This window comes from Triturus cristatus, chromosome 2_2 (assembly GCF_964204655.1).
Source record: "Triturus cristatus chromosome 2_2, aTriCri1.1, whole genome shotgun sequence".
Taxonomy (NCBI): domain Eukaryota; kingdom Metazoa; phylum Chordata; class Amphibia; order Caudata; family Salamandridae; genus Triturus; species Triturus cristatus.
In genome coordinates, this window is record NC_140582.1 from 1,228,896,288 (window position 1) to 1,229,458,077 (window position 561,790).

Below are 561,790 nucleotides of genomic sequence, written 5' to 3' on the forward strand. Positions count from 1 at the left end.
AGTCGTACCCCCACCCCAGTACGTGTCGTACCACCGTCAATGTACACCCCCCCACCCCTGTACGTGTCGTACCCCCGTGTACCCCCACCCCAGTATGTTCCAGTCGTACCCCCACCCCTGGACGTGTCGTACCCCCGTGTACCTACACCCAAGTACGTTCCAGTCGTACCCCCACCCCAGGACGTGTCGTACCACCGTCAATGTACACCCCCCCACCCCTGTACGTGTCGTACCACCGTCTATGTACACCCCAGTACATTCCAGTCGTACCCCCACCCCAGTACGTGTCATACCCCCCGTGTACCTACACCCCAGTACGTTCCAGTCGTACCCCCACCCCAGTACGTGTCGTACCACCGTCAATGTACACCCCCCACCCCTGTACGTGTCGTACCCCCCGTGTACCTACACCCCAGTACGTTCCAGTCGTACCCCCACCCCAGTACGTGTCGTACCACCGTCAATGTACACCCCCCCACCCCTGTACGTGTCGTACCCCCGTGTACCCCCACCCCAGTATGTTCCAGTCGTACCCCCACCCCTGGACGTGTCGTACCCCCGTGTACCTACACCCAAGTACGTTCCAGTCGTACCCCCACCCCAGGACGTGTCGTACCACCGTCAATGTACACCCCCCCACCCCTGTACGTGTCGTACCACCGTCTATGTACACCCCAGTACATTCCAGTCGTACCCCCACCCCAGTACGTGTCATACCCCCCGTGTACCTACACCCCAGTACGTTCCAGTCGTACCCCCACCCCAGTACGTGTCGTACCCCCCGTGTACCTACACCCCAGTACGTTCCAGTCGTACCCCCACCCCAGTACGTGTCGTACCACCGTCAATGTACACCCCCCCACCCCTGTACGTGTCGTACCACCGTCTATGTACACCCCAGTACATTCCAGTCGTACCCCCACCCCAGTACGTGTCATACCCCCCGTGTACCTACACCCCAGTACGTTCCAGTCGTACCCCCACCCCAGTACGTGTCATACCCCCCGTGTACCTACACCCCAGTACGTTCCAGTCGTACCCCCACCCCAGTACGTGTCGTACCCCCCGTGTACCTACACCCCAGTACGTTCCAGTCGTACCCCCACCCCAGTACGTGTCGTACCACCGTCAATGTACACCCCCCCACCCCTGTACGTGTCGTACCACCGTCTATGTACACCCCAGTACATTCCAGTCGTACCCCCACCCCAGTACGTGTCGTACCACCGTCAATGTACACCCCCCCACCCCTGTACGTGTCGTACCCCCGTGTACCCCCACCCCAGTATGTTCCAGTCGTACCCCCACCCCTGGACGTGTCGTACCCCCGTGTACCTACACCCAAGTACGTTCCAGTCGTACCCCCACCCCAGGACGTGTCGTACCACCGTCAATGTACACACCCCCACCCCTGTACGTGTCGTACCACCGTCTATGTACACCCCAGTACATTCCAGTCGTACCCCCACCCCAGTACGTGTCATACCCCCCGTGTACCTACACCCCAGTACGTTCCAGTCGTACCCCCACCCCAGTACGTGTCGTACCCCCCGTGTACCTACACCCCAGTACGTTCCAGTCGTACCCCCACCCCAGTACGTGTCGTACCACCGTCAATGTACACCCCCCCACCCCTGTACGTGTCGTACCACCGTCTATGTACACCCCAGTACATTCCAGTCGTACCCCCACCCCAGTACGTGTCGTACCACCGTCAATGTACACCCCCCCACCCCAGTACGTGTCGTACCCCCCGTGTACCTACACCCCAGTACGTTCCAGTCGTACCCCCACCCCAGTACGTGTCGTACCACCGTCAATGTACACCCCCCACCCCTGTACGTGTCGTACCCCCCGTGTACCTACACCCCAGTACGTTCCAGTCGTACCCCCACCCCAGTACGTTCCTGGTGCACCCCCAACACAACCTCCTAAGTACGGAGCGCACCCCATGCCCCAACATCACAACCGCATGTACGAGTCTTACAAAGCCACACACAAGGACAAAATCGTACAACCAAATGGCCCATGTACACACCGTACACACGCTCAAAACGCACGTACACAACCAGGACAAAATAAAACAACACAAGAATACACCAGTCGAAAGGCACACAGCCACTAAACATGGCCAACAACCACTTAAATAACACAACACTGACCTGCAACTGCCAAAAACAAACAGAGGCCCAATACACCACCACTCCTTATAACACACCCACCCAAAATTCAAAAACTGCCACACCCACCCATGGACCAATAAAAAGGGCCCACACACACAAACCATGAGCCTTTCCAACAGACTCACTGCTGCCAGACACCACAGAACCAGACTACAAGCTACACCACACCTTACACTTGCACACCTTCAAACGACCACCCTCACAAACACCCTCTCATCACATTCACACACACACACACAACCATCCACACCCCCCCCCAACATCCACACCCCCCCCCACACCCACACCATCCCCACCCACACCCCTCACCATGCCCACTACCAAGAATCCAAAGTTCAGTCACCGAGAGTTGGAGGTCCTTGTTGATCAAATCCTCAGAGTCGAGCCACAGATCTTTGGAACATTGGTCAGAAGCACCAGCCAGGCAGCCAAAACAGCCATGTGGCAGACCATCGTCGATGCTGTGAATGCTGTTGCGGACACCAGGAGGACCAAGCAGGATTGCCAGAACAGGTGGTACGATCTGCGGAGGAGGGTCAGAGCCAAGAGGCAGGAGGAACACGACCAGGCCAACGCCACCGGAGGAGGGCCCTCCCGCAGAGCCGTACAGTACCATCCCTGGGAGGAGAGGGTGATGGCCATACTGCCGGTGGAGGCAGTTGAAGGAGTAGAAGGACTCCGAGACCCGGGTGAGTACACAAACAACGCACCTCACATGGGGGGAACTGCAACCACAACCAAAATCAATAACAGGCACGCAACCACCACAAGCCATCGCATTACTCAACCACACTCCATGAGCAGGCACATGCCACTGCTGCCACCATGCCCCATGCACCCAGCTGGACAATGTCAAGTCACAGGCCACAGAAGACAACAACACATGACACGGTAACCCGGATGGCGGGAGGCTGGGCACCAAGAATCACATAGTGCGACTCCAAAGCAGACAACAATGCCCTCTGCCCATATGGCCTAGGTCACAGCCAGACAAACACTGTGTCCCAACACAGGAATGACTTGCCAGCAAATGGCGGACGCCTTGCATCAACACATGGGGGTGAAGGCACTGTTTTGCACATGCCAGCAGCTAATGAACAGCCAACAGTGTGAAAGAGTGGCAGCACACACCACCACAGCAGCAGCGCACAGACACACAGCAGACAAAATGGGTGCCTGGAGATCAGAAACAAACTCACATCAACAGGCCAAGGGCCACTCAAAGATCTGCTAACAGTGTGTGCCCAGGAAGCTGGGCCAAGGTGACAGAGGGTGACACACGGAGGGAGGGAGAGGGGGACACAGAGGGAGGGAGAGGGGGACAGAGAGGGAGGGAGAGGGGGACTGAGAGGGAGGGAGACGGACAGAGGGAGGAGGCTGACACACGGAGGGAGGGAGAGGGGGACACAGAGGGTGGGAGAGGGGGACAGGGAGGGAGGGAGAGGGGGACTGAGAGGGAGGTAGACGGACAGAGGGAGGAGGCTGACACACGGAGGGAGGGAGAGGGGGACACAGAGGGTGGGAGAGGGGGACAGAGAGGGAGGGAGAGGGGGACTGAGAGGGAGGGAGACGGACAGAGGGAGGGGGCTGACACACGGAGGGAGGGAGAGGGGGACACAGAGGGAGGGAGAGGGGGACAGAGAGGGAGGGAGAGGGGGACAGAGAGGGAGGGAGAGGGGGACAGAGAAGGAGGGAGACACAGGGAGAGCAAATCAGTCCTTTGGTGTGTGGGAATGTCTGCTCGTCAGCAGGTGGACTGCGTGCATGTAGACAAGGGTGCCCAGTGCCAGAACCCCCCCTCTTCATCATGGCAAAACGCAGGGCCATGTTACAACCTGTACACGAGCACAAGGACAGCCACATGCATCATATGAGTGTGTGGATCCACTCCATGTGCACATGTACAGTGCTACAAGGAAGGCGCAAACGCATAGCTCGGCACACATGCACACTCCACTGCTGACTGCAGTCACACTTGACGCAGCAAGTAAGACTGTGCCACACATAGTTAAAGGGGCCAAATTGGTGCCCAAGGGACACACACATGCACAAGTGCACTGTGAGTGGAATGCAAGACAGATCCTAATTCCAAGAGGAAATGTGCCAACTTTGTAACGGATGAAACATGGATGTTGCATGGATCAAAATTAACATTTTCTCTCTCACACACAGGTCAACGTCGTGCTGCACCCCCCAACACTGGGGGGGAACACTCACAGGACCCGGATCTGCAGGAGACCGATCCCACCGGCAGCGACCACTCTCACCACTCTGCGGACGACCCCGACCGACCTGGCCCCTCTGGTGTCCAACCACCTGCAGCACCTGCGTCAGGTACAACCGTGCCAACCACCACCCCCACTCCTGCCACATCCCAGGAGACACCCAGGATCCCTGCCCCAACACCACAATGCAGCCAGGCTCGCCAGGAGGGACACGGTGTCCCGGGCACCCAGGAGGAGGCAGGCGACAACGCCAATGCCACCCCTCAGGGGTCCCGGAGACCCCATGTGCCCACAAGTGCAGGCCAGACGCAAGTGGGCAGGGGTGGTGGGAGTGGAGAGCGGCGGAGGCGCGAGCCTGACCAGTTGGCTGGGGATCCGGTATTTTCCCATGTCCGTAACATCCTGGACTCATACCGGCAGGACACCACGGGCATGGCCCAGGTTGTGTCCGTCCTCGAGGGGATCAAGGTCCAGCAGGCCCAGCAACATGCGGAGCTAATAGCCTGTCTACAGCTACACCAACGGAGGATGGAGGACAGACAGGCTCAGCAAGTGACGGCGTCCCAGGGGATTCACGCTGAACTCCGTCGGATGGCCGACACCATGGCCGACCCTCCCTGTGCCAGAAGGCGGAGAACATCACCACCCACAGGGAGGGATCATGAGGAGGAGGAGGAAACATCCGACGGAGCATCCCAGACGTCGTCACGGCCTGCTGCTGAGGTTCCCCGCAGGAAGCCGGGTCGTCCACGGAAAGGACCGTGAGGGTGGCTGCTACATCACCATCTCCCAGGACACCTGGCCTGGCACCTGGCCCACTGGAGCAACAGCATCACAGCATCAAGAGACATTCTCTGCCACATGGCCCTGCTGGTCACTGGCTGACCAATGTTGACAAAGACTGTGGCATGGACTCTGAGGATTTCCAATGGCAAGGACACCAACTCCCCTACTGAACTTTGGATTCCCTAATCCCGGAAAGGCCCTCACTTGGCCCCCCCCCCCAATAATAAATCACACTATTAAGAGTAGATGCCTGCTGGTAGCATTATTACCTAACATGTGTCTTGTACAGTCTAAACATGCCTGAGTCATCTGTTCACTTCAACCATCCACACCCTGGGGCCTGAGTCTGGCACAGGACACATGGGTCACAGTTTTCTAGGCAAGACAGACATGGAGCACCATACACACCCGTGATGGTCAGAACCAGCTGAGGGGGTGGCCGAACAACCGTGCTGACAGACACATTGAGTACAGCAACAGTCATGCGCAGAGGTCAGGGATCCTGGCCCGTGTCCTGGGGGGCACCCAGGTACGTGTAGACAGGTGGCAGAACCATGTCCTGCAAGCTTGAGTCCGGTGGATGCAGAGAATGGGGTCATGGACAACGTTGGATGCATGGGGATGGCACATGTCACAATACCCACACAGTCATGGACATCATGCCCATTACACAGTCTCAGCACACACACACAGCTTGCATCTTGCCACTCGACACATTGACACATAGCCACAATCAGGGAATACCATGCCAGACATGCAGGATGCACCGTGCCAACACACCAGCATTGACTGAGAAGAGGCACCTTGGAGGCATAGGGACACCTTTAATAGTCATGTGTTTGGGATTGCAGAGGCAACTTGAAGTACACATGAACACATCATGTGGAGTAACATGTGGCTCCAACACTGGCACCCCCCTTCTGCAGCACAAATGCGTGATAGCCATGGAACTGGCACACAAGTGTCGGATAATAGCTAAATACCCACAGCTGCTCACGGAGAGCCTGCCATACACCATACATCCGCTGATGTGGAAGTCCCACGCCATGTCAAGACAATGTTAACCGTATGTGTCCGAGGGCAGTGTCACACACATTGATGCCTTCATCACAATCCACCATCCCATCACTGATGACTGACAACCAGGCAGCCCATCTATTCAGGTGTACCCAGCTGCATGTCGTGTCCCATGGGGATGCCACATGTCTGCAGAGGACCCAAACCCCGACCGGGGCAGTGTGCACACATCGTGAACAACTGCCACACCCAATACACCCCAGATGCATCCCTTACCCCATGGAGACTTCCAAACGTGTCCGTGCCTGTAACGCTGAGTCAGCCCACGATGCCATGTCCATGAGGAATAGCAGTGCCACAACAATGCAACCAGTAAACGGCATGCGCAGGTACCTGGGGAAGAGAGACACACAAGAAGTCAGCCACAAGAAGCACAGCCACTTGCATGTGCATTTACTCGACACATGTATGTATGACAACATGCTAGGTCACAATTATGCCTGGGGAAATACTACCATCACTGCCACCATCACTCCAGTGACACACCCACACACACCTCTGACCCACGTGCCATACATGCAGGTGGAGACACACATCACAACGCATGCCACACGGGGACCAATGCGTGCACACTCAGACCCTGGTACTCACCACTAAGCAAAGAAGTCGCGTATGAGCCGAGTCCGGATGTCCTCTTGCGGCTCCACATCCTCCACATCACTAGCCCCATTGCCAAGCCCTTCGTCCTCCACGGGTGGATGGTCCTCGTCATCTTGATCCAGGATGAGGGGCACAGCTCTTTCAACTGCCATGTTGTGCAGCATGCAGCAGACCATGAAGATCTTGCAGACCTTCGCCGGGGCATATGGGAGTGCGCCGCCGGTCTTGTGGAGGCACCGGAATCGGCTCTTCAGCATGCCAAACGTCCTCTCTATCACTCGCCTTGTCCGGCCATGGGCGGTGTTGTAGCGGAGCTGGGCCGGCGTGATGGGGTTGCGGAGAGGTGTCAGCAGCCAAGGCATGTTGGGATAGCCAGCGTCCCCTAAATGGAAAGCACATGGATATCGTTAGAACTGGCGAAGCGGTAGTGCTGCTCGGCCAAACAGAATACAGGACAGACAGACTGTACCCACCAACAACACATGCACGTTCGTTGCGCAGCTGCATCATCATATCAGGCATCCCGCTACGCCTCATGATGTAGGCATCGTGTGCTGATCCTGGAAAACGAGCACAGACATGTGAAATCACCATGTTGGACAGACACACCACAAGGGCATTGATGGAGTGGTAGTGCTTCCGATTGCGGTACGCCACCTCTCGTGCGTGTGGTGGTACCAAACCTACATGTGTCCCATCTATGGACCCAATGACATGGGGCATCCCTCCCAGGGCATAGAAACCACGTTTGACCTCAGTCATCTGTTCAGGGGTTGGGAACTTGATGAAGTCATCCAGGTGAATCAACATGGCCTCCAAGAAATCATGCAGCACACCGCTGAACATGCTCTGGGACATGCCACCAACATGAGCTATGGTATATTGGAAGGTACCCGTGGCAAGGAAATGTAGGGCAGCCATTACCTTCAGCTGGGGTGTCAGTGCCGTAGGATACCTGTGCTGCGGTTGCAGGTGTGGTGCCAGTCTCGCCGTCAGCTCCAGAATCAACGGTTGGGTGAAGCGGTAGAGCCGGATCCTGTCATTCTCCTGCATGGTGGCCAAGTCTGGAATTCTTCGGGCAACAGGAGGCGCTCTGCAGTAATTTGGAAGTGACAAGGAAGAGTGAGTGCACTACGAGAACAACTCATGTCTACTGAGCACATGTAAATCTGCCAATACACACATGCCACATAGGGAGTCAGGCATGTGCTACATGCCCAGGACACGTATGGATGCAAGGTGACACTCCTTCCAAGACCCAGCTACACACGGTGATTGAGAACCTCCCCATGCCACGCCATGGGAATAGCTGTGTCCCAGTGCAAGTGCACTGCCCGACGCAAGACAGGAGTGACATACACCCACACATCAGCAGAAGTGTGATGCTGATTGCAGAGACTGGCAGCGGAACACTTGAGCCACAGGTCACATGACATTACACTAGTCCAGCCCACACACCTTGCCATGAAGGTGCACATGTCATGACTCCCCACACATTCCTTGTGAGTTTGCTGACATGGCCTTGTCACGCTACTCCGTGTCCCTTGCATACATGTGCACCTCACATCCGGTAACACATGTGGCATGGTGTTGGGAACAGTGTGCAATGACAATCTACACACAGCCACATGTCGGTTGCTGCAACGGCTGCAGCTTTTGAGGGTGCAACAACATCAACCCGATGTAAATCCCGGACACATATATGGCATAGTCACATTGTGCACTGTGGGTAGTGATGAGTCATGTGTCATGACCCCTGTACCGGGCATCATGGGACACTTCCGTGTGTTGGTGTCCGTGCCATGCCAGTGACGCTCACCCCAAGTGCGCAGTCCCACATGCACACATGTCAAAGGAGTCAAGGGCATGCCTGGCACACATTGCACCCTCACACAGTACACATGTACACATCTCATCATACATCTGGTGCCTTCTCCACTCAGGAGGCATGTTCCACATCACAGCCTGTGACACCTGTGCCCAACACATGTGGTAATGCACAGACGATGCCTTGGTGTCCATTCCTGGACAAGTATGTCCATCCATGGACAAGTATGTCCGCCCTATTCCGACATGTGTGTCGCCTATCACCACAGTGATGTGTAAAATCCGCCGTACTGCTGCTGAGAGGGCCTGTGCATGTTCCCAAATCACTGTGGGAGTGCTGCCGTATGTGTACCCATCGTGATGGCGAGCGTAGATGCGAGTGTACGGTTCGTACCACTACGGGTACGCATACGCGTGCAGACCCATAGTGATAGTGAGCGTAGATGCGAGTGTACGGTCCGTACCACTACGGGTACGCATACGCGTGCAGACCCATAGTGATAGTGAGCGTAGATGCGAGTGTACGGTTCGTACCACTACGGGTACGCATACGCGTGCAGACCCATAGTGATAGTGAGCGTAGATGCGAGTGTACGGTCCGTACCACTACGGGTACGCATACGCGTGCAGACCCATAGTGATAGTGAGCGTAGATGCGAGTGTACGGTCCGTACCACTATGGGTCTGCACGCGTATGCGTACCCGTAGTGGTACGGACCGTACACTCGCATCTACGCTCACTATCACTATGGGTCTGCACGCGTATGCGTACCCGTAGTGGTACGAACCGTACACTCGCATCTACGCTCACTATCACTATGGGTCTGCACGCGTATGCGTACCCGTAGTGGTACGGACCGTACACTCGCATCTACGCTCACTATCACTATGGGTCTGCACGCGTATGCGTACCCGTAGTGGTACGGACCGTACACTCGCATCTACGCTCACTATCACTATGGGTCTGCACGCGTATGCGTACCCGTAGTGGTACGGACCGTACACTCGCATCTACGCTCACTATCACTATGGGTCTGCACGCGTATGCGTACCCGTAGTGGTACGAACCGTACACTCGCATCTACGCTCACTATCACTATGGGTCTGCACGCGTATGCGTACCCGTAGTGGTACGGACCGTACACTCGCATCTACGCTCACTATCACTATGGGTCTGCACGCGTATGCGTACCCGTAGTGGTACGGACCGTACACTCGCATCTACGCTCACTATCACTATGGGTCTGCACGCGTATGCGTACCCGTAGTGGTACGGACCGTACACTCGCATCTACGCTCACTATCACTATGGGTCTGCACGCGTATGCGTACCCGTAGTGATAGTGAGCGTAGATGCGAGTGTTCGGTTCGTACCACTACGAGTACGCATACGCGTGCAGACCAAAAGTGATGGAGAGCGTAGGCATGCATGTACGGGCCGTTGCCATGCATTTGGGGTGCCCTAGGGCCCCCACACGCACCGTACCTGTGTGTTATGCTCCAAATTACATGGGGGACAAGTATTAAGGCCTACATGCATGCTGGTTGTCATGGAGACCAAGTTCAAAATTGGAAATTGTTCTGGAAGGTGCACAGCAGAAGTCAGTTGGGATTTGTCTACTTTGTTGCAATGTGTTTGTGGGGCTGACATCATGCAGGAGAATGAAACCGATAGAGAACCCACAGACTGCTAGGTTTGAAGGGATTGGTGGAAACATAGGATGCAAATGTGAGTGACCAATCTCTCTGTACTCCTGTGCATGAGACTGGGCAGAAGGGCACATATAAGGCAGCCAGGTCCCATGAGGGAGCACTTGCCTGCACATCTTTGCATTCGTCGACCCAGCTGCTGCTACTGATTCCCTGGAACCATGTCAAGGGCTGTGGAGAGGACACAGCCATTCACCCTGGAGGAGAACATGGCTCTGCTGGATGTGATCCTCCCACAGTACCCCATGCTGTATGGGCGACCAGGGTATCAGGTGAGTGCATAGGCCACTGCCACAGACTGTCCCTATGTGGTGACTGTGACTTCTGCCATTGCGTCCAGGTGTAACACACATGCCATGTACTGTCGGGGGGGTCACAGGGGGGGGGGGTGCCTGATGTCTCCCAGCAGTGCCCTGAGACAGGAGGGGTGGGGGCCTATCACTCACAGCAGTGCCCTGAGACAGGAGGGGTGTGTGCAGAGTCCTCCCAGCAGTGCCCTGAGACAGGAGGGGTGGGTGCAGAGTCCTCCCAGCAGTGCCCTGAGACAGGAGGGGTGGGTGTGGAGTCCTCACAGCAGTGCCCTGAGACAGGAGGGGTGGGGGCCTATCACTCACAGCAGTGCCCTGAGACAGGAGGGGTGTGTGCAGAGTCCTCCCAGCAGTGCCCTGAGACAGGAGGGGTGGGTGCAGAGTCCTCCCAGCAGTGCCCTGAGACAGGAGGGGTGGGTGTGGAGTCCTCACAGCAGTGCCCTGAGACAGGAGGGGTGTGTGCAGAGTCCTCCCAGCAGTGCCCTGAGACAGGAGGGGTGTGTGCAGAGTCCTCCCAGCAGTGCCCTGAGACAGGAGGGGTGGGTGTGGAGTCCTCCCAGCAGTGCCCTGAGCCAGGAGGGGTGGGTGTGATGCACAGTGTGAGCCTAGATCATTGATTGTGACATTGCCATCATTCCACCTGTGTACCCACTGTGGCACGTACTGCTTTTTCCCTCACCAGGGGATGATGTCCCTATGACAAAGCTGCAATGCGTTGGCTGCATGACATGCCTTGTTGTTACCAGCTAATTTGTACCCATATGTCTCTCTGTGACATGTGGCTGGTGTATTGATGTGGTGTCACTTGTTCCTCCTCACAGGTAGGCGCCACTGCCAAGGAGCAGATCTGGCTGACCGCCGTCAGTGCCGTGAGGGGTGTGGATGGTCGGAGGCGGCGCCTGGCCCAGGTGAGGAAACGCTGGCAGGATATCCGGTGCTGGACGCGGAGGATTGCACAGCTCCTGCTGGGGGACTCACCTGAGAGCCACAAGAACCGCGGCCGCCGCCGTCTGAGCCACCTCCACAGGCGTGTGCTGCCGGTGGTCTTTCCAGACCTGGAGAGGCGCTTACAGGCGATGCAGCAGCCGGAAGGGGGTAGGTACATGTGTGTTTGTTGTGTGTCACCGGCATTTGTAAGGGCACAGTAGCATGAATCCACTGGCAGGGTTTAAAGGTGCTGTGCAGATCCTGTTTGGCCCAGTATAGCGCTGTGCCCCTGCCACCCTTCCCCTCCTTGCAATGTGTTCCCTGGTCTGTGTGTAGTCACTCCTTCCCAGGGTAATGTCGGCTGGCGCTTTGTCCACGGGAACAATGTCTGTAGCATCATGTGTGGGGGTGGTGTGTAACAGGTTGTGGGACCTTGCCTGTGCACTGTCAAGTTCACTGCATGTGGGTTCCATGTCAGTTGGCACTGATGCTGACTCCAGACATGGGAGTTGGTCTCTCATGTGTCATGCCTTACAGCGCGCATGTCCTATGTAGTGGCCTGTGACATGATGTGCATGACTGTGCGATACACATAGTGCAGGGATGGTGACGTGTGTTGCTGTCATTACCATTCAGTAGCATGTAGTTTCGTGCCCACTACTGTCCCCTGGGGCACCTTTTCCTCAGTGGTGTATGTGTCATCATGAACGTGGCCACTGTCAGTGTCTACAGCGTAAGTTGTGCTCTGTGCCATTGTCCCCTGTCACCATGTATATAGACGTGCTAATTTGTACAGGTGTCCACTGTGCAGCCTGACCTGATTGTCCTTCTTCATACTCACAGTTGCCAGTGCTTGTGTGTCTTGTTATACTCATCTGAGGATGGGCACTGGTACCTCATTATTTGTACAGGCGCACCTTGGCTGTTTGGCGTCAAATCTTGCTTTTTGCCTGCCCCTGTGTGTATCACCCAGACCATGAGATGTTGGTGCCACCTGTGTCTCCACAATTTGCCTCGTGTAGGGTCTTGTTGGGGCGGGCAATGCCTATGTGTTAAATCCTGATTACCACTTGCTGGGTCTGGGCAGTGTGTGATGTGCCTGGACACACACGCAATGTGCAGTGACCGAGTCATGTTGTGCATGTTTTCAGCATTACCTATGCAGCATGTGTCTCAAGTTCATGGATATGGTCCCTGGTCATCGGTATTTTCGCAAACGCTGTGTGGTGCAGATGCAGTGCTGGATTGTCCCCAGGACCTGGGTGCTATGTCAGACTCCTTTTCCTGTGTTTCGCTATTGTCTCATGCTCTCCATGGTATTTCAGTGGCATGGTGGCTCAACCAACTGTGTGTTGCATGCCCTACATCGGTACCCTGTTCAGTAGATGTTAGGGATCTTCCTTTTCAGGCCATGCAATGTTACCTATGTAGATTGGACTCATGTGACAGATGTGTACAGGTGTCTGAATAATTTCTGTCTCTCCACCCTGCCCACAGCATCGTCGGGGGACACAGAGGGAGACATGGACACAGACCAGGCGGAGGGACCGAGCACCAGTGCCAGCCGTGACATCGGGGCTGGCACATCGAGTGGGACAGAGGCGGAGGAGAGTGTGGCCGAGGACCTGTCGACTGGCACATCAGACTACGAAGCTGACAGGTCCGTGGACGATGTCTCCGAGTGGGCGGAGGCTGCACCAGCAGCTGACAGCGGAACAACACCTCGCACCGCCCCCTCAGTTTCCACCAGCCGCCTCCCACTTGCTCGTGTCCCTTCCCAGCGTGCCCGGTCACAGCATGTCTCCTTCCTGCCAGGCACCGCGCCCCCTGCCCCTGTCTCCACTGCTGCCGCCAATGCAGAGTCTGTGGACATCCAGCGGCAACTGCAGGTTGGTCAGGCTGCGATCCTTAATGTCCTCCATGCCCACGGCAAAACCCTCACCAACATCGAGGCTTTCTTGGAGGGCATTCATTCATCGCAGGCTGACCAACGCAACTTGCTGAGGTCCATCGACTCCACACTGACTGCAGCAGTGGGTCTCCTGCAGCGCGACCTCCCCCCACCTACCCCTGCCCCATCCACACTTCCCACTCCCATGCCTGTCACACGTACACCCAGACGTCGGCATGCACCCACATCAACGGACACGGGCACCACACCAGCAGGGAAGGTCCACCGCACTCCTCCTGACACGCACACACAGGGTGAGGTAGGCACACCCACTGGGTCGGGGGGCAAACGTGTGACACGCAGCCATAGTGGGAGTCCGCATTCCACCCAGTCCACTCCCTCCAAATCCCCTCCCCTCAGCTCTCCTGGCCACATCTCCCCCAAGGACTCCTTCATGGCCGCTCTGTCCCTGAGCCCCACAGTTACACCACCACGCAAGCGGTCACGGAGGTCCCCGGTCAGGGTGGTTGAGTCTCCCCCCCTGTCTCCACCCTCCCCCGGTGGCGCTGCGACCCATCCCTCTGACCCCCCCCCCTCCTTGGGGCCTGAGGTCCCTTCGGGTGCAGGGGACTCCCTGGATGACCTTGCAAAGGTGTGTAGTGCCATCCTGGCCTCCGCCTTTGGCACTGACCCACCCCCTGTGGTGGACTCCTCCATCCCTGCACCCACAACGCCGCCCCTTTGCCCTGATGTCCCTGCGGTGCCTGTTGCTCCCCCCCCCCCTGATGCCCTCACCAGTGTGGAAGACGATGCCATTTGACTGTGCAGGCAAGGTAGGGGACACGCATCCCACTGTGTCCCCCATCCAGCTGAGAATCATTGACTGCCCTATGGGCTTTGTGAAGATTGAACTGCCTGCGATCCACGGACATTGTGCTCCTGCAGAATAAAGCTTAATTTTGTTTTCATTATCACACTACTGCTATGCTGGTATTGGTGTTGGTGGGGCTGCTACATGGTTTTGGGTGGTGTGTAAGGGTTTGGGTGTGTGGGATATGTAGTAGTGTACTGCTCATTGGTGGGACCCTGTGATCTGTGTGCCATCACAAGGTGTTGGCTAACTTTCTTTGTTCATGTAGGCAGTTACTGCATGGTGCACTTGTCCAAGGGTGTATTCCTTCCTCTGTGTACCCAGCTTTCTTCCCTGCAGGGTGTTCCCAATGTTTAGCGCAGAGCTGTGTCTACATGAGCTGTGTGTGTGACGGAGCCCTTCTACTTTGGCCATGCATGCAGGGCCATGTCTCCACCTGCGACAATCGTGGCATCCTTGGTGATCACTGTACTTGTGTGTGGAGTCTGTTGACATGAGTTCATGGGGACATGTTCCCTTGTAGCCAGTATGCATGTGGATAATTCTGGCCTCACACACATGTGTTACACCCCTCCAGTCTCAGGGCACTGCTGGGAGGACTCTGCACCCACCCCTCCTGTCTCAGGGCACTGCTGGGAGGACTCTGCACCCACCCCTCCTGTCTCAGGGCACTGCTGGGAGGACTCCACACCCACCCCTCCTGTGTCTGGGCACTGCTGGGAGGACTCTGCACCCACCCCTCCTGTCTCAAGGCACTGCTGGGAGGACTCTGCACACACCCCTCCTGTCTCTGGGCACTGCTGGGAGTGATGGGCACCCACCCCTCCTGTCTCAGGGCACTGCTGGGAGGACTCTGCACCCACCCCTCCTGTCTCAGGGCACTGCTGGGAGGACTCTGCACACACACCTCCGATTTCTGGATATGTGCGCTTGGCACATACACGGTGGGGTTACGCACACTGCATTAGAGGTGAGGGTACGAGTCTACTGACACTGGTGTGGTGGGGGTACGCTCCGTACGTCCGCGGGTGTGGGTACGGGTCGTACTTACACTGTTGGGCAGGGGGGTACGCTCCTTGCATTCGTGGGTGGGGGTTCGAGTCGTACTTACACTGTTGGCATGGGGGGTACGCTCCATGCATACGCGGGTGGGGGTACGGGTCGTACTTACACTGTTGGGCAGGGGGGTACGCTCCTTGCATTCGCGGGTGGGGGTACGGGTCGTACTTACACTGTTGGGCTGGGGGTACGCTCCGTACGTCCGCGGGTGGGGGTACGGGTCGTACTTACACTGTTGGGCTGGGGGTACGCTCCGTACGTCCGCGGGTGGGGGTACGGGTCGTACTTACACTGTTGGGCTGGGGGTACGCTCCGTACGTCCGCGGGTGGGGGTACGGGTCGTACTTACACTGTTGGGCTGTGGGTACGCTCCGTACGTCCGCGGGTGGGGGTACGGGTCGTACTTACACTGTTGGGCTGGGGGTACGCTCCGTACGTCCGCGGGTGGGGGTACGGGTCGTACTTACTCTGTTGGGCTGGGGGTACGCTCCGTACGTCCGCGGGTGGGGGTACGGGTCGTACTTACACTGTTGGGCTGGGGGTACGCTCCGTACGTCCGCGGGTGGGGGTACGGGTCGTACTTACACTGTTGGGCTGGGGGTACGCTCCGTACGTCCGCGGGTGGGGGTACGGGTCGTACTTACACTGTTGGGCTGGGGGTACGCTCCGTACGTCCGCGGGTGGGGGTACGGGTTGTACTTACACTGTTGGGCTGGGGGTACGCTCCGTACGTCCGCGGGTGGGGGTACGGGTCGTACTTACACTGTTGGGCTGGGGGTACGCTCCGTACATCTGCGGGTGGGGGTACGGGTCGTACTTACACTGTTGGGCTGGGGGTACGCTCCGTACGTCCGCGGGTGGGGGTACGGGTCGTACTTACACTGTTGGGCTGGGGGTACGCTCCGTACGTCCGCGGGTGTGGGTACGGGTCGTACTTACACTGTTGGGCAGGGGGGTACGCTCCTTGCATTCGCGGGTGGGGGTACGGGTCGTACTTACACTGTTGGGCTGGGGGTACGCTCCGTACATCCGCGGGTGGGGGTACGGGTCGTACTTACACTGTTGGGCTGGGGGTACGCTCCGTGCGTCCGCGGGTGGGGGTACGGGTCGTACTTACACTGTTGGGCTGGGGGTACGCTCCGTACGTCCGCGGGTGGGGGTACGCTGGCTGAGGTTGTGAAGCTCTGTGGTATGACCATGGTGTCGTACGCAGATGACACCCAGCTAGCGGTCACGATCAGCGGGGACTCTGGGGTGGATGCACCAAGATTCAGAGAAGGACTCAGGGCGGTGGCTGGTTGGATGACGTCCAACTGTCTCCAACTAAACGCCAAAAAAACGGAGGTGATGATCTTTGGGAAGCGGACGGACCTATGGGGAGATACTTGGTGGCCCTCTGAGCTGGGGCCGACCCCCACTCCGGTTGCGGAGATCAAAAACCTTGGTGTTTGGCTGGACCCTTCCCTCAACTTCGTTGGCCACACCAACAGGACGGCGGCTTGCTGCTTCGGCATCTTGCGCAATTTGCGCCCTGCCCTTAAATACTTCGATGCCGCAACTCGTCAATTGGTGGTGCAAGCAACGGTTTTGGCACGGTTGGACTATGCCAGCTCCCTTTTTATAGGATTAAACCAGGCTGAGTTAACCCGACTTCAAAGAGTGCAGAACGCTGCGGCCAGAGCGATCATAGGTCTTCCTAGGTTTTGCTCGGCCGGTCAATCTTTGCGAGCCTTGCATTGGTTACCCGTTAGGCAGCGGATCCACTTTAAAGTTTTGTGCCTTTCCTTCAAAATTCTGAAGGGCCTATCACCTCCCTTACTGCACCAACTCTTGCGCCCTTACATCCCGGGCCGCACTCTGCGCTCGCTAGACCAAGAATTAGCGGTAGCCCCTCGGTTCAAACTCAGTCGGGTGGGGGGTCGCTCTTTTAAGGTGCGGGCAGCCGCACTCTGGAACGCTCTCCCTTTGAAACTCCGGACCTTTGGTGACCTGCTCTCCTTCCGCAAGGCCGCTAAAACTCATTTATTTTCTGAGCTTTGTTAAATCCTTCACCCCCCAATTTCTTAATAATTATTTCTGTTCCCCAGTTGTGTTGTGTTCGCCACCTTGTCGGTGCGCCGGGACGCTCCTTCGCTGGAGCAGCCGTGCGCAATACAAATAGCATTAACATAACATAACATAACTTACACTGTTGGGCAGGGGGGTACGCTCCTTGCATTCGCGGGTGGGGGTACGGGTCGTACTTACACTGTTGGGCAGGGGGGTACGCTCCTTGCATTCGTGGGTGGGGGTACGGGTCGTACTTACACTGTTGGGCAGGGGGGTACGCTCCTTGCATACGGGGTGGGGGTAGGGTCCGTACATATCCGTCCCCACGCTATGTGATGTTTGTGCGGCCCGTACCCAGGCCTTTGCCACGTGGGTGCGATCCGTCCCGCCATTGTTGGGGTGACGTGTGTGGGCGTGGTCCGACTCGTACCCACGCTCTTCAGGCGTGGGTACGGGACGTAGCTGTCTGGTTGTGTTGCCGGTTCGCGTGGTGACGGACTTCCGTTGTGGCGGTCGCTGGATTATCAGGACACGCCCCCACCCCCTCGTGGTGACCAGGGCATGGGAGTCAGGTATGTCCAGGCCATGTGTAGTGTGTCACTCATGTGGTTGTTATGTGGCCTGCCCTGGTCGTGCCACCCCCACCCCACCCCACTTTCCCCCCTCCCTTAGTTATTCTGACCTTCTGCGGCGTCTGCGTCGTAACCTGTAGAGGAGGTGTACTGCTATGAGGGCAGGGATGACTCGTAGGTTCGGGTCCATGTCTGTCCGTCGCGTACTGGTACTCCTTGCTCGCGTCGTCCTGTCGCGTACGGGTCCTCCGTGATCGCGTCGTCCTGTCGCGTACGGGTCCTCCTTGGTGGCGTCGTCCTGTGTGTCCGTCACGTACTGGTCCTCCTTGTTCGCGTCGTCGTCTGTCCGTCGCGTACTGGTGGTCCTTGTTCGCGTCGTCCTGATTTCCCGGCAGTTTTTGGCTGCCGCAAAATATTCACCGTGCGGGGTGACGTCGGTGCGAATCGTGATTCCTGGGTCGTGAATGGCTGGCTGCGTGCGTCCCGACGTCAGGTCGGCGCTTTCCCGGATCGCATTGGTAGGTGTTTTTTGTTCAGTCGGTCTTTTTTACGATTCGTACGGTAATGGTGTACCCGTGCGAATCGTAATTCCATGTTTGTATATTTTGACGACCGGGTACGCGTCGGACGGAGAATATGCTCCGTCCGACGGTTCGTACCCGGTTTTTACCGGATTGTGATCGGCACCTAACTGTATATAATTTACTATTCCCACTCCAGTTAACATTAAGTCAGGACAGGTACTGGACATTAACCCTATATAATTTACTATTCCCACTCCAATTAACATAAACTCAAGAAAGGTGCTGGACAGTAACCCTATATAATTTACTATTCCCACTCCAGTTAACATAAACTCAAGAAAGGTGCTGGACAGTAACCCTATATAATTTACTATTCCCACTCCAGTTAACATAAAGTCAGGAAAGGTGCTGGACACTAACCCTAAATAATTTAATATTCCCACTCCAGATATCATAAACTCAGGGAAGATGCTGGACACTAACTGTATATAATTTACTATTCCCACTCCAGTTAACATTAAGTCAGGACAGGTGCTGGACATTAACCCTATATAATTTACTATTCCCACTCCAGTTAACATAAACTCAAGAAAGGTGCTGGACAGTAACCCTATATAATTTACTATTCCCACTCCAGTTAACATAAACTCAAGAAAGGTGCTGGACAGTAACCCTATATAATTTACTATTCCCACTCCAGTTAACATTAAGTCAGGAAAGGTGCTGGACATTAACCCTATATGATTTACTATTCCCACTCCAGTTAACATAAACTCAAGAAAGGTGCTGGACAGTAACCCTATATAATTTACTATTCCCACTCCAGTTAACATAAACTCAAGGAAGATGCTGGACACTAACTGTATATAATTTACTATTCCCACTCCAGCTAACATTAAGTCAGGACAGGTGCTGGACATTAACCCTATATAATTTAATATTCCCACTCCAGAAAGATCAAACTGAGAGAAGGTGCTGGTTATAAGATCACTTAAAATATTAATGAGCTACATGTATTAACTATGAGATATAATTTATAAACTATTAAAAATTAAAAAACTATAGTTGCAATACCCACCCCTATCCCATAATCACCATAATTTAAAAAAAAATATGTACAATATCTTTTCCATCAACTATACAATTATTTTATTATATTTATATTTGTAAATTTTTGATTTCACAATATTTACAAATAATGTGATTTTTTGTATAATCTATATTTACACTATTATTTTTAAAAATTACTCCCCACCCTTCTCCCCTAATATACCCAAATCCCACCCATAAACACTACATAAATATTGAAATTAGATTTTCCTATTAAAATTACATAATTCAATTTCGACATAAGGGGCCTCATGTAGGTAGCCAAATACAGGTGGGTAACGGCGGATTTTAGGTAAATATGCGGTTACCGACGGATATTCAAACAAGTGAGATGTAGGAGTCCAAAAACCACTTTTAGGTAAATATGAGGGGGTAAATACCGATTCATATTCACAGAATTCCTAAATACGGATTAAGAGTTACCGAATACATAATTAACGAATAGGTAAATATGAAGTGGTAAATATGAAGTGGTAAAAATTAAAATGACATGTAGGAGCACTAGGTAATTAAGAAATCCAAGACAATGGGTAAATAAGAGTAGGTAATTAACACGGATTGAAAGCAGGTGGTAACAATCAACAGTGCAGATAAGCAATCCCAAAATGCAACAGCGTGGACAACATGTCCGCTATGTACGTCATTGCAAGGCGCCTACATGTACAGGCAGCAGGACTGAGGGTTTGGCGACGGGAGGAACGCATCTACAGACAGCGCATCACACTATTCCAGCTGACTGATGCAGAGATACATGAGAGGTCCAAGCTACACCCCGAAACCATCATTGACTTAATCAGGGACCTGCACCCACTCCTGGACCAGCCAATAAGAAGGGCGCACGCCAAACCCCCACATGTGCAGGTACTCTGCAGCCCACATGTGTTGGCATCCGGCGGTTATCAGGTGGTGACAGCTGCGGTGGGTGGTGTATCCCAGAGTTGGCTGTCCCGTTCCTTCTTGAATTTCCTGGATGCCATGATGCAGAGAATGCACCACTACATCTGCTTCCACAACACACAGGCTGCACTGCAGTAAACAAAAACAGACATTTCTCACATGGCACAGTTCCCCCATTTCATTGGCTGCATTTATGGTACACACATCCCAATCTGTCCACCAGCTGACACAGAGCACATCTACAGGATCAGGAAGTCCACCCACTCCATCAAGGTGCATACCGAATTGAGTGATTTTGTGAATGGTCCTTTGGGTGGCATAACCAAAAGGTGGGCGTATGCTATTTACAACGAAGTCTGCAAGTTGTCGCACAGTGAGGCGGCTTCCAGATTGAGAGCTATTGACCAAGCAAACATGGAGAAGGCCTTAGCCGTTATAGATAAAAGCTTTAGCACACTCTCTTCTATGATCCATACATCAGACAATAGGCACATGCAAGTACACGGCGCATGCTATGTACAAGCCCAGATTCTGGCGTGCGTCCTACGAGGTATCCCAGTGCCTGTGATTACACCTTCTTTCACTCTGCTTGCAAACGCTATTCATTTAATGTTGAATAATGAAGCTTGCTGCTGGATGTGAGTGGGAATCCAGTACATAACTGTCTCGCATTAAGTTGTCTGCTGCAATACTGTTCTTTTTCCACCCCCGCATGTGCGGCGGGATGTTTCCATCTGGCCTTCGATTCCAACCTTGAAAGCAGAGTTCAACAAGTTGAGCCGAATAGAGAGCCATTGTCCCACAAAGAGGTTCCTTTGACTTCCTCTACTAAAACATTTCTCCTTCACGTTGCTCATACGCGCAATGAGATACAGGCGCCTCTGAATACTGACCTCCCCCTGCATTTGGGCTCTTTGATCCAAACTATTATCAATGCCTTGTCCACCACCGGCCTGGCTCATTTTTTTAAACATGTGGGCTCGGGTCTCGTGACCTCTTCCCAAACTATTTTTGGTGTAATACCGGCATTTGTTCATTCACTGTTCTCGATCATCTTTGGAGGTGTCCCGCTGCTCCTGGCGCTAGTGGCAGGTGTGCTGCTTTTCCTTTCCATATTCCGGAATGGCTACTCCTTCTATGCCACACGAGCACCTGTCCCGTCTGCATCTTCTTCGTGATCGGATGCTTGACTTCTATGGTACTTTGCCATTGGCGACTTTGAGTCTGGCTTATGGATTATCCTTCAGGTATTCCAACTTCACCTGCGTACAACCTGTATTACACTGCCTGGATTGTCCCTTTGAATGGCCTCTGGATTTGTGCTTGACCAACATAGTGTCTCCGGTGCCGGATTTCGATCGACTAATGAGGCCCTTAGTGTCTCACGAGTTGGCCTGTTCTGGTGTCCGGATCATGGCGTGTGGGGCGGCGCATGGTATCCTGGGTAATTGGGACATCTCAGCGGCAGCCTCCGACTTCTTGTCCATGAGCTATTTGGAGGAACATTCCGGGTGCCCTCTGATTGTGCTAGAGGCTCCGTTGGTTGGAGAACACGTATGTTCCTTTTCTTTACTTAATTGGATGGCTGAGACTTTTAGTGGCCCTGCAAACGAATTTTTGTTGGAAGCCGTGGCCACATATGCTGCCTATACATTCATGGATTAACTGGATTGTCGTCCATTGCGCCTCTACTACTGGACAGCACCCTGGCGCAACATTTATTTCTTTTATTTCTCTTTTTTCTCTTCCTGATGGTCGGCTTGAGTTTTTTACTATACTTGCATTGTGTTTTTTTGAATTTTATGCTGCAATTAATTGGACTTTAGGACTTTGGCGCTGCATTGGTTACGCCTTGTTCTGCTCTGACGAAACTGAACTCTGCGTTCTCTCTTTTCTTGCCTATTACATATTGCTTCGCTCAAGGGGGCGTGTAGTGAGTTCTCCCTGAATACGTGCATACATTGTTCAGTTGGCATAACCACGTTGAATGTTATGTAGCCATATTTTTGTCTTTGCACACGACACTGGGTTTACATGTTCTGTCTTGAATAAACTGCTTACTCGAGACTTCCTTCAGACGAGTGCATTCTGTTGTTTCCATCCCAAGCTCTGCGCAGAGACCTTGGTCTGTACATGCTGTGACACACAGTCTGGAATTTTACACAATGCATGTGTTCCACTCTAGGTTGTTCGACCCACTCTTTAGCCATGACACACGCGCAGCTGCAAATACCTGAAAGTTGTTGCTTTTCATGTCACAGACATCAGGTTTATTATTCAGACTGAAGACGAGCCTTCCTGCGAGACGGCTCCTGATGCTCCTGAGATGTGATTTCACTGAGCTTATTTTTGAGGTATGGGGTCCCCTATTCAAGCCTAAGAGACCTTCTATTATAACATCATTATGATATTAGCTACTTAGTTAAGGGAAGGTGGTATTTTCCTTTGTATTTTAGGAATCGCTAAATACCACCTTGGTATTTTCCGAATAGCTAAATACCACCTCGGTATTTACCGATTGGGTAAATACCACCTGGGTATTTACCGATTGAGTAAATACCACCTGGGTATTTACGGATTAGGTGAATTCCGAATCGTGATTACCTAATGTTACCGAATAGGTAACTGTTACCGAATTGTTACCTACATATAACTTACAGATTCTAATGTACCGATTAGGTATGGCTGGGTATTTAAGAACAGGTTAAATTTATTTACCTACATTAGTCCCAAAATGTTCACATATTACAATTATTCCCAATTAAATATTTATTTATTACTCTATAATTTTGTAACAATCATTAAAATACAATCCACACCCTTACACCCTTAAAACCCAAATTCCCTACCATGAAACAAAAAAATAAGGTCGAAATTATTTTGAAAATATTTTTTAAACATTGTCAAAATGAAATTAAAATTTTAACATGTCTAATTCTTTAGTAATAATATTTATAACTTATTATCCAATTTTAGAGTAATCTTTTTAATACACTCCCCACCCTTATACACTAATAACCCTACATCCCACTCCTAAAACAAAATTAATATTTCATTAGAATTTGAAAATATTCAATTTCGTAATTTTATATAAATTTTTAAATTGCGAAATCTAAAAATTTACAAATTTTTACATTATTATCTGATTTTACTATAACATTTTTAAAACACTCCCCACCCTTATCCCCTAATAACCCCACATCCCGCTCCTAAAAAATATATATAATATAATTTTAAATTTCAAAATTATAAATATTTAATTTATAATTTTCTTTACAATTTCCTATTCATAATTATTTATTATGTAATATTTTAAATTTTTATCTGATTTTACACTAATCTTTGTAATACACTCCCCACCCTTATACACTAATAACCATACATCCCACTCATAAATTTAAAAAAATATTTCATTAGATTTTTACAAAATCTACTTTATAATTTTTATAGAAATGTTTAAATTTCGAAATCTTAAATATTACAAAATTTTACATTTTTATCTGTTTTTACTATAACATTTTTAAAACACTCCTCACCCTTATCCCCTAATAACCCAACATCCCGCTCCTAAAAAATATATATAATTTTTTTTTGAATTTCTAAATTATAAATATTTAATTTGGAATTTTCTTTACAATTTACTATTCATAATTATTTTTTATGTAATATTTATAAATTATTATCTGATTTTACACTAATCTTTTTAATACACACCCCACCCTTATACACTAATAACCATACATCCCACTCATAAAAAAAAAATTATATTTCATTTTAATTTTAAAATATTTTATTTCGAATTTATATAGAAATTGTTAAATTTCGAAATCTAAAATATTCCTAATTTTTACATTATTATCTGATTTTACTATAACATTTTTAAAACACTCCCCACCCTTATCCCCTAATAACCCAACATCCCGCTCCTAAAAAATTTATATAATTTCTTGATTTTTTCTAAATTACTAATATTTAATTTAGAAATTTCATTACAATTTACTATTCATAATTATTTATTATTTAATAATTTTAAATTATTATCTGATTTTACACTAAAATTTTTAAAACACTCCCCACCATTATCCCCTAATAACCATACATCCCACTCATAAAAAAAAATAATATTCCATTTTAATTTTAAAATATTTTATTTCGAATTTGTATAGAAATTGTTAAATTTCGAAATCTAAAATATTCCTAATTTTTACATTATTATCTGATTTTACTATAACATTTTTAAAACACTCCCCACCCTTATCCCCTAATAACCCAACATCCCGCTCCTAAAAAATTTATATAATTTCTTTATTTTTTCTAAATTACTAATATTTAATTTAGAAATTTCATTACAATTTACTATTCATAATTATTTATTATTTAATAATTTTAAATTATTATCTGATTTTACACTAATATTTTTAAAACACTCCCCACCCTTATCCCCTAATAACCCAACATCCCGCTCCTAAAACATATCATACAATAAATTACTTAACACTATTAATTATATTTTAAACAATAATAAAGTATTTATACAAATATGATTAAACAATTTACTTATTCAATATACATGAAATACACATTTTAAACAATATATATATTATATTTCGATATTTCTCACAAAACTATTCAATCGATATTATCTTCAAACGATATTACTACTTCGATATTTCATACTTCGATATTTTACTAAACACTTAAAACACGATATTACTTACCTCGATATTCTACACTTCGATATTAATGTTATCTCGATATTTTACCTTCGATATTCTTGTTGTTCGATATTATTTTTTCGATATTATGTCCATTTACCGACCTGAAGCAGGCCATGTGCAGTGCACCTATTCTGAAAAGTCCAGACTACTCCAAAGAGTTCATTGTCCAGACAGATGCTTCTGAGTTAGGTGTGGGAGCTGTTCTTTCACAACTGAATGTAGATGGTCAAGACCAGCCCATTGCTTTTATAAGTAGAAGGCTGACCCCTAGAGAGAAACGTTGGTCAGCTATTGAGAGGGAGGCCTTTGCTGTGGTTTGGGCCCTGAAGAAGCTGAGGCCATACTTGTTTGGCACTCACTTCAAGATTCAGACAGACCATAAGCCCCTCTTGTGGCTAAATCAGATGAAGGGTGAAAATCCCAAACTTCTTAGGTGGTCCATTTCCCTACAGGGGATGGACTTCACAGTGGAACATAGACCTGGGACTGACCATGCCAATGCAGATGGACTCTCCAGATATTTCCACTTAGAACATGAAGACTCAACTGGTCAAGGTTAGTTTAATGTCCCTAAGTTTGGGGGGGGGGGGGTTGTGTAGGAGAGTAGGGTCTGCTTTCTATGTTCACCCCCACTTTTTGCTTTTGCTTTACTGGTTTTCGACTTAGATGTGGCTGTGGGCCTGCTAATCAGACCCACAGCCCTGCTGTTCTCTCTCTAAATTAATACTATGTACTTTAGGTACATAACCCATTTGGATAGGATCACCTTATTGGCCCCTGTACAGTGTACCCTAGGTACCCAGGGCATAGGTGTACCCTAGGCCTACCAGGGACTGCAGCATGTATTATGCCACCCCTGGCCTGGCCTTCCATTTTGACACAACTGGCTGATCACTCAGCTGGGGCAAGGTCGTGTAATCACCCCTTGCTTAGGTGTAGTATTCCTATACCTAACTTACATATAGACACATGTGTACCTATCAGTCACTCCTATGGCAGGCCTTAACAATCCTGGAGGCAGAGTGCTTGGTAACATGTGAGATGGTGCTCTAGCATGAGCTGAGCCTGTCTGCAGCTTTCGGAACCAAGTCCTTATAGCTGTTCTATGATATAGCCTACCATATACTCTTAAAGTGCCTTATAATCTTAGACGGTTATGGTAACTATGGTTTGGCTTTATCGAAACATGTTGTGTAAGGTGTCTAACACTGTGGAATAATACCCCCATGCCATTTCTGGACATGAGGATATTATTCCCCCTTCTAGAGGGAAAGACATGTTAAAATCATACTTCACTGTTAGCCTCTGACCAAAGCCTCAGCATCACAAAATGGATGCTGCTGCCACGACACAAGTCTGACCTCCTGCAGCTGGGAGTGATCCCAGCCAGGGAGGCCTGGACAATAGGTTTCCTGCTTGGGGAGGTGCTAGCACCTCCCCAGACAGCCTTTAGTGTATTGGGGCAGGGTGGGCTGAAAGGAATGAGACATGCCTGGGGCACACAAGGTGTTCCTTGCATAGTCCAGTTCAAACCGGCGCTGGGGCACTCCAGCCCCAGCTCTGGCGCGAAACTGGACAAAGGGAAGTGGGTGTAACCACCCCCTCCCAGGTCCCACCCATAAGGCGTGACCTAGCAGGTATCCCAGCCCCCCAGATTAGTATAAGAGTGGGAGTTGGGCCTCAAGACTTTAGATTATCCTGAACCTGCAACTTGAACAGAAACTCTGGACCTTCGACATTCGACGAAAGAAGAAGACTGAAGAATCTCCCTTGTGGCCAAGGAGTGGCTACCCTGTGCAAACAGGCACCATCAAGAGACTACCCTTTGCTTTGCCCACGTTCTACGAGGAACCGACTGCAGAGCCCGACCAGAGCCTTGACTTCCAGACTTCTCCGACCCTGATCCACATCCACAGCAAAGCTGAGATCCGTGGAGGCGACGAGCGACCGGCTACCTGGGAAAAGTGGCTAGTAACTTCAAGCGCAGCTTCTGAGGCACCCTCGAAGTTGTGCACCGGGGATTGAGAAGCCCCAACCCCAAGCACCATCTGCACCGAAGATCAGCCCCCCACACTCCACGAGTCCTGCGTGGGGCCCTTCTGCATTTTCCTGCTTGCCGCGTCTGTCCGGTTGCTTGCCCGCTGGCTAGTGGCCTTTGTGACGACGCACCCTGAAATCTTCTGCGCTGGTTTGGCTCCTCCAGACTGGCTCCCGCTTCTCTGCAAAGAAGAAGCACCCCAGACCTTCCTGGTCTGCACCAGAAGCAAGTCCTCCGTTCTTCGTGGGTTCCACTTGCCAAGGCTTGGTGAGTCCTAGTCCAACTTCGACGCCGCCGACAGCAAGAGCCTTCGTGGGACAGCTCGCCTCCTGGTCCTGGTCGTCCTCGACGCTTCCTGGTCCTCCTGGCTGCAGCGACAAGCTTCACCTTCACCTGCAATCTTCACGACATCGCCTGGTTCCTTCCTGGTTCCACGTGGTCACTGGCTAGTGACCTTGACTCTGTCCCTTCTGCTTGCAGGTCTCCTCTCTTCTTGATCCCAGCCTTGGGATCCACCGGACACTCTTCACTGACTGCCTGTCAGCATCTTTCTTCAGGCATCCATAGGAGTCGACGACGAAAACCGACGCATCTTCACCCCTATGCACCCGCAGCCTGTGGGCTAGGTAACTTGGGTACTCCGGTGCTCATCAGGATAGTGACTATCCTAGTGTCTAGTTTTCCAGTTTCAACTTCCTAGCTACTCTGGAAGTGTCCTAAATCTATCGTTTTCTAAACTGTACTATTGCTAGTGACTTTTACGCATTACGCGTGAGTGTTTCCACTCTGCACACGAATCCCGTGGGCCTCCCACTTCCTAACTAACGCTAGTGTAGTGTAGCCCCAGCGATTCCCTAGGCCTAGGCCTATTCTATTTCCGTGACAGTGGTCCTTATACCACTTACTTAGTATATGGTTTGCGTGGCCCCTAGGGCCTAACTGTATTACTTACCTGTGTGACTTAATGTATGCTTAAATAAGACTGTGTTGTACTTACCTCTAATCTCATAAAGAGTGCTGAGGGTTTGACTAGAATAAATACACTTTATTTTATATATATATCTGTTGTGGTGTCCTTTCATTTGGTATTCAAGGGATTATATATGGTATCACAGCTGGCTTCACATGCCATTCAGAGTTTAGCCTAAGACTGCTCTTGTCCATGCTACCACTAGGATAGCTGGTCTATAAGGTTGACTTTACAACCAATCACCATAAGGGTATTTGGACTGATATAAGGTGTGCACTAGAACTAGTGACATCATACATCAGGCCAACTTCTCACATTGGTGGCAGCGGTGGGATCTGAGCTTGCTGTTGTAATACCATTGTAATCTTGAGATACTAAATTGAAAGATCACACAGATATTGTCTAGGTACATATAACATAGATTATAATACTTAAGTCCTACTGGACTTAGTAGTTGTAGGTTGAAGGGAGTAACACACCCTGACTACAACTACTAGAGAGGTTTAGTAGAAACAACTAGTGTAGGTAGGTGCACACACCACACCCTCACTAGATCATGTCTCTGAGAGGAGATCAAGTAGATGCTCTCTCAGGAGGGTCAGGTCTGCAGAAGACCCCCTCTAGATATGATACCTTAACATTCCAGGAGATGAGACAATTGTGTACCTCCAGAGGAATAAAACAGGGTGCAAACCCTACCCTCCTTCAGTTAAGACAACTCCTAGAGGAGTATGATACTCTTAGGGCCTCTCAGGCAGGTACCCTAGGTACAGAGGAGGGTCTACCCACCACAGAGGAGTCAGATGGGGCTTCAGATGGAGAGGTAGACAGCCAGGGCCAAGTAGGAAGACTTAGCCAGGCTAACCTAAGTTTACATGGGAGTTTGCATGGGGTCCCCCCATACAGACCCCCAAGTGGGCTTAACCAGAGAAACAGGAGGGACAGATCCCCTTCAAGGGAATCCATCCACCCCCATGTCTCTAGCATCTCTAGTGTTTCCTCTCACAGGGGAATGACTTCCCCTGAGAGAAAGGAACATGAAGCCAGAATGAGGGAAGCTAATCTGAGGATTCAGAGGGAAGAACTTGCCCTTGCCAAGGAGAAGCTTGCTCTGGCTAGAGAGCAAATGTTAAGTGGGTCAGAACCCACTGGTGGCAGCAATATCCCTAAGGATAGAGACAGGCACTATGATAATAGAAACCTGAGCAAGATTGTCCCTCCCTACAAGTGTGGGGATGACATCCACAAATGGATAACTGCTTTGGAGAGAGCTTGCAAAGTACAGCACGTACCCCAAAGTCAGTGGGCAGCTATCTTGTGGCTCTCCTTCTCTGAGAAAGGTAGAGACAAGCTCATCACAGTTAGTGATGAGGATGCAGATAATTACACTGTCCTGAAGAGTGCTCTGATTGATGGGTTTGGCCTAACCACTGAACAATACAGGTTGTTGTTCAGGGATACCCAGAAGACACAGACTCAGGACTGGGCTGACTTTGTAGATTGTGCCACTAAGGCTCTGGAAGGCTGGCTAATGGGAAGTAAGGTTAAGGACTATACAGGATTGTATAATTTGATCATGAGAGAACAAATACTTAACAACTGTCAAAACCAGCTATTGCATCAACACCTGATTGATTCTGATCTGACTTCTCCCCAAGAATTGGGAAAGAAGGCAGATAGATGGGTCAGGACTAGAGTTAAGCAGAAAAACCAGAACCAGGGCGGTGATCAGAAAAAGGCAGACCAGAAGGGTAATGATCAGAAACAAAAAGACCAGAAGTCTTCACCAGGCCCCCAAAAGGCTCAGGGGGAGGGTGGTCCCAAAAAGGATAAAAAGAAAGATGGCCAAAAGAAACCATGGTGCAACTATTGTAAGTCCAACTCACATTGGTTTAGTGAGTGCACCAAAAAGGATAAGCCCCCAGCCACCATTGCCCCTAAGGCAACTGTACCCCCTAGTTCAGCTGTAAGTGGTGGTTCCCAGCAAAAGGGTGTAGTAGGGTTAACCCTGGGAACTGAGGAGGATTCTGGCCTAGTCAGAGTACCTACTCAGGCTGTTCTGATCTGTGATGGGGACTTAGCTTTGTCCTCTACTGTAGGCCCCAGTAACCTGGGCAAGTACAGACAGACTCCTTTTATCAACCAAAGAATGGCTCAGGCCTACAGGGACACTGGGGCTAGTGTCACAATGGTGACACCTGCTTTTGTGGACCCTGGACAGATCATACTAGGTGAGAATTACCTAGTGACCAACGCTAGCAATGCCACTACCTCCCATAGTGTGGCTATTGTTAACTTCTCCTGGGGAGGGGTAACTGGCCTCAAGAAAGTTGTTGTTAGTTCAGACCTTCCTGTAGAGTGTTTACTGGGCAATGATCTTGAAACATCAGTTTGGTCTGAAGTGGAGTATAGGACCCATGCAGAAATGCTGGGGATAGATGCACATGTCCTTGCTGTGACCAGGTCACAGGCCAAAAAGTGCACCACTGAACAAGTGCTGGATCCTGGAACTATGGACCAGTCACAACCCAAGAGAAAGAGCAGTAGGGTAAAGGCTGTGCCTTCCCCCCTGCCTCAGGTGGTGGATCAGCCCTCCCAGGAGGATGATTCTGAGAGCCTTGAAGGAACTGTCCTAGAAGAACTTGAACCTGATCAGGTTGAGTTTCTTGGGACAGGGGGACCTTCAAGGGCAGATCTGAGGCAGGCTCAATTAGACTGCCCCTCTCTTGAACCCCTCAGACAGCTGGCTGCTGCTGAGGCTGCAGGGAATGCTCAAGGTACCCATAGAGTGTATTGGGATGAAGGGCTACTGTATTCAGAGGCTAGAGACCCCAAGCCTGGTGCATCCAGGAGGTTGGTCATACCACTGAAGTTCAGAGGCTTCCTTCTTACCTTGGCCCATGATATTCCCCTTGCAGGACATCTAGGCCAGAACAAGACTTGGGACAGGCTTGTCCCTCACTTTCACTGGCCCCATATGTCAGAAGATACTAAGGAGTTTTGTCGCTCCTGTGTCACCTGCCAAGCCAGTGGCAAATCAGGTGGCACCACAAAGGCCCCCCTCATACCACTACCTGTGGTGGGGGTCCCCTTTGAAAGAGTGGGCATAGATATTGTAGGACCAATGGACCCACAAACAGCATCTGGGCACAGATTCATACTGGTGATAGTGGACCATGCCACCAGGTACCCAGAAGCAATTCCCCTGAGGACCACAACAGCTCCTGTTGTGGCAAGGGCCCTGCTTGGAGTATTCTCCAGAGTGGGCTTTCCAAAGGAGGTCATTTCTGACAGAGGTGCCAACTTCATGTCAGGATACTTGACTGCAATGTGGAAGGAGTGTGGTGTTAACTACAAGTTCACCACACCCTATCACCCACAGTGCAATGGGCTTGTTGAGAGATTCAACAAGACCCTAAAGGGAATGATAAAAGGATTACCAGACAAGCTTAGGCGAAGATGGGACATCCTTTTACCCTGCCTTCTGTTTGCTTACAGAGAGGTCCCACAAAAGGGGGTTGGCTACAGCCCTTTTGAGCTTTTGTTTGGGCATCCTGTAAGAGGACCCCTGTGTTTGGTGAAGGAAGGATGGGAGAGACCTCTCAGACAACCCAAACTAGACATAGTGGATTATGTACTTGGTCTCCGCTCCAGGATGGCAGAGTATATGAAGAAGGCTTCTAAAAACCTTGAGGCAAGCCAAGAACTCCAAAAAGCTTGGCATGACCAAAAGGCTGTACTGACTGTTTACCAGCCAGGACAGAAAGTGTGGGTGTTGGAGCCAGTGGCCCCAGCAGCACTCCAAGACAAATGGTCTGGACCCCACACTATTGTTGAGAAAAAGGGAGAAGTCACCTACTTGGTGGACCTTGGGACTCCCAGAAGCCCCCACAGGGTGCTTCATGTCAACAGATTGAAGGCATATGTTGACAGGGCAGACATGGGGCTACTCATGGCTACAGATGAGGGGCAGGAGGAAGAGAGTGACCCTCTCCCAGACCTGTTGACTCAGAACCCTGATGATGGCTCAGTTGATGGTGTGGTCTTTTCTGACAGCCTCACTGACCATCAGCAACAGGACTGCAGACAAGTTCTGCAATCCTACAGACATATGTTCTCTCTGACCCCAAGTCAGACAAACTGGTGCACCCATGAGGTGGACACTGGTGACAGTCTGCCTGTGAAGAGTAAAATCTACAGGCAACCTGACCATGTCAGGGACTGCATAAAAGTTGAGGTATAAAAGATGTTGGAGCTGGGAGTCATTGAACCTTCAGAGAGCCCTTGGGCTAGTCCTGTAGTTCTTGTGCCAAAACCTCACACCCAAGATGGTAAGAGAGAGATGAGGTTTTGCGTGGATTACAGGGGTCTCAATGCTGTCACTAGGACAGATGCCCACCCAATACCTAGGGCAGATGAGCTCATTGACAGACTGGCAGCTGCTAAGTTTTTGAGCACATTTGACCTGACAGCAGGCTACTGGCAAATCAGACTAGCTGAGAGTGCAAAGGCCAAAACTGCTTTCTCGACCCCAGGAGGACATTATCAATTTGTGGTAATGCCCTTTGGTTTGAAGAATGCATCTGCCACTTTCCAAAGGTTGGTGAATCAAGTCCTTACTGGGTTGGATGATTATTGTGCAGCTTATCTTGATGATATTGCTGTCTTTAGCTCCACCTGGGAGGATCACCTGGTCCACCTGAGGAATGTTTTAGAGGCCCTGCAAAAGGCAGGCCTCACTATCAAGGCCACTAAGTGCCAGATAGGGCAGAGCAAGGTTGTATACCTGGGCCACCTAGTTGGTGGGGGTCAGGTTCAACCACTGGAGAGCAAGATCCAGACCATAAAGGACTGGACTAGGTACCCAGGGCATAGGTGTACCCTAGGCCTACCAGGGGCTGCAGCATGTATTATGCCACCCCTGGCCTGGCCTTCCATTTTGACACAACTGGCTGATCACTCAGCTGGGGCAAGGTCGTGTAATCACCCCTTGCTTAGGTGTAGTATTCCTATACCTAACTTACATATAGACACATGTGTACCTATCAGTCACTCCTATGGCAGGCCTTAACAATCCTGGAGGCAGAGTGCTTGGTAACATGTGAGATGGTGCTCTAGCATGAGCTGAGCCTGTCTGCAGCTTTCGGAACCAAGTCCTTATAGCTGTTCTATGATATTGCCTACCATATACTCTTAAAGTGCCTTATAATCTTAGACGGTTATGGTAACTATGGTTTGGCTTTATCGAAACATGTCGTGTAAGGTGTCTAACACTGTGGAATAATACCCCCATGCCATTTCTGGACATGAGGATATTATTCCCCCCTTCTAGAGGGAAAGACATGTTAAAATCATACTTCACTGTTAGCCTCTGACCAAAGCCTCAGCATCACAAAATGGATGCTGCTGCCACGACACAAGTCTGACCTCCTGCAGCTGGGAGTGATCCCAGCCAGGGAGGCCTGGACAATAGGTTTCCTGCTTGGGGAGGTGCTAGCACCTCCCCAGACAGCCTTTAGTGTATTGGGGCAGGGTGGGCTGAAAGGAATGAGACATGCCTGGGGCACACAAGGTGTTCCTTGCATAGTCCAGTTCAAACTGGCACTGGGGCACTCCAGCCCCAGCTCTGGCGCGAAACTGGACAAAGGGAAGTGGGTGTAACCACCCCCTCCCAGGTCCCACCCATAAGGCGTGACCTAGCAGGTATCCCAGCCCCCCAGATTAGTATAAGAGTGGGAGTTGGGCCTCAAGACTTTAGATTATCCTGAACCTGCAACTTGAACAGAAACTCTGGACCTTCGACATTCGACGAAAGAAGAAGACTGAAGAATCTCCCTTGTGGCCAAGGAGTGGCTACCCTGTGCAAACAGGCACCATCAAGAGACTACCCTTTGCTTTGCCCACGTTCTACGAGGAACCGACTGCAGAGCCCGACCAGAGCCTTGACTTCCAGACTTCTCCGACCCTGATCCACATCCACAGCAAAGCTGAGATCCGTGGAGGCGACGAGCGACGTGGGACCGGCTACCTGGGAAAAGTGGCTAGTAACTTCAAGCGCAGCTTCTGAGGCACCCTCGAAGTTGTGCACCGGGGATTGAGAAGCCCCACCCCCAAGCACCATCTGCACCGAAGATCAGCCCCCCACACTCCACGAGTCCTGCGTGGGGCCCTTCTGCATTTTCCTGCTTGCCGCGTCTGTCCGGTTGCTTGCCCGCTGGCTAGTGGCCTTTGTGACGACGCACCCTGAAATCTTCTGCGCTGGTTTGGCTCCTCCAGACTGGCTCCCGCTTCTCTGCAAAGAAGAAGCACCCCAGACCTTCCTGGTCTGCACCAGAAGCAAGTCCTCCGTTCTTCGTGGGTTCCGCTTGCCAAGGCTTGGTGAGTCCTAGTCCAACTTCGACGCCGCCGACAGCAAGAGCCTTCGTGGGACAGCTCGCCTCCTGGTCCTGGTCATCCTCGACGCTTCCTGGTCCTCCTGGCTGCAGCGACAAGCTTCACCTTCACCTGCAATCTTCACGACATCGCCTGGTTCCTTCCTGGTTCCACGTGGTCACTGGCTAGTGACCTTGACTCTGTCCCTTCTGCTTGCAGGTCTCCTCTCTTCTTGATCCCAGCCTTGGGATCCACCGGACACTCTTCACTGACTGCCTGTCAGCATCTTTCTTCAGGCATCCATAGGAGTCGACGACGAAAACCAACGCATCTTCACCCCTATGCACCCGCAGCCTGTGGGCTAGGTAACTTGGGTACTCCGGTGCTCATCAGGATAGTGACTATCCTAGTGTCTAGTTTTCCAGTTTCAACTTCCTAGCTACTCCGGAAGTGTCCTAAATCTATCGTTTTCTAAACTGTACTATTGCTAGTGACTTTTACGCATTACGCGTGAGTGTTACCACTCTGCACACGAATCCCGTGGGCCTCCCACTTCCTAACTAACGCTAGTGTAGTGTAGCCCCAGCGATTCCCTAGGCCTAGGCCTATTCTATTTCCGTGACAGTGGTCCTTATACCACTTACTTAGTATATGGTTTGCGTGGCCCCTAGGGCCTAACTGTATTACTTACCTGTGTGACTTAATGTATGCTTAAATAAGACTGTGTTGTACTTACCTCTAATCTCATAAAGAGTGCTGAGGGTTTTCTTAGAATAAATACACTTTATTTTATATATATATCTGTTGTGGTGTCCTTTCATTTGGTATTCAAGGGATTATATATGGTATCACAGCTGGCTTCACATGCCATTCAGAGTTTAGCCTAAGACTGCTCTTGTCCATGCTACCACTAGGATAGCTGGTCTATAAGGTTGACTTTACAACCAATCACCATAAGGGTATTTGGACTGATATAAGGTGTGCACTAGATGGGTGATTGAGTTGTCTTTTGTGCCTCCTCTCTTACTTGTAATTCCTCCCCTTACATCATTCTTTGTTGTTGTTCATTAAAGGGGAAGGTGTGTATTATACTGGTATTTAGTGTATTGCACCTTTCCTTCTTCTCTGCCTTGCTGCTCAGCTAGTGTGGATGTACTGGAATGTTGGATGTGTGGTGAGGTATTGGAATGCTGGAATGCCTGTGATGTGAAGAGTGACAGTTGGGAGTATGGGCTGAGCAGCAAGAAGGCTGCTCCAGGTGGGGCTCTTAGTATGTTCCTATTATGCTCTTATTCCTCCTTTCCATGTAACCTACTCTTCAATAAATCTTCATGGAAAATTACTTGGACTCAACATCTTTCAGTATACTACAAGGGGGTGTGTCTGCTGCCCTCTGCTCAATGGGCAGACGCCGTGGCAGACCAGGGAAGTGGAAACGAAGAGGCTGTCCTTCTCTACAGGATTTGGTGAGTGTGATTTGTAAAATGCGGTAATTTAAAAGATAAAAACACCGGGACAATGCGTGCGTTGAGACGTTAAGACGATCAAAATATTTAAAGAGCTAAAACTAGAGAGAAACAAAATTCAATACTGGTTTGCACAGTGGAGAATAGTGACTTTTTTTATAGCGCTAAAAGGCCCCAGCCTACAAATGGAAGCATTGGGAATGTGCAAGTCTTTATTTTAAAATTGCATTATAAAAAATGTGTAGAGATTTAGTGTTTATTATAAAATGTTTTAAAATCTATATTTTTTGTAATAGATTGTCAGACTGTAGTGCTAATGTTTACTATGTTCATTACAAGGACGCACTTCAGAACTCAGTTTGTAACACCTTTAAATTATCTAAAAAAATAATAATAATAAACTTTTGTCACCATTAAGCGTTGCATGAATCTAAAGACAAGCACAGCCTTTGGTGTGGCAGGAAGGCTTGACATGTTTCTCAGGTAAGCACACCTGTCACCTTTTCATGTTTTGCCATTTTGGAGGGGGTTGTAGGCTAGTGAGCTTCCTTTTCAGGAGTTTTTCAGCAGTTTCAGGTTTTTTTAGAGCTTCTCATTGTTCAAAATCATACAATTTCTGATGTTTTAATTTATCTTTTTCCATGCACGCCATTGCTTGATTTTACTCGGAAGAAAGCATCATCACTCTTACTGTCACACATTTGATCACTGAATGTCACGCATAGGTACACCGAGATCATGGAAAGGTCACACATAAGCATTCTGAAAACCAAAATTGGCAGCTGTACTCCTGAAGAAAGCCTCACCTGGTCTCTGAAATTGTGGTTGTCAGGAACGGGTTCCGCTCCTGGACTTTGTAAGGACTGGGCTGACTAAGGTAGCTAGAAAATCCTATTTACGTAAAAAATGACAACAACAAAAAAAAAGAAATTAAATGACAATATTTTGGAAAGCTCAAGGGGGACATTTTGAAATAGAACCATAATAATTCTAAGGGACTAACAGATATATTAAGAGGAAGAAATTAAAACAAACCAACAAATATGATTAATTATGCAAAAGTCAATAAATCACATCTAAATTGACATCTGGGATCCTCTATCATCTTTATGCGGACGACACCCAAATCTACCTTAAGGTGTCCTCCACACACGATCTCTCCATCCTAAACTCTACTCTCAACTCCATTCAAAACTGGATGTCAACTCATCAACTGATTCTGAATCCCTCCAAAACTGAATTCCTCCTCCTCTCCTCCTCACTCTCTCCTCCTCCGGTTCAATCATGGATGGATCAGATGAATCTACTTAATGATAAACCCATCTTTGTCGACAGCGCAAAATCCCTTGGTGTCATACTCAACAAAAAACTCAATCTACTCTCCCACATCGATTCCATTGCAAAGTCTGCTCGATACCAACTGCACCTTCTTTGACGGATCCGACGCTTCTTCCCGGAAAAAGACCAAAAAAACGTGGTCCAATCGCTGGTTCTCTCTAGATTGGACTACTGCAATTCTCTTCTTACTGGCCTCCCCAAATCTCACTTGTCCCCCCTTCAATCTGTTCTCCATTCTGCAGCTCATTTCATATATGGGGCCATAAGAAGCGACCACATCACACCCATTTTATCTTCCCTCCGTTGGCTTCCCATCGAGGCAAGATCTATCTACAAGACTGCCTGTATCACCTACAAAGCCTTGCAGTCCTCTTCTCCTTGCTACTTGGCGAATAAACTGAAACTCTCTGGAGGCTCTAGACCATCACGCAATGCGGAAAATGTATTGCTTGAACCTCCCACTTTCAAAAGGGAAAGATCGATGGCCCAATCCTTTTCAGGCAATGCAGTGAGAATCTGGAACTCACTTCCGCCTCAGCTCCGGACCACCACCTCCTCCCGGTCCTTCAAAACTGACCTCAAACTTCTCCTCCTTCAAAGACACTTCCAAACCTAATTCACGCCTTATCTATTCTCTCAAGGAAGTTCTCTCACTATAGGAAATTCTGTACTCCATGCCTATAGAAGTGCCTTCCCAGTGTGTTCTTGTGTTTTGAATGACTGCGACTTATTGCAGTATTATACCTCTATTTGTATCCAGTATGCTTATGTAACATGCACGCTTGTCACTCTTTCCTCTTGTAACGTATCGTTTGCTACCTCATCTTGTATCTTGTTTACTGTTGTTACTTGCACAATTGTCACTTTTTCCTCATGTAACGTAACGTTTGCTCTTGTACTATGCACACTTGTAATTTTCTCCTCATGTAACGTTACTGTTCCTATTGTGAAGCGCTCTGACACCTTCGGGTAAAGTCCGCGCTATATAAAAACGCATAAATAAATAAATAAATAAATAAATAAATAAATAAATAAACAAACAAACATCAGAATTGGCGTGTTGTCTTTGGGGCAGGAAAATATTACAGCTCGCCCATGGAGGGGCTGCTTTACGTTTAATAATGGAACTCAAAGCATCCCCCTCCAAGGATCTTGCATGTGACGTGTGCAGCAGCTGTCAGGTCTATGCCAGTTTCCTCACCTACGTTGGTAGCAGGTGTTCTAAACGGTGCCGCCTCCTGCCTGCAACCACACTGTTATGTGTGTTGCCATCTTTAAGTGATCATATAGTTACTAACTTCCACCAGAAAAGTAGAAAATTCAGATATTTTTAAATGAAAATAAAGTAAAATATTTTGAGAAATTACAAAACTGTATCTTGTAAGTAACAGTTAGACTGTTCCTGTGAAGGTATTGCTTGAGAAGTAACTACACTGATACCACGTTATTAATTAAAAGTAGCTGAAAAGAGCCCGTTTATCATAATTAAAATAAATATTGATCCGCCCTTTTACTGTCGCATGGTATGGATTATAGGAATATACCAGACCCTGTTACAATGCTTATCCACAGCAGACATTTAAAAATGGCGCCGCCCTGCGCGGTGCTCGCGTGTTGTCCGTGCTCGCCTATTGTCCGTTCTCGCTGTCCGCGGCAGCCTCTTTGACAGCGGTGCCTTCCCTGCCTCTGCTGCCGCGGCCGCTCCTCCCCTTTAAGGGACACTTTGTGTCGGCAGACTCGGCCTTGGGCTCCGGTGCTGCTGAGCTGGAGCCGCGAGAGGCGGAAGCGGGGACCGCGGAGCCGGTGCGGGTCCAGGGACCGTGGGATGAGGCCGGTAAGTGCGGGGCCGGGCTGACAACCCTGTGCGGGGGATGGTGACTGGAGGGGCAATAAAATGGGCAAGAGTCGGGGGGTAGGAGAGGCTATAACATGGGCAGGAGTAAGGGAGGGACTGGAGGGGCAATAACATTGGCAGGGGGTATGAGGAAGGGTGGAAGACAGCCACCCCAGAGCAGCTGGGAATGGGGCTGTCCCCTGAGGACTGGAGGGGCAATAACATGGGCATGAGGCAGGGGGTAAGAGGGAGGGAGGGAAGGAGGGTGGAAGACAGTCACCCCAGAGCAATGGGGTGTCCCCAGAGGGCAGCAGTGGCATTAGTGGACGCTGAGGAGGTTAATCAACTATTCCGAAAATATTTGGGGAAAGTACACCTTTCGTCTAAACTCCAGTCTGGAATATTTTGGTACAAGTTACAATTTCCCCAAGTAGTTTTACTAGGGTTTTAAGTAGGAACATAAAAGTAGGGGAGGGGGTCTGTAAAGGAGCGTCGGGTAAGGAAGCGTATCTAGGAATCATTTCCAAAAGTCAGGGCCTATGAAAACAAAGGTGTGGCTTGAAACATGTAAACTAAAACCCTGTGCTTCCTGTAGTGTGAGACCCGGACAGTATTTTGGTGCTTCTGTGTGAGCTTGCTATTATTTCATCCAGACATATAACACAATAAGAGACATGCACCTAAAACAAGTCAGATCCATTGGCTTTGGCACTTCCTATTAACAGCATGAAGTAGACGAGTAACATAATGATTTTATTTTGAGTAGTTAGGATTGAAAATGTTCCAATTCTGGAAAATGAGGCTGGGAGTTAAACTATACCGAGGTCTGTGGTACTTGTTTTTGGAGTGGCTCAGTCATTCCCATTCTTCTCTAAACACTATTTCCCTTGCAGTTCCTCACGCTCCCCCTGTAAATGCTGCTTTGTTTCTACTCTTACACTCGCAATATGTTGACAGCTGAATACCGGATTAGCGCACACTCACACAGAAATATAAATTGGCGCACATGACTGTGTCTCTGCAGAGAGGCCAATGATGGGATAAACAAGTATTGTTAACACTTACTTCACCCACTGACAGGCATTGTGAGAAACGTGCACTACCTTCAGCCTCACCTCCAGGGGTCTCAATCGTGCCCATTATCAACACTCCCCCCCCCACAACCTGAACGCACAGAGACCCCTAGAGGCGACTCAATTCAAACTAAACCTTATGCATGAAAAAAATACAGAAATGCAACAATTCTGGATAATAACGCAAACACTCGTAGGAAAACGAAGATTCAGAAAAATATGGCTGACATGGACTACCCTAGCAGGTTTTACAGTAGTTATAAAGTAATCGATCAGTGTGTAGCCTATAAAGACAGAGACATGAATATAGAGCGAATAGGGATCTGTCTCAAGGCCTGGGTTAAAAAATGGCAATACTGTGAGAAGGAGGCGCTAAAGAGACAGATGTGTTTGGACTGGAGAGGCAAAGAGAGGGTTAATAAGAAAGAGAGAGGCGGATCCCAGGGAAGTTTGTGTTAGGAAGGAAGAACCTAGAAGACCCAGGAGCCTGAGGCATAACAGGGTTACAGCACTGTCGTAAAGCAAACAGCGGCCTAGACCTGGTTATTAAAACAGCCTTAACCGGGGAGCTGGGGACTGCTAGGACCTTTTGACTGGTTAGGCTGCACACACTGAGTCAGCTTCCAAAGACAAGAAATAAGAAGGGGGGACGCAAGCGTTAGAAGAGAGAAGGAGAAGGGAGACGCAAGTGTGAGAAGAGAGAGCCATGCAAGAGAGGAATGAGAAGGGAGACGCAAGTGTGAGAAGAGAGAGCCATGGCAAGAGAGGAATGAGAAGGGAGACGCAAGTGTGAGAAGAGAGCCATGGCAAGAGAGGAAGGAGAAGGGAGGCGCTAGTGTGAGAAGAGAGAGCCATGCAAGAGAGGAATGAGAAGGGAGACGCAAGTGTGAGAAGAGAGCCATGGCAAGAGAGGAATGAGAAGGGAGACGCAAGTGTGAGAAGAGAGAGCCATGGCAAGAGAGGAAGGAGAAGGGAGGCGCTAGTGTGAGAAGAGAGAGCCATGGCAAGAGAGGAAGGAGAAGGGAGACGCAAGTGTGAGAAGAGAGCCATGGCAAGAGAGGAATGAGAAGGGAGACGCAAGTGTGAGAAGAGAGAGCCATGGCAAGAGAGGAAGGAGAAGGGAGACGTAAGCGTAAGAAAAGAGAGCCACGGTAAGCGAGGAAGGAGAAGGGAGACACAAGCGTACGAAGAGAGAGCCACGGCAAGAGAGGAAGGAGAAGGTAGGACGGAGGAATCAGTAGAGAGGAGAAGGCTCGGACCTTGCATGGCCAATGGCTGAAGAGAAAGGTAAACATGCAAACCGAGGGAGGAGGGTAACAAGCAAGTAATTCAAGAGGACGGGAGAGATGAGGCTAAAAGAAGGATTAATAAAGAGGATGGAGTAATCAGATTAGAGGGGCTCACTGGGAAAGTAGTGGGTGAAGACAGTAGTGGCCGCAGAATAAACTGAGAGAGTAAGAGCAGAGAGCAGGTTAGATGCAAAAGTGAGAAAAGGCAAAGTGGGATTAAGAGCAGCAGAGAATGCCCTCTTCAGGATACACGATCAAGGGAGAGGTCCGAAGTCCTGCCACTGAACCGGTTCAGCTCCCTTCTGAAAGTCACAGATGCCTGCACCGATGGGTCTAAAGGGTTTGGAGTATTTGAGCATCCTATTGAAAAGCTGGCATCAAATATGGCCTGGGACGATGTCCTTGTTTGCGCCCAGATCTCGGTGGATATTGTTACGTGGCACTATCATCGATTGCCTTCAGGAGATAGAGCTCAAATACTGAAATATCCCGCGCCCTATGGCCAGAACATGCTTCCCATATTATCACTTCCAATTGGGAAGTCCTTTATGGCAATGATACGAAGGGTGGGACATACATTGGGCTAATCTTGGGCTCATCCTGGTAACGCTTTGCGGTGGCTCTTGGCTGGGAGTGTAGAGCTTGCGCCTAACGAGCCTCTTACCAAATTCAACGAGGCGCTTTGTACGCGTTCATAGAAAAATGTTTCGGTAAGGGTGAAGGATGTAATTGACGCAGGTATAAGGATCGGGAAGGTGGCCCATCCTAATAGAACTTCAAACTGTGTCAGAAGAGAATGCAGCAGCTGATGAGAGCAGACATGTATGTCAATTCTCTCTAATCTTCTCTCTTGCATCACCAGAAACTTCAAATTGAAGAGAAATACCAAGTAGGGCTCCTTGGAACTTGTGTGAACTTAATGGATTCGTAGCATCTGTTGTGCCTTGAACTTTGTAAATTATGTGCAATTGATTCGAAACAAATTTGGCAAATAGAAGACGGAATGAGCAAGCTGCCCATTCGTGCACCTACAAAGGGCTATTTTTCTCCTTGTTTGAACCTCAAACATACTCTGTAAACCCATGATGGTGCAGTTGATGAGCAGATTATACAAATATTTGGGAATACCGTCTCACATAAACCATGTGGAAGGATGGCAGGCTCGCACAACATTATGAAAGTTAGAGTACACTTTTTGAAATTGTATCTACTGCATTTGTGGCACTGGTTTCTTGACAACTTTATTGAACGGAAAAAAGGGAGAAGCACACCTGACAGTGGAACCCTCTATACAACAGCACCTGACCTGCTATCCCTCATTTATTCTTACCCCTCTATACTTGCTGGGGTTTGTGTGCACACTGATTCACACCCACTGTCACAATGCAAGTTCCTCTGGGAACCTAACATATTTTAAACACAAGCACAGATGCACCACATGTCAAGAAGTAAAGAAGAACAATTATAAAATCTATTTCCGACATCAGTGTTCTTATGAAAACGATTTTTTATCTTATTTATTCCAAAAAAGTCATTTATTTTAAAAAACAAGATCATAAGCATCATTGTTTTCAACAGCACAGCCAACGCGTTTCGTCCTTGAAGCGGACTTCTTCAGGGCGCTTAATATGAAAACAGGATCAATCCTATTGGAAAAGAGCCAGTGGGTAATCAGATCCGTAGTTTTTAGATAGTTCCCCTTTTGCAACGGGGTTATACTATATCAGAATTGCACATCCACCTTCTCCAAATCATAATAAAAAGAAAGGGATTTATGTATATGTAGACTACGAGGGTATTTACATAAGCTCTCGTCACAAATGGTCCATATTCTGGTGTGAAGAACAATAGTCTCTGGAGTCACTGTAATATTAGCAACCACATCAGATCATATCCCCTCACACGTTTCTCTGAGTTAAATAATCATGTTCAATCTCTGCAGCCAATATGCGGCTGTCTTGACAACCCGAACGTGCTGTGTATCGCAGCCGAAGTCCGCTTCAAGGACGAAACGTGTCGGCTGTGCTGTTGAAAACAATGATGCTTATGATCTTGTTTTTTAAAATGAATGACTGTTTTTTGGAATAAATAAGATAAAAAATCGTTTTCATAAGAACACTTATGTCGGAAATAGATTTTATAATTGTTCTTCTTTACTTCTTGACATGTGGTGCATCTGTGCTTGTGTTTAAAACTTTATTGAACAGGTTGATCAGATGTAGCCAGCTGCTAGTGATGCCTAGAGCCACAAAGTGATCTGCTGTTCATCCTTTGGGCTACTCATTTCTCTAAAATGTATGAGGGCTGCAGTGAAAAAGTACCATGCATAGCTCCTCACCCAGTCGGGCGTGAATTTTGCTCATGAATAAACGTTTAGACAGCCCTAAGTTTTCCAAACTTATAAGATGATCATTTCTATCCTATTTTATGGTGATTAATATGCTGTAAACGGTGTCTCTGGAGACGGCCTACTAGCCCTGCCTCCCACACGTGAATGACAGAAATCTTCAGGTTGTCTTCTGCCTAGCGGTTCCTGCATGGACTTCCAAGGGTCATGAGGAGTTAACATTTGAGGAACTTCCTTGGCACGCTTCCAGGTAGTCCACATTAATGACCATTTGGAGATGCAACTGAACACGGTTTTCATGCTCCTTCACATCGGGATGGATGAATTAGACCAGACCCATCAAGTTTCCGCTGATGTTTTTGTAACTTTTCGCATCTGCGTGTCCTCTTCTTTCCTTTGCACGGGAGCATGGCTTTGTGTAGTCTGTTCAGAGGAGGGGGAATGTTGTAAGACTCTCCGGGATCCTGGTTTTGTGTCTGCCTTCTGGTAGTGACTCCCAGAAATGACCAACAGAGACCTTTCGGCTGCTTTTTCTCTGGCACATAGGGTTGTTAGTGGATGTGGGTCTCGGTGGACATTGTGGTCCAGCTCCTCCAATGATGTTAATTGTCTTCGTGTTTGCAGAGGCGCGGCAGGAAAAGCCACTGTTACTTATTAGGTCGAGCCTAGCGGCAGCGCACTTGCGCTGCTCGCTCTGCGAGGCATGCTGTGAAAGTATGCTGTGGAAGCCACGACCACTCTTCTCCCATATTTTTATATTGGCTGGTGTCATTGTCCTTGGTAAATGCTGGCTTCGGATTCATTATGAGGCTTGTTAGTCCCTCCTTGTTACCGCCTTGTCGCCATTTGTTACTGCCCATAAGGACTGGACCTTTTACTTGGCACGTTGCACTGACTGCTTTATCTAGTGAGTGAGCACTATTTTAGTTATTGACACTGATGGGTACAATGGCGGCTGCTTTATTGTATTTGCATGTTGAGCGCAGCGCCCACTTCAAGAAAACCGCACTCTGTTTTTTTTTTTTTTTCATTTCAAACTTTAAAACTGAGCATGGCGCCTGCTTTAGGGACACTGCACTCAGTTTATTTTATTATTTTTTTAAATTTAATACCGGGCATGGTGCCCGCTTCAGGGACACCGCGCTTAGTTTCAATATGTTTTTTATTAACGTATGTGACCACTGTGCTCTGCAGTGCAATAGGTGTTGCTTTTGGTATTGTAAATTACATTGTAAATGACAATGCCTTTTATAAAAAATTGAAAGGCAATGTCATTTACAATGTCAATAGCTCAAAAGTTGCGAGACCTTTTGCATTGTAAATGCTTGTTTTTATTTTCTGCATGAGTCTGTGTTCTTTAAGTAGAGGGATTGTATCAAGCGGGTGTGTAACTTCTGGGGTGTTGAGAGGTGCTATAACCACCCTCCACAAACAGAGTTGATTGACCACCTATGTGACTCGGGCCTCCCTGGGATCGGTGTATGTGTTATGTGCTGGCCACCTCTGTCTATGTGCACCTGATCTCAAATTCTAGAAATGGGGTGATGGTGTCCCCCAACAGAGACTTGTCTGGACACTGAGGATCCCATTACAGCCACGACAGAAATGACGGTCCTCGACAGCAGAAATCGAGAAACTTTGTTAGTGTAGGTACTGAGGTTGAAGCAAAGACCCTAGCCAATTGCATAGCTGACCACAGCAACAGAGCCACTACGTGTCTAGTGTAGTGGGAGGCCATGAAAACTGTGATCCGTGGACATTGCATGCAGTCAGAGGGTCGCGATGCACCCTTGGCAGGGAACTCAAACAAGTGAAGCATCACTGGGACGTCTTGAGAGGGCGGCGCTGCAAGGCCGCGCGGCGTGATCCGCTTTGACTGCTGCACGGGTGCGCCATGCGCAGCTGCTTGAGCCATTGCGCTGCGTGGACTGCAAGATGTACCAAACTAAAGTGCATGCAGAGGGAAATAAAGCAGGTGCCCATTAGGCTGGCTCTTGAAGCGGGCATCAGAAGTTGACCCAATTACTTGGATTTGCCTTTCCCCGATTCAGTTGTCACCCAGGCCGCAACACATGGCTTGTTCTGCGACCATTACCGGACCCTATACTGTTTCTTGCCTGACCAGAGGGGTTTGGCATTCATGACATCTTCCTTACGGTTGAATTGCCACCCATGCCCGTGGAGCATAGGGAAACCTTAGGCTGCCCAGTAACTGACCAAGTGATACAGGGCGCTATTGTGCTCCCCCCCCCCCCCCCCCCCCCCCCCTCTACCTGCAAGACTCTGGGCCCAGACAGCCTACCTATTTAATTTGATAAAACCTATGTAGCCTTCTTGGTCTCTCAGCTGGTAGAGCTGTATGCGGTGGCCCTGGTAGACAGACGCCTATCCCTGTCCTAGAGTTCAGCGAGGATGGTATCGCCCCCGAAACCCGGTCGTGACCTGGAGAGGGTTGCCTAATACGGACCTCTGTCCATGCTCGACAGCGATTATATAACATTGTTAGCAAAATACTGGCGATGCCCCAGTTGGAACTCATGCCCACATTGATACACCAGGACCAGAAGGGTTCATACCGGGCAGGTCCACGTCGCTCAGCATCCGGGGCACAAGGCCCCAGCCTGATGGCCCTGGAAATTGAGAAAGCATTAAATATCTGGACGGGGAGAACCTGTTGAAGTGCTGAGAAGGATGGGGCTACGAGGCCGGTTCCTACGAGTGATTCTGCTCCTATGCACGGAGCTGACGCCACGACTTGAGAGAGTAGGGACACGAGGCCGGTTCCTACGAGTGATTCTGCTCCTATGCACGGAGCTGACGCCACGACTTGAGAGAGTAGGGACACGAGGCCGGTTCCTACGAGTGATTCCGCTCCTATGCACGGAGCTGACGCCACGACTTGGGAGAGTAGGGACACGAGGCCGGTTCCTACGAGTGATTCTGCTCCTATGCACGGAGCTGACGCCACGACTTGAGAGAGTAGGGCTACGAGGCCGGTTCCTACGAGTGATTCTGCTCCTATGCACGGAGCTGACGCCACGACTTGAGAGAGTAGGGACACGAGGCCGGTTCCTACGAGTGATTCTGCTCCTATGCACGGAGCTGACGCCACGACTTGAGAGAGTAGGGACACGAGGCCGGTTCCTACGAGTGATTCCGCTCCTATGCACGGAGCTGACGCCACGACTTGGGAGAGTAGGGACACGAGGCCGGTTCCTACGAGTGATTCTGCTCCTATGCACGGAGCTGACGCCACGGCTTGGGAGAGTAGGGCTACGAGGCCGGTTCCTACGAGTGATTCTGCTCCTATGCACGGAGCTGACGCCACGGCTTGAGAGAGTAGGGCTACGAGGCCGGTTCCTACGAGTGATTCTGCTCCTATGCACGGAGCTGACGCCACGACTTGGGAGAGTAGGGACACGAGGCCGGTTCCTACGAGTGATTCTGCTCCTATGCACGGAGCTGACGCCACGACTTGGGAGAGTAGGGACACGAGGCCGGTTCCTACGAGTGATTCTGCTCCTATGCACGGAGCTGACGCCACGACTTGAGAGAGTAGGGACACGAGGCCGGTTCCTACGAGTGATTCTGCTCCTATGCACGGAGCTGACGCCACGACTTCAGAGAGCGGAGGATTGTGCAGCCTTACCCGATGAAGTAGAGGCACGTGCCAGGGTTGTCCCTTCTCACCCCTGCTGTTCGTCCTGGCAGTGGAACCCCTGGCACAGCGGCTGTGGCAGCCGGGGCACCCTGTCCGCTGATGTCCTAGTGCACATTAGGGACGTGTCCGCTGGTGTTGCAGATGTGATAGAGATTCTAGGCCACTTCAAAGTCCCCTCTGGATTAGGCTTTAGCTGGACGTTTTTTTTTTTGTTCGTCTTCTTCCCCCCCCCCCCCCCCCCCCCCCCCCCCCCCCCCCCCCGTCTGAACTTCCCTGCTCAGACTGTCGGGTTTGGGGGCCAGATGATCGGGTCCGATGGGAGCTGCAGACCTATAGGTAGGTAAGTATTGATCTTTAATTCGGCATGGAACCTGCTTGATGGCAACCTCACGGGGGGCCCCAGATTGCTTTATGGTGTTTGCTTCATCTCTCAGTTCATGGCCGAGGGGCGCGAGTCAAACTGGTGATGCTGCCCAGACTCCTTTACTACTTCACATCCCCGTGGCACTTTGAGTCCTGAACGCAATGCTGGGTGCTTTACTCTGGAACAAGGGGAGGCGTAGAGTGGCTCTCTTCATCTGCAGGTGCCGCCCAACCGTGCGGGTTGGGGGCTCCGGTGTTAGGACACTATTACTAGCAGGGTGGCTGGTCACAGCCTAGACGGCGTGGGGGCAGGGACAGTGGCTGACACGCAGACCCAGATACTAGAGCTATTTCTTCCTGCCTCCTGTGCACGAACTCGTGTTATATGTAACGAGTTGTACGTCACCCACAACTCTATGATGTCATGGCACCCTGGTGGTGAGCCCACTGTATGACGTGCGGTGTCGGAGTGCTGCACTTTCCCTGCAATGGAGGTTCAGCGGAAGTGACGTGTAGCAGGCACACTGCTGTAATCTGAGAGCTGGCTGTGGTGGGTGAGGGTGTGAGTACCAACAGACTCCCTGCCCACTTGTTGCTAGAAGTCAACAGATTCTGTCCGTCCTCCCGACTCTTTACGCATCGTCGGCTTGGACTCAAGCTGCAGTATGGGCAACTAACGCCAGTTAATGACCCCGAAGAAAGCAATAATGCTACACCTCCAGCACGACCACAAGTTTACATTTCCTGAGCACCAGAGAAAGTGCCAATGCCCAGCTATTCAGAGAGCTGGACACTGATGTGTGCCAAGCACCCCTGGGTAAAAAGAGGGGCGCAATGTCATGGTGCTGTTGGATGCATGCACCGCCCCAGGGGCTAGGTGCCTCTGGATGCATATACCGCCTCTGGATGCATGCACCGCCCCGGGGGCTAGGTGCCTCTGGATGCATGCACCGCCCCGGGGGCTAGGTGCCTCTGGATGCATATACCGCCCCTGGATGCATGCACCGCCCCGGGTGCTAGGTGCCTCTGGATGCATATACCGCCCCTGGATGCATGCACCGCCCCGGGGGCTAGGTGCCTCTGGATGCATGCACTGCCCCGGGGGGGGGTGCCTCTGGATGCATGCACCGCCCCGGGGGCTAGGTGCCTCTGGATGCATGCACCGCCCCGGGGGCTAGGTGCCTCTGGATGCATGCACCGCCCCGGGGGCTAGGCGCCTCTGCATGCATGCACCGCCCCGGGGGCTAGGCGCCTCTGCATGCATGCACCGCCCCGGGGGCTAGGCGCCTCTGCATGCATGCACCGCCCCGGGGGCTAGGCGCCTCTGCATGCATGCACCGCCCCGGGGGCTAGGCGCCTCTGCATGCATGCACCGCCCCGGGGGCTAGGCGCCTCTGCATGCATGCACCGCCCCGGGGGCTAGGCGCCTCTGCATGCATGCACCGCCCCGGCGGCTAGGCGCCTCTGGATGCATGCACCGCCCCGGGGGACGAGGCGCCTCTGGATGCATGCACTACCCCGGGGGACATGGTGCCTCTGGATGCATGCACCACCCTGGGGCTAGGCGCCTCTGCATGCATGCACCCCCGCCCCGGGGGCTTGGTGCCTCTTCATGCATGTACCCCCCCACCGGGGCGAGGCACCACTGCATGCATGCATCTCCCTCCCCCCACCCCCCGGGGCGAGGCGCTGCTGCATGCATCCCCCCCCCCCAGGATGAGGCACCGCTGCATGCATGCACCCCTAGGACCGAAGCGCCGCTGCATGCTTTGGGCACTGCAGCTCTGGTGACGTCTGGTGGCTGCTCTACACCTGGGCACCAGATGATGGCCTGGCCGGGTTTAAATAAGCTGCATAGAGGTGATAGCATAGGTGTGAGGCTGCAGGGCGCACTCTCTCTTTAGACGGGCCTACCACAGAGGACAGCCGTGAAGAACGCGGACCGGGCACAGGGAGACAACCGTGAGAAGGTGCCAAGGGAGAGGGAGGAGGAGGAGTCGGAGACCAGCCTGGGTGGAAAACCACGCAGCGAATCTCCTGGGCTCCAGGGACCGGGCGGCAGATGAACAACACATCAAACGTGCATGAAAAACACTGGTGCTGCGGGCACCGGTGCCAAGTGTGAGCTCATGCCTGGTGCTGGCCACAGATGCAGTGTGCCCACCCCTACCGCGGTAAGGCAATCGGGCCAGGCGTGGGAGTGTGGGGGCCCACCCCTACTGCTGCAAGGCACCAGGGTCCAGGCGTGGGAGTGTGGGGGCCCACCCCTACTGCTGCAAGGCACCAGGGTCCAGGCGTGGGAGTGTGGGGCCCCACCCCTACTGCTGCAAGGCACCAGGGTCCAGGCGTGGGAGTGTGGGGGCCCACCCCTACTGCTGCAAGGCACCAGGGTCCAGGCGTGGGAGTGTGGGGGCCCACCCCTACTGCTGCAAGGCACCAGGGTCCAGGCGTGGGAGTGTGGGGGCCCACCCCTACTGCTGCAAGGCACCAGGGTCCAGGCGTGGGAGTCCACCCCTACTGCTGCAAGGCACCAGGGTCCAGGCGTGGGAGTGTGGGGGCCCACCCCTACTGCTGCAAGGCACCAGGGTCCAGGCGTGGGAGTGTGGGGGCCCACCCCTACTGCTGCAAGGCACCAGGGTCCAGGCGTGGGAGTGTGGGGCCCCACCCCTACTGCTGCAAGGCACCAGGGTCCAGGCGTGGGAGTGTGGGGCCCCACCCCTACTGCTGCAAGGCACCAGGGTCCAGGCGTGGGAGTGTGGGGGCCCACCCCTACTGCTGCAAGGCACCAGGGTCCAGGCGTGGGAGTGTGGGGGCCCACCCCTACTGCTGCAAGGCACCAGGGTCCAGGCGTGGGAGTGTGGGGGCCCACCCCTACTGCTGCAAGGCACCAGGGTCCAGGCGTGGGAGTCCACCCCTACTGCTGCAAGGCACCAGGGTCCAGGCGTGGGAGTGTGGGGGCCCACCCCTACTGCTGCAAGGCACCATGGTCCAGGCGTGGGAGTGTGGGGGCCCACCCCTACTGCTGCAAGGCACCAGGGTCCAGGCGTGGGAGTGTGGGGGCCCACCCCTACTGCTGCAAGGCACCAGGGTCCAGGCGTGGGAGTGTGGGGGCCCCACCCCTACTGCTGCAAGGCACCAGGGTCCAGGCGTGGGAGTGTGGGGGCCCACCCCTACTGCTGCAAGGCACCAGGGTCCAGGCGTGGGAGTGTGGGGGCCCCACCCCTACTGCTGCAAGGCACCATGGTCCAGGCGTGGGAGTGTGGGGGCCCACCCCTACTGCTGCAAGGCACCAGGGTCCAGGCGTGGGAGTGTGGGGGCCCCACCCCTACTGCTGCAAGGCACCAGGGTCCAGGCGTGGGAGTGTGGGGGCCCACCCCTACTGCTGCAAGGCACCAGGGTCCAGGCGTGGGAGTGTGGGGGCCCACCCCTACTGCTGCAAGGCACCAGGGTCCAGGCGTGGGAGTGTGGGGGCCCACCCCTACTGCTGCAAGGCACCAGGGTCCAGGCGTGGGAGTCCACCCCTACTGCTGCAAGGCACCAGGGTCCAGGCGTGGGAGTGTGGGGGCCCACCCCTACTGCTGCAAGGCACCATGGTCCAGGCGTGGGAGTGTGGGGGCCCACCCCTACTGCTGCAAGGCACCAGGGTCCAGGCGTGGGAGTGTGGGGGCCCACCCCTACTGCTGCAAGGCACCAGGGTCCAGGCGTGGGAGTCCACCCCTACTGCTGCAAGGCACCAGGGTCCAGGCGTGGGAGTGTGGGGGCCCACCCCTACTACTGCAAGGCACCAGGGTCCAGGCGTGGGAGTGTGGGGGCCCACCCCTATTACTGCAAGGCACCAGGGTCCAGGCGTGGGAGTGTGGGGGCCCACCCCTACTGCTGCAAGGCACCAGGGTCCAGGAGGGGGGGGGAGTGCGTTCCCTTCAGTCTGAGGGTGGGTGTGGGGGCCCACCCTTACTTCAGTGAAACCATGGGGCCCAGGAGGGGGGGGGGGGGGCATTCCTACCACTGTAACGCACCGGGGCCCAGGAGGGTAGTGCGTTCAGTCTGAGGGTGGGGTTTGGGGGTCCACCCCTACTGCAGTTAAACTCCGGGTCCTAGGCGGGGTAGTGCGTGCCCTTCAGCCTGAGAGTGGGGGCCCACCCTTACCGCAGTGGGCCCCCACAGAGAGAGTGTGGTGTGGGTGGTGTCAGAGTGGGCTGTGCAGGCTCAGGGGGCCAAGTGCCCCAGAGCAGCAGAGACTCGCTACTACATTCATGCGGCCAAACTACACTGATTAAGCAAATTGGTTCCGCTAGGGAAGTAAACGGGCTTCTAGGCACTGTCGAAACACTGTGCACCTTTTCAATCTCCGAGGAGAGGGGCCCTCAGGGGCCCAAGTGAGGAAAGGGCAGCAGAGACTCCGAACACGACATGCAGGCGACTCCCCAGAATAAACGAGCAGCCCCTGTCCGGGATGAAAGGGGGCTTCTAGGCACTTCAAAACTGAGTTGGAGGAGCAGGGCTGTAGCTCTTCTGTCTCTGGGTAATTCTTAGCCTTTGACCTGGGACTATCGGTTCACCGGATCGGGCTTATTAGCTAATTAGCTCCAGTTGATTACTCTTTTTATCTTCAAAGCTGTTAAGTTTAATACATTTCTTAAATATTTATTGTACATAAGGCAATTAGATCTTTTTATGACATGCTTTTAAAATGTATTTTTTTATGAAATTGTGTTTTATGTGCTTCTGTGCTTTTATGACTTTTCATGTCGAAATAAAGCTTTGATTGATTGATTGGTATCGGGCTTAACTATATTGGTCTGTTTAATTGTGTTCCATCGTAAGATATGTTTTATTCTTCCGGTGCCTTGAAGCTGTAATATGCGCTTTACATCAATAAAACATTGTCTGGAACGTAGACGTTTATCACAAGTAGACTCCACGCCGACATCTCCCCGCAGCGCCCTCCTGCTTGTGAGACAGTATCTCAAGCAGACTCTACGCCGACATCTCCCTGCAGCGCCCTCTTGCTTGGAAGACAGTATCGCAAGCGGACTCCACGCCGACATCTCCCTGCAGCGCCCTCTTGCTTGGAAGACAGTATCGCAAGCGGACTCCACGCCGGCATCTCCCTGCAGCGCCCTCATGCTTGGGTGACAGCATCACAAGCAGACTCCACGCCGACATCTCCCTGCAGCGCCCTCTTGCTTGGGTGACAGTATCACACGCAGACTCCACCCCGACATCTCCCTGCAGCGCCCTCATGCTTGGGTGACAGTATCACAAGCAGACTCCACGCCGACAGCTCCCTGCAGCGCCCTCCTGTTTGTGTGACAGCATCACAAGCAGACTCCACGCCGACATCTCCCCGCAGCGCCCTCCTGCTTGGGTGACAGTATCGCAAGCAGACTCCACGCCGACATCTGCCTGCAGCGCCCTCATGCTTGGGTGACAGTATCACAAGCAGACTCCACGCCGACATCTCCCCGCAGCGCCCTCATGCTTGGGTGACAGTATCACAAGCAGACTCCACGCCGACATCTCCCTGCAGCACCTTCATGCTTGGATGACAGTATCTCAAGCAGACTCCACGCCGACATCTCCCTGCAGCACCTTCTTGCTTGGATGACAGTATCTCAAGCAGACTCCACGCTGACATCTCCCTGCAGCAGCCCTCCTGCTTGGGTGACAGTATCACAAGCAGACTCCACGCCGGCATCTCCCTGCAGCGCCCTCATGCTTGGGTGACAGTATCACAAGCAAACTCCATGCCGGCATCTCCCTGCAGCGCCCTCATGCTTGGGTGACAGTATCACAAGCAGACTCCACGCCGACATCTCCTTGCAGCGCCCTTATGCTTGGGTGACAGTATCACAAGCAGACTCCACGCCGGCATCTCCCTGCAGCGCCCTCATGCTTGGGTGACAGTATCACAAGCAGACTCCACCCCGACATCTCCCTGCAGCAGCTCTCATGCTTGGGTGACAGTATCACAAGCAGACTCCACGCCGGCATCTCCCTGCAGCAGCCTTCAGGCTTGGGTGACAGTATCACACGCAGACTCCACGCCGGCATCTCCCTGCAGCAGCCTTCATGCTTGGGTGACAGTATCACAAGCAGACTCCACGCCGGCATCTCCCTTCAGCGGCCTCATGCTTGGGTGACAGTATCACAAGCAGAGTCCACGCCGACATCTCTCTGCAGCCCCCTCATGCTTGGGTGACAGTATCACACGCAGACTCCACCCCGACATCTCCCTTCAGCGCCCTCATGCTTGGGTGACAGTATCGCAAGCAGACTCCACGCCGACATCTGCCTGCAGCGCCCTCATGCTTGGGTGACAGTATCACAAGCAGACTCCACGCCGACATCTCCCCGCAGCGCCCTCATGCTTGGGTGACAGTATCACAAGCAGACTCCACGCCGACATCTCCCTGCAGCACCTTCTTGCTTGGATGACAGTATCTCAAGCAGACTCCACGCTGACATCTCCCTGCAGCAGCCCTCCTGCTTGGGTGACAGTATCACAAGCAGACTCCACCCCGACATCTCCCTGCAGCTCTCATGCTTGGGTGACAGTATCACAAGCAGACTCCAGCCGGCATCTCCCTGCAGCACCCTCATGCTTGGGTGACAGTATCACAAGCAGACTCCACGCCGACATCTCCCTGCAGCACCTTCATGCTTGGATGACAGTATCTCAAGCAGACTCCACGCCGACATCTCCCTGCAGCACCTTCATGCTTGGATGACAGTATCTCAAGCAGACTCCACGCCGGCATCTCCCTTCAGCGCCCTCATGCTTGGGTGACAGTATCACACGCAGACTCCACCCCGACATCTCCCTGCAGCGCCCTCATGCTTGGGTGACAGTATCTCAAGCAGACTCCACGCCGACATCTCCCTGCAGCGCCCTCATGCTTGGGTGAGAGTATCACAAGCAGACTCCACGCCGGCATCTCCCTGCAGCGCCCTCATGCTTGGGTGACAGTATCACAAGCAGACTCCACGCCAACATCTCCCTGCAGAACCCTCATGCTTGGGTGACAGTATCACAAGCAGACTCCACGCCGACATCTCCCTTCAGCGCCCTCATGCTTGGGTGACAGTATCACACGCAGACTCCACCCCGACATCTCCCTGCAGCAGCCCTCCTGCTTGGGTGACCGTATCACAAGCAGACTCCACCCCGACATCTCCCTGCAGCTCTCATGCTTGGGTGACAGTATCACAAGCAGACTCAAGCCGGCATCTCCCTGCAGCACCCTCATACTTGGGTGACAGTATCACAAGCAGACTCCACGCCGACATCTCCCTGCAGCACCTTCATGCTTGGATGACAGTATCTCAAGCAGACTCCACGCCGACATCTCCCTGCAGCACCTTCATGCTTGGATGACAGTATCTCAAGCAGACTCCACGCCGGCATCTCCCTTCAGCGCCCTCATGCTTGGGTGACAGTATCACACGCAGACTCCACCCCGACATCTCCCTGCAGCGCCCTCATGCTTGGGTGACAGTATCACACGCAGACTCCACGCCGACATCTCCCTGCAGCGCCCTCATGCTTGGGTGACAGTATCACACGCAGACTCCACGCCGACATCTCCCTGCAGCGCCCTCATGCTTGGGTGACAGTATCTCGAGCAGACTCCACGCCGACATCTCCCTGCAGCGCCCTCATGCTTGGGTGAGAGTATCACAAGCAGACTCCACGCCGGCATCTCCCTGCAGCGCCCTCATGCTTGGGTGACAGTATCACAAGCAGACTCCACGCCAACATCTCCCTGCAGCGCCCTCATGCTTGGGAGACAGTATCACAAGCAGACTCCACCCGACATCTCCCTGCAGCGCCCTCATGCTTGGGTGTCAGTATCACAAGCAGACTCCACGCCGACATCTTCCTGCAGCGCCCTCATGCTTGGGAGACAGTATCACAATCAGACTCCACGCCGGCATCTCCCTTCAGCACCCTCATGCTTGGGTGACAGTATCACACGCAGACTCCACGCCGACATATCCCTGCAGGACCCTCATGTTTTGGTGACCGTATCACAAGCAGACTGCACGCCGACATCTCCCTGCAGCGCCCTCATGCTTGGGAGACAGTTTCACAAGCAGACTCCACGCCGACATCTCCCCGCAGTGCCCTCATGCTTGGGTGACAGTGTCACAAGCAGACTCCACGCCGACATCTCCCTTCAGCACCCTCATGCTTGGGTGACAGTATCACAAGCAGACTCCACGCCGACATCTCCATGCAGCGCCCTCATGCTTGGGTGACAGTATCACAAGCAGACTCCACGCCGACATCTCCCCGCAGTGCCCTCATGCTTGGGTGACAGTATCACAAGCAGACTCCACGCCGACATCTCCCTGCAGCGCCCTCATGCTTGGGAGACAGTTTCACAAGCAGACTCCACGCCGACATCTCCCCGCAGTGCCCTCATGCTTGGGTGACAGTGTCACAAGCAGACTCCACGCCGACATCTCCCTTCAGCACCCTCATGCTTGGGTGACAGTATCACAAGCAGACTCCACGCCGACATCTCCATGCAGCGCCCTCATGCTTGGGTGACAGTATCACAAGCAGAGTCCACGCCGACATCTCCCAGCAGCAGCCCTCCTGCTTGGGTGACAGTATCACAAGCAGACTCCACGCCGACATCTTCCTGCAGCGCCCTCATGCTTGGGAGACAGTATCACAATCAGACTCCACGCCGGCATCTCCCTTCAGCACCCTCATGCTTGGGTGACAGTATCACACGCAGACTCCACGCCGACATATCCCTGCAGGACCCTCATGTTTTGGTGACCGTATCACAAGCAGACTCCACGCCGACATCTCCCTGCAGCGCCCTCATGCTTGGGAGACAGTTTCACAAGCAGACTCCACGCCGACATCTCCCCGCAGTGCCCTCATGCTTGGGTGACAGTGTCACAAGCAGACTCCACGCCGACATCTCCCTTCAGCACCCTCATGCTTGGGTGACAGTATCACAAGCAGACTCCACGCCGACATCTCCATGCAGCGCCCTCATGCTTGGGTGACAGTATCACAAGCAGACTCCACGCCGACCTCTCCCAGCAGCGCCCTCATGCTTGGGTGACAGTATCACAAGCAGAGTCCACGCCGACATCTCCCAGCAGCGCCCTCATGCTTGGGTGACAGTATCACAAGCAGACTCCACGCCGACATCTCCATGCAGCGCCCTCGTGCTTGGGTGACAGTATCACAAGCATACTCCACGCTGACATCTCCCTGCAGCGCCCTCATGCTTGGGTGACCGTATCACAAGCAGACTCCACGCCGACATCTCCATGCAGCGCCCTCGTGCTTGGGTGACAGTATCACAAGCGGAGTCCACGCCGACATCTCCCAGCAGCAGCCCTCTTGCTTGGGTGACAGTATCACAAGCAGACTCCACGCCGACATCTCCATGCAGCGCCCTCATGCTTGGGTGACAGTATCGCAAGCAGACTCCACGCCGACATCTCCCTGCAGCAGCCCCCATGCTTGGGTGACAGTATCACAAGCAGACTCCACGCCGACATCTCCCAGCAGCGCCCTCATGCTTGGGTGACAGTATCACAAGCAGACTCCACGCCGACATCTCCATGCAGCGCCCTCGTGCTTGGGTGACAGTATCACAAGCATACTCCACGCTGACATCTCCCTGCAGCGCCCTCATGCTTGGGTGACAGTATCACAAGCCGACTCCACGCCGACATCTCCATGCAGCGCCCTCGTGCTTGGGTGACAGTATCACAAGCGGAGTCCACGCCGACATCTCCCAGCAGCAGCCCTCTTGCTTGGGTGACAGTATCGCAAGCAGACTCCACGCCGACATCTCCCTGCAGCAGCCCCCATGCTTGGGTGACAGTATCACAAGCAGACTCCACGCCGACCTCTCCCTGCAGCACCCTCATGCTTTGGTGACCGTATCACAAGCAGAGTCCACGCCGACATCTCCCAGCAGCGCCCTCATGCTTGGGTGACAGTATCACAAGCAGACTCCACGCCGACATCTCCCTGCAGCAGCCCCCATGCTTGGGTGACAGTATCACAAGCAGACTCCACTCGACATCTCCCTGCAGCGCCCTCATGCTTGGGTGACAGTATCGCAAGCAGAGTCCACGCCGACATCTCCCTGCAGCGCCCTCCTGCTTGGGTGACAGTATCGCAAGCAGACTCCACGCCGACATCTCCCTGCAGCAGCCCCCATGCTTGGGTGACAGTATCACAAGCAGACTCCACGCCGACATCTCCCAGCAGCGCCCTCATGCTTGGGTGACAGTATCACAAGCAGACTCCACCCCGACATCTCCCAGCAGCGCCCTCATGCTTGGGTGACAGTATCACAAGCAGACTCCACCCCGACATCTCCCTGCAGCGCCCTCATGCTTGGGTGACCGTATCGCAAGCAGACTCCACCCCGACATCTCCCTGCAGCGCCCTCATGCTTGGGTGACAGTATCGCAAGCAGACTCCACACCGGCATCTCCCTTCAGCGGCCTCATGCTTGGGTGACAGTATCACAAGCAGAGTCCACGCCGACATCTCCCTGCAGCGCCCTCATGCTTGGGTGACAGTATCACAAGCAGACTCCACGCCGGCATCTCCCTGCAGCTCTCATGCTTGGGTGACAGTATCACAAGCAGACTCCACGCCGACATCTCCCTGCAGCGCCCTCATGCTTGGGTGACAGTATCTCAAGCAGACTCCACGCCGACATCTCCCTGCAGCGCCCTCATGCTTGGGTGACAGTATCGCAAGCAGACTCCACACCGGCATCTCCCTTCAGCGGCCTCATCCTCATGCTTGGGTGACAGTATCACAAGCAGAGTCCACGCCGACATCTCCCTGCAGCGCCCTCATGCTTGGGGGCAGGTGTGTAAGTTCAGGGCACCAGCAGGGCACGTGGACCTATGGAGCCTGTAAAAATGACAGGCTGTTCACAGATTAAAAGCACGTGATCCGACCAGCGCTTGAAGGAGCCGGCGCAGACACCCCACCTTTTCAAGGAGGGACTTCACCTTTGTAATGAGAGCTTGGGCGCCTCACGAACGCCTCGCCCAAGCCTGGCACGGGCGTTTCTGGCCTTATGCACGTGCCACCTTGAAGGTGCGTCGTGTAATGCAGCGTGTGGTGTACAGTGCGTTAGTCCCAGGGGCAGCTGTAAGGAGTCGATCAGAATTATGTTTATTTAGACCAATGCCCTTCAAACAACAGACCATTAAGATATAGTACAGATACCTATATAGAAATAAAGCCTTCTTCTGAGGCGGCGGTCACGTCTGTAGGGTCGTGCTGTGTGTTCAGGGAGTTCATAGTAACGGGTGCAGAACGGAGAGTCCTCTCCTGGGGTGATCTTCTAGATACCTGGGTTTATTTATTTTTACGTTTTTATATTGATCTTCTAGAGTCGAAGTGATGGCTCTTTACAACAAGGTGTTCTAGATTGACCCCTCCTACAGCGCGTGCCAGCGCACTTCCATAAGAATCCCTCAGTGAGGCAGGTGAGAGCTGTGCACATCTGAGGTTGGTACCATGAGTCTCTAGGGCATGTAAAAGATGTGTACACTTGTAGTCGGCAGTGATTAAACATGCACCGAGAGCAGGAGTGCAGTGCTAAAGTACACCCGCTGAGTACACTTGTGGGACAGAGGACGCGTGCGGTTGTGGTCAGTACATGAGTAGGACACGGAGCTCGCTTTACCCTCTGTCTGGTGATGATAAATTGACGTGACGTGTCCACTAGTGATGCGCTGGCCGTTATTACTACCTTGGGGGTCAGCAGCAGGTGGTACAGCAGTGTTGCGACCATGGGACGGCCACGTCAGCGAGCGGTGTCACGGCAGGGGAATCGGTGACCCTTTGGTTTGGCTTTGAAGATTTGAAATGACGTAGCAATCCTCACGTGGGATCGAAGTGCATTCCAGATCAGCGGACTAATGCGTCCACTGTAGGGGCCTCTGTTAACTTCATGGTCACAGGTTCAAATCCCGGCGCGTCCACTCAGCCTTTCATCCTCCTGAGGTCGATCAAAGTGAGTACCATTGAGTTGGGTAACAATAAACCTCTTATTCAGTGGGAAGATAACCTCGGGTGAACGTGTGCTTGACAGATACTGCTGTATCTGTTCTGCTCGGTGCATTCCTTCAGTATGTGGAAGGCCTTTTGAAACACAGTTTTGCGACAGCCGTTTAAATTTGCTTCTCTGGCTGCTGACCAGATGTTTCCAGTGTGTGTGTAGTCTGCCTCTTTCTATGTGATCCAAGCTGTGTTCTAAGTAGATCGAAGTGCTATCCTGTTTCGGAAGCTTAGAATGCGAGCGGTTCTGTTGGGGTGCCCCCTGAGTGACCAGCCGCGCTGCAGGTTGGAGGATGGCTTTGCGAGGGTTTAGGTAGGAGTTAGATAGTATGCTTATTAAAGTTCTGTATGTTGGGAGGATTGTCGGCAGCAGCGTTGAAATAATGTTTGATGTTACGAAGCAGTTTGCTTTGTGATTTCTTTGATGTCGGGGAGGTAGCCATCCAGAGTGACTCCTAGGGTCATACTCCTTTCACCCTCCTGGCTCTTGGGGTCCGTACCCTAGAGCTGCAGTCACGTGGGAGCACCTGGGAGCTGTTAGATGGAGCAGGAGATATTCACAGCAGTAGGGTGTTGTGTTGGTGACTTCATGTTGGCCTGTGTGAGAGGTTGGGTAGTGCGCTTTAGGGGTGGTGATGTTCTGGGACTTTGCAGGACCTGAGGTTTATTTTTAGGGTGGTTCCGTGTTTGATTGGCTGAACTGCAGACTCATCTGCCAGGCCTGCAGTGTGTATCCAGGTTAAAGCGATGATGCGGTGCATTGATGTGTAGCGTTTGCTTTTCTCTGCTCGTGACTTCCGTTTATTCTTGACCTGTCGCCAAGACAACTTATTCCTGGCCTTAGGGTAATGTGTAGAGTCTGGAACGCTAAGAGTTTAACACCACCCAGAGGACGTGGACAGGTCCTGGAGGCAATGTAGTCAGACACCCACACACCCTCACCAACTGTCCGGGGACATGTCTAGGAGACAGTGTATACAACAGACAACACACTCCTGTGGATGGTACTGGAGACAGTGTAGTCGGCACACATCCACACACCCTCACCGCCTGTCCATTGACATGTACACGTCTTTGAGACTGTAGTCAACAGACATCCACACTCCCTTTGGATGGTACTGGAGACGGTGTATTCAACAGACATCCACACTCACTGTAGATGGTCATGGAGACGGTGTAGTCAACAGACATCCACACACCCTCATCGCCTGTCTATGGATAAGTACAGGTCTTAGGGACCGGCTATTCAGCAGACATCCACACACCCTAACTGCCTGTTCACGGACATATACAGGTCTTGGAGACTGTAGTCTACACACACCCTCACTGCCTGTTCGTGGACATGTCCAGGTCTTGGAGACGGTGTAGTCAGACATCCACACACCCTCCCCGTCTGGCCATGGGCATGCAATACTTCCGTGCCAGGTGTGCGGCGGGCACTGTTCGTGCTCGTCTCAGTGAGGTTTCTGGTGGGGTGAGTGCCTTGGACCTCTGCCCCAGTCAGGCCACTGATGTCATCACCCCCTTGTCTATGGCAGGACAGTGCCTACTCGATCCTGCAAGTTTTAAGACCACTACTTAAAAATAAAGAATTTTCTAAGACTGAAAAGATGTATAGGTTACCATATGTATTTCCAAACAAGAGGTATGCACTTTGCAATTGAGATATCATGAAAAATGTACCTTTTATCATCTCCAAAATTCATCACATTAAAGATTTCGCGAAGCAAATGAAAATGAAAGTCAACTTCTCAATGTTCTGATAACTTGCTTTCTAATATCCCCACGATTAGAACGATGTGATCTTGCCCTGATGCCCCCTGAGATTTTGGAATACAGGCAGTTGTACAAATTAACTTTTTTATAGGCTAGACGTCTTCTCCTACCATAGAAGCGACCCCGAATTGTAATATATGCCTAACCCCCCCCCACCCCCCCACGCTGCTTACCTATTCTCCACGCCAGTGGGCTGCGTGAGAGTTCGGGCTGGACCGGTCATTGGACATTGTCTGCGCTTTACAGCTGGGCGGAAATGTGTGTTTAAAGGGCCAGTCCTGCACTCCGCAGCCGGGTGAATATACCTTTAAAGGGGATGTGGACGTGCTTTGCTGCTGCTGGGTGAATGTCCCTTCAGTGGGACACAATCGTGTCTTTCTGCAGCTTTCAAGTGGTTGGCGAAGGCCCAATTGAAATGCAACGAAGACAAGTCAGAGGTTCTGCTGTTTGGTGATTTTCCGACTGGGTTTAGGGACTTGATCTGGCCAGCTGAGTTTCCACCTCCTCTGTCCAATAGCCAGATCGCTAAGAATCTGGGAGTTTGGTTTGATGGTAATCTTTCCTTCTCCAGTCAAGTGAAGCGACTGGCGGGCTGCTGTTTTGGCCTCCTCAGAGTCCTGAGAAAAAATGTTTCCGCTTCTTCCGCAGGCTGCGCGTGAATCTGTGGTGTGTGCGCTTATCCTGTCCTGTTTGGACTACGCTAATGCGCTCTATGTAGGGATTCCAGCCTACGCCCTCAATAGGCTTCAAGTGATCCAGAATGCGGCTGCCCGCCTCTTGGGTGGGATCTCGCCTATGGAGAGTGTACGGGGCTACCTTCGTTCCCTGCACTGGCTTCCGGTTAAGGCGCGAGTGGTGTTTAAATCTCTCACCATAGCCCATCGGGCACTTCACGGTCTAGGGCCGGGCTATCTGCAGAAATTATTTTCCTTTTATGTTCCGGGGAGGCCTCAGCGCTCCTCATCCCTTAGGCTGGCAAAGATCCCTGGTTTCCAGCAGCATCGTCTGGGGTCGCTTCCTTGGCCGTCCATGCGGCCCGTGCCTGGAATGCGCTTCCCTTGGCACTTTGCTGTGTGGAAGATATTGCTGCTTTTAAAAATATGTTAAAAACTCATCTTTTTATTTAAAGTCAGGTTATGCTATGTTTTCCCCTTGCTCGCGCCGGGACACTCCTTGGAGTAGCCGTGCGCGCTATAAATTTAAATAACATAACTGTCAGCACAATGCAGGTGGGTGGACAGACCTGCCATGGAAGCACTGGTCTTGTTCATTTGCAGTAGTACATATACCTTCCATGGGAAGATGTCCGCACTTAGCTGTTGGGTAGCTATGCCTTTTAATAGGACAGTCCCCGTGCGTTGCCGTTGGGCGCATATACCTTTAATGGGCTGGTATCAGGGCTTCAGCAGTAGGGCAGGTAAACCTCTAATGGGATGATGTCTGCGCTTCACGGCCTTGCGGCTGTAGCTTTATTGTATCTGAGCCTGCGCTTTGCGCCTGTACCTTTAAAGGTACAGCCGCGAAGCGCGGACACGGGTACATTAATGTGACTGTCGGTGCTTGTCGGCTGAGTGAATGTACCTTAACGTGACTGTCTGCACTTTGCAGCTGAGTGAATGTACCTTTACTGTGACTGTGTCTGCGCTTCACAGCTCTACCTTTACTGTGACTGTGTCTGCACTTCGCGGCTGAGTGAATGTACCTTTACCATGACTGCGCTCCGCGGCTGAGTGAATGTACCTTTACTGTGACTGTGTCTGCACTTCGCCGCTGAGTGAAAGTACCTTTAATGTGACTGTCTGCGCTTTGTGGCTGTACCTTTTAATGTACCTGTACTTCGCAGCTATACCTTTTATTAAGAGTGTCTGCGCTTCACAGCTCTACCTTTACTGTGACTGTGTCTGCACTGCGCGGCTGAGTGAATGTACCTTTACCATGACTGCGCTCCGCGGCTGAGTGAATGTACCTTTACTGTGACTGTGTCTGCACTTCGCCGCTGAGTGAAAGTACCTTTAATGTGACTGTCTGCGCTTTGTGGCTGTACCTTTTAATGTACCTGTACTTCGCAGCGATACCTTTTATTAAGAGTGTCTGCGCTTCACAGCTCTACCTTTACTGTGACTGTGTCTGCACTGCGCGGCTGAGTGAATGTACCTTTACCATGACTGCGCTCCGCGGCTGAGTGAATGTACCTTTACTGTGACTGTGTCTGCACTTCGCCGCTGAGTGAAAGTACCTTTAATGTGACTGTCTGCGCTCCGCGACTGTACCTTTTTAATAAGACTGTGCCTGCGCTTTGCGTCAGAGCGAATGTACCTTTTAATGAGACATTGTCAGCACTTTGCAGCTGGGTTAATCTACTTTCAATGGGATGCTGTCAGCACTTGCATGTGTGCGGATATACGTTTAATGGGACTGTCTTGTCCACATCAATATTTTTGGGGACACATTGTAAATCCATTTAGCCCCCCTCCAAAATATGTGGCCTTCTCATAGAAGAAGAGCATTGTCCGGTGTCTCTCACTCCTCCGCTACTGCTTTATGCGTGGTTAATGAAGGAGTGTTGGAAGTCAGACACATCTGTCAGACAGTCTCCTACCTGCAGGCAGTTGTAGAATGGAGCTACTCTTTCCCCCCCATCAGTCTCTAATATATATATATATATTCTGTAGCATTACTCATTCATGAGTGGTTTAACAAATTAAGACCAATGTTTGATGAATCCCAGTCATATTTCATCACACGTCCCTAACCTGTTAGCCTGTTCCTTACCCAAAGTGTCCAGAGCAGGGGCCTTAAACCGTGTCTATAGTAAGAGCTACTTGTTCAAGACACATCTTTCTGAGCTATAATTCTTATTGTTAGTCTTGTACTAGTGACCACATCTGACAAGATAACTTTGGTGGCAACACCGTTCAAGGGCGCAGCAGTGATCACCTCAGTGCTTCAAGGAGGCAACCAGCAGGAATGTTAAAGGCTTTATTCATCTGTCCGGCTTCTGCCTGGGTGATGCATACGAGCCATAGTGTGATGCCCCGACACCAATGCAAGAAGTTTCTCGAACGCCACACAAATTATCACTCAACTCTTAGCTTTAATTATAACACACACGGGTTTATGAAGCACATATGCATGCTGAAAGCTGTATTGGTGCAGAAATTATAGTTACTACTCCCCATCCCCCCGAACTCAGAGGTTGGTATGGTTGCATTGGAAATTCAACTGGAAATTCAATTGAAATTCACTTATTTTTCTCCAAATATCAGTTTACGAGTCTTCAAAACACACACATTTTCATCTCAAATACACGCTTTTCTATATTGCTATATAATTATTAAATCAACCAAGCAAAAGCTTCTAATTGTAAACTTGATTGCACTCAGAGCTACTTAGAGGAGGCTGGAGAGCTACCAGCAGCTCACGAGCTACTCGTTGGAGTCGCCTGCTCTGGAATACTATTTACCAATGTAGGTTAATGGATGTAGCGTTTCACTTTCGATCAATTTACGCAGCCCTGTATAGTTTCCCTGCAAAGGTTGTGTTGTCATCGGGACAGCAGTGGGATTTCGGTCTTTAAGCAGCTCATCTCAGCAGCTTGCCCTAGTTGATGAGGTTTATACAGATAACTTGTTTTGGAAACCGATGTCTGAGGAGTAGTTGTTGGATAAAAGCCTGGTAGTGTAGAACTACCTTCTGCAGCTCTGTATCTAGGTAACCCCTCCTAGAGACCGGTGTATGAAGACTAGTTGTTGGGTAAGGGCCTGGTATCGTATTGGATCTTTCTGCAGCTCTGTATCTAGGTAACCCCTCCTAGAGACCGGTGTATGAAGACTAGTTGTTGGGAAGGGCCTGGTATCATATTGCATCTTTCTGCAGCTCTGTATCTAGGTAACCCATCCTAGAGACCGGTGTATGAAGACTAGTTGTTGGGGAATGGCCTGGTATCATATTGCATCTTTCTGCAGCTCTGTATCTAGGTGACCCCTCCTAGAGACTAGTTGTTGGGGAAGGGCCTGGAATCGTATTGCGTCTTTCTGCAGCTCTGTATCTAGGTAACCCCTTCTAGAGACCGGTGTATGAAGACTAGTTGTTGGGTAAGGGCCTGGTATCGTATTGCATCTTTCTGCAGCTCTGTATCTAGGTAACCCATCCTAGAGACCGGTGTATGAAGACTAGTGGTTGGTGGAAGGGCCTGGTATCGTATTGCATCTTTCTGCAGCTATGTATCTAGGTAACCCATCCTAGAGACCGGTGTATGAAGACTAGTTGTTGGGGAAGGGTCTGGTATCGTATTGCATCTTTCTGCAGCTCCGTATCTAGGTAACCCCTCCTAGAGACCGGTGTATGAAGACTAGTTGTTGGGGAAAGGGCCTGGTATCGTATTGCGTCTTTCTGTAGCTCTGTATCTAGGTAACCCCTCCTAGAGACCGGTGTATGAAGACTAGTTGTTGGGGAAGGGCCTGGTATTGTATTGGATCTTTCTGCAGCTCTGTATCTAGGTGACCCCTCCTAGAGACTAGTTGTTGGGGAAGGGCCTGGTATCGTATTGCATCTTTCTGCAGCTCTGTATCTAGGTAACCCCTCCTAGAGACCGGTGTATGAAGACTAGTTGTTGGGGAAGGGCCTGGTATCATATTGCATCTTTCTGCAGCTCTGTATCTAGGTAACCCATCCTAGAGACCGGTGTATGAAGACTAGTTGTTGGGGAAGGGCCTGGTATCGTATTGCGTCTTTCTGCAGCTCAGTATCTAGGTAACCACTCCTAGAGACCGGTGTATGAAGACTGGTTGTTGGGGAAGGGCCTGGTATCGTATTGCGTCTTTCTGCAGCTCTGTATCTAGGTAACCTCTCCTAGAGACCGGTGTATGAAGACTAGTTGTTGGGGAAGGGCCTGGAATCGTATTGCATCTTTCTGCAGCTCTGTATCTAGGTAACCTCTCCTAGAGACCGGTGTATGAAGACTAGTTGTTGGGGAAGGGCCTGGAATCGTATTGCATCTTTCTGCAGCTCTGTATCTAGGTAACCTCTCCTAGAGACCGGTGTATGAAGACTAGTTGTTGGGGAAGGGCCTGGTATCGTATTGCATCTTTCTGCAGCTCTGTATCTAGGTGACTCCTCCTAGAGACTAGTTGTTGGGGAAGGGCCTGGAATCGTATTGCGTCTTTCTGCAGCTCTGTATCTAGGTAACCTTTCCTAAACACCGGTGTATGAAGACTAGTTGTTGGGGAAGGGCCTGGTATCGTATTGCGTCTTTCTGTAGCTCTGTATCTAGGTAACCCTCCTAGAGACCGGTGTATGAAGACTAGTTGTTGGGGAAGGGCCTGGTATCGTATTGCGTCTTTCTGTAGCTCTGTATCTAGGTAACCCCTCCTAGAGACCGGTGTAAGAAGACTAGTTGTTGGGGAAGGGCCTGGTATCGTATTGCGTCTTTCTGTAGCTCTGTATCTAGGTAACCCCTCCTAGAGACCGGTGTATGAAGACTAGTTGTTGGGGAAGGGCCTGGTATCGTATTGCGTCTTTCTGTAGCTCTGTATCTAGTTGACCCCTCCTAGAGACTAGTTGTTGGGGAAGGGCCTGGTATCGTATTGCATCTTTCTGCAGCTCTGTATCTAGGTAACCCATCCTAGAGACCGGTGTATGAAGACTAGTTGTTGGGGAAGGGCCTGGTATCGTATTGCATCTTTCTGCAGCTCTGTATCTAGGTAACCCATCCTAGAGACCGGTGTATGAAGACTAGTTGTTGGGGAAGGGCCTGGTATCGTATTGCGTCTTTCTGCAGCTCTGTATCTAGGTAACCCCTCCTAGAGACCGGTGTATGAAGACTAGTTGTTGGGGAAGGGCCTGGTATCGTATTGCGTCTTTCTGCAGCTCTGTATCTAGATAACCTCTCCTAGAGACCGGTGTATGAAGACTAGTTGTTGGGGAAGGGCCTGGTATCGCATTGCATCTTTCTGCAGCTCTGTATCTAGGTAACCCCTCCTAGAGACCGGTGTATGAAGACTAGTTGTTGGGGAAGGGCCTGGTATCGTATTGCATCTTTCTGCAGCTCTGTATCTAGGTGACCCCTCCTAGAGACTAGTTGTTGGGGAAGGGCCTGGTATCGTATTGCATCTTTCTGCAGCTCTGTATCTAGGTGACCCCTCCTAGAGACTAGTTGTTGGGGAAGGGCCTGGTATCGTATTGCATCTTTCTGCAGCTCTGTATCTAGGTGACCCCTCCTAGAGACTAGTTGTTGGGGGAAGGGCCTGGTATCGTATTGCATCTTTCTGCAGCTCTGTATCTAGGTGACCCCTCCTAGAGACTAGTTGTTGGGGAATGGCCTGGTATCGTATTGCGTCTTTCTGCAGCTCTGTATCTAGGTGACCCCTCCTAGAGACCGGTGTATGAAGACTAGTTGTTGGGGAAGGGCCTGGAATCGTATTGCGTGTTTCTGCAGCTCTGTATCTAGGTAACCCCTCCTAGAGACCGGTGTATGAAGACTAGTTGTTGGGTAAGGGCCTGGTATAGTATTGGATCTTTCTGCAGCTCTGTATCTAGGTGACCCCTCCTAGAGACTAGTTGTTGGGGAAGGGCCTGGTATCGTATTGCATCTTTCTGCAGCTCTGTATCTAGGTGACCCCTCCTAGAGACCGGTGTATGAAGACTAGTTGTTGGGGAAGGGCCTGGTATCGTATTGCATCTTTCTGCAGCTCTGTATCTAGGTGACCCCTCCTAGAGACTAGTTGTTGGGGAAGGGCCTGGTATCGTATTGCATCTTTCTGCAGCTCTGTATCTAGGTGACCCCTCCTAGAGACTAGTTGTTGGGGGAAGGGCCTGGTATCGTATTGCATCTTTCTGCAGCTCTGTATCTAGGTGACCCCTCCTAGAGACTAGTTGTTGGGGAAGGGCCTGATATCGTATTGCATCTTTCTGCAGCTCTGTATCTAGGTGACCCCTCCTAGAGACCGGTGTATGAAGACTAGTTGTTGGGGAAGGGCCTGGTATCGTATTGCATCTTTCTGCAGCTCTGTATCTAGGTGACCCCTCCTAGAGACTAGTTGTTGGGGAAGGGCCTGATATCGTATTGCATCTTTCTGCAGCTCTGTATCTAGGTAACCCCTCCTAGAGACCGGTGTATGAAGACTAGTTGTTGGGGAAGGGCCTGGTATCGTATTGCATCTTTCTGCAGCTCTGTATCTAGGTGACCCCTCCTAGAGACTAGTTGTTGGGGAAGGGCCTGGTATCGTATTGCATCTTTCTGCAGCTCTGTATCTAGGTGACCCCTCCTAGAGACTAGTTGTTGGGGAAGGGCCTGGTATCGTATTGCATCTTTCTGCAGCTCTGTATCTAGGTGACCCCTCCTAGAGACTAGTTGTTGGGGGAAGGGCCTGGTATCGTATTGCATCTTTCTGCAGCTCTGTATCTAGGTGACCCCTCCTAGAGACTAGTTGTTGGGGAATGGCCTGGTATCGTATTGCGTCTTTCTGCAGCTCTGTATCTAGGTGACCCCTCCTAGAGACCGGTGTATGAAGACTAGTTGTTGGGGAAGGGCCTGGAATCGTATTGCGTGTTTCTGCAGCTCTGTATCTAGGTAACCCCTCCTAGAGACCGGTGTATGAAGACTAGTTGTTGGGTAAGGGCCTGGTATAGTATTGGATCTTTCTGCAGCTCTGTATCTAGGTGACCCCTCCTAGAGACTAGTTGTTGGGGAAGGGCCTGGTATCGTATTGCATCTTTCTGCAGCTCTGTATCTAGGTGACCCCTCCTAGAGACCGGTGTATGAAGACTAGTTGTTGGGGAAGGGCCTGGTATCGTATTGCATCTTTCTGCAGCTCTGTATCTAGGTGACCCCTCCTAGAGACTAGTTGTTGGGGAAGGGCCTGGTATCGTATTGCATCTTTCTGCAGCTCTGTATCTAGGTGACCCCTCCTAGAGACTAGTTGTTGGGGGAAGGGCCTGGTATCGTATTGCATCTTTCTGCAGCTCTGTATCTAGGTGACCCCTCCTAGAGACTAGTTGTTGGGGAAGGGCCTGATATCGTATTGCATCTTTCTGCAGCTCTGTATCTAGGTGACCCCTCCTAGAGACTAGTTGTTGGGGAAGGGCCTGGTATCGTATTGCATCTTTCTGCAGCTCTGTATCTAGGTGACCCCTCCTAGAGACTAGTTGTTGGGGAAGGGCCTGGTATCGTATTGCATCTTTCTGCAGCTCTGTATCTAGGTGACCCCTCCTAGAGACTAGTTGTTGGGGAAGGGCCTGGTATCGTATTGCATCTTTCTGCAGCTCTGTATCTAGGTGACCCCTCCTAGAGACTAGTTGTTGGGGAAGGGCCTGGTATCATATTGCATCTTTCTGCAGCTCTGTATCTAGGTGACCCCTCCTAGAGACTAGTTGTTGGGGAAGGGCCTGGTATTGTATTGCATCTTTCTGCAGCTCTGTATCTAGGTGAACCCTCCTAGAGACTAGTTGTTGGGGAAGGGCCTGGTATCGTATTGCGTTTTTCTGCAGCTCTGTATCTAGGTGACCCCTCCTAGAGACCGGTGTATGAAGACTAGTTGTTGGGGAAGGGCCTGGAATCGTATTGCGTGTTTCTGCAGCTCTGTATCTACGTAACCCCTCCTAGAGACCGGTGTATGAAGACTAGTTGTTGGGGAAGGGCCTGGAATCGTATTGCGTGTTTCTGCAGAGCTGTGGCCTCATCGCCTGTTCTGAAGACTCGTAAAGTAGTCCTCTGTGGCAGGAACGGGTGCATGATGGAGCTCGGTGTGTCGGTTTCTGCCTGTTTTTGGCATCCCAGGAAAGGACCAACATGTCCCTGCTTGTTAAGCGCTCTGCCAGCCCTGTGCATCATGGCATTCCTGGGAGGAGGCATTCCTGGGAGGAGGCATTCCAGCTGAGCCCTGGGAGTTCCACCCCCAGCAGTAACATTCCTCGAGGGCTGCAAGGGGCCGGATATATCTGTTTGTTTCTTTTATATTTCTAGAATTCTAGTTCGACACAAACTCGCATCATCCAGTGTTTTCCAGAAAAACAGAAGCTGTCGGAGTCCTCGTGTGTTCTTTAACCTCTTTCTTGTGTGTAGAAATAAAGCAAATTGATGTCCAAAGTCTTCTCTACAAGCATGAAGAATGTCTTCATTTTAGCAGTGGACGCACTGGGTTCACTGCTCCGCTGTGCTCTGCCGCTCCACCGCCCCGCTGTGCTCTGCCGCTCCACCGCCCCGCTGTGCTCTGCCGCTCCACCGCCCCGCTGTCCTCCGCTTGTTCACCGCCTCACTATGTACCGCGTCACTGTGTTGCGCCTGTTGACTGCGCCACTGTGTTCTCTGCGCCACTGTGTTCCCTGCGCCACTGTGTTCCATTCCTCCAACCTGGCGATGGGGCAGCAAGCACTCTCTTCAGCCCTACGCAAGACCACCCCTTCCCCCCGCCTTCCTGATCAGTTTTGGACCCAAGTATCGATATCAATAAGGAGTCCCCCTGAATCTGCACGTGCGCTAATTGCACCCCCCATGCCAATCCATTTTTTGGATACCGAGGCGATAGCCTCACTACACCACATTTGTCCAGTGCCAAGTGTGGCCAGCCTGCGCTGCCTCCACGAGGCAGCATTATCCGATATGTATCCTTCTCGTCTTCGCCCCTTGGCAGCCGTGGAGTAAACCCTTGCTTTGTATCGGATGTCAGGTTACCGATGACCCAGAGAGAGGTTTGTCCAGTGTGTAGTGCCAAGTGTGACCAGCCTGCTTTGCGTCCTTCTCTCCTTCGCCTCTTGGGATCCATGGGATAAGCCCTTGCTTTGTACCGGTTGCCACACATGCCCGCCTGGCTGACAGCTGAGCTGGGCAGTCCTGTGCCAGAGCGAGCGGCTGCTTGCTGTCCAGCAAGTGTCGGGCAGCCTGCCAGGGCCCTCAGTGAAAGGATGGGGCAGTGCCGAGCAGCCTGCCAGGGCCCTCAGGGAAAGGATGGGGCAGTGTCGAACAGTACGGTTAGATTGGGATCAAAAATCGGCCTGGGCACACCAAAAACAAGCATTGAAAATGCAATAGGTCTCGCCTTTGAATAAGTTAAAGCTATTTGCTTTTGCTCCGGCCCATTTGGGTATCTCGCAATTATCTACTGGAACCCACTCTGGTCAGATGGAACTTTTTACTTGCCTAATAGCATGGAGGGAAAATCACTGTTATCACAATTACAGTCTGCAATTTTCCATAATCAAGGACTCGAGACTTAATCTCTTGGCTCTCTGGTTTTTGTTATCAGCATAAAGATTTGCAGATACAAAGTCCTCAATACGAGGCACAACATGTACATAGGCACTAACACAAAAGCTACTCTACGAAGAATCCGCATACGGCTAAAAATAACTAAAAGTACAATCTCTAAAAGCATGAGGTAGAACACCACCAAGCAAATGTCGATACTAGGGACACTGAACCATACCATCTCTGTCCCTACTCTGCACTAGATGACATCCCTACTTAGCAATCCCTTGAGACCCTCATCGAATAAAAGGTGTCAGAGTGAAACTTCATAAGGAGACTTCACTTAGAGAGCTTGGTCTAAGTTGCCCCCTCTATCCCTTCGCCTAGCCTTCCTCTGCTCTGGGCTGCTCTGATCTGCTCTGCCTCCACCCTCGGGGCGCTGTCCCTAATACAGTACCCCAAGTCTCCGAACACGCCCTTTGCGCCTCCTCTCCTTCCGGGGTCGTCTTTCAGTACTTTTCCACAGATCGCTGTCCAGTTCCATCGTCCATCGCTTGGCCTTGAGTCCCAGACGCCATCCGCACTAGGAGTTACGATTGGCACATTCCAATACACTCCCATGTCTGGCTTTCTCTACATAATTCAAATTACGAACAAAGAGCTTCTCTACTAACGAGCAACTGTCCTTGCACCTGGGGTGAGATCATGCAAAGCAGACATTCTTCACATCTTTTAAGTTGCAATTTACTACAGCCTAAAACCTCTACTGGAATAAATCCTTTTTGGCCTATTGCCCTTGGCTAACATAAGAAAATACCAGGCCTTTCGCCTCAACGATATATGCGAATTCTGGCCACTACTTCGGTTACACAAGCAGGTTTCAATCACAGTATTGACATTTACGTCTTTCTTTCATGTGTGGTCAACCTAAACAACCTACAGACACGAAGTCTGGGGTACACATTTCTAACACCACATTGCATTTCCCGTAGCTAAACACTATACATTTCTCTACTACGTTTACCATGTGCTTGTACATAGCTAGCACTTCTACTTAAAATCGATATAGGTTATACAGTTGTAATACATTGCACACGAAATCCCTGAGTACACATTTGGTTATATGCGGGTGCCGACTAACAGTGAATATAACGCACCCCTACGATTCTCAAACTTTTAAACGCTACATCACTTTGCTAATTGTATTGTATAGCAAAACAAATGGCTTTAACTTAATAAAAGGCGAGACTTATTGCATTTTTAATGCTTGTTCTTTTAAGTCTGCCCCATGTCCCGTGTAATCTGAGGAGTGTGTGAATAGTATGCAAGACGTCTGTAATGGGATCAGTGTATTCTTAGAATGTGCGCCGAACGCCTGGCGTGAATGTTTCGGGCTTTTAAACCGCGCATCGTTTTGAAATGGAGTGGATGAACCAGACATGAGCACAGTACATAGCGCCTGGACTCTCTCGTAGCTCCTTGCATGCAGAGCCTTAGATCCGCGCTGCCAGCCTGTCTGGCGATTGGAGATCTGTGGAGAGAGGGACTGAAATGCTCCCACTTACATGGAAACCTTTCCTGTCGGGCGCATCACAGAATCCGCGCATCTGTCCCCAGGACCCGTGCTCCTCGCGCTCACACACAAGCGCACCTTTGCTAGAGGACTTGTGTCCATTCTGGGGTCATTCACAAAAACGAGCTGATAAACCGGGATACTCTGTGTGTATTTTACAGAATTTCAATCGCTTTTACCAGATTCCAAGCGCATTTCTGATATTACAAAAAATGTGCAATGTCTATGTTACTCTTATGTACATCAATCAATCACTCTTTAAGAGTCGGCAGTTCACCTTTCCCATCCTTTGGTGGCATTAATAAGTAGGGGTTCTTTCAATTGTACCTTTCACCCATGGTAATATGCAAGTAATATACGCTCAGGGTGGCCAGGCAGTTAAGAGTGGAATATGTTAATTAAAAAAAAAAAAATGTGAATAGCGCCTTCTACAAAAGTATGAGTGTGCAGCGCTGTGAATATGAATGCCAGTGAAAGCAAGAAACATCCTGCTGTATGTTTGACAGAATGATTCTTTAGATCTTGACAGGTTAACTCTGAATTGTTCTGGTGTCCCCTTAGAAGAGACTAACATTTAGTTTTAAGAAGTAAAAAAAAGCGTGTTTAGTCTGAAGATATGCGCCTTCTTTTTTTCACGTCTGGCTTTAGCGCCTGTGCACACCAAACATCGATTTGGGTGCTAGTTAGTCGCTCCTCGTCTGCGCCGGTTACTAAACGGCAATATTATTAGGTTATTAACATATACAAAGTGCACGCACTGTCTTTTCTGTTTTGGATGTCACGCACAGCCGGCCTTTTAAAGGGCCGTTTTTCACCTGGAAAGTCATAATGGTTCTCATCAGCTTTTAATTTCCAATCTGGGGGAAGTTGAACTCCAAGCACTCGCTTTAAGGGGGGGCTAATCGGAAGGGCACCTTCGGATGAAACGTGTAGAAAAGGGGGAGGTGGTCGGTGCAAAACTTTCGAAGCAGAAACATCGTATTCTTGACTCTAGCATTTTTATTTTTCAACTATAGGTGCAGCAGGTGAAATGATATCCATTAAAAACCGTTACACAAAGTACTTTACCTGAGGTAAATAAATGCAAAGACAGCGGGTTAAAACATATATTTTATATACATATTTGCAAGTTAGGCGCACTTTTCAGAATACACTTGCAACGTTTATGCACGCGCATAGACAATGTTATGTTTACTTACATGTTAATAAGCACAGACAATAAAGATATTAATGTACGCCCAACGCCGGCTCATTGTCGACCCACAAGGCGACCATCGGTTAAGAACACTCCAACTTCACACCGCCTCCCCTGGGAGGCAGGGTCAGGTGGGGTTCATCGTGTGCAGCCCTCGTTATATTGCCTGGCTATCGCGTAAGCGATCGCTCAGCAAGACTTATATAGGGGCTTCAGAAAATGCTCCCAAAGGCTTCCCAGGCGGATCGGGTGGCGGTTACGCGCACAACCACGCGCATTCCATTTGCCACCAGCTACTTCCTGCGCGTGCGCCGTCTCACGCATCCAGAGAGATTTAGTAAGGGGCACAAGACCTTAGGAATGCGGTTTATGGCCAGTGCATGTGAGGCATTCAAGCGCGAAGCTGGCATCTGGCATCGGACTTGAAAGCAGCAGACTGCTTTCGCCAGCGCGCGCTCTGCCTCACTTCCTGCTTCCCCTCTTACAACAATTAACTTTCGTTATAACTCACACCCCATATTCTCGTTCCCTCCCACCCTTCCTTTGATGTCGCTTTTCTTGTTTACAAACCATGCCGCACACTGCCGCACACTGCTGCACACACTGCTGCACGCCGTACACTGCCGCACGCCGTACACTGCCGCACGCCGTACACTGCCGCACGCCTCGCACTGCCGCACGCCTCGCACTGCCGCACGCCTCGCACTGCCGCACGCCTCGCACTGCCGCATGCCGCGCACTGCCGCATGCCGCGCACTGCCGCACGCCGCACACTGCTGCACGCCGCACACTGCTGCACTCCACACACTGCTTTTATGCGAGTTTATGCTACTGACATTGTAAATGACAATGCCTTTTATTTGTTTTAAAACCAAAACATAAATAAAAGGCATTGTAATTTTACAATGCCAATAGCTCAAACTCATATAAATGCGAGACCTATTGCATTGCAAATGCTTGTTTCTCATATAGGATGCTATCTAACCGGACTGGATTACGACCGAAGCGTCACCTTGGAAGCTTTTGACGGATGATTTAATTAATCATACATTAGGGCGCAGTTTTTTTCTTTTGCAAGGAAGCCCCCCCCCCCCCCCCATGTGCTTGCCCGACTCCTCGGTTGCAACGCGGGGGTCCGCCTTCGCTTGTCTCAGTTTCAAAAACTAAAACTAGCAGAGACCACTCAGAAGAACATGTGCGTACTAAAACAGAGTTCATTGTACACTAGCATTCAGTCCTCCATTATTAATTCTTTAGGCCGTTCGTATTTGGTACCCCGAACAGGGCCAGGCAGTTTTCACTAAAGCGCAATTTATGACTATTATGATAATGCAGTTCCACTTTTGCACATCATTCCCATTTTAAAGGACGTTTTTTCAAACCTGCGTACCCGTCGGACAAAAAAACAAAAAATTACCCTTGGCTAAAAAGTCATCCCGCACTGCACTTCAAAGCGCTACGTGCACGCCAGCCTCAGGGATGTTGGTTGCTTCACCGGTGGCACTTTCTCACCCGGGCATCTACGCCCACTTCATTCTGTGTAGAAGTGCGCACAGAGGCATCTTGTGGCGGCGGCACAGGAACTATGACACCAGGATGTAACTTTCAGTTCCTCTAGGCTCCCGAGCTGTGTGGCTGTTGTAAGGCAGCCTCAACCTCCCATCAGAGAGGCTGGAGTGACGAGGAAAATGATTCCAGGGACTTGATGGTTGGGGAGGGGAGTGCATGAGAGGGAGGGGCGAGGGCGAGGCCGGGGGATGGTGGAGCAGAGAAAGCGACGAGGTGGGAGGGGTGAGGTGGAAATTTAATTTCTCCCACTAAAGCGTTCGCTGAGACTTCAAGGTATAATCTATCCCAGATCCTTTCCCAGGGAGGCGAAACTTGGTGTGATCACGTTTCCCACACGATGCTCACGTTTGATGCGCTCCAAACATCCCTCACCACATAAACGGCTGACTTGTGTGGCGGGGTCTCTCCTCCCTATGATAATACAGAGGAGAAAGAGAAAACCAGAGGAGAAACATCACTCTCGTGGAATTCAAACGCTAAAGTCCTGTAGCTCCCTCACCGAGGCACAAAGAGATGCACAGAAAGATGCTAGCCAGTCCAAACGCATGGCTACCCTCATGCTTGTCTTCATTAGAAAGGGAGTCTTTCCAATCCAAAAAAGCATTGGCAATGCAAAGCACCGCATTTGTGAAACAAACGCTCCTGTTTCAAGCAGACTGGACTGAAATAGGAGGAGAGAAATACTAAATAAAAGCGCCACGTTGTGAGAGGCCTCTGGCGCCTCCAGCTTTAAAGCTCCTTGTGATACAAGCGTGGTCCCGAAAGCGAAAGAGGATCGCGCCGGAGCATGGGGATCTCTTATCTTTATGGGGCCATGTGTTTAAACACATGGCCCCATAAAGCTAAAAGTGCTTCACGACAGCTGTGAAGCAGGCCACTGAGTCCAAATCGCAAGCCAAAGGGAGGCAAGCAAAACACCTCATTTGCAATAGCAGGCCCCCGTTTAACATAAACGGTGACGCCGGCTAATAGAAATGGCTTAAAGCCCTCTTCTGAAAATCCTCTCCTACAAAATCTCTAGCGGAGGCGGAGCAGGGCTCTGCCCTCCAACGCACGCGAGACCTAAAAAGTGGCCCACATTTACATATTGCCTTTCCGCAAAAGACTGCTTCGGCGAAGTTTTGTGAAAAGAAAGGGGGTGGGGGGACATGTTTTGTTAACTTTACTGAGATAAAAAAAAAATTGCACAGATTAGTTCACACTGCTGAGCCACACATGAATGCAAGTGAGACCACTTCTACTCAGGCCCCCTGCCCCAGCTCAATCAGCATACCGGCCGAGAGAGAGAAAGGGAGCGATACCTCCGCCCATCTGTCTCTAGAAAGGCCACTCTGGCACCCACTGGGCTGCTGGCGGCATCCTAACAGCACAGCCCTTGCCCCAGCTGCCCAACAAAGTGACCCACGGCTGAAACTCTGCTACCGGCCCTTCGACCATTTCCCGAGTTCCCGCGTTACCAATCCGACCCTGTCGGGCAGCCTACAAGGGCCCTCGGTGAAAAGATGCACTATCCTTCTGTGCAGAAGCTCTCGCCCAGGCATGGAGAGCCTTCTCAGATGTTCCTCAGAGGCCTTCATTGTCTTCTGGCGGTGAGGTTCTCCAGGTGTCCCTCATGAGTCTCTGACCTCAATCCAGATCCGCTTGCAGGGATCCTGAACAGCCTAGGCGGCGCTTTCTTAGTGGGAGCATCTAGCTGAGTCACTGAGGTCCAGAAACTGAGCACCTGTCTCCCGGGCCGGGGACCTGCTCCCGCTCCTGGTCTCCCGGGCCGGGGACCTGCTCCCGCTCCTGGTCTCCCGGGCCGGGGACCTGCTCCCGCTCCTGGTCTCCCGGGCCGGGGACCTGCTCCCGCTCCTGGTCTCCCGGGCCGGGGACCTGCTCCCGCTCCTGGTCTCCCGGGCCGGGGACCTGCTCCCGCTCCTGGTCTCCCGGGCCGGGGACCTGCTCCCGCTCCTGGTCTCCCGGGCCGGGGACCTGCTCCCGCTCCGGGTCTCCCGGGCCGGGGACCTGCTCCCGCTCCGGGTCTCCCGGGCCGGGGACCTGCTCCCGCTCCGGGTCTCCCGGGGACCTGCTCCCGCTCCGGGTCTCCCGGGCCGGGGACCTGCTCCCGCTCCGGGTCTCCCGGGGACCTGCTCCCGCTCCGGGTCTCCCGGGGACCTGCTCCCGCTCCGGGTCTCCCGGGGACCTGCTCCCGCTCCGGGTCAGGGTCTCCCGGGGACCTGCTCCCGCTCCGGGTCTCCCGGGGACCTGCTCCCGCTCCGGGTCTCCCGGGGACCTGCTCCCGCTCCGGGTCTCCCGGGGACCTGCTCCCGCTCCGGGTCTCCCGGGGACCTGCTCCCGCTCCGGGTCTCCCGGGGACCTGCTCCCGCTCCGGGTCTCCCGGGCCGGGGACCTGCTCCCGCTCCGGGTCTCCCGGGCCGGGGACCTGCTCCCGCTCCGGGTCTCCCGGGCCGGGGACCTGCTCCTGGTCCGGGTCTCCCGGGCCGGGGACCTGCTCCTGGTCCGGGTCTCCCGGGCCGGGGACCTGCTCCCGCTCCGGGTCTCCCGGGCCGGGGACCTGCTCCTGGTCTCCCGGGCCGGGCTCCCGCTCTGGTCTCCCGGGCCGGGCTCCCGCTCTGGTCTCCCGGGCCTGGCTCCCGCTCTGGTCTCCCGGGCCTGGGACTGGCTCCCGCTCTGGTCTCCCGGGCCTGGCTCCCGCTCTGGTCTCCCGGGCCTGGCTCCCGCTCTGGTCTCCCAGTTCATGGAGTAGCTGCGGCTGTGATTGTCGCAGACCGTGGATTAGCTGCGGCCGTGATTGTCGCAGACCGTGGAGTAGCTGCGGCCGTGATTGTCGCAGACCGTGGAGTAGCTGCGGCCGTGATTGTCGCAGACCGTGGAGTAGCTGCGGCCGTGATTGTCGCAGACCGTGGAGTAGCTGCGGCCGTGATTGTCGCAGACCGTGGAGTAGCTGCGGCCGTGATTGTCGCAGACCGTGGAGTAGCTGCGGCCTTGATTGTCGCAGACCGTGGAGTAGCTGCGGCTGTGATTGTCGCAGCCTGTGGAGTAACTGCAGCTGTGACTGTCGCAGCCTGTGGAGTAACTGCGGCCGTGACTGTCGCAGCCTGTGGAGTAGCTGCGGCCGTGACTGTCGCAGCCTGTGGAGTAGCTGCGGCCGTGACTGTCGCAGCCTGTGGAGTAGCTGCGGTTTTGACTGTCGCAGCCTGTGGAGTAGCTGCGGTTGTGACTGTCGCAGCCTGTGGAGTGGCTGTGACTGTCGCAGCCTGTGGAGTAGCTGCGGCTGTGATTGTCGCAGCCTGTGAAGTAGCTGCGGCTGTGATTGTCGCCGCTGTGATTGTTGCAGCCTGTGAAGTAGCTGCGGCTCTGACTGTCGCAGCCTGTGAAGTAGCTGCGGCTCTGACTGTCGCAGCCTGTGAAGTAGCTGCGGCTCTGACTGTCGCAGCCTGTGGAGTAGCTGCGGCAGTGACTGTCGCAGCCTGTGGAGTAGCTGCGGCTGTGACTGTCGCAGCCTGTGGAGTGGCTGTGACTGTCGCAGCCTGTGGAGTGGCTGTGACTGTCGCAGCCTGTGGAGTGGCTGTGACTGTCGCAGCCTGTGGAGTGGCTGTGACTGTCGCAGCCTGTGGAGTAGCTGCGGCTGTGACTGTCGCAGCCTGTGGAGTAGCAGCGGCTGTGACTGTCGCAGCCTGTGGAGTAGCAGCGGCTGTGACTGTCGCAGCCTGTGGAGTAGCTGCGGCTGTGACTGTCGCAGCCTGTGGAGTAGCTGCGGCTGTGAATGTCGCAGCCTGTGGAGTAGCTGCGGCTGTGAATGTCGCAGCCTGTGGAGTAGCTGCGGCTGTGAATGTCGCAGCCTGTGGAGTAGCTGCGGCTGTGATTGTCGCAGCCTGTGGAGTAGCTGCGGCTGTGACTGTCGCAGCCTGTGGAGTAGCTGCGGCTGTGATTGTCGCGGCTGTGATTGTCGCAGCCTGTGGAGTAGCGGCGGCTGTGATTGTCGCAGCCTGTGGAGTAGCTGCGGCTGTGATTGTCGCAGCCTGTGGAGTAGCTGCGGCTGTGATTGTCGCAGCCTGTGGAGTAGCTGCGGCTGTGATTGTCGCAGCCTGTGGAGTAGCTGCGGCTGTGATTGTCGCGGCTGTGATTGTCGCAGCCTGTGGAGTAGCGGCGGCTGTGATTGTCGCAGCCTGTGGAGTAGCTGCGGCTGTGATTGTCGCGGCTGTGGAGTAGCTGCGGCGGTGATTGTCGCAGCCTGTGGAGTAGCTGCGGCTGTGATTGTCGCGGCTGTGGAGTAGCAGCGGCTGTGACTGTCGCAGCCTGTGGAGTAGCTGCGGCTGTGACTGTCGCAGCCTGTGGAGTAGCTGCGGCTGTGAATGTCGCAGCCTGTGGAGTAGCTGCGGCTGTGAATGTCGCAGCCTGTGGAGTAGCTGCGGCTGTGATTGTCGCAGCCTGTGGAGTAGCTGCGGCTGTGATTGTCGCAGCCTGTGGAGTAGCTGCGGCTGTGATTGTCGCGGCTGTGATTGTCGCAGCCTGTGGAGTAGCGGCGGCTGTGATTGTCGCAGCCTGTGGAGTAGCTGCGGCTGTGATTGTCGCAGCCTGTGGAGTAGCTGCGGCTGTGATTGTCGCAGCCTGTGGAGTAGCTGCGGCTGTGATTGTCGCAGCCTGTGGAGTAGCTGCGGCTGTGATTGTCGCAGCCTGTGGAGTAGCTGCGGCTGTGATTGTCGCGGCTGTGATTGTCGCAGCCTGTGGAGTAGCGGCGGCTGTGATTGTCGCAGCCTGTGGAGTAGCTGCGGCTGTGATTGTCGCGGCTGTGGAGTAGCTGCGGCGGTGATTGTCGCAGCCTGTGCAGTAGCTGCGGCTGTGATTGTAGCAGCCTGTGGAGTAGCTGCGGCTGTGAATGTCGCAGCCTGTGGAGTAGCTGCGGCTGTGATTGTCGCAGCGTAGAGTAGCTGCGGCTGTGATTGTCGCAGCCTGTGGAGTAGCTGCGGCTGGGATTGTCGCAGCCTGTGGAGTAGCTGCGGCTGTGATTGTCGCAGCCTGTGGAGTAGCTGCGGCTGTGACTGTCGCAGCCTGTGGAGTAGCTGCGGCTGTGATTGTCGCGGCTGTGATTGTCGCAGCCTGTGGAGTAGCGGCGGCTGTGATTGTCGCAGCCTGTGGAGTAGCTGCGGCTGTGATTGTCGCAGCCTGTGGAGTAGCTGCGGCTGTGATTGTCGCAGCCTGTGGAGTAGCTGCGGCTGTGATTGTCGCAGCCTGTGGAGTAGCTGCGGCTGTGATTGTCGCGGCTGTGATTGTCGCAGCCTGTGGAGTAGCGGCGGCTGTGATTGTCGCAGCCTGTGGAGTAGCTGCGGCTGTGATTGTCGCGGCTGTGGAGTAGCTGCGGCGGTGATTGTCGCAGCCTGTGCAGTAGCTGCGGCTGTGATTGTAGCAGCCTGTGGAGTAGCTGCGGCTGTGAATGTCGCAGCCTGTGGAGTAGCTGCGGCTGTGATTGTCGCAGCGTAGAGTAGCTGCGGCTGTGATTGTCGCAGCCTGTGGAGTAGCTGCGGCTGGGATTGTCGCAGCCTGTGGAGTAGCTGCGGCTGGGATTGTCGCGGCTGTGATTGTCGCAGCCTGTGGAGTAGCGGCGGCTGTGATTGTCGCAGCCTGTGGAGTAGCTGCGGCTGTGATTGTCGCGGCTGTGGAGTAGCTGCGGCGGTGATTGTCGCAGCCTGTGCAGTAGCTGCGGCTGTGATTGTAGCAGCCTGTGGAGTAGCTGCGGCTGTGAATGTCGCAGCCTGTGGAGTAGCTGCGGCTGTGATTGTCGCAGCGTAGAGTAGCTGCGGCTGTGATTGTCGCAGCCTGTGGAGTAGCTGCGGCTGGGATTGTCGCAGCCTGTGGAGTAGCTGCGGCTGGGATTGTCAGAGCCTGTGGAGTAGCTGTGACTGTCGCAGCCTGTGGAGTAGCTGCGGCTGTGATTGTCGCAGCCTGTGGAGTAGCTGCGGCTGTGATTGTCACAGCCTGTGGAGTAGCTGCGTCTGTGACTGTCGCAGCCTGTGGAGTGGCTGTGAGTGTCGTAGCCTGTGGAGTAGCTGCGGCTGTGATTGTCGCAGCCTGTGGAGTAGCTGTGACTGTCGTAGCCTGTGGAGTAGCTGTGGCTGTGATTGTCGCAGCCTGTGGAGTAGCTGCGGCTGTGATTGTCGCAGCCTGTGGAGTAGCTGCGGCTGTGATTGTCGCAGCCTGTGGAGTAGCTGCGGCTGTGATTGTCGCACCCTGTGGAGTAGCTGCGGCCGTGATTGTCGCAGACCGTGGAGTAGCTGCGGCCGTGATTGTCGCAGACCGTGGAGTAGCTGCGGCCGTGATTGTCGCAGACCGTGGAGTAGCTGTGGCCGTGATTGTCGCAGACCGTGGAGTAGCTGCGGCCGTGATTGTCGCAGCCTGTGGAGTAGCTGCGGCTGTGACTGTCGCAGCCTGTGGAGTAGCTGCGGCTGTGACTGTCGCAGCCTGTGGAGTAGCTGCGGCTGTGACTGTCGCAGCCTGTGGAGTAGCTGCGGCTGTGACTGTCGCAGCCTGTGGAGTAGCTGCGGCTGTGACTGTCGCAGCCTGTGGAGTAGCTGCGGCTGTGATTGTCGCCGCTGTGATTGTTGCAGCCTGTGGAGTAGCTGCGGCTCTGACTGTCACAGCCTGTGGAGTAGCTGCGTCTGTGACTGTCGCAGCCTGTGGAGTGGCTGTGAGTGTCGTAGCCTGTGGAGTAGCTGCGGCTGTGATTGTCGCAGCCTGTGGAGTAGCTGTGACTGTCGTAGCCTGTGGAGTAGCTGTGGCTGTGATTGTCGCAGCCTGTGGAGTAGCTGCGGCTGTGATTGTCGCAGCCTGTGGAGTAGCTGCGGCTGTGATTGTCGCAGCCTGTGGAGTAGCTGCGGCTGTGATTGTCGCACCCTGTGGAGTAGCTGCGGCCGTGATTGTCGCAGACCGTGGAGTAGCTGCGGCCGTGATTGTCGCAGACCGTGGAGTAGCTGCGGCCGTGATTGTCGCAGACCGTGGAGTAGCTGTGGCCGTGATTGTCGCAGACCGTGGAGTAGCTGCGGCCGTGATTGTCGCAGCCTGTGGAGTAGCTGCGGCTGTGACTGTCGCAGCCTGTGGAGTAGCTGCGGCTGTGACTGTCGCAGCCTGTGGAGTAGCTGCGGCTGTGACTGTCGCAGCCTGTGGAGTAGCTGCGGCTGTGACTGTCGCAGCCTGTGGAGTAGCTGCGGCTGTGACTGTCGCAGCCTGTGGAGTAGCTGCGGCTGTGATTGTCGCCGCTGTGATTGTTGCAGCCTGTGGAGTAAATGCGGCTGTGAATGTCGCAGCCTGTGGAGTAAATGCGGCTGTGAATGTCGCAGCCTGTGGAGTAGCTGCGGCTGTGACTGTCGCAGCCTGTGGAGTAGCTGCGGCTGTGACTGTCGCAGCTTGTGGAGTAGCTGCGGCTGTGACTGTCGCAGCCTGTGGAGTAGCTGCGGCCGTGACGTGATTGTCGCAGCCTGTGGAGTAGCTGCGGCTGTGACTGTGGCAGCCTGTGGAGTAGCTGCGGCTGTGATTGTCGCAGCCTGTGGAGTAGCTGCGGCTGTGATTGTCGCAGCCTGTGGAGTAGCTGCGGCTGTGATTGTCGCGGCTGTGATTGTTGCAGCCTGTGGAGTAGCTGCGGCTGTGATTGTCGCAGCCTGTGGAGTAGCTGCGGCTGTGATTGTCGCAGCCTGTGGAGTAGCTGCGGCTGTGATTGTCGCGGCTGTGATTGTTGCAGCCTGTGGAGTAGCTGCGGCTGTGAATGTCGCAGCCTGTGGAGTAGCTGCAGCTGTGATTGTCGCAGCCTGTGGAGTAGCTGCGGATGTGATTGTCGCAGCCTGTGGAGTAGCTGTGACAGTTGCAGCCAGTGGAGTAACTGCGGCTGTGATTGTCGCAGCCTGTGGAGTAGCGCCGGCTGTGATTGTCGCAGCCTGTGGAGTAGCTGCGGCTGTGATTGTCGCGGCTGTGATTGTCGCAGCCTGTGGAGTAGCTGCGGCTGTGTTTGTCGCGGCTGTGATTGTCGCAGCCTGTGGAGTAGTAGCGGCTGTGACTGTCGCAGCTTGTGGAATAGCTGCGGCTGTGATTGTTGCGGCTGTGATTGTCGTAGCCTGTGGGGTAGCTGCGGCTGGGATTGTCGCAGCCTGTGGGGTAGCTGCGGCTGTGATTGTCGCAGTCTGTGGAGTAGCTGCGGCTGTGATTGTCGCAGCCTGTGGAGTAGCAGCGGCTGTGATTGTCGCGGCTGTGATTGTCGCAGCCTGTGGAGTAGCTGCGGCTGTGATTGTCGCAGCCTGTGGGGTAGCTGCGGCTGTGAGTGTCGCAGCCTGTGGGGTAGCTGCGGCTGTGATTGTCGCAGCCTGTGGGGTAGCTGCGGCTGTGATTGTCGCAGCCTGTGGGGTAGCTGTGGCTGTGATTGTCGCAGCCTGTGGAGTAGCTGCGGCTGTGATTGTCGCAGCCTGTGGAGTAGCTTCGGCTGTGATTGTCGCAGCCTGTGGAGTAGCTGCGGCTGTGATTGTCGCAGCCTGTGGAGTAGCTGCGGCTGTGATTGTCACAGCCTGTGGAGTAGCTGCGGCTGTGATTGTCACAGCCTGTGGAGTAGCTGCGGCTGTGATTGTCGCGGCTGTGATTGTCGCAGCCTGTGGAGTAGCTGCGGCTGTGACTGTCGCAGCCTGTGGAGTGGCTGTGACTGTCGTAGCCTGTGGAGTAGCTGCGGCTGTGATTGTTGCAGCCTGTGGAGTAGCTGCGGCTGTGATTGTTGCAGCCTGTGGAGCAGCTGTGGCTGTGATTGTCGCAGCCTGTGGAGTAACTGCGGCTGTGACTGTCGCAGCCTGTGGAGTAACTGCGGCTGTGACTGTCGCAGCCTGTGGAGTAGCTGCAGCTGTGACTGTCGCAGCCTGTGGAGTAGCTGCGGCTGTGACTGTCGCAGCCTGTGGAGTAGCTGCGGCTGTGACTGTCGCAGCCTGTGGAGTAGCTGCGGCTGTGACTGTCGCAGCCTGTGGAGTAGCTGCGGCTGTGATTGTCGCAGCCTGTGGAGTAGCTGCGGCTGTGATTGTCGCAGCCTGTGGAGTGGCTGTGACTGTCGTAGCCTGTGGAGTGGCTGTGACTGTCGTAGCCTGTGGAGTGGCTGTGACTGTCGCAGCCTGTGGAGTAGCTGCGGCTGTGACTGTCGCAGCCTGTGGAGTAGCTGCGGCTGTGACTGTCGCAGCCTGTGGAGTAGCTGCGGCTGTGACTGTCGCAGCCTGTGGAGTAGCTGCGGCTGTGACTGTCGCAGCCTGTGGAGTAGCTGCGGCTGTGACTGTCGCAGCCTGTGGAGTAGCTGCGGCTGTGATTGCCGCAACCTGTGGAGTAGCTGCGGCTGTGATTGCCGCGGCTGTGATTGTCGCAGCCTGTGGAGTAGCTGCGGCTGTGATTGTCGCGGCTGTGATTGTCGCAGCCTGTGGAGTAGCTGTGGCTGTGACTGTCGCAGCCTGTGGAGTAGCTGCGGCTGTGACTGTCGCAGCCTGTGGAGTAGCTGCGGCTGTGACTGTCGCAGCCTGTGGAGTAGCTGCGGCTGTGATTGTCGCAGCCTGTGGAGTAGCTGTGGCTGTGATTGTCGCGGCTGTGATTGTCGCAGCCTGTGGAGTAGCTGCGGCTGTGATTGTCGCGGCTGTGATTGTCGCAGACTGTGGAGTAGCTGTGGCTGTGATTGTCGCAGCCTGTGGAGTAGCTGTGGCTGTGACTGTCGCAGCCTGTGGAGTAGCTGCGGCTGTGATTGTCGCAGCCTGTGGAGTAGCTGCGGCTGTGATTGTCGCAGCCTGTGGAGTAGCTGCGGCTGTGATTGTCGCAGCCTGTGGAGTAGCTGCGGCTGTGATTGTCGCAGCCTGTGGAGTAGCTGCGGCTGTCATTTGTCGTGGCTGTGATTGTCGCAGCCTGTGGAGCAGCTGTGGCTGCGATTGTCGCAGCCTGTGGAGCAGCTGTGGCTGTGACTGTCGCAGCCTGTGGAGTAGCTGCGGCTGTGACTGTCGCAGCCTGTGGAGTAGCTGCGGCTGTGACTGTCACAGCCTGTGGAGTAGCTGCAGCCGTGACTGTCGCAGCCTGTGGAGTAGCTGCGGCTGTGACTGTCACAGCCTGTGGAGTGGCTGTGACTGTCGCAGCCTGTGGAGTAGCTGCGGCTGTGACTGTCGCAGCCTGTGGAGTAGCTGCGGCTGTGACTGTCGCAGCCTGTGGAGTAGCTGCGGCTGTGACTGTCGCAGCCTGTGGAGTAGCTGCGGCCGTGACTGTTGCAGCCTGTGGAGTAGCTGCGGCCGTGACTGTCGCAGCCTGTGGAGTAGCTGCGGCCGTGACTGTCGCAGCCTGTGGAGTAGCTGCGGCTGTGACTGTCGCAGCCTGTGGAGTAGCTGCGGCTGTGACTGTCGCAGCCTGTGGAGTAGCTGCGGCTGTGATTGTCGCAGCCTGTGGAGTGGCTGTGACTGTCGTAGCCTGTGGAGTGGCTGTGATTGTCGCAGCCTGTGGAGTAGCTGCGGCTGTGATTGTCGCAGCCTGTGGAGTAGCTGCGGCTGTGATTGTCGCAGCCTGTGGAGTAGCTGCGGCTGTGATTGTCGCAGCCTGTGGAGTAGCTGCGGCTGTGATTTGTCGTGGCTGTGATTGTCGCAGCCTGTGGAGTAGCTGTGGCTGTGATTGTCGCAGTCTGTGGAGTAGCTGTGGCTGTGATTGTCGCAGCCTGTGGAGTAGCTGCGGCTGTGACTGTCGCAGCCTGTGGAGTAGCTGTGGCTGTGACTGTCGCAGCCTGTGGAGTAGCTGCGGCTGCGACTGTCGCAGCCTGTGGAGTAGCTGCGGCTGTGACTGTCACAGCCTGTGGAGTAGCTGCGGCCGTGACTGTCGCAGCCTGTGGAGTAGCTGCGGCTGTGACTGTAGCTGCGGCTGTGACTGTCGCAGCCTGTGGAGTGGCTGTGACTGTCGTAGCCTGTGGAGTGGCTGTGACTGTCGCAGCCTGTGGAGTAGCTGCCGCTGTGACTGTCGCAGCCTGTGGAGTAGCTGCGGCTGTGACTGTCACAGCCTGTGGAGTAGCTGCGGCTGTGACTGTCGCAGCCTGTGGAGTAGCTGCGGCTGTGACTGTCGCAGCCTGTGGAGTAGCTGCGGCTGTGACTGTCGCAGCCTGTGGAGTAGCTGTGGCTGTGATTGCCGCGGCTGTGATTGTCGCAGCCTGTGGAGTAGTTGTGGCTGTGATTGTCGCAGCTGTGATTGTCGCAGCCTGTGGGGTAGCTGCGGCTGTGATTGTCGCGGCTGTGACTGTCGCAGCCTGTGGAGTAGCTGCGGCTGTGACTGTCGCAGCCTGTGGAGTGGCTGTGACTGTCGCAGCCTGTGGAGTAGCTGCCGCTGTGACTGTCGCAGCCTGTGGAGTAGCTGCGGCTGTGACTGTCGCAGCCTGTGGAGTAGCTGCGGCTGTGACTGTCGCAGCCTGTGGAGTAGCTGCGGCTGTGACTGTCGCAGCCTGTGGAGTAGCTGCGGCTGTGACTGTCGCAGCCTGTGGAGTAGCTGCGGCTGTGATTGCCGCGGCTGTGATTGTCGCAGCCTGTGGAGTAGCTGTGGCTGTGATTGTCGCAGCTGTGATTGTCGCAGCCTGTGGGGTAGCTGCGGCTGTGATTGTCGCGGCTGTGATTGTCGCAGCCTGTGGAGTAGCTGTGGCTGTGATTGTCGCAGCCTGTGGAGTAGCTGCGGCTGTGACTGTCGCAGCCTGTGGAGTAGCTGCGGCTGTGACTGTCGCAGCCTGTGGAGTAGCTGCGGCTGTGACTGTCGCAGCCTGTGGAGTAGCTGCGGCTGTGACTGTCGCAGCCTGTGGAGTAGCTGCGGCTGTGACTGTCGCAGCCTGTGGAGTAGCTGCGGCTGTGACTGTCGCAGCCTGTGGAGTAGCTGCGGCTGTGACTGTCGCAGCCTGTGGAGTAGCTGCCGCTGTGACTGTCGCAGCCTGTGGAGTAGCTGTGACTGTCGCAGCCTGTGGAGTAGCTGCGGCTGTGACTGTCGCAGCCTGTGGAGTAGCTGCGGCTGTGATTGCCGCAACCTGTGGAGTAGCTGCGGCTGTGATTGTCGCGGCTGTGATTGTCGCAGCCTGTGGAGTAGCTGCGGATGTGATTGTCGCGGCTGTGATTGTCGCAGCCTGTGGAGTAGCTGCGGCTGTGATTGTCGCAGCCTGTGGAGTAGCTGCGGCTGTGATTGTCGCAGCCTGTGGAGTAGCTGCGGCTGTGACTGTCGCAGCCTGTGGAGTAGCTGCGGCTGTGATTGTCGCAGCCTGTGGAGTAGCTGCGGCTGTGATTGTCGCAGCCTGTGGAGTAGCTGCGGCTGTGATTGTCGCAGCCTGTGGAGTAGCTGCAGCTGTGATTGTCGCAGCCTGTGGAGTAGCTGCGGCTGTGATTGTCGCAGCCTGTGGAGTGGCTGTGACTGTCGTAGCCTGTGGAGTAGCTGCAGCTGTGACTGTCGCAGCCTGTGGAGTATCTGCAGCTGTGACTGTCGCAGCCTGTGGAGTAGCTGCGGCTGTGACTGTCGCAGCCTGTGGAGTAGCTGCGGCTGTGATTGTCGCAGCCTGTGGAGTAGCTGCGGCTGTGACTGTCGCAGCCTGTGGAGTGGCTGTGACTGTCGTAGCCTGTGGAGTAGCTGCAGCTGTGACTGTCGCAGCCTGTGGAGTAGCTGCAGCTGTGACTGTCGTAGCCTGTGGAGTAGCTGCGGCTGTGACTGTCGCAGCCTGTGGAGTAGCTGCGGCTGTGACTGTCGCAGCCTGTGGAGTAGCTGCGGCTGTGATTGTCGCAGCCTGTGGGGTAGCTGCGGCTGTGAGTGTCGCAGCCTGTGGGGTAGCTGGGGCTGTGATTGTCGCAGCCTGTGGGGTAGCTGCGGCTGTGATTGTCGCAGCCTGTGGGGTAGCTGCGGCTGTGATTGTCGCAGCCTGTGGAGTAGCTGCGGCTGTGATTGTCGCAGCCTGTGGAGTAGCTTCGGCTGTGATTGTCGCAGCCTGTGGAGTAGCTGCGGCTGTGATTGTCGCAGCCTGTGGAGTAGCTGCGGCTGTGATTGTCGCAGCCTGTGGAGTAGCTGCGGCTGTGATTGTCACAGCCTGTGGAGTAGCTGCGGCTGTGATTGTCGCGGCTGTGATTGTCGCAGCCTGTGGAGTAGCTGCGGCTGTGACTGTCGCAGCCTGTGGAGTGGCTGTGACTGTCGTAGCCTGTGGAGTAGCTGCGGCTGTGATTGTTGCAGCCTGTGGAGCAGCTGTGGCTGTGATTGTCGCAGCCTGTGGAGTAACTGCGGCTGTGACTGTCGCAGCCTGTGGAGTAACTGCGGCTGTGACTGTCGCAGCCTGTGGAGTAGCTGCAGCTGTGACTGTCGCAGCCTGTGGAGTAGCTGCGGCTGTGACTGTCGCAGCCTGTGGAGTAGCTGCGGCTGTGACTGTCGCAGCCTGTGGAGTAGCTGCGGCTGTGACTGTCGCAGCCTGTGGAGTAGCTGCGGCTGTGATTGTCGCAGCCTGTGGAGTGGCTGTGACTGTCGTAGCCTGTGGAGTGGCTGTGACTGTCGTAGCCTGTGGAGTGGCTGTGACTGTCGCAGCCTGTGGAGTAGCTGCGGCTGTGACTGTCGCAGCCTGTGGAGTAGCTGCGGCTGTGACTGTCGCAGCCTGTGGAGTAGCTGCCGCTGTGACTGTCGCAGCCTGTGGAGTAGCTGCGGCTGTGACTGTCGCAGCCTGTGGAGTAGCTGCGGCTGTGATTGCCGCAACCTGTGGAGTAGCTGCGGCTGTGATTGCCGCGGCTGTGATTGTCGCAGCCTGTGGAGTAGCTGCGGCTGTGATTGTCGCGGCTGTGATTGTCGCAGCCTGTGGATTAGCTGTGGCTGTGACTGTCGCAGCCTGTGGAGTAGCTGCGGCTGTGACTGTCGCAGCCTGTGGAGTAGCTGCGGCTGTGACTGTCGCAGCCTGTGGAGTAGCTGCGGCTGTGACTGTCGCAGCCTGTGGAGTAGCTGCGGCTGTGATTGTCGCAGCCTGTGGAGTAGCTGTGGCTGTGATTGTCGCGGCTGTGATTGTCGCAGCCTGTGGAGTAGCTGCGGCTGTGATTGTCGCGGCTGTGATTGTCGCAGACTGTGGAGTAGCTGTGGCTGTGATTGTCGCAGCCTGTGGAGTAGCTGTGGCTGTGACTGTCGCAGCCTGTGGAGTAGCTGCGGCTGTGATTGTCGCAGCCTGTGGAGTAGCTGCGGCTGTGATTGTCGCAGCCTGTGGAGTAGCTGCGGCTGTGATTGTCGCAGCCTGTGGAGTAGCTGCGGCTGTGATTGTCGCAGCCTGTGGAGTAGCTGCGGCTGTGATTGTCGCAGCCTGTGGAGTAGCTGCGGCTGTCATTTGTCGTGGCTGTGATTGTCGCAGCCTGTGGAGCAGCTGTGGCTGCGATTGTCGCAGCCTGTGGAGCAGCTGTGGCTGTGACTGTCGCAGCCTGTGGAGTAGCTGCGGCTGTGACTGTCGCAGCCTGTGGAGTAGCTGCGGCTGTGACTGTCACAGCCTGTGGAGTAGCTGCAGCCGTGACTGTCGCAGCCTGTGGAGTAGCTGCGGCTGTGACTGTCACAGCCTGTGGAGTGGCTGTGACTGTCGCAGCCTGTGGAGTAGCTGCGGCTGTGACTGTCGCAGCCTGTGGAGTAGCTGCGGCTGTGACTGTCGCAGCCTGTGGAGTAGCTGCGGCTGTGACTGTCGCAGCCTGTGGAGTAGCTGCGGCTGTGACTGTCGCAGCCTGTGGAGTAGCTGCGGCCGTGACTGTTGCAGCCTGTGGAGTAGCTGCGGCCGTGACTGTCGCAGCCTGTGGAGTAGCTGCGGCCGTGACTGTCGCAGCCTGTGGAGTAGCTGCGGCTGTGACTGTCGCAGCCTGTGGAGTAGCTGCGGCTGTGACTGTCGCAGCCTGTGGAGTAGCTGCGGCTGTGATTGTCGCAGCCTGTGGAGTGGCTGTGACTGTCGTAGCCTGTGGAGTGGCTGTGATTGTCGCAGCCTGTGGAGTAGCTGCGGCTGTGATTGTCGCAGCCTGTGGAGTAGCTGCGGCTGTGATTGTCGCAGCCTGTGGAGTAGCTGCGGCTGTGATTGTCGCAGCCTGTGGAGTAGCTGCGGCTGTGATTTGTCGTGGCTGTGATTGTCGCAGCCTGTGGAGTAGCTGTGGCTGTGATTGTCGCAGTCTGTGGAGTAGCTGTGGCTGTGATTGTCGCAGCCTGTGGAGTAGCTGCGGCTGTGACTGTCGCAGCCTGTGGAGTAGCTGCGGCTGTGACTGTCGCAGCCTGTGGAGTAGCTGCGGCTGCGACTGTCGCAGCCTGTGGAGTAGCTGCGGCTGTGACTGTCACAGCCTGTGGAGTAGCTGCGGCCGTGACTGTCGCAGCCTGTGGAGTAGCTGCGGCTGTGACTGTCGCAGCCTGTGGAGTGGCTGTGACTGTCGTAGCCTGTGGAGTGGCTGTGACTGTCGCAGCCTGTGGAGTAGCTGCGGCTGTGACTGTCGCAGCCTGTGGAGTAGCTGCGGCTGTGACTGTCGCAGCCTGTGGAGTAGCTGCGGCTGTGACTGTCGCAGCCTGTGGAGTAGCTGCGGCTGTGACTGTCGCAGCCTGTGGAGTAGCTGCGGCTGTGACTGTCGCAGCCTGTGGAGTAGCTGCGGCTGTGATTGCCGCGGCTGTGATTGTCGCAGCCTGTGGAGTAGCTGTGGCTGTGATTGTCGCAGCTGTGATTGTCGCAGCCTGTGGGGTAGCTGCGGCTGTGATTGTCGCGGCTGTGATTGTCGCAGCCTGTGGAGTAGCTGTGGCTGTGATTGTCGCAGCCTGTGGAGTAGCTGCGGCTGTGACTGTCGCAGCCTGTGGAGTAGCTGCGGCTGTGACTGTCGCAGCCTGTGGAGTAGCTGCGGCTGTGACTGTCGCAGCCTGTGGAGTAGCTGCGGCTGTGACTGTCGCAGCCTGTGGAGTAGCTGCGGCTGTGACTGTCGCAGCCTGTGGAGTAGCTGCGGCTGTGACTGTCGCAGCCTGTGGAGTAGCTGCCGCTGTGACTGTCGCAGCCTGTGGAGTAGCTGTGACTGTCGCAGCCTGTGGAGTAGCTGCGGCTGTGACTGTCGCAGCCTGTGGAGTAGCTGCGGCTGTGATTGCCGCAACCTGTGGAGTAGCTGCGGCTGTGATTGTCGCGGCTGTGATTGTCGCAGCCTGTGGAGTAGCTGCGGATGTGATTGTCGCGGCTGTGATTGTCGCAGCCTGTGGAGTAGCTGCGGCTGTGATTGTCGCAGCCTGTGGAGTAGCTGCGGCTGTGATTGTCGCAGCCTGTGGAGTAGCTGTGGCTGTGACTGTCGCAGCCTGTGGAGTAGCTGCGGCTGTGATTGTCGCAGCCTGTGGAGTAGCTGCGGCTGTGATTGTCGCAGCCTGTGGAGTAGCTGTGGCTGTGATTGTCGCAGCCTGTGGAGTAGCTGCAGCTGTGATTGTCGCAGCCTGTGGAGTAGCTGCGGCTGTGATTGTCGCAGCCTGTGGAGTGGCTGTGACTGTCGTAGCCTGTGGAGTAGCTGCAGCTGTGACTGTCGCAGCCTGTGGAGTATCTGCAGCTGTGACTGTCGCAGCCTGTGGAGTAGCTGCGGCTGTGACTGTCGCAGCCTGTGGAGTAGCTGCGGCTGTGATTGTCGCAGCCTGTGGAGTAGCTGCGGCTGTGACTGTCGCAGCCTGTGGAGTGGCTGTGACTGTCGTAGCCTGTGGAGTAGCTGCAGCTGTGACTGTCGCAGCCTGTGGAGTAGCTGCAGCTGTGACTGTCGTAGCCTGTGGAGTAGCTGCGGCTGTGACTGTCGCAGCCTGTGGAGTAGCTGCGGCTGTGACTGTCGCAGCCTGTGGAGTAGCTGCGGCTGTGACTGTCGCAGCCTGTGGAGTAGCTGCGGCTGTGGCTGTCGCAGCCTGTGGAGTAGCTGCGGCTGTGACTGTCGCAGCCTGTGGAGTAGCTGTGACTGTCGCAGCCTGTGGAGTAGCTGCGGCTGTGATTGCCGCAACCTGTGGAGTAGCTGCGGCTGTGATTGTCGCGGCTGTGATTGTCGCAGCCTGTGGAGTAGCTGCGGCTGTGATTGTCGCGGCTGTGATTGTCGCAGCCTGTGGAGTAGCTGCGGCTGTGATTGTCGCAGCCTGTGGAGTAGCTGTGGCTGTGACTGTCGCAGCCTGTGGAGTAGCTGCGGCTGTGATTGTCGCAGCCTGTGGAGTAGCTGCGGCTGTGATTGTCGCAGCCTGTGGAGTAGCTGCAGCTGTGATTGTCGCAGCCTGTGGAGTAGCTGCGGCTGTGATTGTCGCAGCCTGTGGAGTGGCTGTGACTGTCGTAGCCTGTGGAGTAGCTGCAGCTGTGACTGTCGCAGCCTGTGGAGTATCTGCAGCTGTGACTGTCGCAGCCTGTGGAATAGCTGCGGCTGTGACTGTCGCAGCCTGTGGAGTAGCTGCGGCTGTGATTGTCGCAGCCTGTGGAGTAGCTGCGGCTGTGACTGTCGCAGCCTGTGGAGTGGCTGTGACTGTCGTAGCCTGTGGAGTAGCTGCAGCTGTGACTGTCGCAGCCTGTGGAGTAGCTGCAGCTGTGACTGTCGTAGCCTGTGGAGTAGCTGCGGCTGTGACTGTCGCAGCCTGTGGAGTAGCTGCGGCTGTGACTGTCGCAGCCTGTGGAGTAGCTGCGGCTGTGACTGTCGCAGCCTGTGGAGTAGCTGCGGCTGTGGCTGTCGCAGCCTGTGGAGTAGCTGCGGCTGTGACTGTCGCAGCCTGTGGAGTAGCTGCGGCTGTGACTGTCGCAACCTGTGGAGTAGCTGCGGCTCTGACTGTCGTAGCCTGTGGAGTAGCTGCGGCCGTGACTGTCGCAGCCTGTGGAGTAGCTGCGGCCGTGACTGTCGCAGCCTGTGGAGTAGCTGCGGCCGTGACTGTCGCAGCCTGTGGAGTAGCTGCGGCCGTGACTGTCGCAGCCTGTGGAGTAGCTGCGGCCGTGACTGTCGCAGCCTGTGGAGTAGCTGCGGCTGTGACTGTCGCAGCCTGTGGAGTAGCTGCGGCTGTGACTGTCGCAGCCTGTGGAGTAGCTGCGGCTGTGACTGTCGCAGCCTGTGGAGTAGCTGCGGCTGTGATTGTCGCAGCCTGTGGAGTAGCTGCGGCTGTGATTGTCGCAGCCTGTGGAGTGGCTGTGACTGTCGTAGCCTGTGGAGTGGCTGTGACTGTCGTAGCCTGTGGAGTGGCTGTGACTGTCGTAGCCTGTGGAGTGGCTGTGACTGTCGTAGCCTGTGGAGTAGCTGCGGCTGTGACTGTCGCTGCCTGTGGAGTAGCTGCGGCTGTGACTGTCGCTGCCTGTGGAGTAGCTGCGGCTGTGACTGTCGCTGCCTGTGGAGTAGCTGCGGCTGTGACTGTCGCAGCCTGTGGAGTAGCTGCGGCTGTGACTGTCGCAGCCTGTGGAGTAGCTGCGGCTGTGATTGTCGCAGCCTGTGGAGTAGCTGCGGCTGTGATTGTCGCAGCCTGTGGAGTAGCTGTGGCTGTGATTGTCGCAGCCTGTGGAGTAGCTGTGGCTGTGATTGTCGCAGCCTGTGGAGTAGCTGCGGCTGTGATTTGTCGCGGCTGTGATTGTCGCAGCCTGTGGAGTAGCTGCGGCTGTGATTTGTCGCGGCTGTGATTGTCGCAGCCTGTGGAGTAGCTGTGGCTGTGATTGTCGCAGCCTGTGGAGTAGCTGTGGCTGTGATTGTGGCAGCCTGTGGAGTAGCTGCGGCTGTGACTGTCGCAGCCTGTGGAGTAGCTGCGGCTGTGACTGTCGCAGCCTGTGGAGTAGCTGCGGCCGTGACTGTCGCAGCCTGTGGAGTAGCTGCGGCCGTGACTGTCGCAGCCTGTGGAGTAGCTGCGGCTGTGACTGTCGCAGCCTGTGGAGTGGCTGTGACTGTCGTAGCCTGTGGAGTGGCTGTGACTGTCGCAGCCTGTGGAGTAGCTGCAGCTGTGACTGTCGCAGCCTGTGGAGTAGCTGCGGCTGTGACTGTCGCAGCCTGTGGAGTAGCTGCGGCTGTGACTGTCGCAGCCTGTGGAGTAGCTGCGGCTGTGACTGTCGCAGCCTGTGGAGTAGCTGCGGCTGTGATTGTCGCAGCCTGTGGAGTAGCTGCGGCTGTGATTGTCGCAGCCTGTGGAGTGGCTGTGACTGTCGTAGCCTGTGGAGTAGCTGTGGCTGTGACTGTCGCAGCCTGTGGAGTAGCTGTGGCTGTGATTGTCGCAGCCTGTGCAGTAGGTGTCCCAGTGATTGTCGCAGCCTGTGGAGTAGCTGCAGCTGTGATTGTCGCAGCCTGTGGAGCAGCAGCGGCTGTGATTGTCGCAGCCTGTGGAGTAGCTGCGGCTGTGATTGTCGCAGCCTGTGGAGTAGCTGTGGCTGTGATTGTCGCAGCCTGTGGAGTAGCTGTGGCTGTGATTGTCGCAGCCTGTGGAGTAGCTGTGGCTGTGATTGTCGCAGCCTGTGGAGTAGCTGCAGCTGTGATTGTCGCAGCCTGTGGAGTAGCTGCGGCTGTGATTGTCGCAGCCTGTGGATGAGCTGCGGCTGTGATTGTCGCAGCCTGTGGAGTAGCTGTGGCTGTGATTGTCGCAGCCTGTGGAGTAGCTGCAGCTGTGATTGTCGCAGCCTGTGGAGTAGCTGCGGCTGTGATTGTCGCAGCCTGTGGATGAGCTGCGGCTGTGATTGTCGCAGCCTGTGGAGTAGCTGTGGCTGTGATTGTCGCAGCCTGTGGAGTAGCTGTGGCTGTGATTGTCGCAGCCTGTGCAGTAGCTGCGGCTGTGATTGTCGCAGCCTGTGCAGTAGATGTCCCAGTGATTGTAGCAGCCTGTGGAGTAGCTGCGGCTGTGATTGTCGCAGCCTGTGGATGAGCTGCGGCTGTGATTGTCGCAGCCTGTGGAGTAGCTGTGGCTGTGATTGTCGCAGCCTGTGCAGTAGGTGTACCATGTTTTTGTCTGGCCCTGGAATTGCTGCAGCCTTGATTTCCAAACTCATGTTGGAATAGCTAAAATTGAAATCTGGTATTTAAGCTGTACTTTAACAGTGACATTTGTACTCCTAGTTTTTAGCCGTGGCTTTAAATCTCGTCTGTGGGGGAGGGGCATGTTCTCTTGATACGAGGTGCGCGTGCCATGGTACTCTTTCCTGTTTACATCGATGGCCGATTCGGGTGTATTTATATGTGCACCGGTGCTGTTTCCGGGATACAGACCTCAGGACAGTTCTCTCCCCCTGCTTCTTGTTCCGGACAGAATGAGCCGCCCCCGCTGGCAGTTCTAGGTCGCATCACCCTGGGGGCGGCTCTGCAGAGAGTCTTGCTGAGTTAAACCTTTCTTGGCATCTATAGTTCCACCTGATGTGTGTTCACACCCCCCTTCGGCTGGTGTTCATCTGCCGGTGGCCACTAGTGCACAGTGAGTCCGTGTTGGGCACGTTGACCCTGGCACTGAGCCACAACAGGCCACAGACCAACCACCCCCTCAAGGCTGGCCGCTCCTGCCCGCCTTCTCAGCACTTTACCTTTGTTATTCTTTGTGGCTGGCACACTCGGTGCCATCGGGACCCGTCTTCTAAGACTGTTCATTGCTCTCCTAAGGAGGGCGCACAGAGCGGGGGTGCACTCTAAAACAAACCACAAATGTCTCACAGCAATAAATCATTTCCGTCATGAACATTGAGATGGAGCAATGAATAGAAGTCAATGCGACAAAGGCTGCCACATAATTTGTGTATCAATTATTTAAGAGGCAGACATCAAGTACCAAAAAAGAAATGTCAGCAAATTCAATGACGTGCAAGTCCGGCATAAATCCATAGTAAGATACAAAGGCAGTTCACGATACATGTACCAATACCAAACGTTACTAAAATATAAGAAAAGAAGAAAAAAGATGGAAAGGAATGAGAAGCCATAGATGGGGAGAAGAAAGGAAAAAAGACAGGAGGAAAAAGTAGGGAGGGAAGAGGAAACCAAACTACAAAGCAGGGTAGAATTAGAAAAAATATAGCTTTGCCCCTTGTCCCATGTGGTCAAGGGATCGCCCCTGTTCCTTATCCTTGGCAGTGTGGCAGGTACTCGCTGTCACATGGCCGGCTTCGGATGAAGGTAGGGTGGTCTTCGCCTGAGGAGACTCCGTTCTCAATTCTTTGACGTTAAACTGCTTCTTTTAACTGGAAAATATAACGCAAGTGATTTGTTTTTGAGGCTCTAAAGTCTGCCAGTGAGAGGTTTATCTCTTTATAAAGAAGTCTTCCTGCCAATAACTATCATAAGAACCAAGTCACCTGTTATGATCTGTTCAAGTGCTTGCAGGCCACACTGTGCCTCGTAGCGCTTGGCGTGATGTTCCAGACATTTCATTGCTTACAAGCTCTGCTAAGAGTGGGAGTGTCGACCACTATAACAGACCAGGCCTTTGGCCTCTTTTGGGCCATGAGGGGGTCCTGGACTTGTCCAGAAGCTTCTGCCCCAGAGATGGAGCCTACATGGAGGTTTCTATTCCCATTGTAATTTTTCTTTTTTCACTACTGGGAGATTTCCAGTATTGTGGCTTTGGACGCGTTGACCAACTCTGCACTACTTTTGTGGTGGGATCTAAACCCACGGCGTGGAGTTCTCTTGGAGAGCGGGCGGGTGAGATGTGCTGTGTGTGAGGGGTGTTTGTCATCACTGCAGGCAGATTTCATCAAAGGTTATGTGAGTGCCAGGTGTAGCCTATTTTTTTAACCTGCTGGCACAACCGTTGGGCTGTCCCCATCTCTGCCCTCATTGGGAAGACAGGAATGGATGAATCTCATTGGTTCTTTTAAGATGGAAAACCCTACTCTTGATTTTGTGACCCGTGTTGCTGTTTCTTGGAATAGGTACTTGGTACTTTCTCTGGATGCCCAGCAGTCGTGAATCGTACTCCCTTATATACCCATTCTGGATAAACATCTAACGTAGAATCCTGCAGCTAATCCTCCTCTTTTAACGGGTTTGCTGTGCAGCAAGCACTCATGCCCTATCCGCTAGTTTCCAGAAGGTCTGCTGCCTCTCAGTCGTTAAATGTACAAAGAGTCTATGTTCTACCTTGTGTTGTATAACAAAGCCCACCTGGTCCTCTGGTGAATTTACACAAGGACGCAGGCCAGTAACCCCCTCCATAAGATTTGGTCTTTTTTCTGCCCCTGTATTTGTGCATCTGTTTCCTGGGCATTGTACCTTTGTTTTAATTTAGGTTTACACTGGGATGAAACATATGGTTCAAATGCAGCTCAGTATTTTTGCCACGGATGCTTTTTGAAGACTTTGTGGAGCTAAATTGCTTGAAGGGCAACTGATGATCTTTGATCCTGATATGGTTGTCTACGTACGCTAGTGTTCCCTCGTCTGAGCTAGCCCCCAGTCGGCACATCTAGCGAGTGTCGACTCTTGCTGCGTTCATCGTTGTTGTTTATGCCATTGGGTGGACCACCGCCCAGTATGCAGTTTGTTCCTCGGGCGCTGTTTAGAATGAATGTGCAGACAGTGCTTGCTGGTCAGCAAGTGTCTGGGAGGCTTTCCATGGGCAGAGCTTGTGAAACTGTGAGAAAGCGTGTTTGTGGCTAAAAGATTTGTAGCGGTGTAGATGTACATGTTGCAGAATTTACCTGAATGTACGTTAACTGCAACTGTGAACGTCGGCTTCACAAGACTACTGGATTGAAGGGACAAGAGCTCTAGTCAGAGTTTAGTGTCTGATGCTCGTGCAAGCAGATCGTAAACAGCAGCTGCAAATTGTGCAGCAACTTTTTGTGGCCTGCCATTTTGCAGCATGACCTGCGCCCTTTGAGGTTACGTCACAAAATGTCCATTCAGCGAGGGCCACTAAGTGACTTGCCATGGGAATATTAATTCGACTGGTTGGAGTTTGCGACCTCTCAAAAGTGACTCATGGATGAGGGCCCATAGGTAAGAGCAGGCCACCTTCTTTATGTTTCCTTTCCCAAACTGGAGATCTGTTTTTTGAGTACCCCATGTATATTTAGGGGATAAGTGCTGCATTAAAGAAAGTTTCCATTTGAGAACCCATCGAGGAGAGCATTCACTGATGCTCTGGACACATTTCTGCTCCCGCAAAGGCTGACTAAGATGATTCCCAAAGCGAATCTTGCAAATCACTTACCCGCTCCTTCGAGGTGTCTATCTGATGACTGGTTTGTGACCACAGCTATAGCCGGAGAGCATTTGTGTATTCCACGGTGACTCCCAAATGACACCTTCCTGTTTGCGTGTGAAACTTTTTTTTGACTCCTGATGGCTTTGGTACATTGTAGAGAGTTTTGCAGCAGCGGCCGGTGTCCTTGCAAAGTGGCGGGAGGGGAGAACCGGGGACGATGGACAACCAAAAAACGAAAATTGAACTTTCTTGCCCCTCTGACGCTCCTCTCGGGCTCCATGCACTGCAGCACATGCTCCCAGAATCCCCTGCGGCCAATCTTGACGCTGCAGCATGCAGATTGGCTGGAGCACTCCGAATTAGACTGGGATCCTGTTCCTACTGTCTCCAACCCGGAGACCGCTTCAGTGTGCATGACGGCCCGGCCCCCAGACACAACACTACGGAGGAGAATTAAACCATGATAAACGCGTTTTATTTTGGGCTCCTGGCAGGGGGTGGGGTGAGGGGGAAATGCTCCTCCGCCATTGCAGAGCAGCCACCGTGGAGTTGTGCAGTCTCAAGCCCTGTGTTTGTGGACCAGCATACTTTGTGACCACAATGTTCCTCTGTGCATGGTGCTGTCTTCTGCTGATCTCTTGCTGTTTTATTACTATGGATGGGACTAACTTTGAAACCCTCGGTGTTTATTAATCCGAGTAAAGAAGCTTGTTGTTGCTAGTAATGCGCTTAAGTGGTGTGTGCAGCCTGTGATTTGCAAAATAACGCGGTGAACAAATCAATCATTGGCAAGCCAACAAGTCTGTCCTCCATGTGCTAATGCTGACTGCGGTGGCACATTTCAGCCGAGGCAGTCTGGTGAAGAGGCCAAGAGGGCTGTAGTTGTAAAGTAGTCCCTGGTGCAGTTCAGTGCAAGCACTTGAAGTGGAACGGAACACCCAGTGGGCACAAGTAGTCCGTGAGAGAGAGGACTGGTGCACTGGGCTGAAGTAAACCATGATTGACAGCCTCGGGTCCAGTGCATCACACACAGGACAATAAATGGCAAAGGAACATCAACCAACACTCCCAACCCAGGAGCTTGCGGTCCAAGCTGGCCCATGCAGACCAGAAGAAAACCCTTGGTGGCGCTACCTTCTCCGTTCAAGCGGCCAAAGTAAGGACTTTGTTCACTGCAGAGATCAGAGCAACAGAGAATCCCTAGGGGTTCAGAACCTCAGCTGGATCCCACAAAGAATCCGCCCGATTTCAATTTCGGGCGTCTCCACCTACAGACAGACGCCCCTCCAGGACAGTCCAAAATCCCGTAAGAAGCCAATCGACAGACTCCTTTCACAAACCACTGTTTACCTATTGAAGGGGGAGGCAGTCTCTCTCGAGCACCCCAGGCACATGTTTCAAACTAATACGCAACAGAATGATTCTGTGCAAACATAACATAACGTGTATTTGTAAAGCCCACGTTCATCCGTGGGCAACTTGGCGATGAATAACAGATGTTTATTGTTGCCCAACGTATTTGGTACTCATTTTATCGACCTCCTGAAGAATGAAAGGCTGAGTGGTCCTGCCGGGATATGAACATGTGACCATAAGGTCAAACACAGGTCCCTACAGTGGACGTCTTAGTTCACGAAGATCATCCTCTCCTGCACGTCTTACTGGACCAATATAAAGTACCAGCTATCCAGAGAACCCACGTGTAATCTACAGACTGACATACTGTGTGATCACCATCAATCGGCAAATAAAACAACCAGAGTGGCAACAACTTGTATCACCTGCCCACAGGTACGCACTCTATACCTTTGAATACTCCCTGTATACACTGTATTGTATTGTAATTGCATTTATATAGCACTTCCTACCCCTGACGACTCGAGGCGCCTAAGCACTTTCTCAGAGTAGCACGCTACTCCGGAACCCATAAAGGATTAGTGGTGAGTTAGTATCGTGAAATATGAAAGTAATTTGAGTTACATCCTGAAGTAGAATTGAATCTCTCAAAACTCTAACTTCCACCTTATCCCTAAAACCTGCATGAAAATGGACCTTGACTCACAGCTCGTAATGATGCTTTCTGTTCTCTTCCATTGAATGATCCTTTCCTTACGGCCCATCCTCTTCATGTCTTAATGCAGCCGCCCCTGAGGTGTAGCAGCGTGTTGCTCCTGGCACCATGAAGTGCAGCTCACCAGCTACCTACCTACCTACCTACCTACCAACCGACTCCTAGCACTTAGCCAGATCTGTAGGTGCCTGTGTTGGACCTTATGGTCACAGGTTCAATTCCCAGCAGGTCCACTCAGCCTTTCATCCTCGTGAGGTCGATAAAATAGGTACCATTGAGTTGGGTAACAATAAACATCTGTTATTCAGAGCCAAGCTACCCATTGGTTGAACGTGCGCTTTACAAAATGTATGATATGTTGTTACTTGTAACCTGGGTATTGTCTAGATTTAATAACCCACTCCTGAACCCCCTCCCAGTTAAAAAATGTTTTTTTCCCAAACACGTTTTGACCAATTTTCCTGGAAAAATATGCCTTGAGTATATCCGTTGCCTGAAAAAAGGTGGAATACTCCTGCACCTGATAATCTGTTTTCAATGAGAGCGACATTGGGTTCAATAAACAGCAGGTATTGCACGTTTTGGGGAATAACATGCAGCTTTTGGTGCTTACGGCTCCGAAATCCTTATCTTCTGGTAATTACTGGGGATTGTTCCCGCCCCCCCTCCCCCTTTAGTGCACCCGTTAGTTAATAGGGGCAATAACATTTGCATCACTTTTAATTCCAATTACTGTAAGAACGGGTGTGTGCAGGGGGACACTCGTAATGAGGCTGAAATGTCTGAAACGTTTGTAGGGGTGAAGTGCCCAAACCTACTTTATAAATTGGATTTAAAGCCATAATGTTTGGATCTGTTTGTGACCTAATAAACTACAGAATTAACTTTTTTGTCACTAATGCCCCAAAATGCGCCAGGGGAGAGCAGCACCCAGCTTTGCATTGTCGATTTTAAATCATTCCAGATTTTACTAGCTTTTTTGGTACAATTTTTTTTTTTTTACAATTTTCCATTTTTCTACCCATATTTCTTTCGAAGATCCCACGTCTATAGTAGTTTAGTATCTCGACCCTTTTCTTTTCCTTCAGTATTTCAACTATTTTCGGAATGCGTCTTTCCACCAGCCTGCTGCCTGTCTCATGCCCTCTCCTCCCTCTGGTAACACTGCACTCTGGAATCCAGTGACGCGCCTTTCCTTTCAGAATTGATTATTACTTGTTCTGTCATTAGCGTTCTTTCCTTTCAGTAAATCATGTTGATGTGTTGATAGATCACCCATGTATGCAATTCTGGCACTCGTGACGTTATCTCGTTTGTGCCTTTTACTTTCATTCTCATTGCTTATACTCTTATGTACTATCTGAAATGTCTGTTTATGGATGGACATTTATGCACATAACATAGGGCTCCGTAAGGAGCAGGGAAGTTTGCAGAGTAATAACATAGGGCTCCGTAAGGAGCAGGGAAGTTTGCAGAGTAGATTGGCAGTCGGAGAGAACTCTTGGGGATGGAGTAAAGTTGTAGCTGCCGTGTTTTGCAGAATTTGCACCGTCTGAGTAAACTCTTCTTGACCCCTAGATAGAGAATGTTCCCATAGTCTAATATGGACATAACTAGCACATGAATGACCGTTCTTTGGCAGAGCTGAAAAAATACAGCCCAAGATTTTTTAAAGCCATTTAAGGATGCCAAAACAGGTGGCCGCCACTTTCGCGATTTGGAGACTCCCAACATATGACCGTATTTGACTGAGGATCATTCTTGGTATAATGTTTGAAAATGTGATCAAGAATTGAGAGACAGAAAGCCTATAGAGAGAGTGAGAGTGAGTGAGTACGTACACGTACGCAATGCAAATGTGGGCAGGTATGAGGCCTCCACATACCTTCAGGGTATAAAAGAAGGCGTCGATGGTTGCGACGGAGATATGACCGAAGCAGGTAACCTCCGCTGCGTGACTGTAATCACGGCAGGGAGTAAATTCCACTGATCTGTAGTTCTAGCGGAAGCCCTGGCAACGCCCCTAGGGCTGGAGTATACCTGAAGGTCCCTCTTCCATGCTCATTCTGTGTTGTATCGTGCATGGTGGGTGAATGAGTGAATGCAGGAATATGAAAATGGGTGGATAAATGGGTGCTTCCATCCATGCAGTCAAACAGTCTCCATCCATTGGGCACTCATGCACCCGTTCATCCACCCATTCAGTCATTCTTGCACACATCCACTTTTACGTCCTCAGCGGCGCACCCCAAGTTGCTGATGAAGTCGCGTTCCTTTGCCAGCCAGCCCTATTGGCTTTGCTGTGGTCTGTGTATAATTAATAGGATGGAAAGCAGGGAGCGGCGAGCTGTGGGTTCGTGACTGGTGGCTGCTGGGCATAGGTCAGGCGTATCCAGGCACCTTGAATGCTTTATGGCTGTTCATTGACTGGCTTGTCACTGATATGGCCGATAGTAGCCCTCGGGGTCACCAGAGGACAGAGAGCTGACCCCAGAGAGCCCTCCCTGGTCCCAATCACTGTGCACACCTCCGGCCCTCGCACTGTTAGTGTGTAAAGTATAACATAATTTTATTGCATATTGTTAATTAAAACCATTGCAAGTTGTGTTAAAGCATTGATTTGTCAGAAGCAATGAGTAATTAATAAAATTGGGAAAAGCCCTTTTTGCAAGATTCTACTTTTATCGACGTTATTCAACAATACTCTGTGTATAAATTAGTTCTCTATTTTGTCCATCTTTTTACATATGTCTGAAGTCATGTGCTAAAATCATAGGCAGCATTGTGATTTCACGATACAATGTCGCTCATTTTTGGCAGTCATTCTTTTTCTTTGTAGAGACGGTGTGCGAAAAGTGCAAATGTGCGCGGATCTTCAATAGCGTTGCTAGTATCATGCATTTGGCAGTGGTTATATATTTGCGGTGCTAAGTGTGCCTAAGTCATCAAATACTTGACTGAAATCATGTGCAAAACGCAAATATAAACTTGATGTTACAACCTCCAGTTGTTGGTCATCTATTACAGGGTTTGAAGGTTTTGTGCAAATAGCTGGTGTGGTTAAAAGTCGTATACGAGTGACGTATATACTTGTCGTTATGCTACTACGATATACCTGTAAGCACTATGTTTGGTTTTAATAAAAGTTGGTTAACTTTCTGCAGAAATCTGGCTGCCCTACATGAGATCTGCAAAGAGTCTCTTTTTAGTAGTAGCATTGAGGCTGGTCGACAGGATCTAACTTGGGAGGAACGGAATGCGTGAAGTAGGTAATGCCTTCTCAAGTGGTTCACAGCTGGGCAGATGCACTCTAGGTGCATAAGGGATTCTTCTACCTGTCCACAAAGTCTGCAAAGCATGGTTGGCCACGATTGTTTCCCTGTTGGGACCTGGTCTTTTGATGTAAATGCTCCCAATCTGACCAAGAGTAGCTGGATTGATGGAGTTATATGCTGGATAAGATAGAGCTGGGGCAATCGAGTCTCATATGTCGATGGAACCATCCAGCAAAACACACAAGATGATGGACGGAATGTTGCACATTGGCAAAACATTCACCCTCAGTCACAGATCTGGGTTTGATCCATCGTTATTTTGCTCACCACGCCACCCATGTTCAGACATGGCCATATGCAAATCTGTCTTGACCCTGTGCCTCATGGGAACAGTCCAGCCCGAACTGCCAAGCCATGTCTTCCCTGGACCGGAATCATCCAGCCATGTTTTTTTCTTTGATAGAGCAGCTTTGTCCATTATACAAGCCTTTTGTTTTGCGGCGTTATTGACTACTTTTTTAAAAATGCGGCGAAGCTGTTGGCAGTGTCCCAGGCGTCATGCATGTCTAGCATTGTTCGTGCGTGTTCGAGGACGGTGTGCCAGACTTTTGTTCCTTTGGGTTGGTTCTTCATTTCTGCCCAACAATGCATCCTCTTCTGCAGCTTTTAATTTCCTGCACATTTTTACTATCGCTGCTTGTCTGTAAGGATGTTGATTTAATAACCCCAATTCTAAGCGAACCTGGGCTTGTGACATGAACTGCGGCATCCGGAAAATTCGTTTGAATAAACCCGACTGTTGGAGATTCAGGAAGTTGGCATCTTGACCTTTAAATAATTGAGCCGTAAGTAAGGGTCTGGAAAAACCTGTCTGTAATGAATTTTAATAGGTGGGAGTTTGAAGAACATTGTAGTTTCTGTTTTAACATGTTTAGTGAAAAACTGAGTTTATTTCCTTGGGCTTTTCTGAGGTTTAGATGTTTTTTGAGAGTGAATCTTTTGTCGACCACTACTCCCAGATATTTATAGGAGTCACATTGCTCTATTCTGTTTACTGATGTGTTCCACCGGAACTTTTTCCTATTTGGCGCTGTCATGGCCGAGAAACACATAACCTTAGTTTTGTTCAGGTTCAAGTTAAGCCAGGGTCTGCGATATATTCGACCAACTTTGTGATCAAGCGCTGTAGGCCTGCTGGTGTCTGACTGCATAAGATGATGTCGTCTGCGTATTGCAGGCTTCTTATTTTACAGTGAGCGATTTTCAGGGGATCACTTTGAACTTCTGAGAGCCTCTTGTCCAGGTCTGCTGTGAAGATGTTGAAAAGGTTTGGGAGCCAGCACGCATCCCTGCTTTAGGCCGATGTGTGTAGGGATCCTTGCTGTGGTACATTCTCCGTTACCCAGTTTTATCTGTACCCATGTGGATGTGTACAAATTGACTATGGCCCGTAGTAGTGGTGGCGGAACACCCCAATTTGCCATCTTTTGCCACAGCTGTTGTCTAGGTACAATGTCAAATGCTGCTTTTAGGTCAATAAAGCAGATGTACAGTTTGGCGGATTTTCGCTTAGCTTTTTCGACCAAAAGATTCAGTGCAAGCGGGTTACACATCGTGTTTGTGCCAGGTCTGAAGCCAGTTTGTGTGACTGGGATGTTCTTGTTAGAAGTGACCCAATGTTCTAAAGCTGTAAGAAGATTTAATGCATATAGTTTTGCTTCTACATCAATTAAAGCAATTAATCTGAAGTTCGCTGGGTCTGACCTTGCACCTGCTTTGAAAATTGGATGCAGAATGCTGCCTCGCTAAGATTCTGGCACGCTGTTAGTTTGGAAGGCATGATTGAACAGGGGTGTTAAATAATCTGCCCAAAATGATCTGTCTTGTTTAAATGGTCCATTCGGTAGGCCGTTTGGGCCTGGCACTCCGTTGGATCTTAATTCTTTTTATGGTCATTTCAATCTGGTTAGATCGAATCCAGTTTTCCTCAAACTGATTTTCTTTGTCTTCCTCTTTTGGTTGATATGCCGTGATGTTATCTGTAGTATAACTTTGGTAATTGGTGTTCTTGTCTGTGGTGTTTGGTTAGGTGGGCTATCCAGTCTGCCTCTAGGATATTCGTGTAATGTTGACGGAAGGATCCATTCGCAATGCTGTTCATCTCCGCCCAAAATTTCTTATTGTTATTTGATTTACTTGTTTCCGATAGTTTTAGCCAGATTTCGGTTTGTCGTGTTTTCTTTGCCATCCAGACCTCTTTTTTATACTTTTGTCTTAACTGGTATATTTGTTGCTTTTCCCCTTCACTGGTTGTTGGGGCATTTCTACGTAATTTTTGTATTTCTCGGTTTTATGTCCTTATTTTCACTACTAAGGAGCTTAAGGGCTATGGTTTTTTTGCACGTTGTTTTATGTTCTGCGATGGAAATTTGGAAATCAGCGTCTTGGTCATGTTCACCCAAATTGCCCATGACTGTGTCGAATTTTGTGCTTGAGTGATCGATGGTGAGTTTTTTTTAGATAATTCATTATTTCTTCTACGTTTTTGCCATTCCACGCAAGCCTTTTTAGGTTGTACGGGCTCGAAATTTCGGACAGATCATTGCTTTCTGCAGCTCTTCGTGTGTGGATTTGAAGGTCGATTGACTGTGGGCTATGATCGCTCTCGAGTCTGTGTATTATTTGATAGCTTGAGATCTTCGGTAGTAGCTCAATGTCCACTATTGTATAGTCTAGGACAGAGCGTGTCTGCTTGGATATTCTGGTTGGTTTTGCTGGTTGATCTTGAGGGAAGCGACCGTTTAAGATTTGAAACACATAATTGGCCGATGTGGTCTTTTTTACAATTTGTAATTACTGGTGGAATCATTTGCTGATTTAATTAGGTTTGTTTCGTTTGCACCGGTGTCTTTTGAAGTAAGAACATATTGAAGTCGCCGGACAGCATGATTCCTGCCTGCGCGAAGGTTGGTTGCAATGATTTGATCAACGCTTTGAGAGTCATGATTTTCTCTCGTTTTTCGTTTGGAGCTGGGTGAATGTAAATATTACAAATTATTAGGAGCCTTTCCTCTTTGTTATGCTGCTGGCGAATAAGCGGACCTTGCGAAAGTAAGATTTTTATGCACTGGATCCAAGATTGTCCTGGATCAATCTGTTCATAGGACCATGGTATTTTTGTGCTAAGGTAGATTGATCAACCGCCAGATGGTCTGCCTGATCTACCTTTCGTGGCGGTTTGCTGGAGTTCTTTGAAACCACTGATCGTTGTTGGTGCCGTGCTCCAGGTTTCCTGAAACAGCAGTATGTCAGATTTTTAAAGAAAAGTTTGTAAATCTGCCTCATCTGCCTTGCTGCCTAAACCGTTGATGTTCCAGCAGCACAGTTGTAATGTGTTCTCTCATGATTTGTTTACCTTGATCTCATGCCCCCAGTAGATAAGAGAAGGACTTTTCGTGCTTGACTAGTTGCTTCTGATGTTTCTTGATTTACTATACGTAGGTTTGACCAACTCTCCTGGGCTTTTGCTGTGGGTCCTACAGCCCTCCGAAGTAATCCGCTTTGCCTTGCTGATCTTAATTCGGCTGTTTGATTTAGGGGGTCTGGGTAGCGTTATTTTTCTGTTTTTATTTCTATTCCCCATTCGGCAAAGGAATCTCTATGGCTCCAGACTTCCATTGTAGTGATTGGATCGTTCCAGGTTACAATCGTCATTTCCCTCCCTTTCTCGTTTGGTAGTGATTTGAATTGAATGCTTGCTATGTGGTTTGTGTTTAGGTGTTTTAGAGTTTCGATTGAGTTTGCAAGCTTAAGTTTTGCGCTGCGATTGAGAATATCGTGGGTTCCTTTTGACTTGTAATGTGGAATCCGTTCCAAAGTTACTAGGCCATGGGGGCATGTTTGACCTTCATTGCTTTTCGGGAGATCAATTTTATGGCGGTGTAAACTTTCAGAGATTCCACCGAGTATGGCCTCTTCTGCACAAGATTCCCCTCAGTTGAAATTTGGGTGCGAGTTGTATTTATCAGAGTGGGATTGGTTCTGTCCGTGAGAAGTTGGCCTGGTATATGCTGTCCACGAGTCCAAACAACCCCTTATTGATGATAGGTTAAAGACCACCTTTATTGAAAGCTATCCTAGTGGTAGCTATGGAGAGCAGCCTTCTGGCGAAGTCTTGAAGGAATGTAAAGCAGCTTGTTTTACCAGTCTATAATCTCTTGAATGACCACATGAAAGGACACACCCCTCTAGTCTCTTTATGAGGCTAGAAGCAAAAGCACATAAGTTACTTCAAATATTAGAGTAAAATAGCACAAATACAAGTCAGGCCCTAGGGGCGAGCCAAACCATATACTAAAATAGTGGTATAAGAACCACAACTTAACTAGACACAAGGCCCAGAGCCTGTAGAATCGCCGGGACCCCAAGGAACCACCCAAGGTAGTGACACAGGGGACCCAAGGGGGCCGTTTGCAGTGTGAGAAGACAGCCGCGAGCTCCCGTTAGCTTCTATGGGGAAAGTCGCGGTTAGATTTTTAAAGATTAGGGACACTTAGAAATGGACTCGGACCAAACCCTCTTGGACTTGGGCAGTTCTAGTGTCAACTCCCTCGGGCGCACCGGAGTACTCTAGTTACCTCACCCAGGGAAGCCGGGTGCATAGGTGTCGGGTCGCGTCGTCGTTTTCAATGGAAGCTGGCGAAGAAGTGCTGCTGCCGGGAAGATGCGAAGTGTCCGAAGAGATCCAAGCCTGGATCGAAGATGTGAAGAACCTGAAAGCAGAGGGGACAGAGTCTGGGTCACTTGCCAGTGACCAGGGGCACGATAGACGAATGCCCACCGATATTGGGTGTTTCAGGTGAAGAAGGTGAAGCTTTGCTCTTCAGCCACGAGGACCAGGAGGCGTCGAGGATGACCAGGAGCTGGATTCGAGCTGTCCCACGAAGGATGTTGAGTGCTGCGGCGTCGGTGCCCGGATTGGACCTAACAAGCCTTGGCAACAGCAACCCACGCAGATTGGAGAAAGATGCTTCAGTGCAGACCAGCAAGGTCTGAGGGACTCACCACGCGGTGGGGAATCAGGGCATGTCTGGAGCAACCAGGGAAGCCCAAGGAAAATCAGAGTTGCCTTCACAGGGACCCACCCGTCGAAGGACCAGGGATAGCGAAGGAGCCTCGAGCGGAAATGCAAGAAGCGGGCTCACAGAACACTCGTGGAGTGTAGGCCCACAATCTTCGGTGCAAAAGGTGCTCGGGGCTTGGGCTACAAGTAACCCAAATCACAACTTCAAGCGACGTCGAGGTCAATGCACTTGCAAATGTGCACGGTGTCCAGGGGTTTCAGTTCCACGTCACTCACAAGGGCTGCGGGTCTCAGCCTTGCTGGGGACTCGGGTCGGCCTCTGAGAAGTCTGGAAATCCTCTTCATGGGGTGCAGATACTTCGGAGTCCGTCAGGAGCTTCGGAGATGCAGACCGGCAATTGCTTCCTTGGTGCCTGCCAAACAGGGGAGTCACTCCTTGACCCCAAGGGAGATTTCTTCAGTCCTCTAATCTTGAGTAGAGCGTCGAAGTTCCAGGATTCAGTTGCAGAGTTTCGTCCAGGGATATCTAAAGTCCTGTTAACAGGGGTCCCTTACTTATACCTAAAAAAGGGGTTGGACTAACTCGGGGGACCCACCTATGGGAGGGTTTGGAAAGAGGGGTGTCCAGTTTCACGCCAGAGCAGGGGCTGGTAGCCCCTGCAACCGGTTTGAACTGGACTATGCGCAGGGACACCAAATGTGCCCCCAATGCAGACATCAAAGGACTCTTGGAGTGCTCCCACCCAGCCCCAATACACTAAAGCCTGTCTGGGTGGTGGTTACACCTCCCTGTGACAGGAAACCTACTGCCGGAGATTAGGTCAGCAGTAGGAGGCCAGACTCTTGTCTGTGGCTTCAGCATCCATTTTGTGATGCCAGGGCTCTGTTAAACTGGTACCGGGTATACCGGTGCTGTCATGTCTCTCCCTCTAGAAGGGTGGTATCATACTCCCACACCAGTCACTGGTGTGGGTGAATGATTCCAAGGTGTTTGACACCAAACACGACATGTTTCCATGCAGCCAGTCCAAAGTTAGCATTTACCATTTAGTTTTAATGCACTTGAGTATATGGTCAGGCTGCACTACTGACAACCCCGGAGGATAGATTCCGAAGGCTGCAGAGGGGCTCAGCTCATGCCTGGGCACCCTCTCACATATAACCAAGCACCCTGCCTTCAGGATTGGTAAGGCCTGCCATAGGGGTTTCTATGTGCAGTGATAGGTGACATATAGTGAACCTATATCTCTGTAAGGAGCGCATGCACCCCCTTACCAAGGCTGAAGTAGCAGACCTGTGGTGTCATTTTGGAGGGCTTCCCAGGGGTGACACAATCCATGCTTCAGCACCTGGTAGGCCGCTGGGGTACCTATGCCCTGGGTACATAGTATACCATATACTAGGGACTTATAAGGGCACCCCAGAATCCAATCTGTGGTGTATGTAAGGTACATGGAATCAATTTAGAGAGGAAGCAGCTAGGCTGGGGTCCTCAATAGCAGGGCCCCAGCCAGACTAAGGTCGAAAAAAAGTGAAAAATCAGAAAAACGTGGGGGTAACCATAAGAGGCAGATCCTACTCTCCTACACTGTCAACTTTTGTATTTTGTAAATTGGCTTGTTCTTCTGATCCTGGAGACAAATAGGTCTGAATTTCCGAGCAGATCCTGAGTTTCGGTGGGTCCTGCTGTTCTACCGCTTTTTCGCTGGTTTGGGATTTTGCTTCTTTGGGGAAAGTAATGGGATATACTTTATTCTGTTCGTAGGGTTTGCTGTGGTTCTCAGTTTTTATTTTGATGCTTATTGGGGACGACCGGTTGCCAGGGGTCTTTTTGCTTCATTGTTTGCATTGTTGCCAGGTCTGATGGTCTAGTAATTAGTTTGCGATTGTTGGGTTGGTGTTCCGGTTCGCGCTGTTAGCGTGTAAGCTACTAGGCACTGTAATATCGAGTGGGGTCCTGTATCGCCCCCAAGATGCTGAGGCTTTCTGTTTTCAGTGATGTCAACAACTACTTAACTGTTATGCAGCCAGGCCTTCCTGCTTTCTTTGATTTCCTCCCCCCCCCCCCCAACACACCCTTTCAACCCCTAACACCCCCCGTGCATGATGAAACCCCCATTGACACTCTCAAGCCCTTTCCCCACGCGCTCTCTGGTGCAAGGTGACTGGTATCCTTGAATTGCAAGCCAACAAGCAGTGGCAACACCAAAATACAAGTGAGCCAGTGCTTGTTTGTAACTGCAGCCTGTCCGTTCATTCGTTTATATCTACTTGTGCTGCCCAAGTGCTGTGTTGGGGCTAAAATAAGCTTTATTATGGAGCCAGTATCCTCACTTACCCTCCCCCCAGCTCTCCACCGACTCTCCCCCCTCTTATCTCTCCACCCCGTACCCCCTATCTCTCCACCCCGTACCCCCTATCTCTCCACCCCGTACCCCCTATCTCTCCACCCCGTTCCCCCAATCTCTCCACCCCGTTCCCCCAATCTCTCCACCTTGTACCCGAATCTCTCCACCCCGGATCTCTCCACTCCGTACCCCTTATCACTGTCTTTCCACCCCGGATCTCTCCACTCCGTACCCCTTATCACTGTCTTTCCACCCCTTATCACTGTCTCTTCATCCCTTATCACTGTCTCTTCATCCCTTATCACTGTCTCTTCATCCCTTATCACTGTCCCTTCACCCCTTCTCACTGTCCCTTCACCCCTTCTCACTGTCCCTTCACCCCTTCTCACTGTCCCTTCACCCCTTCTCACTGTCCCTTCACCCCTTCTCACTGTCCCTTCACCCCTTATCATTGTCCCTTCACCCCTTATCATTGTCCCTTCACCCCTTATCATTGTCCCTTCACCCCTTATCATTGTCCCTTCACCCCTTATCACGTCCCTCTACCCCTTATCACGTCCCTCTACCCCTTATCACGTCCCTCTACCCCTTATCACGTCCCTCTACCCCTTATCACGTCCCTCTACCCCTTATCACGTCCCTCTACCCCTTATCACGTCCCTCTACCCCTTATCACGTCCCTCTACCCCTTATCACGTCCCTCTACCCCTTATCACGTCCCTCTACCCCTTATCACGTCCCTCTACCCCTTATCACGTCCCTCTACCCCTTATCACGTCCCTCTACCCCTTATCACCGTCCCTCTACCCCTTATCACCGTCCCTCTACCCCTTATCTCCGTCCCTCTACCCCTTATCTCCGTCCCTCTACACCTTATCCTCGTCACTCCACCCCTTATCCCTCCACCCCTATCCTCGTCTCTCCACCCCGTGCCCCCTTTGTCTCCACCCCGTGCCCCCTTTGTCTCCACCCCGTGCCCCCTTTGTCTCCACCCCGTGCCCCCTTTGTCTCCACCCCGTGCCCCCTTTGTCTCCACCCCGTGCCCCCTTTGTCTCTCCACCCCGTGCCCCCTTTGTCTCTCCACCCCGTGCCCCCTTTGTCTCTCCACCCCGTGCCCCCTTTGTCTCTCCACCCCGTGCCCCCTTTGTCTCTCCACCCCGTGCCCCCTTTGTCTCTCCACCCCGTGCCCCCTTTGTCTCTCCACCCCGTGCCCCCTTTGTCTCTCCATCCCGTGCCCCCTTTGTCTCTCCATCCCGTGCCCCCTTTGTCTCTCCACCCCGTGCCCCCTTTGTCTCTCCACCCCGTGCCCCCTTTGTCTCTCCACCCCGTGCCCCCTTTGTCTCTCCACCCCGTGCCCCTTATCCTCGCCCCTCCACCCCTTATCCTCGCCCCTCCACCCCTTATCCTCGCCCCTCCACCCCTTACATCCTCGCCCCTCCACCCCTTACATCCTCGCCCCTCCACCCCTTACATCCTCGCCCCTCCACCCCTTACATCCTCGCCCCTCCACCCCTTACATCCTCGCCCCTCCACCCCTTACATCCTCGCCCCTCCACCCCGTACCCCTGTCTTTCCACCCCGTACCCCTGTCTTTCCACCCCGTACCCCTGTCTTTCCACCCCGTACCCCTGTCTTTCCACCCCGTACCCCTGTCTTTCCACCCCGTACCCCTGTCTTTCCACCACTTATCCTCGTTCCTCATCCCCTTATCCTCTTTTTTTTTTTTTTCCATTCCGTACCCCAATCGCTCCACCCTGTACCCCCTATCTCTCCACCCTTTATCCCTGTTCCACCACCCCTTATCCCCTTCCCTCCTACCCTTATCCTCATCCCTCCACCCCCCCATCCCTCACCCCCTAGACTCTTGCCGTCTTTTCAAACTTGTCCGGTGGCAGGAGCGAGGAATTCGGTCGCACTAGAACCCCGGGGCCATTTCCTCTGCTGCCAGGGACGAGGTCCCGAATCCAGTCCCAAACTGATACTGGCACCCCCTCTAACATCTGTGTGTGCAGCACCCGATTGGTGCACTTCGCATTCCTTTTGTATGGGGGCAGGAGCTGGACTCTCGCATTTAAAGTTTGGAACCAAGCGATACACTACCGACCGGTTCTCCTGGCGGGGGCACTAACCAACTGAGCTGCATACAGAAAGATTTGCATCGAGCCTGTGGTGTCTGCACATTATTTCTGAGGGCAGGAGCTTGTGGGTGGTCCGGCTCGAGCATTGCGGGAGTGCGGTGGTGGTGGTCTGTGTGCCCCGCCAGCCGGAGAGGTTCAGGAGCTGTTAGCGGCTGCCCGTTGCCTTATGTTTTATTCCAAATAAATTGAAGCTGCCCGCCGCCCACGCAGGGGGCCCCATAGGAGGGCGGCCACCTTAGTGCCACATTATGCACAAACCTGACGGGTCTAGTGTCTGGACCTCTGGGGTCTGGCGCTTCCTGTCGTCATTTCGAGTGGGCGGGGGCCAGGTATATTTACCTCCCCCGCCCATCCGGCGATCCGTTCGCGCCAAGGTTCCACGCTGATCATCTGTGTCTTTATTTATCTTGCATGGTATCTGTCTGCGATAACTGAGTTGAACCGTGCTACGATGTTGGCATCTTGGTCGCAGAAAGATGGACCAGAGAAGCCAGATGGAGCATGGTCAGCAGTGGCGCCAAGTATGGGGAGAGCGCTAGGAGGAAGGCTGAAGGGCGGCATACATGCGTGAAAGGCTACCGGGTCACGCATTGTCTTTCGGTTGGAATTGGTAAGGCAACCAGAATTTTTGTGTTGGCCGAAAGGTATTTAGCAAGTCCCGCACTCAAAGATACATTTCTCGTACACATGACCCAAAAGCATGGGGGCCGCGCACAGCTATGGCTCCTGGCGGCCTTTTAAACTGGTGGTTGTTAGGCAGCTGTATTGGGCGTCCTTAGTACACGCAGTTACCGTCGCAGGGAAGCTGCATAGACATGGGGTTTCTCAGGGGAATGGGTTCTCCTGCGGTCAGGATCCGGAAGCAAGCGGGTAGACACTGTTCATAGGTCGACACAGAACCTACCATCGTTTAACTTGGCTAGCCGCCCCACCCCCTACAAATAGAGATTGGGCGCACAGTTCCCCATTTGTTGGCGATGCCTATGAAACATCTTATAGGGGACCCTTTCTAGGCTCCCGATCTGTAAGTTTCCATGTTTGGCCGTCAACTACATTATGTAACTAAAATATATTAATTTGGTGCAGCTACATTGACACTGCGCTTTCGGTCAGGCGCAAATTGACTCCATCAACCGAAGCCATTTAATGACTCCTAGATAGTCTGTAGATCTCCTGCGTATTCACCCCAAGGCTAGACGAAGGATTGTACAGTTGGTACAGGATTCCCATAAGGTAGCTGGCCACCAGCCGTGCCCTGGCAAACACTTGCAGTATGCTAGTAACCAGTAATTTAATAGATGGTATTCCTGTGTAAAGCTGTTCCTGGAACTTGTTAAGGGTACCACTAACTTGGAAAGTGTTCTGGAGGCTGTGTGAGAAGATATCGCCCCTGTATCTGGTAGATCTTCGGTAGAGTGTGGTATGCGGCAGGCAATATTTGGTACCAACCAGTACAAGGAAAGACCACAGGGGCTCCAAGGTATTCCGCAAATGCAGACGGCAGCAAACTTAGTGACCTTGTCATGTAAGTGGTCCCCCATAAACTTCCATTAGATAAATGTCTTATCAAGGGGCAGGCACATTAGGAGCGGTGTGGCACATTCACCTCATACCTGCTAGGTATGTTTTCAAGTGCGATATTAGCCCCACTCCGCTAATATCATTCTCGCCCAGCCCCGTATAATGGAATAAAACTGCTTTCATCTGGCCCGGGCAAATGACTGTAATGCTTTTAGTCGCAGCTGTAGCAGGCTGGTCACAGTGTGATTTCGGGGGTGGTGACCTCCAGGCAAAATGGTCCTAGTTCAGGACCGGGGAAGGAGAGTTTGGAGCTGGTCACCAGACCCCAAAAGGTGTGTCTGCGGGTATGATGGGTCTTTCTGGTTAATTTTGGCTGAGTAGAGCCGCTCTAATTTTGCGCTCGCCCCGTTTCGTGTGTTGCTCAGCTGACCCACCTCCGAGACGTCTAGAGGTTTTCTCTAGGTTAAAAGGGTGTGCTCGTTTATGTTTCATGAGCTAATCGAATTGTATAACTTTTCGGGAAAAATAAACATAAAATCATTACCGACTACGAGGCACATTAAGGGGGCGGCATAGAAATGCAAGTTGCGACCATCCGATTCCACCTTTATGTCAGTAATACTTTGTTAGTAGTTAAGCAGCCTGGGAAGATCGGGGGCAAAACACCACATATGTCCATGCATAATTCCTATACGAAAGGAGTGACACGTGGGAATTACATAAGGACACTCTTTGCTTCATGTCATATTTCCAAGCTCAGCTAAAGTTGAGCCGTCATGCATCCTACAGGGATAATCGCCGATGGAGACCAGGCTGATGGGTGGGCCTTGGCATGACCTGGACACAGACTTCATCCGAACTGGAGCCTCTATAGTGTATAAAATGCTGGAAACGAGGACTATTGCTCTGAACTGTTCACCACAGGTATTCCCGGCAGCCAATCAGGACCTATTTATCTCCTGGGTCTGGTGGCTCAGTGGGTTACAGCTTCCACTACGTGGCCTGGGTTCGACCTCTCGGTCATGGACCAAACCCCGTTGGGTGCTCTCAGGCTGTCATCCTTCTGAGGTTGTTAAAATGAGTCCCATTTGAGTGGGGGTATCCAACATCTGTTTCCGCGCCAACATGCCTGAGGATGTACCGATCGGGTTTTTGGCCTAATGCCACTGCTCAGGAAGGGTAGATGGTGATTCCAAAGGGCACAGGGCGGGGGATGTCTAGCTCGACTGTCGGTCTTATGCTGAGTAAAATGGTTTGTTTAATTCATTCCAGTGTTACTTGCCGCGGCCTTCAGTGACGCGTAGTCATTACAGTCCAGATCACACTATCTCTCCTTTTTTGCAGTCAAAAGTGGATAATGTAAGAAGTTATCTGGAAAGGGACTGGGCACGCGCAGCAGTCAAGGAAGCAATAGATTAAACATGTGTGTCATCCTGAGGTGACGGAAGCAGTCCTTTTAACACAGCTAAAGCAAATCCAGGTCTTTACTGGCCAAGGCGCACAAGACGAACATTCGCTGAAACCGGATTTGACACATTATTAATTTGTTCGCAACTGTTTTATCATTAGACTGTCTGTGCAAATGTTTTGGACTTTTCAACGGAATGTGTTGTGTTACAAGTGTGTTACAGGTTGCTTCAGTTTAGCTAGTTCCGTCCGCCTGATCGCCATTGCAGCTAGGCGGGTGGCATAAGCTAGTCGTCCTGAAAGTGCGCCGTGGTTCCAAAGTTCAGGGAAACAGTAGGCGGAGCACATAGGCTACAAGTTATTAGGAATCACGTGGCTTTCCCTTAATTTGAGAAAGGGCAGGTGATGTACATACTGTTCGCCTCTGGTTCTCGCCATAGGAAAGCATCTATCCTCTGGTCTGCTTTCTGGCATACTTGGCAGAAGTTGGCACGGGGCTGCTTACACTAGGGTGGGGATAACAGCCTGGTGACTGCATTTAAATATCAGTCAGACAGTGAGGGGTGCGTGCAACCTGGAAACGAAATGAAGCAGAATACTAGGGGTGCAGCCCCCACCCCCATTATCGCATGAGATGGTGGGCGTTGGGATCCGCAATGCTATAGGTGTTACATTCGGCAGGAACCTGTAAATAGTTTGGGTTCCAATAGGTTTTCCTTCTAGCCCATTCTATAGAAGATGTTCACTCTGTAAACCTGAGTATGGGTAACGGGATCCTGTATTTAAGTACAAACCAAACAAGCATTGGCATAGCCAATAGGTCTCGCCTTTGGGACCTTATAAGTGCTTAGCCATGCAACAATTGATGTAGCTGCACCAAGGATATTGTGCTGCATAACTAAATACTCATAAGGTCCCAAAAGCGAGACCTATTGGCTATGCCAATGCTTTATGCATGCCATGATGCATTTCACGATAAAATAGTGCCAAATGCCAGGTTTTCCTTTTGCATGATAAGGCATAATTTTTCTGAACTCTTGTGTAATTGCACAAATTAGGAAATTGTGCACACCCCTGTTCTTTATTATGGGATTGCTGAGTTGACGGGTTGGGTGAGTTGCCGATATTGGCACTTATCTCCTCACAAGAAGACTCCGCCTTGCTGTCCGCTTCATTACTCCATTCAATAGTTTCCTCTTGTCTTTCCATCATGTCGATGCAACAAGCATTCCTCGCAAGGCAGATGAAAAAAGATTTACTCTCCAAAGCAACTTGAAGCCGCTTTTAAACGATGGCATGTTGGCGTTTCACGAACCACCTAAATAAATCTGCCCAATAGCTAGCTGCTTCTATGCAAAGCCAAAAACCAGTAGCTCGTTGGCTGCCGTGCAGCAGCAGCCGCGAGTTGGAGTTGCCCTCCGGTATCTTTTGTTAATTCAGCTTCATATTCATCCATCTTCTCCTTTTAGCGCTCCTGACCACGCCCCCTGCACCGGATGTGCTAATCCAATATTCCTCTTTGATTTACAAGTTTGCGTTCTCTGGCTTCACCTATTGTCTCCTGTGCCCAAGAGTATGTTGTAGCCTCCAGGCTGTGTTTACATTTCTTTGTCCACGAGAGTGTAATATGTATAATTTAGAGGACAGTACGGAATGAAACCCTCAATCACTCCAGAACTCAGTTCCCAGCATGCCCACTTTCCATCTCCCCTTGCCCCCACCATGATGGCATCAGTGTCCATACTTGTACATCCCTTAGAAAATGTTTGAGTGCCCATGGTGTACAGCATCACTAAAAGCCGCTGGCAGAGCCGGGAGGTCCCAGAGGCAAGAGGCATCTCCTTGGCTTGTTAGGTCTCGCCTGACCCAGCGCATGCGCTGGTCTGGCGAGACTCATTGAGAGGGCTCCAAAAAGAGCTGCCAGGCCAGCCTAGAGCTACAGTGCATGTGCGCGGGCGCGCCCGGCACGCTTTACCGCAATTACTTTCACTTTCGCGGCCGCTTTGATGTTTGATTGCGATCACTTTCACTTTCGCGGCCCCACCGCCGCTTTGCATAGCCAATAGGTCTCGCTTTTGGGACCTTATAAGTATTTAGTTATGCAACTGTTGCATGGCTAAACACTTATAAGGTCCCAAAGGCGAGACCTATTGGCTATGCCAATGCTTGTTTTTATTTGGCTCTTGGCAGCCTGGGTGAGCGCGTCATCCCTATATGCCCATCACCACCTGCCCTCACATCTCGTGCCCCCACTTCCCTGTTGCTTGTTTATTTTTAAGCTTCGTGTGATGTCGTTCAGCTTGACTTATCGACTGGGCTGCTGGCTTCCTCGCTTGGCATCTCTGCCACCTTCTCCTCCCCTTCCTTTGTCCTTGGCCCCAGCGAGGGCCCAGCAGCGGCAGGGCACCTCTCCCAGGCGAGTCTCTATGCAGCATTGCACATACTCTTCGAAAATTCATTTATCATTCTTATGTAGCTGTCACCCATAGGCCGGGTCTGGAGGCTGAGTGGAGTAATGCGTCCTCAGTCACAGGTCAAAATTCAGCGGGTCCACTCAGCTTTTCATGCTTCTGGGGTCGATAAAATGAGTACCATTGAGTTGGGTAACAATGAACATGTGTTATTCAGCGCCAAGATACCCTTGTGGGTGAACGTATGCTTTGCAAATACACGTTATGTTAAGTCATCTTGGAACGGTAAATACAAGTTTTCAGAGAGTGCCAAGATGGCAGCCACAGGGGCACACGTCGACAGACATTTTGCAATGGGTTTGTTTTATTTGCCTAATTATTTTTAAGTGGCTACCCTTGTGAATGCCTGAGCTCTCGTGCATCGGTGTTCATTTTGGATTTTTATTTTTTTATTTTCCTCCATAATACCTATGCAAACAGTTCTTTGCAAAGCCAGTAGCTTGGCGTTTAAAGGGCTCTTTTGGTGTAGCTGATGAATGTTTTTCTTTATTGCAGCACTCTGAGATCGACGTGAGTTTTCGTACTCCCGCTGCTGTGTGCTGCTTCGCCTGAACATCCACCCCTACTCCCCGTGTAGATCTCCACATCTCGGGGCGGGTCCTTGGCTTATCCCACTCCTTCCCCCCCCCCCCCCCCCCCATCTCCTCACTGAGCCCCTGCATTGCTTCCCTGCTGATCACTGGTGTTTACTTGCTCTCACACGCCTTCCTTCACATTACCCCCCACTCCCCTCACTTTGGTTTGGAGGGTACAGCAGCTATTTGCTGCTTTCACACAGCATTGGCAACAGCATTGATAACATAAACCGAAAGACGAGACCGGTTGGCTTTGCCAAAGCTTGTTCTCTTTAGTGGTGTCCATCCTCTGTTTGAGGCCTACAGCTGATCATTGTGTTACAGATGGCTGTTACTTTTTGCTTTTTGAAATCCTTTCTGCTGAGTGCAAGTTAATGGGAAACTAATCCCTTGCTCTGGTGATCAGCTTTCTAAATCCGCGCGGTTCAGGGGATGGAGGAATTAACTGAGCCTGAGTGATCCTTAATCTCTCAGGAGCGGTGGGTCTGTGCAGACAGTCTCTCGGGAGCAGGGTGTAGGAGAGTAGGATCTGCTTCTTATAGTTACCCCCACTTTTTTCACTGTTTTTCGACTATAGTCTGGCTGGGACCCTGCTATCCACGTCACAGCCTAGCCGCTTCCTCTCTAAATTGATTGAATGTACTTTAGGTACACTCCATATTGGATTCTGGGGTACCCTTATGAGTCCCTAGTATATGGTATACTGTGTACCCAGGGCATAGGTACCCCAGAGGCCTACCAGGGGCTGCAGCATGTATTGTGCCACCCCTGGGAAGCCATTTAAAATGACACAATAGGTTTGCTACAGCAGCCTGTGTAAGGTGGTGTATTCACCCCATACTGAGATATAGATTCCCTATATCTCTCCATATCACTGCACATATAAACCTATCAGTCACCCCTATGGCAGGCCTTATCAATCCTGAAGGCAGGGTGCCGGGTTTTATGTGAGAGGGTGCCCATGCATGAGCAGAGCCCCTCTGCAGCCTTTGGAACCTATATTCCGGGGTTGTTTGTGATGCAGCCAGACCATATACTCTTAAGTGCATTATAACCTTGTGGTAAATGCTAACTTTGGGATGGCTGCACGGAAACATGTTGTGTTTGGTGTCAAACACCTTGGAATCATACCTCCATGATTCCACCATAGTAGAGGGAGAAACATGACCGCACCGATATACCCGGTACCAGTTTTACAAGCCCTGGCATCACAAAATGGATGCTGCCAGCCACACACACGAGTCTGCCCTCCTGCTGCTGACCGAAACTCCGGCAGGGGAGGTTTGGACAATAGGCTTCCTGTCACGGTGTGACCACCTCCCAGACAGGCTTTAGTGTATTGGGGCTGGGTGGGTGCACTCCAAGAGTGCTTTGAAGTCAGCACTGGGGACACATTTGGTGTCCCTGTGCATAGTCCAGCTCAAACCGGTTGCAGGGGCTACCAGCCCCTGCTCTGGCGCGAAACTGGAAAAGGATATGGGTGTAGCCACCCTTCTGTCCTGACCCTCCCATTGGTGGGTCCCTAGAGTTTGTCCCACCCCTTCTTTGGGTATAAAGTAGGAACCCCTGACTACAGGACTTTAGATTTATCTGGACCAAACTCTGCTACAGAATCCCAGAACTTCTATTATCTGCACGACGTTGGATGACCGAAGAATCTCCCTTGGAGTAAAGGAGTTACTCCCCTGCAAGGCAGGCACCAAAGACGCAACTGTCCGGTTGGCAACTACGCAGCTCCTGAAGAACTCCGAAGTTTTTGCAACACAGGAGGTGGGTTTCCAAGCTTCCCCAAGTCCGAACCGTGCTCTCAGCAAACCTGAGATCCAAAGCCCTCGTGGGGACCGTGCAACCAGAACCCCTGAACACCATGACCATTTGCAGCAGCATATGCTTTTTGGCGATCCCTGAGGCTGTGCTTTGGGCTACTTGTAGTCCAGACCCCGAACAGTGATTCCACCGAAGATTACTGGCCTACACTCCTCGAGTGACCCGTGGGCTAGTATTGAGTGATTCCTCTTGAGGTCCCTTTGCGATCCCTTGTCCATCGACTTGTGGATCCCTGAGAAGGGTACTTTAACTTTCAACGGAATTACCTGATTGCTCCAGACGTGACCTGACTCTCCATCACTTGGGGGGTCCCCAGGACCTTGCTGGTCCACACCGAAGCCTTTTTCTCTCACCGTGTGGGTTGCCGTTGCCAAGGCTTGTTGGTCTCCAATCCGGCCACCGAACCCCCAGCACTCGACATCCTTCGTGGGACAGCTCGCCTGCGGACTGTGATCGTTGTCGAGGCCTCCTTGTCCCCATGGCAGTGGAGTGGAGCTTCACCTCTTCGCACCTGAAACTCCCGACATCGGTGGGCATTCGTCTATCGTGCCCCTGGTCACTGGCAAGTGACCCAGACACTTTCCCCTCTGCTTTCAGGTTCTTCACATCTTTGATCCAGGCTTGGATCACATCAGACACTTCTCCTTTCCACAGCAGCAGCACTTTGCAGCACATCGCCATTGAAATAAACGACGATTCCCGACACCATTCGACACCTATGCACCCGTCTTTCCTGGGTGAGGTAACACGAGTACTACGGAGCTCCCGTGGGTGCTGGCCCTAGAACCCTCTAAGTCCGAAAGGGTTTGCTCAAAGTCCTCTCCTAAGTGTCCTTAAACTCTAAAATTCCAACCACGACTTTCCCATAGAATTGTACGGGGCTCGCGGCTGTGTTCTCACACTGCACACATCCCCCATGGGTCCCCTGTGTCACTGCCTTGGGTGGTTCCTTGGGGTCTTAGCAATTCTACGTGCTCTAGGCACTGTGTCTAGTCAAGTCGTGGATCTTATACCACTTTTATAATATATGGTTTGGTCTCCCCCTGGGGACCATTGTATATTGTGCTATTTACTGTCGTTCAAGAACTGTATTATTGTGTGCCTTGCTCTTTAATCTCATAAAGAGGTTAGTAGAGAGTGTTTAGAGGTATTTTAAATATATACCTTGTGTGGTTCTCCTTTCATTTGGTAAAGCAAGCTGCTTTACATTCCTTTGAGACTTAGCCTGAAGGCTGCTCTCCATAGCTACCACTAGGATAGCTTTCAATAAAGGTTGTCTTAAACCTATTCATCAATAAGGGTTGTTTGGACTGGTGCAAGGTGCCCACTAGAACTAGTGGACAGCATATACCAGGCCAACTTCTCACACAGGTGGCCCGTGCAGACCCTCCCTCGGGAGCAGAGGTCCCGTGCAGACCCTCCCTCGGGAGCAGAGGTCCCGTGCAGACCCTCCCTCGGGAGCAGGGGTCCCGTGCAGACCCTCCCTCGGGAGCAGGGGTCCCGTGCAGACCCTCCCTCGGGAGCAGGGGTCCCGTGCAGACCCTCCCTCGGGAGCAGGGGTCCCGTGCAGACCCTCCCTCGGGAGCAGGGGTCCCGTGCAGACCCTCCCTCGGGAGCAGGGGTCCCGCGCAGACCCTCCCTCGGGAGCAGGGGTCCCGCGCAGACCCTCCCTCGGGAGCAGGGGTCCCGCGCAGACCCTCCCTCGGGAGCAGGGGTCCCGCGCAGACCCTCTCTCGGGAGCAGGGGTCCCGTGCAGGCAGTCTCTCGGGAGCAGAGGGCCTGTGCGGAGAGTGCACGCTTCATCACAAATTCATAGCTCAGCTGGTTCTAGTGCTGTAGAAGTTTGACTTTACTACTCGCCAGGGATGAAGGATCACCAGTCTGTGGTGAGCAGTGATAAAGTGCACACAGTGGCGGCCCCTCCATTAGGGCGTTGGAGCGCCACCTCACTGCTTTCTCGCCAGTGCGAGAAGCAGAAAATAAAATGGTATTTTAAATGCCATTTTATTTTCTGCTTCTCGCAATCCAAGAAAGCAGAAGGAAGGGGTGTGCCTGGTTGGGGCGGGTGGGAGGGTATGCCTGGTTGGGGGCGAGAGGGTGGGATGGTCGGGGAGGAGTGGCTTGCACCACTCTGAGTGCCCTGACTGTTTGGTCGGCCAAAGCAGTCCTGCGCACTCTACATTTTCTCTATGTAGGCTGCACGCAGCCTACATAGGGAAAATGGCCTCCCTACAGGTGCCCGGCTGGGCGCTGCCCGCGACTCCGCACCAATCATTGCAGTGTTGTGATTGGCTTACCGGAGGGGAGGGAGCATGCCTAGGCTGTTCCTGTTCAGTAGGTGTGCTCGCCCTCACTGCCTCTGCCTGTAGGGCTGCTGGGGGAAAACCTAGACTTGCGGTGCAGGTTGCGTGACCCTATCCTCCTGCGCGGGGCCTGCACCTGTATTGCCAGTACTACTGCTTGAGGCATTCGTATGAGAGTGGTGGAAAACCTCGCCAGCGTCTGCCGACCCCTCCGGGACACCCCCTTTCCTGATATTACTGGCTCGAATTCAGCACCACCGTGAGGGGACCGGACGGAGCGGGTGGCAGTCCCTCTTCCCCGATTTTATTGATCCGTCTTTAAGGAAACAGCAGGCTGAGTTGCCAGACGCTGGCCTGGCTGGATCTGGCCCTTGGTGCGATTGCAAATGGCACTGTGTTCACCGATGTCCAAAACTGTAACCACGTCGGTGATCTACAGTCCAACGTCGCGGGTGAGCCACCGAGGATCGTGGAGGTGAATGCGGGGTCTAGCCTGCTATTTTAAAGCACTGATTCGGTCCTGGCTTCACCATGTGCATTGTCGGACCCCGCTCCCTCCCAGCTGTTAAGAATCAGCCTGCCGGACCATCATCTGAATGCCCATGCGTTCACCATCATTCATCGAACGGTGCCCTGGGATCAGTACCGCTCCGGGGCCTTGAATTTCACGGCCAATGACTAAGGGCATTGAAGAACTGTGTAGCTGTGGGCCTGGCAGGGACTCAACCAGAGGCGGCGCGGAGCCCGGCCCAGGAGCAGAGGCAGCGTGGGACGCCAAGACCCGGTCATGTACGTTTTTTCATTTAATTTTAATGGCCCCCACCCCTCCTTCCGTGAGTGTTGCGAGCCGTGAGTATGCACCTGTCCATCTGTGCACACAATGTGGCTTTAACAGTAAGGGTAGTGGTAGGTCTGCTTCGGTCACAGTGCACGTGTGAGAGCAACGTCCGCTGTCCTTGACTGCTTGTATGTCCTGGTGCTGTCTGCAGCCTTGTGCATGATTCCACCCCACGGCCATGGCTGCTGCTAAGGCAGCCTTCCTCCCGAAGAGCGTGAGAGGGTGGGCCAGAGCATCCTGGGAGGGTGAAGGTGAGCTCGGAATCTGCGTCCGTATTTTAGGTGTGCTGTGGGGCTTGTCCATGGATTGTTCCCAGTGTAAGGGCAGAAATCGCAGCCTTTCATCTCTCCTGACCGAGGCAGGGGGTGCTTACCGGGTGCTGCCCACCCCACAGGGGGTGTTTGCCATGTGGCTGTCAGTGTGTGGAGGAGGACGGCGCATTAGCGGTAGGCAAGAACTTCTGGCCTCCCCCTAACGTACCTCTCCTGTTTAATGCTTTAAGTTTCACTTCTGAGATGATTTAATGCGAATTCACTATGACTGCTAAACACACATGTAGTGAAAAGTAGGCCTTTTTTTGTTACATTGACGCAATATCGTGTATTTCTGGTAATTCACATTAGGCATGTCATGCAAAGTTCCCAGAATCATTCCATTCGCCATGTCACGCAACTTCTTAAATGATAAATAATTAAATAGTATTGCTTTATTAACCTTCCTGCTTCCTCAAATTTGCTTAAAAATGCATCATTTGTCCACTCATTTTTTTTTTTTTTTTTTTTTTTTTTTCACAATTTTCTTGAGGGGGGGTGGGGGTGGGAGGGGGGTAGGAGAACCCCGACGAATCCCCCATAGGTTGCTCATGCTCGCTCGCCGCAGTGCAGTACGGCAATAATTTTACGCCTCACCACTTTCAAATGTCACCAGCCACCACTGAGTGCACACCAGTGACTGCATTGGCTCCTGAAGTATTATTGTATGTGAGCTAGAGGGGAGGGCAGGTGATGTCAGGTGGTGTTATTTATTTATTTTTCTCCCCACACCACCTTTGTTTGGACCCAGCCATATGCAAATAAGTCTTGACCCTGCTTCTTATGGGAACATTCCATCCCAAACTGCCAGGCCAGATGCTCCCTGTGCCGTAAATGAGCATCCTGGTACCTATGGTGCCAGCTCCATCTGGAGAAGATGTGCCTTGGAATGTGTACATGGAGGCCAAAGTATGGACACACAAACAATATGCCGATGAATCTAGTGTGCTTCTGGAAAGACATACAAACGACAAACCAAGGTTATTTATAGAATAACGGCACTAGGAATGGTGATCTGCCATTGGGCCGTGACCCTTTTGGTTCTCATTCATGGATGTAGAAAAAATTGTTCTGATACCATGCTCAATGATATGTTCCTGTTTTTGCTTTTTCTCCCTATATTCTCTTTTCTTTTGTGTTTGTTCCGATAAATATGCTATTTTTATGTTTTCTAAATTTGTTGATTGAATATATCAAAAGTGAGGCACATGGTTATGTCAATAATATGCCGCCTTTGCCTTTAAATATCTTGTTGACACGTTTGTGCTTATATGTGTGAAAACAAATACCGTTGTATATAAGTGTTGTAGGTCATTTCTTGTTTTCAGTTTTTTTCGTCGTTGTCATTTGGTTAAAACTGTATATAATTTTAAATGTTAGTAATGTATTGTTAAATGTACGTTCTTTTTATGATTGTTGCAGCCCTGACCAAGTTCCCTGCTTGGCACTTTTGGGAACGAAACGCGTTGGCTGTGTGCCGTTTTTTAAGGACTGATTTAATAAAAGAAGTATTTCCAGAATTACTGCTCACGTGTTTATCTTGGCTATGAGTGCACCTTCCATCTTCTTTTGAAAAATTGCTTCTGGAAAGAGATACCTTTTCCAAATGTAAATGGTCTATAGATGAGACTGTGGAGGAACACATAGCTACATTGCGTGTGTGAGCGTCCAGGTGTGAGTTTGAGATTAATGTAGACCTCTACATAAGGGATCAGTTTGTCTTTAATTGCTACCTCAAGAAGGTGCAGGAAGGACTTTTGACGTGCAAGAATCTGCGTCTGAAAGAGACCAGTGATATAGCTAGAAGCATAGAAAGGTCTATCGTAACTTCTCAGGTTATGAATAGTCAGTCTTTAACTCAAAATAACTGTCCTTTCAATGTGTCTCGTGTTAATCTTGTTACTGATTGTTAGACCTGACCTCTTTGGCGATGTTTTCCCTGACCTTTTGCCTCTACCCTCTGTGTTTTTGATACTGTGCTGAATTTCGTTTTTGCTGGCTTCGATGCTTTGGACACTTTGCCGCTGCTGATCAGTGTCAAAGTGCAAGTGCTCCCTGTAGAAATTGTTACATTTGGTTCTCCCAGATTGGCACATTTTATTTACTGGTAAGCCCCGAGTAAAGTGCACTGAGTGTGCCAGGGACTGTAAATCAAATGCTACTAGTGGGCATGCAGCACTGATTGTGCCACCCACATGAGTAGCCCTGAAAAGGTAACTCAGACCTGCCACTGCAGTGTCTGTGCACAGTTAACTGCCCTGTCGACTTGGCAAGTGCACCCACTTGCCTTGCCTTAACCTTCTCTTTTCATACATGTAAGGCACCCCTATGGGAGGCCCATGGTACCCCCTGGCCAGGGTGCAGTGCATGTGAAAGGTAGGACATGTACTGGTGTGTGTGACATGTCCTGATGGTGAAATACTGCCGAATTAGTTTTTCATTATTGAAGGCTATCTTGCCCCATAGGATAGGAAATGCTTTGTAAACATCTTACAAGTATAACTTCCCACTGGGACAAGATGGAGAAATAAAGTTTAGGCTCTCTGAACTCAGAATTTAATAACATCTTTTAGTAAAGATGGTTTTTCTATATTGTGTGTTTGAAAATGCCGCTTTTCGAAAGTAGGAATTTTCTTGTTTACCCACTCTGTGTGCCTCTGCCTGTTTGTGTATTGACTGTCTGGTTTTGGAGTGACAGGGGCAGGGGATGTGCATTCACTGGAGACAGCCACTGGGGGGTTGAGGTGTGCCTGGCCCTACCTGGATGAGTCAGAGCTGGGCTGAATAGACCTTAACTGCATTTAGAGTAGTGGGAGGAGTTTTCCTAGCACCTGAATAGGGCCGGTCTCCCTTGCATAATGCTGTCTCCACCCCCTGTGGTTATGCTGCACCAGTGAGGAAAGAACTGGTTTGGACTGGGCTCAGACACCCTTGCACAAAGAGAACAAAGACATTTTGGGGTATAAATATTAGACCTAAAAAAATGAACTTTAGATCACTTCTGGACTCGAGGAACCTTTCCCAAGGAGAAGAGCTGACGAGCTGTGAGGAGGACTACTGCCCCTTTGCTGTGTGGGGTTGACCTGCAGTTTCCGTTTCTGCCAAGGAAAGGACAAAGACTGGAACTTTGCTTTGAACCTGCTTGAAGAAGAGCTCCCAAGGGCCTGTGTGTGCTGGTCTCATGTTCAGGGACACGAAGACTTCACCCCCAGTTCCCCTGACCTCTGCTACTGAGAGTTCTGATCTGTCAGGGGGTGTCTGTTCCAGTTCTGGGCCTCTGGAGGTTGTGCTTGCTGCTGGTATCTGAAAGAAACCTGAAGGACTGCGAAAATCGGTGCATCGGTCTTCTTGCAGCTGTTTTTCTGACGCAGCACCGCTTGGGGAGAAGAATCTTCACGCATTGCTGCGCCGCTGCCGAAACGAGCGCAGCGCCTGTTGCCGCTGCAAGAACTTACGCATTGAGGGATCGCGGCTGAAAAAAACAGACATCTCGACGCTGCCGCATTGATCACTGACGTGTCCCGGATTTCCCGACGAACACCTGCGGACCAGAACCATCTTGGAATCGATGCATCACTTCCCCCTTCAGACCGGATACAGCGCGTCACTTCTCCTGCGTGCAGCAGAACGGTCGCATCGCTTTCCCGAGGACTCCGGAACTGATGCATCTCTCGGTTTCTCAACGCTTCCCTTCTCTGCTGCTGTTTGGCCCTGTGAATTTTGATGCATCTACTGGTACTTTGTGTAGAACCACGCATCCATAGTTTTCTATGGACCCAGTTGTTTGAAACCTTTTAAAGTCGTATTCTTATTATATGTATGTTGGATTTTTGTCGTTTTAGTCTTGTTGAGTTTAGATGTACTTTATTTTTCTAAACTGGTGTGGTGTCCATTTGTGGTGCTATCACTGTACTACTGTGTGTTTTGAGTACAAATACTTTACACATTGCCTTTGGGATAAGTCTCTCTGCTCGTGCCAAGCTACCCAGGGGGTGAGCAGGGGTTTTCTGAAGTGTGTATCCCCCTTACCCTGACTAGAAGCAAGGGTCCTTATTTGGACAAAGGTACCTACCTCTGCCAAGGAGAGACCCCCATTTCTAACCCTGATGATTCGGTAATTGCTACAGTTAATAAGGGCAGTAGATTCAAGGAAGGAGTTTGTTACGAGTGTGGTTCAAGGAGTCACAGGGGTAATCCTCCTACTTGTCCTGCACTAGGCAAAAGATGCAGTCGTTGTGGTAAGGTGGGGCATTTCCAAGGGGTCTGCAGAGGTGCGTCCACTACTGATGATAAAGTCAGAATTAGTCCTGTGGATGTTCCAAACACTCCTGATGGTCTCAAAGATCGCACCGACAGTCTCCAGTCCAGGTCTCACTATTGGTGGTACTCCTGGGGGTGCAGCGAGGAATGTCCAGGGCCCCGTCTGTCCGGCCTCCGTAGATGGTAAGACCATTACCGTGATGGCAGACTCTGGTGCTCCCGTGACCACACATCTTTCAAGCATTGGCCTGCGGGGATGAATCTGAATTCCCCGGATATTCGTCCCAAAGCTTTTGACAAACAAGATGTTGAACTGACAGCTCACTTTGTGACAACTCTTGAGTGTTTAGGTAAACAAACCAACACCAAGGTGTATATGACACTCAGGGGGTGGGACATCATTGGATGGATGGACTTGGCAAAGCTGGGAATGTACCTGAATCCAGGGCACGATGTACATATTGTACTGGGGGGGGGGGGGTTCCTATTTTGGCTATGGATACTCAAGCGGGAGTGGCTCACTCAATGGTTAACAAGTTTTCCACGGTGTTCAGTGATGCGATAGACACTCTTAAGGGTTTTTAACTTGCTATTAAACTGGAGAGAAAATGTACCCCACTCCTGGAACCAAATGTGGTAGGTTTTGGTTCTGAAGTGCACCTCCGGAGGCATCCTGGCCGATGCCGAGTGAAGGATGGGATGATTGACAGGGACCAGGGTACCAGCTGGAAGGATGAGCCTCCGGTGCAGCATGGCCGATGCCGAATGAAGGATGGGATGATTGACAGGGACCCGGGTACCAGCTGGAAGGATGGGCCTTTGGTGCATCCTGGCCGATTCCGAGTGAAGGATGGGACGATTGACAGAGACCCCAGGTACCAGCTGGAAGGATGCTCCTCCGGTGCAGCATGGCCGATGTCGAGTGAAGGATGGGACGATTGACAGAGACCCCAGGTACCAGCTGGAAGGATGCTCCTCCGGTGCAGCATGGCCGATTCCGAGTGAAGGATGGGATGATTGACGGGGACCCGGGTACCAGCTGGAAGGATGCTCCTCCGGTGCAGCATGGCCGATGTCGAGTGAAGGATGGGATGATTGACAGGGACCCGGGTACCAGCTGGAAGGATGGGCTTTTGGTGCCTCCTGGCCGATGCCGAGTGAAGGATGGGATGATTGACAGGGACCCGGGTACCAGCTGGAAGGATGCTCCACCGGTGCAGCATGGCCGATGCTGAGTGAAGGATGGGATGATTGACAAGGACCCGGGTACCAGCTGGAAGGATGGGCTTTTGGCTCATCCTGGCCGATGCCGAGTGAAGGATGGGATGATTGACAGGGACCCGGGTACCAGCTGGAAGGATGCTCCACCGGTGCAGCATGTCCGATGCCGAGTGAAGGATGAGATGATTGACAGGGACCCGGGTACCAGCTGGAAGGATGAGCCTCCGGTGCAGCATGGCCGCTGCTGAATGAAGAATGTGATGATTGACAGGGACCCGGGTACCAGCTGGAAGGATGCTCCTCCGGTGCAGCATGGCCGATGCCGAGTGAAGGATGGGATAATTGACAGGGACCAGGGTACCAGCTGGAAGGATGGGCTTTTGGTGCATCCTGGCCGATGCCGAGTGAAGGATGGGATGATTGACAGGGACCCGGGTACCAGCTGGAAGGATGCTCCACCGGTGCAGCATGTCCGATGCCGAGTGAAGGATGAGATGATTGACAGGGACCCGGGTACCAGCTGGAAGGATGCTCCTCCGGTGCAGCATGGCCGATGCCGAGTGAAGGATGAGATGATTGACAGGGACCAGGGTACCAGCTGGAAGGATGCTCCTCCGGTGCAGCATGGCCGATGCCGAGTGAAGGATGGGATGATTGACAGGGACCCGGGTACCAGCTTGAAGGATGCTCCTCCGGTGCAGCTGTGCGGCTGAGCTTCAGATACTGGGCGGTGCTAGTGCGTTTAATCCCGCTCACTCCTCTTCAGCGCGCGCGGTTTGGCCCAGCTGTTCTCTCGTGGTGCGCAGATGAAAAGAAGGGCTCTGCCCCCTTTCTAGGTCTGAGGTCTGTGCAGCAGCCCCCCCCCCCTCCCCCCGCCCGCTCCCTTGTGTGTAGCCGCCTCACTGCAGCTCCTAGAGGGGACTGAGAAGCGAGGAGATGGGGAGGCACCCTCGCCAGGCTTCACGGTGCTCCGGCCTATTTTAGTATCACGCAATTATCTACTGGAACCCACTCTGGTCAGATGGAACTTTTTACTTGCCTAATAGCATGGAGGGAAAATCACTGTTATCACAATTACAGTCTGCAATTTTCCATAATCAAGGACTCGAGACTTAATCTCTTGGCTCTCTGGTTTTTATTATCAGCATAAAGATTTGCAGATACAAAGTCCTCAATACGAGGCACAACATGTACATAGGCACTAACACAAAAGCTACTCTACGAAGAATCCGCATACGGCTAAAAATAACTAAAAGTACAATCTCTAAAAGCATGAGGTAGAACACCACCAAGCAAATGTCGATACTAGGGACACTGAACCATACCATCTCTGTCCCTACTCTGCACTAGATGACATCCCTACTTAGCAATCCCTTGAGACCCTCATCGAATAAAGGTGTCAGAGCGAAACTTCCTAAGAAGTCCTCACTTAGAGAGCTTGGTCTAAGTTGCCCCCTCTACCCTTCGCCTAGCCTTCCTCTGCTCTGGGCTGCTCTGATCTGCTCTGCCTCCACCCTCGGGGCGCTGTCCCTAATACAGTACCCCAAGTCTCCGAACACGCCCTTTGCGCCTCCTCTCCTTCCGGGGTCGTCTTTCAGTACTTTTCCACAGATCGCTGTCCAGTTCCATCGTCCATCGCTTGGCCTTGAGTCCCAGACGCCATCCGCACTAGGAGTTACGATTGGCACATTCCAATACACTCCCATGTCTGGCTTTCTCTACATAATTCAAATTACGAACAAAGAGCTTCTCTACTAACGAGCAACTGTCCTTGCACCTGGGGTGAGATCATGCAAAGCAGACATTCTTCACATCTTTTAAGTTGCAATTTACTACAGCCTAAAACCTCTACTGGAATAAATCCCTTTTGGCCTATTGCCCTTGGCTAACATAAGAAAATACCAGGCCTTTCGCCTCAACGATATATGCGAATTCTGGCCACTACTTCGGTTACACAAGCAGGTTTCAATCACAGTATTGACATTTACGTCTTTCTTTCATGTGTGGTCAACCTAAACAACCTACAGACACGAAGTCTGGGGTACACATTTCTAACACCACATTGCATTTCCCGTAGCTAAACACTATACATTTCTCTACTACGTTTACCATGTGCTTGTACATAGCTAGCACTTCTACTTAAAATCGATATAGGTTATACAGTTGTAATACATTGCACACGAAATCCCTGAGTACACATTTGGTTATATGCGGGTGCCGACTAACAGTGAATATAACGCACCCCTACGATTCTCAAACTTTTAAACGCTACATCAGTTCCCCCCTTTGATGACATCCGTCATCACTATTACATTTCCTTCTTCAGAACTGATTTAAACCGTACTAGTCATAACATTTCCATGTCGGACTCCCTCCAGTTTCTTAAGACTCTCATATTGCTGCTCCTGGAGCTTTGCCAACCTCCTCTCGTTTGCCTTTAGAGCTCTTTCAACCTTGCCTCCTTGATACCACTTCCATGCCTTCACACATCCCCACAAACAGATCACACAAACCATGGCAATAATAATTGGTTTCAACACTGAACCTAGAAATCCCCTTCCCAGATTCGCAAACCAAGTTCCCACTCTTCCAAATCCTAATCCAATCTTCTCCCACACATTCACCTCCGTCAGATCCGTAATCTCCTTGTGAATAGTCGTTATGTTGTCTATGTACCTCCCTATCTCCTTCGAGTTGTCTGGAATATACGTGCAGCATTCCTGAACTTTCAATAATTTGCAGACTCCGCCTTCTTTTGCTAACAACACATCTAAAGCAAGGCGATTCTGCAAAACCATATTCCGGATCGACAACATCTCTCCAGCCACCAATATCAAAGATCTCGCCGTGTTCATAGACAACTCATCAACTACAGTCGCCAACCTTCGGATCTTCACATCATTCAACACCACACCCATACTAGGTATCATTGCCCCGTATATGTCCCCAATCACTGCACCGGCATTTGTAGCCCTACGTTTCCTGGGCGGTCGCTTCGTCTCTAACAACTCCAAGTCCCTTGTGTGATAAATCTTCGGGAATATGATAGCCAAATAGCATACTCCATACCAATTGTCGGGTAGTCTGACATAAGCATTCGTCCCACAAACATAATACACTGTCGGGATTACTTCTACTGGACCTTGCATAAAATTCTTAGCATGAGCTTCCATTGTAAAAGTCTGAGAACAAATGCTATGTCCTACTGCGACCTTCTCCGTCTTGGATTGAGGCCGTGCAATACACAAATTCCCTCTCTGTGCCTCATCCAATGCTATTGGTCCATAACTTCCCTTAGATCTGTGAGCTCTCTCCTCGTCCGTCCAATCTACTGGGCTATCTCCGGTGTGTCGTGTCTCGGTCAACTTTCTATACCTGTCCTCTACTTGGTCTATGAATTTCTTCTCTATCTCTGATAACGCACATGTCAGGTTATTCCTGTGAGCATGCGCCGTATCCAGTTTCACAGTCGGTCTAAAATATTTCAGGAGTCTGTCCTCTTTCTTATCCAGATCATATCTATTCAAATGCTTGATTGCTGGCACCTCGGGAAGTACCGTGTCAAAATTTGAGAAGAAGTACTCGAACTGTCTCCTGTCATAAAATAAACTGAGCCATATACTACAAGAAATCCCATAAGTCAATGGGAGATGATGATACTTGATACCCTCATCCACTGAAGCAGGCAACTGCATGCACACATAGCAATCCTTCACATCCATCGCATCAACATACTCATACAGCAATCTTGCATACGCGTTAAGCTTAAAATCTCCCTTTGACAAATCCATGTGAAGTCTGCGAACATCTCTCAACTCCGATAATTCCTGTTCGCTAATACTGACACCACTCTGCCCTGGGGTAATAGGTGTGGGTGCTCCCTGAACCCTCCCCTCTTGCCTGTGAGCCACCATGTAGGAACTGATCACTACCGCAAATATGGTGACTACTACAACTCCGATCAATGTGCCTATTATCAGTTTAGCCCTACGATGTGGGTTTACAGGATCTGCCATCTTCGGAATATGCTCAATGTCCAATGCAGTCTCTGAAAGGATAAGTCTCTTTCTCATTAATGTCTCTTTCGTGAACTTAGGCAAACCTCCCTAACTTGTCTTCGTTCTATAACGGAAAATCCCTTATTTTGTTCTTCTTCCGCTCGGCTCTAGGTAATCTTCTTGTTAGCTGGCAACCTTTCTCAAATCAATCTAACATAAGCGCCGGTCCCAACAGCTCCAAGACTCCCTGCAATATTTCGAGCTTAAGAATGATCAGTTCTTGTGGATCTGGCACAGTCGTGAACGTCGGGAACTCCAATTTGTCCAAGATCATACCTCGAATGACACTTAGGAATGGCGGACTCGGAATATGAATCGTCAAAATTCCTTCGATCTCCAATCCCGGAACTTTCAGCAACACTTCCACCCTCTGGAGCGGGACACTGTTGACCAATGTCATCGACCTCAATCTTCCCGTGCTCGGTAACCCTGGCATCAGTCACTTGGTATGCCCACTCCGGGGAAGCGTACTTCCGACTTGGCACTCGAGTTCTCTTGGACCTTCTCACACCACCTTGAGGATTTTCCTCGTCTCCCGATTCTTCTTCCGGTTCTTCCGAAACTGGTGCAAGGTCGGTGTCTGGGGCCAACCTCAGGTTTACCCGGTTCTGTCTTGCGGGCCAAACCCTTTCTGCTTCGGCGGCACCTCCGGTCTTCTCTTCAATACCCCGTGCACTGACTTCCTCTTCTTCGCCCGAACTCAATTCAGTACTACCCACTGCACCTCTTGCCCTTCCGCCGGTTTCTGGGTCAGTACTTCTTTCACGTTCTTCCTCAACTCGATTCAGTGCACCATCAGCCGCTTCAGCAACCCTTACAGCTTGACTGGCCCTCTCTGGCGATTCTGTCGGCTCACTGGGATCTTGGTTCTCGAGAGGGGCTGTATCTTCCAAGGGTGCTGGAACTCTACGGGTATGAGAAGCATGCACCCAGTTCGGTAAACCTCCACACTTGACAGCGGTGTTCGTGACAAGGATCACTTGGAAAGGGCCGCGCCACCTAGCATCCAAACAACTCTTCCTCACGTGCTTTCGGACTAGGACCCAATCGCCTGGGTCCAAGTCGTGGCACCTGTCACTCGCAGCTGGAACCGTTGCTGTCTGCACCTGCTGAGACACAGAACGGACCACGTCAGCAAGGCCTTTACAATAGTCCAGGATCATATCATCAGTGATATTTATCAGAGCAGTAGCAGGTATTGCAGGCAAACGCATCGCTCTTCCCATGAGGATTTCATGGGGTGACAACCCAGTTCTTCTATCTGGCACACTTCGAAGGCTCATAAGGACCAAAGGTAATGCGTCAGGCCATTTCAGAGACGTAGACGAACACACTTTCGCCATCCGAGCCTTTAGAGTTCCATTCACCTGCTCCACTATCCCTGAAGCTTCTGGTCTATAGCTACAGTGTAACTTCTGATCTATATTCAAAGCAGCACAAAGCAACTTCATAACTTCGCTGTGGAAATGAGTTCCTCTGTCCGATTCAAAGGACGTCGGGAACCCGTACCTTGGAATGAGTTCTCTCAATAATAGTTTCGCTACTGTGAGTGTGTCGCATCTGCGTGTAGGGTATGCCTCCACCCACCTGGAAAAGACACATACTATCACTAATATGTACCTCAACCCATTACACTTCGGCATTTCGACAAAATCCAACTGCATCCTATTGAAAGGTCCCCCTGACCTCCCTATGTGGCTCAATGTCACAGCAGTTCTTTTCCCTACATTCATCTGTTGACAAATGACACATCTCTGGCACACAGTTTCAGCCACTGCACGAAACTTCGGGTTGTACCAAGTCTGACGAAACACTCTCATCATGGCATCCCTACCAAGATGTACAGCACCATGTATCAACCTCGCCATGGGATTCAACAAACTTTCCGGCAACACTGCTCGTCCATCATTCGAAACCCATATATCCACATCTCCCTTCTCACATCCAGCTCGTATCCAACTGTCACGTTCCTGATCCGAGACCCCTTCCTGAAGCTGCTTCAGTTCCTCCCATGTGTCAGCCATTGCTAGCATCTGACCGTACACCACCTCTTCCCCAGTTTCCTCAATGTGGATCTCCGTAAAGTTGCATCCCTGCTCTGCACAAAATCGAGCTACTTCGTCTGCATAGTTATTTCCCAACGAGACAAAGTCGCTTCCCTTCGTGTGGGCTGCACATTTAACAACAGCAATTTCATCAGGACCTTGCAATGCTTTTAACAATTTCCGCACATGATCACCATTTCTTATGGGAGAACCTGAAGACGTCATAAACCCTCTCTGGGACCATAGCTGTCCGAAGTCATGAACCACACCAAACCCATACTGGCTATCCGTGTAAATAGTTACACGGATCTTGTCGGCTGCCAAACAGGCACGAGTCAAAGCAATGAGCTCAGCCACCTGCGCGGAGTGTACTCCTTCTAAACAAGCGGCTTCAACCACACCCGTGATGGTGCATACAGCAAACGCTGCTCTCAATCGACCGACACTGTCTCTTAAACATGAACCATCTACAAAGAAAATCTCATCTGACACTGGGAGCGGTTCATCGACAATGTCGGGTCTCGGTTTGGTGCATAGTTCAGTCACATCGAGACAATCATGGTCCTCACAATCTTCATTATCATCTATAATTGGAACAGGTAACAATGTAGCAGGATTTAAAACAGCACACCTCTTCAATGTCACATTATCGGCTGCAAGGATAACTTGCTCATAACGAGTCAGCCTATTATTCGTGAGGTGCTGTGTTTTAGTCCTAGTCATCAACAATTCAACAGAGTGTGGCACATGTACAGTAAGAGGATGACCCATCACAATGCTCTCACATCTCTCGATGCTGACACCTGTTGCCGCAACGGATCTGAGACATCCGGGCAACGCAGAAGCTACTGGATCTAGAGTAGCTGAGAAATAAGCAACTGGTCTACGGACACCTCCATGATTCTGGGTTAACACTGCTAATGCACAACCTTCTCTTTCGCAGCAGAACAATGCAAATGCCTTGTTGTAATCCGGCATTCCCAACGCAGGAGCGCTACATAAGGCTTCTCTCAGCCTCAGAAATGATTTCAAACAGTCGTCGTCCCATGGTACCGGATCACTTACATCCTTTCGCGTCAGCCGCTGTAAAGGCTTCGCTTCAAAGGAAAAGTTTGGGATCCACTGGCGGCAGTAGCCCACCATTCCCAAAAACATTCTAACTTCCCTCTGCGTCGAGGGAACTGGCATTCTCAAAATCGCATCAATGCGATCTGGAGACACCTTCCTTTTACCCTTCTCAATTCTGTGCCCCAAATACTGTACCTCAGGTAAACAGTATTGCAGCTTGTTTGGAGACACCTTGTGACCGTTCTTTCCCAGGAAATTCAACAACGCAATGGTATCGACCCTGCAAGCGTCTCCTGTCTCTGACGCAACAAGCAGGTCGTCAATGTATTGCACCAAAACAGAGTTTTTCGGCAACACAAGACCTTCAAGGTTCTTCTTTAAGAGCTGATTAAAAATCGATGGGCTCTCCGTATACCCCTGTGGGATACGGCACCACGTTAATATACGATTTTCTAGCCTAAAGGCAAAAAGAAATCTACTCTCTTCATGTAGGGGAATCGAAAAGAATGCCTGACACAAGTCGATCACTGTGAACCATCCAGCTTCGCATGGGATCTGGAACAGTATCACAGATGGATTCGGTACCACTGGACAACACGGAACAACTATGTCGTTTATTTTCCGCAGGTCTTGCACTATCCTAAACTTCCCACTCGGTTTCTGCAGTCCCATAATGGGTGAATTACATGGACTACCCATGATCTCCACCAGTATTCCCTGCCTAATCATAGACTCGATCACAGGTTTGATCCCTGCAATTGTTTCAGGCGACAGTTTATATTGGGGTGTTCTCGGGAATTCCGCGTTTGGCTTAACCTGTATCTTCACTGGTTCCACTCCCCTGACTAAGCCGATCTCCTCTCCGCTTAGATCCCACACATCGGTCGCAACTGACTCCCTCAAGTCCTGTGGAAGCTCCTCCACTGTCAAAGCCGGATACATTTCCACGCACACCCGCTGATTTGCAACCTTAAAGGTCGCATCATCATCTCTTGTCTGTACCTCTACTCCCCTCGGGGTACAGTAAATTGTGCAATTGAGCTTACACAATAAATCTCTTCCCAACAGACAAACAGGACTAGAATCGCACACCACGAACTGATGTCGATCCCTAAAGTTTCCTATCCTAACTGGAATCGGTTCCGTTAAGGGGCTCACTAGTCTCTTGTTCGCCACTCCAACCACTTGTATACTTTCCCCCGAGAGGGCTACCCCCGGAACTACTGCTGATCTTATGGTTGACCTGGTAGCCCCCGTATCTACCAAAAAGGTAGTAGGGCGTCCATCGAGTTCGGCTTCCACAAAGGGTCCCTTCTGATCTACTTCTAGTATGGCCCTGAGCAGGCAATCATCGTCCTGACCCAAACTTAACTGCGCCAGCAAATCTGCATCCTTCTCCTCTTCCACTTCGAACATGGGCATCTGCAAATAAGTCCGAGCTCCCTGCTGTATGTTCTGCATCCTGGGTGGCTGGGGAACCTGCACCTGCGAGACGCCTGTCCCCCCTTGCATCGTTCTCGGTACAGTCACCGTCTGTACCTGTTCCGCCCCAGGGACCTGACCCATTCCTCCCTCCATCTGCGGCTGATTATAGGGGTTCAAGGGACACTCGCGCCTCCAATGTCCCACCTGGTGACACTGGTGACAAGCTGTCGTCTTCTTCAAGATTGCTACATCTATGCCTGTCCTAGGGTCAACGGGCCTCGACCTTCCCTGGCCCTGCGCGTTCTGATTCCCTGTCTGATAGTTTCCCTGTCTCCGCCCCACCGGACCCCCATTCAGCGGTCCCTGAGCAGCTTGCATCTGAATGAGCAATAAGTTATCCTTCATCTTCTTGTGCTTGGACTCAATCTCATCCGTGCAGTACCTAGCATACCGCAAGATCTCATCTACGGGCTTATTCTGCCAACAGATCAAATGCTGCTGTATCATAAGACTGACCTCGGGCTTCAAACCCAGCACGAACTTAGACACAAACTGTCCCATGTCCTTTGTTTCCAGCTCATCTAACCCACTGTACTGCTTAAAAGCTTTCAAAAGTCTCTCATAGAATTCATGTACTGTCTCCTTGGGCTCCTGCACTGTCCTGTCTATCTTCACCCAATCGATATCTTGGGGTGAAACCTTCGATTTCAACCAGGTAATTACCTTATCGTACAGCCTCATTACCACGGGCGACGGACCATTAGTAACTATGTTCCTATCAGGCTCATAGTCCGGCCAATCAACAGCAATTTTACATGCGTTCCACAGGTCTCCCGGAACCACGATATCGAATAAGGTGTTCAGATCTATCCACAATACCTTCGAAATCTTAACGAAACGCTCAACTTGCTTGTACCACTCTGCAGGCTTCTCCCTGAGCCTGGGAAAATCATTTGTAAATGAGGCCAAATCCCCCCTGCTCCATGGTACATGCACGTATCCTCCATTCGCCACCTCTCTCAAGGGAAGAATCTTTACCTCCTGCAAATCTCCTTCAGAGCTCCCTCCTTTCGCTCCCCTAGAATTCCTTTTCCTAGCCCATTTCTCTTGCCATTTGTCGAGCATCAGCCATATTCTCATAGCTACAATCAGTTCCCTAGTATGTGACCTCAGACCAACCACTCTTTTCTCTTCCAATTCCCGCTCGGTACAATGCATCCTATGGTTCCCTTGCAATGCTCTAGTCTTGGATAGATCCACCCCATATTCTCTAGCCAAACCTGCCAGTTTCTCATGTGCCACTCGTGCTTTTCGAGTCACATCTTTTGCTACAAAAAGCAATTCATCCGAAGTATATGCCACTACTCTCTCAAGAGGTAGATTCCCATATATTATTTCATCCGCCTCTGCCTTAAGTCTTACTACATCTATCATTCCTGCCTTCAAGGCTCCTTTCAACACCTGACAACTTGCTCCACGTCCCTCATCATACTCGCATTCCGGCTCCTGCTCTCTCCTTTCCTCCGGTAGTTCTATAGGAGCAGAATGGCTCTTAAAGGCAACTGGGGTTGTCCCCGCTCGGCCCATATTCCAGCTCATTTGCTTCTTGGGTGATACCCATGACCCTAAATCTGGTCTCGACTCCATCGGAGTCCTTGACCTCACCGATCTCTCGTCCTCTTCGCCCCTAGATGTGTCTGACACCGCTGCTAATGGTGTACTCCATTGTACTGGGCTTGGAGGTCGGGCCGTTGCCCCTTCCAACTCACTTTCCCCACTTTCTCGCCTACTTCTCTCCGCCTCTCGTTCAGACCTCTCTCTCGCCTCTGATTCCGGGCTGTATATGGACACAATCGGTCCAATGGTGACCGGTACCCTCAATGCATCCGGTAACCTCATCTCTCCTTCAATCCTTCGGCTAGACTCAGACTGACCCTGTGAACTCGCAGTTTCAAACGAAACCAACCCTTCCACTCGGGTCTCAGGCTGGATTGTTACCCTCCTAGAGTCTCCCCTCTCACCCCACCTATCATCCGCTTCATCTGGATTATAAGGGGGTGGTCTCTCGTCTAGCAATCTTTGTAATACATCATCATCAGAATCACTATCCTCTTTCTGTGCTTTCCCATTCCTTATTCCTGTCTCCTCCATTATCGCGGGATACAGTTTCGCTTCCTCAATTGTCTGCACTCTCCATCTTCTCTCTGCTGCGTCCCACTTGGCATCCTGAAATGCCCTAATCGACTTCCTCATCCTCTCCTGACTTCTTCCCTTCTCTTTATCATGCGCTGCTCTAATCCACGCATGTAACGCTTCAAACTGTGCTGGTCTTGGCAAGGGTTTTAAGGACCCCATCACCGTCTTCAGTTGGTACAGCACCGCTAATCTAAATGAGCCGTACCTCGGGAAAGCTAATTCCCCCTCACCTTGCGTAACCTTGTGCCAATTCTCGATCCAAACAATAGTATGTAACCCCACATTCTGTGCCATGTAATGTGCCGGTGTATCCTCGGGAGGAGCTTCTTCTCCCCCGCGGACAACCACATGCCTATCACCTCTACACAACTCTCGCAAAGCCCTAAGACACTTCATGATGAGCAAATTCGATCTCGCGCTCTATTTACTTCTTGTTCTCGAATCCTCCAATAACAGCGCGACTCACACCAACCGGCCTATCACAGCGCGACACTCTCTGACGTCACCTTCCTTCGTTCGCAGCAGTTCCCTTCTCCAAACTCGTTTCACGCTTACTCACGTCCCATTCATACACTGAAATAACCAATTAAGTTATTTCTCTGGCTGTCCGTCCACAGCCTCTGACTGTCCGTCCACAGTCTCTCGACCTTGTTGACCTCGATTGGCGCCCGTCTGCCCCCGTCCGGCCAGACAAAAACGCCTCTGATAGGTTACTAACACTCCGATCTGCTCACCACAACCCACGACCAGCGTTAAGTTGCCATACACACACGCATTCGCTCCCCCTATCTCGGTCCAGGTGATCGATGGTACCTCACGATCTCCTTTGGATGGTCAACAAAATCTATCTCAGGTGTCTTCTACACCACAATTCCCGGGCTGCGCGCGCTCACAGCCTGATCTCACAATCACACGACATACACAACAACTCCGCAAGACATCACACAACAAATCAACACCGCAATCTACAACATCTCATTTTCATACTCACTCCTGGAACTGCTGCTTTCGGCCGTGCTGCTACTCGCCGTCGATGCTCATCTGCCGCCGTCTGCTGCTCGCCATCTGATGATTCAGCATCACTTATCGTCTCTCGGGCCTCAAGGGTCACTTATCCTTGTCTAATCTTCCCTCGCTATCAGTAAGAAACCATCCTCGTTTGCTACCAACTGCTCCGGCCTATTTTAGTATCACGCAATTATCTACTGGAACCCACTCTGGTCAGATGGAACTTTTTACTTGCCTAATAGCATGGAGGGAAAATCACTGTTATCACAATTACAGTCTGCAATTTTCCATAATCAAGGACTCGAGACTTAATCTCTTGGCTCTCTGGTTTTTATTATCAGCATAAAGATTTGCAGATACAAAGTCCTCAATACGAGGCACAACATGTACATAGGCACTAACACAAAAGCTACTCTACGAAGAATCCGCATACGGCTAAAAATAACTAAAAGTACAATCTCTAAAAGCATGAGGTAGAACACCACCAAGCAAATGTCGATACTAGGGACACTGAACCATACCATCTCTGTCCCTACTCTGCACTAGATGACATCCCTACTTAGCAATCCCTTGAGACCCTCATCGAATAAAGGTGTCAGAGCGAAACTTCCTAAGAAGTCCTCACTTAGAGAGCTTGGTCTAAGTTGCCCCCTCTACCCTTCGCCTAGCCTTCCTCTGCTCTGGGCTGCTCTGATCTGCTCTGCCTCCACCCTCGGGGCGCTGTCCCTAATACAGTACCCCAAGTCTCCGAACACGCCCTTTGCGCCTCCTCTCCTTCCGGGGTCGTCTTTCAGTACTTTTCCACAGATCGCTGTCCAGTTCCATCGTCCATCGCTTGGCCTTGAGTCCCAGACGCCATCCGCACTAGGAGTTACGATTGGCACATTCCAATACACTCCCATGTCTGGCTTTCTCTACATAATTCAAATTACGAACAAAGAGCTTCTCTACTAACGAGCAACTGTCCTTGCACCTGGGGTGAGATCATGCAAAGCAGACATTCTTCACATCTTTTAAGTTGCAATTTACTACAGCCTAAAACCTCTACTGGAATAAATCCCTTTTGGCCTATTGCCCTTGGCTAACATAAGAAAATACCAGGCCTTTCGCCTCAACGATATATGCGAATTCTGGCCACTACTTCGGTTACACAAGCAGGTTTCAATCACAGTATTGACATTTACGTCTTTCTTTCATGTGTGGTCAACCTAAACAACCTACAGACACGAAGTCTGGGGTACACATTTCTAACACCACATTGCATTTCCCGTAGCTAAACACTATACATTTCTCTACTACGTTTACCATGTGCTTGTACATAGCTAGCACTTCTACTTAAAATCGATATAGGTTATACAGTTGTAATACATTGCACACGAAATCCCTGAGTACACATTTGGTTATATGCGGGTGCCGACTAACAGTGAATATAACGCACCCCTACGATTCTCAAACTTTTAAACGCTACATCAACGGGGTCTTCCTGTGGGCTGTGCTCCCTAACCCTATAGCCTGCCCCCTGGAGGTGAGAGGTATTGTGTGTGTGCGCGTGTGTGTGTGTGTGTGTGTGCGTGCGTGCAGTCTAGACTGACCGTGACATGTGATGTAAGCGCACAGAGCAGCTTGTGATGTGGTACCGAAGCGACCTTTGACCCGCGCGATGGGGTTTTATGGCTTCTCCTGTCCACGGCTCCCACTGGAAGCGTGCAAACCTCCTCAGAGCCCTGTGGGTGACGGGTGAGGGCGCCTCCTGGGCCTGGGGGGGGGGGGGGGGAATTGTGTGTGGGGGGGGGGGGGGGGGGTCTTACCTCTCCATGGCTGTTCATCCGTCTCCTGCTCCCACGTCTCCTGCTCCCACTTGACGTGTGCCATCCTCCACACAGACAGCCTGTGCCCCATGATGAGTACGGTACTCGCTTCTATGCACGCTTGCCAGAGGTGTGCATTTAAAAGCCTCTGGCCCCACCAGTTCGAACCCCAGTGCAATCTTCCCCTCCAGCGGAGATATAAATATATATATTTATTCGCGATATGAGGACACATTCATTTTTGTTAGGCACGGGAAGATGACGTAATTTGCCCAGAATCACAGGATGTTGTGCTGTCGTTGCCGAGACTCGAACCCCGTTCCCTAGATTTGAAGTCCACCGCCCTAACCATTAGGCTACATCCTCTCTATATTGTCTTGGAAGTTGGTTGAATATTATGACTCCTTTGCTGCTGCTGCAGTTTTGAACCCTTGACGTGTGGCGGTCCTGTCAGTAAGACCGGTGGCGCTGTCTGTTTTGTACCTTTCCGAGGGTACAAGGCTGTGGGTGACGGTCTGCCCTCAGTACCATCCGCCAGTCTGGCTCCTGGTGGAGAGAGGAGTGTGGGAGGTGAGGAGTAATGCCATCCCCTCCGGTTATTAATTAATAGGGCCCAGGAGTGGAGTTTCAGGGCACAGGACAAGTCCCTCCACACTACATCAGTGTGTTAAAGAGACGGTGCCACCTGGCCGGCGAGCGTAGGGTGGCCAGGCGTCCCGGATTTGCCCGGACGGTCCCGGTGTTTTACCAGCTGGCCCAGCAGATTTCAGGAACTTTAGCTCCTGTCCTGGTTTTTACAGAGGGTCGACTGAAAACGGCGATAGGTGCTTTTTGATGTTTTACAAAGTAGGGAGAGTTCTCATTTGTTTCAAGAAAGCAATTTAACAGGCAAGCTACTGGGTTTAAAAGATTGCATTGTGTGTATATTCTAACTGCCTGTTCTGTAATGTTATGCTGAGCAGCTGTTATTCTGTCCGCTCGCTTGAAGTAAAATTGTAGTCCTTCTATTTTCGTTAAATGTCCTGGTTTTTCGCTTTAACATTCTGGTCACCCTAGGCTAGCGTCACTGCTCGGAAGCCGCAGGGGGCCCCTTCAGCACAGTTCTCTGGACTGGAGAGCTCCTGATTGAGTTCAGAGGGGGCCCCTCCACGTTCCTTGCAGGCGGGCCCCCTCAAGTTTCGTTACGCCAGTGTAGCGAAGGCTTCTCGGGAGGTAGTGTGGGGGCTGCTTCAAGCTCTGGACTCGACAACCACCAAGCAAGGAATGTCAAACCCAGTGCTTTCTTTGGTGAACGATAGCACTTCAATGCAGACAGAAAACTGAATGTTATGCACTGCAGTGTACACAGGGAAGAGGTGTGGCGTCGCGGCCAGGGCGACTGACTCCTGAATCTGGGGATCACTGTTCGATCCCTGCGTCGGCGGCAGATTAGCCCAGCACCATGTGACTCTGGGCAATAGCTTGCTTAATCTTCCCGACGGCCCCCAGCGCCTAGAGACCCTTACGGGTGATTGTTCGTGCTTTACAAATGTGGATTATTATTATTATTATTATTACACATAAGAACATGTGACTGGTGGCGCCACTGTACCCTGGGCATCAGTCATTTCCCCTCTTTACCCTGTTCCAGTGTCTGTCAGTCTGCAATCAGGTGTGGATGTCACCAGGCGCACAACGGCCATTGGGTTCAACAGGCTTCACCCCCCCCCCCCCCCCCCCCAGTTGTGTGTGGCAGCCCGGGCTGAGACAGCTTGCCGGGCACACAAACAGCCGCAACAGAGTACTTCACAGGTCTTTATAAGACCATTCACTTGTTAAAAAGGCATTGCTGTTTTTTCACCCCTTCTTAGAACCCCTGCATCTCCATTCTGCCTATGGCTGGAAGAATAAGCCCTCCCCGAAATTTTTATCAGCCCCTCCCCCCCCCCCCCCCCACCCCCCTGAAATTTGGCTCTAGTTATGCCTCTGGATGTCACACACAGGTGGAGGGAGTGCCCCCACCCTATCTGGAGTCTAGGCCTTCGCACATGCCCTGTCCGTGTGATGTTCAGGCAGAATGAACACCAGGATACCAGATACTCAGTCGGGCACTCAGGGTAGGAGAACACAAGTGTACACCATGTAGTGGACATTCCCATCCCGACAGGCCGTTAACAGTCAACATCTCTTATATCGCACCAGGAATCCCCTTAGTCCACATTCACTTCACAAAATCCTAGAGTGCTATGTAGGAGTGTGCAGATACGGAACATCATCTATGCTAGTGGTTAGCTAGATTACAGTAATCGTCAAAGAGGCCAGGTTACACCTTGCTGAAGGTGGCCAGGTCCGAAGAGGGAAGGTTCATGCCTTAGATTGCCTTTGAGGTGACCTCTTGCTGTTGAGTCTTGGTTCCAAGTTCTAGTTAGGATCGTGTTTCTGGCAGCGTTTGACGAATCTTCAAAATCATTTCCCAAAAAATGTTTCGTTAAGTGGGGGCTGAGAAAAAAGGATTTGGGAAAAGGAGCGCAGGGGGGGGCAAATCCCGTTTTCCCCATTCAGTTTTCTGTAGGAACGTTAGACACCGCTACAGCCCAAACAGCTAACTGAGTTTACCTCACATTTTGTAGAAAGCTTCCTCTTGGTCCAGAACGGAAGCTTTTGGTATTTTGGTGTAAATGAGTTTTGTAGTTTTTGAGCAATTAAAGTTTAAAAATCTTGTATATTTCACGCCTGTAGGCTCCGCAGAGATGACTGATCCCGAGACGAGATTTCATTGGCTGCTTCTACATCAACCAGCATTAGGGGGCAGCCATCGTAGGGTGTATTGAAGCTCGCAGTGCTGCAAACATTGTGTTAGTGTGAGCAGTGCTTGCACCACTGTACCCATGCTGGACCTACTCTGGGAGTATTGAAGCTTGCACCACTGCAAACCATGCTGGACCTGCTCTGGGTGAATGGAAGCTTGCAGCACTGTGACCCATGCTGGACCTACTCTGGGAGTATTGAAGCTTGCACCACTGCGAACCATGCTGGACCTGCTCTGGAAGTATTGACGCTTGCATCGCTGCGACACATGCTGGATCTCTGTGTGTTTTGTAGCTTGTATTCTTTGTGTGAGTGAAACTTGCATCCCTGCAAGCCATGCTGGACCTGCTCTGGGAGTATTGAAGCTTGCATCCCTGCAAGCCATGCTGGACCTGCTCTGGGTGAATTGAAGCTTGCATCACTGTGACCCATGCTTGACCGGCTCTGGGTGTTTTGAAGCTTGTATTACTTATGTGAGTGAAGCTTGCATCCCTGCAAGCCATGCTGGACCTGCTCTGGGAGTATTGAAGCTTGCATCCCTGCAAGCCATGCTGGACCTGCTCTGGGTGAATTGAAGCTTGCATCACTGTGACCCATGCTTGACCGGCTCTGGGTGTTTTGAAGCTTGTATTACTTATGTGAGTGAAGCTTGCATCCCTGCAAGCCATGCTGGACCTGCTCTGGGAGTATTGAAGCTTGCATCACTGCGACCCATGCTGGACCTGCTTTGGGTGAATTGAAGCTTGCATCACTGCGACCCATGCTGGACCTGCTTTGGGTGAATTGAAGCTTGCATCATTGCAATCCATGCTGGACCGGCTCTAGGTGAATTGAAGCTTGCAGCGCTGCATACATTTTGTTTGCACAAGTGGAACTTGTGCCACTGCTGACTATGCTTGACCTGCTCTGAGTTGAGTGTATTGAAGCCTGAAGCACTGTAAACATTGTGTTTGTGCCAGTGTAGCTTTCACCGCAGCCACCCATTTTGAACATCCTCTTGGTGTATTGAAGCTTGCAGCACTGCGACCCATGCTGGATCTGGTTTGGATGTTTTGAAGCTTGCATGGTTTGTGTGAGCGAAGCTTGCACCACTGCGACCTATGCTAGACCTGCTCTGTGTTTATTGAAGCTCTCCGCCCTGGGACCTATGCTGGATCTGCTCTAGGTGTTTTGGAGTTTGTATTTTGTTTGTGTGAATGAAGCTTGCAGCACTGTGACCCATGCTGGACCTGCCCTGTGTATTGAAGCTTGCATCACTGCCACCTGTGCTGGACTACTCTGGGTGTACTGAAGCTTGCAGCGCTGCATACATTGTGTGTGTGTGAGTGGACCTTGTGCCACTGCTGATCATGCTGTACTTGCTCTGAGTGTATTATAGCCTGCAGCACCGCAAACTTTGTGTTTGCACCAGTGTAGCTTGCATCGCTGCCACCCAGGCTGAACCTCCTCTCTGTGTATTGAAGCTTACAGCACTGTAAACGTGCTTGTGTGAGCGAAGCTTGCATCACTGAGGCTCATGCTAGACCTGCTCAGGGAGTATTTAAGCTTGCATCACTTGAACCCATGCTAGACCTGCTCTGGGAGTGCTGAAGGCTGCATCACTGAGACCCATGCTAGACCTTCTCTGGGAGTATTGAAGCTTGCATCACTGCGATCCATGCTGGATCTGCTCTGGGTGTTTTGAAGCTTGTATTTGTGTGAGTGAAGCTTGCATCCCTGCGACCCATGCTGGACCTGCTCTGGGTGAATTGAAGCTTGCAGCACTGTGACCCATGCTTGACCGGCTCTGGGTGTTTTGAAGCTTGTATTACTTATGTGAGTGAAGCTTGCATCCCTGCGACCCATGCTGGAACTGCTCTGGGAGTACTGAAGGTTGCATCACTGAGACCCATGCTAGACATGCTCTGGGAGTATTAAAGCTTACATCACTGCGATCCATGCTGGATCTGCTCTGGGTGTTTTGAAGCATGCATCACTGCGACCCATGCTGGACCTGCTCTAGGTGAACTGAAGCTTGCAGCGCTGCATACATTTTGTTTGCACAAGTGGAACTTGTGCCACTGCTGACCATGCTGGACCTGCTCTGAGTTCAGTGTATTGAAGCCTGAAGAACTGTAAACATTGAGTTTGTGCCAATGTAGCTTTCACCGCAGCCACCCATTTTGAACATCCTCTCGGTGTATTGAAGCTTGCAGCACTACGACCCATGCTGGATCTGCACTGTGTATTGAAGCTTGCATCACTGCAATCCATGCTGGATCTGCTCTGGGTATTTTGAAGCTTGTATTATTTGTGAGTGAAGCTTGCATCCCTGCGACCCATGCTAGACCTGCTCTGGGAGTATTGAAGCTTGCATTGCTGCAACCCATGCTGGATCTGCTCTGGGTGTTTTGAAGCTTGTATTATTTGTGTGAGTGAAGCTTGCAGCACTGCGACCCATGCTGGATCTTCACTGTGTATTGAAGCTTGTATTATTTGTGTGAGTGAAGCTTGCAGCACTGTGATCCATGCTGGATCTGCTCTGGGTATTTTGAAGCTTGTATTTGTGTGAGTGAAGCTTGCATCCCTGCGACCCATGCTAGACCTGCATTGGGAGTATTGAAGCTTGCATCCCTGCGTCCCCTGCTGGATCTGTTCTGGGTGCTTTTAAGCTTGTACTTGTATGAGTGAAGCTTGCATCCCTGTGACCCATGCTGGACCTGCTCTGGGAGTATTGAAGCTTGCACCTCTGCGACCCATGTGATGCGTGTCCTACGTACAATTGTAAATGTAGGATAACCTTTTACCAGCGCTAAAGCCCCCTACTGTTGCATGTGTTGACGTTTTTTTGCGAATCCAGTCTTTTAAGAAAAAACTGAAATGGTTCCTTGATTCTTTGTCTGATTCATAACTTCGGCAACTGTCACCCATTGACCTCTGACCCTGGCCTACCTCTTGGCATTTCTAGAGACGTGTAAATTCATGAAGGCTGCTGGCGAGGTTGTGCACCTAAAGGCGGGGCCTGCTACAAGCGCATGGGGTTGGAGACCGGCTTCAAAGCCGGAGTGGAGGAGGAGAGGGGGCCTGATGGAATCTCTGGGAGCGGCAAGGCGCAATGCATGATGGTTAGTGTAGACTGCTTCCAAAATTTCCGTCACTCCACTTGGTTTTTGGCTAACCTGCTGTTCTAGTTTTGTAGTGAAAGTTGCGGTCGACGTGCATAAAGGAAAGTGTGGGAACTGTGATCCCTAAGTACAAGGGGGCGGGGCCAGTGAATGGGGGCGGGGACAGAGCCATGGCAAAAAAGCAAACTATTTGTTGGCCCTTTTACCCACAAATAACTGTATATAAAATATAATTGACCCGAGAGTCACTGATGTAATCCTTAGTGGTGCAATGGGAAATAGAGAAGTGTATTTATAGCGCCATGAGGCCCCAGTCTGTGACAGAAATATGTAAGGCATAAGTAAAAAAAAAAATTAGACCTGCCGCTGCGTTTGGGCATGTAAGGATCAGATATGCTGCTGCGTTTGGGCATGTAAGGATCAGATATGCTGCTGCGTTTGGGTGTGTAAGGATCAGACCTGCTGCTGCCTTTGGGTGTGTAAGGATCCGACATGCTGCTGCCTTTGGGTGTGTAAGGATCCGAGATGCTGCTGCCTTTGGGTGTGTAAGGATCAGACATGCTGCTGCGTTTGCATGTGTAAGGATCAGACATGCTGCTGCCTTTGGGTGTGTAAGGATCAGAGATGCTGCTGCCTTTGGGTGTGTAAGGATCAGACCTGCTGCTGCCTTTGGGTGTGTAAGGATCAGACATGCTGCTGCCTTTGGGTGTGTAAGGATCAGACTTGCCGCTGCCTTTGGGTGTGTAAGGATCAGACATGCTGCTGCCTTTGGGAGTGTAAGTATCAGAGATGCCGCTGCCTTTGGGTGTGTAAGGATCAGAGATGCTGCTGCCTTTGGGTGTGTAAGGATCAGATATGCTGCTGCGTTTGGGCATGTAAGGATCAGATATGCTGCTGCGTTTGGGTGTGTAAGGATCAGACCTGCTGCTGCCTTTGGGTGTGTAAGGATCCGAGATGCTGCTGCCTTTGGGTGTGTAAGGATCCGAGATGCTGCAGCCTTTGGGTGTGTAAGGATCAGACATGCTGCTGCGTTTGCATGTGTAAGGATCAGACATGCTGCTGCCTTTGGGTGTGTAAGGATCAGACATGCTGCTGCGTTTGCATGTGTAAGGATCCGACATGCTGCTGCCTTTGGGTGTGTAAGGATCAGACATGCTGCTGCCTTTGGGAGTGTAAGGATCAGAGATGCCGCTGCCTTTGGGTGTGTAAGGATCAGAGATGCTGCTGCCTTTGGGTGTGTAAGGATCAGACTTGCCGCTGCCTTTGGGTGTGTAAGGATCAGAGATGCCGCTGCCTTTGGGTGTGTAAGGATCAGACATGCTGCTGCCTTTGGGTGTGCAAGGATCAGAGATGCCGCTGCCTTTGGGTGTGTAAGGATCAGAGATGCTGCTGCCTTTGGGTGTGTAAGGATCAGACCTGCTGCTGCCTTTGGGTTTGTAAGGATCAGACCTGCTGCTGCCTTTGGGTGTGTAAGGATCAGAGATGCTGCTGCCTTTGGGTGTGTAAGGATCAGAGATGCTGCTGCCTTTGGGTGTGTAAGGATCAGACATGCTGCTGCCTTTGGGTGTGTAAGGATCAGACATGCTGCTGCCTTTGGGTGTGTAAGGATCAGACATGCTGCTGCCTTTGGGTGTGTAAGGATCAGACTTGCCGCTGCCTTTGGGTGTGTAAGGATCAGAGATGCTGCTGCCTTTGGGAGTGTAAGGATCAGAGATGCCGCTGCCTTTGGGTGTGTAAGGATCAGAGATGCCGCTGCCTTTGGGTGTGTAAGGATCAGACTTGCCGCTGCCTTTGGGTGTGTAAGGATCAGACTTGCCGCTGCCTTTGGGTGTGTAAGGATCAGACTTGCCGCTGCCTTTGGGTGTGTAAGGATCAGACTTGCCGCTGCCTTTGGGTGTGTAAGGATCAGACATGCCGCTGCCTTTGGGTGTGTAAGGATCAGACATGCCGCTGCCTTTGGGTGTGTAAGGATCAGACATGCTGCCGCCTTTGGGTGTGTAAGGATCAGACATGCTGCCGCCTTTGGGTGTGTAAGGATCAGAGATGCTGCCGCCTTTGGGTGTGTAAGGATCAGAGATGCTGCCGCCTTTGGGTGTGTAAGGATCAAATATGCTATTGCCTTTGGGTGTGTAAGGATCAGAGATGCTGCTGCCTTTGGGTGTGTAAGGATCAGACATGCTGCCGCCTTTGGGTGTGTAAGGATCAGACATGCTGCCGCCTTTGGGTGTCTAAGGATCAGAGATGCTGCCGCCTTTGCTGCCGCCTTTGGGTGTGTAAGGATCAGAGATGCTGCCGCCTTTGGGTGTGTAAGGATCAGAGATGCCGCTGCCTTTGGGTGTGTAAGGATCAGACTTGCCGCTGCCTTTGGGTGTGTAAGGATCAGAGATGCTGCTGCCTTTGGGTGTGTAAGGATCAGAGATGCTGCTGCCTTTGGGTGTGTAAGGATCAGAGATGCTGTTGCATTTCGGTGTTCAAGGATCTAACGTACCGCTGCATTTGGGTGTTCAAGGATCAGAGGTGCCGCTGTGTTCTGAATGACCTGCAGCCTTCCTATCATGCATTCGGGGAGACCAAGGTACAAAACTTTCGACTTCGTGATGAGCGCATGGTTGCTTGGATTTGAATTTTCCTGTAAAATATGGAATCACAAGAGGCAAGTGGCAAAGCAGGAGTAAGTTGGTTTGATTAAACACAGAGGCTGGAAACTTATCGACAGAGTAGCATCCGAAGAAAGTCTCATTGTACAGGCAGAACGACCATTTATTCCATTCGTGAGGTACAATAAACGGATCAGGCATTCTTGACCTAGTCGGGAACAACAAGTATGACCATCTGATAAGTGGAACACGTGGTTCTCGACCTTGGGCCAGTGTGTGTCCAGAGGTCCGGCGTGGGGAGCAAGTGATCACTAAATTTTTTTTTTTTTTTTGCAGAGTTTCATATAGCGCGAACTTGACCCGAATCCAATCAGGTATCAGAGCGCTTTACATAGCACCAGTTACGTTACATTAGGACACACATTAATTCTTTATTAGGCATTTGGTGTTTATGCTGTGTTCTGATTGGCTGAGTGTTCCTAAATGTATGTGGCATCTATCTTTGTGGTATTTTGGGAACACACTCCTTTGGCCAAACGCTTTTTATTGTGGACAATTTCCTTGGATCTGTTTGTGGTGTAACTGCCTATCTGTAGGATCAATCAGTTTTCCCTGGATGAGCCTTTGTCTTTGGGCTAAGTGTAACCCCACCTGTGACCTGTCACTCAAAGGGCTCGGTTTTGAGTTGCAGGGCCTGTCTGACCGCGTATCTCTGACTCGGGGTTGATGGGGAGGCCATTTTGGGTGAATCTGACAGCAATGATATGAGTTTGTTAAAATGTGTACAGTTAACATGGTGGTCATTTATATCATTTTTACCGACATTCTCCGTATTGTGTGCACAGTTGTCATAGCGTACTCGATATTGTCTTTACTGATATTGACAGTTATGCATGCCTTGAGCATGGCATACAGTGACATTGTTGTGCATGCCTTGAGCATGGCGTACAGTGACATTGTTATGCATGGCATACAGTGACATTGTTGTGCATGCCTTGAGCATGGCATACAGTGACATTGTTATGCATGCCTTGAGCATGGCATACAGTGACATTGTTGTGCATGCCTTGAGCATGGCATACAGTGACATTGTTGTGCATGCCTTGAGCATGGCGTACAGTGACATTGTTGTGCATGCCTTGAGCATGGCATACAGTGACATTGTTGTGCATGCCTTGAGCATGGCGTACAGTGACATTGTTATGCATGGCATACAGTGACATTGTTGTGCATGCCTTGAGCATGGCGTACAGTGACATTGTTATGCATGTCTTGAGCATGGCGTACAGTGACATTGTTGTGCATGCCTTGAGCATGGCGTACAGTGACATTGTTATGCATGCCTTGAGCATGGCGTACAGTGACATTGTTATGCATGCCTTGAGCATGGCGTACAGTGACATTGTTATGCATGCCTTGAGCATGGCGTACAGTGACATTGTTATGCATGCCTTGAGCATGGCGTACAGTGACATTGTTATGCATGCCTTGAGCATGGCGTACAGTGACATTGTTGTGCGTGCCTTGAGCATGGCATACAGTGACGTTGTGCGTGCCTTGAGCATGGCATACAGTGACATTGTTGTGTGCCTTGAGCATGGCATACAGTGACATTGTTTCTACTGGTATCGACATTATGTGAGCACATTATATGGTGTGCCTCGACATTGCATTTATTGGTATTGCCGTGATTGGGCCAGCATATATCATGCTGTGTAATTACTTCGTATTCACGGATATTAACAGCATGAACTGCAGTCTTGTGTGAAGCAACCTCCAGTACCAACCACTGAAGACTCCTGGTATTAAAAGGAGAGCTGCAGTTAAACTTAACCCCCAAGTTCTTGATAACCATTGCCGAGGTGGGGGGAGGCGATGTTTCAGGCCAGCAGCTTTCCCACCAATTTTAATAGACGGGCCCAAACAGTAAGACCCCAGTCTTATCTGTGCTGCACTTCTGAAGACTGGAGTCAACTAGTCGAAGACCTCTTGAAGACAGGCCTTCAAGGGTGCTGCTGCAGGCTTTCTTCGAAGGAGAGAAGCAGCTACGTGTCGTCAGCGTAGTACAGCGTAGTACACCGCCTAAAACGATGCGAGTCAACCAAACGTGCCCAATGGGCCATATAATTAAACAAAATAAGGGCTCCGAGATGATCCTTTCAGCAACTTTTGTTTTTTTAATAAGTATGGGAACTATTTTGTTAATATTGAAAAAGCGTTTGAAGATCGTTCCCCTGCAACCCTCCCCCACTCAGTTTGACCTCTGAGCGGAAGTGGCCACCTGTACATCCATACATCTGTTTCTTTAATGTAAACCAGTTCCATTTGACTCCTCAATTGGCTGTGCCCCCTATTCTCTGCATCGTGCCCTTCACCCGACAAGCTCTGTCATGGTGGAGGACAGGCCAATGCCGGCAAGCACGTGTCCAGTGATACCAAGTTCTATACAGTGGTGGAGGACATGCCAATGCCGGCAAGCTTTATAAAGTCCCTAAGGATGGGCCCAGAGGTGACTTGATATATTGTGACTGAGGACATACCCACTGCTGACACCCTTCATACGGTGGCAGATGATATGCCCATTGCCCACAAACTCTATGTAATGTGACAAAGAACATGTCCAGTGCCCACGGTCTCAGTACTGCACTGGAGATGGTGTTGAGTGTCAACTAACTCTGTACTCCCTGGCAGAGGACCTGCCCAGTGCTGACAAGCTCTAGATTAGAACTAAGGTCTTGGTGAGTGCCAACAAACTGTATGCTGTGCTGGCAGATGTGCCCAGTGTCAACGGGCTTTGTTGAGTGCCGAGTAACGCTATATCCGTGGCTAAGTACATTCCTGGTGCCAGCAAGGCGGCCAAGCAACTTTGGCAGATACAGAATTTAGCTCTGTTGCATTTGAAGCTTTTTGACACAAAACCTAAGATTGTTGCGGTAGCCAGGACTCTGTCTATGTGACTTAGACACCCCCTCTGGCTGCAGCATCGCGCCATGCACTGATGGTGGAGTGTGACTTCAAGAGAAAAATCGAAGACCCAGAGTACATTTTGGACTGCTGCAACCCTCTAGATTTACCTGACACCCGCTTCATAATAGCAGTTTTGAATTATCACCCTAGTCCCAGACCCCCAGTCCCAGGCAACCCCCTAGATTTACCCAACACCTGCTTCATCATAGCCGTCTTGAAACCATACTCTGGTGCCAGCCAACCACAAACACTGGTGCAACCCCCTAGATTTACCCAATAGCCTGGTGCCAGCCAACCACGAACACTGGTGCAACCCCCTAGCTTTACCCAACACCTGCTTCATCATAGCTGTCATGCAATCACACCCTTGTCCCAGCCCCCACGACCACTGGTGCAACTCTCCTAGATTTACCAGACACCCGCTTCATCAGCACCGTCTTGAATTATAACCCTAGTCCCAGCCCCCATGACCACTGGTGCAACTCTCCTAGATTTACCAGACACCCGCTTCATCAGCACCGTCTTGAATTATAACCCTAGTCCAAGCCCCCCGCGAACACTGGTGCAACCCTCCTAGATTTACCAGACACCCGCTTCATCAGCACCGTCCTAAATTATAACCCTAGTCCCAGCCCCCATGACCACTGGTGCAACACTCTAGATTTACCAGACACCCGCTTCATTATAGCTGTCATGCGATCACACCCTGGTCCCAGCCAACCACGACCAATGGTGCAACCCTCTAGATTTACCAATACACCCGCTTCATCAGCACCGTCTTGAATTATCACCCTAGTCCAAGCCCCCCGCGAACACGGGTGCAACCCTCCTAGATTTACCAGACACCCGCTTCATCAGCACCGTCTTGAATAATCACCCTAGTCCCAGCCCCCACGACCACTGGTGCAACTCTCCTAGATTTACCAGACACCCGCTTCATCAGCACCGTCTTGAATTATAACCCTAGTCCCAGCCCCCATGACCACTGGTGCAACCCTCCTAGATTTACCAGACACCCGCTTCATCAGCACCGTCTTGAATTATAACCCTAGTCCCAGCCCCCATGACCACTGGTGCAACCCTCTAGATTTACCAGACACACGCTTCATCATAGCTGTCATGCAATCACACCCTAGTCCCAGCCCCCACGACCACTGGTGCAACCCTCCTAGATTTACCAGACACCCGCTTCATCAGCACCGTCTTGAATTATAACCCTAGTCCCAGCCCCCCCCGCGACCACTGGTGCAACCCTCCTAGATTTACCAGACACCCGCTTCATCATAGCTGTCATGCAATCACACCCTGGTCCCAGCCAACCACGACCACTGGTGCAACCCTCCTAGATTTACCAGACACCCGCTTCATCATTGCCGTCTTGAATTATCACCCTTGTCCCAGCCCCCACGACCACTGGTGCAACCCTCTAGATTTACCAGACACCCGCTTCATCAGCACCGTCTTGAATTATCACCCTTGTCCCAGCCCCCACGACCACTGGTGCAACCCTCCTAGATTTACCAGACACCTGCTTCATCAGCACCGTCTTGAATTATAACCCTAGTCCCAGCCCCCCCGCGACCACTGGTGCAACCCTCTAGATTTACCAGACACCCGCTTCATCATAGCTGTCATGCAATCACACCCTGGTCCCAGCCAACCACGACCACTGGTGCAACCCTCTAGATTTACCAGACACCCGCTTCATCAGCACCGTCTTGAATTATAACCCTAGTCCCAGCCCCCATGACCACTGGTGAAACCCTCTAGATTTACCAGACACCCGCTTCATCAGCACCGTCTTGAATTATCACCCTTGTCCCAGCCCCCACGACCACTGGTGCAACTCTCCTAGATTTACCAGACACCCGCTTCATCAGCACCGTCTTGAATTATAACCCTAGTCCCAGCCCCCACGACCACTGGTGCAACTCTCCTAGATTTACCAGACACCCGCTTCATCAGCACCGTCTTGAATTATAACCCTAGTCCAAGCCCCCCGCGAACACTGGTGCAACCCTCCTAGATTTACCAGACACCCGCTTCATCAGCACCGTCCTAAATTATAACCCTAGTCCCAGCCCCCATGACCACTGGTGCAACACTCTAGATTTACCAGACACCCGCTTCATTATAGCTGTCATGCGATCACACCCTGGTCCCAGCCAACCACGACCAATGGTGCAACCCTCTAGATTTACCAATACACCCGCTTCATCTGCACCGTCTTGAATTATCACCCTAGTCCAAGCCCCCCGCGAACACTGGTGCAACCCTCCTAGATTTACCAGACACCCGCTTCATCAGCACCGTCCTAAATTATAACCCTAGTCCCAGCCCCCATGACCACTGGTGCAACACTCTAGATTTACCAGACACCCGCTTCATCAGCACCGTCTTGAATTATAACCCTAGTCCCAGCCCCCATGACCACTGGTGCAACCCTCCTAGATTTACCAGACACCCGCTTCATCAGCACCGTCTTGAATTATAACCCTAGTCCCAGCCCCCATGACCACTGGTGCAACCCTCTAGATTTACCAGACACACGCTTCATCATAGCTGTCATGCAATCACACCCTAGTCCCAGCCCCCACGACCACTGGTGCAACCCTCCTAGATTTACCAGACACCCGCTTCATCAGCACCGTCTTGAATTATAACCCTAGTCCCAGCCCCCCCGCGACCACTGGTGCAACCCTCCTAGATTTACCAGACACCCGCTTCATCATAGCTGTCATGCAATCACACCCTTGTCCCAGCCCCCACGACCACTGGTGCAACCCTCTAGATTTACCAGACACCCGCTTCATCAGCACCGTCTTGAATTATCACCCTTGTCCCAGCCCCCACGACCACTGGTGCAACCCTCCTAGATTTACCAGACACCTGCTTCATCAGCACCGTCTTGAATTATAACCCTAGTCCCAGCCCCCCCGCGACCACTGGTGCAACCCTCTAGATTTACCAGACACCCGCTTCATCATAGCTGTCTTGCAATCACACCCTGGTCCCAGCCAACCACGACCAATGGTGCAACCCTCTAGATTTACCAGACACCCGCTTCATCATAGCTGTCATGCAATCACACCCTGGTCCCAGCCAACCACGACCAATGGTGCAACCCTCTAGATTTACCAGACACCCACTTCATCAGCACCGTCTTGAATTATAACCCTAGTCCGAGCCCCCAGGACCACTGGTGCAACCCTCCTAGATTTACCAGACACCCGCTTCATCAGCACCGTCTTGAATTATAACCCTAGTCCCAGCCCCCACGACCACTGGTGCAACCCTCCAGATTTACCAGTGCTAGTCTTCTTTGTTAAATTGTTTTGAGAATTATATTGTTTGATTTTCTAACTTGATTATTATTTTGTCGCTGCGTCTGGGGAAACGCCTGTAGCTTTAGACCATCACTGACAGGGGTGAAGCCGGGGATTTCTCACTGAACAGATGTTCTGAGCGACCAGGATGTTGAGGATGAACACATTTCGAAACATTTCCGAACTACTAATCAAAAACCCAATACGTATTGTGAGCAGTTGAATATGTCTCTTTCAGCTGTCCTTCAGAATGTACGTCCCCTGCGCTTAGAATCCGGACCTACTCTAGCCATGATCAAATCAATGTCTGGCCACAAATGTTTCCTGGTGACCCCTCGTTCCAGAGAAGGATAGCTCAGAAGGGCTGAAACGCTAGTTTTCCTTTACAGTCTAGGCAGCGGCCACAGCTCCGTGAGTTGCCTTGTATCCTGCTGAGTGGCCCTGGCAGCAGTTGGTGTGAGTTCTTAACACCCAGCAATCATTGCCACCCTAGCTGCACGCCCCCCTCACAGCGCCGTCTGAGATTGCAAGCTAAAATACACCACACCCATGTGCACAACACAGATCTGTAGCGAAGCAACCCGCACCTCGGGCCGGTAATGCCATGGCGGCGATCCAACAGCAGCGGCCTGTGGCCCACCCACAACACTTCAGCCAGTCTGATCTTCTCTGCACAGTCCACCCGCACCCTGGCCCTTGACAGCCCACCATTGGCACCAAATACATCAAACGAGCCTCCGTTTCCAATAGCATGACTCCATCACAACCGTTCAGACAGACCCAGGGCTGGCCGAGCTCCTACACGCGCAGTATAAACAGCTGTGCCCCACTGGCGAGGGATCGAAGGTTGGGTCCTGGCACTTTTCATAGTTCCGAAGCTTCGAATATTGATGGCCACCCTGCAGTGGTTTGGTCCCCTCCGACCCATGGTGGGCACCAGGATGAAGGCACTGGTCACAATCATAGACTCTGGCACTGGTGGGCACTGGAAGCCTTTCCAGTGATGGTACAAAAGGGGGTGGTGATGGACGGAGCATCAGAACCAATCAAACACTCACACCCAGTCAACAGATCTGGGTTTGATCCATCACCGTTCTTTAGCCCACTCTGCCACCCCAGTTCAGACATGGCCATATGCAAATCAGTCTGACCCTGTGCCTCATGGGAACAGTCCAGCCCGAACTGCCAAGCCATGCCTTCCCTGGACCGGAAACAAGCTTCCTAGGACCGGTTTCTGGCATTTCAGCCGTCTTCAGCCAGGCTTGCTTGAATCCAGTGGCAAAGTGAGCAAGGGACTCACGTCTGAGCATACCCTGCCAACTTATGGCGAACAAAGCGGTACAAAAGGGGGTGGTGATGGACGGAGCATCAGAACCAATCAAACACTCACACCCAGTCAACAGATCTGGGTTTGATCCATCACCGTTCTTTAGCCCACTCTGCCACCCCAGTTCAGACATGGCCATATGCAAATCAGTCTGACCCTGTGCCTCATGGGAACAGTCCAGCCCGAACTGCCAAGCCATGCCTTCCCTGGACCGGAAACAAGCTTCCTAGGACCGGTTTCTGGCATTTCAGCAGTCTTCAGCCAGGCTTGCTTGAATCCAGTGGCAAAGTGAGCAAGGGACTCACGTCTGAGCATACCCTGCCAACTTATGGCGAACAAAGCGGTACAAAAGGGGGTGGTGATGGACGGAGCATCAGAACCAATCAAACACTCACACCCAGTCAACAGATCTGGGTTTGATCCATCACCGTTCTTTAGCCACCATAGACTCTGGCACGGGTGGGCACTGGAAACCAATCCAGTGATGGGCATCATAGACTCTGGCACTGGTGGGCACTGGAAGCCTTTCCAGTGATGGGCATCATAGACTCGGGCACTGGAAGCTATTCCAGTGATGGGCATCATATACTCTGGCACTGGTGGGCACTGGAAACAATTCCAATGATGGCCACCATAGATTCAGGCACTCGTGGGCACTGGAAGCCATTCCACTGGTGGGCATCATAGACTCTGGCACAAGTGGGCATTGGAAGCCAGTTCACTGATGGGCACCATAGACTCTGGCACTGGAAGCCATTCCACTGATGGGCACTATAGACTCTGGCACTGGAAGCCATTCCAGTGATGGGCATCATAGACTCTGGCATGGGTGGGCCCTGGAAACCATTCCAGTGATGGGCATCATAGACTTTGGCACGGGTGGGTACTGGAAGCAATTCCACTGATGGGCATCATAGACTCTGGCACGGGTGGGCACTGGTAGCCATTCCAGTGATGGCCACCATAGACACTGGAACTGGTGGGCACTGAAAACCACTCCAGTGATGGGCATCATAGACTCAGGCACTGACAGGCACTGGGGGTCCACTCAAATGATTGGCACTGTAGACTCTGGCACTAGTGAGCACTGAGAGTCCTTCCAGTGATGGGCACCATAGACTGGCACTAGTGGGCACAGTCACTCCAGTGATGGGCACCATAGACTCTGGCACAGGCGGGCACTGGGACTCAACTCAAATGATGGACACAGACTCTGGGAGCCATTCCAGTAATGGGCAATATAGACTCTGGCAGGCCCTGACTCTCATTCCAATGATCGGCACCATGAGCTCTGCCACTGGTAGGCACTGACTCTCATTCCAGTGATGGGCACCATGGGCTCTGGCACTGGTGAGGACTAAGAGCCATTCCAATGATGGGCACCATAGGCTCTGGCACTGGTAGGCACCGACTCTCATTCCAGTGATGTGCACCATGGGCTCTGGTAGGCACTAGCTCATTCCAGTGATGGACACCATAAGCTCTGGCACTGGTAGCCACTGACTCGCATTCCAGTGATGGGCACCATGGGCACTGGTAGGCACTGACTCTCATTACAGTGATGGGCACCATGTGCACTGGTAGGCTCGGACTCTCATTCCAGTGATGGGCACCATGGGCTCTGGCGAGGACTAGGAGCCTTTCCAGTGATGGGCACCATAGACTCTGGCACTGGTAGGCACCGACTCTCATTACAGTGATTGGCACCATGGGCTCCAGCACTGGTAGGCACTGACTCTCATTCCAGTGATGGGCACCATGTGCACTGGTAGGCACTGACTCTCATTCCAGTGATGGGCACCATGTGTTCCGGCACTGGTGGGCACTGTCTCTCATTCCAGTGATGGGCACCATGGGCTCCGGCACTGGTAGGCACTGAATCTCATTCCAGTGATGAGCAACATGGGCTCTGGTAGGCACTGACTCTCATTCCATTGTTAGGCACCATTGGCTCTGGCACTGGTAGGCAGTGACTCATTCCAGTGATGGGCACCATAGGCTCTGGCACTGGTAGGCACTAACTCTCATTCCAGTGATAGGCACCATAAGCTCTGGCAGGCACTGACACTCCTTCCAGTGATGGGCACCATGGGCTCTGGCACTGGTAGGCACTGACTCTCATTCCAGTGATGGGCAACATGTGCTCTGGCAGGCACTGACTCATTCCAGTGATGGGCAACATGGGTTCTGGCAGGCACTGACTCTCATTCCAGTGATGGGTACCATGGGCACTGGTAGGCACTGACTCTCATTCCAGTGATGGGCACCATAAGCTCTGGCAGCCACTGACTCTCATTCCAGTGATGGGCACCGGCACTGGTAGGCACTGGCTCTCATTCCAGTGACGGGCACCGGTAGGCACTGACTCTCATTCCAGTGGAGGGCACCATGGGCTCCGGCACTGGTAGGCACTGACTCTCATTCCAGTGATGGGCACCATGGGCTCTGGCACTGGTAGGCACTGACTCATTCCAGTGATGGGCAACATGGGCTCTGGCAGGCACTGACTCTCATTCCAGTGATGGGCACCATAGGCTGCGGCGCTGGTAGGCTCTGACTCTCATTCCAGTGATAGGCACCATGGGCTCTGGCACTGGTGAGGACTAAGAGCCTTTCCAGTGATGGGCACCATAGACTCTGGCCCTGGTAGGCACTGACTCTCATTCCAGTGATGTCCACCATAGGCTCTGCCACTGGTAGACACTGACTCTCATTCCAGTGATGGGCACCATGGGCTCTGGCACTGGTAGGCACTGACTCCCATTCCAGTGATGGCAACATGGGCTCTGACAGGCACTGACTCTCATTCCAGTGATGGGCACCATAGGCTCTGGCAAGCACTGACTCTCATTGCAGTGATGGGCACCATGGGCTCCGGCACTGGTAGGCACTGTCTCTCATTCCAGTGATGGGCACCATGGGCTCCGGCACTGGTAGGCACTGACTCTCATTCCAGTGATTGGCACCATGGGCTCTGGCACTGGTGAGGACCAAGAGCTATTCCAATGATGGGCACCATAGGCTATGGCACTGGTAGGCACACTCTCATTCCAGTGATGGGCACCATGGGCTCTGGCACTGGTAGGCACTGACTCTCATTCCAGTGATAGGCACCATGGGCTCTGGCGAGGACTAAGAGCCTTTCCAGTGATGGGCACCATAGACTCTGGCACTGGTAGGCACTGACTCTCATTCCAGTGATGGGCACCATGGCCTCTGGCACTGGTAGGCACTGACTCTCATTCCAGGGATGGGCACCATGGGCTCTGGCAGGCACTGACTCTCATTCCAGTGATGGGCACCATGGGCTCCGGCACTGGTAGGCACTGTCTCTCATTCCAGTGATAGGCACCATGGGCTATGGCACTGGTAGGCACAGACTCTCATTCCAGTGATGGGCACCATGGGCTCTGGCAGGCACTGACTCTCATTCCAGTGATGGGCACCATGGGCTCTGGCAATGGTAGGCATGGACTCTCATTCCAGTGATGGGCACCATGGTGTGGAAATATGGATTTTTATGGTCAGTTATGTCCCCTATCTTGGACCCCAACGGTTCTATGTGCATGTTACAAGTACATGTATGTTCCCTCCAGTTCCAGTTATGAAGACGCAAATACATGTGCGTCCACCGTTAACATGTCCTCTTTCAGATCCGCCATGAATGGGCCGGATATTCCATTCCTAAGTACGAAAGGCCACCGCCTTTATATGGTTCACTTATGCCATTTTTACAGTCCAGGCAAGTAGGCCCTGATTCTGTCATCAAGCTTTTCTTACTTTCTGTCTCTGAAGCTCCAGTCCGAGCCTGCATCTGTGACCATGAACTTTGTCTCATTCCCTGCGCGGCTCACGATGCCTGACTTCAGCTTGCTGCCTGCCAAGAACTGTATTTCACCTTCGAAATTATCTGCTCCGATCCCTGCCCAATGCATTCCTGTCTAGTAGTTTCAGTAAACATTCTTCCAGCTACCGAGCAAAGGCCCGGCTTCTCTGTCTTCATGCAAGTAATTCATAGCCCTGTTACTATGGAAGATTCCTGCCCTCGCATCTAGTGTAGACACTTAGACGCTTGTACACGCACTAACAGTCAGTATAGTCAGTATAGAATAAGATTCTACTCTAAGAGACCTCTCTTTTGGGATAACATGGTTCTTTAAACATAGGATGATTAGATATGATTTGGGATTAGGTTGACTTGACCCTCCAGACTTCTGTCGCCACATGTAGAGCTAAATGTCAAGTCCCCTTCACCCCCTAGTTGCACGTCAATTACACGTCATACTGCTGCGCGCGCATCTCTGCCAAGTATTTCTGCTGACATTGCGAAATTATTTCATAGGTCCACCCATATGTGACATCATAACCAATGACGTTTTCCTTGTTACTCACAATTACGCCTTTTTCAGCTACGCATGTGAAATGTTATCTTTGCTATCAATTGTTACGCCTCTTGCATTCGCTTCACTGTAATGCCTATTGTATAAAAGTGAATAATTATCAATAATGTATGTACTTCACTTCCTGAACCTCCGTGGTGATGGAACTTGGAGGCCACGATTTCGAAATCGTCCATTAGAATAAAGCCCATTCCGAACCTCTAATACCACGGATTCTGCCTCTTATTTACTGAGCTATTTTTATTATGTTCTGTATCAAATTAAGTCCCGGTAATTAAATTATTTACCACAGGCAGGCACTGACTCTCATTCCAGTGATGGGCACCATGGGCTCTGGCAGGCACTGACTCTCATTCCAGTGATGGGCACCATGGGCTCTGGCAGGCACTGACTCTCATTCCCGTGATGGGCACCATGGGCTCTGGCAGGCACTGACTCTCATTCCCGTGATGGGCACCATGGGCTCTGGCAGGCACTGACTCTCATTCCGGTGATGGGCACCATGGGCTCTGGCACTGGTAGGCACTGACTCTCATTCCAGTGATGGGCACCATGGGCTCTGGCACTGGTGAGGACTAAGAGCCTTTCCAGTGATGGGCACCATGGACTCTGGCACTGTTGGGCACTGACTCTCATTCCAGTGATGGGCACCATAGGCTCTGGCACTGGTAGGCACTGACTCTCATTCGAGTGATGGGCACCATGGGCTTTGGCACTGGTAGGCACTGACTCTCATTCCAGTGATGGCCACCATGGACTCGGGCACTAACTCTCATTCCAGTGATGTGCACCATGGGCTTTGGCACTAGGGGGCACTGACTCTCATTCTAATGATGGGCACCATAGACTCTGCTGGGCACTGGGAGCCATTCGAATGATGGCCGCCATTTCAATGATGGCCTCCTGTAGACTCAGGCACTGGTGGGCACTGACTCCCATTCCAATGATGGGCACCATGGACTCTGGCACCAGTGGGCAGTAGGATGCAGCCTCTTGTTAGTACTTTTTCTGCGTCTGGTGACTGGGGCGGAGGTAGGTAGCAGCTCCTGGCCGGATAGAGCAGCTCTGATACTAGCTGTACCCCACTCGCCATGTGCAGATCAGCCTATCACTGTGTTGCACAGCAACCAGTGCCTAGCTCTGCATGGTTTCACTTGTTCTCATAGGCTGTCCAGCAGCCAATCAGACTTGTCTAAAATACCACTGATTAGTTGAAAGACAGCAAGACAGAATCCATTAAGCAACAATGATTGTTTTTATTGATCTGATTGGCTGCTCTTCAACCAACATGGAGGAGATGATTGTAGAAATGGTCCTTGCATTATGATGGATACTTCCTATTGCAGATTCCTCATCTTAACAATATCCCCAGTGTGCGGATTTTAAACAGCGATGCTTCTGCCCGCTGGCTGGTGGCGCCGAGTAGCCCCTCGTTGACTTACTTCTGCCTAGGAAGTGCCAGTGGAGACTCCTATAGGCACCACCCCTGCGCCTCGTCCGTTCCTTTCTTTCTATGCCTTCGTACGCAGGTCCGAATCTTGCTCTCAACTTTTTCCTTGTCGGTTGAAGAGATTTTTCTTACAATTTTTTTTTCCAAGTATACAAGGGACCTATGTTCCTTCCTAAACCTATAGGGTTTAAGCCTTGTGGAGTCTGTTGCAAGGAAGGTGTGCATGTGTTTGGGTTCGGCGCACGACTCCAAGTCTTGCAAGGAGGTCGCCCTTCTGAATCTGAAGGCAATCCAGGAAAGCTTAGCTATAGAACTCTTTGAAAGAAGTCTCAGGATCATGCTCCCGATGAAGAAGAGACTCCATCGGCTGGACCCCCAAAGTGCTTTAAGCTCTTACATCGATTGGACCGAAGACCATTAGGTGAATGATCGGCTCTATGTGGGGTTCTCTGGGGCAAAGAAAGGCGAGGCAGTGCAGTAAAGGAGTTTAGGGTCGATCGTCCTCTGCATCATGATTTGCTATGCACTGGCCCAAGCAGCAACCTCCAGAGGGGTTGAGGGCCCATTCCATCAGTGCCAAGGCTGCTACCACTGCGCCTGCCCATGGGCTGCGTGTCCTTGACATCTGTAAGGCCTGTAACTACAAATCATCTGGAATTTAGGAAGGCCCTTAAAACATGACTATTCACACCTTAACGCCTTTCACTTATCTGGTCTCGGACTAAGGATGGACTCCTCCTCTATAGCGCCAGGACACCTTCGGGTATTAGTCGCGCTTTATAAAAGCTCATAACATAACATAACATGACCTGGGCATCAGTGCACACGTTCACAAGCAGTACTGCTTTGAGAGCCAGGTCCAACAGGAAGGGCATTACTTTCGTTTGGCCCTTTAGGATTTTTTTGTTGCTATGAGCCTTTTCACAGACCCACTGCCTTGGGAGGAACTGTATTGGTATCTATTCTAAAGATGAGAAATCTGCAACTAGAAGTGTCCGTCAGAAGAACCAGTTACTTACCTCCTGTAATTCTCTTTCTGGTGGATACTCCATCTAACTGCAGATTCCTACCAGTCCTCCATCTTCCACGTTCTGTGAAATTGTCTCCTTTTCCATCCGAAAAGGTCCAAAATTGGAGATCTGCACACTGGTACCTCTGTTTATTATTGGGCTCCAAATCCTAGGCACGCACAGAATTAAGAAAGAAACTGATGTTGACTTGCGGAATTACTTTTATGCAACTCCATCCTCACTTCCAGGGCAGAACAAAGTCCGTGCGGAGCCGCACGGCACCGTCGACGAGCGCGTGGTAGCACCGCTGCTTAAAATCTCCTGGATCCAGACAGGTGCTGGATATTCTAAAGGTGAGGGATGTGCGTCTAGTCTCCACTAGAAAGAGCATTACCAACGGTAAATCACTTGTTCTCCAGAGCACTCTAATGAACTGTTGGGCAATCCAGCTAAAACCTGGAACCCATGAACTTTCCAGGACCGTTTTCATGAAATGTTTAGGGTCAATTAAATTTTTGTTCAACACAAAATGGGGCTGCTCCCAGAGTAGCGACCCAAGTAAAGCTTAAATTGTGAGTGGTGGCATCTCACAAAAAGTGACGGACTGGTCTCACACACCACATGCATCCCTGTCGTGCGGTGTATGCCCGCCCGCCACCAAACCAAGATTCTGGAGGGCGAGGACTGGTCAATTATGTAGCATGACACCGGGTGGTGTGTGAGACCAGTCCGTCACTTTTTGTGAGATGCCGGGGAGTATTGCTTGTTTGCTGAAGTCGTCTTTTCTCTTGCTAGTTTATCGTAGATGCCCAGTGGCCCAAGTCAGGTATGACACTACATTGTGAGACAGATAGTTTCTGGTATTTTCTTACCAATATTAGCCTACAAATTCCAGCAGGCAGTGGGGTGTTCTCCAGATCCTAGTACTTGCTGAAAATGTTACACGAGATGGGGAACAACATGGCAGCAAGAAAGTAGTCTGATGATATGTTAAACTTGTTTGTAAGCTGGTTGTTCGTTCCTGTGCCTGCTTTTCAAGTCTGTTTATATTGTCAGGCTCGCAGCACCTCCCTTCACCGCTGATCTGGAGGGGTCTGTCGCTGAGAGAGAAGGTTGGTTACATGACCTCGGGCCATGGAATGGAATGCATGCATGCATGCATGCATGCATGCATGCGTGCAATGCAGGGGAAATCTGCTTCCACTAAATAGCATTCTGTAAGAATGTCAAGATTCTGAAATTGACAAACTTCGAAGGTTTTTCTGGTTATATTTAACATAAAACCTGAGCTGCAGGAGGTAGTGGTCTGTGTGTGAAGGAGAGGTATGGGCAAGGCAGTGCTGCGTTAGCTGGATCACGCACGGCTCGTTGTGTTGTGATAGTTGTGAACACTTAGAGGCCTCTCAAGGTCTGCTTCAGGGCAAGTCGTGGGTTTAGTAGATGAACGTGTCAGTTGTGGTGACTCCTCTGTCCCCTGTAAGTTTCTCGGTTATAAGCGCCCTTTGGCCCCAGCGTCACCTGCCCCCGGTCCAGGCCTTTGGGTGCTTCTGTTTAGCAGACCCGCCTCATCCTCTACGCGGTTCACCACTGGCTCGCTGACGGATCCTGCATCCGGTTTGACCTGTTCCTGGCTGCGTGCCCGAGGAAGACCGCATCCAGAACTGTGACTAGGGCGTGGACGTCCAAATCTCTATTGTAGGTTGTCTAGCATGTGCTGCTCACTGGAGAGGAGTAGTGCTGTCCTAGGGTGACTGATGCAGACCAGGTGAGCTCAGGTCCTGGCCATGCCTGGTGGCATTCCTGAGACATTGATCACCCCACAAGGCTGGCCCAGGGAATCTCTAATGGTGTGAGTCACTTCCAAGTCGGTTTTAATATTGCTTTAATGGCTTTGCTTTATTATCCTCCTGTGTGGTCAGTTGTTGGTTATGGTGGACTGTTCCATGCCATGTCGGATGTGCTGTGGCTCGATCTTGGACTGACCCTCATGTCCATGTGTTTAGAAGTGGATCATTGCTATGGAGCGCTGCTTTAAGACCCTGCTGCCTCTAGAGTCGCCATGCTTGTATACCGTATGTAGAGCATACAGATACAAGGCACTCTGCTCCTTCCACTGCACATAGGAGTGAATGAAGTACCATCCCTGCCAAGGGGCAATCTGAGATGTTCTCTCTTGGCTCCAAACTTCCAGCACTCACCTGGACCGTCTCCAGTACAGAGCCCAGTGGTCAAAGGAGAAGTGTCAAAGGGAAAAGAAGGACTCAAGCTAGCGAGATCCTAGTTTTGAAAGGATAGAGCTATCTGGTCTCTTATCGAGCTGTGTACGTAGATGTCTTTATTGAAAGGCCCTCTGCACAGGTCAGATTGCTTTGCAAAAGAAATGAACTCCTAATTGTCATAACAAATCTGTGATCATAGCCCTTAGAGCCCCAGGCTTGGCTGGGTGTCTGAATTGGTTCTTCCCTTGAGTAGGGCCTTGGCAACAATCTGGGGAGGCGGAGGATGGACGTGAAGCGTGAGTTGTAGGGTTGTACCCTAAGACCCCTTCCTGGCTCCCCTCCTTCAGGTGTCTTCGCTATACATTGCTGAGTACCGAGCCTCTTCTCGCCCTTGCACCATATCTGCGCCTAGAAGTGTCAAGTGAGTGTGACGTTAGGTACTAATGCGCCGGCTTCTTCACTTTGCCCTTTTCTTAATTGCACATTTTTTGTGGTCGAGGAGGAGGGTAATCCAAAGAAGCATATCTGAGGAAGAAGCGAGGAGGCAAACTAGAGGGAGTAGTGCTTAGCAACATGTTTCTGGGAGTTTGAAGGACCTGGCTGGCAGAGCGTGGACTTCATACCTGGAGCCCGGGGCCCCTCTTTTGCCAGTTCCTTCCCTTCAGTATGCTTGCAGACAGGAACCGTCTCATTTTCATGGCACCCATGGAGGTAAAGCAAAGTTATCCTGACTCTGATAAGAGTGGACTTTTTACTCTCTACACATTGATACAGGGGTGGGGCTAGCATTAATGTGAGCGGGAGATGGTGTCCACAGAGGGGGCTCTTATCTGGAGAAGTGGCGTCACCCGTCTGGTGTCCTTGGGTTTTAGGGTGACCAGGAGGTTGGGTTTCGGCTGCTGTAGTGGTGAATGGAGTGGAGGAGCATACGGCTTATACTGCAGAGCACTAGCACTGCCTCAGTAAGCATTGGTACGTGAAGCAGAGTCTTGAATTGTGAAGCGCTTTGATGGGCAACCAGCACAGACTGTATGGCTGGAGGTGGATGCAGTCTAGTTTCCGGTGTCCTCATAGAGTCCAAGGTTCTTCTCATGTATGTCACATGGAACATGAAAGATAATGGATGTTTTCTGGTGACTGGAGTGGGTGTTGAGTGCACAACACCTACTAAATCTGCTTAAACTCAAGCTGCTTTTAATTGGCTTGGCTCTTCGAGACGAGAGTGATGTCCTGTCCTGAGATGCAAACCTTCATGTAAATTTATAGATAATCTGATTAACATTGCAAGAATATTCCTTGATCACGGTCTGGGCTCTTGGGTAACCATCAGCTTGGTGAAGAAGCAGGGTGTGAAGTTAACTTTGTACAATTCACCAGACTGCAAAGGCAGCGAAGAGGTGACTTGTGGGGCGAGGTGTTTTGTGTGTCCGTTCATAATCATGACTGTCTTAGATGCACCTTGAGTGCTCCTTAAATCTTGTGGATTATGAGTTTGCGAGGGGTTTGTAATCTGCTTGTGCCCAGACATTGTCTTTGATGGCCAGGATTGGGGATTTCCGTGACATGTCTTATGAAAACCTGATTGGCTTTGGTCCATTGTGTTGTGTTCCTCTAGAAAGTGTTGGATCTGAAATATACACACTTTTGTAGCAGGAAGTGGCCTGCTGATGGAACTGTAGGTTACAGCTGTGAAAGGGTCAGTTGATGGTTTCTTTAGGTGCTGAGAGAGAGTAGGACCCTTCAGTGGGTGCACTCGTTGGTCAGAGGACCTGGCTGTGGCTGGTTCTGCCAAGGCTACAGCGACCGCCCTGGGGCAGTGCATGAAGCATAGATGCTGGTTGAGTGCTGTGGACTCTCATGGAGTCTGCCCCAATGTTGAGGGCTCTTTCCTTTGTGTCAAAGTTTGATTGCGGTTTAAACCCCAGGGAGAGTATTTCGTCAAGGATTTATCCTGGGACTCCATGAGAGACCTGTTTTGGACTTTATTTAAAATTGGATATTTTAAATTTGTTACCATAAGAATATTGGAAATGTCCTGAATATCCATTTGATATTATGAAGCCTGAATAGAATGACTTGCCTTGAGAAAGCCCTGGCTCAACTTGCCACATAGGGCGAAACACGTGCCAGCTGTTCTCTTTGTCAAACAATTCAATTTGAACATTTCAAAAAAGAGTAAAATGGATTGACTCAAGTGGTGAATGAAAATAAAAAAACTATCGTCACTCAAACCAACCTGTATTACTGTGTTGTGTCACAATATGGAATTAGCCTATTGACCAGAACAGATCTTTTTGGAAAGAAGGAACATGTGCTCAAACCCTCACTCTTACCTGTTAATATGAGGCTGGAGAGGTCCAGAGCCTTGAGCGAAGTTCCTCCGGCACTTTAGGGATTGACACCCATAACCAGGATCTCTGGACCGTTCGTTTTATTCTCTGATCAACCCCAGGGAGAGACTGCACATGTGGAGCCCTCTGGAGTGTGTAAACTTTGATAAACGGAGGCCTTAAATGTTTCACCTGGAGATGCCCCGGGGAGAACTGATTGGTTATAATTAAAAACTCTACTCGGGCACCTTGAAACCAGGTGCAAAAGAAGGTTGTGCCTTTTTTTCCTTTCACTCTGACCCTGGAGCCACTGACAGTGTCCAAGAAAGTCATCAGATCTGTGTTGTCAGAGTGCTGAGTCTAGTCATGAAAACTCTGTGGTATGCTGGACATGAAAACTCTGTGGTATGCTAGACATGAAAACTCTATGGTATGCTAGACATAAACTCTATGGTATGCTAGACATAAACTCTATGGTATGCTAGACATGAAAACTCCATGGTATGCTGGTCATGAAAACTCTATGGAATGCTGGTGACCTGTTTCTAATGATCATTCAGGCATGCAAATCTGTTTCTCATTGCCTGTAGTTAGGGCTTTCGTAGGGCACAATACTAATTGCCACCAGTTGATTGGTTTACCTTGTATCAAAGGCCAGTGGTCACTTCGTCTTTTCAGCATAGACCCTTGGGTCTCTGCAGCCAGAAAACACTTTGACTAAGAACTATTCAGGGGCGCTGGGTTGGGAATACTCCATGCTGGAAAACAATAGCTTTGAAAGCAATCTGACGATAAAACGTTTTGGCACAAAAACATGAGAACTAGTGGTTTGTTTCATAATTGAAGTGGGGAATGAATAGAAAGGCTAACCTAAAAAAAGTGACCTGTCCAGCGCCTAGAAGTGGCACTATATATAAATACCATCCTCACTAGATGCCAAACACAAATAGCGGCTTTGTTTTTCCCCAGACAGCAGATTTTCCCATTAAGCGGTGGGGAAATCTGCAATAAATGTCCTGTATCGCATCCAGCATAGATACTAGAAGAACTTGAGCCACATTGTGCGTCTTATGAAAGATAAGTTTGGTTTGATTTACTCTTTTCTGCTTTCTTCTTATTCGTCAGATTGTGTGGGGTTTTCTTCCTTTACTTGTGTTTCTCTCCCCTGAGGCATGGACGCATTACTAGTGTCTTTCCTCGGATCATTTTTCAGACACTACTTTTTCCTTTTTGGCTTGGGCATTCCACGAGTGCATGTGTTTCCCGGCTGTCTCCCTTGTGTACTTCTCGCCTTTGTACTTCTCCCCCTCCCCTGCTCTCCATGTTGCTCTCTCCCCCTCCCTGTTAGTTTGCTTCCTTCCCCTCACCCTCCGTGTTGCTTCCGCTCTGCCCTCTTTGTTGTTACCCCTCACCCCCCTGTAGCTTCCCCTCACCCACCTATTGCTTCACTCACCCATATCCATCATGATGCGTCCGCCCTCTATATTGCTTACCCTTTAGGTGCCTCTGTGCGAGGTTTGCTGCTATTGCATGCAGACCTATCACACTACAACACGCATATGACGCAAACTAGCCAGACCTATTTGCTTTGTTAGTGTTTGTTAGCAGTTTGATACATATGTGATCATCATTCTGCATGCACTGGAGAGAGGCCAAGGATTGAATGAGCATGTAATCTGAACACAGTTGTGGCCCACTGACTCGCTCAGCCTTCAGCCTCCGCTCCATAGCTCCGAACCCTGCCCCATTTCGAACCGCCTCCCACGCCCAGAACTCACCCGGACACTAATGTAACTCGGCTAACGTAGCATACAAGCATTGGAAACCCCAGAAGCTCAGCCTTTTAGAGCCGAGACTTGTTTGCTTTGCCAGTACCTAGTAAAGTCAATTCCAATTACAAAACAAACGTGTACTAAAGCACAGCGTTTACAAATGTTCAGAAATACAACGTCTTTATTTGTGTAAAATATGCAATGTATATAACGTACATATTGCTAAAACCATTGGCAAAATCCAAGGTGCCAAAGACGATCCCTGTTGGCTTTTTATCTGGTTCAGAAGAAAGTCTTCTGCTTTCACGAAAATGTTTAATCCTGCTCACTTTATGGTGAATGTGGGTGTCCAGCTGTTGCACGTGCGTACGCTGTGTACTCTAGTAACTGTAAAGTAACAGGTTAGTAGCGTTATTTTTCTAGATGAGAATAATTCCCTTTCCATGTTGCCAGGTTAGACAGATCTCACCCGACCTCCTCCTTGAAAAGATTGGCCTCTTCTATCTGCCCGGAAGAGTGACCGAATGAAGAGGTAGTATTGGATAACCGGGGTCCCATCTTCACCGGTGGAGCTAGCAGAGGTAGGGAGTCCCTGATCCTTGATAGTGAATGGGGTAGAGACAGGGCGGGGTATGAAAAATCTTGGCAGAGAGTATAGCTGAGATGATGGGGAGTGGTGAAGGCATGGAGGGGCACGTACTGGTTTGGTGGCCAACGCCACAGTCCGGTGGAGGAGGCCTCAAGCCCACAGATTTACAGTTTCGGCACCAACGCTGATTTCATGGAACCAGAGTCCATTCCATGCCTGTTCCATGACTCTCCGCCTCAGTTGGTCCTGGAAGAGTGCTTGTGAGGTGCTGGTGAGAAGTCCTTCTTGGGCCGAAACGTGTCAGCTGCAAACCGTGCTTTCGCGGCTTCTTGGGCTGGTAGTGCCATGATGGATGAAGGTTTAGGTTGAATCATCTCCTCGTTCGCTGTGGAATTGGCCATCTTTACCCTTCCTGAGAGTTCTACTTGTTCCTTCCCTACCCTTGTGCAATCATGGTCCCGATAGTTTGTAAGGCTGAAGCAGTCACTAGACAACGAAGCGGAACCTCCCCTGTAGCCGTTCCCGCAAGCCTGAGCTGGTAGCTCTGTAGTGGTATCTTCCTGTGCCTCCCTAATGTCCTGTCTATCTCCAGAGCTGAATCTTGCTCCAGAGATCACCCTGGACCAGGAACCCCCGGGGAAATGTCTGCAGGAGGCTTGAGCTGGCCGCCGTTTACTTGTTTGTGCTCAGCATGTTTGAACAAAAAAAGGAAGCACAAATGCTAGAAACGGAAGGGAGGAAAAAGTATGGTGAGCCTAGGAATGCATCCCACAAGGTATGACATGCATTGGCAATGCCAGTAGGTCTCGCATTTGCAAGAGTTAGAGCTGTTGGTGTTGTAAATGGCAATGTCTTTCATCCGTGTGTTGTGGTTTGGAGTGGATGTATGTGTTGTGGAATGGAAATATGTGTGTTCAATGGGAATAGTCCGTTATGGAATTGTGTGGTGGAGTGGAATTATGAGGCATGGTGGATAGATGGGAGCGAGAGTTGCACAGAATTGAGAGCCCATATCAGGATGTTAGACTCCATATATACTGATAACGAGATATGTTTACACCAAGATACACCAACCTTAAGGTATGCTGATGTCCAGATAGGCCATCCACAAGATATGCCGACTTCATCATACAGCAAAATCGAAATATGCTGGCGTCAAAGCCTGAAAAGGTTATAGTGCTGGCTCCAAGATGCACGAAGCACAACTGGACGTTTGTACGTGTACGAGTGTGTTTAGTTACATGTTGATACGTGTATTTACATGTTTATTATCTAGCAAATCTAGTGCATGCATGTCACCTATCTTTAATACCCATTAGGTACATATGTATGTTTGCATAATATGCACCTGCATGGGGAATATATGGATGGATGGACGGAGGTGGGTGTTGGAAAGACAGTGGGTGGGTAAATGGATGGAGGGATGTAGATGGTTGTTGGAAGGACATGATAATATCCTTAACATCATCCTCGTCACCGTACACGGGCGCCCTCGCATGACATGCTAATATGTCCTGGTCTAATACTGTGGTCGTGTAGCATGAGGTTGTATGGTGTATAAGCTGTCCCTGCTCACATGCAAAACATAAGTTAAGATTGATTTATACATAAGCTTGCCTCATACAAGCCGCAACATTCTCCTTTTTAACCTGCTAGCTTAAATTGTTTGCTTGTTCGTTTATGTGAAATGGTTTAATGCTAAAGCAAGTCTTTTGCAACTTTTAGGGAAACGGATTACAGCGTGTAACAGGGTGGCTCTTTAAAGAGCCGAGAGCTTATCATGTGCTATTAAACGTTCCTTGTAAAGCAAATCGCCATATGTTACCCTACCGGCGCGACTAGAGCCGAACATAAAGAACAACTACTAAAAGGTGGAGGAACAAGGACAACATCTGCCGGGGGGCTGCATTGTTTCAAGGGCAGTAGTAGGAACCTCCAGGGTCTGTCGCATCCAAAAATTACGCACAATTCACAGCCGGTGAACATATTTTTCTCTACAGAGTTTTGTTTGTTGAAAGTTTAGCAACGCGTTATATCATTTTAAAGGCAAGAACTGTGGTTTGAAAGATGTCAAAAGGGAAAGTCTCTTCTGTGGGTGTAAACTGCGCAATGAATAGTTTCACAGCCATACATTTGGACTGGCATTAGTTGTGGGCAGCAGTCTAGACGATGCACACAGGAACTCTAGCAGAGGGGCTAGACCCACATACAGTAATATCTTAAATTAATGACCACAAAAAATATAATTATGAACATATTCCCCTGTCTTCAGTGCACCTTAAAAGCTGTTGGTAATACAATGGTTTGGGGGGCATACAGGAGTAAAATCAGTATTAAAGACAAGACCGCACATCTTAAGGAGGTCTGATGAACTGGTGATTCTAAATACCCAGATTCTGTTCAGCATTCCCACACAATTATTTTCATTTAAACCCACAGGACTGCTCCAGAGTGCCTGCTCTGGTACTGTTTGAAATGTCTTGCCGTTATAAAAGTGTTTCTGTGCCTTCCTGCTATGAACCGAGCAAGACCATGTTTGCATCCCTGTTAAATAAGAGTGTTTTGGACACCAGTTGGATTAACGAGGCAATAAACTCCTTTGTTAAAGAGTCCTTCCATAGAAAGAAGCACATGTGGCTGCACATGGATGCCAGCCAACATAATTAAAGTATTAAAAAAGACGAAATTACTTAACTTTGATTATTGGCCAACGAATGAAAACAACATTTAACGCACGTGACACAGCTATTCGCATATGCAACGGAGCAATGCAAATAAAACCCCATGATTTTGTAAAAAGCAACAACAAAAGGATTCTCTTGCCAATGTCACCCTCTGTGAATGGAGAACTAGGCTGAAGGCTATCGTAACCATTATACAGTGCATACATCTCATGCAGCATAAAAGTTGCCGAAAAGATTACCGAGGTAAAAATTTGCACGTATGTTACTTTTGACACCCAAGAAAAAGAAATTGACCTCCACCTCACACTGCAACTTCATATGGCCAGGTACTACCTACACCTCCTCCTTCCCTACCAAGGCCCAGAAAGTGACAGGAGAGAAGTATGGATGTGGGGAGCATAAAACCCCCCGGCCGTATTTATTAAACAAAGATTAATAAACATTTATCAAAATTTACAATATTCACATAATTTAGCAGAAAATATACCTTGCATTGATTACAATCGATAAGTACAGATGTCAGATGACTAACCTTAACATAACTCTAATACAAAGGTTTCCTATCCATACCTAACATATCTTTAATAATCATTACAGTATTTATTTTCTGCGTACCTAATCGGGCCTACGGCAAGGTCACTAACTGGTGTCAGATCCTTATCAATTTAACCACGCCCTCCAGCCGGAGTGCGCATGCACAGAGGGCCCGTTAACCGTGAGGGTACTTCCCCCCCTCCCTCCCCAGTTACCCCCGTATGCTCTGTACATTATCTCCATAAAGGGGCCCTTGCGGCTGTGTGCCATTTACTGGTGCCGTTGCGCACGTGCGGGGTGGCCAACCAGCCTAGAGAAAGCGTGACTCCCTCCTCCCCTGCACCCAACTGCCCCTGGAGTTCTAGGAGAGACCACTCCCACTTGGGCGACCCCATTCAAGAATGGCGCCGCCCTCTAATGACCCGGTGGGGCCCCCCCCTGCAGGCATGGGATGAGCAACAGGTGCCGGGACCCCTGGTTCAGTTGGAGCCATCGGGGTCACAGGGTGGGCTGGCACTGGAGCCGGGGTAGCAGGTGCCACTGAAGGAGCTAGTATTGGCACCAGGGCGGGCGGTGTCACAGGGGGAGCTGGTACTGGGACCGGGGCGGCCGGTGCCAATGGATGGGTAGGGGCTGGGGCATGGGGGACCTCACCCAGACGTACAAGTGGCACATGTGGAATGTCCCCCGTGTTAACAGGGGGTACGGGTGCAGCAGGTTCTTCCCCCCCCACCCGCTTCTTTGCCCTAACTCTTTTTGATATTGGGGAAATAGCTGCCTTGGGGGCACATTGCAGCACCTAGCCGTCTCCTCTGGCCCCTCTTGACTCTCCACCTTTTCCCGAAGATTAGCAAGGCCATTACCCAGCTCATCCACCTTCATCATTTCCTCCATCAGCCTCTCCATACGAGAACGCTGGTCACCCCTCTTCGCTTTCCCCGCCATTATTCACCACACTCACAAAAATACTGAGCTTTACTCAGATACTCCCCACCCCCCTGAACTGTATGTGCTGTTGGTATTACCAAATAAAACCAGTTCTCTATCACTGGCTTATAGCAGTTATACTTGTTCACCTCCACAGCACAATGTCCCCACACACCTGGCTAATCTGGATGAGGAGACTTAGGCAGAATGGTAAATTGAGCACACACCCTTGAGAGTAAGGGTCTCCGAGCTTAACTTGTAATATGACAATGCTACTGCACTGCCTATTGACACAAAAACCGGTGTATTAAATTGCAACAGCTCTTTTCCTTGTTCAATGAGAATTTCTACCACTGCTTCAGAGTAAGAGTCTAAGACCTTAACCGTTCGGCCAGAGTGACTCTTTAGAGTGAAAGCAAAAGAGCACCCACAGTGCCTGATCCCGTATTGAAATGAGCCAAGCGTTGCCCGCTCGCTATGGGGAATACTATTTCCCCCGCTACTTCGTGCTCCCTGCGCGCGCTAAGGCGCTTGATGGGCACTAACAAAATTGAAATGCAGGCACAACCGGAGCAAATGTGAGCTGGCGCTATGCACGCAAACAGCCTCACGCGCACTGCCAAAACTTAATTGCGGGCACAACCGGATGATGTGATACAAAATACCGGAGGGGTGTGCGCGCTCTCTCAAACGGCACCAGCGCCACCTCTACTGGGTACCTGCACCGGGCTTCGGCTTGCCGGTAATTGCTCCTGCGTGCTCCTGCTCCAACGCGACCCGGTGATCCCGTCCACCTAGACGTCGCTGTAGACCGCTCTCCCGACGCAATCCAGGACCCAACGTAGGTTTTGCCAGCCGGCACACACGACGTCGCTGGAAGCTCCCGCTGTCCGAAGTTTCACGACTGTTGCAATACCTGCAAAACAAATAAAATCAAGTTACAGCCTCCAAGCGAGGTTGGGGTGGCAGGCTGGGGAGCAAGGAGTGAAGAGACAGACTCCTGTGCTCCCCTGCCTTTTATCCTATTTCGATGGCCAGGCCAGTTCTAACTGGCCTGACGTTGCCCAGTCGTGTAACCCGGAAGTGATTCCAATCACTTCCGGGGCACGCCCCCGGGCCGGGACCACTGGGCGAGGAGGCGTGCCTGTTGCGTCACCAAAGTGCGCGACAGGCTTGCCTCCTGATCCGGAGGGGGCCGGCTCGACCGCCATACTTTTGGCGTGGCCGATGCTGGCCCCGCCGTTCTCTGATGACTCAAGACACACAGCTGTGCTGTCAGCTTAATTCTGCCGTTTGCTCAACTCCACAACTTTTGAGAAAGAGGCGGGCTCAATCAGAAAGTCAACACTAGTCTCTCCTGTCCCAGCATGCAGCGCGAGGTGGAGCTTTCAGTAGAAGCTGAGGCTGTAGGGTTTTAAAATACAAAAACCTAAGAATAGTAGAGCGTCACAGCGGGCAATCTATTCTGAACGTGTTTTTCGGCATAAGCAATGGTCACCCACCAAAGAAACGCAAGAGTGTCTATTTTGGTTTATAACTTACAAATAAAGTAACGTCACTCAACATTAGGATACAGCGGTTATTTGCAAAAATAAAAGGAAAGCTAACACTTTTATAAGTGTTATAACTGAGTGGGCAGCGCAACATAGTAGGGGCCAACCATGCCTTCAGGGCCTTCTCGGAAGTAGTTTTCAGGAGACTGCTCTAGCCGTGGGGTGGGAAAACAGTGAGCAGGACCTGTAACACGTATTGCAAGCTGGGCGAGCCGAAGAAAACCAAGGCGCTCTGCAGGAAACCCCATAAAGCAGACACCACGTCGGGGGGGGGGGGGGGGGGGGGGGGGAAACAAGCCACAGAAAGAGTTTGATTGGGGAGGGAGGGAAAACAATGGTGCATACAGGAAGCATTCGCACTGCAGTGGGGGTGGAGGGGGAAAGTAAATACATTTAAAAATAAAAAATTGTGCGCGAGCCGCAAATAGGAAAAGAAAGGGGGGTGTGGATACTATGCTAAAGAGTTACTTTAAAGAGGCAGTGCTGTGTCTGGCTGGATATAAAAGACAAACCTTTTACTGAAACTAGGACGGATCGAAGGACCGCGGGTTTTAAAATTAACAAAGAGCTAACATTGAACATGCTCAGATGTGAAGTCCAACCAAAGAATAAGACTTCCTGGAAGGAATATAGTCCCCGAAGATAAAATATTAGCAAAGGCTGGGAGACTAAATCGTTTTGAAACAAGAAACCTGAATATAGAGGATCAAATAATGGAACCCCAATGACTGGAAGAGGGGTCATCTCATAACTGTAAACATCGTCCCCACCAAGTAGTGCGCTACAAAATCTACTGGATGGTTTAAAAGACAACAAGGTCCTTTGATCATGGCATTCCATACTAGAGAGAGAGATATCGTGTAGCCACTGAAAAATTCACAAAGATCGGGAGGTTTTTATTATTTGAGTCTTGATAAAGAAGGTGGAATAAGATAAAGCCTTCGAAAAGCGTCGACGCTTCGTTTTTTGCCATAAACCCGACTATACGGACATTGCCCTAGAAGTTGATGGTCCACAAGAAATCACGGCTTGTTTATATGATTGCGAATCGGGGCTGTGGCTACCACTGACGAAGATAACTGTCTATTTTATCTCTCGTGTTTTTTATTTATAATTAGTTTTTTCATTTAGAATTTGTTTTTAAATTGTTGTTTATGTGACCAATTATGTAAATTATGAAATATGATGCCTGTGATTAGCTCTGAAAATAAATGTTTTTATTGAAATTATAATAAATTGTCCTAGGAAATCGTAAACACTATTGATTTTTAGTGGTTTTTTGTGGCAATATACTGTAGCCACCAGGTTAGCGGTGACCTTGTTGAATGGTTGTGGTGTGCACGCAGCAGGGTTGATATGATTGAGGTGTGTATAAAAGTGTTCTTGAAGAAATCCCAGAGGACGCTTTTTTTTTAATTTGGATATAAAAGAAGCCACCGAACAGCAAAACCAGTGACGCTGCAGTGCTGGATCATCTGCCTTAGGCCTTGGACCAGTAGCAGCGATTATTAAGCCCCAGCCATGGCAATACTGTACTCCCAAAAATAATCTGAACCCATTTCTTTCAATACTGCTTGAATGAGACTGTTTGAAACGGGTTGAACGCCCTTGCCCCCTCTTCTCACGGGTAGTTCTAGCAAGCCTGTCCTTTGGATACTCTTGGGGTACGTTCTAATTGCATTAAAATAAACCGCTATAAATCGGACTACAGAACAGACATTAGAGTACTCACAGGGGTAGCGTGAAGAAGATCAGGGTGCCCTTAGAGTAGGCCAAACAGCAAGGGCTGCACGTACACCGCATTGCGAAATGCGATAATGGCATCAAAACCGCCAATGGGCTTGATGTTGATGCGATGGACCACTCGTCCGCGTGCGCCCGCAGCAGCGCTCGCACGGAGGCTGAGTCCGGGAGGCACATGACCATGACCTGCTGGTCTCTGGGGGACAGCCTAGTTATTTTTGTTCTTCCCCAACACGCGCATCAGAATGTCCTGTTTAATTTGGACGGAAAGACTGAATAGTGCTTTATCAAATTGACACGGAGCGGGCAAAATTAACTTTTCACTTGTTGTGTTAGAAAATAAAACAAGCGCTAAAACACAATCGCGGCCGCAAAAGTTAACTATTAACTGAGAGGGGGAGCAGGAGGTGAGCCTGCGAGTGGTGCGTGCGCGTAACTGCACGCTCCAGGCCACACACAAAGCATGTGGTTGGATTTTTTAATGCCCACTTACTAAAAGTCTCGCCAGAGCAGCACATGCGCTGGCTCAGGCTAGACCTAAAAAAATACCAGTAGGCAATAAGAAAAGCGAGTTTCTCTTATTTAAGCCCCTAAGTAGAAAACGCCCCTAACTCGTCCAAAGAGTTATTTAAGCTAGTGAACAGCCTCATGAAACCAGCTAACGGTCAAACTGCCCCCTCCCCGTTTCAGAGTTGCGCTGTAATATGTTATCCAACTTCTTTCTTGGGAAAGTAAACCACATTCTTCTCTCTTTACCAAGAAACTCTATTCTCAATTTAACTCTTGTATCAGCAAGCCTGGGTAAGGACTACTTGCTAGCCTTCCCGGCTATTCGCTAAGAGGCCACTGAGAGGTCCTTAAATCAAATCAGGGTCACTTCTCGACCCAGTTCCTCCTCCCCCTGTCATACTCTGGAAATAGGGTTATATAATCCTGTCCACTTTGACGGACATTTTTAATCACTCCATGGAATGTGTGAGTGTCCCCTTTGCATGGAAACATGCAGTGACCAGAGCCCTACTGAGAAAAATCCCTATGCACATGCCTATGTGGGGAGAATTCTAGACCAATCTCCCTCCTTCCGAGGATTAGATAAGCTCTCGAGGTATGTCAACAAGCATATGTCCTGCCTGGAAGTAGCACCACAACTGTGCTACTAGCAGCCACAGAAGAATGGAGAGCAATTCTGGATCAGAGCGGCTCAGCAGTTATGATTCTGCTGGACCTGAGTGCAGCCTTTGATGCCGAATCCCACCCCATTGTAATACAAAGGCTGGAGCAGGCAGGAATTGTCGGAGCCGCCTTTCTTGAAAACAGGAGTTTGCAGATATATGAAGAATCTCTGTTCTCGACAACCCACGCCTTTAAAGTTTGGGATCCCGCAGGGCTCCTCTCGAAACCCTTCGATTTTCAATCTTTATGTGCTCCCACTGGCAGAGAGTGCAAGCTCATGGCCTTGCACTGGTCTCCCATGCAGACGACGCACAGATGGTCATCTCGCTCACCTCGGATATTAAGTTTCTAATCAACAAAATGCCTGCTTGAAACGGGTAACAGACGGGATGTCCGTCAGCTGCCTAAAATTAAACTGGTAGAAAACAGATATTCGTTGTAGGGAACCCCTCTTGCTTGCTGAAACTGAGCTGGCCTGACAGCCTTGGCCTGTAGCCTTCTCCTATCCCTGCAGTTAATAGCCTCAGGGATATTAGGGTCTAAGAAGCCCTCCTGCTACCTCCTGTAAGTCCTACACAGTGGAATTCCTGAGAGCTGGTCGGAGGCCCTTTCTCCACCACTCTGCAAACGTGATTACTAGTTAAACAATAGAAATTCACTGGAAAAAAACAAATGTTAAAGGGACGTTCTAGTTAGGAATTTGCTTTTAAAAAACTTTGGAAATTCACTGAAAAACACAAAGGTTACCAGTACGTTATAGTTGGGGTCAGATTTCTCGATCACAAAACCAGAGAAATTAAGCAGCTATACTTACCTGAGCTAACTATAACTTATGCCCCTTCAATGCACTGCTTATGACCTCACATATTACATCACTCATGAAATGGTCAGTGACATCACTGATGACCTCTCAAATGACATAATCCACAGAACCACTAACATACCTACTCACACCCTCAAAAAACCTCTTGTATGCCCACTCACATACCCGTACAACTACTGACATACCCCTTTACAGACCTATACCAGTACTTGCACACCCACTCAGTCATCCATAGAGCCACTCACAAACCAGCTCCCTCTCTCGTACACCCACTTACACAACCATTCACTCACCCATACAGCCATACATAAAACCAATTACTCACCCATACAGCCAGCCACATACCTCAGCCGTACAGCTACTTACACATCCACTCATTTACGTAGTCACACACCCACTCACTCACCTAATCAGCCGCTCACTCGCCCATCGAAGCCCAGATACACTCACACAACCACTTAGATACCCATTCACTCATCTGTACAAGCACTAACATATTCCTGTACTCCCCCCATACAGCCATTCACACACACTCTTTGTCCAATACAGTAACTCACACACGAAGTTGCATAATGAAACACCTATTCAAACAGCCACTCACTCACCCATACAGCCACTCACACAGCATCTCACTCATTCACACAGCTGCTTACACAACCACTTATACACCCATACAGCCACTCACATACTGATACGCACAAGGATACACAGTCACACAGCCTCTTGCATGTTCTATATTGAAAGTAGTATCACTCAGTAGTGCACCTAGTATACTACTTGTAGTAGATCTGTTTAGCAATCATAAACTCTTACAAAATATGTACACTCACTGGATGGTGTCATCAGTGATTGCATCAATGATGTCATTTGGGATGCCATCAGTGAGGTCACTGACCATATTATGAGTAATGTAATATGTGAGGTCATAAGCAGTGCATTGTGGGGGCGTAAGTTATTGTTAGCTGAGCTAACTAGAACTGCTCAATTTCTCTGGTTTTGTACAAGTGAAATCTGACCTGAACTAATGTCCCTGTAACCTTTGTTTTTTTTTCCAGTGAACATATATATATATATATATATATATATGTGTGCTTGCATGTGTTTGTATACACCTTGTATATCAAGGTAGATGTGTGTAAAACACACACCCCTTATAAAGATAAGTAAATGTGGAGTTAGGAGTCCCCTAGCTTGAAGATATGGTGGTAGTAGATATTCTGCAGTCCATAGTTTTGAAAGCAGTTCTGAAGGGCTCTTGAATATTGTGTAGTACAACCCTTGATGTGAAAGTGTTCAGGTTCACCCAATCTTGACTACATTCACCCGATCTTGACTGGATGCACCCAGAATGTTCTTGTTTCTTTACCAGGGGAGGCTCCCCATCTGCTGTCTGAAGTTAAGAGTGGCTGATTGAATAGATCTTTGTGGCTGTAAGTTTCAAGGCGCTGTAAGTAATCAATGTTTGTTACCAGGCTCTCAGTGGCACCCCTTTGATTGCCTTCTGGAGGATGGAATATTGAGGCAGGATAAGCACAGCTCTCAGCAGTAAGCGCTTAAGTCTGTAAGGGATGTCACCTGCCTGCGATTTTGCAAATATCTTCAATCTGGTTTTTTTTAGAAATGGGAAAGTAGTCCGTTTACCTGTTGCTGTGAGGCTTCCGGAGCCTGACTCTGTCCCCAGGGACCCCCCTGCAACCATTAGGAAAGTACGTGCCAACCTCTTGCTTGGGGTGTGTCTGTGCAAGAGTCCCTGGTGCATTCTCGCGCTCTGCTGACGTCATGCGCGTTTCCATGGATAGGGCCCTGTAGTATTGTAGGTAATGCTCGCGTGAGCCCCATGCAGCCAGCCAATGGTGGCGCGTGACGCTTTGTTCATTATTTATGTTGCGAGGGCATCTGTGCCTGCCTGGGGTATGGACGCTCTCATTGGACTGGGAATTGTGTGTCTGGTCGGCCTGAGAAGGGCCCGATTACCAAAGTGCTACCGGTGGGCTATCCGTGACAATTACATTTAATATAAAAATGAAAAAATCCTACTGGGATTGTAAGTGGTCTTGGCGAAAAGGTTGCAAGTTACTTTCTGAGCATCAAGAAGAAAGCTACGGTGTTGCCATGGCTTTATACATCTTGCGAAATACATCCATGAAACTCCATGTTTAGATCTGGCCTAGAGACCACTTTAGTTGTTTACCAACCCCATGTAATAATAATCATAATAATAAAAAAAAAACATGTATACATACCGGAGGGCCCATGAGTCATCCTCCTTTTCAATTGGTCTGTTCATTTGTCATTCACATGTTGCTCCCGCCCACCACAGCAAACAACATGGACGGCGGGGTCGGCCCACTCCAGCCATTGGCTTCCTCACTGTGAGTAACGGCATGTGAACCTGCTTTACTGCGTGTCCTGTGTGCAACTGCGCACCTGAAAGGAGTCCATTAGTAAGCGGGCTCCTGAGCAGGCCCGGCTCGAGGATTCTTGCTTGGGGAGGGCCATGGACAAGGATGGGTGGGCGACGCAGATGAATGGGCAGTGTGTAGTGAAGTATTGTGAAGTAAAGAGTAGGAGACTTGAATACTTCAAGTAATAGGTTTATTAGCCACAGCTGCTGCAGTCCCAGAGTAACACTGAAACATGGAATCTTTCCACTGCAGCCTCACACAGTACATTCTACATTCCAATGACATAGCACCATGTCATTGGAATGTATGCTAGATCACCACAATATCTCCCTTTTTTACAATAAATAAAACAGAAACATATTACATAGAATAACATAGCGTAAATACATCAATACATACATAAACATCTGATAATTAATACAAAAGAACATTAATCACGATATCTTAAAGGTTTGATAACATTCCGCCTGCTACTTCTACGCTCGAGTTCAGGATAAGATGAACCCTTGGATTCAGAAACAACAATGTCAGTAGAGGAAGATGAAGGAACATGAGAATGCAAAAACGGTTTGGGTGAAAGACGAGAATCATGTGAAAGAGCATCGTGACAATCCACCTTCACCACCCTTCCCCTATTCCACCATTCATTTTTGCTAGTTTGCACTGCATTCCTAGTCACAACCTCCATTCTGACAGCAGGTTTAAATTTAGACATTCCCTTTGGAACATGATTGGGGTCCTTGATGCGAACCCAGTCTCCTACACATAGTTTACTTTCAACAGGTCTAACTCTGTGGGTAGTGTCGTAAGGATTTTTCATTTTACTTTGAAAAACTTCAACTTTTGGTCTCACAATTTTGTCCATATTTAACAAATGATCACTTTTGTGTTGACATTCTCTCAACCAAGCAGGGCACAACTTTGAGGCAGGTGGACGTCCTCGTAACAATTCAAATGGTGTGATACCTGTGACAGCATTTGGACAACATCTGTGTGACCACAGCATTTCTTCAACAGAGTTGCAAACATCAAACTTGTTTTGAATTGCCCATTGTATACACTCAACTAATGTGCGATTAATTTTTTCTACCAGACCATTGGCTTGTGGGTGGTATAAAGCAACACATTTGTGTCTGATAGCATTGTTACTAAGCAAACTCTTCATTTCCTTAGAAACAAATTGGACACCGTTGTCCGATACAATTTCTTTAGGAAAACCTTCCCTTAAAAACAGACTTTTCAAGAACTTGACAACGCTAACAGTATTAGGTTCTTCTACAAATTTCACTTCCCACCACTTGCTGTAGTAATCTACAACTAAAATGGCAAATCTTAATTTCCGTGGGAGCGAACCAAAAGGACCTATAAAATCTATGGCGATCTTTGACCAAACTGTGTTAGGTAATTCAACAGGTCGTAATGGAACTACCTTTGTTATAAGACCTTTGTCACTAGAAGCACAGATAACACATCCCCGCAGTCTTGCTACAATGGCAGAGTCCATTCCGGGCCACCAATAGCTATCTCTAATTTTCCTTTTGGTTATAGTTTGTCCCAGATGACCCTCATGACCATAGGAAATAATCCTTTCCCTTAATGATACTGGTGGAATGAACTTATCCCCCCGTACAAGCATCCCCTTTTCTTCAATGGATAGTTAATCTGCCACTTTGAAATAAGGTTGTAAATTTTGAGGCAGATTTTTTTCTTTAGGCCACCCACTCATGACATACTCCCTGACACTATCCAGTTCCATATCTTTAGAAGATTCATCCAACCATTCACGTTCATTAAAAGTGGTGTCATAACAAATATCGATACATGCAATTAAACATTCTTCATCATTTTCCTCACAATTTTCAGGATAATCAGCGAAACTTAGGGGTGAGCGAGATAAAGTCTGCCCTTATGTTTTTACCGCCTGGAATGTATTCAATTGAAAAGTTATACTGTAGGAGTTTTGAGCTCAATCTTGCTATTCTAGGGGTGTGATCTTTGATAACTGTCCCACTTAGAATGCTAACCAAAGGTTTGTGGTCAGTTTTGAGTACAAATTTCCTCCCCCAAATAAAACATTTAAATCTTTCAACCGCCCAACAACAACTCCAAAGTTCTTTTTCAATAACAGAGAAAAAAATTTCATTAGACCTCAATGACCTTGATGCAAACCCAATTGTTACTTCAGTTTTCCCTTTCATCTGAGCAATGGTAGCACCAAGACCGTCATTGCTGGCATCCACAGTAATAATGCATTCTTGTGAAGGTTCAAATGGTGCAAGGACTCCGGCGGAAATGATTTCCTTTTTCAACCCTTCAAACTCAGCTTGACATTTCTCTTCCCAAGAGAATTTTATGTGTTTCTTTAACAATTCCCTCAACTTTACAGTTTTCGCTGAAAAATTCTGAATGAATTTTGAATAAAATTCACAAAGCCCTAAAAAGGAGGCCACATTCTCTTTAGACTTGGGTGTAGGCGCTTTGGTGATAGCATCTACTAAGCCAGGTCTAGGTTCTACCCCTTTCTCCGAAATTACATGACCTAGATAGTCTATTGTAGTCTTTGAAAATTCACATTTACCCCGATTGGCCACAACACCAAATTGTTTTAATCTCTATAATACATCACTCATACATTTGTCATGACTAATCTGATCTTTTCCCGCTATTAAAATGTCTTCCTGGAAGGTCACTACCCCATCAATACCTTCAAGTACATTCTCCAACACACGTTGAAAAACAGCCGCAGCCGACGCGAGACCGAAAGGCATTCTCTTAAATTGGTAGGAACCCATAGGAGAAAAAAAAGCTGTTAAATATCTAAATATGTATGCTAGATCACCACACAGGGGTACAAAGTATTGCAGAAATCTAATGTTTTAGGTACTGACATGGTCAACTTTTGCTATTTTAACACCATAAAAACCAACAAACGAGGTGTCTACTTCGCTTTCCCTGCTTCGCTTCTGGCTTTGTGGAAGGGGAGGAACGCTGCATATAGATTGGCTGCAGTCTGCTTTTGGTCATGTGCAGAAACATTCCTGCTGTCAGGGCTTTAAGTGGGATGAAAAAACTGGGGGGAGAGGGGGGGGAAGGCTTTCAAAGGGGCGTGGCCTACATAATTAAGTGTGTGGCTTACAAACAGTGTAAAAATCTGTGCTTAGCATAGTGTGCGACCCGACTTGTATTTTGCTGTTTGACATTGCATCCAGATATGATACAACAAGTAACATCATACCTACAAGCCAGGACTATTGGCTTTGTCAATGGTTGTTAGTTGCATAAGATAAATAAGCAGCAACTATGGCTTGTATATAATATTGAAAAAGCTTCCACTTAAAGCCCTGGTGACACCACGACAATGTTACTGCTCCTGAGTTTCAAAACGAGAAGGGAAATCCAGAGAGAAAATGACTCTTTACAGGATTTCCCTTCCCCTACAACGCTCACCTGGCATGACGTCATGCCGTAACTTCTCCACTAGTGAGAAGTGAGCAGTGTGAGCAGCGCACATCAATGTGCCTGCTGTCACTGCAGTCTGGAAAAAAAACGGCCCGCCTGTGCCAGGGCACAAAACTGAGCCCGATAGAGACCTGTTTTGAGGCCCCCTTGAAAAAACTGCCGGTGCTCAGCACTGGTGAGACCCGGCCCACTTAAAGCCCTGCCTGCTGCCACACATCTCTTCGCAGCTTTTCATGCTTTTTTAAAAACAAAATTGTCAACTTTGCAGTTTGCAAAGCACTGAAGTTTTAAAATGCAGTGCAGTAAGCCCTCTGGCAACTTTGCACACCCTTGCATAATAAAATAATGCAGACTTTACAGTTATTTATCCTCACTTTCTAAGCATAGGTTTATTAAAGAACACCGTTAAAAACAGAGTTATGGTTTTGACAAAAGTGCAAAACCAAGGAAACCCACCAGTTATGGTAACCAACACACACAATACAGGCCATGTCTCACATTGCCCGTCATGCTCAAAACCCATTCTCAGCCGGTTTTCTCCCACCTGTTTTGAGGCCATCCAAGCTTTTTCTGAGAGATTCTTTTTTGGCCATTCAAGCCCCTGGCAGTCTTCCCTGTAGCGACAATACTTCCAGCATTCACATCTCCCCCTTAATGGAAGAAGTAACATGCTTGCCCATCTAGTATTGAGCTGTCCGGTTGTTTTGTAGTGTGTATTAGGTTTGCAATGTGTAAATGGTAATTAACGTGTGCCAAGTAATACAAGAAGCTTTAGTCATGAAAATAATACTGCTGTTCCCTGTACTAAACAAACCTGCTCAAAATAGACAGCCCTACACTATGCTCAACAGTGTCTGCTTAGCCACTCCTGTAATAAAAAAATACTTCCACAGGAGTTCAGGGTACAACGGGTGTGAATTATAAACCTTAAAACACCTTTTTTGAATAGATCAGTGCTATGATGCAAAATGGCCGCAAATGGAGCCTTCAGTCTCATCTGTGGGAGCGAGTGAGCGGGTTCAGGATATCCGTGCGGTTCATCGATGCATGCAGCAGCGATCGTCCCTGCTGACATCACGCTGGTCCCAGGCCTGAGAGTAGCCTATGTCCTGGGTTTAAAGAGGGCCAAATAATGGCCCAGTCACCCAGAAGCAAGCGGCCCACCTTTGCAGATCGCAACTGTTAGAAATGGGATTTCTGGTTGGCTAGGGCTTGCGCCAAAGCCAGACAGAAACCACCACTCTAGTCAGGGCTGGGGAGTTACACGCCAAAGATAACCCCTGCTCACCCCCTTGGTAGCTTGGCACGAGCAGTCAGGCTTATCCCTGAGGCGATGTGTAAAGCGTTTGCGCGCGCACCCAGCAACAACACCCAAGGCCCACCACAAAGGAAACTCCACACAAGGTATTCTATAAAAATAACCTTTGTATTATACACAACACATTAGATAAAAACACACACTCTACAATGTGCCAACAGGCACGGGCAGAATTTACAAGGGATTATATGTACAGGGGACAGGGCCACATGGACCACTGTCCGGAATTAGCACTTTTTAGAACATAGGAATAATACTGCAGTATAAAATAACATATGTAGCACACAACCAGTAACTACTGGTATCAGGTAAGTACCCCCTACGCAACCCTAACCACCTTAGGAAAATATTGCGCAGGGAATCAGGACCTCACTAGCACCACCTGTACTAGGGAGAAAACAACCACCTAAGTATCACAATACCTGTAGGGGTCTAAGCACATAAACACATGATGCATAACATTCAGAGGTGTAAAGCAAAGCACATGACGCATAAACACATTCAGAGGTGCAGAAAAGGTACAATGGCGTCAAAACTCACATTAGCCACTACTGTGGCAGTCCCTGGGCCAACTGGCCTAGTAGGGGCAAGGACGCCCTGCGTCCAGAAAAGTCAGGGCGCGCCGGCGCAGGCTGCGCAAGCCAGAACACCGAGGCCACAACCTAAACGTTGCAGTTGCCCACTAAGTGCTGGGCAACTGGAGAGATGCGGTGGCACCACTGTGCCTTGTTAAACAAATCTGGCGGGGGGGTTGGAGCCTCTCCTGGGCTCTAACCACGCAAAATGCCCCCTAAAGCCTCGCAGGCTCCAAACAACTCTGTGGGGCAAGGTGGGAGTGGCCCGCTGCCATCTGGGGCCACTCAATCACAAGAGAAATGCCCCCGTCGTTGGAGCGCCCTGAGCGCTCTGAACATTCATGCCCCCTGAGCCTTCGTGGCTCAAAACACAGTGCCTTTCTTGTGGAGCCTTCAGGCTCTAGATCCAAGAGTGGGGGCCAATGTTGGAGCGGCCCGCTGCCTTCCGGGGCCGCTCTTCTCCGAAAAACAACTGCCCCCGTATGTTGGAGCGCCACTAGCGCTCTCAGCTATAAAGGCCTCTGCGGGGGCGGACGGCCGCTCTCGTGAGTGCAGCCCCCGTCGGAGCAGCCCGCAACTGCTGCGCCGCTGCGGGGGACGGGGGGACAGAGACCACTACCACAGGGAGTCCCGCTTACCTGGGACTCCCGCGTTGCCTCCGCTCTCCGCTGGCTCTTCAGGGACCGGCAGCACTCCGATCGGGCAGCCGCGACGCTGCTTGGACGTCTCCGGTGGTGGCGGCGTTTCTTTACTCGGCGCGGGGCTTCCCTCGATCCGGAAGTCCCGCCCACGGAGTCCTTGCCTTCCGGGTCGCGCTGGGCAGCGGCCCGGAGGGAATCCTATGCGCTGCTCGGGCCGCGGCGGTGATTCCCCGGCCGTGAGAGGGGTAGGCTCCCTCAGAATCACCACCACTAAGCGGGGTGGGCACCCGCCGGCTAATTACACAAATAAGCGGGGTGGGCACCCGCCAACGAGCACACCATGCGGGGTGGGCTCCCGCCTTACAACCGGCAAAAGCGGGGTTCCCTTGCAGCTTGTCGTAGAGCCGCGCTACGGGCCAAATTGACGGCGCTCTGCAGGGAAAGCGCCTCTCGGTGCTTGGGCCACAACCAGAGCACTTCTAGCGCTATAAGTGAAATAAAAGCGCTTCCAAGCGCCTAGGGACACAGATAGAGCACTCCCAGCGCTCCAGCCCAAAAAGCACCACAAAGTACAACAAAGTTCTTCCCTGCATGCAGCAGGGCAGGGGTGGGGGCAAGGCTGGACCCAGAGCCAGCTCACTGGGCCTCCAGGCAGGGAGGTAGTCCAGGTGGCGGTCCTCTGGTCCAGCAGCAGCAGCAGCCCCCCCTCAGGTAAGATCCTGGCAGAGAACAGTTTCTGTGGGGACACAGCCCCATTTTTATACAGGCAAACCCTTTGTTCTGGGTTCAGGGTGAGGGGGAAAACCAGTCGCAGCTGGTTGGGGAGCACCCTTGATGTGCTCAGCCCCTCACTCTATTCACTGGCAGGGCTAGGGTCGTCAGTCGCACCACAGGGGGCGGGGCCAGCATTGTGTGTGGAAAACCCTGTCCTATTCAGGACCCAGGTGTACTCCTCCCACCCATCTAGCTGCTGAGCTCCCCATTCACCACTGGGTGACTCATCCTGACTCTGGGGAATCCCTAGCCCGTCACCTGACATGACCAGCCAATCACGCGACAGACACACTGCACACAGAAGTGCCCACTTCTAGAAGTGGCACTTCCACACTAGGTACATGCACGCCGCACACATCATCGCGCAGCATTCACTCCCACGAGTCCGCACATACCAAACTCGGGCCTGCACACCCCACGCATCAGGAACTACTAGGGACACATACACTCCCCATGCATTCCTATGGGAGGGCAGGCCTATCTCACCACATGCACTCAGAGCACGCACGCACTTTACCCTGGGACACAGGGAAAGTGCGCAGAAACCAAAAAAATTACCACACCAAGTCACCAATAAAAAGCCAAAAAGTCCAGGGGTGAACCTGCCAGAAGGGCCAAGTCCAACAGCAACCTTTCGTGAAACATTGCTTGGATAGTGTCGGGGTGCAAATCGAGGGAGACATTTGTGATAAATTAAACTTTTCAAATGTTCTAGTCCCGTTGGCATTCTCCACTTGCTGGAAACACTATTGTATCTCTGCAGCGCACTCCGACTTCTTCCAACGAATCTGTCCCTGAAACAGTTGCTCACTCTTCGATCCTCTAAGCCCTTACTCGCCATATGATCTCTGAATCCTCTCTCTGCGGTCAGGTCCTAAAACTCCTAGTCATTCTTATAATTCCTTGCTTGGCCCTGACCAAAGTGTCCCAAGAAGCTCAGCTTATCCTCTGTTCTGTAGGCTTCTGTTCGCACTGATGAATCCCTCGGTGCTGCTCATCCTAAGGCCTTCAGACTCTTGTTCACCATCAGTTGATCTCTAAACTACCCACTTATTAAAGAGACCCGGAAACTCATTTCCACTCTCCGATCCTCTGAGACTCCTGCTCAGGCTCAGATTCTTAGGGTTCCAGCTCACTCTTGGGGGTCGTCTGGATTCCAGCTCACTCTCGGGTGCCTCTGGATTCCAGCTCACTCTTGGGGGCCTCTGGATTCCAGCTCACTCTTGGGGGCCTCTGGATTCCAGCTCACTCTCGGGTGCCTCTTGGATTCCAGCTCACTCTCGGGTGCCTCTGGATTCCAGCTCACTCTCGGGTGCCTCTGGATTCCAGCTCACTCTCGGGTGCCTCTGGATTCCAGCTCACTCTCTGGTGCCTCTGGATTCCAGCTCACTCTCTGGTGCCTCTGGATTCCAGCTCACTCTCGGGTGCCTCTGGATTCCAGCTCACTCTCGGGTGCCTCTGGATTCCAGCTCACTCTCGGGTGCCTCTGGATTCCAGCTCACTCTCGGGTGCCTCTGGATTCCAGCTCACTATCGGGTGCCTCTGGATTCCAGCTCACTCTTGGGGGCCTCTGGATTCCAGCTCACTCTTGGGGGCCTCTGGATTCCAGCTCACTCTTGGGGGCCTCTGGATTCCAGCTCACTCTCTGGTGCCTCTGGATTCCAGCTCACTCTCGGGTGCCTCTTGGATTCCAGCTCACTCTCGGGTGCCTCTTGGATTCCAGCTCACTCTCGGGTGCCTCTTGGATTCCAGCTCACTCTCGGGTGCCTCTTGGATTCCAGCTCACTCTCGGGTGCCTCTTGGATTCCAGCTCACTCTCGGGTGCCTTTTGGATTCCAGCTCACTCTCGGGTGCCTTTTGGATTCCAGCTAATCGTCTGGTCACCTGATTTCCCGGTTTACTGTCAGACCCTGTAGCTCTTGCTCTTTTACCTGGAAGCTCAAGGACATCCTCATTTCCCTGAGGATCATATATACCATGAGATTCCGTAAAACTTGTATATCTGTATAGCTTCCTTGATGTTTTGCTCACCCTAAGGGCATGAGGTGTATTGTCAACACCAGGCGGCTGAAGCTCCTGCTCACCCTCAATCCTCACAGTAGGTATTGGGAGTGAGCATATGCTCCAGAAGCATAGCTGAGTTTAGGTTTTTGTGCCTCAAGCTCACCCTCCGGGTCCTGAGATTTATGCTGACTCCAAGTTGCCTGAAACTCTGCTCACTCCAAGGCCTTCAAGGCTCCTACTGGTCCCAATGGCTCTGGCTCACCAGAGGTGCCAAGGTTCCTGCTCGGTGTCATTGATCTGTGCTGCCTGGCCTGCTCAAGGCCTTCAAGGCTCCTACTGGTCCCAATGGCTCTGGCTCACCAGAGGTGCCACGGTTCCTGCTCATTGTCATTGATCTGTGCTGCCTGGCCTGCTCAAGGCTCCAGAGGCTCCTACTGGTCCCAATGGCTCTGGCTCACCAGAGGTGCCAAGGTTCCTGCTCGGTGTCGTTGATCTGTGCTGCCTGGCCTGCTCAAGGCTCCAGAGGCTCTTACTGGTCCCAATAGCTCTGGCTCACCAGAGGTGCCAAGGTTCCTGCTCGGTGTCATTGATCTGTGCTGCCTGGCCTGCTCAAGGCCTTCAAGGCTCCTACTGGTCCCAATAGCTCTGGCTCACCAGAGGTGCCAAGGTTCCTGCTCGGTGTCGTTGATCTGTGCTGCCTGGCCTGCTCAAGGCTCCAGAGGCTCTTACTGGTCCCAATGGCTCTGGCTCACCAGAGGTGCCACGGTTCCTGCTCATTGTCATTGATCTGTGCTGCCTGGCCTGCTCAAGGCCCCAGAGGTTCCTACTGGTCCCAATGGCTCTGGCTCACCAGAGGTGCCAAGGTTCCTGCTCGGTGTCCTTGATCTGTGCTGCCTGGCCTGCTCAAGGCCTTCAAGGCTCCTACTGGTCCCAATGGCTCTGGCTCACCAGAGGTGCCAAGGTTCCTGCTCGGTGTCATTGATCTGTGCTGCCTGGCCTGCTCAAGGCCTTCAAGGCTCCTACTGGTCCCAATGGCTCTGGCTCACCAGAGGTGCCAAGGTTCCTGCTCGGTGTCGTTGATCTGTGCTGCCTGGCCTGCTCAAGGCCTTCAAGGCTCCTACTGGTCCCAATGGCTCTGGCTCACCAGAGGTGCCAAGGTTCCTGCTCGGTGTCGTTGATCTGTGCTGCCTGGCCTGCTCAAGGCCTTCAAGGCTCCTACTGGTCCCAATGGCTCTGGCTCACCAGAGGTGCCAAGGTTCCTGCTCGGTGTCATTGATCTGTGCTGCCTGGCCTGCTCAAGGCTCCAGATGCTCCTACTGGTCCCAATGGCTCTGGCTCACCAGAGGTGCCAAGGTTCCTGCTCGGTGTCGTTGATCTGTGCTGCCTGGCCTGCTCAAGGCCTTCAAGGCTCCTACTGGTCCCAATGGCTCTGGCTCACCAGAGGTGCCAAGGTTCCTGCTCGGTGTCGTTGATCTGTGCTGCCTGGCCTGCTCAAGGCCCCAGAGGTTCCTGCTCGGTGATATTAATTCCTGAAGATGCGTCCACCTTAGACCCCGGGGCACATGTCATGCTCAAGTTTCTGAAGCTTCTCAATTTCACCTACCAGAAGATCTTGTTTACTTTCAGATCACTAATTTTCCTGGCCACCCTGAGGTCTCCTGATATCTCTGCCCACACTTCATAAGTCCGAAAACTCACTACAAAACGTCAGGCTTCAGTGGCGGCACACACCCAAGTCTTTCATGGGCCCTTTTGGTTGCCAGCCAGCAGTCTCTCTCGCGGAGTGTGATGTCTTGGGGGTGTAACACAGCTTGGTACTTGGAGACATCTGTACTATGGGAAGAGACATAATCTGAATCTGCTTGACATGCTGGAGGAAATCACTTCATTTTTTTTTATATAGTACCTGTGTCCTTACTCTCTCTTTCGTTCCCCCACAAGTACGAACAGCTTATCACTGCTCCTGCTAGGGTTTATCCCTTTTTCCCCTTTCTTTGCTCTCTCGCTTCACCTGCACTCTAACGTTCTCACTGATCACATCTATTAGATGTTCTGTGTTTTTGTATAGCCAAACCTACTTTTCATTCTGTCTCCGTCCCTCTATCTTAGTCTCATTCTACAAACCCCTCTAACTATTTTAATACCCTTCTTTATCATTGTCCCTCTCAGTTTTCCGTCTCTCTTGTTGTTCATCTTTTTTCCTGTCTGTGTCTCTCTAGTTGCCCTGATTTTCCACATTTCCTATTTACTTCCCTCTCTTAGTCTATCATTTCTTCCTCTTTCTCACTCCTCTGTCACCCACATACACTATATAGCTTGTTCTTTTCTACCTCCCATGTCCTTATTCCCCACTCTCTCAATTCCTATTGCCTCTTTGAGTTTTACTTTAGGTCTTTTCTGGTCTTGAAACTTGTCATTTTCTTCAATTGAGTTTTCTCATGTCAGTCACCCTAATTTCCCTCTATCCCTTGAACTTGTTTGTGTCCTCCACCAAATGCTATATTTAGTTGTGTCCTCTTTACTGAGTCGCTGCTGTCAGTAGCTACCTGCTTTATCAAACCTTGACATTTGCAGAAGACCATTCTCTGTGAACATTAAATAGATTCCTGTCCGTGTAAGTGCTTTCAGTTCTGCATGCTTTCAAAGGTTATTCAGGAAAGTGGAGGGCGCTTGTTCTACCTTTAGTAGCGATAAGACCATAAGTATGTGTTGTTGTTGAGTGGTAAGGGAAAATACACCTATTTCTGGAGGAGTTGTTAGATACAGTGGAGAATCCACAGGTGGCATTTCCTTGACCATAGTATCTCTTTCTTGGAGGAATAGTGTCATATTAGCCTTTTCTTGGGTTCTACTCCTGGTTTGGCACTTCCTGTAGGTGTTTCCATCCTCTATATCAAGCTGTGGACTGCAGGAACGTCCGAACTAAGAAGTGTGTGAGGCCTTGACTCATCCTTTCCTTATTACTGACCAGGAAACTGCTAACACTCTTCTGCATCCATCCTTTGCTTTTTCATTTTCTATTCTTTTCCTCCCTTTGCCATCGCCCTTCTCGCCACTTTTTTGTTTCACACCCTACCTTTACCAATCTCTCGTTCTACCCTTCTCTTCACTTAGTCTGTCCTCATTTCATCTTTTCCTTGGCTGTTTCCATCTCTCGTTTCCCCTTTCTCACTCCCTCAATGTGCTTCTCTATAGTTATTTGCCTCCCCTCTAGCCTCTTTTCCTCTCTTCTCTAGTCAATGATCTCTCCCTCTTTCTTTACCCCCTCTCCGTTTGTCTCTACTCCCCACTCGAGCTCTCATTTACTTTTGTCTCAGTCTCTCTCTTTATCCCTCTTCTGCTCTTACCTCTCCTTTTGCCCTAACATAGAGGGTGAATTATTTTTTTAAGTGCAACATTGTAAAAATCAAATTTTCCTCTTACCTATATGTAGTTGTCATTTTTTAGGTCGAGCATGGGCACTGCATGTGCTGCTCTGCGAGGCATGCTGTATTCAGGTATGAACTAGAAGCTCGCCCCATTTTCCGTCCATCTTTGTAATAGGCTCACGTCACAGACCTTTGTAAATGGTGGCTTTTCATTGGTCAGTAGGCTTATTAGTCCCTCCTTAGTACCTCCCACTCCTGTTACCTCCCATAAGGACACCCCCTGGTATATGTGTAGTTGTTCGGTGCGTTTTATTTACAGTCTGAGCACTACTTTGTTAAATCACTTTCTCGTATTGCATGGCGACATGCTGACCTGCAACCACTTGCTTTTAACGCATGGCACCCAGGTGCGTCCACCTTCCTACGGATCTGTTATTCTCTTAGCCTCCCTGTAATAGGTCAACCTTCCTGCCTCCTTAGCTTGTCAATATCTGCCCCAGGCTTTCTCTCCATCCCCAGTTACGTTCTCAGTGGCAGTCCACGCTTAGAGCCTCATCTAGTTATGAATCGAATACCCCTCGATTGTCGCTGCCTCCGGACGTGTATTTTCTCCCACTCTCCACTTCATCTTTTCCGTCCCCTCACACTGCGATCTCACGTGTATATCTTTACCCCTCACCTGTCCGTAGCTTCCATGGTTCCCAAACTGAGGACCGCTCATTTGAAATCGAAAACATCTTCAGTCGAAGTAAAACCCTTCCCGCCTTCATAGCCAAAGAGGGCAGGCCCAGAATTGTGAAGAGGGTAACCTGCCCGCATGGGGCGCGTATAGTTCTTGGCGCATCTCCCCAGGCCCACCGGGTCCCTCTTGCAGCGGACCCTATCCGGTTAGGATAGCGACTGGGGCCTTGGGGACCTAGATGGGGCCATCTACAACACCAGGAGCTATAGCTCACTGGTAAGTCTTGGGCCTGTTGACATAAGGGATCCCACAGGGTTTGAGTCCCGCTAGCGCTGTCACTCTGTCTATGAGGTGGCAGAATTTCAAACTCTTCTTTCTGCTAGGATGGTTCCCTTCCAGCTAGTTGCAGGAAGTCCTAGATAGGAAAGGTTGCAGGTAAGACTATAGCGGGTTGGTGGGGGGCCCTGGCTGCGACGGTTAGCCGCCTCCAGGGCTGTGGCGGAGTTACAGGGCGATCTGGAAGCAGGCCGGTACAAAGGGTACCTCTGCGCGGCACCACGTGGTGCCTGAGCCAAAACGAGGAGCCTCCAGAGAGGTCCCGGAAGCCGGTCGGCGCCCCGCTAGTCCTGCGGGCGGTTGTGGGCCTGAACAACCGGGGGCTTGCTATGCGACGCTCCGCCCCGAGAGGGGGGGCGTGAGTAGACTTCAACGGCACGTGATCGTAAAAAGAATCACTTGGGGGGCAGCACTTGCGGGTCGTTCCCGCGCTTCCCGGCTCATCAGGCGGGCAGGTGAAGTAGATGGTCGCCTGCCCTTGGATCGCCCGTAAGATAACCCACCCATTACATATACTGGAATTATGTAATAAACCTGCAGCATTTGTTACCCACTTACAACTGTTTCTTGTGTTTCATTGGGTAACCTAATTTGGGGGAGGGGGGAAAGCGGGGTGCCCCTGGGGGTACTATGCCGCTGACCGCGGCCCCCGCAGGGGGCCACTCGGCGGTCGGCGCCTTAGTGGCCCCGGGGCCCCGGTCACCCCTCCCCACTCCCTCCCTTCGGGGGGGGGGGGGCAGGGACACAGACTGGTGCCCCCCTCCGTGTCAGGGCCGGAAGTGACGCGCATTGCGCGTCACTTCCGGGCCCAGGTGTGAGGGGGAGGCTATTTAGCCTTCCCCCACCCTCACTGGCGACCTCTTTTGTCGCCCACCTCGCCTTTTCCCTCCCTACCGCTTACCCGGCGTAGGCGTGGTTGGGGGGGGGGTTTCTGAGCGTTGTAATGTTTTCCTTTTCGTTGCAGGCGGAGTTACAGGGCGATCTGGAAGCAGGCCGGTACAAAGGGTACCTCTGTGCGGCACCACGTGGTGCCTGAGCCAAGATGAGGAGCCTCCAGAGAGGTCCCGGAAGCCGGTCGGCGCCCCGCTAGTCCTGCGGGCGGTTGTGGGCCTGAACAACCGGGGGCTTGCTATGCGACGCTCCGCCCCGAGAGGGGGGGCGTGAGTAGAATTTCAACGGCACGTGATCGTAAAAAGAATCACTTGGGGGGCAGCACTTGCGGGTCGTTCCCGCGCTGCCCGGCTCATCAGGCGGGCAGGTGAAGTAGATGGTCGCCTGCCCTTGGATCGCCCGTAAGATAACCCACCCATTACATATACTGGAATTATGTAATAAACCTGCAGCATTTGTTACCCACCTACAACTGTTTCTTGTGTTTCATTGGGTAACCTAATTTGGGGGAGGGGGGGAAAGCGGGGTGCCCCTGGGGGTACTATGTCCGTAGCTTCCATGGTTCCCAAACTGAGGACCGCTCATTTGAAATCGAAAACATCTTCAGTCGAGGTTATTCTTCCTGCAGGACCGATTCGCCACACCCACTCTTCTTGGCTGCGGTTCCACTCTAACCTATCGCCATGCACAGCAGTCTTTCTTCTGTGGAGGTGTTGGGACTACCATGTTCATGGCAGTAAGAAAATTGGTGACGTAACAGTGTTTTTTTTTTTCGTGCCAACACCGACCAGCCACTTTGGCTGTGCTTTGCGGCAGCGGCCATTCTGCGCGCCAGGCCTCTGCACCTCGAATGTATCATAGGACTAAGTCCCAGTCATTCTTTCACTTCCCCGTAGGAAGAGCCGCTTGTGATTTTCACCAGCGTCACTGTATTTCCAGGAGCATCGCTCACGCAGCCTAGCCAGTCATGGGAACCATTATCCACGACGATATTTGCGATGTCGCACTCAAAGGTGCTTTTCAGTATTCACGAGCTGCAGCCTGTTTCTGTGAAGGATCCAAGCGCCAAGAAGCGTGCGCATCGCTGCCTTGATTTGTTTTATTTTAACTACACTGCCCTTTAAACTGTATAAGTAATGCAGGGAGGGAGCAACGGTGGAAAGGGAGAGAATGACGGAAAAGGCGCGAGAGGGGAGACACAGAAGGGACAGTTTATAGAATAAACAACACTGCGGAAAGCATTAACAATGCCTTTTATTTATGTGTTAAGAAAACCTGCAGAGTCCAAAGCGCGTGTTTAGGCGCTGCTTGCAGGTTTTCAAAATGCATAGATAAAAGGCGGTGTCATTTACAATGTCAATAGCTCAAACTCGCGCAAATGTGAGACCCTTGCATTGCACAAGCTTGTCTATAAATGTAAAGTTATTTCTGTCCTTCGTGTTTTTGTTGTGAAGTTCCATCGATGCACAGCACCCTCCCCAATCTACACATGGGTGGAATTTCATTAGAATGAAACTTCCGATCTCAATCTGGGATGTCACTGCACAGTTGTTAAAGGAAGATTTCTGGCCCTAGGCCCCCCCCCACCCCCCGTACCTTTCCGAGCCCACCTTTGAGGCCTGGTGCCTGCGGGGGACTAAAGGCCACGGCCCCGCCTGTGACTTGTTAATTGCGCTGCTCAAAAGCATCCGCAGCTCCACAAGGAATCCGTCACCTCCTCAGGTCTGGGGTGGGCAGAGGGGCACCATGCCCTGCCTCCTCTGCCCATGCCAACGGAGCGGCTGACTCTCTGGATTGCGGAGTCTCACACTCGAGCTGTGGCAGCCCTTCGGGTTGTTCGCCAGCAGGAAGCTGGCCCAGATACGTATGTGCCCCTGGTGTTCTACTTCTGAATGGCCTTGGGTGGGCCAGGATCTTATTTGGGTGGGCCTGGCCCAGCCTCTAGAACCGGGCCTGCTCCTGAGGCTGTGAGTAGGTGTGCTACGGGGCAGGCGGTGGGGGGAGAGCAGAGACCCTCCTGTCATAGCGCTTGGAAACCTCAAAGGCCAGGGAGAGCTCTCCTAAGGGCCCCGATGTTGACACAAGGAACCGACCTGTGAGTGACATTGCCTTGCATGATTGTGCACGTGGGGGCATATTGTAGTATTAAAAACAGAAGTGTCTGTGCACTGCACTAACAGGGTGCTTTAATAACCTTTGAATCATCAAAACCTAGCGCCTGAGGTGACCGCTTTCTGCAGCACGATTCCAAGTTATCTTTCAGTATTCAAGGCACTACTTCATTAAAAAAAAAAAAAAATCTGTGGCTTTCACGTGGTAACTGCAGCATTCTCACCCTCACGGGGAGGTTTGTGACAATCAGCAGGACGTGTGACACCCTATGTAGCTGTAGGAAAAGGTCAGGGCTGATGACGTAGCCAGCAGGTAATATTCATGGTTTACAGAGCTCCACAGTGTGAGGGGGGGGGGGGGGGGGGGGGGGCTGCAGATGCAAGTCCCAGGTTTGTTTTTGTAAAATCGGGGAGATGCAGCTGTAGTCGAGCCGGTCCTGGTCTCCGTTTCCACCGACTGTAGCTGTGTCAACACCACCTCCCAGGCCCCTTAATCCCTCTTTTCAGTAAAGAGTGCACGTGGCACGTCCCCTGCACGCTCCCTTGATTCAGACACTTGTGGGCCGAGGAGGAAAGGAGCCGTCACTTGTCCTACTGCAGCTGCCATGAAAGACGCCTCGGTGTCTGTCTCAGGAGCCCCTGGACAGGAGCTGGTTGTTACCAGTGCTTGTCTTGTCATGAACTGCTCTTCTGTCTCTCTGTAAAGGCAGAGTCAGCCCCTTGAAGTAAAGCCTTTTCGTCATCGTAAACTGCTGCATTCACGGTAACCCACTGAGCTACCTTTGCTCTTTCACTTTTCTAGAGCGTTGGTGATGTTGCTGGGGTTTTATGCACAGCGGGCTTCTGAATGGCTTGAACTGCCCCTTAGTGCGAAGCCTTTCTCTCTGTGGGGTCCTATCTTCGGATAAATGTAAATGCGGGGCTCCGCGGCTCCGGGGCTCCTGGACTCCTCGCATTGGGTCCTTTGCTTATTGTACTTTCCATGGGATTGAAAAAGGTTGTGTTTCAAAACACTTTGTTCGGAATCATCAAAAGTCTAGTTTTCTATTACACTCTTTTGTGAGGGTATTTGTTTTACATGAGGTATGTCAGTTTTGTGATATAACTGGTCACACATGAACGGGAAATAGTTCTTTTTGGGTACCTTTTTATCTTGTTGAACCCAACCGATCCTTCCTTGAACACTTTATACACACATCCCATCAGTTAGGACAGCTGCCAGTGGTCACCCCAGACTATCTCCATGGACCCCCCTAAGTATCCTTGACAATGTCCCAAGCCTGCCACCTGGCACCCTCAAACCCAGACCAACACCAGACCCCGCTCCACAAACACTTCCTACAAAACCCCACAGCCTTGCAGATGTTGTTAGAAGTTATACAGCTCAGAGGATGGTAATGACCACAAGGATCAGGAATCGTTTGATAAAATAACACTCCCCGCCCAATGAACAGGATCGGCTCCCACTGGCAGGCGAAGTAACAAAGGATGAATTTGCCCAAGCAAGCTCCAATCTTCCATACAATAAAGCACTGGAAGAAGATGGTTTTCCTGGGAATTTACAGATGGGTAAAAGCAGAAGCAACAGACGCCCTTTATGAGACCTCTAAAGAAGCAGCGGAAACTGGTAGCCCCTCCTCCCTCTCAAACAAAGCTATCATAACGGTCCTTCCCAAACCGGAGAAAGGTCCATTAGACTGCAGTAACTATCGTCCAATTTCCCTTCTGAATACAGATTCAAAGATATTAGCCGCCAAAAGACTCAAACAAGTTATCGCTAAACTCATACATAATTCTCAAGTGGGATTCATGCCAGGCAGAAACTCTCAATATTCTAGATTCACAAGAGCGACCCTTATGTCCCTGTGAACCGGGTAAGTACAATGTACTGCAAAACAACGTTCACAAGGAAATAATTCGAAAAATTTATCTATTACATACAATCTCAATGATTGCTTTTGAATTAATCTCATACCAATAAGTCCAGAAAAAGGAATAAAAAATTTAAACAAAGACAAATCAATGATAGACACAGTAAGTCTACACAAGACCCTTTTAGATTACTGAAATCTACCAAGCCTCAGCCGAGGTCTTTATTTAATAATCACTTTTTTATATCACATATAAAAACACATTTTATATATACACAAAACCTCTCTTTCTTACATTCACAGTGAATGGTGAACCCCAGTGAAACAAACCATAACCTTATACAATGTGACAAGACAAAAAAGATTTGTGGAAGGTTATTGGAAAAATTATAAGGACAGTTTATATACAATGTACAGTGATTCAGTCAAGGCTGTCTCTTATTTTGTTGTCAACGGCGTTTCGACCCACTTTTAAATACCGGGTCTCATCAGGACTGTAATTCTGGGGACTGAGAGAGAAGAAAGAAGGGAAAATAACTATACTATGATTCATATACTAATATTTTAAAAGAAGGGTACCTAAGAGACTTACAAATTCTTGGCTTACCAGTATAACACATACAGTCGTCCGTATAGGATCCAGTATGTTTAGAGATGTGGCGGATGAAAATTACATCCAAACCTATAAGTAAGGGATATTCATTTAGTGAAAATTCAATCTTGATTACTCCATATCATCACCCGGGTGCCCAGTATTAGCGCACTTACTTGGGTTCTTTTTTATCCTCTAAGGGTAGGGGTCAATTATTACACCGGATATTTAAGGAGATTCAAATTGCTGTTTCAACACTTCTGTAACGTATTGAAAACTGTGATCAATGTTCATAGGACAAAAACAGGTGGTCCAGCATAGAAACCCACTTAGTTTACTTACATGTTCAATATCAGAAGAGAGGATGAAAACTCCTATGATCAGTAACGATTCTGCTGTATATTCAAAAAAGCGGCGCTCACCCACTGTAAAAAACGAGGGTGTCAATGAGCCTCATTATATCATAATAGTCTGTTTAAAAGTGTAATCCTTTTGTGCAAGGGCTACTTACTTCGTGGCACCTTGGTCGATACGTGTTCTTTCACGCAATGCCCGTAGCCGAATTAATCTTGCTAGCAGGCGAGCCCGGAACTTGCTCGTTTTTAACTGCCGATACTATGGAAAAAAGTACGCCCTAATGGCCGCCATCTTGTAACAGTGAAATTATGTCCAATAACCTTTCTATTCCTCAACGATACATGCCATTTATTTCATGAGCTTTATAAATGTAATCTACCCTTGGAGTTTTTAAGTGGGTGAGCGTAGAGAAGGCGGAATCGATCTCATTTGTCTTCAGCCATGACCCTCGCTATTTCAATATTTGCCGATGTTAAGACGGCACGGATGGCGGCCATCTTGTAGTAGTAGAAAGGCGTTCATCAACCTAGTTCACAGTGGAGAATCAAATTATTCTCTATGCGTGAAACTTTAAATTTGTTCAAAAAAAGGGGGGGGGATAGAACATGTATAGTGTATTATTTGAGCTTGAGAGTAATTTCTGGGCTTGGAGGTATTTTCTTTACCTAGGTGGTTAAGGGCGGGAGAACGGCGATAGTGGCCATCTTGAGTTGGGAATACCAGCACCCATAATATGGGTATTTATATAAATATATATTGTACTCCAATTATCGACCATTCAAATAATTATATGCAGTGGTTACAGATAGAAAGTAATATTTCAGAATATGTGTAAGTATGGTCGACATCTTAAAAGAATCACTACCCTTGGGGTAGGAAACCATATCGTTTTAGATACTGGTGGTTGTTCAAGAAAGTCAATTTCATTTACGGCTTTGCCATGGAACATTAATGAACAGTATCAGTGCCATAATATGACCCTTGATCACAATACATCAATACATAAACCATTATGTCCGTTTGTACAACAATCATACTATACACAAACTCGATTTTTCAGCACAAGATTGTTTCCTGAACAAGGGGGGTACACCCATACAATACTTAATAAATTGCACAAAATGTTTTAAAAAACAAAATATTTTAACATGTGATCCTGTCTAATCTTGATCCTTTCCAATAGTCTACTACATGACAGGGCCCTGTCAGATACATAAATAAGGAGAGATTATGTTAGGAGAGTCACACTAGTGTAAACTGATGAATTTTCGCCACTCCTCAAGGCTGTTTAATCCATTCTTGATAGACCCACACTTGTCTATCCATTTACATTCTAAGGATTGGAGAATAAGAGATGTCACCACCCCTACGTGGAAGCTTGGCTTTTTCAACCACTTGCCACGTCAAATCATTGAACGTGTGATCCTTTTCAATAAAATGATCGACCAGGGGGGCATTCATCACTTTGCACCGGATACGGCTCCTGTGTTGGCCGATCCGTGTCTTTACTGGTTGTGTGGTCTGTCCTATGTAAATTAAATTACAGGGACACCAGATACAGTAGATAACATTGGATGTTGAACAATTGGTGTGGTCATATAGTTTGGCCTTGATGTTACCATGTATGAAGAATTTTGTTTCTTTTGTCAGACTACAGGCCACACAGTTACCGTATTTATAATGTCCTGTTATAGCCGGTAATGACCAAAGCTCTTGTATGGTCCTTTCATTCTGGTACAAACTAGTGTCTGAATGGACCAGGTGATCTCTAATGTTTTTACCTTTTTTGAAGGAGAACAAAGGCATTTCTTTGCAGCAATCCATGGTGTTCAAAGTGGACCAATGTTTTTTAAATATCCGCTGTATCTGCGTGCTCCAGGGGCAAAAGGTAGTGACACAAACCGCTTTTTTCATTGGTTCTCTCACTGTTTTCTCTAATAGAACCTCTCGGGGGCTATACCAGGCTCTCTTCATTGAGGTTTTTACCAACCTTTTAGGGTATCCTCTTTCACGCAACCTAGAACTTAAAAGGTTTGCCTCTAAGAAGAAATCCTGTTACTCTGTACAGTTCCGTCTCAACCTCAAGAATTGGCCGTATGGTAGGCCATCTCTGAGGGACCTAGGGTGGAAACTATTATACTGCAATAATGTGTTCCTATCCGTAGGTTTTCGGTACAGTGTCACATTTAGATGATCATCTCGACATCTAATTTTAAGGTCTAAGAACGGTACCATTTCTTTGTTTTTGTAGTATGTGATGGTGAGAGCAGACTGACATGTGTGCAGATATGCTATAAATAAGTCCAGATTTTCCTCATCGCCGGCCCAAACAAAGAAAATATCATCTATATATCTCTTCCAACACTTGATATTCGTGTGGAAGGGATTGTTGGTATTGGTGATATATTTTTCTTCTAGGTCTCCGACATAAAGATTTGCCAAATTTGGGGCAAAAATTGCGCCCATAGAAGTGCCTGAGCATTGCTGGTAATAATCAGAGTTGAACTTAAAGTAATTTTTGGTCAGGGCTATATTCAGTAAATCGATGATAAATTCTGTAGGGACCTGTGCTGGTCTTTTCTCCAAAATCTGCTTAATAACCTCGATACTTTGTTGTTGGGGAATGTTTGTATATAATGAGTTGATATCCATTGTAACCAAAGTCTCTGTCTCTGGATTGTACTCCATGTTCTCAATCAGATTAATCATGTGGGTACTGTCTCTGACATAGGTGGGTAAGACCGGGACGAATTCTTTAATGAAGCTGTCGATGTAATGTCCCAATGGCTCCATTACTGATCCACAGCCAGAAAGAATTGGTCGCCCTGGAGGATTCTCCGAATCCTTATGCACTTTCGGTAAAGTATATAGGACCGGAGTCCTTGGGCAGCATTTATTTAAAAAGTCAAATTCGTGTTTCGTCACGAAACCATCCTCCAATCCCTTAACCGAAATTGATTTTATAGATTTTTGAATATCTTTTAGGGGATCTCGAGGCAGTCTATTATAATGTTCTTCATTACTTATTTGTCTCATTATTTCCGCCTCGTATTTGGATCTTTCCTGAATAACGATCCCACCCCCCTTATCTGCGGGTTTCAAAATGATATTATCATTGTTCTTTAAAGAAATCAAGGCATCACGTTCAGATTTAGAGATTGTATAAGGGGTGAATTTCTTCTGGTCTTTCAATTTTGAGATATCTTCCAAGACACCCTTTTCGAATGCCAAAATTTCAGGTGGCATCATATTATTAGTTGGAATAAAGGTAGATTTGGGGCGCATCTGAGATCTAGTGGGAGTAGGAATTTCTTCACGGTCACTGAAAAAGACTCTGAGATGTAAAGATCTGAAAAATGTATGTAATTCTGTCTGTAACTGGAAAAAATTGGTTGATTCAGTCAAGACAAAAGACAGGCCCTTACTCAGGAGTGATAATTCATGGGTATTCATAACATGTGTGGTCAAATTAAAAATTGGTATACATTCCTTTTCTTTCTGTGGATATACTGTTTCTACTAACATGGTGGTGTCACGATTAGTTGGTCCTACCATGACCTCATGACCCAGATGTTGATCAACATCTCCAGTATAGGTGTCCATCATGTGTTCAGAGCAAAGGTTCTGTGTTATTCCCCTGTCCAGAGTTATTAGCTGTTGGGGCCCCATGTGTAATATTGGCGGCGCGTTTGTCTTTCTCCGGCAAACTGGTGCCAGACCCTTCTCTGATTCCGATTGGACCCCCTTCCCCTCTGTGCCTGTCCTAAAAAAGGTTGCTGTTGTTGCCTTGCTTGTGCACTGGTGCCTTCCCCTGCGTCGTCTGAGGATTCTGACCCTGCTGATGATTCTGAGAAACCAACCAGGTTATTGTTCTTGAAACGTCCCCAAGTCATGTTCTTTTTGAACTGTTGTGGTTGGACGTAAAAGTCCTCTACTAAGTAAGGGAACGCTTTCTCTTTACTATAGGCGTTAATATCCTTCTGAACCTTGTCTGCTTTTTTCTTTAATTCAAAGGAGTTGAACTCCTGTATGGTTTTGTTCAATTTCTCTAGGGCTGCTTTCGACTCTTCGATGTTATCACAGCCGAATAGCTCCTTTTCTAAATTCTCGATTTCAATCCATTCTTGCTTGCTGTGTTCTAAAGCCGTCTCAATGCCCAAGACCATCCAGTGTCTTGAGCATGTAATTGATATATGAGAAAAACCTCCTTTGAATTTTTATCGTCTCTGAAAATGCCTGGAATGTTCCTCACTACTAAACCCTGTGGAATAATGTTAGCTCTTAAATACTCCTGTTTTTGTCCTATGAACATTGATCACAGTTTTCAATACGTTACAGAAGTGTTGAAACAGCAATTTGAATCTCCTTAAATATCCGGTGTAATAATTGACCCCTACCCTTGGAGGATAAAAAAAGAACCCAAGTAAGTGCGCTAATACTGGGCACCCGGGTGATGATATGGAGTAATCAAGATTGAATTTTCACTAAATGAATATCCCTTACTTATAGGTTTGGATGTAATTTTCATCCGCCACATCTCTAAACATACTGGATCCTATACGGACGACTGTATGTGTTATACTGGTAAGCCAAGAATTTGTAAGTCTCTTAGGTACCCTTCTTTTAAAATATTAGTATATGAATCATAGTATAGTTATTTTCCCTTCTTTCTTCTCTCTCAGTCCCCAGAATTACAGTCCTGATGAGACCCGGTATTTAAAAGTGGGTCGAAACGCCGTCGACAACAAAATAAGAGACGGCCTTGACTGAATCACTGTACATTGTATATAAACTGTCCTTATAATTTTTCCAATAACCTTCCACAAATCTTTTTTGTCTTGTCACATTGTATAAGGTTATGGTTTGTTTCACTGGGGTTCACCATTCACTGTGAATGTAAGAAAGAGAGGTTTTGTGTATATATAAAATGTGTTTTTATATGTGATATAAAAAAGTGATTATTAAATAAAGACCTCGGCTGAGGCTTGGTAGATTTCAGTAATCTAAAAGGGTCTTGTGTAGACTTACTGTGTCTATCATTGATTTGTCTTTGTTTAAATTTCTTATTCCTTTTTCTTGACTTATTGGTATGAGATTAATTCAAAAGCAATCATTGAGATTGTATGTAATAGATACATTTTTCGAATTAGTTCCTTGTGAACGTTGTTTTGCAGTACAAGGCAGAAACTCTCGTCACCATCTACTCTCTTTGGCTCACATACTCTGGCCTTCCAAGGATGCTGGAGAAGACAGAGTAGCCTTATCCTTGGATGCCGAGAAGGCCTTTGACCGTATTGAATGGATTTATATGTTCCATACATTACATAGGCTGGGGTTAGGCAATGAATACATCTCTAAGGTCAAATGGTTATGAGACACCATCTGCACAAGTGAATTGTGGGGGTTTCCTTTCAAAATCTTTTTTAGTGCAGAGAGTAACCCGCCAGGGTTGCCCTTTATCGCCCCTTTTATTCCTTCTTGCACTTGAGCCGCTGGCTGCGGCAATAAGACAGTGTTCACAAATAGCAGGCGTTTCTATACTGACCGGGATCTCAAAAATGCTTCTATATGCAGATGACACATTGCTCACACATATTGATCTGCCTACTTCACTCCCGACACTCATGTCTACCATTTCTCGCTTCCCGATCATTTCTGGCTACTAAGTCAATTGGAATAAGAGTGAAGCTCTCCCATTGTCCAGGGGTACAACGAAAGCAGCTATTTCGGGCTATAATTTTCAATGGAAAGTGACCCGCCTGAAGTATCTAGGTATTTATTTCAGCACAGGTTTAGAACGTATGATTCAGGGTAACTTAGATCCGCTTATTGCCAAAACGAAGTCAGAGTATGGAAAATGGTCCCTTCTTAACCTGTCCTTTTGGGGTAGAGTACAGGCAGTGAAAATGATTATAGTGCCCCGTTTGACTTATGTTTTAGGTATGTTGCCTTTGACAGTTAAAATATCAATATTGCGAGAGATTGACAAAGGTATTAAAACCTTTATTTAGGGATCTCTGAGACCTAGACTTAAAATTTCAAAATTGATTGCTCGCAGGCGATATGGGGGTCTTGGTTTATCGTGTATTGAGCATTACTATACAGCCCTCCATTTATCTCAATTGGTTTATCTTTGGCCCAGACAGGATGATCCCCCACTATGGGTTCTCATTGAAAGACAATCTGTACAGGCAACGTCAGGTTTGCACATGTTTGATGCTCCTAAATCACCTGCTTTACAAACTTCCAACCCTATTATTCAATCTATGCTTAAGATGTGGATACATGCCCGCAAACTCCTTAAGAGTGACCCAAGACTGCATGGAAAGGCCCCCATATGGCATAACACTGATATTCGAATAGGTAAACAGACTAAATCCTGGGATATATGGGAGACAGCTGGTATTCTAACGTTGCATCACTTACTCACTTTAGAAGGTGAGCTTAAAACCTTTGAAATGCTTCAGATAGAACTTCAACTCCCTACCTCCCAAGACGGGAAATACTTACAACTAAAACATGCCCTATTTCGTAGACTAGGACCATATCCATGGATGGTTGAGGATTCCCAGTGTTACAATACTTAAAAATTGGGGGGAAATTCAAAAACGCAGTCTCTGGATTTTATAATCTCATAGTGCATAAATTACACTCGTGCCCATTACTAGCACAACTTCACGTCAAACGGCAAGGGTTAATTACTGTAGCTTATTCCGATTAGGAATGGACGGATGTTGTTATAAACGTGGATAAGGGAATCGGAGAGGCCAAAATGAAATTTATTCTCTCCAAATTTCTTCATAACTGGTCACCACAAACTCAAGACAGCATGTTTACTACACCAATCTACCTGTTGGTGGTGCCCACAGAAGGATTGCGATATACTACACATTTTATACCGATGTCCAGTTTTGAAGAAAATTATGGTCTTCCATAACGGCCTCTCTACACATAGCTGTCTGTTCCTTTATTTATTTTTTTTAATTAAATTTTATTTGAGAGTGCGTACCGTCAAATACATATTACTAAATGGGTACATAAATACATAGAATAAAACATAAGATTATACGCTCATGCAATGCAAAAACAGACAGAGTGATAAACAGTGACATACAATACAAATTGGATTGGCATATTAAATATTGATACAGCCAATATATCATTCGTTTGTGGTCAATTTTGCTGCCCTCCATGTAGCCACTGGGGCCCAAAGTCGCTTGACCAAATCCCTTAACTTTGCTCCCTTTAAGTCATATAGTGCCTCCTCAATATTATGTATACCCAACATTCTACACAACCACATTTGAAAAGTTGGGGCTTCTGTATCCTTCCAGGCTGCGCTAATTAGAATCCTAAGAACTGCTGCAGAGATAAAGGCTAAAGCTTCAGCCTCGATACTTATGTTTAGTTTCGCGTCACAGCCGATTATTATCAGGGTCGGGGATAGATTAATTTTAACATCAAGTAGCCCCTCTAAAAACCGTGTTATTTCAATTTTGATTAATTTCAATTTTTCACAGCCATAGAACATGTGTATAAGATCTGCCGTACCTTTTCCACATCTGGGGCAGTTACTGTCTATCGCTTTCCCCCACGAAAATAGTTTTTCGGGCATATAATATAAATTAAATAGGGTTTTGTAATGTTGGGCTCTGAGATTCGTGGAGCGTAAGAATCTCTTGTCCATAGCTAGCGCCTTATCAATATCTATTTCTGGATCTCCTAATTTTTTAGCCCATGCAGCTTCGATTTTGTCGATATCATCTGTTATTGCATCATTAAATATTTTATATATATATCTCTAATTCTATGACCCCCTGATTTCAAATACTCAATTAATTCAAATTTCCCTAGCAAAGTGATACATGGCCTAATTGATTTAATTTTATTTACAATCTGCATGTATTTAAACTCTTGAAAGCCTCGTAGTGAATAATGTTGTGTAAGTTCTTCAAGTGTTCTACACTTATCGCCAATCATTATTTGCCCCAGCTCCACTATGCCATGACTCTCCCATTGACGCCACGTTCCATCCCTACTAAAATTTGGAAAAAGTGTTGAGTTCCAAAGTGGTGTGCGATAATGGAGGGTAGGTATATCTAGAGCTTTTTTAACAGTTTTCCAAATATACCATACATCCTCTAACGTCTTATATCCAGTTTCCTTGAAATAACTCCTCTGAGTTTGCCTTAATAAAAGCCCTACGGCTTCACCGCCTACCAATAGCTGAAAAATTGATGGTATTGCCGACTGTCTGAGGGTTGGGCCACCCAGATGGAGTAGAATAGCCATGTCTGTAAGGAGACATGCAAGATGGTAGCTCTTAATATCTGGCAGACCCAAACCACCTCTGTCTTGTGGTAATGACATATATCTATTTGACCGCCTTATTTTACCATATTGCCATAAAAATTTCAAAAAAATGGCCTCAATCCTCCTAATAATTTTATCATCAATTTTTAATGGGATTGATCTTAATTTGTAGAGCACCTTAGGAAACATTGTCATTTTTATAACGTTAGCCCTCCCTATCAGTGACAGCTGTAATGAGTCCATTCGTTTTAAGTCTGTTTCCATAGATTTCAAAAGAGGGGTGTAATTGTCGTTGATTATTTTACCTGGTTCTGCATTTATTGTTATACCCAGGTAAACTACTGATCCTACATATCTTCCATCCACCTTGGCTATTTTTTTTTAACATAATACCTGAGTTTTGTCAACATTTAGTCGATAGCCAGACACATCCCCAAACTGAGCGGTGATGTTAACTACCTCCCTCATAGCTAGCTCTGGATCTTTTGTGATGACTGCTAAATCATCCGCATAAGCGAGAATTTTAGTTTGAAACCCATTTGATGTTACTGGTTTGATAATCGCGCTGTTCATTAATTGGGTTATTAAGGGATCTATGTAAAGCGCGAACAAAATTGGAGAACATGGGCAGCCCTGTCTAGTACCCCTTGTTATATTGATCCTATCTGATCTTTCCCCCATTGATTGAATTCTAGCCGTGGGTGATGAATACATAGCACGAATAGCTTGACAAATTCTAGGGCCAAATCCCCTTGCTTCCATAACCTTCCATAGAAAACTCCATCTAACGCGATCAAATGCCTTCTCTGCATCGAGGACGATCATTGCGACCCTCTCCCCCCTAGCAGCACCAATATCGAACAATGTAATAGCTCTCCTAATATGGTTTGTAGTTCCTCTTCCTGGGATGAATCCATGCTGCCAGGGCGAGACCAGGGACGCAATAACCCTCCCGATACGAGCGGCCATAATTTTGGCATATAGCTTGTTATCGCTGTTAATCAGTGATATTGGCCTATAAGAGCCCGGGTTGGTCTTTGATTTCCCTTTTTTGTGAAAGATAGCTATATTGGTTTCTTGCCAAGACTCTGGTATTATTCCGGTATTCATAACACCATTGAATAGATTTATTTCCTCCCTTAAACTTTTATATACCTCCAACGGTATGGCGTCCGGGCCCGCCGCTTTTCCACTTGCGAGATCTTGCAGAGCTTCCGATATTTCCGTCAATGTAATATCTTGTTCCAATGAAGTGATCTGTCTAACCAGCTTATATTCGTGTGCCCTCCTACCGCTTCCTCCTGATATAGTTCTTGATAGAATTTCCTAAACCCCTCCAAAATTTCACCAGGTTTGTTGTATGTTTGGCCCTGATATTCAATTTGTGACACGGTGTTTTTACTTGCAACCTGCCTGATTCGCAGAGCAAGAGCTCTACCTGCTTGCTCACCGGTTTCATAAAGACGTGATCTCTGTGCCTGATAGTATGCTGCCGCCTTTCTTGCTAATTGTTTCTGGATCTCAGCTTTTATGGAATTTACTTTATGTAGGCTCTCAGCAGATTGATCACCTGTACTTATATCTTGTCTATGTTGTGTCTCTGCCTCGCTCAATTTTCCCATCCATGCTTCCCTTTCACTTTTAGCCTTTTTCCATACGTTGGTGGTATAGCTTATGGTCTCTCCTCTTATTCCTGCCTTAAAGCTATCCCACACCACTCCCCGTGAGGCGCTATACCTATTAGCGTCGAAAAAGGAATGAGTCCATTTTTTCAAACGAGTAATGTAGTCGACATCCGTTAACAGTTTTTTATCGAATGTCCAGGGTCTGGGGACCTTGACTGATCTGTTAATAATCATATTTAGAACTAGGGGGTTATGATCTGACATGATTTTGGGAAGCTTATTCATTTGAACACTCTTAAGTAAGGTATTCGATATCATAAAGTAATCTAATTTCGAGTATTTATTATAAGGATGTGAGTAATACGTGTACCCTGGATCTCCGGTCGATAAGTTTCCCCACACATCATATAAGCCATGTGACTGCATCATTGACATAATTGCTCTAAACACCCTTGGCTTCCTGCCAATGTATGCACTACCATCCATGAAATTCGCAGAAATGTTAAAATCTCCACATAGTACTATATTGGTATGCCAATCGATTAATTCATTTTCAATGTGGCTAAAAACTTGTGGCTCATTTGTGTTAGATCCATATACTGTGCAAATAGTGAAGCCTAAGTTCATTTCGCATATTGCCCATCTTCCTAGTGAATCCGCCTTGCACCTTTTGGCCCCTCCCAACCCCACTTTGCCAATTATGGCCACGCCTCTTATCATAGAAGTCTGGGATGTACATGTCAACAATTCATAGCCTTTAAAATTCAACCAGTGTTTTTTGCTCCACGGTAGGTGGGTCTCTTGTAAACATATTAAATCTAAGTATCATATTTAGATACTGCTCAAGCTTCCCCCTCTTTTTCCAATTATTTAATCCTCCTATGTTAAGAGATCCAATACTAAGTTTAGACATTGTCAATTTTTAAATACTTCCATAACAACAGCCTGTCCGGATACCTGAATTCATAATAAAAACCCAACATTTGTTTCAAATTTCCTCCTTCATGCGAAATCCCTTTAACAGTACGAGCTCTCTTCGATTTTTTATTTTCTCCCCCCAAATCCACCATCCAACCCCCTTTCCCCCCCCTCCCTTCCCCCCCCCCTCTTACCACCCCCCCTCTTACCACCCCCCCTCCTGCCACCCTTCGAGGCATCCTGGGTTTAGACTCACCCAGCTGTTGATGGCCGTGTGATCCACACGCCTGAGCCTACTACCTGGCCTGCTACTATGTAGTCATGCTTATTGTCAGCCTTACATCAAATAATAGTAGTTGATAGTTTGTCAGCACTAAAAGTCTTCTTCTGCTCAGTTGCCATTTTTTTGCTTCATACTTTCTTCAACCTCCTTGAGATAGACCTCCGCCTGTATCTCACTTGTGAAACTCCTTGTTGTGCCTTTATATGTTATTTTTAATCGTGCCGGATTTTGCAGGTAGACTGTTGCTCCAAGTTTTTCAAAGGGGGCAAACAGCTGTCTCATTCGCCATCGTCTTTCAACTGTTGCGTGTGCAAAATCTGGTCTTACAAAAAACTTAAAGCCCCTATATTCTCTTTGAGCAGTTGGCCTAGCCAGATCATATATAGTGTCACGTACCACAAAGTTTCCAAAGTTTACCAGGAAAGCTCTCGGGTATTTAAGTGATTTCTCTGACCGTTTTGGTGTTGTCAGTGGAAAGCGATGTGCTCGGCATACTTCTTTATCCATTTCCCAGGAGTTAAGTTCCGGGAAAGAGGATTTCAGTAAATTGATCATGAAGTTTCTTGGATCACTACCTTCCGAGCCCTCGGGAATCCCAAGAAATCGAAGATTGTTCCTTCTTGTTCTATTTTCTTGATCTTCAAGCTTTATCATTATGTCTTTGATTATACCCTCGTGCTCTTTGGCTTGCAGTTGTAGTCTGCCGACGTCTGATTCCAAGTTTTCTGCTCGATCTTCTACCGAACACATTCTATTGGAGATTTCCTGACATGTATTGCCAACTTTATTGATAGCGCCTTCCAGTTTTTGAATAGCGACATGGTTTCTTTGACTAGCTGTCTGTTCCTTTAACTGAAAAGTAGATCTATTACATGATGCTACTGATCTCCCAAATCTAACAAACCATGCAAGACGATTGATAGCTATTGCACTCACCAAAGGAAAATTTTGTATATTAAGACATTGGAGAACACCACAATGTCCTACACATGATGAATGGCTTATTGAAATGGCATCATATGAAAAACTCATTTATAGATTGCATGAATTTTCATCCAAATTTGGAACCCCTTTCTAGCTAATACATATTCTATTTCTGGTAATATTTCAGATTTTTCCTTCTAATTAGGAACTACAGTACGGGAAAAACTTAAAGGTTTCTATACTTGTTTCAAATATACTTGACTTTTATGAAGCTTCTTCATTATTCTACAAAAATTCTATGTAGTGTGTTTTTTTTAAATTTAAAATGTTTATTTCAAGCACATGGCAGAAAGGTTTAGGTGGCAACAATTTGATTTTTTCTTAATTTTTGTAGCATGAGCTTGCAATAAAAGAAATAACCACTGCTTCAGCCTGATGGCAGACATATTGGACTTGATTGCGCTCCCCCGCAGCGGCCGCCAATAAGTAGGGGACGGGGGGGAAGGACGAGAGGCGGGAGCGGGGAGAAGGACGAGAGGTGGGAGCGGGGACTGTCCAGGAGGGAGGGGCAGCAGCGGGGGAGCGGAGGCAGGCACGAAAATGGAACAGTGGTGGGAAATCAAATTAAAACCAATGAGACCAAAATTACATGCACAATAACCAGTGGTGGCGCAGCAATTTATACAAGTAAAGCGGAAGAAATAGTTACAGGGTGGCTGATGGCAGGCAGCAGGCGCTGGCAGCAGCCTCGAACCTCCCAGGAGGAGGTCGGGGTCTGGGAGTAGGAAACAGAGCAGGAGACGGCAAAGCGGATCTGCGGGGAGAGAGTGGACCTAGACCGGGGTCAGAGGTCTTATCTTTCCCATCATCAAATGATGTTCTATTAGTTTCTTTATTTGAGTTTTATATATATATATATATATATATATATATATCAGAAATACCACTTCCAACAGCCTTGAGGATCCTTCAACTGCTACAGGAAAGAGTACACGAGCCTGGAATCTGTGCTGGTTACTTTATTTGCCCAGAGCGACGGCCATAACGTTTCGGCTCCGTGGAGCCTTGATCACATGACAGCAAATAGTTCGTGAGGTAACAAATTTAAAGTGAAAGGGTAGGTCACATGGGGGGAATCACTTTACGATTGCAGTCATAGACATAGACAAGAGTAAAATATCTTTGGTAAAAACAGTAGAGGTATCCAATCGCTAATTTACCAGTGAAAATAGCTCAACAAGTAAAATAATACATAGCTCAACACGAAAGTAATAATTTAAAATGTCGGCTTGAATGCTAAAAGATTCGGAAAGGATAGGAGCAATTGTCTGTTGTGAGACCTGGAAATAAAAAATAACCAGTTGCTCTTGATTGCCAAAATACCAAACAGAAAAATTACAAACACGCTAGTCAGACCGTAATGCCATAAAACTGTAAAATACAAGTAAATAAATATATAAATATATTTAAAAAACATTTTAGGCATAAAAAAATATATTTCCTGATTGTGGTTAATTAAAGTTGTCCCATGAACCCCTCTTATTAAAAAAGTGAATATTGTGAGGAAGAAAATACTATAAAAGTGATTAAATTGATGAAGTAAAAAAACATGTGGATAAACATGTTTGTCAAAAGTGCCTGGACTCTAGGTATAAGGGATATTACATACCCAAGGTAATTGGAAAAATTTATTATATATGCAGATCCCATCCAGAGGTTGCACAGGGATAGGGGTAATTAGAAAGGTGAATACCACTTAGGTGGAATCGGTGGCATTAAAGGTAAATACATGGATACAGTAGATTCCCAGTTGGGAAAGCTGGACTAGTACATATAGAGATCATAATATACGATGGGACCGGAGAAGGTTTCATAATAGTACCTGTGTGATTGACCTATCATGGTCAAACGGACAGCATATGAGCAATAGTGGGTGCAGTATTGGATCACAGGTTGAGCAACATTACATTATATAATGGTAACCGGATGTGCCGATCTCATAAATTTTACATGGGATAAAGTGCATTGTGTCAACAATAAATAGTAAAATACTAAATAAATTACCTAAAAAACATATTAAATAGGATTGTGACAAATGACTAAAAATCCGTAAAAAATAACTAAGAACACATCAGATAAAACAGGTTTTCCATTAAAAACAGTAAAAGAAGTGTAAAATCAACCCAAGCATGTATGCATGTCCTCTGTCATGTTGAGACCTGTGGGGACCTTGGTGTTCAATTGTAGAATGTATCTTGTTTCCAATCTACGGAGGTTCAACTCACGATCCCCACCCCTTCTACTAGGTTCAATACAATCAATTACATAGTAGCTTAGGCCCCTATTGTCACTATTATGTGTTTCCCTGAAATGGCGCGCCACGGGGTAGGTGTTGTCTTGATTGGTAATAGCACGCAAGTGCTGTAAAATGTGTTTGTGTACCGCTAGCTTCGTGCTGCCTATATATTTCAGGTTGCATGGACAAGTGAGGACATATACAGCGAATTCTGTCTTGCAGGTCAACAATTTATTGATCCTGAGCTGCCTCATGCTGAAAGGATCAACATAGATTTTAGTGTTTATTCCATGAGAACAGGCTTTGCAGGTCTTACATTTATAAAAACCATTGCTGAGCTGTAGCCAGGACGTTTTGTCGACCGTTTCAGGATTAGTGTTGACCAGTGCTTGTCTCATAGTGGGGGCCCGGCTATGTGTAATAGACGCCTGTCGCGGTAGTAAAGAACCAAGTATAGGGTCACTACGTACTATGGGCCAGTTTTTGTTGATGATTTTACGCAAATCAGTCTGTTGTTTGCTATAGCCCATGATGATCCTAAAATTGTGACAGGAGTTCTTACTGGGTTCCTCAGGGTTAAAGGGCACCAATGCGTTGCTAGTTACTCCGCTGATGGGTCTTAGTAGATCTTCACGATTCAAAGCATTGGATCGGACTATGGCACTTTCAATGGTACTAGCCGAGTAACCCCTCGCCCTAAACCTGAGTTTGCTGTGCTCCTGGGCTATCTGGAGATCCTTATCATTGCTGCAGATTCTCCTCAGTCGCACCATCTCCCCATAGGGTATACTATTTATGAGGTGGGGTGGATGTGCACTCGTGGCATGGAGGGTTGTATTGCCTGCTGTGGGTTTGCGGTGTAGCCTAGTTTCTAGTTTGCCCGCATGGGTGTACACCTCGGTGTCTAGAAAAGTGACTTGTGTTTGGCTACATGTGGCAGTAAAATGTAGGTTAAGATTGTTTACATTTATACCTTCAATAAACCCAAGTGCCTCCTCCAGTGACCCTTTCCAAATAACAAATAGGTCATCAATGAATCTTAACCATAGGACGACATTGTCAGCGAGGCACTGTGCATAGTCCTGGCGAAGGGTAGTTTCCTCCCAGTACCCCATGTGGAGGCAGGCGTAGCTGGGGGAAAAACTGGCCCCCATTGCTACGCCCCTCAATTGCCGGTATAGTAAGCCATTAAACATAAAGTTGTTGTTGAGAAGGCAGAGCTCAAGCATCTCAGTTAACATTGCATTGTGGCTTTCAAATTGGGTGGGCTTACGTGAGAGAAAATACTTGGTGGCCTGTATGCCATCTTTATGGCTAATGCTGGTGTAAAGAGATGTTACGTCTAAAGCCAACATCCAGTAGCCATCCCTCCATTGGACTCCATTGATCTTTTGCAGGAAATCCCCAGTGTCCTGTATGTATGAATCCAATGATCTGACAAAGTCCTGTAAAAAGTAGTCAATGTATTGCGATGTTTTCTCATACATACCCCCACGTGCTGAGATTATAGGTCTGCCAGGTGGTTTGACAGGGTCCTTGTGTATCTTAGGGATAAAATACAGCGTTGGAATTACAGGGTTGTCTTTTTTCAGGAAGTTAAATTCCGCTTCCGTAATGAGCTTATGCCCCCTCCAGTTAGCCAATTTGTCCCGGAATTCATTGTTGGCAATCCGGATGGCCACCGCCGTGGTACGCGTGTAACAGTTCCTGTCATTGAGCTGGATGGAGGCTTCGTGGTCATAGAGTTCCTTGGTTAGTAGAACGATGTTGCCACCTTTGTCGCTCTGGCGGATGATAATCTTTCTGTTGGTTTTAAGTTTGCTGATGAGTTGACTGTATAGCCGAGATTGTCGGCTATAGCGTGGCTTCCTAGATTGAATTTTGGCATGCAGGGCTTTAATCTCCGTAGTTACATTATCATAAAAGATGTCGATAGCATCATGGGGCATGATAGGGGTGTATGTAGATTTCGGTCTAAAGGGCGTAGTGGGCCCCCTGGAGCTGGAGCTTAAAAGAAATAACCACTGCTTCAGCCTGATGGCAGACATATTGGACTTGATTGCGCTCCCCCGCAGCGGCCGCCAATAAGTAGGGGACGGGGGGGAAGGACGAGAGGCGGGAGCGGGGAGAAGGACGAGAGGTGGGAGCGGGGACTGTCCAGGAGGGAGGGGCAGCAGCGGGGGAGCGGAGGCAGGCACGAAAATGGAACAGTGGTGGGAAATCAAATTAAAACCAATGAGACCAAAATTACATGCACAATAACCAGTGGTGGCGCAGCAATTTATACAAGTAAAGCGGAAGAAATAGTTACAGGGTGGCTGATGGCAGGCAGCAGGCGCTGGCAGCAGCCTCGAACCTCCCAGGAGGAGGTCGGGGTCTGGGAGTAGGAAACAGAGCAGGAGACGGCAAAGCGGATCTGCGGGGAGAGAGTGGACCTAGACCGGGGTCAGAGGTCTTATCTTTCCCATCATCAAATGATGTTCTATTAGTTTCTTTATTTGAGTTTATATATATATATATATATATATATATATATATATATATATATATATATATATTCACTGAAAAAACCATAGGTTTCACACATGTTATAGTTAGCGGAAATTTTACTCATAAAAAACCAATGAAATTCCCCCGTTATAGTTAGTGCAGGCAACTATAACTCACGCGACCGCAATCCTCTGCTGATGCTAATACTGTATTTAGACACTTATTTGCCCATGTCTTCTTCCATACATTTTTAGCTATACATATATTACAAATATTTTTTTTTCATAAAGACACATATGTCATCAGCAGAAGATTGCGGTCGCGTGAGTTATAGTTGCCTGCACTAACTATAACGGGGGAATTTCATTGTTTTTTTATGAGTAAAATTTCCGCTAACTATAACATGTGTGAAACCTATGGTTTTTTCAGTGAATTTGCAAGGTTTTTTAAATGCTAATTCCTAACTATAACGTGTGTGAAACCTATGGTTTTTTCAGTGAATTTGTACGGTTTTTTAAATGCTAAGTTACTTTACGCCATTCGTGGCGTGCGCGCCCACTTAACGCAGTTCGTTCCGGTGCGATGACAAAGCAAGAAAGCACGTCAACAAATCTGTTTCTGCTTTCCTCCGTGACTATGGTATGGGTGCCATTTACCACAACAACTTGCGTTATGACATGCAAGACATTTATAGAGGAGATGGTGTGCACTTCAATGATGAAGGGAACAGAGTCTTCCTCTTGAACCTTAGACTCTGCATCGGTACTTACTTGTAGGTACCACTAAAAAATCATTTCATAAACACAACGGCTCTTTTTAGAGCCCCCTAATATCTAAACACTTAAATCTGATTTTCATTTTTTTTTTTTTTTTCTACCGTACGCTTACCGTAAGCTTACCGTACGCGTACCCCGTGATTTTTTTAAAAATCAATAAATGTTTTTTTTGTACTTTTCTGTCCTTCTTTGACCCCCTTACAAATGTTAGGGGGTCTGTAACTCTCCTCATTGCCCCCTTTCCTTGTTTTCACTCTTTTTTTTCAGAGTGAAATACACAAAATGGCGGCCGCCGCTTCCTGGTTTCGGCCGATTCGAATGTTTACTAAGATCTAAGAGCCAATCAGAATCGCGCTCGCGCACGCCACCGTACGCTTACCGTAAGCGTACGGTAAGCGTACCGTAAGCGGGCTCAGATATATATATTGATTTAAAGGCTATTTTCTCAGAATCTACTGAACAGATTTACACCAAACCTACAAAAGGCACTTCCTTGACCTAGGGACTACCTCTCTGCCAAATTTTGAGTAATTCTGTTCAGCCGTTCGGGCTGTAGCTCGTTCTAAAGGTCCTATGGAAAAATGCATGGGAAAAACGCGTTTTGGGACCCCCCTTTTATCTCAGCCCCCGCTTGACGGATCCCCCCGAGACTTTCAGGGTAGGAGCGGAGCGTAGCACCCCACCTATTTTGAGAAATTCGCGAGGATTCGTCGACCGGCGCCAAAGTTATTCAAAATAGAATGTTGAGGTTTTTCTATGGAAACGTGGTCCTAACTATAACTACCTACTGGCGACCGCCAGTAGGTAATATATGTATATATATGTCATGGATGACGTAATTAGTCATGCAATGTCCATTACATCATCAACAAATCATTATTCATTGAAATTCAGTTTTTAAGGAGGCAGCAAAGCCCACTAGCATTCATTCATTCATTCATTCATTCATCCACCTTTGTAAATACATCCAGGCATCCTGCCCGTCCCCGGCTACTAACCCAGTTATCTGTCTAGCCACCCTTATATCCATAATTATCCATCAACTCACTCATCCACAGGCTTCCGCCCACAGTTGTGCATCTGTCACTTACACATTGATCCATGCGCCTGTGTAACTACATCCACGCATCCTACCCATGCCCTTGCTATCCATCTACAGTAGTCTGTCCACCCACCCTTGTATCCATACTCATCCATCAATTCACTCGTCCACATGCACCCACCCACAGCTGTGCATACTTCTCTACAAACCAGAACGGCTGCCATTGGGCCATGGCGGTGGGGTGAGCTGTGCTTACCTGCCGCTGCCGCCTCTCCTCATTTCTTACTTCGACGAGGCAGGAACAGGAAGCAGCCAGGCTCCGCACAACGCTGCTGATAGCAAGGCCGCGATTGGGCTGAGCGCCGCGGCTGGGCATTCAGAGAGGGACTGGGAGCCTGGGCATGTTCTCCACCCGGGCTGTAATGCAGCCTGTGTGGGAAACCTGCAAAGTGCGCATGACGGTCTGGCCGGCTCATCTTGTGCACTCAAGTACACGTACCACTCCTACCCCTTCTAGCTGACAGCCAAGCTCCGCTCCTTAATCTAAACTGAGCCAGTACTGTAGAAATAAAATGATAATAACATTGTTATAAAATGATAACGTTATGTTATAAAATAACGTTATTTTATTTTTACTCCTTCTTAGGGGAGGAGCCGCCGCTGTATGATGCGCGCACACTGCCAACCATCTATTCATCCATGTATTCACCCTTGCATCCATCAGGACGTCCATGTGACGCAAGCTGTGTCTGCAGGATGTTATTCTTGTTTTGTCTCACTGCATCTCTGTAATCTTTGTCCGTGTGTATATACATGTTTCTGGGTGCGGTATGACTGTACATGGGGACACAGATGTATGTTTTTTATTTGTTCTTCTAAACAACAACCTAAAGGCATGACACCAAACACGTGCCTAAAGTAGGCCGGACCTATTGACTTTGCCACGGTTTGTTTAATGGTAGATGCTATATGGAGAACCCTATTGTGGTAGGATGACACACATACTCATTCACACACTCTCACTTTACAAAACATCTTCAAGGCAGGGGTGTCCACGCTGAGGAACGGTGCTATTGTGGGACCTGAACCAGAAATAATAATTATTGGGGGCTTGCTACTCCGCACAAGCCAGCCTTTAGATGCTTAGGGTGACCCCATGTGATCTAAGGAGTCAGAAACTCACAAGAGAAGCGGGGTGGAAACTAAAAATAACACGGTCATGGGGAGGATCAAAGCCCAGGTAACCTAAGGCTTATCAGCGCTCTGAGCTATTTGGACCGGTACAGAAAGTGTGCCTTCTATGAAACTAAAAGCTGTCTGAGGGGTGAGTGATTCCCGGTATTTAAATTAGGGATGGGTGAATAATTCTGCTCCACCAGCGGAGTTGGTAGAGTTTTGCCTTTTCCTTCCAGCAAAACTCCGCCTACCGCTGCTTGGCTGAGTTTTTTTTCCTCACACGCCGCGTTCTAGCGTTAGGTTAGCGAGTGCATGCACACGAGAATTTGTGTCCCCTAGTGTGATTTTTTTTTTTTTAGGTGCTAGAAGGCCTCCCGGTGAGAATTCTGTGAACAGTCTCCACTGGACACCAGGCTTGTGCACGCACATACACAACATTAATGTCCAACACGGAAATGCTTGGGAGCAGGCTGGGGAAGGGATGTGGAAGAGCTGTAGGGAGGGGCCAGGGAAGAGGCAGGGGCGTAGCATCTGTTGGTGCAGCAGGTGCAGTGGCACCAGAGGCCTAGAGGGGCCCAGTGAATAGGGTGACCAACCGTCGATAAATTTCACAAACCATCCGTAAATTGGATCTCATGTCCGTTTTCCGCGACCATCCCATTTACGGACGCCTTTTGTCCATAATTTTGGGCATTAGGGAACATCACTGTTCCCCTGCCAGAAGCCTCGGCTCCACCTCACACTCCCCTGACCACAAAAGCAGCCCCACCCCGCCCATTGTCATTCTGTCTCTGGCAGATTGCCACATGCAGAATGACAATGGGCCGGTCTGTGCTCTTACTGCATGTGGTGGCCTCCTCCTGCCTCGGTCCAGGGTAGGACATTGAATCAGGTGAAGAAATGAACAAAAACGCCCATGCTGCTAGGTGACAATCCAGTTCATGAAAAGGCGGTGAAACAAGTGTTAAATAAAGGGTTATGGGTCTTGCACCAATGTTATATTCAACAAATCCATGGTTGCTGCTTCTTTTTATTTTATGCAACTAGCAACCATTGACAAAGCCAATAGTTCTGGCTTGTAGGTGTAACACTACTTGTTGTGTTACATATCTGGATGCAATGACAGAGCAGCAAATTACCAGTCGGGCGGCACACTATGCTAAGCACAGATTTTTAGCTTAGGTGTTTTAAGCCATGCGTTAATTACATCGAACACCCCCCTTTGGCGAGACCCCTCCCCCCCCCCCCCCCAGTTTTTTCATCCCACTTAAAGCCCTGGAAATAACACCATGTCACAGTGGCACTGCCTCTTGCATGACTTCCACTTTTTCGGATTGCCTATGTACAGGGGCATAGTGAGCCCTCCCCCGCCCCACCCCTTGCTTTAGGGACTACAGAAGGGGTGAAGTCCTTGATGGGCCTCTTCTGTCTGCAACTCAGCAGACAAAGGCTCAGCTCATAATTAATGTGAAACAGTGTTTAAGTTAAGGGATGGCTGTATGGATTAGTGAGTGAGTGGGTGAATGAGAGAAAGGATGGATGGATGAGTGAGTGAAAGGCTGGATAAGAGAAAAGGTAAATAGATGGATCTATGGGTGGAAGGGTAGATGGACGGGTAAAAGGATGAATGGATGAGTGAAAGGATGGATGACAGGTGAGTGAATAGCTGGATGAATGAGAACTGATGGATTGATTGATGAATTGATAAGTGAAAGCGTGAATGGATGGATGAGTGAAAGGGTGGATGTAAGGCTGGATGAGTGAGTGAAAGGGAGGGTGGATGGACAGAAGGGTGGTGGATGGATGAGTGAAGGAGTGAAAGGGTGGATGGATGATTGAAAGGATTGATGAGTGATAAGGTCAATGGATGGACTCATGGACGAGTAGATGGATGAGTAGATGGATGGTGTGGATGGATGGCTAAATGAAAGGGGGATGGATCTGTGGAAGGATGAGTGACTGGGTGGATGAATGAGTGAGTGAAAGGATGGCTTGGGTGAAAGGGTAGATGGCTGGATGGATGGGTGGATGGATGAGTGGAAGAGTGGATGAATGAGTGTACGGATGGATAAGGTGAAAGGATGAATGGAGGGATAGATGAGTGAAAGGGTGGATGGAGGGATGGATGAGAGGAATGATGGATGGATAGGTTTTTAAATGCTTTAATATTGATATGGATGGGCACACAGATGGAAGGACAGAAAGATTGGTGAAAGACTGAATGATGGATGAAACAATGATTACACCTTGTTACCCCCATTCTCTTAAATACATTTCCTATAGATTGAGTTTCACATTTATGAGTCATTGTCTCTATATAATATGTGTGTGATGTAATGCACTCCGACACCCTGTCCTACTTACTTGGAATGAGTAGCACTATACAATAAATTAAATCCACATGAGAGAGGGTCTATGCGAAGAGGAGGGTCACCATTGGAGGGTGGTAGCAAGGCCGGACTGGCCGGTCCAGTCATCGGGCTTATCCCTGGGAGGCTGGAAAGGTGGGGAGGGGGCAGTTTTGTTACCACAAGAAGACCTGCACATTTGCTCAAAGCTGCGCGCATACTGTTCAACCCATGAAGTACACAATTGTCTCAACCTAATATAACATTCTTTTCTCTTGTACTTAAGTGGTTGTCTACTTACTTACATACTATTGTGCAACCTCTTCTGATGTGTCTGTAAAACTTAACTTTTGTCCTGAATTTTGACCTCCTGTCCTGAATTTTGGTCCTTAATTTTCAATCAGTCATTTGTAAAGCGCACTACATACCCGCGAGGGTCTCAAGGCGCTGGGGTGGGGGGGGGCTACTACTGATCGAACAGCCAGGTCTTGAGTGTTCTCCTGAAGGTCAGCAGGTCTTGGGTCTGTCGTAGGCTCAGTGGGAGGGTGTTCCATGTTTTGGCGGCGAGAAGGGAGAAGGATCCCCGCCGGTGGTAGTTCTTCGGATACGCGGGGCGGTGGCTAGTAAGAGGTCGGCGGAGCATAGCTGGCGGTTGGGGATGTAGAAGGAGAGACGTCTGTTGAGGTAGGCAGGGCCGGTCTTGTGGAGTGCCTTGTGTGCGTGGATGAGGAGCTTGAAGGCTATCCTCTTGTTGACGGGGAGCCAGTGCAGGTTTCTCAGGTGGGGGGTGATGTGGCTGTGGCATGGTACGTCAAGGATCAGTCGTGCCGAGGCGTTTTGGATGTGTTGCAGTCGTTTGAGCTTGGTCGGGGCTCCCGCGTAGAGCGCGTTTCCATAGTCGACTCTGCTGCTGACGAGGGCCTGGGTGACTGTCTTTCTTGTATCTGTTGGGATCCATTCGTAGATCATGCGGAGGGTGTTGAAGCAGGAGGAGGAGACGGCATTGACTTGAGAGCGTTGAGTTGAGCTGCTTCGATACTGGGCGCACAGTCTGTGGTCCAGAGCCTAACCTTAGATGAGGAAGATGCTGGCCACCGCCTAGGTCATGGGGATCTAACGGAGCACACCATGTCCCCCGGGCGTTACTCTACGTGGGACTGGCTCCACCCAGCTGTGATGCCAGAGACTCACCTCTTAAACCTCTTTACTCGTTATGCACTTGGCACCCTTCTTGTTGCAGCTTGGTGTATTAGTAAAGCGTGCCTGCCCACAGGGCACGATGACGCTGCTAGCCAGTGTATGTAACCACTCGCTGATACTTATCTATCCTAGCTGGCCTTACTTGGGTTGAGGAGATGCTGGATGCTACCCCAGGACTGAAGACTTAATGCTCCAACCCACTATGATCCCAGAACTTGGGGACAACCCCAGGGGTGACCCTGTCTTACCTGGTACATCTACCCCAGCACTCGGCTATCAATGTGATAGGGACTCCACCCAAGAGATGCCCCTTCTAATGTCTGATTCTAGCCCGCAGGACGCTAACCCGGGGGGGGGGGGGGGGGGGGCAGTCAAGTCTGCGGAACCAGGGGGTAGAGGTGAGTGCAATTACCTGCCCTATCCAGAATTTTGGAACACCAAAAGGTCGAAAATACCCTGTCGCCAAGTGGCACTAACGCAGAGTTTACCAAACCTATCCGCGCCACAGCACACTGGTTAGCTGACAACTATCACCACCCGCCTGCTGCCCTCGTGGACGCGCAGGCGGATAGCCTACTGGAGCTGCCAGATGCCGGCCCTGGGCTTGCGGGGGACTGCCCACCCCGTGTACAATGTACCTGGTTCTATATGGTACTCGCAGGTGGGCCCCATGGAGGCCCTCGTAGCCAATTGCACCATGCAGTCATCATTTTGTAAGTGCCTCTCTCCGCGTTGCAATTTCCTGAGTAAGTGAAAATTATAATTCCCCACCATTGAGCAGGAAACCGGAGGCAGGCAGACTGTTATTTAGTGGCTTCTGGCATTGCCGCTGTGTAACTACTACAAAACCACAATTCACCTACAACACACCAGTACCATTGGCTTTAACAATGCTTGTAAGTTACATGAGGTAACTGAAACCAAGATTCCGGCTTCGCTGCGTAGCATATGGATCATACCTCCATTCAGAGCTGGTGGGACTGTCACCTTATGTGTTGAACAAGCATGAATTGTCTCCCTACGATGAGCAGTGAGCTTACCCGCAATTGAGACCATTCCATTAATCGACTTCCGCAACAGCCAGACAGGTCACCAGGCCGTGAGCCAGGTACCGAAAGCAGGAACCCTATGTAAACGGAAAAACGGCGCACAATCCCAGGGTTGGAGACAAAATTGACCTTGTTGTACTGTGAAATAGGCACTTGCCGAGACAAATTAACCATCCTTTGCAAAACAGAGCCTGTCCGCAACTTTTGTCTGTATTGGGACAAGGATGAACCATGATAATATCACTCATCTAGTCTGAGATGTCATATCCGCCGCCTCTGGCATCTTTCTCATGATTCTCCTTATCTGACTGACACCAATCACTCCTCCTGTGCTTTGTGTGATCTTGGCCCACTTTGGTGTGAGCAGAGCCCTGTGAAGTATACTTGGCTTCTAGGCCGATCACGCACAAGTGTTAGGTGAGAAAGATGAAACCATACTTGCCGAGCCCCGGCCAAAACCGACCCATTTTACTATTTGTCATCAGTAGAACATACATCCATAAGACATTGATAAGGGCCACATGCATAACTCCTGGTGGCCAAAGGACCTTGTTGGCCAAGCAGCGAAATCTTCGCTCAATGCAATAATCGAAACAGACTTCTCACAGCGCACGCTACCCAGGCGCCAAACAGGACACCAAGGTTTACACTGAACATCCCAACTCCAAAGGAAAGGCACCACAGACCCAACCCCCTGCGCAAGTCACTCACCGAGGCAACGCAGAAGGATCCACCCCTGCACAGGGCCTTCCAGGAATAGCAAGCTCAAGCGCAAGTGGGACCCTTACACTAAGCAACCCCACCCATCAATGGAAATCAACCATACCCCCCTGCAAAACAGGTAAAGTGTGTATGAAACCCAGCCATAGCCAGACGAAACCTAGGAAGCCGTTTATCTGTGGCTTTGTAGAGACGTAACTGATAAGACAACCTGTCCCTTCTGTCTGATACTCGATAATCATTAACAGGATGCCAAGTGACTGAAAAGGGGCATAACAACTGTAACCGCTCCGAGGGTGCAAAGGCTCTTGCTATAAGGGGGGGGGGGAACCTCAACTATGGTGCTATCTTTACCTGTCTTCGCATAATCTGCAGTCATGTGACCTAGGCTTGGCTCGATATCATCGACAGAATGCCAAGTGACTTGGAGAAGAGGTCTCAAGCCTTCGTGCCATTAACTTACACTGTCAGTAACCTTCCCCACAGTGGGCATGTAAGAACTGCACTGTCTCACTTAAAGCTGCTCCAGGCAGGTGCATATTCATCATCCTAGTACAACAATGGGAGACATTTAAATGAATATGAAATTACCTTTATTGCTATCAAAATCAAACTCTGGTGGTGAGGGAGACATACCGATCCGTAATTACACCACACAATGCTCCCGCCAAGCCGCAAAACCAAGTAACATCACCCACTAACCCTGACACTTGGGCAAGAGTGGCGATTCAGCTTAATCCAGGGCCTCAAGGCTATAGGAATGGTTTGGGCAGCGCAACGGAATATAGGTATATTCAATAAATTGCTGCCTGCTGCTGTGGTCATCTCTAAATCGACAAACAGCGCTGACTGGTGGCAAGCTGTCACAAGCGCCGGTGTTGACAATTAAGTGAAAGTGCCACGCACCTGGGACCACCCTGTCCGGTCTAGCACAGGAGGACTGTCACTTAGTCAAGCGTGCAGGTCACTAGAATCCGCATATGCTTGCGCTACCTTACCGCAAGGCAGTGCAACGGACAACCTGTCACTAGTGCCACTATATACCTTGACTCCCGTCAGGCAGCCACTTCCTTTGCACCATACCTTGCTCCTGCCGTGCTGCCCTATTATCACCACCAGTACTAACCCTGACCCGTGCAAGCGTGACACAGCCGCCTATTCCAAGGCCCTCAAAGCTAAAAGAATGGCTTGGGCAGCAGGCAATAGTGATTGTAATGCAAATTGAATTAAACCATCCCTGTGGAGGTCATTTCTAAAATAGACCGACAGCGCCAACCTGTGGCAGGCTGTCACAAGCACCGGTGTGCCAGTTAAGTTAAGTGCACAGATGTAAATTTCTTCAATTCTTCAGTGAGAGCGCAAAACTAACCAACGGTCGCACTACCGACCCACAGCGCTCCGCTTACCGACCCCGTTATCATACCTGCAAAGCTTCACCCTGCGCCGCTAGAGCCGTGTGTTCCACACTTACAACATCACTAAAATGATTCTTTTAGATCGAGACAGAACCTCCTATTTGCTAAGTGGTGGAGTCACCTATTAGTTCCAGTGATGTTAGTGAGCTGTTGCTGTGTTGGTGTTAAAATACGTCACCATCCTCCAATATTGTATGCAAACACATTTAGAAATTGGAAGATTATGCCCATGCACTGACAGTAACTTTCCCCAAGATGGGCATGGAAGAGCTGAACAGTTCAAATTCAAAGCTGTTCCAAACGGGGAGCCCCGAATAAGTCTCTACCAACTACCGCATGCGCTGAGTGCACAAGAGTGCCCTCCTGACCTCAAGCCTTCAGAATTCCGAGTTAACGCCCAGAGCTGGGACCCTCAGCCTGTGTTTCTTCGAGGGAAACTACCCCTTCCCAACCTTCCAATCAGAGGTACCACCGTATCGCTGAGAGAACTGACCAGTATGGGCACTTGACAGCACCACGAGGCCCTGGAAGGTACGATACGGTGTTCATCGGAGGGCTTCCCGGCGCATCCGGAGCACAAGAGTTTGAAACCCCAGGGGGTAAAAGCACCCTCCGCCGCATGACATTGTACACAATGAAGTACCTGTGTTGGTATGATGTGTTCAAACACAGCGTACTGGGCACTGGATCTTTGCCTGCCTTCAGGGCTGGACTAAGAATAATAATTATTTTCGTTCTTAGTAAAGTTTTTTTTTTTTTTTTTTTTTTTTTTTTTTCACCCAGCGCAGCTGACCGAGACGTCGGGTAGGAAAGCGCTTTACCTGAGCACAAGTTCCGTCACAAGAGAACACATTCATTTGTAAGGCACTGGGAGATAATGGATTTGACCCGAATCACGATATGTTGAGTGCTGTTGCTGAGACTCAAACCCGGTTCCCCAGCTACGAGGTCAGCCGCTTTACCCGCAAGGCCATGGCCCTGTACATTATATGCTTTGACAAGCACACCCCTCCGTCCTTGCCCTTGGAAGGTCAACCCATGTCAACCCTTCATGGAGCATGTGTAATGTACCTCGGCCCAGAGGTCTTGGTGTGATCCGACGATGTACCCAATCCCTGTCTAGAGATGCAAGGTCCCATGTGAACAACCCACTGCCCGCGCCGTGTAGGGACCACAGGGTAATCTCGCTGAGAAGAGATGCTAGGGTCTTCCACATTCATGTACTGATCATCCTTGAACATCACAATTTAAATCCCAGTAAGGCCAAGCACGGTTAATGGCCTTGTGGGTAAGTGGTGCTTGAAGTGCCTCTAGGCGCAGCGGTCGACGCCAAATGCTTTACACGTGCGCGGCGACCGCCAGACCTGCGAAGGAGCACCCCCAGTGGTATGCGTGCATTATGGGATACATCAGCGTGTGTACTGTCTGGGTGCTGGTACTGCCACTGAAACTACCACACTGGGGCAAAGAGGAAAATTCTAGTACTCAAATCTGCCCCCAAGCCCGTAGACCACTCATTTGCGTTCACCCCTTACCAAGGAGCGTTACAGACCACTACCCCCAAAGACTCTCACGTGAGAGGAGGCTGGGCCAGCAAGACCCCCTCATTGTCCCCAGACGCTTGGCTGTGTGCTAGGCCCCGGCTCGTGTTTGCTACGCCATGGGACGACGCGGGGGAGCCGCGGAACCCGCTGCCTCAACAAACCTTCCCAGTGCGCTTGCGGGCTCCTCCGTTCTACAACCTCTGGTTACGAGCCGTAGGAGCGCCAGGGCAGCCTCCAGGCTCCCCTCATTGTGACATCTGACACATTTAACCAGGAGAGGACGCGACCCGTGTCAGCACGATTGGCTATGTGACGGTGAGGTGGCAGAGGCCTGCAGTTGGCCGGGGGGGGGGTGTGGGGGGGGACAGGAAGGGGCGGTGAGCCCTGCGCAATACCCAGCCTGTGCGCACGCTCAGCAGCGCCGGAGGAATGTGAGGCCGGGCGAGACCCTGCCTCCGGCCCGGCACGGCAGACCGGGCATGACCAGCTACCCCGTACTGTTTGGTTGGTTAGGGGGGGGAGCAGGCATGGGAGGAAAAATGGGACCGTTTCAAAGTACCTAATCCCTCATAAGCCTCTGAGAGGAAGCCTGTAGTAAATCTATCTACTTTCTGGAAAAGAAAGAGGGAGCACATTAGTTTTCACCTCAGATGGTACCCGAACCCACAATCCTTGGCTTAGTGGTCAGTGACTAATTCATTAAGCAACTGAGGCACACATACAACCTGTGCCATCCGGGCCCGTAACTGCCTGGTTGGGCCTCCGTTTAATGGACTGCAGACCAAAACACGACACAGTGCCCGAGGCAGATCCCGTAGCACGTTGCTCGAGCCCCGCCCCACAACCGCCATCGCCCCAGCAGCTCCTGCTCCGAGGCCGGCCGCCAGCGCCGGACCGCGACCCGCGCGGCTCAAAGACCACTGCCGGGCACCACGGTGCCCCGAGGAAAGCAGGAGACCGAGAGCGCGAGGGCAGAGCCGCAGCTCGCAGGCAGTGCCCCTCCATGCTCCCGGAAGCACCCAACGCCGCCCAGGAGCGACAGGCCGGGGAAGCTCGCCGGTAAGTCTCTGCACGCAGGCTCGGCCCGGACTCCCCACCTCGGTAAAGGCAGGCTAGACCCCCATGCCACAGCAGCACTAACAAGCAGCAGCTACGCGGCGTGAGGGGTGGGGAAGGCGGCACACGGGCAAAATACTTTTACCGCCCTTGTAGAGATGGCGGGCAGAGTTAGTTAGTCTAGCTTCGACTCGTGGCCGAGCCCTCCCCACGTGTCCACTACCCACAGGCTCAACAACGACCCCCGGGGCAGTCTGGGGCGCCGCGCACCCGGTCGGAGGAAGGCTGTGGATGGTACCGCATCCCCGCATGCGGGCTGGCCCGAAACTGGGCCGGCTGTGTGCCCTGACTGGAGCTGCACCCTGCTAGCTCCCCCTCCCTGGCAGCCTCCAGCTGAGGCTGGACCGCCCGCCAAATCACCCGAAAGGGGAGATACGGCTTGGGGAGGGGGGGCAAGGCCTGCACTCACCGCCACATGGGTCCGTTCCGGAGCGAGGGGTAGAGACGGTGTGTCCTCGCTCCTCGAGTCCCGGAAGTGATGCGCCCTGCGCGCCGCAGCCACTGGCTGCTAGGAGTGGGGGGACTCCTCCCCGAGGGGTCCCCTAGCAGAAGGGGGGTGGGCTGGTGCCTGGCTGGCACTAAGAGGCTCGCCCTTCTAGGGCGCCCTGCGGGCACCTGGGCAGCCGCAAGTACCCTCCCTGTTATTCGAAGACTCCTTATAGCCGCGTCTCATGGCCGATCTTTCAAGATGGCCGCTTCAGTTACCTATAACAATGCACCGTTTGTTCAGCTCTAGCTCCCGCCATCCAGATGACGTCTTCGGCTCCGATTTAAGTGGGGTTATACTGTTTTTCATTATTTAATGTTGGTCAACCTGTCTTCCTTCAACCAGAATGAGCCTATTTGCTACACAGGTGTGTATTGCATTGGTGGGTACAGTTTGGTGTCTCTTTACTATTTGTAATGCCTTTATCCTCAACAAGTGACTGAGTTGCATTATTTACATAAAATGCCATGTGACCTCTTCTTGGGTGCCTGAAGCGGTACCCCAAAGCTCAACATCCGTTCCTCAAGGCGCCTGATTGCCATCTCAAGGAGATTCTTGGCAACCCTAAGTGTAACACTGTCAGGAAGGCTTCATTCCCCTCTGCCGTGTGACTTTGGCATTGACACTTGTTTGTGCCACCCTAGGCATCATCGTGCTAGTTGTAACCCGGGCAAGGAGGTGTAATTACTCACTCAAGACCTGACTCCAGCAAACCTACCAACCTACATGTCTGTCTGGCGAGGACACTCCACTGCCCGTTACACAGGCACAACGAGCCAAATTTCAGGGGGCCTACTAAAAATTTCGGGGGGGGGGGGCTGACTCTTCCAGTGATAGTCAGAGTGGAGATGCAGGGGCTCTAAGAAGGGGTGAAAACACAACAAAGCCTCGTTAGCAAGTAATTGGTCTTTTAAAGACCTGTGAAGTACTCTGGTGCGGCTGTGTGTGTGCCTGGGAAGCTGTCTCCGCCCGGGCTGACACACACAACCGGGGGGGGGGGCTGAAGCCCTTGGATCCCAATGGGCGCTGCGCGCCTGGCCCGTTGTATGTCTCCAGTGTCCATTTGAGATTTCACTGCAGCAAGAGACGTCACCTGGCTCCCACCTGGAGTGTCACCCTAGCTATAGACCCCATTACCCACACTAGGTCTGATCCCGTCATGGTTCCGCTGCTGTCCTCCGTCGCTCTTGCGAGACACTCCATTGCCCATGTGAGGTGTCCCTTTAGCAAGCAAAGCTTCCCTGCCTAGGTGTTGTTCATACGAAGGATATTATAAGCAGAAACAGTGGTTGGAAATGGTAATATTGTTATGCACAATATTTGTGATAAATATAAATGCGCAGCGCCCAGCTGGGTCCCATGTGAGTAATTGTTTGTTTCACTCTTCACCTCCTGAGGTGCACACGTATCACGACGACCGGCTATCCATCCTTTCAGGTGCAGGCCACCTCTAGTCTTTCAATACAGCCATGCTGTTGCCCTTACGGCTCACCTTGGTTATACTCTTCTTTCTTATATTATAGATGTCCCTATATCGTTGGGTCCTGAAGAGGCCCCTCATTCCCACAGGGGTCGAAACGCCGTAGACTAAAACAAAGCGAACCATCCCTACTACAGATTTCTTTGGATGGTCGACTTTAATATTCGCCTGGAAACCATTTATATTTGTCACAAATTTGTCGTAGGTTCCATGTTCACTGTGGCAACAATGCACTGTTCATTTTTGTAATTGTTTTTTCATTTATATTTATATAAAAGCTACTATTGTCTACTCTTAACAGATTTGTGTACGGTTCTTCTCCTTTTAACGACGCTATAACCCATTTGTTCATTGCGATTTTGCATAACAATATTACCGTTCCCAATGCTCTATAATTTTCCACAGGAACCACTGTTTCTGTTTATAATATACGTACCCTGGTTCCGTTGTGAGTAGGGTTCCCTTGTACCTAATTTTCGATTCATACGAAGGAGACGCCTTTGCCCATTATAGGTGCCACCTTTATAAAAGGTGGCACCAGAGCGTATTGGTCGATATCTCCACTTGGTTGATGCAGCCTGCCCCTGTTGTGAGGTAGAGGGAGCTCACATCTTACACATGTTCTGCTCATGTCCCCCACTGTGCAGTTTCAGGTAGGAGGTTACGAATACGTTGCAGCTGTCATGAAAAAGGAGACCCCCACTCCTGTGGCCACTGTCTCCAGGAGTGGTTCCCACATACTTCTAAAACCAAGGTCACAGGTAAGTGTCAGGACTTGGCGTTCATTTTTACCAAGCGTGAAATCACGAGAAATTGGAAGTCGCCTGGAGGGCCCCAGTGAATACCTGGATGAGACAAACTGGCAGGATGTGAGGGGAGGTGCTCTTGAGAGAGGCCAGGATAGGTACATTAGACACAGCCGGTGCCTGGGAAACACTGGTAGATGGCTTCACTACTCCAGACCCCGACACGCCCATAGATTCACCAGTGAGATCACCAGGGCTAACCCCGCACTAGGACTTGTCACGCCACTGTGATCAGACCTCATGCTCCCCTCTCCTTGCAGCTTCTCCATAAAAGGGATCAGCATTAGCCTCCCGCTCGTTCATACCTTCCTACTACAGAAATAGACACACGGTCAATTAGTAATAAATCTATGACCACACAACAGCAATTTTGGGGTGAGAGGGGAGAAGAGATATGTTCAATTAAGTTCAGGGGGACACCTCACCAGTTGTGAGGATGCATCACTGTTGACTATAATCTATTGTATCTCTATGCAGAGGATGCTATTGTATATGTGCTGTTTGAGCTACACCCCCGAATAAAATTTGTTTATAAAAAATTTAAAAAAAGTGTTACCCTGGGTTTCACATTACCCAACCAGTCTCCATCATCCAACTGGAATTTGTGCTCATGGGTTTAGCATTCTCTTGTGACGTCTGTGTAACCAACCAGTCTCGTTTCAATTTCCGGGAAAAGATTTCATCCTCCTAAGGTCAATATATTCAATTTTATTAATTTTACCAATAACATGTTTTGTGAAAGCAAGATTGTGGTTGTAAGCTACTGTAACGAATTACCTATGATTAATGGGTATTGGCCCTCATGACCTTCTTGAAGTGAACGTCGAAGCTGTTGAATGTAAGGTCTGGTAAAGCCCACTGGAGGAGTAGAGGTGGGGTGTATCTCTAAGGAGTGCGACAAGCGACAGGGTTTGCTCATGCACGAAGGCTCCTCCACTAAAGGCTGCATCTTAAACGGGTGATGTTTGACCAGCATGTGGTGGTACCTCTGGTCTCATTGATGTTCTCCATCTCTTCTCGACAGATACCCCCTAACGGATGTGTAGTCCGGTATCTCTTCGAGGAGCTGGAGGTGTGATGGAAAGCAGGACGAAGGCTGAGGCGGAAGGTTCTGGCCTGGAAGCGGATTCAGTGTCCGTCTCCTCGCTGAGGTCCAATGGGTTGGACGCCATGCTGGACGAGGATGACGATGAGGACGGGGAGAACGTGGCTGGACTGGACAGTGGGGATGACTTGGAGGTGAATCCATACGATGGACTCCCCTTTTCCTCCCGTTACTATGAACTACTAAAACTCAGGAAAGAGCTGCCCGTCTGGGGTGTCAAGTACCTCTTCATGGAGACCCTGGAGAGCAGCAGCATTGTGCTGGTCATAGGTGACCCTGGGACTGGAAAGAGCACTCAGGTAAGATGAGACAAGAGAGGAAGGTCACATATTTATAATGCATTTAAAGATAAACCAATATCTGCTGGTTTAAGATGAGATTGGGGAGCCCTAGGCTCAGCCTAAGTCATTGCTCACTGGCATGATCTAGTCAGACTCTAAATGTGGTGCGATGAGAGACGACGACAGCCACAGTAGAGCGAGCATGTTTCATTAGCTAGGTTTGCACCAGAGCGCTGGAGACACTGGGGCTATTTCAACCACCACTAACCGACTGCTCAGCTTTGGGTACATGCATTCGGCCCACACATTCCATTGCACAATGCACACGAAAACCACACACCACACACACACCATTCAACGTTCTAAAATCAGTCTAGGTTTGTAGAGCACAGCTAATCACTCGTGAGGTGTCCAGGAGGTGGGGCCTGCTGCGATCAATCACCCATGTCCCACAGTAAACCAGTTACTACCTAAGCATAGTAATGTCACAGTTGCAAATACTGCTCACACATGGGACGCTGGATGACTCTACGTTGTGATGGGACAGAAAATTCTGTGCTGTATTTTTTATGCCCTCTCGTCTCCTCCTTGTAGGATATAAGACCGGGTGGAGAACCATAGTGGTGACTTGTCATTCCTTGCTTCTTATATTGATGTCCATGTATTGAGCTTAAGGTATACGTTGAATGGGCTAGGCTGGGCTGGTCTAAACCTGGGAGACCTTGTCTTGGGAGCTTCACCATCATACTTACATGCCCTTCAAGCCCCGTTGTGTGTGTGTAAGAGTGTGTCTATGAATGAGGTACCACCTTTAATGCATCGATGAACAATGTGTTAGGTTTGACAAAAGCAGAAAACCCATCTCTTGCCCAATGAGCCTGCCAGGTTTTATTTTTTGGGAGAGATTTATAACTACTAGTTGTAACTAAACTGCATTTATCTAGCGCTTCCTAGTTGCAGTGGGGACTCTAGGCTCTGTCCCTATACAGATGTGCTCCATCAGCAGTAAGGCTCTCATCTCGTCTACTAAGAGTTCAGGTTTAATTTCTCCCTTATGGTATCTTTGACAACTGACAGCCTCTATTATAGTTCCAATTTGTCTCGTGGAATCCTGAAAGTTACACACACAAAAAAAAATTCAAACTAAAAACAAATCCTAATAATGAATAAGCAACAGGATTCTTCTGTTTTCAGCTTGAAAGCCACCACGGGAACCGAATCAGCGTCCGTTCTATTTTCATTTCACCAGAGAGGATGTCTGAGACGCACACACTGGTCTCTGTTACAGGCCCTTTTTAGGTCTCGTCTGTGACAAAGCATGCGCTCTCGTTTGTGAGAGCTTTGTATACAACAAGCGGCTTGCAGCCCACCCACTGCTTAAGATTTGTTGGCCTCATTGTCACTCTTATTTGCTGCCTTCTCATTGGTAGAGCGTGCTGACTACACTTTCTCGTCTTTCAGCCTGAGTATGGACCAAGTACTGATTGCTTCAGCTTGATTGCAGTCCTTCCACTGAACGCACTCTGATTGAGGTGCTACTTTTTAGGTCGGGCCTAGGCAGCACTTGTGCTGTCTCTTCATGACATGTTGTATACACTTTGTGGAGTTACAGCCCGCCCATTGTCTTTTTATGCGTTGCTTCATTTGTCCTTTAAAAAGACTTGCTTGCTAGTGGTTAGTCTTTGCTCTTTGTCCCTCCTTGTTGTCATTTGTTTCGTCCCACGGAGCAGTACGGAACTACTGGTATTGTTCCACTTTGGTGCTTATCTGTTCGATTTAAGACACTTTTTTTTTAATTCGTTTCCTGCTCGTCTTTGGCGAAGCTTCCCTTTTTATTTGCTGCAAACAGGCCTGCCCACCATCTGTCTGCCGTCCGTCTTCTTTCCTCACCTGCGCTAGTGTTTTTACTTTGTGCTTTTGTGAACGCTGCTTGGCAGCGTGTTTCCTGTTATATATAATTAAGTTGTCACTTAAGCATGAAGAACTGAGAAAATTAATAACTTTGGCCTATGTTTAAAATATATTGCTCTTCACTTTCTCGGTCTCCTGTAACCTCTTTGCCTCTTCCCCCTCCCACCCGCCGCATTCCAATACAACCAGATGGTCCTCACATCCGAACACGCTGCTTTATATGCCAGGAAATCGATCTTGCAGCAATAAACAAGACCCGGTCGTCCGCCCCTTGTGGCTTCTGGTACAGGCTGAATGCTGCTCGCCCAGACAATCCACTTTGCCGTGTAATAGGCTGACATGTTCCGCGCCAGTCCTATAGCAATTGACAATAATCTGTCGGAAGATACATATTTTATGTGCATGGGCCATCTCGAGTTATACAGTCACTACTGGCATATCCTTTCTGCAGACTTGCAGTGTACACTGGCTTTAGGCGGTATTTGTACTTCCGGAGAGAAAGATTTCCAGAGACGATCACACGCTGTGCATAATGCGTTGATTGCTACATGCTGCGCTGGGGGGGCTGCCTTTGTGGTGATACCGTGTGTGCAGGGCTCAAACCTTGTCTTGTCTTGGCATTGGTTGGAAATCTTTTCTTGGTACTTGCATTGGAAGTAACCAGGCAAGACTCCATTTAGTTGGATACCCACCACCCATTCTGTTTATGCCATGATTTGGTCTGACATCCTGTGGCGACGGTTGGATGGCATCACAAAGACCAATGGTCATAAGCTGGGAATTGCATGTTTTTATGCTTTTTTTTCCATTCTTTTTCTAGCACTGTCTATTCGTGGGCGGGGGATGGGGGGGTGGTGATCCTGTTGCTGGGCACCAAATGCTGTGCTATCCTTCCTTCCCATACCCTATCGCTTGCAGGCTGTTATGACATGAGTATCTTTGGCACAGTGTCACGGTGCACTGCCAAAGAAGTTCAAAGGTACGCTTTCACCTGATGCAAGGGTGTGTACAGGTGTGCTGTAATTGTGTGCTTTGATGGTGTCTGGGAGTAGCGCAACGTGACCTCAGTATGTATTTTAGTCTCTGCCAAGCAACAGAAGTATCTCTTTACTGTGGCATCCGCTGCAAAGCCTCATGGCACCCCTTGGGCATGGTGCGCTGCATAAATTTCATTCAAGGCATTTCCGGCGAGGCCCCAGGTGTGCTGTGCACTCTCGCGCAGCGCTTGGCTGAGTTGGGCGGCAGCAGTTCTAGTTTTAGTGCACTGGGCTCCCTTCGAAGGGGCCCTCTGGGCAGCTTCGCCCCTCCACTTCTACGCTCGCTAGAAGAAACTCTCAGAAAGGGGACAGTACACAGATATCAAGTTTTTGCTTTCGAAAAAGTTTTGTAGAGTTCAGTGGTTTCATGATGAAACACACTGCATGTGGAATCGCTGATACATGTATGTGTTAATTCCTTCTTTTTGGATTACAGCACAGTTTCCCTCGCATTCAATGGGTTTCCAGTGAGCTTTGTGGTGTGGTGACCTGGAAACAGATGCCAGTGGAGCGTGGCAGAGTTGTGGCTTCTGGAGGCCTCCACGTGCGCCCCTAGTTTTTATTGACCCCCCTTTACTCCTTCTCTTGATCCACTGTTTCTCTCTCCGCCCACCTCTTTCGACCGTTCACCCTTCCCTGTCCCGGTCATTGCTATTTTTATGTTTGTGTATTTCTTCTTATACTCACTTGATTCCCACTCACCCTTTTGTCCTCTTGTTCTTTCTCTTACTCTCTCCCTCTTGACTCGTCACTCCTTTGTCCACTCACTCTCTGCAACTCCTTCTATTTTTAGGTCTTGCCTGAGGCAGAGCATGTGTTGTCTGTAGCTAGACGTGTTATCTTACAGTGGGCTTAGAGCCCGCCCATTGCTTACCACAGGTTTGCTTCATTGTCACTCTCAATGCTTAATTCTTATTTGTCAACTTTAGCGGCTTTCCATCCTCTTTTTGTGTTTGTCCCACACACCTGGAGCATGGACGCATTACCATTCTCTCAAGACTGCTCACTTTTTCAGGTTCTATTTTTCTTTTTGTTTAAGCATTCTGAGAGTGGATGTGTGTTCCAGCTGTCTTCTCTCCCTCTCGTTTTCTTTGCTCCATGTTGGTCTCTCTCCCCGTGTGTCTTCCTACTACCTCATGCCAGCTACACAGACTAGAGTTTGATTATGGAGCAGCCGGACAATTTTGACATTCTTGGACAGTAGAAGGACCTGTCTCTTGTGACTCTTGACTTTCTCAGCCCTACAAAGCAGGCTTCCCTGTAATTCTAGGTCATTGTCACAGTGCAGTGGAGACTGGAGTGTCTGTGCCTATCCCCAAATTGACCACATCCGTGATTTAAAAAAATCTTTGATCCAAAACCTGCTCCCCAGCCGAATGTCCCCCTTGTTTCCAGGCTTGCTGGACCTCGGCGTGGAAGCTCCCAGCGGCAGGGGATGAAGTGATGGCTCCACCAGAGGAACTATTGTATTATGAGAGATAATTTACCCTAGTAGCCACCTGACCGCAAGATGCTGAACTATCCAGGAAAGAAGCTTTGCTTTGGCATTGAACTCGACCAGTCCTGGTGCCTTGTTGAGCCTATGGGACTGGCTTGTCTGGTACAAGTTGAGTGTTCCTTCAATATCTACTGTGGAGTGAAAGGAAGAGTGAAATGGGGCGTCAAACCCAATAATGCAGATGTTGGCAGATTTAACAAACTTTGCTCCAGGGCTGCACCCCTGAAGTGTCTCTCTGTGCCTCTGACTTGCACATCGGACTGCGCTACGGAGGGGAGGGGAGAGGGAGAAGTCCTGGATTTATTGTCATTTAATGCTGTATTTGTATCTCGGATAGATGGCTGTCGAGAAGATGGCTTCTGAGCCAAAGTTGGTTGGTAAGAAGAAAGACACAGAAAGATTGCAGACCTCCGTACAGAAAGCCTTTTTCTGCTACGGGAGACTCTTCGCTGTCAGCAGCACCCCCCTACCACCACCACCAGTGGCCCTGGATCCTTCCAGAAGAGTTGTGCTGAGATAAGCAGCCACTGAGAAGGCTCCTGCCTGTAATGGCCTAGCATGCAGGGCCCATGTGCACGCTGCGGGCGAGAATAATGCGCGCGAGACAAAATGCTTAGTTCACCTGCGCGGTCCCGACTGCCGCCGCGGGGCCCCGCCTCTTTATTTATACATGCGCATTACGTCATGCGCAACGTCTAAACGTGCGCTCAGTGCGGAGGGGGACTGGACCGTCGCCCCGCACTGAGAAACATCACACTGCCCAGACCCAACGCGTTCATGGCTCCCTGCGTTTCAGCCACTCTTCGGCACTCTGGAGTGAAGGATTTCCCATTCCTCCCTGGCTTGGAGAGAAATGGCTCGGAGGTTTGGGTGCGGGACGGTGAAGACGCTGCAGTTGTCGGAGATGCCACCTTTAATGCTGTAGTAATGAAGCAGAATTGAGACTTATTCACGTTGAATAGTACAGAGGCAGCAACGATGTATTGCGTGTGAGAGTTCAATAAGGCATTTCTTCCACGAGATTGCAGATTCTGTAGGCAGATGTGCAGGATAAAGCACGAAGATGTTGGTTGATTGAAGAATTGTGAGCGAATGATGCACGCAGGGTTGTCCTTGTAACCCAGCTCGTCGCCAGTAAAATGTAGTAATGAAGCAGGAGGCTGAAATTGTCTTGAGTAGTTTCGTTTATTGGTTACAAGGATGAGGAGCCAGCCTGGAAGCAGCCAGCTCCAACAGACTCCAATCTCAAGAGGAAACCAACACATTCTACTGTAACTAAGCAACACGTTAGCTAGTTAAAGAAACCTACCCAACATGTGCGTTGATATTAACCTCATAACATTAAATAACCTAACCAAGTTACTACACATGCCTACTGCCAGGCAGAGTTCTGTTGCGCCTACTTCATTTACAGCTGGTGGTGCCCATCTCCTGTGGGATGGACGTGTGGAGACAGCCTCTCTGCCCTCAGGGGGCAGGTCCTTGTACAGAAACAGAGGACTGTTGTATCCACGTGTCCTCAGGCCTGGGGAGTGTGCCCTGCTTGCATTGTTGTTGGCTCCTGAGGGATGGACGTGTGAAGACAGCCCCTCTGCCCTCAGAGCACAGGGGGGCAGGTCGTTATCCATAAACAGAGGACTGTTGTATCCACGTGTCCTCAGGCCTGGGGAGTGTGCCCTGCTTGCAGTGTTGTCGGTAAGTACAGTGTTCTTTTCTCAGATTCCCGCGTGGTCTGAGGGAAGAGTCCGAGATGGCCCGGAGGCGGAGTTAGAAACTTGAATATATCTGGATTGTGAGTGTTTGGACCTTAGATATAACCTCTGACTACGAAAAACCCGTTCTTCCTTGTACCTGCGCATGCGGTTGTTAGCAGCGGCACAACAAACAGGGCTTGATGGTCAACCCGGTGTAATGCCGCGATCGGGCCAAGAGCCGCCATTAATGCCCGTGCGTGGGGCATCGTGAAGGGCGCCCGTGCCTCTGGACACTGCGGGTGAGTGAAGCGAGATAAGGCAGCCAGGCCCCAAGGCACAGATCTTGTGTTGTTGGCATGATGTGAACAGTCATTACACTCGCATGCCTCACGAAAGAAGAAAGGCGGAGCCCGCCCGCCCAGGCTCGAGCCGCCACTGCTTCGAACATGGGAGAATTTAGGGAGGATTCAGCTGCAGTTAGTACAAATAGAAAAGGATGTGACCTCTGCCCTTTTACTAATGAGGTGGACATTTCGAAACCAATTCACAGGCCTGTGTTTTGTTATCTTTAATTTATACAGCGCACAGCACTCGAAAACGTCCCGGCGCTGTGTGACTTAGCTGCGTTGCTGTTTTAATTCCACTTGTGTTGCGTTTTGCTGCCACTTAGTGGTCAGATCCAGAAATACTACTAAAGTTCGAACAACAAAACAAGCGATATAAACTGGAGCTCGTCTCTGAAGTCAGACCCTTGTGTTATCATTGGAAACACCCAGGGGCCGCTCTTCTGCGCCCTTCACATGTGTGAGCGCCTCTCAGAGGCTGAAGAATTGTTACAGGTGTGTAACTGTTCAACACCTTGCATCTATCTGTAGTGCATCGGCAGTTGGCATGCATCTCGGGTGTTGGGCATGTCAGGCAACAGCCCACCATAGGCTGGAGAGGGGAGCAGGGTATTAAGAGCTTCTCTGTATGTTCCTTAATCCGGCCATTGGTGACTGGACACCTACTTACTCTGGCCGTAAGTGACTGGACACTTCCTTACTCCGGCCATCGGTGACTGGACACTTCCTTACTCCGGCCATCGGTGACTGGACACTTCCTTACTCTGGCCATCGGTGACTGGACACCTCCTTACTCTGGCCATCGTTGATTGGACACTTCCTTACTCTGGCCATCGGTAACTTGACACCTCCTTACTCCGGCCATTGGTAACTTGACACCTCCTTACTCTGGCCATCGTTGACTGGACACTTCCTTACTCTGGCCATTGGTAACTTGACACCTCCTTACTCCGGCCATTGGTGACTGGACACCTCCTTACTCCGGCCATCGGTGACTGGACACCTCCTTACTCCGGCCATCGGTGACTGGACACCTCCTTACTCCGGCCATCGGTGACTGGACACCTCCTTACTCCGGCCATCGGTGACTGGACACCTCCTTACTCCGGCCATCGGTGACTGGACACCTCCTTACTCCGGCCATCGGTGACTGGACACCTCCTTACTCCGGCCATCGGTGACTGGACACCTCCTTACTCCGGCCATCGGTGACTGGACACCTCCTTACTCCGGCCATCGGTGACTGGACACCTCCTTACTCCGGCCATCGGTGACTGGACACCTCCTTACTCCGGCCATCGGTGACTGGACACCTCCTTACTCCGGCCATCGGTGACTGGACACCTCCTTACTCCGGCCATCGGTGACTGGACACCTCCTTACTCCGGCCATCGGTGACTGGACACCTCCTTACTCCGGCCATCGGTGACTGGACACCTCCTTACTCCGGCCATCGGTGACTGGACACCTCCTTACTCCGGCCATCGGTGACTGGACACCTCCTTACTCCGGCCATCGGTGACTGGACACCTCCTTACTCCGGCCATCGGTGACTGGACACCTCCTTACTCCGGCCATCGGTGACTGGACACCTCCTTACTCAGGCCATTGGTGACTGGACACTTCCTTACTCTGGCCATCGGTGACTGGACACTTCCTTACTCCGGCCATCGGTAACTTGACGCCTCCTTACTCTGGCCATCGGTGACTTGACGCCTCCTTACTCTGGCCATCGGTGACTTGACGCCTCCTTACTCTGGCCATCGGTGACTGGACGCCTCCTTACTCTGGCCATCGGTGACTGGACGCCTCCTTACTCTGGCCATCGGTGACTGGACACTTCCTTACTCTGGCCATCAGTGACTGGACACTTCCTTACTCTGGCCATCAGTGACTGGACACTTCCTTACTCTGGCCATCAGTGACTGGACACTTCCTTACTCTGGCCATCAGTGACTGGACACTTCCTTACTCTGGCCATCAGTGACTGGACACTTCCTTACTCTGGCCATCAGTGACTGGACACTTCCTTACTCTGGCCATCAGTGACTGGACACTTCCTTACTCTGGCCATCAGTGACTGGACACTTCCTTACTCTGGCCATCAGTGACTGGACACTTCCTTACTCTGGCCATCAGTGACTGGACACTTCCTTACTCTGGCCATCAGTGACTGGAAACTTCCTTACTCTGGCCATCAGTGACTGGAAACTTCCTTACTCTGGCCATCAGTGACTGGAAACTTCCTTACTCTGGCCATCAGTGACTGGACACTTCCTTACTCTGGCCATCAGTGACTGGACACTTCCTTACTCTGGCCATCAGTGACTGGACACTTCCTTACTCTGGCCATCAGTGACTGGACACTTCCTTACTCTGGCCATCAGTGACTGGAAACTTCCTTACTCTGGCCATCAGTGACTGGACACTTCCTTACTCCGGCCATCGGTGACCGAGGATATTTAGTTACTCCGTGGTGCAAGTAGAGGCTTCCAGCTGTCTTTCTTACTCCGGCCAGCGATCACAGATGACCTCTCCTTACCCCTGCCGTCAGTTACAGAAGACGTTTCAGACTCTTCTGACGTACTCCTGTGGGGCAGTAAGCCCCTCCACCCCTTTAACATCAATCAATCAATCGGGGGTTTATAAAGCGCACTACTCACCCGCGAGGGTCTCAAGGCACTAGGGGGCGGGGGGGTCAGCTCCGGATCAGTCTAGGAGCCAGGTCTTGAGGTCCTTCCTGAAGGTGTGCAGGGTCAGGAAGCGTCTGATGTTAACTGGGAGCTCGTTCCAGGTCTTGGCTGCGATGAAGGAGAACGCTCTCCCGCCTCTTCTGTTTCTGCGGATGCGGGGGACTTTGGCCAGGGCGAGGTCGGCGGAGTGGAGGTTCCTCTTGGGTAATCTCTCGTTGAGGTATTTAGGTACGATGTTGTTGAGGGATTTGTAGGCATGGGTGAGGAGTTTGAAGGTGACCCTCTTCTCGATGGAGAGCCAATGGATGTCTCGTAGGTGTTGGATCATGTGTTTGTGACGAGGCGTTCCGAGGACGAGTCTGGCAGCGGCGTTCTGGATGGTCTGAAGTCTGTGTAGTAGAGCTCTGTTGATTCCGGCGTAGAGGGCGTTGCCATAGTCAAGTCTGCTGGTAATGTGCGTGTGGGTGACTGTTTTTCTGCAGTCGGGGGGGGGATCCATTTGAAGGTACCGCGGAGGATGCGCGTGCAGTTGTAGCTGGTGGAGGCGACTGCATTGATATGCGGTTCATGGAGACGGAGGAGTCTAGGATGATGCCGAGGTTTCGTGCGTGGTCCGTAGGAGTGGGTGGATTCCCGAGGGTGGGGGGCCACCAGGTGTTGTCCCAGGCGGAGGTGCAGGGTCCGAGGATGAGGATCTCCGTCTTCTGAATTGAACTTCAAGCAGCTGTCTTTCATCCAGGCTGCCACGTTCCTTATTCCTTCCTGGAAGCAGAGTCTGGTGTCTTCGGGGTCCTTCGTGAGTGAGAGAATGAGCTGGGTGTCGTCTACGTAGGATACAGTGCTGAGCCCCTGCTGTCACACGATGGCAGCAAGGGGGGCCATGTAAAGGTTGAAGAGCGTTGAGCTGAGCGATGATCCTTGGGGTACTCCGCAGGTGATGTTGGTGGGTTCGGAGAGGAAGGGGGGAGGGAGTCTGATCCTCTGGGTTCTGCCAGAGAGAAAGGAGCAGATCCAGTCTAGGGCTGTTCCCTGTATCCCTGCGTCGTGCAGTCTGGCTGTGAGAGTGCTGCGAGAGACTGTCGAAGGCTGCCGAGAGGTCTAGAAGGATTAGGGCCGCGGTGTGTCCCTGGTCGAGTAGCATGCCGATGTTGTTGGCGTCGGCGAGGAGGGCTGTTTCGGTGCTGTAGTTGCTGCAGAATCCAGACTGGGGGCTTCTAGGATGGAGTTCTCTTCGATGAAGGTGGTCAGCTGGGCGTTCACAAGTCTCTCGGTGACTTTGGCGGCGAAAGGGAGGAGAGAGATGGGCCGGTAGTTCTTCAGGTCGGTTGGGCCGGCCGTGGGTTTCTTGAGGAAGGGTTTAACCTCCGCCCGCTTCCAGTTAGGGAAGATGCCGGACATGAAGGAGGCGTTGATGGTCCGCCAAGTACGGGTGTGATGGCGGCGGCTCTGTGGAATATGTGCGGTGAGCAGTGGTCTGTTGGGGCTCCCGAGTGGATTTTCTTCATGGTGGCGGTGATGTGTTCGACTGTGGCAGGATCCCAGGTCATGATGGTTGGTTTGTCGACGGCGTTGGGGGGGAGGGGGTGGGGGTTGTCCGGCGTCCGTTTGCTGAAACTGTCATAGAGGGTCTTGATTTTCAGATGGAAGTATGAGCTGAGTTTGTCGCAGAGTTCCTGGGAAGGTGTGACGTTGGTGGCCTTGATGGGGGGGGGTTTAGTGAACTGCTGTATGACTTTGAACAGTTCCTTGGCGTCGGTCTTTACCTTGTCCCTTATGAAGGTCCGTTTGGTGTCTCTTATGCGCTGGTGGTATTCCTTTAGTGCGTTCCTGTGGTTGTTCCGTGCTTTTCTGGTTTTGCCAGGTTTTCTCTAGGCGTCTGTAAATGTGGGTGCCGCGTAGCATGGTCCTGGGGCTGGTCTGGATCTGGAAGTGAAGGTGTTCTGTGTTTGAGTGGGGGTCACTGATGCTGTAAGTGGAGAGTCGAAGGGGGGTCTTGTGTGCGATGGCGAGTCCTCCTCTTGGGCGGTGGGGGCAGTCCTTTCTCTGGATCTTGTAGCGGTCAGGGATGGCCGTGGTGATGTCAGGCTGGAGGTGGCGTTGATCCTGGTTTCCGTGAAGAATGCAACATCGGGCGAGAGGGTGTTGATCAGGTCCCAGATCTCTGTGGCGTGTCGGTGCAGGGAGCGCACGTTGAGGAGGATGCATTACAGGGTGTTAGTGGTGTGTGCGGCAGGCGGGCCTTTGGCGGTAGTGAGGGTATTGTCTGTGGTGAAGGATCTGCGTGAGAATTGTCTGTGGGTGGTGATCGGCGAGGTTCTGACGCAGTCGGAGTGTCTTCCAGGATTGAGTGCGTGGAGGGTGGCAGAGTCGTAGCGGTGGGGCCTGAGAGAGCAAGGGTTCCTGGCGCGGGGCGCAGACGGGCTCGCCTTGGGCGCGCCAGCGGCTGCTATTAAGTAGGGGAGGTGGGAGCGGTGACTGTGTTGGGGGACGGGGCCGCAGCGGCGGGAAAGACAGCGAGCAAGAACGGGGGAATCGCCTGTAAAGGAAGGAACTAGCAACTGCACAATAGGAGGGAATACACCTGAAAAATGAAACGGACAGCAATATAGCCAGGGGAACGGTAAATGTTAGAAACCGGGAGAATTACAGTGAGACACCAGGCTGGAGCGCAATCGCCTGAGCAGCGACGAGCAGCTGGCGCGAACCCTGGCAAGATCCAGGCAAGACAGGAGGAGGCTCTGAGCAGAGATGAGCCTGTGCGGAGTGCGGAGCTGCTGGGGAGAATGCTGGCCTGGACATACAGCACGTCCTAGGAGCCGACACCCAATGCTTCAGCCTTGAAGACCACCAAAAGGTGGCATGGAAGCAAGGACAAGTGCTACTGAAGCTTGGCGCTGTATTTAACCATCTATCACTGAGAAGCCTTCTCACAGCGCTAGGTGCTCTGCGGCCTGATGGCAGCAGCCCCCAGCCCTCCCACGTGACTCCCAGCGCTTCCCATACAGGTCACAGTGTAAATATATTGCCTGCTAACCCTGCATTGGAAGCAGAGGGGCCTGTATCTAGAGCACCCCGGGCTGTGCTTGGAGGCGACACCAGTGCTACGAAGCGCTGTACACGGACAGTACTGAGCACGCTGTGAAGCCGTGCGTTCGTGCTCTGCGGTGTAAAACTGTGACGCGTCTTTGCATCCAGACTTCACAGCGCTTGAATAGCTCCTCTGCCCTGTTAAGCCTGCGCTGTAGCTCAGTGTGCAGGCGGCTGCTGCGCAGCGCTGTCTGCAGCTTTAGAACCAGTGCATGAGGCCTCTGTATGAACTGTAGTATTTAAAGCTCTTCGCGTCTCTCTGCACGTCCGTGAAAAGTCGGTTTATGGTCATTAGCATCGTTACTTAATTACCCGAATAGGTTAGTTTACGAAATCTCCTTTCTAGTTATCCCTGGTGTGTCACAGTAAGTTACCAGGTCCATCTTGTGAGCTGCGGTGCCAGTGGCCTGAACGACCCCGGAAGAGGGGGAAGGTGATTGGTTCTCTTAGTGTAAACCGTAAAGTCTCTTGTAAGAGTTTGTGGTGAGGCCGGGTCGCCAGAATGATGGAGGCTGTGGGTCCAATCATGTTAGGACACAAAGTGAGGCCGTTCCTGCCGCTCTGCCCTGATAACGAGGCACGTGGACCTCGGTGCGCTCGGACCCAGCGCCTGGATATCCTCGGGTGTGATTCGCCGCGCTTTACAAGTACTGATTGATCTGCAGACGATGCTTCCACAATGAACGAACTCGTGTTGTTATCACATGGAAGGTCGAGGAGCGGCGGTTCTGTGAGTTGGAGATTTGAACCTTGCTCCCGGGTCTATCGTGCGCCAGTTCAGTCGTAACTGGTGATGGGAGTGAGTGACTGTGCAGACCAGGCGGGCAACTAGAGCCAACTTTCGGGGGGGGTGGGGGTCGGGAGGCGGGCTGAAAAAGATTTCGGGTGGGGGCTAAGTCTTCCAGCCATAGGCAGAGTGGCAGTTAGAAGGGGTAAAAACACAACAAAAGCCTCATTAACGAGTAAATGTGCTTTTAAAGACCTTGAAGTACTCGGGTCCGGCTGCAAATAGACGGACGCCAGCCGGCGCGGTTGTCTCAGCCGGGCTGACACACATGAGGGGGGTGGGGGGGGGGGGGGGGGGGGGTTGGGCTGAAGCCCGGTGAGCCCAATGGGTGTTGCGCGCCTGGTGCAGACGCCAGTGAGGGGATAACTCCCAGCCTCGAATGAATGATTTCTGCATCTCAGTCCCATCTGCAGGAAGCAATACCTGCCAGTGTAGGTGTGATTCATTCATCTGCCCACACTCCCATGGGGGCAGCACAGCCTCCACCTGGTGGTGTCTTATTCAGCACTAATTGGACCATATCTTGTAGAACAAGCATTGGTAAATCCAGTCGGTCTAACCTGGGTCGGTTGACACGGTAGAACAGAGAGGCCGGGCGAAAGACCAGAGGCGAGAACTCGTCGTGCGCGCAGGAGCTGGGAAGCCACTCAGCCGTGAGCTAGAGACGAACCCTAGACCACCCTAAGCGTGTGTTGATGCATAGGTAGCGGGGTGTCTGCCGCCTATGCATACCTGGGCTGCCTGTAGCACTCCTGCTTCAAGTGCCTGACCTCTTCAACCGACGCAGAGTTCAGCCTTCACGCCACACTTCTCCTCCTCAGCTGCTACCTTTCAAGCTCGGCGTCCTTTTGTGACACAAAGGTTGAGAGCTGTAAACTTTTATGGTCAGAAGCTGCACCAACCCCACGCATGCTTCAAGCACAGGGCCGACTCCCCACCCAGAGTGACTGACCTTACACACACTGCTGCCCTCCCAGGGAGTCCAGGGTCCTCCACCGAGTGAGTGACCTTTGCACCCAGTGCTGCCCTCCCAGGGAGTCCAGGGTCCTCCACCGAGTGAGTGACCTTTGCACCCAGTGCTGCCCTCCCAGGGAGTCCAGGGTCCTCCACCGAGTGAGTGACCTTTGCACCCAGTGCTGCCTTCCCAGGGAGTCCAGGACAGGGTCCTCCACCGAGTGAGTGACCTTTGCACCTACTGCTGCCCTCTCAGGGAGTCCAGGGTCCTTCACCGAGTGAGTGACCTTTGCACCCAGTGCTGCCCTCCCAGGGAGTCCAGGGTCCTTCACCGAGTGAGTGACCTTTGCACCCAGTGCTGCCCTCCCAGGGAGTCCAGGATCCTCCACCGAGTGAGTGACCTTTGCACCCACTACGGCCCTTCCAGGGAGTCCAGGGTCCTCCACCGAGTGAGTGACCTTTGCACCCAGTGCTGCCCTCCCAGGGAGTCCAGGGTCATCCATAGAGTGAGTGATGACACATGGTTTGAATCTAACGATCCGCACTGTCCTGTGGCCATTCTGCGCCTGATGACGCGGCAGCGTGGGGGGTTATGAAGCGATGCTCATAAAACCGTTATCAGAGTGTGAGTGGATGGAAACTTAAGTGCGTATGGTTGGCTGTGATAAAGTGCTCACCTACATGACCTCAGGGTGGAGGTGTGTGCGTGACCTCAGGGTGGAGGTGTGTGCGTGACCTCAGGGTGGAGGTGTGTGCGTGACCTCAGGGTGGAGGTGTGTGCGTGACCTCAGGGTGGAGGTGTGTGCGTGACCTCAGGGTGGAGGTGTGTGCGTGACCTCAGGGTGGAGGTGTGTGCGTACGTGACCTCAGGGTGGAGGTGTGTGCGTACGTGACCTCAGGGTGGAGGTGTGTGCGTACGTGACCTCAGGGTGGAGGTGTGTGCGTACGTGACCTCAGGTTGGAGGGGTGTAGGTACGTGACCTCAGGTTGGAGGCGTGTAGGTACCTGACCTCAGGGTGGAGGGGTGTAGGTACCTGACCTCAGGGTGGAGGGGTGTAGGTACCTGACCTCCGGGTGGAGGGGTGTAGGTACCTGACCTCAGGGTGGAGGGGTGTAGGTACCTGACCTCAGGGTGGAGGGGTGTAGGTACCTGACCTCAGGGTGGAGGGGTGTAGGTACCTGACCTCAGGGTGGAGGGGTGTAGGTACGTGACCTCAGGGTGGAGGGGTGTAGGTACGTGACCTCAGGGTGGAGGGGTGTAGGTACGTGACCTCAGGGTGGAGGGGTGCGCGTGACCTCAGGGTGGAGGGGTGCGCGTGACCTCAGGGTGGAGGTGTGCGCGTGACCTCAGGGTGGAGGTGTGCGCGTGACCTCAGGGTGGAGGTGTGCGCGTGACCTCAGGGTGGAGGTGTGCGCGTGACCTCAGGGTGGAGGTGTGCGCGTGACCTCAGGGTGGAGGTGTGCGCGTGACCTCAGGGTGGAGGTGTGCGCGTGACCTCAGGGTGGAGGTGTGCGCGTGACCTCAGGGTGGAGGTGTGCGCGTGACCGCAGGGTGGAGGTGTGCGCGTGACCGCAGGGTGGAGGTGTGCGCGTGACCGCAGGGTGGAGGTGTGCGCGTGACCGCAGGGTGGAGGTGTGCGCGTGACCGCAGGGTGGAGGTGTGCGCGTGACCGCAGGGTGGAGGTGTGCGCGTGACCGCAGGGTGGAGGTGTGCGCGTGACCGCAGGGTGGAGGGGTGCGCGTGACCGCAGGGTGGAGGGGTGCGCGTGACCGCAGGGTGGAGGGGTGCGCGTGACCGCAGGGTGGAGGGGTGCGCGTGACCGCAGGGTGGAGGGGTGCGCGTGACCGCAGGGTGGAGGGGTGCGCGTGACCGCAGGGTGGAGGTGTGCGCGTGACCGCAGGGTGGAGGTGTGCGCGTGACCGCAGGGTGGAGGGGTGTAGGTACGTGACCGCAGGGTGGAGGGGTGTAGGTACGTGACCTCAGGGTGGAGGGGTGTAGGTACGTGACCTCAGGGTGGAGGGGTGTAGGTACGTGACCTCAGGGTGGAGGGGTGTAGGTACGTGACCTCAGGGTGGAGGGGTGTAGGTACGTGACCTCAGGGTGGAGGGGTGTAGGTACGTGACCTCAGGGTGGAGGTGTGTGCGCGCACGTGACCTCAGGGTGGAGGGGTGTGCGCGCGCGCGTGACCTCAGGGTGGAGGGGTGTGCGCGCGCGCGTGACCTCAGGGTGGAGGGGTGTGCGCGCGCGCGTGACCTCAGGGTGGAGGGGTGTGCGCGCGCGCGTGACCTCAGGGCGGAGGGGTGCGCGCGCGCGCGTGACCTCAGGGCGGAGGGGTGCGCGCGCGCGCGTGACCTCAGGGCGGAGGGGTGCGCGCGCGCGCGTGACCTCAGGGCGGAGGGGTGCGCGCGCGCGCGTGACCTCAGGGCAGAGGGGTGTGTGCGCGCGCGCGCGCGTGACCTCAGGGCGGAGGGGTGTGCGCGCGCGCGCGTGACCTCAGGGCGGAGGGGTGTGCGCGCGTGACCTCAGGGCGGAGGGGTGTGCGCGCGCGTGACCTCAGGGCGGAGGGGTGTGCGCGCGCGCGCGTGACCTCAGGGCGGAGGGGTGTGCGCGCGCGCGCGTGACCTCAGGGCGGAGGGGTGTGCGCGCGCGCGCGCGTGACCTCCGGGTGGAGGGGTGTGCGCGCGCGCGTGACCTCCGGGTAGAGGGGTGTGTGTGCGCGCGCGCGTGACCTCCGGGTAGAGGGGTGTGTGTGCGCGCGCGCGTGACCTCCGGGTGGAGGGGTGTGCGCGCGCGTGACCTCAGGGTGGAGGGGTGTGCGCGCGCGCGACCGCAGGGTGGAGGGGTGTGCGCGCGCGCGACCGCAGGGTGGAGGGGTGTGCGCGCGCGCGACCGCAGGGTTGAGGGGTGTGCGCGCGCGCGACCGCAGGGTTGAGGGGTGTGCGCGCGCGCGACCGCAGGGTTGAGGGGTGTGCGCGCGCGCGACCGCAGGGTTGAGGGGTGTGCGCGCGCGACCGCAGGGTTGAGGGGTGTGCGCGCGCGACCGCAGGGTTGAGGGGTGTGCGCGCGCGACCTCAGGGTGGAGGGGTGTGCGCGCGTGACCTCAGGGTGGAGGGGTGTGCGCGCGTGACCTCAGGGTGGAGGGGTGTGCGCGCGTGACCTCAGGGTGGAGGGGTGTGCGCGCGTGACCGCAGGGTGGAGGTGTGTGCGCGCGTGACCGCAGGGTGGAGGTGTGTGCGCGCGTGACCGCAGGGTGGAGGTGTGTGCGCGCGTGACCGCAGGGTGGAGGTGTGTGCGCGCGTGACCGCAGGGTGGAGGTGTGTGCGCGCGTGACCGCAGGGTGGAGGTGTGTGCGCGCGTGACCGCAGGGTGGAGGTGTGTGCGCGCGCGTGACCGCAGGGTGGAGGTGTGTGCGCGCGTGACCGCAGGGTGGAGGTGTGTGCGCGCGTGACCGCAGGGTGGAGGTGTGTGCGCGCGTGACCGCAGGGTGGAGGTGTGTGCGCGCGTGACCGCAGGGTGGAGGTGTGTGCGCGCGTGACCGCAGGGTGGAGGTGTGTGCGCGCGTGACCGCAGGGTGGAGGTGTGTGCGCGCGTGACCGCAGGGTGGAGGTGTGTGCGCGTGACCGCAGGGTGGAGGTGTGCGCGCGACACCGCAGGGTGGAGGTGTGCGCGCGACACCGCAGGGTGGAGGTGTGCGCGCGACACCGCAGGGTGGAGGTGTGCGCGCGACACCGCAGGGTGGAGGTGTGCGCGCGACACCGCAGGGTGGAGGTGTGCGCGCGACACCGCAGGGTGGAGGTGTGCGCGCGACACCGCAGGGTGGAGGTGTGCGCGCGACACCGCAGGGTGGAGGTGTGCGCGCGACACCGCAGGGTGGAGGTCGTGTACACGACCACAGGGTGGAGGAGTGTACACGACCACAGGGTGGAGGAGGTGTGTGAGTACTCCAAAAGAGGCTTTCCGCTTTGTTCATTTCTCTGACTACAGAAGACAAGCTGTTTCAGACCAAATTTTGGTATGAAAGGCAATTTCTAGGGGGGAAAACATTCATTCATTAGTAGCAAGCATGCAGTGGAATAACTGATGAAAGACCTGCACAACATAACTACAGGGAAAGAGTTCACATTCAGTCTAAGGGGCACTAAGGACTGCTTATACCTGGTTTGGCAAATATTGTTAAATTAAATCTAGATGTCTTGATTGTCTGGCTCGGCTCTTGTCCTTCCAACATGTGTAGCAGCAGCTGTTTAATTCCACAGGCTCGTGCCGAGTCTGTGACTTTTGTTAGCGGACTATGCCTGAAAGCACTTTGCTCGTGAAGGACCCTCCCTGCTTACTTTTTTATTGGCAGGTGTGGCTCCTGTCCTCCCAATGCCACGTACTCGGCAGCTGTTTAAATCCGCGAGCCGTCGCGGAGCATCAGTAGGCCCTTGGGTTGTGAACCATTGAAAGAGTAACACAACATGGTGGCTGCGCGAGTCGATGGCGGTTGCACCAAGAACCCTGCTTGTCTGATGCTCCCCCCCTCCCAGTATCACAGTTTTTGTTACTGTGTGGGTGTACTTTTGTGATCTAGCCATGTCCAATGTACACATCCCCGGACATAGGTGACACCATATAATAACACAGCTCGACCGGCTGAAAGATATCCCTCAAGTAGCTCAGTACAACCAAGTCCATAAAAAGCAGAATTGCCTTAACAATGAACCACTCTTGATATTTTTACCCCATTTATTATTGCCCCCTTGACCAGAATGGTTCCTCTGGGGTGACTTCACGTATTGAGGACACCCCTTCTGCCGAGGAGCCATTAACATCTGAAGATAGATCGGCAGCTTAAAAACATCTGTAAAAGCTGCTTCAGCCGGATCCCCAGGTTTATCTCCAAAGGATGCAGGTTTCCTGACTGTTGGACTTGGCCCTTTTTGCAGGGTCATCCCTAAACTTTTTGCCTTCCTCCTGCATTTTTTCTGACCTGTTGTTGGCTGTTTTATGACTCTGGGCACTTTACCACAGCTGTTCAGTGCTAAAGTGCATATGCTCTCCCAATTGAAAATGTATATGTTGGTTGGATTCCATGATTGGCTTATTTGGTTTACTATCAGACCCCAGTTAAGTGCACCAGGAGTGCCAGGGCGTGTAAATACAAATGCCGCCAGTGGGCTTGCAGCACTGGTTGTGCCACCCACAGAAGCGGCCTGGTAAAATGTGTCTAGGTCTGCCATTGCAGAACCTGCGTGCAGTCTGGTACTGACATGCTGACTGGCAAGTGCACCCACTTGCCAGTCCCTAAACCTTCCCTTAACTTCATGTTAGTCACCCCTATGGTAGGCCCAAGGGCAGGGTGCATTGTAGCATAAGGTAGGACAAGCCCTGATGTGTGTGGCATGTCCTAATAGTGAATTACAGCCATTTTCGTTTTTCACTATTGTAAGGCTACCCTGTTCTCATAGGCCAGAATGGGCTGTTAAGATTGTTACATCCTATGATCCTAACAGACCCAGGGAACATGGTACAAAATCGAGTTTAGTATGCCTGAAATCAGAATAATAAGGTACATCTTTTCGTAAGGTTTATTTTAATATTCTGCGTTTGCAAATGCCACTTTTAGAAAGTTGGCCTTTGCTTGCCTAACCATTTCAGCCCGCCTCTGCGTGATGTGTATCTGCTGTCTGGCTTGTGTGAGTGACAGGGCTGGGGAAACCCAGATGGGCAGGGCTAGGTAGCCTGGTGGTGAATATAAAGATTGACCTGTAGATGGGTGGGAGGAGTACACCTGGACTCTGAATAGGGCTGTGCTCTGCCACCACAATGCTGGTTCCGCCCCCTGTGGAGCGTCTGATGGCTCTGCCCTGCACCCTGAAAGAAGAAGCCTGCATCGCATCAACAAAGTACTCCAGAACCGGACTGAACTAGGCAAGGGCCCCCCTGGCCTGAGAGAACAAAGGATTTGTGGTATAAATGTAGGAGCCCCGCTCCTAAGAAACTAGATCCTGTCCTGCCAAGAAGAAACCTCTGTCCGACCTGAAGGAACTGGAAAAGCTGCATGGAGGAGTACTGTCCCTGACCTGGGGGATTGGCCTGCAGTGGTTGCCTTGCTGCTGAAGAAGAGGAAGAAAAGACTCAAGGAACTTTTATTTGACTTGTGCTGAGAGATCTCCAAGGGCTTTTGAGTGAGCTTGCCCCCTGAACGAAGTCCCAGGACCAGTGGACTTCACCGCCGTGGGATCGCCTTGGAAAACGAACCGTTTTCCCCGCATCTTCGACTCGAACTGCTGTGTACGTCTCGCTGATCGCAGCGTACCCCCTGAAAGCTGGTATCCCGCTGTCCGGCCCGAACAACGTGACTAAGGCCCCTCTACGAGCCGTAGCTCGCACCGCAAAGGAAGGTATCGTCTGGCCTGAGCAACGCGACTAACAGACCCCTATGAGCCGTAGCTCGCACCGTAACGGAAGGACTCGAACCGTACTTGCTACTATCCCCTATGAACCATACTGCCGGCGTACGCTCCTTTCCCCTGCTTTGGAAAGGCTGCGGTGCCTACGGTAGTTGCGTACGTCTCCCCTGTGCGGAGCGTACTGTTCGCTTGTATCCAGCGCTTCGAATCAAGATTGCCGATCTCATGGTACGGCACGAACGCCGCAACGAACTTTGAACGCACCGTACCTACGCACCGTCCCCTGAAGCCCTGCACGCCAAAGGTCTAACGTACCGTAGTATGCATCGCACCAGGAGGACAACGCACCGTACATCGTGCTTGATGCCAGCGCAGCATCTGGGACGAACTCACCAAGTAAAGGTACTGTGCCTGTTGGCCCCGTAGGGTGAACGCTTCATCCCGAAGCGCCTACAGTGTGTGTGAGACCCGTTCCCAAGCAGTTTTTACCGCGTATGGACAGGAACGAAGCGCACAGAACTTTGAAACTACGCTAAAACCAAGAACTCTTTGTGTAATAAGTATTGTGGGCCGTCTAAACGTTATCTGGTCTTGTGCTAAGCCTAAACTATATATATAAAGTATTATTTTTCTATATCCCAGTGTGGAGTCCATTTGTGGGGTTGTCACTGAGTACTGTGTGTGTGTTCACAAGTGCTTAACCTGAACGCTCTGAGATAGGCCTTGTCTGCTCGCGCCAAGCTACCTAGAGGGTGAGCAGGTGTTATTATTGGAGTGTACCCCCCTACCCTGACTAGAGGAAAGGTTCCCTGCTTGACACAAGTACCTACCTGTGCCAACCAGAGAACCCAGATTCTAACACTGACGCTTCTAGCGTCTACTCACCCATGAATGTTAATAAAACCGTACATAACCAAGACCTGCAGCCCCAGCACCGAGGGATTCTGCTGGTACTGATCCTGCCGCAGACCTCTGGACCTGGTCAGGACCAGTGGAAGATGGTCTGATGAATCCACTTTAAATGTTGCATTCTCTCCCACTGCAATCGACAGACACCGAGCATCTGATATTAAGATTCAACAACGAGAAGTATGTTTGGCTTCTCCAGTGCTCTACGTATTCTTGTAAAAAAGACTCGACTTTAAGGTCTATTTTTTTTTTTTTTTTTTTTTTAAAGGCAAATGTTCAGTTTGTGAAAGTTCAGAATGCCCAAACTCGTCCACGATTGAAACAAAGGTTAAAAAAGGATAAACTTAGTTGCAGAGTGGACCCTTCCTTCAGCTTTATTGTATAAAGTTAATTAAAACTGATACAAAATGAGAAATAAAAAGGCGTGCAAATAATGCTCATGAGTAGCTAAAATAAACTAATAAAACCAAATAAAAGCATTTGATGATTAAAATACTGTCATAAGAGTGAAGATTCCCTTCAACGCACAAGGCTTTGAGTGTTTATTCCATTTGTGCCTCGCGCTCCTTTGAACCCTTGGTTGGTGATCACCTTGTTGTGAGCATCCTTTTAATACCATTAATACAAAATCAGAAAATCTAATTGATTCACTCAAAGTAACTCCAGCAACCTCCAATTTAAAAACGCACCTCATGTTCTTCATGAGAGCTGATGTAAATGAGGCAAAGAGTTGTCCAACCTCACCGGAGCGGCCACTAGTTGATTTATTTTCTGTTAATATTTCTGATCCTCTTAGCTTAACATCTATAAACTATTCTCTTCTGTTGAAATCCTTTCGATTGTCTTTAAAGTTAAATTGTTTTCAAATGATATTTCATCTGAAAGGTTTCCTTAGGTACTAGATGGTACGTTGATGCATTTTGATCGTTGGTAACCTTTTCAGCTTTATCTGTTTGCATATTGATTTAGAATGTCGGTGATGACCACCGATGGATGTTATTGGACGTGGTTGATGTTCCTCAAGTTGAGCGATGGGGTCACCTTGTTGAACACTCATAAAGGGTGGGACTGATTGTAGGACCTGTACGCCCACCTCATTTTACCGCGTGTCTCTGTAAGGTCAAGCATGTGCTGCGAACATAACTGTACTCATAAAATGGAAGTAGACCTATATCCCAAGTCCTAGATAAATCTAAGCAATTCATATCATGAACCCAGGAGGTTCTGTATTTGACCACCGCACAGAGCTGCAGCCCCAGCATACTCAATGATCCATTGGTTGTATTAAGATGGACTATAGATGGTTTGAAATCGTTACATTCTGAGCGCATGTCTACTTTTCCAGCTGTATCAGTTTCCCACAAATGGGTCTGCGTGAAGATGATAATTTGGCTGATTTCATTCTATATTCCCTCCCTGCGGTACCCTCCTCGAAGGGTCACGCTAAACGTGTCTGGGTTATTTAGGATTAATACCAAATGGTCAATGACACCGTTACACCCAACATAAGAGTGGAGTGATATTTAAGTTACCACTTAATAGTAGTGATAAAGCAGCCCTTACCTTGAATTGTTTAACGTATATGCTCCCCCTGTACGAAAAACCAAGCTGAAGGGCCGAATGGATTCTGGTTTACAGATACAGAAATAATGTAGAATTTTGGTCCCAGTTTTTGACAAGTTTTTGATTACGGTTTGTCCGCCTCCCTTATTCCAGAGTCTATTCTTTACAACAAATACAAAACAAAAAAACTATTGCCTATTTGTCCTCTTCGATGCTTCGAGAAACTGTTTGGTGAAATTATACTTCCGAGTAATGGGGCTGTGTCCGAGTAACGGGGCTGAGGAAAGAAAGCTATTTGATCCCTTTGCAACAGAGGGGTTTTTGATCCTGATAAGTAAGGCTGACATGCGCATGATTTTGTGTATGAAAGTGGAAAAATCTGCGGACCAACGCAAACAAAAGCTATATATTTCTTCGATCGACCTCGCTAGTGCTCCGGATACTGTAGGTGGTACATTGCTTCTATCGACCTCGCTAGTGCTCCGGATACTGTAGGTGGTACATTGCTTCTATCGACCTCGCTAGTGCTCCGGATACTGCAGGTGGTATATGGCTTCCATCGACCTCGCTAGTGCTTTGGATACTGTAGGTGGTACATTGCTTCCATCGACCTCGCTAGTGCTCCGGATACTGTAGGTGGTACATTGCTTCCATCGACCTCGCTAGTGCTTTGGATACTGTAGGTGGTACATTGCTTCCATCGACCTCGCTAGTGCTTCGGATACTGTAGGTGGTACATTGCTTCCATCGACCTCGCTAGTGCTTCGGATACTGCAGGTGGTATATGGCTTCCATCGACCTCGCTAGTGCTTTGGATACTGTAGGTGGTACATTGCTTCCATCGACCTCGCTAGTGCTCCGGATACTGCAGGTGGTATATGGCTTCCATCGACCTCGCTAGTGCTTTGGATACTGTAGGTGGTACATTGCTTCCATCGACCTCGCTAGTGCTTCGGATACTGTAGGTGGTACATTGCTTCCATCGACCTCGCTAGTGCTTCGGATACTGCAGGTGGCATATGGCTTCCATCGACCTCGCTAGTGCTTTGGATACTGTAGGTGGTACATTGCTTCCATCGACCTCGCTAGTGCTCCGGATACTGCAGGTGGTACATTGCTTCTATCGACCTCGCTAGTGCTCCGGATACTGCAGGTGGTATATGGCTTCTATTGACCTCGCTAGTGCTTCGGATACTGTAGGTGGTACATTGCTTCCATCGACCTCGCTAGTGCTTCGGATACTGTAGGTGGTACATTGCTTCCATCGACCTCGCTAGTGCTCCGGATACTGCAGGTGGTATATGGCTTCTATCGACCTCGCTAGTGCCCCGGATACTGCAGGTGGTATATGGCTTTTATCGACCTCGCTAGTGCTCCGGATACTGCAGGTGGTATATGGCTTCCATCGACCTCACTAGTGCCCCGGATACTGTAGGTGTTATTTCCCTTTGGTAAAAGTCCAGAATACTCCTCCAGCTCTTAACTTACTCATCGCCCTACTCTCTAATAATTGAATTAATTCCGTGAATGGCATGAAGAAAGTATTTATTTCCAAAACCACTTTGAATAGTGGACTGAACCAGGGGTGCCTTTTAGGCCTTATGACATTTTCTTTTATATACTGCATATCTCCTAGAGTTTCTGATCTCTGCCTGATGTTTTCCTCCACCCTGAGCTTTGCCCTACTTGTTGATTGTTAGTCATGTAGACCAGTGGTTCTCAACCTGTGGGAAGGGGGGGGGAGGGGGAGGATGGGGGGGGGGGGGGCGAAGCCTATTCAGGGGGTCCGCGACTGCTTAGAGAATTATATGGTAAGAGAATAATAACGCGTTTATAAATAAAGAAGCCAAATGCAAAATTGAACATTTTAAAACATTCTGTAATTGGGAAAGAATATGAAATTAGAGGCTAAATATTGTCAGCATTCTCAGATTGATTTTTGGGAGCATTCCAAATGCATTTAACAGAATATAGTATGGCCAATGAGAGGTTGTTAAGAAGGACGATCCACAAATTAAGTTTAAGTAATTAATAATGCTGGAAGCACCAAAGAAGAATAGGAGACGGACAACTTGAGTCCTCTTGCTCCGCTGACTCCTCGGACAGTTTTTCCTCACTATGTAGAATCCCCAGGGGTCGCTAGGGAACAGCACGCGAAGGAGCATTCAAGAATAAACCATACACAACAGAGGCCTCCATTGAATTTTGAAAAGCTTCAACCTTTCTATTAAAATGAACATTTAGATCTTTTTTTTTTTGTTTTTTGTTTTTACATTTGTTAGTGAATTAAATAACATTAATCGATTTCGTTTTATCAATGCTTGTTTCTGTATTTTTTGCATACTGCTTCGCAGTTCACATCAAAGATGCCTAGGCCGAGGGCCTCTGGCTTCTAGTAATAACTCTGTAGTGGCCCCCGGATTACAATAATGATACAGTAGGGATCCCCAGATTCGAGGAGCAATTAAGTGGGGGTCCACAGAAGTCAAAATGATAAGAACGACAGATGTAGACAATCTAGTCCTCTTGGGTCTTACAGACATAGGCGTGCACTCCTGGTGTGTTCTCTCAATGAGCCATAAATGAGGACATACCGAAGTAGAAAGCATAAGTTTAGGCTGTAGGGGAACTGAGTGTGGAAACTGAGAAGATGGTGGAAACCATCAATTGACTTATTGAAGGTTTCTATTGCCACATCCAGCACTAACCCTTCATGGAGTAGAGTGCTTCTTAAACCCATGGGTTGTAAGGCCGGTGTTGGGATCTCTCTATGACCAGCCTCTTTAACCCTATGACCGTGCATTCGTTGGAGGCTCTTCGACTCGACTCACCTCCCCGCGACGTTCACACGCTCCGGTTCCCTCCATAGAGGTGGCGTTGACATGGACTCCTCGATAGGTCATGAGACGCAGAGGATCTAAAGTAACGATATGTCCTCTTCGTTTGGCGCCCCATTGTTATTCTGCTTGAAAAATAAATGAAACTTTATTATTGGTAAGAAATAGAGAAGATAATTTGAAGTTATTGCTGATGACCACAATAAAATATCAGCCGCTGATTTTGCGCATTGTAGGTGCTTGTTACAGGTTTTCACAAATTCCCTTACGTTTTTATTTCAGAGCCAAACTGGGCCCCAAGGGACGCCGATTTTAGTTTTCATATTGTTTACCAAATGGGTTAATAATTATTGGTTACTTAATAATGAAGGTTAAATTGATCTGTAATTTGCGTCATTGTAGGGTGCAGGATTTTTAAGTGTGTTTTTATTTGCTTACTCTCAAAGTGTACCCAAGCATTTTTCTAGAACCCATGTTTGTGAAATGAAATCCATGTACGAGACGTACAAATTTATTGTTGTATTCAGCGAATTTGACTACTCTTTAAAATCGACTTTTCATATATTTTCATTGTTTTTAAATGTCTGTTTTTTAAATGTTAATATTTGAATAGCTCTGGGGACCAATATCCAGATATATTAAATAACAAAATGAGGATGTATAGGCTACAACTACTTGCAGGTTTTACACCTCCATTTATCCTGAACTAGTTATGTATCAACATCATATTTACCCTACCACTTGGTAATATTCTTTTGTACAGTCCTGCTTGATCTAGACTTGTGCTGTGAAATGATAATAAGCTGTTGTGTGTCAAATAATTCGGCTCCCAGTGCAGGACTGAGCCTAGATTTTGTTATCCAGTGCTTGTTGCTGTTGATGGAGACGGGGGTATTTGCTGTTCTCTTGTGAAGGCTCCGTTAGTTTGCCCCAGTCTCAGGCGCGTTCTCCGTTGTTTTGTAGATTCCGCAGTGGTGCGCCGAGTACGCCTTGTCGATGCAGTACATTCACGGGTTGGTTGCCTGCACACAGCCGCACAGCCTCGCCGCGCTCAGCTTGGTGCTACGTGTAGCCGATGAGATGGACCTCAACTTGGGTCATGAGGTGGGCTTCTGTGTCCCCTTCGAAGACTGCTGCACCGGGGAGACGATTCTCAGGTGAGTGTGACTTGGCTGTAGCTTCCTTTTTTGTTCGATGCCAAATGTCTCCCCTTCCGAGTCCCTTCTTGAGTGAGTGAGTGTGTGCCAGCTGGCCTGACCGCTGCCTGCGAAGCTTGGCCGGAGTGACTTATACAGTTCTAGTTTGTAGATTTGTGTAGTGCAGCTAATCCCCAGTGACGGTATCCAGTCGCTGTCCCTGGGCATGGGGAGATTAATTGATTGGCCCAGAATTATGGGATGTTGAGCCAACGCCGAGATGCGAGCTTCAGCTCCTGAGTCTGCAGCTCTGTCCGCTGCGCCACTTCCTTGCCCTCTACCCTCATAAAGCTTATTTCTTGTTCCAAATTACTCCAAGCATGGCTCCCTGGCAACTCCCTGTAGCTCCTCCCTGCTCTCTGACCCTGCCCGCACCCTATCCTCCTGCTTACAGCTCAGCATCTTTGCTGCTAGGTTTATAGTATGTAATTCACTCTATTATTTAATCTAGTATTCGGCTCTGGTAACTGCAATCATCTAGAAATACTCACCAATGCATTTTCTATGTTGGATGAAGCCCACCTGTCTTCTGATGGAACCCTCGATCTGTTTCCTATCCCCAGGTTAGATCCACAAGCTCTGCAGTACTCCTCCCGCGTCAGCAGCTGGCGCTAGCTTCATCTTGAGAGGGGTCGTCACTCGGATGTGATGTCACTGGAGCCATGAAGCACCCCTCAGATACCCTCACATAAATGGCCTTTTTTCTGCGTCCTTCAGGGCAGATCCAGAGATTCACTCCATAAATATGGATATCTCCCCAGAAAAAGTCCGGCTTTAAGCCAGGTCATAGTGATGTCCAGGTCATGAGATGTGTAACGTCATGCACTCAAAGGCTGCTGAGAAGTGGGAGGCAAAACCCTTCATGGCGAGTGTAATGAGCAGTGTGCGTGGCATGGGTAGCCCATGAGGTCTCGATCCAAGTAAGACGTATCTTGGTATTCAAAGTAATCGCAGGCAATGAAGAGGAAACACAAGAGGAAAAAAAGACGGGACGATGACTGTCCCAGGCACCGTTTCCACTAAAGGGATAGGTCTCCATGACTCTCCCCGCCTCCACTGGATACCTCCTCTGAGCTGGAGGGCATCACTCTGGGTAAAGAACCTTTTCCATCCCAGGCTCCGGTCCCGTACATGGCTCCTTTCTCGGGTCGAAGCCAGTGTTTCCTATGACCTACCCAGAATTTGCAAAGCAATTCCTGTTCACCATGATGGTGCACAGGCCTCTGGCCTCTAACTGAGATGCTGCTGGTGGGTACTCGCCCCAGTGCCAGTTGACACCAGAATCCTGTCAGGGGGTGCTCCTCTAGTCCCCGCTACAGCCACACCGACATTCACATCCATGCTAGCTGTTTTTTCTCAGGTGCCCGATATAGATGCCGTCAATGCCTCCTGCGCCTCCTCCACGTCCTCCACCTCTGATGAAGGCTGCCCTGATGCATACAGGAAGGGAGGCACAAGGTTTAGTCGAGGCAGCCAGGCACAGGGAAGCCACTGAGCCTCGTCCTGTGCCATGGAGGCAGCATTGACAAACGATGGAGGACATCTTTGGGTCTAATCCTACAGATCATACGTACCCCACTACAACGATGACCGTGGTGATGCACCCTATTTTCTCCCTCCTTCTGACTTGCATGCAGATTCCGTGGCACTGCAGAATGCCCGTGGCAGGTGCACCTCTCTGGAAATTGAAATGGAATGCCCTATGGTGCTAACACCCCAGAAGGTTTCTTCTTTCACAGCACTTTTGAGGGAAGGCTGTGAACATCTAGAATTAAATCTCCCACTTTCGAAGGTGAATCCAGCATTCTCACGGACATTCGTAAGCCTTCCTCATCGGCTGTGAAACGGCTGCTTCCATTTAAGGCGGTCCCATTGGACCAATTAAAGCTGTTTGGACAAACCCACGTCCGCCCTGCTCTAAATAGACTGATGCGGGCCGTTGCCTGGGAATCATGACTTTCTGTCCAAATGCCCTCTCCAGGAAATCTGATTGTGCCAACATCCTCCTGCTCCAAGCAGAATCCTGGAGTTTTTTCAACAGCACGCCAGTTAGTAAGAAAAGTTGGAGGTTGTGTGCAGCAGAAATGTGCGCTCCGCAGATACTGGCTCTACGTTCCGTGAATGCCACTAGCCTGCTAGCCAGGTACGGCACTCTAGGAGGCAGCGGAGCGGTGGAGCTCAGTTTGCCATGCCACCTGTAAGAAAACTTAGAGATGTTCAGAATTGATCCAGGCAAATCCTGAGTGGTGAGGGCCATGGGAGCTTCTGTTGTCCTTTGTAGGCACGCCCGGGTATGGCCAATGGGCTTCTCAGGTGACGCACAAGCCAACCCGATGGACATGTGTTTGAGAACAGGAGAAGGGCGTTGCTTTCCCTTTGCTTGTCAGCGGGTATCTGACTCCAGATGCATTTCCACTGCTCACGCCATAACGCACATGGAATCACACAACATTTCACATTAAGTATTCCATAGCTTCAGGCCACAAAAGCTTAAAGATCACAAGAAATCTCCCTTCCTTATAGCACAAATAAAGCAAAACGCATGAGGGTTTACTTCACATACTCTTGAAGATACTTAGATACTCTGTGTTCTGTATACCCTTGCTTGCTTAATGACCGCACCACTTCACAACCCTGTGTGTCCTGGATCTTTCTGGCTACTTTCACCAGAACCCTGGTTATCTGAATGTGGGCGCAGCATCAGGAGAAAGTCTCTAACATGCTCCAGATCTCGGAGGGCACTGCAAAAGATCTGCAGTGGTGGTTAACGAACCGCAGTTAGGAGAGTTGCAGACCCCTCTCCCTTCCCCAATCAGATCTGGCAGTAGTGTCTGATGCGTCACTCCTGGGCTGGGGCGGCCGTCTGGGCGATGTAGAGATCAGAAGACTCTGATGTGGAGTTCGGATTCTGCCAGAGACCAGTCTGTTGGAGCTTCGAGCGATTCAGCTGGCATTTAAAGCCTTTCTACCCTCCATCAAGGGAAGGCTAGTGCAGGTGATCACGGAGAACAACACCGCCATGTGGTATTGCAACAAACAGGGTGGGGTGGGGTCGTGGACCCTTTTTGTCAAGAGGTCCTCCACCCAGGGGCGATTTCTCCATTAGGGCTCTGGGGCTGCGTCCTGCTGAAATTCTTACAGATTCCATGCACAAATATTAAATAGATTTATTTATTTAGAGATACAATTGTATCTCTTAATAAATCTATGTATTGAAGTCTGCGCTGTTGTCCCAGGCTGCCTGCTCCGCCTCGCTCTGAAGCAGGCGACGGAAGCCAGGCAGTAATTATCTTTTTGACCGCACGCGGGGCTTACTGTTCCACAGCCCTTCTCTGCTATTGAAGTCCATGATAGTGTATCCACTGAAGGCGGGTGACGCTTTTAGCTTCACAATATTGGGCGTTGGCGGCTCCTTCCTTGCGTGACGCCAGATGTCCATCACTCATAGGCCCACCCCTTTCAGTTGGTCATACGTAGGAGTGGATGTGGGGAAGGCAGCCTGTTTGCCTCCGCAAGCAGAAGGCAGGCACTTGGGGATTTCAATATATTTTTTCAACAGACCAAGGCGTGGCAATGCCTGTCAGTTTAATATTTCTGGGAATTATTAGCGCGGGGGGCATTCTGGCAAGTGTAACTTTGTTTTGATTTTGCTTTCCCTCCGCTTCCAAGATTCTTGAGGCAGTGGGCTGATGTATGTCCCTGTTGCAGGAGTTACATTAAATGTTACTGGGGTTCCTTGGTTTCCACCCCACAATCGTGACAGCAGAGCAGATAATGTGATTTGTGACCGCCAAACCGAAGAGCAGAAACAAACGTTCCAGCAAAGTCAAATATGACTGAAATAACTTTTCCAAGGCTTAGAGATGTCCTCAAAAAGCTCAATCCAGAATGCAAGGCATTTTCGTCTGCTAGCTTATGGTTGCGGAGTTTTGTGGAGTGATGTTAAATTAGTAACCATGAGGTGAAACCTTTGGACAGACGATACTATTGTGCTTTAAATGTCTAAAATAGTAAAATAATAATGCCAAAAGGGCTGCATTACGCTGCATAATTTGCCTTTTCACGCCACATAATTCAACCAATGCTGCCTCATAATTTGGTTCTCTTTTGCCATATAATCGGGGACCAAACAGTTGGTAACCCTTCCACAGCCAGCTCTCACATTAATGTTTGCAGTTGGTGGATGTGGGTCACTTCACATCAAGCCAGCACCTTCTGCAGTGTTTAACATGCTCAAACTGGGAGCATTTGGAATACTGCCGACATGAGCTTGAAGCATCTGCAGCTCGGATGCACCACATGCACATGCTGTTTTAAAAACAGGAAGTGCTCAAAATGTAATATTGAAATGCAAACGCACTACTACCCAGGCAATGGAAGCGAAAAGGAGGTGCAGTTACACCAGCAGCCAAGGCCTTGCTTGTCAGCAATAAGTCCTTACTCAAAATATTTGGACACAGCTTAACCCCTTCGCCGCGGCGGGAATTCCGCCGCGGCGCTGGGGGGTGCGGGGGGGCAGCGCGGTGGCGCTGTGCTCATGACGGAGCCGCTCCGTCATGAGCCACGGTTGAGCTGTGCTCATGACGGAACGGTTCCGTCATGACTCCGCCCAGTTGCGTTGTCCCCCCGCACAGGCGGGGAAACAGCGCCGCGTGGGCGGAGCGGCCGCCAACGGTCGTGGCATGACGGAACCGTTCCGTCATGAGCACACGGCAACCGTGGCTCATGACTGAGCGGTTCCGTCATGAGCGGGGAAGGGGTTAAAACAAAATTATGAGACAGATGTGTGCTTTCTTTAGTCCATTGTCTTACAGTAGAGTTGTGGAAATTGTAAGAGAAATGTTAAGCCACCTGAAACACCTCAATATTGGGAGATTCTTTCCTATATATGGAGACGCCATTTAGTAGTTCATGAAGGCGTTGTGTATTGTTTTCTGGTACTTATAGTTTTCTTTCTGTCAGCTCAAACATGTATCTACACATGCTATGGCTCGGATTACAAGTTGTTTGAAGTGAAAATCCTATGTTAATCTAGCTTTGTTTTTTCCCGTATTGTGAAATACCGCCAGAAGCAGGACTGAACATCAATCCCTTGAAGTTGATCCAAATATCTGAGTCTAGTGCAAAGAGAGACATATGTGCTTATAGTAAAGACAGTTATCTGCTGTATGGTCCTAACGTCATCCCCTTAACATTAATGCTAAAACCATGGATTGATTTACGAATAATGAATATTAAAAATGTTAAGTTAATGCTTGTCAGTGATGTAGTTCCTCTTCTATTTCACGTTTTGCTTAATCTTGCATTTCCAAGTGTTAGCTCTTTCATCATGTTGTGTTTCTGTATTGTTTCAGTACATCTTGGTACTCTTGCATAGTGCATACTTTCAGTCATGCCAGGTGTTTGTGAGGGGCTTTGACTCAGATCTCTGTTGCTTAAATCTGAAGGCAAAGCAAAGTGCCTGTCAGTTTAGTTGGCCTCTCTTCATAGCACACGGAACAACGGTCATGTATTCCAGTTGCATTGGAAAATTTGTAGAAATGTGTGGGAACAATAATATCAACATTTTTACAAGGCAAAAGTAAAGGGGTGGGTGCTTACCAAAGCCTGGTTACAGCGCTTTCTTCCAAATTTGATGCAGCGTGCTGCACGACAGTGGGCAAGCATACACTTTACTTGGCTGAAGTTGTTGTGCTGTACAATTTGCACATTGCAGTAATTGTTGAACATATTAATGCAGTAAGATATGGGGCAGTTATTAATGTGCGTAATATTTCAAGACTATACATTACCACTCCTTTATAAGCCTTGATTTTTCACAAATTCCTTTTCTTTAAAATGCACCATTTGCCATCTTTTAAACATTATTTACCATGAGGACCCATCCTGGACCCCATTTTGTCCATTAATCGTGCTCGCGTTGCACGTTGCATAAAAGTCAAACCCAAGTTTTGCGCCTCACCACTTTCAAATGTCACCAGCCGCCACTGCCTTTATCTCTGGATATGACTGGAATGCCAGGGCATTTCCCTGGTGGTTCAACACCTGGTGGGCTCTCAATTCCAGGGCGGACAAACTCAGTCAAAAATGCCTAGCAGCTTTTGAGTGACTTCTCCCTCTGGAGGTGGTCCAAGGTCTCTTTCAGCAGTTGGGAGAGCATTAGTTAGATCTGTTCACCACCGCAGAGAACACGCAATGTCAGCAGTTTTGCTCACTGGAGTTGCAAGTGTCTCTTGCTCTGAATCACTTTTCCTGGAGCTCAGGACGCCTGTTAACTTTTCTGCCCATACCACTCCTCCCCAGAGTGCTCAAGGAGATCAGCAACCACTGGGCCCAAGTAATCCTTGTGGTTCCGGACTGGGCTCCAAGCGCTTTGTATCCTGAGCTGTTGAGCATGGCTGTTGATCCTTCGATCAGGCTGCCCCTTTGTGAGGATCTTCTGTCGCAGCAACAGAGATGGGTTTTCCAGCCGAACCTTGTCAACTCTCCACCTTCATGCATGGAAATTATCTTGGCAGCTTGGCGTCCCTCCACCAAAACGGTATACCCCAACGGTTGGAATACGTTTGTGGCATGGTTTGGAGAGTAACTGGTTGACCCCTTATCTGGCCCCCTTTTCCAGATTCTTTATTTTATCCTAACCCTGACCCAGCAGGATCCGCATTGACCACTTTGAAGGGTTATTTATCTACCGTCTTCGCTTTTCTGTGGCTGCCAGATTAGCCGTCTCTCTTCAAGTCCCCTATTGTAAATAGGTTCCTTAAGGGTCTGCGTTACATACCTCCCCCAGCTCCCATTGTCATGCCACAATGGGACCTCAACTTCATTCTTACTTACTAGTTGTGAACTCCCTTTAAGACACTTCATTCTTGTCCTCTTAGGCTCCTCGCTATCAAGACCGCCTTTCTGGTGGCAATTACACCTGAGGGTCAGTTAGCTACCGACAAGGTCCTGCCAGCCTCCCTACATTCTGTTTTTCCCTGACAACTGATCCTTCGGAAACGAGCATCCTTCTTGCCATAAAGTAGTCACCAAGTACCACGTAGAGCCAGTCCATCGCATTGTCTACCTTTTACTCTTCCTTGATCCCTTTAAGGAAGGGGAGAGACTCCACCGGCTGGACCCAAGTAGAGCGTTGTCGTTCTACCTTAAACGCACAAAACTATTTCGTGTGGGCGATCAACTCTTTGTGGGGTATGTCGGGCCAAGAAAGGGAAGGCTGTGCAGAAACGGACCATCTCCCGATGGATCGTACTCTGCATTAAAATCTGCTATGCACTGGCCACGAAGCGACCTCCAGTGGGTTTGCATGCTCAGTCCACCAAAGCAAAGGCTGTGACCACCACATTACCACATGGAGCCGAGCTCCTGGACATATGCCAAGCAGCAAAGTGGGCTTCTCTGCACACATTCACTAAGCACTACTGTCTGGACAGTCGGGTCTGTTGTGATGGGCACTTTGACCTTTCGGTCCTGCAGTACTTTGTGGTGTAAAATTGTTTCGCAGACCCACCTCCAGGGAGGTGTATCGCTTGGGTATCTATTCTAAGGTAAGTATCTGCAGCTAGAAGTCTCTAACAAATGAATAAGTTACTTACTTTGGAGAATGCCTTATATGGTAGAGACTCTGTCTAGCCCCAGATTCCTTACCAACCCACTCGTCCTCCACGCTCTGCAAATGGATTTCTATGGGCAGAGCTTCCCCCCCCCCCCCCCCCCCTTTCAGGGCCCTAGTTTTGCACTCTAGTCGTCAGTGTTCTATGTGGCTTCACGCTCATGCTGTGGAAAATCACAAAAAGAAATTGACGTCCGCTTGCTGGGGTGGTGCCTATATAGGCACCTTGCATGTCATGGATGATGCTGGCCGCGCCACGGGGAGCCCAATGATAGCGCTTACTGGCACGCAGGGGTACTGGTCATGAAAACGTTTCAGATCCAGTCGGACGTCTGGGGAAAATTCTAAGGTAAGGAATCTGCGGTTAAATAGAGTCTGTACCTGATGAGGTGTTATCAAAGGTAAGTAACTTGTTCATCACTCGCCCTTCTTTTTAACTGGACAGTAAAGCCTCCTTATGCAGTATTGCCCAATGGGGAAGGTGAGGCAGTCTGCTTGGATATTCTTCCATACCTGAATGTATTCTGTGCTGCAGCTGTATTCTTGTTAGCATACTCCCATCCTGGCCAACCTTGCAAACTCCTAACCAACATCTCTTGAAAATACAATCTTCATTAGAGGTTTGAGATCCGTACAAAGTACAGTCTGGACACCATTCACATAGGTCCTAACATACTCTACTCTCCAAGCTGCTGACAAAGTGCCCCTCTTGATGACTGAAACTCACCCCTGGTAGCCAAAGTGCCGTTTAGTCAGTGGTCTCAGTAGAACAGGACCTAGGAGTAACTTGAAGCTGACCATGTTGGTATGCCGGTCGGATACAGTTAACCAGGTTTGTGCTGGTCAAAGAGTTTACCTTCTGACTATAGTCCTTTATGTCCCACTCCACCATAGGAGCCCCCATTCCTTATCTCCCCCCCCCCCCCCCCCCCCGACCCGAAGCTTAGGGAAACACGTAGAGGTTCATAAGGTGGCAGGCAGAGGTCAACATGAGAGTCCAGTCCAGTTGCTACTGGTCAGCTGGATAGTTGCAGGAAAAGGCCTCTTGTAGTTTGTGTTTGTGGCTTTAACAGGAGGTCAGCCTTATGACTCTTGAATACCTCTTGTTTGTCCTGGGTAGAAGAGAGAGCAGGTCCAGTCTTCCAGGGCTCAGGTTGCAGACAACAGGTTCAATCCTCTTCTGATCTTCCTCAGGTTCAGGAGTGTTCTAAAGTGATGGCCTAGAGGTGCCATACTTATCCCTGGCATGAGCTAGTGGGTGGGAATGACCCCCGGGGATTCCCTAACAATGGAAAAAAGGTTTCCTGGCACCATAACTAATGGGGTAAAGGATCCAGAGGTTAAACCTACCCACTTTGTGCATTTTCAAGGTGGCTGAAGTGTTCGGCCACACTAAACTGTGGCTCCAAGTGCTAGCTGTGTGGGGAGTGTACTATTGTAGCCATGATGTCCTTCCACATCTAACACAAAAATCCAGTTATATGCTGAACCCCTGTGCCTCCCAAAAACCTAGGGACAGAAGTCGGGGAAAATCAAAGCTGAGCTTTCAGCAACCAGACCGTGAATATGCACCAAGTGTTAGCATTGTGTTCCCATCTTTTGAAATATTCCCCAAATGTTCTATGTAAACCCAGCAGGCCTGTCGAACAAGCTGTGACACTGCAATGTCAGTGTCCCACTGTGATTGAGGCCTGACTGTATGGCTGTACTATAGAAGGGGCCTGCCTAAGTGTCAGCTAACATTAGCTGTGACAAGAGAGTTCTCTTTGAAGTGCACCACAAGTATCATATTAAAAACCTATCAAGCAGGATGTGACACTAAAGCATGGCTTGACAATTTTGTCAAAGAGCATCTTGCCAGCCTCCCCTGCATATTTAATCAAGGTCAGATGTGCTATCTCTGTCCATTCAGGTCAGCCCACTGTTTGTTCTTGGGAGCAGTTCACACCACACCAGAAGTGAGCCATTAGCTGCCAGGTTACAGTTGAAAGCCACTGGCCAGCTTCAGGCAGGCAAAAGGTAATGTTTCCAAAATACCTTTTCCAGGATATTTAGACAAAATGTGACTTTGCCATTAAATTAGATTTTGTTTAGCTATTAAAGAGTCTTGAAATATTACTCTAGCTGTTTCCTAGGCAGAGAGAACTTTTATTAAACTTGATAATGTATCCCAATGCTTTCCTATAGCACCGCAAACCCTGCGACAGTGTGAATATACTTTTGGGAATTTTCACTGTAAGAGCAGGTTTACCCTGAAACCTTTATATGTTCTACTTTGATATACCCTGTACCATGCATTAATGGGCAGTACGGCCTTCTTAGGGTTGGCGCAGGAACATTTGAACCTGTAAAAAGTAAGAAGTTATTCTGACGGGTTGAATTTGCAGTTTAAACCTGCACAGCCAGGCTACTGATGGCAGGCCTGCAGTCATGTGTGCATTGTCACTAAAAAAAAAAGGCACTGTGGCAAACCTGGTCTAGTGGTCACTAGATGGAAATATGAGTCAAGGGAAGCCCCTTTTGCTCACCCACAATAATGGCCATAGTACTTACGATGTCTCCAACCTAGGATGGGGTGCGCATCTGACATAACTGGAGATCCAAGTTCTCTGGTCTGCAGAAGAGCAAAATGTGCACATCAATTTCCCCGGGCTGAGTTCAATCCGCCTAAATAGATTCTTCTGTTCAGTAGTGATACTGAATCCAATCTGCCCAACTCTTGCACGACGCGAATTGATAGTCCGATTTTGAAGCTCCTCTGTATTCGCTAAGTCAAGCATATTGTTCAAGCCTCAGAGAGAAAATCACCTCAAAATTACACAAACCTTGTTTTCTGTACCCTCAAAATGGCTGTTACTTGATCTCTTGGGTTGTCATTAGAACACATTTCCAGTGTTTAAAAAGAGGCACCATAGGCTGCGTTGATGCAAACCCTAAAGTTTGACTCCTGCGTTGATGGAACTCCTGAAGGGCAAGCTAGCCAAGCAGCCACCATAACTAACCGATCCAAGTGGAACTTCTGGAGAAAATCAAAATTGGAAAGTTCCATTGGTTATATATGGTCTTAAAGCCGAGAAGTAAAGTTACAACAAGATTATTGAAAACACAACACGCAGCCTGTCCAAAAAAAGGCAAACCACCTGTCTTGCCTGTGCTGCCATCTTTAAGGGACCACTTACCATAGTCCAGTGACTGGCAGAGGTCTGATGATGCAACGCTGTAGGTTCTGACACACCTGCAGAATATCCTCTCCACCGTCATTGGGTAAGAACACAGAGCATGATCCAGCCTAGAATGAGTTCACAGTTAGGTTTTTAGTGATCCGTTACATGTTAGTAGTAGTAGGTTAGTAGTTTCTCACTAACGGCAAAGGTCTTAATGTCATAACAGACAGGGCTGCCGAAGTTTGTTGCCTCTTGCTAAATACTGGAGGATTGTACCAAGCAAGCGTTTCTGTAATCTATTTTAGGATGTTAACAGACACTCCCAGATGTCCTTTATAAGATCTAAACTTTGTATCTGTGCATTGTTTATGATTAAAGTCCCATAGTGTGCTATGCTAACATCTCCCTTCCAGGTACCTCTCAGATGATATGCTGCTGAATGAGATGATGTCGGACCCACTGTTACACCAATACGGGTTGATCGTGATCGACGAGGTGCAAGAGCGCACCGTGGCAACGGACGTGCTGCTTGGTCTGCTGAAGGACGTGCTACGACAGCGCCCAGATCTGAAAATTGTGATAATCTCTGCACCAGCGCTGGAGCCCCGGTTGCGTGCCTTCTGTGGTGAGGACGCCCCGGTGCTGCATGTGCCATGGACAGACGAGGGTCCACCTCCCGAAGTAGAGGTGGTTTACAAAGACCCTCAGGCCCGGGACCGTGTTTCTTCTGCATGTCAGATGGTCCTGGACATCCACAGAAAGCAGGAAGCGGGGGACATCATGGTGTTCCTGTCCAGCGAAAAGGTACGTCTGCAATCTTCAGTCTGTGGGATACTAGTCAAGAGCAGGTCACGTGGTCACATGGTCCTACTTACTTCTCTCACAATCCTGCACTCCAAGGGAAGATCCTGTCCAAGGGAAGGTACCCTTCTGACGTATTCCATCAACTCTCTGGTACAAAGGTGATAACTATGTCCTCCCACTCCACAAAGCTGGGCTTCCGCTGTAGTAGAGCTGCATGTTCTAGGCTACCTTTATCTTGGTTGTCGGATGCCATTGGGTACAAGAACTTGCTCGCTGCTTCATTGAAAAGCAGCAGTTGGTTACACCTCAGCAGAGGCAGAAAAATGTTTAAAATGACCAAAACGGAAGTGAAACCACTGTGGAAGAACAATACATGCATACTTACTAAAGGGGTCCCACGAAATGAAGCAAAAGGTAATGAATGAATTAATTAAATTTACATGTCTCATTGAATTGAATCAGAATTGCTATAAATGCTCTTTCTGACTCGCTTCAGTGATTGTAATTAAAGAAGTTTGTATCATTAGAACAGGAACACCCTAACCCAACTCGAAACCCACAGATCTAGGGTAAAACCCCTTCCCACACCCGCATTTCATAGCTCCTGTAACATGCAGTTGACAGATACTAATACCAAGAATAATAGTTGTTCTTGGACACCAGCTTCCTGAAGCTGCTGACCAGAGATGATGCTGCAAGAGTCCAATGTGTGCTGCGACAGCCACAAGGAGTCTTCCTTACCAGCGGGAGTTATGTGGCTGCTGCATATTGGGTATTGACATTGTCGGAGCAATCGTGAGAAAGTAGACATCTAGGCATCGTAAACTGTAAAACGGCTGATTTCTTGCCCATTGACATTGTCCATCCATGCACATGACTTCAGTGCACCCATACATGTCTGTCCTCTCCTTTCACCCTTCCTTTAAGCTACAGTGCTTGGACTGATGTATTCCCATCCCCGACTCTGCATTGTCGACCCTAGTTTATGACCACCTCCTGTCCTACTCAGCCAATCCCTCCAGTTTATGACCACCTCCTGTCCTGCTCAGCCAATCCCTCCAGTTTATGACCACCTCCTGTCCTTCTCAGCCAATCCCTCCAGTTTATGACCACCTCCTGTCCTGCTCAGCCAATCCCTCCAGTTTATGACCACCTCCTGTCCTGCTCAGCCAATCCCTCCAGTTTATGACCACCTCCTGTCCTTCTCAGCCAATCCCTCCAGTTTATGACCACCTCCTGTCCTTCTCAGCCAATCCCTCCAGTTTATGACCACCTCCTGTCCTGCTCAGTCAATCCCTCCATTGTTCTACATCTCAGAGCATCATCTGGTTGACTTGCTTCTCTCTAGCTCCTTGTGGGAGTTGGGCATGACATACAGGATTCTCCATCTTCACTGCTCCCAGTTAATGGAAGAAGTCAGTCAGATCACAGGATGAGGGGACAGCAGTGACATTGTTTAACTTGTCTTTATTTACTGTCCCATCTAACAGGAGGTTAGGGACTGCTGTGAAGCCATCAGGACCGAGGGGGTGGCCCTCAACCCTGTGCTTGGGGAGCTGCTTCCCATACCACTTCATCGGGGAGCCGGATGCTCTGCACAGAAGCTGTATGAGCCGCTGCCGGAGCGAGGAGAAGGTGGCTACCGACGGAAGGTGATCATCACTGACCCGCTGGCCGATGCCTCCTTTTCCGTGCAAAAGCTGCATTATGTCATCGACACTGGAGTAGAACAGAAAAATGTGAGTATGAGGGAGAGGCGTACGTTGACGAGGACAAGGGAGCTTTATCATCAGACCTGGGTCTTTTACCTATCTTCTTGACACACTGTTTTGGTTTTGTCTTTTATTATTTTCTCTTATAAATGTAGGAAGCCAAGATTTTTTACTAAACACTCATTGCCTGTGATTGCCACTTGGAATCATGGGGAGTAGCCAATACTCCACTTTCCTGATAGCCTCCTGCCACCCACAGCCCTTTTTAAACCATTTCATTGGCAGACTGATCTGTTGCAAACCTTGCAAGATCACCTTCGCGCCATCGCTGTGTAGTTCAGGCTGCCATCTTGGAGTAGTGCAACTATCAGTGTTCACTGCTATGGACAATGCACTCAGCAGGGGCTTGTAGCAGCCAAAGTAGTGAACTGTTTCCAATCATGCATTTTAAATTCACTTATTTATAAGCCCAGCATGTAATGGGAACTATTCAAGATTTATCAGTAAGTGGGAGTTCATGATCCTCTAAAATGTCTACGAGAATTGAATATAAAATGTGTCCTCAGTAGTTAGCCTGCTCTAAATGTATTTGCTAAATTTTAATTAACTTTGTGGGCCACCAGACCCTTGCTCACCCTCAGGGGTCAGATCTGGAGTTAGCTGCTGGTGCTCCTCCCAGCGCTCAGGCGCCATCTCAGTACTAACTGCGAGGAGGTCAGCACTGTTATTTTTGATTCTAGGCGCCATCTTGTAGTAGGGAGTGAGCACTCTGGTATTGTTGCCTGATCCTGGACACCTTCTAGATGAGGGTTTCTACATTTGATTTCTCTCTTGGCAATTGGACATACTTGGCTAGGAAATTGTGGCAGTCTTTGTCCAGGTCCCAGCTCACAGCTCCCACTTAACTGGACTGGTCCTCTCACCGGTCTAAGGCCCTTTGGGACCCGGCCTCGCAGCCTCGAGGCCCCACCTCGTTCTTGCACTCCTTCTCTCTCGCTTTCCGCTCCTGCCTCTCGCCCTTCTCTCCTTCCTTTTCTGTCTTTGTTCCCGTTTTCCACTCTCCACTTTCTTTTTGCGTCTGTTTTTCCTCTCTCTCCCTCTCCCTCTCCCTGCCCATTTTTCTTGTGCCAGCTTTTTCTTCAATCCCGTTACTCACGATCTTTCCCAGCTCCTTACCTGCATGCCTGTTGGGTGCTTTCTCCCTCCTCCCATGCCCAACCCGTCCCTAGCCCTGTCCTCCACCACTGCATTCCCTCCCAAGACCTACTTAATGGCGGCCAGTGCGCGACTGTGCAGTGGACACGCGAAAGGCAAGCCTGTCTGCAGTTGGACTGCTCCCGGACCTGGCCCAATGCCACATACCCTGGTCTGACTGAATGCCGCCGCCACGCAGCCTCCAGCCTGCATGCAGTCACCACGGGACGCTGCCACATCTGCTGCTTCCTCACCTCACCTCACTCCACGTTAGGACATTCCTCATGTACTCACTGCCATTTCACCTGCAGCAACATGCATTGCCCATTTGTCACACATGCTTCACCCTGTCTGGCATGCATGCTCCTCCACACGTGATCTCTCAGCAGACATGCCACAAAGATCTGGGACATCATCGAGACGCACTCCCCAGACATCTTGTTCCTGACCGAGACCTTGTTAAACCCTACAACGGCACCGGCCATCAACACAGCCATTCCACCAGGCTACAAGATGTCACACCAGGATAGACCAAACAAACCAGAAGGATTTGCCATCATACACAAGGACTCCATCACCTGCACCCCCTCCACCAACGACGACACCACCTTCATGAAACACATGCATTTACTACTTCAGACTGGCAGCCACACCTCCATCAAAGGCACCTTAGCCTACTGGCCCCCCGGACCACACGCCACCTTCAGCCATCTCCTCAGTCCGTTGCCATCCGCTCAAACAAATTCATCTCACTCTGCGACTTCAACTTCCATCTCAACGACCATAAACATCCCATCTCGATGGCCCTACTCAACATCCCCTGCAATGTACACATCACAGCCCACCTCAGAGAGCCACACTGGCTAAGAATCCAGAAGCGATGCCAATTCAAACTGCTCACCTACGCATACAAAGCCCTTCACATCGTCGGATCTGCCTACCTCAACCACCGCCTCAACTTCCACCAGGCAGCTGCGCCCTGCTTCGCTCCACCTCGCACAAAAAAAAGTGTGCTGCAGTTTCTGTACTCACAAATTTAGGTTTAGGGTTCCGTTTACGGACTTTTCGGGGAGGTACTACCTGCAAATTAGGTGAACACACAAACTTCACTTACCTCTTTTAGGTAGCACCCCATCCCGAAACCCACACCCCTTTACTATTGCCAAGCCACGGGTAAGGACAGTTCCAAGATGTGCATTAGTGGGATGACGCCCTCATATTGAATGGGGATATTTCTCCACTCCACAGAGAAAATATGTTCCCTAAAATTGTGTATTCTTTCGGACCGCAGTGCCCAATTCCTAACAAATGTAGAGGGAAGAAAGTTTTGCATTTGCTTCTGTCAGATGACATTTATGCTTAGATCACGTTTCTGACTCTATGGATTCTTAAAAACCTCCGGCAGTGCTCTGAACAAACGAGGATTTGTTTTAAGGAGCACTCGTATTCTTCAAATTTACAAACGTGAAATTTACACCGGGTGCAAATCAAAGGCACGCTATGCCGCCTGGGGAGAAGGGGGTAGGCTGTGGTGTTACAGCCAGACCTGCCCTCTCTGGAGCCAGGTTCGAGTCTCTGCGTCGGTTCATCGGCATCCTGTGATTCTGGGCAACGACGGTGTCCTTGTGTAATGTAACTGGTGCTCATGTAAAGCGCTCCAATACCTCGAGTCGAGTGTGCGCTACATCCAACATGCCTGGTACAGCAGTCTGGATCACACTGACCTCGGTGCAGATGTGAACTGATGCTCACACCGGTGCTGGGTGACTGACTGCGTTAGTGAATGTCGGAGCTGCTGTTTGAAGTCACGGCTCTCCCTTTCATTGGAAGCTGGCTTCCTGTCAAACGGAAGGCAGGGTTCCCCTGCACATGAGTACAGTGTGTAACTACACCCACCTGCAGGGCCCCTGGACTATGTGGGCACCCTCCCAAGGGACACCCTTGGGGCCCCACGGACTGAGTGCCTCCTTGTGTGTGGTGTGCACCATTCGCGTATCACCTGACTGCAAAGACCTTCCCTTATTTCCATGGGGCTGGCAGACATAGTGCCAATATCGGCAACAGTTGTCACAAAACACATAAGTACATAAATAAACCACACGACCCTGTATTGTACGTGGAGAAATATTGCTGCAGGTTTATTAGCATAACCAATATGCAAACATGGTGGGTTATCTTACGGGTGATCCCAGGGCAGGCCAGCCCCTATGCCGCCTGCCCGTCTGATAAGCCTAAAGTCACCATGGCAACGCCAAATGGTGTATACCAAATATTGGGAGGGGCCACCCCTCCCATCCGTGGACCCCCAGTCCACTTGCTTCACACGCCCCCCCTCCCCCCCCCCCCCCCCCCCCCAGAGCATACATGGCAGCCCACGGTTGCTCAGACCCACAACCGCCTGTCGTTCTTCCAGAGGACAACGCTAAAACATCCCTGGGTATCCTGGCTTAGCACCCCATGGTGCTGCTGCATGATGTACCCCTTGGTATGTGCAGACCCTGGATCGCCCTGTAACTCCCCCACAGCCTAGGGAGTGGCCACCGTCACTACCAGGGCCCCCCACCAAGGTAGGCCTTTTTACTTACAACCTGCTGATTGCCGGGCTTCTCAAGGTCCTGCCAAAATAGGTCTTAACCATTACAGGGCCGGAGGCCAGCATGCCCCATCAGGACAGGGGCCCCCATCCTTTCTAAACTCCCCATGGACTTATGACTGAATTGACCTGAAACCTAAAATTAGGCGATGGTCCAATGTTGCCTTTGCCTGGCTGAAGAAATTACCTATGACAGGCCACTCCTGCCAGGAAGTGCCAATACTGGTGGAGTTAAGAGTTGACAAGCCCGCTCTATTTCCTCTTTCCTCAGTCATCTGAGTCCCGTACTGGTCGGAGTGTGACCATCACCATCCGACAGTCACCACCCTAAGGCGAACGAGAGGGACAAGAGGGCGAGGAAGGGGCGGAGACCGTATAAATACCCCTGTCCCCTCCCCTGCCGGAAGTAGCCATCTGCTGGGGTCTCCCCTGGTGGACCCAGGGACTAGACCTCTCACCCCTGTGCCTTCCTGTGGCACTAAGGCGGCCGCCCCCCCCCCCCCGGGCAGCCTTACATTTCACGCCGGCGTGAGCCATACTCGAAGGGGCTGCACAGATGTGTGATATCTCTTCTGTAATGCCATGGTGTCCAGGAGGGCGCGCAGGCGAGCATTCCAAACAGCAGCACCATGTGTGATTCAGCGCACATTTGGAAGACTGGAAGAAGTGTGCATTTCTACCTCTAGGCCTGCTATGCCGCTGCTTGGGCCAGTGTGGCTTCTGGTGGGAGGGCAAACCTACCGTTAGTGATGGGACATGGGGCTCACAAAGCCTTTTCATGTCTGTAGATGGGACTTACTCTGACAGGTGCAGGAGTAAAGCATAGCGCAGGAGTAGGTCACGCGGACTGAAGGAGACCTTTCTGAATCCCTTCTTTCTTTGCAGAAGGTGCTGTGACATGTTTTGTGTTTGGGATTATTTCTGTGCCCCAGGGAGGGTTGTCGTTCACGAAAGAAGCATTGTTCCGGACGTTGCATCACTACTGACCCATGGTCCACACTGGGTCCTAGCGCATGGAGGAGCTCTGAATGAGGTAGCGCTATCGGTCCTTGAAGCTGTGGTACCATCCTCTCTACCTCTGTCCGACGGTCTGACCTGGGGCCACATTGGTACAAGAGATTGTCAGGTTATAAAGCTACCCATGGTCGTCCTAAAGTGCTTCTTCTAGGAGGGCGCACACACCAACTCCTCCTAACCATTGAAAGTTACTCGGTTGTGGTTTCATTGGGGAAAAAAAGTAGGGAAAAATTATTTTTGTGAATTGGAACTGATAAAAGTTAATTATCATAAAATGCCAGTTGAGTGGATTGCTGTTCAACGACAATAAAGCAGACATTTTATCCCAGCTCTGAAGCAGTGGCTCTGACCCTAATTCGAAAGCAGAGGGGAATGTCCCACTGGATGGGTGTCGGGTGGAGAAAGCTGTATAAAAGGTAGGAAGCGACTGGGCAGTGGCCGGATTTGCTCCAGGGAAGTTCCGGCTAGTGGGGGTTGAAAGGAAGATGAGGGTTCAGATGAACTCTATTTAAAAGGAAATTACAAGAGTGGGCAGAAACAACCCTAGAGAACCCTGGAAAGACACAGTAGGAAAATAATCTATATGGTCTACTGAAAACCATCGTCAGAGGAAACAATGATGTGAAGGGTTGGCCACACATTGCTTTGGAGCGGAATATTGGGACAAGACCACTGAATATCCCCTCTGTCCTGATATTTAACATTTTAGATAGCTTAGCCACGCACGCACTGCCCGTGACTCCTCGGGTGATAAGCTCTCAGTTTTAAATGGTTACTGTTAAACATTTCAGAAGGTTTGGAAGGGAGTGGGCATCTGAAAGGAGCTGTGGTCGAGAGAAAGGGGTGGTATGGATGGGCACATACTCTTGTAAAGGGTACTTGGCATAAAAAAAAGGTATGGAGACCACTGGTTATGGGCTGTTGACTGGGTGGTTGTGTCTGCCAAGGCTGGTACGGCTCTTCAGTAAAGGTGTGACCAAGAGCATGTTACAGAAGCTCTACAGAACTTCGAGTGGTCGTTTTATGCTCGTGAGATGAGAACCCTCTAAGATTCTGGACAGGTTCTAGGATCCTGGACCGTCCCACCTTGAAGAGTGATCCTTCTAGCTACGAGTACATGTCTTACTCACCCTTAGTTTTGTGCTGTTTGAGATCTGAGTGTTTGGCGTGGAGGGTGAATAATTTGTAAAAGCAGTTGAAGTGTGATGCTGATATAAATTGTGGGCGACGTGCAAAGGTTTGCAGAGAAATTTGTAGGTGAATTTGTGGTCTTTGAAATACGTGTTCAGGAAAACCTGGCAGTAAAACTAAATCATTCATTCTTTTCTAGCATGCAAAAAACAAAGGCTTGAGGATGTAAAATCAAATAATTGTACAACTTTGGGTTTCTAGCCATGATCTCCTGAATGTCACTGCTTTCTCATTAACATCTTTAGTGTAAAGAACCAGCAATCTCTGTTTGCTATTTACAGCAGTAACAACTTTTGTTTAAGGTTGTGTGAAATGAAGAAAACACATTGCAGTTCCTAACACATGAGCTGTGCTTGCGCTTTTGTGAATGTAGATTCTGTATTCTAGTTTCAGACGAATGCTTTTGCATTCCTCGCAGATGGTTAAGCGGTCCTCAGTTTTCTGCCTTGAACGCTGTGTGGCCTTGTTCAGGGTGGCAGACTACGCCACTTCTGATCTGACTCAAATGGTTCCATAAAGAGCAAAGTAGGAGGTGCCCAGACCCTTTTTGATTTCCACCAGTCGTATTGTTATCACAAAGATTTCCACCGGAGCAAATCTGGATGAGTTCAAGCAAATGGAATCCATAAAGATCTACCAAGGTGTACTTCAAAGATGCACCAAGCTCGTGAAATATGTTCCTGGAATCTCCAGAGGTGCTCCAGTGGAAGGCGCTCTGAAGACCCTTTAGAGTGGATTCATGATAAAAGGTCCTCTGGTCATCTCCTAAAGGTCTCCAGAGGATGTTTTTGTTACTCAATCCTGGTTGGTCTTCACTCCCTGAAGACCCTTTGGGGTAGATTCATGATAGGAGGTCCTCTGGTCATCTCCTAAAGGTCTCCAGAGGATGTCTTTGTTATTCAATCCTGGTTGGTCTTCACTCCCTGAAGACCCTTTGGGGTAGATTCATGATAGGAGGTCCTCTGGTCATCTCCTAAAGGTCTCCAGAGGATGTCTTTGTTACTCAATCCTGGTTGGTCTTCACTCCCTGAAGACCCTTTGGGGTAGGTTCATGATAGGAGGTCCTCTGGTCATCTCCTAAAGGTCTCCAGAGGATGTCTTTGTGATCAGTCCTGGGCCGTCTTCACTCTCTGAAGGGCTCTTTGCATTGGGATGGTTTTCTGTGTAGCACGGTCAGTGAAGATCCTGACGTAAGACTGGACGTGCAATCATGTTGCTTCTTGGTAAGAGCGGTGTGTTTATTCATTGATGGTGCAGAACATACCACAAGCATCTGTAGAAACTATTTATTTGTTTTAAACTGTAACTTTCACAGCACACTTAAAACACAATTTCTCAGGGCTACTGCATGCCACTATTTTGTCTCGATGAAAATATTTTTTCCCTGAATGCAGATTAACTGAAACATGCCAAAGGAAGACCCACTCCTTGAGACTGAATTGACCAATGGCGTTGGGGGTGATACGAGGGAAGTGGTAATATGTTGAGAGTTGAGTTTGAGGGCAGATATTGGCTGTAGTTTAGTTTGTCTTAAAAAAATTGCCCAAAATGCTATGTCATGTCAGTAGCATCACTTTACTTGTATGAACCGTTGATGGGTGACAGTAGAAATCGTACAGTAACGTGTCCGTCTCATGCTGCTTCTCTCCTCCCTGCCACTACACTTCTACCCATCTGTCTACTCTGCTTCTCACACCAGGTTTACAATCCCCGGATCCGAGCGGATTCTCAAGTTGTGAGACCCATCAGTAAGAGCCAGGCGGCGCTGCGCAGGATGCGGGTGCTTGGAGACTCGCCAGGTGAGAAGAAGCTCTGCTTTAATCCTTCTGATCACCAGGCTCTGTTTTTGTGCTAAGAATTGCAAACTCTGAACACCTACTTCCGAATGCAGTAATGCGCAGTGTACGGGATGCATCCAAGTGGCTGAAAGATGGGTTGTGCAGTTGAGCAGTGTCCCTGTGATAGGAACTATGTGGATCATTTTGATTTCCTATGACTGTAAAGTTTGCCTGAACCTTTTTCAGTGATGTTTGGAAAGAGCTCACATACAAGGATAGAAGAATTCATTGACAAAAAGCCGGTCATGTTGATGCAAATTTGGGGTTGATTTTCAAACTCAAAAATGAAATCCTAATTATGAATCACTTTGTGCCATTAACCTTCAGTTGTGAATTTACAGCCCATCATTGCCTCGATAGTGGATGGCAAGCTTCGTTACTTTCACCTTTATTCGTCTCACAGCAAATAGACATGACACTTTACATATGTTCTGACTTTCCTGTTCATAAAATTTAGCTTGCAGGTTGGTTAAGTGTACCTCCAGCTGCGACATGTAGACTTGAAGGACTATGGCTTATTGTGGCATTGAAAATAATCTGAATAGTTTCCATCCTCGTCGTGTGAGCGAACTCCAAGCTCTCTATGTGCAGCCACCTTGAACCACCAGGTAAAGTGGTGTTGAGGACCAGGGCAGCCTTTTTGCCAAAGGCTTTGATTTCTATTCAAGTTGGACAAACCATCACTCTTTCAAGATTGTTTGCTCCACCTCAAGGCTCAAAAGGAGAGAATTCATCAGCAGGATCCCAAGAAAGCATTCAGCTTTTACATCAGTCGCACCAAAGATGATCAGCTTTTTGTAGTATCCTCTGGGCAAAGAGACAATGCAGTACAGAAAAGGACTCTGACAGGGTGGTCAGTCCTGTGCATTCAAACCAACAAAGTATTGGCCAAGAAACACCCTCCAGAAGGACTGAAGGCCCATCCCACCAGGGCCAATGCTGCTACCAGATCATCGAATCCTGCTGCCGTCCAGATGTCTACAGATACCAAATGATGCCTTAATCAAACAGAGATGCTGCGTTTGACATTTAATGCTACGTGTTGCCGTGATTCTTCCTGACTCATACTGACCACCAGTTGGACATTGACTGTCATTTAACCTCTCAACTCAGCCACTCAGGCTCTGAGTGTTGTGATTCTTCTCGACATTCAGATTCCGGTCCTATTCCATCTTTGACGTCCAGATGGATGACCCCACTGGTGCCTTTCACCTTTAGGCTCCTTTGACTCGCCAATTTGGAGTCTGCCTACTTTCGAAGATTCGGCTGTCCTACACACCTCCAGTCCAGATGAAGACCCGCTTTTGACTTCCTCAACTTAGGCTATTTGCTAGGGTCAAAACGTCTTTCTTTTGTATTTCAGTCATCCTTTCTAAATATAAAAACCACAAAGAAATTGTTGTGTTCGAGGCATATGAGCTGCAGATTATACACTTTTGCATAGATCGCCATCTGGTGTTGGGCCCGGATGTTTGCAGTTTGTTTTTCTTCTTGGACAGTCTTTGGAAGTCACGAGTTTGGTGACTCCTCCTTCGGTCCGTACTGCGCATGGGCTTCGGCTCCATCCTCAGATTGTTTTTTTCCGCCATCGGGCTCGGATGTAATACTTCGTGCTCCGGTTTCGAACCTTTCCAGTTCGACCATCGACAAAAAATCCTCGTCCATCGAGATTCTTTAGACGAAATCGACTTCTTCATCTCTCTCTTCGGCACTTCCTTGATTCCAGACATCGGCGGCGGCCTTCGGGCCTATCTCGACTTTGGTCTCGGCCGATGGAAAGGACTCCTTTTTAAGAAGTGCCCGAAATGTGGGTCTAAATTTCCCCACACCGACCTCCATCACGTGTGCAACCTCTGCCTCTCTCCGAACACGAGGCCCGAGACTGCCCCGCCTGCAAGTCTTTTCGATCGAAAAAGACTATTCGGGATCGACGAGCTCGACGCACCATGGCGCACTCATCGACCTCGGCTCCACCTGACCTCTTCGGAGAAGACACCGGAGCTTCGGGACAGGAGCACACCGAGCAGTAGGAAGATATCATCAGCGCTTCCGAGGCTGACGACTCCGACGTGGAGGAGATCCCACCGGCGCAGAGGGTCGTGAGTACTCTACCCCCTCCACGACCTGCGCCCATACCGAAAGAGACTCCGGTTGCCCCTTCGCCTCCTGGCCTAGGGAAAGCCAAGCATACTGCTTCCATCACCCCACCTTCGGGCCCGGTGAAAAAGCATCACAAGTCTCCTGGCGGCTCGGGCTCGAGCCAGCCTCCTAGTGGCGCCGACAAACAGTTCGAGGCATGTGGGCTGCTGAATTCATATCTGTGCATAGATCGCCGCCTAGTGTTGGGTCCGGATGTTTGCACGTTGTTGTCCTGGAAGAGTCTTGGAAGTATCCTGAGATAGGTGACTCCTCCCCTGGACTACAGTGCGCATGGGCATCCTCTCCATCCTCAGATTGTTTTTTTCCGCCATTGGGTTCGGATGTGCTTATCTTGACTCAAGTTAGGAAAATCTAGTTTCAGGCCAAAAGGCCTTTAGTTTTCGACGGTACTGTTCCCGATCGGTATTGACAGTTTACAAGGCTAGTTTAGCGATTTTAACAACTTTTCGGATCCATTAAATCCGACCATCGACCGACCTTCGACGATGGAATCGAGGACCCCATTCAAGCGGTGTCCTGTTTGCCACGCCAAATACCCCCATATCGACGTCCACCCGGTGTGTAACAAATGCCTCTCACCGGATCATGACGAATCGAAATGCATGGCCTGTGCCCGATTCCGATCCAAGAAGACTCTACGGAATCGACGAGCCGCGCGACTGGAAGCGCAGCAAGCGGCCCCGGCCCCGACCAACATCTTCAGCACCGAGGACGAAGATGTCGAAAGCGTGGAAAATACACCCTCCAGCCCCACTTCCGAACACGGTTCCCGATCGGAAGATGTCGATGAAGAGCTTTTTCACAGGGAAGAAGCAGACGATGAGGTAGGAGACTACGACGAGGCCTTAGGGGCCGAAGAAGGTAGCTCCAGCGAGGAGCAAGGCCTACCCGTCCAAATGGAGGATATCCCAGTGAATCAGTCGACGGCTCCGGTCGAGGGATCGCCTTCGGGCCTTACCCAAGACCAATCCCGCAGTTCCTCGGCCCCGCCCTCTGGCCCGGCCACGGACGTTCAGCGAGAGCCATTGTTACCTAAAAAGACTGGTTTCCCTACCACGAAACCGAAACCAATCATCGCACCGGTTCAACAGAAACCGAAAGTGAAACGGACACTGGTCGGCTCGAGGACCACCACACCTTCGACGCCAGCCAAACCCGTCGGCTCCGACCGCACCAAAAGGGACTTCGGTGCCGAACTCGCTGCAGCCGATGTCGGCGCCGACCCAAAAAGAAAATCCATCGGTACCGTCAAAGCGCCAAGGCCCCCGGCACCGAAGCACTCTGCACCAGCCATCAAGGTGAAAATGGCCACTGCATAGCTATCCACCTCGAGGGCACCTACTAAGGTACATTCATCGACGCCGTCAACGGCTACTACCCCTCCTCGGCTCGATGACCCGGTGACTTCGAAGAGGTCCACACCTGCCTCGACGGAACCTCTCGGCGCCAAAGAACCGTCGGCGTTCCAGGTGCAACAAGTGGCAGCGTCCTTGCAACGCATCAGGGAAAAGGCAGCCCTCCAGACCTCGTCGGGCTCCGAACCGAAACGGGCACAGAAGGCACCTTCGGCACCGGCCAACATCACCTTTGGTTTGCCGCCATCCACGGCGCCGAAGATGTTCGAAATCAGAACCCGCGTTACCCAGACAAGGTCCCCATCTACCGAACACTCGACTACTGGGACATCGCCCTCCCACTTCATCGACGCCGACACCGGCAGGCTTATGCTCCGAAAGCGGAAGATGACTTCAGGGCACGCTTTGGACTCTTATAGGATCCCTCTAAAACAAAAAATGCCGGCGGAATCGGAACCAGTTCTTTATGAACGCATCCACACCTCTTACACAGATCCATCATTCTCTCCAACGCACTCCGACATGGATGCAGTGGGGACTACATGGGTGACGACGCCACATACCCCGAAGACATGGACCCTGAGGGCCAGCAACACCCTGATCAGGTCTAGGATGACCCCGTAGAGCCAGGTGCCGCCCTGGATACACAGGACACACAACTTTATGGCGCAAAAACGTCCCCCACAGAGGACACTGCTGCATTCAACGCCCTCATTGAACGGGCCGCAGCCAATCATGGAGTGCAACTCCACTCAGACACTATCGAGGATGATTTCTTGGTGGACACTTTCGCATCCTCCGAGAGGACTGTAAAAACTCTGCCCATGTTAAAAGGTGTCCTCAAGCCAGCAAAGGACATTTTCAAAGAGACCACCAGGGCACGGGTAATAAACCCCAGGATCGAGAAGAAATACAAACCCGCACCTGGGGACCCCACGTACATTAGGAGCCAATTGCCTCTGGACTCCATTGTGGTTGCCAATGCTCGCAAACGGGCACACTCGCAGACAACGGGTGATGCTCCTCCCCGGACAGAGTCCAAGGTTTTAGAGACCTCCGGCAAACGGATTGCAGCCCAGGCAGAAAACATATGGCGCATCGCCAATACACAGGCCCTCCTAGCTCGCTACGACCGCTCACACTATGACACGCTAGAGTCCCTACTCCAACACCTGCCAGACGAGTACAAAGAGGCAGCGGAGCTCCTCATCAGGGAGGGACAACTGCTCACAAACGCATCCATCAAGTGTGCACTAGATGCTGCAGACACTGCTGCAAGGGCAATAAACACCAGCGTCATGCTACGATGACACGCCTGGTTACGAATCTCCGGATTCAAACCTGAGGTCCAAAATAACATCCTCAATCAACCGGTCAACCCCGACTACTTATTTGGACCGGAGGTTGACGCCACCTTAGAAAAGATAAAAAAAAGACACGGACACTGCGAAGTCAATGGGGGCTCTGCAAATGCAGACATTTCGTAGTGGCTCCTTTCGTCGCCCCGGAAATAGAGGTGCAGGTAGAGGACAGGGGGCACAGCAAACCTATAATAAAGGGGGCACACAGAGTTCCTACAATAAAAACACCCGAGGTGGATATCGTGGCTCCAGCACCAAGGGCAGAGGACGCGGTTATGGCAATACCAGGTCCTCCCCTAAGAACAAACAGTGACGCCCTCTCCCTTCCCCCCCCGACCACATAACACCTGTCGGGGGGAGACTCCAGCGGTTCCTGTCCACGTGGAATTCCATCACCACAGACAGGTGGGTCAAAGATGTTATCCAACACGGTTACTGTCTCGAACTAACCTCCACTCCACCCACCATACCGCCAAGGCACCGTCCTATGTCCTCAGAGCACTTAGCGTTATTACAGCAGGAAGTGCTAAGTATGCTGCAAAAAGGCGCAATAGAGGTCGTGCCCGTACACCAGCAGGGAACAGGGGTGTACTCTCTGTACTTCTTAATACCAAAAAAGGACGGGTCACTCAGACCTATCCTAGACCTGAGACCCCTCAACCAATACATTCTCTCAGAGCATTTTCACATGCTCACCCTACAGCAGGTTCTCCCGCTCCTCAGACAGGGAGATTTCCTAGCCACGCTAGACCTCAAAGATGCGTATTTCCACATACCCATACACCCGTCACACAGAAAATATCTCCGGTTCACCATTCAGGGTCAGCACTATCAATTCAAAGTCCTCCCCTTCGGAGTGACAACAGCACCCAGAGTTTTCACAAAGTGCCTAGCTACTGTGGCCGCACATCTACGGAGGCAACACATTCACGTCTACCCTTACCTGGACGACTGGCTTGTTCAGGCAAAGTCAGCCCAGCAATGTGCCAGCCACATGTCCCGCACCATTCAGCTTCTTCACAGTCTGGGATTCTCACTAAATTACCCAAAATCACATCTCCAAACCGCACACGTACAACAGTACCTAGGTGCGACCATAGACACTCTGGCAGCCACAGGTCAGCCAAATTTAGTGAGGATCAACAGCATCCAAATGCTGATTTCCAAGTTCAAACCCCAACACTCCCTTCCTGCGCGAGTGTTCATGCAGTTGATAGGCATGATGGCCTCCTGCATTGTCATAGTCCCACACGCGAGACTACATATGCGCCCGCTTCAGGAGTGCTTAGCACGTCAATGGAATCAGGCTCACGGGCAATTAAAAGACCTAGTGTTGGTGAGCGGTCGGGCATACAACTCTCTGCATTGGTGGAATCCACAAAACCTTTGCAAGAGCCGACCGTTCCAAGAGCCTGTTCCACAAATAATACTGACAGCGGACGCGTCTCTCCAGGCATGGGGAGCTCATGTACTCAATTACACAGTGCAGGGACTATGGACAACACAACAAAAGAAGATGCACATCAACCTTCTGGAACTGTTGGCAATCTTCCTAGCCATGAAGGCATTCAAAGTACATCTGTGCAACAAGATCGTGTTGATCCGGACGGACAACATGACTGCCATGTACTACATACAGAAACAGGGAGGAACACACTCTCCACAGTTGTCTCATCTGGCTCAGAGCATGTGGAAGTGGGCCATTCAGAGGAACATATTCCTCATGGCGGAACACCTCCCCGGCAAGGACAACCAGATGGCGGATCTGCTCAGCAGACACAGCCACCAGATGCACGAGTGGGAGTTATACCCATCAGTACTCCAACTGTACTTCCAGCAGTGGGGTCATCCAGAGATAGACCTATTCGCGACAAGCCAAAACGCAAAATGCCAAAGCTTTGCCGCCAGGTTCCCACATTCACAGTCGCAGGGCAATGCGATATGGATGAACTGGTCCGGCAGATTTGCGTACGCTTTTCCCCCAGCGCCATTGATACCGCTGGTGGCACGCAAACTGCAACAGCACTCAATGACACTCATCCTGGTTGCTCCAACATGGGCACGCCAGTCATGGTACACAACCTTTCTGGAACTTTCCGTGGTGCCGCATCAAAGGCTGCGGATCAAACCTGCGCTTTTGACGCAGAACCATGGAGAAATTCAGCACCCAGATCCGCAACAGCTGAACCTGGCAATCTGGCTCCTGAAGTCCTAGAGTTTGGCTACCTAAACCTGCCACCTGACTGTATGGAGATCATTAAGGAGGCCAGGAGACCCACTACCAGAGCTTGCTATGCAGCTAAATGGAAGAGGTTTATCATTTATTGCAACAACAATGACATTAACCCGCTAGACGCATCCATTCAAAATATAATCTGTTACCTCTTACACCTATACCGATGCAATCTGGCATACACCTCAATACGTATCGATTTGACCGCAATAGCAGCCTATCTCCAGAACAGGCAGCACCTCTCTTTATTCAGAGTGCCTGCCATCAAAGCTTTCTTGGAGGGACTTAAACGAGTAATTCCCCCAAGACACCCACCAGCACCGGTGTGGAACCTCAACTTGGTCCTCACCCGACTGATGGGTCCACCCTTCGAACCTCTCCACTCATGTGAGATTCAATTCCTCACCTGGAAAGTAGCTTTCCTAGTGGCAATCACTTTGTTAAGAAGAGTTAGTGAACTCCAGGCACTAACCATTCAAGAGCCATTCATACAGGTTCACGCAAACAGGGTCGTACTACGTACCAACCCCAAATTCATGCCTAAAGTAATATCGCAGTTCCACATGAATCAAACTATTGAACTGCCTGTCTTCTTTCAAAATCCACAGAATGTAGCAGAGAGAATGCTCCATACACTAGATGTAAAGAGAGCCCTCATGTACTATATAGACAGAACTAAGGTCTTCAGGAAGACAAAACAACTTTTCGTTGCCTTTTCCCCACAGCACAAGGGCAACGCCATTTCCAAAGCAGGTATAGCCAGATGGATCGTTAAATGTATTCAAATTTGCTATCAAAAGGCTAAACTCACATTAACGATTCCCCCACGAGCCCTCTCAACACGTAAGTTAGGGGCGTCCATGGCTTTCCTGGGAAACATTCCTTTACAGGAAATATGTAGAGCAGCCACATGGTCCACTATACATACATTTACCAAACACTACTGTGTAGATGTACACTCAAAACAGCAGGCAGCTGTAGGACAGGCTGTTCTCAAAACTCTTTTTCAGACCGCTGCAGCTGGCACTGGTAGCCGCCGCTAATAGGAGGTACTGCTATGTATTCTATGCACAGATATGAATTCAGCAGCCCACATGCCTCGAACTGAATATGCTACTTACCAGTATGCATCTGTTCTTGGCATGTAGGGCTGCTGACATTCATATCGCCCACCCTCCTCCCCGGCGCCTGTAGCAGCTGCAGCTCTCAGAATTACTATTTAGCATGGTCATCACTTTCTGTATCTACTCCATCACTGCCACAATGGCGAAAAACAATCTGAGGATGGAGAGGATGCCCATGCGCACTGTAGTCCAGGGGAGGAGTCACCTATCTCAGGATACTTCGAAGACTCTTCCAGGACAACAACGTGCAAACATCCGGACCCAACACTAGGCGGCGATCTATGCACAGATATGAATGTCAGCAGCCCTACATGCCAAGAACAGATGCATACTGGTAAGTAGCATATTCATTCTTCGGTGCCGAAGAAAACAAGTTCTGTTCCGAAGCCATCGGTGTCGAAACCTAACCTCTCGGTGCTGACCAAACACAAACCCCTCGGCACCGACGCTTCCGTGTCGAAGCCTGCCTCGGCGCCGACCGAAAAATCGGACACCCCAAGAAAGCACGGCGCGGATAAACCGACAAAGCCTTCGGTTCCGAAAACGTCGGCACCGATGGACGAATCGGTGCCGGAGGAGCTTTTCGCACCGGATCCTCTTCAGAAGACTTTAACAAAGGATCCTAGGACTGGACACTTAATGTTGTCTGTCAAGAAAAGACTTTTGGACAAACCAACTCCTCCTCCACCACCAAAACGGAAGGACTCTGCCACATCCCCGTTCAGAGTACCCTCCCCGCCACCTCCACCTCCTCCTCCTCCACCTACTCCCCCACCTTCTCCACCCTTGCCTCACCGATCTCCAACCCGGTCTCCAGACCCTGATGCCCACGGAGATCCATTCTATGATCCCACAGATGCCCCGCAGGACCCCACTCCTCCGGGAACACCTGACCCATGGGAGGACTATCACAATCCCGATGTCCCAGATGTGCCTCAGGATGATCTCTATCCATCCAGACCGTCTCCACCAGAGGACTCCCTGGGGTTCCACCACCTCTTACAACGGGCGGCACATTACCATGGGGTGGAATTACACAGTGATCCAGTTGAGGAAGACTTCCTACTTGACACATTTGACATAGCAGATAAATCCACCGCTATATTACCCATACTTAAAGGGGTGACCAAGCATGCCACAGAGGTTTTCAAAGACCCCGTTAGGGCTAGGGTCTTAAACCCCAGAATAGAGAAAAAGTACAAGGCAGCCCCCACGGATCCTGTCTATATTAAGGGACCTGCGCCCCTAGACTCACTAGTGGTCTCCACAGCTAGGAAGCGCTCCAACTCTGTCATCTGGTGAGGCCCCACCACCTGGTAAGGAGTCCAAGCTTTTAGATGCGTCAGGCAAACGCACTGCCTCCCAAGCCGCCAATATGTGGCGCATCGCCAACACACAGGCGCTGCTGGCAAGGTACGATAGAGCGCACTATGATGAGCTGGAGGCTCTCATGCAGCATCTCCCGGACAAATATAAGAATAAGGCTCATGAGCTAATACAAGAGGGGAAGATTATTACCAACACCTCTATCAAATGCGCACTTGACGCAGCAGACACGGCGTCCAGGGCTATAAACGCCAGTGTCCTGCTTCGCCGTCACGCCTGGCTCAGAATTTCAGGCTTTAAACCAGAGGTCCAAGCATCTATTTTAAACCACCCCTTTGACCAACAACACTTGTTTGGCCCAAAAGTAGACGAAGCCCTGGAAAAAATGAAGAAGGATACGGCGAAGTCTATGGGAGCCCTGCAATCACAAACCCCTAGACGCTCCTTTCGCCGTTCCTCCTTTCGAGGCTCTGGCAGAGGTTACTCTTCCGATAACACCTCCACTTCCTACAAGTCCCCTCCTCAAAATACCTTCTCAAAGGGCTACCAAAGAGGTGGATATCGAGGGAACAATAATAAAGGCAGGGGCAAAACCAACACCGCCCGTTCTGCCACACCACCCACACAATGACTTTCCCCCGCTCCCCCCAGACCATTCCACTCCGGTCGGGGGCAGACTACAGGACTTCCATCACACCTGGGAAGCCATAACATCAGACAAATGGGTAACCCAAATTATTCGGTCAGGGTACTGTCTCGAACCAACTTCTACCCCCCCAAATATTCCACCCAGACACCGTGCGATGTCACAAGAACACACCACACTTCTGAAACAAGAGGTACTCTCCCTCCTGCAAAAACACGCGATAGAGCAGGTACCCGTCGATCAGCAAAATCTAGGGGTCTACTCTCTGTACTTTATCATACCGAAGAAAGACGAGACCCTACGGCCCATTCTAGACCTCCGGCCTCTAAATGCATACATCCATTCAGACCATTTTAATATGGTAACTCTTCAGCAAGTTCTCCCACTCCTCCGTCAGGGAGACTTTCTCACTCCACTGGACTTGAAAGACCCATACTTTCATATCCCAATCCACCCGGCTCACAGAAAGTACCTCCGATTTGTGGTGGACAACCAACATTATCAGTTCAAGGTTCTCCCCTTCGGGGTCACAACCGCACCACGGGTGTTTACCAAATGCCTGGCAGTAGTGGCAGCACACCTCCGAAGACAAAACATTCACGTCTTCCCCTACCTGGACGACTGGCTCATAAAAGCCGCGTCCTACCACCAGTGTGTACAAAATACAAACACTACCATACAACTACTCCACCAGCTAGGCTTTACGGTGAATCACCAAAAGTCCCACTTGATACCCTCTCACACAAAAGTCCCACTATAGACACCTCAAAAGCTATAGCCTATCCCAACTCAGCCAGGATCGCAAGCATGCAAGCCCTGCGCCAAAAGTTCCTTCTTCAGCACTCTCTCCCAGCAAGAGTGTTCATGAAACTAATAGGGATGATGGCGTCTTGCATTTTCATAGTGCCTCATGCAAGACTTCACATGCGTCCACTCCAAGAGTGCCTAGCACGCCAGTGGAACCAGGCCCAGGGACAGCTGAAGGATCTGGTGTTGGTGGACGGTCGCACCCATCGCTCTCTGCAGTGGTGGAACACCACAAACCTTTCCAAAGGGCGACCGTTCCTGGACCCGGTTCCTCAGGTGATTCTAACAACGGACGCATCGCTCTCCGGCTGGGGAGCGCACCTATTACACCTCACAGTGCAAGGTCTATGGACGCCACAACAGAGGCTACTCCACATCAATCATCTGGAGTTGTTGGCAATCTTTCTAGCCCTGAAATCGTTTCAGAAACAAATTTCAGCCAAGGCAGTCCTAATTCGCACAGACAATATGACTGCAATGTATTATATTCAAAAACAGGGGGGGACACACTCTCCCCAGCTCTCCCGCTTAGCACAGAGCATATGGAGATGGGCGATTCCACAAAAAATCTTTCTCCTGGCACAACACGTCCCAGGCATACAAAACACCATGGCAGATCTGCTCAGCAGACAAACGCAGCAAATGCACGAATGGGAACTGCATCCACAAGTTCTTCACCCATTCTTCCACAAGTGGGGGCATCCTCATATAGACCTCTTCGCCACCCACGAAAACAAAAAATGCCCAAGCTTCGCCGCCAGATACCCACACCCATTGTCCAAAGGCAATGCGATATGGATGAACTGGTCAGGCAAATTTGCATACGCCTTTCCACCTCTCCCACTAATGCCATTAGTGGTGCGAAAGCTACAACAGCATTCCCTCACACTGATCCTAGTAGCTCCAACATGGGCCAGACAACCGTGGTACACCACGCTGCTCGAACTCTCGGTAGTACCACACCTAAAGCTACACCTCTCACCATGCCTCCTAACCCAGAACCATGGAGAGATCAGGCACCCGGACCTAGCTCAGCTCAACCTTGCGATCTGGCTCCTGAAATCCTAGAATTCGGATACCTAAACCTTCCCCCTGACTGTATGAACGTCATCAGAGAAGCTAGACGCCCTACCACTAGAGCCTGCTACGCTGCCAAGTGGAAAAGATGTGTTGTTTATTGCCATAACAACACAATCAATCCTCTAGACGTGTCTATACAACACATCGTATGCTACTTACTCCACCTACAAAGGTGTAACCTAGCATATACCTCCATTTGGCTACACCTCGCAGCAATTGTCGCTTACCTACAAAACGGGCAGCACCTATCACTTTTCAGAGTACCTGCCATTAAAGCCTTCATGGAAGGCCTCAAAAGAGTAATTCCACCCAGAGTACCACTCTCACCTGTGTGGAACTTAAATATCGTTCTCACAAGGCTAATGGGACCGCCTTTCGAACCTTTGCATAAATGTGAACTGCAATTTCTCACATGGAAAACAGCTTTTCTTGTAGCCATCACTTCCCTTAGAAGGGTCAGTGAGATACAAGCACTTACCATACAAGAACCTTTTCTCCAAATGCACCAGAACAAGGTTGTTCTCCGTACCAACCCAAAATTCCTTCCTAAAGTCATTTCCCCTTTTCACCTCAACCAATCGGTAGAATTACCGGTATTTTTCTCACAACCTCAAACTGTTGCAGAAAGGGCTCTACACACGCTAGATGTCAAACGAGCCTTACTTTACTATATCCAAAGAACACAACCTTTCAGAAAGACCAAACAACTGTTTCTCTCTCTCTCTCCACCACACAAGGGCAACCCTATCTCAAAATCAGAGATAGCTAGGTGGATTGTAAAATGCATCCAGATTTGCTACCACAAAGCAAAACGAACGCTATCCGTTCCCCCCCCTAAAGCCCATTCTACACGAAAGATAGGGGCTTCTATGGCTTTTCTAGGGAACATCCCATTAGATGATATCTGCAAAGCAGCTACATGGTCAACACCACACACTTTCACTAAACATTACTGTGTAGATGTGCAAACCAAGCAACAAGCTAGTGGGGGCCGGGCTGTACTAAAAACACTATTTCAAACCACTGCAACAGATACCGGTGGTCGCCGCTAAGGTTGGGAAACTGCTATATAGTCTATGCAAAAGTGTGTAATCTGCAGCTCATATGCCTCGAACGGAATATGCTACTTACCAGTATGCATCTGTTCTTGGCATGTAGAGCTGCAGATCTACACATGCCCACCCGCCTCCCCGGCTACCTGTATCTGTTCCAGTCTATCTTATTCAGATACAACACACATGGGTTTCTTCACTGTTATTACTACGCTCCATCTTTCCCTGTTGGCGAAAAACAATCTGAGGATGGAGCCGAAGCCCATGCGCAATACGATCCAAAGGAGGAGTCCCCGACCTCGTGACTTCCAAAGACTTTCCAAGAGGAAAAACAAACTGCAAACATCCGGGCCCAACACCAGATGGCGATCTATGCAAAAGTGTGTAGATCTGCAGCTCTATATGCCAAGAACAGATGCATACTGGTAAGTAGCATATTCCTTCCTTTATAGCTCCAATGAGCACCTACTAGTTCACATAAGGATGCCACTGCCATGTTTATTCTTACTTGCTTGATGATTGCACTGACGTGGTCAAAAGTGATGTGATGCATGGAGATCATGTCGACCGCTCGACCACCCATTTCTTCACAGGTGCCATAGATCAGTAGCCCTTCTATTCATGCACCGCATTTCTTTTTAATCTTGCCCCACCCCTGACTCAATACATTTGAACCAGTGGCGAGGAGGCAATTCTAAGTTCACTCCACTCTCACCCTCCCCACTCCTGATCACCAACCCTGATTACTACTGCGAATAACCAGTTGGTCTCCCTCCCGGTGGAGGAAAGCACACCCAAGACTCAATGACGATGCTTTTCTCGTAAGAAATAAAAGCGGATAACCAAGATACACTGCTATTATGAGAAATACGTGAATCGGGGTTATTTTTAGATGGCATGAACCCTAGACCCTGGTAAAAACGGGACAAGTGATCAATTCTCTTGATTACTTGATGTGGGGTTTGCACCAGTATAAAGCCTTGAATGCGCCAGAGAGAACCTAATGTACGTGGGTGACCAAAGGATTTCTTATGTTTGTACGACCTAATTATTATAAAAAAAAATTTTTAAGTTTGCACATACTGGTGCGCAAACACCCTGGCATTGGAAGGGTTAACTACAGTTCTCCATGGATTGTATTTTTCATAGCTTTGCCAACAGCCCATCTTCCTCTCAGATGAAACATAAGTCTTCTTAGTCACTCGTGTACATGAGAATCTGAAGAATTCTCCCCCCCGCCCCCTCGCCCAAGGAAAGGGTAGGTTTATTAGTTTATTTTGTAACTGATTGGCCTGCGGTTGGCTTTAAAGATGCAGTGAATGGCTATCGAACTAGAAGAAATATTTACGTTACTGCTTTGTTCAATATGTTTTTATTCTCATTCGTTGCCAATTTAACAAGGAGTAGTTCATTGAATGTGAAGCTATAGAGCTGCCTCTCTGAGCACTGCAGTAACAGCTAAGTAACATTCTATTTCCTGTCTTCATCACGTGCATGTCCTGTGTTTTTCCCCCTCGGTGTGGACTCTGCTAAGTGTTGTCCCTTTTTTTCCCCAGGCACCTGCTTCCGGTTGTACACTGAGAAGTTCTATGACACGTGCATGCCGGACTTCCCTCCTCCACAGGTGATTGAAGCCAACCTCAGCCACCTGGTGCTGCTGCTGAAGAGACTGGACATCGCAGACATGGGGCAGTGCGACTTCCTGGACCGCCCGGGTATGTTTGGAGGGCTGGGGGTTGTCTCTTAGCCTGTTGGCTTCCTTGTCCCTCTGTGTTGAATCAAAACTTCTCTGAGCCCGTCAGAGCCAAGGACTCCACTGTGGTCAGGCTGGGCGGCCGACACTTTGGAAGTAGGTGTGATGACTGGAGGTACCTGGGGGTCGGAACTCCAAGAGGCATCAAGAGACGTTTGATGACTAACCTCATTACCTTGATACCCTTGACCGCCACAATCTTACTCGCCTGATCAGGTGGAAGTTGAATTAAACTCCTCCTGCTCGACTACCCTTTATCCAAACTTCAAACCGCTCTTTGGAGAGTTTTGAAATTTGGACAGGAAGCGTGAACCGTTTGTAACTCTTTTGGGCTTCTTGATTAAAACCAGATCACCAATGTTGAGGTGCCCATCCTTCACACGATATTTCTGGTCAACCTCGTCCTTGGTGTGATTTTGTTGCTTCACAACTTATGATACCAACTTTTGTTTAGTGACATTAAAAGTTTCTTCTATTATGTTCGTAATCCAATCAGGACATAAATAAGATTTAGGTAGTCTTTTGCGAAGAAGTATGAAAGACGAAAAGCCTGTAGTGCTATGTAGTGTAACAGGGTATGACCATAATGTATGTTTAAGAAAACCTTCTACATCAACCCCACTTGCAATTGCTGTTTGAGTACCTTCCTTAATAAATCTATTCATGCGTTCGACTAAGCCGTTGGAGGTAGGTGAATATAGTGCAACCTCAAAACTGAGGTGAAATGCTTGCCGTTATCTTTGACCATTTTCCTTGGTGGCCCGTCAATCTGAAACCTATTGTTCAAATGCTTGATAAAGGATTCAATGTTGGGAATGAGTGTGAAATCCAAATAAATCCATCAGGGAAAATAGTCAACCAGGGCAAATATATATTTTTTCGCTGCAAAGAAATTGAAAAGGACTAGCGAATGCAGAGCCACTTTTTGCCATGCTTGCTCAGGTGACTGGACCACGTCAAGAGGACTTTTATTTGTCCTCCAATGATGATCACAAACCAAACAAGTGGTGCATCCCTTGATGAAAGCTAACTAACACTCCCTTATTCTCCCTTCTCTTCTACCCCTCTTCACCACTTTCAGTATCATTACAGTGCTCTCTAAACTCCACCACGGGGTCAGTTGATCGGAGAAGCCGTAGGCACATTGAACATGCTAGCTAGGTTGGAAGATGGTCCGTCAGTACGCTTCCACAGATTGATCTACATTAGTAGTTGAGCAGACTTTCATTTTACTTAAAGGAGGAAACTGTGTTTGAAAGTTTCACTTGCCTTTGCAAGGTGAACTCTAGAATCCTTGGGTGTTAAACTGTGTGAGCACAACCGTTGCGAGGAGAGGGGTGGGACTCCAGTGGAATGGTGGGATCCCTTTCTCTGTATGAGCATCAGAAAGCTTTGGATACCGGGCAGCAGCCAGGCAAGCATTCTCTAGACTGGGGCCTATTGGGATTGTAACTGCATGTGTGTAGCACTTCTTCCCCTATTGCGAGACTGCAAAGCACGATATCTGAGGGGCACACTCTATGCCTTGGGAGGATGGCTTTGTTGAGAAAGTCATAGTTTGAAAGTAGTAGAGAAGCCACTGTATTCTTGCCACTGTTGATTTTGTGTAATCCAAATGGGTAACAAGACTGATTCTGTGCCTCCTCCTGGGCGAAACCCAAATGTTGATCCGAGTGTAGATTGTTTTGCTCAGCGAAGATCTGAGAGGCGAGTGCTCTTTAATCTTTTTCCTAGCCGTAGGCCGTTTATTATAAGTGTCTGTCAGAATTCCTGATGGCGAAGAGCAGCACAACTTCCTCTTCAACCTTCCCAGTTCCCAGTCTTCTGATGTTTTCCAATACACACACTTCCTGTTTTCACAATGGATAACATTGTGTCCTCCATTTCCTGTTCCACCCATTTCTTGCAGTCTGTCTCTGTTCAAAGCGAGGATTCTGTCTCTGTTACTCTCATCTTCCTCTGTTCCTTCAGCTGCTCTACCACCCTCTGTCATGCTCCCCATTGGGTTTCCTCCTACACTCTCTTGATTCCAGCATACTTCTTTTTCTCAGTCTAATTACCTGCTTCTTCTCATTGGTTTCTCTGTGTGATCTTTTCCTCTGTAGTTTTGCGCCACTCTCTGCTGCTTAAACTTGCTGAGTGGGAAGTTTTTAGGTCTTGCCGAGGCAGCGCGCATGCGCTGCACTATTCAAAAAGACCTCTTGCAATCGCTCCGGACTGACTTCCAACCTAAGGCTTGCTGTTCCTCACACCGGCTCGCGAGCGCGCGCACACCACTTGCGGGACACTGCAGCTGCATTTGCGGCCGCTCTTGTTTTTAGGTCTCGCCTGTCCCAGCGCATGCGCTGGTCTGGCGAGACTTATTGAGAGGGCTGCAAAAAGTGCTACCAGGCCAGCCTAGACCTACAGTGCATGTGCGCGGGCGCGCGCGCCACACTTTACCGCGATTACTTTCACTTTCGTGGCCGCACAGCCGCTTTGCATAGCCAAGAGGTCACGCTTTTGGGACCTTATAAGTATTTAGTTATGTAACTGTTGCATAGCTAAACACTTATAAGGTCCCAAAGGCGAGACCTATTGGCTATGCCAGTGCTTGTTTTCATTACTTGCAGCCTTCGTTGTGAGCCCCAGTGCTGACAGCTTAGTGGTAATTTAGAAAAGCAGAGAGAACAACTTTTAACAAACAACTGCACATTTGCTTGTCATGTGTATTTATGTTTACATTTTGTGGACAGCAAACTTTTGTCACTCTTGAGATCGAATCCTAGGAGAATTAATGAATGAGGCACTTGAAAGGCATCATTGTAACATATACCTTTTTGTTTTAAAGTTTGCAAATATTAAAAAATACTTTGTTAATGTTCTTTTTTACGTATTTCGTTTTTAGCTAGAGTTGTCACAATCTATTCATATGTTCAAGAATATTGCAATATAATTCACTATTGAGCCATATTTTCACAAAAAATGTCTTGCAGTACCACCTTTTCCACCTCCAAGCTCCACTCTTAAAGCTATTTGCTAATTTGCTACACACACTTGTTCAGTAACACCAGGATGTTTTATGTTTAAAACGTTTTTATTGAAACAAAACAAACCATGGGGAGGGGGATAGGAGGTTAGGGTACACTTAATACAATCAAAGAAAAAAGGTGCAGCTCAAGAGGGTTAGCGATGGATAGCTCGATGGGCCAGGGGAAAAGCACAGTAAATGAAAGGCTAGAAATGCAAACTGTGGAATCCCTGCGTGCATATCCAACACCCCAAATCTGAGCAATGAAAGCCAGCAGCAACTCGACAAAGCACACACCAGGATGTTTTAGAACCCCTATATTTTTAGTGAGCTGATCGTCCTGGTCATCACCTCCTATTCAGAAAAATTGTTTCAGCACAACTCTCTGGATCTGGCCATTGGATATTTCAAGAGTGGCACAGAAACAGTGTGACATAGGGAACAGGACAAGTCTGTTTTGTTGTTGTTGTTGATCTTCATGTTATGTGTATGATTTATGTTTGTATGGAAGTTCTTGTCCTTCAAATAGTAGAGCACTGACTGGATAATCTCTTACTAACAGGCCATAGAGGCTCTTATACAATTCAATAATACTTTATTTCGACCTGATTCGGCCATAAAAGCAGCATATAAAACACAGTACATTAAAATACACAGTAAAAAACATCAATACTAAAATTTAGGGCTGATAAACCCAAGTTTGTCTAGGCACTGTTGCGAATTATGAAGCTCCTTTTTATCCAAAATGCATGAAGATACTTAGAGAGTGCAAACACAATATAACCTGCTGTGTTCGATTTGAAAATTCTAAGTGCATCTGCATATTTGCGGAAGCCCAGGTTCCTACATACTGGTACAGTCCAGTACTTCCGGGCTCTGCTGTACATGGGACAGAAGAATAGGATGTGACAATCATTCTCTATGTCCGTGCCGCAGCCTGGGCATTTGGAAACCCCGGTGCTAGACCACTTGTTAGTAAGGCATGCAAGGGGGAGGCAGCCAAACCTCCATTGGATATATAGCTTTCTAGCCAGTAATGGGTAAATTACATTCAAATAATCCTCAAAAGAGTATACGGTTTTTATCTCTAAGAATGAATTTACCATGGAACCATTACATGAGTCATGCTCCCTGAGATCTCGATGCAGGCAATCGCTGGCTGGTGCCACATGTCTGCAAGACCCATTAACATTAGTTCATGTTTAACATAGGAGAGCCAGGGAATGTGCACAGCTTTGCTCAGATTTAGTACTTCCTGAAGTTCAGTTCTATATTGTATAAGTTCAGGGGTTAGCCATAGTCTCCTCCAGAATCTAAGGGGTTTTATAGATAGTTCCTCCTGAATTGGGAATAAACCCAGATCGAGCCTTAAAGGAATGAGGGGAGTACTTTGTGGGAGCAGTAGCAGCTGCCTCAAGAATCTGTTCTCCGCTTTGGTTAATTCGGGACTCACAACATGCCCCCATAGTTCCCCACCGTATGAGGCCGCTGCTCTTGCCCTGGATTTATAAATTTCGAGCCCTGGGCTTATGGGCTTGTATGTTGAGACATTATTCATTTTCAATATTCCACCCGCTATTTGGGTTAATTTGAGCTGTGATTTTAAGAGATGGGGAGCCCAGGAAAGGTTTTCGCTCCATGTGACACCTAGGTATTGAAAGGTCCGCACTCTCTCTAGCGAGACTGTGTCCAAGATAGGGGGGGGGCCTGGTGCGTGGTGAGGGATTAAAAATCATGAATTTGGTTTTGTCTACGTTGATCTGTAGACCGTGATCGATACAAAATTCATGAAACCCATCCAGTATGCGCTGTATCCCCATGGGTGACTTAGATAGTAAAAGAGTGTCGTCGGCAAACATTATGGCCGCGACTTTCTTACCTGCCAGCCTAGGTGCGTCGTTGTTTAGTACTGCATCCAGGCAGGAGATCAACCCATTCACATATAGGCAGAACAAGGTAGGGGCAAGGACACACCCTTGCCTTACTCCCTTGTTTACCGGAAACCTCGCAGACAAAGCTCCTCCCCTCGCACACCTGACCTGTGCAAAATTCTGTGTATGCAATCTCACTAGTATGTCCAGCAGAGCATTGGGTATTCCCAGGTCCCGGAGAACAGCCCACAATTTCCCCCTTGGCACGGTATCCAATGCTGAGCGGAGATCAACAAACACCATATAGAGGCTGCCACCCTCTATTGTGACAGTCTTCCAGTACAGCATGACTAGGCGGAATAACTGATCCGTAGTAGATGTTTTGCTCCTGAAACCAGCCTGGTAGGGGGACAGAATTTCGTTCTCATTGATCCACTCTTGCAAGCGATCTAAAATAAGTTGCGCAAATATTTTTTGGGGGACATCAATGAGGCTAATGGGTCTGTAATTTACTGGGAGCAAGGGTGATCCCTTTTTGAAAATAGGTATAATTTCAGCTCCCAACCATGAGCCTGGAACTTCTGCACCTCGCAGGATAGTATTAAATAGAGCACACAGGTACGGGGCCCAAATCATGGGTTGTTCCTTAAACATATCACCCGGAAGTTTATCTATTCCTGGTGCTTTGCCCCACATCAGTTTTCCCAGGGCAATGGTGATATCCTCAGGGGTGAATTCCAGGGTTTCATCCTCATCATCTCCAGGATTATGGGAATGTATGGGCAGGACGTCTAGGTCGGAGGTTACTGCATAAAGAGACTTAAAATGGGATTCCCAAACCCCAGGATCTAGGTTTATTTCTATTGCATTGCGGGGTTCAGCAGTCCCTGAATTCACAATTGCCCAAAATCTCCGCGATTCCTTGTTAGTGAGTGCAGAGGCAAGATTGTGTCAGCGCTCCCAATCCCAGGCAATTTTTGCCTGTTCCATTACTTCCTTATAGGAGCGTCTAAAAGCACGAAGGATTGAGCTATCAGTACCATCCTTAATTGCATTTACCAGTTTAGTTTTTGACTTCCTGCACGCAGCATTATACCAGGAGGAAGGGCGGGGCACCATAGGTTTGTTGTTTGTTACAGTTGGATTAAAAATATCGGCTAACGTGTCCACCAGATCCTGGTGAAGAGTAAGCAAGTTCACAGGAGGAACGGGATGCTCTCCTGCAATCAAGATGTCCCTTGCCATGGTAAGAAAAGGAAGGATAGTTGAATATAGGCTGGAGAGTGCATCTCTCTTCTCTCGCAGTTTCGCCCATTTAACTCGCCGCCTATTGTTGGATAGAACAAGGCCAGGGTCAATTGGCACTTCAGTTGGTCGCCTTGAAACAAGGGGGATACCATCTTTAACACCAGGGCGTTGTGATCGCTGTCCGTCCTAGGCAGTACCTCCAGATCCACGATCTTTGGCCAAAGCCTGGTCTCGACCATGACATAGTCTAGGTGGGATTCGTGGTCTTTTTTGTTATACGTACACCTAGAAGGGATGTCCGAAGGTTTTCTACCATTGACCGCCCTAACTGAGTTGTGGAGGGTAAGGGACATAATCTGTATGGCTAGTGGAGACCAAGCCTTTGCCGGAGCAGAGTTGCAGGGGGGGATTCCCCAGAACTCATCCTCTACCATCAGGGCCCCCTCGTTCACCCCTATTAAGGGCTCGTAGTGGCAGTTGAGATCGCCTGCAATTATATACTGAGTTTCCCGATTCAGAGAATCGAGAAAAACTGATAGTTCCCTGATGGTGTTGGATTCCCTTGCCAGTGCTGTAGGGCGGGAATAGACATTGATTAGTGCTAGTTTAAAAGAGGATGGCCATGTCATTAAGACACATAAAATGTCATCTGAGTTGGTCTGGATTGGTTCTGCTTTGCAGCCCAGGTGGATACCAACCCACGTAGTCAGGCCACCGGACGGCCTCCCGATGCCTCCCCAACGCGCCAGGGTGTTAAAGGCCACAAACCCCAGTCTATGGGCTCCCTCCCTGGCCCAAGTCTCTTGAAATAAGATCACATCGAAAGTATCTACAAAGGTGCCCCATTCAGGGCACTTGAGTTTGGTGCTTAATCCCGCCACATTCCAGGATGTTATGGTCATGTGCTGTACGTGGCTCATGGGTAGGGGTAGGAGATCAGGCGAATGGGATAGACTCTCCAGTGGGTTGGATTCAATGGGGTCCGCGGGAGCAATACTATCGTTGGCTGGTTTTTCTGTGAGATGTTGCTCACTGATACTACAGCCGCATCTCTCTGGGGAATAGCCAAGACAGATCCCTCCAGGAGGGGAAGGAACCTCCCTGTGACAGGGAAGCATGTTGCCTTCACGAGTTACCTCATTCTGGTTGGAATCCTGGGTTCCATCTATCGGCCTATCCAGTCAGTCCACCTGATCTAACTGGCTGAACCTGTTATAGAGGGGGATAGAGGGGCGAGGCAAGGTGTTAGCTTCTCGCCTCAATTTCCCGACACGCCCCCATCGGGAGTGGGGTGCAAGGATCCATTCAGTTTCTTGCCGGATCGCAGATTTACTAGGGTAAAAAGAGGTGAGTGGGCAAATTGCGATTTTGGTTTCAATGCGGGAGGATCCCCAACTGCAGATGTACTCCACTGTTCTGGGATCCTTGAAGTTGACTATGACGCAGTCACCTTGTATAGTTTTGGGGGTGTGACCTATCCAACCCACCCTTCTGACCATGATAATCTCACTACTAACGTGGGGGGGCAGGGGCCTGTGAATACACAACCATTGCATCGTCTTGTTCTTTAGGGAATTAAAATCCTCTGTGGTAGCGTCACTAATTTCAGGAACGCCTGTGAGTATGACCACAAGGGGGCATGATTCGGGAGGTAAATCAATTGTCGGAGTGTACCCAGGTACCTCTCCCGAAACTCCCCTCCTTGACGATCTTCCACTATCACTACCTTTTGCCGCAAGAACAGATACTGGGATATTGGGAACTGGTTGTTGGGTGTTAGAGAGCCTGTCTTCGAGTTGTAGTGGTGGTGGGTTGGCAATATGATCTGGAGCTACCTGAACTATTACAGAGTGATTGGACAGTGGCTGGGTGTTTGGGTGATTGAAAGGTGCAGCTTGTGTTATCCCATCCGTCCTACTATTGTGGGTGCATTGGCAGGAGCATTGCAAGTGTGTGGTATTATGGGCGTTACCAAATGCACCCTTGATATGGGTCTCAAGCTGTGCCAGGTGGGTTGTAATGCTATCTAGCCTTTTTGTAATGGGAGCAAGTAGGGTGTGCAGCAATGAATTAAGTTGCAAGATTGTTACAACCCCATCAGTTTGAAGCGAGGTGTTGTGAGAGGCTCTAACATCAACCGTAACAGTAGTGGGAGCTAGGTGCTGGGTACATGACTCGGAAACTTCACTTAGCATGGTGGGAGCTACAGTGGTTAGATTTCCTCGACGCTTTGAGGATTTAGTTCCCCCAAGATAGGTTCTTTTCCCGCTAAGAGCTTTGGGCTTGGTTTTAGGAGGCATTACCAAAGTTTTAACCTTCTTATTTCGCAGGGTAGGACCTAAGCACAGCGGTGGAGGGGATCTAGCTTTCGGTGATGTTAGCAATTCATCACAACTCGTAGTATCACTTTGTGGTGTGTCATCTATGAATTGGGTCAGTGGGAGTGTAGATGGTTTGGCGCCTGGGCAGTTGGGAGTACCCTCGATAGCTCGGGGGGTGCAGGCAGAGGCTAGAGGACCCAGAGAAGAACGTCTGGCCTGTGCAAGTTCTTGCGAAACTCTACGTTCCATGAGAACTATGCCCTGATCTATCACTGAGTTAGCTCTGATGATGAAATTGTCTAGTGTGCCCGTGAGGTTATCATTACGAACAAGATTCCTGCCCACTTTGGTAGCCATTGCGCTTAAATCAGAATATATAGGAGAAAAAGCGTTGGAGCACCCACAACTAAGTCATACAATGTCTGACACCCGCTATACCCGCCAAACCCTGACAACCAGCAAACAATGCAAACAATGTAAATATTGAGCCCAGTCAGAACCTACACACAAGTCCGTGGGTGAAAGGGTGGTGGCCCGGACCGGACTCTTGCGGGCTCAAACGGGCTACAACGGGCCCGCCCTTGGCCCGGGCTTCGCCCGCGCTGCGATCCGCGCTGCGGAAATACGTGGACGAAAATAAATAGGGAAAGGGGGCGGGGCATTAGGAAGAGGAACAGGTGAGCACAGTTAGCGGAGCGCAATGCTCCGTGGTCCTCGCAGTCCCGTGGGTTTGAAGAGCTGAGGCCCCCAAAAGCAGCGTAGCGTCCTGAACCACAGGGAACGATGAAGAAACCCCTTATACATTCTTCTGAGTTTCTAGCCTAAACCACCTCTTTGAGGAATCTTTTTGGACTGCAACCCCTCATCGAGTAAAGTTTCAAACATGAGTGCTTGGAATTCAGTTTGGCCCAGAATGCCAGTGGTAAACAACTCATGTTGTCACAGTCGAATCCCTGCTCTGAGACACTGTGAACTATGTTTCACATAACTTTTTTTGGTTTAAGTACAAACAGCTTGATTTCTTTCTATAACGAGCATTGACATAGCCAATAGGTCTCGCCTTTGGGACCTTATAAGTATTTAATTATGCAGCACAATATCCTTGGTGCAACATCAACTGTTGCATGGCTAAACACTTATAATGTCCCAGAGGCGAGACCTATTGGCTATGTCAATGCTTGCTGTCTTTGCTCTCCTTCTCTCGCTCTTTCCAATTTACCTTTCTTTATTATTTTCTGTCTTCCGTCGTCTTTCTAATTTCCTACTGCTACCAAACTCCTTTGCTTCAGTCTTGCTGTCCAATGTTTATCTGCTTCTTTGCATTGATCCATCAGTGTCCTCTTGTCTTCTTTATCTGTGTCCTTATATGCTCAGTTGTTTCTGTCGGCCATTGTCTTCTCTCCTATTACCTGCTGCTTGTTATTTTCCCTTAGACTGTAGTCTCACTGGCTTGCCACTGCACTCTTTTGCATCAGTCATGCAGAGTCTGAGCTACTTGCTTTTGTAATGCTTCTCCTGTCTGTTTACCTTCGCTCCTCATTATTTATCTCTGCGCTCAGCCTCTGTTATGTCTCGGCCTTGCTCCATTCTTTGTTGCTTCGGTTATACAAAGTTTGAAGTGCTTACTCCTGCCCCTCTGTTACTTCCATTATGCCAAGTTTGAACTCCTTGCTTTTGCTCCACTTGCCTCTCTACCTCTGTCCATTTACCTACGTCATCTTATTACTTTTTCTGTATCCTCTGACATGTCTCTGTCTTCTTATGCTCTCCTTGCAGTCATGCAGATTTGCTTGTTCTTTTTCTCGTCTCCTGTAGAGCCGGAGTCCCTAATGCAGGCCCTTGAGGACTTGGACTACCTAGCTGCTTTGGATGATGATGGGAACCTGTCAGAGGTTGGAATCATCATGTCGGAGTTCCCGCTGGACCCTCAGCTGGCCAAGGCCCTCATTGCATCCTGCGAGTTTGACTGCGTGAACGAGATGCTGACAATCGCTGCCATGCTTACAGGTATGATACGCTTTGAGCTCTTAGCATCACTGTCACCCTCCGCACAGTTTTTCCCGTCACTGGTAAAGGGATCTGTCTAGTGGACAGATGGCCTCTAATAGAGTGAGAAAAGGAACAATGCTTCGGAGCTGGGAACCTTTCCGTAGGAGGACTCGAAAAAGGGCTTCGGCAGGCAATGATGCAGCCACACTTCATCTGGTAGTAAAATGTTCCCACCACTCTTTTTTGGTCCAGACGTTGATCTAGTGCTGTTGGTGTTACTTTACTAAATATACTGACTGTCCCTCAATTGTAGCCAGAGAAAAAATAAAAAATCACAGGTGCTGCAGGGCCCTAAAGAGTGTATGGAGCAGTGCAGGGTTATAAGGCACCACTTGTCTCATCGTGCACAACGTGTGCTCACGTATGGTGATTTGGAAAGGGGCTTCATCCCCATCCGTCAACCATGAACCTGCTCTACTGGGAGAACCAGCGGAGAGAGTCGCCCCACTTCTCGTTGTGGTGTGTGTGTGTGTGTGTGTGTGTGTGTGTGTGTAAGGTATATGAAGTACTTGATAATCGGTCTCTAGCAAGTCTTCTCCCTCTGCAGGCATTGTGTGCCGGGGTTCTGTGATCTCCCTCAACTGATATGTCTGACCGCAATAAATAAGGCGGTTTAAAAGAAGTTGGAAGTAAACTTCCTTCTCAAGTTCCATGGAGATACTTCTACCCGCCTGACCTGCACCATCAGCGTGTAAAGAAGGGAGCGCTCCCTCGGTCTTGGTTTACTGAGGAGCAGCTATAGTTAAAGCCCTTAAGATGTCACTGTACTTAACAATTCAAGAGAGTCCAAGATGTCTCTGTGGGATATAAAGATGCCTTCCATAGCCTCTCCCGCCTCACCTCACTACTTATGTACTCCGTGTCTTTCCACTGAAAGCTGGGTGGTTCTACCACTGATGCTCTGGCCAGTCATACATTGTCCTTTTTAGGAGGTCGCTGGTTGGATGGCTGTGGTTGGAGGTGCTTCCTGTCTGTAGTGACAATGGTACTCTCTCTCGAGTCACCTATGTGAAGACTAGCATTCTCTCCAAAGGATAGAGTCCTGGCCAGTAGTAAGGAGCTTTCTCTGACCCGTGACATCCCGGCTGGGTTTTGAAGTGCCTCAGTTCAAGGCTGTCAAAGATGAACAGTCTCTCAACTGAAGGGTCCACAACAATGAAGAGTGGCAGACATGGACTCCCTCACCATGCCCTTTTGTGATCGAGAGTGCATGATCCCTTGTATTGAGCATGGCCAGCTGGAGGAAGGCGTGCTGTGATAGGGCTCCTAGGGCAGTTCTGCAGAAACTGCGAGCTGCAGTATGTCTGCCGGGTGCTCACCACCCTTGTTCAAACTTTCATGAGACGCTATGCCTAAAGAGCTACTTCGAGGAGGAACCGCCCCAAAACCGTGAACCATCCTGGGAGAATACAGACCTAGAGCAGGAACCCCCAGATGAGTTGCAGCGGCAACCACTGACACTCCCTCCCACAGAGAAGGTCTGGATACGAAGCATAGCTCCTACTTACAACACGTGTGCAGGAGGAGCTACGAGTGTACAACAGATTCTCGAGTTTGGCCCGGTGCCTTCCTTGCTTCCTTGCGTCCTGTGCTTCCTGGTGGCAGGATCCAGGTTAATCTTTGCAGTGATTAGCAGTAGTCGGTAGGTGGGTTCTGCATCATGGACAACGATCCCAAAGTTCATGTGGCTTCATCTTGACTTTGTCTTGTTTCTTTGTTTCTTTTTATTGTGTTTTTGTGTAACTTTATGGTAGAATCCTTTTGCTGTGAGCGATTAAAAGCTCTCTGGCTGTTGTCTCCGTTTTTATTACTCTACCTCTTAGTTAAAGTTGACAGGCACCTGTATATATGTTCTCGGCTTTTCCTTTAGGTTTTTTGAGTTTAATTTTTGACTTCCTTGTCTTGACTTTGGGACCAGCCCACTCACGAACAGAAGAAGTCTGCTTTTGTGCACAGCCTCCATTTGGACCATGCATCGACAACTGTGTGACTTGCTAGGGATCAAAGTAATTATGGTAACAGACTAGTTAGTTCATATTTCACATGTAGTATCTTTATTCAAGTCTCGTCTCTGAAGACCCCAGTCCACACATAATGAATCATGGTCATGCAGGCCAGAATCCGTGAAGACCCCAGGCCACGCGCAAGGCATGAATCATGGTCATGCAGACCAAAATCCATGAAGACCCCAGGCCACGCAATAGGCATGAATCGTGTGCATGCAGGCCAGAATCCGTGAAGACTCAGGCCCACACACAAGGCATGAATCAGGCATGCAGGTCAGAATCTGTGAAGACCCCAGCCCACACACAAGGCATGAATCAGGCATGCAGGTCAGAATCCGTGAAGACCCCAGCCCACACACAAGGCATGAATCGTGTGCATTCAGGCCAGAATCCATACCCACAAAGGATTTTACCAGAACCAGTGAAAATAAAATCAGCTGCTAAAATATTGTAGAGTGACTTTATACACGTAATAATGGCTTTAGTTCCTAATAGTCATAACAGTTGGCATCTCTGAACAGCTGCAGGGGAGGCCATCCTTGTGCAACTAGTTTAGAATGAAGGAATTGGTTATTTGACTAAATTTTCACTTCAAAACATATATAGATTTTCTTTTCGACATTTCTATTAATGCTTTGTTTACATGAATTGGACTGTACATCACACACTTTGTGCCTCCTCTTAATATTCCTTAAAAGGTTGTTTAGGTCCCAGTTCCCGTGTATTTGAAAATAATATGGTAACTCGGTAAGCATCGATACACACAAGTGCGGGAAACAACAGATTTCCGCAATTTATGGTCCTTGGTTCACCTGCCTCTGCACAGTGGAGGGCTGTAGCTGCCAGTCGCTGCATTGTGTTGCCTAGAATGTCTATAGAGCTGTTGTTCCTCTTAGGCTAGGTGGGCTCTGAGGTGGATTCTCCCTGGAACTCATGACTTTAAAGTGTACCATAAGGGTTATGGCCTGCACAGCACATTGTCAATATTTTCTCTTTAATATTCCTTAGAACTTCTAAAGTTGGACTAAAGGGAGGTGAAGCATTTGCTGTTTTTGCATCGCTTACTGAACTGTGCGTAACGGTCCTTGTTGCCCGCCAATTGGTTTTTCAGAAACCACTAAGTATTCAATTTTTGCCTGATATTGCTATAAAGCTAATTAAACTACCTTCTGCCCTACAGTCAAATGAGTAGCACAACGATCTTGAGACTGGTTGCAGCTTTCTGAGCTATCCTGAAGAAGGGCATCCTCTCAGATGTTCTGTAAAGGATTGGCACTGAGTGCTCACCTTTAGAATGGCCATAACCTGCCCAGTGTTGGGCTTCCACAAAGATCTCCTTATAGAAGATACAAATCCAGAGGACACATGTAGACACCAAGAAGGCATTTATTTACCAGAATCCCTACCTACAGTCTCTTGAACCAGATATGAACAGATCTGGCAGTCTCGTAGTTTGCCATTCTCTATGGGCGATGGTCTTTGTTCTATTTATGTTGAGGACGTTCAGCTCCTGGGCAGGTAACCATGTCATAGTCACCAGTGCGGCATCTATGACCTGGTTGTAGGTCTGTGAAATAACTCTTGCACTTCTGCTGCTTTTGAAGTTGTCGGGCTCCTTCCGAGTACGTCCTGCTTGTGTAATATTTGTCCATAGAGAGAATATTGCCCTGTTTAAAGGTTATTGCTCACTTCAAGACATTGGTACTTCTTACAGTGAGGATGAAAGTTCTGTCAGCCATGATGACTAGTTTCATGGGACCTTTTGCAAGGTTGTGGGTTTTGATTTTAGTTAAGACCTCAACAGCCGATGTACCCATGCATGTTGCGATTAGGACTATCGAGGTGTTGTGGTCAGAAGTGCTGGATGAGTTCTACTGTAGGTCACCTAGATGGGTGAATATGGATGCGTTCTGCTGTAGGTCGCCTAGATGAGTGAATATGGATGCGTTCTGCTGTAGGTCGCCTAGATGAGTGAATATGGATGCGTTCTGCTGTAGGTCACCTAGATGGGTGAATATGGATGCGCTCTGCTGTAGGTCACCTAGATGGGTGAATATGGATGCGTTCTGCTGTAAGACACATATATACAGTTGATTTATGAACGTATTCTAGAATAAGCTATAAATAAGGGTGAATAAGGATGTTTTCTGATGTAAGTCACTTATACGGTTGTGCATGGGTGCTTTGTTTGGTTCATAGACCCTGGTGGCCAGGGCATTGGTGATGACGTCACTGGAGAATGTTTAGGACATTTGCATTCAGTGCTCTTGATTTATCTGGCGCTTTGAGATGCGGTAAAACACAGGAGCTTTTCAGACATGTCTAGTAATAAAAACATAAAACCTTCTCTGGGGAAGACAGAGGATTCTTTTGAAATACATTATATTTGTTTAGAAATGTTCCAAACTGTTTGTCTTGTTACTAATATACGAATCCTTCTCTTCTTTCTTTTCTCCAATCCTCAGCCTCTCCGTGTTTTGTGACTCCGCCCCCGCGGTTAGAAGAAACTGCCTTAACACACCGTCGAGTGCTACTGCATCCTGATGGAGATCACTTTACGCTAATTAATGTTTTCCATGCCTTCAAGCAACGTAAGTCGATACATATTCTAGAAATGAATGTGCTTTCATTAACAGTTGAGTCCAGCTTTTCTCTTTTTAATCCTAATGAGCCATGGGTGTTGAATTTCACTATTATTTTATGCTGCCTGCATTGCACGGTAATGGGCAGACTATTTACTTGTGTATAGTAACTTTGTAGTCGACAGGATAGTCTGCAGACATTAAGAAGTCTGTTTGACTTCTTGAAATCCCAATCTAGTGAGGGAGGACGTCAAAAATATGTTAAAGGACATGATCCAGGAGGGCGTTAAGCCCACTGAGCAGCCGAATGGTTATAGCCGATTGAAGTTACAAAAAAACAGGGCAGTGGCCTGAGAACCTGCGCCAAACTGTGATGCTTTAATCAGAGCATTGTAATGGACCGCTTTCCGCACCCCAATATTCTGGAAATGGTTCTGACATTGAAGGGTGTTTAGTACTTCTCCAACTTGGACCTGAGGAGTGCTTACCACGAGACCATTCCAAGCCACTGACGGCATTCATCATCACGGAAGGCGTTCACCTATCTGCCCCTGGCCTGTGCTTGCAGCGTCTGCCAGAGGATGATGCTGAGGATTCCCTGAGAGAAATCTAGTTCTAGAATGATCTCTTGGTGTAAGGGAGTTCCATTGACCAGCACAAAGCCACCTTAAAACACGTCTTTGACAAACAGGAGCCAAGTGTAATGACCCTGCGCTTAGACTCTGAGAAGCCAACCTGGTGAGGCCCATTAGGGATCTGCCCAACTTTTCGATGCTAGTGCTAAAGGTGCTGGTGCTGTCCTTTTCCTGTATCCGTGTGTGTGCAAAGACCATTGCTTTTGTTTTCTGCTGTCTTTCGGATTGTGAGGGAAACTGCTCCCTCAATGAGCTGGAGCTGTTGACAGCTGGTAGGGAAGGTGAGCATTTTCGCACTCGCATCTGTGGTTTGAAAGCCGCATTTAGAACTGACCACAAGCTGTTAAAGTCCTACTCCGTGATGGGGTGGTAAATGAGTCTGCAAGATTTGGGAGGTTGGCTGCTTGGCTACAAGAGTGTGGTGGACTGATTGAAAAACAGCGTAGTGGATTCTCTTTCCAGGCTGCCTTTGGATCATCACACATTGAATTTGTCCTCAGAGTCTAGAAGTAGTTGCCAGTGTTCAGGATGTGTTTGTGTTGTGATGGACTCATTCAGAAGGGAGAATGGTTGGATGCCACAGAGACTTTTTTTTTTTTCCTCAGACAGGCTGTGCAGTCGTGGTGCAGTGCGGTTGACCAAGAAAGTTGGATTTAGGGAGCAAAGCATTCCCACTAGATGTAGACTGTATTTCAAAGTGTTGAATGAGTAATCTGTCAGCTCGGAGGTAGCCTTGATGCATGGTGACGGTTTTAGTCTTCCTGAGTCCTTCTAGAACATGTTGGTTATTCTGGCCCATGGAGGGCACTTGGGACAGGCCCTGACCAAGAGTAGGCTGAATGCCAAGTTTTGGTGGCCTCGTTTTGATGACCAGGTAACTAAGAAAGGTACAAGTGGAGGAAAGTTTGAAGGTGGGTGGAGGGTACACGGAGGATCCTGGTAAACCATCCAAGATCTGCTTGGACTTTATTGGGCCCTTTAATTCTTTTCCAGGAGACTTGCACTTTGCAGCCGTGATTTTGAGTGCCCGCAGCAAGTGGTTGGAAGTGGATGGGAAGGGCTATCCAGTTGCATTATTTACAATCGCACACAGTTGGTGTCTCAAGAACTGAAGGACTTCTTGTTGAGTTGCAGTATTAAACAGTGCCACTCAGCCAACCAATGTCCTAGTTGAAAGAGCTAGCCCGCAAGTGAAGTGGACCCTTGAAATGACATTGAAAGGCAACTTGCGTGTGCAGTGGGCTATATTAGAAATGTTATGGGTGCGCTGTACGACAGTCAGTGCTGTCACAGGACAAACCCATTTCTTCTCCATGAGGGGAGAAAAAGCAACTAACAGCTGATCCCGGTCTAGCTTAAGTAGACGGTGTCTGCTGAGAGACTCTGAATATCTTACCCACAAGTCGCTTATAAGTTGAAATCTGGGGCACAGTCGGAGTGGGGAGGGTTGATCTGAGATTCAAGATTTTAGGGTCCCTTTAAGGATAAGGCTGTTAGGAGATTGTATGTTGAACTGGTTAATGTCCAGAAATAGCACCAACACAGGCTAGTCGTGCATTAGGTGGCCTTTTCCCTCATGGTTGGGTCTTGAGAGGAGTGAAGGCCGCAGCAGCACCTGTTTCTATTTGATGACGAAATGACGGGCAAACTTGGCCGACTATCTGGCGAGTCCAGCGATCTCGGTCACTTCGGAAACCCTGTGTGAGAGGTGGAAATGCTGGCTCCCATTATTTGTTTGAAGTAGCCAATAAAATCTGTCATCTTTGCCTTCTAGGGTTGACAAAAAGGGGCCGGTCACACCAATGAGAGCCACTGTGTGATTATGTAACTGACGTTCTGACTATTTAATTGGATGAATACATTGTTTGTCCTTTGCTCTGGCTTATTCTTCTGTTGTCCAGTCTGTGCGGCCTGGTCTTTCCTTGCTTCTGTTCCCTTTCGGCTTTCTCCTATGATCGATCCAGCACCACTTCGCCTCGTCCTTGTTGCAGTACAACTTGATTTGCTACTCATTACCCCCGTTTTCAGTTATCGATCCTTTATCTGATTTAAGGGAAGTGTTTGTTGGTTTAGGTTCATCTTGTGGAACACCTACTGCAGTTCTTCTCTTCGGAATGTTGCTCTGCTCTGGGAGCTGTATTTCAGTTTGTCTAGGGGTGCCTGGCAGAGATGCACCATCGTAGTCTCTTGCTTCACTACATAAAGCGAAGCAAATGCACTCATAGGGAGATTAGTAAACAGCAATATGTCTTTGTGAAAGGCTAAAGCATCCAAACAGCAATTGCTTCCTAAACAGAAAAGCCATAATCAACAGACGTTTGTTGCATTAGCTGGGTAAATGCATCAAAGAACATACACTGGTTCTCAATCACAAGCTATATATTGTGTAACATCTGCAGTCTAACACAAGGACCTCTTGTTACTCTGTCACCAAACCCTAATGCGAATATAAATTGGGCAACGTAACCATTCACGAAAAACCATAACCTTGATGCAGTTCCCAACCAAGCAACGGCAAAACATGAACAAGAGCTGGAAGCCAGTGGTGGAAGGGGAAAAACCCACTGCCTTCCAGTAACGTTTCATTGTACTTTCTTGAAGAATTGGTGACATGAGTTCTTCCAGAAGCTGCGCCTGTCTGTAGCCGGTAGTCTTATCACCAGTTTCTGATACTCCCTCATCCAGTTTTGTTATGAATCTCTGGGATGTAGCTAATTGTTTTGGTGACCTTATTTGGAGATCTATAATACTATCAATATATGAACGCACCCCGAATCCAACTATATTCAGAACCAGTCCAGCTTCCACCCCAAAATATCAGACAAGAGATCGTTCTGCGTGATGATCCTTCTTGATCGATTTGCTGCCTTTGTCACCGTCACTTCAGACAGTGGCCCACACCACCGACCAAGAGCCCACTCCTCCTTCACATTAACTAAGCCTATAATGGCCCTCGTACACTCCCACCACCTCCTAGTGTTATCCTATTCCAACAATAATCCAATGTTCCCGAGAGTAACAGCGGCAGAAAACCCATTCAGGGAAGTCCCTAATCACTAGATGAGCCCAACAGCCTAAAGCTTAATGGCTTCAAGACTTAAACCACTTTCCAAAGATTGTCATCCTGCGTCCACCTTCTATCTACTTGAGTGAAACTTTGTACATTTAAAATAAGGTCTGGAATGCAAGCCCTTCCTGGGATCTTGACCTCAGCTTCAACTCTCAAATTGGAGCCTTATTCAGATCCACCTCATGAAACATTCCCCAAGAGCATACCATTGCATGCGCCCTCAAGTCCCCTCCCCGTCACACCTTTTGTAAACTCCTGCTTAGACTGCTGCAACCCTTTCTACCATGGCTTGCCCTCTTATCAAGTCATAAGCCTTTAAAAAGCTCAAAATCCTGTTGTAGCCTCATGTGTGGCTGAGTAAAATCCGTAACATTGCCATCACCACAGAAATCCCAGGTGGTTCCCGTGAGTGATAGGATCACTACTAGATCTCCTCAGGATCCCCAGAAGCAACAAAAAAATCCAGGGTGGACGAATGATTTAGTGGCCAGAACCTTCCTCTCGGACAGCATTCATCGACACCTACAGAACTCGAACAATATTCTTGCATTCAGAACGCAATTGAAACCTTTTCTGTCAAACAACCCACCCTCCCTCCCCCCACCGCCTCGGCCCACCTCACATTTTCTCTCTAGGCTGAATCAAAACAGGGGTGCCAGACAGTACAACATGGGTTTTGATAGCGTACACACGGGCTGATTAGAAATGTGTTTTTGTGAATCAAAGCACTTTCTGACTTTGTGTCAACCAGAAATCTTACGGTAGTCCCCATCGCAGCATGTAGTGGGCCAAAACCACGTTATCCTCTCCGATTGTAACTTTTCTAAGCAAACTCCAAAGCAGCTGACACAAGTTGCCGAGGAATAGCGATCGCCCTGCCTTTTACGTAACTCAGCGTATGCTTCCTCTGAACATATTATTGTTCCTTTAGGGCACACCTCATATTTGTATAGGATACGGGTGCCATAGATTAATTTTATCAGGGTTGACGTCACTTGATCCTATATTTGTGCACACTACGATATGTTGGCCCATATCAATAATTTAAATGCCCAAACTATGGATCTCAGAATCCAAAGTTCACTTGACTAAAAAGCAGGGACTGACTGAACATTTGTAGGAAGCTGGCTCTGTATATACTACACCAAAATGAGGAATAGTGTGCACAGGGTTCAGTGGAACCCCAGAGGTAGGCAGAGCAAAAGTAGATGGCACCTTACTCTCTATTTGTGGTAGTTTCGGTGAACAGTAAGTCTTTATCAGTAAATAGTGTCAAGCATTTGTTGTACACACTCAGGCAGCAAATGATGTCACACACTCAAAGACTGGCCTCAGGCCAATTTTTTTGTATAAAAAATATTATTTAGTTTTCATTATTTTCTAGAACCAAGCAAGCCTGGTACAGGTAAGGTCAGATGGTATGTTTCAAGGCAGGTTGAACAATGCAAGCAAGCTGAAAGAAAATGTATTTGTTACAGGCTGGTAAAGCTTTCCAATACAGTAGAAATTACTGTTAGATTACTTTATGGTTTACGTTTTTCTACTCTGTGTGATATGCCTAGATATCACACCGGAACACTTCCTAGAGAAAAGGTAAGTAAAGCAGTTTTTAGTTATTTGCAGTTTTTCAAGTTCTCATACAAAACCAACTCCACACAACAATTTTCTACGAAAAACAGTCAGTGTATTCCTATGGAGAGAACTGTGGTTATTCTTGGTTGTGGGAGTTGGTATTCTGGGGGTAAGAACCAGGGTTCCCCTAGGGTCAAGGGTGCACTCTCAAAGCCCCCTCAGTGGCACTAGGGCGGCCGGGTGCAGAGTGCTGGACCACGTCAGTGGGCATCCTTCTCCTCTTTTTAGTTCAGCACCGCTTCTGTCTTTCTTCTTCTAGTTGGTTCTTGTCTGGGAGGCAAGGTTCGGGGGTGCCCCTAAATACTAGATTTAGGGGTGTTACAGGGTAGTAAAGGTTGGGACTAATGGGTCCCTTCCCTGGGGTGGTTACACCCCTATTATACCACCCTCCAGTGGGAGGGGGGCGTATGCCTCACTCTGGTTGGCTGGGTCACCCCATCTGCAAGATGGCGGGGACTGAGAGTTGTGCTTCACCTTGCCTCCCCCACCTGAGAGGTGGGGTTGGCAAAAGTGGACACACCTCCCTTCCTCACTTCGCTTTCCCGCTGGTTCTCCCGCCCAAAGTGGGGGTCAGAACCACTGGGGGCCAGTTTTTGGAAGCAGCAAAAGGCCTGGGGAAGCTCACAAAGGCGGCAAGCCTTTGAAGCTTCTCCTTCGTGGACCCTGCCCATCCTGGGGGAGGAGGCTCGGCACCTCGTCCCAGGATGTGCATTGTTTGAGACCCCAGAGAGCAGCAGGCTGTCGACCCAGGGGTCCAGAAACATGGCTGGCGGTGGCAGCTGGTAAGCAGCCACTCAGCCTGGACACTAGTGTTAGGTCGTTTTCCAAGGCACATCTCTAAGAGGTCCTCTGAGTGCATTTTTCTTTAAATCCCACACTAGCATCAGTGTGGGTTTAAAATGCTGAGAAGTTTGATACCAAACTTCTCAGTTTTCTGTTCAGCCATCATGGTGCTGTGGCATTCGAAATGACTAACTCCCAGCACCATATTTTCTTAATGGCAGTACTGCACATACAATGTCTAAGAATGGACCTGGGCACTGTAGGGGTACAGGGCTCATGCACCTGTACCCTCACCACTGGTATAGTGCACCCAGCTAGAGGGGTGGCTGATCTATGCCAGCGCAGTGGGTTGTAGGCATGGCACACAGGCATGCGTGCCATGTCGACTCTTCACTTTGTTCTGCACCAAGACACGCAGCCTGAAGGGGGGGGGGGTGTATGTATGTATGTATGTGTGTGTGTGTGTGTGTGTGTGTGTGTGTATACGTGCAGGACCTCTAAGGGTGGCACAATAAGTGCTGCAGACACAGTGCCCTTGGCACCTGTGGTACCATTTACCAAGGGTTGGCCAGAGTGCCAATTGGGTTTTGTCTCAATGCAATTTTAGGGAACGAACATAGGCCCTGGGTACCTGTTTGGCAGGAACTCAGGGCACACTCAGTCAAAATACATCTGCAGTTTAGCAAAAAGTGGGGCAACCATGCAAAAAGAGGGCACTTTCTTACAACATGACCCTATCGTGCTTGTAGCAGCTGTAAAAAGTAGAATTCCAGTAATAAACAAATGGTACTAAATGTCTGCTGCCCCTCTCTACAGACAATGATGATGAGACTTGGTGTGCGAAGAACTTTCTGAGCTACTCCGCCTTGAAGCTTGCTGACGTTGTGCGGGCAGAGCTGCTGGAGGTCATGCAGAGGATTGAGCTGCCCATCTCCCCTCCAGCATTCGGCACAGCTGAGAACATCCAGAACGTCAAAAGGGCCTTGATTTCAGGCTATTTCCTCAAGGTATGAGAAGAGATTGTAATAAATGAGCTCATAGATGCCACACCACTCTTGCCCTTCCATGGATGTCAAGCTAAGCAATTTTCCTTTGCCCTCACCATTGCTGAGTGAGTTATTAATGGGCTTACATTACTTTTTATGTAGTGATTGGCAGTATTTTAAATGTAGGACCTCTATATGTGAATTATGCTAAGACATTTCACCATGGAGAAGATCATTCAGGAGTGACAGTGAGTAAAGTTGAGGTGTATTGTGTGTGTTTGAAACCAGATGGGAAGCTAATCTAGGAGGGGTGGGGGGGGAGTTAGGAGGCCCCACATGCATGACGACAGTGGGGCTGCAATAAGAGACTTTACAGCTCCCTCGTGGAGGCGATGCATTCTGGAGCTACATGTAGGATAAAAAAATAAAATGAAAAAGTTCCTGATTTGAGGTGCACAATCTAAAAATAGGTGGTGCTGTGCTTATTTTTTGTTTTGGTGTTTTCTGGTGCAGTAGAGTTTAGTTGCTAAGTGATCGGTTGGCTGATAATTGGTCATCTAGTAGCTATGCTGAGTAGACTAGGTTGGCCACTTTATAAGGAAGCTGGCTATCTTAAAGATAGACAAGGGCAAACATTAGAGGATCACAGGGATTTGGGGTCAGGTTGTCTGCTGCCTACTTGTCACGGGGCCTGGTCTTGTAGTAGCGCATTGAAGCAGTCAGTCGGTATGTTTGCAGGCCTGCGAGCAGTGGGGTCCCATACTCTAACCTGAAAAACACCAAAGCTTGCACCTCATTGCAGACCTATGGGGCTGCTTTATATTGTTCTATATTATACTTAGCCGGTGCAATACGTCTTTGGCTGATCCTGCATCAATCATTTCTATTGGTAACAAAATGCAAATAATCTAATCTCATTAACTGTGGTACTGACAGCTAAGGTTGGGCTGTCAGCTGGCATTAGATCAACTTTACAAGGAACTTACCTTCACTGTTGTCCCACTGGGAGAATGTTCAGTCTCGGTAAATGAGCTCTTATCTGCCCACTTTGCCAGTAGACGCTTCTTTGGCTTCTGAATTGTGACTGCCTGCAGCGTGGTCATCGGTGCTGTCGCAGGAGAATGTTTCGCATGACACTAAGCCTTCGATAGAGTGGGTTGTACCTGCCCTCGGTCCTTTCCCTACTCAACAACTCAATGATCTAGATGGAGTCAAGTAAGTAGCCTGGTGGAAATTGACACCTGTAGAAATCCAGACCCATGGTTTCTTATGCAAAGTGTAGTTATCAAGCAACATGCCGTTGGGCTCTTCAACCTACACCCTGTATTTAAGGACCCCTTGTTCTTCGAGCGTTAACTGCAGGTTCATGAGCACGTTCCAGTGACGTGCATGGATGATTGCATTCCCCAGACCTCGATTAGTGGTTCCTGCACAACATTGAAACAGTAAACTTGATAGTACAGCCGCAGACGGTCCACTTACCTAATAGGTAGTATCTGCCGACCCATGCAGCTGAATAGATGTACCATCGGCAGTGCACATCACTGCTTTGAGTGCCTGTGAAGCTGGTATCTTTTCGCTGTGGCATCGCAGTAATAGAGCGGGTGTGCAGTGGCCTAGGCCTCTCCCTGGTAATACCAGGTCCAGGAGCAGTCATGTGATCTGGAGAGGTGCTGTCCTTGCCATGAGTATCTCAAATAAAATGGTGGCCGTGGCACACCTTGTTTTGTAACTTTATATTGTGACCAGAACCTTTACTGTGTCAATGAAAATGTGGTCTTCCAACCCCTCTCGAGTAAAGGTTCCTCTGTTGTGAGACCCAGAACCTTCTGCTGACCTTCATTGTGCGTGTACGTGTAGTGGGTGTGTAGTAGGGCTCTGTGTATGAGCCGAAGTACTGAAGCCAGTGGGTTCTAATGTGGATGCCCCTGGTTAGAGAGACACAAGATAGGGGGTGAGGCTTGTTCCCCCCCGACAGTGGAAGTTACCTGCCTGCTTTCTTGTCTCTGGAGGGTGGAGACCCAGACACTGAGCGAGGCGGCTGGAGGCAGGGCTACTCTTAGAATTTGCATGAGGGTCGTGTGAGCAAGAGTTTGCTGATTAGTTCTACTGTAGCACATCTGCTCGATGGGGGATGAAGGGTGGAACGGCAACATCTCTTGTTCAAATGCTTCTCGGCAAGGCCTGTCCTGTTTGTCTTAGAATACCGCTTCGGGAATGGTAATAAGCCAGGTGCACTAGTGTTTGGAGCCAGTCTCATTGCCACCTGCTTTGAAAGTCATCACTTTGCTTGGAAATCTGCTCTTTCTGCTTGAGGTGCTGATGGTGTGCCTGCTACCTGCTCAGGGAAGGACTGTGCCTGGCACAGCAAGAATACAGACTATGGAGGTGGCGAAGCCCCCGCATATTCCTGGTGTGAGGAACGCCCGAGGCTATTCTAGAGACCATAACCAGGAGTGATTGCTGTCATGAGGCGGTTCCCAGTCTCTCTAAGTAGTTCCCCTGGTGAACTGCACTGCGACTTTACTTGCACAAGTACCACTGTTTCTGATGGAGACTTCTAACTGCAGAGTCCTCACCTCTAGCCTTTCCCAGGTGCCAGGCTGGATCTAGAAGATGTCAAAGAGCGTTGCTCCTGATGATCGGTAGGTGGCGTCGTGTGGCTCCACGGCAACTTTGTTCCTCCCCAGAGGAAGCAGCTTATTGGTTGCCAGTTAAGGCTAGCGTCAAGTTTAAAGCCTTTACGGTTACACTCAGAGTATTACATAAGAATGGCCCTAGGTATAGTCAAATATTCAAAACAAGCTAAAAAGATATTTTCCTTCCAGGGCACTGCACTTGGCCAATCAAAATCTGCTGTATGTCCCTAATGTGTGAAAAACTAGATCTGGTGGAAGAGCTTTTTCTTTCTAGCTCCCACTGTGTGGATTGCTCGACCATCATACGTTCGGTCCATTCCGAACAAAAGTCTGTTTTAAGGCCCAGCTGAAGACTTTTCCGTTCCATGAAGTGTAACTTTGTTTCTACTTTCACTACCGGTGTAGAGCCAGGACGCTTCTAATGAAGCAGCAGACTTGACAAATTAATTCATTCATTCACTCAAGTGATGAACAGAGCTGCAAATAAGCACCACCTCTGCATGCTGATGCTGGCACTTTCTTTTCAACTGTTTTCTTGTCAATTGACAAGTTTTTTTTGTATACATTTTCTCAAAAATCCAGTGTGCAAGGGAACATGTCCTCTCCTAAGACCTGCAGGGTTTAAGCCTTGTCTGTACTCTCTCACCAAGCAAATGTCTCTGGCAGACCTGCACAATGTAGGTATCTGGTGTTTGGGCTCAGGGCACGACTCAAAGTTGTGCTAAGAGTGCGGACAAATGAATCCAAAGGCAATCTGGGAACGTAAAGCAAAGCTATATGTTGCCAAAATAGCTCAAGAGTAGCTCAAGAAATCACACAAGGCTCACTCCTGCTTGAAGTTGAGTGATTTGACCCAGTACCACCTACGTTGCTGAACAAGTCTCTTGGTAAGTGGAAGTGACAGCACAAGAAGAGTATTTGGGATTTGTCCCCAGTCCACCACTCTGCCTGAGAGTTGCACGGATGTGAAGTACCTCTCACTCTCGAGCCCGTACACCTGCCAAGAACTTGATTCAACAGCTGATCCACATGCACCCCGAGTTACTCAGGTCATCGGCGTTGTCGCAACAGATTGATGCCTTTAAATAGATGATGTTGCTTATCTTTGGCACCTTCCTGGCTCCTTCAAATGTCAAGAATCCGTCCTCGGTAGAGTCTGTGCCTCCTTACCACATCACTGGTTCCGCACTGGCTACAATACTGATAACCACTCCAGCACCAAAATTCACACCTGTCTCTTTAACATCAGTGTCAGTCCCCACGCCTTTCCATTCATTGTGTCCGACTCCGAGTAGAATTAATCTCAGCCCTGACCAAGCAACACACATCCTGAAACTTGCCGGATGCACCCGGTCCCATTCAATCCAATTCTGAGAGGACACTGTCTCTTCTGCAGAGCCGTCAGTCTATGCATGTAGTCTGTTAGGGCGATGCTCACATACTCTCTGGGACATGGTCAACACGATCTTGTAGTCACTGAAGAATTTAGGGCCTTTGTGGCTCTAAGCATGTAGGATTGTCATGATGCAACCAAATACATACTATGTTCTGGACTAGACACCACTGAGCGGGCAGAGACATTGGAACCAGCATGGTGATGCAGCTTCACGCGTGAATGAGATCCAAAGGCTTTTCCTCGAGACCTGGAGGCATCACTCATGACAATTGCTCTCTACGGGTCACTCCTGTTTGGCGAGTAGGCTTATTTGGCCCTGGAGCACTTTAAAGAGAGCCGGGTGACATTGCAATCCTAGGGCCTTTCTACTCCTGCTTGCTTGACCACAGTTGGAACGGCAGCAGGCTCATCTCTCTTCCCCACCCAGAGCTGATCATTGTGGCTGATGTGTCGCTGCTGAGCTGGATTGGTCCTTTGAGAAAGGAAGAGATCAGAGGACTCTGATGTCCGGCGGAAACACAGCTCCAAGGTAACCTGATAGAGGTGCAGGCCATGTGCCTGGTGCTGAAATCTTACATAAAAAGGAGGCTGGTGCAGGTTCTCAAGGATACCACCGCCATGTGGTACTGCAACAAACTGGGCGGGGTGGGATGGGGTTTTGAGCCCCGTCCCAGGAGGCTTTTGGTCTCTGAAGGTGGCTGGAATGTCAAGCCATTTCCTTGATTGTGAATCAGCTGGCAGGATCTTTGAATGCCAGGATGGACTAACTCAGCTGGTTGTGTCTCACAGATCATGAATGACTGCATCCTGAGGTGGCACAGCAAATCCTCCATCAATGGGGAGAACCCTGACTAGATCTTTTGGTCACAATCGAGAAAGCACAATGTTAACTTCTGTGTGTTGCAGAGTCCCTCCATGAAGCGTGCCGGCTAGAGTGAAGCACGGGGCTCCTTTACACATTTCCACTTCTGCCTCTTCTGCTCCCGGTTCTGAAGAAGTTCAGGAATGACGAGGTATACTTCCTCTTAGTGACTGCTGATTGGGCCAGGAGAGTGTGGTACCCAGAAATACTGGGCTTGAGCATCTGTCATCTGATCAAGCTACCGCTTCGGTTGAAGCTCCTGTCGTATCAGCAGGAGGGGTCTGTACTCGAGCGTGCACAGTGCAGACCTCCGTGTGCGGAGATTGAGCAGCAGCAGCTGACTGCATTCAGTTTCCCTCCCAAGGTTGCGGATGCCACCCTTGCTGCCAGGCTTCCCTCGGCAAAGTAGATCTACACTGGGTGTTTAGACAAATTTGTGGATTGTTGTGAAGTGTGCCTTCATGAATCCAAAGGCTATGTGGGAACGTAAAGCGAAGCTATATGTTGCCAAACATCTCAAGAAATCCCAGAAGTCTCACTTCTGTGTGAAGTGGAGGGCCTTGACCCAGTGCCAACACGGACCAGTTACAAGCCAAGCTCTTGGATATCTTGTTGATTTGTTTTATCCGTGGCCCAGTACAGACCTGCAATGGACGCGATCAAAGATTATTAGTTGGCTCTTGCAGCCCTCTTGCGTCTGTGGGACTAGCTGTCCTGGTTTGAATCACCTGTTGTGATGTGGTAATAAAGGGGTTGACACAGGTTTCCACCCCAATCCTTTGTGATGCCGCAGTGGGATCTTAAATTAGTCCTCACTGTCCTCGTGCTGTCACTTTGAGCCGATGCACAGGGGCCCTCTACCTCTCCTTGCTTGCTATCGCTACATTTGGCAAGTCAAGTGTGCAAAGGAAGTCACTTAATTATTTAATTGAAATTAAATGGAATATTAGGCCGGATAACCTACTTCTGCTTAGTGTCTTTTATCTGTAAACATCACAAGAGCTTAGAAACCGGTTCTCTTAAGGTTGATAGAGCTAAACAGAAATCCTTGCAAAAGACCCCCCTACAAGATGTGCCATTAACGGAGGTTGGCAGACACAAGCCCCACCCCCCCCTGCGAGACCTGCAATGAACTGAGGTTGGCAGACACAAGCCCTACCCCCCCCCCCCCCCCGGCGAGACCTGCAATGAACTGAGGTTGGCAGACACAAGCCCCCACCCCCCCTTGCGAGACCTGCAATGAACTGAGGTTGGCAGACACAAGCCCCCTACCGCCCCTGCGAGACCTGCAATGAACTGAGGTTGGCAGACACAAGCCCCCTACCGCCCCTGCGAGACCTGCAATGAACTGAGGTTGGCAGACACAAGCCCCCACCCCCCCTGCGAGACCTGCAATGAACTGAGGTTGGCAGACACAAGCCCCCTACCGCCCCTGCGAGACCTGCAATGAACTGAGGTTGGCAGACACAAGCCCCCACCCCCCTGCGAGACCTGCAATGAACTGAGGTTGGCAGACACAAGCCCCCTACCGCCCCTGCGAGACCTGCAATGAACTGAGGTTGGCAGACACAAGCCCCCAGCCCCCCCCCCCCCTTGCGAGACCTGCAATGAACTGAGGTTGGCAGACACAAGCCCCCTGCCGCCCCTGCGAGACCTGCAATGAACTGAGGTTGGCAGACACAAGCCCCCTACCGCCCCTGCGAGACCTGCAATGAACTGCGGTTGGCAGACACAAACCCCCTGCCGCCCCTGCGAGACCTGCAATGAACTGAGGTTGGCAGACACAAGCCCCCTACCGCCCCTGCGAGACCTGCAATGAACTGAGGTTGGCAGACACAAGCCCCCACCCCCCCTGCTAGACCTGCAATGAACTGAGGTTGGCAGACACAAGCCCCCACCCCCCCTTGCGAGACCTGCAATGAACTGAGGTTGGCAGACACAAGCCCCCACCCCCCCTTGCGAGACCTGCAATGAACTGAGGTTGGCAGACACAAGCCCCCACCCCCCCCCCCCCTGCGAGACCTGCAATGAACTGAGGTTGGCAGACACAAGCCCCCACCCCCCCTGCGAGACCTGCAATGAACTGAGGTTGGCAGACACAAGCCCCCACCCCCCCTTGCGAGACCTGCAATGAACTGAGGTTGGCAGACACAAGCCCCCACCCCCCCTTGCGAGACCTGCAATGAACTGAGGTTGGCAGACACAAGCCCCCACCCCCCTTGCGAGACCTGCAATGAACTGAGGTTGGCAGACACAAGCCCCCTACCGCCCCTGCGAGACCTGCAAAGAACTGAGGTTGGCAGACACAAACCCCCTGCCGCCCCTGCGAGACCTGCAATGAACTGAGGTTGGCAGACACAAGCCCCCTACCGCCCCTGCGAGACCTGAAATGAACTGAGGTTGGCAGACACAAGCCCCCTACCGCCCCTGCGAGACCTGCAATGAACTGAGTTTGGCAGACACAAGCCCCCACCCCCCCTGCGAGACCTGCAATGATCTGAGGTTGGCAGACACAAACCCCCTACCGCCCCTGCTAGACATGCAATGAACTGAGGTTGGCAGACATAAGCCCCCTACCGCCCCTGCGAGACCTGCAATGAACTGAGGTTGGCAGACACAAACCCCCTGCCGCCCCTGAGAGACCTGCAATGAATTGAGGTTGGCAGACACAAACCCCCTACCGCCCCTGCTAGACCTGCAATGAACTGAGGTTGGCAGACACAAACCCCCTACCGCCCCTGCTAGACATGCAATGAACTGAGGTTGGCAGACACAAACCCCACCCCCCCTGCGAGACCTGCAATGAACTGAGGTTGGCAGACACAAGCCCCCTACCGCCCCTGCGAGACCTGCAATGAACTGAGGTTGGCAGACACAAGCCCCCTACCCCCCCTTGCGAGACCTGCAATGAACTGAGGTTGGCAGACACAAGCCCCCACCCCCCCTGCGAGACCTGCAATGAACTGAGGTTGGCAGACACAAACCCCCTACCGCCCCTGCTAGACATGCAATGAACTGAGGTTGGCAGACACAAACCCCCTACCGCCCCTGCTAGACCTGCAATGAACTGAGGTTGGCAGACACAAACCCCCTACCCCCCCTTGCGAGACCTGCAATGAACTGAGGTTGGCAGACACAAGCCCCCACCCCCCCTGCGAGACCTGCAATGAACTGAGGTTGGCAGACACAAACCCCCTGCGAGACCTGCAATGAACTGAGGTTGGCAGACACAAACCTCCTACCCCCCCTTGCGAGACCTGCAATGAACTGAGGTTGGCAGACGCACACCCCCTACCGCCCCTGCGAGACCTGCAATGAACTGAGGTTGGCAGACACAAACCCCCTACCGCCCCTGCTAGACATGCAATGAACTGAGGTTGGCAGACACAAGCCCCACCCCCCCTTGCGAGACCTGCAATGAACTGAGGTTGGCAGACACAAGCCCCACCCCCCCTTGCGAGACCTGCAATGAACTGAGGTTGGCAGACACAAACCCCCTACCGCCCCTGCTAGACCTGCAATGAACTGAGGTTGGCAGACACAAGCCCCCACCCCCCCTGCGAGACCTGCAATGAACTGAGGTTGGCAGACACAAGCCCTTACCCCCCCTGCGAGTCCTGCAATGAACTGAGGTTGGCAGACACAAACCCCCTACCGCCCCTACTAGACATGGCACCGTAGGAATGTTGTAGCCATGGATCTAGGAGACCTTGCGTTTAAGCTTAGCTTTACTACTTTGCCTAAGATGCTGGTTGTGAACTCAGGGTGTGGTTGGTTTGTCATGAGCAAGATGGGAGCCCTGTAACACAAAGGCATTTTTGTTTTATTAATCTCGTCCTCCCCTTGTGAAAAATTGTGCATTCTTGTGTAATCACTTTCTGAACATATTTATGTGGTCCTTTTATTTAACAGGGAAAGGAAAAACTTAAATCCTACTAAAAACTGGTAGTAAGTTTGTGATTCGAAAACCAGATCATTACCCAACAATCATGTGATTTTACCCATTGGGGAGAGAACACCCACTCTCGTAATCCACCAATACAATATTATGTAGTGAGCAAGTCGTGAATCTTGAAACGAGGAGATCTGGACTGTGGTGTTAGTACTACCCCTGCACAGTTTGATGGTGATCAAGTCCTATCCTTCCTATGTCTTCGTCCCGGGGTGGGCGAGCCACTGAGGGCTCAAGCTCCAGAGGCCTGGCTCCAGCTTAGCACAAGTTCTCTTGGCTCTTCAAGCCCAAAATGAGCCGAGCCGTCATGTAGCTTTGGTTTGTCTCCCACGCTCTAACCTCATGTGCCAAGAATGAAAGAGAATGCATTAACTTTTTAGGTAAATCAAAAGGGTGAAAGAGATACCCATCTAATTGCTAAATTGTACAATGTGAAACCAGAAAATCTGGGATTGGCTTCCCCACTTCACCAAATTGTCTGATTCTCGGCAATTGTATTAGTTCACTATGCCTCCCCAATACAGCAGCAGGTCCAGTAAGCTGTCCATGTATCGACCGGGCTCTGTCCCGTTTACTACCTGATTCACAACTTCTAGACAAATCCTAATGCAGCCACCAGCTTGATACTCCGCCTTCCTATTCAGAGTTGCACCTCCCTGGTGCTAAACTACTCCCATGGGCAGCTGATGGTTTACCATGTCACCATCAAGGTAATGTGCATTTTACTTATAGCAGTCCATGAAACCAGAGCAACCGTGCTCCAGAATAAATTTCTCATCTATGATTGGCTAAGATCTCTACGTTTCAGGATGGCAACTGTTTCAACCATCTTTCCCTTCAAGAAGTCATAAGCTGGTAGAACCTTTGCATTGCTTGAATAGGTAAATACTGGAGCTCAGTTCCTGCACACATATGAAAAAGAAACAATAGTGTGTAGGTGCCCATGTACACGCTACATATATTCTTACACTGCTGTGCAGCAGGTCATGTCCATGCGCAGCCACCAGTTAGCCACACTATATTCAAAGCACTTCTTTCTATCTCAAAATCCTCACCCAACACGTCCATGTAGGACAAACTACAGCCCGTAGCCTTCTAACCACACGCACTGCATGAGCACCTGGAAGCAGCTGTAATTGAATCACTTTGTGTCCTTGCAAGTGGTTGGTATGAATGGAGTGAAATCCTTCCGCACGCATGAAGCATTTCCTCCTATCGCAGATCTCACAAGCATGATAAAGGTTGCGGTTACACACTGAGGAGTCCATGTTCCTGTGACTTGTGCCATCATGACACCTCTCCCGAAGAAAAATGTATTCTGAGCAAATACCAGCCAATCCTCAATCTTTCCAGTCCCAGGAAATCTGGAAAAAGAGGTAACCAGACAGTTGCAGGAATACACGGAACTGAGACACCTCCTTTAAGAGCTCACTCAGGCTTCATGTCCATGAGAGGCGCTGAGTCTTCTATGTCTGACATCAGTGAGGAACACTCCACTTCTCACAACAGATAACAAAATGTCTCGGATACTCTGCAAACTCCCTGCAGCATTGAGACACAAGCTGCTGGAAAGTGTAAGAAATCGGTCGGTATTGCCTATGTCTGTCCCAGCTGAAATGGATCCTGTTGTAGCCAACAGACCTACCTGTAAGATGTCATTCAGAGATGCTCTAGAAATTATATATCACATACCTGCTTTTTGATTAAAAAAGGAACAAATGATGGATGGAATGCTGAACAAAGCAAACTTTCACCCCCAGTCACAGATCTGGGTTCAATCCATCATTCTTTTGCTCACTACGCCACCCCAGTTTGATTTGCATATGGCTAGGTCCAAACTGGATGGTGCGGTGAGCAAAATAACCATGGCTTAATCTCAGATCTGTGACGAGGGTGAATGTTTAGCAATGTTCAACATTCCGTCCATCTTTTTGTGTTGCTTTTTAATAGGCCTGTGCAACCCATGCTACTGAATTTGGAACAATACTAGGGGTGGGTGGAACTCATGGACCTTCACTCCGCGGAACTCAGCGGAGTGACCTAAAAACTCCACGACATTCCGCGGATTTCCCAGAGTGGCGGAGTTCGGCATGTTGCACTTATTTTCAGTGCTGGGAGCTCGTCCCGTGCCATAAAATCAGCTCGAACTGCACACCAGAGGTTGCTGCTTCTTTCTGTAACTCAAGTAGATTTTCCACTTGAGGGGCAGCTTTCTCGGCACGATCTGTAGCGTCCTGCCGCAACTGCCCACGTTGAGAAGCCTTACCAGGAGGTGGTCTAGTACTCAATTTTCTCACTCGCCAACTTTGCTTTGGGGAGCTGCATGCAAGATAAATCTCTGCCATGCTCTCCAGGAAGAGCGGGTAAAACTCTGCAAACTCCACTGGAGGAGCAGAGTTTACCGCCCACCATTAAACAATACCAGATACCCCTTCAGATTGTAAGCCATTGACACCCGAATTCACCTCTGAATCAAATGATGCAGAGACTTAAGCAAGCATACTTACTGTGAGAGCTTCTTATGTATGAATGGGAAAGAGCGAGCTTCTGGTTCATGTAGTGTGCAAACCATTCCCATGTAACTGGCCACCAAATAGTACCAAAAGTGAGATTGTTGAGAGATCTTTTTGCCACTAATCTCTCATTCACATCAACCCCCAGCTGATGTTTCTTCAGAAGCTCCTGTGTATTTCTTGCCAGGCAGTTCAGTGGAGTGGTGGTGCCATCACTCCTTGACTCTTTAATGAGAGGCAAATTGAGGAAGAGGTTTGGAGCTGAAGTATTGGGGATCGGAAATTCCAAGGATGTTTTTGAGCTGGACCAGTCCACAACAGGGTTAACACTTACTGAGATCAGTGTATGGTAAAAGGGCCATACTGTATATTTAGGTGAGTGAACCTTTAGCATGGCGTGGGGATATCAGTGTGAGTATGTCAGTGGATATGAGAATTCATAATATCTTGTGTGAATTTACACCAAATGCAAAATCATTTGCCCTTGTCTACACCTGTTCACTACTTACATTTTTCACACTCACCCCTGTATTTCCTCTTTGTTGGCCTGCAGGCTGCCCAAGATGTGGATGGCCAGGGGAATTACCTGATGTTGTCACACAAGCATGTGGCTCACCTGCATCCTTTTTCCTGCTACTTGACACGGAAGCCGCTGCCAAGGCCGCCGTCCTGGGTGCTGTACCATGAATTCACCATCTCCCAGGGCAACTGCATCAATGTGGTCTCCGAGATCCAGCCCGACATGTAAGAAGTTTACGGGGGTGCTTCTTGTTTGTTTCACATCTAATTGCCTAATGTTGCAGGACCTTAAATGAAAAATATAGCAAGTAAATCAATAAAATTTGCATTCTGATGCTTCTAACTGCAGATTCATCACCATATGAACTCTTCGGAGGCATCAGACTGGATCCAGGAACATTTAGAGCAGTACCCCCGCATGCCAGCAGGTGGTGTCTTGTGGCTCCGCACCAACATGATTCTGCTCCAGAAGAGATGAGTGCAGCCGCATATAAACGCCACCCATGCACATTGATGCCGTTTCCTTTCCTTATGCGCCAAGGCGCAATCCTGAGTTTTTCTGTGGTCTTTTTAGATCCTTTTCTCAAATATTTTTCCACTGTGTGAGGGAATATGCCACCTCCTAAGACGCTGGGTTTAAGCCATGGAGGGGCTGTTTCAAACAGTTTTTTGTGATAGACCCTCATGAAGTGTGTCTCGGGTACCTGGGAACGGAACACAATTCCAGGGCCTGTGACAACTGCTGCCAGGTGAATTCAAAGGCCATATGGAACCGCGTGGCGAAAGTGTATGTCGGCAAATACCTGTGTCTGGTCAAAGTCGAAATGAAGGTTGTGTTGGCCTTCCTGAAGTCTGGCCCACTGCAGGTATTGTCTTGCTAGAAGTTATTGGGGAGAGTTCAAGAAAAAGCATAAGAAATCAAAGCGGGAATTGGCCCCTTCCCACCATTCTTGAACTCTGGAGAGGGCACCAATGTGCCATCCAGTGTCTGATCCAGAGCATGTACCCTGAATTCCCAGGTCCTTCGGAGGCCTTTAGTAAGGCTAAGCTGTGCATTTTCAGCATTTTACCAGTTCCCTTTGTCTTGCCCTCAGACCCCAAGGATCCACAGGGGCACAGTGAGTCTGTCCTCATCACCATCTTTGCCCTCAAACTGCTTCGGGTGCACCACTGGTCCTGGTGCCAACTTCGGTTCCCTTTGGGTCGATGCCCTGGGAGAATTTGCTGCTCGTTGCGCTTTTCGACTAGGAGCAGAATCCACCACAACTGTTGTTGCCACAGGCAACCCTTATGATTCGGAAACCCGGCCCTAATCACGAGGTAGGGCCCAGAGTTTGCATAATCTTTTCGACACTGATTTGGACAATGACAATTTTAATATAGGGGATCATTTTGTTTCCCAATATGATAAGGAAAACTGATAATGAAAAACTACTGATATGAAGAGCTTCAAGATGCCAGTGGTCTGGATACTTCTCCCGGCCCTGGCCTTGTTTGTCCTCCCGGCCCTGGCCTTGGTTCTCCTCCCGGCCCTGGCCTTGGTTCTCCTCCCGGCCCTGGCCTTGGTTCTCCTCCCGGCCCTGGCCTTGGTTCTCCTCCCGGCCCTGGCCTTGGTTCTCCTCCCGGCCCTGGCCTTGGTTCTCCTCCCGGCCCTGGCCTTGGTTCTCCTCCCGGCCCTGGCCTTGGTTCTCCTCCCGGCCCTGGCCTTGGTTCTCCTCCCGGCCCTGGCCTTGGTTCTCCTCCCGGCCCTGGCCTTGGTTCTCCTCCCGGCCCTGGCCTTGGTTCTCCTCCCGGCCCTGGCCTTGGTTCTCCTCCCGGCCCTGGCCTTGGTTAGTCCTCCCGGCCCTGGCCTTGGTTAGTCCTCCCGGCCCTGGCCTTGTTAGTCCTCCCAGCCCTGGCCTTGTTAGTCCTCCCGGCCCTGGCCTTGTTAGTCCTCCCGGCCCTGGCCTTGGTTCTCCTCCCGGCCCTGGCCTTGGTTCTCCTCCCGGCCCTGGCCTTGTTAGTCCTCCCGGCCCTGGCCATGTTAGTCCTCCCGGCCCTGGCCATGTTAGTCCTCCCGGCCCTGGCCATGTTAGTCCTCCCGGCCCTGGCCATGTTAGTCCTCCCGGCCCTGGCCATGTTAGTCCTCCCGGCCCTGGCCTTGTTAGTCCTCCCGGCCCTGGCCTTGTTAGTCCTCCCGGCCCTGGCCTTGTTAGTCCTCCCGGCCCTGGCCTTGTTAGTCCTCCCGGCCCTGGCCTTGTTAGTCCTCCCGGCCCTGGCCTTGTTAGTCCTCCCGGCCCTGGCCTTGTTTGTCCTCCCGGCCCTGGCTTTGGTTCTCCTCCCTGGCCTGATCTTGTTTCTCCTCCCTGGCCTGACCATGTTTCTCCTCCCTGGCCTGCCACCAAAGAAACTGCCTCCCTCACTGTCATTGTACAGAGGGCAGCAGAAGTGCTATACCTACAACTCCCTACTATGGAAGTCAAGACCGACAGAGGTTCTTCAGCCAGGAAAGTGCCTACAGAACCTCTATATACTATTTAATGGGGCCATCACAGATACCCTCTTGGGCAGTTGAGCAAAACCATGTTCCTGACTACCAATTCATAGGCAGGTTGCTCTGCGCCATCAACCAGCACCAGATGACCCTGGTTTTCTCACTCAACGTCTCACACCAGACGGTTCAGTGGTGGAGGTGGCCACAAGGTAGGTTAATCCCAATGCCTTCCCCACCACTCCACCGATCATGAGCCAGAATGCATCGAAACATTTGGGAAGTATGTGTTCTAGTCTGAAAGCCTTGCTCTCAGATCTGCCAATGCCAGCTTCCTCTCATAAACCCTATGGTACATGGTGAGCCAGATTTTGACAGTTGTGACAGACGACCAATGGACGTCCCTAAACCAGGCTATTCAGGATAGGAACTGCAAAGTTTATGCGCTCTGGCTCAGACACGACCGACTGTTCGTTCAAAGGGAACAAGTGTGGCATTCGGGTACCATGCCTGGAAGAGGACGACAGGTTTCTCGGAGGATGTCCCAGCATCTTTAATGAACCTGCTGTTTGATGGCTCTCGCCTTTTCGATGAAAAAGCATATTCAGCCCTGGGGGGAAAAAATCAGGACCACAGCGCATTCCTTTTTACCCCCACTTTCTGCTGGTGTCAGTGTGTTTTTGACTTGGTTTGCTGGGATCCTACCAATCAGGACCCCAGCAACTGTGCTTTCTCCCCTGAACTGACATGGTAAGTACTTTGTTACCTCTACAATTGGGTACTGTTGTACTCTTATAAGTCCCCAGTATATTTTACTAAGGTACCCTGGCATGGGTACACCAGGGGTCTCCCATGGGCTGCAGCATGTATTGTGCCACCCATGGGAGTCCACTTAAACTGTTACTACAGGCCTGCCATTGCAGCCTGTGTAAGCTGGTGCTTGCACCACTTACGACAGATAAAATTTTCCTTATGTCTGGAGTCATTACACTTTAAATCTTTAAGTCACCCCTATTATAATTGTGAGGGTGCCCCTGCATGAGCAGGACACCCCTATAAACCCCGGAGGCGATGCTCCAGGCTTTGTAAGTGTGGTCAGCAATTTTAATACATATAGTGGACATCAGTCACTATGAGATGTCGAACTATATAGTGGCTGCACCTAACGCGGTCTTGTTTGGTATCAAATGTGTTGGAATCCTACCACAACACCAATTCCTGTGTTGGGAGTATGATCCCATGTATTGGGGGGGGCTTCGAAGGGGACCACCTCCTGTACTCCTGTATCAGACTTTCAGGGTCTGCTACCAAGCTAGTGTTGCTGCCGACCACAGACCCGATTCTGCTGTCCTGCTGGGGAAGGTAGAACAATAGGTTTCCTGTTGCAGGGAGGTGTGACCACCTCCAATACAGGACTTAGAGTAGTGGGCTGGGGGCGCTTGCCAGCACCAACGGACTGCTTTGAAGGGCACATTGGTGCCCTCCTTGCATACTTCAGTTTGAGTCAGTTCAGGGAGCCCTTCTCGCCTGCTTTGTCGTGAAACTAGAAAAAGGGCCCCTCTGGGTGTCACCCCCGAGTTGTTCCAACCCTTTCCTTAGGGTACTTAAGAGCTTACCTGTGGGTGGGTCCTTAGATTCGTCGTGGGACAAGATTCAACCCTGAAACTACGACACTCTTCAATCGTATGGACACTTGGACTTCGTTGGACTTTGACTGGAACCAAGACTGCACCAAGGAAGACTCCTGCTGCTCCTGGTCTCACTGTGCTTCAAGTCTTCTTCGTCGTCTGTGCTTCTTCCAGGTTCTTCAGCAGACCTTTGGACATTAAGGACACCTGAAGAAATCTCCCTTGGAGTGAAGAAGTCACTCCCCTGCATCTGCAGCCACCGCAACGAAGCTGACCGGTCTGCTGTTCCTGTCATCCTACGGACTTCCAGAGGTTCAGCTTCACAGGTGGTGGTTCTGTAACTCTCTTGAGGCTTGACCTGGCCTCTCTGCAAGTTTGATTCCAGTACCGCTGGGACTAAACCCCTGTTCACATTGTCTACTTGCCGTTCCCAAGGATTGTTGGCTCTGCACTCCATAGATCTTCGAGCTACCAAAAGCTCCAGCCTCCATCATCTCTTCACTCCAAGATCAGCGTCCTCACTGCATCCTCTGCACTGTGGGCCTTCATTTTTGGTGAGGTGCTCGATGTCCTCTTGCGACTCCTGTGCCTTCAGCCTGTGGGTCCTCTTAGGGGCTTCTACTGCCTCAGTGGGCTCCCCTGCTTGCTCGGGGCCTGCTATGATTCTCCGGCTGTTGGGGAGTCCCTTGGACCTTGCTGGTCACAACGTTGGCATACCTGTTGCAGAAGAAACTTTGATATACATAAAATGCCCCACATGTGACAGGATTAAAAAATGAATCAAAAAGGAAAACAAGGAGTACATGGAATACATTTTGATGAAATATGGATAAAGTATTATGTGGTATTGATTACAGAGCATGCTGTGCGTCCGGCGAAGTGGAACGTCGCTCCCTTTTCAGATTAATTCTATTTGCATACGGTACTTGGGCAGACCGCGTTACCAGCTGCACGCTTAAGGATTATAACTGTATAAACTGGTGACAAGCGGAATATTGAAAAAACAGGTGTGCACTCGGGCCCCCTTTGAGATGTATTGCACAATGACGGCTCTTTCTCAGAGACACATTATGCCTAGAGTGGACCTCCGGATTCCTGCACGTCTTCGTGTGCTGCCTCTCCTGCCCAGAATTCTGAAGAAGATTAGGAACAACCAGACCCAAGTCTCTAGTGGGCACCGGGTTGGGACAGGAGAGTGTGGTACTCTGAACTGCTGGGTATGAGCATCTGCAAGATGCCACTTTGGGACGATCGTCTGTCACAGCAGCAGGACAGGGTGCTGCTCCCCAGCCCATGCAGTCTCTATCCATGTTTTGAAGGTTGAGTGGTAGCAGTTGACCTCATTTGACCTTCCTCTTGAGGTCGTTAATGTCATCTTGGCATCATCCACAAAATCTGCCTAATGAGGTTGTTGGGACACCAGTCAAACTGATCCACGGCAAGCGTAGTTGTCTGAGGATTTGTTGTTGGTGCTGTGCCTTGTCCAGCAAGGACTTGCGTTGGGCAATGTAAAACTCTAGTTGTTGGCTCTTTCTGCTTTTTATCGCCTTCTTTATGTAAATCATCTGTTGTGATGAGGTATCTGAAATAGCTGTAGCATTTATTTCCACAAGAGCCCTTTTTAATGCCACAACGGGACTTGAATTTAGTTCAGTTTTTTGATGTGCACCCCTTTTGAGATGCTGTTCAGTTGTTCACGAAACATGTTGTGTCGTTGAAAATTCACGCATGTGTATCATGAGATAAACGATTGCAAGATCTGTTGTGTCTTTTCCTTTCAGACTTTGAAGAATGGAGATGATAGATTAATAATTTGTGTTTTAAAAATCAAAGTAAAAAAAACTGCTTCAAGAGATGAAAGTGAGAATTGCTCAGAGACTGGAAAAAGACTAATAAAAGAGAGGCTCAGACCAGACTTCGAAGCGGCACTGCAAAGAGAAGCCTCCTAAAAAGGTGTTGAAGATATCTGATAGTGGGCCATCAAGACACCAAACCTCATCATCAGAGGACTCCTCATCGAGGCAAGAAGGACTAGGTGCCGTTGTGGCACAGACCAAGATTAGAGCCTCCAACAGCATTATTAAAGGTACTTGTAGAGCTTACGAAGACGTCCGTGAAGCAGTCAGTGGTACCATCATTAACCACATAGAAACCGTTGACAAAACCCCAGTCGGTAAAGATCCGTGTTACCCCCCGTTGACATCGGTAATGAAGACATCGTCCGCTACAACACCGTTGATGGTGCCCACCCCAGTGGTGAATGCCAACTCACCATCAGCAGTCCCTCTGTTGACAATCCCATTGGTATTTCTGTTGATGATGGTACTGACAATGAAGAGGCAGTCAACACAACCCCAAGAAATCACATTACCACGAAGGACATCTGTGCCATTGCAGCCAGAACTTACGTCAGATGTGTCGCTTCTATCACAAAGTCCACCCACTGGATATTGAGGACTCTGGTGAAGAAGGGCCCTCTGGTCCTGTCTACATCTTAAATATCAGGACGACGAGCAGTACACAGGCATATGACAAGCCGCAAAGTAAGTCCGATTTAAGAATGAGCCTTATGAACAAGGCGTACCATACCAAGATGAGATCCTGCAAGTTCCACATGCTTTAGTTAAAGATTTAAGACCCTTGTTGGCTGACTGCTATAGAAGGTTCCCAGAGTCTTTAAAAACAAACTTGCCAAAGCAATCTTCACTGCCACCACTAGCTGTCAGTTCTGCAGGCAGGTCCACCTACTGCCATCTCTTCAAGTCCAAGGTTACAGCAACCACCTCAACCCCCTCCGCTAGGGGCTCTATGATCTTCAGTCGCCAATGGCACTTACGTTAATGACGATTGTGAGGAAGGAGATCAAAATGTAGGTCCAGAGCAGGGGGATTGCTTAGCACGGTTCCCCTCCAGGTGCTCCCTGACCAGTAGACTCGCCACCAGATGACATTGGAGGTTTTCATGCTATTTTAGAATGAGCGTCTAAAAGACTGGGTTTACCATTCCCAATCAAGCAATCAGATTGGTTTTTTTTAACTCTATTTCCAGTAGTTCACTCATAAATCTAATAAAGCCGTTCCAATAATGGGATTTTTGATTTCAAAAGAATTTATTATTTTAAGGGAGTAAGAACAAGCATAGTATACAATCAAGAATGATACAAATGATATCAGCTGAAAGACATCCAACCTGTTAAGATGAGAATTAACACTAATAATTTCATTACAAAGTTCATTAATCTGGAAATATCAGAGGAATGCATTAAATAAGGAAGAAACAATGGATAATCAGGAGACGTGCTTATCAAAAGTATCATAATCATATATTAACTTGGGGATGAAGGGAAAGAAAGGAAAGAGAGCAAAGACAGAAAAAAGATAGAAAAGAAGAAGAAAGACAAGACAGTATGAAAGAAGAGAAGAGGATTTCCAAAGGATTCACCCAACAACAACGACCGCATTAACCAGGCACATCAAAAGGGTATTGAGCCACCAATCCCTCTGAGGCTCTTTGCATGTATGTATCTAGAGTCCGCCACACATCATTAGATACAGACGGAGAAAGGTGAGCATGATCAACTGACGTATGAGCACTACACAGAAATGAAACCCATGCCCACCAAGTATGATAAGAGACTGAAGAAAAAGATTTCCACTCCATGAGAATTACTTTGACAGCAATAGTTAGTAAAAGATCCAATAGTTGTTATTCCATGGCATCTAAGGGCAACGGGACCGAGGCCGCCAACGGACTTAGAAGAATTAGTGGAAAAGAGAGTTGAAACTTAATATCAAAGATAAGCATGAGGTGTTTGTGAACTAAACCCCAAAAGGGTTGGAGAAGAGAGCAGTCAAAGAACATATGCTGGAAGTCACCTGGTGCAAGACCACAACTCCAACATCGATTATCGTCCTTGAGATTTAACGCGTATAAACGAGTGGGAGTCCAGTGAAGAAGATTAATAGAGAAAAACTTAGATTGCATTAATGAGGGGGCGATTTTATTACGAAGAGAGAGCCTACCAATATCTTGCCAAGTGTCTGAAGAAATATGATCGGTGACCTCATGCTCGAAATGACGTAGCCATTTTTGCTGTGCAACAGTTTGAGAAGGAAGTGTCGGGGACGACAAAAATTTATAAATCCTAGATGCTACATGACCAGACTTAATCCATAGGTGAAAAAGCATAATCATGGGGGAAGAAGGCTGAAGCTGTATTCTAGCAAGTGCTACCTTTATCTTAAGAAAAGTATAAAAATCTAAATTAGATAAAGAAAATTGCTGGGCCAGGGTAGAGAAAGGAAGAGGGTCATTAATGGAATCATACAAATGTTTAACAAGCGAGATACCTTTCCCCGACCAATAAGACATCAAGTCTGGATCAATATTAATTTTAATTTTGGAATTGCGCCAAATGGATGACCATCTAGTTTTATGCAACGGAATCGCCACTCTCATATCAACTTTGCGAATCGCAGCAACAGTATCCAAAATAATAGATCTAGAAAATGGAATGAAAAGGGTATTTGTGGTTAAAGAGGCAGTTGGAAGAGGAGAGGCCAATTCCTGCTCTATTAGCAACCAAGCTGGAACATGCATAAGGGGAGAGGAAAACCAGAGCGCACCCTGAGAGGCCAGAAAAGCAGACTGATATTTCCCCCAATCAGGAAGATTACATCCACCCAACTCGTAGGATTTCCTCAAAAATTTATAGGCAATTCTAGCCCTTTTATTATTCCATAAGAATTTGGAGGTAATTAAATCAAGATCGTGAAAGAAGGCATCAGAGAAGCTTTACTGGAAGCATAGAAGAGACAAAATTAATAATAGGTGTTATCATCATTTTAAGAGTTTGGAGACGACCCCACCAAGAAATATGCTTCGGAGACCAATTTTCTAAAAGATGTCGCTCTTTAAGAATAGTTTGAGATTCATTATAAGTAACCGTGGCATAAAGGGTGGAACAAAAATAAATACCCAAATATTTTAGTTGCTTAGATTGCCACTTAAAGCCCGCCGAACCCATATGAGAGGAGCATTTAAGGGGAACATTTCTGTCTTATCTCTGTTCAGTGTATAACCTGAAACCTTTGAGAAAATGGAAATGATCTCAGAAATAGCCGGGATAGCACGTGCAATATCATCAGAGAAAATGAGAACGTCATCAGCATAGGCAGCTACTTTTAGCTGATGGGAACCAAAGGAAAAACCCATAATGTCTGGATGTACGTCAATCAGTCTAAGAAGAGGATCAATGGACAACAAAAATAAAAGAGGAGACAAAGGACACCCTTGTCTAGTACCCTGGCAAAGGTTAAAAAAGGACGAGGTAGCCCCATTCACTCTTATGTTAGCCCTAGGTGGGGAATAAAGAGACATAACCATACGGATAAAAGAATCACCAAGGTTATGTGCACATAAAACAGCTCGTAAAAAAGGCCAGGAAACCTTATCAAAGGCCTTTTCAGCATCAAGGGCCAAGGCCGCCGCCGGAAGATTGGATCGCTTAGCGGCACCTAGAATATGACAGTACGGATATTATCACGTGCAAGACGACCCTTTACAAAACCTGTTTGGGAAGGATGAACCAATTGAGGGATAAAGGATTCTAATCGTTTAGCTAGGATTTTAGCAAAAATCTCAGCTTCCATGTTAAGCAGGGAAATAGGACGAAAATTCTTGGGGTCTGAATGATCTTTTCCTTCTTTGGGGATTACTACAATAGTAGCATCGGCAGCACAGCCAGACACAGAGCCATCCTTGATAAAAGTATCAAAGACCGATTGAAGTTTCGGAACAATCACAGATAGGAAGGTCTTATAAAACAAAATAGGGTACCCATCAGGACCCGGAGCCTTACCGGAACGAGTGGCTTTAATCGCGGAAATAATTTCATCAGAGGTAATCAGGGCATTTAATGAATGATTAGCATCCTCCGGTATAGCTTTCAACGGCACTGTCTTCAAAAACTCCTGGCACTGTTCAAAAGACGCCTGAGTAGAGGGGGTATATAAATTATTATAGAAATCGCGAAAGACCTCAAGAATCTCTTCAGTCTGAAATTTCCTCTTACCAAGATGGTCAGTAATAGAGGAGATTTGGGAAGATTTATTAGCAGATTCCTGGAACTTTAATGTAGCTGCAAGAGTCTTGCCCGCACGATTTTTTAACAGCAGCCTCTTAGATTTCTGAGCCTGAAAACCAATATGCGCTCTCTTAGTGACAATAGTATTATACGCATATTTTAAATTCTTAATAGATTGTAAGCATGACTTATTCTTAGAATGTCGAAAAAGAGATTCCTGACGTTTAATCTCCTCTGCTAAATCCGTGAGTTCTTTTTTGATGGCAGCGTTTCTCCTGGACATACACTTAATGACCTGACCACGAAAAGTGCATTTAAAAGAGTCCCAGAGAACAACAGGGGAGCTTACTGAACCAACATTCTCACGGAAAAACGTCTCAATATCATTAGAAAACTCTCGAACCTGGGAAACATCATGTAAAATTTCCGTGTTTAGCCTCCAAGATCGAGACCTTGCCCTAGGAGCAAAAGACATAAGTGTGAAAGTTACCGCGGCATGATCTGAAACTAAAATGGGGTGAATAAGCGGAGATGAGGAAGCTTGAACAAGAGAGGAGTGAACCAGGAGATAATCAATACGTGAGAAGGACGAATGAGGGGAAGAAAAAAAGGAGAAGTCACTGCCAGTGGGATTGTGAAGACGCCAAACATCCTGAAGATGGGTCAGAGAACACATATTAATCATTTGTTTATGTGCTTGAGGGGGACGAAAGTTAAAGGCAGAGTTCCTATCCAAAATAGGATCCATTGGTAAATTAAAATCACCACCTACAACAAGATTGCCAGAATGAGGTGTCATTTAGCTTTTTGGTGATCGTTTTCCAAAAAGACGGATCATCCTTGTTAGGGGCATAGATATTCATGACAAAGAGAACAGCATTACCATCGGACAACTTAGATAGTAACCAGCGTCCCTCTGTATCCTGTTCAGAGGAAACGATAGACAAACCAGAGTGTTTAGAGACTAAAGTAATTACCCCATTTCTTTTACCACAAGCATTTGAGCAAGCAACATCAGAAACCCACTCCTTCAGAAATAACGCTTCCCTAACAGAGACCTTTGTCTCCTGAAAAAGGACGAGATCCGAAGAAAGAGATTTGCAATAGTCTAAAATCTTCGACCTTTTAACTGGGTGACTAAGCCCTTTGACATTAAGGGAGAGTACATTTAATCCAGACATAGACCTATTAACAGGAGAAAAAGATATTGCATAAATGATATATGAACTACAACATCCAAGAGACCTCGCCTCCAGACACTAGACATCAACACGAAACCGGGAGAATCCCAGGAGGAAATCCGAAGAGAAAAGGAAAAAAGAGATAAAAAAGAAAGCAAGAAGATAGACAGAAAAAGAGAGAGAAGGGCCAACAAGGAAGGTCTGAAAAAGACCGAATTCATACAAGGGGGGGACATGGGAAATGAGCAAAGAGCCCAACATGAGGAATAGAAACCATCAGCATAAATAGCCCCAAAACAGAACATAACAGATTATGCGTTATTTTAAAAAGAAGAACTATCTAAAGGATATGAACAAGAATCAATTATCGTTCTAGAAACAGTACAACATATAAGTCCATACAGGCGACAAGTTAACCAAATTGATAAAAAGGTAACACCTAAACAGAATCAAAAAGAAAATTGTAAAAAGCGGAAAAAGAGAGAAAACAAATGTAAACAATAATAGCTGATGAAAAGAGAGCTAAAAGCTATCGTCACTATTATATCGAGCCAAACCAAAGCAGACACATGAAGAGTAAGATAAAGAATAAAGAGAAGAAATAAATTCCAAAGGATACTATATAATACATTGTGAAGAAAGTAAATGAAATAAAGAGAGTGGCATATAGTAATAGATCAATATATCAAACCATGAAGTCTTATGACAGATACATAAGATAAATGAGACTATACATAAAAATGTAAAATCTATAGATAAGCTAATAGATAATTGTCCAAAAATACATAACTCTCGTTGCACTCAATTTAACTGAGAGGTGAGAATATCTTAAATATATGAACATGGAAGTAAAGAAACATAAACCTATCAATTACAATACAGCTATAGAATTCCGACCTAGTCGAAAAAGACACTTAATAATAATAACGAAACAAACCAATCAATGCTATAACAGTGACATAGAACTAAACACTAACTCTAACTATAGCAATTAATAAGCAACAAATACTCCTCAATGAATCAAATATGTAATCAATCTATACACCAATACATTTATAAACACTAGCGTACTCCACAGATATGAGACAACCAAAGACGATGAAAGTCATACACATAACCACAATAAAAGAAAATAAGAAGTCATACAATGGGATAAGAAACGGACCAGGACCTAATATGCGGAAAGACAATTTGGGAAGGAAAAGGATAAAAAGAATGGCAAGCGCGCAAGAGTGACGTCAAACCAACACGAAACATTACCACAAAATCTTGGAAGATTCATACAATAGAACTATCAACAATAAAAGACCGTTACACCATACCGACAAGGAGGGAACACCAACAGACGACAAAAGCACAACAAAAACAATGGACACTAAGACCACCGTGCAGAACTAAAAGACTAATCTCAATAGATCTGGCAAAAAAGAAAACTCATTGCAGTATGAATAACCGCATCAGGTGCCAGAAGAACCAGGATCAAGCGAGGCCTCCATTTGAAGTTCCATCTGTAGTTCCATCTGATTATCCAAAAACGAGACCAAGTCAGCAGGTTCATCGAAGATTCTAGAGCGACCTTTAAAAGTAATGCGGAATTTTGAGGGGCCAGCAAAAGAGAAGGGGATATTCATCTCAGATAGACGCTTCCGAAGATTAAGAAAACCCTTCCTCCTTATGACCGTGTCTCTGGCAAAATCTTGAGAGATTGAAATGCGATGACCATTCCACGAAACAACTCTAACCTTCCGCATATGAGCCAGAATTTGCTCTGTATGCTGATCGCGCAGTGGCTTAAAAATTATCGCCCTAGGTTGCGTAGCAGACTTAGAACGAAAAGTGGGAACACGATGTGCACGTTCCAGCTCAAAATCTCTTTGGAAGGAAATTTGCAGTGTGGAAGGAATCCATTGATGGAGGAAATCAATCATAGAAGGCGCATCTTTCTCAACATCCTCAGGAAGACCAAAAATGCGCAGGTTAGACCTGCGGTTACGATCTTCTTGCTCAGTGAGGTCCTTCCGCAAAGCTACCATTGATCGCTCAAGTTGTGAAAGAAATCTGGACTGCTTTTGCATGGAATCCTCTGCGCCACTAATGCGTGCTTCCGTGTCCGAAACACGAAGAGACAGGGCCTTGAAGTCATTCCTGATAGCTAACACTTCCACTTGCAATAAATCTGTGTTAGTCTTGGTAGACTGCGCAATTTCATAGACCTCATTAAGGCGCGTCAGGATAGTCTCAAGAGTGGGACTGGGGTCCTTTTGCAGAGATTCAGGTGTAGGAGATAACTGTTTGGCCCTTTTAAGAGACGCTTTAGATTCCTTTGCGTCTTTAGTATTTGAAGACGGGCCCATATTCGCAGCCATAGAGCACACCACCTCAGTAGGAGAACAGTACACCACTCCAGACAGATTCCGAGAAGAGAATGCCAGGTGAAGTAGGAAACCTCAATATATCATAAGGGAGCGAACAAAAATGGATAGCGCGCTCTTAGCAGGAGAACAGAAAAATAATAAAGGCAGATTCCAGGGACAGGGAGGGGAGCCACCTCACGAAAATATCACACCTTGCAGGTATCAAAAGGGCTCCTTTCAACAGTCAGAAATATCCCAAAGGCAGGTAAACATTAAGCAAAGAGGCCCCACAAAATGGCCTTGACGATGCTTCTGACGAGCAAAATATCAGCAGAAAAACCAAAAAGTGTTACCAAAATAGGCAGCAAGGCAGCAGGCAAAAAAAATAAAAATCAATATAAGTTGAGGAAATAAAAGAAACGTCACCAGTTCTTGTCTATCTTCATTCCTGGGACTTCTGTGGCATTGTCGACTTCGCGCTGAGGAGAAAAGTCTCACCGCTTCTGAGGAGACAAAATGGCGGCCGCTCGCGAAAACACCGAGCGCTGTCAGACAGGATCCAGAGTACGAATGCCGGCAACCTCAGGAAGCAGGAAACCTCCTCCAAAGCACCCGTGACATGCTCATATCCATACGGCCGATATCCGCGATGACCGGGGCAGCCCAAAACAGCAGCTATTCCTCCGTCGGCTCCCGCTCAGCACGGAGCCCAAGCGCAAACCGCCAAATCGTCGCGGCGCGCAAGCCACGCCCCCCCAATAATGGGTTTAATATAGAATGAACATGTAAAGTTCAGTAGAAATCCGGTGACACTCGCCAGTTGTCCCTCAACTTGGTAAAAATATAAGGCGTTGGATGATTCACCTTCTTGTCTATTCGGTCATCCTGCGGCTGTCTCTGTAGGTATGCAGACTGGCCAAAAAGACCACAAAATCTATCTACTCCCTTTACCACCCCACTCGACAGGGAAGGAAGGTGCTTGGACAATATGGGTAAGAGGTAAATTCCGATGGCAGCTCAGCCGACTCGTTGGCGATTTTGTCGTTAGGACAGGTAGATGTGGTCGGACATTTGCACGTGCCATGAGATCCAGTACAGTTTTCTTTAGCAGTACATTGTTTATTTATATGTGTATTTATTTAGGAGTTTTATACAACTCTATATTGTAAAGCTCTCCGCATCACCTGAGCCGCTTCAAAGAGCCTCCTGGGAAACAGATCACAGTCAAAGATCTGACCGCATGAGAGGCAGAGTCGAGCCCCAGGCGGATGTGGAGGGGAGAGCCTGGCTCAGGCCTTCTTCCTTGTACACTTGAGTGGTGAATGAAAGACTGTCCTGGAAGTTAGGTTCTCAGAACTGAAGGATGTGGGATTCTGTTCCGTGGTGGGGACTAAGGCCGCTTCATCATTCCAGACTTCAGGCCTCCTGTGGATTCCTCTTCCACAAGTCGCTCTCTTAAATTGGAATGGCCTGGTCAGATCTGTTCTTTGGTCAAGCGCAGCAAGAAGCAACAGTTGGCAGAGACGTTGCATCTAAGGATGTACACCCACAACCTTAGATTGCTTTATGGTCAATGTATAGCCTGGAAGTCTACAATACCTTCACCCTGCAAAACGTAAATCGAATTCCATGTACCAATAGTATTGAAGCTCGAGGATGTTTTACACGCATCAACCGCCTCTTCTGCAAGATGATTGGAGCATTAATAACTATTCGAACATGGGAATGCTGAGCGCTCCATTGAAGACAATGGAATAGCTCTAGGCTGATAATGGCTGGTATAAGCCCAGTGCTCCAACATTCCAAGGTTTGTCTTCATGCTTTCACTTTTTAATTTATAACATTCTATACTTAGTGGGTGGAATGTTCTTATAACCCTTCTGCTATGTGGCTACTGTGAAACAGAATAGAAACAGCAGCAGCTTCTGAGGGTATAGTGCAGATACATACATAATGTGCATGTTCTTTACAAGCCAAAAAAAGTTTGAGATGCTATTCCAAATGTATCCACTAGATGGCGAGCTAATGCAGAGTAAATAATTCTAGCACAGCCTGAACCTGCACCTCTTCTGTTACAGTAACATTCCCATTTCCAAATACAGTGTACCGTTCTGAAAATGAGTTAATTACATGCCTACTAATATTCTAGAACAAAAGAGGCATGCTGCACTTTTAAGTGTTGCTTGAGCCAAGGCCTTTTGATTTGACTAAAGTTCTATATATAATATAGTTCTAGAGGCTTTCAGCAAGCCCTAGTCCTCCATTGGTCTGCTGTTGAATCATTCCCACTTTAATGCCGTCGGCTGCAGCATGCACCTTGGGGCAAGAGGTCGGCCCACAGCAGCCATTGGCTAGCTTCAGTATAAGTGACACCTTCCCTTCCACTCCGAGCACACCCATGCACAAAATAGTTAATGTTAATGTTACTAGGTATTTATAGCGCGCACGGCTACTCCTGAGAGTGTCCCGGCGCTGACCTAGAGAACCCGCAACAAGAACCCTCCGCAATCAAAAACCTAGATCGCCGGTCATAAGAACAGCAGCGTTTTTAGTTTGTGGCGAAAGCGCAGGAGATCATTTTCCCGGCGCAGCTCAATGGGTAGATTATTCCAGAGTGCACACACCACTACCTGAAAGGAACGACCTCCCAACCGGGCACGATAGAACCTTGGGGTAAGTAGCAGACAGGAGGATGAGGACCGTAGATTACGTACGGGTTCATACTGCTGGCATCTAACCCTTCAATAAGGAGCACCGACGTTATGAAAGGCCTTAAAGGCCAATACCAGTGCCTTAAAAGATACCCTCTTACGCACTGGAAGCCAGTGAAGTGTTCTAAGAAGAGGGGTCGTACGAGTACGACGGTCAGCTAGAAAAATCGCTTGGGCAGCAGCATTCTGAGCAACCTGAAGCCGATTAAACAAATACTCAGGAAGGCCTAAGTATAGGACATTCACATAGTCGAGCCGAGATAGTATTAAGGCTTGCACGACTATCTTCCTGTGGGATATAAAGAGTAACGGTAAGACATTTCGCATCATCCTTAACAGACCGAAACAAGTTCCCACCACCGATTGAACCTGGGTATTCATAGAAAGATTATTGTCCAATTTGACCCCCAAGTCCTTGACCGTAGTGGCCAGGACAGTTGGGGGAGACCTATTAGATGGCCACCATTCACGCCATTCATCGTCCGGTGAACAGCCGAAAAAAATCATTTCTGATTTTTCAGAGTTACATCGTAGCTGGTTTACATTAAACCAGTTAAATACCGCCGAGAGGCATAGGTTAATCATCTTCCCATCCAAAGCTTCGCCCTTGGCACATGTGAACAGTCGTTGCGTATCATCGGCATAAGAGACGATTCTAGCACCAAAAGGTTCAACTAACCATGCCAGGGGAGCCACATACACATTAAACAATGTGAGGCTCAAGATGGATCCCTGGGGGGAACTCCCACATTCATTGATTGAATGGTCGTCTCAACAGGGAGGGACCAGACATTCTGCTGGCGATTGGTAAGATAGGACCGGAACCATTGTAGGACATTGCCACCAATATCGCACCTCCAAAGACGATCAAGAAGAAGGTCATGTGGTGCGGTATTGAAAGCCGCAGATAGATCAAGCAATACCAATACTGCTTTCCCACCTTGGTCCAAGGTGACTTTTATGGACTCCGATATCTCGAGGAGAGCCGTTTCGGTGCTATAGTTATTATTATCATTATTAATTAATTTTATAATGCGCATGGCTGCCTCAGCAACGAGGCGTCCCAGCGCAGCAGCGAGAACCAGGGAGCGAGCACCGGAGAAGATCACTGAGGGTTAGATGATGGAAAGGGGGAAGAGCCACGTCTTCAGGGCCTTGCGAAAGGTCAAATGGCTAGGGATAGTTCTAACTGAAATCGGGACAGAATTCAACAAATTAGCTGCTAGGTGTCGGAAAGAGCGCCCCCCCTGCCCTGGCCCTCCGCACCCGAGGGACGCAGACCAGAGCATGGTCGGCGGAGCGCAAGGAACACGTAGGAACATAAGGCTCCAATAGTTCCAGGAGGCCTGACGGGGCCTGCTTTGCAAGAATTTTGTGTGAAATACATAGTGCTTTAAATTGAATGCGTTTACACACTGGCAACCAGTGAAGTTGCACGGAAGCCTGATTGGCTAGAATGAAGGATGCCGTTGGATTCTACAAACTCCCCGAGAACCTGGTTTACATATTTCTCCAGAGTCTTGGATAGGGCAGGGAACAGTGAAATGGGTCTGTAATTTCCTGCTGTCCAAGGATCGGCAGAGGGTTTTTTTTTAAAAGAGGAAGAATTTTCCCATGTTTCCAGCTATTCGGTACTGTCCCTTTAGATAATGAAAGGTTCAGCACCCGATTAACTGCCGGGTTGATTACCTCTGCTATCGAGGCCAGAATCTTTGCTGGACAAGGATCCACAGGAGAGCCTGACTTAAGAGAGCTAAGAAGGTGTAAGGATTTTGCTGGAATTTGTAATAGGCAGTTCGCAGACAGAGGTGACTGTAGGAAAAGTCTATCCAAATTCCCATGAAGGTCAGGACCAGCCGCTACGAAAGTGGCCTGTAAAGAGGAGATTTTGGTGGGAAAAAAATTGAGCAATGCTCAGTCCATTCTTTCGTCGGAGTAAAAGGATTTTTTATGGCACAAGGGGCCGTAAAATCTTTAACAACTTTAAAGAGTACTTCACTTTTATTTCCTGCTTTCTCAATTTTTTCGTTGAGAAAATTCATTTTTCCCAGGCGAACTTTATTGTAGTAAGCTTTTAGTGATGTCTTATGTTTGCTTGGCCCGTGTATCATAATCCTGTCTCCATTTCCTTTCTAAACATTTACAGCGGCTCTTGCTCCTCCTGAGATCTTCCGTGAACCAGGGAGCGGAGGGTCTGCCTCTGTTTGCTACCCGGGTCTTGAGAGGGGCAATGCTGTTAACACAAGTTTCAAGCCGGCTTTCTAGGGAAGATACATAAAGTGTGAGACTATCCATAAAAGAAAAGGTGTGCCTCCAGGAGAACTCCTACAGCTGCCGGGGTCATTGATTTAAAAGAACTAAAACTGTTAGACCGTTCTGCATAAAGCTTAGAAGATGGGGCCGATGTTTCCTTAATGCTAAAAGTTAATAAGTGATGATCTGACCACACCAGGGGGAGAGGTGAGGCCATTTCAATTAATTCAGTTGAAAAGACTTGGTCTAATATGTGTCCCTTTTCCTGGGTGGGATGAGTAACATAGGGAGAAAAATCTAACATATTTAATGATTCGTACAGTTTCATAGAGTCCAAATTATGAGACAAATCCATATGGATGTTAAAATCACCCAGGATTAAGCACTGTTCATATTTAGCGACCAGAGGGGCAATAGCAAAGTTTAAACCTTCCAGGAAGCTTTTAGCCTGACCAGGAGGTCGATAGACTAAAGCCCCTGCAATAGAATGATGGGGAGATATTTTTAAAAGGAAACTCAGGCTTTCAGCATTCTCTAAGGTAAAATTAGGAAGGGTAGTACAGGTGAGCGTATTTTTATGAATAATCGCCACTCCTCCACCCCGTCCCCCTGCACGATCTTTCCTTACGATAAGATAGTTGGGTGGGATGGCATTGGCGATAGTGGGATTAGACCCTTCATGAAGCCATGTTTCTGTAAGAAACAGCACATCGGGCTTAGATTCAGAAAGAAGGTCGAAAATGTGATATTCGTGCTGTTTCATAGAGCGGGTATTCAAAAGCATCAGCTTTAAATCATTGCTAACTCGCTGATTGATAGACCTAGGCTGATCAAGCACATGTTCACCCGGAAAGGATATATCAACGGTGGTCGGGGGAAGGGGGAGGGTCCACTGGCATGTTTCACAGCTCCATGCTTTCATAGAGCCCACCGAGAGAGAATGGGGGCAACATTTCGTACAGACATTCAGATCTTTAAGATCTCTACTATTATAACTAATACGTGAGTTGTTTGCGCTAATAGACATCTTACCCCTGCTGCTGATTCCAAGCTAGTCCGTCGCGTCCGAGGCGCGGACGGGCACAGACGGGCATGCCATAGGCGCGCCTTCGGCACGCCCGCTGTGTGCGTCCGCTGCGCGCTAGCGCAGAGTCCAGTTTTATCTCCTCCGTGATTTGAGAGCTAGACCGCGCCTTAACCAAGATGGCGGGTCTCAAACAAATGAAAATTCCCACTTCCTGGTTCCCTCGATCACAGTTCGATTTCCCCCAGTTACCCTGTGCTTCCAACTTCAAATTAAAATTCAAAAAATCGAGTTAAAACATCGCATTATCCCAAAAGATTATTTTAAAAGAATGGCATCGCGTTTTCATTTCATTACGTTCCTACAGTACTAAGAATGTGCAAAGAGTAAAGTATTGAGCAAAACAAGATCGGCGTTCACAGGGCTAAACAGCTGAGCGAACTTGCACGGGTCCCTAGTCTCCCTAAGAGCCAGGGAATACTGTTCCAAAGCCTGCTTTTTGCTTACAGCCAATGTTTTTTTTGTGATTTAGGAAGGCCCGGCAGATTCCCCAACAAGAGCGTTTTTCGAAATCCATGGAGAACAAAACAAACCTTGCCAAAAGGCTGGTGTAGGAATGTGGCTTTCTTTTTTGACAGATTTCTGATGCACTTGACTGCATTGACTGAGTGTGCCCTGGGTTCCTGCTAACCAGGCCCCAGCACCGGTTTTCTTTCCCTAAACTGTACCATTGTTTCCACCATGGGCACACCTCTGGCCCACCTATAAGTCCCTTGTAAAAGGACCAGAGAGGGTTCCTTAGGGCTGCAACATGTATTGTGCCACTGTACAGGGCCCCACATCAAACATACACACTAGCATTGCAGGCTATGTGTTGTGGTGTAACTAAACTAAAAGAGTCGACATGGCACACCTTCCTACACAGCAATGCCCGTGGCATCGGTAAGTCACCCATCTGGCAGGCCTTGCAGCCCTAAGGCAGGATACACTATAGCACAGGTGAAGGCATAGCTGCACAAGCAATATGCCCCTACAGTGTCTGTACCATTCACAGACCTTGTTAGTGCAGTGAAGCCATTTTGAATACATGGGCTGGGAGTTTGTCAACATGAAGTCCACCGCTCCATGATGGGTTCTCTGAAGATTGAGAAGTTTGGTATATATATTGGTCTCCCACTGACTGCACTAAGCGTGATCCTGAGAACAAGGTATCTCTTCCTGTGTTGAAAAGCATTTCTTGCACATGCAAAGTATTGTTTAATGTATACAAACCTATTGCTAGTAAGTTGAAATCATTGCAAAAAAGTTCTCACTTGTAACGGAGTTCAACTTGGTTCCTAGAAGTAAAAGTAACTAAAGTAATATTCTTCGACAAACCATTGGTCTGGAGTCAGTCATTGTGTGTGTTCCTGCCTTGTATGAGTGTGTACAACAAATGCATTCACACTACTCTCTGATAAGCCCAACTTCGCAGCCCAGCTGCCACTACATTGAAAGTAAGGTATTATCTACGTTAACCTCTGCCTTCCTTTGGGGACTCTCTGGACTCTGTGCACACTGTGCATTTTTTTGGTATAGCATATACAGAGCCAGCTTCCTAGCCTGCCGACATCCGAAATATTGACTGTGTCAATGCTTGTTCCCGTTCTTTCAGTAGGGTTGCTGTAACGTTTTTTAATTTCAATAACCATGTCTTGTTAGGCTTCACATAAAAAGAAGTCCGCACGAGCAGTGAACAAATAAATATATAAATACCTATCTCCTATGTCCTTAACTGTATGTTATGTTTACGCGCAGACTTCGCTTTGACCGAGCTCTCTTTTGATTTTCCTCCGCAGGCTTGTTGAATTTGCCCCACAGTACTACCTAAGTAACCTGCCAGCGAGTGAGAGCAGAGACCTGTTGATGGCCTTACGGGACAAGCTGTCTGCTGCTGGTGACCAGGTGGAGGAAGACGGCCTTGGCGAAGCTGCAGACGTGGGTGCCTCTGGGGGGACTGTTGAGGAGGAGGAGGAGAGGGAAATGTGCTCTCTGCAGTGACCCTATCTTGAGTTCTTATCCTGAACCAAGATCTGATCTATACGAAAGGCTGGAAGCGTCCAGTGCACAGTGTCCAGGAGGAGCCCAGATGTGTCAATCCAGTGGCCTTGAAGCAGTCTTTCAGCTTAACACAGTAGTCCTTGCGTGACTGTAGAACAGCACTCGAGATTTTGTGGAACAAATTTCTTTTGCCTCATGGCACGTTGTTGAAGCCACAAGGTATCTCCTACTAATGGTACAGTGAACCACAGCAACTCAGCGCAAAGACAACTGGAGCAAGATCAGAAAAGCTCTTAACTTATTGATTCCAAAATATATTGATTGCACAAGTTTGGACTAACTCTGAGAATCCAAGACTTGAAATGACTTGTGATCTGGATTCCAGAGATCAATGCTGGATAAGTGGCCTTTGTATTTTGGAGGGGAGTGGGCAGAACCTCACCTTTTGGAGACCGCGTCACCTCATCTCCTGAAGTGACGCACTTCTGCAAACACCAACGCACTACATTGGTAACTGTAGTTGTCACAGGCTGGCATCTGTCTTTCTTTCTTTGTGTTTCCTTTTTTAATTTTAATTTTTGCTTTGTTATCTCAGATGTGAGATCCGCAAATCCTTCAAGAGCACTACACAAATTTTCTAAGTGCCCAAAGAGCATTTTTTAAAGTGGATATTTAAGTTGAAAAGTGAAAGCAGGAGGAAGCTCATTTCTTCTGTTTAACAGGCATGGGATAATGGGCTATGGCAGGCATACGCTTTGGATCTAGTTCTTCTTAGAATGCAGCAGTACAATGGGATCCTCTCAGTAGCGCACCTTATGACACAGGCAAACACATCCACGGTGGTGCGGGAAGGGCAGTCCGGGCCTGGACTGGAGTGCCTTGCTCCTTTAATTTGCTGTGGCTGCAGCTAGCGCTTTTAGGCGTCTTTAGAGTATGTCTGGGAACAAGAGCAACGTGCAGAGTCCGTGGAGGGAGCCTCCGCTCTTCGATTGGGCTGTATGATAGTCAAGATTAGGACTGTGAGCCAGTGTGTCATCAAGGCCTCATGAAGGTTACCTGGGCTCCTAGAGGTTCCATGACTATAAGCTTGGGTGGGGTATCGAGTTCATGTATGTCTGCTCTACATGTATGTCTGCTCTACATGTAGAGAGCAGGTCCAGGCATGAGGGATGACCTGGAGTCAACCCATTCAGTAGTACCTGGATGTAACACCAGTCTTGACCAGCAGACGTGGACTTACGAGATTTCCAAGACCAAGGTCAGCCGTCTGCGGATGTGGGGAGGTAGGCTAGGAGGTAAGCTCGTTGCTGCGAGCCGGATGGTAATCAGAGGAACATGGGTTTAGCCTCTGCTTTTAGTGAGTCCATGCATATAACTATTCTCGTTAGAGAGCAGGTATGGGGGTGTGATGTGGTTAGGAGCCTGGAGAGACTGTTTGGGCTTAAAACATAGGTGGGTGCCAGGACGCGTTAGAGAGTCTGTGGATGGTAACAGTTATGATTGCCCTTATGGTCTATAAAGCGGTCTTCTGGGCAGAGTCAGTTTAAGATGGATGTCGAAACACTCTGTGTTTAGTCATGAGGCCTTGCATTCTATTCTAGGACCTGGAGACAGATATGTTGCCTGGAGTACAACTTCTTTTTACTTTTGCTGACATGACACCATTTTCCTCTTGTAAGCAAGCTTCAATACTCTTGTGACTGAGCACCTCCATTTTCAACATTACTATGTCGATATTTGGCCCCTAAATGTTTCATCCGGCAAACATGGTCCCCTCGTCCAAAGCACTCTGCTGACACCCACATGAGTGCTGTGTCAGATATTTATATCCTGGTGTAGAACCAAGTAGCAAGAACACTAGAAGGGAGCAGGAGAGGAGTGTGGGCAGGGAGTCAAGTTGATAGTTGTAGGCTCTGCATGCAGGAAGGGTGCAGTCGTCAGGCAGACGTCCATGGTTTAAATGTCATATCTAGGTGGAGTTCTCTGTTGAATAGAGCACAAGGGTTGCATCATTTCTTCGATGGATCCGAGTGCGCATTTGACTCGTTAAAGATGGACGCCTTACTGCACCGTTCAGGCTCCCCCACAAATGATCAATTCTAATCTTACCTCGGAAGCTGTCATGATTCCCATCTGGCCATTGTTTATGGTGGATATACATGCTCTTATATTGTGTGTTCATAAAACTGTATTTGACAAATGAATTCCATGGCATGCTAGGAAGAGAATTTCTCTCCCCCATTATAAGGAATGAGGAAACATTGGAACACCTTGTTCCGCCGCCCTTATACGAGGTCTGTGCACATAGTAATGATGCAAGTATGTTTGAAAGATGGTTTCATGTTGCATCTTTTATTTTAAGTAATATTTCCTTCCAGTTTAGTTTTTTTGTTTGTTTCACATTAGATACATTTCACAGCAGGAAAAAGACAGCAGCTTTTTCTAGACGGGTCATAGATCGCAAGGGAACTGGACTCCATTTCAACTTTGTAGTGCTTACTTGTAGCACAGGGTACTCCTAAGGAAGCTTCAGATGCCAATGATGTACTTGCACTTTGCTTAAATTTTATTTCCGTTCATCTTCGTTGTAACGATAAATGTGTAGCGAGTCGCTAGCTTGCTGGATGTGTAGTCCTCCTGGTAGCAGGTTTGTCATTGTTATGTGGGCTCATTGGGACAAATAGTTTTTTTATGTCACATATAGTAGTATCTCAATGAATGGGTAACTTGCTACAAGGGGAATCAGTTTTAGGATTTAGGGGCACTCTTGCATCCGGGATCTGCTTGTTGCCTCCTTCAAATAGCCATGAAACCTGCGAACACTCCCCCAAGGGAGCTCCGTGTAGAGTTGAGGAAGAGCTCCCCAAATAACTCAAGTGCCCCTCAAAAAGTGGTGTCTTTGAATTTGCTGAAGGACAGTATCTTCTATGGGTAGACCATGAAAGGATACCTGCTATTTGACTGACTTCAACCTGCCTGCTTTAGAGGGTACCCATGCGACTCGCAAGAGGCTGGCGTGAGCGGGGCATAAGTGTAATGTAGAGAATTTGTATTTTTAGGAGCGTTGCTCAGTAGCTCACCCAACTGGTACTTTATGCTTTTATTACTAGATGCTTTTACATTAGGGATGTACTAAAATGCATTTTTCAACCAGGCCTTTTTACAAATTCAATTAAGAGTTTTTCTTTAAGGTACAGCAGCTCTTTGCTGAGAGGTGCAGTGAGCTAATGAATAAAGCACTTTTTTAGCCAGAGGTCCCACTAGTTTTTGGGTTATTACCCCGTGCCTCCGTCGAGCGACAAGGACCTCAAGCAGTAATGTGTTAAGATGACGCCATATGAACTGAGATCTTACTATTGATTTAGACCTGCTCTGATATATGTAAGACGCGCATGCTGCTAAGCGCCGCTGGGGACATGTTTCACAGTTTGGTGACACCAGCAGCTTATAAAGCCATTTGCTACATATTCACTAGCATACGCAAGCCCAGTGCACACGGGCCTACTCAGAGCAAGGGGACCCCAGAGACATGCCTGACTGCAGCTCTTCGGCGATCTCACCTTCCAGTCCATGGCGCTGTGCGAACCTACAGTCATGCCTATATTTGTAAGTGCAATGAAAAGCTTTGCCTTTGTTTAGTTGAATTCTGTTTGTTTGCGCAGCTGAAAGTGACATTGCCTTTTTGTATTTTGGTGCAAAAATGCTATGTACAATCAAATGTTTTATGTTTGTAATGTATGTAATTGGTATTTTGAATTTTATCAGGTACGTGTTATAAATACAGCTGTTTACATCCTTACCTTGAACTCTTCTTTGGAATTACAAAAAGACACAGAGGAGAAATGCTGAATGTGAGGGGTCCGGTCGCCATTCAAAGGCTTACCGGTAACATTAACACTTTAATTGAGTCTCAAGCAATGTGCGCCTTTAGTACTCAACATACCAGGAGCATATCTCCACAAATGGAACAGGATGTCTTGCCTTCACGGACTCCTTTAGACTACTTAGGCTACAAGACCATCTGTATTTGTACACAATGTTGCCCATGAAGTGAGGCTGCCATCTTAGCTCGACCTACTCCTCACGTGGTGCCATTTTAAAGCACCGTGCTTCCTCCATCCCTCATCGGCTGGCGCATCTGTTTTGACGTCCCATCTGTGTTTTAAACCTCTTGTCTTTCAAAACTATTTAGTGATCCAATGAATCTTCTTAAAAAAATGCATATTTTTAATAGTATATTGTGTCACAGATTAACTTCATAATCAAGCTTTCACCAGATACAGGATTATTGAGGAGATATTTACTGACGACACCTTCAAGTACATCCTACAAGAGGAAGGGAACTGCTGGCAACTACCAGGGATGGAGAATCCAAAGTTGGAACCTCCACCTCGCCGCCGCAGCCTGGAACGCCGTCCCCTTCCCTGAACCACTTCAGGAAGGAGCTCAAGACCTGGCTCTTCGACTGAGACGGGCAACATAGCGCCCGGATACCCTCTGGGGTGATAAGTTTTGCTCTAAAAGTACTGATTGATTGAGAACCTCAACTGCAACATTCTGTACCAGATGATCACAAATCCTAGAAATTTGAAACGCCTACCTACAAACATTTTATCTAGATTCTAAGAATAAAAAAGCATGTCACGAGTAACTTAATTTTGCAGCACAATGTACATATGGAAAGTCACAGAACCCAAACAGTGGTGTGCCCATAAAATAAACCCTTGTTGGAACAACCCACAGATGAAACACTCAAGCAGGAACCCCAAGGCATGGAGAAGGAAGACTGCTCTCAGTCTTCAAGATAATCTTTCATCCAACTAGGGGGCTGCCAGGTCTCACAACTCCTCTCAAACTGAATATTTTTCTCCACAGACCTACACCTGTGATTTGTACCTTCCTCACTTACGCAGTCTGACTCCAGAGCCACCTTGCTTACACTCCAAACATTGCCATCGATATCCACAACCAGTCTATGTACTCTTGCAGCATTAGACAATCGATCACAAGAAACCTTTACAGATATTTTACACAACCTCTTTCTGATGCAATCACAGACTGTAAAACATTCCTTGAAATGAAATGCCATTTATAAAGCACCTGGTTAAACCAACGGTGTGTCCCCGTGCTAGGATCGTAGCCTCATCGAGAGAAGGAGCGAGATCAGAGGGATACAGACTGAGAGTAAAGCATTGCAGCCAGGACTAAGACGCAAATACTCGGGGTTGCAATTGTTTGCGAAAGGTGTTCTTCCTCGGATTCGGATCGCAGCCAGGGCGGCAAAAGGGCTAGGGCGGCAAAAGGGGGAATTTTGTTTTAATTTGAACCTACGAAAGTAAAGCTAGGCGGCCGCCTAGTCTTGCCTAATGGTAGAAACAGCCCTGATAGGGGAACGGCAAGGTGGGTATTTGTGCAAAAGCAAACGTAAGCCACACACGTTAAACAGCTGCTTCCGTAGCTTAGCAACGGCAAACTGAGCTGCCCTACATCAGAGTAAAGGGGCGTAGCTCTGTGGTGACAAACGCGCAAGTGGTATGTATACTCCAAGGCCATCTTGGACTAGCTTTGCATAGTCTGATGTGAGAGTTTCAAATTTAGTATGCGTAGGGGTGAGGGGGTTCCACTGTTAGGCCTTATTAGCCTTCACTAGCTGCCTAAGTGTAACTGCTTCTGCAAATTAAATAGTAGCTCAGTGCACCTTTTTCTGCACTTTATTTTGAAATCTAATTCTATTTCATATTTCTTCCAAACGAATAATACTTACTATTCTATTTCCCGAACATTCACATCAGCGCTAGCATACTTGGAAAAAACACCTGTTTTAAAATACAGCAACAAATCACTCATTTCAAGATGGTGACTACTCGGGCGACTCTACGAGCCCCAAAATATTTCCGCTGAATTCCAGACTGAGGCGATAAACGAGTGTCCTGGGTTCGGGGAGAGAATGGGGTTTGCAGGGCTGGGGCACGTCAGAGGACTGTAGGGAAAGTGTACTCAGTTTACCATCTTCCACTAGGAATACTGTCCCTGTTCTTCATGCCCACGTACCTGAATGAGTACAATGGAGTCAGACGTCTCGGATAGCACAGAGCTTTATATCACTATGTATGTAATGGTTGCCCGTCCTGCAAAAATTCACTGCGAAGTTTAATGAAAACCTGCTTTGTCTTTCCGACCCACACCTCTCTTTGTTCAGCCCCTAGACCGCCCCTAGTTGAACTATTAAAAATGGTTATTCTCTTTCGGAATTCTGGGCTGAAATATTGGCAGCTCAGTGAACTCTGCGCCTGTTGTCATAATAATAGGCTGTTCGTGACTAACAAAAATGAATGTGTCCTCCTGATGTAATGCAACTTTTGCTCGTGTAAAGCGCTCTGATACCCGATACTTTTGGGGCAAGATCGCGCTATATAAAACTCCGTTAAAAAAAAAAAAAAAAGAACTGGCCACTACCCTAGTGTCATGCCCGATACACAAGGTTCTATTGGGAATCCGTGTACATAGTTCTGTGAGCGTATGGCTACCGTAACGGTCTGGCCTGGGCCTTTCGTTGAGGTCGTTTGCAGGACTGACTGTTTTGATCGTGTTTCCTGATAGTAAATGAGAGTAACATAGAAGGGTTCGGGGGGTAGAGGGTGTGCCTCTCTAGCCTGGATGGCAGGGGAGAGAGTGATGGTAGTAAAAGGGAGGGGCGGCATTTTTCAATTCTCGCCTAGGGCGGCAAAACACCTAGAAACTGCCCTGATCGCAGCATTAAGGGCAGGGTGAGATCGCTAAATGAGCGAGCACCCATTCTTGCTTTATGAATTTTGGGAGCCCTGGCCTGGAGCGTTCCACTCGATCTGAGGCTGGGAGTGGGAATGTAGGAATTGATCATTAATACCACCATCAGTGCCAGACACTCCTTTTTCAACATTCCCTTTCTCCATCCAAAACGTTAGTCGGTAACCTCCTTCTTACCGCTCACTTCTCCAAATGGTTATCACTCGTTATTTTTACTTGACATCATGTGATGGGCCCTCAACATTTATTCCCCCTTATTCTTCACGCTCCCCACACGCAAAGCCGTGTTGTCCCTGTTCCACCTTTCCACTAAAATTTTATTCTGGCGAAAGTATGCAGGCGTCCGTCCGCACATGCCTAATGTGATGACGCTTAGTCACATTTTTCGATTTAGAGCATAGTCTTTAAAACAGCAAACATTTAAATATGTGCTCATTAAAAGCCAACAAAATTAATAAAATCATTAGCAGATAAAAGAAAGCTCTCTGTTCATAGGTCACATCTAAATACCTCATGTCCATTAAAAATCCAGCAGCTGGTCTTCGATCTAAACTTCCATACTTGGGAATTGGGCTTAAAAATGTTTGTGGCAACTGTACCCTCATGCAATCTAAGCAAGCGTTGGCAAAGCCAATAGGTTTCACCTATGCGAGATCTATTGGCTTTGTCAATGCTTTTTTTTATTTTAAATGTTGAACAGCGGTGCGAGCTGCTGTGCCAAGCGCAACCATCGGGAAGCGTGCCCTTAGGGCCCGGCCCCCCCTCCCCGCCCAGTGACACACCCCTTTAGCAGTAGCATGGCCAGCAACCCAATTGGTTGCTGGCCAGTAGTAGTCCTTCCGGGGCACCACGTTGTGGGCCCAACGTCGACTTCCGGTAGGGAAGAGCGGAGGTGGGGCTTGGGGGCTATTTAGGCCCGGATCTCACCTCCACTCTTCCTCTCTTTGCGGTGATTCCTGCCCGGACGACGGTCTCCTGCTATCTTGCTGGTCATCTCCCCGCGATCGTCGTGGTCGTTGAGGTAGTCGAGGTCGTCGGATTGTGGTCGGGCTGCTGGTCGTTGGGGCTGCTTGCCGGTTGGGCTGCTTAGCTGCTGGTCGTGATCTTGGGGGCGGCATAGCGGTTTTTCAGGTGAGGTGCCGGGGTAGTGGGGACACGGGCGCGGCTTCCGGGGTTCAGTGGGCTGTATATTTTATTTGTCGCTGCCTCCGCTGGGCTCCGGGTGTGGCGCGGTGGCCTTGCCGTCCTTGCATCACGGTAACAGGCGCTGTTGAGTGGTTCCCGCAGGGCTCTGGGTTGCGGCACGCAGGGTGGTCGGTCCCCGCAGGTTCGAGGTTTTGCCGGCTGGTGGTAGGGTGGTTTTCTGTGGGGAGGCAAACGCTGCGTAGGCGGGCCTTGCTCTAGAGGTTCTGAGGCGCGTAAGGGGTTTCTTGCGGTCACCAGCGGTGTGGGAAGCGCAGCACGGGGAGGAGCTGATCGTTGCAGCGAGCGAGGGGGTTTGTCGACAACAGGACGGTGAAAAAAGATTCCGCCGTAGCGCGAGCCAGGTTTAGGCAGCGGCGGGCGGGGGCGCTGTGAACGGGATCGGAGGCGCGGAAGAACAGGTGTGCATTGCAGGGGCGATTGATTGCCAGGAGCGAGCGGTGAAGGGGACCTGAGGCTTTCACGGCAGTTTCACTGTGGTAGAGGGGACAACGACAGTTTGTGCAAGCGTGTGGATTAGTTATTGCCAGTAACAATTGGACGAATTGGGGTTGACGATTCATAGTCACAGAATCGTGCTGTGGTGATAAAGGAGGGATACAGGGTGGTGGGAGAAGAAACATTGCGGGCTAGCAAGGCACCAATTTAATTTTGTGTTCGGTCAGGTTGAAGTTGCTCCACCATGCCCCCCAAGAGGAATCACAAGAGGAAGGAAGGGGAATCCGAGATTGCGCAGTTATTAAAGTTGGTACTGGCGAAGCTGAACAAGGATGAGGATAGCGAGGGCAAGTTACCTGAGGATGCTGGGGGGGGGGAGGCCCCAGAGTCGGACAGTGAGGGGGTTACAGAGCCAGTAGTGCCGGAGCGCCCACGGAGGGCGATGGTTCCACCCAAGGCGGCCTTTCCCCCTCTAGTGAAGAAAGCAAGGTGTAGCAAGAAAAGGAAGGTCGTGAAGGAGAGTGAAGGGACTGTGCCGGTTATGTTCGGCTCACAACCAGTGACACCTGATATGCCTCCTTTACCTACACCCGCAGCTGTACCTGCAGTACCTCCTGCCCCGGTAGCTCCCATATTTCCACCCGCGCCTGCTCCTGTAATACCTCAGGCACTGGTGGCTCCCATACCTTTATCAACTCCCGTGCCTGATCCCATCATGGCTCCGGCGGTGCCACAGGAGGTGCCCAGACACCCAGGGGGTGGAGGGCCGGGGATTGAGCGGGATGACGTCAGCATTATCTTGGCCGAGATCAGGGGGGCCATTAAGGCCTTGACTCCAGCAACGAGCAACTCTGTACCCATAGTTCCAGAGAACCCAGTCACTACAGCAATGCCAAGGATGCTGCCAGTGATGCGGGATGAAGTAGCGGTTGGGGCAGGCCCTCAGCGCACCGGCAGGAGGGGGTCAGGTAGCCAACGCTAATATCTTAGCGACAGTGGCAACATTGTTAGCACAGCTGGGTGCACCAGCGACAGGCAACACAGCAATAGCCCCATGGGCTTCACAGGCAGGAACGAGTGGGGTCCTGGTAGAGCTGAGCAAGCAGGTGTCTCTCTTAGGTAAAACGCAAGAGACGGCCGCGATCGCGGATGGACCAGCGGTGGGTCAAGCGGCCCCCGCACAACCAGCGTCAGAGGTGCCCCCTGCAGGTAAGGCAGTGGATGGCGCAAATAAGATTGGGGGGGATGAATGTAAGGTTTTGAGCGGCATGGAAACTGTTCTGTCAAAAAGAGGTAAATTGGCAGCACACGTAGCGCTGGACATAAGGGAAAAGATTTGGAAAGGTGATTTTGTAGACATTGTGAGAAGTTGGCCTGATATGTAGTGCTCACTATTCTAGTGATCACTGTGTATCATTCCAAACGACCCTTATTGATGATTGGTTGTAAGTCAACCTTTTAGACCAGCTATCCTAGTAGCGTGGATACGAGCAGTCTTTAGGCTAAACTCTAGAGGGCGTGTTAAGCCAGCTGTTTACCATCACATATACCCCTTGAACGTCAAGTGAAAGGACACCACACAAGTTGTTATGAAAATAAAGGATATTTATTTATAACAAGACTACCCTGGCTCTTTATGAGTCAGGGAGCTAAGCACACTACAAAACTCTCAGAAAATACTTCAGTTGCACAATTTACACAAATGCCCGAAGGGCACGAGAAACCATCTACGCTAACAGTGAAATGCGAGTGGTTAGAGTCTGGAGTTACTGATTCCGGAGTGATCCGATCAGTGGGACTAAATGAAAAAGGAACTGGACACTTGTAGAGCGAACCTGCGATGGAGCACCGAAATGCTCGAGTTACCTAGCCCAGAGGCTGCGGCTGCGTGAGGTTCGGCAAGATGTCGGGAGTCCTCGTTGTAGTCTCAGGAGCCTGAAAGAAGAAGTTGCTGGCAGGCGACCAGTGTCGATGTTTCAGCGAGATCCAAGCCTGGATCGGTGTTGAAGGAAACCTGAAAGCAGAGGGGACTCAGTTCTCAACCGCTAGCCAGCGATCGTGTGGGTACCAGGAAGGTACCGGCTGAAGTCACCTCGACCAGGTGAGTGGATGACGTCGGACTCGGCTGTTCCTCGGACCAGGAGGCGCGGCGGCGACCAGGATGGAGGGCGAGCTGTCCCACGAAGGTGTCTGCTGTCGATGATGCTGGGCCCAGGAGTGGGGCAGCAGGTCTTGGCAGTGGCAAACCCACGCGGTGGAGTCAAGATGGCGTCTGGAGTGGACCAGGAGGGTCCGAGGTACTCCTCTGTTGAAGGGGAGCAAGGGCCAGTCTGGAGCAACCAGACCAGTGATGAAAACAACTATCGTGGTGCGTTGTGAAGAGGGCCACAAGCCGGTCGGCGAGTGGTCGGACAACGCGGTGAACAGCAAGGAGCAGAAGGGCCCCCACGCAGATCTCGTGGATGCTGGGGAGGCGGACTTCGGTGCTGGAGCCGCTCAGGGTTAGGGCTTCTCAAACCCTAGGTACACTCACTCGAGGGTCCCTCGGTGGGCGTGTTAGATAAGCGTCGTGCAGGTTCTGAAGATGGCCGGTCCCGCAGGTCTCGTCACACCTACGAATCTCAGCTGGGCTGACGATGTAGGTAGAGGTCAGAGATGGCAGGGAACCCGGGTCTCGTCGAGCTGGGCAGTCTTGATCCGTGGGAGGGACGTACAGCAAACCGCAAGCGCTTAGTTGGTGCCTGCTGGTGCAGGGTGGCTACTCCTTAGCCACAAGGGAGAGTCTTCAGAAAAGTCAAGAGTTCCTTTCGTGGGAAGTAGTTCAAGATTCAGAATTATCCAATTTGGGAAGGGGACCCGCTCCCACCTTTATTCTAGGAAAAAGGGGCTGGCCCGTGACTAGGTCCTACCTATGGGTGGGACCAGGAGGGGGGTGGTTACACCCCTATCCTTTGTCCGGCTTCGCCCCAGCTCAGGGGCTGGTGTGCCCCCGAAAATGGTTTGAGCCGGGCTATGCACAGTGAGCACCGGGGTGCCACTTGCATTCACCTTCCTTTCAGCCCTGCCTACCTGGGATACACAAACCCGGTCTGGGATGGTGCTAACACCGCCCTCGACAGGAAACCCTTTGTCCAAGCTCCCCTCGCTGGAAGGTCTCCCAGCAGCAGGAGGTCAGACTTGTGTCTGGTGGCAGCATCCATTTTGTGATGCTGAGGCTTGAGTCAACTTTAACCGGGGTTCAAGGTTACTTCCATGTCGTGTCCCTCTAGAAGGGTGGAATGCTAACCCCGTCGCCAGAACTGGCGAGGGGTTCGTATTCCAATTCGTATGACACCTTACTCGACATGTTTGGGTGATGCGATGCCAAAGTTAGCAAATAACCGCGAGGATTATAATGCACTTTAAGGTAGTTGGCCTGCGTCACCATGGAACGGCTATTAGGATTTGGTTCCGCAAGCCGTCGACGGGCTCAGCTCGCGCCAGAGCACCATCTCACATGATTCTCAGCACTCTGCCTTCAGGATTGATAAGGCCTGCCATAGGAGTGACTGACAGGAATCCATGCGTCCATTTTAGGGTTAGGTATAGGAATACTACACCTACAGCAACGGGTGATTACACCACCTTGCCCCAGCTGTCGTGCAGCCAGTTGTGTCAGATTTGGGCGGCCATCCAGGGGTGGCATAATACATGCTGCAGCCCCTGGTAGGCCCTGGGTACACCGATGCCCTGGATACCTGTGGTATGCTGATACAGGGACTGATAAGGCGGCCCAGTTCCAATTAGTGGATGCACCTAATGTACATGTGTGTTAATTTCGAGAGAGAACAGCTAGGCTGTGGGTCTGATTGGCAGGCCCGCAGCCGGGGAAAGTCGTAAACCAATGAAGCAAAAGCAAAAAATCTGGGTGATCATAGGATTGCAGACCCTACTCTCCTACAGACATTTTCTCACTCATTAGGCCAAAAAGGAGGGAAGAGGACAATAGAGAGAAGGGCAGGAAAGAGGGTTTCTTTAGAGAGAGAAAACCAAAGGTGGAAGCATCCATTACCAACTGGCTATTTGGTTTTAATGTGTTCTCCATTGTGATCTGTTCAGGGCGGCCTTTTCCCTAGCGTTTTATGGGGCTTTCCGCCCGGGCGAATTGGTGGGGGCATCAAAAGCTGACCATACAGGGGGACTCCAATGGCAAGACACAAAGTTAGTCACTGGGGGGTTAGAGGTGGTGTTGAGGCGATCCAAGACTGACCCGTTGGGTAAGGGGTCTGTAATTCACTTATCTCCAGCTCCAGGTGACGCAGCTTGCCCCATAGCCAACATGGAAGCTTATCGATTAATACGCCCCAGCTGGGGTGGTCAGGCTCTGTTTATTCACGAGCAGGGGGAGTGCTTATCCAAATTCCAGTTCAGGGCCGTGTTTCAACGGGCATTGAACAGTTTAGGGTTAGATCCTAAGGGTTATTCATCTCACTCCTTTAGGATAGGGGCAGCAACACTTGCTGCAGGAGTTGGTTTACCTGCAGAGACGGTCAAGAAAGTGGGGCGCTGGTCATCATCCTGTTTTAAGCGCTATGTGCGGCCTGAGTTACTTTGAAAGGGCATCCAGTTATAGATTTGACTACGCTGACATTGTTTTTCTTCTCCCTCGCTATTAGTATGTCAACGAAAGTAATCTGGGTGTTGGGTCATTCGTTCGTGCGGCGCGCCACGGTTCGGCTGCGGCAGAAGCGAGTGGTCAAACCAGCGGGGTTAAAGAGGACATCATTTGTATGGCGAGGTGTCGGCGGCTTGCGGATTCGGCAGTTGCGCCAACTGGTCGAGGAGACTCGAACGCGAAGGACATCCGTCCCCGGATTTAATCGTCTTGCACCTGGGAGGAAATGACATGGTGGATTTGGGTCGCATGGCAGTAAGAGAGGACTTATTGACTGAATTTGCCTGGCTGGGGAGAACATTCCCACAGGCCCGGATAGCATGGTCATGCATGATCCCCCGCCGGGTTTGGTCGGTGGGGGGGGGGTCAGATCCTGGGCCCTGAATGTATCAGTGAGACGCCTCAATGGGGAGTTGGCCAGGCTGTGCTCAGTATCGGGCCGCTTGTGTCATATTCCACACAGACTAATATCAGGCGAACAGATGTTTCACCACGACGGTGTCCACTTATCAGACATTGGCACAGACATGTGGATCAAGGGGATTTGGTCTTTTGTGCAAAACCTTTTCTTTGGTGGGGAGGGTGAAGGACCTGTGGGCCCTGGTCACCCTAGTGGCGGAATAGGGGGTCATAGAGTTGTGATTTTTAGGACAACGGGAGGCCTGCTGGCATACTCCTGAGGCCAGCACTGAGGGGAGAGATGGTAATCTCTCCGCAGGGAGAATGGGGACACCGGCTGCTGGGGAGGCAAGGGCGATGGGTCACACGAGCCTCCTTTGGCAGCCTGGTGGCGAGGGGTGGGCCCCCCGAAAATAGACGGATAAGGACCAAGGGCTGGGGAGCTCACCACTCAAGGACGCAGGTGGGTTGCGCCTTGCGTGGTTCTCAATCGGCGGGGATGCAAGCCTGGAGGCCCCTTAGTGCTGGAGGTATTAGGGACAAGAAAATTAGGTTATGAATTCAGGACACTAGGAAATTAAAATGTGTTATGCAAGAATTTATAGCCTAATAACTTATCAATGTTATTGATTGTCATGTTTATGAATAACTTGTTTTGTATTAAACATGGCCTAATTTTCCCACACCTTGGAGTTTGGATTGGTTTGTGGGTATTCTTTGGGTGGAACGGGGGCGATATGGGGGGGTCCGGGTTCTATGCCAAGCGCAACCATCGGGAAGTGTGCCCTTAGGGCCCGGCCACCCCCCCGCCGCCCAATGACACCCCTTTAGCGGTAGCATGGCCAGCAACCCAATTGGTTGCTGGCCAGTAGTAGTCCTTCCGGGGCACCACGTCCTGGGCCCAACGTCGACTTCCGGTAGGGAAGAGCGGAGGTGGGGCTTGGGGGCTATTTGGGCCCGGATGTCACCTCCACTCTTCCTCTCTTTGCGGTGATTCCTGCCCGGACGACGGTCTCCTGCTATCTCCCACCCACCCGTCCCTTGAGTTTAGGGAATAGGTTGGTTAAGTCGGGGAATAGGATTTTGCGGAATAGGGGTCACAGAGTTGTGATTTTTAGGACAACGGGAGGCCTGCTGGCATACTCCTGAGGCCAGCACTGAGGAGAGAGATGGTAAGCTCTCCGCAGGGAGAATGGGGACACCGGCTGCTGGGGAGGCAAGGGTGACAGGTCACACGAGCCTCCTTTGGCAGCCTGGTGGCAAGGGGTGGGCCCCCAGGAAATAGACGGATAAGGACCAAGGGCTGGGGGGTCACCACTCAAGGACGCAGGTGGGTTGCGCCTTGCGTGGTTCTCAATTGGCGGGGATGCGAGCCTGGAGGCCCCTTAGTGCTAGAGGTATTAGGGACAAGAAAACTAGGTTATGAATTCAGGACACTAGGAAATTAAAATGTGTTATGCAAGAATTTATAGCCTAATAATTTATCAATGTTATTGATTGTCATGTTTATGAATAACTTGTTTTGTATTAAACATGGCCTAATTTTCCCACACCTTGGAGTATGGATTGGTTTGTGGGTATTCTTTGGGTGCAATGGGGGAGGGGGGGGGGGGGGTCCGGGTTCTATGCTACTTAGCCTAAAGTTAAAAAAAAAAGCAATATGATGTGCCAGACCGCGTCATCGCGCTTTTTTCCAACTAAACAAAGAGATTTACAGGAGTAAGAACCGTTAACCCAGGTGAGACCGGGTAAAGTATGCAACAAACAACAATGCCTCAACTGGTAGTCATTAAAACAGGCCAGTAAAAAGCAGTGAAATAAATCGCAGTGGGGGCGGGAAACTAAGGAAGGTTTTTCAACTTAAAGCTGTGCACCTAAAAACAAGTTAAAATTGTTATTTTCCCTAAACTTAATATACAGTTTATATTCTTGAACAGATGCCCGTTACAGGTGCCAGTATGTCAAAGTGTAGCGAGCTGGAACACAGTGCATGGAGAGGCTGTGGTATTACCGCCAGAGGTGCTGATTGGCACGGGAGCCAGGTTCGAGTCCAACTACCTGCTCAACATCCTGTGATTCTGGGCAAGTCACTTAATCTCATTGGGCCTATACTATTACTGTGTCCTTGTGTAATGTAAGTAGAACTCATGTGAAGTGCTCGAAGTCCTTCAGGTCGACTTAGCGCTATATAAAACAAGCTATGAATAGCGATGAGGTAGGGAAGGGGCATGCAGTGACTGGAGTGAGCTGGTGGGAGAGACTGACCAGTTGTGAATATGGAAGGGGCAAGCAGCGACGGAATTCAAGTGGTGGTAGGGACAGGTAAGCAATTAATCGGATGCGGATTCTGGAAAGGAAAAAAATAAATATAAAGTAGGTTACAAGTGCGCAGCCAGCGGAAGGACACTGGCCACCGGAAGCATTACTTGGCCCAAGCTTCACATCGAGGACGTAAACCTTAAGCCAAGCTGGAGGCAGGGGGAGGCACGAACCAACAGGAGGAAAGGAAACAAGAGAGACGTGGGAGCCAACCAATGGTAAGTAAAGGTAAGTGATGATCTGTGTGTATTAGAAATGGCATTACCTGGACATGCTGCAGAACATAAGACACAGTTGTCTACCTTACACACTCCATTTATTGTATATAAATTACTGTGAAGGTGACCTTGTATGTATCAGATGTTTCACTACCTGAAGTACTCACTGATTGAAACACCCATGTAAATTGCCTAGGTAGTTCTTCGCACTTTGCTCTCAATGCGATATGTAAGTTGTAGGATACAGGCTTGTATCCCACTGAGATTTAACTTGCCTTCCCTTGATTTTTGTCATTATACTCTGTATATTAAAGGTGCCTTTGTCCGGCTGGACACCGGCTGCAATATAGAACCGATTGAGGCTATATTTATTGTATTACTTACCTGTTTAATTTCAGGGACCACTGTTTCCTGTAACACATTAGTTCCCGAGGTCCCTGACCTATCCCCTTGGGTGACCTGGTTTCTCTTTACGCAGAAAATAATTCAGTCCCCTCCAGCATGGTAATGCTGCTTTTTCGATTGGCAAATGTTTTCTTGCTACTTTTTCAATGGATGTGGCACAAAAGCCATTATCTACAACTTGCCATCTCTTTGCTGAATGAGAACAGCCCCAGCCTCACAGGACTGACATTTTGTTTACAATTCTAGGATGCGATTTTGTCTCGAAAGGTGTTCTAGCAGGAGCATCCGCAGGGCTTTTCTTGATGTACAAATTATTTTTTATATTAGCTGCACTTATTTTTAGGTCGAGCCTAGCGGCAGTGTGCATGCACTGCCTGCTCTGTGAGGCATGCTGTAATAGAGTATGCAGTGGAAGCCCTGCCCACTCTACACCCAATTTTTTTTTATTGGCTTGTGTCATTGTCCTTCGTAAACGCTGGCTTCTGATTCATTAAGAGGCTTGTTAGTCCCTCCTTGGTACCACCTTGTCTCCATTTGTTACCGCCCATAAGGACTGGACCTTTTACTTGGCTTGTTACACGGTCTGCATTGTAAGTGGGTGAGCACTATTTTTGTTGTTATTGACACTGATGGGGACAATGCGCTCTGTGGTTTTTTTTTATTTTTTTTTTTTAAAGTCTAATACTGAGTGTGGCGCCCGCTTCAGGGATACCACGCTCGGTGTTAATTATTTTTTTCCGTTGTAATTTTAATACTGAGCGCGGCGCCCGCTTCAAGGACACCGTGCTCTGTTTTATTATTATATTTGTTTAATACTGAGCATGGCGCCTGCTTCACGGACACTACGCTCTGTTTTTTGTTTTTTATATTTTTTTGTAACTTTAATACCGAGCGTGGCCCGCTTCAAGGACACGCACTCTGTTTTATTATTTTTTTTGTTTTAACTTCAATACTGTGCGCGTCGCCCGCTTTAAGGACAGCGCACTCTGTTTTTTATTTTTTGTAACTTTAATACTGAGCACTGAGCCCACTTCAGGGACACTGCGCTCTTTCTTTTTTTTTTAAAGGAAACCTATTGTAAATGCTTGTTCCTGTACTTGTGTCTGCACCAGGCTTTGAATATCTTCTGACATCGATTGACCGTGGCTATCCCACGAGAGCGCGTGCCATCCAGATGAGCATGCCAAAGCACCTCTGTGAGCGCGGGTGGCCGTGGGGGCGCAGGATCACAAAGTGATTGCGCTGGAAGTCAAATTAGAAAAGAGTGGACGCGAAACAAGCGGGAGTGAGAGAAAATCACAATCTATCTCTCTGAAGTTGTTGCCATTTGGTTCTATCTTTGGACTCAGTTGAAGCTGCTTCTCTAGCGCCTCAAGACTGGAGTGCAGTCTAGTGCTGCAAACGAACAGGAGCCGGGCTTTCGGAGTTTCCCTGCAGGGAATGAGCATGAAGGCTATTACCCCCAGCCCAGCCAGCTCAACCATGCGATCCAGACCCCGCTGTCCTCCACTGCCACCTCAATCAGGCGGTTGGTCCATTTAGCTGCACTGCAGCCATTGGCCGGTTTAATCTGTCCGAGGGAGAAATAAGTGCTGGTGTAGTCAAAAAGCCTCAGCTCCGCATATGACAGCAATGTCCTTGGGATCGAAATAAACTCCTGTGAGAAGAAGCTGACATTAATTTGCGTATTGAGGTTTTTATATGGCGCGTACCAGGCCCTAGAGCTGCTGCCCTAAATCTTTTGACTTCCCTAAACCTCCAGTGAATCATTACCGGAAGCTGGGATCCTCACCCCAGTCATTTCTATGACTTGAACTTCAAATCAATAGACAAAAACACGCAGACATCAAACAGATGCACAAATTATGGAAATGATTTAATTCATAAAGAAAACAAATGCATAAATTGAAATCTTTAATGGGAACACTGGAGCTTTCCCAAATCTAGATTTATCTGTAAAATACGAAGCGATATACTGGGCTCTAGCACGTCACCGTCTTCTTGAGCAGAGGCTGCTACCGAAGGGGGCCTAAAGGGCCGGCACCATAACCGCCACATAGTCGCCAGTCCCCCTGGCTAATGGGGGCGGAGGCATTATACTAACCCCCCAATGGGGGGGGGGGGGGAGGGAATGGCAGTACAGCACCTGGGGGGGGATATAAGCACTGCTCCCCCAGGGATGCTCCTATCTGTTGGGGAGCAGCACCAAAAATCGTTGTCCGTCCCACCCACCCACACCGAAGAGACAGCTATGTCGCAGTCAGGAGGAAGAAGCAGGACGATGGCGAGAAAACTAAAGGGATAATGGTTGGTACCGAGGCACACCGTTGGGTAGTGCGCTGGAATAGGACCACTTACCTTGGGATGCCTTTACGGCTGGGTGAGTTGGCCTGTGGCCGATGGCTAGGACCACTCACTCTGGGATGCCTTACAGCTGGGTGAGTTGGCCTACCACAAGGGGGTAGCTTTCGGAGACGGCGCTCGCTGCCCAGCCCCCGGCGGATGGCAGGGCACAACAAGAATCGGCAAGGTAGCGAGTTGTGGCCTAACTCCGGGACAAAAGCTACACCCCTGGAAGGGCAAATCCAACCGAACGAAGCAACGACCCCGTAGGGCCAATAGATAATACAAGCCTGCAAATGACCTGTGTAACGAACTGTCAGTCTAATATGCAATGTGTCCAATGTACATATGATTTTTGCAAACACAATGTATAACGAGATGCAAACAAAGCAAGACACAAGATGACAGCTCAGCACTAATGATTTATGGCAGGATGTACAACAGTAGGGATATGTATATACGGGTATGCATAATAACTACGGCCAACAATGACCACCACAAGAGCAAGTCTACGTTGGCTTATTTATGATAAGGAAAACAAGTATGGAAAACCGGGAGTGGGGCAAATGCAGGGGTTATGCTCCTGGTGCATGCTGTCTTGTCAGCCTATACCATTGCTGCTTCGCCTGAGGCCACCCGTCGGCCATACTAGATTCCGTTTGCTGTACCTGCTCGGATCCCACAAATCAAAATAATGATGCCAGCTTCATTTTTAGCTTCCCGTTTCAAATTCTCCACATACACAGAACATTTTAAAACTTTCAAATGGGCATTTTTAAGCACATATAGTATCCTGCTATTATTTAATTTGGTGGCATGGATCCCAGAGGGACACAGACTACGGGTTGATATAGGGAATCAGAACATTTCACAAGTGAGATTGTCAGGTGTACAACATGCTGTAAACAAATTGTAGATCGGAATGCAACCAAGGGCAGCACAAACAAACAAACTCAATGATTCACACTATTCCAGTGAACTGTTCTATTTATTAGGTATTGTTGGATCTACCTTCTACCCGTTCTTTAAGTCTGATAAAAAAAATGTTGAGAAACTCTTTTTTTTTTTATTTTTTATTTATTTTATTGATTTTCAAAAAGCAAACTATGACCATACAATACATACCCCTCTACAAACAGCACATTCAACACATAACGAAAAAAAAGAACGAAAACTCAATTACATCAATGTTCACAAATCTCCTACTATTGAATGACTGAAATTAAAATGAAAATAAAACAAAACAAAACAAAAAAATTGAAAATAAATTTTAAAAAACAAGCTTCTGCTCACAAAACTTAGTCATGAGTTACAGAGTCGTGTTGGAATAATGTTGCATCCCCTGGTCCATATGTTAGTCACCTCGCTGCTCTCTCGGCATTACTCCCCAAACCCTTCGCGTGTACCCTGCTACTCAGCATCAGCCACCCTGTTCAATAGAAATACACGCAGCGGTTCCCAGATATCTCTTGGTCTCGACATTGTTGGTAATTCTTCCGCTTACGTTTCCAGATTCTCTTTACAATAAACCAAATCTTTTAACCACTGTTCTACTTTCGGACTGTACCTTCCCCCCCATACAACTGCCACTCTGCGTGCCGCTATCATTAAGGCCAATCTTAGAAATCTCCCAGTCGCACCCCGGAGGTGTGGCACACAGCAAAGCAGGCAAGCAAGCGGAGTGCACCGGAATTCCACCGCCGTCATAGTCGCCAAGTTCTTCACCACCCCTTTCCAAAACTCATACACCTTTCGGCATTCTCAAACTAAATGAAAAAAATCCGCACTCCCCTGACCACAGAGCGCACAGCAATCAGATTCACCAGCCCAAAATTATGCAAGCGCACAGGCGTGTAATATACCTGATGTATATATTTAAAATGTATAATGCGCAAATTACCATTCATACGGAGTGCCCCTGTCAATTTGCATACATGCCTCCAATACTTTTCTATAATTGCCTCGGTAAGACAAGCATTCCACCTCTCCCAACTTCTATCCGGTTCAGTCATACAGTCTTCTTTAATCAGCTTGTATAGTCTGGAAATCAATTTTTTGTTAGTGGCAGTTGTTAGAAATGGGATTTCTGGTTGGCTAGGGCTTGCGCCAAAGCCAGGCAGAAACCACCACTCTAGTCAGGGCTGGGGAGGTACACGCCAAAGATAACCCCTGCTCACCCCCTTGGTAGCTTGGCACGAGCAGTCAGGCTTATCCCGGAGGCGATGTGTAAAGCGTTTGCGCGCGCACCCAGCAACAACACCCAAGGCCCACCACAAAAGCAACTCCACACAAGGTATTCTATAAAAATAGCCTTTGTATTATACCAAAACACATTAGATAATATTCACACAATTTACACTGTGCCAAATGGCACTGGGCAGAATTTTACAAGGGATTATATGTACAGGGGACAGGGGACAGGGCCACATGGACCACTGTCAGGAATTAGCACTTTTAGAACTTAGCACTTAGAGCATAGGATATAAAATTACTGTAGCACAAAATAACACATGTAGCACACAACCAGTAACTACTGGTAACAGGTAAGTACCACCTACGCAACCCTAATCACCTTAGGAAAATGTCACGCAGGGAACCAGGACCTCACTAGCACCACCTGTACTAGGAGAAAAACAACCACCTAAGTATCACAATACCTGTAGGGGTATAAGCACATTACACATGATGCATCACAACACATTCAGAGGTGTAAACACAAGGCACATGACGCATAAAACACATTCAGAGGTGCAGATTAGGAACAATAGCGCAAAACTCACATTAGCCACCACTTGTGGCAGTCCCTAGGGCAACTGGCCTCGTAGGGGGCTAGGACGCCCTGTGTACCAATGTCAAGGAGAGGGGGCCTAAACGTGGCAGCTGCCCACTAAGTGCTGGGCAGCTGGGAAGATGCTGGGGCCAACGTTGGAGCCTTCCAGTGCTCTTAATACACAACACTCGTGGCCCCCTGTGCCCCTCTGGGCTCTACAACAAGAAATGCCCCCCTAGAGCCTCCGTGGCTCTGAGAAAATAATGCCCCCGATGTTGGAGCCTTCTAGGCTCGAGAACAATATGCCGTGTGGGAGCCTCACTCAGGCTCTAAACAACCATGCGGCCCGCGTTGGAGCCTTTGGGGCTCTAAAACAACTATGCCCCCAAAAGCGTGGGAGCCTCGTGGGCTCTGAACCAACTGTGCCCCGTCGGAGCCTCACAGGCTCTGCCAACTACTGCCCCCTACGTTGGAGCCTCACGGGGCTCGTAAACACACAATGCGGTCCCGTTGTTGGAGCCTCGTGGACTCAAGGGAATAGACTGGTACCCTCCACACATGCACGGAGTCCCCCAGCCCTTCACACTTACCGGGCTGCACTCTGGGGACTCCCGTGTCGTCTCCCCTCTCTGCTGGCTGTCGCTGGTAGCACTCCGGCGGGGCAGGCTCCCAGGTCTTCGGATGCGGCAGGCCTTAGAGCTTCGGGCCAACGGTCAGTGCGGGGGAGTCTCCGGGGCTCCCAACAGCCGCGAGTCTTCAGTGGGAGGCGGGGTAGGCTCCCGCCCTCCTACTTCCGGTTGTCCCGGAGTCCCGCCCCCGGCCTGCCTGACTTCCTGAGAGCCCGGCCGCGGCGGTGATTCTAAATTTCGGCAACAAGAGGGGTAGGCTCCCTCGTTATAAGAGATATACGGCGGGGTGGGCACCCGCCGTGAGATAAACAAATAAGCGGGGTGGGCACCCGCCAACGAGCACACAATGCGGGGTGGGCACCCGCTTCAAATCTCGGCAACAAGAGGGGGGATCCCTACGCCGGGGATTCCCTCGTTTAGGAAGAACAGTTCGGTGATGCAGAGGCGTCACAGAAGCGCTCTCTAAGCGCTGGGGCACAGTCACCAGCCCTCTTCGTAGCAGCGCTCCCAGTCAAAGTCCAGGGAAAGTAATCAGATGCAGCGGGGGGCAAGGCTGGGCCCAGAGCCAGCTCACTGGGCCTCCAGGCAGGGAGGTAGTCCAAGTGGCGGTCCTCTGGCCCAGCAACAGCAGCAGCCCCCTCAGGCAGGATCCTGGAAGAGAACATTTTACATGGGGTCACAGCCCCTTCTTATACACAGCTTTCCTCTGTCTCAAGGTGCAGGGAAGGGCGAACCAGTTACAACTGGTTCTTGAGCACTTTGTTTTGCTCAGCCCCTCTCCCTATTCAGAGAACAGGCCAGGGTCATCAGTCACACCACAGGGGGCGGAGCCAGCATTGTGTGGGGAAAACCCAGCCCTATTCAGGACCCAGGTGTACTCCTCCCACCCGTCTAGCTGCTGATCTCCCTATTCACCACTGGGTGACTCCTCCTGACTCTGGGGATTCCCTAACCCGTCACATGACCTCAGCCAGCCAATCGCCAGACAAGGCGCACATTACACACTGCACACAGAAGTGCCCACTTCTAGAAGTGGCACTTCTATCCTAGGTACATGCACGCCGCACACATCATCGCGCAGCATTTCATCACACGAGTCCGCACATACCAGACTCGACCCTGCACACCCCACGCATCAGGATCTACCAGGGACACATACATTCCCCATGCATTACTATGGGAGGGCAGGCCTATCTCACCACATGCACTCCGAGTGCGCACGCACTTTACTCTGGGACACAGGGAAAGTGCGCAGAAACCAAAAATCACTACCACCAGGTCACCAGTAAAAGCAAAAACGTTTAGGGGTGAACCTGCCAGAAGGGCCAAGTCCAACAGGAGTAGTGAGAGAAAACTGTAGCGATAAAAGTTTGGGAGGTTCCAGAGGGTAAGTAGTATAATGCACTTTGGCCGCGTGTCGCAATCTATGCATCGCAAACCTGAACAGTAATGTCTGATTAGTAATGTATTGGAGAAACTGCGGCAACACCACCATTTCAATCAAGGCAATACGATCCGCCAGCGACAAAGGCAGTGAAATCCACACACCTACCTGCAGTTCCAGTTTAGTAAACGCCCTCCCATAGTTTTCACGTATCGCCATGTTTGGATCTCTATGAACCCACACCCCTAGATATTTAACCGGATCCGTAGACCACACCAGTGGGAACTCTACGTCAGGTTGCATTGTGGACTCTGTCAGCGGAATAATAATAGATTTGTCCCAGTTGACAGAGAGACCCGATAGGCGACCGAATCTGACATACTCTCGGAGTAGTTGCGCCAGATAGCTGGAAGGCTCGCGAACGAATAGTACGATGTCATTCGCGTATAGCGAAATAGCTACTGGCCGGTAGCTAAAATTAAGTGCCGTCTCTCTATGCAGTTGCCGGATAACACACGCCAATGGCTCCAATATGATCGCAAAGAGCAGTGGGGATAGCAGACACCCCTGACGTGTGCCCCTCCCTATGTTGAAAGGTCCGGAAGTCAACCCTCCAACTCACACCCTAGCCGATGGCTCCGCATAAAATACCGCTATCCATTGCATAAATTAGGGTGGGAATCCCATCCGCCGCAGAGCAAAAGGCCTATAGTTCCATTCCACCAAATCAAACGCTTTCTCAGCGTCCAGTAGTACAGCCGCAGCGGACCTACTCGGCTCAAGTATGTGGAACTTGGAAAAAATAGTCTGGAGATTATGAGATGTAGATCTTTCCGGTATAAAGCCAGATTGATCAGGCAACACCAGACACGACATCAGGGGCTGCAACCTAGTCGCCAAGATTTTGGCCAATATCTTCGCATCTATATTGATCAGCGACAGAGGGCGGTAAGAGTCACACATGTCCGGGGGCTTGTCTTTTTTGAGCAGAGTAATTTATCAGCGCTTGTCGCAGTGTCGGCAGTAATTTCCTGGACTCGTGCGCCTCAGCATACATCTCTAGTAAATAAGGTGCAAGTAGATCTGTATATCTCTTATAAAATTCCACCATGAGGCCATCTGGCCCAGGTGCTTTACCGTTAGACAATGCTGAGATTGCTGTCTTGACGTCCTGCTTGTCTATACGCTTGCAAAAATATTCTCTGTGTGAGTCCGAAAGCCAGGCGCATGCCACATCTTCCAGATAGTCCTCCATCTCACACTCCGTCGCACCTCCCTTGGAGGTATATAACTCCGCATAGAAACCTCTGAATTGTTCCGTGATGGCCAGTGGGTGATAATGCTCCCCCCCCCCCGGGATTGTCTGTTATCATATCTATACGCGTCTGCTCCATTCGATCTTTGATCCTGTTCGCCAGTATGCTCCCCGGCCTCCCTCCCCATACCGTAGCGCCGTGTGCCTGTGTGATAGGTACTTTAATTCAGTTTCAGCCAGTGTCTCATAGTCTTTGAGTAGCTCATTTATGTGGGCCAGTGTGTCTGCCGTAGGAGACGTGGCATAGTCCTGTTCTAACTCGCGCAGGGCTTTCTCTGTGTTTTGTAACGGTGTCCTTATGTCTGACAGTATACCCGCCGCAGTGCTGATGCACACTCCGCTAATCGTGACCTTGAAAGCTTCCCATAGCGTTGAGGCCTCGTCGACTGTACTCTTATTTATTACAAAATATTGTTCAATGGCCTCCCTCACCGTGTTGTTATAGATCGGGTCTAACAGTGCCTCAGAGCGCATTCTCCATGTGAATGGGCGATGTAAAGCCGTTGGGATCTCCAGGTCTAGCTGTACGGGGTTGTGATCTGATAATGTGCATGGTAGATGTGCTACCTCCCGTACCCAATCCATGGCCTCACCTCCCACCAACCAGTAGTCCAACCTTGACCAGCTACTGTGTGAGGGTGTTGCATGTGGCCCTTCTCTTGCCAGGGGGTTCCTTACTCGCCACACATCACTCAGATCAAATTTCTCAATGGCGCAGACGATATTTCTAGCTATTTTGGGGGTTCGGTGGGTCAGTGGTTTAGACTTATCCAAGTCGGGGGTTTAAATATGTATTCAGGTCGCCCCCCCCCCATAGTAAAGTGGCCTCAGGCCAGGGCCTCAATGCACCATACATCCGAGAAAAACATACCGGGTCATCCACCATGGGACCGTACATGTTGATTATAGTAACCAACGAGCCCCCAAGCTTCCCTTGTACCATCGCGCACCTGCCCTCCTCATCCACATACATACGGGCTGGTTGAAATGCTACACCTATTTTGACCAAAATCATTGTGCCTCTTGCATAGGATGAAAATGAAGCTGCCAGTTTAAAGCCCGCCCATCTCCCTGCAATGCCCCGTTCAGTGTGTTTAGTCAAGTGCGTCTCTTGCAGCAGGGCTATGTGTACTGAATGCCGATTTAAATAGGCCAATACTCGTCTTACTTTTTTAGGTGAATTGAGGCCTCTCACATTCCAGGTCAACATACGAAATGTGTTACCCATTGACACTTTTAGCAACATCTGCCCAGCCCAGCAGCACCCCGACAACATCACATCCAGGTGTACCAACACATTTTGCATATCGTGCTCCAATTGACTTCAGTCTGACATATATAAAAAGGAACAAAAAAATACAACAGAAGACATGCCCCTTACCCCACACCCTCCTCCCCCCGCCCACTCCAACCTCCCAATTAGGTTGAGATCGAAAACCACCCACACATCACCCCCATTAACCATACAACTCAACATTTGGGGAATACCCACTAGGGGAAGAGGATCGGCAACGATTACTCACACCAAGGTGTGGTCGCCAGATTGATTCTATGTGATTCATCTGTTCACAGTAATAATAGTAACAAAAGTTTGTGACCCGTGTTCTATAATCTGACCAGTGCAAGATAATTAGAGTCCCACAAAACAGCTAACACAGGTATAGTGAAGCATCTCCCGCCCCCTACAAACTTGACTCATAGGAATAGACCAATATTGAGTCGTGACTATCGCTATGAGGATTAAAAAGGAAGAGAGAAAAAACAAAAACAAGGAGCCTGTCTATGTATATCCAATTAAATACATTATCCGATTCAGTCCGCTTCCTCCAATACCGATGTCGTTGCTGTGTTCTCCGCCCCGCCTTGCCGAGGTCTAGATTTACAAACGTGCCTTGCAAATTTCACGGCCGACTTTGAGTCAGTAAAGAAGTGCACTTGTCCTTCATGTGTTATTTTCAGTTTGGCCGGGTATAGCATAGCATAGGGCATTGAGGCGGTTTGCAATAATTTTTTTCGCTGGAGCAAGCTCTCTCCTAGCTGCCTGCACCGCTGGGGTGTAATCCGGGAAAAAGGACAGCGTGTCTCCCTTATAAGTAACTGGTGCCCTAGCCTCCCGCCGAATAGCATCCCTATCAGAATAGTTCAGGAGGCGTGCAATGATCGGGCAAGGTGGCACACCCGGCTTAGGTCTGGGGCCCAGAGAGCGGTGCGCTCTCTCCACTACCATCACTGTAGACAACACTGAACCAAACAGGTCTCGCAACATCCCGTCTATGAAGGTCTCCATTTTGGAAATGGCGGTGGACTCCGGCAGGCCAATAATGCGAAGGTTGTTGCGCCTGGAGCGCTCTTCCAAGTCCTCATTCTTTGCCCGTATAATTTCCAAAACCTTCTCCATCTGCAAGATCTGAGTCCTAGATTTGGCTTGTGAATCTTGCATATCAGACAGTCTATTTTCCAAAACGTCAAGCCTGTGCTCTTGTTTATCCACCTTCTACTTGACGATGTCTAGTCCGGTTGCCAGCGCGTCTATTTTGCTATCAATCGACTTCATGCCGGCACGCGGTTCCAAGAGGATAGTTTTAGTGTCATCCTCCACGTCGTCTGGTGTCCCCGAAGCATCTTGTGATCCGGCCTGATCGCCCTTTGTTTCAGTGGCACGTGTGCTGCGCTTGTTCTCAAAGTGCAGCTTGGGCTGCTTTGGATCAGACTTTCCCATACTGGAGAAGATGTCAGCAGATTGCTGCACGTTGTCCAGCTTTGCCGCTCAGCACGCACCCAGTCTCAACAGACCCCCCCCCCCAACGCAAGGCCCGCTCGGCGCTCACCAATTCAGCTGTCGTATAAGCATCAAAACCAGGGGGAGACGACCCGCATCAGGGCACATGAATTGCTATCCGCTGTCCACACTTTACCCCGCATGCCAGCCAGGGACCGAGGCGTTGCAATCAGCCAGAGCGAACACCAGCCTATAACCAAGAGCTCAATCACAGCTTCAATCAGGTCAAAGTCCAACACAGTGTGGCCCTGTCTAGCACACACAGGCCCAATCTTCACCACGTGGTACACACAACTCTGCCCACTAACTGGACCCGCGGGAGACTTTCATGCGCATCGGGACTTTGCAGAAACACAGGGCGATGCTGCAACCCAGCAGCCCAGGGACCCCCGCAGCGCCCCGCGCCCACCGGCCCGTACAAACAGGTCAACTGGAGCACTGGGACGCCCCGGCGAGTACTCTCCCACTGCAGAGCTTTAGGCCTGCGCACCCACAGTCCTCGCCCTGGGAGTGCTGCGTCCCTGCACCTCAGAGAGCCGGACAGGCCCAGCCCCGCCAGCCACCACAGCGCAGAGGCACAGGGGCTACCAGACAAGGCCGCGCTGCCCAACTAGCAGCAGGCCCAGCCCGCGTCCCACACCCCACTGACTGTGCCTCCAGTCCGTCACCAATACCACCTGGCTCCCCAAGGAGCCTGTCGGTAGTGTCCAGTCGAGTACTCCAGCGGCCTCGGTGCACCGTAGTCGTCTCCGCCTTGATCCCCACTTTCTGCCCCTGAGAACGTAGCAGCAAGGACGCTGAGCTCCGCTCCGCTCTCAATCCTGGTGACCACGATTGTTCTCCTCCTCGAGTGCCAGCCGTGCCCGCCTGCATTCAGCGCCGCATGTACCAAGTCCTACACCCAGGGGCCCGTCCGGCGTTCCCTAGTCAGTACCGCACACCACGTCGCTGCGGCTGCCGGCACACCAATTTGCCGCGTACCTCCTCACCGCCACATTCACGGTGGAATAAGCACCAAGCAAGCGGGTCCGCTATCTGCAGTTCTCCCTCCCCTCTGTGGTATGCAGACCTCCGCCTCAGCAGCGAGTTGCGCTGGTTCAGTCACCACTTTCTCCGGTTGTCCGCTCACGCCCCGTCGGCTCAGATCAGAGCGGGTGCCATTTTCCCCACCGGCCGCGCCGATGCAGAGGCAGTTATTTTAGATGGTGCCACGATGGTTGCAGGAGCGAGTCCCTCCACACCCATGTACCCGGTCCATAGGGCTCGTCCCACAAGGTCCAAGCAGTGCACAGGCGATTTGTACGGATGGTATTAAGCGGATAGGGTATCTGGCTGGCGGGGCTCCCTCAAGAGGTAGCCATTCCACCTCGCGTCAAAGCCATGCCCCACCAATGTTGAGATAAACTCTGTTCAAGTGGTGTGGTTTAATTAAGGGCCTGGCCTAACACATTGTGTCACCTGAACAGCACTTGAGTGTCTCTGGTCGTGTTTTCTCCGGTTACATCCAAACATATTACAGCAACAAACACATACACCTAAAACGAGACAGACATATTCGTTTAACCAGTGCCTGTTGGGACAGACTTTTATCCAACATCGGAAAAAAAGTTTCAACATTGTATAAAAATAGAATGAGTAACAACTCCTGTTCCCCCCTCCACATCACTTTCTTCTGCAATCCCTCAGTCTACGTTAGTCACTCACATTTGTTTCCTCTTTGCATCTCTCTCTCTCTCTCTGTGAAGTCATTCCCTCTGCATGTCTCGCATTTCATCATCATTCTTTTCACTCTGTCATTCTCCATGTACCTTCTTTCATCTACTTCACTTCACCAAACGCACACACACATTTATTAACACTGCTTGTTTCCATTTACTCCGCTGTATATCTCCTCCCCACTTTCCCACAGAATCATAATTATAATTGGCCCTATGTGCGCATTGCTTGGTGTGCTTTCACTTTGAGGCGCGTACCGTGGGGGTGGCAGCTATTCTTTGAAGTGAAAGCGCGCATGGCGCGCTGCAAATACAAACAAGCTGCAGACAATGCCGGTGCTCAACAGACTGGGAGCTAAACAGCCAAGCATTTGCAATGCAATAGGTCTTCCATTTACGCGAGTTTAAGCTATTGGCATTGCAAATGACAATGCCTTGTATTTATGTTTTAAAGATAAAAATAAAAGCCATTGTCATTTACAATGCCAATAGCTCAAACTTGTGTAAATGCGAGACCTTTTGCATTGCTAATGCTTGTTTTTTTTACTATCAGGAGAGGCCTCATACGTTTGGTGTTGTCAGAAAACATTGGAATATTCGTGACTAATATTCCACTGACTCCAAAAAGAATGTGGCTTTGTCCTTGTCCTTGTGAACGTCCACAATTGTAGCTGGCATTTGTTTTCGCTCCATCATTCTTGCTTATGCGGTGCCTCAGGTAACCACACACTCCATTCCAAATATACATTTTTCTTTAGTGGTAGTCAATCCACACATGTCTAATATAGACGGTGCTTTATCGTGGTGCAAACAGAATTGAACTAAATGCCTCAGTATCATCTTCAAATAAATAAAATAAAAGTCGGTACATCTTTGAGTAACTTGAGCAGCGCGTGCTGGAAGCTGGTAATGCCAATGCTAAACCGAAGGGCATTGGTTTGGAACAAAAAGCGCCCGTCATTGGAGAGAGCAATGTCCAGGATTGGTGTTCCTCGTGCGGTGCAATGAGCTTGTCTGCTGCTGACGATCAAGGGTTGAGAAGATTGTGTCGCACTTCATCATCGTCAGCATCTCACCAGCGCCAGGCGGAGGAGGAAGATAAACTCGCTTCATGCCTCTCCTAAAGCAACCGTGAGAGCCTCACATCCTGTCACATACGAGCGGACGGAGTCACTGTCCGCCCCTCCTAATGTGCCTTGTTACTCTCTCCTGAAGGATGAGAAATATCCTGAGACGTGAGTAGAGATACACAGCACTGGCTGCACCAACGGAGGTGGATACTACAGACTTTCCGCTGAAGGGAGGGTCCTCATGCGCTGCTTTTAACATCGGCGTGGATTGTGCCAAACAGGGTGCCTTCCCCCCACCCCACTCCTTTTGTGATTGTTTTGGTCAAGCTCTAAGGTGCAGCTGCACCCTGGGAGCTGCACAGGAACCGGAGAAGACTGTGAGCAGCATTACAGCCCCCCCACAGCACACTTGTTACTCCTACTGAAGAAGGGCAAACACCCTGAAACACGTGTCTCGAAGTGCGCATTACTGGCCGCCCCAACAATGATGCATACCAAAGACTTTCAACTGAAGCGAGTGTTATCATGCACTGCATTTACCACACTGCATCTGGGCGAATTGTGCGCTGCTTTGGCAAGTGCTCCCTCCACACTATTTCATATCCTATTACTTGATCGGGATGAGGGGGGTTTAAATTCATAATTAAACGATCTCCTCCCACAACCAGTACTGGCTGCAACCTAGCAGACAAGATATCTATCCAACAACTAACGCTTTAGTCTAAATCCTTTTTCTTCCTGGTTCTAGATTACTTTAGAAATGTCCTAGAATATCTATTGGTTTGTTATCATAGCCTTTGAATAGATCTATGGTTATTCTCACCAATTAATATGTGTCCTGCAGCTGAATGATCAATACTTTACTCCTCTTTCCCCCACCCTGATGCTTCAGTAGACAAAGCTATCGGACATCTCTTCTCCTCTTCTTTTCCTGATACCAGGATGACCTTCATGAGCCATCGTTGGCACCTTCTGAGCGCCCTATCCTATTGCTTCAGTAGACCATGTTTTTCTGATTCTCTGATTTCACAGATCTATGGGTTGAACATTTCAGAAACATTCCACCCTGAACTGCTGGTATTCAAACCAGTCCTGTATATTTCTTAGCACTGTTCCCAATTTTACATTATTCATTAGAGCATACTGTCCTTTGTTACACTTCCTGAAAAACTAACCATTTCAAGGTACATGGCCTTGCAAGATAGTCGACTAGACGCACTCCGAGACGGCGCCCGGCGTTATTGCCAAAATCCTGCGCCCACTGCCACTAAAATAACAGTGAGCAGCACACAGCCTCCTGATTTGTGGGGGGTGCATGCTGGTAGGCAGAATCGTTTTGTTAACTGGCTCGGAGTGCAGGCTTTGATCGAGGCCCAGTGGCTGCGGCTGTGATAAGATAGTGGAGAGCCCGGGGCCAGGTCTGGCTTAGCTGTGCACCGGAGCCGGAAGAGAGGCAATGGGGCTGCGTCCAGGAGAAAAGTGCTGCAGGCCATGGACGAGCGCTGTGCGTGGCACCTAGGCACAGTTGTGGCCTAACCAATGGACCTGCGGCCCGGATTTGGAAGCCGTGGGGGTGCGATCTGACTAGGCTGTGTGCCCATAGCACACGATTGGCAGCGCAGTTGCAGTCTGGCAAGCTGCACCGCAACCTGTAAACGGCAGCCCTGCAGGGAATCAGCAGATCGGTGCCTGAGATCTGGCTTCACCACTCAACGAGACCAGTGCTGAGCCGCCCTGCCACCTGGCAGGAAATGCAACGACTCTGCAGTGGGCCCGTGAAGGTGCAGCAAGTAAGGGGCTTCGACTGGGCCATACCGCCTATGGGCGCCTAATCTCCCCTGTATGGAAAGGAGACCGGTGGACAATGGGAGCACGGGTGTCCTTCGCCGAGTAGATATGAAAGTGGTGCGTAGGGCCCTGTTTGGACTCCAGGAGACTGTGGCCCTCCTGGAAAGCAGACGGGAAAACTTGGGGCCTTTAGCCGACATCAGGGGAGGGAGGGGGAGTAGATTCTCACTGGCAACGACTGCCTTCCCCCACCCCACCCGGAGGTGGGTTGTGGGCCCCAACTGTGACAGACATTTTCCATTTGGGCCTGACGGTGTCACTGCATCTCTGGTTTGAGACTGTCCCGGTGCTGGGGTATTGGGGCCGGCGATGCTTGTGCCTTTGGGCAGTAGTGGATTCTCTGTCTGGCATCGGGGAACCAGAGGTGGAAACTGGTTACAGACAGCCTGATCTCTGGCCCGAGAGAGCCTATAGTGGAGTGCGCCTGCTACAGACGGCGCTGACGCTGTGACGCCTTATCCTGTTGTCAACTGAGCCACCTGCAAGAATGGATAGGGAGAGGCCCCTCAATACTGCGCAGTCAAATAAGGTTGATAGCTACACCCTCCCTGTGCAGGCTGGTGGCCCTGCAGGTAGCAGTCCCAAAAGGCACCGACGGAGGCAGTGGTGGCCCCAACTATGGCGGATTTCTTGGCAGGCAAGGGGATTTTGAGAGGCCATGCTTGTAAAGATTTACACTGTGGCCATTGAAGTGAACTTGCTATGAGCGGACGTTCGGAAAATTTCAGAAAGGGTCACAGACCTGGAAGGGAATGTGAAGTAGCTGCAGCGGAGTGGGATGTGGCGGCCCTGAAGGGAGAAGTGGCTGCACTCCAGTCCCCTTTGGATCATGTGGAGGAGTGGATTGAGGATTCAGAAGGGCTCTCCCATAAGAATAACTTAAAATTAGTGGGGTTCCCAGAATGAGCTGAGGGGCAATCAGCCGATCTGTTCTTGGAAGACTGGATCATGAACTCTTTGAAACCGAGGAAGCTCTCAAAGTTCTTCACCATTAAATGAGCCCATTGGGCATGAATAATAATATTATTAGGTAACTCATAGAGCGCCTGGTTACTCCATCCGAAGTGTCCCCACGCTAGAAAATCATTCTCCAGTATGACACACTCATCAGGCACTTACATTTGCCTAAAAAGCCAGGTTTTAAGTTTCTTTAAAAAGGCTGATTCTGAGCATTTGTGTCTCGGAGGCATGGTGTTCCACATTTTAGAACCCAGAAAGCTAAAAGAGCTCCCTCCCATATGTGCTTTTTTCACAGTGGGAATCTCGAGAGCGAGGCCCTTGCTGACCCAAGACCTCCGCTGGGTCGATAAGGCTTCACCAGAGAATATAGATTTCAAGGTCCTTTTCCATTAAAATTTTTATGGCCAAAGCATATAGCTTTAAAGGATGCTCTTGCTCAAAGTGAGCCAATTAAGTTTGGCGAGGGCTGGTCCCGTAGGCGAACGACTCAGGAGATTAAGCAGCAATCTACCTTGTGAGGCTCTGAGATATAACTCATTACAATAGTCCAGTCTGGACATGACCAGTGCCTGGACTACTGATTTCTGGTGGCTTCAGGGAGAAGGCCCATGATCTTGTTTAATGTTTTTAGAATTCCAAAACATTTTCCCGGTAGGCTGGAGATCTGGATGTCAAATTATAGATTAGCGTCAAACCAAATGCTGAGGTTCTTCACTTTCGGCTTGGGAACCGGTACTGGTTCAAGTACGTCTGGCCACCAAGCGGTGGACCAGATAGATGCTTGCTTTCCTAGGATGAGAACCTCAGTTTTTCTGGGATTTAGTTTGAGGCAGCTGTAATTGATCCACTCTGCTAGCTCAACCAGGCAAGATCTAAGCTGAGCCACAGAGACTTCCTCATCCTGAGACAAGGTGATAAGCTGCGTGTCATCAGCGTACAACATGATGTCATCGAGCGCTACGGCTTTAACATCTGCTAGGGGGCGTATGTAAAGATTGAATAACCTAGGGCTCAATGCAGAGCCCTGTGGCACCGCCTGCCACAGCGAACAAACCTCAGATGATAAAGGTTGTTGAACCCCCTCAAAGGTGCTGTTCTGTCGGAAAGAACATAGCCATCACAGGGTATTTCCATAGCCGTTGAAGCAGAAGGCCATGGGATACTGTGTCGAAAGCTGCACTCAAGTCCAGCATTATCAGTGCAGCAGTTTTGCCCCCGTCAACAATCTGTCTAAGAGACTCGGAGGCTAACAGCTGTGCTGATTCTGTGCTGTATTGTAGGCAGAAACCCAATTGGGTCTCATGCAGTAGATCCTCAGCCTCATCAGCTGTTTATTTATGCGTTTCTTGCCACTTTGGAAAAAATGGTAGCGGGTAGATGGACCGAATGTCCTCCAGCTTTGCAGGGTCCAGTGCAGGTTTTTTCAGGAGTGGCACAACAGTAGCATGTTTCCACCTCGAGGGGACCTGACCTAGCACAAATGAATTACCAAGCAGATTGCACAGTCCAGGTAGAATAGCCTCTATCCCTCGTTCCAGAATCATGCGGAAGGCGGGGTTGCCTGGCGAGCTGGATTTCACCTTAGGCAACAGAGCACGCAGCTCTTCTGTGGTTAAGGTACTAAAGCTAGAGAGTCCTTCCTTAGGATTGGATGGTTTAAACCAAACTTCGAGGCACGGAGCATCTCTGACTGCCTTCGGGAAAGTTGAATAAATATTGGAGACTTTATCAGAGAAGAATTGGGCAATTGAATTACAACCTTCCTCTGATGGGGCAATAGACCTTGACACGATCCAAGGAGGATAGTGCCTTTGCCCAGACCCGGGGCACCCCCATGCGCCATCATTGCCCGTCTTTTTAATTTCAGGGACTGTGATGCCCTGCTGCAGCATGTCCAAGTACATGGGTCTCTGCAAAATGAAGGTGGGAACGTTATAGTGTTCCCAAATTATACTCGCAAGGGTCAGGAACTCAGTAAAGGTTTTATATTGATTTTTTTTTTTTTTTTTTTTTAGAGGTTGCAGGACTTGGGTCTACGGTACAGCTTGATATTTTCCTGACTGGCAGCCAATTGAAGGCTCTCACAAGAGGTGCAGATCTAGAGTCATAAGGGAAGATAACAAACGATCCGTGCGGCCACGTTTTGGACTACTTGCAATTTGGACATTTGGGTCTCATTTACTGAAGCAAGTAGAGCATTTCCATAATCTAGTCTGCTAATGATCGTTGCCTGGACTAGAGTTTTCCATTTGGAGAGAGGGAGGAAGGGAAATGCTTTCATCAGAAGGCACATCATATTCAAGCAGGTACCACTAATGGATCCAGCCTGTTCTTGGGATCGATCCATTTTAACACCATGATTCTTCACTACCTGCCGGGAGTGGAAGCTGTACTTCATTCTGGAAGCCACCATTCAGGAGACCAGAGTTGTTGGGCCTTGCTGAACAGCATGATCTCAGTTTTGGCAGTGTTTAACTGTAAGCAGCTTGTTGTCATCCATTCTGCGATTGCTTTCATGTTTTTGGAGAAACTGTCTTTAACCTTATCCAGGTCGTTATCAATGGAGATGACAAGCAAAGTGTCGTCTACATACGACAGTAGTATTAATCCAAAGGATTTAACGATGTTTGCCTGCGGATCAGTGGGCCAGTGCCGGGGGGTAGCCAAGGAGGGCTACAGTCCCCTTAAAGAGGTTAGAGTGCATCTGCAAGATTCAAGGGGGCGTTTGTGGCTACGGCCTGCCTGGGACAATTGGGGCAGTGGGTGCAATGTGTTGGACCAGAAGAAAGGGACTGTACTTTGGGCTCACTGCCTGTGGGGGGCTTTCAGGGTTTCAAGTTGATGTTGGTTGTGGTGAATTAGGGACAGGGGGTGCTCTAAGATACAGGGACAGATGAAACCATGTGCAAGTTTTGAATGGCTGTGGGGGGAGTGTGAGGAAGGATGGGAAGTTACATGTGATACACCGCCCCAGATGGGGACATAAGTGGAAGTTCCTAATGTGGAATGTCCATGGACTGGGCTAGCCCACTAAGTGACATAGGGTTTACTCTTATCGGAAATGCTATTGGGTGTCTGTGGCCTTCCTACAAGAGACACATACATGGGGTGACTGCATTGGACAGTTGAGACGTAGATGGCAGGGACAGATTTATTCAGCCTCCTAATCTAGCTTTGCCGGTGGGGGGGGGGGGGGAGTCATTGATCTGGGTGGCTCCCGGAACCCCGTTCTTGGCTAAAGGGGTGAATGAAGGTGGATGATGACAGGCAGTATGTGATTGTGTCTGGCACACTAAATGCCAGGGAGATAGGTCTGGTATATGTTTACGCTCCAAATGTTGGTGACGCGGATTTCTATGGGAAGGTGGAGAGGGCAGCCACCGAGTATCTAGGCCCAGAGGTGGTGGTATAGGGGGATTTGAATTGCATAGTGGATGGTCTCCCACCAGACTCAACTCTAAACCAGCCATAATGGTTGCTCTCTAGAAGACTGTGTCTATTCATGTTACACGCCAGCGATAGGAACACATAGTCCATTCGATTATTGTTTGTTATCCGTCAGTATGGTTCAAAATGTGGCTGTGTCATATGTGGCATTCTACTTCTCGGATCACTCCCACATGCTAGTCACCTACAGTGTTTGTAGAAGGGCCCTCGGTCCCGCTTTGGAGGCTGAGGGTGGAGGCACTGGCACACCCAGTTTTGCATATATGTTTCGGAAGTATTGGATCATTACTTTGAGGAAAACTGGGGAAGTACGGCTGCTAGAGCCACCGAGTGGGATGCAAAGAAGGTGGTCCTCTGCGGGGAATGTATAAAGGTGATGTATGATGTAAGACAGCAGCTAACACAATCACTGGACGTGCAGGAGAAGAGACTGGAAGCACTAGAGGAATGTTTGGTGAGGCAGCCGCAATGATTGGCAGAGTGGACTGTCAGTGGGAACTGCTGGAGTCCTGGGATAGGCTGGATAAGTTTGTACACACCAACTATAGACAAAGGCTTCAAGCAGAGGGAGATAAAGCGAGTAGGATGATGGCCCTCTCCCCTGCAGCAAGACTCGGACGACCCCAGTGGTCAGGATACGAGATGCATGGGGACAAGAGGTGCATACGCAGCAGAACATAATGGAAGTATAAACCACACTGTGAGAAGTTGGCCTAATATACCCAGTCCACTAGTTATAGTGGGCACCTTGTATCAGTCCAAACAACTCGTTATAGGTTAAAGACAACCTTTATTGAAAGCTATCCTAGTGGTAGCTATGGAAAGCAGCCTTCAGGCTAAGTCTTGAAGGAATGTAAAGCAGCTTGTTTTACCAGTCTATAATCTCTTGAGTCACTAAATGAAAGATATCCACACCAGGTATATATATAAAATATATGTATTTATTATTAAACACACCCTCCTAGTCTCTTTATGAGACTAGAGGTCAAAACACATGAGTTACACTTCTATAATTACAGTAAAATAGCACAAATACACGTCAGGCCCTAGGGGACGAGCCAAACCATATACTAAAATAGTGGTATAAGAACCACAATTTAACTAGACACAAGGCCTAGAGCCTGTAGAATCGCTGGGACCCCAAGGAACCACCCGAGGTAGCAACACAGGGGACCCACGGGGGCCGTGTGCAGTGTGTGATCACAGCCGCAAGCTCCCGTTAGCTTCTATGGGGAAAGTCACGGTTAGATTTTGAAAGATTAGGGACACTTAGAAATGAGTCAGGACCAAACCCTTTTGGTCTTAGGAAGTTCTAGGGCTAGCACCCATGGGAGCACCGAAGTACTCGTGTTACCTCACCCAGGGAAGCTGGGTGCATAGGTGTCTTTTGGTGTCGGGTCGCGTCGTCGATTTCAATGGGAGCTGGCGAAGAAGTGCTGCTGCTGTGAAGATGCAAAGTGTCTGAAGAGATCCAAGCCTGGATTGAAGATGAGAAGAACCTGAAAGTAGAGGGGACAGACTCTGGGTCACTTGCCAGTGACCAGGAAGGCGATGAGCAGATGCCCACCCATGTCTGCTGATTTCAGGGGAAAGAGGTGAAGCTTGACTCTTCAGCCACGAGGCTTAGGAGGTGTCGAGGATAACCAGGAGCTGGATTCGAGCTATCTCATGAAGGATGTCGAGTGCTGCAGTGTCGGTGCCCGGATTGGACACAACAGGCCTTGGCAACAGCAACCCACGCAGAAACGAGAAAGATGATTCGGTGCAGACCAGCAAGGTCTGTGGGACTCACCACTTGGTTGGGAGTCAGGGCACGTCTGGAGCAACCAGGAAAGTCCAAAGAAATGCAAAGTTACCGCCTCAGGGACCCACCAGTAAATGGACCAGGGATCGCGAAGGGACCTCGAGACGAAACACAAAATGGTGGCCCACGGGTCACTCGGTATGACCAGGCTGACAATCTTCAGTGGATTCAGTGCTCAAGGTGTAGGTTACGAGTTAACCCAAGCACAACTTCAAGAGACGTCGAGAAGTCAATGCACTTGCAAAAGTGCACGGTGACCAGGAGTTCCGGTTACACACTACTCACGAGGGCTGTGGGTCTCAGCTTTGCTGGGTACTCGGGTTGACCTCTGAGATGTCTGGAAATCCTCTTCCTAGGCTGCAAATACTTCAGAGTCCAGTGGGAGCTTCGATAATGCAGACCGGCAAATTGCTTCGTTGGTGCCTGCCAAGCAGGGCAGTCACTCCTTGACCCCAAGGGAGATTTCTTCAGTCCTCTGATCTTGAGTAGAGCGTGGAAGGTCCAGGATTCAGCTTTAGAGTTTCGTCCAGGGTAATCTAAAGTCCTAAGGACAGGGGTCCCAGACTTATACTAAGGTAGGGGGTTGGACATACTCTGGGGACCCCTCCGATGGGAGGGTTTGGAAAGAGGGGTGGCTACACCCATTTCCTTTGTCCAGTTTCACGCCAGAGCAGGGGCTGGAAGCCCCTGAACCAGTTTGAGCTGGACTATGCACAGGGACACCAAATGTGCCCCCAGTGCAGGACTTCAAAGCACTCAGAGAGTGCTCCCACCCAGCCCAAATACACATAAGCCTGTCTGGGAGGTGGTTACACCTCCCTGTGACAGGAAACCTATTGTCCAGGCCTCCCCTGCCGGAGTTTCAGTCAGCAGCAGGAGGCCAGACCCCTGTCTGTGGCTGCAGCATCCATTTTGAGATGCCAGGGCTCTAGTATCTACCGGGTATACCAGTGCAGTCATGTCTCTCCCTCTAGAAGGGTGGGATCATACTCCCACACCAGTTACTGGTGTGGGGGTATGATTCCAAGGTGTTTGACACCAAACACAACATGTTTCCGTGCAGCCAGTCCAAAGTTAGCATTTACCGTTTGGTTATAATGCACTTAAGAGTATATAGTCAGGCTGCGCTACAAACCGCATAAGAGAAGGGTCTCCGAACGCTGCAGAGGGGCTCTGCTCAGGCAGGGGCACCCTCTCACATAAGAACCAAGCACTCTGCCTTCAGGATTGATAAGGCCTGCCATAGGTGTGACTTATAGGGTTATATATATATATGTGTGTGTGTGTGTGTGTGTATATATATATATATATATATATATAGTGATATAGGTAACCTATATCACAGTAAGGGGTGCATGCACCACCTTACCCAGGCTACTGTAGCAGACCTGTGGTGTCATTTTGGGTGGCTTTCCAGAAGTGGCATAATACATGGATCAACCCCTGGTAGGTCTCTGGGGTACCTATGCCCTGGGTACATAGTATACCATATACTAGGGACTTACAAGGGTACCTCAGATCCAATCTGAACTGTACCTAAAGTACATGGAATCATTTTAGAGAGGAGGCTGCTAGGCTGGGGCCCTGATTAGCAGGGTCCCAGTCAGACTAAAGTCGAAAAACAGTGAAACACCAGCAAAAAGTGGGGGTAAACATGTGAAGCGGATCCCACTCTCCTACAACCCCCCCCCCCCCCACACAGGGCCATTAAACTAACCATGACCAGTTGAGTCTTCATGTTCTAATTGAAAATATATGGGCAGTCCATCTGCAGTGGCATGGTTACTCCCAGGTCTATGTACCACTGTATAGTCCATCCCCTGTAGGGAAATGGACCACCTGAGCAATTTGGGATTTTCACCCTTCATCTGTTTTAGCCATAAAAGGGGCTTATGGTCTTTCTGAACAATTAAGTGAGTACCAAACTAGTATGGCCTCAACTTCTTCAGAGCCCAAACCACAGCAAAGGCCTCCCTCTCAATGGCTGACCAACGTTTCTCTCTGGGGGTCAACCTTCTGTTTATGAAAGCTACTGGTTGATCCTGACCTTCATTATTCAACTGTGACACTGCAGCCCCTACCCCCAACTCAGATGCATCTGTTTGGACAATGAACTTTTTGGCGTAGTCAGGACTTTGCAGAATGGGAGCAGTGCACATGGCCTGCTTCAGGTCATCAAATACCTTTTGACAGCTAGCTGTCCACTGAACCTTTTTGGGCAGTTTCTTAGAGGTTAAATCATTCAGGGGTGTCACTATTGATCCATACCCCTTGACAAATCTTCTATAGTACCTAGTCAGGCCTAAGAAGGTTCTCACCTGAGTCTGGGTAGTTGGAGCAATCCAGTCCATTATGGTCTGGATTTTGCTCTGCAATGGTTGAACCTGGCCTCCACCTACAAGGTGACCCAGGTACACAACCTGACTCTGCCCTATCTGGCACTTAGAAGCCTTGATAGTTAGGCCTGCTTTTTGCAGGGCCTCCAAAACATTCCTCAGGTAGACCAGGTGATCCTCCCTGGTGGAGCTAAAGACAGCAATATCATCTAGATATGCTGCACTATAGTCTTCCAGGCTTGTAAGGACTTGATTCACCAACCTTTATAAAGTGGCAGGTGCATTCTTCAAACCAAAGGGCATTACCACAAATTAATAGTGCCCACTAGGGGTAGAAAATGCTGTCTTTGGCTTTGCATCATCAGCTAGTCTGATCTGCCAGTAGACCGCTGTCAGATCAAATGTGCTTAGAAACTTGGCTGAGGCCAAAGTATCTATTAGCTCATCTGCCCTGGGGATGGGATGGGCATCAGTCCTAGTGATTGAGACCCCTGTAGTCTACACAAAACCGCATCTCCTTCTTGCCATCTGTGGTGTGAGGTTTAGGTACCAGGACTACTGGACTGGCCCAAGGGCTAACTGAGGGTTCAATGACTCCCAAATCCAACATCTTTTGGACTTCTGTCCTTATACAGTCCCTGACATGGTCAGGTTGCCTGTAGATCTTATTCTTCACAGGAAGACTGTCCCCAGTGTCCACTTCATGAGTGCACCAGGTGGTCTGACTTGGAGTCAGCGAAAACGTATGTCTGATCTGGCTGAGAAGCTTTCTGCAGTCAGTTTGTTGCTGGACAGTGAGGCTGCCTGCCAAGGCTACACCATCAACTGACCCATCATCAGGGTTCTGAGAAAGCAGGTCAGGGAGTGGATCACTCTCTTCCTCCTGTCCTTCATCAGTAGCCATGAGCAAGCCCATGTTTGCCCTGTCAACATATGGGTTTAGTCTGTTGACATGAAGTACCCTGTGGGCACTCCTAGGGGTTCCAAGGTCCATCAAGTAGGTAACCTCCCCTTTCTGCTCAACAATTGTATGGGGCCACTCCATTTGTCCTGGATGGCTGCTGGGGCCACAGGCTCCAACACCCATACTTTCTGTCCTGGCTGGTAGACAGTCAGTATAGCCTTTTGGTCATGCCAGGCTTTTTGTAATTCCTGGCTACCCTCAAGGTTTTTGGTTGCCTTTTTCATATACTCAGCCATCCTGGAGCGGAGACCAAGTACATAGTCCACTATGTCCTGTTTGGGGGGCTTGGGAGGTAACTCACATCCTTCCTTAACCAGACACAATGGACCCCTGACAGGGTGACCAAACAAAAGTTCAAAAGGGCTGTAACCAACCCCCTTTTGAGGCACCTCCCTGTATGCAAATAAAAGACAGGGCAAGAGTATGTCCCATCTTCGCCTAAGCTTTTCTGGGAGTCCTTTAATCATGCCCTTTAAGGTTTTGTTGAACCTTTCAACTAAATCATTGCATTGTGGGTGATAGGGTGTGGTGAACTTGTAGTTGACTCCACACTCCTTCCACATAGCAGTCAAGTAACTAGACATGAGGTTTGTACCCCTGTCAGATATTACCTCCTTAGGAAAGCCTACTCTTGAGAATACACCCAAGAGAGCTCTTGCTACCACAGGTGCTGTAGTGGTCCTTAGGGGAATTGCTTCTGGATACCTGGTGGCATGATCCACCACCACCACCAGTATAAACCTGTGCCCAGATGCTGTTTGAGGATCCATGGGACCAACAATGTCAATCCCAACCCTCTCAAAGGGAACCCCCACCACAGGTAGTGGTATCAGGGGGGCCTTTGTGGAGCCACCTGCCTTGCCACTGGCTTGGCAGGTCACACAGGAGTGATAAAACTTCTTAGTGTCTTCAGACATGTGGGGCCAGTGAAAGTGAGGGACAATTCTGTCCCAAGTCTTGTTCTGGCCCAGATGTCCTGCCAGGGAAATATCATGGGCTAGTGTCAATAGGAAGTCCCTAAACCTCCGAGATATAACCAACCTCCTGGATGCACCAGGCTTGGGGTCTCTACACTCTGAATAAAGGAGTCCATCATCCCAATAAACTTTATGGGTGCCACAAGCATTCCCAGCAGCCTCATCAGCAGCTTGCTTTCTGGGGGGTTCAAGAGAGGGGCAGGTGTTCTGCTCCTGGCTCAGATCAGACCTGGAAGGGCCCCCTGTCCCCAATAACTCAACCTGGTCAGGTTCAAGGTCCTCTGGGACAGTTCCTTCTTCAGGCTCCAGATCATTTCCCTGAGGAGACTGATCAGCATTCTGAGTCAGGTGGGAAGGCACTGCCTTAACCCTACTGCACCTCCTCTCGGGAGGCACCTGGTCCATTATTCCAGAATCCAGGGCCTGCCCAGTTTTAGACATTTTGGCCTGTGACCTAGTCACAGCAAAGACATGAGCAGGCATTTCTGCATGTGTCCTGAGCTCCACTTCAGGCCATACTGAAGTTTCTAAATCATTGCCAAGCAAGCACTGTACTGGTAGGTCTGCACTTACCACAACCTTCTTAAGGCCAGTTACCCCTCCCCAGGAGAAGTTGACAACTGCCAGAGAATGGCATTGCTAGCATTGGTCACTTGGTGCATTTCACCAACTATAATCTGCCCAGGATCCACAAGATCCTTTGTCACCATTGTGACACTTGCTCCTGTGTCCCTGAATGCCAAAGCCTCTATTCCATTTATTAAAGGCTGTTGTCTGTATTTGCCATATTACTGGGGCTCACAAAGGGGGACATATCCATGCCCCCATCACAGACTAACACAGCCTGAGTTGGAACTCTGACTAGGCCAGAGTCCATCTCAGAACCCAGGGTCAACCCTCCTACACCCTTATTCTGAACATTAGCACCACCAATTGTAGCTGTACTAGGGGGAACAGCTGCCTTAGGGGCAATGGTGGCTGGAGTAGATTCTTTGGACTTGGTGCAATCACTGGTCCAGTGAGTGTTCTGTTTACAAATCTTGCATCATGGTTTCTTTTGGCCTTTTCCCTTGTTGGACTGTGAATCCCCACCTGAAGAAGATTTTTGGGGGCCTTGTGAAGACTTCTGGTCCTTACCCTTCTCCCCACCCTTATCAGAGTTTTGAGGATCTTGCTTCTTGGGTTCACCACCTTGGTTCTGTACCTTCTGCCTCACCCTGTTTCTGACCCATTTGTCTGCCTTCTTTCTGAATTCTTGGGGAGAGGTCAGATCTGAGTCTACCAGGTACTGGTGCAACAGCTGATTCTGACAATTATTACGGATCTGCTAACTCATAATCAAATTGTACAATCCTTGATTGTCATGCATTTTACTGCCAAGTAACCAACCTTCCAGAGCCTTAGTAGCACAATCTACGAAGTCTACCCAGTCCTGAGTCTGTGCCTTTTGGGTATCCCTGAACTTTAACCTGTATTGCTCAGTGGTTAGGCAAAACCCATCAATTCAGGCACTCTTCTGACTGTTGTAATCATCTGCCTCCTCCTCTCTAACAGTGAGGAGCTTATCTCTACCTTTGTCTGCAAAGGAGAGTCATGAGATTGCTGCCCATTGCTCCTGGGGGACACTTTGTACTTTACAGGACCTTTCCAGTGCAGTTATCCATTTGTGGATGTAATCCCCACTCTGGTAGGGAGGGACAATCTTATTCAGGTTTCTATGGTCATGAGACCTCTCCCTATCTCTAGGGATGTTGCTGCCACCATAGGACTCTAGTCCCAACTTGTTTCTAGCTCCATAGAGCTCTAGGACCTCCTTATCTAGGGCTACCTGCTTTCTTCTGATTTCCAGCTGAGCTTCCTCATACTTAAGCAGTCTCTCCCTTTTCTCCTGAGAGGTTTCCCTCCAATGAGAGGAGATTGAGGTCCGTATAGATGAGTTAGAATGGTTAGACTCCACTGAGGGAGATCTTGACCTTCTGGGCCCACCACCAACTCTCCCAGGAGGGACAAAGAGGAGTCCAATTTGGTCCTCTCCTTCACTGTCTAGGGGAGCTGGATTTTCCAGGTCCAGATCATTGTCATCTGCCTGGCCAGCCTCAGAGGTCAGGTCATGGGGAATTGCACCCCTAGGCCTTTCCTCAAGTGCTGTCCCACCCACTCTGCCTAGCCCTTCAGATCCTAAAGATCTGCTAAGGTCATCCAGCCTGAGTACCTCTATGAGATGCTGGGTGGTTGGACTTTTGCCTGTCTTCAGTTTCCTAGTTGCACATAATGCTCTCAATTCCATGAATGGGAGTCTATCATACTGGGAATCTTTAAGCCTATTTGCTTCTGGCAAGGACCTACTGGTTCCTGGCTTTGAAGACATTACTAGTGTGGTGTGGTGTTCTGTACTACTAAACTCTCTTTTAGTTGTAGAAAGGGTGTGCTATCCCTTAACACACAACTCTAAGTTCAGTAGAACTTACTGTTATTCTAAAACTTGTATTATATGTACCTAGGGTACCTTTAGTGGATTTCAGTTAGTTACTCAATTGAGATTATCTGGTAAAACAATAGCAAGCTGGAATCCCACACGCTGCACACCAATGTGAGAAGTTGGCCTGATATATGCTGTCCACTAGTTATAGTGGGCATCTTGTATTAGGCCAAAGAACCCCTTATTGGTTATAGGTTAAAAACAACCTTTATTGAAAGCTATCCTAGTGGTAGCTATGGAGAGCAGCCTTCAGGCTAAGTCTTGAAGGAATATAAAGCAGCTTGTTTTACTAGTCTATAATCTCTTGAGTCAGTAAATGAAGGATATCCACACCACGTATATATATAAATATATGTATTTATTACTAAACACACCCTCCTAGTCTCTTTATGAGACTAGAGGTCAAAACACAAGTTACACTTCAATAATCACAGTAAAATAGCACAAATACACTTCAGGACCTAGGGGCGAGCCAAACCATAAACTAAAATAATGGTATAAGAACCACGACTTAACTAGACGCAAGAGCTAGAGCCTGTAGAATTGCTGGGACCCCAAGGAATCACCCAAGGTAGTGACACAGGGGACCCACGGGGGCTGTGTGCAGTGTGTGATCCCATCCATGAGCTCCCGTTAGCTTCTATGGGCAGTTAGATTTTGAAAGATTAGGGACACTTAGAAATGAGTCAGGACCAAACCCTTTTGGACTTAGGACGTTCTAGGGCTCGCACCCATGGGAGCACTGGAGTACTCGTGTTACCTCACCCAGGGTAGCCGGATGCATAGGTGTCTTTTGGTGTCGGATCGCGTCGTCGATTTTCAATGGGAGCTGGCAAGAAGTGCTGCTGCCGTGAAGATGCAAAGTGTCCGAAGCGATCCAAGCCTGGATCGAAGATAAGAAGAACCTGGAAGCAGAGGGGACAGAGTCTGGGTCACTTGCCAGTGACCAGGAAGGCGATGAGCATATGCCCACCGATGTCGGGTGATTTCAGGGGAAAGAGGTGAAGCTTGACTCTTCAGCCACGAGGCCCAGGAGGTGTATCCGAGCTGCCCACGAACGATGTCAAGTGCTGCAGTGTCAGTGCCTGGATTGGACACAACAAGCCTTGGAAACCGCAACCCACGCAGAAACGAGAAAGATGCTTCGGTGCAGACCAGCAAGGTCTGTGGGACTCACCACTTGGTTGGGCGTCAGGGCACATCTGGAGCAACCAGGAAAGTCCAAGGAAATGCAAAGTTACCCCGTCAGGGACCCATTGGTAATGGACCAGGGATCGCAAAGGGACCTCGAGACGAAACACAAAATGGCAGCCTACGGGTCACTCGGAATGACCAGGCCAACAATCTTTGGTGGATTCGGCGCTCGAGGTGGGGGCTACAAGTTAGCCCAAGCACGACTTCAAGAGACGTTGAGAAGTCAATGCACTTGCAAAAGTGCACGGTGATCAGGAGTTCCGGTTCCACGCTACTCACGAGGGCTGCGGGTCTCAGCTTTGCTGGGGACTCGGGTCGGCCTCTGAGATGTCTGGAAATCCTCTTCCTGGGCTGCAAATACTTCGGAGTCCGGCGGGAGGTTAGATAATGCAGACCGGCAAATTGCTTCATTGGTGCCTGCCAAGCAGGGGAGTCACTCCTAGACCCCAAAAGAGATTTCTTCAGTCCTCTGATATTGAGCAGAGCGTCGAAGGTCCAGGAGTCAGCTTCAGAGTTTCGTCCAGGGTAATCTAAAGTCCTAAGGACAGGGGTCCCATACTTATACTAAGGTAGGGGGTTGGACATACTCTGGGGACCCACCTATGGGAGGGTTTGGAAAGAGGGGTGGCTACACCCATTTCCTTTGTCCAGTTTTGCACCAGAGCAGGGGCTGGAAGCCCCTGAACTGGTTTGAGCTGGATTATGCACAGGGACACCAAATGTGCCCCCAGTGCAGGACTTCAAAGCACTCGGAGAGTGCTCCCACCCAGCCCCAATACACATAAGCCTGTCTGGGCGGTGGTTACACCTCCCTGTGACAGGAAACCTATTGTCCAGGCCTCCCCTGCCGGAGTTTTGGTCAGCAGCAGGAGGCCAGACCCGTGTCTGTGGCTGCAGCATCCATTTTGTGATGCCAGGGCTCTATTAAGTTTCTACCGGGTATACCTGTGCTGTCATGTCTCTCCCTCTAGAAGGGTGGGATCATACTCCCACACCAGTTACCGGTGTGGGGGCATGATTCCAAGGTGTTTGACACACAACCTGTTTCCGTGCAGCCAGTTCAAAGTTAGCATTTACCGTTTGGTTATAATGCACTTAAGAGTATATGGTCAGGCTGCACTAAAAACAGCATCAGAGAAGGGTCTCTGAACGCTGCAGAGGGGCTCTGCTCATGCAGGGGCACCCTCTCACATAAGAACCAAGCACTCTGCCTTCAGGATTGATAAGGCCTGCCATAGGAGTGACTTATAGGTTTATATGTGTGTATATATATAGTGATATAGGTAACCTATAGCACACTAAGGGGTGCATGCACCACCTTACCCAGGCTGCAGTAGCGGACCTGTGGTGTCATTTTGGGTGGCTTTCCAGGGGTGGCATAATATATGCTTCAGCCCCTGGTAGGCTTCTGGGGTACCTATGCTCTGGGTACATAGTATACCATATACTAGGGACTTACAAGGGCACCTCAGATCTAATCTGAACTGTACCTAAAGTACATGGAATCATTTTAGAGAGGAAGCAGCTAGGCTGGGGCCCTGATTAGCAGGGTCCCAGCCAGTCTAAAGTCGAAAAACAGTGAAACATCAGCAAGAAGTGGGGGTAAACATGTGAAGCAGATCCTACTCTCCTACACACACCTGAAGGGAGTGTGTGCTGCACCTGCTGAAAACATGCATGGCACTGGGCAGTCCTATCTTTCTGGTTTGAGGATGGCCAGCTTATCGGCTGAGAGCAGAGACCGGTTAGAAGCGCCCATCACTAGGGAGTAAATTATGGCAGAGAATCAGGCTTTGAAGACCACAAAGGGGTGGGGGGCGGCCTCCCAGCTGAACTGCATCAGAGGAGGGCAACTGCCTTCACAGACTGCCTGCTTGTGGGTACATAATGAAGCAAACAAACAAGGTAAGTTCCCTGGATTAATAAGGGGGTCTCAAAAGTAATGCTACCCAAGCCAGACAAGGACACTAAAGAGGTCGCGTCCTGTCGCCCCCTCTCTATGCTGAATGTCGATGTAAAAATACTTCGCAAACCTCTGGTGACAGCTACTGGATTACTTACTGTCATTTGATACGCGAGGATCAGTGCTGCTTCATCCTGTGACGTAACACTCAGTGCACCTTGAGATGCCTTGCTCTGGTTATGCGCGTCCAGTTCAATTGGACGACCTGTGCGCCCTAGCACTGCTTGGTATTGCACAAGCCTTTGACTCCTCGGATTGGGGTTTCCTCTGGCTGGCACTGCATAAGATGGGATTCGGGACTCTCTCATTCATTGGGTGAAGTTATTATATACTGCTCCAGTGGCAAAGATCCAGGTGGGCTGGACGGTGTCGCAACGCTTCTCCCTGTTCAGGCAGACCAGGCAGGGCTGACCACTATCGCCACTACTCTTTGCATTGGTGCCACTGGCATGTAGATTACGATCGGTCCTAAAGAGATGGGGCATCACGGTTGGGAAAACAACACACGCGGTCTCCTTATATGCAGATGATGCCCTGGTCTATTTGCGGCTACTAGAATACTCGGTTCCCATTTTGATGGCCACCCTGTTGGAATTGGAGGAGATCTCCGGACTCTAAGTGAGCCATCCAATTCTAGACTGTTCCCCATGAGCGGAGCTACCACACAGGAACTTTCGGATGTAGGTCTACCCTGGGAGTCCTCTAATGTCCAGTATTTTGTGATTAAGATAGTGAGGGAACCTGCACTGTTTGAATCCCTGAATAATGGAAGGGCGCTTGAGGGCCTTAGACCCACTGTAAAGTTCGGGAATACCCTCCGACTGTCCTTGATGGGCAAGGTGGCCCTAGTGAAGGCGATCATACTTCCCTGCTGCCTGTATGTTTTTCAGGGAGCCATGTTCGATATCCCCAGAAAGTATTTTGCTGAACTGGATAAGTTGATAGTGGAACCGCTTTGGGCTTTGGAGAGAAAGAGAGTGGGTCTGGCCCCACTTAGGCGTACCTGGTCACTGGTCACAGGGAGGGATGGAGCTCCTTTACCCTGAACTCTACTACTTGGCAACCCAGTTGCAGCATGCAGTGCATGGTTTGATGAGGAAGACAACTGGGGGAAGAGGCTGCCAAGGGGCACATGTGGTGAGGACCCCCTGACGCAGCTCCTGCTGTTGGAAGCTGGAGTCCCTGACTCTGTTCTTTACATGGATGGGCAGTTGTGTTGAGTATGGGAGAGGGCAGCTCAGCGGGTGATACGGTGTGCCCCATACACTGATCTTTAATATTTGGATGCTCTGCCCATTCATGCATATAGGGCGGACAATGTCTGTTGACCGGTGGCGTGCCAGGGAATGCAACACTCTGCAAGACCTTTACACCAATGATAGATTTGTCACCCTAATGGATGCTGTGGCAGCCTTTAACCTGGGACCGTTTCTCCAATTTGTCAAAATAGCAGCCTCAGCGCGAAGGATCTGGCCAACTTTTCCGGATGCACTCCAAGAGTCGCAGACCCTTTTGACTTTGCTTGCTATGTCAATGGGGGGGTAATTGATTTCCCACGTCTATAGGGTGCTGTGGAAAGATCTCCCAACACGCACCGTTCTGCTTCAGAGTAGCTGGCATGAGATACTGGGCGAACCTCTCACAGATCAAGAATGGGAGGGTGTACACAGAGGAGTGAAAAAGGTCTCTATCAATGTGAGATTTCGATTGATACAGTACATTGTAGTGCACCAGGTGTACCTCACTCCAAATACCCTGCATGCAATCTACCCGGAGAGAACATCCTCCTGCCCACGCTGTCGTACGGTGGGGGCGGATTGTTTGCATATGCTCTGGGGATGCCTTGACTCAGATGTGTATTGGCAGGTGGTAACCAATAGACTGAGTGTGGCCACCATGTGGACCATCCCCAGAGATGTTAGAAAATGTCTGCTGGGAATGAGCCCAGTTTAAAAAAAAAAAACACTTTAGCAGAAAATTTGTAATATTGGGGCTGGTGCTTGCTAAGCGCAGGGTGGCTGTCCGTTGTATTTCCCTTAGGCCCTCCTTGGGTGGAAGACTGGCTAAAGGACATGGCAGAATGGGCAGTAGTGGAGGAAAGCCGTATGTGAAAGACTCGAAGGGGCAATAAATTGGTAGATGGCTTCCAGGCATGGGCAGCTCTGCTTTCTGAACTACTGGAGCCACCGGATGCTCGACCACCATGAAGCACAGTCCGATCTGCATGCTAGAAGTACAGGATCGGACGGGAGTATGGATGCTGGGAAAGGAGTTGGGATGGAGAGGGTTGGATGGAATTAGCAGAAGAGCTCTGGGACATCCTCGATGTGAGTCATGTGTGCTCTAAGTTACTCCTTTCGCACACTCCCCTGGATGGAATCCGCAAATCTTCTGTACCCTGTTCAGTGTAAATTGTAAGGTATAGCAAAGCGGGTGGGGGCGGGGAAAGTGATCTGTATGCTGAAACAAACCTGACCATTTCAAGGACAAATGTACCTGTCGCAATCGGTCATCCAGTCCAGTCCTTTGGAATGCAAGGGCCTGATTTAGATCTTGGTGGACGGGTCACTACTTCACAACGGTGGCGGATATTCCGTCTGCCAAAATAAAAATCCCCCATTATATCCTATTGGATATATATTTCGGCGGACGAATATCCGTCACCTTTGTGACTGATTAACCTATCCGTCAAGATCTGAATCAGTTCCTATAACATTAGCACCCGGCACCTCGCCTTTTTATTGCAATGCCTACTTGAACTCTTATTTTTATTACTCACTGTAGGAAAGTGCCTCTTTTGGCACGGTTAGCCCCCACTTTTTTCTTAGTGGCTGATGTAATTTCGAATTGAAAGTGCGCTGGGTCCCTGCCAACCAGGTTCCCAATGCCAGATCTCTTTCACAAAACTGTACCACGATTGGCACAACTTCAGCCACCCCTGCAAGTCCCTAGTAAATGGTACTTCGGGCCTTGGTAGTAAAGCGGGTCCATTGGGGCTGCAGTACCAATTGTACCACCTCAGAGACCCTTCACCAAGACCGCACACTGCCATTGCAGGCTGCATGTCTTGGTGCAGAGGAAAACCGAAGAGTCGGCATGGCGCGCTCCTCCTCCAGACCAGGATGGCCTTCCAGGGCAGGAAGCTTCTATGGCGATGATGCCTTTGAAATGCGACCCAGGCTGCTCCAGATGGTGGAGGACGCCAACCTCCTTTCCTCTTCCATATTTGGCATTACGACTGGCGGGAAAATGCGTTGAATTAGGAGGTGGGTCCCCATTAAGCCAGCTCCACCCCTAAGGAGGGGCAGGTGATGTGGAGCCCACTTTTCATTTCCCTCCATCTTGGTTTGTGAGGCATTAACCAATTGGGATCAGGGTAGAGCCCCTTCCCACAGGAAGTGGTCACTTTTATGATGAAATCACCCCAAAGGTACTGCCTGTCTCCCCCTTTAATGCCCCTAATTTAGTATTTAGGTGGCATCCCTGGACCCTGAACTTAGATTTGATGGACACAGAGAAGAAAATGACAAAGAAGAGGTGCGGAAGCCTTGTGCCTTAATGACTCGACAGTTGTAGTGTGCTATCTCGTCCTGCAACTGTGAGGCCTTCAAGAACCCAAGAGCTCCTCCAGCCTTCTACAAATTGCCAAAGAACTCCCTTGGCTTAGAGGTGCTACTCCCCTGCAGTCCACAGGCAAGGAACCAGTGAAGTCTGGTTTGTCAACTTGCTGCTCCCCGGCGACTCAGATGCAGTACCTGAACCAAAAGTGGTACATCAGCTCTAGAGGATCATATCCGTTTCCCCACAATGTATGGAGACGCCAGGATTTTACGGTGCTGTGCCACACCAATACCCGGGGTACGGGACCCCTACAGCATACAGTAGACGGAGAGTCCAATCCGGACTCCAACTGACCTGGAAGCAAGCACCCATCAAGGGACGTCAAGACCCCTGAGACCCACTTTGTGAGTGGCCCACCTGCCCTGGAATTGCCTCTACAAGCTGCCTGCCTCTGACCGCGAGGAAATCTTGACGCGTGCAGCCCGGCTGACCTATCTGCTGTGCACCCGGCCCGTCTTGGTAACGACAATCCAGCAGTGCTCCCATTGACCTTAGGCCCTTGCGAACTACTCTTTCAAGTGGGACCCCTAGGACTTACCTTTAAGTCCCTTTGTACTGTCTGTTTCCAAGTGGCCCCCTTCTTCGTAGCGCACCAGCTACCAATGACCTCAGCACCCTGCTCCCGGCCTAATCCAGAACGCTACTGAGAATACGCTGGACCTGGGCTTGCTACTTACCTAAATCTCAAAGGTGAACCTTGAAATCCAACAGCGTGAGTTTATATGCATTTTTCTATTTTCTTCCACTGACTTCAATGGTGCATAATTGCTCACAAAAGTATTTCATTTTGCAAACTTTGAAAATTGTTATCTTAAAAAGTACCTACTGTAGAACAAAGTTCTTGGTCTAAAAAATTACATAAAAATCGGTGTTTTTATTTTTGCAAATTGGTTTCGGATTTATTCTTGAGTGTGTCTCATTCATTGCCTCTGAGTACAACAAATGCTTAGCAGTATTATAATCTACTTTTGCCTCTGTATACCAATCTGAGTCTCACCAGACTGTCTCCGCAATGCACTATAAAGAGAGCCAGCGTCTCACGCTCACACTCTTACTCTCGCTGTGTGGTAACCTTATCATTTCTTGCAAAGTTTCTTCAAAGTGGTGCACAATCTGAGTTGTTTTTTCGAGTGTCAAATTATCAGTCACGAGCAACTTCTCTTGCAATCTCATATTACATGTTTTGGGATCTAATCAATTTCCTCGCCCTGATCTTCTCCTCATGAAAAGAAAGGTCTCAGTGCAGAAACAAAACCGTTTGTAAGTTTTCTAAGTAATTGGCCTCTTACTATAAACGTATGTGTAGCTGCAACTTGATTTACTCTTTTCCCCTCATTTGCATCCTGCTGGCAGATGCTGTTTCATACTCATCAAAATCTATCTTCCTCTTCCACTAAAATAGGGGAATTGATGTTAGACATGAGTGTTTCAACTCGGCCAACTTTCTGCTACCAGTAAAGATGCCACCACCCACAGCTTGGACATGGGCTTCAGGCTTCCTTTCCACTGTGTCCACTCCACGACTGGCTCTCCTGAGGAGCCAGGAAAGTATCTGGGGCTCCCAGGCCCCCCATGGTTGAAATGCTGTGTTGTTTTTCTTTATGTGGATCAGCAGATGCAGTGGAAAAGTTACAGAATGGTCTAAGCGTAGATGAATGACAAAGGAAGTCAGCTTCATTTCACCAAAAGAAATCTCTCAAACTAAGAGTTCACACAAGTTGGTTCCAAGGACTAATATTTCAAAATCTTATTTACTTTTGTTTTACCCCCTTTTTTGTGCAATGGGAGACGCAGAGCATCAGTCTGGAGACGCAGGGCATCAGTCTGGAGACGCAGGGCATCAGTCTGGAGACGCAGAGCATCAGTCTGGAGACGCAGAGCATCAGTCTGGAGACGCAGAGCATCAGTCTGGAGACGCAGAGCATCAGTCTGGAGACGCAGAGCATCAGCCTGGAGATGCAGAGCATCAGTCTGGAGACGAACAGCATCAGTCTGGAGGCGCAGAGCATCAGTCTGGAGACGCAGAGCATCAGCCTGGAGGTGCAGAGCATCAGTCTGGAGACGCAGAGCATCAGTCTGGAGGCGCAGAGCATCAGTCTGGAGATGCAGAGCATCAGCCTGGAGACGCAGAGCATCAGCCTGGAGACGCAGAGCATCAGTCTGGAGGCGCAGAGCATCAGTCTGGAGGCGCAGAGCATCAGTCTGGAGACGCAGAGCATCAGCCTGGAGACGCAGAGCATCAGCCTGGAGACGCAGAGCATCAGCCTGGAGACGCAGAGCATCAGCCTGGAGACGCAGAGCATCAGCCTGGAGACGCAGAGCATCAGCCTGGAGACGCAGAGCATCAGCCTGGAGACGCAGAGCATCAGCCTGGAGACGCAGAGCATCAGTCTGGAGACGCAGAGCATCAGTCTGGAGACGCAGAGCATCAGTCTGGAGACGCAGAGCATCAGTCTGGAGACGCAGAGCATCAGTCTGGAGACGCAGAGCATCAGCCTGGAGACGCAGAGCATCAGCCTGGAGACGCAGAGCATCAGCCTGGAGACGCAGAGCATCAGCCTGGAGACGCAGAGCATCAGCCTGGAGACGCAGAGCATCAGTCTGGAGACGCAGAGCATCAGTCTGGAGGCGCAGAGCATCAGTCAGTCTGGAGACGCAGAGCATCAGCCTGGAGACGCACAGCATCAGTCTGGAGACGCAGAGCATCAGCCTGGAGGCGCAGAGCATCAGCCTGGAGGCGCAGAGCATCAGCCTGGAGGCGCAGAGCATCATCCTGGAGGCGCAGAGCATCATCCTGGAGGCGCAGAGCATCGGTCTGGAGACGCAGAGCATCAGTCAGCCTGGAGACGCAGAGCATCAGCCTGGAGACGCAGAGCATCAGCCTGGAGACGCAGAGCATCAGTCAGTCTGGAGACGCAGAGCATCAGCCTGGAGACGCAGAGCATCAGCCTGGAGACGCAGAGCATCAGTCTGGAGACGCAGAGCATCAGTCTGGAGACGCAGAGCATCAGCCTGGAGACGCAGAGCATCAGTCTGGAGACGCAGAGCATCAGTCTGGAGACGCAGAGCATCAGTCTGGAGACGCAGAGCATCAGTCTGGAGACGCAGAGCATCAGTCTGGAGACGCAGAGCATCAGTCTGGAGACGCAGAGCATCAGTCTGGAGACATAGGGCATCAGTCTGGAGGTGCAGAGCATCAGTCTTTTTTTTGATAAACAAATTTTTATTTTGGCAAATAAACATACGGAATTACATGGACAACCGTCCAAGCGAACTGGCATCAGAAGATATCGTCTACGATCATTGACATTCAACAACAAGACCTCCCACCCCTTACCCGACAACCTCACTCCCTCCACCCGCATTGACACCCCTAAATTATACCCCCTAGCCACTTCCCCCATACTCTGCGAAACTTCTGAGGACAGCCCCGCGCTGAATACATCATGCGCTCCTGCGTTGCACACCAATCCACCCCCCTCCTCCACGTAGCACATTTGGGTGGGTCAGACCGCTTCCAAGCGGCCGCAATATCCCGTTTTGCTACCACCAGAGCTGTAGCTAAAAAGAATTTCTCATGACGGGAACCGTCCAGACCGTCCGTTATCCCCAACAGGGCCATTCTGGGATCATGGGGAACCTCCCACCCCAGCGTCTCGGTTAGCACAGTCTCAATCTCACCCCAGTAGGTTCCCAGCCGCGGGCATGTCCACACCATGTGGAAAAAATCCGCCGGGTCTGCCCCACAACGTGCACAGGAGGCATCCGGAGAAAGACCCGCACGGTGGAGGCGTTCCGGGGTCAGATAGGCGGTATGTAAAAAATAAAGCTGGATGAGCCGCAACCTGGCCGAGGAGGTGATCGTCCTAGGCGCCATAAGGGCCTCCCTCCAATCGGCTTCATCAAGTGGTCCAACCCAGGCCTCCCAGCGCAACTTCACATCCTCCCATTCCATAGGGGTGTTATTGACCAGGGTCCGGTAGATATGGGAGATACCCCCCCTGCCCAGAGCATCAGTCTTGAGACGCAGAGCATCAGTCTGGAGGCGCAGAGCATCAGTCTGGAGACGCAGAGCATCAGTCTGGAGACGCAGAGCATCAGTCTGGAGACGCAGGGCATCAGCCTGGAGACGCAGGGCATCAGCCTGGAGACGCAGGGCATCAGCCTGGAGACGCAGGGCATCAGCCTGGAGACGCAGAGCATCAGTCTGGAGACGCACAGCATCAGTCTGGAGACGCACAGCATCAGTCTGGAGACGCAGAGCATCAGTCTGGAGACGCAGAGCATCAGTCTGGAGACGCAGAGCATCAGCCTGGAGACGCAGAGCATCAGCCTGGAGACGCAGAGCATCAGCCTGGAGACGCAGAGCATCAGCCTGGAGACGCAGAGCATCAGTCTGGAGACGCAGAGCATCAGCCTGGAGACGCAGAGCATCAGCCTGGAGACGCAGAGCATCAGCCTGGAGACGCAGAGCATCAGCCTGGAGACGCAGAGCATCAGCCTGGAGACGCAGAGCATCAGCCTGGAGACGCAGAGCATCAGCCTGGAGACGCACAGCATCAGCCTGGAGACGCACAGCATCAGTCTGGAGACGCAGAGCATCAGTCTGGAGACGCAGAGCATCAGTCTGGAGGCGCAGAGCATCAGTCTGGAGGCGCAGAGCATCAGTCTGGAGACGCAGAGCATCAGTCTGGAGATGCAGAGCATCAGCCTGGAGACGCAGAGCATCAGCCTGGAGACGCAGAGCATCAGTCAGTCTGGAGACGCAGAGCATCAGTCTGGAGACGCAGAGCATTAGTTTGGAGACGCACAGCATCAGCCTGGAGGCGCAGAGCATCTGCCTGGAGGCGCAGAGCATCTGCCTGGAGGCGCAGAGCATCAGTCTGGAGATGCAGAGCATCAGTCTGGAGACATAGGGCATCAGTCTGGAGACGCAGAGCATCAGTCTGGAGACGCAGAGCATCAGCCTGGAGACGCAGAGCATCAGTCTGGAGGCGCAGAGCATCAGTCTGGAGACGCAGAGCATCAGTCTGGAGACGCAGAGCATCAGTCTGGAGACGCAGAGCATCAGTCTGGAGACGCAGAGCATCAGTCTGGAGACGCAGAGCATCAGTCTGGAGACGCAGAGCATCCGTCTGGAGACGCAGAGCATCCGTCTGGAGACGCAGAGCATCAGTCTGGAGACGCAGAGCATCAGTCTGGAGACGCAGAGCATCAGTCTGGAGACGCAGAGCATCAGTCTGGAGACGCACAGGATCAGTCTTGAGACGCAGAGCATCAGTCTTGAGACGCAGAGCATCAGTCTTGAGACGCAGAGCATCAGTCTGGAGACGCAGAGCATCAGTCTGGAGACGCAGAGCGTCAGTCTGGAGACGCAGAGCGTCAGTCTGGAGACGCAGAGCGTCAGTCTGGAGACGCAGAGCGTCAGCCTGGAGACGCAGAGCGTCAGTCTGGAGGCGCAGAGCGTCAGCCTGGAGACGCAGAGCATCAGCCTGGAGACGCAGAGCATCAGCCTGGAGACGCAGAGCATCAGCCTGGAGGCGCAGAGCATCAGCCTGGAGGCGCAGAGCATCAGCCTGGAGGCGCAGAGCATCAGCCTGGAGGCGCAGAGCATCAGTCTGGAGGCGCAGAGCATCAGCCTGGAGGCGCAGAGCATCAGCCTGGAGGCGCAGAGCATCAGTCTGGAGGCGCAGAGCATCAGCCTGGAGGCGCAGAGCATCAGTCTGGAGGCGCAGAGCATCAGCCTGGAGACGCAGAGCATCAGCCTGGAGAAGCAGAGCATCAGCCTGGAGATGCAGAGCATCAGCCTCAGTCTGGAGACGCAGAGCATCAGTCTGGAGACGCAGAGCATCAGTCTGGAGGCGCAGAGCATCAGCCTGGAGACGCAGAGCATCAGCCTGGAGACGCAGAGCATCAGCCTGGAGACGCAGAGCATCAGCCTGGAGACGCAGAGCATCAGCCTGGAGACGCAGAGCATCAGTCTGGAGACGCAGAGCATCAGTCTGGAGACGCAGAGCATCAGTCTGGAGACGCAGAGCATCAGTCTGGAGACGCAGAGCATCAGCCTGGAGACGCAGAGCATCAGTCAGTCTGGAGACGCAGAGCATCAGTCAGTCTGGAGACGCAGAGCATCAGTCAGTCTGGAGACGCAGAGCATCAGTCAGTCTGGAGACGCAGAGCATCAGTCAGTCTGGAGACGCAGAGCATCAGCCTGGAGACGCAGGGCATCAGCCTGGAGACGCAGGGCATCAGCCTGGAGACGCAGAGCATCAGTCTGGAGACGCAGAGCATCAGCCTGGAGACGCAGAGCATCAGCCTGGAGACGCAGAGCATCAGCCTGGAGACGCAGAGCATCAGTCTGGAGACGCAGAGCATCAGTCTAGAGACGCAGAGCATCAGCCTGGAGACGCAGAGCATCAGTCAGTCTGGAGACGCAGAGCATCAGTCAGTCTGGAGACGCAGAGCATCAGTCAGTCTGGAGACGCAGAGCATCAGTCAGTCTGGAGACGCAGAGTATCAGTCAGTCTGGAGACGCAGAGCATCAGTCAGTCTGGAGACGCAGAGCATCAGTCAGTCTGGAGACGCAGAGCATCAGTCAGTCTGGAGACGCAGAGCATCAGTCAGTCTGGAGACGCAGAGCATCAGTCAGTCTGGAGATGCAGAGCATCAGTCTGGAGGCGCAGAGCATCAGTCTGGAGGCGCAGAGCATCAGTCTGGAGGCGCAGAGCATCAATCTGGAGGCGCAGAGCATCAGTCTGGAGGCGCAGAGCATCAGTCTGGAGGCGCAGAGCATCAGTCTGGAGACGCAGAGCATCAGTCTGGAGACGCAGAGCATCAGTCTGGAGATGCACAGCATCAGTCTGGAGACACATTGTGTAGGAGAGTAGGATCTGCTTCACATGGGTACCCCCACTTTTTGCTCGTGTTTCACTGTTTTTCGACTTTAGTCTTGCTGTGGCCCTGCTAATCAGGACCCCAGCCTAGCTGCTTCCTCTCTAAAATGATTTCCATGTACATTAGGTACATTTCTAATAGGATTCTGGAGTGCCTTATAAGCCCCTAGTATATGGTATACTATGTACCTAGGGCACAGGTACCTCAGAGGCCTATCAGGGGCTGAAGCATATATTATGCCATCCCTGGGAAGCACTCCAAAATGACACCACAGGTCTGCTACTGCAGCCTGGGTAAGGTGGTGCTTGCACCCCTTACAGCAGTATAGGCGACCTATATGACTACCATTGCACACACATATAAAACCTATAAGTCACTCCTATGGCAGGCCTTAACAATCCTGAAGGCAGAGTGCTTGGTTTTTATGTGCGAGGGTGCCCCTGCATGAGCAGAGCCTCTCTGCAGCATTCGGAATACCTCCTCTGATGCGGTTTGTGGTGCAGCCTGATCATATACTCTTAAGTGCATTATAACCTTGTGGTAAATGCTAACTTTGGGATGGCTGCACGGAAATATGTCGTGTTTGGTGTCAAACGCTTTCGAATACTATCCCCCCCCCTCCAGTTCTGGCAGCGGTGGGGGTAGCATTCCACCCTTCTAGAGGGAGAGACATGTTCACACTGGTCTAACCCGGTAGGACTTTCTACAGCCCTGGCATCACAAAATGGATGCCTCTGCCACAAACACGGGTCTGGCCTCCTGCTGCTGACCGAAACTCAGGCAGGGGAGGCCTGGACAGTAGGTTTCCTGTCCCAGGGAGGTGTAACCACCTCCCCAGACAGGCAGATGTGTATTGGGGCTGGGCGGGAGCACTCTCTGGTGCTTTGAAGTCCTGCACTTGGGGCACACTTGGTGTCCATGTGCATAGTCCAGTTCAAACCGGTTGCAGGGGCTACCTGCCCCTGCTCTGGAGCGAAACTGGACAAAGGAAATGGGTGTAACCACCCCTCTTTCCAAACCCTCCCATAGGTGGGTCCCTAGAGTATGTCCAACCCCCAAACTTTGTATAAGTATGGGATCCCAGTCCTTGCGACTTTAGATTACCCTGGACGAAACTCCGCTATATATATCCTGGACCTTTGACGTTCTATTTTGCTTAGAAGACTGAAGAAATCTCCCTTGGGGTCAAGGAGTGACTCCCCTGCTTGGCAGGCACCAAAGAAGCAACTGACCATTCTGCATTGCTGAAGCTCCCGCCGGACGCCTCCAGTCTTTTCATCACCAGAGGTGGATTTCCAGACTTCCTTGAGGCTACCCTGAGTCCACAGCAAAGCTGAGGCCCGTGGCTATCATGGGTGATGTGGAACTGTGACCCCTGGACACTGTGAACTTTTACAGCAACACCATCTTCCTGGTCTTCCTCGAAGTTGTGCTTTGGGTTCCGAGTAGCCCCAGCCTTGAGCACCACCTGCACCAAAGATTGCTGGCCTCCACTCCACGAGTGACCCGTGGGCTAGTTTCAAGTGCGACCACTCAAGGCTCCTTCGCGATCGCTAGCCCTTTGGCTAGTAGGTCCCCACGAAGGCAACTCCTCTTCTGATTGGGCTTTCCGTTTTGCTCCAGACGTGCCCTGACTTACCCTCACTGGGTGAGTCCCCCAGATCTTGCTGGTCTGCACCGCAGTCCTTTCTTTGATTTCCAGTGACTTGCCGTTGCCAAGGCTTGTTGTATCCAATCTGGTTGCCGACACCGCAGCACTCAACAGACTTCGTGGGACAGCTTGAATCCAGCTCCTGGTTGCCATCAGAGCCTCCTGGACCTTGTGGCTAAAGAGTCAAGACACCCATCAACTCACCTGAAGCACCCTACATCTGTGGGCTTTGGTCCATCCTGCCCTTGGTCACTGGTAAGTGACTCAGACTCTGTCCCCTCTGCTTTCAGGTTCCTTCCATCCTAGATCCAGGCTTGGATCTCTTCGGACACTTCTCTTCACGGCAGCAGCACTTCTTCGCCAGCTTCCATTGAAATCGATGACGCGACCCGACACCAAAAGATACCTATGCACCTGCTGCCCTGGGTGAGGTAACACGAGTACTCCGGTGCTCCCGTGGGTGCTAGCCCTAGAACTTCCTAAGTCAAAAAGGGTTTGGTCCTGCCTCGATTCTAAGTGTCCCTAATCTTTAAATTTCCAACCGTGACATTGCCCATAGAAGCTAGCGGGAACCCGCGGCTGCGTTTACACACTACACACGGTCCCCGTGGGTCCCCTGTGTCACTACCTTGGGTGGTTCCTTGGGTCCCAGCGATTCTACAGGCTCTAGGCCTTGTGTCTAGTTCAGTCGTGGTTCTTATACCACTTTATTGGTATATGGTTTGGTATGCCCCTTGGGCCCAAACGTTTATTTGTGCTATTACTGTTAATTGCTAACTTGTAAATTAAGTACTTCGAACTCCAGTCTCATAAAGAGACTAGAGGGGTGTGTTTTATCTTAAATACATATATTTTAAATATATACCTGGTGTGGTTGTCCTTTCATTTGGTCATTCAAGAGATTATAGACTGGTAAAACAAGCTGCTTTACATTCCTTCAAGACTTAGCCTGAAGGCTGCTCTCCATAGCTACCACTAGGATAGCTTTCAATAAAGGTTGTCTTAAACCTATTCACCATAAGGGGTTGTTTGGACTGATACAAGGTGCCCACTACAATTAGTGGACAGCATATATCCTGCCAACTTCTCACACAGAGCATCAGTTTGGAGATGCACTGCCTCTGTTTTGGGAGTCAAAGCATCAATTTGGAGACGCACAGCATCAATTTGGAGACGCACAGCATCAATTTGGAGACGCACAGCATCAGTCTGGAGGCGCACAGCATCAGTCTGGAGACGCACGGCCTCTGTTTTGGGACGCACAGCATCCGTCTGGAGATGCACAGCATCAGTCTGGAGATGCACAGCATCAGTCTGGAGATGCACAGCATCAGTCTGGAGATGCAGAGCATCAGTCTGGAGATGCACGGCCTCGGTTTGTAGATTCATGGCCTCGGTTTGTAGCTGCACTGCCTCGGTTTGGAGACGCAGATCCTCGGTTTGGAGACGCAGAGCCTCGGTTTGGAGACGCAGAGCCTCAGTTTGGAGACACACGGCCTTGGTTTGGAGACGCACTGCCTCGGTTTCCTCGGTTTGGAGACGCACAGCCTCGGTTTGGAGACGCATGGCCTCGGTTTCATCGTTTTGGAGACGCATGGCCTCGGTTTCTTCGGTTTGGAGACACACGCCCTCGGTTTGGAGACGCATAGCCTCAGTTTGGAGACGCATAGCCTCGTTTGGAGACGCACGGCCTCGGTTTGGAGATGCACGGCCTCGGTCTGGAGATGCGCGGCCTCGGTTTCGTCGGTTTGGAGACGCACAACCTTGGTTTGGAGATGCACGGCCTCGGTTTTGTTGGTTTGGAGATGCACGGCCTCGGTTTGGAGACTCACTGCCTCGGTTTGGAGACACACGCCATCGGTATGGATACGCAGAGCCTCGGTTTGGAGATGCAGAGCCTCGGTTTGGAGACGCAGGCCATCGGTTTGGAGACGCAGGCCATCGGTTTGGAGACGCACGCCATCGGTTTGGAGACGCACGCCATCGGTTTGGAGATGCAGAGCCTCGGTTTGGAGATGCAGAGCCTCGGTTTGGAGACGCAGAGCCTCGGTTTGGAGACGCAGGGCCTCGGTTTGGAGACGCAGGGCCTCGGTTTGGAGACGCAGGGCCTCGGTTTGGAGACGCAGGGCCTCGGTTTGGAGACGCAGGGCCTCGGTTTGGAGACGCAGGGCCTCGGTTTGGAGACGCAGGGCCTCGGTTTGGAGACGCAGGGCCTCGGTTTGGAGACGCAGGGCCTCGGTTTGGAGACGCAGGGCCTTGGTTTGGAGACGCACGGCCTCGGTTTGGAGACGCACGGCCTCGGTTTGGAGATGCGCGGCCTCGGTTTCATCGGTTTGGAGATGCACAGTCTTGGTTTGGAGACGCACGGCCTCAGTTTCGTTGGTTTGGTGATGCACGACCTCGGTTTGGAGACGCACACCATCGGTATGGAGACGCAGAGCCTCAGTTTGGAGACGCATGGCCTCGGTTTGAAAACGCATGGCCTCGGTTTGGAGACGCATGGCCTCGGTTTGGAGATGCATGGCCTCGGTTTGGAGATGCATGGCCTCGGTTTGGAGACGCATGGCCTCGGTTTGGAGACGCACGCCATCGGTTTGGAGACGCACGCCATCGGTTTGGAGACGCACGCCATCGGTTTGGAGACGCACGCCATTGGTTTGGAGACGCACGCCATTGGTTTGGAGACCCCGGGCCTCGGTTTGGAGACGCACGCCATCGGTTTGGAGACACAGGGCCTCGGTTTTGAGACGCAGGGCCTCGGTTTTGAGACGCAGGGCCTCGGTTTTGAGACGCAGGGCCTCGGTTTTGAGACGCAGGGCCTCGGTTTTGAGACGCAGGGCCTCGGTTTTGAGACGCAGGGCCTCGGTTTTGAGATGCAGGGCCTCGGTTTTGAGACGCAGAGCCTCGGTTTTGAGACGCAGAGCCTCGGTTTTGAGACGCAGAGCCTCGGTTTGGAGACGCAGGGCCTCGGTTTGGAGACGCAGGGCCTCGGTTTGGAGACGCAGGGCCTCGGTTTGGAGACGCAGGGCCTCGGTTTGGAGACGCAGGGCCTCGGTTTGGAGACGCAGGGCCTCGGTTTGGAGACGCAGGGCCTCGGTTTGGAGACGCAGGGCCTCGGTTTGGAGACGCAGGGCCTCGGTTTGGAGACGCAGGGCCTCGGTTTGGAGACGCAGGGCCTCGGTTTGGAGACGCAGGGCCTCGGTTTGGAGACGCAGGGCCTCGGTTTGGAGACGCAGGGCCTCGGTTTGGAGACTCACGCCATCGGTTTGGAGACTCACGCCATCGGTTTGGAGACTCACGCCATCGGCTTGGAGACTCACGCCATCGGCTTGGAGACTCACGCCATCAGCTTGGAGATGCACACCATCAGTTTGGAGACACACAGCATCAGTAGATGTACGTCAAGTTGGAGATACAGCACATCAGTTTGGAGATTCACAACATGAATAAATGATTTAATTTAATAACGCACACAAATCACCCTAACCGGGGTATGTCGGCACACCATTGGTACAGTGAGGCAAGAAGAAACCAGATCTAAAACCTTACCGTTTTTAGTGCTTTCCTAAATGTGTACTTGTCTGGACTGCTTCTGACAGAAAATGGCAATTAGTTCCTGAGGTTGGGGGCCAAATTAGAAAAAGACTTTCCACCGCATCTAGATTGGTAAATGTGCGGGACCGACAGTAGCTCCTTCTCGCTGGAACGCAGATTCGTAGCAGGGTAATAACGTCTGAGCTTCTGACATAGATACTCGGGACCTTTTCTCAGCCGGGCTTCGTAGGTAAAGCAGCACAATTTGAAAGTTATCCTTTTCTTTACTAGTAACAAGTGAAGATTTTAAAAGGGGAGCGGCGGCCGTTCAGGACGACCGATTGCAAATCAGCTGTGCAGCTGTATTTTACATGACTTGCAATTTTGACAATAGTGACTCATTGGCAGAAGCCAATAGTGCATTGCCATAGTCCGGCCGGCTTACAACAAAAGCTTCCACTAAGTTCTTCCTGGCAGAAAGTGGAAGAAATGGTAATTCCTTCTTGAGTAAACGTAGTTGGCGGAAACAGGTGCTCATAGTAGATAGGACTTGCTCTTTCATTTTAAATTTGTTATCTAACTTGACCCTGTGAGAAGTTGGCCTGGTATATGATGTTCACTAATTAAAGTGACCACCTTGTACCATGCCAAGCAACCCTTATGGTGTGGTTGTAAGTCAACCTTTTCGGACCAGCTGCCCTAGTGGTAGCGTAGGCTAAGCAGTCTTTTAGGCTAAACTCGTTTAGGCATGTTAAGCAAGCTGTTTCACCATATGTAACCCCCCTTTATACCAATGAAAGGACACCACACAGATATATATTCAAAATATATATGTATTTATTACTCAAAGTATCCCCTAGACTCTTTATGAGCACAGGAGCACAAATCGTTAAACAAGAAAGTATTACAATATACGAAAGTTGCACTTTATATGGATAGGCCCTGGTGGCCGCTCAAACCATATACTAAAATAGTGGTATAAGTACCACGAACAGGAAAGGGAGAAGGCCTAGGGCCTCTAGAATCACTGGGCCTACGAGGAGCTAACTTCAGTTAGTGACCAGGAGGTCCACGGGTCGCGTGTGCAGTGAGGAAAGTTACACGCGGGCGCCCATAGGTTTTCAATGGGCGCGTAATTGTTCAAAAGTTACTGCTAGAAGGGTCTTCTGGGTGGACTACGAATTCAAGACTTCAAACCTAGACATTAGAGATGTTACTCTACACTTGTGCACCGGAGTGCCAGCTTTACCTCACCCACAGGAAGCGGGTGCATAGGGCTCGAAGTGCGTCGGGTTTCGTCTATCTGTTCAATGCAGCCTGTCGACAAAGATGCTGCAGGCGGTTGGTCCAGAAGAGATGCGGTGGATCCAAGGATGGATCGGAAGTGTAGAAGACCTGTAAGCAGAGGGGACAGTGTTCACAGTCACTAGCCAGTGACCGGCGTGGCACCAGGTAGGTACCAGGCGATGTCGGGTGCAAACAGGTGAAGAGACGTAGCTTGTCTCTGCAGCCACGTGGTCCCTGAAGGTCGACGACGTCCAGGAGTCGGTTCACGAGCTGTCCCACGCAGGCTCTCGCTGTCGGCGGTGTCGGCGACTCAGAAAAAGCAAACAAGCCTTGGCAAAAGCAGGAGTCGCAGGAAGTGAAGAAAGCTTTTAGCTCTGACCAGCAAGGTCAGAGGGGCTGCTCCTTTGGAGGGAAGCAGGGGCCAGTCTGGAGCAACCAGACCAGTGTCGTAGTTTTTCAAGATGGTCGCCAATATGGCCACTAGTCAACGGACCAGTAACCGGTTAGGCGCGTCGAGTCGCGAAGTGCAGAGGGGCCCCACGCAGATCGTGGAGATGCTGGAGGGCTCACCTTTGATGCAGATGCTGCTCGGATGTTGGGCTTCTCTGGACCCAAAGCACAACTCGGAGGGAGCCTCTGTTGTCGCGCTTTCAGCTAGTCGAGTGTCTTCCAAGGTGGCTGGCTCCACGGGCCTCGGTGCCTCCACGGGTTCCTTCTTTGCAGGAACTGTGGATCGGGCGGTGAGAGGTCTGGAGGTCTAGTCCTTGTTGGTCTCTGGGCTCGGGCTCCGGCGGGAGGCGGCGGCAAAGCAGATGTCGATTCGCTGGATGGTGCTTGCGTTAGCAAGATGGTCACTCCCTGACCATAGGGGAGATTTTCTTCAGTCTTTTGTGCAGAACGTCGAAGTTCCCGTCTTCTTCTTAGTTACCAGTTGATTTCAGGATGTCTAAAGTCTTGGGACACAGCTCCTACCTTTAAGCGGATTCTAGGGGCCAAACTACCTGCTAGGTCCCTCCCTAAGGGTGGGACCAGGAAGGGGGGTGGTTACACCCCCAATCCTTTGTCCAGCTCACCCCAGGTCTGGGGCTGGTGTGCCCCAGGACCGGTTTGAACTGGCATATGCACCGAGGCTCCTTGTGAGCCTCAGGCATGTCTGTTTCCTTTCAAGCCCTACCTGACCAATACACAAAATCCTGTCTGGGGTGGTGCTCGCACCTCCCCTCGCAGGAAACCCTTTGTCCACGTCTCCCAAGCTGGAAGGGCTCCCAGCAGCAGGAGGGCAGACTTGTGTCTGTGGTGGCAGCGTCCATTTTGTGGAGCTGAGGCTATGTCTGATTTTACCCGGGTTTCAGGTTCTGTACATGTCGTGTCCCTCTAGGAGGGTGGAATGCTAACACGGTCGCCAGAATTGGCGAGGGGTTAGTATTCCAATTTGTATGACACCTTACTCGACATGTTTTGATACAGCCAAACCAAAGATAGCATTTAACCGCGAGGTTCATAATGCACTTAAGAGTATATGGTATGACGATATCTGGAAACGGTAGAAGGAAGTTGTTTCGACTACTGCAGACAGGCTCAGCTCATGCCAGAGCACCATCTCACATGAAACCAAGCACTCTGCCTTCAGGATTGTTAAGGCCTGCCATAGGAGTGACTTATAGGTTAACATGTGTCCCATTTAAGGTTAGGTATAGGCATACTACACCTAAGTAAGAGGTGGATACACCAACTTACCCCAGCTGAGTGATCAGCCAGTTGTGTCAAATTGCTAGGCCAGGCCAGGGGTGGCACAATACATGCTTCAGCCCCTGGTAGGCCTCAGATACACCAATGCCCTGGGTACCTAGGGTACACTAGTACAGGGGCTCACAGGGTGATCCAGTTCCAATGGGTCATGCACCTAAAGTGCATAGTGTCAATTTAGCAGAGAGAACAGCAGGCTGGGGGTCTGATTGGCAGGCCCACAGCCTCAATACGTCGAAAACCAGTGAAGCAAAAAGCAAAAATGTGGGGTGACCATAGGATAGCAGACCCTACTCTCCTACAGACCCCAAGATGTTTAACTACCTTGCTAGGGGTAGGAGCCATGCCCAAGTCAGGCGGCTTCCAATTTGAGGTGCGCAGTGCACCGAGGTGCAAAGGGACGCAGCGAGGCATGAAGCCGATCTCTTGGGGGCGCAGTGCACCGAGGTGCAAAGGGACGCAGCGAGGCATGAAGCCGATGTCTTGGGGGCGCAGTGCACAGAGGTGCAGAGGGACGCTGCGAGGCATGAAGCCGATCTCTTGGGGGCGCAGTGCACCGAGGTGCAAAGGGACGCAGCGAGGCATGAAGCCGATGTCTTGGGGGCGCAGTGCACCGAGGTGCAAAGGGACGCAGCGAGGCATGAAGCCGATGTCTTGGGGGCGCAGTGCACCGAGGTGCAAAGGGACGCAGCGAGGCATGAAGCCGATGTCTTGGGGGCGCAGTGCACCGAGGTGCAAAGGGACGCAGCAAGGCATGAAGCCGATCTCTTGGGGGCGTAGGGCCCCAAGGTGCAAAGGGACACAGCGAGGCATGAAGCCGATCTCTTGGGGGCGCAGTGCACCGAGGTGCAAAGGGACGCAGCGAGGTATGAAGCCGATTTCTTGGGGGCGCAGTGCACCGAGGTGCAAAGGCACGCAGCGAGGCATGAAGCCGATCTCTTGGGGGCGCAGTGCACTGAGGTGCAAAGGGACGCAGCGAGGCATGAAGCCGATGTCTTGGGTGTGCAGTGCACCGAGGTGCAAAGGGACGCTGCGCGGCATGAAGCCATGTCTTAGGGGCGCAGTGCTATCAAAGGCTAGCTTTAGCGCAGACTGAAAACCTGCCAACACTTGGGTGACTGCAGACTCTTGCCTGATAGTCTGGAAACATACACCTGTGAAAGGGAGCCAGGGGAGACACGGTGCCAACTTCTTGTGCCCCCTTTGTTGTCAAGATGTCTCAGAGCTGGTTTTCCAGGGTTGGTGATCTGGAAACTGATCAAAGCACGATCAGTCCATGTAAGGGGGAGGGGCGGCTCGCGGTGTAACTCTAGAGGGTGTAAAAATAAAGCCCAGGCTATGACCAGATGAGATGGGGAGGCCTTCAATAATTTGATAAGCCCCAAGCTCTCTAAATCAGCTAAGAGCTGGGACGTGTCTGTGCCCATAGGGATGTCAAAATGATAATTAAAATCACCTAAAAGTAGGACATTTTGAGGCAATAGCACGTGAGCAACAATGCTCTAAATAAGATGATGGCTAGAAAAAAAATTCTGCCCATGGTGGGAGGGGGGGGGGGGGGGGTGTACAACAAGGCACAGGGAACATTTATATTGAAGACGCACATTACCACCCCCTCCAGATTAAGGGAGTCTGTAAGAGAAACTTTAATAGTTCCTTTAAAAAGAGTTGACATATCTGAGGTGCCTTCTTATGTTTTTTACTCAGTGATAATTGTTTTAATTGTCCAGGAGCCAATTGGACAATGAAGCTGCCCTGCACGAGCTCGTCGCTTCCCCCTCATGTTGTGAGTCTGGCATATAGGAAAATAAATACCTCCCTTGGGCTGGGGGGAGGTCAGTTGAAGAGAGGGGTCCGAGCTGGTAGGATGCTGCTCGTGGCGAGGCATTTATATAGAACCTGTACCCTAAGAGATGTCTTCTTCAGCCAATCGACACCTTTTCACCTCTGTGACCTGACTCTTGGTTACTGAGAAGGCATTCTTCATTTACATGAAGACTCTCTCGGAGCATACGTTTAGTATACATACTTGGGTGCAGGGTACATTTAAAGATGTGTAAGGGGACAGAAGTCTGGGTGTGTACCCCTCCTTCACATGATTGAACCCCAGAGAAGCAATGCTTAGATCATATTCAGGTGACCTGTGCCTGCAGCTTCTGTGTCCCTGAGGTCAGGTGATACTGTCAGGACTATGAACATACATGATTGTAATGTTGTCCCTTTCCCTCACTGGTGGTGCCCCCCCCACAGATGACACTAGGCGTTGTAGTGATTGGAAGGGTTTTATTCTTCAATTACTGTTCCTTGCAGGAGCGCCGGCACGGAGCTCCGATCTTATTCGAATCGGCGCGCTAGTGCCGACTCTAAGATGGCCGCCGCCGGAAGTCCGGTGACGTCGCACGTAGTGCGCGTTGTGGACTAGACCGCAACACCACATCTCCCTCCTTTATAAACACAAGAATAACAGTCCCTCCTTCACACTTGAACAGTCTAACTTGTGGTCCAGGCTGAACTCCTCGAATCTTCGTGGCAGCATTATTCTCCTCCCGCAGCGTGTCCTCCTGCTTCCTGCGCCTGCGGTAGGGGTAGTGCCCCCCCCACTCGGGAACGCCGCTCCACTCGCTTCTCGAGGTTCAGGACCGCCCAACTCTGTCTCTCGGTCACTTAGTCCTGGAGTCTCGACTCCCCCTCCTCTCGGACTCCCGGTCTCTTGGGGAACACTTCCTGCTTCTCCATCTGGTCTCCTCCTTTCGCCTTTTCCCGCCAGTGTGGACTCTGCTCCTTCCCTGCTGTCCAGTTTCGTTCTCTGCTCAGTCTCTTCGGCCCTGGTACATCTTGCCATACGATCTTGGGCCCATATTTTCCCGTCGCTCAGTAAGGCTGATGCGGAATAGGGTTCCACCACTTGGAATAGGGGCGTGAACTTACTGTCCCCCTTCCTCCCCGGTGTTGGCAGTTTCACCCTCACCCACTCTCCTTTCTCTAATGCGACTTCCTTGGTGTTATGCCTTGAGTCGTAGTAGTTTGTGTACACGGCTTGCGCCTTCTCCAAGTTCTTGCGCACCACTGCCGGCGACCAGTGACTCTGCACGGTGAGCTTCTTCCAGGCCACGTTGTCTCTGGTGAACGGTTCTCTTCCTCTCAGTATGCGGAACGGGCTGTAGCCTGTGGAAGAGGGAGTTATCCGGTAAGCCCATAGCAGACGCTTGAGTTCCTTCTCCCAGCTTGCCCCCTGACCGATGGCCGCTTGCACTGACCCCATTATTACTCTGTTGAATCTCTCTACTGCTCCGTTCCCCGCGGGGTGGTAGACCGGTGTACGTCTGACGGTTATCCCATTTCTGTCCATGAAGGCCTCCCATTTGGTCGACGTGAACTGTGGGCCGTTGTCGCTGAGGATTCCTTTGGGGATCCCTTCCCTGACGAACACATCCGTGAGGAACCCCAAGATGGTATCCGTCTCCGCGTTTTCATCCACATGGACTTCTGGCCACTTCGAGTACCTGTCCACGACCACGGTGAGGTACTTTGGGTTACCACTGGCGTCTTGTATGGGGCCTAGGACGTCTATTGAGATTTCTTCCCACGGATTTTCCGGACAGTCGAAGCGTCCCAGCGGTGGTCGTAGTACTCTTTGCGTCTTGTCTGCATTGCTGCACTGCTCACACGTTCTGACATGTCTTTCCACTGCGAGGTCCAACCCTGGCCACCAGTAGTCCTCTTTTACTCTTCCTTTCGTTTTCACGATTCCCAAATGCCCTTCGTGGGCAATGGCCACTACTCTAGGTCTCAGCGCCATCGGGGGTACTACCTTGTTGCCCCGGAACAGGAAACAGGGGTCGTCCCCCAGCGACAGTTCTTCCCTGACCTCCCAGTACTGCTTGAGTTCTTCTCCGAGTAACCTCTTCTCCGGCCATCCCTGTGTCACATATGTTCTGACTGCCTTCACCTTCTCGTCTGATCCGTACTCTTCTTCCCATTCCTGCTTGCTGATGGCTTTTTCGTGATCGCCCATGAACGCCACTGCGTACTCTGCCCAATTTTCGGCGTCTTGCGCCTCTGCTGACTCCTTTGCCGCTGCCCTGCTCAGGTAGTCCGCCACGCGGTTCCTGGTGCCTGGGATGTACTCCACGTCGTACACGTAGTCGAGGAGTCGCAGCGTCATCTTGGCGATTCTTGGTGTTGCGTGCTCATGGCCGTTGGACGTGAGAACTTTCACCAGGGGCTTGTGGTCCGTTCGTAAGAGGAACCTTCCTCCCCACAGGAACTGTCAGAACCTCTCCACTGCCCACACGACGGCCAGCATTTCTTTTTCAATCACGCTGAATTTTCGTTCATTGTCAGCCAACGTGCGGGACGCGAAGCTGATTGTGGCTATCAGTCCTCGTGCAGATCTTTGAGTTAGCACCGCCCCTAGGCCTCGGTCGCTCGCGTCTGTGGTCAGGATCGTGGGAGCTGCTGGGTCGAACCCTTGAATGGGTACGGCTTCGCATATTTCTCTTTTCATCCCCTCGAACTCCAGCTGTTGTTCCTCCTTCCATGCAAACGCCGTTTTGTCCTTCAGGATCGACCTCATGTGGTATGTCTTTGACGCAAAGTGGGATACAAACTTGCTGTAGAATTCAGCCATCCCTAAGAATGTCCGTACCTCCTCCTTGCTTGCGGGCGTGGGTGCATCCCTGATGGCTGCCACGTTGGATGCCTTGGGTTTTATGCCTTCCTGGCTGATTTCATGTCCCAGGTATGTGACGTTTTCCAGTCCAAACTTGCACTTATCCCACTGGGCGGTGAGCCCATTCTGCTCAAGTACTGCCAGGACGTCTGCTAGCCTCCGGTCATGCTCTTCCTTGGAGGCGCCCATCACCAAGATGTCGTCCTGGAAGAACTGGATTCCCTCCATCTTGTTGAACAGGCGGTACATCAATTTTTGGAAGACCGCCGCTGCCGAGGCCAGCCCGAACGGCATCCGTAAGAATTTGTAGCACCCGAACGGTGTTATGAATGAGGTGAGATGGTTGCACGATTTTTGGAGTGCGATCTGGTGATACGCCGACGTCAAGTCTACAGTGGAGAACCACCTGGCGCCCTTGGTCTTGGCTAGCATCTCATTGATGCGGGGAAGGGGGAACTTGTCCACCACGATGTTCTTATTGAGTTCCCTGAGGTCCACACACAATCTCACCTTCCCGTTCGGCTTCTGCGCCACGACTAAGGGGGCCAACCATTCCGCATTGTCGATGGCTTCGATGATCCCGTTGTCCTCTAACCTCTGCAGTTCCTCTTGTACTGCCTCCCTGGTGCGGAACGGGATGTTTCGCACTTTGTGGGACACTGGTCGGGCTCCTTCTTTCAGGTTGATTTTGTGCGTGAATTTGGTTAACTTCCCTATGTCGTCTCTGAAGACTTCGGGGAACTCCTCCTTCCACTGCCTTGCTCCCACTCCGGAGTCCTCTTCCATCATGAGCACTTGTACGCGTCCTCCCGGGTTCAACTTTATTCCCAGCTTTCCTTGATCCTTCCATCCTAACACTGATGGCCCCTTTTCTGCTACATACAACTTCCCATCGCACGTTCTGCCCTTGAACTCGAATGTTAGGGGGCAATACCCTACCATGGGTATGGGTTCCCCCATGAACGTCACCGGATGGATGTCCGTGGGACGCAGTTGGTGTGTAGTAACCGGTGCGAAGTCCTCCTCCCATATCTTCTTCCTTATGATCGTGTAGGGGGAACCCGAGTCTGCGACCATAGTGACTCCTACTCCCCCGATGGTCATGTCGCACCTGGGTTTCTTGTCGACCGCACCGTCGATCCCCAAAATCTGGTCCTCTATCATCAGGATCTCTTCGTCGTCCTCCTGGCTTTCTTGCTCTTCCTCCTTGCTCGTCTCCTGGGCCACGTACTTTACTTGCTGCCTTGGCGTTTTTCTTCGGCATACTCTTTCATAATGGCCCATCAGACCACAGTACGTGCACTTAGCTCGGAACGCTGGGCACACTTTGTCGTTGGCGGCATGTCTATCACTACCGCATCTGTAGCACGTGTTGGTGCTCCCTTGTCCCTGTGCCTGCTGTTTCGCGCCCCGGGTCATGGGCTTCCTGTGCGGCCGCGTGTTGTGCTGTTCTGCCGCCGTCTGTCTCTCGCGGCTCTTCCGATCTTCTATCCTGCACACTGCTTGTTCTGGGAGCCGGTCTTTCTTAGCCGTCTCCGCACATCTCTTGGACATTTCTGCTTTCTTCACCATGGCTACCACTGTCTTAAGGGGTTCGTCTCCGTTAGCCCATAGCTTATCCTGGATGGATGCGTTCGCTGCGTGCATTACTATTTGATCCCTGATCAATTCTTCCTGGAAGGCTCCGAATTTGCACGTTAGGGCCAGCTTCTGTAACGCCGCCACATACTGGTCGATCGATTCCCCTTTCTGTTGCGCCCTGTGGTAGAAGTTGTACCTGTCCACAGCTACACATACGGTCGGGCGGTAGTGGGCGTCCATATCATCGATCGCGTGCTGAAACACATCATCGTCTGCTGCGGGCCGCACTACCTTCACCAGATCGTCGTATACTCTCTGACCCGCAGGGCCCAAATGGTGTAGGAGTATCCTCTTCCTGCGCTTGCTCGAGAACTCTGCGCCGCCTTCCTCCTCCAGAGCGAACAAATAGTTCAAGAAATACGGCTTCCAGTCTTCCCACGGCATCTCCGGAATACCCGCCTTCGTGAGGAAGGGTACTGGGTTCGGCAATCCGGTCGATGTGGCACTCATCCTGCTCCCTACCTCCGTTCGCCGCTGTCTTGGGCTCGGACTTCTCGACCCCCTGGTGCTGTCGAGGCTCCCGTCGCCGGGGTCGTCGTCTCGGTCTGATTTGCCGCCTCTCGCGTGACTTCCTGTGACCCCCGCCACGGTGCGTGGAGGTGCTTTGCCACGTGGACTCTCCCTGGCGCTGTTCCACGCCGCCGGGCTGCTGCCGTCCTGAACTGGGCTAGATTGGTGACCGTCTGACCAGATGCTCGCACTCTGCCGCTCTCCGTGACGCTGCCGCGCTCCTGCTGGTTCGGGGTGGTGACCGTGGGTGTAGACAGCGTGCTCACCACGAGGCACTCACCCTGGAGGCAGCGCTGGGCCGTTTCACCTCCTCGTCGCCATTGTAATGTTGTCCCTTTCCCTCACTGGTGGTGCCCCCCCCCCACAGATGACACTAGGCGTTGTAGTGATTGGAAGGGTTTTATTCTTCAATTACTGTTCCTTGCAGGAGCGCCGGCACGGAGCTCCGATCTTATTCGAATCGGCGCGCTAGTGCCGACTCTAAGATGGCCGCCGCCGGAAGTCCGGTGACATCGCACGTAGTGCGCGTTGCGGACTAGACCGCAACACCACAATGATGCCATGGGCAAGAGTCGATGGACGTGTGGCCCTCGCATGTGGAGCATGCATGACGTGTCTCCCGTGCCTGGGTCCCATGGAAGGAATCCTGGGCGATGACCTGACATAACAAGCGCCACTCGGTGCTTCCACACAGCTGTCGTGTAAATACAGAAATATGAATCGCACCCCTAAGAAGGAGTCAAGGGGCAGTAACAGGAAGGGAACAATATTTAGGGTCCGGCTGCAGCCTTTGGGGTCATAGGACAGTGAAATGCTCTATCACAGAACCCTTTATTCCCTACCCCACGCGGTACAGTGTTCATTCATTGGTTTAAACTCGCCCAAACGTTGGGCTGGATTTAAAAATAAATCCATACGTGTCACACTTTGTTTTGTAAGTCCAGCTGCGTGATGCATACTAATCCGTCTCGTTGTCTATATACCATACACAAGTGGCAAGGAAGTAAGACACAGGAGCTTTAAACTGCGAAGAGAAAGCCGCCCGGTCTTTAACAGAGCCAAGTTCTCAAAAGGAGTGTCCTTCTAGAACTAGTTGTATTTTGTAATTATTTATAAACTGAAGGCATACTAGAGTTTCTTGGCGCTATGACAGAAACTTAACTAGCTAACAATGTAGGTGCTAAGAAGAAAGAGAACGGGAGATGACGGCTGACACCGCAAGTTTGAAGAATCTTCCGCATTTCAGCAGCCGGAGTCCAGTTTTTATAGCTCTGGGAGAGAGCGAGCCCCTGTACTTAGAGTAACTAGAGCCAAATTTCGGGGGGGCTGAAAAAGATGTGGGGGGGGGGCTAAGTCTTCCAGCCATAGGCAGGGTGGCTGTAAGAAGGGGTGAAAACACAACAAAAGCCTCATTAACGAGTAAATGGTCTTTTAAAGACCTGTGAAGTACTCTGGTGCGGCTGCAATTAGACGGACGCCAGCCCGCGAGGCTGTCTCAGCCGGGCTGACACACATGACGGGGGCGCTGAAGCCCGGTGAGCCCAATGGGTGTTGCGCGCCTGCTTACAGGCACACATGGGAGAAGCCCCGCCTCCTCGATAAACTACTCTAGATGCAGAGGATTGCTCAGTGAGCTAAGCGCAAGGGGCGCGACCTGAGATGGACCAGTTAACGTTTCGTACTGAGGCGTCAGGACACGTCTGAGACCTGCCCAACCTCCTTCCCATGCGTCAGCGAGGCCATACTTCGGATGGGTCCATTTCCCAGCGCTTCATCCATTTATAAATCGCCCCCGGCATCAAACTGAATCTGGAAAGTACTACTCTAGTGATAGCTCATCAGCACGGCCAACGGGACCGCACCTGCAGCTCCACCCGGAGGACCGCGTCAGAGGTGACCTCGGACGCACTATGACAGATTTGACCTTTAGATGGCGCCAGCGGGGCGCTTGCGTTAGTTCCTGTTCTTTCCCACAACTTAAGGGCTCGGGTCCAGAGCTCTTTGTGGTTTTTATTAAACTTCCTCTTCACTTCCAGTGGCTGTAATGTGTTACCTCCTAAGGACTAAGGATGCAAACCCTTTAAAAAAGATCCTTTCGTCACATCCCAATGACCTCTGAACCCGGGCCAGGTAGACGAAGCTGACCCAATGGAGGCCCGGGTAAAACGCCGTCCGGGGGCGGGAAGCCCTGCCTCGCCCCCACGCCCCCATTTGCATACCGGCTAGGCCGTCGGGGGGCCAGGATTGGCCCACGCCAGGCTAGGCGAGCCCCCCCCTCCCAAGCAGGGGCGAGCTAGAGAGGGCGAGGGGGTTAAAAAAGGGCCAATGGCCCAAGTTAAGCACACTCATTCCCCCCTCGCAGTAGGAACGAGAGGAATTCCACCCACACCTAACATACGGGCGTCGCAGGCGCAAGGGTAGAGGGTTAGCGGAACAATCTCAACAAAACTTAGTAGAAAGAGAAAACTTACTAGAAGGTAGATGGAAGGCTCTCACAGTGTCCTTGGGATGCATCACGGCGGGCAGGGGCACTGAGGGAGTCAAAGGGCAGCGTGCCGCCATAGATAGAGGAGATGTGATGCTCCCGCAGGACCCTTGGGATGCCTCACGGCAGGGGCGCTGAGGGAGCCAAAGGGCAGCGTGCCGCCATAGATAGAGGAGATGTGATGCTCCCACAGGACCCTTGGGATGCCTCGCGGCAGGGGTGCCGAGGGAGCCATGGGGTGGCGTGCCACCAGAGAAAGAATAGATGTGATGCTCCCACAGGACCCTTGGGATGCCTCACGGCAGGGGCGCTGAGAGAGAAGATGGCAAGGACTCCGCCTCAAGAAAGGGAGAGTAGATGCTCAAGCAATGTTCCCTCTAATTATTTTCCTCTGTGTGCGGCAGTGTAGGGTCTCTGTGCGCTGCAGTCATGGCTATGTGCGCCAGGAACCACACCGCGCGTGTGTGCGTCGCCAAATATCACTACAAACGTTTGCTTAAAACCATAGCAGCCCAGCTCTGTTAAGAAGAGACATTTTATTCCTCTGTCTGATGTAACATTTCCTATACATTGATTTACACACTATGATTCAGTGTCTCTGTGTAATGTGTATTCGATGTAAAGTGCTTAACACCTTACACTGGTATGAGTGGCGCTATTAAACAAAATAAATATGAAAGAGAGATGGGTTATGGAGACTTGAGGGTCACTGTTAAAGGTTGGTAATGAGAGTATCCGTGGCGGAGGTGGTCATTGGGGCGCCAACACCAGGCGCCACCAGCACTAAAGCCGGCCCTGTTCAAATGGCACTAATAATTACAGTGAAATTATGAAAACATCCCTCATTGCAATTTGAAACCTTGGCAGCTATGTTGCTGCATTTCTTTTCTTCGGGGTGATTGTGTGCATTTGTTAAGGTTTTCGTGTTAATTGCAGCTCATGATAGGTGCTGCGATTAACATGAAAACTTTACCAAATGCACAGGGACATCTTAAGGATTTTGAATGCCAGGGCCAAACTTATTTCCAGGGCCCCTGATTAGAGCAGCTTTGGATTTATGATTCAATTTCAGCTTTTTCATGTCCTTTTTGGCCAGGTCACCCACACGGCAGAGGCACACTGGTCCAAATTCTAAATGTGCTTCCATGTAATATTCAGGGATAGTGGTATGTGTTTTCAAAATTGTAACATAGCCTGAAGGAAAAGGAGAGGAGAATAGTGAGAAATAGGATTTAGTGGCAGAGAAAGGGGGAGAGAGGAACAAAGTAGAAAAAAGTCAGGGCGCAAAGGCGAGAAATGGGGAAGTGGTAATGGAGAAATTGGTAAGAGAGAGACAGAAAGAGAAAGGCAGCCAGAGGCTTTGGAGAACTGGGAGGGAGAAAGGAGAATGGAAAACCGGTAAGAGAGAATGCAAAGAACAGGCAGTGAGAGGGAAAAGGAGACAAGAATGGGATGGGAAGAAGGGGAAATTGGGTAAATGTGGAGCGGGACTGATATGAGGAAGAAGAAAAAGAAGAGAAGGAGACGGCAAGAGCAGCTGGGGAGTGGAAGAAAAAAGGACAAAAGATATATCAGAGAAGACAGCGAGTGTGGTATGGCAATGCTTCAGAAGTAGCGTCTCTGCATATCGACGTCAGAGAAGACAGCGAGTGTGGTATGGCAATGCTTCAGAAGTAGCGTCTCTGCATATCGACATCAGAGAAGACAGCGAGTGTGGTATGGCAAGGCTTCAGAAGTAGCGTCTCTGCATATCGACGTCAGAGAAGACAGCGAGTGTGGTATGGCAATGCTTCAGAAGTGGCGTCTCAGCATATCGGCGTCAGAGAAGACAGCGAGTGTGGTATGGCAATGCTTCAGAAGTAGCGTCTCTGCATATCGACGTCAGAGAAGACAGCGAGTGTGGTATGGCAATGCTTCAGAAGTGGCGTCTCAGCATATCGGCGTCAGAGAAGACAGCGAGTGTGATATGACAATACTTCAGAAGTAGCGTCTCTGCATATCGACGTCAGAGAAGACAGCGAGTGTGATATGACAATACTTCAGAAGTAGCGTCTCTGCATATCGACGTCAGAGAAGACAGCGAGTGTGGTATGGCAATGCTTCAGAAGTAGCGTCTCTGCATGTCGGCGTCAGAGAAGACAGCGAGTGTGGTATGGCAAGGCTTCGGAAGTAGCGTCTCTGCATATCGACGTCAGAGAAGACAGCGAGTGTGGTATGGCAATGCTTCAGAAGTAGCGTCTCTGCATATCGACGTCAGAGAAGACAGCGAGTGTGATATGACAATACTTCAGAAGTAGCGTCTCTGCATATCGACGTCAGAGAAGACAGCGAGTGTGGTATGGCAATGCTTCAGAAGTAGCGTCTCTGCATGTCGGCGTCAGAGAAGACAGCGAGTGTGGTATGGCAAGGCTTCGGAAGTAGCGTCTCTGCATATCGACGTCAGAGAAGACAGCGAGTGTGGTATGGCAATGCTTCAGAAGTAGCGTCTCTGCATATCGACGTCAGAGAAGACAGCGAGTGTGGTATGGCAATGCTTCAGAAGTAGCGTCTCTGCATGTCGGCGTCAGAGAAGACAGCGAGTGTGGTATGGCAAGGCTTCGGAAGTAGCGTCTCTGCATATCGACGTCAGAGAAGACAGCGAATGTGGTATGGCAATGCTTCAGAAGTAGCGTCTCTGCATATCGGCGTCAGAGAAGACAGCGAGTGTGGTATGGCAATGCTTCAGAAGTGGCGTCTCAGCATATCGACGTCAGAGAAGACAGCGAGTGTGGTATGGCAAGGCTTCAGAAGTAGCGTCTCTGCATATCGACGTCAGAGAAGACAGCGAGTGTGGTATGGCAATGCTTCAGAAGTGGCGTCTCAGCATATCGGCGTCAGAGAAGACAGCGAGTGTGGTATGGCAATGCTTCAGAAGTAGCGTCTCTGCATATCGGCGTCAGAGAAGACAGCGAGTGTGGTATGGCAATGCTTCAGAAGTAGCGTCTCTGCATATCGACGTCAGAGAAGACAGCGAGTGTGGTATGGCAATGCTTCAGAAGTAGCGTCTCTGCATATGGACGTCAGAGAAGACAGCGAGTGTGGTATGGCAATGCTTCAGAAGTAGCGTCTCTGCATGTCAGCGTTGGGGGGTTCTATAAGGAGCATTTTTCGCCATCTTGTCATTTCTAAACGCTTGCTCTATGTAACTGTGTTCACCTGAATGAACTAAGAAGGGTGGAAGGCTGGTTAGGCCTTGCCAAGATTTTTTATCTTGCCAAGATGCAGGTCTGAGCAGATGGCAGCTGCAAGTGTGTTAATGAGAGATCCATTTGTCGAGAGTATTCTCTTCACTAACACTTGCTTCCCTTCTCTTTTTGAAACTCAGGGGCAGCAACATTGTCGTGGTGTCACCAGGGCTTTAAGTGGAAGCTTTTTCAATATTATATGAAAGCCATAGTTGCTGCTTATTTATCTCATGCAACTGACAAAGCCAATAGTCCAACTTGTTGTAGGTATGATGTTACTTGTTGTATCATATATCTGGATGCAATGACAGAAACGGGAAAATACAAGTTGGGGGGCACACTATGCCAAGCACAGAAAAGTTTAAAAAGTCACACAATCACCCCGCAGCCCAGCTCTATTAAGAAGAGAAATACAGCAAGTCTACAAACACGGTGTGTGCTTTACACGCCATGTTTGTAGAGTTGCTGCATTCCTTTTCTTAATAGAGCGCAGCTGCAGGGTGATTGTGTGACTCTGTTAAAGTTTTCAGGTTAATCGCAAAGCCCGTCTGCAGCTGCAACTGACAGGAAAACTTTCAGATGTGTCATGTTATGTTATGTTAAGGGGATTTATTAAGCGCACGTTCACCAACGGTTTCTTGGCGCTAAGAGAGACATGAGGCAGCACTAGAGGAGAGAGCTAGTTGTCGTAGGCCTGAGAGAACAGCCAAGTCTTCAGCTGTTTTCTGAACGAAACATAGGAGGTGGTCGTCCTTAACTCCAGCGGGAGCGAGTTCCAGAGCTGCGGGGCCAATACTCCAAAGCGAGCACCACCCAGTTTTTTGCGTTTGAATGTGGGGGTGACTAGCAAATTCAGGTGAGTGGATCGAAGGTTACGAGTGGGAACGTAACGTATAATTTTGGATGAAATGAAGGCTGGGCTGTTCCCATAAAGAGATTTGAAGATAGTGCATCCCAACTTGAAGAGTCCACGCATGGCCACAGGCAGCCAGTGGAGGCCTTTCATCAGAGGCCGAATACGGTGCCATCTAGGCTGATGGAAAATCAATCTGGCAGCCTGGTTCTGGACAAGTTGGAGGCGTCTAAGCTGGTACGCCGGGATGCCTACGTAGAGGCAGTTGGAGTAATCAAGTCGGGAGATGACCAGAGCTAAAATTACTAAAGTCGAGGCTTCCTGAGGCAGGAATCTGCTGATTTTCTTGATTCTGCGTAGTTGGAAGAAGCCGGCAGAGACCACCGAGCTGATCTGGGCTTTCATCGATAGGTCGTTGCTGACCACTATTCCAAGGCTCTTGGCAGAGCTGGCCGGGGGAGGGGGGTTGCCTAAAGAGGATGGCCAGAAGTTGGAGTTCCATGGGTTAGCAGGTCCACCCGTGAGGATCAGTTCCGTTTTGTCGGGGTTGAGTTTCAGTTGGTTTCCATTCATCCATTCGCTAATAAAGATCTTAGTGTCTTGGACATGGGTTAGCGAGGAAGGGTGGAGGTTGATATTAAAAACCAGCTGGAGGTCATCCGCGTAATTGCATGTTACGACTTTCCTGTCCCGGAGAGAGGAGATTAATGGAATGAGATAGAGATTGAAAAGAAGCGGGGAGAGGGAGGAGCCCTGAGGAACTCGGCAGGAGAGTTCCATCTTCTTTGAAGATAGGTTGGCGAGGCAAACCGATTGAAATCGGTTACTGAGAAAGGAGGAGAGCCATTTTAGAGCCAGGCCCTGGATCCCGGCATTGTTGACACGGTCCAAAAGGATGTTATGGTCGACCGTGTCAAAAGCTGCCGACAGATCCAGGAGAACCAGGGCCTGGGTAAGCCCTCTATCAGCGACCCCTCTAAGGTCGTCCATGACTGTCAGGATGACAGATTCTGTGGAGTGAGAGGGTCGAAAACCGGCCTGGTGGGGGTCCAGGATGAGATGCTGTTCGACAAAGGAACTTAGTTGAATTGAGACATAGGCCTCTAAGACTTTTCCAAGGTAAGGCAGTAATGAGATAGGGCGGTAGTTGCCAGGGGCAGAGGGGTCAGCACCTGGTTTCTTCAAGATGGGGATGATTTCCGCAGTTTTAAAGAGGTCAGGAACTATGCCCTCTTCCAGTGATTTGTTTAGGAGAGAGAGAGGGTGGTCAGGGCACCTGGAAAAGGTCTCCTGGAGGACATGAGGGGAGCAGCAATCTGTTGGGGACCCCGAGCCAACTCTTTTTAGTAGACCCAGAAAGGTTTCTAAGGAGATTTGGGGAAACAGAGTCAGCAGGGGAGACAGACCACTGGTATTAGGAAAGTTGACTGGGGTGATAGAGGACGGAATGCTAGCTTTGATGGCAGTAATCTTTTCCATAAAGTATGAGTTGAATGAGTCACAAAGGGGTTGAGAAGGGATTAGCTTGGGAACTATTCTATCAGGTTTGGATAACTCGCTGACTATAGAGAAGATATCTTTGGCTTTGCTAGCTGTGTCCACGACTTTCTTTGAGAAATAGTCAGTTTTGGTCTGAAGAATGGAGTTTTTATATTCTTTCAGTAGGTTAGTGTAGATGTTTTTATCAGCTGGGTAATAGTGAAGTCTCCATCTACGCTCCGCTTGTCTCAGTGCTAGCTTCTTAATTTAAGGTCCGCGGAGAACCATCGCTGAGCGTCATGCGGTCTGATAGTTTTTGTGTACGTGAGGGGAGCGACGCACTCGCTTGCAGATTTAAGCCATAGCTTGAGATTTGTGGCCTGAGCGTGGATTGGCTCTGTGGCAAGAGGGACCGTGGAAGTGAGACAAGAGCAGAACTGATCAATATTGGCATTTTTCCAATTTCTTGACTTATAAGTTTTAGTCGGTTTGGGTTTGTTGGGCTGAAAATCAGGGAGAGTGAAGGACACAAAGTGATGATCCGACCGGGTACACGGAGAGATCAGGAGGGTCGAGGGAGTCATGTTGGCTGTCCAGACCTGATCTAGAATGTGTCCCTTGGTATGGGTGGGTGCCTGCACGTGCTGGGTGCAGTTCATGCCAGAAAGAAGATCCGTCAGTTCGATAGAGCTGACACTCTCCATTGCGTCTAGAGGCCAGTAATTGAAGTCACCTCTGATAAGGAGTCTGACGTGAACGATAGCCAGGTGGGAGATCATTTCTCCCAAGGCCTGGGGAAAGCTAGGCATGCAGCAGGGGGGTCTATAAAAGAGCACAGGTGAAGGATGACTGGGGGGATTCCAGTTTAAAAACTAGGCTGTCAACAGAGGGCACACCCTTGAGCTCCAGTGTCTTAAACTGATGGTCCTTAAGGATGATGGCTGCCACTCCGCCGCCCGCTTCAGATGAAGTGAAACGGGATGCCTAGGAGTGGGCAGTGCCCTTAGAGGCTTTTATAGGAACTGCTATGCAACTTTCAAATCCTTAAAAGAATACAAACTTAGACCAACATTACAATATTGACAAGAGATCTGTGAAAACCTGCACCATCACTGCACTGGTGCATCACCTAGTCCCGTGGAATGCTCAGGTCACAGCTCATCATGCATAAAAAACACACTCTTTCTAGATGTCAGTTTCTCAAGACAATAATTGAACAATAATTAAGACCCTAAAAAGACTCTGCTCCTCCACTGCTCAAGACTACTGTTACCATCATCAGTGTCTCACTGGGTCAAGGTTCATCTCGTCTATTCTTCAGACTTGCCATAATGAGCACCTACATTAAAAAAATAGAGAAATGCCACAAACATTTCCCCTTTCTTCCTTCCTCTGACCCCCATTAAACCTGGAAAGAATAATCCCCCTACAATTTGAAAAATATTTAGAAGCAAGCCAACCGTTGCATTCCCATTAGCCACTTTTCTGTCCCAACCACAGTACGGAAGCTGCACTACTAGATGTATGGCAAGCTCCTATCACAAGACAGTCTGCTTCACCTGATGAACTTCAGAGCTGAGTTTAGTACAGATCACCCCCTTTCGCCCTAATATATGGAAGTACAAAAAAGCAATTCTCATGAACAGTCAAACTGCTTCTTGTTAAAATGTCACATGTCTATCCACTTTGTTTCATGGCTTTCCACAATCGAACCCCTGCCATGGGTGGGCTCTATAGAGTGTTTCCCAATGAGCTTCTGACATCACGGTCTCTATGCAGTGCGCGCTCCATGGCGCCTGGGTGGGCTCTCTGGATTACTTGACATGAAGCATTTACAAAGGATGCCCTGTGTCCAGTGCATTCCAGCGAGGTAATCGTCCGGAGCTGCTGGGTGAACTCTACAGAGCGTTCACCAGTGCTGGCATGGGTGGCTGTCCTGGTCGACCCTATGAAGCATTGGCCGCAGAGAGAAATACTTACATCTCTCTGGTACTGCTAGTTTTAGGGATAAATATCTGAATATGACTTGCAGGACAGTGGTATTAGGCCACAGCCTCTTCTATGTGCTATTCGCTGCATTCATTCTCTCATGCCTGTTTGTGACCTTACGGTTCTCACTGCCTCCAGCCACAACATATATGTGGGCTGCTCCAAGGTCACTCCTAGGTTGACCCCGAAGAGCATTTCCCATGGCTGCCTGTAAACCGTGCATTCCTAGAGGTGGCCCCTCCACTGCTGTTTGATGGACTCCCTACATCGCTCTCTTTGGTAGCCTGTAATCTGTGCATGCCTGTGGGTTTCTCCTATGCCGTGCAACCCATCCAAGACGCGGACCTCCTCACTGCCAAGGACGGCAGGTATGACCCAATCACAATTATATGTCAATCTAATTCCTTCCACCCCAGGCATAAACACAAGTACACGGTCCCCTACTCATTGTGCAGGACGCCAGAACACTTCCCACAGAGGCCAGTCTCATACACCACTCCTTTCCAACCACAATACATTTCTGTAAAGCACATGCCTTCTGTCCCTCACTGTTATTCACTGCGCTACTTGGTACGGTGCAGCCATCGATGTTAGGATCAGAGCCTCACTTTGCTCAGTCATAGGTGACACCAAAATCCTTCCCATGTAAGTCACGCTACAGCTCAACACTCTTCCAATCCATTCCATAAGGTGGAGGCTGCCACCCATCCATTAACGCGCTTCGGAGCCTCATCAGCTTTATGAAGCACTATATAAATGCAGGTAACATCCGATACAATCACTATGTCAAGTGCGCCATCATTAGCTCCTATACAGCATCACTACAGTAAATACACCATCATTAGCTCCAGCGCACCATTGGTTGCTCCAGTCAATCTTCACTATCTTACGTGCACCATTATTAGTCAGAATGCACCATTATTAGCTCCAGTGCACCATCAAAAGCTCCAGTACCTTATCCCTGCGTTAAGTACACCTTCATTACTTTCAGTGCACCCTCAGCCATGATGTCACTTGTTGTCAGTGGTCGAAGTGGGGGGGGGGGAAAGTAGGGGAACTGTGGGCGGAGAATCAGAGGGCGGGAATAACCCAAGGATTGGGTCAGTGGGTGGAGTCAGAGGTGTGCCAGAAAGAGCAAAATATCCCAATTTTTAGTATTCCTTTCCCATTTCACTAACCAGTTACAGCTTATTACATTATTTTAATTTAACCAATAGATACACATGTTTATTTAAGGTTAAACATGTGTTATTGGCATTAAAATACATTCACAAAGTGGGATACGTTTCCAATCACAGAATGTCCTAAATATTCTTAAAAGTGGAATCGCAAGCCACTTGTCTCCCAGCCATGGAGTTTCTGTCATCAGCACTTCTCCTCCCTTTTTCCACAAGAGCAGTTCAAACATGAATGGCAAAATATCCCAGTTTGCAAATGTTTTCTACATAGTTATGGCTCTGCCATATTTGGCACATAATACATCATCTGCTGCATAATCTGACGATTTTAACCAATAAATTGTTTATAGCCCTTAAAAATTTGACTTGTGCTGCTGTGAAGTGGAGGGCCCTTTGCAAAGGTTGACTGGTCACCTTTCTCACTGTGGCAGTTGTATGTTCCACTGGTACTAATAAGGAAAAATCTTTGCAGAGACTATCAAAGTATCAGGAAATTTAAAGCGCCACTAATACCAGTGTAGGGTGTCAGAGCACTTTACATCACACATATTACACAGAGACAATCAATCATAAGTGTGTAAATAACTGCATAGGAAATGTTACATAAGACAAAGGACTATAAGGTGTAGGAGTCACCTGACAATCATACTAGTGGGCAGTATAGTTTAATAGTGATGGTCTGGAGAAACAAAAACTCAGAATTTAAAACGAAATAATATGGTTGGGGGTTCTCTTTAATAATCAGAATTGATTTCTACACAAATTAACCCTTTTTTGCAACTTTAGGATAATCAAAGACTGGGAAAAAACCATAACGCTCTAATTTATACCTTGCAGTTTGCATGCAGCTCTAACATGACAGTTAATAGCTAACTGTTCTATGTTAGGATTTTAACTTATTAACTGCAAGTAACAATAGGGTCTCTTTGACAAAAGCAGTAACCCCACTGACCTTTTTACATTATGTGCACTTTGTGATCTGCATGGTACATGTTCTTTGCAGCAGGCACATTAACCCTCTGCTCTTCCTTTCCATGAGTCAAAACGTCCACTAGACAAAACGCCATCTCTTGCTACTAAGAACATTAATCACCTGAGTTATCACTACATTTTTATTGTTGCCGAAAATTGTTGGAGGCCAAGAAGGAGACAGCAAGTGCTTTTAAAACCATATTATACTTACAAACATGACGCCCCCACCTGAAGTTAGCGCCAGCCGCGGTCTGTGCAAGTTACAGCGGTGTGGCCAGGTAAGAGGGGATTTCGAGGGATGATGCCAAGGGAAAATGAATTATTTATTTAATTTTCAACTCGGCATCGTCCCTCGCAATCCCCCTTTACCTGGCCCCTCTGCCCCACCGCCGTTACCTGCACAGACCATGGCTGGTCAGCGCCTGGTGCGGTCGCACTGCCCTAGAGCCACCCTGCTCAGGGGTCCTGTGACCTCAGTGACAGAGTCACAGTCACTCTATGGTGTGCTGCTTCATAGGCCTGCCTGCAAGATTGGAGGTGAAGTTCAGAATAAATTGTGGCGGACAGACCTTCAAGGTTAACCCACACTTGCCACTGCTAGGGTCCACCTGCTGGTGCTTTGACACCAGGGAGTTTAAGATCTTGCGGGGCCTTCTAAGGTCTAGCATAGGAATGTGCTCCCTCAGGGGGAGTGATCTGGTGGACTGGTCAGGAAGGCTGAACCTGGTTCCCCAGTTTCAAATTCAGCAGCTCTGACCATAGTGCCACATCCTCTCCCCCACTGGACCCCATACTGCCCCACTTAGAGAAACTTGCACTGCACTGACCCGCTATAAACACCTGGATGTGACTCAATTCTAATTACGCACTAGACAAGAGCAATATGCTGCCTAAAAAACAATTAATATCCTAAAAAAGCAAACACTCATAAGGATGCAAGATTAAGTAAAGCATGTGAAATGTAAGCAGGAACAACATGGTTACCTTTTTCTTTTTACACTCATTATTCAGAAATTAGTGAGTGCGTTTGCCTGAAAAGGTAAGGCCAGACTACAAGGCCCAGAAGGGACCCGTGTCAATGCCTATTGCTTATATGCTTACAAAACATAAGCAGTATGGTTTAAAAAGACCACATTCGTCAACACAGCTGCTGTACACATTTTGTTTTCCAATTCACCCATCAAGCAGGTATTTCAGTACCTCCAAGAATAGTGCACTTTCCCACCCGGGGAAAACAATGTTGTTCAAAGAGCGACGAGAAAACAAAAGTAGCGCTTCACTGGCGAACACTGTAAAGTGGCGCTAATGTGTTTAGGTGTGAAGAAATCCATCTGGCCCTCTGTTTTGCTTTAGTTACTTATTTTTCATATTTTTAATGTTTTATTTCTTTCCACCCCGAGGCTACACTTAGAAATTGAAAAATGTCAGAAGAGTTTCCAGCAAAAGTGTTTCTTTTTTGGATCCATTTCAAAGGGGAGCAAATAAACGAAAGGAGGAAAGAGAAGGTAATACCTGTTTCTTGAAGTCTCGGTTTTCACTAAATGAGGAGGAGCGAGACAGAAAGAGAGGGAAGAGGGGGAACAAAGGGAGGAAAGGGGGGCAGCCGCCACTGCCAGCGGCAGGAGAACTGAACATGGTCCTTGTCTTCTCTGGGCACGAAGGAAAAGACAGAGTCCATTTCCTTCTCTGCCCGTTCCGCCCGTCCCCAAAAGCCGAGCCTTAACAATCAGCTTTGGCGATTTCTGCCGTCCGAGAGGCATATTTGAAATAAGAAAGTAGGGGAACAGACCTCATGAAATTGTAGAAGTAGGGGCACGCCGTGCGCTTCCGATCCCGCCCACTTCGACCACTGCTTGTTGTATCATATAGCTGGATGCAATGACAGAAACAGGAAAATACAAGTAGGGTGGCGCACTATGCCAAGCACAGAAAAGTGTAAATCACCCCACAGCTGCGCTCTATTAAGAGAAATTCAGCAAGTCTACCAACACGACGTGTGCTTTTCACGCCGTGTTTGTAGAGTTGCTGCATTTCTTTTCGTAACAGAGCTGGGCTGCGGGGTGATTGTGGGCGGTTGTTAAAGATTTCAGGTTAATCACAGCGCCCGTCTGGAGCTGCAATTAACCTGAAAACTTTAACAAAGTCACACAATCACCCCGCAGCCCAGCTCTGGTTAAGAAGAGAAATTCAGCAAGTCTACAAACACGACATGCTTTTCACACCGTGTTTGTAGACTTGCTGAATTTCTTTTCATAATAGAGCGCAGCTGCAGGGTGATGGGCAGATTGTGACCTTTTGTTAAAGTATTCATGTTAATTGCAGCTCGTGATGGAGCTGCAATTAACATAAATACTTAAACAAAAGGACACAGTATGCACCGCAGCCACATGGAAGAAACACACGGTTTTCGCGACGCTCACTTTTTAAAAGCAGCGGCGCGAATGTTCTCCTTTGATGTGCTGTGTGTGTGCGCGCTCCACACACAGCACTGCGCGCTTCTTGTAACGGAGGTGCGCGCGCGCCCAGGCGCGCACGTTATTGGGAACAGTGTGCTCAAGTAAGGTCCTTGAGATGCCTCGTACGGCAGGGACCCCTGGGAGCAGGGAGGGTGCACAAAAGGGTTACAGGATGAGCGGGACGGCACTTGCGGCTCGGGCCGGTCCAGATGGACACCCTCCAAATGGGTAGCAAGCTGAAGCCTAGACCCGTGAAACGGAAGCCCAAAAGGGGGCCCCTCCCCTCCCAGGTTATTGAGGAGGCTGGGTCCAGAATGCAAGAAAAAAGTTTAAGGATGCTATAGAAGCAAAGGAAAGAAATAGCATGGACAATAAATGTGTATATGACCATGAACTATTGAAATGTACAAAGTATGTTTGATGAATAAACTGCGACCTTTTCAGGCATCCAAGAAAATTGTCAGTGGTGATTTAAGGTAAAAGTGCGCAGTTGGTGGAGGGGGACAGAGGGAGAGGGGCGGGGCGACTCGCCGCCTGGAGGGGGTTTGTATGTGGTCCATTGGGCCCGACCATGATCCTTCGGCTCGTCACATCCTGATGACCTCTGTGTATGGCGCATTGGGCCCGGCCATGATCCTTTGGCTCGCCACATCCCGATGACCTCGGTGTATGGTGCATAGGGCCCGGCCATGATCCTTTGGCTCGTCACATCCCGATGACCTCTGTATGTGGTCCATAGGGCCCCACCATGATCTGATGATCTTCTGAACAGGAAGTGCCATCTGTTCGGCACCCTGCATTTCCTGCCACGTGGTTCACCCATGGAGGCGTTCCACCTCCACTGAATGCAGAGTCTGCTTTCCACATTCCCTCTCATTCCTCTTCTTCAGAAGGTCCTACAGAAGACCTGAGAGGATCAGGCACAATTGAGTCAAGTTTTCTTAGGTAAATAATCTGAGGCCACTGAAAATTTGCTCTTGACATGGTAGGACTTTTGTAAACACCAGACAGAGATTTGTAATGCCAAGTTAAAAAAAGGGCTACTGACTATGGGCAGACACAGTAGAACCACAGTACATGGTTCGCTGGGACTGGGTACAAAGTAGGTGCAGTTTTTGTGGCGAGCGGTTCTTTCTGATACTACAATCTGCCCCCTGCAGGGCACTGCTAATGTGAGTTGTATCAGGGTTCGCCTGCCTGCCCTGGGACATCACTCCCTATTTGAGGTTACTCATATCCACCCAGGGGACCCCTTTTGCAGAATATGTGCACATGTGCGTTGGTCGGGTCAGCCGAGGCGCTGCTGTCTCCCGACACGTGCGAGGCGGCTCTTCGTAGTTTCATAGATGTCGTGACAGAACGTTTCAATTCTATTAAATGCCTGGAGGAGAGGATTGCCCTCATTGTTTGCTGCTGAGGTGCCTGGATATACGGGATTAAGCAACACCTTCCATACTTTATCAGAATATTCCAAGTCACTGAGATGTTCCATGACCATGGAGAGGTGACTTGTAGTATCTTTTTTAACGTACAGTTGAGGGTGTTTATTCCTTAAAATACATGTTGACACGACTACCCTTCCACCAAAAGCCTAAATCCTTGTCCCCCTGCTCTTTTATGTGAATGAGTATATTTGCATCTGGAAATAATTTAGTGAAAAATGTAAATACCCCTACACAACTAGTAAGTTGTAGAAAAAAATATGTATTTTATAATGTTACTTTTAAACAGAAATATGCCATAAGTTGTGAAAGCCTGCATATGTTTTTACTTTTGTGTAATAGACTGTACCAGTGCAAAAATTCGACATATATGACTCCTTTGTGCTAATTACCATTAATTTCAGGAAATAATTTCAGAAAAGCAGGTTCTGTTTAAACAGGAGTCGTATCTTTGCTCCATGACGTGACGTCTTCTGGCTCTAGCGGCATGCACTGTGACATCACAACACAGCTGTAATAACCGATTACAGCTGAGCAGCTACATTATTTTCTTATTACAGTTATTTAATGATGTCAGAACTCCACTCTAGTAAGTAGACTGGCTTTCATACAGGGTTTGCCGGCTCCCGTGTGTTACAGTACACTTCTTAATCCTTTACTTCTTATAGGCTGCTTGTATAATTTGTATTTGTTGACCTGTGCATTGATTACTGCTTCTGTCAAGTGGTGTAGAATTGTTACTTCACTTAGGAGGTGACCTGAAGTCCCCTTTGGATTCATATTTTCCCTGTCATTGGGTTTGCCTAGGCACCTTTGCATAACCACAGCTGTGGGGGACATGCAGTTTTGCATAACCACAGCTGTGGGGACATGCAGCTTTGTATAACCACAGCTGTGGGGACATGCAGCTTTGCATAACCACAGCTGTGGGGGACATGCAGTTTTGCATAACCACAGCCGTGGGGGACATGCAGCTTTACATAGCCACCGCTGTGGGGACATGCAGCTTTGCATTACGACACCTGTGGGGGACATGCCGCTTTGCATAACCACAGCTGTGGTGGACATGCAGATTTGAATTACCACAGCTGTGGGAGACATGCCGCTTTGCATAATCACAGCTGTAGGGGACATACAGCTTTGAATTACCACAGCTGGGGGGGGCATGCAGCTTTCAATAACCACGGCTGTGGGGGACATGCAGTTTTGCATAACCACAGCTGTGGGGGACATGCAGCTTCGCATAACCACCGCTGTGGGGGACATGCAGCTTTGCATCACCAATGTGGGAGACAGGCCGCTTTGCATAATCACAGCTGTGGGAGACATGCCGCTTTGCATAATCACAGCTGTGGGGGACATACAGCTTTGCATAACCACAGCTGTGGGGGACATGCAGCTTTGCATAACCACAGCTGTGGGGGACATGCAGCTTTGCATAACCATAGCTGTGGGGGATATGCAGCTTTGCATAACCACCGCTGTGGGGGACATGCAGCTTTGCATCACCAATGTGGGAGACATGCCGCTTTGCATAATCACAGCTGTGGGGGGGACGCTGCTTTGCATAACAACAGCTGTGGGGGACATGCAGCTTTGCATAACCGCAGGTGTGGGGGACATGCCGCTTTGCATAACCACAGCAGTGGGGGACATGAAGCTTTGCATTACCACAGCTGTGGGGAAAATGCCGCTTTGCATAACCACCGCTGTGGGGGACATGCAGCTTTGCATAACCACAGCTGCGGGGGACAGGCAGCTTTGCATAACCACAGCTGCGGGGGACATGCAGCTTTGCATAACCACCGCTGTGGGGGACATGAAGCTTTGCATCACCAATGGGGGAGACATGCCGCCTTGCATAATCACAGCTGTGGGAGACATGCCGCTTTGCATAACCACAGCTGCGGGGGACATGCAGCTTTGTATATCCACATCTGTGGGGACAGCCACCAAACTCGCTCCCACACCATGGAAGAAGATGCCTTCTAAGGGCCGCCACTGGCCCAGCACATGCCAGGAGGGATATCCAGCATAGGCGAGGCAGTGCCCCGACATTGATCTGCTTAGTGCCTGGGATCCTGTGAAAGAGCGTTCAACCTCTTGATCAGATAAACGAAGCAAGAAATCAGCCGTTGACTGATGGACCGGTGGCCAAGCCAACTCTTGGGCTGGTTTATTTCCCCAGGTGAAGTGTACCCACTTGCTAGGGCCGCCCGTCACTGGAAGGATGTTATAAAGTGTGCTACATGTGTAGGGTCAGTCTTCAGACCATGACACCTTTTTATTCTTTCTCCTTTCACCACATGAACTTACAGAAACCTACTGTGACCAGATACCCATTTGGGAACAGTTTTGTGCTTTATATTCAAACCAAAGGTGCTCCTAGTCTTGACTAGCGGTGCGGGCCCCAGTAGTAGCCTGCTGATACTCAGCAATGGTTTGAGAAGGTGAGAGATCAGTGATTATGGGTCACTTTTTTGTGGCTCCCTAACAGATCTTCTGCATCCAATCCCACCCTGGTGCCCTCGGTCCGCCTTCAACTCCTGCAAAGCGAAACACATGTCAATGTTTTCTCTGTCAGTCCGTGGAGCAGTCCGTGCAGATCACAGTGTAGGGTATCTGGTCTTTGCGTTTCTGCCATTTTTCCTGGTGGGTGGGTGTTGGTCCATCCTCAACCTATCCTGCATCCTCAGCATGTGTCCCCCCAAGGATGGTTGCTGGTCACCGGACCTTTCAAAACAGACCTCTGATGCGAGCGATGGTGGCTGAGCCTGCCCGCTCCGCCTGAGCCAGCTCAGCGTGCTCGATGAGGGGGGACCAGAAGCCTGGTCAAATCTTCGCTCGATGAGGGAAGGGGGGGACCAGGAGCCTGGTCTAATCTTTGCTCGATGAGGGCAGGGGACCAGAGCCTGGTCCAATCATCGTTCGATGAGGGGGACCAGAGCCTGGTTCAATCATCGTTCGATGAGGGGGGACCAGGAGCCTGGTTCAATCTTCGCTGAAGGACTGATTTACATTTCCAGCTGGAGGGGAGTGCATGGCGAGCATCCATGCGTGACTTTTCATTCCATCTCGTGAGGATCCTTCTTAGATTTGACCATATACGTATTGCTATCACTTGTCCCAAAAGTATTTGTGGGTGTCTTGGATTCAACTTCACATCACAAAAGGGGGCGTGGAGCTCAAGTGGCTAAGAGACTGCAGCTGTTTGCTAGATCCCTATTGCTGCTGCTCTAGCCTTATCTACTAACCGCTGCATCGCCCTCTGTGGCTTCTGAGATCCCTTCATTCACACAGTTTGTTCCTCTGCCTCGCGCCTCTTGAGAGGACCCTCAGGCCGCCTCAAGTATCCGGTCGCCATGGCAATGAATATCAGGTTGCCAGCCTGGCTATTGTTTTTGCCCCAAATCTATTAGTTTGATGGGTTCAATCTGTATCATGGCCATCAATGACTTCATGTGACATTCCTCAGCTCAGCTTCTGTGTCTGTGGCATGAGTAGTACAATGCTCTGAGTAATAAATAAGGATTCACACTTCTTCACCTTCACGGAATACCGTAACTGCCATTTTCCTGCGCTGCAGCCACGACAAACGTGGGCAGAAGACCATTTAGCATCATTAGCCCCTATAAACTCCCCGCTGGGCTCTGCCAGTGCCTGTGCCCTGGAAATATTGCAGTCAAGGAGCTCCGCAGTAAAAACATAGAATTAAAAAGGAGCAGCAAAAAAGTAGTCTAAAAAGTAAAAATTCTGATGGAAAAGTGGAGTATACAAACGAGTAGGGAAAATGCGCGGGTTAATACTCATGTAAGCTATGGGTTATGTGAGACGTTTCCTAGGATTAAAATATGCTTCTGAACTAGGACTGGACTAAAATGTTGCAAGGTAGGGACAAGAATGCAGATCGGAAGTTTGGAGAGTAAAGGACGAAGAAAGGGATTAAGATTAGGTTACTCAGGGGAACAGTTAGGGTCAGAGTAAGGGATGGTGAAACCGATGGCATAACGGAAGCATTATGATTGGAGCAGCAGTTTGCATCAGGGTTAAGGCATGGTTTAGGGCTGGGGTACATAAGTGGCTTTATATGTTCCAACCTTATCTTGTGCCGAATGCCAAGTCACTTGATTCACTCTCGACACCAACCTCAAGAAACCCATTGCCCCAAAAATAAACATGGCCTGGTACCGGGTCTCTCTTCGATATAAAGCCAAACAGTTTCTCCAAAAAGCGACTTCAGAACTGCTGTTCAAGCCCCTGTGCTCCTGCATCTGGATGGTGGTAATGCCTTACTCTAGGGCCTCCCAGACTCCATACTGCCACTCCTTAGAGGCATTCTACACACGGTAGCACGTCTCATCCATGGCCCCAAGAAATCTTCACCGCCATCCTGATGGAACTCCATTGGCTGCTCTTTTCGGGCCTCACCATCTTCAAAACCAGCGGCATCACTTACAAAGTCATGAGAACCACCACCCCTGCTTATCTTGACAAGACAAGCTCACTACGTATGGTGTTTCTCAGCACAGCCAGGACACCTTCTGACTGAAGAATAAGAATTGTAAAAAAAATGTTTTAAAACAAGGTATCGGGCCTTTTCCATGTATGCAGCCAAGATCGTGAACAACATCCCAATATTGATCTGGATGGCCTCAACATTGCTTCAATTTAGGAAAGAGTTGAATACACATTCTTCAAAGAACACTACATCACAAACCTTAAAAGCTCACAAACCAGCTCCTGGTTCTCCTACTCTTTAATGGTATGCTTGTTTCTGACCCTCTACACCACTCTGCTGCTTTAGGCCAGGTTCCCGCTATAGAAATAGGGCATACATTAATTGGAGTAAAAATTTGCATGAGGATTAAGACAGCGTTGAGGGTAGAGTAAACAATGGGGTTTAGGGTTTAACTGATGGTTACAATACTGCAAAGTGTAGGTGATGGTGCAAGGAATGCTGTTAGAAGAAGTTTCTTGTATATTTTTTTACATACGGTTTTATAATTCTGGATAGTTGGGCGGGGGTAGGTTTGGAGACTCACAGGTGTGAGAACAAGAACAGGGTATCCTATGAAAAAACCAAGCAGTGATTCTCTGCCGCAACCTGTACTGTTTTCACTCTTTGTGTCACTAAAGAAAAATGGTGGAGTGTGGTTCTGGCTGGAGAAGCTAAGATAGGACTGCAAACTCCCTTTCACAAGGTGGGGGCCCCTAAGTTGATGACTTTCAGGAGCATTGCTCCCCTCTCTGTAATCACTGACAGCCTGGATCTGTGATGGTGCCTACAAGGTGTCACGCCTAATGTGCTGTGAGCAGATATGATTATCCCAAATATTGTGGTCAGGCATGTGTATGCATGCAAGCTGGACCCGAATGGTGAAGGGAAATCCAACCTCCTCCTTCCTGAATGAAAACCAACCTGCTTTCGTGTGGTGTGGCAGAAGCGAACAGATGATACTCAGTCAACGCAAACTACCACAGGTTGGAAGTCATCACGGATTAGGAAGTACCCTCATCTGCCTGGTTGGGCTGCAACGAAGGAGCAGAACTCTTGCCTTCAGGCATGCCATGTGACTACCAACCAAAGCGACAAGGCTGGTCTCTGTGGTAACTCAGAGAAGCCTCACATGAACTGCACACCGGAGACATGTATCTTTTGGACTGGAGTGTGCTCCTGTTCAAAGCTAGAGAGACCTGAGTTTTCTTACATGCACCCCTCAGTCCTTGCTCAAATTGTTCAAGCCTAGGCTACATCTGTAGCTTGACGATTTTATCTCAGCTAAATATGCAGTAAAATCCCCATGTTGTCATGCTAGCTGTGCTCAGAGCTCTCTGCATCAGAGAAGCAAAAGGGTGGAAGTTCAGAGCCTCTCTCAGTTCTCTTATCCTACCCCTGATCTCTCCAGTCACAGCAATTTCCTACACCCTTCCCCATGACACATTTCTCTCCAGAGCACAGAGGCGTGGGTCTCAGCCCTTTTTGTGACATTAGAAACCACAGAGTCCAACTCAGGAGCTGTCAAAGCCCGTAGTGACATCAGAAACCACAGAGTACAACTCAGGAGCTGTGATAACCAATAGTGACATCAGAGACCCCAGAATCCAACTCAGGAGCTATAGCCAGTAGTGACATCTTAGACCACAGAGTCCAACTCAGAAGCTGTCATATCCCGTAGTGACATTAGAGACCCCAGAGTCCAACTCAGGAGCTGTCATAGCCAGTAGTGATGTTAGAGACCACAGAGTCCAACTCAGGAGCTGTGATAGCCAGTAGTGACATCAGAGACCACAGAGTCCAACTCAGGAGCTGTCATAGCCAGTAGTGATGTTAGAGACCACAGAGTCCAACTCAGGAGCTGTGATAGCCAGTAGTGACATCAGAGACCACAGAGTCCAGCTCAGGAGCTGTCATAGCCAGTAGTGACATCAGAGACCACAAAGTCCAAAACAGGAGCCTCTGTCTCAGCCAGGCAGAGTAGTTAGTACAGGAAGAGTGCAGGGTGTTTGTACTTGTGCATAACTGCATGCTGTGTCTGAAATTCTGTGTCCGATATTTGATGTGTTGATCACAGTAGCCTCTGGGCAATAGAGTGTGACGAATCCAAATCCAAAAGGAAGAGGAAATTTCAATGGTGTATCCTGACAGAATCTGAAACGCGAGTCAGGAGTTGTGTATGTGATCTGGGCTGAATTGCGAGTCTTGAGTTGTGTAGATGATCTGGACTGGGGGACAAGTCTGGAGTTGTGCAGGTTATCTAGGCTGAGGTGTGAGTCGAGAGCTGAGTAGGTGTTGGGGGCTGGTTTGCGAGCCTGGAGTTGTGTAGGTGATCTTGGTTGGGTTGCGGGTCTGGATTTGTGGAGGTGATCTGGGCTGCATTGCAAAGGGAGAGTTGTGTAGGTGATCTGGGCTGAGTTGCAAGTGTGGAGTTGTATATGTGATCTGGGCAGGTTTGCGAGTCTAGAGTTGTGTAGGTGATCTAGGCTGAGGTACGAATCTGGAGTTGTGTAGGTGATCTGGGCTGGGTTTTAGGTCTGCAGTTCTTCAGGTTATTGGGGATGGTTTACGAGTCTGGAATTGTGTAGGTGATCTAGACTGGGGTACGAGTCTGGAGTTGTGCAGGTGATCGGGGCTGGGGCATCAGTCTGGAGTTTTGTAGGTGATCTGGGCTGGTTTGAGAGTCTGGAGTTGTGTAGTTGATCTGGGCTGGGTTACGAGTCAGGAGTTGTGTAGTTGATCTGGGCTGGGTTACGAGTCAGGAGTTGTGTAGGTGATCTTGGCTGGGTTGTAAGTGTGGAGTTGTGTATGTGATCTGTACCAGAATAAAAGTCTGGAGTTCTATAGGTGATCTGGGCTGGGTTGCAAGTGTGGTGTTGTATAGGTGAACTCGGCAGGGTTCAGAGTCTGGAGTTGTGTAGGTGATTCGTACTGAAATAAAAATCTGGAGTTCTATAGGTGATCTGGGCTGGGTTGCAAGTGTGGAGTTGTATAGGTTATCTGGGCAGGTTTGCGTGTCTGGAGTTGTGTAGGTGATCTGGACTGGGGTACGAGTCTGAAGTTGTGTAGGTGATCTGGACTGGGGTACGATTCTGGATTAGAGTAGGTGATCTTGGCTGAGGTACGAGTCTGGAGTTGTTTAGGTGATCGGGGCTGGTTTGCAGGTCTGTAGTTCTGCAGGTCATTGGGGATGGGTTGTGAATCTGGAGTTGTGTAGGTGATCTGGAATGGGTTGCAAGTCTGAAGTCAGAAACCACAGAGTCCAGCTCAGGAGCCTCTGTATTACCATAGCAGTGACTTCAGAGACCAGAGCGTCCAACTCAAAAGCTACTGTCTCGGCAGGGTTGTTAGCACAGGAGAAGTGCAGGGTGTCTTGACTTGTGGATAACTGCATGCTGTATCCAGTATTCTGCATACACTTAATGTGTTGATCACAGTAGCCTGTGGACAATAGAGTGTGATGAATCCCAAAAATCCATAAGGAAGAGCAAATTTAAATTGTGTGTTCTGATAATATCTCCAATGCAAGTCTGGAGTTGTGTAGTTGATCTGAGCTGGTTTGTGAGGCTGGAGTTGTGGAGGTGATCTGAGTTGGGTTGCAAGTCTAGAGTTGTGTCAGTGATCTGGGCTGGGTTGCGAGTGTGGAGTTATGTAGGTGATTTGTGCTTGCATATGCGTTTGGAGTTGTGTAGATGATCTGGGCTGGGGTACGAGTCTGGAGTTGTGTGGGTGATCTGGGATGGGTTGTGCAATCTGGGGTTGGGTATAAATCTGGAGTTGTATATGTAATCATGGCTGGGTTGCCTGTCTGTAGTACTGTAGGTGCTCTGGGTTGGGTTGCGAGTCTGGAGTTGTGTAGGTGATCTGGGCTGGGGTACGAGTCTGGAGTTGTGTGGGTGATCTGGGATGGGTTGTGCAATCTGGGGTTGGTTATAAATCTGGAGTTGTGTATGTAATCATGGCTGGGTTGCCTGTCTGTAGTACTGTAGGTGCTCTGGGTTGGGTTGCGAGTCTGGAGTTGTGTAGGTGATCTGGGCTGAGGTACATATTTGGTGTTGTATAGGTGATCTGAGCTAGGGTACCAATCTGGTGTGTAGGTGATCTGAGCCGGGTTACCGGTCTGCAGTTGTGTAGATGATCTGGGCTGGGGTACGAGTCTGAAGTTGTGTGGGTGATCTGGGCTTGTTAGGAAGTGTGCAGTGTGTAGGTGATCTGGGCTGGGTTGCGAGTCTGGAGTTGTTCAGATGATCTGGGCTGAGTTGCGAGACTGAAGTTGAGCAGGTGATCTGGGCTGCGTTAGGAGTCTGGAGGTATGTCGGTGATCTGGTCTGGGGTACACGTTTGAAGTTGCATAGGATATCTGGGATGGGTTGTGAATCTGGAGTTGTGTATGTGGTCATGGCTGGGTTGTGATTCTGGAGTTGTGTAGGTGATCTGGGCTGGGTTGCAAGTTTGGAGTTGTATTGGTGATCATATTTCCCAATTGTCTTTACAATAATCCAACTTTACGGTTCAGGGAGATTTTAATACACATGTCTATGTCCCGAACTGCTCCCAGGCATCTCAGCTGATTCAAACCTTAGCAGGCCTTAATTTGACCCAGTCACCACACCTACCCACACAGCGGGATATACACTGGACTTCATTTTCCCTAACTTCGCCAGCTTTCAATTTGATGCCTCCTTGTACCTGATATGGACAGATCATTTTCTTGTGCCACTCACTTTTTATGGCATGGTCAACCAGCCAGAGAATCTGAAAGGAGCAGGAACAGGCGATATGTGACGAAGGAGTCTTTTCTGCGCTTTCTTCAATCTACTTTGCCATCCCTTACAGGCAATCCCGACCGTGATTCGATCCTTTAGCAGTAACAGCTAACAGATCAAAGCAATCTGCTCCCTGGTTCTTCACCGACATTATGCAGAGAAAAGCCTCTGCAAGAGGTTGGAGCCTTGCTGGACAAGGTCCTATGACGCGCCTAGAATGCTGTCCTCAAAATATTTCGCAAACTTAAGTGCTAACCGATGAGAGAGCATTTCTCGTTGCGCATCAAGAAGGCTATCAACTCTTTCAGAGAAATGTTTTATATTGTAAAATCTTTCACTGCACAGGAAGTGACTAGAAGTTATTTTCGTCCGTCTCCTGCCCTATGCACTTTCCTCTCTGATTTCGTCAATGAGAAAATTAAAAAACTATATTCAACATTTTCATCAGAAGTTTCCTCAGCAGGACCTTTAACATCGTCCGATATCCCAGTATCTGCTCTCAGAACTGTGCCTAGTTTCCAAAAGGGACTCTCTTGAGGAGTTATTGAAATGTCATTCAGGCTCCCCAGATGATCCCTGTTCCCCTTAATTTCTTAAATTGGCTGCCCTCATTGTAAATCCTATTCTCAATCTGGAATGCCTCCATGAAACCCAGCATTTTTCCTGCTTGATGGAAACAGGAGTTCTTATTGCCTCTGCTAAAAAAGCCCATTGCAGACCCTGTGAGGGTGTTGGAGAGGCTCTGGATGGAGATGCATTCACCAGGAAAGTGATGCTAGACATATCCGCAGCATTCGACATAGTTGCACATTCTACCTTGGTGAATAGATTAAGCCATTTTGGCTTCCATGGCACTATGTTGTCATGGATACTATCTTTTTTTTAAGATAAATTTCATCGGGTCTTCTCTCGTCCATTCTCATCTTTGCCCAATCCCTTGGTTTGTGGGGTGTAACAGGGTCCTGCTCTCAGTCCACTGCTTTTCAACCTTTACTTGGCCCCTTTGGCCACCCTTATTGAGACCTGGGGAATGAAGGTTGTTTCATATGCAGATGACACACAACTTGTGTTCTCGTTTAGAGAACATTCAGAAGCAGCTTTTCTCAATTTCAAAGAGTGTTTAAAAGTCACTTCCAAATGATGGACATCAACTTTTTTAAATTGAACATAGACCAAATGGAGGTGCTCTTCAGCCAGATGGCTGCCCCTCATCTAGGCTCTGGTGGCCCTCTGAATTGAATCCTCCACAGACACCTGTTACTTCAGCTAGAAATTTAGGGATTATGTTTGACTCTGACCTCTCACTCACGACCCAAATTCAGCAGATTTGTCGTCCTGCTTTCTGAATTTAAGGTCTGTCAGGAAATTATGGCATCTTCTTCCAGAAGAGACCCAAAAGATCGTAATCCATGCACTGATGACATCACATTTGGATTACTCTAATGGCTTATATCTGGGTCTTACAGCTTTCTTGACTCATAGACTCCAAGTGATGCACAATGCAGCTGCCAGGTTGATTCGATGGGTCCCCTTTCGTCATCACATCTACCCTCATTTGAAGCAGCATCATTGGCTTCAGGATGCCAAGAGGGTTGAGTTCAAAGTCCTGACACTGTCTTTCCAAGCCATTGGGGGCAAAGGTCCACAATACCTGAGGAATAGGCATAGTCAGGACCATCAGGAGAGAGCCTTGAGATCTAACCAGCTGCGACTCTTCTTCATCCAGAGGTATGCCAAAGTTCGTCGAGGCGGCAGGTCTTTCTCAGGACTGACGGCCAAGCTATGGAACACGCTGCCCATCCATCTTCGCATGGCATTGTACGAACACTGTTTCAGGAAAGATTTAAAAACCTGTCTCTTCATCCAAGTGTAGATATAAATGGCCAATCCTGTTCTTCAGGCTTGATTTTGAGCGCCAGGAGACCTCTGTTGCAGTAGCAGTGCACTGTATAATTGTCTTTGTTTGATGATTAATTGAGCATAGCTAGGTTGCGAGTCTGTACTTGTGTAGGTGATCATGGCTGGGCTGCAAGTTTGGAGATGTGTAGGTGATCTGGGCTGGGTTACGAGTCTAGAGTTGTGCAGGTGATTTGGGCTGCCAGTTTGGAGTTGTGTAGGTGATCTGGGCTGGGTTGCAATTCTGAAGTTGTGTAAGTGATCTGGGCTGAGGTATGAATCTGGTGTCCTATAGGTGATCTGGGCTGGGGTATCAATCTGGTGTTGTGTACGCAATCTCGACTGGATTGCGACTCAGGGGTTGTGTAGGTGATCAGGGCTGGGCGGCAAGTCTGGAGTCGTTTAAGTAATTAGGACTGGGTTGCGAGTCTGCAGCTGTGTAGGTGATATGGGCTGAGATGCAAGACTGAAGGTGAGTAAATGATCTGGGCTGTGTTAGAAGTCTGGAGTTGTGTAAGTGATTTGGGCTTAGGTACGAGTCTAAAGTTGCGTAGGTGATTTGGGCTGGGTTGCGCGTCTGAAGTTGTGTAGGTGATCTGGGCTGGGCTGTGCAATCTGGGGTGGGTTCCGAAACTGGAGTTGTGTGGGGGCTTGTGGCTGGGTTACTAGCCTGGAGTTCTGCAGGTGCTCTGGTTGGGTTGCATGTCTGGAGTTCTGTAGGTGATCTGGGCTGGTTTAACGAGTCTAGAGTTGTGTAGGTGATTGTAGCTCGGTTGCGAGTCTGGTGTTCTGTAAGTGATCTGAGATGGTTTGTAAACCTAGTGTTATGTATGTGACCTAAGCTGGGTTGTGAGTCTGGAGTTCTGTAGGTGCTCTGGGCTGGGTTAAGAGTCTGGAATTGTGTAGTTGATCATAGCTTGGTTGCGAATGTGGAATTGTGTAGGTGATCTGAAGTCGGTTGCTAGTCTGGAGTTGTGCAGGTGATCTGGGCTGGGTTGCGAATCTGGAGTTGTGTAAATGATTTGCGCTGGGTTGGGAGCCTAGAGTTGTGTAAATGATATGGGATGAGTTGGAAGCCTAGAGTTGAGTAGATGATCTGAGCAGGGTTGCAAGCCTGGAGTTGTGTAGGTGATCTGAGCTGGGTTGGGAGCCTTGAGTTTGTAGATGATCTGAGCTGGGTTGGAAGCCTATAGTTGTGTAGATGATCTGAGCTGGGTTGCAAGCCTGGAGTTGTGTAGGTGATCTGGGCTGGGTTGGGAGCCTAGAGTTGTGTAGATGATCTGAGCTGGGTTGGGAGCCTAGAGTTGTGTAGATGATCTGAGCTGGGTTGCAAGCCTGGAGTTGTGTAGGTGATCTGGGCTGGGGTACGACTCTGGACCCTGCACTGTCTTCTATCAACAGTGTTGTTTGTCGCAGGCCACTTGTTTCTAAAGCAAACATATACTTAGAGTGGGCTTTTGGGCAGCTCCTTGCTCTTGATTGAATGGCTTCTGTCTCTCAAGCCTCTGCTCTTCATTTAATGGCTTTTCAGCCTTGTGCCTGTCACACTCATGAGCATTTTGGTCTCACTCTGTCCTTTTTGGAAGAATTGTATCCTTCCGTTGCTGACTTGAGGAAGACTCTTATTTTCTTTACACTCCACTCTCCTAACATCTATGCCCCACCACTCTCTTTTCTGCTTTCTCATCTCCAACCTCCCAATTTCTCCCCCAATCTGCTCTCTAGTTAGCATCCACCCGCCATCCCCCTTCATCTATTGCTTCTCACCCCCTCTATACATTCTTTATTATGTATTCTCCTCCACTCATCTGTTGCTCAATCCATATTTCCTGAAAAGCATTTCATGGTGGATGTCTTTTAGAAGCTTGGTGTTCTGAGGAGTGTGTAATTGCTTGTCAGAGTCCTGTTTTTCCTGCCAACTCCTGTTTTTGTGGAGGGGGTTGAGTTGTACAATCTTGTATGGAAGAAGATGTCTAGCTGCTGTGAGCTTCAAGAGTAAATCTTGTTAGAGATTCACAGGAGATGTGATTCTGTAATTTTTTGTTTCTGTGATCAGTCTGGTTGCAGTGCAGAGGGGCATCACAGGGGTTAGATAATCCACATATTAGACAATTCCCATATTCAAAGCAAGATATCATTATTGCCTGCTTGGCACTTCTGAAATCTTTTCTGGGATTGAAAGCCGTGATGTTAGATAGTAAATTCAGTTGGCTTCCCTGATGTGCCAAAAGTTAGACACTTGTCCAATCTAATGCCAATGATTTGGCTAACTTAGAAATTTTAAGGAAGATGTTAAGACGTTTATCTAATTGTCCAGTCTTGTGGGATGATCTTGGTGTGGTGACTAATATGTGAGAGGACGAATCAATTATTACTGTTGAGGTACAGTTGTGCGTCCTCAACATATTGAAGGCAGTTGATGCCCGCTTTATAGGACAATTCCCAGAGTGGTCCAATATAGATGTTAAACATTGAGGAAGCCAAGATGGACCCGTCTTGGGATTGATAGAGTCACCAGTGTTGATGCATCGAGTATTTGAAAATGCAAGACATGAACCGGTAAGTTTTAACTCCCTTTCTGTTTTGTAGTAGGTGATGGAGAATGTTTTGGTCAATGGTATCAAAGGCTGCTGACAAGTCAAGAAGGACCAATAGGCAGTGCTTGCCGTCGCTAAATAACTTAAGAGAGACGTCTAAGAATTTGAGACTTAGCGGCTTAGGTGTGGTGTCTAGACGTGAGGCTGGACTGATCCTGTGAGGGGTCGTGTGACCTATTGTTGCTTCCGTTGGTGCAGTATTCTGACGTCAGCATGTTGTTTTTCCAACTTTTACTGGTGCTGGGCTGGTGCAAGTGCATGTCAGTCTTAGAAGCTGTTATCATAACTGAGCTTTTGAAACAAGCACCGGAAGACCACAGCTGTGCCCGCACCAAACACTGGATGCCCCAGGCCCAAATACAATCATTCCATAAGGGACATTGTGCATTTCTATCACCAGTATTATTGTTGTAAAGGTGCCCTCACCACATGCCACTCTCCGCCCACCAGACTGTTTCTTTCACAACTTATCAAATTTCCCTTAAAATCAAAACCAATACTTTTGCCTAAACTGGTATTTAAGCAAAATGCCTTTTTCATCAAACCTCATGACATTATACCAACAATAATAATGTATTTAAAAAAAGCACTGAATCTGGCTCCTTTTTTTGTAGGCAATGTCTATTAGAAGTAAGAAATGATACACCATTTAATAATCCAAAATGCAGCATAATCTTGTGATAGGTTTCACCGCCCTGGAAGAGGGAGCAGGCCTCAGGCCCAGCTCTCCCTGGGCTGCTGCATGGCTCTTGCTCCCGTCTTCTCCTTGCTTTCCCCCCCATATTTGGGTGCCTTCCCCCTGCTTTTTGCTTGTTTTCACTGATTTCTCCTTGCCTTTTCCCCTGTTTCTTGAGTGCCTTCTCTTTGCTTTTACCTTTTTTTTCACTGCTTTCTCCTTGAATTTCCCTTGTTTCTCACTGCTCGCTCCTGCTTTTCCCCCTATTTTTAAGAGCCTTCTCCTTCCTTTTCCCTCTTTTTCTCTGCTTTCTCCTGCCTTTTTCCTTGTATATTGAGTGCCTTCTTCTTGTTTTCCCTCGTTTTCACTGCTTTCTCCTGGTTTTTTTTCCTCATTTCGATTGAATGAATAGAGACCACGAAGTAGTAACCGCAGCGTCTTGAGACTCTCACGGGTAAATTTGCTACGCTTTATAAATCTGTGATTGATTGATTGATTGATTGAAATGATGGCTTACTTAAGCATACTTTATATGAAGAAAACTGCTTTGAGGTGACCATAGGAGGCAGCGGTTGTACTGCCAAAAGAAACTCTAAAATCAGACAAATCAGCCAAAGTCCAGAGAAGAAGAAATACGGCTACTGAAAGCAATTTTAAAAGTCCTGTTACAATTTTGACATAAGTGATACAGCTCAGATTGCTACAGCTCTGGCAGAGGTAGATATGACATAGTTTGAATGTGCTCATATCCTGATATCATGAGTGGAAAGCAGAGAAGTTCATATCTTAGAACCTCAGACCTGAATCCATAGTTTCTGCCAGTCAGCAGGAGAAACCCCCGCCCCTTCCTTTCCTCTTGTGAACTCTAAAGATAAGTTTAACAAATGCGGAAGTTGTGGGTTTGAGTAGTGCAAATCTAGACATTCTTAGGAAGATAGAGGGAAGGAAGTCAACTCTGCTTTAAAAGTGAATGTACGTCTACATGGACATTGATTCAGCAAAATCCCAGGGGTAGTGGAAGTGATATCATACACCCTTTGACCTTAATGACATCACAGGAAGTTACATCATGTGACCTTTGACTTTGATTCATCCCTAGAAGAGACGTCACTTGGCCCTAATCCTGATGACATCACAATAATTAACATTACTGAAGGTACATAATAATTGCACAATTAATTTTCTATATTCTTCTAGGGGAGAAAACAGGGTTGGGGTTTCTCTCCCTGAGAAAAGTTTGAAAATACTTAGCTTTACTAGTGCATTTAAATGCACAATTTTCACATAAATCTGCTGAAAAGCCAAAGGCTCTAAAAAAAACACTCACTAAATATTCAAGTCCTTTCATGGTATGCGTAGCTAATGAAACCTGACAGTCCCCATGAGTTCACCCAAATATGTTTTTAAAATGTCCTATGGGTGACCCCTTATGTCAAAATTGACCTCCATTGCTGGGACCAGCATTTTGCCACGGCGGCCCCTTTTGCCCAAACATTACATACAATATGCCAGTGCCAGAATGTTGCTAATACTGTTTCTCTTACACTATGGGTGTCCATTATGTCAAAGGTTATGTCGTGGACCTTATTTTGTCATGGATGGCCCCATGACCTTGCCACAGTTGTCTTCCCACATGCCAAGAATTTCCTCTGAAGTGCCATCACCAGCAGTATGCCACAGGTGCAACCAATGCCAATAATGTCCTCTAGTAGGCCAGCGCTGGCATTTCTTCATGGGTGCCCTGTGCCAAAAAGTACCTACAGTGTGCCAGCAGTGGCACTTTGCTGAGGCTGTCCCATATGCAGGTATTGCCTCCAGTGGCAACATTTTGCCAAGGGTGCTTCTATTCGTCAAGAGGCATGCCAGGTCCATTGGCGGATTTGCAAGCATAAAAACACAGGCTCACTTCCATTCACTTATTCACACTCATGCTCTCATTAGCACTCACTTGCACTCATTCATTTTCACCTAGTCTCTTGCACTCACTCTCACCCTGACTCACTCTTTCGCACTCTCTCACTCTTACTGACTTATATTTACTCACTCGTTTTGATACACACAACCTGATCTCACAATCAAACATGTATGCTCACACATGTACACACTCGCACTCAAACTGTCTGCGCCCGTCCGCGCCAGTCTGCCGCCAGTAGCCAGGATTTCTGGTAGGTTGTCACCATCCACAGCATCTACCTGTAATTCACTTCGCAGATATTCGTGTGAGTGTTTAGTGGATCTTAAACCTGCGCTCTGTAAATTACCTTCTCATCTCTATCGTATATTGGAGGGCCCCTTTTCATGCCGAGCTTGTAGATTTCAGTGCACCGAGTGCCTTTGTCCCTCCTTGCTTTCTGTTCCACACCTTGATTTTAAAGACCCATCTCAATCTTTGAAGAACATTTCTCCTAATCATCCATCTCCCTTAGGAAAACATCTTGAGTGGAACTGCTTTTTGGCTAATGTTAGATCTCTTCCCAAGCATGCCACAGACATATGGGATATCCTGACTGATTTAAAGCCTGATATGGGTTTCATTACTGAGACCTGGATCAAACCATCTTCCACCCCTGCTATTGCCTTAGCTATCCCGGAGGGCTATCGGATATCGAGACAGGACAGAATAGGCAGAGCGGGTGGGGGTATAGCCTTAATCTATAAAGAGGATTTAGCAATCACCATATTAGATCAAATGGGGACAGAAGCATTTGAATGCCTTGTATTTAGATTGGACCTCTCCGCACGTCGCAGCTGGAAAGGTGCTTTGGTCTATAGACCGCCTGGGTCAATATTGGATTTCACCAGCCAATTGCAAGACTTCATCTCTCCTTACATAATTGCTTCTCGTAAATTTCTTCTGCTTGGAGATTTTAATATCCACAGCGAAGATGCTTTCAATCAGGATGCAAGACTAGGTCTGCAAGATCTGGCTGCCTCTGGATTGGTTAAAATTAATTCTGCTCCTACCCACATAGCGAGTCACACTTTGGATCTCATTTTAACCAATTCAAGGATATCAAATGTGGTGAGACTTACCCGCTCACCTGGTCCGATCATTCACTAATAAACTTTCAACTTCTCAGTCCTATTAACCATATTTCTGTTGCAACTACTATCCCGGCCACTCGTCAGTATAGACCATGGCACAAACTGACCCCTAATCATTTTTCCTTGCTCTTTTCGACGTGGGATTGGGATACTATGTTCTATAATGTCAATCAACAACTTGACCTTTTTAATTCTATTATTTCTAATCTGCTTGATAAAGTAGTCCCTATGAAACCTCTTACTCACCCTCCTAAAAATACTCCTACTGATTGGTATTCATCTGCTTTACGAGAGGAAAAAAGCTCTTGTAAGAAGCTAGAACGTGTATGGCGACGCTCGCATAATGAGCAAGCTAAATCCAATTATAAGGCTGCACTATCCAATTATCACAATAATATTAAAAAGGCTCGCAAAATGCACATTGCGTCTGTATTGGAGCAAGCAGGAAATAATTCTAGAATGCTTTTTCAAATTGTGAGAGATTTTACCAATCCTAAATTCTGTGAGACTAGGGATATTTCCTCTCAAACATTATGTGATAATATTTCCTCCTTTTTTATTCAAAAGCTAGAAAATATTTATCAAAAAATTATTTTATCCAACACTTCTTTCCCGGTCTCTATTGCAGCTTCATCAGATTTCACTAGCGAAAACCTTCATCTACTTGCTTTTCCCAACATTACCATCACAGAAGTATCATCTTTACTGGAAGGTACTAAATCTGGGTCCCCGCTTGACATCATTCCAGCTAAAATTGCATCTAAACTTTCGGCTCAGTTTGCTTCTCCTATATGCTCTATCATTAATAGTTCTCTGAAATCTGGTAGTCTCCCGCAAAATTGGAAACATGCCCAAATTATTCCCATTCGTAAAAATTTAAAAATCCATCCCTCTGAACTGACCAACTATCGTCCGATCTCTCTGCTTCCTCTACAGAGCAAGTTTATTGAAAAACACATTAATAAGCATTTATCGGCATTTATTGAGTCCACTCATGCGCTCGATATTTCCCAATCAGGTTTTCGTGCTAAGCATAGCACAGAGACTGCTTTAGTGGAAGTAACAGACAACATTAGGATGGCTCTGGATAAGGGTCAAGCAGCACTTTTGGTGCTGCTTGACCTTTCAGCAGCATTCGATACCATCTCTCATCAAATTCTGCTGTCCAGATTACAGGGGTTTGGGATTAAAGGACTTGCACTGAAGTGGCTGTCAGATTTCCTGACTAATAGAACTCAGGCAGTCACATTGGGTTCTTTTAAATCTGCTCCCTCACAAGTCACCAAGGGTGTCCTCCAGGGCTCATGTTTGAGCCCTACTTTGTTCAACATCTATGTGACCCCCCTGGCGAAACTTATGAGACATTTGGGGTTTAACCCTATTACCTATGCAGATGATATCCAACTCCTCCTCACCTTTGACAAAACAAGATCAGACACACAACAAATTTTCTCCCAGGGTATGATGGCGATAGCCTCTTGGATGAAAATAAATTTTCTCCAATTAAACTCCGAAAAATCTGAGAGATTATGTTGTTTGGTGGTGCTGCTATCAGCTGGTCGCCAAATTGGTGGCCTGAGGAGTTGGGTAAAGCTCCTACTCCTAAGGAGGAGGAAAAAAATCTAGGCATTTAACTCGATCAAAAACTTACCCTTGATACCCATGTCAATACAACCGTCGGCACCTGTTACCATATTCTGAGTCTCCTTAGGAAAATTTTTCCTCTGCTCCCTATTTCCACCAGGAAGACTCTGATTCAGTCCCTGATTATGAGCAGAATTGACTATCGTAATGCCCTGCTCCTTTCTACGCATGTAGCCTCATTGGGTAAATTGCAGGTCATACAAAATACGGCAGCCCGTCTGGTGACTGGCTCACCGTCTAGGACCCCCTCTATGCCCTTGTTATCAAAGCTCCACTGGCTCCCAGTAAAAAAAAGAGTGGAATTTAAGCTAGGATGTATGATCTTTAAGGCCTTAAACAAGCTCAGTCCCTCCTATCTTGCCAGGAAACTTAATATTTACACACCTGGATGCTCACTCAGATCAGGTTCTAAAAGACTCCTTTCGATCCCTAGAATTAAGAAGGCACGAACCTGTGGCAAAGCTTTCTCTTATCTGGCTCCGAGCTTTTGGAATAGCCTTCCTCAATACCTTCGCGCTGAAATGACCCTTCTCCAGTTTAGAAAGCTGATGAAAACCTATCTTTTCTAATCTTTTTGCTGGGGTAGTTACAAGCGCAGAGATACCCCTTGGGGTGATTCAGCGCTATATAAAATTATAAAATAAATAAATAAACTCACTCTCAACCACATGCCAGTGAAGGTCCAGCTCTGGCTGCTCCACTTTTTATTACACTAATAGTGAATAATGAACTACTATTCACTATTAGTGTAATGAAAATGAGCAGAAAACGAGGTTAGAGCCTGACTCTGATAATGTGAGACACCATTGTGTTCTTGGCACTGATTTTGGCACCTCTGAGGCCATGGGTAGCAAAAGCAATGTCAGGGGGAGCAAGGGGCAAGCTAGGGGTCGCAACAGCGACCCCTGGCGAGTGGACCCCTAAAAGACATCCATGTTCATCCAGTGCCTTCTGGATCACAGAAAAAGAGGGCTTCACACTTGCTTACATCCTGGACTAGTTCTAAGGTTTACATCCCTTCTCCCCTTCAGGTCTGTACCGCTTACTCAAAGTGTTACAAATAACTTTATTACAATATGTAAAGACTTGAGCTTACACTAAGGCTCGAATCACTTCTCGCATTAGATTGCTGTGGCAAGCTGGCATGGTCGTGGAGCAAATTATAGAATTAATACATGAAGGAATAAAAATCTAAAAATGCTGAAAATTCTGATATTTGTCGTATTTTGGAGGTAGTATTGTTGAGTATTTTTAGTTCACTGAGACTTCCCCTCATGCATACTCTTTCCACCTTACCCTTCTCAGCACCGCCATGAAGACTCCACATTTCTTCACAGCGCTTTCTCATATGGCTTTCCATTTTTTCATATAGTATTTGTAATTATGTTACCCTGGCCACCCTTCCCGGCCCACCTCAGTAGCGTAACTGCTTTTACTATGTATTGTGCATCATTGTGTCGCTTTTCATTAACTTAAGCCTCCACCTCTTAAAAAATCTGCAAGAGATATTCCCATGTTTTTCTTGCTTTCAATATTATTTTTCTCTTGTTTTTTATTTTGATCCATATAAGTGAGGTACCCTTCTGAATCAAACTATATCTTGGTAGGACACAATCCTTTGCCAGAGAGTTGCTTAGTAGAAAAAAGACATCCTCTCTATACAGTAGGTACCAATGTGCTTAGAAGCCTTGACTGTTCTCCAGGTTCATCAGTGCTGGAGGCCATCCCTCAGATGCCATGGACTCTAGACTGCACCTGAGAACTGCTCGGGAACACAAGTCAACTGCCTGATGGACTTTCAGCTCTTTAAACAACAATATGGATGTTACCATTGCAGGCACAGTATTACTGCGGGACATCTAAACCTAACTGGAATCTGTAAAATATTGTAAACAATCTACATGTTACCATTCCAGGCACAGTATTACTGCGGGACATCTAAACCTAACTGGAATCTGTAAAATATTGTAAACAATCTACATGTTACCATTCCAGGCACAGTATTACTGCGGGACATCTAAACCTAACTGGAATCTGTAAAATATTGTAAACAATGTACATGTTACCATTCCAGGCACAGTATTACTGCGGGACATCTAAACCTAACTGGAATCTGTAAAATATTGTAAACAATCTACATGTTACCATTCCAGGCACAGTATTACTGCGGTACATCTAAACCTAACTGGAATCTGTAAAATATTGTAAACAATCTACATGTTACCATTCCAGGCACAGTATTACTGCGGGACTTCTAAACCTAACTGGAATCTGTAAAATATTGTAAACAATCTACATGTTACCATTCCAGGCACAGTATTACTGCGGGACATCTAAATAACTGGAATCTGTAAAATATTGTAAACAATGTACATGTTACCATTCCAGGCACAGTATTACTGCGGGACATCTAAACCTAACTGGAATCTGTAAAATATTGTAAACAATCTACATGTTACCATTCCAGGCACAGTATTACTGCGGTACATCTAAACCTAACTGGAGTCTGTAAAATATTGTAAACAATCTACATGTTACCATTCCAGGCACAGTATTACTGCGGGACTTCTAAACCTAACTGGAATCTGTAAAATATTGTAAACAATCTACATGTTACCATTCCAGGCACAGTATTACTGTTCTGGATCACTTTGGGGCCATTTAAGCCAAACTGGAACAGGTAACATATTGTAAACAATCTACATGTTACCATTCCAGGCACAGTATTACTGTTCTGGATCACTTTGGGGCCATCTATGCCAAACTGTTAATGTATCCAGGGGGCATGTCTGGGGCAGGCCACTGTAAAAATAGGAGGTTTTGGTGCTACATCAGGTTTATTAAAATAGCATGATCTGGCTTTGCCCAAGGGTCAAACACTTTCCTGCCTGATGTACTTACATGTAACATGTGCTTTATCCTGCAGCATGCATCTTGCACGTCGGAACCCAACGCTGATGTCCACACTTAGGAATTTCTACTGGAGACAGCGCTGCCTCTCTTTTGCATTACGTGCAAAAAGAACAATTGATGGGCAGAATGCAGACCACTGTCATACATTCATCCCTGCACAGAGATCTGGGCCTAAATCCTGAGGAGCAGATTTACAAGCCCATTGCGACACATTTACGCCGCCTTTGTGTCACTTCTGTGATGCAGCGGCGGCGTAAACCATGCACCATGTTGCGCCTTATTTACAACGTGACGCATCTAGGCAGATGCGTCACGTTGTAAAGCCCTGCGCTACATTAAACCTGCGTCAGGTTTAATGTATGCAGGGTGGGCGTTTCGTCGGAAAAAGACTCGGAAAAGTGACGCAGTGAAATGTACAAGATTTCACTAAGTCACTTTTCCGACGCTGCTGCATCAAAACCCTGCACCTGCCTGAAGCAGGCATAAGGCACGACGCAGCATGTTAGGTATGGGCAGCCCCTGAGCATTGCTGGTGTTGCGTCGCGCTTGCGACACGACTCCAGCAATGCGCCACCCTTGCGCCATCAGATGCGTCATGCATCTGTTTATCCTTGTGCCATGCTGCGCCGCATTCTAAATGCGGCGCATCTGTGGTGGCGCAAGGGTAAACTTGCGTGATGCATCTTACCTGGCGCATCCCTGCTGATATGCAGGGATGCGCAGGCCTTGTAAATCTGCCCCATAGTTTTTTTAATAGCTGGGTCTGATCTCGGGTGGTGAAGTGAGCTAAAGATCGATGATGGATTCAACCCAGATATGTGACTGTGGGTGTGTGTCTGAAAAGTTAAAGCGCACCACCCATCATCTGCTTGAGTTTGCTATGCTCGCCCTATGTTGGCAGGGTATGCCCAGACATGGGTCCCTTGCTCACTCTGCCACTGGATTCAAGCTAGCCTGGCTGATGAAGGGTGTTATCCCGAAACCGGTCCCAAGATGCTTGTTTCTGGTTCAGGGAAGACCTGGTTTGGGAGTTCGGGCTGGACTGTTCCCATGAGGCATAGGGTCAAGACTGATTTGCATATAGCTGAGTTTGAACTGAAGTGGTGAAGTGAGCTAAAGAACAATGATGGATTCAACCCAGATCAATGACTGGGGGTGAGTGTCTGAAAGGTTTCAGTGCTCCATCCATCATCTCCTTGTGTTTGCTTTGCTCGCCCTAAGGTGGCAGGGTATGCCCAGACATGGGTCCATTGCTCACTTTGCCACTGGATTCAAGCTAGCCTGGCTGATTATGGGTGTTACCTCGAAACTGTTCTCAGTATACTTGTTTCTGGGTCAGGGAAGACCTGGCTTGGCAGTTTGGTCTGGACTGTTCCAATGAGGCACAGGTTCAAGACTGATTTGCATATGGCAGGGTCTGAACTGGAATGGAATGGGGAGCTAAAAAACGATGGATTTAGGCCCAGATCTCTTTACTGTGGAGAATGTATTTCTGCATTCTGTCCATCAATTGTTCTTTTTGCAATTGTCACGTGGGTCTCATGCTCTCCATGCTATGGAGTCAAGCTATCCTGGCTGAAGAGGGGTGAAACCCCGAAACCGGTTCTAGGATGCTTGTTTACAGTCCAGGTAGGACCTGGCTTGGCAGTTGGGGCTAGACTATTTCCAAAGGGTGCAGGGTCAAGACTGATTTGCATATGGCTGGGTTCAAATTGGAATAGCATGGTGAGCAAAAAAACGATGGATTTAGGCCCAGATCTCTGTACTGGTGTGAATGTATGACATTGTTCTGTCTTCTGTCCATCAATTGTTCTTTTTACTTTTAGAAAGTAGGCATGTTCTTGCTATCCGTTCTGTGTACCTCTGCCTGTTTGTGTATTGACTGTCTGTTTTTGGAGTCACAGGGGATGGGGATGTGCATTCTCATGGAAATCAATTTATGGAATGATGTACCAGGGATACATGATACGTGACCAACTGCACCATATTTTACCCATTATCCCATACCTGATGCTGGTGATGCGAGTGAGAGGAGGGTACCATTACCCACATATGGTGGTCATGCTTGGTGATCCAGATGCCCTGGGGCAAGGGGTCTGGGATTCCACCATCCTGGCTGAAATCACACTTGTTATCAAGAGTATATGATCGGGGCAAGTGGAGAGCATGGCTTCCCATGATTGGGTTCTACCACAGCACACGCTGCCAGCGCCATGGTGGCTTCTTGCACTATTTTGGAAGAATGAACAATCTCTGTGCTCCACACTTGGTTCATCAAACTACTACACCGCCTAACGATGGAACTGCTAACTCATCATTTAGACCAAACAGCGCAAATTTGCTTTGAGATGTAAGCCATTGGTATAGTAGTTCTCGAGACAGGATCACCTGTGCCTGGAAGCCCTCTAGCTGTTTGCTGGCCCAACAACACCATCTCCAGTGACCCACCACTCATACAGGAATCCAACATGGACCGACTCTTTTGGAGACATCAGAAGCACAGAGCTCCACTGATATTTAAACTGCGCTCATGAACTCCCTAAAAGGACTAATGCCATCACAACCCCCACATGTGTCAACAGTTTCAAGCTCTGTCACGTATTATTGAGGGAAGGGGGATGCCTGCTGCTCTCCCCTGTATTCCTTCATGCTTGTTTGGTTCATGATATATGTTCATTTTTGGACAACTTATCTCGTTATGCAATGTTGCCTCTTAGAAATCAAATGAAAAGAATTTGAAATGAAAATAAATTGACTGTTGTACATATAAACAGCCTCACTCAGAGACAAAAAGCTAGATATATACTTTTAGGATTTCTGCTTTTCTTAAAAACCGTGGGCGAGAGAATCCTCCTTTGTAACAAAAGAAGTTATTTCAACTTTTCAGCCTTCGTAAAGGCATAAATGTAGTTTAGAAATCCTATAGCGTCCTGAACATGAAATCTAAATAGAAGGGAAAACTCCAGATCCACACCTGCCTTGGTAGTAAAATTCCCTGGAGGAAGAGTTTTCTGAATATCCAGGGAAAGAAAGATTTGCTTTGAGAACGAAAACACAAGCACTCACCGTTTATTGAGTCAGTACAGATGTGATGATAGTAGACAAGAGCTAAAAGAGGCAAGAATGATAGTCAAATACAAACGGATTCACTGTGTTCTATCCAGTGACCTTTAGAGATACATACAGGCCTGATGTTGGTTGCAAACATCTCAACAGCTCATGCAGTATGTGAACTCCAGCTGAATCAGCACATATCTCTTTCACCAAGCTTCTATGGTTCTGAAAATACCCGAGTCATTAATAATTTAGAAATATACACCTGGGGCTCATTTCCGGTTTGTGACTTTATCTCTGCTTTTCCTTTCTTAATTTTCTTATTCGCAGTATCATATTGTTCTCTTGTGACAGGTCTACGTTACTTTTTCTATTATAGGTTTAGAGGCTTTAAGGGAGAGACAGCATTGATATCAGCTGTTTCAGTTACTGACAAAATGTCTTCTTTGATGTATATAGTGTATTATAACTGCCGCTAAAACGGCGATAATGGGTTTGATAATATGCTCTATGGAATTCCGATTGAAGCCTCGGTTAGATGTCCTTCACATCTAACCTGGGCTTCAATTGGAATTCCATAGAGCATATTATCAAGCCCATTATCGCCGCTTTAGCGGCAGTTTTCTGCCGCTAAAGCGGCAATAATTTTATCGCCTGTCTTGATAATATGCCCCATGTTCGTTGCTTCTGAAAGCATTGGAAGCTCCACCCTTTTCTGTTGTGGTGCATCTAGCAAAGACAGAGGCCAGATGAAGGCAGCCTCACCTTGAGGCTTGCTTCCTTCAACCAACCACCCCAGGGCCTGTCAAACACTGGAGATCAGTTTTAAAATATCACAACACTATGGGGCTTATTTATGAGAGCCCTGCACACTTTTACATCACGTAAAGTGGTACATGCATGATGAAGGGCTCCTAAACTGATTTATGAAGCCACATAAAGCCACCCTGTGTGGCTTTGAGTGAACTCATAAATCTTGAGTAAGGCGATGCAGCACAAATCAATCTTACTCTGCGTCCGGGAGGCGTTCCATGGGTGTTGCAGTGGGTTTTCCCACGTAACAGCGATGGAATTTGACGCTGCCCCAGATTTACAACCTAATGTAAACCTGGCAAAGCGCCAAATATTTACGCCTTACAAACGAGGAGAAATGTCTTTATTTCTCCTTGTTTTTTCCGTCTTTCCGTGTGTGCTGCAGAAGCACACACGGAAAGAGGAAAGCGCCTCTTAGGAGTTTTTGTTCAGGAAGGTTCAACTTCCTGAACAAAAACAATCCTGCCTGCAATGGGGGTCACCCTGGTGCAAGGGTGCCCACAGTGGTGCTAGGCTGCTGAGACGGCGCCAGCACACGGAGAAAGGATAGACATGCTCTGTATTGCTTAAATATGGTGCATTCCTGCCCTTTCACTTTGGCATAGGGCAGTGCAGCAAGGCCCGACACCAAAATCCCATAATTAAGCCCCTATGTTTTGAAGAAAGATGTGTATTTCAGTGGTCCAGGGGAATTTATAATGTATGTAACAGCATTCTTAAACACCTTCCAGAAAGTTGCAGAACAGTCCTTTAACTTTCCTTCCAGAACGTTCTGGAACCTTCTTTAAACCTCTAGAAAGTTCCAGAACTTTCCTGTAGCTTCCAATCCAAGATAGAAGAACTTCTTATTAGCTCCTTCTTGTGGCAGTTGTCTATAAGCAGCTTTAGAGCCGCTTCTTCCTGCATGGCAACAGTCGAAGTGCAGAGCTCCACAGTTTCTTGACCTTGTTCCAGAGGTCCAGGGGTCTGCTGGAATTGTGCCCTCCAGGTTCCTGTATTCTTCAGTCCATCCTGCCATCCAGCTGTGGTTCCCTTCTTGAGTCCACGCTCCATCTGCTCAATCCAGGTTTTGTTTTTGCAAGCTTTCCTTAATCCACTTTTTTGGGATACTGTAATCCCCCAGTGTACATATGGATTGGATCAAACACGGCTTCTGGAGGGCGTCTCTATACCGTGGACAGGTTGAAGAAGACCCCACAATGTTCAGGCATTGACATCTGTTTCTCTCACCTCTTCTTTTCCATTTTTTTCCCTGCTTCTTCAGGCCACATCCAACTCAAGGTATAAAGCAGCAGCTGTAATAGTGACTTCATAATTTCCTTTTCCTGCTTTTTTTTTATTTTAATATGGCTATCCATAATGTAACTGTGATACAAAAATGGGAATGTCGATAAAGTAAACGTAATTTGCTCAAAAACTCAGTAGTATAAAAGCTCTCAATAATGAGCCTTCCATGTGCAGGAGTGTGGTACAGTGTCAGATTTGCAGGGGCTGCCCCCATTGTAACTGGTGTCCAGATGACAGAGCGTTATGTACCTAGACGCGGGGGCGGTCAGGATCCTATAAGGACCAAAGCGCCTGGTCTCAGCATAGATCGGCTACAGTGGTGCGCAGAGGAGTTTGCTGAGGGCACGCAGATGGAGGCCACACGTCTTGAAAGATGGCGGCAGGAGTACTCAGGATTGCATGAGTCACTGCCGCCCAATGAGTGACCATCAAAGCATTGAGAAGGTGAAAAACAAAAAAAGACCACACATTGGGAAGCCTAAAGTCCAACCTGCACTTAATACAAAGTAGCAGGAAGCAAAGCAGAGGATCAAAGACAGCTGTCAATCCAGATGTCGAGGGATCTGGCTGGGAAATGGTCATTTGGAGCCTGAAGCTAAAATACATCAAAATTAAACCAACATGCACAGGATTTCTCTTAATACAAGTCTATAAAGTATAGTTACATGACAGAAGCGTGTTACTCTCAGTGAAAACGTATCTAATGTGCGGGTTGCAGGATCTCCCCTTGAGGAACTGCTACACAACCCTGAGGAGACGATAGCATTCATATACAAAATACTGTCCCCATCATTCTCACAAAATCCAGCTTCCACTTGCCAGGTTTGGAAACGAGGATACACTGCCAGGAAACATGCAAGGGACAACTCTAAGCCCCAACGTTTCAGAGTCTACTCGAGCCGTGAAAATTAGCAAGCATATTCAGTGTCACGAGAAGCTTCACACTAATATAAAACAACTACATGTGATCAAAGGGTTGATATATTCAGGATTACTTATGCAATTGTTAGCACAGCGTGACAAAGGAGTTTACGAACATGATACAGAGAAGATTTGTTGTGTAAGTCAGACTTGCAGAGAGCACTAGTCATCTGTGAGGGTATCCAGGCGCTTGAGCGAGTGAGTGAGAGTATGATCCTCGTGGAGTTATTCGAAGAGCCGGGTCTTCAGCTCTTTGTAGAACTCAAGAAGTGAGGAGGAGGCCCTCATATGCTAGGAGACGTCGTTCCATGTTTTGGGTGCAATGCAGGAGAAAGATCGGCTTTCGTGCATGTGGGGGTGGTGCGAGTGTGGGTGAGGTAGAGCGCACATGTCCGGTCAGCTGGTGAAAGTGTATGCGGTTATTAATGTTTGTTGTTCCGATGTTGTGTAGGGCTTTGCAAGTGTGAGTCAGTGGTTTGAATTGACTGTATTTGTGAATGGGGAGTCAGTGGAGTTCCTTGAGGTGCGGTACGATGTGGGTGCGGCACGGGAGGTCTAGGATGAGTCTTGGTGGCGTTCTGGGTGGTCTGGACTCTTTGTAGGAGTTGCTTGGAGATGCCAGCGTAGAGTGCAATGCCGTAGTCAAGCCTGCTTGTGATGAGCACTTGTGTGACAGTCCGTCTGGTGTTTTCTGGGAGCCACTTGAAGATCGTACTTCGCATGTTTAGGAAGCAGGAGGCAACATTGTTCATTGCGTGCTAAACCCTAGAAAACCTACATTGCAGTGGCGCATCCAGAGGTTGGGTAAATCAGGGCTCTTGTTAACCTCAAATGTCCCAGAGACAAGATTCAAAACAGCATTTCAAAATACAGTCAATAAGGAAATGGCCAACTCAAAAGCTACTTCTAAAGAGGAATTTAGAAAGCCATGAAGGTTTATTGCACAAATTCAATACAGAAATAGTAAAATACAGATGCAGAAATAGCCTCATTGATGTGCATAAAATCATTGCCACCAAGGCTCTCAGTAATAGGAATAATGCACAATAATAGACAAAATCAGAAATAGACCAAGTCGGAAATGTGCAGCAAAACCAGGTGAAATTGGACAGCATCCCTGGGGGTCAGGAAAGTCTCCTGCTCGCCCCCAAACCCAACAGTTTATACACAGTTTTCTTGCATCGAAAGTCAGCATGGCGTGATCATTGCGCCAACAAATCAGTTTTACATCTCAAAACATCACATCGTCTCATCACTAGCCCACTACATTAATATTGATTTGGCCCTTCTGATCTAATGACACCGGGAGGTGACAGAACACACGAGTCACAGAAGCAACAGTGAGCCAGTGTGCAGGAAGGTAACCCATGTTATACCGCGTGCGAGCAGAAGGACCTCCGGAAGTGACGCTAAAGGATCCTCTTCTCCTGAGCTCTTCGAGTGTCTTGCTGAAATATGCTGCACGTGCTGCCAGGCAGATTGTAAACAGATTATAAAGAATAATATGACTTTCATTTTGAACAAGATGCCATTGAGGCCTAACTGAGACATAATCAGCTACAGCAAGAAAAACACAGGTAAACATGCAGTTACCACTGTAACAGCTCCATGCCAGCACACACATGTGAATTCAAATGCAGATGGAGCTGCTGTTTCCTTTGGCGGGTGCTGTGCAAGCATGGGCTTGAAGGAAACCTGTGCAGATGGAGTCCACTGTTGGGCACTTCCTCGGGTGTGCACTGGAGAGGCGATCACATCCTCAGGAGGAGGAGGCGAGGGCGCCCAGTCCCCCCCATGCTCTTTGCCTGAGCAGTCAAGCCTTTCATGGTAGAGCTTAGGAGGAACAGAGTGGGACTGGGGGGGGGGTAGGAGGGGGAGGATCTGCTTACGGGGAGGAGTCCAAGATGTATCCCTTTATGCTGATGACCTGTTGGTTTATATCTGTGACGTTGAAGCAGACCTACATCCCATCAAGGGTTACTCTCTGAGTTTGGGTCTCTCTCCGGACTATGCATAAACCAGTCAAAATCTGGGGCCATATTATCAAGGAACGGCGATAACATTATCGCCGCTTTAGCGGCAGGAAACTGGTTCTGGTGTGTACCTGGGCTTCTATGGGAATTCTCAAGGGCATATTATCAAGCCCATTATCGCCGCTTTAGTGGCAGTTTCCTGCCTTTAATATTATTGCCATTCTTGATAATATGGCCCCTGGTTTCTTCCCCCCGAACACCACAGTAAGCAGAGAGGAGACTGGATTGGGCAACATGATGACATGGTGAGGAGACATTACCTTTAAATACTTGGGACTGCAGAAATATCCCTAAGCTGAAGATCTCCTAAATGCCACCGTGGAGCAGAGTATCTCTGCCCTTTGACCCCCGATAACTTTTGCTGAACCTCACCGCTCTCCGTGGTTGGAAGGATCTCTGACGAGAATGGCGATGCTGCTGGCCTATGGTATCACCCCACTACTCCACCAGTGGTGGCCCTCAGATGTACATAAGGAAGTGGACACGTTAGCAGATATTTTAATTTGGTGTTGTGAGAGATGTAGGATGACCATAGGGAAGTTGAAGAGGCGGGTTGGTCATGGGGGTGCCTGACTTTGAACTATATTACTTTATAAACACAATGGATAGTACGTGGCTCAGTTGAACCTGAGCGAATTAGCAGAGGGGGCAATTACAAAAAACAGGGCTAGGCTTCGCATCCATCTTCTTCACAACAACAGGAGACAGTGAGACCTCCCACGACTCGAATAAGGGGCTCACCAGAGTTATCTGAGGGCTTTAGGAAGGACTCACACCAGGGTCTCAAATGCTCCGGTGACACAACTGCTGAGTCTCATCACTCTTGGGGGACCACAGTTAGGGAAGCTGAGCTGGGGCTCGCTGAGCTGGGGCTGGCTGAGCTGGGGCTGACTGAGCTGGGGCTGGCTGTGCTGGGGTTGGCTGCGCTGGGCTGTGCTGGGGCTGGCTGTGCTGGAGCTGGTTGAGCTCGGGCTGACTGTGCTGGGTCTGGCTGTGCTGGGTCTGGCTTTGCTCGGGCTAGCTGTGCTGGGGCTGGCTGTACTGGGGCAGGCCCTGCTGGGCCTTGCTGAGCTGGGTCTGGCTGTGCTGGGGTTGGCTGTGCTGGGGCAGTGCTGGGGCTGGTTGAGCTCGGGCTGGCTGAGCTGGGGCTGGCTGTACTGGGACTGGCAGTGCTGGGGCTGACTGAGCTGGGGCTGGCCGTGCTGGGCCTGGCTGAGCTGGGTCTGGCTGTGCTGGGGTTGGCTGCGCTGGGGCTGTGCTGGAGCTGGTTGAGCTCGGGCTGGCTGTGCTGGGGCTGGCTGTGCTGGATCTGGCTTTGCTTGGGCTGGCTGTGCTGGGGCTGGCTGTGCTGGGGCTGGCTTTGCTGGGGCTGGCTGAGCTGGGGCTGGCTGTACTGGGGCTGGCTGTGCTGGGGCTGGCTGTGCTGGGGCTGGCTGTACTGGGGCTGGCCGTGCTGGGCCTGCCTGAGCTGGGTCTGGCTGTGCTGGGGTTGCCTCTGCTGGGGCTGTGCTGGGGCTGGTTGAGCTCAGGCTGGCTGAGCTGGGGCTGGCTGTACTGGGGCTGGCTGTGCTGGGGCTGACTGAGCTGGGGCTGGCCGTGCTGGGCCTGGCTGAGCTGGGTCTGGCTGTGCTGGGGTTGGCTGCGCTGGGGCTGTGCTGGAGCTGGATGAGCTTGGGCTGGCTGTGCTGGGGCTGGCTGTGCTGGATCTGGCTTTGCTCGGGCTGGCTGTGCTGGGGCTGGCTGTGCTGGGGCTGGCTTTGCTGGGGCTGGCTGAGCTGTGGCTGGCTGTACTGGGGCTGGCTGTGCTGGGGCTGGCTGTGCTGGGGCTGACTGTGCTGGGGTGGCTGAACTGGGGCTGGCCGTGCTGGGCCTGGCTGAGTTGGGTCTGGCTGTGCTGGGGTTGGCTGCACTGGAGCTGTGCTGGGGCTGGTTGAGCTCGGGCTGGCTGTGCTGGGGCTGGCTGTGCTGGGGATAGCTGAGCTGGAGCTGACTGTGCTGGGGCTGGCTGAGCTGGGTCTGGCTGTGCTGGGTCTGGCTGTGCTGGGGCTGTGCTGGGGCTGGTTGAGCTCAGGCTGGCTGAGCTGGGGCTGGCTGTACTGGGGCTGGCTGTGCTGGGGCTGACTGAGCTGGGGCTGGCTGTGCTGGGGCTGGGTGTGCTGGGGCTGGCTGTGCTGGGGATGACTGAGCTGGGGCTGGCTGAGCTGTGGCTGGCTGTGCTGGGGCTGGCTGTGCTGGGGCTGGTTGAGCTCGGGCTGGCTGTGCTGGGGCTGGGGATATCTGAGCTGGGGCTGGCTGTGCTGGGGCTGGCTGAGCTGGGTCTGGCTGCGCTGGGGCTCTGCTGGGGCTGGTTGAGCTCAGGCTGGCTGAGCTGGGGCTGGCTGTACTGGGGCTGGCTGTGCTGGGGCTGACTGAGCTGGGGCTGGCTGTGCTGCGGCTGGGTTTGCTGGGGCTGGCTGTGCTGGGGCTGACTGAGCTGGGGCTGGCTGTACTGGGGCTGGCTGTGCTGAGGCTGGCTGTGCTGGGGCTGACTGTGCTGGGGTGGCTGAACTGGGGATGGCCGTGCTGGGCCTGGCTGAGCTGGGTCTGGCTGTGCTGGGGCTGGCTGCCGCTGGGGCTGTGCTGGGGTTGGTTGAGCTGGGGCTGGCTGTGCTGGGGCTGGCTGTGCTGGGGATAGCTGAGCTGGGGCTGGCTGTGTTGGGGCTGGCTGTGCTGGAGCTGGCTGAGCTGGGTCTGGCTGTGCTGGGGCTGTGCTGGGGCTGGTTGAGCTCAGGCTGGCTGAGCTGGGGCTGGCTGTACTGGGGCTGGCTGTGCTGGGGCTGACTGAGCTGGGGCTGGCTGTACTGGGGCTGGCTGTGCTGGGGCTGGCTGCGCTGGGGCTGACTGAGCTGGGGCTGGCTGTACTGGGGCTGGCTGTGCTGGGGCTGACTGAGTTGGGGCTGGCTGTGCTGGGGCTGGGTGTGCTGGGGCTGGCTGTGCTGGGGCTGACTGAGCTGGGGCTGGCTGAGCTGGGGCTGGCTGGGCTGGGGCTGGCTGTGCTGGGGCTGGTCAAGCTCGGGTGGCTGTGCTGGGGCTGGCTGTGCTGGGGATAGCTGAGCTGGGGCTGGCTGTGCTGGGGCTGGCTGAGCTGGGTCTGGCTGCACTGGGGCTCAGCTGGGGCTGGTTGAGCTCAGGCTGGCTGAGCTGGGGCTGGCTGTACTGGGGCTGGCTGTGCTGGGGCTGAATGAGCTGGGGCTGGCTGTGCTGGGGCTGGCTGTACTGGGGCTGGCTGTGCTGGGGCTGACTGAGCTGGGGCTGGCTGTGCTGCGGCTGGGTTTGCTGGGGCTGGCTGTGCTGGGGCTGACTGAGCTGGGGCTGGCTGTACTGGGGCTGGCTGTGCTGAGGCTGGCTGTGCTGGGGCTGACTGTGCTGGGGTGGCTGAACTGGGGATGGCCGTGCTGGGCCTGGCTGAGCTGGGTCTGGCTGTGCTGGGGCTGGCTGCCGCTGGGGCTGTGCTGGGGCTGGTTGAGCTCGGGCTGGCTGTGCTGGGGCTGGCTGTGCTGGGGATAGCTGAGCTGGGGCTGGCTGTGGTGGGGCTGGCTGTGCTGGGGCTGGCTGAGCTGGGTCTGGCTGTGCTGGGGCTGTGCTGGGGCTGGTTGAGCTCAGGCTGGCTGAGCTGGGGCTGGCTGTACTGGGGCTGGCTGTGCTGGGGCTGACTGAGCTGGGGCTGGCTGTGCTGGGGCTGGGTGTGCTGGGGCTGGCTGTGCTGGGGCTGACTGAGCTGGGGCTGGCTGAGCTGGGGCTGGCTGGGCTGGGGCTGGCTGTGCTGGGGCTGGCTGTGCTGGGGTTGGCTGTGCTGGGCCTGACTGAGCTGGGGCTGGCTGAGCTGGGGCTGGCTGTGCTGGGGCTGGCTGTGCTGGATACTGTGGGAGATCTGTTTGGGAGCGGATCTCTTCTGGCATTTGAGTCATTCAATCAATCAATCAATGAATTAGTCATTTGTAAAGTGCACTACATACCCGCGAGGGTCTCAAGGCGCTGGGGGGGGGGGGGCTACTGATCGAACAGCCAGGTCTTGAGCATCCTCCTGAAGGTCAGCAGGTCTTGGGTCTGTCGTAGGCTCAGTGGGAGGGTGTTCCATGTCTTGGCGGCGAGGTGGGAGAAGGGTCTCCCGCCGGTGGTTGTTCTTCGGATGCACGGGACGGTGATGAAGGAGAGGTCGGCAGAGCATAGCTGGCGGTTGGGGATGTAGAAGGACAGCCGTCTGTTGAGGTAGGCTGGGCCGGTCTTGTGGAGTGCCTTGTGTGCGTGGATGAGGAGCTTGAAGGATATCCTCTTGCTGACGGGGAGCCAGTGCTGGTCCCTCATCAGGTGGGGGGTGATGTGGCCGTGGCGTGGTATTTCGAGGATCAGTCGTGCTGAGGCGTTTTGGATGCGTTGTAGTCGTTTGATGAGCTTGGTCGGTGCTCCCGCGTAGAGGGCGTTTCCATAGTCGAGTCTGCTGCTGACGAGGGCCTGGGTGACTGTCTTTCTTGTATCTGTCGGGATCCATCTGTAGATCTTGCGGAGCATGCGGAGGGTGTTGAAGCAAGAGGAGGAGACGTCGTTGACCTGCTTGGTCATTGAGAGCATTGAGTCGAGGATGATACCCAGGTTGCGTGCGTGGTCGGTGGGTGTCGGGGCTGCTCCCAGTGCCGTCGGCCACCAGGAGTCATCCCAGGCTGAAGGGTTGGAGCCAAGGATGAGGACCTCCGTCTTGTCCGAGTTCAGCTTCAGATGGCTGGTCTTCATCCAGTCAGCGACAGCCTTCACTCGTTCGTGGAGGTTGGCTTTGGCGGCGATGGGGTCCTTGGTGAGGGAGAAGATCAGTTGAGTGTCGTCGGCATAGGAGATTATGTTGAGATCGTGCTGTCGGGCGACGTGTGTGAGCGGGACCATGTAAATATTTAACAGAGTCGGGCTGAGGGAGGATCCCTGGGGTACGCCGCAGATGATCTCGGAGGCTTCGGACCGGAATGGGGAGAGGCAGACGCTCTGGGTTCTGCCGGAGAGGAAGGAGGTGGTCCATTCCAGAGCCTTGTCTCAGATCCCTGCGGCGTGGAGGCGTGCGCGTTGTGTGCGGTGGCAGACGGTATTGAAGGCGGCGGAGAGGTCTAGGAGGATGAGTGCTGCGGTCTCGCCATTGTTCAGCAGGGTCCTGATGTCGTCGGTGGCGGCGATGAGGGCAGTCTCGGTGCTGTGGTTGCTGCGGAACCCTGACTGGGAAGGGTCCGGGATTCTGTTTTCTTCGAGGTATTGGGTTAGCTGTCTGTTGACGATTTTCTCGATGACCTTGGCCAGGAAGGGGAGCAGAGAGATGGGCCGGAAGTTCTTGAGGTCTCTTGGGTCAGCCTTGGATTTTTTCAGTAGGGCGTTGATCTCGGCGTATTTTCAGCTCTCTGGGAAGGTCGCGGTCTTGAGGGAGAGATTGATGATGTTGCGTAGGTGGGGTGTGATGGAGCTGCTTGCTTTGTTAAAGACGTGGTGCGGGAAGGGATCTGACGGAGAGCCGGAGTGGATTGTGCTCATGGTCTTGATGGTGTCATCGATGCTCACGCTGGCCCAGGCTGGCAGGGGGTTGTGGTCGATGGTGTGCGGAGGGTCTGTTGTGTTGCTGTCTGTTGGGTCAGTCTGGGTGTTGAAACTGTCATGGATGTCTGCTATCTTGCGGTGGAAGAAGGTGGCGAGGGAGTCGCACAGGGCTTGTGACGGCGGGATGTCGTTGGTGTTGGAGCTGGGGTTGGAGAGTTCCTTCACGATGTTGAAGAGCTCCTTGCTATTGTGTGCATTGTTGTCGAGGCGGTCTTTAAACGAAGTTCTCTTGGCGGCCCTGATGAGGTGGTGGTGGTTGCGGCTGGCGTCCTTGTGTGCTGCGTGGTTGTCCGGGGTTTGTTCGTTGTGCCATTTCTTCTCTAGTTTCCGGCAGGCTTGCTTGGAGGCTAGGAGTTCTGGGGTGAACCAGCTGGCCCTCTTGCTGGTGTCTCTGTGGGGGGGATTTCTTCAGCGGGGCGAGGGTGTTGGCGCAGTCTTCGATCCAGCGTCTGAGGCTGTGGGCAGCATCGTCGGTTTTGGAGGGTTCGGTGGGTGGGCTGAGAGCGAGGTTTGCATGTAGTTGATCTTCGGTGATTTTGCTCCAGCAGCGGCGGGGGATCTGTTGGGTGCAGTGGTGTGTGGTGGGTTTCTGGAAGGTGAAGTGGATGCAGCGGTGGTCGGTCCAGAGGAGTGGCACAGAAGGCAAAAAGGGCACAGAAATACAGGGGCAGCTAAGAATCATAAGGCAAAAATGGGCAGAGAGGCACGGGGGCAGCGAGGGGAACAGAATGGAAAACCGGGCAGAGGACACGGGGGCAGCGAGGGGTTCAGAAGGAAAAAACGGGCAGAGGACACGGGGCAGCGAGGGCTACAGAAGGAAAAACCGGGCAGAGACACAGGGTCAGCGAGGGGTACAGAAGGAAAAACCGGTCAGAGACACTGTGGCAACGAGAGGTACAGAAGGAAACTGGGCAGAGACACGGGGGCAGCGAGGGGTACAGAAGGAAACCGGACAGAGACACGGGGGCAGCGAGGAGTACAGAAGGAAAAATCGGACAGAGGACACGGGGCAGCGAGGGGTACAGAAGGAAAGAAAACGGGCAAGGACCACGTACAGGCAGCGGGGGAAGACAGACAACAGCAGTCACAGACACAACAATGAAAATACAGGCAATACAGTAAAAACAATAAGGCGGAAGATGAACATACTTACGGCCTATCACTGGCCTCCAGGGATGAGGCGCAGGTGGTAGCCTGCGGGTGGAGGAGGGCCTCAAACTTCCTCAGCAGCGGCAGCTGTGGCAGGGACACACAGGCCGAGCTGTGCGGAGGGGGAGCGACCTACCTGGTGTGTCAAGGGTCATTGACTGAGGAAGGGGCTCCCCTGTTACACAGCATCAGGCCCTGGTGCCAGAGGTGCAACCTCTATGGGGCACCATTGAGACTGGATCTCAGGTGCATGGAGCCGCAAAGCCTATTGATACCATGCAGTGTGTTATTAGCTGGTCACTTGGTCGCATGACGCATTCGTGGAGAAGGGCAGCACAGCACACCATTGGGCCAGTGGAAATATAAATAGGACTAGGGCCTATGGGGGCGTGCTCCATGACAAAGAATGGGACAAGAGGCAAAAATATCCTCAGAAAATATCTCACAATCTCAGACGAGGCTGCAAAACATCGCCTCACACCCTATACATAGGGCACTCACGACCCCCGAAGTGATTGACAATATAAACCCGAAGGCATCTCCAGAGGGCCCACGCTGCTGGCTGGGTTTATCCCTCTCCTGGGACAAGCAGCCACTGACCACATGTGGCAGGTGGTGGATAACTATATGGAGAAGATAACGGGGAACAATAACTACAACCCACTTGAAAATTGTGGGCCCAATTCACAAAGGGAAATTTCCATTTTGTATAACTTTACTACTTTTCTGTATTCACAAAGGTGAACTTAAACCTAAAGTCTAACTTTACTACTTTGCGGTATTCACAAAGGTAAGTTACTACTAGTAAAGTTACTCTTTCGGTCTAAGTTTACCTTTGTAAATACCGAAAAGTAGTAAAGTTATACAAAAGTGTAAATTTACCTTTGTGAATCGGGCTCTGTGTGCCTGGCTGTCTCGCTCTCAACCCAAAACCAGCAGAGCTCCGACGAGATTTGCTGATCTCCTGTCGATATTCATAGATGCACCATTCCAATGCACTGGAAGGCAGATGTGGCTCTTCTCTATGTCAATGGGTCAATGCAGACATACGGTTTACATAGGAGGAGCGACGCCCCGCACAGCGAAGAGGCAGGGGGGCTCAGGGAGTGCCCTATGGCACATGTCTGGAGTGAGCTGATGATTTCCGTCACCCAAGGACCAAAATCAATGGCAGCCCCTCCAGGAGGCCTGCCTAATTAATGCTAAATGTGCGTGCATGCATCAGTCGGGCAGAGACATATGTAGCCCAATCAATGATAAATGTGCGTGCATGCATCAGTCAGGCAGAGACATATGTAGCCCAATCAATGATAAATGTGCGTGCATGCATCAGTCGGGCAGAGACATATGTAGCCCAATCAATGATAAATGTGCGTGCATGCATCGGTCGGGCAGAGACATATGTAGCCCAAACAATGATAAATGTGCGTGCATGCATTAGTCGGGCAGAGACATTTGTAGCACAATCAATGATAAATGTGCGAGCATGCATCAGTCGGACAGAGACATATGTAGCCCAATCAATGATAAATGTGCCTGCATGCATCAGTCGGGCAGAGACATATGTAGCCCAAACAATGATAAATGTGCGTGCATGCATCAGTTGGACAGAGATATATGTAGGCTAATCAATGATAAATGTGCGTGCATGCATCAGTCGGGCAGAGACATATATAGCCGAATCAATGATAAATGTGCCTGCATACATCAGTCGGGCAGAGACATATATAAGCCAATCAATGATAAATGTGCGTGCATGCATCAGTTGGGCAGAGACATATATAGCCCAATCAATGATAAATGTGCGTGCATGCATCAGTCGGGCAGAGACATATGTAGCCCAATCAATGATAAATGTGCATGCATGCATCAGTCGGGCAGAGACATATGTAGCCCAATCAATGATAAATGTGCGTGCATGCATCAGTCGGGCAGAGACATATGTAGCCCAAACAATGATAAATGTGCATGCATACATCAGTCGGGCAGAGACATATATAGCCCAATCAATGATAAATGTGCGTGCATGCATCAGTCGGGCAGAGACATATGTAGCCCAATCAATGATAAATGTGCGTGCATGCATCAGTCGGGCAGAGACATATGTAGCCCAATCAATGATAAATGTGCGTGCATGCATCAGTCGGGCAGAGACATATGTAGCCCAATCAATGATAAATGTGCGTGCATGCATCAGTCGGGCAGAGACATATATAGCCCAATCAATGATAAATGTGCATGCATGCATCAAGGGCAGAGACATATGTAGCCCAATCAATGATATATGTGCGTGCATGCATCAGTCGGACAGAGATATATGTAGGCCAATCAATGATAAATGTGCGTGCATGCATCAGTCGGGCAGAGACATATATAGGCCAATCAATGATAAATGTGCCTGCATACATCATTCAGGCAGAGACATATATAGCCCAATCAATGATAAATGTGCGTGCATGCATCAGTTGGGCAGAGACATATATAAGCCAATCAATGATAAATGTGCGTGCATGCATCAGTCGGGCAGAGACATATATAGCCCAATCAATGATAAATGTGCGTGCATGCATCAGTCGGGCAGAGACATATATAGCCCAATCAATGATAAATGTGCGTGCATGCATCAGTCGGGCAGAGACATATGTAGCCCAATCAATGATAAATGTGCGTGCATGCATCAGTCGGGCAGAGACATATATAGCCAATCAATGATAAATGTGCGTGCATGCATCAGTCGGGCAGAGACATATATAGCCAATCAATGATAAATGTGCCTGCATACATCAGTCGGACAGAGATATATGTAGCCCAATCAATGATAAATGTGCGCGCATACATCAGTTGGGCAGAGACATATATAGCCAATCAATGATAAATGTGCGTGCATGCATCAGTCGGGCAGAGACATATATACCCAATCAATGATAAATGTGCGTGCATGCATCAGTCGGGCAGAGACATATATAGCCCAATCAATGATAAATGTCCGTGCATACGTCAGTCGGGCAGAGACATATATAGCCAATCAATGATAAATGTGCGTGCATACATCAGTTGGGCAGAGACATATATAGCCAATCAATGATAAATGTGCCTGCATACGTCAGTCGGGCAGAGACATATATAGCCAATCAATGATAAATGTGCCTGCATACATCAGTCGGACAGAGACATATGTAGCCCAATCAATGATAAATGTGCCTGCATGCATCAGTCGGGCAGAGACATATGTGGCCCAATCAATGATAAATGTGCATGCATACATCGGTCGGGCACAGACATATATAGGCCAATCAATGATAAATGTGCGTGCATACATCAGTCGGGCAGAGACATATATAGCCAATCAATGATAAATGTGCGCGCATGCATCAGTCGGGCAGAGACATATATATGAGTATCCGAACCATGGGTCCTGTCTCACTCCTTTGTCAACAGATGTCATTCGTTTGCCATCTCTCCAGCGACCCTCTTGCTGGGCGCAGATTGCCAGAGCCTGACAAGACATACCTGTTTTGCTCTCTGTTTCCAAACTGTGGAAGCTGAAGGGGTTATAGGTTTAAAATCGGATGTTCATAAGTCAGAGCACCTGCCACTTTTGCTAACTCGGCAATGAGCACAGAAGTTATGTATTTTGAATATGTGCAGGGCAGTTGGGAATTATTTGCAAATGGTTAAATTCTGAGAATGCTATAAAACAGCCAGGATGGTAAGATTGGAATGTGCGTACATTTTAGGCATATAAATAATGTTATATGGGTGGACTGGCACAGATTGCAAAACATCAGTGACTTGTTATCAATGTGTGTTGACAGGTGTGTATTCACAGCCTTAGATTTATGCAAAAGGCACATTCCAGTTCAGTTACATCCATCACGGTGACACCTTACCTCTTTTAAAACTCAAGGAGGTTTATTCACGTTTCAGAAAATGCACGTGTCTCAGCCGTCTTCCAAAGAGCAGTGCTGACGTCATTTTCTGGAGCATAAAAGGTCAATTATTTTCGAGATAATATACTGTTGGTCAATGACAGAGTAACAACATGTATTTTTAATGAGTTTTACAAATACTGGATAAGGTAGGTTTGATGACTGGATTGATAAATGTCGGTTTGTTTACATAATTTTTAGTTTTTAGGGCTTTCTGTGTTTTGAGATGGTGTAAGACCAAATATGTAATTGTTTTAGAAAATAGAGAAAGTGTCATGCCCAGAGAGCAAGTAATACTCATTTTTGTTCCTTAGCACAGCAGAGTATGCTAAATTTGTGAAAAAATGTTCTGAAAGGACAAGAGAGTTGAGTTTGTTGGTTAGGAACAGGCTGGCTTTAGCGCTGGTGGCGCCCGGTGCGACAATCTTTCTTGGCCGACCCCCCCCCCCCAAGACCTCCTCCTCAGATTCCCTCACTAACACTCCACAAAAGTGCCCCTCCTCTCCATAGCCCCTCTCTCACATACATTTCATTTGTTTTAAAGTGTTGGTAATGGCTGGCTTTCACTAATCTATTCAGCTGTCCACATAAAATACAGATCTGTTCTTTGCAGCAGGCACATTAACCCTTTGTGCTACTTTACAGTGAGTCAAAGCTGCCACTAGACAAAACTCTGCTCTCTCTCTCTCTTTAACTGGAACATTGATCAAAAGAGTTATCTTGACATTTTTATTGCTGCCTAAAAGCTGTAGACACAAGAAACTCTGCAGCAGGTGCTTTTAAATGGTAAATTAATGCTAAACATCCCCCCCCACCCCGAGGTCAGTGCCTCCCTCCAGGTCAGCGACCAGTGCGGCTGCACCGGTTGCACTGTCCTAAATCCTGCCATGGTTTGGAAGAAAACCCTGCTTGAGAATGGAGTAGAAGAACGGTGTAACCGGGCGTTGGGTTCAACATGCAAGTAACTGTGTGGCTTGTATGTGATTTCATAGATAAATTATTTCATGGAATACCTTTACTGAGAAACCATTTCATCAAAATTGTTTAATGGAAATTTTCTGAATAAATTGCATTTACCTTTTTGTAGAAATCAATTCATAGAAAGTCTTTTTGGTCGCAATTGGCCTTTGATGCTTATTTATTATGTGTGAATGCAACGGTTGCAGGTCTTAATTTCAGAAACATTGTTGTATGAGATATTGATTTCAATGCTTTACTTCAAGGGACATCATTTCATATTCATTCTACACTGACAGACAATTACTTCAGATGCTTTTAATTCTATGACCCATCACAATCCCTAAACACCATCAGTCCCTGACCATTAACACACCTCACCACACCTAAACTACACTCATCCCTGAAGGCTAAACGTCCTTTCTATCCCAATAACCCACCATCCTTGAACCCTAAAATCACTCACTACCCCTATCTCACCGATTTCTGTACCCTAGAATCCCTTTCAACGCCTAAACCCCACCCATCCCATACCCCTTTAAATACTTCAGCACACCCAAACTCCAGCTCTCCTTGAACTCTAAAAAACCTTCACCGCTCTTCTTAAATACCAGCCATCCATGACCCGGAAGAACTATCCCTGAACCTTAAAAACCCCTTACAACATCTAAACTCCACCCATTCCTGAATCCTTAAAACCCCTCATCACCCTAAACTCCACTCCATCCTGAACCCAAAAAACTCTTCACCACCCCAGCCGCTATCAATGATTGAACCCTAAAAACCCTCACCAACTTTCAACTCCACCCATCCATGAACCCTAAAACCTCTCGGCACCCTTACACACCCGTCCCTGAAACTTAAAAACACCTCACACACCTAAACACAACTCATCCGTGAACCCTGAAAAGCCCTCCACACTCCTGCACTCCACCTATCTCTGAACCCTAAAAACCCATTCTATGCCCAAACGCCAATTATTCCTGACCTCTAAGAACCCCCTCATCACCCTAAACATGATCCATCCCTGAACCCAAAAACACCACAGTAGTTCTAGACTTTCCCCCAAGTTTAATGTAATTTTGGTGTGAAAGATAGGAGGAAGGCCAGTGCACACCGTCCACATTAAAAATGAGTGAATGCATGTGGACTAAAACAGTGAGGTCCAGGAGCACTGGAGATGATAAAGAACTGTCGATGGGCGTGGCAATAGCCCCACTTTGGGACTGAGATGTGTGAAATGCCAGCAGTTTCACATAATGTTCTTCTGTTAAAGTTTAAAGCCAGATCTAGATTTTTATACACTTTGTGGCTCAAACTGAGTTGGCCTGTCAAATATAAATATGTCATACCATTATTTTATAGCATAGACATTTACTAAATTTAAAGGTTGAATAAAATAATTAAAATATTAAATATACATAATTTTTAGGCCTAATGTATTGTGCAAAATGTAACACAAACATTTGTCAGTTGTACTTATTTTTAGGTCTCGCCTGGTGTTAGCAGCGCGCATGCGTTGCACTCGCCACGCGAGGGCTTCTTGGAATCAACACGGTTCCAGGAGTCGGGTTTCCGCTCCGCCTGCAATTTTTATTGGCGTGCGTCATTTCTCATCAGTAATTATGGTGAACATACTTTGTTGATTGCACTGGAGGGTTTTTAGTCCCTCCTGGTTGCCACCCTGTCCTCTTTAGGCTACGCCCACCGGGTTTGGATCTTTTACTTGCGGTGGGAGACAGTGTCTCTTAATTAGCCGCTAAGCACTTTTTTTGGTATTACCATGTTTCAACAATGGGTGACGCGCCTTTAATTTCTCTGGTGTGGCTTGTTTTTCAAGCCTGCTGCGTTTGCCTCTTTCAGGTCGCTGGAGCCGTACATGTGTGGGCTGGTTACTGAAAGAGACGGAGAGTGCGAGGGAGATGTTTTGCAAGCTCAGCTTTCAGCAGGCAGTGGCACACGGAGCTCGCTTCTCCCCTGCTCGGACTGCCCCTGTGAGTTGGATTTACTCACCAGGACCGTCCGGAGGGAAGGCAGCGAGGACTCATACAGCACGGCCGGAGCCAAGGGCATGGGGGTGACACGAGGCTGGCTGATCCCCGCTTTACACACGCTGTGCCTGGTGGGGCTGGCGGCAGCTGCCGAGGAGATGCTCCCACGCCTCAGCTTCCAGAACGGTAAGCCGGCTGCTTACTGCCAACATTTGTATTAATCAATGAGCAGGTTGGGGGGTCAGGGTGTGAGGGCTGGGTGGGGGTTACTCCCGCTGAAGCAAGCTGCCTATGAAATGTAGTGTTTGTCATGCATCCTGCCACTGCTGTGGTATTCTGTGGATTCCGACGCCTATGTAATGGGATAACTCAGTGGGTTGATGACATTGCTCTACAAGTATGCACATGGCCTGGGCATTGCTAGCCCGTTCCTCCTTCGGGTGTAGATAAAATAATTCCCAGCACAGTAGAAGGAAGCCACGAGGTGCTGGCACTACCTTCTGTGCTATCTGTCAGGGTGCGCAGGGTCTCTGGCATGATGGACACTTGAAAAGATGCATCTAAAGTGCTTACAGATATGGCATCATCCGGGCATGTGAATGTCTTTCTCCCAAGCAGATGTTGCAAGAGCAGTGTTTCTTATCTGGTGATACAACGCATGTACAAAGAGGCATCGTTGATGTTTGCACCGATCCCCTCCTGGGCTCTCTTCCTTGTTGTGACAACCCTTGTTCTAGAGTAAGCTGTAAGTGAGCCTTGGACATCCACTTCGCTCTGGGCACAGTGAGGGGTTTCTTTAATGAAAGTGTTAAAGTAAACAGCAGAGTTTGGGGGCTGAAGCAGCAACGGGCGCTCCCTCGGCAGCTGCTGGCCTGCTTTCCCGAGGCACTGAACAAACGGAGCGTTTCAAAATGTCGAGTTTACTTTTTTTGTGCGCGAGCTGTGTGTTTTTTTAAATGCTCTGTGTGTTTAGGGCTCGCGCCTGCGTTGCAGTTCTTAGCCCTTCTCGCGCAGCGAGAGCCCTTTTGTATGGGGTTCTGAAAGCTGCTCACACGCTCGTGCGTGTGATCAGGCTTTCGCCGCCCGCCATTGGCTTTAGCGTGTTTATTATTTTTTTTTAAAGGCACGCTATTGGGCAAAGGCTGGCGCATGTCCCGCCTTTGCAACCCCCATTCCTGTCCGTGTCTAGCACGCGCAGCAGCGCGCATTTGCCTCGCTGCCGCTGCAGCGCTCCCTGCCCCCGCTCCTCTGTGGTGCGCGCACATTTGCGCATTACTGTTTTTGTTGCTTACTTGTTAATCTAACTGCCGTAAACAGTGTCCTGTTTTCTATATTGCCTGAATAAGGAGTGGGGATGCAAACGCCTTTAACTCAATTTTTACGTACGAAGCAGGGGAATAAATCGTGAAGCAACGTCTATTTCCAGTATTAACTAAATAGTAGATTGCACACTTTACACAAATCTATTTATATTTTTTTTGTGAAGTGAGTTTTTTTGTTTTTTTACACTAAGTGCCACCAGTAATTTTACCACAAATTGTATTTAATTTCTTTTTGTTTTTTTGGCGGTGTTGCCCGTACACTAGTGCCCTTACAAATTATTTTACAAATGCAATCTCATATTCTGTGTGGGATGCAGGTCTTTGCTACAAACGAAAGTCATCATACCCAGGTCGCACCAGCCTTCTGCTAGTTCAGCCTGCAAGACAAGCAAATGCAGGCCTGAGACACGCGATGCTAATCCGAAGTCTCCCATGACCTCATTTCTTGGTTGTCATTCACGAGCCGGCTTTAAAACCAGAAGGCAACTCTTGCTTTACCCGCCTCTGCACGTGACTCTTGCTTGCAAAGCCGAGGTTGTGTAACTGCAGTTCCTACATGCATAGCTCTGCACTTCTGCCGCTCACAGACTCTGTCTATATTATGCAACAACCTGTTGCCTCTGTCGTCATACTTTTTTTTTCTAGTGGCCGAAGCTGGGGTTAGTGCCAAGAGAATGGGGAATATTTGTGTGCACATGGGAATGCCTCCTTGTTTACAGGGAGGAGGGCTAAAGGAAGACTGAAAGCCACAGGCAGCCAGGGTGAGAGTGCACATAAGAGTGGAACAGCAGGCAGCCTCAGGATCACCACTGCACTCCCTTCAGTGAAGACGCCGGTGCCTCACTGTCCCAGGAGAAGCAGATTCTGTGACAGGCGCCTAGGCAGCGAGGAATGCCTATGTGTGTACAGGCAACAGGCACAGAGAACGTCAGGAAGTGACAGTTGGGGGGGAGAGTGCACCGACGAGCGGTACCACTGCAGGAAGTCACGGGTTGGGCACTCCACCCCTCCAGGCAAGGTCTCGGGGTGCAGAGAGCCCGGGCAGAGGATAGACGAGAGGGACCGGAGAGAGTCCCCTTCAATGACTGTAGGAGCCTCCTTCTGTTAACAGAACTATTAGGTCAGGCTGTCTCGGTGTCCAGAGTGCTAGGATAAGGGGAGTGTGTGAGGGGGCGTAAAGAGAGTGAATCAATCCCCTTGGTGTCTCTGCCATGTCCTGGTTCAGCAGTGAAGGGACCTGTACATGTGATAAGAACAGACCATGGCCCCTGGTAATGGAGAGACTGAAGGGATACTCTCCGTGATGTGCTCACCCTTGTGTGATTCCTCCCCACGTCCCTCCGTCATGTGCTCACCCTGTGTGCTTCCTCCCCACTTCTCTCTGTGATGTGCTCACCCATGTGTGCTTCCTCCCAACTTCCCACCGTGATGTGCTCACCCGTGTTTGCTTCCTCCCACCTTCCCTCCGTGATGTGCTCACCCTTGCTTGCTTCCTCCCCACTTCCCTCCCTGATGTGCTCACCCTATGTGCTTCCTCCCCACTTCCCTACGTGATGTGCTCACCCATGTGTACTTTTCCTACTTCCCTCCGTGATGTCCTCACCCATGTGTGCTTCCTCCCCACTTCCCTCTGTCATGTGCTCACCCTGTGTGCTTCCTCCCCACTTCCCTCCGTGATGGCTCACCTTTGTTTGCTTCCTCCCCACTGTCCCTATTCGCCCTTCATCCTGCACCTCCAAGTCCAACCCCCCTCTCTAGCATCTCCTCTCCTGTACCAGGGCACTGTTTTACACCTCACATCCTCTCCTCTCTTCCCATTAGCTTTATTTACCACAAAAATGGATTTGCTTCAAGCAAATAAAAGGCATTGTCATTTACAATAACAATACCTCAAACTCTAGTAAATGCGAGACCTATTCCATTGCAAATGCTTGTTTTTAAATGTCCCCATCTGAGGTTCCGGGCGTTATGAATGAACATTTGCGAAGAAATGGGCCGCAGGTCTATGGCGAGTCCTCGTTTTGGGGGGGCAGGAGTGGGTGGCACAATATTGTAAGTAGATAACCATTATAATTAGCGTGTAGTAGGATACACGTTCCTATATGTAGAGCGCACAGTAAATCTAGTGTGAAAAGCCTCTTGCAGAGACCCCGCGCATGCATTCCCGACTTTCATTTGTCACACGGATCCACAGTGGCAGTTGTAGTAAGTACTTCTCTGATTGTCGCCTGGATGTATCTATCTTGCCCAGTGGCGAATACGTCTTTCATACAAGAAACTACTCTCAGTAGCGATTTCTTTTAGTTCGAATGCTGCCCATATACAAGGAGACAAGGCTCTGTATATTTAGCAGCCCCTATCATTGGTTTCATGCACTAAGAATCTTAGGCAGTTAGGCGCTACATAGACCAGTGAGCCACTCACGTTCAAGAATGTCTTTGGAAAACAACAACGTCATGTGGATATTTAAATGGCAAGACGCAGTCCAGTTTGTACGAGCGGTGTAAATGGCTATTGTTACCATTAGCACTATGACTATGAGTAGCAGTTACGTCCGAAGCCGGGGTAGGTTTCCCTCGACGCCTTACCTTCTGTACTCACCGCTTTTACTACTGTTCCTCATGCGTCTCCACTTTATAGAGTAAATACCATTATTAGCCTACCCTTTGAAAACAGTTGCTTCTGTGTTCGCACTGTATAGTTGTTTTACTATTACTGATTTGGGGAAAAGGTTCTACTGGATAATGTACCAGGTGCGTGACCAGGAGACCTGCATTCTCATCCTGGCTCCCAACAGTGAATGTTGTGATGTGTTAGATTTCCACAGCGCCTAGCCTGCCACGAGGATTGCCTCACAGCGCTGTGGGGAGTCTTCCGGTGCCGTCACACCCTAGTATCGAGGGTACGATCACAGCTAAAGCCTGATCTCTGTTTGTGTGATTCGAAGCATCAGTGATGGAGGCGTGGTCCACGTGCCGTGTCCTGTATGCATGAATCAAACCCCGTCCAGGCAGCGAGCACTCCCTCCCCGCTCCCCCCTGGTTGTTGCCATCGCTGCGCGCTTTTCCCTTAATTACCACTTGACCACTTCTTGGTGCCTGAAAAGGTCGCAGTTTTATTTTGACAACAAACATTTGTGTAACATGAAATCTTCATATTTCAATTTCAACATTCATGGTCTTACTATAGTCCTTCAGTGACCATGTTTCATTTTTATCTATTGTTCATTATTTTTCTATTCCCATACTGGGCCCAGCCGCCCCAATTGCCTGGGAGAGGAGGGAGGGGCCCCAATCCCTGTGTTTCGATTCGCGGGTCTAGGCTTCAACTTGCTACCGATTTCGAGGGTGTCCCTTCCTGGGCATGCCCGGGCTGCAAGTGCCGTCCCGCTCGTCCTGTATCCTTTCGGGGCCCTCCCTTCTGTGGTAAATAATTTAATTACCGGGACTTAATTTGATACAGAAACATAATAAAAATAGCTCAGTAAATAAGAGGCAGAATCTGTGGTATTAGAGGTTCGGAATGGGCTTTATTCCAATGGACGATTCGAATCGGTTGCTCCAAGTTCCATCACCACGAAGGTTCAGGAAGTGAAGTACATACATTATTGATAATTAATCACTTTTATACAATAGGCATTACAGTGAAGCGAATGCAAGAGGCGTAACAATTGATAGCAAAGATAACATTTCACATGCGTAGCTGAAGGAGGCGTAATTGGGAGTAACAAGGAAACGTCATTGGTTGTGATGTCACATATGGGTGGACCTATGAAATAATTTCGCAATGTCAGCAGAAATACTTGGCAGAGATGCGCGCGCAGCAGCATGACGTATGATTGACGTGCGACTAGGGGGTGAAGGGGACTTGACATTTAGCTCTACATGTGGCGACAGAAGTCTGGAGGGTCAAGTCAACCTAATCCCAAATCATATCTAACATCCTATGTTTAAAGAACTACGTTATCCAAAAGAGAGGTCTCTTAGAGTAGAATCTTATTCTATACTGACTATACTGACTGTTAGTGCGTGTACAAGCGTCTAAGTGTCTACACTAGATGCGAGGGCAGGAATCTTCCATAGTAACAGTGCTATGAATTACTTGCATAAAGACAGAGAAGCCGGGCCTTTGCTCGGTAGCTGGCAGAATGTTTACGGAAACTACTAGACAGGAATGCATTGGGCAGGGAGCGGAGCAGATAATTTCGAAGGCGAAATACAGTTTTTGGCAGGCAACAGGCTGATGTCAGACTTCATGAGCCGCGCAGGGAATGGGACAAAGTTCATGGTCACAGATGCAGGCTCAGACTGGAGCTTCAGAGGCAGAAAGCAAGAAAAGCTTGATGACAGAATCAGGGCCTACTTGCCTGGACTGTAAAATGGCATAAGTGAACCATATAAAGCCGGTGGCCTTTCGTACTTAGGAATGGAATATCCGGCCCATTCATGGCTGATCTGAAAGAGGACATGTTGACGGTGGACGCACATGTGTTTGCGTCTTCATAACTGGAACTGGAGGGAACATACATGTACTTGTGATTCATACATGAAACCGTTGGGGTCCAAGATAGGGGACATAACTGATCAGAAAAATCCATATTTCCACATTCCCTCCTTGTCCCCTACTTGCCCGTCAAGAGATATCAATCTTCATTAATCCATTGATCTGTTCATATAGCATCATTTGTTCTTCTTTTTTCTTCTGGGACGAATGAAATCTTGGTGATGGAATACACGATGTGGCACACAGACCACAAATCGCTGGTCCACATTGTAGGCATAGACAGCAACTGAATAATATGAGAAAGCCAATACCTAGGAAGGATAGGACTTTCCATCCAAAGGTAGATAATACACTCCAAAACCAACCGGACCAAGTCCAGGTGCCTGGATTCTGGTGTATCTGGCTTACAATCTTATGAAGGCGAGTTATGGCTTTATATACAGATGGCGAATTTTCTGGTATGAAAATGCAACAACTTGATCCGATGACCCTACAAGCTCCGCCCCTATCGGCCAGGATGACGTCAAGGACAAGACGATTCTGAAGCACAACAATCCGCATAGCAGACTGTTCTTCTGTTAAATTGCCTAAGGCGGAAATAGTTTCATTCACTACTGCTTCAAGGGTTCTAGTTAATCTACGTATCAGCTTACTATTAGTAACGGTACCTATATAGGGAAAGAGACCTTTATTGAAATCTGTGTATTTTTCCCATGCTGTTTCAGTGTAATCGACAATTGGGAGATCTCTCCTTTCTCTATGGTGTACTAAATGAGTATTTCTGTGATAATCGGGAGGAGCTAGGAAAACAGGTGGCAAAAGAAATCCAATGTAACAGGTACCATCCCAATCTAGAGGTAGGCGTACATATGCCGTCTGACCACATATGAAATAGGAATGGCGGGAAGCTCTAAATGTCGACTTGCCTTGATCACTGAATTCTATTACAGTGGTGCATCTACTATGGCCCATATGTATGGAACCATTCTTTCTTACACATAATTCACCTTTTACTGGAAATACTGACATGGCGGGCAAAATTGGAGTAGCTTCGGATTCAACATTTAGGATCATAAGATTAAGCGTAAAATTACCTAATCCATATACTTCATTTTCTAGATCAGTTCCTGTTCTCTTGGGAAGTCCCTCCTTATTAGGGTAGCAGACTTTAAGTAAAACTAAGTTTAAATTTCCCCATACCCAGTTATCTTGATAAACTGCAGAATTTGAATCTAGGGGATTAATTAAACTAAACCATGCTCCACAGGAGCCGTTGTGTGTGAATGGGTATGGAAAGAGAGGTAGAATTCCTTTATAATTCTGATAGGGAGGGAGTCGGCCACATATCCAACAATTTGTAGCATTGCTAACCTGATGGGAATGATGTAACATACTAATAAACGTATTATTGCGCAGCGCAAATCTATAAGACAACTCATGCGGAGGTAATTCACTAAAAGAATGTTCAGCAGTAACATTATAAACATGTCTAGAAATAGGATAATATATGTGCAACAATATACTTGCAGTAATTATTAAAAGACTTAAGAAAAACAAAATTAATAACGTCACTGTGCAATGACTACGCAGTGATTTACAGTATGCATGTCGTTTCAACATTTTTCGGGTGTTTTCTCTATTCAGATCTAAGGGATACATGTCAGAGACAAATTCAACCGCTTCACCTTGGAGAGGACTTAAACAATCAAATTTCCCGACCGGTTAGATCTGAGTTTTATTTTATATTGTTCGTGACTGCTTGATTCAACAAAAGGAAGTTTTGAGTCAATGGGTGAAGACACACGAGGTGTGGTGTTTACGTCCAATGGTAGTCCATGAAATTTCTTGATATGACTTGAATGTACCCAGCCTTTTCTGCCTTCGATCTTCACGGCTGTCCTTGTGGTGAGCAAGACCAGTTGCGGTGACTTCCACCTAGGATCCAGCTGAGTCTTTCGATCAAAGTTCCTCACGAGGACCAGGTCCCCCGGAATTATATCATGGGGTTTCACCTCAGTGTTGTCGGGAAAGGCTGCAGCTACCTGTGAACGACAAGATTGTAGTGCAGACATCAAGGAAGCCAAATAATCTGTCAGCATATTACAGTCAATATCAGTTATTTTTCGTGGTATAGGCGTCCCCCACATATTTGGTGGTCTGCCAAAGATCACCTCATACGGGGATAGCCCTGTTCGAGAGTGTGCTACCATTCTCATGTAAAAGAGTGCAACTGGTAAGGCTACTACCCAGTCGACACCTTTCTCTCTGCATATTTTGGACAATCTGATTTTCAGGATCTGATTATGTCTTTCTACGAGACCTGCTGCCTCGGGGTGTCGGACACAGTGGAATTTCCACTGATAGCCTAACAAAAGTGAAACGTGTTTCATTAGTTCGGATGAGAACGGCTGGCGGTTATCTGAGTAGACAACACGTGGTAAACCGTACCGTGGGAAGAATTCTCGAACTAACTGTTTGGCAGTAGTCGGGGCAGTGTAATCTGAAACCGGGTATGCCTCTGTCCAACGGGAAAGAGCACAGACAACTACGAAAACATATTTGAATCCTCGACATCGTTCCATCTGGATATAATCCATCTGGAGCACTTCAAAAGGGTGATCAGGAGGCTGAAATCCACCCTGTTCTACGGGAACGCTTTTTCCCGGGTTGAACTGACAACAGATCATACAGGTACGAACTTTTTGCTTGGCTGCTGCTCGTAAATGTTTATTGAACCAAATGTGTTGGATGCTGTCTAGCATAGCTTTTTCTCCTAGATGCGCTGGACTATGTATAGTGTTAATAATAACTTGGACCATTGAATCAGGAAGGAACCACACAGATTTTTCGTTCGTCATCCATCCTTGATCCGTTTGGATCCCTCCTAATTCAGTCCATTTCTTTATTTCGTCTGGTGTAGCATGCGTCTGTATGTCAATTACGTCAAGAGCGGGATCTTTAATCGTCATACAATGTGTTGGCGTCGGGACTTTTGTCTTTGTCATGTCGGATGTTTGAGTTTGAGCAGTCTGTTTAGCTGTTCTGTCAGCTAGATCATTGCCTTGAGAAATGATATCAATAACTTTCGTATGAGCTTTACATTTCATAATTGATATTGCAGTGGGTAGATGTATTGCATCTAATAAGGCATGAATGAGGGGTCCGTGCTGAATGTGGGCACCGTGAGAAGTTAAATAACCTCTCTCTCGCCACAGCACGCCGAAGTCATGTACAACTCCGAATGCATAACGTGAATCAGTGTATATGTTGACTTTTTTATTTGTGGCTTGAATACAGGCTTGTGTCAGAGCGATGAGCTCTGCGGCTTGAGCTGACAAGGTATTTATGCAATTTGTTTCGATGACTTCAGTGTCTGTTGTGACTGCGTAAGCGGCCACTAACTCTCCTGTACTTGTTCTCATACATGAACCATCTACATACAACGTTAGGTCTGGGTCTGACAATGGGACATCTGTCAAGTCTTGTCTGGGTTTCGTCGTGATTGTAATAACATCAATACAATCATGAGCTAGTGGGTCTGTTCCGATTACGGGTAAAAGTGTGGCAGGATTCAATGTGTTACAACGTCTGATTTCTATATGTGGCTGAAACAATGTTAATTCATACCCTGTAAGTCGTGCTATAGTCAAGTGCTGTGTTTGCGTTCTATTCACAAGAACTTCTACTGCATGTGGTACTTGAACTGTCAATGGATGTCCTAACACTATGGCATCGCTTTGTCTTATTGCTAAAGCTGTTGCTGCCACCGATTTCAGGCATGCATGCAAAGCCTGAGCTACGGGATCTAATGTACTAGAAAAATAAGCACATGGTTTGTGGGATCCTGCCTGTTCCTGTGTGAGTACTGACAAGGCAGTACCTTCGCGTTCTGTAACAAAGAGTGTAAACTGTTTATTATAACATGGTGTTGCTAAAACCGGTGCTTGACATAAGGCTTTCTTTAAGCTTTCAAAAGCTTGTGTATGTTCCTGAGTCCAAGGGAGAACAGTCGATGTGGCTGCCTCCTGTGTTGTCAACTGAATGAGTGGTTTTGCTAGAAATGCATACTGAGGGATCCACTGCCTACAATATGAAGTGAGGCCTATAAAAGCCCGCACCTCCTTTTGTGTCTTGGGTATTGGCATGTTAGCTATTAACTGAATGCGGTCGGGTGTAAGCTGCCTTCCCTCCTTGGACAGCGAGTGTCCAAGATAAACAACTCGCTGGACACAGAATTGCAGCTTAGAAGGGGACACCTTGTGCCCCTTTTCGGCTAGAAATTGTAAAACTGTCAGTGATGCTTTCTCACATTCAGGTTCGCTTCTAGCGGTGATCAGCAGATCATCGACATATTGAAGCAGGGCAGTGTTTACTGGCATGTGGATACTGTCGAGTTCTCGTTTCAGTGCTTGGCTATAGATGCTGGGGCTTTCTGTAAATCCTTGAGGTGCGCGTGAGAATTTAAAGCTACGTCCATTTAAACTAAATCCGAACAAGTATTGGCTTTCCGGATCTATAGGGACGCTGAAAAAGGCATTCTTGAGATCAATTACAGTAAAGAATGTTGCTTCGGAATCAATAGCTGTCAGTAATGACGAGATATCTGGGACCACAGGGAATTGTGGCACAATGCATTTGTTCAATTCGCGCAGATCAATAACCAATCGATATACTGGCGGGGCCTTTGGATCTGTTCGTTTAAGAATCGGAATTATCGGTGAATTACATACATTGGAGTCTGTTTCCACAACCACTCCTTGGGCAATGAGCTCGTCAATGATTTGTAGTAAAGCCACTACAGCATCTGGTGGTAACTTGTATTGTCGCATTCGTGGTAGTACCACTCCTGCCTTTAGTGTAACTCGATATGGTGTAATATTCATGCAACCAACATCAGTAGGGCCTTGTGCCCATAGATGTGTAGGTAAAGTCTGCAGTCGGGGATCCATGTCTCTAGACACATAGTGACCTTTGAAATCACGTAAAAACAATCTTACTCCTTCCGGAGAACAACATATTATAGCTCCTAGAGCTTTCAGTGTTTTTATACCTAACAAGTTTTCTGGACATGATTTAGTAAGCAATAAATCTGTAGTTCTGGTCAAGGGTCCTATCGTAAGTGGAAGAGGCTGTGATACTTCATTAACAATAGGTTTTCCTGAAAAACCAAGGGAAATATTCTGTGAGCCTGAGAGGGGTGCCCCTGGAACTTCACTACGTTTTATGGTTGTTCGACTTGCCCCTGTATCGAGTAAAAATTTTCTATCTTGGCCTAATAATTCACTATGTACATAAGGTCCTTCTTGGTCTACTGGGACCTCGATAAGGGGTAAGTCAACTTCCCTCTCTAGGCTGGTTCATGCGTATCGTTGATAATCAGGATAGTCGTACTGTGCGGTCTGGTACAGCTGTCGTGTCGTGGTTTGTGTGGCAGCAACAGGCAGCGCTGGTGCAGCTGGCACAAACTGTATAGACTGTTGTGGAGCTGGCATGGACTGTGCATGCTGCTGGGCTCCTTGTTCATTCTGATCCTGTCTAAGTGGCCGTGGTCTTTCTTTTGTAATACCTGTGGCGATATTACGCTTCAGGACTGGGCAATCGTGTATATAATGACCTGGTTGTTTACAATAGTTGCATGTCCCTTTTACAGGTCCTGCTGAATCACCGGAATGTGTCGTACCCTTTTTATGTCCTTCAGCTGGAACTGTCTGGGAGACTAGCATTTTCATTTTCGTGTCTTTCATGCGTCTTTGTTCATGATCTTGTTCCTCTCTAATTCTATTGTGATGATACTGTAACATTTGTAACATTTGTGATGGGGTGTTACCTTGCCAGGTACTCTCGAATTTTAATACTCTATTCTTCACTTGGGGCAAGGAATTTTCAACTAATTTTGTCACAAACAGATGTGGGTATGATTCGCTACTTGCTTTTATGCCACTATTTATACCAAAACATTTTTCAAATCGTGCATAGAAATCACTAGTGTCTTCATCTTGCTTTTGTTTACAGGCTGAGATTGCACCCCAGTCTTCCTTTTTCGTAGTTAATAAACGTGGCAGTACCTGTACTAGTAAACCTGGTAGTGCTTTAGTTTTGTCCCCAAGCCCCGAACCTGGACCTCGGGCCTTTTCTTCATTTTCTAATGCTGTCCAGTCTATCTTTTGGTCTCCCACCTCCCACTCTTTTTCCTTGAGTTTTTCATAAATGCCAGCAGGCATCAATACCTTTAATATTGTCATAATGTCGGGATAGGTATACTCTCCCATGAGTAACATGTCTTTAATTTCTCGGTGGAAACCCGCTGGGTCTTTGTCATGACTGGGTACCACTTTCTTCATTTCTAACAATTCTATTTTCGATATGGGCGTATATACAAATACACGTTTAAACTGATTGTTATGTTATGTTAATGTTATGTTAATGGGTGACTTGTATAGCGCACGGCTACTCCAAGGAGTGTCCCGGCGCTTTCTGACCCATTACTGAGAAAAGAAAAAAGAGAACAGAAACATAACAGAATTACTGATTAAAAAGCCAGGTTTTCAAGGCCTTTCTAAAGGCAAACAGGTTGGGAATAAGACGGAGATCAACAGGAAGGGAGTTCCATAGTTTGGGAGCGAGATATTTAAAGGAACGTCCACCAATTCTGACTTTCCTAATAGGAGGCACCATTGCCAGGCCAAGATTTTCCGACCGGAGAGATCTGGAGGGTTTGTAAAAAGAAAGCCGTTTCTGAATGTAGGAGGCCCCCACCAAATGGAGTGCCTTATGGGCCAGTGTAAGAGCTTTGAATGTGATTCGCTTCTTGATCGGAAGCCAGTGAAGGGAGGAAAGCAACTCAGATGATCTGGCTTGCCGGGGTAGGCCGAAGATGGCTCTTGCCGCTGAATTATGTACAACCTGGAGTTTATGCAAGAGATAGTCCGGCAAACCCAGGTAGAGGACATTCGAATAATCAAGCCTGGAACAGATCAGAGCTTGTACTGTCAGCTTCCTGTGGGCTAAAGGGAGCAAAGGAAGGAATTTACGCATCATTTTAAGTAGACCAAAACAGGTACCCATGAGACCTGTGATCTGTGTTTTCAGAGCCAGGGTGTTATCGATTTTGACCCCAAGGTTTTTAGCGACCAAAGAGGAAGAGGAAGGGGGGGACATGCAAACCGGCCACCATTCCTGCCAGGGCGGTTCTGCCTGACAGCCGAAGAAGAGCACCTCGGATTTATCCGGGTTGCACTTAAGGCTGCTCCGCTGAAACCAGTTGAAGACAGCCCCAAGGCAGCCACGGATGCTCTCCCCGTCAAACTCCATGCCCTTCTTGCAGGTGAAGAGGAGCTGGGTGTCGTCAGCGTATGATATGATCTGGGCACCCATCGACTCCGCCAGTATCGCCAATGGAGTCATGAAGATGTTAAAAAGGGTCGGGCTCAGCACCGATCCTTGAGGGACTCCGACATTCATAGGCGGCACCTCGGCGGAGTACGGGGGGGCCCAGACCACTTGTCGACGACCCGCTAGGTAAGATCTCAGCCAGCTCAACACCGTCCCTCTGAGACCGATCTCGTGAAGTCTTCTCAAGAGGGCCTCATGCGGGACGGTGTCGAAGGCCGCCGACAGATCCAACATCACCAGCATTGCTCTTCCTCCTGAGTCGAGAACTTCCTTAATGGCTTCATTAACTTCCAAAAGAGCGGTCTCCGTGCTCAAGTTGGAGCGGAAGCCAGATTGGGTAGAGTGGAGTAACCCATGGTCTTCAAGGAAGGAAGAAAGCACAGAGTGGACGTGCTTCTCGACGATCTTAGCCAAGCTGGGCAGGAGAGAAATGGGCCTATAGTTAGCATGTATCTCTGGGTCAAGGCCTGGTTTTTTAAGAAGGGGAACGACCATTGCCTTCTTCCAGGCTGGCGGAACAGTGCCGCTGGACAAAGATAGGTTCAAAACAGGAGAGATTAAGGAATTCAGAATCTTGGCAGTCCTGGCTAAAAAGCTCGCCGGGCATGGATCGAGCGGAGAGCCAGATTTAATCCTGAGTAAAAGATCCAGAGAATTAGATTCCAATAAAGGAGGAAACTCCGATAAAATGGGGCAAGAATCAGGAGGTAAAGTCATCAAGATGGAGTCATGCACTGAGGCACTTGGGGCAGCTGGTGGAAAAGATTCTTGAATCAATTTGATTTTCGTATTAAAGAAAGTGGCCAGCTCCTTTACCCAAGATTCGGAGAACTTATGCTGGACTATGCTAGATTTAGGAGAGATAAACTCTTTAACAATGGTAAAAATTTCTTTACTGGAATTTGAAGCAGACTCAATTCTATTTGCAAAATAGTTCTTTTTGGCCTCAAGAATGTCAGAGTGGTAAGATTTAATAGAAAGTTTATAGGCAGACTTAGCTTCTTGGTCATATTGCTTCCGCCAGAGTCTTTCGGCTAACTTACAGTTACGCCGTGCCAGAGCAAGTGACTTAGAGAACCAAGGAGCCGAACTGCGCTTGACAGATGAAAAGGGGGTAGAAAGAGGAGCAAGATCATCAAGCCTTCCAACTAACCATTCCTGGAAAGTTTCAAGGTCCCTCTCCAGATGGCCGGATAGGATACAGGGATATTCGTGAAGCGCTAGAGCAAGATTCTCAAGGGTGATTTTATGCAAAGGTCGTCTGGGGTGCCTAAGGTGGTCTGGGTTAGTATAAGATGTTTTACTTCTGCCCTGAATTAAAAAACTAATCAAAGAATGGTCGGACCAGAGAACAGGGGTGGGACGGGACATCATAAGGGGAAAGGTGGAGAACACTTGGTCAAGCGTGTGGCCCTTATCATGAGTCGCACTTGAGATGTAAGGAGTTAGACCAAGAGGAACAGTGATGTCCTTGATTTTGACCGCTTCACTGTCCAACTCAACGTCCATGTGGATGTTAAAGTCCCCTAACATTATGCAGTTTTCCACCTTCAAGCAAAGAGCAGTAATAACAGATTGAAGGTCGTCAAAGAAGGAACCCCGCAGACCCGGAGGTCGGTAGACCAAAAGCCCAGAAAAAGATTGATGCGGGGAGAGTGCAATGGAAAAGGCGAGGGATTCGCAGCCAGAAATAGGCTGAGATGGGATAATTGTGCAGGCAAAAGATCTAAGAACTGCAAGTGCAACCCCGCCTCGCCCTTTATTGGGTGTACTTCTCGTAAGGGATTCTGTCTGTCCATGTAATACATCGGTCTTTCCTTGATGGGCAGTGAGACATGTTCTGGACATACAAAAAGAATGTACTGCTTTCTTGATTCTAGTATTTCTTTAATTAGCTTAGTACCTGAACCTCTCCATCTATTCGTGAGTAATTCAGTCAATATATCAGGTAAAGGACCAGGATCTGAATGTTGGCTTTTATATAGTATAAGAAGTTGTTGAATCATATAAATCCCAGCTAAACGCTGTTCATCTGGGGTGAGATTCAAAAATGTGTGGGCTACTGTATCATCATCATACTTTCCGGGACTGTCAACCCAATGAACGGCTGACCTGGCTAATTCTTGTTCATCCATAGAATCGAGAAAATGATAACCCCTTCGTTCTCGCAGTAATTTGTCAGCGGCTTGGAACGAATGCTCGGGGGACCTTATATTTATTATAGGTGTTTGGAAGTTCCTGTTATTATCTGGACATATCGGACGTATCGGGTCAGTAAAACATCTAGTACTATTACAAGATCTTCCTCTACCTACATAGGCTATGGTTTCTGACTGTCCTGTGGGCAGTCCTGATCCTTCCTCCTCGCTTTGTTCGAACTGGTCTACCGCTAATCTCTCTTCGTGTAGGCGTTCTATTTCTTTACGGATCTTTCGGCACATGGCTATTATACAGTTTTGCTTATCATGTCTCCCTTCTGATATATTCTGGCTCCATCTAGTAAGAGTTTGCATTGCTTCCGGGTCTACCCCCGGTCGGTCTTGATTTCTGATCACACAATTTATAAGGAAACGTAACAGTTCCCCTTGTATCTCCACTTTCTGGTATTCCATAGCTCTGTTAATACATTCAGAATCTCGCCCTGTTTGGACAAAATGATATATATTATCTAGATGCACAGTCATTCCTGGTAACTTCCCTAAATACACCGCGGCTCGTCTGATACGTAATGATGCCATGATCATTTCGTCCTCTTTGCCGGGCACAGGGTCATATCTACAATCTACAAGAAGTTCCTTAAGCGTACGGGCATTTATGAGTTTGGGGGTACGTGGATGTGCTGATTCTTGAAAGGTAAGTTTATTTACTCTGGGTGGCGTAGAAAAAATATTGGTAGCACCTCCGGTAGCCCCGTCTGGGGTATCGGGCGTGAAAGGATTCGTTGAACGCGATACAGCAACTATAGGTGTGGACACAGCTATAGAAGTAGCTGTAGGAACAGATGTGGAAACAGATGTGCTTGCCGGAACTTGTGTCAGGATTTGTTGTTGTAGAGATACAGATACAGGATCTTGGCGTTGAACCTCCCCGGCCGACGGTCTATGTGGGGCGGGGTTAGCATACTCGGGAGCTGCGTCATCTAAATATGAGGAAAGAAAAACATCTTCTGCGGTTCTAGGATGCCCCTTAGGATGTACTTTTATTGGAAATAATGGGGGTGGCAAGTCTTTTGGTATCCCCGGAGTAGCCTTAGGTAATCCCTCGGCCAGAAGGGGATACATACCCTTCATAAGGGCATTTCTTTGTCTGTCTACTTGTTCTGATTTCACTCGTGTACCTTCTTCAATTAATAGATTTTCTCGGACTTTATTTGAATTCTCTTTACTCTTCTCTTCCTGTCTACGTGCTTTTTCTGTACGTTTATACGATTCTTTACGCCATAATTCAATGGCGTCTTTCTGTGATTGTCTAGCTTTCTTTTTCCATAATTCTTCCTCTACTTTCACGATGCAATCTGCATCCCAGGTCCCAGCTGCGGGCCACCTCTGACTTTCTGGTAATTCCTTAGTGTAGTCTACCCATAGATCAAGAAATAATATGGCGTCTAGGCCATGTTTATGATACATGAAGTACCCTGGAGTGTCCCTAGGAGGAATGGGAACAGCTTCTTCGAGTACCCCTTTTCTAGTTGTGATCTGTCTTAATTTCGAAAAGAGCGGCATATTGAGAACTGATCTGATACTTGATCTTGAACAAACTTAATACAATAAACACGATAATGAACAGTCATTCATACCACAATATGCAGAACGTATTAACACATTTAACATTTAACATTTAACTGAGCAACGATGGTGATGACGATCTAAGGAAAACTTAATCACTAAACATAATACTCGGCATTTTCTGAATTATTCTGAATTTATATACTTGATATACTAGATATACTGCTCAACAGTACAGATACACTGCTGAAACAGTGCAGACCGGATTTGTGTACCCAAACCCGTCTGGACCGGCACAACTTATGTGCACGCCAGAACGCCTCCCCAGTAATGGTACTCACCGGGTAGCTCGGAACGGAAGGCCTCGGAACGGAACTGAACTGAACTGGACCGGACTGGACTCGACTCGAAAACTTCGGACACTTCTGAGCTTCGGGAACCTGGTGGGCCTCTGTATACCTCGGATCTTGCTCTCTCAGCTAGGCTCTGGTCGGGATACTTCGCACTTCTCACCGCCTCGTCTGGGTGTTGATCGCAGCCTCAGTTGCCCCCGCTTGACCGGAGGGAGATACAGGAAATCCTGCTGGTACGCGTTGTTGTCCGTCCAGCTGTGGCAGGAGACCGGGCCTGCAACGCACCGCCGGCGCGTGAGATGAGAAAGTGTCCCTGTTCGGGCGCCATTCATGTGGTAAATAATTTAATTACCGGGACTTAATTTGATACAGAAACATAATAAAAATAGCTCAGTAAATAAGAGGCAGAATCCGTGGTATTAGAGGTTCGGAATGGGCTTTATTCCAATGGACGATTCGAATCGGTTGCTCCAAGTTCCATCACCACGAAGGTTCAGGAAGTGAAGTACATACATTATTGATAATTAATCACTTTTATACAATAGGCATTACAGTGAAGCGAATGCAAGAGGCGTAACAATTGATAGCAAAGATAACATTTCACATGCGTAGCTGAAGGAGGCGTAATTGGGAGTAACAAGGAAACGTCATTGGTTGTGATGTCACATATGGGTGGACCTATGAAATAATTTCGCAATGTCAGCAGAAATACTTGGCAGAGATGCGCGCGCAGCAGCATGACGTATGATTGACGTGCGACTAGGGGGTGAAGGGGACTTGACATTTAGCTCTACATGTGGCGACAGAAGTCTGGAGGGTCAAGTCAACCTAATCCCAAATCATATCTAACATCCTATGTTTAAAGAACTACGTTATCCAAAAGAGAGGTCTCTTAGAGTAGAATCTTATTCTATACTGACTATACTGACTGTTAGTGCGTGTACAAGCGTCTAAGTGTCTACACTAGATGCGAGGGCAGGAATCTTCCATAGTAACAGTGCTATGAATTACTTGCATAAAGACAGAGAAGCCGGGCCTTTGCTCGGTAGCTGGCAGAATGTTTACGGAAACTACTAGACAGGAATGCATTGGGCAGGGAGCGGAGCAGATAATTTCGATGGCGAAATACAGTTTTTGGCAGGCAACAGGCTGATGTCAGACTTCATGAGCCGCGCAGGGAATGGGACAAAGTTCATGGTCACAGATGCAGGCTCAGACTGGAGCTTCAGAGGCAGAAAGCAAGAAAAGCTTGATGACAGAATCAGGGCCTACTTGCCTGGACTGTAAAATGGCATAAGTGAACCATATAAAGCCGGTGGCCTTTCGTACTTAGGAATGGAATATCCGGCCCATTCATGGCTGATCTGAAAGAGGACATGTTGACGGTGGACGCACATGTGTTTGCGTCTTCATAACTGGAACTGGAGGGAACATACATGTACTTGTGATTCATACATGAAACCGTTGGGGTCCAAGATAGGGGACATAACTGATCAGAAAAATCCATATTTCCACACTTCTCCCAGGGGTCTCTGCCGTTTGGCATCCCAAGGACCTTACTTGAGCATCTACTCTATTTTCTTGCGGCTGGGTCCTTGTCATCTTCTCCGTCTGTACCCCTGCCTTGAGGCATTCCCGGGGTCCTGCAGGAGTGTCATCTCTGTTCTTTCTCTGGCGGCACGCCGCCCAATGGCTCCCCCAGTGCCCCTGGCGTGAGGCATCCAAGGACACTGTGTGAGCCTTTCATCTATCTCCTAGTACTTTTGTTCTCTACTAGGTTCCTCGTGTCAGCTCCGCCACGCTCTCTACGGTTTTTCGATCGGAGGGAGCTCCCCCCTTAGCTCGGCCTAACCTCGCTACCTACTCGCCACCTCCTAGCTCGAATATGCCCACGATGTACCGCATGAACTTGTCTCTCCCTGTCCCCGTGTGGTATGCCCTGACTACTACCAGTTTATGCACCCGCGCTGCTTGACATCCACCCCTGGGCCTTGTAAGCTTTGTCCCTGGTGGTGTTCAGCTCTCTTCAGGATTTTTTTTTTTTTTTTTTTAAACCCTCTAGCTTCGCCTCCTCTAGCTATGCTTCCTGCGTGGCGCAGGTATGCTGGGCTAAATTTTCGTAATTGACATTGAGGAAATTGGGGGGGGGGGGCCGAAACGCTGATACCCCAGGTTCTTAACTTGACCATCGCCCTGACCACGGGTAGGTTTTGCACTGCCCTGTCCGGGTTTGCTCCTTTCGAAAATTATAATATTTAATATGACAACCACAATTGGGATGTCCTACACACCTCAGGGACACATAATTATCAGTTCGTGTATGCCCCGGTATTAATGGTGCCACCGCTATGCTTTTTTTTTTTTTTTCTCAGTTTTGTCTTACCAACTCGTCTTTTAACTTCAGGGACCTGCAACTCGCAGATTTTCGTTTCGTATAGAAAGTGCAGTTGCACACTATACATCTGGTTTGTTCCAGCTAGGGAAGGTCTCTCCAGGGCTAAATCTCCCTGTGAACTCCATGTAATTGCGTTTACCGCTGCTAGTTGGGCAACCTAATATGGTGGTACAGGTTGAGTCTTTTCTGAATGGTACTTTGTAAGGTACTGGGACTTGTGAGGTAATTGGGTCATTTGTCATGGCTGTGCTAACCCGGCATGGGATTTGTTGTCCCGCTTCCCATCTCAGATGCTTAAGGCTGGCCTTGCTAAGCCGGCCGCCCTTTGAACCCTGCTATTTTTTTACTGGAGGTAGACGGATTGGTTTGGCATTGCGCCTCTGGTGGAGCACAGCAGCGTGGGCACCTTGCGGCATAGTGCCGACATAACACAAGCCAGACACAGTTTTTGGTTTACGATCGCACTCCTGGCGCTGTCTTGCTCTCTGGGTAATTGCCCTCCCAGTGTGCGAACCCGGGGCTTTTTTTTTTAACTCTTCCCTTGCGCCCCGTGCACCCTTTGTGCGCCTGTGTACTGCTGAGGGGGCGTAGGAGACCCCCCCTCATGGTTCGACCTATATTTGGCCTCAAAGTCAATTCCCTGCCCTCGAAATCGCCATGTGCGCGTTTATCGCCTTAAGCGCGGATCTTTCTAACTGTGAGGGGGCTGCCGCTGTCTCCGTGACTCACGCGCGCCAGTGCACGGGGAGATTCGACGGCCCTACCCTGATTCCTCCGCACCAAATACGACAGGGGGTGTACTCCCTGTTCTTTCAAAATCCCAAAAAGAACAGCACACTCAGACCAATCCACGCCCTCTCGGGTCTTTTAACAGATCCATTTTTTCAGACCTTCTACAGACCTTTTAAAGATGACTACTCTACCAGTCGCCTATTCCAGTGCTGCGCCTTGGGAATAACATGGTGGCTCCCTAGCTCAAGGACACCTACTTCTGCCTTACTTTCTGTACAGCACATTACCAGTACCTCGAGTTTGCGGTAATTGAGCATCACTACCAGTTCGAATCACTACTAGCTCGAATTGCTACCCTTCGGGGAACAGAATAACCCCATGGATATTCACAAAATATTTTGCGGTGGTTTTACCACATTTGCATTGCAACAACAACTCCTGTCTTTCAGCAAACATTAGGTAGCTTTTCTCCTGCACTCATGTATGCTGCTTGTCCCTATTGAAGCAGCCTGTTCTTGGTTGTTGTGTGAATCATTCCATCTGACCTGGTGGAAATTATTTTATTTCGATATCAGCAGCCAGCCTGTCGGGGAAATATCCTTCCTACGAAAAATTGTACTACATGGGAGGCGGCGTTGTCTTCGCTTCATGCTCCGAACCGTGACTGGCCTTGAATGAGATAATGCAACACTTTCACCCAGTGATTTTAGTGTCGCCATGCAAACACTCTGACAATTGCAATCCTCAGAACCGGGCGACGTCCTCGGTCTTGCACCTTGATTGTAAACCCCTCATTAAGCCGCGAAATTTACATTTCAGAGGGACCGTGTTCGCGCCGTGTTTGAAGGTCTATTAAGCCTTTACCGCACCTGCTGCAGTGTTTCTTCCCGCCGGTCATTCCCCGGCCTCGCATAACTGTCCAGAAACTCGTGCGATTAATTATCTCCCTGGAGGGAGCTCGGTGTTTGTATGGTTGAGGTTCTGACTTTGTGGTAAATTTTAATTACCTAGACTTAATTTATGCGGTAAAATATAATACGAATAACTCAGTAAAAATAAGAGGCAGAATCCGTGGTATTCGAGGGTATAATAGGGTATTTATTCCTTACAAAGGAATGATGATGGTTCGAACCAGGCAATCGAGTTCCGTCACCACGAAGGTTCCAGAAGGGATCAGCAATACATTATTGACAGGTTAAAGCATATATAGTAATGCATTACAGTAAAGACAGATACAGGAGGCGTAACAACTGATAAGAATACACATACGTAATAGAAAAGGCGTTACAATAGGCGTGCATAGAGGCGTATACTGAAAACGTCATTATGATGGTGACACAAATGGGTGGATCCATAAGAGAATCCTGCAAAGTCAGCAAAAATACATGACAGAGATGCGCGCGCAGCCGCATGACGTGTGATTGACGTGTAACTAGAGGGTGAAGGGAACTTGACATTTGGCCCTACATGAGGAGACAGAAGTCTGGGGTGTCAGGACAACCTAGTCCTAAATCATATCTAATATCTTGTGTTTAAGGAACTATATTATCTGGAAGGAAAGGTCTTCTCGGACAGATCCTATTCTATACTGACTGCTAGTGCGTGTACAAGCGTCTAAGTGTCTACATGAGATGCGAGGGGGCATGGGCCTACCATGGTAACGAGAGTCATGAATTACTTGCACGGAGACAGTAAGGCCGGGCCCTTTGCTCTGCAGCTAGAGGGATGTTTACCTAAGCTACTTAGACAGGAATGCATTTCTTGAGGAGCGGAACAGATAACTTGAAGGCTGAATACAGTTTTTGGCAGGCAACAGGCCGGGCTTAGGCACCGTTAGCCGCGCAGGAAGTAAGACAAAGTTCATGGATACAGATGCAGGTCCAGGCTGGAGCATTCAGAGGCAGAAAAAGGAAAAGGCTCGATGGCAGAATTCAGGGCCTACCTTGCCAGAGCTGGAAAATGTGAAAAGTATACCATATAAAGACGGTGGCAAGGCATACTTAGGAACGGAATATCTGGCCCATTCATGGCAGATATGAAAGAGTACATATTAACGTTGGACACAATTGTATTTGCGTCTTCATAGCTTGAAGTGGAGGGAACATACATGTACTTGTAGCATGTACATGGAGCCGTTGGGGTCTAGATAGGGGACACAATTGACCATAAAAATTCATATTTCCTCATTCCCTCCTTGTCCCCTACGGACCCTCATGAAATATCGATCTTCAGGAATCCATCAATCTGTTCATGTAACATCATTTGCTCTTCTTTCTTCTTCCGGGATCTTGAATGAAAACTTGAACGTGGAATATACGATGTGGCACACAGGCCGCAAATCGCTGGTCCACATTGTAGACATAGGCAGCAACTGAATACTATGAGAAGGCCAATACCTAGGAAGGATAGGACTTTCCATCCCCAGGCTGACAACACGCTCCAGAACCAACCGGACCATGTCCAGGCGCCTGCATTCTGATGTATCTGGTTTGCAATCTTGTGAAGACGAGTTATGGCTTGATATACGGATGGCGCGTTTTCTGGGAAGAAAACACAGCAACTTGATCCGATGACCCTACAAGCTCCGCCCCTATCTGCTAGGATGACGTCAAGGACAAGACGATTTTGGAGAACAACAATCCGCATCGCAGACTGCTCCTCCGTTAAGTTGCCTAGGGCAGAGGTAGTTTCATTCACTACTGCTTCAAGGGTTCTAGTTAATCTACGTATCAGTTTACTGTTTGAGACAACACCTATGTAAGGAAAGAGACCTTTATTGAAGTCTGTATATTTTTCCCATGCTGTTTCGGTGTAGTCAACAATCGGGGTATCTCTCTGGGGTCTATGGTGTACTAGATTGGTATTTCGATGATAATCAGGAGGGGCTAGGAAAACAGGTGGCAGAAGGAATGCAATGTAACAGGTACCATCCCAATCTAGGGGTAGGCGTATATATGCGGTGTGACCACAGATGAAGTAGGAGTGACGGGAAGCTCTAAATGTAGACTTGACTTTATCACTGAATTCGATCACAGTAGTACATTTACTATGACCCAGGTGTACTGAACCATTCTTTTTTATACAGAATTCACCTTTGACTGGTAATACGGACATAGCAGGCAAGACTAGTGTAGCTTCAGATTCAACATTTAGAATCATGCAGTTAAGTGTAAAATTACCTAATCCATATACTTCATTTTCTAGATCAGTTCCGGTTCTCTTGGGAAGTCCCTCCTTGTTAGAATAACAGGCTTTAAGCAAAACTAAGTTCAGGTTTCCCCATACCCAGTTGCTTTGGTAAACTACAGTGTTTGAATCTAAAGAGTTAATCAAACTAAACCATGCTCCACAGGAACCATTGTGTGTGAACGGATATGGAAATAGAGGCAGAACTCCTTTGTATTTCTGATAGGGAGGGAGTCGGCCACATATCCAACAATTGGTAGCATTGCTGGTCTGATGGGAATGATGTAACATACTAATAAATGTGTTGTTGCGCAGCGCAAATCTGTAGGACAACTCATGTGGAGGTAGTTCACTAAAAGAATGTTCGTCAGTGACATTGTAAGCACGCTTGAAAATAGGATAGTACATATGTAACAGTATGCTTGCAGCAATAATAAAAAGACTTAGAAAAAACATAATCAACAATGTCACTATACAGTGACTATGAAGTGATTTACAGTATGCATGTTTCTTGAGCTGTTTCTGTCTATTTTTCTCTCTAATTCGGTCTAGAGGATACATGTCAAAGACTTAATTCAACCGATTCACCTTGGAGAGGACTTAAACAATCGAATTGTCTGACTTGCTAGACCTTAGTTTCAGTTTGTATTCCTGTGTTTCGGTCTGTTCGACCAGGGGGAGTTTTGAATCAGTCTCTGGAAGGGGGCAGGGCTGAGAGTTCAGTTCAGACGGTAGTCCATGAAATTTCTTGATATGACTCGAGTGTAACTAACCCTTGCGACCTTCGACCTTCACTGCTGTCCTCGTCGTTAGGAGAACGAGCTTTGGTTGTTGCCAACGAGGCTCCAGCGGGCTCCTCCTGTCGAAGTTTCTCACGAGAACTAGATCTCCAGGAACCACTTCATGGGGCTTTACCTCGGTGTTGTCGGGAAAGGCTGCAGCTACCTGTGAACGGCAAGATTGTAGTGCAGACATCAAGGAAGCAAGGTAATCTGTCAGCATATTACAATCAACATCAGTTATTTTACGAGGTATAGGCGTCCCCCACATATTTGGCGGCCTACCGAAGACCACCTCGTACGGGGATAGCCCTGTGCGAGAATGTGCTACCATTCTCATGTAGAATAGTGCAACTGGTAAGGCTACTATCCAGTCGACGCCTTTCTCTCTACATATTTTAGAGAGTCGTATTTTCAGGGTCTGATTATGACGTTCCACGAGACCTGCTGCCTCGGGATGTCGGACACAGTGGAATTTCCATTGATAGCCTAACAAGAGTGAAATGTGTTTCATTAGCTCGGATGAGAACGGCTGGCCATTATCTGAGTACACGATACGGGGCAAACCATACCGTGGGAAGAATTCACGAACTAATTGTTTGGCAGTAGTCGGGGCAGTGTAATCTGAGACGGGATATGCCTCTGTCCAACGGGAAAGAGCGCATACAACTACGAGGACATATTTGAATCCTCGACATCGTTCCATCTGGATATAATCCATCTGGAGGACTTCAAAAGGGTGATCGGGAGGTTGAAATCCACCCTGTTCTCTAGGTACGCCTTTACCTGGATTGAACTGACAACATATCATACAAGTTCGGACTTTCTGTTTGGCTGCAGCTCGTAAGTGTTTGTTGAACCAAATGTGTTGAATACTGTCTAACATAGCTTTTTCTCCTAGATGTGCTGGACTATGTATTGTGTTAATGATAACTTGAACCATTGAGTCGGGGAGAAACCATATAGATTTTCCCTTCGTCATCCATCCCTGATCTGTTTGGATCCCTCCTAATTCAGTCCATTTCTTTATTTCCTCTGGTGTAGCATGTGTCTGTATGTCAATTACATCAAGAGCGGGATCCTTAATTGTCATGCAGTGTGTCGGCGTCGGAACTATTGTCTTTGTCAAGTCAGTTGCATGAGTCTGATTCTGTGCTGTTTGCTTAGCTGTTCGGTCTGCTAGGTCGTTACCCTGGGAAATAATATCGATGATTTTTGTATGAGCTTTGCACTTCATGATAGATATTGAAGTAGGTAGATGTATTGCATCTAATAGAGCTTGAATGAGGGGACCGTGTTGAATATTGGCACCGTGAGAAGTCAAATAACCTCTCTCTCGCCAAAGGACTCCGAAGTCGTGTACAACTCCGAAAGCATAACGTGAATCTGTGTATATGTTAACTTTTCTATTCTTGGCTTGAATACAGGCTTGTGTCAGAGCAATAAGCTCTGCTGCTTGAGCTGATAATGTGTCGATACAATTTGTTTCAATGACTTCGGTGTCCGTCGTGACTGCATAGGCGGCCACTAACTTTCCTGTACTTGTTCTCATACATGAACCATCTACATAAAGCGTCAGGTCCGGATCTGGTAATGGGACATCTGTCAAATCTTGTCTGGGTTTCGTCGTAATAGTAATGACTTCAATACAATCATGTGCCAGTGGGTCTGTTCCACTTAATGGCAAAAGTGTGGCAGGATTTAATGTACTACAACGTCTGATTTCTATGTGTGGCTGGAACAATGTGAGTTCGTAACCTGTCAGTCGTGCTATAGTCAAGTGTTGTGTCTGTGTCCGGTTCAAGAGAACCTCTACTGCGTGTGGTACTTGTACTGTCAATTGATGTCCTAATACTATGGAATCGCTTTATCTGATCGCTAGAGCTGTCGCTGCAACTGATTTCAGACACGCAGGAAGAGACTGAGCTACGGGATCTAATGTGCTAGAAAAGTAAGCACATGGCTTGTGTGATCCTGCTTGTTCCTGCGTGAGTACTGACAAAGCAGTACCTTCACGTTCTGTAACAAAGAGTGTAAAAGGCTTACTATAACATGGTGTCGCTAAAACAGGTGCTTGGCATAAAGCTTTCTTTAAGTCTTCAAAAGCTTGTGTATGTTCTGGAGTCCAAGGGAGGACAGTCGATGTCGCTGCCTCCTGGGTTGTCAACTGAATGAGTGGTTTAGCTAAAAATGCATATTGGGGAATCCACTGCCTGCAGTACGAAGTGAGGCCTATGAAGGCCCGTACCTCCTTTTGTGTCTTGGGTGGTGGCATGTTTACAATTAACTGGATGCGGTCAGGTGTGAGCTGTCTTCCCCCTTTGGACAGCAAGTGCCCTAGGTACACAACTTGCTGGGCACAAAATTGCAGCTTTGAAGGGGACACCTTGTGCCCCTTGTCGGCTAAGAAATGTAAAACCGTCAGTGATGCTTTTTCACATTCGGGTTCGCTTCGGGCGGTGATCAGCAGATCATCGACATACTGAAGCAGTGCAGTGTTAACAGGCATGTGGATACTGTCAAGTTGTCTTTTCAGTGCTTGACTGTAGATGCTAGGACTTTCTGTAAATCCTTGAGGTGCGCGTGTGAATTTAAAACTTCGTCCATTTAAACTGAATCCGAACAAATATCGGCTTTCCGGATCGATTGGGACGCTGAAGAAGGCGTTCTTGAGGTCGATTACAGTAAAGAACGTTGCCTCTGAATCAATAGCTGTCAGTAATGAAGAAATATCCGGGACCACGGGATATTGTGGTACAATACATTTATTCAATTCGCGCAGATCAATAACTAATCGATATACTGGGGGTGCTTTTGGGTCGGTTCGTTTAAGAATCGGAATAATCGGAGAATTACATACATTGGAGTCGGTTTCTACAACCACTCCTTGTGCAATGAGCTCGTCAATGATTTGCAGTAAAGCAACTACAGCATCTGGCGGTAACTTGTATTGTCGCATTCGTGGTAATACCACTCCTGTTTTGAGTGTAACTCGATATGGTGTAATGTGCATACAACCTACATCAGTGGGGCCTTGTGCCCATAAGTGTGCAGGTAGATTCTGTAACCGGTGATCCATGTCTCTAGATACATAGTGACCTTTAAAGTCACGCAAAAATAGTCGTACTCCGTCCGGAGAACAGCATATTATAGCTCCTAGAGCTTTCAATGTTTTTATACCTAACAAGTTTTCTGGGCATGATTTTGTAAGCAATAGATCTGTAGTCCGTGTTAATGGACCGACTGTGAATGCAAGTGGTTGCGATACGTCGTTAATAGTGGGCTTTCCTGAAAAACCAAGGGAAATATTTTGTGAGCCTGAGAGGGGTGCCCCTGGAACTTCATCGTGACTTATTGTTGTTCTGCTTGCCCCTGTATCGAGTAGAAACTTTGGGGCAGATTTATGAGCCCCTTGCGCCACTTTTGCGTCACTTTTCCCATGTTAAAAGTGACGCAAAAGTGGCGCAAGGGGCTCATAAATCTGCCCCTTTCTGTCTTTCCCTAATACTTGACTCTGTACATAAGGACCCTCTTGATCTACAGGAACCTCAATAAGGGGTAAGCCAACTTCCCTCTCTAGGCTATTTCATGTGTATCGCTGATACTCTGGATAGTCATTTTGTACGTACTGGTACATCTGTTGTGTCGTGTTCTGTGTTGCGGCAATAGGCTGTGGCTGTGGTACCGCTATGGTCTGTTGTGCAGCTTGCATAGGCTGTACATTCTGAGGTACTTGGTGTTGGATCTGATCCTGTCTAGGCAGACGTGGTCTCTCCTTGGTTTTACCCGTAGAGATATTATGTTTCAGAACTGCACAATCGTTTATATAATGACCTGGCTGTTTACAATAGTTGCATGTCCCTTTAACGGGAACCGCTGAGTTACTGGACTGTGTCGCACCCTTTTTATGACCGTCAGCTGGAACTGACTGAGCGACAAGCATTTTCATTTTCGTGTCTTTCATACGCCTTGTTTCGTGTTCTTGTTCTTCTCTAATTCTATTCTGGTGATACTGTAACATTTGTAACATTTGTGAAGGGGTGTTAGCTTGCCAAGTGCTCTCGACTTTCAATACTCTGTTTTTAACCTGTGGCAGGGAATTCTCGACTAGTTTTGTTACAAAAAGATGTGGATATGAATCACTACTTGCTTTCAGGCCGCTATTAATACCAAAACATTTTTCAAATCGGGAATAAAAATCACTAGTGTCTTCCTCAGGTTTCTGTTTACAGGCTGAGATTGCTCCCCAATCTTCCTTTTTCGTAGTTAATAAACGTGGCAATACCTGCACTAATAATCCCGGTAATGCTTTAGTTTTGTCTCCAAGCCCTACGCCTGCAGTTCTGTTATTTTCTTCAGTTTCTAATGCGGTCCAATCAATCTTTTGGTCTCCCACTTCCCATTCTTTTTCCTTGAGTTTCTCATAAATACCGGCAGGCAATAATACTTTCAATATTTTCATAATGTCTGGATAGGTATAATCACCCATGAGTAACATGTCCTTTAGTTCACGGTGGAAACCTGCTGGGTCTTTGTCATGGCTGGGCACTAATTTTTTCATTTCCAATAGTTCTATTTTAGTTATGGGCGTGTACACAAACACGCGTCTAAACGTATTGTCATCATTCCTGACTGGGTGTACTTCGCGTAAGGGATTCTGTCTGTCTATGTAATACGGATTTCTCTCCATGGAAGGAGCTGGATCATGTTCTGGGCACAAAAAGGCACTATATCTATGTCTGTATTCTAGAATTACTTTAATTAGATCGGTACCTAGACCTCTCCATTTATTCATGAGTAGTTCTATCAATATATCAGGTAGGGGACCAGGATCGGAGTGTTGGCCTTTATATAATATAAGGAGATGTTGTATCATGTATATACCAGCTAAACGCTGTTCGTCTGGGGCGAGATTCAGAAACGTGTGTGCTAGCGCATCATCACTGTATTTCTCAGAGCTGTCAGCCCATTGTACTGCTGACCTGGCTAATTCTTGTTCATCCATAGAATCGAGCACATGGTACCCCCTTCGTTCTCGAAGTAATTTATCAGTAGCCTGGAATAAGTGTTCAGGGGTCCTTGGATTTGAGATAACTGTTTGAAAAATTCTGTTACATTCTGGACGTATCGGACGTATTGTTTTATTAAAGGATCTTCCTTTTCCAACATAAGCTATCGTTTGTCTAGCTGGTAATTCTAATTGTCCTGTGCTCATTTCTGACTGTTCCTCCTCCTCTTCCTCTGATTCAGTTTTGTCTGCTTCTACTCTGTTTTCATGTATTCGTTCTACTTCTTTTCTGATCCTTCGGCACATGGCTGCTATACACTTCTGTTTATCATTTCTCCCGTCTGTTATATTCTGACCCCATTTGGTAAGTGCTTGCATTTCCTCCGAATCTACCTCAGGCCTGTCTCTATTTCTGATCAAACAATTTATAAAAAAGCGTAACAGTAATTTTTATATGTCCACTTTCTGGTATTCCATGGCTTCGGCAATACTTTCAGGACCTTGCCCTGATTGGATAAAGCGATATATTTTGTCTAGATGTTCAACCATTCCTGGTAACGTCATTAAATAGTTTGCAGCTCGTCGCAAACGTACTGAAGACAGCAACATTCTGTCGTGTCTTCCTGGCACTGGATCATATCTACAATCGGAAAGAGGCTCATTTAATATATTGTCATTAGCTCTTTGGGGTGTGCGTTGGTATGCTAAATCCCTATAAGTCAATCTAGTTGCTGGCGGTGGCGTGGAAAAACCTCCTGTCGCACCTCCCGAGGTGCCAAGTCCAAAAGGGTTTGTTGGGTGTAGGGTAGAGAGTGTGGGTGCAGGAAGGACTGTGGAAACAGATGGAATGGTTAGGACTTGAGTAGGAGTTTGTTGCTGCAGAGGTGAGTGCAGCTGGTTTTGGGGTTGAGTGTCGTCAACAGGTGGTGTGCGTGGCTGCGCACCATTAGTATATTCGGGGGCTGCATCATCTAAATAGGAAGAGAGGAAAATGTCCTTTGCGGTCTTGGGATGTACTTTAATCGGGAGTAATGGAGGTGGCAGATCCTTTGGTATCTCCAAAGTGGCCTTAGGCAAACCCTCGGCCAGAAGAGGATACATACCATTCATAAGAGTGTTTCGTTGTCTGTCTACTTGTTCTGTTTTTGCTCGGATACCTTCGCCAATTAATATGTTTTCTCGGGCCTTGTCTGAATCTTCCCTACTTTTCTCTTCCTTTCTGAGCGCTTTCTCTGTGCGCCTATGCGATTCTTTACGCCATAGTTCAATGGCATCTTTCTGTGACTGTCTGGCTTTCTTTTTCCATAATGCTTCTTCTATTCTCATGATGCAATCTGCATCCCATGTTCCGGCAGCGGGCCATCTCTGACTCTCTGCTAAATCCTTGGTGTAGTCCACCCATAGATCAAGATATAATACGGCATCTAGGCCATGTTTATGGTACATAAAGTACCCTGGAGTGTCCCTAGGTGGGATAGGAACAGCTTCCTCGAGTATCCCTTTTCTAGTTTTTATCTGTCTTAATTTTGAAAATAACGGCATCTTGAACCTTGTTACTTAATTCTTACTCGGTTTTGAACACAATAATTACAATAAACACAATAATGAAGATCGAACAATCACTCACACCACGACATTTAAAACATATCAAAATATTTTAGAACGAACAATAATAATTAGAATAAAACTAGTTAACTGCATAATACTAAATATACTGTATATACTGCTAAACAGTACAGATACACTGCTAAAACAGTGCAGACCAGGTCTGTGTACCCAGACCCGTCTTGACCGGCACAAACTAATGTGCACGTCTAGATGCGTCCTCAGCAACGGTACTCACCGGGAAGCACGGAACGGAAGGCCTCGGAAGTCTGGACTGGACTAGACCAAACTGGACTGGACTCGACTCGTGACTTAGATACTTCGGAACTTCGGAATCTGGTGGGCCTCTGTATACCTCGGATCTTGCTCTCTCAGCTAGGCTCTGGTCGGGATTCTCCGCACTCCTCACCGCCTCGTCTGGGTGTTGATCGCAGCCTCAGTCGCCCCCGTTGGCCTGAGGGAGATACAGGAAATCCTGCAGGTACGCGTAATTGTCCGTCCGGCTGTGGCAGGAGACCGGGTCTGCAACGCACCTCCGGCGCGTGGGGTGTGAGAGGTGTCCCTATTCGGGCGCCAATTATGTGGTAAATTTTAATTACCTAGACTTAATTTATGCGGTAAAATATAATACGAATAACTCAGTAAAAATAAGAGGCAGAATCCGTGGTATTCGAGGGTATAATAGGGTATTTATTCCTTACAAAGGAATGATGATGGTTCGAACCAGGCAATCGAGTTCCGTCACCACGAAGGTTCCGGAAGGGATCAGCAATACATTATTGACAGGTTGAAGCATATATAGTAATGCATTACAGTAAAGACAGATACAGGAGGCGTAACAACTGATAAGAATACACATACGTAATAGAAAAGGCGTTACAATAGGCGTGCATAGAGGCGTATACTGAAAACGTCATTATGATGGTGACACAAATGGGTGGATCCATAAGAGAATCCTGCAAAGTCAGCAAAAATACATGACAGAGATGCGCGCGCAGCCGCATGACGTGTGATTGACGTGTAACTAGAGGGTGAAGGGAACTTGACATTTGGCCCTACATGAGGAGACAGAAGTCTGGGGTGTCAGGACAACCTAGTCCTAAATCATATCTAATATCTTGTGTTTAAGGAACTATATTATCTGGAAGGAAAGGTCTTCTCGGACAGATCCTATTCTATACTGACTGCTAGTGCGTGTACAAGCGTCTAAGTGTCTACATGAGATGCGAGGGGGCATGGGCCTACCATGGTAACGAGAGTCATGAATTACTTGCACGGAGACAGTAAGGCCGGGCCCTTTGCTCTGCAGCTAGAGGGATGTTTACCTAAGCTACTTAGACAGGAATGCATTTCTTGAGGAGCGGAACAGATAACTTGAAGGCTGAATACAGTTTTTGGCAGGCAACAGGCCGGGCTTAGGCACCGTTAGCCGCGCAGGAAGTAAGACAAAGTTCATGGATACAGATGCAGGTCCAGGCTGGAGCATTCAGAGGCAGAAAAAGGAAAAGGCTCGATGGCAGAATTCAGGGCCTACCTTGCCAGAGCTGGAAAATGTGAAAAGTATACCATATAAAGACGGTGGCAAGGCATACTTAGGAACGGAATATCTGGCCCATTCATGGCAGATATGAAAGAGTACATATTAACGTTGGACACAATTGTATTTGCGTCTTCATAGCTTGAAGTGGAGGGAACATACATGTACTTGTAGCATGTACATGGAGCCGTTGGGGTCTAGATAGGGGACACAATTGACCATAAAAATTCATATTTCCTCAACTTAGTGAAGTTAGTGCAGAGGTTACTATGCCTGCTGCAAAGAACGTGTACCAAGCGGAGTACAGACTGCATATGATGTAAACCGCACAGCAGACTACTACTTCCGAAAGAGGCATCCTTATGTTACTTGCAATTTATAACTTAAAATCCCACTACAGTGAGCTATCATCCCCTCCCCGAACTGCATATACACCGCTAAATATACATTATTAGAACATCCATCAATGTTGCAAAAGGGGTTAATTTGGCTATACATTAAGTCTTAATTTCAGGGAAAAACTCCCAACTAAGCTGTTTCCTTTCGACTCCGCGTGCGTGCTTCGCCACACCAAGCACTCCGTACCCTATACTGCCTACCAGTCTGAATGACCTGTGACTTCTACACTTTCCGTCCTTTGGCTTATTATCATTTCCTATACACGGACGCTTGATTGACTCTGCGTCATGCGTGTGTGATGCCAGGTGCCCGGACCCCCACACTGATGTGGAGGCCCTATATAACTAATTCAATGCCCCTGCGAGCGTGTGGTTATGGTGGCTTGGTCGCTGTTGAGGGTGCTAGTACGCGAGTGCGTGGTGGAGTTGGTGCGTGGGCGGCCCCCAATATTGTTGCACAGGGCGCCCCAGCACTAAAAGCCGGCCCTGTTTTCTTCCCAACTGCTACCACATCTCCATTCCTCGTAGGACGTGTGCGATGGGAAGAGCGGTGCGACCGGTGCTACCGCACCGGGTGATGGCTTCCCTAAGGCGCCGTGTTTGAAAGTTTCCGCAGCTCTTTGAAGCATCTGCCGCGGCGTTTCGTCCCGCCGGCAATTACCAGGCCGCACATAATTGTCAAGAAAACTCGTTTGATTAATTCTCCTCATGGAGAGAGCTCACTGCTTTCTAAAGTTGAGGTTTCGACTCAGGTGAAGTTAGTGCAGGGGTTTACTATGCCTGCTGCAAAGACGTGTCCCGAGTATATTACAGACTGCATATGCTTGGGTTTTATAATTTAACGCGCAATTGTCTCGAAAACTCGTGTGACTTAGGCGAAGTTAGTGCAGAGGGTTACTATGCCTGCGGCCAAGAACGTGTACCCAGTAGATTACCGCCTGCCTATGACGTAAAACGAACCGCAGACTACTGCGTTCAACAGAGACATCATTTGCTCCTTGGAATTTATAACTTAGCGTTCCACTATAGAATAGTGAGCTCTTAACTTTCATTCCGGAACTGCATGTAACCCGCAAAATATACATTATTAGAACCTTCCTTACTGTTCCAAAAAAACAAAAGGGGTTACTTTGGCTAGCCCTAGCTTGGCGCAGCCCGCTTCTTACCTTTTTCGCTTAATTTTGCTTCCGGGCTCGCCATGGGGGCACCGCCGCCCGCACCAGTCTTCCGCCTTTCGGGGGCACCGCCGCCCGCACCGACCCTCGCGTGGTTCGTGTCCTGCCGTGATTTTTTGCCAGTTGCTCGCTCAAAGTCGCCAGTCGTTGCTCCTGTTGTTCCGGGCACCGCCGTATTGGCTCCAAGTGCCCGTGAGTCCTGAATCTGTGGTGGACCCTGCCCGTCCCTCGACGACAGATGGGGCGGGGGTGATCGCCGGATTCCTTCCCTTCCGACAAAAAGGCGCAAAATGCCACGTAGCGTCCTTGCGTCCTCTTCTCCGGTCGGGTTGGCTTCCCCGGCCTTACTTTCTGCCTTCCGTGCGATGGCGCGGCCTTCCTTTCCGTCTTCCCTGCGAAGGCGCGAAACCCACGATGCCGTTGTTCCCATCCTTCTTCCCCACCCCACCTTACACAGGAGGTCGTGGGGACCTGCTGCAGTGCATACAAAGGTTCAAATTCACAGCGGAGCTGTGGAGCTGTGCTTCTGACTCCGCGATTCCCTGCGAGGCTCTCTGGACACCTCACTTTGTTTCAGCCGCTGCCGGTGAAGGGCAGCCCGATGTCCCTGCCTCCTCCGCTCGGATCGTGCCGGCCGGTGTGGAGGCTCTTATGCCCACTGCTCCCCTTCTTTTGCGGCTATAAACTTCCCGCCTCTCTGCAGTCCCCCTCGCGTGGGAGCGCGGCCCCTTCGGCCGGAAAGTCGCCTGGAGCCTGCCGGGGTCCTTTGTCCTGCTGGTGTTTGGCGCGAAAGCCCGATGAGCTCCGCAGGTACTCCAGCCGATTTTTTCTTCTTCTTCTTGCGCGAGGGGGAGCCTTGGAATTGAATTCCCTGGGCCGTTGGCCCCTTTTAGCCTCCCCCTTGCCTACCTCTCTCGCCCCCTGATTGGGGGGGGGAGCTTCCTTTGTTTGTGGGCCTATCATGCCCTCCCTGGCCTAGCCGGGTTTTTCTAATTGCGGGGGCGTGGCGTGGAGGGGTCCCGCCGCCGGCCGGCGTTTTACCCTAGGCCTCTATCGGGTGCGGCTTTGCCTTCCCCGGCCTGGGTCCTAACCCCGTCCAGGCAGCGAGCACTCCCTCCCCGCTCCCCCCTGGTTGTTGCCATCGCTGCGCGCTTTTATTTTTACAACAAACATTTGTGTAACATGAAATCTTCATATTTCAATTTCAACATTCATGGTCTTACTATAGTCCTTCAGTGACCATGTTTCATTTTTATCTATTGTTCATTATTTTTCTATTTATGCGTGTGCTATAGCGGGCGGCAGTATTTCATGTGGGTTTGCAGGCGCTAGTTGAAAGTATGGGCCCCTCCACGCCAAGGGGCTGCCGCAGGAAAAGCAGGAATAGTGCCTCTCAATTTTCTAAACAAAGATCTGTCATCGGAATCCCCTCTGCACTTCTGATCCAGGCTAGAAGAACAAGCATTGGCATAGCCAATAGGTCTCACCTTTCGGACACTATAAGTGTTTAGCCATGCAACAGTTGATGTTGTAGCACCAAGGATATTGTGCTGCAAAACTAAATACTTATAAGGTCCCAAAGGCGAGACCTATTTGCTATGCTAATGCTTGTTTAATTTATTTATAATTTTGAAATTTGTATTTGTTTTTAAAAATGCTTGAATCACATAATTTTGTATTTGTTTAAAAAAAATACTTTAATTACATACGGAAATACAAATGTGTCAATCTGTAATCATTAATAATAACAAAGATTTATATTAAAATGCTGTTAAACCTCACCATTAATTCCAAGATGGTGAAGAAGGTCACCATCTCAGGAAATGTCAGTCCACCTATACTGCACTGGGCCCTTCAGTGTTGCTAATGTCACCAAGGTTGCAGGCAACCCTCTCCCACTGTTGCTGACGATCACTTAGGGTGTCGTTTTGGCCATCTCTTCCCCTTGTCCCTGATATGGTTGATGGCTATGAAGGGAGAGAACCCCAAGTTGTTGAGGTGGTCTATTTCTTTGCAAGTGTTAGTCTTTGTGGTGGACCGAAGAGCCGGATTGAGCCATGGGAATGCTGAATGTATTCCTGCCTGTTTTACCGACTCACCAACCAACCTCTCCAGATTAGCAGTTTGCTCGGATGTTCTGATCTGGAAGGGGCATTCTCTTGTGACAGAAAGTCCTCTACATGGTAAGAGACATGTACCCCTGCAGTGAGCCTCAAAAGTGCTGTTGTTCGAATCTCTAATTCTGATTTTTATCATGGTAAACAAGGATCATGCGTGTGCACAATGACATAGGCCTGTCACACAGATTGTGGTCTTGTTGGACCGGGAGGGCGCCCAAAGCATTACCAGGAGTTAAGCTGCCCGACTGCGGTGGTGGCAGCATACCATGTGTAGTGATCAGTAGGAGTGAACAGTTCCTTTTTACCCTGAGTCACTGGAGTGAGGCCTCACCTTTTAAAAAGTTCCACTGCTTTGTGCTTAACTCACCCTTGGCCTAAATGTAAATGTAAATTGATACTTGTATAGCGCACTACTCACCCGCAAGGGTCTCAAGGCGCTTGTACGAATACCGCTGTGGAACCCATCCTGGCTTTCCCTGTGAGGCGTCCACTCCTGGGCATCCTTAGCGTTGTGGGGGCCGTTGTGGAGATTAAGCAAGCTATTGCCCAGAGTTGCAGAGTGGGACTCCATGATTGGAATAGGCACCGAGGCAAGAATTATCAGGTCCATGGAACTTTTGAGCCCAAGACCCACCGAGGTGGGGAATTGAACCCTGGTCCCGGGCTAGACCTCTGCATCAGGGTCTGCCACTCTAATCATTGAGCCACACTTCTCCACGTACAGTACAGTGCTGCACAGTGCAGGGAGGTGACTCTGTGCTGCTTTTTTTTAGAGAATAAAAGCATGTATTTTTAATGAGTTTTACAAATGCCTGGGAACAGTACAGTACAGAGATAGAGCAGTGCTGTGCAGAAGATACTTGTTGAGTGCATGTACTGGGTCGATGTGTACCTGTGTGGGATACATTACATGAGAGATGTAGCGCTGTGCAGTGCGTGCGCAAAGAAAGCATGTGCTGGGTGTATGTGTGCTTGTAAAAAGTGTAATACATGAAGCATGAAGGGTGGTGCAGCACACAAATGGTAAATGTGTGTGCTGGCTGTCCGTGTATTTGCAAATAGCACACCCTGGTAAAATATGGAGAAGCTACATTACTGAACAGTGCTTGCAGATTGAATGCAGATGCTGAAGGTACACGTGTCTGTGGTGACAATGCACAGACGTAACAGTACAGGAGAGTATGTGCGCTGTGAGAGTACACGGAGTGCAAGTGTGCCTGCAACAGTACATTCCATTGAGGACCCTGGGCTCCATTTTGGGAGGCACAGTCTTGCCTGGTGAAGACACGAGGAGAGAAATCGTCCCCAGACAGATTTGTGTATTGCTGCAGTCCTGTGGCTTGGTTGGGATACACTGGAGAAAGAGACTCCAGCTTTGCACTTCAAAGTGATCAGTGATAGATGACAAGGAAGGGGCCTGGAGTCTTCTCTGGAAGGAGATGGGGCTGATAAGAGAATCATAGGGAGTGGGGTGGAGGCCTGGGGGGCTGGGATTAATCGTTCGATGCACATACCACTGGGGCTGACATCCAGGTGTGAACTCTGGTCACTCCGTGAACTCTGTTGTGGGGTTGTCTGCTTCGGAGACTCTCCTGCTGTGACAGACAGCCTTTTGAGAGGGAAGAAGAGCAAGAAATGTGTACACTTCAAAGAAGCAAAACCCCAACATAAAACGTCAAAGACTCAGACCCTAAAACATATTTGGTGTGGGGAAATGTACTATAAGAAGGGGAAGGTTTGTCATCTGCCGCGCAGTCAGACAGGCTGTGCGAGAAAGGGAACCTCTGTAAGACTTCTGCCTGTGATCAGGACTGGAGGCCAAATCCTGATGGCCTTCACCCTGTTGGGTGAGGGGACATCTCCCAGGGAATCCAAGACCACATGCCCTAGAGCCTGGAGCACCAACGCATGCCTGCTTGCCAAGACCAATGGCCCTATGAGGAAGAGGGGGGAGCAGGAGGGAGCAAGGTCCAGTGGGGAGCCCTACTGTGAGGACTTCCTGTGCAAGGTGTGAGGATACAGCTGTGCACCTATTAAGTCGTTGCCTGCGTGCAGGATTGTTTCGGCAACCTACGTCTGCCAGGATAGGGCCACCATGAACTAAGCTGTGCATTGATCATGCCCATACTGCCTCTTTGCTGCGTCCTCGAAGTAATTGTGTGACCAGCGCACCGGACTTATCAACCCATTAACAGGACCTCATATGCCAGGATAGAACGTATGGTGTGAGCGATTGCACCTGAGGAGTCTGGGTTGTGTCCAGAGGTACAGCTGCAACCCCACATGCCCAGGGAGATGGGGCTGCACAAAAGAACATGGTGCTTGTGGCATTATTGAAAGAGGCAGGCTTCTTGCCTGGTACTGAATAATGACAATCACCCCACCTGGACAGGCATGAAGTGAGCCTAGCTTGTTCTGGGCCAGGCCTCTCCCCTCAAAGTCAGGCCTTGGGAGATCCTGAGCAGGTTATTTAACAATCCCCCCTTGCTGGAAAGAGGATGTGGCAGCTGTTTATGAGGGGATACAGGGCCCATCCCTGACTCTTGTGAGGCACTACTGATAGCCCCTTGCCTCTGCTGCTAATGATGTAACAGAGCTGTGTTTAGGAAAACATGACTTTCATGTTATCATGAACACTGCCAGTGCGCAGGTCAGCCTCTTGGCCTGGTCCACAGGGCCCCGATGACCGGAGGGGGCCCGATGACAGGAGGGGGAGGGGGGCTGACTGTAGCACTCTGTAGGTGGATGCCTGGATTGGGCATGTGAGGGATGATCCCTCACACAGGCACAATCCATTTTATTTAGCAGACATACTGCGCATGTCCCAGGCTCAGGCAGCAGAGTATATCTGCTAAAAATTGTTTGTAAGAGCACACATCAGTGCATCCCTGAGACCAATGAGAAGCCACACAGAGCAGCAGGGCAGGGTCTCCAGCACTGTCCAAGCTTTTTACAGGGCTCTACGACCAGTTCTAGCTGGAAACTGGGTGAGTATTAGAGGTGGTTTTTCCTCTTTTGAAACGTGGCCTTGCTGCTTTGACTGGCTCCTTATTGAGAATCAGGGCTTGCTGGCTCCAATGGACAGCTCTAGATTGCTGCACCGCTCCTGCTATGGGGCCTCCTAGCTGCCCTCAAAGGAAGCAAGGTAAGTAAGAAAAATGTGTTTCTCTGTGCATGTAAGAGGTTGTGAGTGATTGAGTGACAGCGTGTGTGTGTGTGTGTGTTTGTGAGTGTCAAAGAGAGTGAAAGTGAGCAGGAATCTGAGTTTGAAAGAGTATATGTATAAGTGTAAATGAGTGTGCGGGACTGAGTTAAAGAGTGTGAGTGTGATAGAAAGAGAGAGTGATTGAAGATTGTGAGAGGGTGTTTAAGTGAGTCAGGGGTGCAGGTATCAATAGTGCAGAAGGGGCAATTGCACCAGGCCCCAGAGTCACATATTTACAACAATATGTCACATTTGTGTGCTTCCCCCTGCGCTGGCACACAAACTGCAGCCATGCGCCGGCGCAGGCACCCTTGCACCATGGTGCATGGATGCCCGCGTCATAGAGAGATTGTTTTTGTGCCCGAAGGGGCACCATCCTGCACACAAACAATCACTACATGCATTTTTCTCTTTCAATGTGTGCTGTAAAATGCAGCATGCATTGAAAGAGGAAAAAATGAGGAGAAATGAAAACATTTCTCCTCGTTGCGCATCCCTACGCCTCCCCTGGGGAGGTGTGGCATTCACACGCATTACCAGACTTATGATTCCTCGTAAATCTGGAAAGTGTCTCGTTCCATGGGTGTTGAGTGGGAACACCCACAGCAACACCCATGTCACGCCCCTTTCACGCAAAGTGCCGTGTGTAAAGGGGCCATATTTACAAGGACAGGAAAAGCCACACAGGGTGGCTTTTCCTGTCCTTGTAAATATGGAGCAGTAAGATACGCCACCAGTACGTCACAAAAAGTGACGCTTGGTGGCGCAGGGGGCTTGTAAATCTGCCCCTCAGTGTCTTGACACCTCAGCTGCAGACTGCTTTGACGCTGTAGTTACTCAGCCTATAGTCCAGTGCTCTGTGTGTATGTGAAAGGGCCAAGAATAACAGGAGGCCTGAAGCAGAGACATCAGGAACTCTCCCTCACAAGGCCTGCCCCTGCTTGTCATACACTGAACTTTCTGCCCCTCCCACCTGTCTCTAGCCCAGCCCAGCCAGCTTCTTCTGTGGCTATTTTCACTCGAGGATGAACCACATGCTAATTGTTTGGGAAAAAATGTTTAATGCCTGTAAGAGATCCACATTTTCTGCGTGGTCGCCCTGGAATTCCGTTTTTCGGAAACCTATATTTTAGCAAGTGTTAGAACTTGGTGCACTTAAAACCTGTTAAACAGTGGTAATATGCATGTGCTCCCCATTTGCGTTCTTCCCTCTATATTTTTCGATCTGCCCTCACACGTCCTGTTCCCTCTATATTTTACTTTTTATCCTCATGTATGTTCTTCTCTCTATATTTTTCTCCTTGGCCTTGCATGTGCTCTACCCTCTGTATGTTTCTCTCTACCCATGCATTTGCTTTTCCCCCTATATTGTTCGCTCTGCCCTCACATGTGCTCTTAATTCTGTATTTTTCTCTATCCTCACCTGTGCTCTTCCCTCTATAGTGTTCTCTCTGCCCTCAAATGTGCTCTTCATTCTGTATTTTTCTCTCTGCTCTGACATGTGCTCTTTCCTCTATGTTTTCCTCTCTGACCTCACATGTACTCTTCCCTTTGTAGTTTTCTCTCTTCCCTCATTTGCTCTGTTCCCTCAGTATTTTTCTCTCTGCCCTCAAATGTGTTCTTCCCTCTGTATTTTTCACTCTCCTCTCAAGTGCTTTTTTACCTCTGTATTTTTCTTTCTGCTCTCACATGTGCTCTTCCCTCTGTATTTGTCTCTCTGCCTTTACATGTACTCTTCCGTCTGTATGTTTCTCTCTGCCCTCACATGCGCTCTTGCCTTTGTATTTTCCTCTCTGCCCTCACATGTGCTCTTCCCTCTGTATTTTTCTTTCTGCTCTCACATGTACTCTTACCTCTGTATTGTTCTCTCTGCCCTCTTATGTACTCTTCGTTCTGTATTTTTCTCTCTGCTCTCACATGCGCTCTGTATTTTTCTCTCAGCCCTCACATGAGCTCTTCCCGCATGTGCTCTGCTCTCACATGTGCTATTCCCTCTGTATTTTTTCTCTGCCCTCACATGTGCTATTCCTTCTCTATTTTTCTCTCTGACCTCACACGTGCTATTCCCTCTGTTTTTGTCTCTCTTCCCTCACATGAGCTCTTACCTCTGCATTTTTCTCTCTGCCCTCTGTATTTTTTTCCCTCCTCTCACGTGCTTTTCCCTCTGTATTTTTCTCTCCACTCTCACATGCGCTCTACCCGCCATGTTTTTCTCTCTGGACTCACATGCGCTCTACCCTCTGTATTTTTCTCTCTGCCTCACGCGTGCTCTTCACTTGTATTTTTCTCTCTGCCTCACGCGTGCTCTTCCCTCTGTATTTTTCTCTCTGCCCTCACATGTGCTCTTCCCTTTATGTTTTTCTCTCTGGTCTCACATGCGCTCTACCCTCTGTATATTTCTCTCTGCCCTCACATATACTGTTCCCTCTGTATTTTTCTCTCTGCCCTCGCATATGCTCTACCCTCTATGTTTTTCTCTCTGCCCTCACATGCGCTCTTCTCTCTGTATTTTTCTCTCCGCCCTCACATGTGCTCTTCCCTCTGTATTTGTCTCTCTGCCTTCACATGTACTCTTCCGTCTGTATGTTTCTCTCTGCCCTCACATGCGCTCTTGCCTTTGTATTTTTCTCTCTGCCCTCACATGTGCTCTTCCCTCTATAGCTTTCTCTCTGCCCTCACGTGCTCTTCCCTGTATGTTTTCCTTTCGGGCCTCACATGTGCTCTTCCCTCTGTATTTTTCTCTCTGCCCTCACATGTGCTCTTCCCTCTATATTTTTCTCTTTGTTCTCACATGTGCTCTTCCCTCTGTGTTTTTCTCTCTGCCCTCACATGCACTCTTCCCTCTGTTTTTTTCTCTTTGTCCTCACATGTACTCTTCCCTCTGTATTTTTCTCTCAGCCCTCACATGTGCTCTTCCCTCTGTATTTTTCTCTGTGCTCTCACATGTGCTTTTCCCTCGTATTTTTCTCTGTGCTCTCACATGGGCTTTTCCCTCTATGTTTTTCTCTCTCCTTGGCCTTACATGTGCTCTTCCCTCTGTATTTTTCTCTCTGCCCTCACATGTGCTCTTCCCTCTGTATTTTTCTCTCTGCCCTCACATGTGCTTTTCCCTCGTATTTTTCTCTGTGCTCTCACATGGGCTTTTCCCTCTATGTTTTTCCCTCTCCTTGGCCTTACATGTGCTCTTCCCTCTGTATTTTTCTCTCTGCCCTCACATGTGCTCTTCCCTCTGTATTTTTCTCTACGCTCTCAATGTGCTATTCCCTCTGTATTTTTCTCACTGACCTCACATGTGCTATTCTCTCTGTATTTTTCTCTCTGGCCTCACATGTACTCTTCCCTCTGTATTTTTCTCTCTGCCCTCATTTATACTCTTCCCTCTGTATTTTTCTCTCTGCCCTCACATGTGCTCTCCCCTCTGTATTTTCCCTCCTCCCTCAAATGTGCTCTTCCCTCTGTATTTGTCTCTCTGCCTTCACATGTGCTCTTCCCTCTGTATTTGTCTCTCTGCCTTCACATGTACTCTTCCGTCTGTATGTTTCTCTCTGCCCTCACATGCGCTCTTGCCTTTATATTTTTCTCTCTGCCCTCACATGTGCTCTTCCCTCTATAGCTTTCTCTCTGCCCTCACATGTGCTTTTCCCTGTATGTTTTCCCTTCGGTCCTCACATGTGCTCTTCCCTCTGTATTTTTCTCTCTGTCCTTACATGTGCTCTTCCCTCTGTGTTTTCCTTTCGGTCCTCACATGTGCTCTTCCCTCTGTATTTTTCTCTCTGTCCTGACATGTGCTCTTCCCTCTGTGTTGTTCTCTCTGTCCGCACATGTGCTCATCCCTCTATTTTTTCTCTCGGACCTCACATGTGATATTCCCTGCATATTTTTCTGCCCTCACTTTTGCTCATCCCTCTGATTACCTCTCTGCCTTCACATGTGCTCTTCCCTCTGTATTTTTCTCTCTGCCCTCACATGTGCTCTTCTCTCTGTGTTGTTCTCTCTGCCCTCACTTCTGCTATTCCCTTTGTTATTCTCTCTGGCCTCATATGTACTCTTCCCTCTGTATTTTTCTCTTTGTCCTCACATATGCTCTTCCCTCTGTATTTTTCTCTCTGGCTTCACTTGCTCTTTTCCATCTGTATTTTTCTGTCTGCTCTCAGATGTGCTCTCCCATTTATGTTTTCCTCTCTGCCCTCACATGTACTCTTCCTTATGAATTATTCTCACTGCCCTCACATGTTCTCTCACCTCTGTATTTTTCTCTCAGCCCTCACATGTGCTCTTCCCTCTGTATTTTTCTCTGTGCTCTCACATGGTCTTTTCCCTCTATGTTTTTCCCTCTCCTTGGCCTTACATGTGCTCTTCCCTCTGTATTTTTCTCTCTGCCCTCACATGTGCTCTTCCCTCTGTATTTTTCTCTACGCTCTCAATGTGCTATTCTCTCTGTATTTTTCTCTCTGGCCTCACATGTACTCTTCCCTCTGTATTTTTCTCACTGCTCTCACATGCGCTTTTCCATCTGTATTTTTCTCTCTGCCCTCACATGTGCTCTTCTCTCTGTGTTGTTCTCTCTGCCCTCACTTCTGCTATTCCCTTTGTTATTCTCTCTGGCCTCATATGTACTCTTCCCTCTGTATTTTTCTCTTTGTCCTCACATATGCTCTTCCCTCTGTATTTTTCTCTCTGCCTTCACTTGCTCTTTTCCATCTGTATTTTTCTGTCTGCTCTCAGATGTGCTCTTCCATTTATGTTTTCCTCTCTGCCCTCACATGTACTCTTCCTTATGAATTATTCTCACTGCCCTCACATGCGCTCTTCCCTCTGTATTTTTCTGTGCTCTCACATGTGCTTTTCCCTCTATGTTTTTCTCTCTCTCTGGCCTTACATGCTCTCTTCCCTCTGTATTTGTCTCTCTGCCCTCACATGTGCTCTTCCATCTGTATTTTTCTCTCTGCCCTCACATATGCTCTTCTCTATATGTTTTTCTCTCTGGTCTCACATGCGCTCTACCCTCTGTATATTTCTCTCTGCCCTCGCATGTGCTGTTCCCACTGTATTTTTCTCTCTGCCCTCGCATATGCTCTACCCTCTATGTTTTTCTCTCTGCCCTCATGTGCGCTCTTCTCTCTGTATTTTTCTCTCTGCCCTCACATGTGCTCTTCCCTCTGTATTTGTCTCTCTGCCTTTACATGTACTCTTCCGTCTGTATGTTTCTCTCTGCCCTCACATGCGCTCTTGCCTTTGTATTTTTCTCTCTGCCCTCACATGTGCTCTTCCCTCTGTAGCTTTCCCTCTGCCCTCACGTGCTCTTCCCTGTATGTTTTCTTTTCGGGCCTCACATGTGCTCTTCCCTCTGTATTTTTCTCACTGTCCTTACATGTACTCTTCCCTCTGTATTTTTCTCACTGTCCTTACATGTGCTCCTCCCTCTGTATTTTTCTCTTTGCCCTCACATGTACTCTTCCCTCTGTGTTTTTCTCTCTGCCCTCACATGCACTCTTCCCTCTGTTTTTTTCTCTTTGTCCTCACATGTACTCTTCCCTCTGTATTTTTCTCTCTGTCCTGACATGTGCTCTTCCCTCTGTGTTGTTCTCTCTGTCCGTACATGTGCTCATCCCTCTATTTTTTCTCTCGGACCTCACATGTGCTATTCCCTGCATATTTTTCTGCCCTCACTTTTGCTCATCCCTCTGTTTTCCTCTCTGCCTTCACATGTGCTCTTCCCTCTGTGTTTTTCTCTCTGCCCTCATATGTACTCTTACCTCTGTATTTTTCTCTCTGGCTTCACTTGCTCTTTTCCATATGTATTTTTCTGTCTGCTCTCAGATGTGCTCTCCCATTTATGTTTTCCTCTCTGCCCTCACATGTACTCTTCCTTATGAATTATTCTCACTGCCCTCACATGTTCTCCCACCTCTGTATTTTTCTCTCAGCCCTCACATGTGCTCTTCACTCTGTATTTTTCTCTGTGCTCTCACATGTGCTCTTCCCTCGTATTATTCTCTGTGCTCTCACATGGGCTTTTCCTTCTATGTTTTTCTCTCTCCTTGGCCTTACATGCTATCTTCCCTCTGTATTTTTCTCTCTGCTCTCAATGTGCTATTCCCTCTGTATTTTTCTCACTGGCCTCACATGTGCTATTCCCTCTGTATTTTTCTCTCTGCCCTCACATGTACTCTTCCCTCTGTATTTTTCTCACTGCTCTCACATGCGCTTTTCCATCTGAATTTTTCTCTCTGCCCTCACATGTGCTCTTCCCTCTGTATTTTTCTCTCCGCCCTCACATGTGATATTCCTCTGTATTTTTCTCTCTGGCCTCACAATTGCTCTTCTCTCTGTGTTGTTCTCTCTGTCCTCAAATGTGCTCATCCCTCTATTTTTTCTCTTTGTCCTCACATATGCTCTTCCCTCTGTATTTTTCTCTCTGCCTTCACTTGATCTTTTCCATCTGTATTTTTCTGTCTGCTCTCAGATGTGCTCTCCCATTTATGTTTTCCTCTCTGCCCTCACATGTACTCTTCCTTATGAATTATTCTCACTGCCCTCACATGTGCCCATCCCTCTGTATTTTGCTCTGTGCTCTCACATGTGCTTTTCCCTCTATGTTTTTCTCTCTCTCTGGCCTTACATGCTCTCTTCCCTCTGTATTCGTCTCTCTGCCCTCACGTGCTCTTCCCTCTGTATTTGTCTCTCTACCCTCACATGTACTCTTCCGTCTGTATGTTTCTCTCTGGCCTCACATGTGCCATTCCCTCTGTATTTGTCTCTCTACCCTCACATGTACTCTTCCGTCTGTATGTTTCTCTCTGGCCTCACATGTGCCATTCCCTCTGTATTTGTCTCTCTACCCTCACATGTGCTCTTCCCTCTGTATGTTTCTCTCTGGCCTCACATGTGCCATTCCCTCTGTATTTGTCTCTCTGCCCTCACATGTGCTCTTCCCTCTGTATGTTTGTCTCTACCCTCGCATGTACTCTTCCGTCTGTATGTTTCTCTCTGGCCTCACATGTGCCATTCCCTCTGTATTTGTCTCTCTGCCCTCACATGTACTCTTCCGTCTGTATGTTTCTCTCTGGCCTCACATGTGCCATTCCCTCTGTATTTGTCTCTCTACCCTCACATGTGCTCTTCCCTCTGTATGTTTCTCTCTGGCCTCACATGTGCCATTCCCTCTGTATTTGTCTCTCTGCCCTCACATGTGCTCTTCCCTCTGTATGTTTGTCTCTACCCTCGCATGTACTCTTCCGTCTGTATGTTTCTCTCTGGCCTCACATGTGCCATTCCCTCTGTATTTGTCTCTCTGCCCTCACATGTACTCTTCCCTCTGTATGTTTCTCTCTGCCTCATATGTACTCTTCCCTCTAGTTTGTACTCTCTGGGCTCATATGTTCTCTTGCCGCTGGATCTTTCTGTCTGCTCTCTCCTGTCTTTGCCTGGTTTCTCCTATTTCGCATGCACTGAACACTTTTCTCAGATTGCTACATTCACAAAGGCCTTCCTTTTTTTTGGTCGAGTTAGTCACGCTATGTTCATGTTTTAATGATATGTGACTTAGGTTCCTATGTTTGGGGTTTGTTCTGAAGTGAGAGTTTCATTCCGTATTTTCACCACCTACTTCTCATTCACTTTCCCTCCTGCTCTCTGTCTCTCATATTCTCTACACTTCCTTTTTCGATCATACTGATTCCTTTCTCCCCTCCCCACTCTCCCTTATTTCTGCTGTTTCTCTTTTTCTCCCTCTTTCATTTGTGCCCCGCACTTTCTTCCTATTTTGTCATTTCATCTCCTTCCCTCTGTCTCATTAATCTTTGTCCTCTCACTTTCGTCTGAGTTTAGTTTTGCTTCCTTGGCGCGAGCCTTCGGTTTCCAGATGTTGCCAGAAGGTTGCAGGTTCCTTCATCGCAGGTGTACCTGTGAGCCCGGGTCTTTGCTGGTGTCACGGGTTCTCACAAGTTTCCCGCTGCCTTTTCTGCCATCTCTGGTTCTTCTTCAGCAGAGATGGACGTCTCTCTTTTACCCTCCACTGGTCTCTCCTCTGCTTTTCTCTCTTCCTCTTGTTTACAGAGGGGGCCGCATTTATAGTGTTGATTTTGTTATTTACTTTTTACCACAAAACATATTTTTCGCTGGAAATGAGTCCCAGAGTATGGCTTTGCACCACCATCTGCTACTTTGCGTCAAGGGGGCGCACCATGGGTGGTAGCTGGACGTTTCCAATCTGCCACAGTTTTTGACTCAAATCCGTATCTACTAAAAAACAAAAGTAGATATGTTTAGCATTTAAAAAAAAATACACCTGCTCAAGGCAGTTATAACGTGTGAGAAAAGTTTTCTTTCACGAAAATGTTTTAAGTCAGCCCGTGTGCTGTGATGGTCAGCACAGGTACAACGTTAGAAAACTTTCGCACTCTGTCTAAGCAGAGTATTTTGTACTAGAAGCCTCCCCTTCCAGTCCAAGACCTAACCTCGGCGCGGTGCAAGGGTGTGCGGGCTGGTGCAAGGGAGTTTAAATTCCACCAGTGCATGGAGAGAGAAAAACAGCGCCACATCTTAGATGATATGACGCAGCTCAGCCCCCTCCCTTTCACGCGACTCCGTGCAACCACCTTGTTTGCGGTGCTGTGTTGTGTGAATTCTCTGTAAATTTGCCCCAACGTCTGTTATTTTCCCATTTTCTCCTCCGTCTCTTGCTTTTTTTCATATACTCTTTCTTTTCCTCCTATTGCTTTGACGAGCTGTCTCTTTGTTTCTCTTGGAGGCAGATTTACTAAACTGTCACCCAACACAGCAGCCATAAATTCAGCGCTGCGTTGCGTGACAGGGCGGGAGCAGGAGAGCTCCATATCTAGAGATACGGCCCTATCCTCCCTTCTCCCTAGCGCTGGGGCAGAACTTTGCTACTGTGCGCCAAGCACACCCCTGTGCACCATTGTGCAAGGAAGTGTGCAAGAGTCTAGCATAGGTTTTGTACTGTAAAGGTCACTTCCAGTGCAAAATACTTTGCATGGACAACTTCTAAAACGTTTCTTACTTTGTATATGTGCCGTATAGTGCAGCACACGTGCAAAGTTGGAAAAGAAAGGAGAAAAAACATTTCTCTTTCTAACGCCTTCTTTCTTAAAAGGCGTTTTTTTAAATGCAAAAGCCTCTCTCACATTTCTGGTTGATAGATTTTGGTGTCAAAAAGGGTGGGTGATTGCATGGGAATGCCCATGTAGCGCCCCCTTGACACTAAGTATTGCAAAGCAGCGGTTGAGCTATTTTTTGATTTGAAAAGCGAGAAAAGCCCTGGAACTGCTAAGACTCCCCTTTAGTCATGGAGGGTTAGATTTCCCGGTTTTTAACATTTATTTCTGGTCTGCTTTTTTGGTCCTCTTGGTAGCTTTATTCACAGTGAGAAGAGTACCTATTATCATAAATTTATGTTGGCAGTAGAGAGCAATCTGTTTCTGTTCAGAACTAATGACCCGAATTATTACAAAAGGTTCAAATCTAAGACGGTTCGTGATTGCATAACTATATGGCGTGCTATAGCTCTCAAGTATGGCTTGACATTGACGAATGACACATTTCCTCTTTGGGGCAATCCAGGGCTGCCTAGCATTTTTCATGATTCGACGGGAAACGCTGGGCCAACTATGGGGTAACATGTTTAGGAGACCTATACGATCATGGCGGTTTTATGGAGTTCAGAAGAATGCAGATTGTGTACAAATTGACAGACAACATGCAGTTTGAATATGTACAGACACACGATTATTCTGTTAACTATCTTAAACTGATGAGCTTATCTCATTCAGATATAATGGACTGTTTATATGACTCTAATGATAAATCCTTGATAAGTAGAGCATATAAAAGCCTATGTGGCCCCAGATTGGGGGATAGCCCCAGAATAGCTGCTCACTGGACCAGAATTATGGGTATACCGGTCTCAGCTAAGAATATATCGAATGCACTTAGTAAAATTTCTGGGGAAGTTAATTCCTACAATCTGCGAATGCAACAGTTTCGCACAATATGCTTACTATATTATACGCCGGATCTAATAGCAAAATGGTCACTTAATACCCAGGCAAACGATAGAGCAAAATGCCCCAGGTGTGAATTATATGCGGCAGATATACAGCATATGTTCGTCACATGCCCTGAACTCTTGGTATTTTAGCGGAAGGTGGAACATATTTTGGTGCAAAAATTGGGGATCAACACACCACTAACGGTCATGGAAATACTGATGGGGGGAAGGGAGTTGAGATCTGATAACAAGATCTTTTAACCATTTTGCTTGTCTGCGCAAGACTCACAATCGCACGGGTCTGGATATCGTCAAAAGCTCCCACAGTAATGGATTGGTGGGTATTAGTCAGGCAAATACACAACATGGAGGAAGCACTAGCTAGAGCGAGGGGTGTTCAATCCATGCGCAAATTCAAGTTGATTTGGGGATCATTGTCTTAAAATGTGTATATAAACGGTTGCTTATTTATACTGCCACTTGGTACAAGGGAAATTAACCCCTCGTGTGCGCACGACGGCTCCCGGCCGTCGTGCATCACGGTGGGCGTGTGCGCACGATGGCCGGGAGCCGTCGTAATCCCGCCCACCGTTTAATTCTCCCGCACAGCGCGGGAAATAAACTCGCACACAAGGGGTTAATGTAGTTACATAATTGACTACTTTCTGCCCTCTTTTCTTTTCTTTCTTTAATTTAATGTAAAAGATTTGATTATTGTGATTATGTTTGTGATTATGATTTAGCTCAACAAAGAGCTTACCTGGCTGGTGGACGCTCCGCTGCGCTCTCTGCATAGCCCGGGGGGCCCGGTGGTGTTCTGCTTCTCATTTTTGCCGCCACAGACCTTGCTGGACGACGCGTGGGGACTACAGCCCCCAGAAGCCCTAGCGGCACTTCCTGTTTTCGATCCCCTGCGCGCCCGGAGGCGCTTAAAGCTGCGAGGCTCCCTCCGCGTCGCGGGACGCGCGCGGGCGGCGCCGGGCTAAGCCCGGGCAAAGGGCGGGCCCTCTGTGGCCCTCAGAGGCCTGAGGAGACTGGACTGGGCCAGGGTCGCTGGTCCCGGTCACAAGAACTGGATGAAGCAGCGGGGGGTGACACTGAGGATTTGCCAATCATTGCTAGTGTGTTTTAAAAATCGTCATTTTAATAATTACTAACAGACATAACGTACTATCAATTCAGGCTTGTAACGAGGGTGAGTCTGTTCATAATATGTCTAGATCTAAAGCCTCTTCAGGGCCACGTACAATGGATAATTATTTGGTTCAGAAGGTTAATAAGATAAATTGTGAAAGACGACAGTCATTAGGGAAAGCTGGTACCTCTCTCGGAGCCAGTCCCTCACGAGGTTTATTAACCTCCAGTATGGAGGATGTAAACAATCTTTTTGATATTACCACCCCGGAGGTGGTTGAGTTAATGGAGCTGGGGCACCTTGATCCTGTACAAGATAGTCCCAATGAGTTAATAACAGATGACTGCCATGACAGGGTGGAACAATGTTCACCTCCCCTAAAAAAACGTTCAGTAAGAACATGCAGGAAAACCCAGTCTAAAAAGGGGACATCATATAATGGGAAGAAATCTGCAGATCAGTCATATAAAGATATTGAGAATTCCGCCTTGAGATCAGTGAATAATACGGGAAAAGAGGATAATATTGCTAGTAACATCAAGGAGATTATTAGTACAAAGATTAGGGACACAATAGATCCGCTGGTTTTCAAAATAAAGGAGCTAACGGAAGAAGTTGCCAGATTGAGCGGTCTGCTAAATCAGGCATTGGGCAAACTGGGAGAAGTGTCTGCTGCTACCCCGGTTACGGAGGTGGTAGCCGACACCACTACTAATACCCAAAGTAAGAATCAAGGACAGGGAGACCCTACTAAGGAAGCCACAGGGACCAAAGTAAATGGTAGTGCTACTCCAGTAGTACCACAAATAGGCACAAACCAATCAGGAAGTAATTTGCCTGTTTTAGATAATACAAACAGCTGGGAGGGAAATAAAATGAAGGGTGCTGTTAACCTACCACCTGAGTGTGCTCCCTATGTGGTGGTGCTTACAAATGTGCCACCGCTAGATAACAAGGCTCCCCAAGAGACTCACGATTCTTTAAAAAACAAATGTTTGTCGTGGTTAAATAGGCAATGTGGTTTCCCACTGAATCTTTCTGACTGTATTCTGACAACCAGAAGAGCCAATTGGATTGGGAGTGATAAGAAAAGGTTAAAAGGGGACTGTGTAATTATTAACTTTAAATATCCGCAGCACGTCTCTACCGTCCTCCTAAGAGCGGCATCTCTCCCAATCTTAGATGGCAATGTATGCGCAAGAGCGCTAGGATACTTTTATAATCACCTCAATGCTAATGGGAGGGCCAACAATAGAAATGTTACTTTCCCACCTGTTTGCAAACCCTATTCTGATATCCCAACCCAGAATAGATTTCTTGCACTTAGTACTCTGGACTCTAATGATTGACGTACAAAGGAGACGGAGATATGTGCGGGAAGGGAAGAGGAAGCGTACTTGGAGGATCACAGAGTTGACTGCATATCTGTAAGTTCTGGTATAACAACACTGACCCCCAGACAGACGCCTGAGCAGGATGAAGTTGAGACCACACCAGATGGTTGTATGAATTCTGGCGATTTGGGCCAAATTGCTGAGGTTGCCATTATGGAGGATGTTATACAAGGTGTCCCTAGAGGGAATATGGTCAGAGCAGGTATATGTTCCAGGTTGGTGTGCTGGAACGTAGCTGGTCTGAAACCCAAAAGTAGGGACCCGGGTTGGAACTCCTTTATTAACAGGTTTGATATCCTATGCTTTCAGGAAACCTGGTGTAAAGATAATATTGATTATGAGGGATTCATTTCATATAACCTGCCAGCATATGGAGATGGACCAGGTAGAGCCAAGGGAGGTCTACTCACCCTTGTATCGGTTCATCGACAGATGACGGTGATAAAATATGTGCCGGTAGGAAATTTAATACAGATGATTTGGATCCGAGAAGGTAAAAATCGTAATATCCTTCTGATCAATTATTATAATAACATTTTTGATAGTAGCAGGGGCAGAATTGTTACTGATCTGAACAATGCTATTGAGAACTTAAGTTCGATTTCTCATGAAGTATTTGATATCATTTGGTGTGGGGATTTCAATGTTTCATTATGTGAATTACTATCCACTACAGCTTGTGGGGTTACAAATAATGCTGGATGGGAGGCTCCACATTTTGCCCATGATATGTATGGGGAAAAAGTGAATGCACTAATGGGGGGCCTTGACCTGGAAATTTTGGACTGTTGCAGGGATAGTAATGGTGCACCTATCCCCACATTTAGGAATTGGCGTGCGAATTCTGTAATTGATCATGTGTTGGTTTCGTCCAGTATTGCCGATTGTTTTGGCCCACTTGAAATTGAAATAATGGATACTAGTGATCACAACTGTATTATTGTCCCCATGACTTTGTGGGAGGAGAATGATGTAGAGGTAGGGGTTACAGTTGGAAACATTGAAGCACACAGGGTTAATGGGGTAAGGCTGAGGTGGATAGGTGCTAAAGCATCTGAATTAACTAAGTCTATTATCGTGAAGAATTTAGCAGACATTGTCTTTATTTTAGATAATAGATTAGATCATGAGCGGGTCTTGTCTAGTTTTAAAGATATCAACAACGCCATTAACGACAAGTTCACAAGTGGTAGTAGGGGCAGTAAGAAGCCTGGCTTCGTTTGGTTTGATAAAATTTGTTCGGATGCCCTGACCGACCTTAAGCAAGCCCTAGCAATAAGACCTAGGGATAAAAAATTAATAACTACTCTGAGGCTAGAATACAAAAAGGCTATTAAAGGTAGGAAGAAGGATTTGCAGCTACAGGCGTGGGAATCTCTTAACCAGGCCGCAGAATTATCGAATTCTGTTTTATTTTGGTCAACAATTAATTCTCCGTTCCTCAAGGAAACAAATACCCCGGAGTTAACAGCAAATGTCTCCTGTGAAGGATGGATTACCCATTTTTCTAGTATCTTTGATTCAAATAAAAATAGTAATGTTGGGCCAGAAAGATGGCCTATCATACCACTTGATATTACTGTGGAAGAAGTGGAAAATGGGATAAGAGCAAGTAAGGGAGGAAAGGCCCAAGGCCCGGATGGGGTCCCAAGTGATGTATATAAGGAGACTCCGGAAGTATGGGGCCCGTTGTTGGCTGTTGTTTTTAATGCCGCGGTATGTATAGGCCCTCCACAAACTTGGGAGGAGTCTATAATTGTACCTATATACAAGAAGGGATCTAGGTCCGATGCGAAAAATTATCGACCAGTCTCACTATTGGACGCCTCAGTAAAAGTAATGAGTAGGATTATGTTGGTTAGACTGGAAGAATGGGTAGAACAGGACCATATTCTGACAGATAGCCAATATGGCTTTAGGAAAGGTAGGGGTACACTCGATCAATGCATTAATTTAGAATTACTGATCGGGAAATACAGCGAAGCCAAACATGGCCATATTTACATGTGCTTTGCTGATCTAAGCAGCGCCTTCGACATGGTCGACCACTCTATTCTGTGGAGGACCCTGTTAGAATTAGGGGCGCCAAAAGCCATAATTTATTTTCTTGCCAGAATGTACGAGAGATTAAAAACATGTGTACGTTTCGGTAGGAAGGGTGAATGCACTAGGAACTTTAGCGTTAAACGCGGTATAAGGCAGGGTTGTGTTTTAGCTCCTCTTTTATTCATTTTATTTATAAATAATGTTGATGCTATTTTAAAAAAAGTACCAGCAGATGTTCCAGTGATTAACGGTACCCCCGTTCCGGTGTTATTATACGCCGATGATGCTGTATTATTGTCAAGAACTCCGATAGGGTTACAACGATTAATGGATAGTTTTGTATCTTTTATTAAAGATAAAAAATTAGTTATCAATAAAAGCAAAACTTATACAATGATCTGTGGCCCAAAGAAAATTAAACATGCAGCGAAAGGGTTTTTTATAGATAAAATAAAAGTGCAGCAGGTGGACAAATTCTGCTACTTGGGTATAACCTTCGCTGAAGATAAAAAGTGGACACATGAATTCAATAATATTCGCAATAAAATGGCTAGAAATGCACATGGAATTTTTAGATTTGCACAGAAAATTGGGGATCGTAGGACCAGAGACATGGTAAAAATTTATCAGGCTAGATGTGTTTCGATTGCATTATATGGGGCTGGAATTTGGGGTTACAGTAGCACACACGAGGTGCAACTGGAACAGAATTCTTTCCTAAAAAAGGTGTTGTGTTTACCCACCTCGACCTCTAATGCATTATGTCACTATGAACTAAATGTCAATTATTTATCCGATCTTTTGTCACTGAGACCTTTAATGTTGTGGAGATCAATATATTTGAATGAAGAAAAATCTTTCACTAGGTCTATAATCCAGGACTGTATGCGATTAGATAAAGTAAAGGCAATTCCCTGGATTAAATACATTATTATGTGCTTTTCGGATATTTTTAACCTGAATATTGTAACTGATTCAAAAGCTGTCTTATTAATCCCCAAGACTGAGATGAAAGTGACTTTTCTAGCCTTTGCCGAGAGGAAAAGAAGAGTAATTGCAGGTTCTCTGTCCACTGTTATGTTCTATAACAGATATTTGTCCATGGATGGATTCCCCGTCTATCTAACTTTAGTCACCAGACCTACACACAAATTTGTACTAACAAGACTGAGATTTGGAATAGTGCATCACCTGGTGGCACATCCTGTAATGAGAAAATACCCTATAGGCCCTTGTAGATGTGACGGTTTTTCCAAGCAGAGCACAATGCACTTTATATTATTTTGTAAACTGTACTCCAACTACCGTGTTATTCTGTTAAAGCCCATGTTTGTAAAATATGGTACACGGACGGTTGAGCAGGCTATGAAATTGATTTTTAACTTACAATCTGCTGATATCTGCTTTTATACAGCTTCCTTTTTAAACAAATGCATTAACCTGAGGAAAAGTATGTGTTTTTTAGATGTAGATATGTAATTTTAAGATGTATTATGTTTTTAATGATTAATATTGTATATGAATTGTGATTATGTCTGCTATAGGTGTTCATGTTTGTATTTGTGATTATGACTGTGTTTGCTTTTATGGACATTAACTTGCTCCGAATAAAGCTGAATTGAATCGAATCGATTTAGCTTGTACAAATTTGCTTCAGACTTCATTTTTGTGTTGACAAAAAAAAATATTTAAAATAAAAAAAAGGAAAGTAAATGATAAAAAAAACTAGGACCCTCATTCACTACAATTTACTGCACAGCAATTTGCTGCGCTGGCCTGCGTCAAAAGAAAAGGGCAGGAATGCGCCGAATGCCACTGCACTGGCGCACAAATGGCTGCCTAGCGCCAACGCGGGTATCTTTGCACCATGGTGCAAGGGTGCCTGCCTCGAAATCAGGTTGGTTCTGTGGAGGAAGGGACACCTTCCTTCACAAAAACAACCCTTACGCCACCCCTGGGGAGGCGCAGGGTTTTGACACATTCACAGATTTACGCTTTGTTGTAAATCTGGTAATGTGCCGCATGCCACAGGTTTTACATGGGTAAACCCACCGCAACACCCATGGCACTCCTCCCCGAGGCAGTGTGAGGAAACGCAGCGACTTGCGTTGCCTCACACCATAAATACGAGGCCATAAAAAGCCACGCAGGGTGGGTTTCCGTGGCATCGTAGATATTGGTCGGCCCAGGGCAGCACCGGAACGTCAAGAACAGTGACACACCGGCGGCGCTAGGGGCTTGTAAATGAGCCCAATTGTGTGCTGGTCATAAAAGTGAGGACAACCCAGCAAAAAAAATCGTAAATCACCCCCTTTGTCTCTTCCACCTTCTTCTTCTTTTATTATTTTCAACCTTTTCTATTTCAATCTTTCTCTCACTTCCTCCTGTGTTTTCTCTCGCTCTCCCTCTCCCTCTCTCTCTCCTCTCTCTCTGCCTCTTTTTCCCACCTCTATCTCTTCCACATCTCTCCTTTCTCGAGGCCCTAGCTCTCCTTCCTCTCTCTTCTGCCTCACCACTTCCTTCCTTCTCCTTTTCACTGGCTGACTTCCCTCAGAGTCTGATTGCATCAGTGCAGCGAGACAGGGCGCGTCAGGGGACCCCCTCCCTCTCACACGGGGTACCAGTTCTTGAGTAAAGGGCAGGACACAGATAGTGATAACAAATTACTCAGAGCACGTCATGGCTGCTACGTTTAATGCCCTAAAAGCGTTATATCTCAGAAAGTCACTTTCGTGAGAAACTCCGGGGATCCCAGGCTCTGGGTGGCTATAGCTGCTTCTAGGTGGAAGGTCGGGATTTACCCCAGTGGAAAATTGTGTTTCCACTTACTCAGAGTCACCAAAGACGCAGCAGATGAGCAACATATCACACAACTGCCAACCCAGCCTAAGTGCCCATTCCATCAGCGGCCTCTCTCCTTAGAGTAGTGACATGGGATCTGGTGAGCACGGGGTCCAAGCTCTCCAAATTAGCGAGTGGTTTCGTCGACATGTGACATCATGACTCAGTGCCACCAATCCAACTGTGGAAGGTTGTGTTTGCCCTATGAGGTCAGAAGGTGGGAGGGTGTGGGGGGGGGGGGGGGGGGGGTGTTCTTTTATTTTTTATTATTCACATATTCATTAACTTCACTCTTGGAGGCATATTATCAAGGGCAGTATCGCCGCTTTAGCGGTACTTTTTGCCGCTAAAGCGGCGATATTCTTATTGCTCTATTAACAAGGCGCCGCTAACATGCATTAGCGCATGTTAGCTGCCATTTTTGTAACGCTTCTCATGTTATCGATCGCTAATGAGATGCAAAATAGGCGTTCCTACGAAAAACAACATGTAAAAAGTCGCAAACACGACATCGCTGTATCAACAATGCTGCCCCTAAACATCGAAGAGATAACAAAACGCGCGCTAAGCCCCCATTATCGCATGATTCTAACGGCTGAAAAAAACCTGACTTAGCAGTATTGCCTATGGGAGGTGCATTGTGTGGTTAGGTACACACTCCCCTATTAACAAGCATTTCATTAGCGCTGTGGAATCATCGATGGATTTCACACGCTAATGATAATTATTGCAGTCTATCGCTGGATTGTACATCGCCTGTTAGCAAAGCGTTGCTAATACGCTGCTAACACGGCGATGTCATTCAATGATAGAGGGCGATAATGAAAAACGCGCTAAGCACGATTTGCGATATCTATCGTGTGTTCTTGATAATATGCCCTTGGAGTGAATAATCCGACTGAACAGGGTCCCTGCGGCCAAGGCTTGTAGGCAGCAGTGAATGTCACATTCGAACACTACATTCATTGTTTCTAAGAGTTGTGCTTCTCATTGCAAACTGTGCACATATTAGGATGCAGCTGACCTTGTAACTGACCGAATATGAGAAGAGTTTAAAGCTAAGGAGGCTCAGGCTGAATGCTCGGGTGCGAGGGGTCTCACACTTGAGCTCTCTTGAACCTGCAGTCTCTCAGTTATACCCAGGTGTGAGGGGTCTCACACTTGAGCTCTCTTGAACCTGCAGTCTCTCAGTTATAACCAGGTGCGAGGGGTCTCACGCTTAAGGTCTCTTGAACCTGCTGTCTCTCAGTTATACCCAGGTGCGAGGGGTCTCACACTTGAGCTCTCTTGAACCTGCAGTCTCTCAGTTATACCCAGGAGCGAGGGGTCTCACACTTGAGGTCTCTTGAACCTGCAGCCTCTCAGTTATACCCGGTGCGAGGGGTCTCACACTTGAGCTCTCTTGAACCTGCAGTCTCTCAGTTATACCCAGGTGCGAGGGTCTCACACTTGAGGTCTCTTGAACCTGCAGTCTCTCAGTTATACCCAGGTGCGAGGGGTCTCACACTTGAGCTCTCTTGAACCTGCAGTCTCTCAGTTATACCCAGGTGCGAGGGGTCTCACGCTTGAGGTCTCTTGAACCTGCTGTCTCTCAGTTATACCCAGGTGCGAGGGGTCTCACACTTGAGCTCTCTTGAACCTGCAGTCTCTCAGTTATACCCAGGAGCGAGGGGTCTCACACTTGAGCTCTCTTGAACCTGCTGTCTCTCAGTTATACCCAGGTGCGAGGGGTCTCACACTTGAGGTCTCTTGAACCTGCAGCCTCTCAGTTATACCCGGTGCGAGGGGTCTCACACTTGAGCTCTCTTGAACCTGCAGTCTCTCAGTTATACCCAGGTGCGAGGGTCTCACACTTGAGGTCTCTTGAACCTGCAGTCTCTCAGTTATACCCAGGTGCGAGGGTCTCACACTTGAGGTCTCTTGAACCTGCAGTCTCTCAGTTATACCCAGGTGCGAGGGGTCTCACACTTGAGCTCTCTTGAACCTGCAGTCTCTCAGTTATACCCAGGTGCGAGGGGTCTCACACTTGAGGTCTCTTGAACCTGCTGTCTCTCAGTTATACCCGGGTGCGAGGGGTCTCACGCTTGAGCTCTCTTGAACCTGCAGTCTCTCAGTTATACCCAGGTGTGAGGGGTCTCAACCTTGAGCTCTCTTGAACCTGCAGTCTCTCAGTTATACCCAGGTGCGAGGGGTCTCACACTTGAGCTCTCTTGAACCTGCAGTCTCTCAGTTATACCCAGGTGCGAGGGGTCTCACGCTTGAGGTCTCTTGAACCTGCTGTCTCTCAGTTATACCCAGGTGCGAGGGGTCTCACACTTGAGCTCTCTTGAACCTGCAGTCTCTCAGTTATACCCAGGAGCGAGGGGTCTCACACTTGAGCTCTCTTGAACCTGCAGTCTCTCAGTTATACCCAGGTGCGAGGGGTCTCACACTTGAGCTCTCTTGAACCTGCAGTCTCTCAGTTATACCCAGGAGCGAGGGGTCTCACACTTGAGCTCTCTTGAACCTGCTGTCTCTCAGTTATACCTAGGTGCGAGGGGTCTCACACTTGAGGTCTCTTGAACCTGCAGCCTCTCAGTTATACCCGGTGCGAGGGGTCTCACACTTGAGCTCTCTTGAACCTGCAGTCTCTCAGTTATACCCAGGTGCGAGGGTCTCACACTTGAGGTCTCTTGAACCTGCAGTCTCTCAGTTATACCCAGGTGCGAGGGTCTCACACTTGAGGTCTCTTGAACCTGCAGTCTCTCAGTTATACCCAGGTGCGAGGGGTCTCACACTTGAGGTCTCTTAAACCTGCAGTCTCTCAGTTATACCCAGGTGCGAGGGGTCTCACACTTGAGGTCTCTTGAACCTGCAGTCTCTCAGTTATACCCAGGTGCGAGGGGTCTCACACTTGAGCTCTCTTGAACCTGCAGTCTCTCAGTTATACCCAGGTGCGAGGGGTCTCACACTTGAGCTCTCTTGAACCTGCAGTCTCTCAGTTATACCCAGGTGCGAGGGGTCTCACACTTGAGGTCTCTTAAACCTGCTGTCTCTCAGTTATACCCAGGTGCGAGGGGTCTCACACTTGAGGTCTCTTGAACCTGCAGTCTCTCAGTTATACCCAGGTGCGAGGGGTCTCACACTTGAGGTCTCTTGAACCTGCAGTCTCTCAGTTATACCCAGGTGCGAGGGGTCTCACACTTGAGCTCTCTTGAACCTGCAGTCTCTCAGTTATACCCAGGTGCGAGGGGTCTCACACTTGAGGTCTCTTAAACCTGCTGTCTCTCAGTTATACCCAGGTGCGAGGGGTCTCACGCCTGAGCTCTCTTGAACCTGCAGTCTCTCAGTTATACCAAGGTGCGAGGGGTCTCACGCTTGAGCTCTCTTGAACCTGCAGTCTCTCATTTATACCCGGTGCGAGGGGTCTCACACTTGAGCTCTCTTGAACCTGCAGTCTCTCAGTTATACCCAGGTGCGAGGGTCTCACACTTGAGGTCTCTTGAACCTGCAGTCTCTCAGTTATACCCAGGTGCGAGGGTCTCACACTTGAGGTCTCTTGAACCTGCAGTCTCTCAGTTATACCCAGGTGCGAGGGGTCTCACGCTTGAGGTCTCTTGAACCTTCTGTCTCTCAGTTATACCCAGGTGCGAGGGGTCTCACACTTGAGGTCTCTTGAACCTGCAGTCTCTCAGTTATACCCGGTGCGAGGGGTCTCACACTTGAGCTCTCTTGAACCTGCTGTCTCTCAGTTATACCCAGTTGCGAGGGGTCTCACGCTTGAGGTCTCTTGAACCTGCTGTCTCTCAGTTATACCCAGGTGCGAGGGGTCTCACACTTGAGGTCTCTTGAACCTGCAGTCTCTCAGTTATACCCGGTGCGAGGGGTCTCACACTTGAGGTCTCTTGAACCTGCAGTCTCTCAGTTATACCCAGGTGCGAGGGGTCTCACACTTGAGGTCTCTTGAACCTGCAGTCTCTCAGTTATACCCAGGTGCTTGGGGTCTCACGCTTGAGCTCTCTTGAACCTGCAGTCTCTCAGTTATACCCAGGTGCGAGGGGTCTCACGCTTGAGCTTTCTTGAACCTGCAGTCTCTCAGTTATACCCGGTGCGAGGGGTCTCACACTTGAGCTCTCTTGAACCTGCAGTCTCTCAGTTATACCCAGGTGCGAGGGTCTCACACTTGAGGTCTCTTGAACCTGCTGTCTCTCAGTTATACCCAGGTGCGAGGGGTCTCACACTTGAGGTCTCTTGAACCTGCAGTCTCTCAGTTATACCCGGTGCGAGGGGTCTCACACTTGAGGTCTCTTGAACCTGCTGTCTCTCAGTTATACCCAGGTGCGAGGGGTCTCACGCTTGAGCTCTCTTGAACCTGCAGTCTCTCAGTTATACCCAGGTGTGAGGGGTCTCACGCTTGAGCTCTCTTGAAACTGCAGTCTCTCAGTTATACCCAGGTGCGAGGGGTCTCACGCTTGAGCTCTCTTGAACCTGCAGTCTCTCAGTTATACCCAGGTGCGAGGGTCTCACACTTGAGGTCTCTTGAACCTGCTGTCTCTCAGTTATACCCAGGTGCGAGGGGTCTCACACTTGAGCTCTCTTGAACCTGCAGTCTCTCAGTTATACCCGGTGCGAGGGGTCTCACACTTGAGGTCTCTTGAACCTGCTGTCTCTCAGTTATACCCAGGTGCGAGGGGTCTCACGCTTGAGGTCTCTTGAACCTTCTGTCTCTCAGTTATACCCAGGTGCAAGGGGTCTCACACTTGAGGTCTCTTGAACCTGCAGTCTCTCAGTTATACCCGGTGCGAGGGGTCTCACACTTGAGCTCTCTTGAACCTGCTGTCTCTCAGTTATACCCAGGTGCGAGGGGTCTCACACTTGAGGTCTCTTGAACCTGCAGTCTCTCAGTTATACCCGGTGCGAGGGGTCTCACACTTGAGCTCTCTTGAACCTGCTGTCTCTCAGTTATACCCAGGTGCGAGGGGTCTCACGCTTGAGCTCTCTTGAACCTGCAGTCTCTCAGTTATACCCAGGTGCGAGGGTCTCACACTTGAGGTCTCTTGAACCTGCAGTCTCTCAGTTATACCCAGGTGCGAGGGGTCTCACACTTGAGCTCTCTTGAACCTGCAGTCTCTCAGTTATACCCAGGTGCGAGGGGTCTCACGCTTGAGCTCTCTTGAACCTGCAGTCTCTCAGTTATACCCAGGTGCGAGGGTCTCACACTTGAGGTCTCTTGAACCTTCTGTCTCTCAGTTATACCCAGGTGCGAGGGGTCTCACACTTGAGGTCTCTTGAACCTGCAGTCTCTCAGTTATACCCGGTGCGAGGGGTCTCACACTTGAGGTCTCTTGAACCTGCAGTCTCTCAGTTATACCCGGTGCGAGGGGTCTCACACTTGAGCTCTCTTGAACCTGCTGTCTCTCAGTTATACCCAGGTGCGAGGGGTCTCACACTTGAGGTCTCTTGAACCTGCTGTCTCTCAGTTATACCTAGGTGCGAGGGGTCTCACACTTGAGGTCTCTTGAACCTGCTGTCTCTCAGTTATACCTAGGTGCGAGGGGTCTCACACTTGAGGTCTCTTGAACCTGCAGTCTCTCAGTTATACCCGGTGCGAGGGGTCTCACACTTGAGGTCTCTTGAACCTGCTGTCTCTCAGTTATACCCACAAAGGCAAAGACGCTGATTCCAGCTCCGTTTCAGCTGAAGGCAGGGCGACATTATTAACAAAACCCTCTTAATGAAACCCGCACGAAGCCCAGCCTTCAGTGGGAATTAGGAAAAATACACTTCTAAATCCAACTCCTTCCAAGCCCAGCAGGAGGGTTCGGAATTTAAAAATACAAAAGTAGTAAAGGCCAAAGGCCAGCAGCAAAGTAGGTATTAGTGTTAAAATAATAGGGAAGTAGTAAATGTCCAAGCATAGCAAGGGGAGAGGGGTCGGTATGAAAAACACAAAAGTAGTAACAAGGCCTCACCTCAGTATGAGACAGGATATAACAGGAGTATGCTGGGAGGCAAACCTACTTCTATTACCCAGACATGGTGCTCAGAGGCTCCCGTTGCTTCCCACATCATGGAGCCCTCAGTGGTAAAGCTTTGGAGGAATGCCAACTGGACAAGGAGTGATGGAAATGACCTGTGAGTCATCGGGCCTTTAAGAAGACTTTGGTAACTTTTATTACGGGGAGGTCAAAGCAGCCAGATGACGCTCTGCCTGGGTGAAGATTGAAGTATGTGCCCAGATTACAGGGTGGCACGTGCATCTCAAACCAATGAGTCATGAGAGGTAGGGGCGCATGTGCATCTCAAACCAATGTGCCTTGAGAGGTAGAGGCGCACATGCATCTCAAACCAATGTGTCATGAGAGGTAGGGGCGCACATGCATCTCAAACCAATGTGTCATGAGAGGTAGAGGCGCACATGCATCTCAAACCAATGTGTCATGAGAGGTAGGGGCGCACATGCATCTCAAACCAATGTGTCATGAGAGGTAGGGGCGCACATGCATCTCAAACCAATGTGTCATGAGAGGTAGGGTGGTACCATGCATCTCAAGCCAATGTGTCATGAGAGGTAGAGGCGCATATGCATCTCAAACCAATGTGTCATGAGAGGTAGGGACGCACATGCATCTCAAGCCAATGTGTCATGAGAGGTAGGGGCGCACGTGCATCTCAAACCAATGTGTCATGAGAGGCAGGGTGGTACCATGCATCTCAAGCCAATGTGTCATGAGAGGTAGAGGTGCATATGCATCTCAAGCCAATGTGTCATGAGAGGTAGGGGCGCATATGCATCTCAAGCCAATGTGTCATGAGAGGTAGAGACGCACATGCATCTCAAACCAATGTGTCATGAGAGGTAAACCAATGTGTCATGAGAGGTAGGGGCGCACATGCATCTCACATGCATCTCAAACCAATGTGTCATGAGAGGTAGGGTGTTACCATATATCTCAAGCAAATGTGTCATGAGAGGTAGGGGCGCACATGCATCTCACATGCATCTCAAACCAATGTGTCATGAGAGGTAGGGGCGCACATGCATCTCAAGCGAATGTGTCATGAGAGGTAGAGGCGCACATGCAACTCAAGCCAATGTGTCATGAGAGGTAGGGTGTTACCAGGCATCTCAAGCCAATGTGTCATGAGAGGTAGGGACGCACATCCATCTCAAACCAATGTGTCATGAGAGGTAGAGGCGCACATGCATCTCAAGCCAATGTGTCATGAGAGGTAGGGGCGCATATGCATCTCACATGCATCTCAAAGCAATGTGTCATGAGAGGTAGGGTGTTGCCATGCATCTCAAGTCAATGTGTCATGAGAGGTAGGGTGTTACCAGGCATCTCAAGCCAATGTGTCATGAAAGGTAGGGACGCACATCCATCTCAAACCAATGTGTCATGAGAGGTAGAGGCGGACATGCATCTCAAGCCAATGTGTCATGAGAGGTAGGGGCGCACATGCATCTCACATGCATCTCAAACCAATGTGCCTTGAGAGGTAGAGGCGCACATGCATCTCAAACCAATGTGTCATGAGAGGTAGGGGCGCACATGCATCTCAAACCAATGTGTCATGAGAGGTAGGGGCGCACATGCATCTCAAACCAATGTGTCATGAGAGGTAGAGGCGCACATGCATCTCAAACCAATGTGTCATGAGAGGTAGGGGCGCACATGCATCTCAAACCAATGTGTCATGAGAGGTAGGGGCGCACATGCATCTCAAACCAATGTGTCATGAGAGGTAGGGTGGTACCATGCATCTCAAGCCAATGTGTCATGAGAGGTAGAGGCGCATATGCATCTCAAACCAATGTGTCATGAGAGGTAGGGACGCACATGCATGTCAAACCAATGTGTCATGAGAGGTAGGGACGCACATGCATCTCAAGCCAATGTGTCATGAGAGGTAGGGGCGCACGTGCATCTCAAACCAATGTGTCATGAGAGGCAGGGTGGTACCATGCATCTCAAGCCAATGTGTCATGAGAGGTAGAGGCGCATATGCATCTCAAGCCAATGTGTCATGAGAGGTAGGGACGCATATGCATCTCAAGCCAATGTGTCATGAGAGGTAGAGACGCACATGCATCTCAAACCAATGTGTCATGAGAGGTAAACCAATGTGTCATGAGAGGTAGGGGCGCACATGCATCTCACATGCATCTCAAACCAATGTGTCATGAGAGGTAGGGTGTTACCATACATCTCAAGCAAATGTGTCATGAGAGGTAGGGGCGCACATGCATCTCACATGCATCTCAAACCAATGTGTCATGAGAGGTAGGGGCGCACATGCATCTCAAGCGAATGTGTCATGAGAGGTAGAGGCGCACATGCAACTCAAGCCAATGTGTCATGAGAGGTAGGGTGTTACCAGGCATCTCAAGCCAATGTGTCATGAGAGGTAGGGACGCACATCCATCTCAAACCAATGTGTCATGAGAGGTAGAGGCGCACATGCATCTCAAGCCAATGTGTCATGAGAGGTAGGGGCGCATATGCATCTCACATGCATCTCAAAGCAATGTGTCATGAGAGGTAGGGTGTTGCCATGCATCTCAAGTCAATGTGTCATGAGAGGTAGGGTGTTACCAGGCATCTCAAGCCAATGTGTCATGAAAGGTAGGGACGCACATCCATCTCAAACCAATGTGTCATGAGAGGTAGAGGCGGACATGCATCTCAAGCCAATGTGTCATGAGAGGTAGGGGCGCACATGCATCTCACATGCATCTCAAACCAATGTGTCATGAGAGGTAGGGGCGCACATGCATCTCAAGCCAATGTGTCATGAGAGGTAGAGGCGCACATGCATCTCAAGCCAATGTGTCATGAGAGGTAGGGGCGCACATGCATCTCACATGCATCTCAAACCAATGTGTCATGAGAAGTAGGGGCGCACATGCATCTCAAGCCAATGTGTAATGAGAGGTAGGGTGTTACCATACATCTCAAGCAAATGTGTCATGAGAGGTAGAGGCGCACATGCATCTCAAGCCAATGAGTCATGAGAGGTAGGGGCGCACATGCATCTCAAGCCAATGTGTAATGAGAGGTAGGGTGTTACCACACATCTCAAGCAAATGTGTCATGAGAGGTAGGGGCGCACATGCATTTCAAGCCAATGAGTCATGAGAGGTAGGGGCGCACATGCATCTCAAAACAATGTGTCATTAGAGGTAGGGTGTTGCCATGCATCTCAAGTCAATGTGTAATGAGAGGTAGGGTGTTACCAGGCATCTCAAGCCAATGTGTCATGAGAGGTAGGGAAGCACATCAATCTCAAACCAATATGTCATGAGAGGTAGAGGCGCACATGCATCTCAAGCCAATGTGTCATGAGAGGTAGGGGCGCGCATGCATCTCACATGCATCTCAAACCAATGTGTCATGAGAGGTAGGGGCGCACATGCATCTCAAGCCAATGTGTCATGAGAGGTAGAGGCGCTCATGCATCTCAAGCCAATGTGTCATGAGAGGTAGGGGCGCACATGCATCTCACATGCATCTCAAGCCAATGTGTCATGAGAGGTAGGGGCGCACATGCATCTCACATGCATCTCAAGCCAATGTGTCATGAGAGGTAGGGGCGCACATACATCTCACATGCATCTCAAACCAATGTGTCATGAGAGGTGGGGTGTTGCCATGCATCTCAAGTCAATGTGTCATGAGAGGTAGGGTGTTACCATACATCTCAAGCAAATGTGTCATGAGAGATAGGGGCGCACATGCATCTCAAGCCAATGAGTCATGAGAGGTAGAGGCGCACATGCATCTCAAAGCAATGTGTCATGAGAGGTAGGGTGTTGCCATGTATCTCAAGTCAATGTGTCATGAGAGGTAGGGTGTTACCAGGCATCTCAAGCCAATGTGTCATGAGAGGTAGGGACGCACATGCATCTCAAACCAATGTGTCATGAGAGGTAAGGGCGCACATGCATCTCACGCCAATGTGTCATGAGAGGTAGGGGCGCACATGCATCTCATGCCAATGTGTCATGAGAGGTAGGGTGTTACCATGCATCTCAAGCCAATGTGTCATGAGAGGTAGGGGCACACATGCATCTCAAACCAATGTCTCATGAGAGGTAGGGGCGCACATGCATCTCAAGCCAATGTGTCATGAGAGGTAGGGGCGCACATGCATCTCACATGCATCTCAAACCAATGTGTCATGAGAGGTAGGGGCGCACAAACATCTCAAGCCAATGTGTCATGAGAGGTAGGGGCGCACATGCATCTCAAGCCAATGTGTCATGAGAGGCAGGTTGTTACCATACATCTCAAGCCAATGTGTCATGAGAGGTAGGGTGTTACCATACATCACAAGCCAATGGGTCATGAGAGGTAGGGGCACACATGCATCTCAAACCAATGTGTCATGAGAGGTAGGGTGTTACCAATCATCTCAAGCCAATGTGTCATGAGAGGTAGGGTGTTACCATGCATCTCAAGCCAATGTGTCATGAGGGGTAGGGTGTTACCATGCATCTCAAGCCAATGTGTCATGAGAGGTAGGGGCGCACATGCATCTCAAACCAATGTGTCATGAGAGGTAGGGGGTTGCCATGCATCTCAAGCCCATGTGTCATGAGAGGTAGGGTGTTATCATGCATCTCAATCCAATGTTTCATGAGAGGTAGGGGTGCACATACATCTCAAACCAATGTGTCATGAGGGGTAGGGTGCTACCATGCATCTCGAACCACTATGTCATGGGAGGTAGGGTGTTACCATGCATCTCAAACCACTATGTCATGGGAGGTTGGGTGGTGAATGCATATCAAACCAGTATGTCATGTAATGTAGAGTGGTACATTCATCTCAAACCAGTATGTCATGAGAGGTAGGGTGGCACCACACATTTTTCACTGTATGTCATGAGAGGTAGGGTGTTACCATGCACCTCAAACCAGTATGTCATGGAAAGTAGGGTGGAACCACACTTCTCAAACCAGTATGTCTTTAGAAGGTAGGGTGGCACCACACATCTCAAACCAGAATGTCTTTAGGAGGTAGGGTGGCACCACACATCTCAAACCAGTATGTAATGAGAGATAGGGTGTTACCATGCATCCTAAACCAGTGTGTCATGAGGAGGGAGGGTGATACTTGCACCTCAAACCAGTATGCTATGGGAGGTAGGGTGTTACCATGAATCTCAAACCAGTATGTAATGGGAGGTAAGGTGTTACCATGCATCTCAAACCAGTATGTTATGGGAGATAGGGTGATACATGCATCTCAAACCAGTATGTCAAGAGAGGTAGGGTGCTACCATGCATCTCAAACCAGTATGTCATGGGAGGTAGGGTGTTACCATGCATCTCAAATCAGTATGTCATGAGAGGTAGGGTGGCACCACACTTCTCAAACTAGTATGTCATGAGAGGTAGGGTGGTGAATGCATCTCAAACTAGTATGTAATGAGAGGTAGGGTGATACATGCATCTCAAACCAGTATGTCGTGAGAGGTAGGGGGGCACTACACTTCTCAAACATGTATGTCATGCGAGGTAGGGTGGTGAATGCATCTCAAACCAGTATTTCATGAGAGGTAGGGTGATACATGCATCTCTAATCAGTATGTCATGGGAGGTAGTGTGTTACCATGCATCTCAAACCAGTATGTCCTGAGAGGTAGGGTGGCCCCACACTCATCAAACTGTATGTCATTAGCACTAGGAGGTGGGGTGGGACGTACATCTCACATTACCACACACACCAACCGAACTATGCTCCAATAACTCACTCTCACCAAGACTCAGTCATTTGTGACAGTTGGTGATTTGACGCTTTCAGCTGTTTTATAAGTTAGTGACTCCTTTAACTTAGGCTGTCCTAAACTAATCCGGATACTGTAATCACACCTCTCCTGCTACTGACCCTCCCCATCGATTGCAGGCGGGATCTTGAATGTACGTGTCGAGGGTCATACGCAGAGCTACGTTTGTCGATTTCTCATTATGAATCCAATTTAAAACTACCTTATGCTATTTCTTTTGTATGTAAAGCGCTCTGATACCTTCAGGTCTAGCTAGCGCTATGTAAAACTTATAAATAAATAAATCTTAAGCCAGTATGTCATTGGGAGGTAGGGTTGTACCATACATCTCAAACTAATATGCCATGAGGATGAATTGGGGTACCATGATGTGGCACAACACTTTGAAGCCCTGCTTTTTTAAAAATTGTACTATAACTTATTTTCATTTGTCAAGGATCACAAAGATTTTTTGGAGGACGTGCTGAAGCTGGGATTAGAACTCAGGCACCTGCATGAAGCAGTTGTGAAAGGACTATTTCTCACCATACATATCTGTTTGCCCAGTAGTCTTGTCTTTCATTCTCACTTTCTCCTGTTTGTAGTTTTGTAAATCAAGTGTCAGGGCTAGATATCAGGAAGGTAGGGTGGTACCACACTTCTCAAACCGGTAGGTTGAGAGGGGATGTAGGGGAAGGCTAGATGTCAGGAAGATGCTATGATGTGGGGGCATGTCTATATACCAGGGGCATGCTGGGATGTGGGGAAAGAGTTAGATAGCAAGAAGATGTTAGGATGTGGGGCAGGGTTAGCAATCAGGCAGATTCTACGATGTGGGGCAGGGCTAGATGTCAGAAAGATGCTATGATGTGGGTGCAGGGCTAGATATCAGGAAAATGCTAGGATGTGGGGGCAGGGCTAGATATCAGGAAAATGCTATGATGTGGGTGCAGGGCTAGATATCAGGAAAATGCTAGGATGTGGGGCAGGGCTAGATATCAGGAAAATGCTATGATGTGGGTGCAGGGCTAGATATCAGGAAAATGCTAGGATGTGGGGGCAGGGCTAGATATCAGGAATATGCTAGGATGTGGGGGCAGGGCTGGATGTCAACAAGATGTCAGGATGTGGGGGCAGGGCGAGATATCTAGGTCTGGTGGCTTAGTGGACTAATGCATCCACTGCAGGTCACAGGTTCAATTCCCGGGGGTCCACTAAGCCTTTCATCCTTTCTAAGGTCGATAAAATGAGTACCATTAAGTTGGGTAACAATAAACATCTGTTATTCAGCGCCAAGATTCCCCTTTGGGGGTGAATGTGCACTTTACAAATACACATTATGTTTATGTGTTATATCAGGAAGACGTTAGGATGTGCGGGCAGAGCTAGGGCTAGAGCTAGATACCAGGAAGATGCTAGGATGTGGGGACAGGGCTAGATACTGTAGGAGAGTAGGATTTGCTTCACATGGGTACCCCCACTTTTTGCTAGTGTTTCACTGTTTTTCGACCTTAGTCTGGCTGTGGCCCTGCTAATTAGGACCATTAGCTGCTGTCTCTCTAAAATGGTTTGCATGTACATTAGGTACATATCTAATTGGATTCTGGAGTGCCTTATAAGCCCTTAGTATATGCCCTAGTATATGGTATAGTATGTACCTAGGTCATAGGTACCTCAGAGGCCTACCAGGGGCTGCAGCATGTATTATGCCACCC

At 49.3% G+C, this 561,790-nt stretch overlaps 1 protein-coding gene and 1 pseudogene across 1 annotated transcript; one reads left to right on the forward strand and one right to left on the reverse strand.

The window, feature by feature from the left end:
* The first annotated feature begins 39,179 nt into the window (after window positions 1–39,179).
* On the forward strand, window positions 39,180–361,451 carry LOC146863457 (ATP-dependent RNA helicase homolog DQX1-like). The gene is made up of 12 exons (XM_085642888.1): window positions 39,180–39,352; window positions 238,540–238,919; window positions 265,575–265,768; window positions 277,000–277,390; window positions 278,881–279,129; window positions 286,797–286,896; window positions 301,636–301,794; window positions 312,098–312,289; window positions 316,803–316,928; window positions 323,856–324,046; window positions 335,941–336,131; window positions 357,451–361,451. The coding sequence occupies exons 2-12, from the start codon at window positions 238,554–238,556 to the stop codon at window positions 357,650–357,652; spliced, it is 2,361 nt and encodes a 786-aa protein (XP_085499014.1). The 5' UTR covers window positions 39,180–39,352; window positions 238,540–238,553; the 3' UTR covers window positions 357,653–361,451.
* A 117,391-nt stretch (window positions 361,452–478,842) lies between these two features.
* Window positions 478,843–481,763, reverse strand: LOC146863458 (uncharacterized; annotated as a pseudogene).
* Window positions 481,764–561,790: the final 80,027 nt, after the last annotated feature.

What these genes read in the sequence shown, in the direction of transcription:
- LOC146863457 (XM_085642888.1), top strand. Translation starts at nt 238,554, where the DNA reads ATGTGTAGTCCGGTATCTCTTCGAGGAGCTGGAGGTGTGATGGAAAGC. An exon ending in GGTGCTTGGAGACTCGCCAG is followed by an intron (nt 286,897 to 301,635) that starts GTGAGAAGAAGC and finishes TTTTTTCCCCAG; the next exon opens with GCACCTGCTTCCGGTTGTAC. An exon ending in TTTCCATGCCTTCAAGCAAC is followed by an intron (nt 316,929 to 323,855) that starts GTAAGTCGATAC and finishes CCCTCTCTACAG; the next exon opens with ACAATGATGATGAGACTTGG.